This window comes from Drosophila eugracilis, unplaced genomic scaffold (assembly GCF_018153835.1).
Source record: "Drosophila eugracilis isolate 14026-0451.02 unplaced genomic scaffold, ASM1815383v1 contig_2155, whole genome shotgun sequence".
NCBI classification, from domain to species: domain Eukaryota; kingdom Metazoa; phylum Arthropoda; class Insecta; order Diptera; family Drosophilidae; genus Drosophila; species Drosophila eugracilis.
The window spans coordinates 170,148-691,916 of record NW_024573039.1 but is presented as its reverse complement, the minus strand read 5'-3'; the positions used below and the strand labels follow the sequence as shown (position 1 = coordinate 691,916).

At 41.4% G+C, this 521,769-nt stretch overlaps 55 protein-coding genes and 1 non-coding gene across 90 annotated transcripts; 28 read left to right on the top strand and 28 right to left on the bottom strand.

Moving 5' to 3' along the window:
* Positions 1-957: 957 nt before the first annotated feature.
* On the top strand, positions 958-7,891 carry LOC108110141. Its single transcript, XM_017219056.2, has 3 exons — positions 958-1,489; positions 6,828-6,995; positions 7,068-7,891. The coding sequence occupies exons 1-3, from the start codon at positions 1,322-1,324 to the stop codon at positions 7,263-7,265; spliced, it is 534 nt and encodes a 177-aa protein (XP_017074545.1). The 5' UTR covers positions 958-1,321; the 3' UTR covers positions 7,266-7,891.
* On the bottom strand, positions 7,859-9,332 carry LOC108110139 (ADP,ATP carrier protein). The gene is made up of 3 exons (XM_017219053.1): positions 8,851-9,332; positions 8,661-8,788; positions 7,859-8,590 (listed from the first exon to the last, which is right to left on the bottom strand). Exons 1-3 carry the CDS (start codon positions 9,169-9,171, stop codon positions 8,116-8,118), a joined length of 924 nt encoding a protein of 307 aa, XP_017074542.1. The 5' UTR covers positions 9,172-9,332; the 3' UTR covers positions 7,859-8,115.
* A 595-nt stretch (positions 9,333-9,927) lies between these two features.
* LOC108110140 (ADP,ATP carrier protein) lies at positions 9,928-16,166 on the bottom strand. 2 transcript variants are annotated; one of them, XM_017219054.1, is made up of 4 exons: positions 16,037-16,166; positions 11,282-11,582; positions 11,069-11,196; positions 9,928-10,998 (listed from the first exon to the last, which is right to left on the bottom strand). In XM_017219054.1, exons 2-4 carry the CDS (start codon positions 11,576-11,578, stop codon positions 10,524-10,526), a joined length of 900 nt encoding a protein of 299 aa, XP_017074543.1. In that variant the 5' UTR covers positions 11,579-11,582; positions 16,037-16,166; the 3' UTR covers positions 9,928-10,523. The 2 variants fall into 2 exon arrangements, with proteins under 2 accessions (XP_017074543.1, XP_017074544.1); XM_017219055.1 differs by lacking the exon at positions 16,037-16,166 and adding an exon at positions 13,331-13,453.
* Positions 16,167-35,526: 19,360 nt separating this feature from the next.
* On the bottom strand, positions 35,527-71,573 carry LOC108117593 (insulin-like growth factor 2 mRNA-binding protein 1). Of its 11 annotated transcripts, XM_017230097.2 has the most exons (9): positions 70,628-71,425; positions 70,451-70,561; positions 70,215-70,373; positions 56,822-57,728; positions 41,685-41,858; positions 40,489-40,863; positions 39,708-40,431; positions 39,396-39,551; positions 35,527-39,331 (listed from the first exon to the last, which is right to left on the bottom strand). In XM_017230097.2, the coding sequence occupies exons 4-9, from the start codon at positions 56,932-56,934 to the stop codon at positions 38,939-38,941; spliced, it is 1,935 nt and encodes a 644-aa protein (XP_017085586.1). In that variant the 5' UTR covers positions 56,935-57,728; positions 70,215-70,373; positions 70,451-70,561; positions 70,628-71,425; the 3' UTR covers positions 35,527-38,938. The 11 variants fall into 11 exon arrangements, with proteins under 11 accessions (XP_017085586.1, XP_017085587.1, XP_041674310.1 ...); XM_017230098.2 differs by lacking the exons at positions 70,451-70,561; positions 70,628-71,425 and adding an exon at positions 71,488-71,573; XM_041818376.1 differs by lacking the exon at positions 70,628-71,425 and adding an exon at positions 71,488-71,514 and having other exon boundaries at positions 70,215-70,509.
* A 13,987-nt stretch (positions 71,574-85,560) lies between these two features.
* On the bottom strand, positions 85,561-102,065 carry LOC108117597 (nuclear RNA export factor 1). 3 transcript variants are annotated; one of them, XM_017230112.2, is made up of 11 exons: positions 101,928-102,065; positions 101,478-101,874; positions 101,253-101,413; positions 101,082-101,177; positions 89,744-90,265; positions 89,572-89,681; positions 87,921-87,957; positions 87,446-87,675; positions 87,205-87,376; positions 86,641-87,137; positions 85,561-86,574 (listed from the first exon to the last, which is right to left on the bottom strand). In XM_017230112.2, exons 2-11 carry the CDS (start codon positions 101,587-101,589, stop codon positions 86,475-86,477), a joined length of 2,037 nt encoding a protein of 678 aa, XP_017085601.1. In that variant the 5' UTR covers positions 101,590-101,874; positions 101,928-102,065; the 3' UTR covers positions 85,561-86,474. The 3 variants fall into 3 exon arrangements, with proteins under 3 accessions (XP_017085601.1, XP_017085600.1, XP_017085602.1); XM_017230111.2 differs by having other exon boundaries at positions 101,478-102,065; XM_017230113.2 differs by having other exon boundaries at positions 101,082-101,174; positions 101,478-102,065.
* LOC108117600 lies at positions 92,686-93,420 on the top strand. The gene is made up of 2 exons (XM_017230116.2): positions 92,686-92,955; positions 93,026-93,420. Exons 1-2 carry the CDS (start codon positions 92,887-92,889, stop codon positions 93,161-93,163), a joined length of 207 nt encoding a protein of 68 aa, XP_017085605.1. The 5' UTR covers positions 92,686-92,886; the 3' UTR covers positions 93,164-93,420.
* LOC108117599 lies at positions 97,127-97,739 on the top strand. The gene has a single exon (XM_017230115.2). The coding sequence runs from the start codon at positions 97,168-97,170 to the stop codon at positions 97,573-97,575; it is 408 nt and encodes a 135-aa protein (XP_017085604.1). The 5' UTR covers positions 97,127-97,167; the 3' UTR covers positions 97,576-97,739.
* LOC108117598 (putative sodium-dependent multivitamin transporter) lies at positions 97,588-101,041 on the bottom strand. The gene has a single exon (XM_017230114.2). The coding sequence runs from the start codon at positions 99,879-99,881 to the stop codon at positions 98,067-98,069; it is 1,815 nt and encodes a 604-aa protein (XP_017085603.1). The 5' UTR covers positions 99,882-101,041; the 3' UTR covers positions 97,588-98,066.
* Positions 102,066-102,468: 403 nt separating the features above from the next.
* Positions 102,469-103,686, top strand: LOC108117590 (probable 6-phosphogluconolactonase). Its single transcript, XM_017230093.2, has 3 exons — positions 102,469-102,673; positions 102,794-103,269; positions 103,419-103,686. The coding sequence occupies exons 1-3, from the start codon at positions 102,535-102,537 to the stop codon at positions 103,521-103,523; spliced, it is 720 nt and encodes a 239-aa protein (XP_017085582.1). The 5' UTR covers positions 102,469-102,534; the 3' UTR covers positions 103,524-103,686.
* A 277-nt stretch (positions 103,687-103,963) lies between these two features.
* LOC108117607 (zinc finger protein 37) lies at positions 103,964-107,442 on the top strand. Its single transcript, XM_017230131.2, has 4 exons — positions 103,964-105,190; positions 105,260-106,193; positions 106,277-106,872; positions 106,965-107,442. The coding sequence occupies exons 1-4, from the start codon at positions 104,104-104,106 to the stop codon at positions 107,030-107,032; spliced, it is 2,685 nt and encodes an 894-aa protein (XP_017085620.1). The 5' UTR covers positions 103,964-104,103; the 3' UTR covers positions 107,033-107,442.
* Positions 107,443-107,656: 214 nt separating this feature from the next.
* On the bottom strand, positions 107,657-110,068 carry LOC108117608 (protein regulator of cytokinesis 1). The gene has a single exon (XM_017230132.2). It carries the CDS (start codon positions 109,796-109,798, stop codon positions 107,786-107,788), a length of 2,013 nt encoding a protein of 670 aa, XP_017085621.1. The 5' UTR covers positions 109,799-110,068; the 3' UTR covers positions 107,657-107,785.
* Positions 110,069-110,448: 380 nt separating this feature from the next.
* LOC108117612 (protein regulator of cytokinesis 1) lies at positions 110,449-112,767 on the bottom strand. The gene has a single exon (XM_017230138.1). The coding sequence runs from the start codon at positions 112,621-112,623 to the stop codon at positions 110,797-110,799; it is 1,827 nt and encodes a 608-aa protein (XP_017085627.1). The 5' UTR covers positions 112,624-112,767; the 3' UTR covers positions 110,449-110,796.
* A 399-nt stretch (positions 112,768-113,166) lies between these two features.
* LOC108117603 (RNA-binding protein 33) lies at positions 113,167-119,993 on the top strand. 2 transcript variants are annotated; one of them, XM_017230124.2, is made up of 7 exons: positions 113,167-113,439; positions 113,796-113,887; positions 113,946-114,659; positions 114,718-114,906; positions 115,102-116,396; positions 116,468-116,596; positions 117,052-119,993. In XM_017230124.2, exons 1-7 carry the CDS (start codon positions 113,426-113,428, stop codon positions 117,997-117,999), a joined length of 3,381 nt encoding a protein of 1,126 aa, XP_017085613.1. In that variant the 5' UTR covers positions 113,167-113,425; the 3' UTR covers positions 118,000-119,993. The 2 variants fall into 2 exon arrangements, with proteins under 2 accessions (XP_017085613.1, XP_017085612.1); XM_017230123.2 differs by having other exon boundaries at positions 114,718-116,396.
* Positions 119,994-125,673: 5,680 nt separating this feature from the next.
* Positions 125,674-127,154, top strand: LOC108117602 (keratin-associated protein 6-2). Of its 2 annotated transcripts, none has more exons than XM_017230122.2 (3): positions 125,674-125,763; positions 126,204-126,564; positions 126,642-127,154. In XM_017230122.2, the coding sequence occupies exons 1-3, from the start codon at positions 125,752-125,754 to the stop codon at positions 126,998-127,000; spliced, it is 732 nt and encodes a 243-aa protein (XP_017085611.1). In that variant the 5' UTR covers positions 125,674-125,751; the 3' UTR covers positions 127,001-127,154. The 2 variants fall into 2 exon arrangements, with proteins under 2 accessions (XP_017085611.1, XP_017085610.1); XM_017230121.2 differs by having other exon boundaries at positions 126,204-126,570; positions 126,642-127,061.
* On the bottom strand, positions 127,075-135,000 carry LOC108117601 (acid phosphatase type 7). Of its 3 annotated transcripts, none has more exons than XM_017230120.1 (4): positions 134,630-134,995; positions 127,996-128,506; positions 127,374-127,935; positions 127,075-127,296 (listed from the first exon to the last, which is right to left on the bottom strand). In XM_017230120.1, exons 1-4 carry the CDS (start codon positions 134,751-134,753, stop codon positions 127,156-127,158), a joined length of 1,338 nt encoding a protein of 445 aa, XP_017085609.1. In that variant the 5' UTR covers positions 134,754-134,995; the 3' UTR covers positions 127,075-127,155. The 3 variants fall into 3 exon arrangements, with proteins under 3 accessions (XP_017085609.1, XP_017085608.1, XP_017085607.1); XM_017230119.1 differs by lacking the exons at positions 127,075-127,296; positions 127,374-127,935; positions 127,996-128,506 and adding exons at positions 128,633-129,540; positions 129,609-129,952; positions 130,254-130,417 and having other exon boundaries at positions 134,630-135,000; XM_017230118.1 differs by lacking the exons at positions 127,075-127,296; positions 127,374-127,935; positions 127,996-128,506 and adding exons at positions 130,625-131,948; positions 132,011-132,357; positions 132,909-133,102 and having other exon boundaries at positions 134,630-134,999.
* A 183-nt stretch (positions 135,001-135,183) lies between these two features.
* LOC108117609 (open rectifier potassium channel protein 1) lies at positions 135,184-149,130 on the bottom strand. 2 transcript variants are annotated; one of them, XM_017230134.2, is made up of 7 exons: positions 148,868-149,130; positions 143,535-143,698; positions 139,957-140,255; positions 139,644-139,895; positions 139,477-139,580; positions 139,171-139,318; positions 135,184-137,688 (listed from the first exon to the last, which is right to left on the bottom strand). In XM_017230134.2, exons 2-7 carry the CDS (start codon positions 143,674-143,676, stop codon positions 135,616-135,618), a joined length of 3,018 nt encoding a protein of 1,005 aa, XP_017085623.1. In that variant the 5' UTR covers positions 143,677-143,698; positions 148,868-149,130; the 3' UTR covers positions 135,184-135,615. The 2 variants fall into 2 exon arrangements, with proteins under 2 accessions (XP_017085623.1, XP_017085622.1); XM_017230133.2 differs by lacking the exon at positions 148,868-149,130 and adding an exon at positions 148,220-148,485.
* Positions 149,131-153,199: 4,069 nt separating this feature from the next.
* On the bottom strand, positions 153,200-157,940 carry LOC108117610 (putative ATP-dependent RNA helicase DHX57). Its single transcript, XM_017230136.2, has 6 exons — positions 157,667-157,940; positions 156,824-157,602; positions 155,480-156,766; positions 154,453-155,414; positions 154,187-154,388; positions 153,200-154,127 (listed from the first exon to the last, which is right to left on the bottom strand). The coding sequence occupies exons 1-6, from the start codon at positions 157,732-157,734 to the stop codon at positions 153,562-153,564; spliced, it is 3,864 nt and encodes a 1,287-aa protein (XP_017085625.1). The 5' UTR covers positions 157,735-157,940; the 3' UTR covers positions 153,200-153,561.
* A 370-nt stretch (positions 157,941-158,310) lies between these two features.
* Positions 158,311-159,121, bottom strand: LOC108117592 (microtubule-associated protein RP/EB family member 1-like). Its single transcript, XM_017230096.1, has 2 exons — positions 159,048-159,121; positions 158,311-158,981 (listed from the first exon to the last, which is right to left on the bottom strand). The coding sequence occupies exon 2, from the start codon at positions 158,955-158,957 to the stop codon at positions 158,457-158,459; it is 501 nt and encodes a 166-aa protein (XP_017085585.1). The 5' UTR covers positions 158,958-158,981; positions 159,048-159,121; the 3' UTR covers positions 158,311-158,456.
* Positions 159,122-159,405: 284 nt separating this feature from the next.
* Positions 159,406-160,935, top strand: LOC108117606. Its single transcript, XM_017230129.2, has one exon. The coding sequence runs from the start codon at positions 159,577-159,579 to the stop codon at positions 160,702-160,704; it is 1,128 nt and encodes a 375-aa protein (XP_017085618.1). The 5' UTR covers positions 159,406-159,576; the 3' UTR covers positions 160,705-160,935.
* Positions 160,936-164,960: 4,025 nt separating this feature from the next.
* Positions 164,961-182,105, top strand: LOC108117604. 3 transcript variants are annotated; one of them, XM_017230127.2, is made up of 8 exons: positions 164,961-168,261; positions 171,625-172,087; positions 174,407-174,583; positions 175,551-175,885; positions 175,952-176,355; positions 176,419-176,788; positions 176,852-178,264; positions 178,433-182,105. In XM_017230127.2, exons 1-8 carry the CDS (start codon positions 165,391-165,393, stop codon positions 178,916-178,918), a joined length of 6,519 nt encoding a protein of 2,172 aa, XP_017085616.2. In that variant the 5' UTR covers positions 164,961-165,390; the 3' UTR covers positions 178,919-182,105. The 3 variants fall into 3 exon arrangements, with proteins under 3 accessions (XP_017085616.2, XP_017085615.2, XP_017085617.2); XM_017230126.2 differs by having other exon boundaries at positions 175,323-175,885; positions 178,496-182,105; XM_017230128.2 differs by having other exon boundaries at positions 164,962-168,261; positions 178,496-182,105.
* Positions 182,106-182,778: 673 nt separating this feature from the next.
* On the top strand, positions 182,779-184,465 carry LOC108117586 (tryptophan 2,3-dioxygenase). Its single transcript, XM_017230090.2, has 6 exons — positions 182,779-182,858; positions 182,924-183,084; positions 183,150-183,283; positions 183,343-183,949; positions 184,089-184,182; positions 184,248-184,465. The coding sequence occupies exons 1-6, from the start codon at positions 182,833-182,835 to the stop codon at positions 184,363-184,365; spliced, it is 1,140 nt and encodes a 379-aa protein (XP_017085579.1). The 5' UTR covers positions 182,779-182,832; the 3' UTR covers positions 184,366-184,465.
* Positions 184,466-186,770: 2,305 nt separating this feature from the next.
* LOC108117611 (poly(U)-specific endoribonuclease homolog) lies at positions 186,771-189,152 on the top strand. Its single transcript, XM_017230137.1, has 4 exons — positions 186,771-187,023; positions 187,082-188,162; positions 188,260-188,689; positions 188,810-189,152. Exons 1-4 carry the CDS (start codon positions 186,804-186,806, stop codon positions 189,041-189,043), a joined length of 1,965 nt encoding a protein of 654 aa, XP_017085626.1. The 5' UTR covers positions 186,771-186,803; the 3' UTR covers positions 189,044-189,152.
* A 957-nt stretch (positions 189,153-190,109) lies between these two features.
* On the top strand, positions 190,110-222,098 carry LOC108117595 (unconventional myosin-XV). Of its 3 annotated transcripts, XM_017230108.2 has the most exons (8): positions 190,110-190,662; positions 199,056-199,401; positions 202,349-202,624; positions 202,719-209,651; positions 218,171-218,730; positions 218,784-219,015; positions 220,150-221,292; positions 221,361-222,098. In XM_017230108.2, exons 2-8 carry the CDS (start codon positions 199,276-199,278, stop codon positions 221,526-221,528), a joined length of 9,438 nt encoding a protein of 3,145 aa, XP_017085597.1. In that variant the 5' UTR covers positions 190,110-190,662; positions 199,056-199,275; the 3' UTR covers positions 221,529-222,098. The 3 variants fall into 3 exon arrangements, with proteins under 3 accessions (XP_017085597.1, XP_017085595.1, XP_017085596.1); XM_017230106.2 differs by lacking the exon at positions 202,349-202,624; XM_017230107.2 differs by lacking the exons at positions 190,110-190,662; positions 199,056-199,401; positions 202,349-202,624; positions 202,719-209,651 and adding an exon at positions 211,185-214,083.
* A 66-nt stretch (positions 222,099-222,164) lies between these two features.
* LOC108117596 (protein eyes shut) lies at positions 222,165-225,100 on the bottom strand. Its single transcript, XM_017230110.1, has 8 exons — positions 225,007-225,100; positions 224,364-224,503; positions 224,160-224,298; positions 223,942-224,100; positions 223,672-223,863; positions 223,551-223,611; positions 223,256-223,386; positions 222,165-223,187 (listed from the first exon to the last, which is right to left on the bottom strand). Exons 2-8 carry the CDS (start codon positions 224,499-224,501, stop codon positions 222,292-222,294), a joined length of 1,716 nt encoding a protein of 571 aa, XP_017085599.1. The 5' UTR covers positions 224,502-224,503; positions 225,007-225,100; the 3' UTR covers positions 222,165-222,291.
* Positions 225,101-225,592: 492 nt separating this feature from the next.
* Positions 225,593-344,564, bottom strand: LOC108117589. Of its 3 annotated transcripts, none has more exons than XM_041818382.1 (6): positions 344,475-344,564; positions 341,786-342,074; positions 285,660-285,854; positions 236,658-236,778; positions 227,870-227,946; positions 225,593-227,132 (listed from the first exon to the last, which is right to left on the bottom strand). In XM_041818382.1, the coding sequence occupies exons 2-6, from the start codon at positions 342,018-342,020 to the stop codon at positions 226,594-226,596; spliced, it is 1,167 nt and encodes a 388-aa protein (XP_041674316.1). In that variant the 5' UTR covers positions 342,021-342,074; positions 344,475-344,564; the 3' UTR covers positions 225,593-226,593. The 3 variants fall into 3 exon arrangements, with proteins under 3 accessions (XP_041674316.1, XP_041674318.1, XP_041674317.1); XM_041818384.1 differs by having other exon boundaries at positions 344,486-344,541; XM_041818383.1 differs by lacking the exon at positions 344,475-344,564 and having other exon boundaries at positions 341,786-342,180.
* On the top strand, positions 237,898-239,019 carry LOC108117591 (ubiquitin-conjugating enzyme E2 11-like). Its single transcript, XM_017230095.1, has 2 exons — positions 237,898-238,370; positions 238,426-239,019. The coding sequence occupies exons 1-2, from the start codon at positions 238,110-238,112 to the stop codon at positions 238,858-238,860; spliced, it is 696 nt and encodes a 231-aa protein (XP_017085584.1). The 5' UTR covers positions 237,898-238,109; the 3' UTR covers positions 238,861-239,019.
* On the top strand, positions 324,392-324,463 carry Trnap-cgg. Its single transcript has one exon. It is a non-coding gene; the product is annotated as a tRNA-Pro (tRNA).
* A 4,936-nt stretch (positions 344,565-349,500) lies between the features above and the next one.
* On the top strand, positions 349,501-355,289 carry LOC108111886 (SET domain-containing protein SmydA-8). Of its 2 annotated transcripts, XM_017221521.1 has the most exons (6): positions 349,520-349,575; positions 349,659-349,833; positions 353,025-354,073; positions 354,249-354,371; positions 354,738-354,931; positions 354,992-355,289. In XM_017221521.1, the coding sequence occupies exons 2-6, from the start codon at positions 349,816-349,818 to the stop codon at positions 355,207-355,209; spliced, it is 1,602 nt and encodes a 533-aa protein (XP_017077010.1). In that variant the 5' UTR covers positions 349,520-349,575; positions 349,659-349,815; the 3' UTR covers positions 355,210-355,289. The 2 variants fall into 2 exon arrangements, 1 of the variants encoding a protein (XP_017077010.1); XR_001772604.1 differs by lacking the exons at positions 354,249-354,371; positions 354,738-354,931; positions 354,992-355,289 and having other exon boundaries at positions 349,501-349,846; positions 353,025-353,128.
* A 3,032-nt stretch (positions 355,290-358,321) lies between these two features.
* LOC108111841 (uncharacterized protein CG1552) lies at positions 358,322-359,652 on the bottom strand. 2 transcript variants are annotated; one of them, XM_017221447.2, is made up of 3 exons: positions 359,445-359,652; positions 359,128-359,242; positions 358,322-358,906 (listed from the first exon to the last, which is right to left on the bottom strand). In XM_017221447.2, the coding sequence occupies exons 1-3, from the start codon at positions 359,590-359,592 to the stop codon at positions 358,654-358,656; spliced, it is 516 nt and encodes a 171-aa protein (XP_017076936.1). In that variant the 5' UTR covers positions 359,593-359,652; the 3' UTR covers positions 358,322-358,653. The 2 variants fall into 2 exon arrangements, with proteins under 2 accessions (XP_017076936.1, XP_017076935.1); XM_017221446.2 differs by having other exon boundaries at positions 359,089-359,242; positions 359,445-359,650.
* Positions 359,653-363,640: 3,988 nt separating this feature from the next.
* On the bottom strand, positions 363,641-366,169 carry LOC108111843. The gene is made up of 3 exons (XM_017221449.2): positions 365,777-366,169; positions 364,779-364,899; positions 363,641-364,209 (listed from the first exon to the last, which is right to left on the bottom strand). The coding sequence occupies exons 1-3, from the start codon at positions 366,018-366,020 to the stop codon at positions 364,086-364,088; spliced, it is 489 nt and encodes a 162-aa protein (XP_017076938.1). The 5' UTR covers positions 366,021-366,169; the 3' UTR covers positions 363,641-364,085.
* Positions 366,170-368,935: 2,766 nt separating this feature from the next.
* Positions 368,936-370,336, bottom strand: LOC108111844. Its single transcript, XM_017221450.2, has 3 exons — positions 369,586-370,336; positions 369,246-369,378; positions 368,936-369,177 (listed from the first exon to the last, which is right to left on the bottom strand). Exons 1-3 carry the CDS (start codon positions 369,749-369,751, stop codon positions 369,069-369,071), a joined length of 408 nt encoding a protein of 135 aa, XP_017076939.1. The 5' UTR covers positions 369,752-370,336; the 3' UTR covers positions 368,936-369,068.
* A 3,056-nt stretch (positions 370,337-373,392) lies between these two features.
* Positions 373,393-375,762, top strand: LOC108111842. The gene is made up of 4 exons (XM_017221448.2): positions 373,393-373,554; positions 373,815-374,059; positions 374,132-374,246; positions 375,433-375,762. The coding sequence occupies exons 2-4, from the start codon at positions 373,939-373,941 to the stop codon at positions 375,581-375,583; spliced, it is 387 nt and encodes a 128-aa protein (XP_017076937.1). The 5' UTR covers positions 373,393-373,554; positions 373,815-373,938; the 3' UTR covers positions 375,584-375,762.
* A 4,509-nt stretch (positions 375,763-380,271) lies between these two features.
* Positions 380,272-395,165, bottom strand: LOC108111876 (protein sevenless). Of its 2 annotated transcripts, none has more exons than XM_017221504.1 (12): positions 395,096-395,165; positions 392,431-393,234; positions 388,446-388,520; positions 387,816-387,881; positions 387,265-387,648; positions 386,963-387,202; positions 386,570-386,898; positions 381,865-386,504; positions 381,527-381,804; positions 381,268-381,462; positions 380,761-381,206; positions 380,272-380,691 (listed from the first exon to the last, which is right to left on the bottom strand). In XM_017221504.1, the coding sequence occupies exons 2-12, from the start codon at positions 393,094-393,096 to the stop codon at positions 380,403-380,405; spliced, it is 7,608 nt and encodes a 2,535-aa protein (XP_017076993.1). In that variant the 5' UTR covers positions 393,097-393,234; positions 395,096-395,165; the 3' UTR covers positions 380,272-380,402. The 2 variants fall into 2 exon arrangements, with proteins under 2 accessions (XP_017076993.1, XP_017076994.1); XM_017221505.2 differs by having other exon boundaries at positions 394,784-395,146.
* A 3,128-nt stretch (positions 395,166-398,293) lies between these two features.
* On the top strand, positions 398,294-399,152 carry LOC108111845. The gene is made up of 3 exons (XM_017221451.2): positions 398,294-398,448; positions 398,539-398,677; positions 398,762-399,152. Exons 1-3 carry the CDS (start codon positions 398,367-398,369, stop codon positions 399,021-399,023), a joined length of 483 nt encoding a protein of 160 aa, XP_017076940.1. The 5' UTR covers positions 398,294-398,366; the 3' UTR covers positions 399,024-399,152.
* Positions 399,153-399,310: 158 nt separating this feature from the next.
* Positions 399,311-401,209, top strand: LOC108111835 (growth hormone-inducible transmembrane protein). The gene is made up of 6 exons (XM_017221440.2): positions 399,311-399,730; positions 399,792-399,903; positions 400,189-400,330; positions 400,422-400,758; positions 400,832-400,964; positions 401,030-401,209. The coding sequence occupies exons 1-6, from the start codon at positions 399,523-399,525 to the stop codon at positions 401,109-401,111; spliced, it is 1,014 nt and encodes a 337-aa protein (XP_017076929.1). The 5' UTR covers positions 399,311-399,522; the 3' UTR covers positions 401,112-401,209.
* A 424-nt stretch (positions 401,210-401,633) lies between these two features.
* Positions 401,634-404,066, top strand: LOC108111885 (lanC-like protein 3 homolog). Its single transcript, XM_017221520.1, has 3 exons — positions 401,634-401,828; positions 401,893-401,953; positions 402,080-404,066. Exon 3 carries the CDS (start codon positions 402,178-402,180, stop codon positions 403,435-403,437), a length of 1,260 nt encoding a protein of 419 aa, XP_017077009.1. The 5' UTR covers positions 401,634-401,828; positions 401,893-401,953; positions 402,080-402,177; the 3' UTR covers positions 403,438-404,066.
* A 1,853-nt stretch (positions 404,067-405,919) lies between these two features.
* LOC108111854 (apyrase) lies at positions 405,920-410,418 on the top strand. Of its 2 annotated transcripts, none has more exons than XM_017221463.2 (8): positions 405,920-406,132; positions 406,343-406,568; positions 406,707-406,904; positions 406,967-407,369; positions 409,272-409,429; positions 409,492-409,594; positions 409,826-410,183; positions 410,247-410,418. In XM_017221463.2, exons 1-8 carry the CDS (start codon positions 406,005-406,007, stop codon positions 410,344-410,346), a joined length of 1,674 nt encoding a protein of 557 aa, XP_017076952.1. In that variant the 5' UTR covers positions 405,920-406,004; the 3' UTR covers positions 410,347-410,418. The 2 variants fall into 2 exon arrangements, with proteins under 2 accessions (XP_017076952.1, XP_017076953.1); XM_017221464.1 differs by lacking the exons at positions 409,272-409,429; positions 409,492-409,594; positions 409,826-410,183; positions 410,247-410,418 and adding exons at positions 407,995-408,152; positions 408,222-408,318; positions 408,438-408,792; positions 408,938-409,109.
* A 212-nt stretch (positions 410,419-410,630) lies between these two features.
* LOC108111853 (heat shock protein 60A) lies at positions 410,631-414,483 on the top strand. The gene is made up of 3 exons (XM_017221462.2): positions 410,631-410,801; positions 412,239-413,609; positions 413,673-414,483. Exons 2-3 carry the CDS (start codon positions 412,239-412,241, stop codon positions 414,021-414,023), a joined length of 1,722 nt encoding a protein of 573 aa, XP_017076951.1. The 5' UTR covers positions 410,631-410,801; the 3' UTR covers positions 414,024-414,483.
* Positions 414,484-414,583: 100 nt separating this feature from the next.
* LOC108111852 lies at positions 414,584-428,932 on the bottom strand. The gene is given in 4 exon segments (XM_017221461.2): positions 414,584-417,557; positions 420,020-425,186; positions 425,249-428,010; positions 428,130-428,932. Coding segments are annotated over 3 exon segments (10,449 nt in total). The 5' UTR covers positions 427,950-428,010; positions 428,130-428,932; the 3' UTR covers positions 414,584-414,976.
* Positions 417,871-420,013, bottom strand: LOC108111855 (importin subunit alpha-like). The gene is made up of 2 exons (XM_017221465.1): positions 419,481-420,013; positions 417,871-419,412 (listed from the first exon to the last, which is right to left on the bottom strand). Exon 2 carries the CDS (start codon positions 419,400-419,402, stop codon positions 418,101-418,103), a length of 1,302 nt encoding a protein of 433 aa, XP_017076954.1. The 5' UTR covers positions 419,403-419,412; positions 419,481-420,013; the 3' UTR covers positions 417,871-418,100.
* A 583-nt stretch (positions 428,933-429,515) lies between the features above and the next one.
* LOC108111881 (26S proteasome regulatory subunit 6B) lies at positions 429,516-431,096 on the top strand. The gene is made up of 3 exons (XM_017221511.2): positions 429,516-429,652; positions 429,719-429,802; positions 429,871-431,096. Exons 1-3 carry the CDS (start codon positions 429,617-429,619, stop codon positions 430,990-430,992), a joined length of 1,242 nt encoding a protein of 413 aa, XP_017077000.1. The 5' UTR covers positions 429,516-429,616; the 3' UTR covers positions 430,993-431,096.
* Positions 431,097-431,176: 80 nt separating this feature from the next.
* LOC108111880 (signal recognition particle receptor subunit alpha homolog) lies at positions 431,177-433,504 on the bottom strand. The gene is made up of 3 exons (XM_017221510.2): positions 433,274-433,504; positions 432,547-433,203; positions 431,177-432,364 (listed from the first exon to the last, which is right to left on the bottom strand). Exons 1-3 carry the CDS (start codon positions 433,388-433,390, stop codon positions 431,282-431,284), a joined length of 1,857 nt encoding a protein of 618 aa, XP_017076999.1. The 5' UTR covers positions 433,391-433,504; the 3' UTR covers positions 431,177-431,281.
* An 896-nt stretch (positions 433,505-434,400) lies between these two features.
* LOC108111873 (kinesin-like protein Klp10A) lies at positions 434,401-442,421 on the bottom strand. 3 transcript variants are annotated; one of them, XM_017221501.2, is made up of 5 exons: positions 442,146-442,337; positions 440,181-441,379; positions 438,572-438,818; positions 437,696-438,514; positions 434,401-436,094 (listed from the first exon to the last, which is right to left on the bottom strand). In XM_017221501.2, exons 2-5 carry the CDS (start codon positions 441,203-441,205, stop codon positions 435,774-435,776), a joined length of 2,412 nt encoding a protein of 803 aa, XP_017076990.1. In that variant the 5' UTR covers positions 441,206-441,379; positions 442,146-442,337; the 3' UTR covers positions 434,401-435,773. The 3 variants fall into 3 exon arrangements, with proteins under 3 accessions (XP_017076990.1, XP_017076988.1, XP_017076989.1); XM_017221499.2 differs by lacking the exon at positions 434,401-436,094 and adding an exon at positions 436,322-437,301 and having other exon boundaries at positions 442,146-442,421; XM_017221500.2 differs by lacking the exon at positions 434,401-436,094 and adding an exon at positions 436,322-437,301 and having other exon boundaries at positions 440,181-441,307; positions 442,146-442,421.
* A 688-nt stretch (positions 442,422-443,109) lies between these two features.
* Positions 443,110-445,501, top strand: LOC108111864. Its single transcript, XM_017221489.2, has one exon. The coding sequence runs from the start codon at positions 443,329-443,331 to the stop codon at positions 444,157-444,159; it is 831 nt and encodes a 276-aa protein (XP_017076978.1). The 5' UTR covers positions 443,110-443,328; the 3' UTR covers positions 444,160-445,501.
* A 102-nt stretch (positions 445,502-445,603) lies between these two features.
* Positions 445,604-446,186, bottom strand: LOC108111870. The gene is made up of 3 exons (XM_017221494.1): positions 446,067-446,186; positions 445,896-446,004; positions 445,604-445,837 (listed from the first exon to the last, which is right to left on the bottom strand). Exons 1-3 carry the CDS (start codon positions 446,131-446,133, stop codon positions 445,747-445,749), a joined length of 267 nt encoding a protein of 88 aa, XP_017076983.1. The 5' UTR covers positions 446,134-446,186; the 3' UTR covers positions 445,604-445,746.
* Positions 446,187-446,376: 190 nt separating this feature from the next.
* On the bottom strand, positions 446,377-447,236 carry LOC108111866. The gene is made up of 2 exons (XM_017221491.2): positions 446,662-447,236; positions 446,377-446,607 (listed from the first exon to the last, which is right to left on the bottom strand). The coding sequence occupies exons 1-2, from the start codon at positions 446,901-446,903 to the stop codon at positions 446,499-446,501; spliced, it is 351 nt and encodes a 116-aa protein (XP_017076980.1). The 5' UTR covers positions 446,904-447,236; the 3' UTR covers positions 446,377-446,498.
* Positions 447,237-447,974: 738 nt separating this feature from the next.
* On the top strand, positions 447,975-448,950 carry LOC108111867. The gene is made up of 3 exons (XM_017221492.2): positions 447,975-448,247; positions 448,414-448,546; positions 448,611-448,950. Exons 1-3 carry the CDS (start codon positions 448,160-448,162, stop codon positions 448,729-448,731), a joined length of 342 nt encoding a protein of 113 aa, XP_017076981.1. The 5' UTR covers positions 447,975-448,159; the 3' UTR covers positions 448,732-448,950.
* A 360-nt stretch (positions 448,951-449,310) lies between these two features.
* On the top strand, positions 449,311-450,064 carry LOC108111868. The gene is made up of 3 exons (XM_017221493.2): positions 449,311-449,444; positions 449,504-449,666; positions 449,859-450,064. Exons 1-3 carry the CDS (start codon positions 449,357-449,359, stop codon positions 449,938-449,940), a joined length of 333 nt encoding a protein of 110 aa, XP_017076982.1. The 5' UTR covers positions 449,311-449,356; the 3' UTR covers positions 449,941-450,064.
* Positions 450,065-450,569: 505 nt separating this feature from the next.
* Positions 450,570-454,168, bottom strand: LOC108111865 (GTP-binding nuclear protein Ran). Its single transcript, XM_017221490.1, has 3 exons — positions 454,069-454,168; positions 451,495-452,008; positions 450,570-451,256 (listed from the first exon to the last, which is right to left on the bottom strand). Exons 2-3 carry the CDS (start codon positions 451,927-451,929, stop codon positions 451,041-451,043), a joined length of 651 nt encoding a protein of 216 aa, XP_017076979.1. The 5' UTR covers positions 451,930-452,008; positions 454,069-454,168; the 3' UTR covers positions 450,570-451,040.
* A 744-nt stretch (positions 454,169-454,912) lies between these two features.
* LOC108111882 lies at positions 454,913-458,946 on the top strand. Of its 2 annotated transcripts, XM_017221512.2 has the most exons (4): positions 454,913-455,368; positions 455,458-455,493; positions 456,316-457,816; positions 458,111-458,946. In XM_017221512.2, exons 1-4 carry the CDS (start codon positions 455,237-455,239, stop codon positions 458,260-458,262), a joined length of 1,821 nt encoding a protein of 606 aa, XP_017077001.1. In that variant the 5' UTR covers positions 454,913-455,236; the 3' UTR covers positions 458,263-458,946. The 2 variants fall into 2 exon arrangements, with proteins under 2 accessions (XP_017077001.1, XP_017077002.1); XM_017221513.2 differs by lacking the exons at positions 454,913-455,368; positions 455,458-455,493 and adding an exon at positions 455,537-455,623.
* A 213-nt stretch (positions 458,947-459,159) lies between these two features.
* Positions 459,160-460,385, bottom strand: LOC108111883 (protein quiver). 3 transcript variants are annotated; one of them, XM_017221517.2, is made up of 3 exons: positions 460,340-460,385; positions 460,190-460,279; positions 459,160-459,639 (listed from the first exon to the last, which is right to left on the bottom strand). In XM_017221517.2, exons 2-3 carry the CDS (start codon positions 460,248-460,250, stop codon positions 459,248-459,250), a joined length of 453 nt encoding a protein of 150 aa, XP_017077006.1. In that variant the 5' UTR covers positions 460,251-460,279; positions 460,340-460,385; the 3' UTR covers positions 459,160-459,247. The 3 variants fall into 3 exon arrangements, with proteins under 3 accessions (XP_017077006.1, XP_017077005.1, XP_017077004.1); XM_017221516.2 differs by lacking the exon at positions 460,340-460,385 and having other exon boundaries at positions 460,190-460,331; XM_017221515.2 differs by lacking the exons at positions 460,190-460,279; positions 460,340-460,385 and adding an exon at positions 460,062-460,144.
* Positions 460,386-460,846: 461 nt separating this feature from the next.
* Positions 460,847-471,643, top strand: LOC108111872 (cytoplasmic dynein 1 light intermediate chain 1). Of its 2 annotated transcripts, XM_017221496.2 has the most exons (8): positions 460,847-461,063; positions 461,467-461,654; positions 467,989-468,179; positions 468,240-468,640; positions 468,710-468,939; positions 469,006-469,117; positions 469,180-469,365; positions 469,425-471,643. In XM_017221496.2, the coding sequence occupies exons 2-8, from the start codon at positions 461,563-461,565 to the stop codon at positions 469,692-469,694; spliced, it is 1,482 nt and encodes a 493-aa protein (XP_017076985.1). In that variant the 5' UTR covers positions 460,847-461,063; positions 461,467-461,562; the 3' UTR covers positions 469,695-471,643. The 2 variants fall into 2 exon arrangements, with proteins under 2 accessions (XP_017076985.1, XP_017076986.1); XM_017221497.2 differs by having other exon boundaries at positions 460,847-461,654.
* LOC108111871 (armadillo repeat-containing protein 2) lies at positions 461,662-466,957 on the bottom strand. The gene is made up of 7 exons (XM_017221495.2): positions 466,186-466,957; positions 465,914-466,112; positions 465,597-465,734; positions 464,913-465,538; positions 464,673-464,856; positions 464,385-464,615; positions 461,662-464,315 (listed from the first exon to the last, which is right to left on the bottom strand). The coding sequence occupies exons 1-7, from the start codon at positions 466,584-466,586 to the stop codon at positions 463,500-463,502; spliced, it is 2,595 nt and encodes an 864-aa protein (XP_017076984.1). The 5' UTR covers positions 466,587-466,957; the 3' UTR covers positions 461,662-463,499.
* A 3,416-nt stretch (positions 471,644-475,059) lies between the features above and the next one.
* LOC108111839 (farnesol dehydrogenase) lies at positions 475,060-476,083 on the bottom strand. Its single transcript, XM_017221443.2, has 2 exons — positions 475,474-476,083; positions 475,060-475,406 (listed from the first exon to the last, which is right to left on the bottom strand). The coding sequence occupies exons 1-2, from the start codon at positions 476,047-476,049 to the stop codon at positions 475,230-475,232; spliced, it is 753 nt and encodes a 250-aa protein (XP_017076932.1). The 5' UTR covers positions 476,050-476,083; the 3' UTR covers positions 475,060-475,229.
* Positions 476,084-477,291: 1,208 nt separating this feature from the next.
* Positions 477,292-478,190, bottom strand: LOC108111846 (spidroin-1). Its single transcript, XM_017221452.2, has one exon. It carries the CDS (start codon positions 478,042-478,044, stop codon positions 477,547-477,549), a length of 498 nt encoding a protein of 165 aa, XP_017076941.1. The 5' UTR covers positions 478,045-478,190; the 3' UTR covers positions 477,292-477,546.
* Positions 478,191-502,947: 24,757 nt separating this feature from the next.
* LOC108111847 (post-transcriptional regulator MKT1L) lies at positions 502,948-503,694 on the top strand. The gene has a single exon (XM_017221454.2). It carries the CDS (start codon positions 503,174-503,176, stop codon positions 503,597-503,599), a length of 426 nt encoding a protein of 141 aa, XP_017076943.1. The 5' UTR covers positions 502,948-503,173; the 3' UTR covers positions 503,600-503,694.
* Positions 503,695-521,769: the final 18,075 nt, after the last annotated feature.

Below are 521,769 nucleotides of genomic sequence, written 5' to 3'. Positions count from 1 at the left end.
ATATTGACATCCAAAAGGGTGCCAAATTATTCAGTTGGTGACCACTGTGCAACAACCATGCCACCCACTGTTGCCCCAACTTCCACAATACCCTCCACAGTTAAGGAATTCCAATCAGAGGCGACCCACGGCCTGCAGCGGCAGCCATAAAAGTCGAATCAGAACGTTAAACCAGTTGCTGGTGTCATACAGTGGGCGTAAGAAAGACAGAGAAGGGCGAAAATCCAGCTAACGAAACAGAAGGAGATAGCAAACGAGCTGTTTAGCTGAGTGCAACAAATTGCAGTTTAAATAAAACTGGTAGATAATTTTTTTTTTAAATAATTAATTCTACAAATTTCCATTTTAGAAATATTTGATTTAATATTGATTTACGGTACGTTACTGTTATATTATATTTTAAAATTGAAAAAATTAATTTAAAATAACCGCGTTGGTTATAAGAAATTTAGAAAATTAAACGCTGATGTAATGTAAATTTTCATAGCAAAGTGAAATAGTTTAAACCTTCAATTTAAGTTCTTTAACAAATTAAAACTATATTTAATGATATATCTTTAATTTTCAAAAGCTGAATCCAATCCAATACTTCTTCTTATATAGAAAATTCCACAAAATGTTTACGGAACTGAAAACCCAAGTCCCTCTAATATATGTAAGTAAACCCCAAAAAAATTACTATCTATCCCACTGTGCAGTGTGTAAGAATCGGCGGCGCAAGCGCAGCAAACTAGTTTGCCCCCTGAGAGGGGGGCAATGGGCGGTGGGAGGTGAATTGGCGCAGGGGCGTCGTCAAAGGGCGCGCGCAGCTTACTAACTAACCGACTAACTAACTGGCCGAGTGGGAGAGCGACTGCGAGTGCGAACGAGAGCGAGAGTGAGAGTGAGCGGCATGGCGCGACGCTCGGTTAAACCGTTAGGCTGCAGCGGCGACGGCAAGTTCAGTTCGCAGTTCAGTCGACAAGCGACCGCCGTGGACAAAAGAACGCCAGCAAACGTAGCGCAGCGCACGGATATATAGCTCAATACCTATAGCTTACTACCAGATACTATACTGCACACTGATATACCTACACACACGATTTATATTTGAAAATCAGAAGCGCGCGAGGGCGTCACTTACACATACAACATATATATAACAACATATAGATATAGCCGCCGATCGACCCGACCAGCGAACATATAGAAAGCGTTGGTTATTTTTTTGCCGTCTTATTTTATTGTGACAAGACAATCGCGACAAGTGTTTAAAAATAGTTCTTGCCCAGCTAAACTCCCCGCCAAAGTAAACTAAGCCCAAACTAAAAACAGCAACAATATGGTCGAGACCGTGGTCAATATTGAGCGTACAACAACAACAACAACGAATGGACCGCCCGGTGGTCCAAATCCGACCGTTGGAGGCGATAACACCTTCTTGGGCGGCACCCGTCTAAACGTCGACTATTTCCGCACCGTTCCAGGCATTCTCAAGATTATCCAATTTGTAAGTACTTTAGTTTAAAAGATAAACCTTTTAAACTGGAAAAAGGTTATATCCTTAGGGTCTACAAAAGCTAAGATTCAGTTTAAATCGATTAAAATCCATTTTTATTTTGAGTTTAAAGTTCTTTTTTGGCATTTGTCACTTTGAAATTACTGAATACGATCCACATTGTGTTCTGTCCAACACAAAATTCTTCAAAAATCTAAAATCTATGACATTTTGAATATGGTCTCTGGAACGTGGCCAATTTTATACTTATACATCTCATTAAGTATAATTAAAAAATTGAATTACGATAAAAAATGTGAATTATTACAGCTTTTGGGAAACGTATGTCAAAAACAATTTTGATAAGTTTCATATTTCAGCCTTGAAAGCTAAAATATTGCCATGCCGGAAATGCTATGAGCTCTATTTTCTCCCAAAAGGCTTGTTTTTTGAAACAAAAATTATGAATATGAGTCGTAACAAGAACTTTAGAAAAGTTTAAAACAACAGGGAATACTCAACAAAACTGTTATCGTTATGAATTGAACAGTTTTATCAACCGTTTGCTTTGCCCCACCATTCTTTATCGAGATATCTTGAGACTTTAGAAAGCCTAGTGTCCCTCGATGTGTACTCAATACTACAAATATACCAATAAGTATATATTTGCCATATAAGATATAGGTATGACAGGATCTCATTAGACTTAAGGCGGATAAGATAGGGGGCAAAGACAACTTGTGGGAACTGCAAACATGTGAGCTTCGAGGCCATGTGGTCAATTGAGACGACTCTATTTGTATCCAATTGCCCCTGCAGAAATTCTAGACAAACTCCATTTGGCATGGAATTTGAAGCTTTGATTTTTCCCACAAACGCAATGGGCACAAATGGAGTGAGGAGTGTGTGGGCGATGCATCAGTATCAACGCCAACACACAAGTCACTCGAACTGGCAAGTACTCAGATACTTGTAACTCAGCTGTGTGTGTGTGTGTCACCTGGTCAGGTGTAGAAAGTTCCTCTTGAGATATAAGCAAGCTTTTTAGCATTTTTCAGTATTTACTATTATATAGTATCAAGGTCGAAGGACCTTGTTGGGCGCCGACAACTGCTGGGGCACACATGAAAAATGCATTATTAACCGCTCGTCAGTTGTCAGTAAAAATCAATACTGAATAAATAGGGGGGTCGGAAATGGGTGGTTAACTCGCTGATATGATTACCATCGCAATAAACTGTCGCTTATTAAGTGCTATTTATTGATTTTCTGCCCTGACAAACGGCGATTAAGCGAATCTATGGAGGTTAAAGGAGGCTCCTGTAGTTAACAAAGAAGGAGCTTTTTAAAATTTCCACTGATCTAGCGAAAATGAAAGCGAAAACTTATCTCTTATTGAATGCATTGATGTCACAAATGGCCATTTGTTTATATTTTTTCGGTGGTTACCATTCTGTCTGTCAAAGGGGATATTTGTGGCAGCTAATCTTATCGGCACCGCCTTTAGCGATAGTCTCCTGATAGCCGCAGGTCCAATATAAAATATGTAAAAGTGGTACACTTAACATTGCCACAAAAACACGGCCATATATGCACCTGCATGGTTCCCAAACGGAAATTGAGACTTCTTGCTCTTAACCCTCTTAATAAATAATTTAATAATTGACAAGTTTTCTAGTTATTGTTAAAATAAGCTCTTAGTTAGCTTATATACATTCATGGCTATCTATTTTAAGACTGAATATACTTTTCTATGCCATTTCCTTAGCTGAAACTCTAATTTTATCTTAAAAAAAAAATCTAACTTAAGATTACAAAGTATTTTATATACAACACTATCTTTTATTACTATTTAGTTTGTATTCTTTTTTCAAAATATATAGTATAGTCAACCGAGCGTGACTCACTTTAATCAACTTCTAAGATAGTTAAAAGACAAGCTAATCGGCCATTACTCATACGCTCCGTTATCCGTGAAAAGTGGGCGATAATTAGGCAACCACCACCTGTACGAGTCGAGTGAAAGAGGGCACTTTTAGTAGCCACTGTTGTGGTGATAAGCCAATCGATTCCTGACACCTGACCGTCGATTGCTAATTTGCCCAGGCCCATTACTCATTCGCCCCTTGGTCCCACTGCAACCAAAAATACCCCCGAAAATATTACAATTCTTGGACAGTGACAAACCAATTTGTGGAATCCTATCGGCCATATCTTATCGTTCTGCTCTGGCAATTAGCATTTTGGACCCCGAATTGCCTTAACTTATTTACATATATACATAGATGGCCGAGCATATATGCATTCCACGGCCAAGTTTGTGCTCTATATATACAGATAAATATATGTTTATATATGTAGAGACACACGCAATATATATATATATATGCAAATCGGAAAGAACACGATTTATTATTAAGTTTTGTTGGTCTTGGTCGCCTGCCTTTGGGAACTTTTTATAATAGCAATTACGTAAGATATTTTGGAAGCTGCCAAATCGTATAGCACACAACATTGTTTGGCATTATTGTCGTGGATTTTAATTTTTATGTTCTCGCCAAAAGCGGAAATTATGACACACATTCGGTGTCATTCAAGAAATTCTTACCACAAAAAGCTTTAGAGTAATGCGGAGGCGGGAATCGGGGGTAGTCGACCCAAAAGTCACTTTAGACAGTTGCCGGTGTTTGTTGGCGGTTTGGAGAATGCGATCGATCGTTGCGGCATCAATTCAGTCGTGTTCAGGCCACATACAGTGCGTTCCATATACGTAAGACAGTTGGTTTTTTACTGATAAGCAAAGCCCCAAAAGACGTAAAAGCATATTATCTTTTAATATACGTTTTGGTATTAACTTAGCTATCGGGAATATAAATTGGAATATTTAGTATCTATTTAGGTCACTTACTATGGTGACACATCATTTTTAAGCTTATTAATTAATAACTTGTTATTTATAGACTTTACAGTATAGACACTTACAGTTTAGAAACGCACTGTACTAAGTGCACACAGCTATGCAAATATATATTGTGTACGTTTTAGGTAATTGACGCTGACTAAGTGTATTGCGCTCAGAAAGGTGAGCTCATCTTTAAAGCTACGTCTTGGCCCTGTTAACAGATTGTTGTTAGCAAATCCGATGTGCAAAATGGTAGGGAAAATACAACGAGTATATGATTTTTCCTAACCGCATCGTATGTTTATTTGCCTTTTGGCCGCTGAACTGCCCTTATCTATCTTGAACAATCTTTGCTATCTTTATTGTTTATGGAATAGAACAGAGTTATTGATGATTAAATTATGAAATTAACAAAGAAAGTAGGTTATAGCCAAGGCTAACTTGAATTTTGGACTTGTTTAATATTAAAAATGAAGATAAAAGCGTTCTATAGATGATCAGTTTAAGGTTTTTTAAAACTATGACATTCTGAAGTAGTTCCTCAATTCTTAAATCCTTTTCAGATAGCTAGAACATGATATTACAAAGTCAAAAAAGATCATGCTTGCTTGCCCATTGGAACTTCTTTGGCTTCCATTGAACTTCAGAAAGAGCAGACAATGCTAGGCACCCAGACCGTATAATCGGAGGCCAAGAACCAGATACATTTCAGTTGCGTTCCGCGTCATTGAAACCACTATAAAAGTACATAATTATGCTGGAGCCGTGATCGATATACTTTGATGCACTCGCTCTCTACGCACTGTTTCATGCCCCACAAGGCAGATGGCTAATAACTGTACCCAGAATGTCTGGTTTTACCATATAATTTGAACTACAAAACCACAGTTCGGATTCGAATAGCTCCTAGAAAAGTATATAAGCTATGGCATATATATACATATGACACATATGCAAATTGTGTCGTTAGATATATACATACTACTCTACATATACAAAAACAAAGGCAGCCATAAATTATGTTTACGAAAGATAAAAATTTCTATAATGCCCAGACACAAATTTCTTTCTTTTATTTTTAAAAAGTGACGCAAATTTGTGGATCGCATCTGTCCGGTCAACTGCAAATTTGACAAAAAAAAAAAAATCAAGAGGACACCATTCAAAAAATGTGGGAATGCAAGCCAAGATCAACACATTGCTGACAGTTCAATCAACCTTTGATTTGCTGCTGCTGTTAGTTAATTGTTTGCCAGATAGCAAAAAGAAAAAAAGAAAATAAAACAAAGGAGACAGCAGCGGCAGCAACAGAAACAACATGTTGCTATCAACAGGTCGCTTTTGGCCTGGCTACAACTTTCAGCTTTCACTTTTCGTGTACCTTTTGTTTTAGCCAAAACCAAATGCTGAAGTCGACTGCACACCTGCTTGTTTTCATTTTTTGTGTTTTGCTGCTGCTGCTGCTGCTGTTGTTGTTGTTGCCGCTGTTTGTGTCACCAAAAGCTTATTGCTTTTTAATTGTTGTAAACAACAAACACGTCACCTGAGATTCAGTCACAGGAGAATATGTGTCATCAGAGACTGTCAGCCAGTGTTAAGTTCTAGGGGTACTTAGTTTACCAATTTGCTTTAATTTGAATACAAAAATCTTGAAAATATCTTAAAGATTGATTAGTATATTAAGAAAGGTTAATTTAGTGATACATCTACGTAAATCAGAAGATAATAAGAGCTTAGTGTTAAGAAAACTTAAAATATAAATAATATAAGCTGAAGCTGCCAGATTATTAACCACATTTTCAACTCTCACATCTTATTTGTTGTTCTATGATTACCAAATTACAATTTAATAAAAATAAATATAAAAATTATATACTAGTCATGGCTTTTGTTACAAAATATATATGCACTGACGCAGAATCTTTGAATTCACCGCTTAATTAGACGGAGAACAATCTTCGATTCTCGGCACAGGCATTTCATTCATGTTGTGCATTCAATTAAAGGTGACATCACGACATTCTCACTCCAGATACGAAAACATGGCCTTGAAGAGGCGACCCTCAATTACAGATCACGATCTTGCTGATCATTGAGAAAAATTACTAGAATAATAACCATAGCTAGCTAAGTAAAGATTGATCTTTACCCTAAATAGGCATTTTACTAAAGCGAAATCGGTGATTAAAATAATGATTAAAAAGTGGGCAAAATTAATATTTACCTTAAATGGATCTTAAAATGTGTATAAACTTCTCATATCTTCTATTTCCTAAAACTTATTAACTTTGCCCATTAAGACTAAAGGCAATATATGAAGAAATCTTACCATGCCAAACTTCTTACTTCTTATGAATCCGAAAGAAAGTTAATCTTAAATCTTCAAACTTATAATGATTCATATTTGATGTTACTATAACTCTTTTTCTAACCTCTGTATATCAACAGGTGTTTGGCATAATCTGCATGGCCCTGGCTGCTCCGCCTTTGACCTCGGCCACATCGTTCTTCATGTTTGTGATCGTGCTCTCGTTCATTATAAACATTCTGCTGATCTTCGCCTACTTCCTGGGCATACGTGAGTCCCTTAACGTGGCCGTCAACTGGATATTCGCGGTGAGTAGAGGAGGAATTTGATCCATCCGAACTACCAGTACTAATCGTTAGTCCTTCTTAATCTCACAATAGGAATTAATTACCACCGCCGTGCTGACGCTACTGTACTTCATCGGATTCATTGTTCAGTTGGCCAGATGGTCGGATGCCACGGGCTTTGCTTCCGGTTCTAATACTGCTGCCGGAGTCTTTGGACTGTTCAATTTCCTGGCCTATGCGGCGGGCACTTACTTCCTGTTCCTCGCCCACAGGTCCGGGGCCACCCACTAAGTCCGCGAAACTCAATGCTGGATCTTAGAGTAGAATATTTTCTAATTGTTTAAAGAATAAGTGCAGATCGCGTACTTGTAATTTGTAATTTGTAATTTCGCCTCAACCTTTTTTTTTTCCTTCAACGTATTTCTGTTTTTTGTTGTTAATTTATGCGAGGACACATGCAAATGGACTTGATGTGTTTTTAATGTTACTTTAAATGCCTAACTAACGTTTAAGTTTAAACCCACCCGCACAAGGACACATCTACGAAAATGACTAGGGTAGGCGCCACAAAGAAACTAAATATATTTAGTATATGATTATATCATTTCAGTTCTTATGTCAAAAGGTTTTTTTTTTCCAATTCTTACGACTTACTCAATACATACTTTGGTTTTGTTTTTGATTTGAATGATTAAGTGTGACAAAGTAGGCTCAGATTTAACCTTCATTTTGTTATAGTTTCATATAGTTAAGGGCTAGACTGCTACGAGAAGGTTAGCCAAATAGGAGAGTCTTTGTGAAAGCGGTCCACCCTAGTCAATACACACATCATGCACCGAAAAACACAAACACGCGGAGAAATCAAAACAAGAGCGCAACAAAGATTTAAGTTCAATAAATTATTTGTATTTTCTCAACTAATGCGAAAAAAAAAACACTTGAGATGATGGACAGGGGGCAGCTATCCTGCCGTCGATCAAATCAAAATATAATTTATCGGGTTCCCAGTCCTCTTCTATGAATTGATGAAGCCGGTGTATTGATGGTTTAATTTTCTGTTGCCGCAACCTCGTGTTGTGCCATTTGGTGAGGCTGATGGCGGTGGCCAAATGGGCCTACCACAAACAGCTGTCCGTCGGGGCTAAAAGTACTTCTTCATCTCGTCGTAAATGGCGAGTACCAAGGCGCCGCCTGTGCCGCGAATGATATTCGATAGTGCGCCCTTGAAAAAGGCACCGATACCCTCCTGCTTGGCAATCACCATCCAGCAATGAGCCGTGTTTTTGTACACCATCTCGGACTTCTTCAGACCGGACTGCATCATCATGCGACGACGCACAGTGTCAAAGGGATAGGAAGCAATACCGGCCACGGTGGTCACCACTTGAGCAATCGCCCAGCTCACGTAGAAGGGTGTGCTCTTGGGATTTGGCAGAAAGTCACGGCACGTGTCATAGAATCCAAAGTAGGCAGCACGATAAATGATGATGCCCTGCACCGATACGATGAATCCTCGGTACAGGCCAATGGGACCATCACTTTTGATCACCTTCATCAGGCAATCGATCAGACCGGTGAACTCCCGATTGCCACCCTTGCCCACGTCGGCGGCCAAACTATCAAAAGATGGTAAGGAATTATTCAAATAAACAGGAAATGTATATGATCTACAAGAACATAACTCACCGGGTTCTGGCAAAGTCCAGTGGATAAACGAAGCACAGAGATGTGGCACCAGCAGCACCGCCAGAGGCCAAGTTTCCAGCAAAATGTCGCCAAAACTGTTTATGCTTGTCTACACCGCCAAGAAAGACCTGCAGTAATGGATTAAAGGGTTAAAAATTGATAATTGATAGGAATTCCTGGAAAAACGAACCGATTTGTAGACATCCTTGAAGGCAAAGTTCAGAGCTTGCGTGGGAAAGTAACGTATTACGTTGGCCAAGTTACCGCGCCAGAAGGACGAGAAGCCCTGCTCTTTGGGAATACGAATGAAGCAATCGACTATGCCCTTGTATCGCTGATCCGCTGCAATCTGCTTGGACACCTCCTGTACCTGCAGGATAAGTTTCACACGCTCGATGGGCGCCACCGCTGTCTTGGCAATAGCAGCTGAAACGCCGCCCATCATAAAGTCCATAAGAAAGGACTTAAGATCTCCCTTTCCATGTCCGCCGCCACCGCCTTCATCACCCATACTGGATTATTGTTTACTGGTTTTTTCTAATTTAAAAACGATTTAGTTTAGCATCAAAGCTTTAAAGTAAAATGTATAAAAGATTTTTTTCTTTGTTACTTATAATTTTGCTTTAACAACGAACACGATCTGAACTGTTATGAGCTCGATCTAATCATTAACCTGCGATGGCAATACCTCAGCCTACTTGGATGCAAAAATTAGAATTTTTCTTTTATTGAGAGAATTTATTATTCTTGAAAACTTATCAAAAGATTTTGTGTAACAGGAAATCAAAAATACCAAGAACTTAACAGTCTCTGATTTATAGAGAAAATGAATCATTTATTTAGCAGAGGCTTTTAAGAATCTGTGACTAGTTTGCATTCGGCCTTAAGAAAAAAATCTCTGAGGAAATCCCTCTGCACTTGCAAGGAAATAAATTAAATAAAGTTTATGAACATTTTTACATTCTGAAACCATTAAGTTTGCTTGTGTAGATTAAGCTTTTGTAATTAATAATATTTATGCGATTCTTAATTCTCTTTAAAAGCTAACAAATTTTGTGATGCTTTTAGTTTCATGAAAGTTTTATGACTTCGACTAGCCGAAGATAGTATTTACCATTTGAATATCTTTATGAAATCCTGATAAAAGTATGCTATATTTTTTTGAAATCAAAACACATATTCACGGTTGCCGCGATCAGAAAGAAAAATCTTAATAGTCATATAGAAGCACACAATTCTTCACAGAAAGAAAACAACCAAAACATTGTACTGTTTTTATCAATTTTTATATATTTTTAAACCAACCGAAGTTGAGTTTGTTTGTCGTGTCGGAGACTAAAGAATCTACAGATCTTCGTTCGATTCTTTGCATCTTATCGATAACACTGATTTGGCTGGGGAGATGTGACGCGACCCAGCAACATGATATAGGGATATAGTAAATAGCCTAACCCAAACTTAACAATACTAATCAATATCGTCGTTCTATGTTCGTTTTGTCGTTCAGTGTAGTGGGTATATATCTCATGCGCTGAGTCGAATCCCTCTGCCCCTAGCATTGCTGTTGTATTGTTGTTGTTCTATTGACTCTGGCCATCGTTCCGTAAATTAGTTCCCAGTTATTATAATTAATATAATTTTATAATTATATCAAGGGGAGGGAGGAAGGAAGGGTTTGCTATTATTGCTTGCCGTTGTTCTTGGTAAGAGAGGTGTTGGTTGCAGATCAAACTTTGCTTAGCTGTTCTCTTTCAGTTATCTAACATAATTAGCTGGTAGTGTTTAGTTTTTCTTGTTTGTTTTTTATGTATTGTTGTTGTATGTTGTTGTATTTTGCTTGTTTGAATAATTTAATAATTTAATTTACAAGAACTTCTTGATCTCATCGTACAACACAAGCACGAAAGCGCCACCAGTGCCTCTGAGAACGTTGGAGAAGGCGCCCTTGAAGAAGGCACCAGTACCCTCCTGCTTGGCGATGGTTCCCCAGCAGTGCAGTGTGTTCTTGTAGATGATCTCGGTGGCCTTGCGACCAGACTGCATCATCATGCGACGACGCACGGTATCGAAGGGATAGGACACGATGCCAGCGACGGTTGTCACAACCTGGGCGATGGCCCAGCTGATGTAGATGGGTGTGTTCTTGGGGTCGGGCAGCATACCGCGAGCGGTATCGTAGAAGCCGAAGTAGGCGGCACGGTAGATGATGATGCCCTGCACGGACACTCCGAAACCACGGTACAATCCAACGATGCCGTCGCTCTTGAAGATCTTGGTCAAGCAGTTGCCCAGACCGGTGAATTCACGCTGACCACCCTTGCCAGTATCAGCAGCCAAGCTATTTTGGGTAAATTGGAAGAATTTCGTTAATTTTCATTGTTTTAGATCTTTTAGTCATTCCAACTTACCGAGTACGGGCAAAGTCCAAGGGGTAGACAAAGCACAGAGAGGTAGCACCAGCGGCACCACCGGAGGCCAAGTTGCCGGCGAAGTAGCGCCAGAACTGGGTGTTCTTGTCAACACCTCCCAGGAAGACCTACGTTACAGAAGCATTGGATCGTCAGATTTGCTACAGATTTTGAGCTGCCTGGTAAAGGGCTTAAAGACGCGACTCGTCTCACCTGCTTGTACTTGTCCTTGAAGGCAAAGTTCAGAGCCTGGGTCGGGAAGTATCTGATGACGTTGGCCAAGTTACCGCGCCAGAACGACGTGAATCCCTGTTCCTTTGGAATGCGGATAAAGCAATCAACCATGCCCTTGTACTGCTTGTCGGGGCTGATTTGTTTCGAGATGTGCTGAACCTGCAGGAGCAGTTTCACACGCTCAATGGGGGCGACGGCAGTCTTCGAGACAGCTGCGGAGATACCTCCGGCAGCGAAATCCTTGACGAATCCAACAGCATCAAAATCCTTGCCCATTTTGCTGTAAACACATCGCGCAATTGCCCGAAATTCTCATTAATCACGCTCATCTTCTTAAGCAGTGTTGCGTTGGATGGATATACCGATAGTCGATACCGATGATGATGAGACTTCGGTGATGTTATGGATGATATCCCAATGACATGCAGGTGGTGCTTGATATACGGATGGGAGGCAGGAACCGCTCCCCATGCGTTGCATAATGTTACGTTTTACGATATACGTTTACGGTATTTTGTATGATGGATGTACGATTCACTTTCTTTACACAGGTGCAGAAGGCACAATAGAAGAATAGCCCAAAGCCAAATGAAAATGTGAAAATTTGTCAATGCTCTAAATAATAATATGTGGGAGATGCGATACACAAACCGAAACCGAAAAACATGCACTTTTTTTTTTTGTTTTTTTTTATCAGCACTAATGGGTTTAATACAGTGTGAGGTGAAATAAAATGGTTTTAGCGACAAATGAAACGCGAAAATGATAAAAACATGCAGTACATAATGAGTTAGTACAAATATAAACATAAAAGCTTAAAACTAGAGGTTAATATTTGATGATATATGACAGGGACAGCAGCAAGTATACATGTACAAGGTATTAACTATATGGCTATGAACGTAGTCAGTTGCCGGCAAAACTGGTTTTGTGCAAAAAAGAAAAAAAAAATATTATATAGTTTATTGGTCGGTTGCCACGTGGTTTGAACACGGCTGAATAAATGATTGTAGCAAAAATCGAACTTGGTTCCAACCAGTTTTTAGCCTTAAACTAAAGAGTTGAGTTTTAGTTATCTTTGTGGTTGGGAAAACAGTATTACGTGGCAATAATAAATTGCTTATCCAATTTATTTTATGTAGAATTGACATAAATCATTTGCAGTTCTCTTTAAATAAATCGGCCTTTTACTGGTTTTCATTGAGATTGCATAATTGCCACACCACAGAAAAAAAAAAATTTTAAAGAGAATAGAATCGAAAAAAGTTCAATGGAAAATGCCAGTATATAGGCATTTGTGTGGGTGTGAGCAAGATGGCTATAGGGGCCAAACTTTTTTCTTTTTTTTGGCAGCTGGCATTCGCCATTGAAGCGTGTTACGTTAATTTTAGACTTTCAAGAGCAGCAGCCGTCGCCGCTCTTCTTTAGCCGTATGTTTCAATAAAATTTTTAGCGAAATTAAATTAGCATTTCATTGACAATGGTTTTATGTAACACATTTGGCAACGAAAGAGAGCTTTGGTTCTCTTAGGCTTTGGCTGTTGTTCTCTTCCACAACAACCGTTATCTAATCGGGTTAAACTTTTGATTGTCTGGAAGAGAGCGAAGCTTTTCTTTTTTTTTTTTTTTAACAATTGACCAAAGAGAACTCGTGATGTAATAGCCACTCAGCTGGAAAATTCTTCTACAGTTGCACGTGGAAAGCTTCCACCGAAGGCTGAGTAGTTGTATCCACACAATCCAGGGTTAAGTTTATTCTTAATTCATTGTTATTGATTGCATAAGACCGAAAAGTAGCACCACACCGCAGAATAAAAAAAAAGTTTTAAAGATTCAAGTTCAACTCTTATTGCTTTACATAACCAGGCAAATTCTTTAGTTTGCTTAAGGTTTGGCTTGGTTGTTTAAAAAAAAAAAAAAAAAGAAATAGGAATCACACGCGTTGGTTAAATGCTTGGCTATGATGAATGCATTTGCGATTGTATTCAATTTGTTAATTGATTTTTCAATTTGCTTTTTCATACGTACTATTTGTATGTGTTTTATATCACAGCACAAAACCGAAAAAAAATTTATCCTTATTCCCTTGGAAGTCAGAAGTCTGAACCGGACGGCAACTGAATTGCTTGTGAAAGTTCGGTTCGCCGAAATCAGCCAGCTAGCCTGCGCTGCCTTCGTCGACGTCGACGTCGCAGTCGTCTTCAAGTTCAGCAACAGATGAGCGAAAGAGAGATATGGACTAGTCACCCTCTCTCCTGCTGAGTGTGCAAAAATCAGAGAGCGACATCTAGCGGTTGGCAACAGCACGTGTGCGAGCGAGAACCACTAGTAGACGGGGGCGGGGGGAGAGAGAGATCGCCGCTTATCAGTGCTAAGAATTCGAATTCAATGCCGTTTGTTGCATAATAGGAAATGTTGTAGTACGAAGAAGAGTACTCAGTAGAGAAACACTTTTTGTTTCATTTCTGCCATGCCCGAAAATGCATATATGGCCAATTGTTTTTCATTTACCCCTTTCGAGGTTTTCGGCGGCGCTTTCTAAACGCTTGCCAAAAAGAAACGCACAACATTTTACATTTGGCAAAGAGCCGAAGTCAGCTGCTTAGAAGGCAGAGTTGGTTAACTCAGCTATTATTTCTAGCCAGATTTGGTTATTTATAAGAATTGATTTTTAAAACAGAACGCTCACATTTAATGAGTACAATTAAGATTTAATTTAGCATTTACATTTAAAACATTCATAGCACTGCCTTTTTGTAATTCTAATCTACGAAATTAAACTTTTTACATACTTCAAAATTATGCCTTTATACTAATGGGGCGTAGTGATGAAAAATTGTGTAACAAATACAAATCATATAATTTGCTACAAAACTTTTTTGCTTTACTTTTGCTTTAACAGCCTTTGTATACGGAAAACATTTTAAGTAAGCACAAAAAACAAAACAGTTCTTTATCACTATTATTTAAACAAAGACCACTCACAAGATAATTGGGATCAGAAACTATTTATAATACAAAGTTTAAGTGTAATAGATTCTTAAAGAGTTAAATGTTTTTAATTACTTTCAACTATATAATTGCTTAGCTATATTTAACATTTAGCTTCATTGCAAAATATAGGGGGGCAGCACTGTTAGCATGTGACTTTGCCTTCTGACGTCTGCCTTGTCGCTCTCTCTCTTTTTCGTTCTCTCCTTCCGTCTCTTTCGCGCACGCGGAAGGGCGGCAGCTCGAAAAAAAAGTGCGTGAAGCGATTAGATAAACGCCGCTGCTAATACAGTTATTTATATAACTGTCTGCGACGCTTTTTCAAGGTCCCGTTATCACAAAATAATTACATAAAAAACATAGGAAAGGGGGCGCTGGCTTTCTGCCCATAAAAACAAAAGGTAAAGAGCGAGCAAAAATTGGGGAAAAAAAAGTGCAGTTGCGACGTTTTTTAAAAATGCTGAATTGCTTAAATTTAACGCTTATTTCTTTCTCTCAGTGTGTGGTTCGGATTTCCAAGACTAAACAATAAATTTAAAATGGAGTGGAATAAACAAGCGGCGGCCCGAAAATCACACTGAAAATTTCCGCCGAATGGCGAGAAATGTGATGCGATTCGCCATTGAGATGTAACAATAAACACTAATCTCTAATCAGTGCAAAATGGCGCTAAAAGGCCACACAAAGGGGCAAAATAAACATAAAATCACATGAATACTAGACGAAGTTTTACGATTGACGTCACATGGGGTTAATATAGGGTGGCAGTTCATAAATATATGAAATTTAGGGAAACCCGGTTTTTTGCAAGAACTTTTTACCTCTAATGAAAAGAAGAAAGCAGGTCAGAAGAGAAAGGAAGGTTAAAAGAGTAGTAGTTACATTTTCTCTTAAAATTTAGCACACTCACTATTTCTTTCTCTTTTACACGCACGCTCACATAGCTAAGCACTTGCACGCGCAGCTGGTGTCTGGCATAGGAGTGAGCGAGAAGGAGCTAGTGGCACATGGAATTTATTCGCCAATGTGTGCGTGAGTATGACGGGGCAATAGAACAATCAATTGCTACATTTTAACTTATAACTCGCCTGCACACACTACATATGAGTATAGATATGCAAATGCAGGCCAATTTAACTCAATATTTGTAAGATTCTCATTACAAAAATCCGCATAGTGATGTGCAAATTTTTCGTACCGACAACCGGCCTGCCAACTCGTTACCAATTGCATAAGTTGGCAGTTCCAGCGTGGTTGCAAAAAAAAAAAGTGAAGAAAAAGATGGGGAAAATGATCCAGCGTGGCTTTAATTTTCTTTCGGATCAATTAATGTTCTTACAATATATCATAGATTGAAAACCTAAAAAGCTCATATGTACGCCCAGTTTATTACGTGTTTCATTTACGGGAAACACAATTTCGGCACGATTATTCCTTTCCTTGGTTATGTAAGCACTTTTCGGCTATTTTCAAACCGCATATAAGGAGTTATTTTCGGTGCAGTCAAACCAGAGCAGCTTGTCTTACATATAAAAAAAAATTAGTTAAACCACCACCGACACAATAAAAAAATTAGCACATTACATAACTACAGAATCTAGCGCAAGGTGACGTGAAGAAAAAAAAATCAATGGCAAATTTTTACAGAGAACACCATGCACTTATTGTCAGCCTACTTTTCTTTCGTTTTGTAAAGCAAAAAATGCTTTGAAATGGTGATAGATATAGAAAATAGCACAATACCTTCAATTGATAACTTCTCACAAAAGTCACAGAATAAAAACTTCTTTTGCAGAATCAGACGAAGCCGCGTGCTCACTTGGCGAATGAAATTCGTAAAGTGGTGAGACCGTAGTAGGTTTTAGAATATATACTTTATTTATTCATAAATTGGTGTGCTCTTGTGGGGTATTTTTATGGAGCGCGGACTTGGTCACATTGACAATACAAAAAAGTCGCAGAAGGTAAATGCACCTTCAAAGCCTAGCGAATATGCCATCCTTCTTTAGCAAGTACATTTTCCACATTTGGCATTTTTTTGTATTTTTCTGGTTCATACGTCTGGGTACATTGAACATTTATAACTGGTAACTGGTAGTTAGCAAATACACCTACCTTTAATATCGATATTTTGTCGGTTAAAGCGACCTCTGTCGTCTTTTGCTGCACATTTTGAATTATATTTGATTTGAAATATTTTAACGATATGATTTAAATGCTTACAAACTTCTAATAACGAAGAATTTGAGCTCAATTAACGATGAAAGGCGGATAAATGTTTGAATGCAAACCAATTGGGAATCATGCCAGTCAAATTACGAGCCCTACGAGGTATTACATATGGTTGTGTAACAAAAAATGGTTTTCTTCATCTCGTATCCCCTCAGGCCTTTTATATCATTTCCTTATTTCAATTGAACAGTTCACATAAAACTTAGTTTTTCATAATTTTAACAAGTTTCCTATTTTGTTTACATTAAATAAGAGCTCGCACCGAAAAGCCGAGTAATGATATAAGCAAGTATGGGAGCCTTTAGTTTCGGTAGCTAGCTGCATGAAGCAGTCATTGGTTTAGACATTCGGCTTGTTTTGACAAAGTTAGAGCTAGGAACCACGACGAAATCGGGATCTCTGCAGTCAATAGACGTATACTTGATTTTGCGCGCAAAAATATAAGTTGCTTAGCCTTTGCTCAGCCAAAAATAGCCTAAATGGAGAATGTAATACCTCGTAGGGCTCGTAATTTGATTGCCATGATTCCCAATTGGTTTGCTTTCAATGCTGGGAAACTTCATTTTTGGCCCATTTTTGAAAATTTTGATGATGGTACCCCTTATCAAATATGCGAAATTTGGGTCAAAATTGACTTTCCCAAAATCGAAAAACGAGTGATAGGGGTGGTTAGTATCGGTCGTTAGCTGCACAAAACAGTCAATCTTTTGGCTGTGCGTCTTGTTTTGGCCGAGCTAGAGCTAAAAAACTAAACATGGTATTGAAAATGTCTGTTAAAAATGGGTTTCCTGATTTTTTAGCCATTAACTCAACCCTCGCAGCAACAAATCAGAGGAGTAACGAAAAAAGTAAGTAAAGGGGTGTCAAGTTTTGGTTGTTAGCTGCATAAAACAGTCATTGGTATAGCCATGCGGCTTGTTTTGACAAAGTTAGAGCTAAGCAACGGCAACAAAGCCGGCCTCTCTGCTGTCAAAAGACGTAGCATAACTTTGGGCACAAAACAAATCTGTTCTTTGGCCATAGCACAGCCAAATATGGTCCAAATGAGGAATGTAATACCTCGTAGGGCTCGTAATTTGATTGCCATGATTCCCAATTGGTTTGCATTCAAATCTGGGAAACTTCATTTTCGGCCCAATTTGAAAAAATGCGAAATTTGGGCCAAAATTGACTTTTCCAAAATCAAAAAGCGAGTGATAGGGGTAGTTAGTTTTGGTTATTAGCAGCACAAAACAGTCATTCTTTTGGCTGTGCCTCTTGTTTTGGCCGAGCTAGAGCTAAAAAGCTGAACATGGTATTGAAAGTTTCTGTTAAAAATGGGTTTCCTGATTTTTTATCCGTTAACTCAGCCCTCGCAGAAACAAATCAGAGGAGTAACGAAAAAAGTAAGTAAAGGGCTGTTAAGTTTTGGTTGTTAGCTGCATAAAACAGTCGTTCCTTTAGCTGTGCGTCTTGTATTGACCAAGCTAGAGCTAAAAAACATCAACCAATATTGAATTTTGATTTTTTAGCCTTTAAATCAGCCCTCGCAGCAAAAGAGCAGTAGACTAATGTAAAAAGTGGGTATAGGGGCTTAAAGTGTTGGTTGTTGGCTGCATAAAACAGTCATTGTTTTGGCAATGCGTCTTGTTTTGACAAAGTTAGAGCTTAGGAACCGCGACGAAACCGGGATCTCTGCAGTCAATAGGCGTATACTTGATTTTGAGCACAAAAAAATCAGTTTTTTAGCCATTGCTCAGCGAAATATGGTCCAAATGAGGAATGTAATACCTCGTAGGGCTCGTAATTTGATTGCCATGATTCTCAATTGGTTTGCATTCAATGCTGGGAAACTTCATCTTCGGCCCATTTTTGAAAATTTTGATGATGGTACCCCTTATCAAAAATGCGAAATTTGAGCCAAAATTGACTTTCCCAAAATCGAAAAACGAGTGATAGGGGTAGTAAGTGGTGGTCGTTAGCAGCACAAAACAGCCGTTCTTTTTGCTGTCCGTCTTGTTTTGGCCGAGTAAGAGCTAAAAAACTAAACATGGTATTGAAAGTTTCTGTTAAAAATGGGTTTCCTGATTTTTTATCCATTAACTCAGCCCTCGCAGCAACAAATCAGAGGAGTAACGAAAAAAGTAAGTAAAGGGATGGTAAGGTTTGGTTGTTAGCTGCATAAAACAGTCATTGGTATAGCCATGCGGCTTGTTTTGACAAAGTTAGAGCTTAGGAACCGCGACGAAACCGGGATCTCTGCAGTCAATAGGCGTATACTTGATTTTGAGCACAAAAAAATCAGTTTTTTAGCCATTGCTCAGCGAAATATGGTCCAAATGAGGAATGTAATACCTCGTAGGGCTCGTAATTTGATTGCCATGATTCTCAATTGGTTTGCATTCAATGCTGGGAAACTTCATCTTCGGCCCATTTTTGAAAATTTTGATGATGGTACCCCTTATCAAAAATGCAAATTTGCCAAAATTGATTCCAAAAATGCGAAAAGCGTTTGAGCCAAAAATTGATCTTTTCTTTTAGGCCCAAAATCGAAAAACGAAGATGATCCCAAAAGAAAGAGTAAGGGTGTAAGTGGTGGTCGTTAGCAGCACAAAACAGTCGTTCTTTTTGCTGTGCGTCTTGTTTTGGCCGAATAAGAGCTAAAAAACTAAACATGGTATTGAAAATTTCTGTTAAAAATGGGTTTCCTGATTCTTTAGCCATTAACTCAGCCCTCGCAGCAACAAATCAGAGGAGTAACGAAAAAAGTAAGTAAAGGGGTGTTAAATTTTGGTTGTTAGCAGCACAAAACAGTCGTTCCTTTAGCTGTGCGTCTTGTATTGACCAAGCTAGAGCTAAAAAACATCAACCAATATTGAATTTTGATTTTTTAGCCTTTAAATCAGCCCTCGCAGCAAAAGAGCAGTAGACTAATGTAAAAAGTGGGTATAGGGGCTTAAAGTGTTGGTTGTTGGCTGCATAAAACAGTCATTGTTTTGGCAATGCGTCTTGTTTTGACAAAGTTAGAGCTTAGGAACCGCGACGAAACCGGGATCTCTGCAGTCAATAGGCGTATACTTGATTTTGAGCACAAAAAAATCAGTTTTTTAGCCATTGCTCAGCCAAATATGGTCCAAATGAGGAATGTAATACCTCGTAGGGCTCGTAATTTGATTGCCATGATTCTCAATTGGTTTGCATTCAATGCTGGGAAACTTCATCTTCGGCCCATTTTTGAAAATTTTGATGATGGTACCCCTTATCAAAAATGCGAAATTTGAGCCAAAATTGACTTTCCCAAAATCGAAAAACGAGTGATAGGGGTAGTAAGTGGTGGTCGTTAGCAGCACAAAACAGCCGTTCTTTTTGCTGTGCGTCTTGTTTTGGCCGAGTAAGAGCTAAAAAACTAAACATGGTATTGAAAGTTTCTGTTAAAAATGGGTTTCCTGATTTTTTATCCATTAACTCAGCCCTCGCAGCAACAAATCAGAGGAGTAACGAAAAAAGTAAGTAAAGGGGTGTTAAGTTTGTTGTTAGCGCAAAAACAATTACAAAAAAAATTCCTTCTAAACACCCCGAAAACAGTAGAATTAAAGGAGGGCAAAGTGTTGGTTGTTAGCTGCATAAAACAGTCATTGGTATAGCCATGCGGCTTGTTTTGACAAAGTTAGAGCTTAGGAACCGCGACGAAACCGGGATCTCTGCAGTCAATAGGCGTATACTTGATTTTGAGCACAAAAAAATCAGTTTTTTAGCCATTGCTCAGCCAAATATGGTCCAAATGAGGAATGTAATACCTCGTAGGGCTCGTAATTTGATTGCCATGATTCTCAATTGGTTTGCATTCAATGCTGGGAAACTTCATCTTCGGCCCATTTTTGAAAATTTTGATGATGGTACCCCTTATCAAAAATGCGAAATTTGAGCCAAAATTGACTTTCCCAAAATCGAAAAACGAGTGATAGGGGTAGTAAGTGGTGGTCGTTAGCAGCACAAAACAGTCGTTCTTTTTGCTGTGCGTCTTGTTTTGGCCGAGTAAGAGCTAAAAAACTAAACATGGTATTGAAAGTTTCTGTTAAAATTGGGTTTCCTGACTTTTTATCCATTAACTCAGCCCTCGCAGCAACAAATCAGAGGAGAAACGAAAAAAGTAAGTAAAGGGCTGTTAAGTTTTGGTTGTTAGCTGCATAAAACAGTCATTCGTTTAGCCTGTGCGTCTTGTTTTGACAAAGCTAGAGCTAAAAAACATCAAACCAATATTGAATTTTGATTTTTTAGCCTTTAAATCAGCCCTCGCAGCAAAAGAGCAGTAGACTAATGTAAAAAGTGGGTATAGGGGCTTAAAGTGTTGGTTGTTGGCTGCATAAAACAGTCATTGTTTTGGCAATGCGTCTTGTTTTGACAAAGTTAGAGCTTAGGAACCGCGACGAAACCGGGATCTCTGCAGTCAATAGGCGTATACTTGATTTTGAGCACAAAAAAATCAGTTTTTTAGCCATTGCTCAGCCAAAAATGGCCCAAATGGGGAATGTAATACCTCGTAGGGCTCGTAATTTGATTGCCATGATTCTCAATTGGTTTGCATTCAATGCTGGGAAACTTCATCTTCGGCCCATTTTTGAAAATTTTGATGATGGTACCCCTTATCAAAAATGCGAAATTTGGGCCAAAATTGACTTTCCCAAAATCGAAAAACGAGTGATAGGGGTAGTAAGTGGTGGTCGTTAGCAGCACAAAACAGTCGTTCTTTTTGCTGTGCGTCTTGTTTTGGCCGAGTAAGAGCTAAAAAACTAAACATGGTATTGAAAATTTCTGTTAAAAATGGGTTTCCTGATTTTTTATCCATTAACTCAGCCCTCGCAGCAACAAATCAGAGGAGTAACGAAAAAAGTAAGTAAAGGGGTGTTAAGTTTTGGTTGTTAGCTGCATAAAACAGTCGTTCGTTTAGCTGTGCGTCTTGTATTGACCAAGCTAGAGCTAAAAAACATCAACCAATATTGAATTTTGATTTTTTAGCCTTTAAATCAGCCCTCGCAGCAAAAGAGCAGTAGACTAATGTAAAAAGTGGGTATAGGGGCTTAAAGTGTTGGTTGTTGGCTGCATAAAACAGTCATTGTTTTGGCAATGCGTCTTGTTTTGACAAAGTTAGAGCTTAGGAACCGCGACGAAACCGGGATCTCTGCAGTCAATAGGCGTATACTTGATTTTGAGCACAAAAAAATCAGTTTTTTAGCCATTGCTCAGCCAAATATGGTCCAAATGAGGAATGTAATACCTCGTAGGGCTCGTAATTTGATTGCCATGATTCTCAATTGGTTTGCATTCAATGCTGGGAAACTTCATCTTCGGCCCATTTTTGAAAATTTTGATGATGGTACCCCTTATCAAAAATGCGAAATTTGAGCCAAAATTGACTTTCCCAAAATCGAAAAACGAGTGATAGGGGTAGTAAGTGGTGGTCGTTAGCAGCACAAAACAGCCGTTCTTTTTGCTGTGCGTCTTGTTTTGGCCGAGTAAGAGCTAAAAAACTAAACATGGTATTGAAAGTTTCTGTTAAAAATGGGTTTCCTGATTTTTTATCCATTAACTAAGCCCTCGCAGCAACAAATCAGAGGAGTAACGAAAAAAGTAAGTAAAGGGGTATTAAGTTTTGTTCGTTAGCTGCATAAAACAGTCGTTCCTTTAGCTGTGCGTCTTGTATTGACCAAGCTAGAGCTAAAAAACATCAACCAATATTGAATTTTGATTTTTTAGCCTTTAAATCAGCCCTCGCAGCAAAAGAGCAGTAGACTAATGTAAAAAGTGGGTATAGGGGCTTAAAGTGTTGGTTGTTAGCTGCATAAAACGGTCATTAGTTTAGCCATGCGGCTTGTTTTGACAAAGTTAGAGCTTAGGAACCGCGACGAAACCGGGATCTCTGCAGTCAATAGGCGTATACTTGATTTTGAGCACAAAAAAATCAGTTTTTTAGCCATTGCTCAGCCAAATATGGTCCAAATGAGGAATGTAATACCTCGTAGGGCTCGTAATTTGATTGCCATGATTCTCAATTGGTTTGCATTCAATGCTGGGAAACTTCATCTTCGGCCCATTTTTGAAAATTTTGATGATGGTACCCCTTATCAAAAATGCGAAATTTGGGCCAAAATTGACTTTCCCAAAATCGAAAAACGAGTGATAGGGGTAGTAAGTGGTGGTCGTTAGCAGCACAAAACAGCTGTTCTTTTTGGTGTGCGTCTTGTTTTGGCCGAGTAAGAGCTAAAAAACTGAACATGGTATTGAAAGTTTCTGTTAAAATTGGGTTTCCTGACTTTTTATCCATTAACTCAGCCCTCGCAGCAACAAATCAGAGGAGTAACGAAAAAAGTAAGTAAAGGGGTGTTAAGTTTTGGTTGTTAGCTGTATAAAACAGTCATTAGTTTAGCCATGTGGCTTGTTTTGACAAAGTTAGAGCTTAGGAACCGCGACGAAACCGGATCTCTGATTTTTTAGCCTTTAAATCAGCCCTCGCAGCAAAAGAGCAGTAGACTAATGTAAAAAGTGGGTATAGGGGCTTAAAGTGTTGGTTGTTAGCTGCATAAAACAGTCATTAGTTTAGCCATGCGGCTTGTTTTGACAAAGTTAGAGCTTAGGAACCGCGACGAAACCGGGATCTCTGCAGTCAATAGGCGTATACTTGATTTTGAGCACAAAAAAATCAGTTTTTTAGCCATTGCTCAGCCAAAAATGGTCCAAATGAGGAATGTAATACCTCGTAGGGCTCGTAATTTGATTGCCATGATTCTCAATTGGTTTGCATTCAATGCTGGGAAACTTCATCTTCGGCCCATTTTTGAAAATTTTGATGATGGTACCCCTTATCAAAAATGCGAAATTTGGGCCAAAATTGACTTTCCCAAAATCGAAAAACGAGTGATAGGGGTAGTAAGTGGTGGTCGTTAGCAGCACAAAACAGTCGTTCTTTTTTTTGTGCGTCTTGTTTTGGCCGAGTAAGAGCTAAAAAACTAAACATGGTATTGAAAGTTTCTGTTAAAAATGGGTTTCCTGATTTTTTATCCATTAACTCAGCCCTCGCAGCAACAAATCAGAGGAGTAACGAAAAAAGTAAGTAAAGGGGTGTTAAGTTTTGGTTGTTAGCTGCATAAAACAGTCATTAGTTTAGCCATGTGGCTTGTTTTGACAAAGTTAGAGCTTAGGAACCGCGACGAAACCGGGATCTCTGATTTTTTAGCCTTTAAATCAGCCCTCGCAGCAAAAGAGCAGTAGACTAATGTAAAAAGTGGGTATAGGGGCTTAAAGTGTTGGTTGTTAGCTGCATAAAACAGTCATTGTTTTGGCAATGCGTCTTGTTTTGACAAAGTTAGAGCTAAGAGACTGCAACAAAAGCGGAATCTCTGCTGTCAGAAGACGTATACTTGATTTTGGGCGGCAAAAAATCAGTCTTTTGGGCATAGCAGAGCCAAAAATGGTCTGAATGAGGAATGTAATACCTCGTAGGGCTCGTAATTTGATTGCCATGATTCTCAATTGGTTTGCATTCAATGCTGGGAAACTTCATCTTCGGCCCATTTTTGAAAATTTTGATGATGGTACCCCTTATCAAAAATGCGAAATTTGAGCCAAAATTGACTTTCCCAAAATCGAAAAACGAGTGATAGGGGTAGTAAGTGGTGGTCGTTAGCAGCACAAAACAGCTGTTCTTTTTGCTGTGCGTCTTGTTTTGGCCGAGTAAGAGCTAAAAAACTGAACATGGTATTGAAAGTTTCTGTTAAAATTGGGTTTCCTGACTTTTTATCCATTAACTCAGCCCTCGCAGCAACAAATCAGAGGAGTAACGAAAAAAGTAAGTAAAGGGGTGTTAAGTTTTGGTTGTTAGCTGCATAAAACAGTCGTTCCTTTAGCTGTGCGTTACAATAAGCTAAAAACAAAAGAATTGATTTTAGCCTTAAAAGCCCCAAAGACAGAGAAAAAAGGGAAGGGGAAAGGTTGGTTGCTCATAAAACAGTCATTGTTTTGGCAATGCGGCTTGTTTTGACAAAGTTAGAGCTTAGGAACCGCGACGAAACCGGGATCTCTGCAGTCAATAGGCGTATAGTTGATTTTGAGCACAAAAAAATCAGTTTTTTAGCCATTGCTCAGCCAAAAATGGTCCAAATGAGGAATGTAATACCTCGTAGGGCTCGTAATTTGATTGCCATGATTCTCAATTGGTTTGCATTCAATGCTGGGAAACTTCATCTTCGGCCCATTTTTGAAAATTTTGATGATGGTACCCCTTATCAAAAATGCGAAATTTGGGCCAAAATTGACTTTCCCAAAATCGAAAAACGAGTGATAGGGGTAGTAAGTGGTGGTCGTTAGCAGCACAAAACAGTCGTTCTTTTGGCTGTGCGTCTTGTTTTGGCCGAGTAAGAGCTAAAAAACTGAACATGGTATTGAAAGTTTCTGTTAAAAATGGGTTTCCTGATTTTTTATCCATTAACTCAGCCCTCGCAGCAACAAATCAGAGGAGTAACGAAAAAAGTAAGTAAAGGGGTGTTAAGTTTTGGTTGTTAGCTGCATAAAACAGTCATTGGTATAGCCATGCGGCTTGTTTTGACAAAGTTAGAGCTTAGGAACCGCGACGAAACCGGGATCTCTGATTTTTTAGCCTTTAAATCAGCCCTCGCAGCAAAAGAGCAGTAGACTAATGTAAAAAGTGGGTATAGGGGCTTAAAGTGTTGGTTGTTAGCTGCATAAAACAGTCATTGTTTTGGCAATGCGTCTTGTTTTGACAAAGTTAGAGCTAAGAGACTGCAACAAAAGCGGAATCTCTGCTGTCAGAAGACGTATACTTGATTTTGGGCGGCAAAAAATCAGTCTTTTGGGCATAGCAGAGCCAAAAATGGTCTGAATGAGGAATGTAATACCTCGTAGGGCTCGTAATTTGATTGCCATGATTCTCAATTGGTTTGCATTCAATGCTGGGAAACTTCATCTTCGGCCCATTTTTGAAAATTTTGATGATGGTACCCCTTATCAAAAATGCGAAATTTGAGCCAAAATTGACTTTCCCAAAATCGAAAAACGAGTGATGGGGGTGGTTAGTGTCGGTCGTTAGCAGCACAAAACAGTCGTTCTTTTTGCTGTGCGTCTTGTTTTGGCCGAGTAAGAGCTAAAAAACTGAACATGGTATTGAAAGTTTCTGTTAAAATTGGGTTTCCTGACTTTTTATCCATTAACTCAGCCCTCGCAGCAACAAATCAGAGGAGTAACGAAAAAAGTAAGTAAAGGGATGGTAAGGTTTGGTTGTTAGCTGCATAAAACAGTCGTTCCTTTAGCTGTGCGTCTTGTATTCCAGTTATTTAATTGACTTTCCAAAGAGCTAAAAAACATCAACCAATATTGAATTTTGATTTTTTAGCCTTTAAATCAGCCCTCGCAGCAAAAGAGCAGTAGACTAATGTAAAAAGTGGGTATAGGGGCTTAAAGTGTTGGTTGTTGGCTGCATAAAACAGTCATTGTTTTGGCAATGCGTCTTGTTTTGACAAAGTTAGAGCTTAGGAACCGCGACGAAACCGGGATCTCTGCAGTCAATAGGCGTATACTTGATTTTGAGCACAAAAAAATCAGTTTTTTAGCCATTGCTCAGCCAAAAATGGTCCAAATGAGGAATGTAATACCTCGTAGGGCTCGTAATTTGATTGCCATGATTCTCAATTGGTTTGCATTCAATGCTGGGAAACTTCATCTTCGGCCCATTTTTGAAAATTTTGATGATGGTACCCCTTATCAAAAATGCGAAATTTGGGCCAAAATTGACTTTCCCAAAATCGAAAAACGAGTGATGGGGGTGGTTAGTGTCGGTCGTTAGCAGCACAAAACAGTCGTTCTTTTTGCTGTGCGTCTTGTTTTGGCCGAGTAAGAGCTAAAAAACTGAACATGGTATTGAAAGTTTCTGTTAAAAATGGGTTTCCTGACTTTTTATCCATTAACTCAGCCCTCGCAGCAACAAATCAGAGGAGTAACGAAAAAAGTAAGTAAAGGGGTGTTAAGTTTTGGTTGTTAGCTGTATAAAACAGTCATTAGTTTAGCCATGTGGCTTGTTTTGACAAAGTTAGAGCTTAGGAACCGCGACGAAACCGGGATCTCTGATTTTTTAGCCTTTAAATCAGCCCTCGCAGCAAAAGAGCAGTAGACTAATGTAAAAAGTGGGTATAGGGGCTTAAAGTGTTGGTTGTTAGCTGCATAAAACAGTCATTGTTTTGGCAATGCGTCTTGTTTTGACAAAGTTAGAGCTTAGGAACCGCGACGAAACCGGGATCTCTGCAGTCAATAGGCGTATACTTGATTTTGAGCACAAAAAAATCAGTTTTTTAGACATTGCTCAGCCAAAAATGGTCCAAATGAGGAATGTAATACCTCGTAGGGCTCCTAATTTGATTGCCATGATTCCCAATTGGTTTGCATTCAATGCTGGCAAACTTCATCTTCGGCCCATTTTTGAAAATTTTGATGATGGTACCCCTTATCAAAAATGCGAAATTTGGGCCAAAATTGACTTTCCCAAAATCGAAAAACGAGTGATAGGGGTAGTAAGTGTTGGTCGTTAGCAGCACAAAACAGCCGTTCTTTTTGCTGTGCGTCTTGTTTTGGCCGAGTAAGAGCTAAAAAACTGAACATGGTATTGAAAGTTTCTGTTAAAATTGGGTTTCCTGACTTTTTATCCATTAACTCAGCCCTCGCAGCAACAAATCAGAGGAGTAACGAAAAAAGTAAGTAAAGGGGTGTTAAGTTTTGGTTGTTAGCTGCATAAAACAGTCATTAGTTTAGCCATGTGGCTTGTTTTGACAAAGTTAGAGCTTAGGAACCGCGACGAAACCGGGATCTCTGATTTTTTAGCCTTTAAATCAGCCCTCGCAGCAAAAGAGCAGTAGACTAATGTAAAAAGTGGGTATAGGGCCTTAAAGTGTTGGTTGTTAGCTGCATAAAACAGTCATTAGTTTAGCCATGCGGCTTGTTTTGACAAAGTTAGAGCTTAGGAACCGCGACGAAACCGGGATCTCTGCAGTCAATAGGCGTATACTTGATTTTGAGCACAAAAAAATCAGTTTTTTAGCCATTGCTCAGCCAAAAATGGCCCAAATGAGGAATGTAATACCTCGTAGGGCTCGTAATTTGATTGCCATGATTCCCAATTGGTTTGCATTCAATGCTGGGAAACTTCATTTTCGGCCCATTTTTGAAAATTTTGATGATGGTACCCCTTATCAAAAATGCGAAATTTGGGCCAAAATTGACTTTCCCAAAATCGAAAAACGAGTGATAGGGGTAGTAAGTGTTGGTCGTTAGCAGCACAAAACAGCCGTTCTTTTTGCTGGGCGTCTTGTTTTGGCCGAGTAAGAGCTAAAAAACTGAACATGGTATTGAAAGTTTCTGTTAAAATTGGGTTTCCTGACTTTTTATCCATTAACTCAGCCCTCGCAGCAACAAATCAGAGGAGTAACGAAAAAAGTAAGTAAAGGGGTGTTAAGTTTTGGCTGTTAGCTGCATAAAGCAGTCATTGGTATAGCCATGCGGCTTGTTTTGACAAAGTTAGAGCTAAGCAACGGCAACAAAGCCGGCCTCTCTGCTGTCAAAAGACGTAGTATAACTTTGGGCACAACAAAAATCTGTTCCTTGGCCATAGCACAGCCAAATATGGTCCAAATGAGGAATGTAATACCTCGTAGGGCTCGTAATTTGATTGCCATGATTCCCAATTGGTTTGCATTCAATGCTGGAAAACTTCATTTTCGGCCCATTTTTGAAAATTTTGATGATGGTACCCCTTATCAAAAATGCGAAATTTGGGCCAAAATTGACTTTCCCAAAATCGAAAAACGAGTGAAAGGGTTAGTAAGTGTTGGTCGTTAGCAGCACAAAACAGTCGTTCTTTTTGCTGTGCGTCTTGTTTTGGCCGAGTAAGAGCTAAAAAACTAAACATGGTATTGAAAGTTTCTGTTAAAAATGGGTTTCCTGATTTTTTATCCATTAACTCAGCCCTCGCAGCAACAAATCAGAGGAGTAACGAAAAAAGTAAGTAAAAAGTAAAAAGAGTCTTTGTTTTGCGGATTGAAGTTAGAGCTAAGAAACGGCAACGAATGTCTGCTGCCAAAAGAAAAAATCAGTTATTTAGCCATTGCACAGAAAAAATTTAATTTAATTTTTAAGATAAAAGGAGACCCCAACCCAAATCGAAGTGAGTCCAATAATTCTTATATACGAAAAATCATTTATTGAGTAAATTTCTTTTCGATTTGTTTTTCACATGTTCACAAAATTGTATTTGGGTTTAGTTTGTATAGCTTGTTTTCTAATATTTTCCTTGGCCTTGGGATACAATTTAGCAAGCTTTGTGTCTTTCTTAATTTTCTCGCTGAATGTGGGTTTTGTATACGGTTATTTCGTATTGAGCGCTAGCAATTAACATTTAGTTACACCGAAATTGGGGAAAACATCTTACGCAGATTAGTTTATGTTATGTATACACCTATGTATATATATATATTAGTTCTTGGATCAGTACCCTGGGGGCTGGCCAGTATACTAGGATTTTGTGGGGGTTTTTTTTTTTGGGGGGGGGGTTGTGATTAAATTTGCATTTCTGTAGATTTGGAGATTTGGATTTTAGGGGTAAACAAATGCAAAGTACAAACGCTAGTAAATACTGGGGCCTCTAAACTATGACGAAACATTTCTGCTTTAGCCTATTTATGCATGTCCTTTACTTGGTTATCTAGCTTATTTCTCGGGTACACATTCCATGGCAGATACAAAACATACACAGAGTGGATATTTGATATATAGTATTGGTTATCGTGTACCGATTTTGTGATAGCAATTTGCCTGTTTGCTTGCGGTTAAAAAAGACAGTTATACAAATGTAATGGGCATATAGCTTTCATTCCATCCTTCTCCTATTTTTTGTGTATTTTTTTTATTTTTTTTTTGGTTTTTAGTTTTGTCAACTTTTTTCTTTTTTCTTGTATAGGAAAAACAACAAAAATGGACGCAAAATTATTGTTATAGTAGTATTCAAGTTTACCCATGTGACTTTTACGTTTAGTTAACTATATAGGAATATGCAAAACGTACACTTAATATATTTTTTTTTTTTTTTGGTTTTTGGTTTTGTTTTTCGATTTTCGATTTTGTTTGTATGTTCTCCTTATCGATCTGATACTATATAAATGCAGCTCTAAAACTTGTATTCTTTGACATTGTTTTTGTTCAATTTCCATCTGGCGGCATTGTTTGTATATTTCTTACGCTTTTCAAATACATTTAATAACATTTCTATAGAAATATTCAAAGCTGAGGTAGTTAATTCATTCATTTATTCTTTATTCTTTACTTTAGTAGTTTACTTTAGGTTATGTTAGTTTAGTGTACTCCATATATATGATCGGTGTAGTTTAGTTTAGGTATACATCTATGTACTCACACGCAATTCGAATTTATCTGACCGCTTTCTTATTTTGTTTTTGTTTTTATTTTTTTTTTTTTGGTAAATTCACATTAAATTCATAATTTAGACGACTGTTTGTTTAGGGATTTACTGGTGTGGACAACATCGAAAGCCTCTCGAAACGATTGGGAACATCGGGACATCGGTACTACTTAAGGATCGGAGTTAAAACCGATCGGAGTCGGAATCAAGACAAAAATCAAAACCAAACTGAAAATCAATAAAGTGCTGAACTACAACGGAAATCAAATAAGAAAAAAACGAAAAAATTGTTTGTTTTTTTTGTGGTTTTTTTAATAATATTTTACTCTTTTTTTGTTATATTTATAATATTTATAGATATTTTAGCTCTGTAATGTAGATACAATGTACAATGTAGATACATCCTGTGTCGTCACATCATCCTCATGTAGATTATGCGTAGATTAAATGAACTTAATTTGTAAAATGTAGACGACGCAAAAAAAAAGCTCTAAACTAATTTAGGTAAAGATAAAGATAAATTTAAAAATAATTAATGTAAGAATAGTGTAGTACTTTTTTTTTTTTTGTATGTTTTCATCTTTAATTTTATGTGTTTTTTTTTTTTTTTGTTTAAGATTTAGTTTATTTAGTTTATGTGTAAAGTGGTTTCTATATAGTTTGCTCGCCGTTCAAAAATTGAAAAAATGATGATATGGATGGGGGGATGGGAGTATGATAGGGGGTGATTGGGGTGTTCTGGGTGGGGGTGTTTCCAAGGGGATGTCCAGCGGATGGTTTTAATTATAAACTACTATCACACAGGCAAACCATACGCTGGATGGACGATAAAGGGGGGATGTAGTGAAAGGGGGGGTTATATAGGTTATTTTGGGGTATAGTGTTTTTTTTTTTGATGGGGTGACGAGGGCGGCAAAATGAAATACACAACAACAAAATTATAAAATTAATCAAAGTAAATAAGCGGGAATCGTTGATATTCCCATATATGTATATGTATATATGGGTAGTAAACAAAATCATTCGGAAATCATTTCAAAGATGCCAAAATAAAATCCAATAAACTTTCTACACAACGCCAAGTTTATCGATTCATTAATTTTTCTTTTATAGTTAAGTATGGTTATGGTTTATAGATTATTGTTTTTTTTTTTTAATTTTTACTTTTTTCCCTTCTTATTAGAGTTAGTGTTAGTGGGTGGTTAGGATATAGTTTGATGTTGCATGTGGTTGGTAGTGGTGGTAGTGTATGGGTGTGTGTTTTAGTGTGGGGTGTGTGAGTGTGTGTCTTTGCAATAAATATAACGGTAACTAAATATATGTTGTAGCTCAGTCTCCAGTTGATTACCGTATATAATCTATTACAAATCGAAACAATAAAAAAATATATGTATAGTTTATATATATATATGAATAATATTAAATAAGGACTATCAAATATATATATATAAGTATATATATTTAAAATGCTTGAAATGTACAAAAACAAACAAACAAAGCTCAGTGTGGTTCGCGGGGGCAAAGAGAAATCTTTGAACTAGTTTCGCTTTTTTTTTCCCTCTTTTTTTTTCATCTCATTCTGTCTCGTTTCGTTTGCTCTCCTTTCCTTAACCTTCCTATCCTCTTATTTCTTTTTTATTTTTTTATCGTTTTTCGTTTCGTTCCAATGCATTGTCTACATCATTACATCATTTTGATGAATGCTTGATGCTGTGTGGTTGCTATTGTACATTTACATTACGAATAGTAGTAGGGTTTTCATATCGAATTTTACATTAAGAATCTTGTGTGTGTTTGTGTGTTCTAGGGGGGGAGGGGGGCGGTTGTGTATTCAAAACTTTTAGGGTCTCCTCTTCTTCCCCTCGGTTGTTGGGTGTTTGCTTTTCATTTTTAGTTAAATGCTTAATCGTTTTGTTTTTTTTTTTTTGGGTTTCATTTTGTAAGATTTTTTATGATTTTTTTTAAGAGTGTGTTTGTGTGTGTGTGTAAACTTTTTAGTACATTTTTCTTACGGCTGACACAATAGGTTTTTGTTTTTCTTCCATTTCATTTTTTTTTTGGATCTTAAATGCTAAAAATATATAGTAAATGTTGAAAGTTGTATTTCATGTTTTCGCTTTTTTCAAAAAATTGTTATATTCAGTTTCGGTTTTAGTTTAGTTTTAGTTTTAGTCGCTTTTTGCTGCGTTTTGTTGGATTTTCATTTTAGCTTGTTCTTGTTGTTGTTTTGTAGTTTTTTAGTTTTATGGGAATCGCTTGCGTTGCGTTTTTCAAGCGTTCCTCTGTTTCATTCCTTGCGTTCTGCAGTTGATTTTTCAAATTTGAGTGGCTTTTTGTGTCGTTTTTCAGGTTGAGTTGGATTTACGTTTCCTAAGATCTTTTTACTGCCTGTCTTCCTGACTAATATTCTTGCTTCTTGTTTTCGTTTTCCGGCTGCTCTGGATTCTGGCTGATTTTGCGTCCAAATTTTTTTTCTTTTCGAAACTAAAAAAATAATGAACCCCCAATTTGTATCGATTAAATTTTTGTGCTGTTTTATCTTCACTAGGATTGCCTTAAATCCTCTTATTATCGGTTTAGTTTTTTACGTACGTTCTTTTCACTTGCGATTTTCATTATACAATATATATATATATATATTCTCATTTTCACTGTGTGAGTGGCGGCTTGGCTTTTTGGGCTATTTGCTCTGCTTTCTTCTCTGCGTGGCTAACGGTTCTCTGGCTGTTCTTCTGCTTTCTGCTTTCTGCTTTCTATGTTTGCTGTTATCTGTTTTCTGCTCCTGGCTGTTCGGCTGTCAAGCTGGACTTATGGTTAAACTCGCTTTTTATCGTTATCCCTATCGTTAAACCTTATCTTCGCTTTAATAGAATGTCTCATTTAATCAACTCGCTTTCTCTCTATCTCTTTCCCTCTGTCTCTGCTGCTGCTGTCTCTTTCTAACTTCTACGCGCCTAACAATTGAAGAAAAAAAAAAACAATTCCATCCTTCTTGTTTCTTTTTTTGTTTTTGTTTTTGTATATGCCTAAAGAAAACTCCATCCGATAGGTAAAAATTCCCCTCCTCATAATAGACAAAAAAAAAAAAGTATATATCGTTTAAAAAATAATAAAACTTGATTTGTACTCATGTTTGTACCGCTAAAAACGTTTTTCCCTTCCTCTCGATTAGTTTCTCCTTTGTAAATATTTATATATATGTACATATATAAAAAAATATTCCTTTTTAAAAAAGTTCTCTTCCCTTAGTCCGCGTTTCATAACATTTTTGTGTTTATGCTTGTAAAGAGTTTATCGTTTCTTTTTTGCTTTGTTCATCGACATCGATTGGCTCTTTGTCCTTTCATTTTCAAATCGTTTTTTTACTGCATTTGTTTTTTTTTTAAAGAGTACAAACTTGTGTTTTTTGTTGTTGTTGTTGTTGTTGTTTTAATGTTAAATTATATTTAGAAATCAAAGTTAAACTAAACCTTCAGAATTTCGGTAGCAAAGCAAATTGTTGATTCTTTTTCTTTTAACTGATGTTTTCTAGGGTTTTTACTTCCTGTCTTTTCCTTTTTTATTTCTCAAAGATATAATCGGCTGTCAAAGTACTTTTGTGGGTTGGTGTTTGTGTGTGTGTGTGAGTGTGTGTATTGGTTCTTGCGCGTGTCTGTGTGTTTGTGTATAAAATGTACATCAAAAGCATTTCATTTTCGTAGATGTTCTTGTTGTTGTTTTTAAATAATAAGTGTTTTTTTTTTAATAAATTTTAATTTTTTTTTGTTTTGTTTTAGTAAGTAGTTTTTATAGTTTAAATAGTTGTTAAATTTAAAAACGAGTTTATCACACCTTAAACGTTATCAGTACTTGGCACAACTTACAACACAAAAAAGTACTTTTCTCATTATTATTTTTCTCTTTTCCCCACTTTTTTTTTCTCCTTCTCTCACCTCAACGGGACCTTTCAAGTTTACATTTTCGGGTTGGAAAAAAACTGCACAAAATCATAGGCATGGATGGTGGGCTTGGAAAAGTGTTTTTGAAAGTTTAGAAACTGGAAAATTGTTAGTAGTAAAATGCAAAACGTTAGCAACCTTGTTAGTTGATTGTACTCAAAAAGAAAATGCTTTGTACATTTGGTGGCGACTGTACTTTTTGGGATTTTTGAGAAATGCTGCCTACATCCATGCCAGAGTTAGTTCTGGTTTTTCGAGTTTGAACTTTCTGTTTTTTTTTTTTTTGTACAGCTTTTCCGATTTCCGATTTCCCATTGGGCGGGCTTCAAATTGAACTTGCTCTGCCATTCATTTTCCGCTTTTCCACTTTTAGTTCTCTGGTTGTTCTCCCCTAATCTTGCTCTCATCCTAACCGTTGCCTCACTCTCCTACCTGCTTTAATAACGATATAAAATAGCCTCTAAATACTAAAAAATAATTTCGTTTCTGCTTTTCACACTGCTCACAATCGCTTTCCACTCTCTTTCGTTCTTTGCTCTCTCTCTCTTTATCTCTCTCTCTCTCTCTTTTCGTTTTTCAACTGAGTTTTCATCATTATCAATTATCTTTATCCTTATCTTTGTTTTCGTTTTTAACGCGCACGCTAACTCACAAGTTGTTTTATTTTTCAGTTGTTTTTCATCGATCTTTTTCCTCAATTATTATATTATGTATATTTTTTAACGTGTTTATTTAAAAAAAAACCCCCCGTCAAAATAAACCAGAGCTATAGCTAAATTATTAACTCGTCCCTTACAATCGATCTGACTTTTCTTTGATTCAGCATTTGGAATAATAATTTTCATTTCTTTGTTCTTTCTTTCTTCCTTTTTTTTTGGAATCTTTTAGAAAAATTCCGCTCGTTCTTTCTTTATAAATATCGTCTTTAAGCATAGTTCCACATGTCTATATATAGATATATATGTATATGTATTATAGGTCTTTAATAATGACAACTTTGGACATTTTTCAATGGAAAAAATATTAAAAAAAATGATATTAGAATAATTATTCGTTATAAACAAGTGGCAAAATTTATTAGATTTAAATACATATATATATATATATATATATGTATGTATAAAGATATATACATATATATATATATATATATATAGATTCTTAAGTATAACAAAACAAAATGTCACGCATTTCTCAACATACACATATATATCGCATATATATATACATATATAGCGGCTTGATTCTTGGATATAAAAAATCAATGCCAATGCCCAGCAACATTCTTATATACACTTCCCTCCTAAACGCTCTCTCTCTCTCTCTCTCTCTCTTCCTTCCTGCTCCTATATCTCAGTTAACCCTCGATTATGGATTGATCTGCTACATCATCAGGTTGGTATTATGGTACATAACATACATATAGTAGTATAGTATATATGGTCTGGGTGGTGGGGAGGAGTTCGACCCAAAACTATTTCGCGTAGGGCTTCTTTTTGGTGGGTGAGTGATTGTTTGCTGTGTGCTTTTTTCGATTTCGATATCGATTGGTTTTGGTTTTTTGGTTTTTTGGCTCACAGAAACTTATCGAAAAGGATCCATTGGCCTTTGGGTTTTGTCTTTGTTTTTTTTAGAAGGTTCTTTTAGGTTTTTCTTAGTGATTTAGTGACCTGGTGATATGCCTTCTCCAATGTTTGTTTCTGATTCTGTTTCTGTTTCTGATTCTGATTCTGGTTTTCTGTTTAGATTCGTTTTTTTTTTCATTAATAGTTCTTGTTAATTGTTTGCTTAAAATCTACATTTAAATTTTAGGGCTTGTGTTTTTCATTCCTTTTTTCTTTCTCATTCTTAAGGATGTTTTAGCTTTTTATATCCATTTTAACGCTTCGCAAGTCTGTTTTTAGTTTTGTTATTTGATTTCTTTTTTTTTTTTTTTGTTTGTTTTCATTTTGTAGAAGATAATGCACTTACATTGAGGTATTTTAATTACTTTTTCAATCTTCTTCAAATTTCATCATCTTTTCTGCTTCTGCTTCTGTTTCAGTTTCTACTTCTGCTTTGATTTCGTTTGTTTCTTCTTCGAAAAGGACAAAGAAAGTGTGAATGATATTTCGAAAAAACTGGTCTGTCCTAAAGCTTGTACACGCTTCTTGCTTGCTTTGAGTTTTTTGTCCAAACAATTTTGTTCAAATGTTATTTTCATCCAAAATAATGTGCCGCTCAAAAGTTTCATTTCCTTTAACTTCTTCTCATTTTGTTGTTTGACCGAAATGTTGTAATTTTTTTTTTTTTTTTATAATATTTGCTGTTTACTTTGCCGAAATGTTGAATTTGCTTAGGTTTTCTCATGTGTGGTGTCTTGGAACTGTCTGCCTCCGAAGCAAGTGTTATACAAACAAAAGGGTTGTGGTGGATCGCAGGGGTTTGGGTCTTGGATTTTGGTCCAACTATCTCGTAACATTAACTCTATGGAATCTATATCAATTAGTTAAATATTTACGTTACAAAAAAAAAAAAGGTTAGTTAATAGTTAATAGATAATAGTTTAAAAAAAAACAACACAAAATTGGGCTATTGCTATATTGTTGGTTGCTTGTTTTTTTCTTTTTTTTTGGCTGGTGTGTAGTTAGATATAGTAGATTGTAGTTTGATTGTTTGTTGCTCCGATTCAGTTACTTGGATTGCGGCCTCTAGCTATGGTGTTTGGTCATATGGTTTATGGCTATCATATATATATATTCTATATATTGTCTGCTTTACTCTACTACTTTTATCATCTCTACGAAATGCATTCTTCGGTTTGTTATATTTTGATTGCTTTGTGGCTATGAATTAGAGTTTGATTTGGATTCGGTTGGATTGGCTTGGGTTTATGTTCGTTTTCATGTGTGTGTTTTTTTGGGGATGTGTATATATGTAGTGCAGTGTCCCATCCATGTATAACAGCTTGTCTCTCATACACGCTCAAACGTTATAACGTAACACTTAACGTTAACGATCGATTAAAAAAAATTAACATTTCAGCACCGTTATTTCATTTCTAGTTAGGTTTTTAGTTTTTTTAGGTTTTAAGTTTTTAAGTTTTTATAGGTTTTGTTTTCATTTCAAGGCAAACACATTACAATAGTTTCTTTAACACTATCTCTCGCTCTTGCATTTGCTGTAGCGTTCCCTATACTCTCTTCTCTTCTCTCCTCTACTTTCATTCTTCTTGTTTATCATCATCTATTTGTTTCCTCTCCTTCTTCGCACCTACTAAGTATAATTCAACAATTCTTGTACAACTCTTCATTTTCGTTTGCAAAAAAAATGACTGGCTTCCGAGTTCCGTATTTCCATCCTTTCATCCGTACAAACAACTTTTCAGGCATCGAAAAAAACTATTTTACAACTGTACAGTACAGTAAAGCATATCTGCACATAACGCTCTCGCTGCGCTCTCGTTGCATCCACATCCCTTCCTATCTATCTAATCAATAGAGTCCCAATTTACACACTCTGATCCATCCGTATAGCTCTCTCTCTTAACGATATTTGTATACATATAGATAAGTTGTTGTAGTTTCTTTTTGGTGGTTTTTGGGTTTTGAAATCTGTTATACTACGTATAACATACGTCAGGGGGCGCCAACAGTTGCATCAACTGTTATACATGTTTTTATAACCCGGAAATGTATGCTTGTTGGAAACTTTCTTCATCATTTGTTGTTCTTGTTGTTGTTTTGGATGTTTTTGTTGTTGTTGTTGTAGTTGTTTTGGGCTCAAAATTGTTATATTTTTGTGTTCTCTGACAATGACGCGTTTTGAGTTTTCTGATTTTCCTTGTCTGTATTTTTGTTTTTCTCTTTTTTGATATTTCTTGGTTACAATTTGTTGTTGTTATTTTTGGGTTCAAACATATGTTTGTCCTTCTCTTGATTCTCAATCTCATTCTCTTGCGCTTTGCTCACTTCTTCTTCTCATTCTCATTCTCCTTCTTCTATTTATCTTTTCACTTAAATATAGGCTTACTAAATCTTTGTTTAAAAAAAAATAATTAAAAATAAACGCTTTATAGTTAAATATATTTAAAAAAAATATAACGCATACACTACTAAACTTTCCTCTTCATCTTTTTATCCATTAATTTCCATTTTTCTTGCATTCAAATTTGTGTGTTTTGGATTAGATTTGTTTTAGGGGGTTTTCACTTTAGTTACTTAAACTCCCTCCTTTGTGTTGTTGTTGTTGTTGTTGTGGGGAATATTATTTGACTTTTAAGAACTTTATGAATATTTCAAGATTTACTGCGCTTTGAGAAAACGAAAACTATTTGGGCCGGGCCAAGCCGTACGCTCAGCTGACACACAAAAACTGATTTGACACCTAACAGAACAACAACACAAAGTTTAAAGGGGGCGGATGGGGGGGGGTTGGATTTCAACATAGCGCTGCTGCTTTCTATTTAACATTTTCTCTTTATTTCTTAGTATGCAAATGAAGAATGTTGTTGGTTATTAAGATTGTTATTATTGCTGTGTAACTACTGTTGGGTGTTAATTCTTCTTCGTTAAAGTTGCAATACACTGTTATAAACTAGTAGAGCTTCTTCACGCGGCTCACTGTGTCTCTGTATGTGTATGTTGCCCCTTTATATATATATATATATATTTCTTTATAGGTATATGATTTTGTTTCTTATTTTTGTTTATGTTACTGCTCCAGGTATGTTTGCTTACTTTTGCCGTCGCCTGTGCCAGCACAAAGGTGGCGCCTACGGTTAGCTTGTAATTATAGGGTTGTAAATTGTGGGTGGTGGTAGGTTGGTTGGTTGGTTGATGTTGTTCTTGTTGGGTTGCGGTGTGTGGGATAGATTATGGGTGTGTTGTATGTTGGAGGTAGTATCAACAGTAGAAAACCCTGCCTTGGCTATTGTTGGCGCTGTCGCTGTTGCTGTTGCTCTTGCTGCTGCTGCTGCTGCTGTTGATGTTGCCTATGTTGTTGCTGCTGCGGCGCCGTCTCTCCTCCATCGGTAGTTGCTCCTCCTTACTGTTGTGAGCTCGCCAGCTGCTGTTGCTGCTGCTGGGCTGCGGCCGCATTTGCATTGCCAGGCGGCGGCGATGGCTGCTGCTGTTGTTGTTGTTGTTGTTGCAACTGGTGTGTGGTCGCTGCCGTCGACGCCTGCTGCTGATGGTGTGCAGGCGGCGTCGACGATGACGACGCCGATGACACAGGCTGATGATGCAATTGCGGCGGCAGCGCCTGCTGTTGCGATGGCGACTGTGGCTGCTGCTGTTGCTGCTGCTGGGACCCGCTGGTCGCAGCTCCGGCTAGGCTCTGTTGCTGTTGTTGCAATTGTTCTTTGGCAGCTTTTTGTTTTTTGGTTATTGGTGGCGGATTTGTTGATAGCATCATGGCTCGGATGCGTCGCTGTGCAGACTAAAAAATTAAGTTAGTTAGTTAACAAGAACGTAAAGGTAATCCAATTCATTTAAACACTCACCTGTACACTGTAGAATGGCCCAATGATGTGCACTGGAGTCTCCTCATCGCCCCCGGAAGGCGGTGCAAGGGCATGTTCTGGCAGCTTGATCACACTGCCCGTCACGCGCTGCAATTCGCGCACATTCTGGCCACCCTTGCCAATAATGCGGCCCACCTAGATTCGCGAATTGATTAGATAAGTTAATAATGTGTTTTAAGTAGTAGTATTGCAAAAACAAAGTTGGCTGAAATTAATCTATGTTGGTTTTTTAGATTAGTTAGTCGTGTATTAATTCCTTTTTCAAGGATTGAAAAAAAAAACTAAGTTTACCTGAGAGCTTGCCACAAGCAATTCAACCGTGAGACGGACATCGTCTGTTCCACACATAAAGCCCTCCTCGCGCATCTTCTCAAAGATCATGTACTGCGCCTTCCACTGACCCTCCGGTGTGCCAACAATCGTTACCTTGCGCTCCGTTTGTTGGTCCAGCGGCTTGTCGGCGTCGAGGGGGGCAATTTTAAGGGAGGCGTTCGAGAATCGCATTATGCTACGAATGTGCGAACCCTTGGTACCAATAATGGCGCCGACAGCATTATTCGGTATATAGAGATAGGTTGTCTCCTGCAGGTCATTGGGAAAGACCGGTGGCACCACACTTGCCGGTGTCTTGGACATGGCAAAGCTTTGACACGAGGGGAACGGCATGCTCGTATTGAAGACCATGCCGTTGCCCGGTGTCGACATCATTGCCATTGGATGGAGACCGGGAAACATGAGACTCTGCGGCGCCATCGCCTGCAGGTCATTCTCGTAGCTCTGGCGCAGTTTGGTGCTTATTTGATTCTCAGCACGCGACATGTTCTCAATTAATCCCTTCACCGTTATGATACGTTCCAAATTGAAGCTGTTGATGTCGTTGATCGAGCTGACGGTGATCTTCGTATCGGTGTCCTGCATGATCCGTTTAATGGTATTGCCCGACTTGCCAATGATCCGTCCAATTAGATTGTTGTGGGCGAGTATTTTAAGGCAAATTTCACTATTATCAAGAATACTTTACGTTATTTTCAATATCAAATTAGTTAGGAAAAAAAAAATAAATATAACTTACCCCTTATTCGTGGAGAGGGCCTCCTGCTGCATCACCTCCAGGATACGCTTGCAGGCATTGGTGCAATTCTCTGGATTGCCATAGATCGTTATCGATTTCTCCAGGGAGCCAACGTTCTCCTTGCGATGGACATCGACACGAGCACGGCTCTGTTGTGTGATCGTCCTAATGGTGCTGCCCTGGCGACCAATTATGGCACCCACCATCTCGCTCTGGACAAGTATGCGCAGCGGGAAGTCAGCCTGGCGTCCGGGACCGGGCATTCCCGGATACGGATTGCGCTGATTACGCTGGCTACGCCGCTGGTTCTTGTCCAGCTGCTCGGCATGCAACTTGCTGCCCTCGAACTCGACACCGTTTAGACCACCAGCAGCTCTGTTTTGTGGGAAGAATTGTAGATTTTTTGATTAGTCAAGTGTTTGATTTGATTTTATATACAAAATATATATATATAGATATATATATTTTCAGCTGCAATGACAGTTCTCTAGAAATGTTTAGCTAAAATCCCATCTAATTTTGCACGTTGACTCACTCCAGAAAATGTGTTTTAAAAGGCAAATGTTTTCCATTGTTCTTTCTTTTTCTTTATGATTTTTTGCAATTTTGCAATTTTCCATCATTAAACCTTTGACTAGCGATCCAATTTAAAGGTATTCATGAGAATGAAATTGAAATCACAAAGTTTATACCAAAGAAACTGAAGTTGTATGCATGTAAACAAAGGTATCATCAAGTTTCTTCTATAGATTCTATAGAATTAAGACTTTAATTTTCATATAAAAACCTTGTTTATAGTCACAACATTCCCTATTTACAGCCAATATTTGATATCAATTTGATCGACATTTTGGGGATAAACATGGACATGAGGAAGTAATTAGGTAGTAAGGTAGGTAATAAGTACGCCGCCACACTCAAACGCATCCAGAAATAAAGCCCCCACAAAACTTCACCGCCCCTCGCCCAAAATATATTTATATAAAGAGAGATAGATAAACAAGTATCTGTATCTAATGCCCAACACAAGACAACCACCACAATAGAACCTTCAATGGTTCTTCATGAAAGATTGATCTGGTGTTGGGCCTAAAAGAAATCCCCCGTAGAGGTAGGATTTGAGTTAGAAAGTAAATATAGGAAGAGAGTAGGAATAGTAGTAGTTTTTAAGTTGAGTAGATTTTTTGGGTATATACCTTTGCGCCTGCTCAGGATTTTCGAATGTTATATGTACTGTTTGAGTATTTTGATCCTTACTAGAAATAGCCTCACACTGTTTGACGATGCCATAGGGCTTCAGTAGCGGTTCGATGTCTTCGAAACGTGTTTGCATCGGTATGCCGCTTATTAAGATTTTTGATGTCGTAACACTGTGAAGAAAATAGCGTAAAAACACACAAGAACAAGAAAAACAAACAAACAAACACAAAAGAAACAAAAAATAGTAGTAGTAGTAGTAGTAGTAGTAGTAGTAAAAGTAGTAGTTGTAGTAAGTTAAGTTACAGTTGTGGTTGTAGTTATGAGATAGTAGTCCAAAAACAAGGAGGGGACGGAAGTGGGTATGAGTAGTGGTGGAGGGAAATGGAAAATGAATTAGATAAGAAAATATATATGCAAATAAAAGAAAAGTAATAGCTTGTAATAGTAGTAGTAGTAGTAGTAGTAGTAAAGCGAAAGCAGTCGTTTAAGGAAAGTGCAGTCGAGAAAAGTGTTGCCAGAATTTTAGCGAAAAAAGTTCAAAAGATCTGCAATATCAGGTCGAAACTATCATAATGCTAGGCATAGTCTAATAAATTTCATAATTTAGTATTTAATTTTTATTATTTTTTTTTAGTTCTTCCCCCATATATTCTGGCAGCACTGAGAGGAATACAGATAAAGATAAACACAAAGACAGAGCGAGATCAAGCAGCGAACTAGCATCTAAAGAGCGATTTGAGCGAGCGAGCGTAAGATACAAATATGATTTGGGTTTGGTTTACATAAATATATACATATATCTTTTAAGGAATTTGGATGGGGAGTCAAGCCAAGAGATGCAAAACACATAAAAGAGCACAGATCCCCGGACATACATAAGGTTATATGTATGACTTTTTTTGGACAGTGTATGAGAGGTGTGCAAAGATGTTTTATTCAAAATCCAAAGCAGGACACAAAGAGCAAGGTTGTGAAAGTTATGAGTGCATTGATAAAGCAGAAACGATACTCCTACCCCCCAAAATTTTACAAAAACATAAATTGAAAACTATCTTTTAAAGACTTTTTCAACCTATAAATGTAAAATCTATAAATGTAAAAATATATATTTAAGGGACATATTACTTAATACAATGTAGTTTGGTTTTTAAAACCAACAAAATTGGTAAAATATATTTCGAAACTTATTTTACCTCGATTTTCCGAAAAGACCTACATTCGAGTTTACAACATCCTGCTCCCTTAACGGGCATTGCAACAAAAAGCAGAAAGAGCAGCAAAGCAAGCTTTTTACACTGCACGTAAAAGGAGACATTATTTTAAATAAAAATATGTCAAAATTATATTGTCATATCAAATGTAGAATTTGTGTAGATTTGGCTTTGATAACATGTCAAATGATAATGAAAAATGTAAAAATGAACTATTTTTAACATAATTTTTTTCCATGTACCAATGTTTCCGTCTTTTGTTGTTGTTGATCTTGGAAGAGACCAAAAAAAAAAAGAGTAGAACAAAAATAAGAAGAAAGAAGTCGACGAAGGCGAAGGCAAACGCAAACGACGCCTGGAATGTTGCACATTTAATATCGTGTTTATTTTTCTTGGAAGTAATTTCACTCCCGTCGCCACCAAGCTAACAAACATAAAAAAAAAAAAGAGCGGCGACAACAACAACAAGCTCAGAAAGCCCCACAAAACGAAGAAGACGAGAAGAAATGAAAAAAGAGAAGACGCGTGGTGGAGTTGGCTCATTTCGTTTCTTGTTTTTTCTCTGTAATCTCTTTCGCTTTTGTGTGTTTGGCACTTTTCTTAATTAACAGTTTCCATGTTTTTTTTTTTTGTTCATTCGATTCTCACACACGTTGTTTGTGGTTTAACTCCCTTTCATGAATGATCTTTAATTAGCTGTCAAACCTCATGCGTGAATGTCAAACTATGTACAGCTGTGTTCAAAATAATAGTACTACCAGTTTATTATCGAGAAAAATAAACTGTGTTTCAACGAAATGCATCAATTTAAAAGCTTTTTGGTCGAGGGACTAAAACTGTAACAATATGAATCACGTTTTCTTATTTTTGGTGACATTTGTGAAATAAAAAATACCAGTTTTTTGGCATCTTGCTACCATCTTGTTTTCTAAAATACATAAATATCTTTTCCTCTATTAAAGTAACAAATTAGAAAACAGATACAAATGCGGGCTAGATATTTCCATGCCGATTATCTGGCTTTGATTTACAGTAAGTAACGACTTAAAGAAAGAAGAGAAGAGAGAGAGAGAGTACGAGTGAAAGATCGACGCATTCCGACATTCCAGCATTCCAATTCCATTCGCCATTCACAGACCACCCTCCGTTTATTTTTTTTTTCTGTTTTGTTGCTATTTTCTCCACTTTGCACTCCCGCTTTGACCGGTTTTTGTTTTTATTCCGTTTATGCCAACAGCACATTTCTCAGGCGATTTCTCGGGCTGTGGCGCTTTTCCAGGAATTCATGGCGAAACGTGGTAGAAATTCTGCCACCGTTTGCTATTTTTCTTTTTGTCGTCGTCGCCTTGTTGCTGAGCTGAAAAAAAAATCTTGGATTCGCTGAATATGATATCTCCATATTCCCCAATGACTGTCAAACTGTGTCGGCTAACTGTAATTGCTGAGCATGCGTCACAACATCTGCTTGTTATTTGTTGTTGTTGTGGTTCTTTTCGATGCAAATGACAAGTTGCAGTTCGTTGACGTTGCGTTATGTTGTTGTTTTGCATTGCTGTTGTTGCGTCTAGTACACCGGCTGCATCCAATGAGAGAGGAGAGCGCATCGCTTTCTCTCTCTTCTGCCAGCCCAACCTCATTCTCTCTCTTCACAATAGCCCCGCTATCTCTGTCTCGCTCGCAGTCATTAACCACTACCCAGTGCAACAATTTTACATTTTTGTTTTTGTTGTGGTTGTTTTCATTTTACTTGGTGTACTTGTATGCCGATGTTGTTGTTTTTACCTGACATGTGACCGATTCTAAGCAAATGACCTCTGGCGCAATCACACAAACACGCACGCATACATGTGTACATATGTGCTGGCTCAACACCTGGAAAAGCCTTATTGCTGTTTTTTTTGTTATCAATGCTCGACCTTAATGCGTTACAGTCGCGGGAAAAATAGTGGGAATTTTGCAACATAACAAATACTGGGTTTGAAGATAAGGATTAAAATTAAAAATAAATCATTTAAATCTATGATTTTTTCCACTAATTTTGATTATTGATTAAAATGAAATTACAGCAGTATTCCAATTTAAACCACCAATTTCGGCTGATAAGGAATGAGTAATGCTGCAATTTTATGAAGAATTAAATTTCAATTTAAAAATATATAATAAAATGCACTTTAAAGGTTAAAGCTAAGTGTAACCACTATTATTCTGAACACAACTGTAAAAAAGTACATACAAACACAAATGCAAGCATACAGCAGATGCATACACCGCCAAATCCAATCAATATACGGACATACGGCGCCCTCGCGTATTTATTTTTGGTTTTTTCTTTTCCTTCGCCTTTTATTATCTCTCTTATAAAAAAAGGCGGCGCTCACTGCACTCAAACCAACACACACACACACACACAAGCACACGACGACACACAGATGCTGCTTTATCAGTGCATTTGGTGAGTTTGTGTGTACTTGCTTTCATCCTTCCTCTTTGTTTTCCTTTCTTTCTTTTTGTATAATTTTTATGAATGAAAAAGTCGGAAATCTGCTGGGTGACTTTTTGTTTTTTTCTCTTGCATTTCTTCTTCTTCTTTGTATTGCAACTTTATTTCTGTCTCATGAATATACATATGAATACTTGGTATTTACACTGCGTTGAATGACGCATGTGCCACAAATACACAGATACATAATCTATCAATGTATGTGTGTCGTTCTATTTCCATGGCACATTCCACAAGTTGCTGACAAACAAACACACACACACAGACACACGCATGCAGCAATCGACTAAGGTTAGTTTTCCCCATTTGTTGCCCATTCCTTTATTTTCTGGTTTTGCGTTGCATTTTCATTTGCCGAGCTTATCTATGCGTTTGCCCCTTCTTCAAATGTAACTTCTTTGCAACGCTCATGGCGAAAAATATATATGTATAAGGAAAAAGTAAGAAAAGGAATTTGTTTTGTCAACATATGGAAAAGAAAAACTTGTTTTTCAGCTAACAGATGCACAAAACGAAAAGTTAATATAATATTTGATGATTTTTACTCCTCATTTTGTACCGGATGTTAACAGTTTTTCAATTTATTTGATGAATAATGAACAGTGGGTGGGGTTTTATTCTTAACAAATCACAAAAAAAAAACATTATTGATACTAAAATACATGATTTTTCCTCCGTGAAAGGGATTTTTCACTTAGAGGAAGGGAGAATAATGGAAAAGGGGAAGAAAGAACGACTGTTGCCACGAAAACAACCGCAAAAAGCTCACAACGCTTGCATTGTTGCAGGCTGGTTTGACCTAAATTGGTGTACGGCGGAGTGGGGATACCACCCATTGCCATTTCCAACCCCTACCCCTTTCCCTATTACAACCCCTCGCTAGGTGACAAAGGCAACACCCACAGTGAAGCCCATTACTTGACAGAAACTGCAACTGGCGATTCAAACAACGCGAATTTGTCACCTTCCGTTTGGCGTGGGGATTCGCTTGAATGCAATACAAGTACAGGTGCGGTCACCATAATAGTAGTTGTTTAAAATTAATTATCAGTTATTAAAAAAATAGCAATAATATTTCAAAGATTTTGTTAAAGATTAAAAAAGAGCAGAGATTTTTTTTATGAATATTCAAAGTTTGCATATTTAAGCATTCTATTAATATAAGTTTATTAATAACGATGATCAATATAAATTAAACGCTGATTACTATAAACTGATAATTTTAATAATGTAAAAATTGAATATATTAACTTTTCCTGACCCACTTTTTATATGTATTTGTATCTCATTTATTCAAAGCTTAAAAAATCACGTATTTTTGCATTTTGGTGATATTACTTGAAATGTAACTGTATATCCATTACATATGTACGTATCTATGACATATTTGTTCTGTTTTTCACTCTACGGGTGCATTTGCTTATTTTGTATTTGTTTGTTGCTTTGTTTGGGCTTTATCATCGTCATCGTCATCATGCAAACGTAAACAAAATGGCGAAATAAGGGTGGTGTTAGGAAGCAGAGGGACGGAGGCTGGTTGGCTGAAAGCCGAATGCAACGGTGGGCGTGGCACTGGCATATGCATTGCGACCAACCATTTAGAGGAAATTAACAACAAACAAGCCTGAGTCGAAGTCGGGACGCAGTCGTTCGTAAATTAAAGAATTTAAATAATATTAAGTAGTAAGAAGAAACCAAATAATCCCGAAATTATTACCTAATGTTATCTAGATTTCATATCTATTAAATCAATTAAAAAAAACTAAAGATTGTATCAGTTTTTAACTTCAATTTTTCCTATGATATTTCAAATTCGTTTCAATACATTTTAGTTTCTATATCATATTTCATATTCCAAACAATCTTCCAGAAATGAAAGATTTCAAATAGTTACCTAGGCTTTAGTTTAAGAATTAACCATAATTCATAAACCATAATTAAACCTTTTCAAGCAATTAAAGTTAAACGAATAAATGCAGAATCGCTGAGCTTTCTTTCAATTCCAATTGGGATCAATGAAGAAAGAGAGATCTTGAGATCGATAAGATAGAAACATGGTGGTGTGCTAGATAAATCTAGATCTGTAGATTTTGGAATCCGGTGAGGTAGTGGTAGTGGACAGAGGGGGAGAAGGTTGTGTTGGACAGGGGGAGTGGTCGTGTTCGTGGTCTTATGAATGTGATCTAGATACACAACATATGACTTTGATGGATTCGCACCTTTTGCTGGCATGATTGAAGTTGAAATCTCCGTGTGTATGGCTTACATGTGCGTACAGTGGGTCAAACATTTTGAGCCATAACATTAAATTTATATGGAAATGTGGGGAAATTCTTTTTTTTTTTTTTTTTGAAGGGGAGACTGACAATAAGAACACTTTAAACTCACCGATCCAAATATCGTACAAAAGGGTGTTTTTGTTGATAATAGCTGTTGTTGTGAATGTTGTTGTTAAATCTGCTGCTATTGTTGTTGCTGTGCATTTTGTATTTGTTTTGTTTTTTTATTTGCGCTTCCCGACTATTACTGTTGCTGGTGTTTTTGTCTTTGCAGTGCAAAATCAAAACTTTTTCTCTTATCTCTAATAAGGCGCTATTCACTATCTCGCTCTATTTCTCTTTTTTCTTTTGTGTTGTTCTCACCTCCTTCCACACACTGGCTTCTGCTAACCGATCACACACTTTGGCATTGGTTTTTTCTGGTTGTTTCTTTTTGCCTTCGTATGAACTTTTTCAATTTTGTCTATTTCACAATTCGCAAAAAAAAAAACTAAGGAAAAGAAGAAGAGAACATTTATGACAAATATATCACGCACACACGCTCACAGAAAGAGCGGCGGGGGCTCTTGCTCACTCTCACTCTCTGCTATACTCCTCTCCTCACACTCCTTATCCTCCACCTCTTCCTCCTCCTCATCATCTGCTTCTTCCTACCCCCACCATCTTCCGTCTCACTTTCCCGATCCACGCGCTCACTTGTTAATCACACACAAAAAACTGTGTAGAAGTAGGGGCAAAAAAAAAAGTGCTGCTGTTGCTGATATGATTTTGGTTTATTTCTTTCTGTTCTTCCCTTCCTCGGTCTTTTTTTTTTTTTGCTTGTGCTTTTGGTCATGCGTATGGGCTTTAATTCGCCGTTGAACTGTGATTTCTTCTGGATGCGCTGGCGTGTTCTTTTTTTGTTGCCCCCCGACCCCTTTCCCAAATTCAACAAATGACTCACAGAAACACACACATGGATAGAATGCATACAATCGATCTTGCTGACTATCGATACATATCGGTGAACCGTTATGTTTTTCCACTGGAAAAAACGTGTTTGCCTAATTAGCGGCCAGCATAGCAGGGTTGCCAACTGTTGCGTTTAGCGAGTTTAGTGAGAAGTAGGTCAGTTTATCTAAATTGATTTTTATTGTTGACTCTCGCACACACATATTTTCCAGGGCGCCGGAGAAGGAGGAGCAGTAGGTGGAGAAGAAAAGCCGGCCTGCAACGTTTTGTTTTTCCCACTTTCTGCGTAGTGCAAATGTGTGTGTGTGTGCAAATGATAAACCGTTGGGTGTAGAACAAAAAAAGAAACTGCACAAAAACTACGAAAAGAGGAAACAGCAGGGCGTGGAAAAAATTGAGACACCTATTTTCGTTTCTTCTTCACACTCACTGTTTTTTCTCTTTTTGTTTCTTTTGTTTAAATGCCAAATGCGTATGACCAAAAAAAAAAAGCGCAACAAAACGCAAGGCGCTAGTTTTTTGCAACTTTGGCAATTTTGTATTTTTTTGTTTCGCACAAAAACGAGGTGTGCAAGGCGTGGGAGGAAATAATAAAAACAACTGGCAAAAAAAAGCACACTCACAAACACACGCGCGCTTATAATATTTTATAATTCTATTTTTTTTGCCGTTTCAGTTTTTGATTTGTGGAATTAGCCGTGTTGTTGTTGTGGGTTATTGCTTTATTTGTTGCTTTTTTGTCGCTGTTGTTGTCGTTGTTGTTGTGCAACTACGCCGCGCGTATTTCCGAAAAAGACGACCGCAAAATGCAGAGAGTATTTAAATACTGAGCTCAGCCAACAAACGGGAATGCGAAAATGTGAATGTGGACAAAAAAAAAAGTTGGAAAAAATAACCAAGAGAGTGGGAGAGCCGCTGACAAGTGAGAGAGGGAGAGAGTTGCCGAGCTCCAATAGGAATAACTTCGGGTTTTTGCCGCGAGTGAGTGTTTGCGAAAAGAAGACGGCAGGCAGTAGAAGGAGAAATGACCACGTTAAACGGCTACGTTAAATGGCGTTGCCAGATGGCGGCGATTCGAAGTCAAAATTGGTTTCTGTATTTAACAGCTTTTCAAAATTCAGTGATCTTGTTTAAAGAATTTACTTTGAAGGAATATTTAAAAGTTAATGTTTAAAGTCATAGTTTTAAAAGTTAGTGATCATTTCATATTTATTATAGAAATTATAGAATTTATGTTCAATATTTTTTTATAGATATTCGTTTGATTATACTTATTAGTTGATTTTGTAAAACTAAAACAAAAGAACATTAATAAAAATCTATATGTTTTCATATTCTGTACCTAACTGAATATTCTAATATTTTGCAGTCAAGTGTGCAGTTCTTGTCCTCTCTTTCTCTCTCTTTTGGCCGCGCTCTCTAAGCATAAATCTTTCTTGTAAAATATGTTTGGCAACATGTGTTGACCGCAAAAGCGGCGGAATCAAGCGAAAGCAACGGTAAAAACAGTTGTAAACAGGCGGCAACAACCCGCTTAAAGTTAATACAGAAATAAGAGGAGAGAAAAGTAAAGCGAATCGCTGATAGTACGCAAACCGAAAAAATGTGACAGCAACGGTCAATAGCATAAGACTATCCCATTTAGGAATATTCAAATAAGTGCATGTAAGGAAATGTAACTATAAAAGAATAATTTTTTATAACTCTATAACTTGTTATTTTTATCTAGATTAAACATTAATTACACATGTATCCCTCAGATATTTGTCTTCCCTAGCAAAAAAGTGTAGTCTACCTTTCGGGGATCTAATATTTAACTGAAAAAACCCACTTAACTGTATACGGAATAAATTGAAATATGCTTCGTCATAATAATACTGTTTCAAAAAGATGTTATAACATCTAAGCTTGAGCAAATTTTATAATAACATTTGATCTACCTGCCGGTAACTATTATTCTGGACACGATTGTATTAGCAGATGAAGATCGCGAGAGCTTTCGCCAAGCTTTACATCTCGCCGATGACACCGAGGGAAGCTTTTTTGGCAGCTGTCGACTTGAACGCGAATCGAATCGAATCGAATCGCATCGAATGGAAAGGAGTGGAAAGGAAAAGCAAGGAAAGAGGAATGGAATGAGGAAACGCAACCCTTAACCCATAGGTGAAATGCTTTCTTTACTCACGTGGAGAACAAATAAAACAAACAATGGGCTAGACAGGAAGAGGACAGGCCACGGAATAGGGCGAGGATCAAGGCACAGGACAAGGACCAAGTACCAAGGAACCCGTCAGTTAATTTCGGGGTCCTACCTGCGTGTCGAACACGCCACGATCACGGGGATCACAGGATCTCGAAGATCAGCGGGAACACTCGAAGACACAAAAAGGGTTGGTTGCATAGTTGGTTTGTCCTGCTGGCCAAACTGGCAGCTGGTGCCCAAACAAAAAAACGAAAAGAAAGTGGTCCTAACGGGGATAGAAAGTCCTGGAAAGGTGTACTCCTGCCACGTGTACCGGAACAACAACAGTTGCTAACCCTATAGAGTGATGTTGCCCGCAGGTCGATAAGCCAGGACAATACCGCATTGGGAATCCCATTGAGATCTTAGAAATATCATTTTCATTAAACCCAACTCTCTCTATATTTAAACTATTGTTAACACATTTAATTTAGCCTGGCAGTAAAGAAACTGAGGGGTAAATTATAAGGGCGGTTCTCGAGAATAAACGGTTTGTAAAGGCTTCTTAGCTTTCTAATTAAATTATTCTTGTAAGATATACTGTCCTTCTTGATATTTTCAATCTATAAAATTCTTGCGCCATCTCTGTCGCTCCTTTTCTTGCCACCTCCTTTGCTCCTTCTTTTAAACAAATAAAATATCACAGGATTGTGTGTTTTGTGCCTCTTCCTTGGCGGTGATTCTTTTTTAATTTGTCGGTTTTGGAAAACTAAGCCAGCAGTAACACGAATCTCCACATCTCTCATACTTCTCGCCATTCTCTACTCTTTCGCTCTCTCTTGTTTTTGCTCTGGCCTGTGCGCATGTGTGCGTTGTCGTTCGAATTCTTGGAAATTTCTAATGAACACAAACACAAAAAGGAGCACACGAAAAATGTGGTAGAACGAAAAAAAAAAAATACAAAATGAAAAGAACAACAAAATCCAGCAAGAATTGCCGCTTAGGAGTGAGAAAGAGACGGAGGGAGGAAGAGGGCAAAGTAAAAAAAGGAAGATGATTCGAAATTAGATGTATGCTCGATAACCGATGTTCGATAACTGGATAAGCGAAATGAAATCCTGATAGGTTTGCAAAAATTTTGAATGCTTCTTATTTAAGCGGAAGTTTATAAACCAAAGAATCAAAGAAACGAAGTCGTTATTTCATATTTGACTTTTGTAAGGACAATAATTCGGTAATCGAAATAAAATTCTGTACTATTTGCAAGTTAAGAAACTAGGATTCAAGGTCTATTTAGTGATTTCGTAGCTATTATAAAGATTATTAAGACCATTAGGGGTCGGAAGTCTGAAAATACATTCTATCTTCAATAATTCAAGTTTAAGTGATAAAATATTCCGAGCTATAGTATAACTTCAACTGCATTTAGCAAGAGATCATACTGAATGCCTCTTTAAGGACTGTCAAAAGCTTAACCCGGTTACAGAATCACCTTGAAATTAGGGCAGGCCAAGACTGTTCTGGTTTTTTGTTACCTGAACTCCCACACACAAAAAAAACGCATACTTATGCATTTCTGGCTACCTGTCTACCTGGCGTTGTAGGAGTATAAACGGAGGAAAATATTTAAAATATATGTATATATATATATGTATGTGTGCATCCTGTCTGCTGTCCATAATGATTTGGCAAAGTCGGTGTCCTTCTGGTCTTCCGCTGTGCAACAGCTTCAACTTCCAGCAATCGCAGTTCAAGCAATTCGCAGCAGCGGAAATTTGGCGGGCCACGCCTTACCCCTCCCACCAAATACCCCTTCTTACCCTCTGATCAACGTCCTTCTATACCAACAACTATCCCAACAATCTCAATATGGGCCAGAGCATATTTTGTTTGTTTTTTTTTGTGTTTGGGCAAATGTAGGTAAAGTGTGACGGCCTCCCCCGCCACTCCACTCACTGAGTACTTGATTTCATTCATTTCTGATTCTATACAACACAGATACACTGGAAAAAAATCTAGGCTTTATTATGTGTAAAACACAGAGTTTTTTGGTGAAATTTGTTGGCTTAACTCTGGTCAAGAGAAAAGGCTAGATCATCTCCTTTATATTTATTCATTATTTTATATAATGAAAAGAATCAAAGTATCTTTTTCCTAACATATGATTTTAGATGGGAAATATCAGGGAACTATTAAACAGGTTATAGGAGAGACTATTATAATAGAATCTGAAAACAAAATAGATGAAAAACTGATGCAACTTTCATTCAAATCAAAGTTGAAACATTCTAAAGTGAAACCCTAAACTATCTAATGTTTTAATAGCTTAACTAATCACAGTTTTCTTAATCTTAATAGAAAATAGTTATAGAAAGTTAACCTGCTTTTGTACAGTGCATAATCACACTCTATATACATACATATATATGCATATTGTACACATACGTCTGGACTCATGTGAATCGAGTTTTGGCTGGTCTTTGTGAAGTGACGACAAAGGCGGGGGCGATCGGTTTGGATCGGTTTGGATTGGATCAGAGAATGAATGGAGCGATAAACCAAGGTCAGGCTTCGTTGTTTGGTTTGAGTAGAAGCAGCTGTTGCTCTAAGCTGGCTCTAGCTTTTCTAGATCGCCAAAACCCATCTAACCCCAAAAGACGAGAACAAGAAGGGATCCTGCGGATCAAGAAGAAGCTCTACTAATTTGGCTGTCAATCAAAAAAGGCGAGCAACAGTGGCAGGATCAGCAGGCAGGCGGAAAGGACTCTCCCTGCTAGTTGATAATCGATGGGAATCAAATTTGCTGCTGGCTTCCAAGCGAGTCCTCCTTGCCAGGCTAAGTGGCAGAGGCAAAGATACGCAGATACAGATGGCGGCAAGCAAAAGGGTTGCGATTAGAAGCACTGCAGAGGCAGAGACAGCAAAGTGGCAATGGACAAATTGGCAAGCAAGGAAGCTAGCAGTAGCTAGCAAGGAGCAGCCCTCGGCCCCACCCCATCCGCAAGTGAACAAACATTAGAAGCCAGCGGAAGACGGAACAAGGGCAGCCTCTTGTATAATTAAAAATGTTTGAGCGCGCATCTCGCAGCACTCGCAGAAAATGAGAGCGAGTTTGGAAATATGAGAAACGTGTTTTGCGTTTTGCGACTAGAAAAAAAAACAACAACAACAACAACAACGAACAAACACACAAGGGGCAAATACAAAAAATAAACCAAAAATAATACAACAAAAAAAATATAGCAAAAAAGAAAAAAAAACACAATGAAGCGGGCAGGAAAGCCCCTAAACTCAGCCAAAATCATATTTCCGAACCGCCAACTCTCCTGAGAAACCTGATCATGAGATCACCAACACACACACACAAACACAGAGAAAAGATTCCAGAGATGAGATGAGATCTCATCTCGATCGCTGGCGTTCTGGGTCAACCCTTCTTTCTAAGCAAAATCCCAAGACCAAGGCAAAGACCATAAGACCACGACCACGACCAAGTCCAAGTCCAAATTAGAGCCAAAGCAAAGCAAAAGCAAACGAAAAAGCAAATCGAACCTGGCGAAAGATGCCTCCTCCTGTGGCAGCGGCATGTTTCCTTTGCCGGATTAAACCAATTGCTACAGAAAAAGATTTCGCCTGTCTGTGAGACTTTTTTCCTCTGGTCTCTTGGTCTCTGGTCTCTTTTTCCATGGACTTTTCATATTATTTCGCTCGACTGTTTTGTTTACTTTGCATTCCAGCAGGAAATTAGTTGGGATTTTTTTTTAGGTTTTTGTATTTCCTTTTTTTTTGCCTACCGGCTTAGCAGTTGTTGCAACAAGCGGCTTAACACGCAGCGGGAATTGACCAGCAGAATCGCAATCCTTAATGTTGGGAGGCATGAAGAAAGCAACAAGCTTGTGGGCGACAGGGCTTAAACTAGAATCTGAATGGGTTTGTACAATCTCATCATGTTCTAATCTTACATCGTAAATCTTCATCAAATCAAATACTAATATTTATTGGAAGAAGTTGATGCTAAGATTATAATCATAAGATCACCTAATTGTAGTAAATTGAATTACCAAAAATTGTTTCGAAAAGTTTTCCATCTTCTTTATGATAACATTTTTAGGTGGGTTAAGCCCTAAGGTGAGAAATTTATGGCCAACTTTGTATTCTCCTAGTCAAGTCAGCAAGATAATATCATTCTGTTATGGGTTAAGATAGAACATTGTAAAAGCTAGTTCTAGCATCTATAAGACGATTTCTATCGAAGATCAATGATGATCAATATCTAAGAAAGTAAACCTAATTCTTTTGTAAACTTTCGATAACTTTAGTTTTGGAAGGAACAGATCTTGGCAATTCTAAAATAGCATTAATTGATTGGAATTTTTTTAAGAGTAAAGAATATATTTCATAGTTTCAATTCTTCCCAGTCTGATACCTCATGGTGTTATATTTGACCATAATCCATTTAGGCCTTTTCTTTGGCAATATTCCCAGCAACTGGTCATGTTTGATCTCTCTTAGAAGCCCTTCTTTTTATGATCATCACAAAAAGCAAAAATAAAGTAAAATATAAAAAATGCTAATCTGTTTAGAGGTGCAACACAAACATTATCTTTGGCTCCCTGAGTTGGGTCGAACGAACTTCGATCTTTGGTTGCCCAGTGGCTGTCCTTCATTGATCTTTTTGCACCTCCCCTACTCCTTTTCCATCAAACAGAAAAAAAAAAAGAAAGGGAATGAGAAACGATCCTTAGGATGATGCTAAGTGAGTTTCCTCCTCACAACCCTTTCTGCATATGCTCTGTTGCGTTTTTTTTTTTTTACTGCTCCTCCTATTCGGAGGCAGCAGCGTGCGGCAAGTATATCAATTCTGTCAGATCGGGGGTTGGCAAAGAAATCCTAAGGATCGTAGATTGAGGATCGCTAAAGGAATAGAGGCTGTGAGGGGCGAGACAGGTAGTGGTGGCTACTTCCCGGGCTTCCCGGGGCTTTTTTATGTGACAATGATGATGGTTTCGCCTACCCCCGGCTTGTTCTAGGCCGCTCAGTGTTTACTTACACCACTTGAGCTTGGCTCGAGGGGGCAACTTGACGAGGGTCGGGGCCGAGGATCCTCAGTATCCTCACGTCCTCCTCCTCCTCCTCCTTCCTACTGAGAGCCATTTTTCCACATACATATACCACTATATATATATATATATATATATGTATAGATGTATGTATATATATTGTTCTCTTCTTTTAGCCTCCTGTCTCCCTGTCTCCCGGTGATATGCCCAATTTATCACAGGAAATTAGCTGCTATTTAGCAGCGTTGTATGTCCAAAAAAAAAGGTGGGGAGAGGGTTGAGGAGGTGAGGTGATATGTTAGGGTGGCAAAGTAGGAGGGCCATCGCATGAGGGGCAAACTTCATGTTATTTGGCGTGATAATTTGTGCAATTGTGGATTGCCAGAGCCGGAGAAGAGCCATCTCAGGAATTCTGATTTAGATTCAAATAAAGGATCGCGTTGGTAGCCCTTCCGGGTTTCCCATTACTTATGAGAGCCTCAACTTTATGTTTAGTTTTTTATATTTCTCCCCTTGGTTTTTGTGCCCTAAACCTTGGAGGGGCGCATCGAATCGCAACCGAGGCGTGTCTAAAAACCATTTGGCGCCATTTTCGACCAGCTAGCTAAGTTGTTGGCCAAACTAACTGAACTGATCTGATCTTTTCGGGGGTTAAGATCTGGTGGGGTAAGAGTATCGGATTTCTAAGTGGATGGGTGGTAATAATGGTGGGTGGTGGTTATAATTTTTTTTTTTTTTTTGTTGGGAACCCGCACTAAAAAGCTAAAAAAGCATCATACAACAAACTACAAAAGCTACATCAAGATCAATGAAAGATGGAGGAATGGTTTTGATTTTGGTATTTCTTTTGGGGGGTAGAATGGATTGATTTCAAATTATTGTTTGGATAGAGAGAAAAAAAGGCCTGTTTTTCGATCTTTTCTAAGGGTTAATAGTAATCGAGTACATACCTTGAGGTGCCAGCACCTTCCAACTGCTGTCGATCCAGTGGCGGATCGAAGATCTGTTCACGATCCTCCTTTGAAAGTTCCAGGTCGGCGAATTGATCTAGTTCGGATGCCATTTTTTCGGTAGCTCTTTTTTTTCTCTGTGCTTTTTGGTTGGGTGTGCGTGTGTTTTTTAGGGTTTACCTTCGGGGTTGGTAAGTCGATCGGATATATATATATATATTCTATATATCTCAGGGAGATTAGCTTACTGACTTAGCCGGACTGAAACCGAAGTTATTGGCAAAAATCGATGCAATCGAACACTTTAGAATTTGTAATTATAATTTCGAAAACGCGAATCGTTGCTTTCGAGATTGATCTTTAGATATATCCTTTTTTCGATATTTTGTATTTTTTTTAGCTTGTCTTCTTTTTAAACTCCTGCTTTAACTCTTGTTACGTGTGGAATGATGACTTTTTGAATTTAGCGCGTTCAAATAATTAATCGATTGATTGACTCACGTCCTTGACGGATTATAGCTTTTAGATAAATTTATATTTATAATTTTTGTTTTTTATGTTTTTTTTGGTAATTTCTTTTTGCCGAGTCGAAACTTTTGCTCTGACCTCTGCTGAACCGGGGAAAAAAAGCGTTTAGCAAGCGTTTGTCCGTGGGTTTTTGTATTAAAGTCGCGTTTGCATTTCTTATTTTGATTTTTCACGGGTTTTTCGCAACTGTCTTTTACGTTTTATTTTGGTTTGTTTAATTTAAACTTTTCTTTACTCGAAACTTGGTTGCTGTTTTTTTTTTTTTAATCAAACTCGTCCTTTTTGTGGGCTTCAAAAAAAGTTACATTAGTGGTTTGTGGTTGGTTTTTTTGTTTGTTTGTTTGTTTTTGGTGTCAATTGGGCCAAAAAAAAGAGTTATCTGTGAAAGAGACGGGGAAAATGCAATTAGTTTTCTGCGGGGTCACTTTAAGGATACAGAGGGACTTAGGGTTAACACGCCCACACAAGGGTTAAAACTAACAGCTGTTGCGATCGCCGGCCGGCAAACGTCAGCTTTCTTTTTCATTTCTTTTTTTTTTTTTTTGGTTCGCTTTTTTCGGCTATTTGCTTTCGTCATCAAGGCGGCGTGGGAGAGCCGACAAGACAGAGAGACAGAGTCCGCCGCAGAGAGAAAGATAAAGAGAGTGTGAGAACGAGCGCGGGAGCATTAGAAGTATGTAAGTAGAAGAGATTTATGCGGGACGATGCGTGAGAGCGTCCAAAAAAAAAAAAATTAAGAGAGAGCGAGCTTTTTTTCGTCATGTTGACTTTGATCTTGGCTCTCGTGTGTGTGTGTGCGTGAGCGTTGTTGTTGGCATTTTTTTGGTTTTGTTTTTTTTCGATATTTTTTTGTGGTGAATAAGTAGGCGAAAGAAAAATAAACCATTTCGCATATGGCCCAAAAAAATTGTCGAAATTTCTGCTGTTTGTCGTTTTGTTTTGTTTCTTTCCGTCTGCTGTCCCCTGTCCTCTGGCTTACTTTTCCATTTGTTGCTCTCGAATGTTGTTTTGTTGTCTCTGCTGTTGATGTTTAAGAATTGTTGTTGTTTTTCTTTTTTAATTTTTTTGGTATTTGTTTTTTCGCGCAGTGGAGAGTGGAGCTTTGCAGATGATGTCAGAGTGCCTTCAAAAAAAAAAAAAAAGATTGTTGTTCTTGTTTGATTGGTGGTGCGCGGTTTTGATTTTGTTTGGCTTGTAAATGCGGGAAAACACTTTTTGTTGTCGTTGTTGTTGAAGTGGAAATTTGAAAAATGTTATCAAGAAAAATATGAAAAAAAAAATATTATATTGTTGCTAACACACACGCACACTCAGGCACACACACACACAATCACAGGGGCAAAGGCAATGGCAATGGCAAAGGAAAAAAGCAAAGGCAAACGATTTAAAGTCAAAGTCAAAAAATATGCCACGAAAAAAGTAGCAGCGGCAGCAGCAATAGCAACAATAAAAAAAACACACACAGAAATCCCCCACAAGCCCCCCGTGTTATTCACCACCCCCTCCTCATTTCTTGTTCTTTTCTTCTTTTTTTTTTTTTTTGCTTTTTGGGGATTTTCTCAGTGAAGATAGTTTGTAACGGGGAATCCGCCGTTTCCCGTTAGCCGTTTCCGTTATCCGTGTATCCAAGTATCCGTGGCGCGCAAAACGGAAAATGGCAAAAATGGCACAAAATCAAGTAAGTGTAACACAGAAAAAATTGATTCAAGGCTGCTGCTGCCGTTGCTGCTTCTTTTGGTGTTTTTCGTTTGGCTATTTTTTCTCATTTCTTTCTTGCTTTTTTGTTGGCTTTGTACAATTTCTTTTTCTTTTTGCTTTATGGTTATTTTTTTTTTTTTGGAGGCAGCCCGCGAGTCGCGACGCTACGTTGCTTACAGTTAGGAGCGTTTTCAGACACTGAACTGCCGAACGAGCGCACGGCCGCAGTTTCACTCGAAAATTCACATTTTTTTTTTCTCCGCTGCCGAAATTCCTAAACACAGATACAAAACGTACACACACAGCTATACAGCCGTAATACAACACACAGCTATACACACGCATATACAGTGGCATACACGCAGCGGAGAGGAGAAGCAAAAGCAAAAGGCAAAGGCAAAAGACTAAGAAAGACCGCTTGTATTAGTGTGTGTGACAGATTGCCGAAAATTTTCGGCGAGTGTTTTTGAGTTAAGCGAAGGAAAGAGATGGCATATGAGTTGAGTGACTTTGTCGGCGGCGGCGGCTATTTCTTCTTCTTCTTCCTCTATCCCCTTGGTTTTTCGGTGAGTGGCGCGGAAATTGATAAAAGCGGTAATTAAAGCTAACAATGAGACAGATGAAATCTAAAATGGAGGTTTAGTTCACTTGGGTTATCAGAAAAGCTCTGGCGCTACAAGGCCCGCAGATCCTGAGATATAAATTATGTGTGTTTCTATCTAACTATCCACCTTTGCTAGATATAGTATCTTTTAAACCATTGATGGGCGGTATATTGTCATTAACTGGAGTATCTTTGAGATACTAAAGGGTTTTTATATGATTGATTTGTAGATTATCTTAAAATATATTACTATTTAAATAGTAGAAAGTATTGACTTTTCTTTAAGTAAGCATTTTTAAACCCTATAAGATAATGCCATAACTACGTTTAGCCAAATGTTTCCCACTCCCTCTAGATTTCGTTCCTAGTAGAGTTAGGAAAGTCCTTATAAGTTTTAAAAAATAAGAAACAAATTGCTTAAGACTGTTATATAGAATATATAGATAGAGCCAACATAATATAACTTCATACAAAATTATTTAAAAGGTTTTTAAAGGCACTAAAATAGTTTAAAAGTGCACCTAAACTAATATAAACTTCTTAATATCTTTGGAAAATATAGAAATCTTAAAAGTTTGTAAGTTATTTCAAACTTTTTTAACTTTTTAAAAAGATCTACTAATTTGAGTTGCATTTTATTGACAGAAATATCATTCCTAGAAGGGAAATTTTAGAATGGAAAGCTTGGAAGAGGTATTCGTGGGTATATTCTAATCAAGATTTAGTTTGATATCTAAACTCTTCGTTCGTTATGAAGACTTTGAGCGAAAGGAAGAGGAATCTTATTAGTTATCTCTCAAAGAGTAAGTTAGTTATTAAGGCTAAACTTGAGATATTAAAACTCAAACTAAAGTTAGTTAGAAAGTTTGTACCTAACTTAAGCTCTTTTTATGCACTATATAAGTTGAGATACTAAGATACTTTTGGGTTATACTAAAACTAAGATATATTTCGTCTTATTAAAAGCAAAATTAAGTTAAAAACTTAAATTAAAACAAAGATGAAAGTTGTTAAAAAGCATTGTTATATGAAGGATTGCTGTAAGAGTTAGCTTGGGAAAGAAAAAGCAAGGAAGTTATTCTGGTAATTAGTGGTCATTAGATTTAGTAAGCTATCTTTTTCGTTTGGTAAGATTAAAGATTCCAGTTCCTCAAAAACTAGTACGACTTCTAGACACTGACTTGAGCAATTCTTGCTTTTACAATAAAAGATACAAAGTATCAAAGTAAGCCTTAAGTAAACAATCCCTAAAAACCTGGGCTGTCTAGCGGTTTTGGCTTGAGTCAAAGATACTCTGCCTGGATACTGGATGTTCCAGCAAAGGGAAGTTGGACTGTATAAGGAATGTCTCCTGTCTCCACCACTCCTCCTGTGCCGAAAACTCAGCTCTGCCAATAAAACTCACTCAAAAAGTGGCTCAGAAAAGACGCGCGTGTGTTATCCCCCCTAAGCCCCCCGCCACTCATCATTCCCCCACGAAACAACCAAAAAAAAAACAGGGAACTTAAAGGAGCGCGCGTGCGAGTGAGACAGAATATATTCAGGACTACTCTCATTCTCCCTTTCTCCTTCTCTTTCGCTCTTTTTTATAACGCTGCCAGCGTCGACGTTGGCGCTGACTGCGCTGTTGGCGTTGCCAAAAAACGAGACACACATGGATACACACAAGCACACATATACACATACAGGCAAGCATAAGGAAAGGTGGCTAAGTGTGTGTGTGTGTTGGTGTGACGACAACGATGACGACGGCGCTTAAGTTCTGGAATTCGAAAATTCTTCAATACTTGATTTAATGCCAGTTACAAAATCATTTTTTAAACTATTTTTAAATTAAGTTTCTTAAAAAAATTGGTTAAAAAAATATTAAGAACTTAATAAGCAGAAAAAGGTGAAAATTTGAGATTTTAAAGGAACTTTAATAAGTTTTTAATGTTAACTAAGTTTTCAGTTCTTAAAAGAGTTTTTTAATACTTATTTTATACTTTAATTAATCTTACTCTTAATATATATTTTTCCTAAACTTTATAAACCCAAAACTGAACTGAGAAAACTGAACTGAAAACCGAAAAGGAAGAAGGAAGCGGCAAAGGAAGTGAATTGCCAACACACAATAGCTGCTCGGTATACCGGAGTTCTTGTTCTTTTTTTCTTAGAAAAAAATACACAAAAAAAAAAAAAAAAAAAAAAAATGAAACGCAAAAAGCAGCCGAAAAATTGAAAAACGTAATGCAAGAGGCGGAGGGTGTGAGAGAGGGCGGCGGGAAGGTGGGAGGAGGTATAGGACGAGGGGGTTTGAGAGGTGAAAGGACACTTCAAGCGAGTTTCACATAGAATCCTAGTTGGGGGGGGAAAGTACACTTATGGACAAAATAATAGGTGTGTTTTATTTTTCATTTTTAACTTTTAATTTCTAAGTCATGCTTTCTCCAATCAGCTCAAAACAAAGTTTTTTTAAAACGTATATTAATTGTCTTTAAAAGAAAAAAAGAAACAATACTATAAACCTTATCATTAACAACAGAAGTAGATTTTTTCCTAAGTTGGCCATTTTTGGCTGGACACAATAATAGGTGTAAGGAACTAAACGTTTAAACTAAATGGATATTTCACTATTTTTGATCTTTTTGTACATTAAGTTGAGTATGTAGCAGTTAGTAGCCGGTATACTCTCCATTATTTTTGAGAACTTTCTCCATTCGTCTTGGCATGGATGATATCAGCTTGCGACAAGTTCCAATGGGGATGGAGTACCATGCTTTTTTGGACAATATCCCAAAGTTGGTTTTTATTTTGACACGAGGACCTTCCTACCTCTCTTTTGAGTTCACCCCAGAGAGATTTTCGATGGGATTTAGGTCAGGGATTGACTCGGCCATTCCAGAACATCCACATTTTGCTCACGAAACCACTCCCTGACTAGTAGAGAGGCGTGTTTTGGGTCGTTATCCTGCTGGAACTTCCATAAAATTGGAATATTATCCTCAGCATATGGCAGCATCACTGCCCCCAATAAGTCTCTGTATACGAATCTGTCCATTATTCCATCAATGCGATGAATCGGACCAACACCATTCCATGAAAAGCATCCCCATACCATTAGGCTACCACCTCCATGTTTTACAGTCTTACAGGTGTACTTGGGATCAAATTCTTTGCCTTTCGGACGGTGAACATTCCTTTTAGCATCATTTCCAAATAAATTTATTTTGGTTTCGTCACTCCAGAGAATGTTATGCCATTTTTTCTCACCCTCCGGTCCTGACCAGGCTTTACGATCTAGAGCAAATTGTTTCCCCATCTTTTTATTTTTCGGCCGAAGCAAAGGAACTTTGCGGGCAATCCTACCTGGTAGGTTTGCCATTGCCAAACGTCGCCGAACGGTCCGTGATGACACAATATTTCCAATTTCGTTGGAAATCCTCCTGGAAGACTTGAACGGGTCTCGTTTAACCAACTGAACCATGCGATTATCGGCCCTAGATGATGTTTTTCTGGGTGCTCCCCGAGTTTCACCTACTTTTTTCGGTTTTAACGCATTGGTTACAAAATTCTGAGATCGTTTCATTAAAACAGCAATCGATTTGTATGTTTTTCCTTCATCTCGGAGTCGTCGAATGAGCTTCCTCTCTTCCGCACTGCAATGTCTCCCACGGCCCATCTAATGCAATTTTAGTGATTGTTATTTCCCGATTTAGTTAAATTATCGTAATACCTTACTTTCTGCAACCAAACAATTATCCTAATTAGCTTTAGATTAAAGTTTTGCTCGACACACCTATTTTAATGTCCAGGCGAATTTGCAGTCTGAGCAATAAAATATCCACAATTTTCTTCAGAAAGCTTCTGACTTCCGGGAATTCACCAAAAATTGATCGTAACAGTGTAACCATAATAAAAAAGTATAGTTTTCCCATAATATGTTATGTTTATATCAATTAAAATCGATATCCTCAAAAAAAAAAATTCACACCTATTATTTTGTCCATGAGTGTACATACATAGGGGCAGGCAGGGCAAGGTTAGTACAATGTCCTTGAGCTTGAGCCGCAAGTTCAAGTCCAAAGCTGCGATTAGCAAGGCAAAGTTTAGAGTAGTTCAAGGAACTAGTGGGCTGCTAACTAAGTTCTTAAGCGGAAGTAGAAGTAAAATTGAAGTAGAGATCTAGTTAGCACTCTGATTTTCGAATAAAGGATATAAAGATAGCTTTTTAGAACTTTCAACATCTTTAAATTTGATGAATATATTTGATAATATCATCATAAATTCTAGCCTATCTAAGCTTATCTCAACTATAACTATTAAAATTATCGATTAGCGGTGATAAGTATGGAGAAGTTGAAGGAACAAAATAACTATTGGGCAGGCAACTAACTTCTTAATCAGAACCGCTTATGGAACCGTTAGTTTGTCTAGTTAATGTAACTTACTTATAATCTATCCCTAGAACTTTTAGGATCTTTACAATGTAGGAGTATCATCTGAGATTTATCATCTCTTATTCATCATATATCTAACATATCCTATCTCTTCTATCACTTTATCTACAACCAATAAAAGCTGTGATTATCGTTGATAAGTAAGGCGAAGCAGAATGAACAAATGAACTAAGAAACTATTAAGCTGCTAATTAAGTTTTTAATCGAAAGTAACATACAAAAATATGGAACCGCTAGTTCGTCTTGTAAACATAACTTACTAAAAATCTATCCCGAGATAGATTTTTAGTACCCTAACTTTTAAGCCCTAACTTTACAATGTAGGAGGAGTGACATCTAATCATTTATCATCTCTTCTCCATCATCTAACATTCGTCATGTATCAAACTTATCCTAACTTTTCTATCCGTATCTCTATAACTATTAAAAGCAGCGATTAGCGATGATAAGTATGGAGTAAGAGAAGGAATAAAGGATCTACGGAATCTAAGGAGGTGCTAAAAGATGACCTTCTAGATTCTTAGTCAAAACTAATATAAAACTTGGGAACTACTAATCACTTTACTATTATATGAGTAGCAAACACAGCTAACTAACAATCTCTGACTAGAATTTGTTGTGTTTTTATGTTTCTAATGCATTTAACGTTTAATATATAATTTCTTCATATTAACCACCAATCTCAATCCATTAATCTTAATCAAAATTCTCTTTCATTTCCATTTCATCTAAATATATTTCTATACTCGTATATCTACCTACAACCTCTTTTTACTTCATCTATAACGATTAGAACTGCTTAAATCTAGTGCTTCTACCTGGCATAAGGTCAATAGAGTTCTGTTTTAGTACTCTATGTCTAACTAACCTAAGAACTTTAACTATTGTTATAGGCACTAACTATATTCTTAGTCAAATGATGCATAAAAGAAACTACTTAAGAAGTTTCTCTTCTAATAAGCCTTACCTATTAACAAACTTATGCTTCTCGACTTTAAAAGAAACTTCTTAAGAACTTCAACTTTTGTTATTGGAACTACTGAAAAGAGTAATCTTAATAATCGAACTTCTATATCATTAAGTAAGTTTTAAAAAAGAATTTATATCTAGTAATATTCTTATTTTTATCTACAAACCTATCAACTTTGTAAGTTGCAACCTTAATAAGTTACTTTAAGCTCTCTAAACATAAATTCCTTTAAAAACTTGCAACAATTTTCGAAACTGACTTTAGCCAAGCTGCTTCTTAACCCTTTCGTTTTATTATTTCCCAACATTGAAGTTGCAAGGAAAACTAAGGGGCTATCATCATGACACTTAAAGTGTTGAAATGCCTTTAAAATCAAATTGAAAACTTGCAACCTTGTTGAAAGCTCGTTCCGTGCCTGTTTTTTTTGATGCATTCAAATGGCAATAAAAAAAAAGGAGAGCTGGGTCGTGGCAATGTTCCATCTGCTTTTGTCAGCTCACTTGTTGCATGCAACAGTGCACTCTGACCCTCTATATAGTTATCACACACACACATACACACACACACACTGCCCTGGCTGCCCTCTTAGCCATCCTGCCCGCCAACTTAAGGCCCTGCACGCGTCGCAATCAAAACAAAATCAGAATCGAGAGGGTAGAGGATAGAGGGTACAGGGTAGGAGACCCAGGAAGGGTCCAGGGTTGAACGATGGGCAACTGCAATGGGCAGCAATTGCAGTTGTTGAAGGTGACATTAATTGACGTTTAATAGGCCTCATCTCCAGCTCCCTCACTCTCTTTCTCTCTCTCTCTCTCTCTCTCTCTGTTTCTCTTTCGCATTTTCTCAAGAAGCTGGCAAAGCTGGCAAAGGGTGACGCCAGGGTGCAAGAGGGGTACATATGGTACATGGTTTAAATTAGTTCTACCCTTTTGCCATCGCCTGCCGATTGAATCCTTCCTGGCAATCGTCCTCCTCCTCCTCCTCCTCCTTCTTCTCCTTCCTTTGCTGCCGCGACAAGCCAATTAGAGGTGGCGAGGCTTGTAAAGCTTTTTGTCCTTTGCCAGCAATTTGCAACAAAAGTGCAACGACGACGGCAAAGGGTTTCCAACCACCACCATCGCTAGCAGCAGCAGCAGGAGCAGCAAAAGCAAAAGCAAGAGCATCAAGAAGCTTAAGGGGTGGCAACTCCTGCGGTTGCAACATCATCCTGCCAAAGGTTATAACCCCCGGGTGGGCGGGCTTGACCTACGACCCCCACACTCCTCTTGGTCATTGCCAAGCGGCAAATGGCGAACGCCTGTTGCAGTTGCACTTTTTCTGCTCCATTTCCTTTTTTTTCTCAAGAGAACGAAACACAGAAAATGGCGCGCGCACAGCAAAGTGCAACAGCAACCCCTTGAAAGTATGCAACACACCAGGCCTAACCACCCACACTACTCCCCCCTCCTACCTATATTGCAGGCTTTACTAGCAAGAGTGAAAGAGAAGGGGAAGGACACTCGTCTCCTGGCACTGCGAATAAAATCGCCCAGATCTATGTGCCTGCGTCCGTTTGTCCATTTGTCCGTTTGTCCGTCCACTTAGACACTTGTGGGTGGCCTGGGTGGTGTCGGTGGTGGTCTCGGTGGTTCAGTGGCTCAGTGGTTGATTACAATTTTCCCGACTGCAATGGCGAACGCAGTCAAATGTGATTGAGATGCACACGAATCGTTCGCTCAAGCCCAATGCATACAGAAAAGTGTTCGTGTCCTTTTCGGAATTATCGTTTAAGGATTCGATATCCTTTTTGGCTTATGTTGCATGTAGTTGGTAGCTAGGTGAATGCAACATATGGAAGGAAGTTTCTTAACTTTTTGGGGTATTACTTTTTGGTTGCAACAAGGAGAGGATAAGTGAAGGAGTTTCTTTAAAGAATTTTACTAATATAACTTTAAGGACATAACTTTTAAGAAAAAAAATAGTTCAAGATATCACTTTTAGTATATGACTTTAAGGATATAAGTTTTAAGATGCCACAAGAAAAAGGAGGTGAAGAACTTTGTTAAAAGGATGCAACTTTTAAGATGTCATATTTAAGATATAAGTTTAAGAAGAGAAGTTTTAAGATGCAACAAGATAGAGAAAGCGAAGGAGTTTCCTAAAAGGATTGAACTTTCGTGGTGACTTTTTAAGATACTACTTTTGGGATGCTACTTTCAAGATATCTCTTTCAAGATATAACGTTTAAGATGTGAATTTGAAAAAATAACTTTTAAGATTTTTCTTTGAAGATATAACGTTAAAGATATCTTTGTTAATATATTACTTAAGGGATACAAGTTTTATGGAGCAAAAAGAAAGAAAAACTTAAAGAGTTTAGGTTTAACTTTTAAGATATAACTTTTCAGATATAACTTTTATGATATAACTTTAAAGATTTCTTTTTAAGGAAATAATTATTTAAAAATGAAATTTAAGGACTTTTTTTGTTGAGTTTTTGAGTGAAAGATGTAAATTTTGAGATATAACTTTTGAGATGTAACTTTTGAGATGTAAGTTTTAAGATTTCTCTTTTAAGATATTATATAACTTTTCAGATATCTTTGTAGATATATAACTTTAAGGAAACAAGTTTTATGGAGCAATCAGAAAGGAGTTTAGGTTTAACTTTCTAGATATAGCTTTCGAGATATAACTTTTAAGATATAACTTTTAATATTAAACCTTTAAGATATCGTTATTAATATATAGTATTAAGGGTACAAGTTTTTGGTCACCAAGAAAGGAAAAGTGGAAGAGTTTAGTTTTAACTTTTGAAATTTACCTTTAAAGATATCTCTTTTAAGATATAGCTTTTATAATATAACTTTTAACATATCAATTTTAAGATATCATTTTTAACACATAAACTTAAGGATAGAAATGTTAAAGTTCATAAAGGAAGAGAAAGCTGAAGCCTTTCCTAAAAGGATGCAAACTTAAAAATATAACTTTAAAGGTGAACCTTTTGAGATATATCTTTGAAGACTCTCCATAAGTAGGACAACTTTACAGTATGGGTTGTTACAAATAGGAATTAATACCTATTAAGAGTAACTTTTAAAGGGGCCATATGTCTCTGATCAAAGAATAAACTTCATATCACGAATAAGATTAAGCAAAAGCAAGCTGAAAATCAAAAGAATCCCTTTTATCATCAAAGATTCTTCGTGATTGAAGCTTTATAAAGAAAATAGTAACTAGTTTCTTTTAACTTATGCAACAAATACCAAATAATTTTAATTTAAACTAAAAACTTCTTTCGTTTAAACCAAAAATCAAGTCGCCAGCAACTTCTAACATCTAATTCCTAGGGCTAACCCGACGCACACACGCACACTCTAGCCACCGAACAGGACATTAAACAATCGAACGCGAAATGCCAGAGCAGGGGGGTTAGAGCCGGGGATATGGGCTCCTTTGGCTACAGGACACCTTTAAGGACTAGATAAGAGGAGTGCCCAAGGATGGAAGGGCGGACGAGTCGAGAGAGACGCAGTCGAGGCAGCTAAGCAGCAGGCAACAGCTGCGAAAGCTGCCTGCCTCCTGCCTCCTGCCTCCTGCCTACCTAAGCTTTCTTAGAGAGCTGCCTCAAGGACAACCCGCGTCACAGGAGCGCGCTAACGAGGTACAGTTGCCGCCAATAGAACGAGATAGATGACGAGCTGTATGAAGATCGAGTGCGATATGAAGAAGCGCCCTTTCAAGTACATACGTTGGGAGTTTGAGGAGCTAACTGGGAGTGAACCGCAAATTAGCAGCTAATTTGTGAGGATTCTAATGGATTGATTTGAGATTCTTGGCTAACATGAGATTGAAGGATGGTAATTGGAATATTTATAGGTTTTATATATGGATTGGTTGGTTTCTCAAGCTATTTAGGGAGAAATTCCTAGAAAAGTACTTGCAGCTAGAAAGGAAAGATGATGATCGAAGGTGGGAACTAGTAGAAGTAACATTTTCACACGCAAGGAAAGCTTTTAAGTTGATCTTTCGAATTATCTATCAAAAGATAATGTTTGAGGATAAGCAGAAGCATACTTAAGATCTGAAATATAACTAAGCCACCCCCTAAAACGAACCTTCCCATCTACTTTAGCTAACTAAAGAAGCTTTAAGATGTGTGGAAAGCATCTCTAAGAGGCATCTCTCTAGGCATCTCCTCCCCAATCGATAAGGAATTTCGACCCCATCAAACATATATCTTACCCCGTAAACCCCTCCCCCTTTATCTTTCATTTATATATCCCACAACATTCACTTTCTCTCCCTCGTTTTCAGCGGCTGTTGAACTTTAAAATTAATCCGATTTTATTCGCATCTTCCATGAATTTGCCTCACTTGAGAATGTATTAAATTTAGAAGCAGACAAGCCAGATTAGAATGAGGAAGACTAAGAGGCAACAAGAGCAAGGCAGTAGGGTGGCAGGGCGGTGCGGTGCGGTGGGGATTCGGGTAAAGACTGAGGGGCGGGACAGACGCTTCATTCATGCCACGCGCATCTTGCGCTGTCGACATTTAAAATAGACGCCAAACACGCAACCAAACTCCGTTCAACTACAGTGGAGACTTGTTTGCATTGCTCTTTCATTGCTCTTTTCCTCTTAGCAAATTTATTAGCCATCTTAAGGAGAGTGCCCTGTAGTCGGCGTGTCATTCGTACAATGTTGCAACGAAGTGAAGGCCCCCTCTTTTAACCCAAAATAGAGAGAAGAAGAACTGAGAACTGCTCATCGGAAATATGAATGAAAGAACAGGCTGAGGAATTTCTAGGAGGGGGCGGTGGGAGTACTCGCTCTAGATTCAGCTAAGTTATAGGTTTTTAATTGATCTTTAGTTTAATTATAAGTTGAGTTGGTTTAATAAGAAGTTCTAGTAATATAAAGTGTTTGCAAGGAAGAGGTTTTAGCTTCTTATGAGATCATTCTTAGTGCTAAGAAGCCTAGAAGATACAGATTTTAGTTTTAGTATCTTTTCCAATTAGGAATAACTTCTTATAGAGGGGCATTCCCAAGTTGGATTAGTAGTATATATCTATACTATCTTTATCTTTATCTAGTGAAAACCCTAACTCTGTTACTCCCTTGAGTCATTTTATATTAACTATCTATCAAAGACATAGCCTGCCATACTTACAGATACAAATTGGTTTGAGGGTTGATGCTGTTGAGACTGCTTGAGATTGAGGTGCTCCAAAAATCTCCAGATATCTGTCCAGGCTATTGATTCGTTACTGGCTTATCGGTTATCAGGTTACGGTTCTGGGTTCTCGGCTCATCGGATGGGCGTCGCTATCTGAGAGATGTTTTTGAGATGTCAGAGTTTTGGGTTTGGATTGAGATTTTTCTCTATTCCTGCGACTTTTTCTTTACTTTTCTTTCACCTAGCTGAAGACGCTGTTGCTGCCGTCTCTCTCTCTCTCTCTTGCTCTCTGGTTGTTTGGTTTGAGAATATATTTAAAGGATCAGAAAGGTATATGTTATCTAAAAAAAAAGTTTAATTTATGAAACAAAAAGTTGAAGAAAACTGATTGATAGAACGCTTAGTACTGGATTCAGTTTGGTTCCTAGATCTGGCTCAATCATTCGCTTCTTCTTCTCCCTTACTTTCTTGTTGTAGTTGTTGTTGTTTGCTTGCTTGCTTGCTTGTTGTTGTTGTTGTATCTTTCTATCGGTCTCTTGCCTTGCTGTGGGTCTGTGTGAGTGTATATTTTTGATTTTGGGTAAATTTTTGATTTTTTTGAGCGAGAAAAAAAGTTGAAACAGAATTGTGAGAAAGTGAAAATTTGTAGAGGCCTTTTGGCAGCTGGGCTTGATAGAAGAGCCAATGGTGTCTGCGATTGAAAGTGCTACCAAAATGGGGCATTAGAGTGGGGCAATATCGATAACAACAACAAGGGGGAGGGTTACTCTTATTTGAGATCAAAAATATGACAAGTTAAGGAGTTTTTAGGGAAATTTTATGAATAATTTTGAAGATTTTATGTTTTTAGGAGAAATTAAAGTGATTTTTCAAGGGAAAAACTAAGACTTTTCCTTGAGATAAACCCATTTAAAAGCTTTCTAAAAACCTGTCAGGATATAAAATTGATTTTTCCACTGTTTGATTTTCGACCGGAAGTAATATTTCCTTGGCTTGTTTTCGATGTGTCGATGTGGATTTTATTTTATTTGCTTTCGTTATTGATTTTTGCGTAGGTGACAACTCTGCGGCCGTGGGTTGCGGTGGGTGTCGGTTAGAGTGTGCGAGTGCAAGCGAGACGGCAGCAGCTGCGTGAGTGCGTACAAAGTAAGCCTGGAAAAACACACTCCCTGTCTCTTTCTAACCCTGTTTTTTTTTTTTTTTGGTTTTTTCTTCTTTTGGTTTTCTTTCTTCTTTCTTCCCCTCTCTCTCTCTTTCCCACACTTACACTTTGTCGAATATTTTTCTTGTTTAAATCTATGAATTTTCAGCACTTTTTCTTTTCGCCTTTCTTATGGCTTTTCACTGGGTTTTCTTCTTCTTCTTTTACTTTTGTCACTTCGTATTTTTTTTTTTTTATTTTTTTGGTCATAAAAGAAAAAAACAACAAAAATCGCAAATGGCGGCGGCGGCAACGACGACGACGGCGGAAAACTATCTCGTTAGCTGGAAAAGATAGATTTAGCTGTGAACGGCGACGCGGCGTGAGCTATTGACTGTGAACTATGAGCTGTGAGCTGTGAGCTGTGAGCTGAGAGTCGAGTGTCGAACGAACTGACGCAACGGCGACGAGTGAACTGCCTGCCGGATATACGGATCCCAATTCCAAGGTGTCTGCTCTGCTCAGCGATGAAAATGCGAGGAAAACTCTCCTCTCAGCAGTCGCAGCAGCGGCGTTGGCGTTAACGTTAACGCTAGCGTTGGCGTCGCATTTTCCCATCCAACAATACCAACAACAACAAGAACAACACCGAAAAAACAGTGAAAGTTGTAAACCAAAATGGCTGACCCTGCTCCTTTGTCGGCGCATCTGTATGTGTGCGCCGTACATGTGAGCGTCTCTATCCGCTTTATCCGCTTTAAAGAGCAGCAGCCGGCTTACAAAACACTCATACCCAAAAGTTAGCAGCAGGCTATAGGAAAATGTTTGGAAAATAGTAAAGGAAATCGAGATTTATAGAACTTTTTTAGGATTTTCCTTAAGGAAAACTGACTAGCAATTTTTATATAATTTTTCTAGATTTTTCTTGGTTTTTGGGTGGGAAATATACAAATTTTTATAAGCTAAATATTAGGAAATCTTTTTACTAGCTTGTTAAAGTGAAGTTTTTAAATGGTTTTTACTGGTAAAAACCAAAACTTTTCCTATGAAAATAAATTAAGGGAAAAGGTAAGCAAGCTGACTAACTATCTGATTTGATTAGCAGTTATAGGAAAATGTTTGGAATAGTAAAGGAAATCGAGATTTATAGAACTTTTTTAGGATTTTCCATAAGGAAATCTGACTAGCAATTTTTATATAATTTTTTTAAGATTTTTCTTGGTTTTTGGGTGGGAAAAATACAAATTTGTTTAGGAAATCTTTTTACTAGCTTGCCAAAGTGAAGTTTTTTAATGGTTTTAACTGGTAAAAACATTAATTTTTCCTATTAAAATATCACAAAAAAAGGCAAACAAGCTGAGAAACTATCGGGTTGGGTAAGCAGTTTAGTTTTTAAGCAAGAAAACTAAAGTTTTAGTCTAGGCTCTAAAAATGGTTTTACTAGTAATGCTTACTAGTTTACTGCATGGATTTTACAAAATTTTCTCACAAACTACTATACTAATTTGATATTTTTAAAGTTCCTGTTAAGTTTATCATAATTTTCAGATACAAATTAGATGTTTTAGTAAAGATATAGAGGTATAGGGACATTTTTCTATTAAAGACTGTGCCAGCTGTTGGACCTGTACTTGGCACTGTTCTTTCATAGAATAAGGTTTTCCCGAGCGAAAGGAAAAACATGGAAAAAACTCAACGGATAAACGAATATTTTCCATCTGATTGGTTTTGGTACCGGCTCATGCTGTTGACAGCGCAGTCGACGTTAGCGTCGATGTCAACGTCAACGCAGCTGCGAGGTTGCGAGGGTGAGTGCGAGTGTGAAATGTGAAAAGCGAAAATTCATTGTCCCAAGCGGAAAACTCGGGGAAAAACTCTGAAAACAAGGGTGGCCTGAAGACTAGCGGCGCTGGCGTTTTTCCCTCTCGCTTTCCTTACCTCTCTCTCTCTCTGCCTCTGCCTCTGCCTCTCTCTACTCTTTGCTTTTCTGTTTTCCACTCTCCTTCGTTCATGTTTTCCTATCGCCGTCTGTCTGTTTTGTCTGCTGGCTGGTGAAAATGTCAGGAAAATTCAAACTGCCACAGCTGCTTTACAAAAAAAAAAGGCACGACAAGACTTTAATTTTGAGATATGCCATGGGCCAAAGGCAGAGAACAAGGAAAAAAAAATTCCTCTTGGGAAATGTATTGTGGATTCTATTCCGCCAACGATTGCCACTTGAAGCAAGTTCTTGGTTGGCCTTTCAAAATAAACATTTGATATAAAAATAAATCTTTTGTGATTTTTTGTTTTTTTTTGTCAATGAATGATAGTTATAAGGCTTATGATTTAGTAAGGCTACCTTATTAACTTAAAATAGTATAAATATCCCTAAAGATAGTGATTATATTAATGGGAAACCTTTAATTTATGAATTTTTAGTCATATTTTATACTTCTTGGTGATCAGTTAGATATTTCTTTCCTTTTCTAGACTCTTGAAAGTATGCAATAATTTTTACAAGCAGCCTTTTGGGTCTTCTACGCTTAGAATATGTTTAATATACGCTTAATAGCTAATATATAGCTTAATTTTTAAGCACTTACGAAACTTCTTAACTTTTATAAGTAAAAATATAAAGCTAAGTTCATCAATATAGATTTTTATATGTAACTTTCTAATAAAATACTAAAATAGTTACCAAGAACTGAGAGTTAAAGAATAAGTTAACCAATATTTTTCGATTTTTAGGGTTAACTTTATAGTTAACTTAGTTATAAATCCTAAATAACCAATCATAACTAAATTTTCCAACTAGATTTTAAGAAAATGAGTTTATCCAAAAAGAAAATAAACTGCATTTTATCTTTGCAAGAACATTTTCATGTTTGGGAAATTCGAAATCTTACAATCACCTTTTGATCTAAGACTGTCTTTTTCATATCACTCTACCGCTCTCTCGCTCTTTCTTACTACTTAAGCCATCTCCCTCTCTCGCTGACCTTGCTGGCATCGAAATTTCAACTTCCTGCTCTCCTACATTTTCCCGTTCCTCTTTCTCCGCTGCTTCCTCGTTCAGCTAAATCCGATGCGCACCCCAAAAGAAACAACAAACATACAATATGTATGTATATATATATAATATATATATATATGTAAATATGTACGACTGTTACCAACCCAACTCAGCCCACACTCACACACACAGACACTAAGGTACACAACCATAGCCAGTCGCACGCACACAAACAAACTGATTGCGTCCCGTTTCCGAATTGAATTTCGAGCGAAACTTGCGTAGTTTTTCAACCCCAAAATACGGGACAAGGACAAGGTCGAGGATGTGGCCCTACTACTACGCCCCTGGACAGGGGCGATGGGTGCAAAAATGAAAGTGACGGGGGGTTGCACTACAGCACCACCCAGGCCTGCTTCAATCTTTTTTTTAGCAACAATCTATAGAGAGATCTTTAGATTAGGGAGTCGAACTAGTTTTTAGTTTAACAAATTAGATTCAAATAATGGTTCTTAAACTTAAACTTTCTTTCTTTCTTAATATAAAATTTGGTAAAATATAGCTTACTAAGTAGTTAGGACTAGTTCTAGTTAAATTCTAGATTCTCGATTCTTAGCTTAAGATGGAAATCTTCAAGTAGGAAATCTTAAGAGGGATCCCTTAAGAGGGAAAACTTTCCACAGAAAGGAGAAACTAACTCATCATGTTTTATGGTTAGACTTTTACTTTAAAAGCTTTAGGGCTTTATAGCTCTAATGGATCTTCAGAACATAAATAATCGTTAGACTTTGTCCTAATCGATAACATAAGATCATCTAGGATAACCCTTGAAAAAGCTTAAAGAGTTTTTGAGTAAACTAAAAAGTTATAACTAGCAAGTCAAACTTGATAGCAAAATTCTTTAAAAAACTTTTCTAAAAGGTGTTACATACGAGGTAATAAGACCTATTGAAAAACTTAAAAAGGAAAATGTGAAATGAGAATTGATAAAAGGAGGCTGTTGAACCCCCAAAAACCCCCTTTAATACATTCACCACCACCGCTGCACGACTGTGGCTGTGGTTGCGATGCGTTCCTGCGTCTGCCAGGAATGTTTACAGCCGGCTGGCTCTGGTTCTGGATTCTAGCTCTAGCCTAGTCGAGCTGCCAAGTTGCCTCCCCTGCACCGCACAATGGGACGGACGAGGGTATGCGAGCATATAGAGGGGTTAACGGCAAGGGTAAGGGTATAAGGAAAGCCACCACCCACCCCTGAGGCAACTGCGACGCATTTTTGTGTGTCCTGTGCGTTGGCTGTGCGTTGCCATGCTGCGATTTCCATTTCGATTTGGGATGTTTTCGGATCGGAATGGGATGGTTATAGTAAGGATATGGGAGAGTACAGTGAAAGAAAATACGTTGGGAAAGCAAAGTTTTTAGTGAAAAACTAAGCAAAGACAAGGGTTTATGGTTGGAAATATGAGATTAGGGAGAGTTTTTGGTGATTTTATACCTCTAAAGATTTATTAATAAGAGAAATGATCATTCAAGATGATACAAAGACATTTTTTGATAGATTTGATGGATAGAAAAAAGATGTGAACAGGAATTAGTTACTTGCCCGAATGGGATGAGGAGCCTTGGAACGCACATTGAATGTTCTATTTCGCTGCGTTCCTGCTTTTTGGGGGAATGTGTCCCGTTATGCGCTTGCCTTGCATACTTGCCATCTCTCTTGCACCCCCAATTACGATTGAGGATCAAAAGCGGCTGAAAATGATAAACGGGACTTACTGTTCCTATCCCTTCCGTTTCTTTTCCTTCTTCTCCTCTTTCTCCTCCCCTTCGCCAGTGCCCTTTGCTTTATTTATTTATTTTTTTTTTTTATTATTATTATTTCATTAGATTGCAACCCTCGTGTGTGTCTCTATTCTGGCATCTCCTGCCCCTTTCCCTCGCTACCAAGTTATCCCGTCGTGGAACAAGGACAAATCAGTAGAGGATTGGCTCGGGGGTGTTGTATGTAATGGGATGGATGAGATGGGCTGGGATGGTGAGTGAGTGCGTACTTTGAAATCTTAACGGAACTTCGTTGTTTATTGCGTCCATTGCGGATTTCGGCTGGCGCTGACGTCATCGCGATTGAAGTGGAGTTAGCCAGCTGAAGGGTGCAATGTCTTTTTTTTGCCACTTTTTTTGTTTAACTTTCTGTTAAGCTTAACTTAATGTTGTTTCTCATAGTTAACGTATTTTGAGTTTTGTATCACTTTTTGATGTCATTTTTAAATATTTTTTTAACATTTTTCATAAATTTCCCATTTTTGGAAGAAACTTTTTTATGAATGGTTTTTCCTTAGACTCGATGAGTCATCCCTGGGATACTTCCTCCTTAAGATCCCTACCTATCGAAGGCTTTCTTCAGGCATTCTTCTCCACCATCGTTTTCTCCTTCTTCTTCTTCTTCTTCGGTAACTGTTACTGTCGAGTCTTCTGGGTCTTCTGTGCTGGTGCGATGACCTCAATGCGTTTTTAATAAGTTCTGGCTCGAATTCGGGACTCGGGAGCTTGGTTGGGCTGATTGGATGATGGCAATCTCACGGCAGGACCTTCCGCCCGCAACCCGTCCCCTAGCATTGTGGCAAAGAAAGCGCGTGCGGCATGCAACATGCATCCTGCTATCGAAAGCGAGCGAAAGTGCCTCTGTCTGTCCACAATGGCACACTCTTTCCCTTTTTTTTGGGGGATTCAGCAGGACTCGGGACACAGGACTCAGGACTCGCCACTCTGGATCCAGGACATATATATGTATGTATATATATAACATCGGTTTTCGGCGGGGGTCAGGCAAGAGCCAGGCCAAGCAAGATCGGCGGACAGAGGACAGCAGACCGAAGACCCTATCATCGGCAATCGGTGATCCTTGATCTCGTCGCCAGCTGCACCTGCAGGACATCGCTGGTAGTGTTTGTTGGTTTTTCGCTTCTTCTTCTTCTTCTTCTTACGTTTCGCCACGTTTTTCGGGTTGCCCATTTCTCACTCTCTTGTTGGCTAACGGTTCCCTGTTAACGGTATTGCACCTGGGAGATGTCCAAAAGTCGCCATAGATGCTGTTGTCGAACCCCAACCCTCCTCCCTCCTCCCTCCCCCCAACCATCGACCAACGACCCCATTTAGCACAACCCCACTACCGTTGCAACACGATCCGCACAATCTCTTGACTCTCTCGTAATTATCATATCAAGTCATGAGCAGCGATAAACGAACGAAGGGCATCAAGGATAAAGGATTGCATTTCATCTGAAAGAAGATGAAAGGTGTAGGGTAGGGGGATGAGGTGAAGTGCAGTCGCGTGGCAATGGCATACCCTCCTATCCCTGCAACCGGGCCAGCGTTGCATTGTTGCAGCCTCCTGTTGTCTTCTTTAACAAGGTTCATGCATGCACCGCGATTCCTGCGTCCCTTGCATTCCACTGAAAGGAATTTTGACTTGACAAAGGTGTGCTGAAATAGAGGTAAGATTAAGGTTATATATATATATATATATATATCTTTTTAGTTAAGTTTCATTTGGTTTTTAATGAGGTAATCTTGGTCTTAAAGTTAAGATGATTTTTAGAGATTTTTGGCAATGATTTTGGTGCTTATTAAATCTTATTTAGAATGAAGATAAATCTTTACTTTAAAGGGTTATACTATAGATTAAGTCTACTATGGATTATGATCTGAACAGTTCAACTTTTATATATTTAGATTGAGTTAAAAGTTATGTTAAACTATGTTTAAGAGCTTTAACTTTTGACTTTAGATTGAAGAATTCAAGTGGTAATTCGACATAAGGTAAAGATATTAAGTTTGGAAAGGATCTAACAAGATTTAGATTGATAGCTAAAGTCAAGATCTTTTCAAGAATTTTCAAATATTATGGTAATATAGTAATATTAAGATGGAAAACAAAGAAATCTTAATCTATTTTATAGAGAAAGAGAATTCGAGTTTCTTATATCTTCAGATTATGCTTTTAAATCAAGGTAAAAATATTAAGTAAAGGCAAGGACCGTAAAGGATTAAGATTGATAGCTAAAGACAAGATATATGAAACAGAGATTTAATATAGTAATATAAGGATATACATCAAAGTTATCTAACTCTATATTATAGAGAAAGAGGTTTTGAAGTTTCTAATATGTTGAGATTGCCAAAATTATGTTTGTAAAATAAGAAAAAGATATCAAGCTAAGCAAGGACTCTACAGGTTTTAAATTGAAAGCTAAAGACAAGATCTTTTTAAGCATTTTTATTACTATAGTAATATTAAGATGGTCTCTAAAGTAATGTAAACATTTATTATACAAAGAAAGAGAATTAAAGTTTCTTATACCTTAATATAACCAAGATGATGTTTGCAGCTCAAGGTAAAGATATTAACTTAAGTAAGGACTTTACAGGATTTACCTTGATAGATAAGGATAAGATCTTTTTAAGTAGTAATATAGTAATATTAAGATGGTCTTTAAAGTAATGTAAAAATCTATAATAGAGAGAGAGACAGAGAATTCAAGTTTCTTACATCTTAAGATTATTAAGATTATGTTTGATATTAAACTAAGCAAAGACTCTAAAGGATTTAGATTAATAGCTAAAGACATGTAGTAATATAGTAATATTAACATGTACTTCAAAGTTATGTAAACCTATATTAAAGAGAGAGAGAATACAAGTTTCTTATATCTTAAGATTATTAAGATTAATTGATATTAAGTTAAGTAAGAACTTTACAGGATTAAGAATGAAAGCTAAAGACAAGATCTTTCCAAGTCATAATAAGATAGACTTCAAAGTTATAAAGAGAAAGAAAGTTCGAGTTTCTTATATCTGAATATTACTAAGATTATGTTTGGAACTCAAGGTAAAGGTATTAAGCTAAGCAAGGACTTCACAGGATTTAAAATGATAGCTAAAAACCAGATCTTTTCAAGTATTTTTAAATAATATAGTTTTATTAAGATGTAGGTAATGAAATGTTATAAAGAGAAAGAGGATTTCAAGATTCTCATATCTTAAGATTACCAAGATTATTCTTGTAACGCAAGGTAAAAATATTAAGCTAAGCAAGGACTCTACAGGATTCAGATTTCAAATAACATTAGTAAGACTCACATTCCTAGTAATAAACAAGATCTTCTTAACTGTTTTCAAACCACTTTGGAGCTTTAAACTACAACCCATATAAAACCCACAAATTTGTTAACCATTTTCTGTAACCGTGTACGGTTCCTCCAGCCTCTGGCCGAATCTCCTCTGCAATCTGATCTGTGTCAGTGTCTTCCAGCCTCCTGGCTGTTGGGCTCTTGCCCAGGCTTGCCTTTTTCTTCCTCTTTTGCATACAAGAGCGGCTCCCAAGTGTCTTAATCAGCGCTTAATGTGTTGTGATTGCGTAATCGAGAGGAGAGAGAGGGCAGCTGGCTTTGGTTTGGCTTTCTTGGGTCTCTCTCTCTCTCTCTCTTACCTGTGGCAAGGGCACGCGTCACTGGCTGCTCAACGTCTCAACTGGCTCACCTGCTGCATGCTGCCACCTGAGAACTAAAAACTGGGACTTGCCCCACAACAACAACAACAAATGAAGCAATTATGCACGCGCTTTTTATGGGGCAACAGCCAAAGGAAGAAGCTGAGACTGCAGTCGAAATATTGGCCAAAAAAAAGAAAAAAGGGTAAGGGCAAGGGTAAGCCAAGGTAAGGGGGCGTAGTTCGATAATGTTGTCAGCTCAATTACAAGCTATTGATGGCTCCAATGTGCAAAGAAAACAAGCGGAAAACACACAGGGATGCCGACAAAACTTAAAAAAAGAAATTAAAACATAAAATTTCAATATGCAGTGGCAGAGTAAATATTGGCCTGGAAGGCGCTTCAGGTATTAAATTGCCCCCCCCGAAAAAAGTGCCCCCAACAAAGAGGGAAAATAAAGAAGAAAAGAAACATAAACATGGGGCATGGCCGGGAGGCGATACCTTTGGGCATCTCCCGTTGGGCGATAATGCCCCCGAGCTTAAGTTGCAAGCTGGAACTGAACCAGCAAAGTATTAAGGAAATGCGCCTGCGAGCACAACGGCAGCGATAATGTCCCAATTAATGTTCATATGCAGGATGACAGGATGACAGGAGGGCGACAGGATTATGCAGGACTATGGGTCCATATAGGTCTTGGGTAACTGCAACTTGGATATGTTGCCAGTCACATCTACTAAACACAATTTTACAAGCGGATGCTTGGCCATAATTATTTTTTTTTAATACTTTTTGGGAAGTTCTTTTCCATTTCCCTTGAAATTGCCAAAAATTTTGTTTTTAAAATATGAGCGATAATGATTTTATGGTCCATAGATATAGCCAGCTGATTGGGATGGGTTTTCACTTTTAATTATTATTAATTATGTGGAAAATGTTTCATTTTAGAAGGTTTTTTTAGTGCAGAAGTTTGCTGTTTTGTTTGATTTTTCTTTGGCTTATCTTTTAAGCTCAGATTAACTTAACACTCTTATTATTTATTTATTTATTTGTACTGTTATTTCTCATATGACTTCAGTATCTTACATTTACAAATTCCTATCTGTTAATGTTAATTTATCTACTTTTGTTTGTTTTTTTTTAGGCGGTGGAGTTCATTTGCTATCTTAAGAAAGTTTATTACGAGACTTTGGTTAGCATAACTCTTATTACTATAACTAAATATAACTTTTGTTTAAGAAAAATGTATTATTAATGTTGTAACTAATGTTATTAATATTATTATTATTATTATTATTATTATTACAAGGTAAACTTAAGTTTACAAAACTTAAATCTACTGCTGAAGTCAGTTCTTTAGCTAAAGAAAAATGTATAAAAATATAGAAACTAACACATTTTGAGCCATTATAGATATTAAATGATTGCAATTAAAAATGTGTACTTAATATTTTAGATAAATTAAGATTTCATGTTAAAGATAATATAAACTTTCTTTGATACTTATAAAAACGAGGAAAAGTAGGCAGACTTTTCTGGACAGCTTAAACTGCAATTAAAGAAATATTAACTATGACTTATTCTTTAACCCTTTAACTTAAGCAACAAGTTAACTATAAAAATCACAGGATATACATATTTAATAACATATTTAACCGCAAGATCGTTTAAACTTTAAAGTAACACAAAAGAAGCTTTTTATTTATTACAACAAACTAAGCCAAAAATTGTGTAAAAACTACAGGAAGATCTTGGACCATTTTAATATATACATCATTACTTTACCATCTGCAGGCCAATATATAACATATATATATTATATTATATATGTATACACTTTATATACACTTAATAAAATATTTATTCCTTGGATCGTTTCAGCTTATGCTTAGTAAAGATGATCTTAACAAGAACTTAACCAAAAAACCTGTAAAAACTACTCGAAGATCTTGACCCTTTTTAACATATACATTAATACTTTTTATATACACTTAATAAAATATTTATTCATAGTATAATTTAAGTTAATGCTTAGTAAAAATGATCTTTAAAACAACAACCAACTTAAGACAAAAAACCTGTAAAAACTAAAAGAAGATCTTGACCCTTTTTTAGATGTTTTTATAACCAAAATACATAATAAAATATTTATTCATTACATCGATTAATATTAAGGCAATACATAATCACCTTATTTTAATAACAAAACATCCAAAACTAATTTGTAAATATCATAACCTTATGCTTATCTTACTATCTTAAGCAATCAATCGGCTGGACTGCCGCTATATCATTGGCAGCTTTTCGGCCGACTTATCCACCGGAGATGGAAGGTGTCCGCGGCAGATTGGAGAACCTGGCCTGCCCTGGCTATTAGCCTGGTTATTAACGTTTATAAAATAAATAGGGCCAGGCCATAATGATAATAAGCAGTCGAAAATTGAATAGCTCAGAGAGAAAGAGAGACGAAAGAGTGCTCCCGGAGCCATCTGCAGGCCACCCAGGATATGGGGACAATCGCTGGCATCCTCGTTGGCGATGCATGGCCTCATTAACGCCGCGAATTAACGGGCATTTAGCCAGTGAACAAAATGCACCCAAAAATGGTCAATACCCAGGGACACCAACGAAGCTATAGGGCCATAGGAAAGCCAGTGGCAGGGATAAGAAGGACTCCTTGCATGTCTGGCGGTCATAAAAATTCATATTTAAAATGCATAACAATGAGTGCCGCACGCGAAGCTTTAACGGCGAACGTTAGGATCGCATTGGATCGGGATCGGGATCGGGATCGGGAGATCGGGATGGGATATGATCAGGGGGAAGATCATAAGGGGATCAAGGTTTAGGGATAAGGGATCGCGTGGCGGGACTGGCACCCACATATACCAAAACGGGGTTGCTGGCTGCACTGCATTGCACCACCATCAGCGGACACACAACAACAACAAAAGCCGACGATGAACAAACAACGACGGCGGTGGCGAAATTAAGCTGGAATTTTGAGTGGCACGAGCCGTCGATCCTCGCGATCCTTGCGATCCTTGCGATCCCGCTGCACTGCACTGCTTATCCTTAATTTCGCTGGCCCGGCTGTCGTCCTGCGGCTCCGCATGCCGCCGCCGTCGCCGCCGACCCTCCCTCGCCCTTCCTTTCGGGACAGGTGCAAACTCTTTCTTCTTGTTTTTTTTTTTATTTCGTTTTTTTTTGGCTGTTTTGGCTGTGTGTTTTTCGGGTCGTCTGAAGCACACACCCCCCTCCAAAAAAAAAGTCGCTGCCGAGTGTCCCGAGAATGTCCTTACCCCTTGATCCTTGCCACACAGCCGCACAAAGACACACGCTGCATTAATTCGCTTCTTTATTTTTCGGTAATTGCCGAAAATGTTCCGAGTGAACGAGCGAATCCTCGTGCCCACACACACACCCTCCTGTCCTCCCAATAGTGTCCCTGTCCTGTCGCGCCAGCGTGTCCTGATCCTGCGTCAGCCGGATTAGGCAATCCCCTCTCCTCCCCCCCTTCTCGTACTCCTACTCCGGACTCAGCCTGATCCCCTGCGCTTGATTACGATTTCACGTTCTTCTCATTTTTCAACAGTTTCAGCAGCCATGCGATCATTGACTCTTGTCAGGCAACGCAAATATGTATACAAACACACACACACACTTACACAGACACACACATGTCCTGTATGTCCTGGGACAGCTCTTAGTTGGTTCAAAAAGTTACCAGTTTTGGGAAGTTTTTCTGTTGCCCAAGAAATGCGTTAAATTCTGGTTCTTTCTTTTAGGCACTTTGCTTAAATAGCAGGAATAGTTTGTGGATCTAGAAAAGGATTTCTTAGAGGGAAGGATTGAAAGAGCTTAAGGATTGGAAGAACTTAATAGATAATCCTTGTATCTGATAAATTATAAGAAGGTTATAAGGTTAGAGCATAGAAACAGCTGAAAGTAAGCATGTTGAAGTATTTTTAATGGATCTTAATTGGGAAAGATTACTTCTTAAAAATCTTAATCAGAAACTTCAAATTAGTAACATTTTCTGTGATTTATTTTATTACTTTAAAACCAGAAAAGAATACTTAGCTTAGTAAGCCACAAATGGCATCTTTACAATCTACCATTTAAGTTATATTACTAAGAAAATTAAAGGATTTTCCTCAAACTGAAACATAACTCAGAGCTTCCCTATACCCTTACCCCCAACCCCAAGAAAAGCAATTGCCAAAATCTGCCAAAATCCTGGACATAGCTTTCCGATGGCAGCTGTAGATCAGCCCAATGACCGTTACAATTAGAACAAGATGAACTAGCTTGAGTGCCATTCAAGATCCTCGACAGATGCTTCCTGGCAACCTGGTCAAGTTCCCTAGTCCATTTACGGCCTCTCTTTTGGGCTAATTTTGAATAACAAAGCGGTCCCATGTCCATTGTTTTGGACCAAAAGAGTGGGCCAGCTGGGATGCTGGGCGTTCATCACTTCTCACGCTGACCACTGGCTACTATTTGCAACCAGTTGCTGACCAATTGTTGAATCCCACCCAATGGCCGGACAGCTGTATGGCCCAAAAAGTGAGAAGCCGACACCGTCGACCGCCGACATACACAATGCCAAAACCAAACCTTAAGCCCGAAATCCGGCTGTGGAAAGCTGTGAAACTAGAAAAGCTTTTTGTTATTCAACGCCTTTGTGTTGTCCTTGCCCCGTCGTCACACGCTCTCAAACAGGGACTAGCACAATGGGCCTAGCTTCTGGTCCTCGTTCTTGTTCTGGGACCTAGGTCCTAGGACTCAAACTCCCAGACACTTTCCGACATTTGGGCGCTGTCTCAGTGGGAACAGAGGGAACAGCAGGATGACAATGCGGAAAAGGAGTCCATTCAGTTTGGGGCGCCGCCAACTGGTTGCCATGAATTAAGGCAACACAAAAGAATCTGGTTAGCCTGGTCTTCAAGTTTACCCTAAACCTAAAAGTTGATTTAATTGAATTTTAATTTATTTTTATGAGTTTCTTATTATTACACATAGTTTTAGCTAAAGCTAAGTAAGAAGTGGCACTAATAAGTAACATTTTTAGTAATTATTAAAAATCAAAAGGGGTTCCGATCAGCCGAAAAAACTTGAAAGTTATACAAATTTTTAATTATATTTTATTCAATAATCTATAAAAGTTCTCATAAAATTATGAAATCACAATATCTTTTATGAATAACCATCATAAGTACTGTTTTTTTAAGAATTTTTATTAATTTTTAATAAAAGTTTTGATGGCTCTTTAAGAATATTTTTCACTAGATATTTTTTCTTAGCATTTGGTGGCCAAACATATACTAAAAAATGCTTAAAGAAAGCAAAAAATAATTATGGAATTATATTTCAAACTTAAAAATTAAAATCTTAAATATTTTTATTAATATTTTTTAAGTTAAAAAACTTCTTTTGTACTTTTAAAACTCAGGAGTGCCTTTATTTTACTTTCTACATCCAATATACAAATTCCGTTGTGCGCCACCTAGCGATTGGTGGCATTCTACAAGTTACCTTTGGCGACGTCAAGCGGTGAAACTAGCTTTATAAGCTGTGCTTTTGGCGGCCTCTAGCGTTAAATTTTTAATATAAAATTGAAACAATTTTTACTTCTTTAAAAACAGTTTTATTAACATTTAAATAAGATTTAAGTTAAACCACAAGGCTTAATTAAAAATAAAACAAAAGTCAGCTCTTCCCATTCGATTCTGATAAATTTATTTACGATTCTAGACTTAAATATTAATGTGTATATAATTCCTATATACCGCGCACTTAAAATTGGGCTTACGACTAAGCGTGAATTGTAAATGTTATTATTTGTTGTTATCAAAGGGAAAGTAGGAAGAAAGGGTAATTTTGGTATCTGAGACTTTATAAAATTTACACAATGTTCATTGTTTATTGCTTGTCGAAGTTGTCTATTAAAATACGCCTGTGTTTGTGTTTGTTTTGTCTAAGCAAACAAAATGTTTGTTTTCGTTTCGATGGTTTGGTGTTGTATACAAAATCTAAGGCTACTTAAGGAGCTGAGGGGACGCGGGTTTGCTGGGACAATGGATGACATGCTCTCCATTTATCAAGTTTGCAAAATTGCCTTGGTGGCTTGTTTTAAGCTTTAGGTTAATATATTAAAAATATAATTGGTTTTGCAACCGTTTTAACAACATTGTTGTATACATGTTTTGTATTATATTGTATGTATATAAACGTGTGTGTGTGTTTTGTGTGTGTGTGTGTGTGTGCTTAGGGATCTAAAACAATTTAAAATTCTAGGGAGAAACCGATCGCCGACACGTCCTGCCACTTAAGCTTTAATGTTTGCCAGCGGGTCTGCGATCGGAACTTAAACATAATTATATCTATCAAAGGACTGCCAAACATTGTGACAAACATGGCCCGCAGAGCTGGGCAATGGCATGTGCTCACAAGTTTCACAGTTTGTTTACTTTTAAATTAGATGTGTGAATCTAAAACTTTTCTTTTAAATAATTACAAAACAATAAACAAAAAAAATTTGATTTTGTGTACGCGTACGTGGCACTTGGCTCCCGTATCTTTGGGAGCAACTCAACAGCAACTCCTTCTGGGCAAGATTAACTGAGAGATTTACTTGACAAATGCCTCGGGCGGTATTTTGTTTTCTTTGAAAAGTTGCTCGAACACAAAGGCAGCACGATTATAGTCCCAATTCGTTTCCTCCAGGCATCTGTTTAAAACAAATCAAATCATTACTAAGTAAGCTCAATTAAAGGATCGTAATTAGAGTTCTTACTTCCGGCTCCAAAGCACATTCATTTGGCTTTGTGCACTCATGGCCTGGATCATTTGCATTTTGGTGTTCTCATCCTGTATGCCACCGGCAGCGACAGGTGCCACTGCGGCACTGCCGCTGGTCGCCGGTGTAGTTCCTGTCAGTGGAGTTCCTGGCAGTATGGCCACCGGTCCGGCCGTAACACCACCCGGATTGAGTCGACCTTGCAGACCCGATGCCCCAGCCTGCGGACTGACAGCCGTGGCACTAACCGCTGTGCTGGGCATAGCTCCGGGTGCGGGCTGGTGCTGCGAACGCTTAAATTCACGCACTTGCTCCTGCGAGGCATTCGTGATAAAGATGGTCTCATTGCGGATGCAATAGCCGGTGTTTTGGGGCACCACCACGAAGGTGCGAGCAAAGTGCCGCAGTTCATACGTCTGCATGGATGCAGGAGTGGTGGCCTCGCCACTGAGCTCCTTGAATAAGCCCGTCACCGTGAACACCATCATAGAAGTCTGCGATTAAAAGGGAAGTTATTTAATATTCATGTAGTGTCCAGGAATTATATTCTCTTGAGCTTACATTGTAAATGGTCAGGTCGACGGTGAAGGTGCGACGCTCGTGCAGCGTCTTTGGCCATTCGTCCAAAGTGGAAACGCAGGCCAGGCGTCCGTACTTCAAGTGCCGGGTGCGGTTATCTTCTCCGTTGATCAATCTCCGGAGATTCCGGTTGAACTTCCAGAAGCTGTTTAACCTTTAAGCCGAATAAGAAAAAGCATACGATGCAGGCAACTGAACGATTATCATTTGGGACTAAGCTCACCTGCCCGCTTGACTGGCCGATGGCATCGTTATGGAAAGCATCGAGTTCTCATGGTAGGCATCAAGCAGGGATTGCCTGTTCTCCGAGTCAAATATACGGAAGTACTGGTCAAGGAATTGACGTACCACTTCGGCGCCAGCGTTGTCGCATAAAAAGGAGGCCTTCGTTTCGAGGATTTGTCCTTGATCGGTTAGATCAAAAGTAACCTGCGGCGCCAGGGTCTCGCCATCCTACATGGATTTAATTTTATTATGGATTATGAGATATCTCTTCAAGTCGAAAGTTTACTAGCAGTGATGGGAATTGGAAAGAAAACCTAATGAACAATCGGTGGATAGTCGTGCAAAATAATATGTATAGATCGATAAAACCAATATGCCAGTATACCAAATGCCATCAGTAGAATTCCCATCACGTTGCTAAATAGATGGAAAAGTGGGAAAAGATTTTAGGGAGGGGCTTGCATTACACTTACCAACTTCAGTAGTTTGGGAAACTTGCGACGCACTTCGCTGTAAATAGTTCGAAGTGTGTGGATATTCGACCGTATTTTTTGTAGGTATTAGCAGGTGGACGATGATAGATATATGCGAGTTAAATAGCGAGAAATAATAATTAAATGGGTTCCTTTGTGGTACGTATGCACTGCAGGAGTTGCAGATAATACCAGAGGGCGACTCTCCCCGCTATAACGTGTGCGATTTGCATAATATACGCGTATATCATTACCGTTACTCGACAGGCTCACAAAAGTTCATAGAGCTTTGAGCAGCTGAAGGGGCAGAGGCACTAGGTGTTTGGCCATTGTTGTGCCATTATTTGATTGATGCTACTATTTGAGTGCAGCGGAAAAGTACAATTGAGCAGTGCATTGTGCCGGGGCATCTTTTGTGTACGTTTCTCTTTTTTTTTTGTATTTTTTATCTTTTTTTTAATATATATATATTTTTTTTTAACTTGTAATCTTTTTTTTTCTTTTCGCACAGTGTTGCCCCAAACAAAATCTGGCTGCTATGGCCGCCTGCAAAAGCTGTATGCTGTGTCACGTTAGTCTTATGCATGTCACGTCCCGTTCACACACCTCGCATCCGCAGGCGGATCATACGGCCCAACAAAGCCGTACATAACTAGTGTAAACGGCTTATCAGCAAAACGCGGCGGCCGCTGGCGCCAGCAGAATGTCCGAATGTGTGTCTGTAATGTCCGTTTGCATACGTGTTTTAAGAAATTTTTTTTCAGTCATCGTCATTTGTTTGATCCTGCTGGACGCTGCGCACCCTGCTGGGGGGGGCAATGCGCCACTCATCCTCCTCCGCCTCCTCTTCTTGGCAACCGCCGCATAATCAACAATCGGCGACACAACAACGCAACACAACAATTGCGCACAGGGCACGCAGCTAAGGACTTCGCACACACACACACATGCGTACTTGTCCTGTGTACGTACGTGCGCCGGCGTATGCTGGCTACATGAGTGTGCCCGTATATGTTGTAGCGGGGAGCGCGATGGGTGGGTTGGTGGGTACATTTGTTACTCATTGTAGATTATACGAGTTTATGATTTAACTACTTGGTGTTTTTGCCAACGTTTTTGCTGTTTCTGGCTGTCGGGACTGGTGTATGTCCGCCCGCTCAAGTGGAAGTGCGAATGGTGCAGGTGTAAGTTTGTTACAGTTACGTCAAAGTGTCTTTGCTTGACGGCGAATTGCTTGGGCTCTACTGTGCATTATGTTTTATTTTTTCATTTTTTCAACGTTTTTTTTTATATTTTCTTTATATTTTTTAACTGCTCTGCCCAACATCTAGTCCGCTGCCAGTGATTCGCTTTGACTTTAAGCGCAGCTTATTAAGAAAATCCTTTTCTCTAAGTGCTTTTGCCTACTCAACCGCTTTTTAACCTGGCTGAAGGCCTTTTAAACCAAATTCTAGCAAGAGATTCGCCTTGGTTTTGGTCCACAGATCTCTGCAGCGCATACGATTTATAAAAAAAGAAATCGAGACAACAGAATAATGGAAATATGGTAATCCTAATTCCTCTGTGACTCCCGACGCGGCAAATCCCACGTCGACTATTCGGTAGCATTCTCTAGAAAGGTCAAAAGAGAACCAATCACATCATAGTATACCTGATAAAGTGCTGAGAGTCCTTATAGCGGGAACGGCACGGATTGTTCTTTAAGACCAGCTCCAAGATAGACAGGTTCCGAAACACCACAAGGTGGGCCAATGATGGTATCTGAAAATAGAATTGGTTTCATTATTATATATAAATCAATTTTCCAATCTTATATTACTTACCTTGTTATCCCCCAAATAGAGAATCTTAAGATTGGGTATACGTTTATCCACGCCTTTGAAGGCCTCCATGCTGGTCATGCAGTTATCGTTCAGGTTGATGGCTTCCAGGTCGGGTATATTGTCGCAGATAATATCGATGGCGGCACTCATCACGTTTTGCCGAAAGAGTGGGCAAAATACCTGTTTCAGATCGGGATCGGCATGGAATCGGGAAAGATCCAATGCCTTGGTCTGTACATTGTATCGCTTGGCCATGGTAACCTTCATCTTCTCCTTAAAGGCATCATCGATGACCACCAGCGGTATTCCACTGCGCACTCGTGGCATTAGCCGATAGCCATCGGGTAACTGAGCATGCCTGCCCAGATGCTGTATCCGCTCGGCCACCTCGTACTCGTCGATGAAGAAGATCACGCAATTACGTTCCGTTCGCCAATATTTCGGGACAAAGACATGCGGCGCCATCGCTGCATACAGGGGACGCAAAAGGGTTTCCTTATCATATACCTGGGCATTTTGTAACTGTAAAATAATGAAAAGAAAAAAATGATTAACGAAAATCATTAGACGACTGACAATTATACGAATATAGAGTTATTATCATATGGGCCACAGATAGCAGCGGCTCAAATTATCTCATCGGCCAACTCATAACAAGAACCCAGAATGCCGGCACTGCTCCATATTTTGTGTTGGCTTTTGTCTGATCTATCAACGGGGTGTGTACAAAATAGAGATAGCTCTACAATGTCTAACCCTAAGAAAGCACGTACCAGTTGTCTGTACAAACATGCCGTAATACCCAACTTTCACTCAGCTAACTCACTAGATTTCTTCCGAACTTATTACGGAATAAAGCTAAGAAGCATAAAGATAGAAAGATAGATAGAAAGACCCAGAATTAGTCTTACAATGTTAAAATAAATAGAGAATTTTCAAAGTATTTTATCGATTATTAATCAAAAATTAGTTATCGATAAACGCCCTTTCCTTTTTCGATAAAATTATCGGTTCAAAATCAAAATTTGTTCACTTGGTAACTAAAGCACTTTCATGGCAAAACTACAAAAAATATAGCAAAAGTTATCGATAAATACAAATTTTCATTCAGGCCATCAATTTTATTCGATAAAAGTTATCGAAAAGGACTTCTATCATAATCTAATCCAAAGGGTAAAACTACGAACATTGGGTAATTGGCCATGCTCATTACACCCAATTACGATATGGGAATTAGTGGAACGCTCGCCCGCCGATTTGCATGCCATTCGTTTTCATTTCCGAAACTGTGAGTAGGGGAACTCATTCCTCACTCCCTCGTCACCTAATTACATTTTCGGGCGCAGCACTTCTTATCACACAAACTGTCAGTGATTTAATTACGAGCACTTATCCGGATATGGTGAGTGTGTACGGCAAACAGACAGCAACAGGGTGTTAGATTTCATATACCAAACAACGAGAGAGTAACTCAGAGCTCCCCTTTACTTCCTGTGTCCGACAATGCGAAGGTCAGAGATCGAGGGCCTGATACCAATATCGGTCACTTGGCTATTATTATTATTAGCCATTGATATCTAATCGGACTGCAACAGAGACGTATGTATATATATATATATCATATATATACTATATATTTTTGTAGAATTCTGTGTACAAAGAATCACTGGAATCAGTGGTAATTCAATTTATGGGATCACTTCGGGTACAGTCGGGCACAAAGATGGGGAGGCCGCCACCATATGCGAATAATGATCGTGTGAATGATCGCCATGCCGCCGCCGCCTCCCTCCCACTCTTCTTCTACCCACCATTTCGCCACTCGACCCTATTTATATCAACAGTATCAACAAGATAAGTCTGCGAACAGCCGCGGCACATCTAGCCCACTCATTCATTGTGCATTAATGCGATAAATTTATTTATTACGGGCATTAGTTATTATTATATATAATTTTTTTTTGCCTCTCTCTCTCTCTTTATAGCAGGAAAGTTCCCCCCTCTAGTTTGGAGTTGCTAGTCCTAGCGGCTGTTCTCTAATTTCCATTGATCGAAGTCAGAAATAATAACTAGAAAACGAACTTACTAGCCAGCAATATCTTTTGATATTATCCTTCTTAACTTGTTTGCCAGTCTTGGCCTAATCACAAGCTTATAAGCTTGAAAGGCCTAAACTAAAAGGCTTAAAGTAGGTCTTTTAATAGGCCATTTGGATTTTTTCGTTTATTAAGTAAGTTAAGTAAATATATAACTAGTTATTAACTAGATTTTTGCTATTTTAAAGACTTTAATTTTTGAATTTGTGTAGAACTAAGAAGAAGTCTGAAGTCTGAAGTCTAGTTACTGAATGGCCTATAGTAACTTAGCCACAAGCAGCAGGAATGTAAACATAACTTATCCAATTCACAAGTAATGATAATAAATGTTATAAATCCACTACAATATATTCAAAAAGCATTAAGAATGCACTTTGTAGAGCGCCTTTGGATCGACGACAGACAACAATGGGAAGCCCTGAATCGAAACGACGACGCACCTGATCGATAGGCAAATGGAACCGTTAAGCCGGCAAGGTCAGAGGGTTCGCAAAATAAAGATGATGACTGTATTTCTTGAGAGGGGGATCGGACATTCCCAATAACTAATAGAGTACCGCTAGAAGGGGGTGGGGAAGGGGCGGTCACACAAGGCACCACTGGATGTTGGGTGGTAGTAGAATGGTGGGTGGAATTCGAGCGGTCTGTTTGTACAGCTCACAGATATACATAGGTAGACTTATATTTATTGTATATTCAACACAATACAATGCTAAATACGAGCTCGCTGAGACATATTTCTAGAATTGATATGGAGCTATGACAACTCCGGCGTCGCAGTCGCAGCCAGCGGCGCAGCTTGGGTTGGGTTGGGCTTTCGGTTTGGTTGGCTAACAAGTGAACAACACCACAACGAGCAACACCGGCGAACGGCGCGGCATTCGCTGACAGACGTGCGCCGATGAAGCAGTAACAAATTACTAGTCCCTGGACACACAAATATATATATATATATCTATATAGACACATCAGAACAGATCCCAAAAGGCATTCATATATTAATTAACTATATACCAAGGCCAAACCGTTGAGAAATAAAACCAAAGAATGGGAGGCTGTTGCTCAAAGGATTTGGACGATAAGCGCTCCTGGAGTCCCGAGGAGACCAAAAATGGCGTAAGTTTTCAGCTCATCAATATAGCCTATGTTACATACATAGATATACCAACATCCCATTTGATTCCAGAGCACTACATCTACTATCATTGCCCAGCCGCTGGATGATGTGGGCTCCACCGGTGTCTTCACATTAACACGCACTACCACCAACACCACGCGGCAGGAGAAGACGGTGACCACCACCAATGACGAACAGGAGGATTAACAGGAGTATTAACTCCTTCTAATAATTTTATAGAGACCATACATTTTTTTTTTTTTTACACTTTTCAATGCCATGTGAGTGTGTGTGTGTGAGTTTGCTGTGAGAGTGTGTGTGAATACTGAAATGTACATACGGACAATGTGAATATGAATATGTTAATGAAACAAGTTAAGCTGTTAACGAGTAATTAATAATTGTTATGCGCCAGAATTCCAATTTCCCAATAAATTGTTGAATCACTAAAAAAAAAAAAAAAACCACCGCTTTATAAAGCCGGTAAAACAAAGTTGGTTTCCCAGGCAAATCGAATGGCCTTCTCAATGTGGTTATAAAAAAAAAAAACTGGGAAAATCATTTATTACTTGTTTTTTATTCAATCACTTTCAGTCTGGTTCGAAGCAAGTAATTATTATAATTATTTTTCTAACTTATAGATTATTCCTTTCAATAATATAAACAAAAGTAAATGAAATCCCATCAGAAGATAAATTTAAAAAAAAAAAGGCTGCTGATTATTTTTTGTTTTCGTGAACTTAGTGAATGTTTTTGTTAATCATTAAATAAACTCAGATATAAACTGATTCTATATAACAGATATTTCCAACAACAACCTTTCTGATTACAAAATTTCATATCTCATGATAACTTTTTATAGGTTTATTCTTTTTATTGGTTAATGAGCGATATGCATTCTGATTTTTCCTTTTCAGTTAAATAATACGATATCTTTTTCGCGCTCTTATCAAATTATCAAATTAATTGACAAAAAAAATCACAAAATTAGAAGCTCTTTTCGTATCTTCCATCAAATTTTCTATTAGAAATAAATAAGTTCTTAGCCGAACTCAGTCAAAAGATTCACTTAAGCGATATCTACTGTACAAATGTGGGATAACAGATTGGGAAAATGGGTCGGCGAGAGAAGGAGGCGCAGAGCCAAGGGGGGAATCCGCCAGTTCAATTGACGCGATAAGGGGGAACGATCCAACGCATTACTGGCCGATGACATCAGGAGATGCACATATAACACAAGCGACCAAGCAAATGGTGTGAGTGATTTGGGGGGATTTGGGTGACAGGGGGTTTGGTTTTACCCCCCCTTAAAGCCCACTATACACTGAGTCAGTTCTTTTTGGCTTACACAGTCACATATATATGAACGACGCTATCAACGCTATTCTGTTCTTGGCCAGAATGACTAACAGCCAAACGGGCACGTGTTTGCCGTCAACAAGCGGACTCATAGAGCAGCAATAACAACAAATCAGTCTATGGAATGTTTTGGCCATTCAACAGACACACAAACGTATGCATATTTTTCTTCTATATATGTAACATAAGCCAGCATAGTTTGCCAGCTGTGAATTAAAAAATAGAAAAAGAAAATGCAAATAAGACCTCGCAATTGCAATTTGCAATTATCAATATACTTGGCTCGTTCCTTACATGCAACAACTTGGCAATCTCAACTTGTTCGGCTGTCACTCTAGGAACGTCATTACGTGTATTTGAAAAATCGTTATAATAATGCATAATAGTGAGATATAACAATAATAATCCTACTTACAAGTGAAACTTTGCTAAGCTTTTTCGAACGCCTCAAGGCAGGCAAAAATAATTGTGGCAAAAAAGTAATTAAGTGCCGTGTCAACATGAATGTAGATTTCACGCCAAGGAGAAGAATTCTTTATTGATATTAACACAGAGATAATGGCAAAGCTTTTAGCACAATATATATGTGACAGATACAGAGAGAGAAATATTGTGTTTTTTAATGATTTTAAATTCAAGTTGGGAAACTTAAGGCAGCTTTACAAATTTTGTTTAGTTCAAAAAGTTAACTTTAAATGCTAATTAATTAGTTTCTTTATGAATAAATTTAGCTAAAAACAAGAAGAAACGATATAGTCTAATCCAGCGACTTTAAGAAACCTGTTAATGTTTTTAAATCCAATTTTATTATATTTAATTTGCCAGTAAAATACGACAAAGCGCCACCTTTAGTCAGAAAAAGTATGTTGAATACCTGATGGGGACGTCACTGCCTATATGAGGCCTTATAACCTACATTTCTTAATAAAAAGCAAAATAATGTTCCGGCTTAAAGCCTTTTTGGTAAATCAATAGGTATTGACCTAAAAATGGAAGCCACAGTGGGCATGCCAGGATGCTGAGATAAACTTGCGCTGCTTAGGGACCTCAAAAATCTGTATGCTTAATCATAACCTTGTTTCTCTTATAGATCTCAGCTGTCATACGAACAGGCGGATAGACGGGCATGTCTTAACCTACTTAGCTATTTATCCTGATCAAGAATATATATACATTGTAGGATCGGAAACGCTTCCTTCTACCTGTTTCAACGAATACAATATACCCTTCTGTTCTACGAGTAAAGGGTATAAATGATAGAATTTTCTATTATTGCTTTTTGACTCATTAATTTCCTCTCATAAATTATTAATTGAATTTTTATGGCTGCTACTATAAGTTCTATAATCAAAAATTTTAAGTGGAAAGACTAGATTTGCTTTAGCTAATAAGTTAAAGATTAGAAAATATTGATTTTTAAGTTGGATTATAAAATAAAATCATACATATATTTCTTGGATTCAATTTTGTTCTTTTGAACTGATAGTAACTTTAGGGTGCCTTACAGAAAATGCACCTTAAAAGTGTTCTAAATATGACCTTAATTTGACCAAATAAAAAACCAAAAAGAAACGCAAGAAATTTGAGTACTTAAAAAAGGTTAAAAAGCCACTTAATTAAGCCAAATAAATTGACCAATAAAAAACCAATATAAAATACGAAATAAGTTCGCAAAAAAAAGGATGATGCACGATTCGGGCAGAGAACATCTATTAACCCATATCAAATGCAATTATTAGAAAATTCTTGACTATTAGAGCTCGGTCAATTGGGTTATTTGCCAGGTTTGGGTGAGGAGCAGAAGTAACAGGAGTAGGGGGAGGGTTTGAGAGGAGGATGACAATAGATAAGATTAGGCCAGCAAACATGCAGAAAATAGAAGACAGCACAGAATAGCAGAGTAGAGCAGAGCAGAGCAGAGCACAGCAGCAGGCGGGCATACAACAAACTGCGCAGATAAATTAAATTGGAGGCGGACAATATAACGTAACACGAGAGATATAGTACAAAAGCGAAATCAAACGAAGGCACCAGGCAATTAAAGAACATATGTACAAGACCGAACGAGGGGTCGATGTATATGTGCTGGCTGCATATGCAGATAAAATAATTTAACCGACCCTACACTGACTTTTCAATCAAAACCATTTCCACACGACAGTGTTGGCTCTTTATTAAAAAAAAAATTTGCTAGCTTTTAGTAGATACAAAATGGCAAGCAAATGTGATATCAAAATAAAGGCAATACATAACATCTAAATACCAAAATCCAATAATATGATATTATCTACTAAGAAAACTATAGATTGTTAAGATCATATCAAGTTAAGGATCGGATGTTTTTTTTTTAATTAAATATATGAAATGTAAAACTACAAGTTTTTCTCTAGTTAAAAGCTATTACTTATGTTTTTATGAGATAACATCACTAATATAACACATCATATATAAATATCTTATAAATCATTTCACTAATATTTCTTTTAACATCTAAATGTTGAGAGAACAAATCATTTTGAAAGGTGTTTTAACTTTTTAGGGATTATAATAAAGACATTACATAAAGTTATAACCTCTGAAACTCCTTCAATATCACTTTTGCACTTATGTTGACTATATTATAGACCTTAAAACAAATCTCCCCCCAAAAAAAAAAAGCTAAACATTTCGAAATAACCATAACTTTGACCGGGCAACACTGTCACACGGGGCGTTCGAATGAGCGATAGGGAACCGAGTGAACGAGTCGGGTAGAAAACAGATAGAAATTGGAGCGCACCCCAAGTCCAGGCCACGATCGACAGACGAGACGGCCAGTGCCAAAGCGAAGCTACTCGCAGTCGGACGCAAACATGAATCTCATTCCGGGTAACATTCCGGTCTTGTTTCTGGTCCTGATCCTTGGCGTTTGCCTGGCCAGTGCCCTGCCCATGACAGCCGAACAGGAGCAAAAAGGTCTACAGTCCGTGGGAAGCAAATCCAATCGTATGGTAAAAAGCGAAGCTGAATCGGAATTCATTGGAAGAATCCCACCAAATGGTGATGACAGCTCCGAGGAGCCAGCACAATATGATATTGTAACATTGGTAGAGGAATTGGAGGCCGCTGGAGTACAGTCAGCTGATCGTCGGGATTTGCATACCCTTACGTACAAGGAACTGGTTAGACTTTTGGCCCTCTGGCATTTGGCTCAGACTCGCAACGTATATGATTCCAAGGGACCAGATGAGCAGCCCGACCAGGCCATCGATGCTCGTTAAATAACAAACTGCTTAATGAAGTAAGCTCGTTTATTAAAAGCCAAAGTTCAGCTAATATAAAATATATATAATGTGACAAGAGGCAAAAGGCTAGTACGCTCTTCGGAGAGCGATGATGGGTATACCCTTGCAGACATACAATTATATACTATATAATATTCCGATATGATTGGTTCAATTTGATCTACTTTCGTAACGACGTTATAAATAAATATGTATTTCTTTTTTTTTTTTTTTTTGACCATTATAGTTTTTAAAACATTTCTAATGATAGTGTCGATTATTTAGACTCGTTTAAAATCGCTAATAAACCTAACCATATAAAAACAAAAAAAAAACAAAAAAAAACAGCCAAGTTCTTATCATTTTTAAGCGTATTTATATGGTGATCCCAGAAAAAAGAACAGCAGATGACTCAGCGAAATGGATGTCGGCATAGAGAAGTAGCCAGCAAGGGTATTAAAAATAAAAACTGGAAATTGCACTTTAAGCTACGCCACAGCCTTGTGTTTCTCCCACTCGATCTCGTCTAGCCGCGGCGGCGCCGAAGCTGCCTCCACCGATATTCCACCAATCTCCGAGCTAGTCCCGGTGACCACCAGAAGCGGCATCTGTCGCCGTTGCAAACGTTTGGCCAGCGGCGGTACGAACAGATCGTGTTTTATTAGCGTACAGTCCGCATCCTGGTAGATCCGTCTATTGTTGTCCCAATTAAAAAGAGCAAACAGCCAGGACAGGAGCCAGCCACCGAAAAAAGCAATGACGAAGCCCAAGGCAGCATACCACATGTAGCTAATCCTGTACAGGTAAAAGAAATGCTCATCCTCCGCCGCCGCTTTACCAGTCATGAGGAAAACGTCACGGGCATAGCTCCTGTTTATCGGACATCCCGCCGTTGACATATCCAAGCTAATCAATGGTGGCTTTGGTTGACCAAAACCAATCCAAAAGCAGAAAGCCAGCGAGATGAGCAGACCACCAATGGCTCCCTTCTCGTTGGCCTTGGTCACGTACATGCCAAGCGTGAAGAGTCCCAGCAGAGGTCCGCCAATGATGCCAAAGATTGAGAGTGCTGCCTGTAGGAGTCCTCCAATCGATCCCGCCATAAAGGCCATGCCGATGCATAGGGCTCCAAAGAATAGCGATAACAACTTGGAGTACCACAAGGTCTGGCGATCGGATAGCGTGCGTTTGGTGCAGCAGCTAAACAAGGGTTTGAGGTAATCTTCCAGGGTGACAGCCGCCAGTGAGCTGATTATGGAGCTAATCGTGGAGAGACTGGCGCAAAAGATCCCCGAAACGAACAGTCCAGCTAGACCGGTATACTCGCCCATCGTATCCACCACGAAGAGCGGCATCACCTGATCACGCGAGTTGACCCGTCCTTCCAACAACGGATCGCAATTTCGGTAATACCAGTAGATGCATAGTCCGGAGAAGCAGGTGCTAATACTTAACAGGCATAGAATGGGCAGGCACCACCACAGAGCCGCTCGAGCGGCACTCAAACTCCTCACCGCCATCAGACGCTGGACCTGGGTTTGGTTCACTCCATAAATAGCCAAGTAGGTGGCACTTCCACCCAGTATCTGGGTGAACCAGGTGTGACGCTCCGTGGGATCTACACTAAAGTTGGTAAAATTAATACGTCCATTTTCCTGTGCCACTCGCCATATCTCCTCCAAGCTGCCCGCCTTAACCCAGGCACAAATAATCACACTAAAGACGGCGGCGAACATGAGAAGCGACTGGTAGATATCCGTGATGAGTACGGCCTTCATCCCGCCGAGCGTCGCGTAGAATGTACAGACGACTCCAACGATTACAATGGAGAATACCTGGTTCAGTCCAGTGACAGCTTCCAGCGCCAAGGCCGGGGCATAGACCACAATGCCCATGTAGAGGACCATCTGCAGCGAGAAACTCAGCGAGGCGGCCAATCGGGTGGCATAGCCAAAGCGCAACTCTAGATACTCGTACACGCTGGCCGTTTTGAGGCGGTAGAAAACCGGAATGATAAGGTAAGCGGCCACCGGGGTAGAAACTACGTATGACAGGTTGATCAGAACGAACATGGTGCCGTACTGGTAGTTCTCCATGGACACGCCCAGTATGGTGATGGCCGACATGAAACTGGCCATTAGGCTGAAGGCCACTGGGGCAACGCCCATAGAACGATCCGCCAGCAGGTATTCGGTGGTGGTGCTCTGCTTGCCGCCTACGAAACGGTAGTAGATGCCAATGGCCACAGAGATGACCAGCACCACAGCCAGGATGGTGTAGTCCCAGGCGCCCAAAGTTGCCATTGCAGATGATAGTTTCTGATGAAGGTATTGAGCTGGTTATTCCCGGCAACCCTAATCGCACATCTAATCGCTCGGGTTGATAAGTTGCCCTAATCGGGCCTCTTGAGATTCAGCAAATATGCCTTTAGGCGTCGGAACACGTCTTTACCGTCTGCCGGCCGTCGATGAAATAAAGGCCCAAACGGAACCACAAGCTGTTGCTGTTGAGCCAGCATTGGGCATATACTACGGCATTTACGACCCCGTCGAGAGATAGCGGCCTGTTGTGTTGCACCACGTGCGGCTAGAAATGGGGTAACCCGGCGAAGGATAACCATAACCGCAGCCCCAAAGCCCTTGGAATCCCTTTCGGTGAGTGGGTCATCCTCACCGAGCCACCAAACTACTACCGAAGGCTCGGCTCCACTGCATTTTCAGCTCATGGGGACAAACACTTGTGGCTGGCACTGTGGCCAACAGAGTTTAGCCATCCATAAATATTTATTTACCCGCTCGTTGACTTGCAATTGTAATTGTTGTAGCGATTGTCGTTAGCTGTGTAGAGCTAACCCCCTTCCCATACTTTTTCTTGTTTGCTTTACGATTGTTACGAGTGAAATTAATTAATAAACACAACGAGCCCAGAGGCAAGATGTCAGTGGAGGTCTGGAGCAGTGTTCAAATAAACAAATAAGCCAAAACATTTCATATTTACAAGAAAGGTGCAACCTATGCTACTTTTGCCGGATGCTCGGGTCATCAACGCGACTTTTTGTTGATATCGAAATAAGAAACCGCCACCGAATCACATGACTTTCTTAGAAACCCAAAATAGTTCTATGGCTGCCGGCTATCGTAAATCTGGTATCTATATGGACCAGTCTGGAATGTGTAGATGTAGGCGAGAAATCAAATAAAATACAAATAAACCATAAGATTCTCTTTAGAAGAAATATGCAACTAAAGCGATTCTGAGCGACCTTACACGATTGCCCTAAAACATAACAGACGAAAAAAAAAAAACAAACTATAAATGTTTATACGACAATGATCAATAAAAATCTGGCATCTATATGGTACTTTTGCGATTTGAGAAATCACAGCGACCTTTAGCTTATGTCCAAATAACTAACAAACTACTATCAAATCACATGATTTTACTAGGGACCACTGCTGCTATGATAAATGTGATATCTATATGGCATAGTTGTCCAAACTCACCGTCACTTGATACCAGCCAAAGCTGTTGGGCATTAGTTTGCCGAATTTGCCGCGCGGTATGGGCGATCCTCTTCGACGGGATGTGGGTCGGTCCTGCTGGAAATATGAAAAGCAAATAAAAATATGTTTAGGCGTTTGGCTTTGGATATGGTGGGAAAGATTGGTAGGCACCTTGAGGGTCGTGGTCATATCGTTCATGTCATCATCCTCGTCCCATCGACGCAGATCCTCGGGACGCAATTTAATGTCCTTTTTGTTGTTTGGAAACTGAGAAGGCTTAAAACTGACGCGCCGCTTGTTGCGATCCTTGCGTCGCTGGCGATCCTCCACTTCTGTAGGAGTTCATAAAGGGTTAATAGTGATGCATTGTAAATTTTTATAGATATATTTACTGACCATCGAAATCCTCAAGAGCGGAATAACGCCCGCCGCCATTGCCGACGTTGTTGTTGTATCGCTGACTACCACCACCTCCTCCGCCTCCACCGCCACCACCTCGCTTAGGCATCTTGGTGTCTTCTTTAAAATTTGTACAACAACAAAAAAAAAAATGCTCACTTCAGCACGTTTTTCGCTGATGTGTTGTTGTTGCGAAAACTGTCTTAATGGCGAAATAAATGTATTTTTTTCGCATAAAATGCAGACAGCGTAAAGTGCCGCCAAATCCTCGGGCGATTTGCACCAAATTTCCTTCACTTTATACTTTATGGATATTCCTTTTTGCTGATTTTAGTAGGCCGTATACAACGCAATTTTATGAAATTAACTTATTTAGTTGCTAGTGACGAGAGACCTGTGTTCGATAGCTTGACGATGGTTTGCACAGACTGTTAGATGATTACCTACATGCGATGGCCTGCTGTTCCCGGAAAAATGTATTTTTGCGTCGGCAATGTTGCGGGAAAGCCAAGAATCAGGTAAAAATCTAGCGTTCGAAGGATTATTGTTAAGTGTTGTTTTCCCTTCGGCGCTTTGTGAATGGTCTATCGATAATGGCGGGCCCACTATCGCGTAGGTCGTGATCGGAGATGAAAGTCTAGCTACTACTTATCGCAGTGATTTTAGCGGGACTTTACTGAAAATGGAAATAAATTTTGGAAATAAAAATATTCGATATGTAAGAGATTTCTTAATTCATATTTAACGAACATTGTTCATATATTAAAAAAATATTACTAAATTATACACATTATCGGTATAAAAACGATTACGTACTATTATTAGTTTTGTCAGACTAGATGTTTCTTTTAATAAACAATTTATTAGTGCATTCAGACCATTTTTGAATTAAATTTTTTTTTTAATTATTATTTCCTTTAAGCAGTCATATGTTTACGCATTTTATTTTCTGGTTGCAGTGTATTTGTAATACCTAACTGCTAATCGATAGTCGGCAGCACGAAGTGTGATTTATTGAAATCGAAGTCGAGTCCGGTTTTATTATCAGATCAACATGTCGCAGGTAAAGAGTCCACTGAAGATAATCCGGTCTACTTCCGAGGACCAACTAGTCCAGGTGCTAGCTGACCTTCTGAAGCGCTGCTCCCAGGAGGCGTTGGCCAGACAGGATAAGTTTAACGTGGGACTTTCAGGTGAGGATCGGGGTCAGACCGGTCAAGGGGGTTAGCTGATAAGCCCAACTTGAGGTCACCTTGCCAGGTGGAATCATCGATATTCCAATCCCAAAGTCAAGTGTCCAATTTTATTTACAGGTGGATCACTTATCCAGTTGCTGACTAAGGCCCTAAAATCGGCAAATTTGAAAACTACCAACTGGGTGTTCTTCTTCTGCGACGAGCGATATGTTCCCCTGGACGATAGTGATTCCACCTACGGAGCCTATAGAGCCGAATGGCTAACACATTTGCCTGAAATCAAGGAATCCCAATTCGTCCGGGCCGAAACAACCAAGTCGCTAGACGCCTGCGCCGCTGACTATGAGGCGAAAGTTAAGAAACAAGTAGATCAGTTCGACCTCCTGCTGCTGGGCATGGGTCCCGATGGTCACACCTGTTCCCTCTTCCCCGAGCAGCCATCTACACTCCAGGAGTCAGAGAGACTGGTCATCCCCATCCGAAACTCACCCAAGCCGCCGCCCGAGCGGATCACCTTCACCCTGCCGCTGATAAATAAGGCCCGGGATGTTGCCTTCGTTGTAACGGGCGCTGGAAAAGCCAGTGTCGTTAAGGTGTGTGAGATCAATAATTTGGTGTACGGAAAGTAAAAAATTTTAGGTTGTTCTGGTGATCCAGGAGTGTATTTCCTTAGTTCAAATTTGTAATATTTAACTTTAAAATTTAGTTGCATATTTAAAAAAAAAAACATCTTTAATTTCAGAGCGTGTTTGTCAATCAGGACAAAAAGTTTCCTGCTGCTTGGGTGAATCCCACAAAAGGACAGTTGACGCTAATTGTGGATGCGGGAGCTGGAAAAGAAATTTAAGCCTTATCATGACATTCCCTAGAGTACTAATGAATCTTGTAATTAATGATATTTTTGATACAATTGTATTTTATTACTTGAGCAAGGGCGAAAGCTGTGGCGGGTAGACAAAAATGTTATTACTCCTGTTGAGTGAATTTTCTTAATAAAAAATTTCGAGATATTTAATTTGTTATAAGTAACCGTTACAATAATTTGCGTTTTTTAAATCAATTTACTTTATTCAACAAGAATTCAACTAAGTGTATTTTTTATTTTCTTTTTATTGTACTTTGTGTAGAATATGCATATGACCTTTTAAAGCAGATTTAAATGTTTATTACTTATTTTTAATTAAAAAATATAGATTTACCTTAATTGTCTGCTATCGGCTATGTACTATTTATCGATTGTTTCGTGGATTTTTCGTGTGCCTGCACTCGGTAACCTAACGAATGCCGCACCCAGTATGACCGCACTTGAGGTCACAACAAACGCGTTATATTGGTAAAAAAAATTAAGGAAATGCAGCAGCAGCAGCAGTTGTCCTAATTGTTGATGCCCACATGCAATAGCAAGGACTTTAGGACGCGAAAGAGCCATGGCAACGCACCAGCCGCACCCGCATCCGCTACTGGAGCAGGGTTCCGGTCAGGAGTCGGAATGCGAGCCGGCGGGTAGCAAGTTGGTGCCTCTGAACGCACTGAACCCACTGAACACACTGGACACCGTGGATGCAGAGCGCGTCTGCCGCGTTTGCCTGAAGGACACAGCGCTGGACGGGGATGTGCACTTTATCTTCAACGATGCACCCGTCGAAGAGGGCGCCAATCTAGCCCGTATCCTGGATGAGTGCACTCTGTACCAATGCCAGCGGCACGACGGGATGCCTTCGCATATGTGCGGCTCTTGCGTAGAGGGCGCCCGCCACGCCTATCGCTTTAAGCGGCAAGCGGAGCGGTCATATTGTTCATTGGTGGCCCTTTTGGGGCGCGTGCCTCAATTGAAGGCGCGTGGAACCGAGACAGCCAGCCAGACGGATCAAGTGGCCCTGTTGCCATGCGAGATGTGCCACGACCAGTTCCTTAATAGCTTGGAGCTCCGCCTGCACCGCAACCAGGTGCACAGGACGACCAAGGATGGCACAGTGACAGGCGCGGATGGCCTGCAGCCCGAGGAATTTAAGTGTAAGTTCTGCCCACAGCATTTCCCGCATCTCCGGCAGCTTCGCAGTCATTTGGCGCGGAGCCACGAGCAAACAGCACGGCTTCAATGCGCGCATTGTCAGCGAACCTTTAGCAGACGGGATCATTTGTTGCGCCATATGCGCAATCAGCACCGGGACGTGGACGATGACCTGCTGCGCACCTGGCCGCCGGCAGACGAGGACACCATGCACAGCGACGACGGGGATGAGTTAGTCTCCGCCGAGGTTTTACTAAACGAAGAGGACGACGATCATGACGGAGTTACAGAAACCTTCCATTGCAATACGAATCCCATTTCCAGCAACGAGGAGGAGGAAGAAGAAGCCAATGCGGCGAACCAAACGCTGTGGCTGCACATCAAGCCGGAGCCTTGTTTGGAGGCGGAAGAAGTCGAACTGGCCATGCGACGCGAGAAAAGACGTCGACAACGGGACAAGTTGGAATCTGAGATCGATGGCACCATTGATCAGACCGTGAAGAGTGAGTATAGATTCCCCCCTAATTCATGACAGTTAAGAAACATCAGGTAAAACAATTTGCATTTTCCAGATGAACCTATTGCCATCGGCGACTCTCAGTTCAGCATTAAAGAGGAAAGTGCCCTTGTGGGCAGCGAGGATGAGGCACCAATGGGAGTCGAAGATTTCATGAAGCTCCATGTAAGTGGAGAATTGCCACTCAGTGATGAGGACAGATTCGATGAGTTCGCGGACGAAGATAGTGACCTTGATGAGGATGAGGATGACGAAGAAGACGGAGGAGAAGATGACGATGGTGAATTCCGGCTAAAGCAGGAGCCGTTGGACGGTGAGAAACCTCCGAAGAAGTCAAAGTCGGGGAGGCGGCGGCGCCGTAACAAGCAGGGCGAACCAAATCCAGAGAACCGTTGCGAAGTTTGCCAGCGCACTTTCTCGCGTCATTGCCACCTGCTGCGCCATAAGCTTTCGCATTTGGAGAAGAAGCCACACAATTGCCCGCACTGCCCCAAGGCGTTCGCGCGCAGCGACCACCTTAAAGCGCATGTGCAAAGCCTGCACAGCAATAAAGAACATAAGTGTGCGCTCTGCGAGGCGGCATTCTCCCGACTGGACGCATTGGAGCGTCACAAGGTCAGCAAGCACAATGGCGAGGGCCTTGAGCCGGGCAGCGAGCTTAAACTGCAACTGGCGGAGCACACATGTGAGTACTGCTCCAAACGATTCTCCAGCAAGACCTACCTGCGCAAGCACACCCTGCTGCACACCGACTTCCTGTATGCGTGCAAGACCTGTGAGGAGACATTCCGCGAGCGAGCGCAGCTTAGGGAGCACGAAAAGACCCATACGGGGCAGCGAAACTTCCTGTGCTGCATCTGCGGCGACAGCTTTGCCCGTAACGACTACCTCCGCGTACACATGCGGCGTCACAACGGCGAAAAGCCCTACAAGTGCCGCTTCTGTGTCAAGGCTTTTCCCCGTGCCACCGATCTCAAGGTGCACGAACGGTAAGTGATCTAAAAAAAAGTATAGTTAACAATGTTTTCTGCGGTACATTACAAGACCTTATGGTACCGTAATACAATTCTAGTTACCACACGGGCACCAAGCCGAATCTGTGCAATACCTGCGGCAAGAGCTTCCACCGGGCCTACAATCTAACCATCCACATGCGAACCCATACCGGCGAGCGGCCGTATAAATGCGACCAGTGTCCCAAGAGCTTTACTCAGAGTAACGACCTCAAGGCGCATATCCGGCGGCATACCGGCGAGCGGTACAAGTGTCCGCATTGCGATGCCTACTTCCTGCAGTTGTATAATATGCGTAACCACTGTTTGAGTGCACACAACAAGCACATCGAGACAAAAACCGGGCGCCTTCAGCGGACAGGCCTATTGGACGACGGAGGCCAGTCCCACCTGACCACTGTAGTAATGCCGCCGGCACGTTATCCACATGAAGTGGATCCGCAGCTGGCCGCAACTGGAGCTGTCGGTGCTGAGAGCTCATCCTCGACCACCGTCATCCACTCACCGGGTACATACAATACCGCAGCAGCGGGACTAGCTCCGGGGTCGACTGCCGCCGCTCCTGGCGGCACACTTGATGGGACCACCTTTGCACCCACGACGGTTAATGCGACAGCTCCTTTTGGCGCCTTCAACTTTCCGCCGGTCGTTATGGGTAAGCACTTTACAACATTAAATATAAATCTCAAGAACATGAGAATATCTCTTTCCTTGTCTAAAATGTATATCCATCTCTTTTGATTTCAGCGCATCTCATGTACAATCACGGAGGAAGTAGTCAGCACAGCCAGAGTGGTAGTGATACGGGCAAATAGCCATTGCCTTGGCCAATATCCATTCAGCACAGTGTGCTCCTAATCCTGCTCCTGTGGACACTGGTCCTTCTTATCCCGAACACACATACACACAACTATTCCAGTGTAGTCTTAAGCTTCCCTCTGTATATAGTCGGCGTAATGGAGAGGAGTCGATGCCACCGGGCTGGCCAATTGAAAGGGTTCATCACAAGCGCGGGCACCACCCATGCCGGCCATTTTAATGTGTTAATATTGTATTTAATAGTCGAATAAGAACTGCTTACATCTAAAAGCGCAATGCAGGCGGTTGGATCATTTTTATATAGCTTACATCAGTGCGCATGTATGTATATTAAAGCAAAGCGCTCCCATCCCCCTAAAATGTTTAATAGATGAGCAAATAAATCGTGAAAGCATAGTAAAACATAGCATAGTTACATCGACTTATTTTTCATAATGATTAAGATTTTCATTTAATACACATATTCTGTGAATAACTTTTAAAAGAAAAAAAGTATTCTCACATCACTTACATTACAAAATTTAAAATAGAAAAATTATAAACTTAATCATATTTCTGTATATGATTCTTATTTTTTACAAGCTACAATTTTTGTCAAAACTTCATAAAACATTATCTCGTGGTCAAGCAAAGCACACTTAATTTTTATTTGAGAAACGTAAAACAGAAAATAAAATGAAATACATAAAGAAACGCCAACTGTTAATGAATATTATAGTAGGTACGTGTTAAGTTAATTTCAAGTGCATTTAGAACTGTTTTCGCGGCTGCACCACCATTAGGCTTTCTCGTGGAACCGGCAGATTGGCATTCACCTCCGGATGACGCTTTCTGGTAACGGCCATTTGGTGTCGCTGACGCGGCAGCATTGAGGAGCGACTGGTCGGCTGAAATTCGTCATAGCTCACACCATTCTCGGCATTTTCGTCCGTTGTGTAGTCTGTGTCGTTTGGTATGTCCTGATCAGTGGACTTCGTACGCGGCTTCTTGCTGGACCGCGTCCCAATGCTGCGCCTGCCCATTCCACCGCTACGTCGCAGTGTGTTATCCAGAACGCGAACCCGTTTCAACGGTGACTTAGTGGCCTTTAGTTGGTTCTGCTGATGATTGACGGTGAGCAATCGCTGGGCTGGCGACGCTTTCATCGAGTTCAGGGTGTTCATTAAGCTGCGCTTAGCGTTTGGTGTCCTGGGCCCTGTCTGCAGGCTGGAAGGATTAAGCCGCTTGTGCAGATTGCCCGTACTCTTCGTGACGTTCAGTGGACGGAGATACTGTTGTGAGGGCGTCTTGCGCAGCGACATAGTGGATGTGGAGAAGGTCGACATATTGCGCAGAGTTCGTGGCGTCCGCGGAGCTGTCGATCCCGGAGCGGGTGGTGGCATAAACTTGCTGGCCGATGCCGGTGCCTTTTTGCGTGCCGAGTTTTGCTGTTTAGCCTGGCGATGCCGCTCCCAGTCTGCGGCCATAAGGTCTAAGATGTTCTGGCCGTGCACCAGGAAGGCAGTGTTCTCCTGGGCCTCGTATGCCTGTACTAGTTCTGTAATCTGCTGCTCAATCTTGGGCAACTTGGACGTGATGGCCTTCCGCTCTTTTTCCTCCTTGAGCAATTGGCCACCACGGTTGTTAAAGCGATTCGGCTCGTTTGCCTTGGCCTCCAGTGCTTCCATGCGAGCCCAAAGTTCTGCCCGGCTCTCATACAGATCAAATATATCCTTGTTTTTGTTGTAGAAGGTCTTAAGGTCGTCCAGTTCTAGTTCGTGTAACTCCAGGAGGTCCTCATTGTAAAAGTCATTGTTGTAGTTTGAGAAACGCAAGCGCTCCTGCGGGCTCTTCAGCGTAAGATCCCACCACTCCTTGATCTCGAGGCGTAGCTGTTTGATGAAGGTCTTCAGGTTCTGTCGTTGTAGGGCCTGGCAGCGATCCAGCTCTTCACGCAGGATATCGTAGGTGCGCTGAGTATAGGATGTGGATTCACGCACGCGACGCATTGCATATTCGTCAGTCTCTTGGATTCGGTCCCACAGAACATGAATCTTCTCGCGCATTTCGTCGATACGCTCTCGCAACTCCTTCACCTGGTCGGCGAAGCATTTTTGCATGTAGCGCAGGCGTTCAAAGGCTTCCGGTGTGAGACAGTGATCAACCTGATTGAGCAGACGCTCCTCGGAGTCCGTCTGGGGCAGACATTCAAGCAACTTCATATCATGCTTGATACTCTGACGCAGCTGGTCCATCTCCTTGAGGCGCACCACTCGCTGGTCGCGTAGCTGCTCGAGGCGATCCCTAAAGGCGTCCATCTCCTCGGGTAGAGGCAGGGGATCAGCCAGCAGTGGATGTGGCAGCTCGCCCAGCTCCTCGCAGAGCTGCTCCTGCTGTAGTAGAAGCTCGCAAATCTCAGCCCGGCGCCCGGCCAGCTCCTCACGCAAATGTTCAATGCTCTTGTCTAGCTTCAATTGCCAGATGACCAAAGGCATATCATCTGGACGTTCACCTATGTCTACCGACTCGTGAAGCAGCCGCGTTAGGTCGGTAGCCTCTGCACGTAAGGCTGCTATATCACCCAGGATTGCTTGCTGTTTCTCCCGGGATTCGTTTAGCAGATCCGTGAAAAAGCTGTGCGCATGGTCTTTCAGCCTGTGCAGAAACTCGCCGCAGGTCTTCGGCTCAAACAAGTGCGACCACATCGCGTGTAACTGGTCCACGTGCTCGCCCGTCATCTCCAGGATCTGGGCCTTCACCGCAGTGGCACTCGGAGTATTCATTATCTCGGTTTTATTAAAAATTTCGTTTTCAGAATATGCTTGTTTATTTTTTCGTTGATAACTTCCTGTTAGAGCAATGGAAATCTTTTATTTGTTTAGCATGTCTATCTGGGAAACAACCGAAATAACTTGACTTTTGTTTTCAAGATGAACTCCACTGGACGGGGATTCGGAATGTGGGTTTATTTAGAGTGCATCGCTGCACGAAATTAAGTACTGAATGAAACGATGACGCCAGACTGAATTTTCGGTAAATTCAAACTGAAATGGCGGCCAAAAATGTTGCCACCTTGTTCGGAACCAGTGTTGCAAAATGTTTCCAAGACAAGGGCTGAAGCATATGTGTTATAGAGGGGAAATTCTAATCAGTTAAAAATTTGAATAATCTACTTTGTAACTTAATTCATTTTACTTTGTTTTTTATTGCAGATACAAAATTGGTAAATGAATACTCTCAATCCGTATTATTTAATATTATTTTAGGAATATATGACTATTAAAATTATCCTTTTCAACTTTTTTCAGTAATCCCAAAACACATAGCTATATCATTTTTATATTTTGAAATACAGACGTTATCCCGATTTTTTTTTATTGCTTACTTTATGACATAATATTAAAATTATTAAATTAAATAAAACAAAATGAAGTAGTGTAAAATACCTATATATACATATTTATTTTACTAGAATTTAAACATTGACATATTGATCAATTAACTAGATGCAGTCATTACTAAAACAGGACAATTTAAAAAAGGTTTACAATTTTGAATCTTTTGTATGAACATATCAAATAAATTGATCGTTAAAAAGCCTAAACCATTGATATGTATTAGATAGGTATAAATTCTTAAAGGATTGCATATTCTAACATTTTCGACTAACGTTTCTATAGTAAGGGAGCCGAATACTTCAGGTAGAGATAAAACACAGATCAGTTTCCAATTCCGAATTCCAAATAAACTAAAATCCTAAAGGAGGCTCATTTCATTGACTCTATAACACCTCCAAGTCCCCGCCATCATCGTCGGTGCTCTCATTCTCATTTTCTTCGCCGGATGGTGGTTGCACATAGACCTGTGGGATAGGACGCTTTCTTTGCGGATTCCTGTGACCGGTGCTTGACCGGCCGGATGCCTTCCCACGCCGCACCGAGTATTCTAGTACCCGCACTTTCTTCTGCGGCGACTTTAGTATTTTTTGAATGTTTGCTCCTAACCCGGCCCTTGGATTGTTGCACTCCAGCGACGTAATTAGGTTCCTCTTGGCCGCAGCGGCCGGCTGTGGACTGTTCCCGCTGTGGTTGGGATGTCGCCTTTTCTGTAGATTTCCAGTGCTCTTTGCGGTGATGGCCGGGTTCGATTTGGACGGAGTCTTCTTTAACGATGAACCGTTTATACCCCTGTTACCTTTCTGGGTACTTGGCGTAAGAGGCGCAGGGGGCGGTTTCATTTTGATGTTCGTATTATTAGTATCCTTTTTTTGGGCGGAGGGTTGTTTCTTAGACAGGCGGCGGCGCTCCCAGTCCGCCGACATGATCTCCAGTATATCCTCTCCGTTCACCAGGAAGGGCGAATCCGTCTGACTCATGTAGGCCTTGACAACCTCTGTGATTTGGTTATCGATCTTAGGCAGCCGGGCTGTTATAGCCTTGCGCTCCTTCTCCTCCTTGAGGAGTTGTCCACCGCGATTGTTGAACCTATTCGGATCGTTGGCCTTTGCCTCCAATGCCTCCATGCGCGCCCATAGCTCAGCACGATTGGCATATAGTTCAAAGATTTTTCTATTCTTATTATAGAAGGCCTTAAGATGCTCCAAATGAATTTCGTGTGCCTCTAAAACATCTTCGGTCTGATCCCCACAGTAATAGCTGGTGAAGCGCCTGCGCTCCTGTGGGCTTTTAAGTGTGAGATCCCACCACACTTTGATATCGATGCGTAGCTGCTCGATGAAAGACGGAAGGTTCTGGATACGCATTTCCTCGCAGCGCTCCAACTCCTCTCGCAGGATGTCGAACGTGCGCTGGTTATATGAAGTGGCTTCCCGAACCCGACGCATAGCAAACTCGTCAGTTACCTTAAGTCGCTGCCATATGAGCTCAATCCTTTCGCGCATCGTGTCGATCTTCTGGCAAAGCTCCCTCACCTGCTCGGCATACTCAACCTGCATTAGGCGCAGCATTTCATAAGATTTAGGACTGAGCAAACGGCTTTCCGGACTAAGCAGTCGCTTTACATTGTCGGTTTGGGCAAACAGTTCGAGTAGTTTCATGTTTTTATTGATGTCCTGGCGCATTTCGTCCATTTCATTCAGGTATCGTTCTCGCTTATCGCGTAACTTTTGCAGGTGATCCCGGAAGGTGTCCATCTGCTCCGGCAGGGGTAGGGGATCCATTAGTAATGGCATTGGAAGTTCGCCAAGCTGTTGGCAAAGACGCCCCTGCTGGAGAAGGAGCTCACTAATCTCTGACCTCCGGCTAGCAAGCTCCTCGCGCAGGTGAACAATGCTATTGTCCATCTTCAGCTGCCACACGACCAGGGGCATATCCTCGGGCCGTTCGCCTATGTCCACCGACTTGTGTAGCAGCCGCGACAGATTAGTTGCTTCCGCATGTAAACTAGAAATATCGCGGATAAAACACTCCTCCTTCTCGCGAGACTCCTGAATGAGATCCATGTAGAAGTTATGTGCATGCTCATTTAGACGAATGAGACAATCCTCGCAGGTTTTTGGCTCGAACATGCGCATCCACATCGCATACAGCTCGTCCACATGATCGCCCGTCATCTCCAGGATCTTTGTCTTGTGCTCGGTTAAAATCATTGTCTAGATTGTGTTCATGTGGCGAGATCAGATCGGTATAATAGATACAATAATTCGAATTAGAAAAATAGACGCCAAGTGAATAGTAGAATAAACGACAATATTCAAACTGTACATTAATCCGATCGTATTCAACACTGTCAACTGTGTTGATAGACTTTGCCTATGCTGCCATATTGTCCAATATTTGAATTCAAATGTAAGGGGTATTCCTGAATCATTCTTATTGGAGAAGAAGTATTTCGGTTAAAATACAAAAAATTATTTTAATCTGAGAAAATGAAAACTTTATAGACCCATCAGAAAATACGCAGAACTAAACTATTTAAATATTAGTTGATCTTCAATTTTTCAAAATGCTACAATTAAAATCAAATCAACAAATATTTACATTAATAATTTGCTACATTTTTGTTGTATTTACAAATATTTGAGATCCGTACAAACACAACAAGGGCTTCAGAAAAAATCATCGATGTGCTCCAACTGTCTGGCAGCACCGATAGTAACAAATAAATATCGTGTTTTGTGTCAGCTCTAATACTGATTGCATCCCTCAAAATTGACACAAAACTGCGTGTGAAAAAGACCCAAAGTTTTCGCATACCTTTTGGGTGTCTATTTATCGACTGGAAAAGCGCGCGTTACAGATCCAAAAGTGCGACTCTAAAGTCCCCAGAGCAAAAATGTTGTAAAAAAAACCGTGCGGCCAGTAGACAATCGTTGTTCTACTTCTCTAAATAACACACACGGACACACACACGCGCGCGCCGCCGAGTGTCAACAGCTGCCCTGGCAAAAAATGTCGGACATTAAGTAAGTGGGTGCGAAAAAGTGGGTGGCTTAGCTCAATGCTTGGCTCCAAGGACCTTCTTTCGTGTGATCAGTTGCATTAGCAGTTTTGATTTTTAATGGATGGGGGCTGAAAACCCTCGTGTAGAAACAGCGGCGGGGATGGCCTGCATATGTATAACATTTTCGGGCTGCCTGCACTAGTGTGTATGTGTTTGGGTGTAATTGTGCATGTACATGTGAGTGAATGCCCCCGGCTGTGTGTTGTGTGTGCGTTTGTGTGGTTGCGAGTATGCGCCTGTGTGGGTGCTTTTTTCAATGGACCCTCGAAGGAGAAAAGTCTCACCTTGGTTTTCACCTATTTTTCCTTTTTCCCGCAGCGATGACCTGCTCAACTACGAGCTGGGCGACGACATCGATGACCAGGCTCTGCTTGGCGCCGACGAGGATGAGTTGCTACTCTCGGACGAAGGTGAGTGGTGCTAATCCGTATTTGATTGTTCCCCGGCTAATATCTTTTTTTTTTGCAGAGCTTGAAAGCGAGGTGAAGCAGCAAATGCGCGCCGAGGCCGAGAAATGGGCCCAGGAGCAGATTAGCCAGCACGAGCGCAAGCACAAAGAGCAGTTGCAGGCAGGTGCTGTTGCAACGGCTGTTGTTGTTCCCTCTTTGCCTCCAACAGATGTGGCACCTCCGAAGTCTTTCCCAGAGCCCACGACCAACACTCCTGCCCCTGCAGCTCCTGCCCCTGCTCTTGCTCCTGCTCCTGCAGGTCCTGCAGTCAATTTGCCCAGCGGTACGGTGGAGAAACCCATTGAAACCGCAGTTGCCACAGCAGAGCCATTGGATGAGCGCGTGGCAGCCCCTCATGTCACCACAAACTTGGATCCACCAGTCCAGCAATCTAAAGAGGAGGTACCAATCGCTCATAGCGTCGAAAGGGAAGCTCCACAGAACAATGGCAATGGCGAGGAGGCAGCTGAGAATGCGGCCAGTCAGAGTGAGGGTGAACAAGGATTGGGTTTGTGTTCGCTATTGGCGTCCTCCCAGGAGAGCCTGCCTAGTGCCAGCTCAGCCTCCATAATCTCAGAGCTACCCGATCCACGTGAAGACGAGGAAGAGCGCGAGGAGCGCACCAACTACAAGACGGCCAGTGAACGGGCCGATAATAATATGAGGCAACAACAAGAACACGCACACATGTCGCCCTACCAGCACCAGCAGCGGCGACACCACGGCCATGGAGGTGGGTTTAGCGGGAGTAATATCTTTCTTAAGAAATTAATTATGTATCTTATTTGCAGACAAACCTCGCGTCGGCGGAGGTGGACGTTTTATGCATGGCCAGCAGCAGAGCCAGATGGGCAAGCCGCCGCGCGGAATTGGAACTCGTCACCATCTGCTACGCAATCCATCGCCAATGTTTGGCGTTCAGCAGCAGCGCATGACCATGGCCGGAATGCAGCCACCGCCACAGCGATATGGCATGCCGGGTAATGCTCCACCACCGCAGCACCTAGCTCTGATGAGCACGCCAGTGGGTGCTGCTTCCACCGCCGCCTGCCTCCTTCCACTAACCGTTCCCGTGTCCCCGCTAACCCTGTCAATATCACAAGCCCATTCAAACCATCAAGCCCATCAGCAACAACAGCAAACACTGAACAATCCGACATTCATTCCAATTCCAGGCCAGTACCCGTCAACTCAGCCACCCAACCAGTCACCACAACAAGCACCGACCAACACACAACAGCCACACAGCGCTCCTGCCTCTCCCCTCCACACTCCCACGCATTCGCACATGATGCACCACAGTCACAACCCGAACGGAGGTGTGCCGCCCCACCTGCTGCCCCATCCGCACGAGCAGGTGCGTGTTGGTCTGCTGCAGCCACCGCCGTTAGCGTTCGCCCAAAATCCCGGCGGGTATCGAAACGGAGCTCTTCTTGGTCCGGGACCTGGACCTGGGCCGCATCAACAACACCAGTCGCCACACCAGCAGCAGTCTGGCATGCGTCCACCGCTGTATCGCAACGCCCCGCCCTCGTATGGCTACGACCAGGGCCATCCACCACAGCATCCGCCGCAATTTATGCGTCCGCACAACGGCTGGCGGCCGCAGGGTGACAATACACGTATGCAGCGACCTCCACTGCAGACCCTGCCACTGCACATGATGCCAGGCGCACCGCCAAATTACGCCAACGGCATGGGGATGAGGGTTCCAACGCCCCAACAGCAACAGTCACAGCAGCAACAGCAACAGCCGGTGCCGCAGCAATCGGCACATCCTTCGCAGCAGCCTGGTAATCCCGGCCAGCAGCAGCAACAACCGAATGGACCGCCGCAGCAGCAGGGTTCGTCATCGGTTCCACGAGTCAGTAAGGTGCTCATCAATCCGAATTTCAAAGGCGGAGTAGAGGCAGCTACAAACAAGTTTATTAAGGAAACTCATTTTATGCCCGCTATTAACAGCGAGGCCGAGTTGCTGCGTCAGCAGGAAGAATTCATCAATAAAAACCGGCAGTACTTTGAGAAGCGACGGATGGAACGTTCGCCTCCGTCAGCAGGCTCCAACTCAGGAGCAGTTTCCTCTGGACAGGCAGGCGAAAGGAGGAGAACTCGCAGTCGCAGTCGGTCTCGGGGACGCAGCTACTCACCTGTGAAGCGAATGGAAAGAGAACGCGATCGAGATCGGGAGCGCGAGCGTGAGCGGGATAGGGAAAGGGAGCGAGATCGTGAGCGATATGGCGGCAACCGGGCGGCAGGAAATCGAGGATTCCGACGAGCATCCAGTCGGGATCGAGATGAGAATCGTGGTGGAGCGGGCGCCGGCAGTGCCCAAGGAGCGGGCGGAGCAACAGCCAGCGGTGCGGCGCCACCAAAGCGACGAAGAAGTGGTTCAGCCGGGACAGGCTCTGCCCGAAATCCATTTTCTGGCGAGCCACGTGGCCGGCCCTCAGAAGCAGGCAGCCGCAGTATGGTAAGTGAAATCGGTCAAAGTCTTTCATTCGACTGAATTTATTAACATAAGTTACTTATTCAAATTGACAGCCCAGTGACGAAGACGAAGAGACCCGCAACTACCGCCTGGAGATTGAGAAGCAAAAGCAATTACGCGAAAAGATTATGCGGGACAAAGAGCTGAAACGTCGGCGCGCGGCTGAGGAGAAACAACACGAGGTAAGTCCTCTGTTTTAATATATTGGCCGGGGTTAAAAATATTCAATTTTGTACTCTAGTTTTATGCCCTTAAACGAGTAAATTGCCTTAAGAAATTCAGTGAAATATCAACATAAATATGAAGTATGGAATAGTTCGGTAGTTGAATCTAAAAGTTCTTGTTTTCATTAGATATAATTCTATTTTCGAGGATTACTAGGTAATATTTGTATAACGAAAACTTAAAAGCATTTCCGCGATAACACTTACTTTTGTCTTTTGAAGGCCATGATCATGTAAGGGAACAACTTGGGAAATATTCTTATAAAATTTGATAAACCGTAATACTAAAATCTAGAGTTGATGCAAGGGCATTTGATCCTTCGGTTACCGAAGCTAGTATAGTTAGTATATAAGATAGCGTACTGTAGCGATTCGAAACCAAGAGAAATCCAAAAACAAACTAAACTTTTTAGGAAAAACGCGCCGAGCAGCACAATTCACCAGCCCGTGATGATCAGGAAGTGGCCACCGGACACGGATCTGCAGTGTCGACAGCTACAGCGTCAAAACATCGTCCTGCCCAGTCGGCTGGCGGCGAACGTAAGGTGATCTCGTTAAAACGTCGCGACGATCAGGATCCCAGCAACGCTCGCAACAGGCAGCAATCATCGCAGTCCCAGTCGCAGTCCAATGCTCAGCCAAGCCAGGGCCAACAGCAGCCGGCGCGCAAGCAATTGACGGCGGCAAAGATAGCGCCGGAGGCTAAACGCAGTATAACCGACCACCTGGCTCCTCCCTCAAAACAGCAGCATCATCATCAGCAACAGCAGTCGGTGAATGCATCAGTTCCGGCGAGAACGGCAGGAGGAGGAGGAGCTGTGGCTGGCGGCACGCCACCGAAGTCGCGCGATATGCTCCGCCTGGGTACGCTCAGCGACGATGAAGTGGAGTTAGACTATGATGACGATGACCTGCTGCTGGACGAGGAGGATCGTTTGTTGGCCACGCCGTCGCCGCCACCACAAAAGGTGAGCAGCAAGAGATCGGCCACTCCAGAGTTGTTGGTGGTCAAGCGGAATCACAAGGTGATGCGCGGCGGCAGCTCCACGTCAGCTCCCAGCTTTAGTTCCAACCAACGGCGGGTGGTGTTGAAACCCACTAGCAATGGCAGCAGCGGTGGAGATCAACAGCAGTCATCGCATGGCGGCAGACAGAGGGATAGAAGGCAACGAGAGGACAACGCATTGCAACGGAAAGGTGGCGCAGGAGGTGGCGGTGGAGGAGGAAGCAGCTCGGGATCCGGAGTAGCGGTGTTCGATCGACTGGATAAACGGCAGGCCTCCTCGGGAGGAAACAGCGGTGGGAGCAGCCACAAGCAGCGCTCCAAGGCGCCCGCCCGCATCGTACTCAAGCACGATTGATAAGAAAATCTAGTTTAAGAATAAACTTTTTTATATCGGTTATCTCTGTAGTGGATAAGAGATGTACGACGTTGCGGAGGTGTAGTTGAGTAAGAGGAACTTTAGCTTTAAGTTATAAAGTTGCAACTTGTTGATCTGTAGACTTGTATACTCGAAGTCTACATAAATAGCGGTTTATATATATACACACACACATATATATATACATATATATATATGTACATGTCATGTATTTGGTGAGTATGAGTATGAGTGTCTACACCGTACTCCATACGGACGGTATACATAAGCATTAACAAAAACCAACATATATTCATTTAGGTTTAAGTGTAAAAATCTTATCAATGACTAAAACGTGCTTCGTTTTCTTAACCGCAATTTGTATTTAAAATTAGAATTAAGTGGGATGCTTAAAGCTTGACCTGGACTACAAAACCAATTACCACAATTATAGCCACACAACTAGAACCCAAAAATGCAGTTATAGGCTATATATATAATCAATTGAAATATATATATATATATATATATATATTTACACTACTTTATATATACATATAATTTATAAATGCTTCAGCTTTAGCATTAAGTGAATGAGAAGAGCGTCTTGCTTTTAACGAGGACGTATCTAAATGATTTTATTGAAAGTAAAGAGGACAAAATCCATAAAAAAGAAAAACCAACAATTAACAAGCGCAAATGCTCTTAAGGAATTTACCTTGTATTTAAATTATAACCCTGTCTCCTAGATGTTTGTTTATAGTTCTATTTTTTTTTTTTTTAACATTGTGTCCCGTTGAATGTAAATGAAATTTATTGTCTGTGCTATTGTGTTCTATATAACTACTTTAAATCATAATACAAGACTATGTTTGCTTGTGAATTAGATTAACTAATAAACTGGATAAAAAAAAATTGTAGCATATTACGTAATATGTACACAGAAAGCAATACCATAATGGCCTGAGAAAATGCAGACACATAGAATGGTATCGATAAAACTGGGAATGCAGAAAGATCAAACCATACAATAGCCATAGCATATAGAATAGCACATACCCTACATACACAACAACAACAACAACAACAACAATAAGAGGGCCAGTTCAGTGATTGAAATCCTAGCCATTAAGTAACTGTAAATACCGCACACACACACACACACACACACATACTCCATTCACTTAGCCACATTTCTGTAAAGGTACCACACTCTGAAAGCTGAGAACATTATCCGATCTAGAACAACAGCCATAACTCCATCAAGATTATTCGTTATAATCAAATAATGCAGAATGCCTAGACTAAAGAGATTGTTAAATTATTGTCACTTCCACTCCCACTACCACTATCACTCCCACTAAAAAACAAACAAACATACTTAATACCTTGAAACGATCTGCAAGAACTTTTGTATTTGGACAACAAAAATATTAAGCAAACGTTGTACTTTGCAATTATTCTCAGCGGAGAATATTTAGAAACTCTTATTGTATTGATAAGCTCATTGATATGTTAATATGAGTCATTTGAATTGTAACTAAGCTAGCTAACTAGATAAAGAAAAGGCCAAGGCCCGTCAAAGGGATATGGCAAAACTATATAATATGATAATGAAAATATAATGAAACCGCTCTATTATAATCAAATCGAATCCCAATTTGGTCCAAGTAAGTCCATAATTGAGCTATGCATGTGAAAACAAAAACAAAAACAAAAGCAAAAAGATAAACCCATAGAGATATATTTATAATTGTGTAATCTATGAGGCAATGATCCGATTCGGTAAATGCCTAAAAATCTGTATTTTGTTGAGGGTTGCAACGCTAGAAAATTATAAGATATAAATGGAAGCGCATAAAAAAAAAAAAAAATCGTATATGCCTAGGTATACGTATAATTCTAGTAATCGTAATGCTACACAATATGATAATATATGGACTAATAAAAAACAATTATACTACGTGCACACATACAACCGTGCGACAGCATAACTGTATAAACATCTAAAGTTATTCCAAGTGATTTTAGCTTTTTAAGAATATAGTCGAAACCGATCGTAACCGATCAATCAACTGAACACTCGTAGTGGAATATATTTATACACACACACACATACACACAAATAGCAAAAACTGATAACAAAACAGAGAAAACAAAAACAAAAAAAAAATGATTCCAATCAGCAAATCCGAGTCTGTGATTATTTTTATATTATTCTTATTATTATGCATAAACTATATTACTATATAACAAACTATCCATTATGATCCATTTTCCTTAACATAATTTGTTTACCAACCAAACCCGAACATTTTAATTTCTTATTTTGTACACCTCAAAGACCACAACTAAAAAAAAATCAAATACTAGATACTAAGCGCTAGATAAATCGGTTAACAATCAGGCCAATCAACTCCATTCCCAGTCAGTTTTTAATGGGTGTCATTAATGTGTGATATAAAGTACTGTAAAGATTTTGTCGGGGGTCGGAATGGAGTGTGTTGACTGTTGTGACCAACGCCATATATATATATATATATATTTATATATAACTATAAGACTTTATTTTTCGGCACTAGTTCAAATGCTGGGCCAACACATACACACGAACACACAACCATACAGAATACAACACACACCTATAACATACCTCGCATTTTCCCAGCTTCATTTTCATTTCGATTATTCGCCAATACATCTTTTTTTTACCTATGTGTATAGTTAAGAAACACGACTAGCAGAAATGCTAAGACACACAATTCGATGTTAGTTATGTATACCTAGAAAGTTACTCTCTATGTGTGCACGATCCTATCCGTAAATATTTATTATAATTTTAAGCATTTTGAACGATATCTCTGTTTCTACACATAACGCCTAAAGTTTTTTGTTTTGTTAGACCTAGACCAAAATGTTTGATTTTGTTATAGTTTGTAACTTATAAATTCGCTATCATGTTTTCTGTTGTTACTCGGTCAATCTGATCTTATCCCATACCCTCTAAATATCATCAATACATATTAACTATTATTTAATTTATTAGCCCAAAGAAAGTGTCGCCCATCCTTATACCCCTGTCTGTCTCACTCTACCACCTAACTCTCTCTTTCTCTTACACCTATCTCTATCTCTCTTGCTGCCGCAATCGCTCTCTGTCTCTGTCTCTGTCTTATCCTGCACATGCATTAGAGCAGAGCAGAGCCCCAGATATATTACCCCTAAGTGTAATCATATATAAAAACTATACCTAATTTTCTTTCAGCACTATTCTTTGTACAAATCGAAAGAAAAAATTGACAAAAAAAAAAGAACGTACAAAAAAACAAAACAAAAAAAAAATAATCAAATGAAACGAAAAGAATGAGAAAAGAAAAAGTAAAATAGATAGATTAGGCGAGGTGCCATTTGACGAGGGAAGCTCCGCGGGCAGCTCGCCAAAAAACTCTTTTGAAGAAGACTAAATAAACTGATATATATATACACGAATACATGATATATATAGCGACCCAGTCCTGTATATATTTGTATATGTATATTTTTTACAGCATTCAAATCGTAAATGTCTTTCTATTTGGTGGGTTGGAGACTGAACATATTTGCGACCAACTACCTCTAAGTGCCCATTTCATTGTCTCTGGCAACGATTGATGCCTTGCCCCACACACACCTTGGGTGGAAATTTATGGATATGTCATGCATCTTCCAATTATTCATTGTTTAGCTTTCAATCGATGTGAATGAGAACTGGAACTCATCATTGGAGACATCGAATCTAGTTATGCCCGAGACTCATCTAATCAATTCAAGCTGATTCATTATATTAGCCGATCCTAATTCCAATTAAGGGGAGCTCTTCAACGATGGTTTTACATAAATAAATAATAATAAAATAAATAAATAAATAAATATATATATAAAGTATCTTGTTTGATTGCTCTGCAAAGTAGGCAATAGTTAAGGAAAGTATTTACCCAACTTCTTTTTTTTTTTATAACTTTGAAACCATTTCAGCTTAAAAACTTGGAATATATTGTCAAAAAGATAACAATGGGTCAAAACAAAACACAATATAGTTTGACTAAAATTCTAATAAAAAGGTTCCACCTTGATCAGTGATGCTGTAAAGAAGCTGTCTTTTTGAAAGAAACAAAATTGGCTAAAAATTATTAGAACTTTGAAGTTCTTTTTATTCTGGAAAGTCAAGCTTTCCTTAAAATATTGAAAAACTAAAATTCTTAAAGAATTTGTAATACATTTTAATTTGAATTTTTGCTCATAGTTTTATACTTTAAGTCAGATTTATATAAATAAATAACATTTTGCTAGAAATAATTGTATAAAAATTAGAAAGAAAAAGTCCCTCAAACTTTCAAGTAATTTTGAATTTAATATTGCAAGAAAAATAATAAAGATCATGATCATAAATCTTTATTTAAATTTCTTTTAAACTTCCTTTTTTCTAAGCCTTACATAAAAATGTTAGAAATGTTGCCTGAAATTTAAGATTTTTTTGCATTAAAAATATTTGAACTTTCAGATGACCATATCTCCACAGTTTCTTAGATTCTAAGTACTAATGCCAAGGTCGAAACTCTAAGTTGGAGAGCCATGAGGGTGGTCACTAGTTTAGTGAGGGATTGGGATTTGGCTTTGGGGGTTCGCACAATGCACATGGATAATCGTGTGAAGTATTCTTGGTCTTGGCTGATGGTAATATGCAATTATGCAAAGTGCAAGTTCAACGGAAAAGGCCATGGTTTCGTTTCGTTTTGTTTTGTTTTGTTTTGGTTTGTTGGGTTTTTTGTTGTCGCGAGTCCATTGTCTCCAGGTCTGAGATTTGTGGCTCTGTGGCAGAGTTTTGCCACCCACTTCGACCCACTCCCCAAAAAGGTTCCCATCATCATCACCAATCATCATTACAATCATAATTTTCAGCTTCATTTGTTCGGTGTATCTGGCTTGCGGTTTTCGTTTCATTTGGATCGTTTTAGTTTTCAGTTTTAGAGCTAACCGACCCGTTGTTCAATTATAATTAAATCTGTTTGTAAATATAATTGGTGGGCGTGTGACTGGCGACTGGCATCATGAATGATGCAAGATTGCTGTTTGCCGTTGAGCGTGATTTGCTTTTGCAAATTAGAACAACGAATAATGGCAACGCCCCAGGAAAATGTTGGCTGTCTAATCTTGGTTTTTGGTTCTTCCCTTGAGAAGCACAGCCAGAAAAAAGGTTAATTTTGTAAGTAAATTAAAAGTGGATAAGTTTTAAGTTTATTTTACACTTAAGAGACTTATATATAGCAGTCTTTGTTATAATATAATAAGCTTTCATAGACAATATGATAGAAAATATTTTGATTTAACAGGCAAAGGAACAAAAATGTTTAATATTTTAATAAATTTATTAAAGAACTCCTTTTCTTTTGTCAATGATTTCATAAGATTACCTAATGCCTTTTTTTATCACTGTATCAAAGCTGTAAAGGCCCATAGATTATCAGAACCTGTGCAGTGTTTAGTGCTAGCTCTTTCTTGATTACCCATACGCCCCGTAAGGCAAGAAATTGTGCTTTTGCTTTGGAGGCTACCACTTATGCCAAGAGATTCACTGGCTGCCCGTGTAATAGGCTTTTAGGCCTCGGCATTAAAGAATCATTGTCTCAGTGGGGTAAGTAAAGAAGAGAAGAAAAAAAAAAACTCCCAGGCCATCGCCGAAGTGCACCCATGGCCAAGTCAAGTCATAGCATTCGTTGGTTGCCTCAGAGCTTCCAGTCAGTTAACACTTTTCACATGCCTGGCGGCGGGTCGAACAATGTGGCCCCACTCATATGTGGGGGGGCGGTATGACAACCGTATATATATGTTTGTACAACTATTTTGACATATCTTTTGTATATATCTATGGATGAGTATCGCCATAGTATTATTGGCACACTCGTATCTGCATTTGTTACTTTTACAGAGATAAAAATTAGGTTGATGTAGAACTTAAGTTAGCTACTACTTTATTGTTGGATTCTGTAGGATTAATAATATATATTTTCAAGCTATCATAATATGATATGCCCATTAATACAGACCTAGTTTCCCATTTTTCCAGAATTTAACAATAATAAGTTAAAAACCATTTTCGCATTTCCTTTTATCAATGCTGACCCTTCTTATTTGTTAAGATTTTAATGATTAAACTTAAATATATATAAAAATTCTGATAAATATAGTGTTGATAATACCCCTGATTCTAAGAACATCTTAACCTTTTGACCAGTTTAAGACAGGAGTCATTCAACCCATCGACAGCTACAACTCCAGGCCGTTAGTTTTTTGGAAATGTGTCACCGCTGGAATGGGGATACTGGGGCTTAGCTGGAGTGCTAAGATCTTGGCCAAAACTCTCTAAGTGAACACCCTTAGCACTTGACAATTGGCATCATTGTTGGACAAAATCAAACATTTAGATCCGCTTGGGTTTCTCTTTAATGTTTTGTCCGAAATTTCATTTAACCAAAATAAGGCAAAAGGCTTGGAAAGTGAAAACCCAACCTGAGATTTAACTCACTCGCCGAGACTCTCGAAATGAGTCACGTACTAGCCTCAATATTTATCTAACTAAATCGTTCAATCTGGACTTGGATGATCGGTGTTATTTTTGTGGCAGTTGCTATTTTTTTTTTTTTTTTTTTCGTATTTTATGTTGGGCAATTACCTGTTCCAGGGTCAAGTTAATGATTCAATTAGCATTTGTCATCATTGTTATTGCTTCTCCTGTGCTGTGTGATATAATTGATCCGCAGATCGTGGGAATATTTATAATGATATGTGGTCAGCCACACGCCCTTCTAGTTTCAAATATATGTAGATCAATTTAATTGGTTTTTTATTGTACTTAAAAAAACTTTAAAGTTATATAAAAATAAAGAAAAAGACGAATTTTTTGTGCATTGTCAAGTCGTAGAAAGCTTTTCTGTTAATAAGTGTAAAAATTACTTACTAAAATTAATTTCTTTTGTTTAATCTATGTTTATCTTTATGTTAAAATATATATAACAAAAGCCAGAAAGTTCGATAGTATTTAAAATTTTTATATGAAGACTTTCCGAGCTTAATAATTTTGCATAAAATTGTTCCCATTTCTGACTTCAATATTTCCTTCCTTTTTCGATTAGAAAATTTTACTTTTGTTTCTATTGTGTAAATATCTATATATTTTATAGCCTGATGATATGTATGTCTATCATATATCTCTTAAATTCTATTAATAAATTTATTAAAAACTTTCTTGTATATGCTAGAAAATAATACAATAACTAATAAGATGATTAGCTAAACTCAGCCTAACTCCAAATTGGAGATTCTAGTCATAAATTACAAAAATTCTTTATTAATACTTTAATCTGGTAAATTTAAAATAGCTAGCTAACTAGTATTTTAAGAAATAATATCCCCAGTAGTATCTTTTCATTAATAATCTCAGCACTGTTTAAGCCACAACCATTTTGCCGTATAATTTGACCAGTGGCTCGTGGCATGCGTCATAATGCGACAAAACAAAACAAATCTATGAGATGCAACAGTATAGTCTAAGCCAACTTCGCTGGGTTTGGCACTGGCCTAGGCTGGGTATAAAAGCAAGTGCTGGCCCAGCAGTGGAATCATTAGACAAGAGTCGAGCGGCGCGTGCGCAACAGAGTCTTAGAGGAGCAGTTAGCCAGCAGAAAGCAGCGAACACCACAAACAGGCAGCCACAACATGAAGTGCTTTGTAAGGACTCGCCAAAGGATCTCTCTTGGATTATAATTTCCTTTGACTTAAACTTAAAAAAAAACGAAGATAAAAGTTTAAAAAAGTGATCGAAAGTTTTAAAACAATAATAATCCAAAAAAAGTTCTTCAAAATTTTGAGTTAAATTAGTGCTTTAAAAAACTCTTTTTTTTTTGTTGGTTTTTTTTTTAAATTTTTTAAGTGTTGCAAAGGAAAAACAAACCGAAAAGCCTATTAACCGGAAACTTATTTAATATTTGATTTTTTACCAATTTATTTTTGAAAATTTTCTTCAAAAAGTCGAGCTAAAAGATATTTTGATTTATTTAATTCTAAAAAAAAAGTTTAAATACTTAAGTAAGGTTAAAAAATGATTTCAATATTTCTTAACAGAAAACTTTACTTCTATAACCTTAAACATAATGTAAATTTCCTTAAAGTTTATCCTGATAGCGACCAGCCTTGTGCTGAGTGCCTGGGCCCAGGATGCGGCCGAGTCTGACCTGGAGCAGGTGGCATCAGCATCGGCTCCGGAGGCTGTGGCTGTGGAGGATCAGGTGAGCGCCGCCAGCAGCTATGCACCGCTGCAGGACAAGAAGCAGGAGAAGCGCTATGTTGGTGGATATGGTGGATACGGAGCAGGTTATGGCGGATACGGAGGCTACGGCGCAGGATACGGTGGCTATGGAGGTTATGGCTCTGGCTTGGGAGCTGGATACGGCGGAGCCTACGGCAGTGGCGTTGGCGTTGGTGTGGACAGCTACTATAACCCGTACAGCTCGAGATCTCTGGGTGGATTAGGTGAGGGTGAGCGTGGCAAGATAGGGGATGCTTTCTAGGCAGGAACCATTAATAACATCCACTGTCTTACTCCTTAGATGGCGCTGCTGTGGCCGGATATGGAGGATATGGATCCGCTCTTGGTGGCTATGGATCTGGCCTGGGCGGCTATGGCTCTGCCCTGGGTGGCTATGGATCGGGACTGGGAGGCTATGCAGGTTCCTACAACTCGAATCCCTATGCACTGTCCTACTACAACAGTAGGCTGGGAGCAGGAGCCGGCACTGGTTATCCGTACTACAACACCCGGTTCGGTGCCGGAGGATACCCCTCCAGCTATTACACGAGCAACTATGGCAACAGTGTCGTCGGCGGTGGGCTGGGCGCCTTGGGCGGTGTACCGCCCATCGGTACGGGCTATAACTATGGCTCTGGCATCTCGGGCACCGTCTACTAGATGAAGCCGGAGGTGGCCAGCCTAACCCAACGTTCAAGATCTAAGCTAGTGGAATTTATTTTTTTTCTTCGATATTTTTTTCTAACTTTATTTTTATTAAAAGATGCTAAAAAAAATAACATTTTAAGTCATATTTAAGTAGGACGGATTTAATCTCATTGGGGTGGCGGATACGAGCCATGCTTGTCTTTGATTACCCAGAAGGAGTCTACGATAGCGCCGTCCTGGTCATCGGACACCTGCTCAAAGTGCAGATGGGTGCCGTTGTGGGCCTTCAAACGGGTGTAGCCGTAATCCTGCAAAGGTTATAAATAGAGGGAGGATTCTAAGCGAGGGACCTAACCTAATAGTATCCAAGAATCTCTTAACTTACGTTGCTGTGGTAGGCATTCCAGGCAGGCAGAGCTTGCGAGAAGGGTTCGCGCTCTTCCTTGCAGCCGGCGGAACCGGTGATGATCTGTATGGGTGCCTTAGGATTCGTGTACGGTGCTTCGGCACTGCCATTATACACCTTAAAGTTGTAGATTGGCCAAAGGCGTGTGTAAAAGTGTTCATGAGCAAAGAACTCTACATCGACGCCATGCTTGAAGAAGAGATCCTCCAAGCCAAACCATTTGAGCATGGGCAAACCCTGGCGGATATACGTTTCCAGATCGCTGTTGCAATCGTACTCCTTGTCGTCGCTGCAGTACATCGGTCGATGGCCGTAGGTGATGATCCATGGCCGCTTGGCACGGTTTTCGGGCAGATTTGCCTCGGCCAGATCTTGCTCCAGCCATTCGAACTGCTTGGTCAGCAGCTTGAAGCCGTAGCTAAGGAAGTAGTAGACTTCCGTGGAGAAGGAGACAAAATGGACGGGTCCTAGGTTGAAACTATACCAAAGGCTGTCCGTATCGCCAGGCATGTTGAAGCGGGCGCGATAATTGGAGAAGTTGCTATGGAAAACCAAAGATTAGTTAGGAAAAGAGACATCTTCATAATCTACCATTACTTACTACTTCTCCTCGTGATTGCCAGGACAGACCATGTAGGGTACATAAGCAGCCACCGACTCGATTTGGCGCATAAAAGCATCGCCTACGGCTGCGTTCGAAGTATCCATATCGTAGGCAAAGTCGCCCACATGGATGATGGCATCGTACATGCCACGCTCCGTGTCCTGTTGAAGTCTACCCATCGACTGGGCATTCTCGTTGCCCATATCGCCAAATATGGCCAATGAGGGCGACCAATTTTCACCAGCCGGCGGTGTTTTAAAGCTGAACACCGATGACCAACCCAAAGGACTGCCGCAAGAGTATTCGTATCGGGTATCCGGCTCCAAGTTCTTTAGCTCTACATTGTGGATATACTGGGTGCGAGCTTTCTTGCCGCCATCAACGAATTTCTGCCAGGTGCCATTCACCGTGGTCAGTTTGTCATTTAGATAGTTCCGGGCTAAGTTTACGACTGAGGCATTGGGTGAGCCGCGGGTGGACCAGGTTACCACAATATCACGAAGGTTGTCTAGAATGATATTTATCAGTTGGATTATTCTGTGAGATTTATTCTTATAGTAAAACATAGAAAGAAGATCCCTTACTTCTTAATAACTTCGATAACTTAAGTTTAAGTCCATAAAAAATGCAACACTTTCATAATCATTGCCACTAATCTGTGCTTTATTTGATATCCGCTAAATGAGATTACATTTAGGGATAAGGATAAATGTTTAGTGATATTTCTTTAATAAGATATATAAACTCGTAGGTTGTGCTAAGTTAAAAAGTGCCCGTTTTGAAAATACTTAAGGATTTGCTGTGGTGTGTAGATATCACAAAGGTTTTTAATCAAGATCAGATGTGGAGATGGGAGCATATGGTCCATGCTTGTCCTTAATCACCCAGAAGCAATCGATGACCTCGCCCTTCTTGTCATCGGACACTTGCTCGAAATACAAATGGGTGCCGTTGTGGGCCTTCAGCCGAAGATAACCAAAGTCCTGACTGTGAAAGGCGCTCCATGGCGGCATGTGCTTGAAGAAGGGCTCCCTACCCTCATGGTTGCCAGCTGCCCCCGAAATTATATGAATCGGGGCACCGGGATTCACATATGGCTCCGCCAGAGATCCATTTAACACGGTATAGTTGTACATGGGCCACATGCGTTCGTAGCAGTGCTCGTGTGCCCACAATTCCACATCCACGCCGTACTGATAGAACAGCGGCTCCAATCCAAAGAAGTCCAGCATGGGTAATCCCTTTCGCACAATGGTCTCATGATTGGCACAGTCATCCCCGTTGTCATTACTACAGTACATGGGTCGATGGCCGTACGTTATGATCCAAGGTCGCTGCTTTCGGTTTTCCGGTTTGTTGGCCTCAATCAGATCCCGTTCCAGCCAGTCATACTGCATCACCATCTGCTTGATCCCAAACTGCGTGAAATAGTAGACCTCCGTACTGAAACCGATGAAGTGCACTGGTCCCAGGTTGAAACTGTAGAACATATTATCCGATCCACCCGGCATGCTGAAGCGATTGATGTAATGCGAAAAGTTGCTGTGGGTTCAAAGGGGGGAAAATCCTTGTATTAGACTAGTCAGTCGTCCTTTGGTTGGACCACTTACTACTTCTCCTCATGATTGCCCACGCACACCATATAGGGCACGTATGCAGCAATGGTCTCCACCTGGCGCATAAACTCATCACCCACTTCCCCATTTTCCGAGTCCATGTCGTAAGCGAAATCTCCCACGTGGATAATGGCATCGTACTGACCCTTCTGCGTTTCACGTTGCAGCGCTGGTAGAGATGCAGCATTTACCACGCCCATGTCCCCGTAGATAGCCAATGAGGGCGACCAGTTGCTGTGATCGAAACGTGTACGGAACCAATAGGTGGCAGACCAGCCCAGCTCACTGCCGCAGTGGTAGAGATAAGTGGTGTTGGGCTTCAGGTTGGACAGCTTAACCTGCGATCGGATAAGTTGAGTTTTTGATGATGATTTTTTGGGGAATGTATTCCCAGTAGAGCCCATCTCGATGGCTGTTTCAATTTAATATTGTTAAAGTAAATTTTTAAGGAAACATTCTCGGACTTCACATTATTCTAAGGTGCTCGCCAATTCTATCTTCATGATAAGAACTCAGAATAGTAAAGAAGTTAATTATATTTTTCACAGATTGTTATATATTTGCAAGTGCATTAGTTTTATCGTTGGGGGAACTATGAGATGGTTTCAATCAGGTCTCTTGATGCGTTTAGCTACTCACTCGATGAATATACTGGGTGGCCTTCTTGGCTCCGCCATCAACGAATTTCGTGGGCATCCGCGACGCCTTAGCCCGCTGATGTAGTCCATCGATGCCGTACTCGCAGATTGATTCATTGGTGTTGTCGCGCGTGTTCCAGGTGACGACAATGTCGAGCACAGATTCTGCAGGAGCACACAGATTAACTTGGAATTTAACACACCTTGAAGATGCCACGTATTTACAACCGTGATTGGCCAACAAAAGCGGTTTAGAAATCATAAGATTATCAAATTATATACCTTCTGAGTTAGCAATTACTTGTTAACTCTTTGAAAAATGAGAAGATCTTAAGACTTTCAAAGCCTATTCAACCCACCCAATAAATATAATTAAAAGTTTACGACATTTATTAAGGAAATACTTGGTATACAAACAACAATTAGTTTATCGTCAGATATATACTTTTGGTACTCGCAATTAAGGTACTTTTAGATAGAAATCGATATCACCATAAGAAGATATTCAACCGAGTGGCATAGAATAAACCCAGTTTATTTAGAAGGGAAATGTTAGAAGTGCGAAATGCAACCAGAAGAAGTTAGATAAAAGCAAAGTCATAAATATTGAAAACTATTATTAAAAACAGTTTCATTTCCAAGGCAAGTACCAGTTGTGAAACACAAAGTTACACACTGGGGAGATAAAAATCTAAGAATAACTTTAAAGTACATACTTCGTATCAGCTCATGTTAAATGCACTTTCAAAAGCGCCGAGCAAATTGTGTAAATGCTGGTTTTGTAAAATTGTCCTAAGTAAGTAAAAAAAAAAAGTGTAGTTTGTTCTGAGCTAAGGCTGAGATTTGCGGATAAGGAATGTGACACGCTTATTGGTTTAAGTTTGTAGTCAGGTTGTGACGAATGTGCGCTGCTAATACTGCTAGTTTCTATTGATGCGTGTGATGCCTGGAGACTCCTTTAGCTTGAATATGGTACGGGTCAGATTTTGAACGTCTGGTTCAGTTTTCATAGCTCCCATGCTTCGATTTCACCAACCAGAAGTCATCGATTATGGCGCCGTCCTTGTCGTCCGACACCTGTTCGAAGTGCAGGTGAGTGCGATTGTGCGCTTTAAGCCGTGTGTATCCATAATCCTGACTGTGAAAAGCGCTCCATTCGGGTATCTTGCCCTTGAAAGGTTCCCTGCCCTCCTTGCAGCCAGCGGATCCCGTAACGATATGCACAGGAGCACGGGGGTCCTCGTAGGGAGAGTCCTTTAGCGTTCCATTGCGTACTTCATAATTGTAAATGGGCCACAGTCGCTCGTAGGAGTGCTCATGCGCCCAAATGGCCACGTCCACGCCGAACTCATAGAGCAGAGGCTCCAAACCGAACATATGAACAAATGGCCAACCCACCCGGGTGAGGGTCTCCGAGTGGGTGCAGTCGTTGTCGTTTTCGTTGCTGCAGTACATGGGCCGGTGGCCATAGATGATAATCCAAGGACGCTTGGCCCGATTCTCTGGCAAATTAGCCTTGGCCAAATCCTCACGTAGCCAGTCGAACTGGAAAACCAACGGCTTCAGGCCGTAGTTAAGAAAGTAATAGACTTCTGTGCTTATGCCCACGAAGTGAACTGGTCCAAGGTCGAAGCTGTAGAACAGATTCTCTGTGCCTCCCGGCATGGTGAAACGGGCGCGATAGTTCGAGAAATTGCTGCAACACTAACAATTAGATCCTGCTCCAAAGAACCACTCTCCTCCACCGGCTTTACTCACAACTTTTCCTCGTGATTGCCAGGCACTACCATGTATGGCAGATAGGCGGCCACAGTCTCGATTTGCCTCATAAACTCATCCCCCACACGAGCATTTTTGGTGTTCATGTCGTAAGCGAAGTCACCCACATGGATGATGGCATCGTACATGCCGCGCTGCGTCTCCTGCTGCAATCTAGCCAGGGATTGGGCATTCTCATTGCCCATATCCCCATAAATGGCCAGTGATGGTGACCAGTCAACGGAAGCGGAGGGCACCGTGCGGAACTGGTAGATTGCTGACCAACCGAAGGCACTGCCACAATGGTAGGCATAGGTGGTATTTGGCTCCAGGTCCCTAAGAGTCACCTAAGCGGGTTAAACGGTGAGTTCCTCATGTTTCTATCTAAACCAGATTTCTCTGGGTAGGTTGATTGTATAGTGAAAATAAAGATATCATGCAATCTTTTTTGATTAATAAAAAGCTTTAGTTAATTTTCTATATTCGCAAAATAAACTCTTGGAATTCTAGGGCACAGCGATTAAAGTAATCTAACAGTTTAATATGCCATCCTAATTATAATCTAATTTATTATCAACAATTATTATTCAGGCACCCATTAACCTGTAGACGTCTTGGTTTTGATTGTTTTATAGCACTTAGCTTTTGTATGTAACTAAGAGGTACCTATTTTTCCTATAAAAGGTATAAAAAGTTGAAGGAAATTACCTTTTATATTAATTACTAATCAAATAAGTTACTAATCAAATAATAAGTGTTGCTAAAAAGGTTAAATTCTAACTAAAATGTTATCTAATAATTACTGTACAACAATGCCAATAAAAGTCCTTCAAAGATTGCATTTCCTCCACTTTCCCATATATCAACCTACTTAAATCGGTCAAATTCTTAAGCATACCCTGTGTATAAACTGTGTGGCGTGCTTGTGGCCGCCGTCCACGAATTTAGTGGCTGTGCCAAGGGCCTGTTGGGTGAGCTTGGCCTGTCCGGCCACCAGCTGACCGTACTCCACCACGCTGACCGCAGTCACTTCCGGATCCGGCGGTAGGCTGCGCGTGGACCAAGTGACGACTATCTCGCTATCGGTGCGTTCTGGTCCAGAACAAGGCCACGGATATCGGGAAACGGGGGAGCGGAAAAGAAAAACAAGCTTGAGCAATTTCGATTGACCAAAATTGGTGCGGAGAACATAAAAGAAAAACAAAAAATCATCCCTTCTACCGTTTACAGTTTTAAGTTGCATTTTTTAGATAAAATCTTCTACGATTTGCAAATTCTGAAATATCTTATTTGTTATTTTTCTTTATAACTATTCTGTTAAATGGGCTTTGAATCTGTGATAAGAAGCAGGGTCGTGAAATCATTCAAGACCAAATGTTTTCTTTAAATAATCTTTTGTTATTGTTTTCTTATCGGCTCCCCCAGTAGAAACTAGAACACAAAGCACAAATAATGGTCGGATGACGATCACGCCCTTATCGGTAAATGGGGCCCCACGGGGAGCCAAAGTCGAATGCATTTCAGGGTTTACAAATTTGCAGTTTCTGCGTTATCGTGGCTTATTGAATATACCAGATAGGCCGCACAAATTCGATTTTTTGGGGGAGTCACCTGATTACAAAAATGCTGACAAGGCGGCTCACGTTTTCAATTCCACAAGCGAAAAAGTTTAACGCCATCAAATTTCATATTGGCAAAGCTTAAATTACTTATTTATTTATTTTAGTGACCAACACTTGGGACATGTCCGAACATCTTGATGTAGAAGTTCTTAAATGATACTTTCTTGAATTAATTATATTATAATATATTATATAAACTAGCTTTTGAGCGAAATTGAATTTTTGCACAGACTTCTATGAACCCCAAGCTGATAAGCCGTTCTTTATAGAATTTTCGCTTGTACTATGGGACTTAGTAATACCCAAATATAGTGGTGTGTATTTTTAATATCCCAACATAGAAACCCAAATCAATTTAGTTTAACAATTAATTGGTTTATGTTGAAGAACTTCAAGAACTTCTTTTAGATCAAAAGTTAAATCTAATCGACTTGGTATTTAGTTGAAAGAAGCATATGTGGCACCCCTATATATGATTGTAAATGCATTTGCAATTATCAAACCCCTCTGATGCCCCGACACAAAGATTTGTTAATGCAGAGAGTGATTGTGGACGGGATTGAGGGGCAAGTACTGATATCACTCGATAAAGCAACCGGGAATTGCGCACTCTACGATCGGCGTAATTTGAAAGTAGTATTAGTAATATACTATATACATATGTACTTATAATACACACAAAGAATAATTATTGTATATATATTAATTAATTTAAATAATTAGTCACTTCAAAGCACATACCAGAATTGAAAAAATTAGATCTAATTTATATTTTGTTGTAACTTTTAAGCTGAATATTTAAATATCAACATAAAAAGTTAATGAGTTGTGAAAAACAGCTGTGGGATTTGATCCCGAGTTCGCGTACTCAAACATTTTAACTGTTTATGACGATCGAAAATGATAAGATTTCTAATTTCCCCTGTGCAAAAGATTTGAATGCAACTACTGTGCAGGTGAATAATTTACATAATGCGAGAATCGAAGAAGCACTCACCTCCAAAGGCCAGATGCACTTGCTCGGGCTGATAGTGGACAATGTTGACCTCCTCGGTGGACACTTGTGAAACGGCCAGAATCCCCGGAAGAAGCAGCAGCAGCGAAGTCAGCAGTCGCTGCATTTTTACCGTTGTTATTTGTTATTGCTCGTTGGTAGGTCACAATAATGCTGTCAGCAAAAACATTGCCAAATTACAATTGCGTTGTTGTCGAAGTCGTGAACTTTGTTACGGGAATCGTACGGGAATTACTGGAAAACGACAAATACGTTTGCAGGAACAACAAAAAATGAGCACTTAAATGGAAATATCCAGCAATTTATAAGCGCACCACAACAACAATACAGGAGCAGTGTGACCTTGGGCTGCAAACTGCAAATGACAGCGATATCGATTGCCTGCTCGTCGCAACTATCGATAATTTGCGATTAGAGCGCGCGCGTTTTCAACTGGTTTTTTTTAACAAGTTACTTGAAAGTGACAAATATATGCAAACATATGTTGTTTAATTTGGATTTTTCAAAGAGTTATGCTACTAGGTATAGACAGTTTGTATTTTTGCAGATTATCTTTATTGTATAACAGCATGTGGAATGATTATGGAATGAAGTCACTCTAAGAGCTAAATGAAACTACATTCGAATGGAGACTCTTTTTCTGTCCCAATTGAATGCTTGAAAACACGCGAATGGTTTTGTTCATATAAGCCCCTTCTTAGCAATATACATGGAGGAATATTTAGATAGATTAGGATATAGATTGGTATAAATACAGAATAACAATAGAGAGATAATTTTAGAAATACATAACACTAGGATAACTGGATATACGTATGTAAATAGGTTACGGATAACATTAGCATAACAACTAAGGACTTTTGGCAGCCTTATCAACTAAGTGGGATAAAAAAAAAAGATGGTGAAGCAATCCCGTTGGACATGGACATAAACGAGTTGGCAATACATCTAACGGAGTATGAAACTAACTACTTCTCACTGCTGGCTCCACTCGTTCCACCGGCACTTGATCCCGCAGCCGGCATGCTGCTCTTGCGCTGTGCCTGCGAGATCTGTACGATCCTCGAGAGCGGTGAGTGGGTGCTGCTAGTGCTGGGTCTCGTTCCGGCGGGCAGTGGTAGCAGCCGTTGGGCGGACGTTCCTCCGGACTCATCGGTGGCTCCTGCACCAGAGGCACTTCCACCTGGCGGTGAGGTTGGTGACAATTCGCGAGCCAGTGGCGAAGGGCGCAGCGAGAGGCGTCTTTGCAGAGCAGTCTGCGAGGAATGCTCAATTAAACTGGCACCTGGCGGCGGCGCCTGACCAGGTGGAATCTGTAGAGCTGTTGGTCTAACGCTGAAACGACGACGGAACTTGCTCTGACCAGTTGGGGCAATCGGTGGTCCGGTAACGGGGTTTGCAGCTGTCAGCTGGCTCTGACTTCCGGCTCTTTCGGTGTAGCTGGGTGGTGGCTCCAGGAGGGATCTTGCTGTCGGTCCGGAAGATCCACCTGTCGGCGATATACCTACAATGGTGGACCGACGGGCATACAGACGATTGGCTGCTGCCGCCTGCAGTGTCCTTGTTTGATCGCCAGCAAAAAGTGACAGGATAGGCGGTAGCTGTGGTGGATCCAGTCCAGCATTGCCCATCTTGCGCTGCTTTCGGCTACCCTTTAATGCTCCTCCTCCACCGGCTGCTCCTCCAGCCGCTGCCGCCTGTTGCTGTTCATCCAGCACGGCATGGGTGTGGACCACCTCCAAAGCGCGGATCAAATCTGCGATGGTGGTCTGCTCCAGCACATTCATATCCTTGTCGGAGGTAACCGAGAATATGCTGCTGCGACGCGGTGCCGAGACCATCGAGGATTCCGATGCTGTAGCCGGGAAAAGGCTACCGCGACGAGCGGCCACTGCTGCCATGGCCGCGGATCCAGAGCCATTGGTGGCCAGGCTGCCGCGACGCATCTGCATCTGGGCCAGGGCTTGAGCGGTCGGTGGATACATGCTACCCCGGCGAGCGGATGGCTCTGGATTCTGGGTGTAGAGACTTTCGCGTCGCCGTTTTCCGGCCACCGCCCTGCGTTGATAGGCTCCGCCGCCCAAAGCCGATGGTGGAGTTGCCCCATCCTCCAGCTGGAAGCCCAAATTGGTCAGGCCGCCGCCGGCGCTGGCCAAACTGCCGTTGGATTCGAAGGGCGGTGGAGGACCACGACCGTTGCGTATATGCAATTGACTTGAAGTTGCTGTGATTGTATTGCTGTAGTAGTCCAGCTGAGATCTGGCCTGCTGCGATATGACACCCTCGGGCACGGACACCACGGACAACTTTCGTTCCAGATCCTGCGAAGGTCGCTTCTTCTGGAACGGAAACAGACGACGCAGGCCATCCGGCATGGAGAACTTCTTGACGCGACCCGCACCTGGCGATGGTTTCTTGAGCTGCTCCTCCAGGGCATCTGGCTCCAGATGAACCATGGTAGAGTTGGCTGCTCCATTGGGTCGCTGCTGGCCCTTGTAGCGTTGGTTGAAAGCCTCCTGGATCTGTTGATTGTCGCCGCTCCAAGTCCATTCATTGTGGCTGGCACGAAGTGGTCTCTCACTCTGCCAGCGAGGAGCTTCCAAGTTGAAATCAGAGCATGCCCGGGCTCGAGGTCGTCGCGGAGTGGTGAACTCATTAACTGTCGAGAAGGACCATTCGCTAGCCAGAATTTGTGAGTCGGAGAAGCCATGATAGCCCCCGTAGAGGGCAGCATCCTCTTGCTCTGCCGGCGGTGGTTTTACCGTAGCCAAAGCACTGACTACCTTGGCCAGCAGATCGGTGGTCTGGCGGTACGCCTCCGCCGTCTCGAAGGTCTTCTCGCGATCCAGTTTGCTTAGCTCGGTATCGGAATTGGCGTGCACCATGCCAGCTTCCTTTTGTGCAGCAACCAGGTCGGCACAGACGGAGAAGGCTCTCTTTCGGCTGGGAATGGGTGCCGGTTCCACGCGGTACATGCTCAAATCCGGGCACGAATTGGATCGTGGCAGTGTATAGGCGATATCTATGTCGGTATACACGGGCTGAGAGGGTTAATTCGATATAAAAAATTCAAAATCCGACGCAGATCGATGTCATGTTCAAAGTCCCAAGTAAATGTTTAAGTTTCCAGTCCAAGTGTGATGTTTGGAGTGATTTGGAGTGTAGAGTGGTGATTGGTGTTGGTTGGACATGTAAAGAGAATAGTTTGAATTAGTGTTTGACTCTCTTTCTGTAAGCAGTTGTTCCTCTGTCCGTCCGGCTGATCTGGACTAGCACTATCTGAATACATATATTAGAAATGGGTCCACAGGGAATCTCCGTTAGCTACTTACATCGACGGCTCTTCTCTTTCTGCTCAGTCTTAGCCTTATTTTTCGGCTTCTTTCTATTTCCCTTTCGACAAAACTAAAACGGAGAATAGCGGCTATATCAGTTTGGCATAACACTAAGGCATATTGGCTAAGAGGAACGTAGGTAAGTGTATACCGCTTAGTCGGACACGAAACATTAAAGGTGTTCCCAAGGAAATTCTCTGCTAGATCAATCATTAGTTGGCCCTGTAATGGTGTATGTCTGGACAAGAGTGCATTATCAAATCAAGGACAATTTCAGTTCAGTTATATATGTATGTATATTCCCGGTTAGATCGTATAAGTATTAGATTACATGCGACTCCCCTTTACATAAGTTATTTTATAAGTTATTAGATTATGCCAGGAATGTAAATAAGTGTCAAGGAACTTGATTTAAACCAGGGCTGCTCAACGCCTATGCGCTGAGTGCTCATTTGCTTTTGTAAATGCTCGCTGCTTCCCCATTAACTATGAGCGCTGGCGGCGATATTACACTAACAATTTTTCGTTATCCTCTTTCCGCATCATTCCGTCGCCAATTGCAATACAATTTGTTCTTGTTTCTTCCTTGATCATCCTCGAAGTCCTTGCTATTACACAAACAATTTTTCGTTTTCCTCTTTTCTTCTCTTTCTGTCGCCAACTGTAATATACTGCAATTTGTTCTTGTTTCTTCCTCGCTCATCCTCGAACACTTGCACTGGAAATCATTCCTTATAACTTCTGTTTGCACTTTCTAGTTTATTTCGCAGTTGGTTAGGGAAAAAAAGTGTTCTTCTTTCTCTCAGTGCACAGCTGCAAACCAACACAAGAGCGTCACTGAATATGTGAACGCTTTCTTATTTTGTGTTAGTAAAAGCACTGACGTAAGTCGAATTTGAGAAGCCCTGATTTAAGTTTAGTTGAGTAATCATCTAAAGTTTGTGGCCCATGTTATTTGATTGTTAAACTTCTTTTGATAGTTTTATATAACCTTAGATTAGTAATTATGTATATCAAGGCACTAGCTTGAATATTCCCCAGGTTTTATCATTTCTTAAATAGGTATCCAATGTAAAATTGTAGTTAATAGATTATACATTAGTGCTATCCCATCTGTACTTAACATAGTAAATATCTGAGTGCTAGCCCAATCGTGAGTTCGTGTTGATGATGATGAGAGTCGTTTACCTTCACTTTGAGGATATAGAGCTCGTTGAGCATACGCCTAAGGTAGCCCACATCCTTGGTGACACCAGTCCAGATACGATTTTGAGTGGCCTTCAAATTGGAGGACAACTGCTGCTCCAAGTACGCCAGTTTCTTGCTCTGGAGTCCCCTGTTCATGCCGAATGACCAATGTTAAATGGTATTTGTTTGATTTTTGTATGAAACCAGAGATCAGAGAAAGACAAAATGGATTAGATCATGCAAGAAACACAAAACGAAGATCAAAACGAGGACATGCGATGGATTTGGATGCAACCCACTACTTACCGAGTGATGAATGTCATTATCATGACCAGGTAGCCCAAGGAGAAAATAAACCAAACGATCACAAAGATCTGGTAGACCACGAACCAGCCGCCAAACTCCTTAGGCTATTGGAAAAAGAAACAGTTTAAGTTTAAGTAACTTTCCAATATATTATCCTTATGACTCACCTGGTTGGCTCCAAAGGTAGGCACATAGTCACCAAAACCGATAGTGGTCGTGGTCACATAGCTGTAATACAGTGAAATGGAATAGGGCCAGTCCTCAAAGTAGGTGAACACCCACGAGGGGAGGAGGAGAAAGAGAGCTATTCCTGGTATCAGGGCGATCACCACCGTGGTTATTAGTCCCAGTTGTGGTGGAACATAATGCATGTCCGTGGACATCTTGTACTTCTTGTAACGCCTGTATATAGCTTCAAACTGGAATAGTAGGAATATTTAATATGATTTCTTATAGCTTTTCATGAGGATTGCCTCTTACCGTACGTCCAAAGTATTCACCCAAACCGGCAAAGAGGATTCCATTGACAGGGATTCCAATCACCGAGTACGCAATCATGATCATCCGTCCGGCAAAGGTGGTTGGCGATATGTTGCCATATCCCACTGTTGAGCAGACGGTGAAGGCAAAGAAGAAGGCATGGTAGAAGGTCCACGTGTAGGGCGTATCATCGTGTGCCGGCGGCAGGGTCACTGGCTTGCCACAATAATCCGAGATCCTTTCAAGAATCTCGTTCTGTGTGCTACTGTTCTTGTCGGATAGCTCTTCCAGCAGAAAGGCTGCAGAAATATAAAAGAAAAGAAAAAAAACGGAGGGCGATCAGAAAAGTGAACTTTCATGCCTGATCGAGCGTGAAATCAAATTAAATTCTAATTGGCTCTATATTGTGATTCACGTGTCTAACCGAATCCGATCCGGAAGCAAATGCTCGGCCGACTACTAACCTTCCGCTTTCTGTTGGATAACAATGGTCATAAAAACTAAACCGTTACGTTTTCCGAGATCACTGATCGTCACTGACTAACCCTACATTTCCCCCAGCGTGATATTTTTTACACTAAAATAATTGGCTTTCGGATTGTATGGTGATCAGATTACACTGATGTCTACTGGACAGTAAACTAAAGCAATCTTCTTTGGAAGACTTTACTTTAGAGATTTTAGAATCCTTCTATTATGCGCTTAAAAGTATGCTTTATGCTTTATTAAGTAACTCTTTCTATCTTAGTGTTAAACCTTATTAGCAATCCTTACTTTTTAACAGGTTAAAAGTTAAGTTAAATCCGGAACAAAAAATTTCTCTTTGTGCACCGATCTAGTTAAGCGATCACCACGATCATGACCTGACCCGGACGATGTTGCTTCGCTTAATTGAAATGCGCTGGATGAACGACCCCCGTCGGTCTCAATGCAAGATATTTATCAAGCAAATTAATTGATATCGTGGCCGGAAAGAGAGTCTAAGCAGATTTTGTTGTGGGTCAGTAATGTAGAGCTTTTTCCATCAGATTTGACTTCTCAGAATAAATTTAAGTTTACGCAATTGATTTTATAATTTAAGATTGATTGCCAAGTAACATTTAAACTAACTACAAGGATAAATGAAACATTTTTAAGTAGCAATTACACGTCCTAGTTTGATTAAACTTTTCAAGTATTTCTGATTTGTAAGCTTGTATCAGCTGTGATATAACCGAATCAAAATATGATTGCACTATATAAAAATAGCTAGGGACTATCAGTTTGGGCTGTAATCTATCATTTATTGTCGATCTTTGAATGACTATACTTTTGAATGGCTATTCCGTTGAATGGCTATTATACTAATTGATTAATCCATCAATCTCAGACTTGATTGATGGCTGGAAATGAAACTGTTCTAGCCAGATCGGATGCTCTTCAACAACTAGAGATCCTACAGCTTTGGTGTTATCAAAGCCAAAAGCAAATACTCAGTGGAAATCTCCATGATCGGCTGTTTAACCTTTATGGCCAAGTTCATCAGACTCGCAAATGAGAACTCTATTCGGCATCTGACGGGGCAATCATTCAATAAACCCTGAGCCTTGTGCAAATGCCAACAATTTGAGGCCCCCGGTAATCTTTTAACGAATTGCATAATTCAATAAATGCGTCCGGACTTTGTAGGCGAATGCCCATCAACAAAGGGACTTGCAGTGGTGTCATCTCATCTCTCATCTCCCATCTCTGATCTCTGATCACAACGGGACGCAATTGGGGGCAATTCAGAGATTAACAGCCACAACAGAGTGTGGAGGAGCACACTACACATATACACACATATATATATCCGCCATATAGTGGAACTACAAGTGACGGACGGGAATTAGCGGCTACAATTTAATCGCCTTTGTTGGTCCACTGGTGGATCTTGATTGCCGGCAATTTGTTCATAGAAGTCGATCATTATCTCAAATTCTTGCAAGTCCTCTCGACTTGCCTCTCAAGCTGGGATTCCAGGGCGTTTACACTGATTACCTCGGTGATTGACTGCGGCCCGGAAAAGTTTGTGGCAAACAAATTGATAAATTAATTTAATTTAAGCTGACAGCGTCGAGGCTGCAAATCAGCAGGCACTGCAATCGGAGTGCCACATCAGAGGTCGAGGTCAGTGATGCATGGCGTTTCGAGGATCATTTGGAAACTAAATTCCTTCGATCTGAGATCTGAATTGATATCAAAGTTTTGAAAGCTTCGTATCATCCTGATAGCCTCTTATTAACCAAGACCAAACCCTAAACTAATAATCCCAACATTCCAAATTGCTGATCAATCACTTCCCTGGGAATTCTTTTAGGAGATCCCCCCTGGCATTGTCATTTGGCCTGGTCACCTTATCAGGTGTCAATAGCTCAAACTTAATCTCACCGTGTTTGTGGGCACTTGAAAGTCATCGGCATTGGGCTGTGGTCATAGCCGATTGTCCAACTTCTGGCCAACTGAAGTGCTGTTTTTCTTTTTTATAGCTTTGGCCCAAGTTGGGAGTGATTAAGGTGACTTTGTCCAGTGGCTTTGCCTTACTTACATATGCATACAGTTATTGGCATGACAAATGCCTTGTTCGATAGAGGATTTTTAAAGAATTAGTTAAAGGCTCTAAAGGGCCTATCATACCGAGTGACCTAAGCTTTACAGTTAAGACTTTAGGTCGAACGGTGATCGTGTATCGGGTAAGTAAGTCTGTGATTCAATCCGTTAATATCCACACACACACGTCTTGGGTCGATGGTTACTAATTAGAGGGTTTATGGGTTATTTATTTGCATAATTAACACATTTTATGTGCTATTTAAATCCAGATTTATTGCAATTGAAGAGGCATTAAAATAAATACATCCGAGACAGCGGCTTGATTTAGCGTCGATATCATCGCATTCACACCCGTGATATATCTACATATGTCCGAATATAGAGGTCGCGTTGTCTTTAAGCCAGACTTGTTGAGTCGTAAACCTCGCACTTTCCTCCTACATTTACGCACGTTTTGCCAAAAAATAACATAAAACCAGATATTAGTTGGATAACGCTTTACATATACTTCCAAAAGGGAATCATTAACCTTGCGTGCTATATATAAACTTTAGATTGGTTGGTCAAACTACTTCGTTGATGACTAAAAACTCTGTTTTGGTACTATGATCAATGTATTAAAGATTCTTCTTTAATAATATTGTGATTATTTTTAGGTCTAAAATGTGTTAGGTTAGAGATTTATTCTTCTTAAGGAACTTAAAGATGACTTCGCTTTAGCCTAAGTTAGACTTTAAATAAAATCCAAACCCCGGAACCACAGACCACGAGTCGAGAAACCTCAACAAGTGGGTGTCAACACCACAACCGATCCGACATGGCTCTAGACTTTCTATCGAAGTCGTGGGCGACTGTTTAGTTCGTGGCCGGATCACATGCTTGCATGGATAGTTGTGGATCGATCCGGATCACGCGGCTACTTATCACTATTGGTTAATTGGGAATTTCGATTGGATTTGTTGGATGTGGTTTGGAATTTATTTTTGTTTTTTTTTAAGCTCACCCACCGTTGATATCAACTTGCTCCTTGCGCTCTTCGGCTCGCGATATCTTCTCCTCGCCGTGTTCAATATGATAATAGATGGCCGCCCCGAACATCAGATAGGATATGTAGAAGATGAGCAGCAGAATCCATCGATTCGGCGACATGCTCGTCGGGTTGTCGCACTACCTGAAAGGACAGCCAAGGCTATAGCTATATATAATTTCCAGATTTGCCGGCTAATACGCGACCCAGGAGGTTAGGCCGTATTGGAATCGGAATCAGTAGATCAGTGTTTTGGGGTTTCGGTGGGATCGCGTCGCTCTTGTTGTCTGTCGTTATTTATGGTTGTATCGCTGCTAATCGAAGCTTGATTACGATTGCTCAAGTGCTGGCCAGTCGCTCTAGTGGTTGTCTATATGTGTACGATAGGGGAGAGCAGATACTGGACTATAAACAACCATGCCCTCCTTCTAAAGCTACTGGTCTTATGCGTTTTATGGTAGTTCTTAAAGATATTCAATGGAAAGTTTGTTACTTTCAACTTCAAATTCAAAGTTAAACCCTCTAAGAGGCCATACGCTGATGTATGATCTCTCCTTGAACACCACAAGATACATGGTACAGTACCCTCTCATTCGGTGCAGTGTATCCATTTCCATACCGAATTCCTTAAGCACAAAAAGCACGCGCACTCCTATCAAAAGTTGTCTCCTTCGGAAACGGTGATCGTCATCGCTGGGAGTTGCCATCATCGCCGGAGGCGACGTCATCGCTCCGGCGGCTTACACCTATTGACATTTCTAATCATATCGCCGGGCGGACCAGGGCATTACCGCTAATTTTCCACGATTTGCTCGCGGTGCAAAGTAGTCCGCTAACGATTAGCGACCGTCGCAGACGTTGCCCTCCCAGCAGTCCAAGCTGCTGCCTTTGGTACCCTCTCTTATCTATAAAACATTAGTGTGTGCAAATGTCTGGGGATCAAAAGGGGGCCAGGGTTACGGGGGCTGCTGTGGGTGTCAACCCAACAACTTGCAATGTACCGCACTTGGGTGCCAATTAGCGATCGCGAATGCTAAAAAAGAAACACTAAAAATGTTGACAACACCGAGTACCAAAAACAAAACACAGATCAGGTGTCAAACGCTAGGCGAGATCTTTAGTCATTAGCTAATGATTAGAGTTCTCGGGACATGGAATACCATAAAGATAAATAGTTTGGAGTTTTAGTCATCCAAAATATATGGACTTAAAGTACTATATACTCCATTATGAAAGTACTCGATATATCAGCTCGTAAATTCTATTTATGGTCTGAAGTTCTTACAATATCATAAAGATATGCCCAGGGCATAGAGACTTAGTCAGGCTAAATGATTGGTTGCTAATTGGCAATTGATGGTGAAAGTTCTTACAATATCATAAAGATAAACGACTGGGGGCGCTTAAGTCATCGTTGGTGAAGATTTGTGGTTCTTACAATATCATAAAGATAAAGATGGTTGCGTGTTCGCCCTAATGAGTTCATGTTGGGGTAGTTCGTGTGGACTTTTGGCGTAGTATCTATTGTGGAATCCCCCGCCAAGATTCACGTGAATCTCGTGACTAATCTACGTTCCAAACTCTTTGCAGTTGCCTAAGTTATCTATCTTTTTTTTTTGGCTTCTATATTCTCCAACACTGATTAACTATCTCATGGTTAAAGTCTTCTCATTACACGCTTGATTACATTAGGGGACAATTCGAATTGTTTATTCCCGTTGTTCAAGTCAAGTGATCGCTGATAACGATTCTTCGAAGCTTTGTTCTGCAAAAGTTTTAATTATTATTATCGTTCTTACTGTATAATTTCTATTAAATTATCTATGGAGTAGTCTTGTCTTGTTGTTTTTTTTTTTTTTTTTTGTGGGGCATGACGGCTATAGCCCCCACAACGGGCCACTAACAACTACAATAATTTGTTAACAATAAAAAATAAAATCGTCTATTGGGCGCGTTCCTCGAGCACTGACTGGTGGTTGGCTATGACGCCGTTCAATGGAAGTCTTTTCATTTATTGTGTTTCCTTTTTTATGTATTTATTTATTTCGAACAAACATTTCGATGACGCTCTCTCTGTGTGTTGCCAAACGATCTTTTTAACGCTTTTTTTTTTTGGGCTTGCCCCCTTTGGAATTCTTTTCGAGTGGAAATTTCTGCCGAAAAATTTGCGGAAATTACTGGTTAAGGGGTCATAAAGCTGGTGACAACGGCTGAGAAGAAGGATCTTGAAGGGTTTATTCTTAGGATTAATATTAATCCGAGGGAAACTTATAAGATAGTAATCATAAGACCTTCAAGAGTCTTGTGTTGATACTTTTATCAGAGAGCTGTTGTGGAAATTCACCCATGCCACCCACACCCATCGTAAACCCATAAAATGGACCCACCGAACCCAAGTCGAACCCAAATCACAAATGACAATAACAGCTGATAAACATTCGATGATCATGTAAATGAATTAAGTCAATGTTTGACGTCAAGTGGAGTAGACAACAGACCATTTAATATGGCAATAAAGACGTTTACTAATTGATAACCCACAGACTCTCCAGTTCATGGTGATCGATGAGGTTTCTTTTTTTTTTGGCGATATCATGAAAGGATCACTAGATCGCTATATGATCACTGGCACGATCCGATGATCATTTGATCCTCACGTGCATTAACCAGAGAGCTGACCTCAGAGCACCGTGTTACGTGCAGAATTGGTGGGGGAAAACTCGCCTTCGCCGTAGATATGTATGTTTATTATGTAGAACAAAATTAATAAATAACTAAATATTTACATATACCGACGCTAAATAGTCGTATAATCAATAATAAATAGCAGCAACTGCAAAATGAACACGTTTAGTAAATAATCGCAAAAGTTGTCAAGCGTCGAAAGCCGTGCTTTTAAAATTTTCATTCTACGGAAAGCTAAAAACCGAGTGCCACTTGGCGAAAATCTCGGGGGAAAATAAGGAACAAGAATCGCAGGCATTGTGCACGGAATGTGAAAAATCTCGGTGGAAATACCAGGCGGGCGGGCCAATGGTTGGTTGATGAGCCCATTGGGTGCTAATGATGACATTGTTTTACAAGGAGGGGCGGCAGCAAGATGATTAATTGAATTGCGATCTATCAATGTCTCGTTTCCTCTGTCAGTCTAGTCGTCATCGTCTTCAGTCTTAGTTGCTGCTTCTGGTTTTCCTTCTTGTGATAAGACTGCGTCAGAGCCCAGGGGCATACACGACAATTAATATCGACAGTCAAGCGTCCCTAACTCGTTCTTTACAAAGTATACAATCTTAAGTCTAATCTTGCGAATTAGCACCGTTTAATCGTTTTTTGTCTGCATTTTTCTAGTCTTTTAACTGTTATATTGGGATTATCTATAAAAAATGTCATGTATTATCAATCTTTTTCATAAGCCATGATTATTTATCGTTAAAATTGCTTAAAATGAAATCTAAATACATTGATATTTCAACCTTTTCTGGTTTTTAATCTTTTTGTATATCTTTATAATTGTAATGGTTTTTAATATTCTCCCATTATAGAAGTTGGACTGTAAGTCTGGCTGTCACATGTATGGATGATTGGGCCAATATCCACCACCCGTTAAGTTACCAACTAACTGAACTGATTGACAAACTGAGGGGATCATCGGTTGGGCCATATTTGCTTATAACCAAATGCACCATGATCGATGATGGTGGCGACATAAGACTTCTTAAGACCACTGCCAATCGACTGATCGATAACAGATAAATGTGTTCGCCGTTATTTGTGACTCTGGCTAACGGTACATTCGCTGCGTGTATAAGCGAACGTTTTGCATATGGTAACAACAGTTAAGCAAACACTTTTGCACAGTGAAACAATTTCGTTAATTAAATGCATTCATACTACAGATACCGTTCAGAGGTGCGGCACAGATTGATTTACCGGATTATACATAAGCACTTTAAAAAATACCCCACTATACATTGTAATCTTGTGTTTCTTTCTGTTGATTAACGCTAACCCTTGATGTAGATCATTTTAAAAATTAAATTTACAGTGCTGAATAAATTTATAAAAACTTTGATTTAAATTATAATATTTTCCAAAATTTTAAACATTTTACTAGTTTACTTTTGAAAATTATGAAGAGTTATATGTACATAGCTATGTTCTTTAGCAGACTAATTTTGCAAATCTTACAATGGTTTCTGATTTTTATAGGTTATTACGATTTTCGATATCTATGTTGTTATGATCACCTTAAGAAGTAAACTTTTCTCCTAGTGTATAGTGTATATAACCATATAGACAGCGCGTCTGAAGTGGAGCGCACATGCGAATCCAGATCTTTCAGATTGGGCCCAGAAGAACTCTAACCTGTGCACTACGTAATCGTTTCGATTCCGGGCATGCAATTGAATGTCCGGCTGTCTTACTTTCTTCGTGGCCCACTCAGATAACGGAGAAACAAGGTGACCACGAAAAGAACAACAAAAATAATGACAATAACACGACTCAGAAGATCGAAGGGGATGTCGATAATGTCGCTTGTTTACAAGTGCACTCTTTTGGAATTATAAATTTTCTTCGTCTTTAAAACACCACCGAAATCCTTTGATTTGTTCCACTGTTCCGATCCTCATTTGTTATTGTTTGTTGCACTTCCAGGATACCCACGATTAAAAATTGTTGTAAAAAAAAAACACTCAGTAGAACCGTTAGTTTTCGTTGCGTTTCGTGTTTTTGCGTTTTTTGGTTAGACAAAAAAAATCCCGAATTTGTAGAAGGCTGAGCGATCGCGTCGCAGGACCGTTACCGTTAAGCGGCGCACGCTGAATTGAAGCGCTGCCAGCACTCGGTTGACACTTTTTGTTAACGGTGACGATCGGCGGCGGTGACGTCGCTCCGTCGCTTCTCGATTCCCGTAACCGTTCTGATTTAAATGGAACGCTGCTTCAAGCTCACGTCTGTTTCCAGTCTCTGTCGGCGTCGCGGCCGACGTCGCTGCCCCTAACCGCTATTTCTATTTCGGTTTCTGTTTCTTTTTCGCTTTCCGTTGTTTTCGGCAATTTCCAGCATCCAGTTTACAGCTGAGATTGAATCTCCTTCTCTTTCCGTTTCCCGTGTTTTTCATATAAGTAGTATGCGAGGGAGAGAAGGAGCGTTACCGTTACCGTTACAGTTACGACACTTCTCGCCAATGGCAACGAATTTTAGCAAAACAAGAAGGCAAAACGAATTCCCCCAAGTAAGGCACTCAAAAGGCAGAGCGGAAAAGCTCAGAACCGCACGGTTAACGAACGCGGTATTAAGTAATTGTCCCACCTCCTTTAACTGCCCGATCGATGTGTTTATTTGTGTACATTGAACACAGTACGTGTGATCTCTAATCCAGTGCTCACTCACTTTGAGCTCTTGCGCTCTTCGCGGGCTCCAAAAAAACAAGACAGGTCGAAATCACTCAAGAAATGTGTGAGTGTTTTTCTTTTGTCGTTGAGCGTGCAGGTGGGGGAGCCCCACCCCCAGCCCTGCACTAACTAAACTGAACTAAACTAAATCAAGTCGAAACACCGATCGACAAACGACAACTACACTTTTCAGCCCACTAAACGCTCCCGAACCTCCCACCCCCAACCCTTCTGAAACCGATCGTCGCAAAAAAAGAGATACTGTGTAGTAACCAACGGAATACGGGCCAAAGCACAGTGGAACAAATGGGAAATACTCGATATCTTTCTTTAACAGGATCATATTGTACGCAAATATCAATCTTCCCTAAAATAATGGTGGCGAAATAGCGTATGAATCACTGACTATTATAGTGTATTCCCAAAACATGCAAGAAACCATAATAAAATGCGATATTGATAAGATTTCATAAATATTTCCTATGAACTATAAAATTTCGAAATATGTCGCGCCCATTTCATTTACGTCAAATAATCGATTTTATACAATTCAAACTAATAACATTTGCCTACCGTGAAAAATTTGAACTCACTTGATATTTCTTATTACAGTAATCTCTATGGCCAAATAAATTTATATTTCGATATGGCTTAGAAAGAAGCATAGGAGCATAGGAAAAATCCTTAGATCTAAAAGTGTATAATAAAACGTCTTAATGGGGAAAAAAAATTAAAAGAAAAGTCTAATTTATTAGACTGCCATATTACTATACGTATCACTGATCCCTTTCCCTTTGACCACTGTATCCCTTTCATGTCTTATTATATTCCGAGTGAGCATCACTTTATCTCGACCCACTGTGGGCTCTTTTTTGTTTGATCGTCAGCTTGGCCACCGAACTTTTTAGAACATGGACCACATTCCCAACCCAAAGTGGGCGCATAAAACCTAACCCACGGCGCCACCGCCACTGCCACGCCCACTGACAGGCCGTCAAGCCCAAAAAAAAAAAAAACACCTAAAAAAAAACAACCAAAGCAACCACAATCACAACGTAAATAATTTGTCTACGGATTTTAGTGCTTTACGACGGGCACTAGCCGAGCGCAAACTTTAATCGTCAAACGGCAGACGAGCCACCCCAACAGACCGCTCCACCTGGTAGCACGTTACCCCCCATCATCCCACCTTGATCTTGGTAGCTTACACCACCTAATCCTGCCATCGTGACAAGTATTCACTGTCAATGCCAAAGTCAATAGGTAGAACCCCATGTCGATGTGCAATGATTTTTAGTTAACTTACTCGGTATTGATCATTTACAGCTACTTTCTTATACATACATATGTGATCAGTTTCATGATGAGTTCATGATCAGTTGAAAAGTTAACTTAACTAAGACTTTTAGTTAGTAAATTCAAAATATTGTATTATAGCTAAGAAAATTTCTCTTTTTATTAGTTCCTTATCTAGTTTTATTAGCCAGAAATCATAATACAATATTTATTTAAAAACTAAATATATAATAAATACTACATATTTAATGTTAATATATCATATAAGTATGATCTTGGTTGAAACACCATCATGGTGTCCAGAAAGGACCTCGGGCCCACTGTGCTTATGGAATACCTGCAAATGGACGAGGAAATCGATTTTAATCAGAATCTAAGGGAACTCAAGAGGTGAGAGCCGTGTAAGTGCAACTCAGAATGCTGATACTTGACGATCAGAGTTGAGTTATCGCCTTTTTTTTATATGTTTATATATGTGGGTATATATATAAACTTATTTTTGCTCACGCTCTATATTTTGTATTCTCCTCCGATCAGCTTGGATTTGGCGACTGAGAAATCTCAAGAGAGCACGGAGAGATGGAGATAGCAGAGCCCGGGGCATCGGATCGCCGGGGACAATGATAGTGTTGATAACAAGTGCTTTGCACTGGATAGGAGTAAGTGAATCTTCTCAGACGCTGATTGAAAGCCATACAGTGGAAAAAATGTAAGTTATAAGTATACGAATCTATTAAGTATTTGATATTTGGATTTGCTATTAAAAATAGTGGTATTATTAATAGTTTTAAGATCTTTTAATAGATATGTCATATATAAATTAAAAATTCAATATATTTGTATATTGTTTATTAACTGTGAATAAGTTTTTTGCCCACTGTGCACTGAAGTAGCAACAAAAAAAAAAACACAACTCACGATCATCGGAGATCTAAAGATTTCAATACAAAAAGTAGAGCATTGCTGACCATGACTCCTAGGATTTTATTTAATGCGGTGATATGTAAAGTTTACATACACCTTGTGAAAAAGGTTAATTTTTAAAGATTTTAAAGATTTACAACAATTAGAAATCTACATACTTTTATAAATATATATATATATATCTATCATAAAGTTATATTATTTTTGATCAATGTAACCCATGTATTGCTTTCTCTTTTCAAAATATAAGTTCAAAATTGCCATATTAATATCATATTCTTAAAACAAATTATGAATTCTTTTTTTCCAGTGTTATCCATTAAAATTCCGCGAAAATACATATGTATTTAATGTTGGCCGTATTGCTCGTATTTCCCACGTCATTGATCGTATTTGACCAACTCCCCCCCCTTTTCCCGGCGATGGGAGGAAACCCCCCAAACAGCTGGCGTTTGCTCCTCAAATCAGAGCGGGCAAATACGACTCAACGAGGTGCTAAAAGTTACCATTTGTACTCGATCGCTGGGCTGGAGCCTTTAATTGGTAAGATAAGCTTAACGTTTGCGTTACACAGAGATCCCAGGCGAGTGGGCCAAATCGAAAGAGAGAAACCGCTCAAGGCCCCAAAAATATTGGGTTGAGTTGGAAAAGGCGTAACCCTATTTAAATTGGCAACTGATTCATACATAGTGGTGCATTAGCCAATGTTGATAAGCATAATTAATTAATTACGCTGCAAGTACAAATGCTAACCATCTTTGATGTATCGACGGAACCGCCCGGTGTTTCACCTGTCATCGCAAAGTGGCCGCCACAAATCCGAGTGTATTTAAATAAATTCAAACGAATTGTAATTGATGGGACACATGGGCCAGCACCGGGCCTCCAAATGCCGCTGGTTAGATCGGGGACAACCCAACAGACATGATCGATTCGTAGTTGACAGTCCGTTGATGATTTTGGGCGCCCTTCCGAATGGTTAAATCAATCACCTTATAAGATTGATGACTGATATGGGGAACACTACTCCTCGAAGTAATTGAGTTGATCTAAGGAATCTCTGACCCAAGACTATGAGTCATTAGTAGGCCTAGGAATTTAAAACTATAATACGTTTAACCTTTGGGATTTACTGAAAATCAGTTGGATTAGCAATTTTGTTCTCGTTCTTTTTGTTCTCTTTTAATAATTATATTTTTGTTAATAGAACAATTTCATAAATTAATGAAGGAAGAATGGCTCATAAAGTTTATCAACAACGTTGTGTTCAATTTTGCGATACTTTAATTCCCTGGATAAACGACGCAATCGACGCTGATCTTAGGGATGTTATGGAGCTTTGCACAGGAGCCGTCTACTGCCAGATGCTTAACATGATTTTCGACGACGTCAAGGAAGTAATTTTTGCCATCGCTGAAGTTCTGAACTTCCGAAATAACTTCGTTATACTGCAGCTATGTCTTGACAAGCTTCAGATCCCACTAAAGATACCAATAGATCAACTCGTTTGGGTAGACCTCAGCTCCAACCTGGGTTTTGCCTTAGATTTCTACAACGTCTTTTACGGCCTCGTCCTTGCTCGCCAAAAAAATCTAGGTCCTTACGATGGCCCTCTTGCCAGAAACAATCAAAGATTCTCAATGTGCTTGGGGTCGTATAGGTGAGCTGGCGACTTTGCCCAGTAGTCCACCATTAACCATCCTGGTGGCTTAAATGACGGGATATAAAACCCTTTCGGAACGATTTTCATTTTGCCTACTTTTAGATTATCAATTATAACGGACAACAGCCCATAATTGAGTTTTAATAGATGGGTGTCCAGGGTGTCCACATCTTCAAAACTCTGTGGTCAATATTTTGTACAAAATACCTTTCTATGATTTTGTCTTTCAAAAACAGATTTAAAACATTGAGTATGATAAATCATAAAATGATTTATTAATATTTTTAATATATATTTTATGAGTTTGATCAATCAATCAATCCTTCAAGTGACCCAATTTGATCGATGATATATGAAATCATGTTATAAATAATGATCGTTTATTAATATTGATAAAACAGTTTTAGCGGATGGTAGGGAATACATAAAAATAATATTGATCTATTACAAAGAGTGAGTTTTTCTAACTAGACTGAAAACAAGGCTTAATAATGACTTGAAAATGAGGCAGTTAAAGAAAGTTATTTAAAAACAAAAATCTTATTACAAAATCCATTTTTTTCTATTTTTCATCATATGAACCCTATGGAGCGCGATTTAAAGCCATCGTTTCGGTGATTTGTTATTGGTCTCGTTTGGCGTATATTACAGGCATTTAAGTATTGGCTAAAACAGCTATTACACAAAATGTACAAAACGATTTGAAAAGTTTATAAATGAGGAGCGTCTCAGCTGTTTTTACTGATCAGGTGAACGATATTGCCGATCATACGGCAGCCGTTCTTGTGGTGCAGAAGATTAAGGCACGGATCACGAATCTTCTCTTCCAGCAGCTTGATCAACTCCGCCCGCAGACACTGTACCATCTCAGCGGTCTCGAGGTCATGGGCCTTCAGTATGATCCAGCCACTTTCGAGAAGGAAGAGGAAGTCACCGTCATGTAGCTCGACCTTAAAGTCGCTGCCGGCAAACAGGACCATGGCGATGAGTGGCAGCATTGAGCAGTCGCGGATATAAATGGCGCTCGTGCGTACTTTCTCCTGGTAGACGAGGAAGGGCGCCTGAAAGACGGCCACATGTGAGTTGACCGATGATGGATGGATCTTCACGTATCCATCGCCGCGAGTCTTGAAACGCAAGTCTTGGTGGCTCGGCTCGCGCGGCACAGCACCGCCAGCCGTTTGGACATAAACGCGTTCCGGCGTCATGATCTTTACGATGTTTGGGTAGAGGGCGGCACAGAGAAGCGAGGTCAGCAGTCTGTTGTTATCACCATTATGGTTCTGCTCCACACCTACGGAAAATTAAATTCGTCATTATGTTTATCCTATGATGCGTATTTCCACTTCATACCTGTCAGTGTCAGAATATTGTCACAGGCATTCTTGCGTCTTCGCGGCACATTGATGGGCACAAAGCCAATGGAGACGAGTAGCTCCAGGTATTGGTATTTGAGGTCGGCTATTGTCTCAAGAGTATTAAGCGACAGGAAATGTTCACTGGCATAGTTCCTGCTGGCTGCATAGTTTCCCCTACGTGCCACATCCAGCCATTTCTTTGGGGAATCGAAAGACAGACACTATAGTAAGTATTAAAGTAACTATGAGTTGATTACTTACCCTGTAAGCATTCAGCACTGTTAGGTGATCGCTGTTGCCCAGAGCGAACATGCGTTTGCACTTGTCCGCCTCCGTGCGTTTGTTCAAAGGACTTACGAATGGCGACTTATTGCTCAGGCAGGCGGCGATGGTCAGCACACTGTCCAGACATTGGAAGATCGCCCCGTAAAGCATCAGTTTGCCAATGCGGACGTCTACGGGCAGGGCAGCGAGATGATGGCCTAGCGGCGTCAACTGATCTTCTGAGTCAAGAGCTCCCACGTCCCTTAACCGTGTCAGGGCTCCCAGCACACTGTCCTCTGTGGGCGCCTCTAGGGTTTCCAAAAGGACCGACAGTGTATTGCGCGAAGCAAACGTTTGTAACGTCTTGATCCGCAACACAATCTGCTCGAGTGGCACACGTTGAATCTCCGGAACTGGCTGGGCCAGGATGTGCTGGTGGTAGCGATGACTAGTGTACAGGTGGATACAAACTCCAGGCATCACACGGCCAGCACGACCCTTTCGCTGCTTGGCATTGGCACGAGAGACCCAGACTAGATCTAGCGACTCCATGTTACGATTCGAGTCGAAGCACTTCTCCTTCATAAGGCCGCAGTCCACCACGAACACACAGTCGTCGATAGTCACCGAGGTCTCGGCAATGTTCGTGCTTAGCACTATCTTTCGTTTGCCGGGTGGCGCTTTCTTAAAGACTAGCGCTTGATCCTCGCCAGACAGAGCAGAGTGCAGGGGCACCAAGATGAACTTGCCAGCACGTGGCGAGAATAGTGCGTGGTCAAGCAGTGAATCGTGGACGGTTTGTATTTCCCCGAAGCCGGGCAGAAAGATGAGGATGGTTCCCTCACGAGGCCAATCGTGGGAGCCTTCAACAATGTACTTAAGTACGGATTCTATCAGTTCGGGGTTAATAGTCATGGGCTCCATCAGGTAGATACTCTTGCAAGTTGGTTTGCTATATTCTGAAAAGAATATCGTACAAAAGTGATTAGCATCTGGTATGCTGCAGGTCCATATTTCTACTTACCCGCATATCTCTGATAGGTCTCGGCCAGAGTTAGTTTTTCATCTTTGATCTTCTTTCCTGGCGCCTGTCCCGAAGCTTGTACATCGGCGTATTCCAGCTCACGCTCCAGTATATCCTGCTCATTTTTCTTTAGTTTGCGGCAGTACTTGGTATCGTACTCCATGACAAAATCGCTCATCTCCAGAATATCCTCCAAGAAAAGTTGTTGAACAGGGAAAGTTCGTCCAGGAATATCCAGCACGGGTGCTCCACCAAAGTAATCCGAGAAAAGAGTGGCATTTAAGGTGGCGGACATGAGGATAACTTTGAGATCCTTGCGTTCTCGCAGTAAATTTTTCAAGATGAGCAGTAGAAAATCGGATTCCTCAGAACGCTCATGAACTTCGTCTACAATGACATGAGTAACGCTTTCCAGCAGCGGATCGGAAGCCAATCGGCGCAAAAGGATGCCCGTGGTACAGAAACTGAGACGTGTGCTTTGCGACACCTTGTTTTCCAGACGGATCTGGTAGCCCACCAACTGACCAATGCGATCCAAACGCTCGGCAGCCACTCGTTCTGCTACTCCGATGGCCGAGAGACGTCGTGGTTGAGTGCAGATGATTTCCACATGCGGCAGGTTCTCCTTTGGAGGCAGTTGGAGGGCGCGGAAGAACCAGTTGTCTAGGATGAACTGCGGCACTTGTGTACTCTTGCCGCAACCCGTTTCACCAGATATCACTACTACGGGTGAGCTTTCAATCAGGGCCAGAATACGTTCGATTTCGGCAAATGCGGGCAGCTGTTTGCGGCCGTCAATAACCTTTTGGTAGCGCTCCTCCTTCCGTCGCTCTACGAACTGCTGCAGTAGGCGACGATTCTCCCGGGCCTGTGCCTCCGCATTTCGCTGGTTGCCCCCTTCATTTCGTGACGTTTGCCCGCGGGTGTAGTGCGAGGGCTTTGGTAGTTGCTGATGGTCACCATCCTTATCCGCTCCACCGCCCTCTGGCTCGTTGTCGAAGATTGAACGCTTGGGCGAAGGAAACGCAGACGTATCCAGGCGACCAGCTAGCTGTTCATTGGACTGCAGCAGGTCGCAAATGCTGTATACACAGGGAATGCCATCACGGCAAATCTCTCTGGCTTCTTTGTACAGATGGCGAGCGTACCGGAGGCGCAGCTCGTGGGGGATATCGTGACAGGTGGTTTTTAAGTATATGAAGGGCGCCTCATAGGGATAGCGGCTTCCGGGCGGAAAGCGCACCTCCACGTGAAACCAGAGCTCGTTGTCGTTTTCGTCAACGCTATCTAGAAGATTAAGGAATGATATTTTCTTAGTTTATCATTCCCCTCCAGTATACTCACCCTTCTTGATAGTATCTGTTTCAGTTGGCTCCGGAGCAAGATGAGGAAACCTGCACTTGGGTCCGTACTTGCAGGTGCCGTCGCGGTCAAAGTTTCGACATCGTAGTGGCCCCTTCTTCTTTTTGTCCACCAACTTCTGGGCAGCAGCAGCAGCGGCAGCTAGGGCTGCCTCCCTGGCCTTCCGTACCTCCGAGGGACTGTGGGCCAGTAGGTGGTCGATGCGAAACTTAAGGTTCCAAACACGATTCGCCTCGCGCTCCTCGTACGCCTTGTCATAGATGGACTCCAGGGCCTCCTTCTCATCCGTTCGCATATCCAGCAGTTCCTGCTCGCTGGGAGGTTCAAGGGTCAGCTCCTCCTGCTCGGCAATCCTCATATAGCGGCGGTAGAGCAGCAGCAGAGCAGCCTCTGTGTCGCCGGAGCAGTGATCATAGGCCTCCAAGCAATGGACGGGATGGAAGCCGTAGTTCTCGAGTTTGGCCAAAGCATAGCGACGCAACCGATCGCCATCGCTATCGTTCCCGCGCGACGAGCTAACTCCCTGGACACTCTGCACCATCAGAGTGCCCCGATCCTGCCAATAGGAGTGCTTCACGCCGTGGCCACCGCGTCCGCGATCCTTGTACTTGCTTATGTCGTCCAGCTGGAAGTCAGGACCGTGAATCTGGCGCAGTGTGTCCATGGTGATTTGGCGGGACTCGTCATTCAGCCGGAGGACGTGTAGTTCCGTCTTTCGGGACTTGTTATCCGCCTGCGATTTTGGCACCGCTTGCACGTTGCTTTAAACATGAATTTTGAAAGTTAGTGAAATTACCATTATTTGGCGCCTCAGGATTTACTCACGTGGTGCGGATGTCATTTGGACTGCGCAGAAAGCAGTCATCCATTTGCTGTCGCGAGAATTCGTCCATGGCTACTGTTAAACGGCAATATAAGTCAGGTAAATTTCACAACAAACGCCAAGGCAGTGCTGTACACTGATCTAGATAGCTAGATCTAATTTTAAAAAAGCTATATTTTTTTCTTAACATTTTTATTTAAGATTGTGAGTAATTATAATATGCCTTCGTTGTGTTTAATGTTTTCGGAATTCATATTTTTTTTTTGCAGTTTGATAAGTAACTTTTAATAAAGTGCATACCAGACTCATTACTAATTCCACATAGAACCTTTTACTAGCTAAATGCACAGCCCAGACGTTAAATAGCTTTCCAGTGTGGCCAGGCTGTGGTCATACTCGATAAGTTATCGAGCGAGATAAGTTATAGAGCGGCGGAAAACTTGGACAGAAGAAATTAGTTTTCAAAATTATTTTAAGCTTTCCGAATTTGTATATTGAAATGTACAACAATTAGCTTTTCATTGAAATGAGTTGAAAAATTAATTGTGTGTAAATTTCGCCCCTACTAAAGGTTGGCACAAGGAAGTAACTAAATCAGCAGTTATCACACAATTATAATACAGATCCTCCCATTTAAACTCATTTATATGTTATCGGTCTGTAATTGGAAGGATTTCTCTGAAGTTGCTCAAGTGAAATCAGGCCGGAAATTGGTCCGGCATCTATAGATGGCATCTCCCAAGGTTCTATTAGGTTTCTCCGAGATCTTATTTAATCCGTTCACCGTCTCCGTTAGCTTGTGAAATTTTTTTCCAGCTCCTCGAGATTTGGGATCTCAGTTCCACGAGAGACCAGCGTTGGGGGGTCCATCGAGAACTTCTGATAGTTACGGGCGGTCAGTGCTTTGTAGGTCAGCATTCGTTTCTCACAAGAGCTGCTGAGAGTCCTGAAGATTTTGAAGAACTCTACGGCAAAAGCCAGGTTTGCCTCAAAGTCGCACCAAACAAGGTCTTCGATGGGCACTTCGATCGGAATCTCCAGCTGTTCCAGACATTTCTGCAGCACTATAAAGTTTTTTCTAAAAATAGTTATACGGTTTGTAGCGAAAACGACATCCTTGAGCGGCACCACATTTTCGTAAATCATGTCCAGCAACTGGCAGTAGATGGCTCCAGAGGATAGCTCCTCAATGCAACGCATATCAATGTTAAGGCTCTGTTTCACCCAACCTCGTATTGCAGCCGAGCACTGCATAAATATTATTCCCAAGGAGCTTAACCCGTTTTTCTCCATTACTGGTAACACAATTTATAAAATCTATAAAAAGTTTATAAACAAAAATTATATTTAGGTAGATAGAAAAATGTGTAAGAAAAATCTTACTATTAATTAGAATAAAAATATGGTATGATTTGTTATGTCCGTAATGTACAGAATTATAAATTTGAATGTCAAAAGTTCGTTGGGATTCTGAATTTTAAGACGTACGCCTGATTTTCAAAAGATTTCTAAAAAGCCGACTTCTCAAAGATTTATAAAAAGAACTATGTTTCGAAAAATAAGGAAAAACTTTTTGAAAAGTAGGCCTAGCATGCCACAGCCTACTTTTCAAAGATTTATAAAAAATAACTATGTTTCGAAAAAATAAGGACAATTTTTTGGAAAAGTAGGCCTTGGGATTTGCATTAGATGTGTTTGGAAGGAAACGACTTCGACCTCAGTTCATTCCTAACTCTCTGAATGAGCACATCAAAATCATTACTAAATTTCAAGCTTTATTTTTTGGATTTTTTTTTTTTATTTTAAATTTTTTGACAAATTTTCGTGAGTTATCGCCGAATATTTGCACGGTTTTTACATTGAGAAGTGATATACTGTTGTGGCCCTTCTAATTTATACCGCTAATACCGAGATGGTTAACCGGCTAACAGAGCAAATGGTTGAGGCCAAGTCGAAGTGTTCCGATTATCGCAAAGTCGTGAAGCTCAATGCCTGGGGTGGCGAGCTAGAGGACATTACCATCTGTTTGAGGATGCCGCTCTTGGAAGTCTTGGCCCTCAGCGTTAACAAGATCAAAACTCTGAGCAGTTTGCAGAATTGTTACAATCTGAAGGAGCTCTATTTACGCAAGAACGAGATCGAGAGCTTTGAGGAGTTGTGTTTCCTGTCCAAAGCCCGGTCATTGACCTCGCTCTGGATAGCGGATAACCCATGCTCAGAAGCTGCCGGTGACAATTATCGGGCCTGTGTGCTGCGCAAGTTGCCGAAACTTAAGAAGCTGGACAATGTAGATGTATCCGATCAGGAGCTGGAAGCCGCCCTGCGAAACGAGTATTTCCCGAGTATGACCAATGCCAATGCTGCTGATTCTGCCTCCATTCCCATTGAGGAGTTCGGTGGTAGGGGCAGGTCCCGTCTAGAACGCATGGAAAGGGATCAGGCGGAAGATGAGATCGTACGGAACCGAGAACGCGATCTGCGTTGTAGGCAGCGGGATGTGCAGCGGCAGCGGGATGTGCAGCGGCAGCGGGATGTGGAGCGGCAGCGGGATGTGCAGCGGCAGCGGGATGTGCAGCGGCAGCGAGTGGTCAGGAACGCTGGCGCAGATTTCACGGAGCTTGATGTTTCTGGCCTAAGCAGGAGTCGATCGACTTCGCCCTGTCGAAATGCTGCACCTGTCCTTCGTGGACTTCAAAGCCAGCCGTTTCAGCAGTGTCCAAGCGGAGGAGCCTATAGATCCTCTGCCGTTTCGGGAGCCGCTGCTGCCTTAAGGATGGCCCATAACCACCTGGACGCCGTTAATGCCAGAAGCCATGATGTCTATTCCATCCCCACCGGTAACGGAAGTTTTATTCCCGAAATGATTACTTGTGTAACGCCTCAGGAGACGTATTATTCCGGGAATGTTGAATATTTAGATCAGCGAAGCAATCGTCAAAGTAATATCCTCTCCGCCGCATTCTGCCTTATCCGAGAAATGGACTCAATCGCACTGCAGGCCCTTAGTGAAGCCATCCACGATCAAATCTATAATCAATAGATGAACCTTGTAAATTCCATCGGTCGATATATAGAATATTTTCAAAATTGTTATTCGTTCTCCGAGGCTGATCCGGTCAAATTGGCTCTCCTTGACAAGGAAGCCAATGACAAGTCGTCAGTAAAGCCGCATCTGGTGTTTACCCATTGCTTTTAATATATATACAAATTTATTTGTAGATACCTTTATTTTATGCACTTATGACAATAATTAAAATATTTCAAAAAGTCATACATTAGGAAATCCTGCAAATGCGCCTGTCATTTGTCTCGTTAATCACTGTCGCAAGATGAGCTCGTGGCGTCTCCTCTTTGCCAGATGGGTTGGGTTTTGCAACTACCAGGAAATCTTAGGCAGCGATCATGGCAGAGATATGGTCATCAGGTAAACACCGCGACTTTTCCGGCTTACAACAAAGGGCGATGCTTGTCAGTCGTAAATAGAGTTACATGCCATATACAAGTGGCAACTCTGCATGGGTCCGAGGTTTGTTTTGGTTTTTTTTTGTTTTGTCACCGACACCAGGAGACATGTGAGCCCGGGAAAAGATAGGAAAACAGACACCTCAACCTCCTCCTGCCCGCCGTCTCTAACAATTAAAAGTCAGTTAGGCGAATTTGATGCGGGGCGGAGAAAGAAGAAGACGATGGACAGGTAAGGTAAAGGTACACTAGAAAATAATACTAATAATACTCCAAAAAATTGTTTAAAGCACTAAAAAATCGAACCAAAGCAACCAAATTTTTGTAAATCTTTGCCGTTTTAATCAAAAGGCTTTTCAAATTGGTTAAATTGGAAAATTATATAAATTTTGGATACACCTCTTTGATATATTGATAAAGTTTGAAACGTTATATTATATATCAATAATATTATATACATATATTGTCTATACATAACTTCTATCTACCATTCATGTCAATTTTTCCAGTGCACAACTTAGACATCTAATGTGGGTTGGGCTAGTAGCTAGTCGGTTTTGGACATTGTAAGGGATTTCCTTCTAATGACAATTCTTACATCTAAATTTGTCCGTTTGCCGGCAACATTTTTATGGCCTTCATTTAAGGGGAACTCACTTAATGATCTCGTTTCGCTTGGGCTTTAATTTTCACTTAGTCGCTTCAGAAGTGCGCCAAAAGTGAGCGAGTTCAGCGAATTTTGTTAGCCATGTTTCGGAAATGGTTAATGTATCTCCGGTTTTTATGTATTAAATATTATTATGATAGAACGTTTTGGAATGGATAATAGATTTATGTATTAAGTTTTAGATCTCCACAAATGGAATGATTATCTAATCAAGTTTTCAATCCTTTTTAATGCTTTTTATTGCAATTTTCCTAACATGAAATCTGAGAAAATCGTTAATTAAGATCCTCACTCGCTGTTTTTCTGATTGAAATCTTCTTTATGCGGAATTTCCTAAGCAACAGAATTAAAATGGTAAGAAAATCTTGAGCATTGCAACCATAATTGCCCAGTCAGTCAGTCATGGTGTGCCCGCCAGTTGACCCCCACTTATAATGCCGAGTCACGCACATGGAGACGTCGGAACCGGAGACATTGAACCGCGACTCATCGTCAAATCGCTCGCCTTGAATTATGAAAAGCTCTTGGGTTCGAGGGGAAAACTATTCGCACATACGCTTAATATCGCATTCGAATTATGCGCATATTTTTGAGGGCCTTATGAAAATGTCAGATGGCAAGTGGAAAATGCAGCGGCCCAAAATGAAAATTAGTCAACTTAAAGACGGCAATTTGGCGTCATATCTGCGCAACTTCCACTGAATGTTGATAGTTGGGGAGTACTATATATGACTATATATATATACATACATATATATATAATATATAGATGGGGTTTCTGGGCCTGGGAGTCTTTGAGACTCGGAGACAGCGTCGACCTTTAATGGCGGCATTGTGTGCTAAACAGCCTAGGAGTTTCCAGCTCCAGACTGGGAGATCTTTGGGCTTAAGGTACCACCACCACCACCACCACCACTAGCATCACCGGCAACCACTGGAGAAGAAGAAGAAGAAGCCTCCGACGCGTTGGCGGTGGCAATTTCTCACGCTCGGCAAACGTTCCATTGTTCCCACAATTTTCCATTCATTCAGTTTGCTCGCGATCTGCTCCTACTTAGTAATAAGTTTTGCCCGGAATAAAAACACACGATCTGCCCCATACTCCATACCATATAACACTCGGTGCCCCCGGGCACTTGCTCTTGGCTGTCATCATCATCGTCGTTGTCGTCATCATCATCATCATCATCATCATCATTGGAGCCGGGGTAATGAGTCGGTTTTATATGGGGTTAGTAAGTACGTGGAACTCTTTCCTATATACTCACGTCTGCATTTACAGCAAGTACATGTACTTCTGGGTACTTGCAACGCGATCCCATGAAAAGATCCAAATCGTATCACTTGATGGTCGATTGTCTTGCTAACACCCCACGTGAAATCCCTTCCGAGTCTGAAACTTAATTAAGATTCTGAGAGCCATTGCAAATGCTACGATAAAACTTTCAAATGAGCAATAAGATTGTACGTAATTCTTAGCATTAAAATTTGGGTAGTTATTAACTTGTAGTTAAGAATAAAAAAACACTATAATGGGATATTACAAGATGAATTCATAATTGTACTCCTGACTTTTGAGTTTTTTACTTGAAAGAAACAGGATTATCCTGATCTTGATCTTTAAAACTAACTTAAGCTATCTTTGGTGAATGTATTATTTGTTATTAACATTATTATATTATAATCTTATTTTCTAATCTTGTTTACTGAATCATTTTCGTTCTAGTTCTGTTAAAATTTATCGGATTGAGTACCCGGTAAAGCTTATTAACCCAGATATTATCATATTATCGTGACAGAGTTCTGTTAACACGAAGAAATCGAGTCTATCTCACGGTGACACATTTAAGTGTGTTCATATCATTACCCCTGTCTAATCACTTTCATTACGATCACGATCATCTCAATCTCGGCTTCCGAAGTTTATGACATGAGCACGTCTGCTCACTTTGGATCCGAGCAATCGCAAATAGCCGTTGAAAAGTGTTGTCCGACTGATGGTCATAAAAAACGCGGTCCCAGTGCGTAATCCGTAATGGTCACCCCTTCTATTACCTTTTCTACTGCTGGGCCTGGCCAACAAACATGCGATCTGTCTCCGAACCGTCATTAAAAAGCTGAGTCTCCCCTTTGCCACTCGCACTATCACCCCCTGACCCAACAGTGCTGCCAACTAAAAAGAAAGCTAAATTTGCATAAAACATAGCTAAAAATTGAGTTGGATATCGAACTTCAATTTGAGTTTTCCTCTTTTACACTCTCTTTAAAAAAGATCTTAATATGTTAATTCCATCTATTTTTGGATATAATTTATATTAAAATATATATTTTCCACATGATCGAAGAAATAGCTAGACTGACATCGCCTGACCAATGATTGCGCCGCTCGTTTTACATGCACCAACCACCACCTTTGCTTCTGTTTCTGCCTCTTCCGTTACCTTTCTTCGTCGTTTTGCTCGGTTTTTTTTTGCGCTTGCGCCCCCGAGACACCGAAGTCGGAAGAGACAGTGGGATCAAATTTCAAAAAATGTGACTCATATCTGAAAAAATTATGATTTTAAAGTAAAGTAATATAGATGGAAAAAACCGACATACAAGTAAATATTCAAACAAATGAAAACATGAAACACGAGGAAGTTGCCTTTAAAAATCGTTTAGGAAATCAGTTTAGTGGGGCTTCACTGAAATCTCAGGTATTTAATGGCTCTTGTAAGAGAATCTAAAATTAAGCTACAAAGGTCTTATTGATAAATACTCAAGGTTAATGATTCTGATTTCGAAAGATTTTTATAGGTGAGTAGAAGTTTAAGGAAAAGTATTGTTATTACGCTCCCCACTTCCATCTAAAGTCCAGCAACTTTCAAATTTACCAATTGCTTTGAAGAATCAAACCACTGTGCGACGATGGCAGAGAAAAAGGCCGAGATCGCGACGAAGACAGGGCCTTCGAGGTTGCTTTTCCGTTGAGTCGGTCTGCGTTTGCTCAGTCGACTTCCGTCACGATTCGCGTTCGGACGTGCGCCGGTCGGTTAACAAGTAAACTACCCAAAATAACCGTAAAACCAACCCATTTTACCAAGAAGCCCAAAAACCGGGAAGAAAATTAAGTAAATAACTTGATCATTTTTTTTTTTTTTTATGTTCCGTGTTCCGTTTTTGTTGTTGTGCGCTGAAAGAGAGTGTTTTTGTTGTTGTTGTGGTGGACGGTGCTGTATTGTTGGGCCGTTTTGTTTGGCCGCAGTGGCGCGTAACCATCAACCCCCCAAAAAAAAAAGAAAACATAACGAGCCACTATCTGGTCCTGGGACACACACTCACACACAGGATGCGCTCGAGTGACCCTGCGCACCTGTTCGACATCGCCAACGACAAGTGCCAACGGACAATAATACAAATTTCCCGGGCTGTGTGAAATTTTCATGTAATTTATGCAAAGCGAACGCAATTCGAAGGCGGAAAACTCAACTGGTGTTAGTGTGGGGCTTTGGTGGGAACTGGCGATAGGAACGACTCCCAGCCACATAAACGGACATTAGCATTAGCATTAGCAGTGGCAGTAGCCTCCTTTCCGATCATGGCTCATTCCCTGCGATCATGCTGATTGTGGACATGTTGACGCTTGCATTGGCAAATGAGCCGATATGCGGCAGCAAAATGCGTTCGAGTGGGAAAAGCAATAGCAGCTACAATGAGGATAATCAGCCAGGAGCCGTGGCAGCGGCAGTGGCCAATACGACTGGTGGTGGTCTAGGCCAAAACTGTGGGCTTTCTGGCCACTTGGCATGCGAGGCACGCGACTCACGCGACAATGTTGCTGCCGTGCATTGCGAGGTGCGTCAGCAATGCCACTCAGCGATAGACGGAGTGGAGGCGCGTGCGCGTGCTGAATACACTGGCAACAACAAGGGCAGAACCAGCAATAACAGCACCAACAATAGGAGCAACATCGGGAACAATAGCAGCAGCAACAGCAACAGCAACAGCAACAACAGCAGTACTAGCAGCAACATTAGCAACTCTGGCGACAACACAGCAACGGAAGTGGCCACGAAATGTGAGTACGCGCAACTCGAGCGTGAGAGGCAGAGCGTGAGCGCAGGCGCATACCTGCAACCACCCAATGTGACAAGCAGCAGCAGCAGCAACAGCAACAACAACAATAACGGGAGCAACGCCAACAAGAACAACAACAATAACAGCAAGGGGAGCAGCGCCTGCTCAATACCTACAATTGGCAGTGAGCTTTTCAAAGCCAACCTTGTGGCAGCAGCAGCAGTCGTCGCAGCTGAGCAGCAGAGGCAGCAGCTACAACAGTCAACTAGCAGCAATCAGTCAACGGATTCTGGCCAAAAACTGTGCAAATTGATAGATTCCAGTGAAAATTCAGTGGAAATCAATTGCCAAAATTCTTGTAGAACAAGAAATCAGTTAGATAGCAGCGGGAAATCCACGGAAAACACACAAATCGAAGCCAAAGCTGGCAACGACACCAGCAACCACGACAACGACAACGACGACGCGCGACGTACAGAAAAATTTGTGCAAAAAGCCAGGCAAAGCGCGTTGTCTGCTCGCGGGCTAGATAATTTTTTTTACACCAGTGAAAATGTGCAAAGTGCTACGGCAATAGAAACAGCAGTAACAACATTAGAAACATCAGCAACAGCAACAACCTTAAGCTCGAAAAAGGAGCAGCAGCAGCAGCAGCAGGAGCAGCAAGCGGAGGAGGAGGAGGCGGGGCAGGCGCCATTGTCATTGCCATATTCTCAATACCCATACCCATACCCATACCCGTACCTCAACTCATCCTTGACTGGATGTGGTGTTGATAATGTCGCTGGCATTGCTGCTGTCCGCCCACCACAAAGTTGGCCTGTTGTTGTTGCTGGCGGTTACGTGGATTACGTGAAAAGCATCGCAGATACATCAGCAACATGCAATGACAACGGCAACCAGTCAAAGCCCAAAGATTTAAATGCAACATCCGTGGAGAAGCTCATCGATTGCGAATCCTTGGTGGGCAATACAGCACCAGTACCAGCAGCAGCCGTACCAGAAGTAGCAACTGCAGTAGCAACAAGCTGCATCGAACAGGATCTCATCGATTTTGAGCAAGATTTGGGCGAGGATTTTGTGGCCAGCCAACGCTTGAAGCGCCTGCAATACAATTTTCAGGGACGGGTGGCCAGTAGTTGTAACATTGATTGTGTAAAGGCATCCTTGAGACCACAACAACACCAGCAGGAGCAAGAGAAGGAGCACAAGCAGGCGGAGCAGGAGGTACAGGGCCAGCAACAAACAATAAGCATAACAAAGAAACTACCCCCAGAAGGCTGGCCAAACCAACCCCAAACTCAACCCCAAACTGAACTCCAAACCCCCAGCCCAACCCAGTCCGACCAAGGCAAAGACAATAAGGCGATTGCAGCAGTTACAGCGGACTCAATTGCAATTCAATTAAATGTGGATGGCATTCGAGTCGAGCAATTGCCAAATGAAAGCGAAACAACTGCCCCAGCGACCAGACAAACAGCTGAAAATTGCCAGGAGCAACATTTGCTGAATACGCGTCGCGAGTTGCCAGTGCGCAGGATCGGGCCTTTAGAGAGCGACGGCGGCGGCCAAGTGGTGATTGAAATCGAAACGGATTGTGACTACAACGAGGATTTCAAAGACTTGACAAGGCGCTCTGCCTTTGTGCCAACACAGCCCAGTTGTAAGGCGGCGGTGGCCGGCGATTTTGGGCCATCGCTCAGTGAGTTTGATGTCCAGCGTTTCAGTGAATATCTGAAGGTCGCCCGCCAATTGCAGTGGCGCCACAGCCACCCAGATAGCCAGTCGAAGCCAAATCTAAATCTTCAACAGGACAGATTTAGTACTTTCCAGTGCTACGACGAGCTCTTGGCCGAGTTTGTCAGCGAGCAACAGGAGTACGGCCAATTCATAATCGAAGACGACGACGACGACGAAGAGGAGGAGGACGAGGTCGAGGACGAGGACGTCGACATCGAAAACGATAACGATACTGATAGAGCCTGCCAGTGCCATGAGTGCCTAGCTAGCCAGGAGGAGATCACATCCACATCAGCCAGCGTCATCAATTCTGCAGTTAGAGCAGATACAGCAACAGCAGCACCGAATCCCCAAGGCCAGCCAACTCATCCAACCCACCTGATCAACGGCCACAAGATGCGCGAGGTCAATGGTCAGTTACGCGGCCTGCTCAAAAAGCCAAATAGACCGCCACCGGCCCGCAAGAATCGCGTTGTCTTTGACGAGACACGTAACGAGTTCTTCGAGGCTGACTATATTATCCTGATTCGAGAGGATTGCGCCTACGACGAGGAGGACGAAGAGCCCTGCACCTGCGGCGAGCATGAACTGGTACGTCTTTGCTGCGAGGAGGGATGCCAGTGCAATTATGCCGTTAATCCCGCCGAGGCGGGCGAGGGCAGGACGCCACAGGTGAGTGATTTAGATAGGTTTGGGTGGTTAGAGATGGTTCTTGTCTTCAAGAATCTCTGCAGGATTGGTCGAAAAGTTCCCATCAGAAAGAAACAAAACTAAAAGAGTTTTAGGGCTTAAATTTTGTACTTTTAAAAGCTCTGCAAACTCAAGTAGCTCATTAATGATACAGACAGACTTCTTGTTATTGTTAACTACGAAATTAGTTAGCTTACTTTGACTTTTAAGGAGAAGAAGAAGCCGATTGCATTTCCTTTCCGGCCAACCCAGTAAGTAGTAAAGTCCAATTCCGATTCCGATTCCTAGTATAAGCTGATTAGCTGTCTCCGTCTACGTTTCTGCCGAGTTCGAGTTGCTTAGCCCGCCCTGGTCTGGGCCCAACGTTTTGCCTTTGGCTAATGAGGGCAACCTGAAACGCACCTCGGTCTTTTAACTATCCCATTTCACAGGGGTCGCAACTTAAATTGGTTTATTACTGACTTCGCTTGGCGGGGCTTTTCCCTCCTCCTCACCATCGACGACATGCCTTTGTCAATTTGAACTTCGAAACCTGGCTGATTTTTTATATTTACTTAGTATTTCCCTTGCAACACAGCTCGTTAGAGGTGCAGTCTTATTAAATTGAAAGCTACTTGCAACATATTCATAATAGCTTTTCATACTGTAAGTACCGAGAGTCTGTCTTTCAGTTTTCATTGGGAAATATCAAATTTTAATTAGGAAAATTCAGGGTGCAGCATGAAAAGAAAGGTTGCCTTATGAGAAATATTTGCCTTTTTAGAACAATTCAGCTTCTGAGACTTTCAATTTTCCACTGTTTTCTTTTAGTTTCAAGACTAATCTAGTCAGAACTTAAACTGGTTTATCTTTTGCCCTCACACTTGGCCAAACTTGACTTGGACTTGCCAAGCTCTAAGTCTAAGGACGATGCCTTGTCGGACAATATTCACAATTAGGAGTACGAAGTTTATTTTCCTTTTCAATTTGGCGATTTGTTCGTTATCTCCCTTTTGCCGACAGTGTGACATGGTGAAAATGGGCCGCTTTTCATGTTAATTACGGCAAACGCTGTCCAACTTTTGTTATCAATGTGCGTGTGTCTGTGTGTGTGTGTGTGTGTAAGAGTGTGTACAATTGAAGAAACAAAAGCACAGCAGCCACAGTGTCCTCGTTTCGCCCGCCCAAGTGGCAGTCAAGTAGGAGTCAAGCCGCAGGACACCCATCCACACCCCACATCGACACCCACTCGAGCTGAGATACACATAGATATATATATAAAGATATATATATATATATATATGTATGTATATGCCCCATTGTATGGTTATACGTAACACATAATAGCTGCGAGTTTGTCCTCGCATTCTCTATTGGCAAGTGTGTATAAATCACTTAAGAACTTTTATACAAAATGCTTTTCTTGTGCCAGTAACTCGAAACTGCAGCAGCATCAGTAGTAGTAGTAGTAACAACCAGCGACATTGTTGTCGATCGCGCCCCCCATCTACCACCCCCCTCACCAGCAAGTCTGTGATAGATTGTTTTATGAATTGCTCGTTGGTTGTGTGTCTGTGTGCGCCTGATGATATCGTGATGAACGAACGCGTTATATGTGTTAAGGACATTCTGGAAAGTTGCCGCCAGTATTCGGACATTCCTTTCTTACTTCCTTCCTTCCTTCGTTGATTCCATCCTGACGCCGCCGCCGCCGCCGTCCCCCCCTTAGCTTCATAATCATTGTCATAATCATCGTGGCAAAGCAGCCATCATGCCACATACCACATACCATAACACACATCCGCTCTCACCTCGACACTCGTATCGATCCTGAGCGGCCCTCGAGTTGCGTTTAAATTTCAATTTGCTGCCACATAAGCGACACTTGAGTGCGCCGCTTTTTTGCTTATCTGCTCTGCCCTCCTCTGATGTCCTGGCAGGGTCCTGTCTGAGTGCCCAGTCGAGAGTGCATCGTGAAAAAAAAATCATTTTTGAGAGTTCTTTTTGGTATTCTATATGGGTTTACCACATTCGTTTTAAGTTTTGGATTTGATAAGAGGAAAAGGATATATTTTTTGATGCCCAAAAGTAGGCAATAAATGGAAAGTTAATGTAAAAGCTTAACTGACTGGAAAAATCAACGTTTAACTGATGATCAGATTTTCGTGATCTTACTCAAAGCTGAAGTTTCCGCTGTTCATTTTCTTGCAGTGTAAGCGCCCAATGTACTTGACTTGGCGCTTCTTAAGCATGTCCCTGCCCCCTCTATGTCTGTGCCTGTGTGTGTGTGTGTGTGTGGGTCCTCTGAAGAGTTTAATATGCATTTAGTGTGTGTAACAAGTTTACCAAGCACGTTGCATAACACACACACACACACAAACACACATACACAGACAGACAGCTAGCCACATCCACATCTTCAGCCGTAGAAAGAATACGCATTTTTATGCAAAAGTTTTCGCATCTCAGGGCAGAGTTATGACAGGACTAAAGGGGCCAGGTTTGCCCAAAATGCTATGGAAAATTGGGTAGGGGTTAAGGAAAAGCTAGGAGAGAAGGCTCAGATCCTTGTCTAGACATTGCAGCCTGCGCTGCAGTTGCAAATAAACAGGATTTTGGCAGTTCTCAGAGGAATTCCGGCAGAATGGAGTTCGAACCCGTGCTTTTTCGGTTGCAACTTTTATGTTGCATACACATGTCCAACATAACTCTTATGCACTTCTTTATGTTCTTCTTCCCTATGTACTTGGCTGAATTAAGTTTTTCGGTCTTTTGTTACATTTCCTGCGCCCTTCGTCGTACGGAAAAGTGTACAGCTTACCGGGAAGTATCTGCATTTTGTTATAGAGTCATCAAAGATGAAATATGATGACAGTTGTGGTTACTTTGTTAGTCTTCGAGTTTTATGAATCTTTCTAACTTCTTAATGATAGTGTCTAAAAGAGACTTCATCTAGGACAAGAATATCTTGTTATTTCTGTGCCCCTGCAATTCCCGAAACAGTCTACATTCCACTTGCCATTCTAGGCCTTCTCATATCACCAGCTGAAATGTATCCATCAGATAGCCAAACAGTGCCATTAAGGCCAGCAGATATTTCACAGTGGCTGGGCCAGAAAGGACGGGGCTTAACGCTGATTTATGGCGCCCAGTTCGTCATCCCTGGCCCTAGATCCTCACTATGCATAAGCACTTGCATACACACACACACACATACATATGTATCTGCAAGGACATGGATGTGTTGGTGGTCCATGTCCATGCAACTCAATTAGCTTAATTTGCGGTAGATGCCACGGCTTACGAGCATTATTCACTTAGCCTACTTAACTTTACCAAAATTTGTGTTTTCTCTCCCGTTTTTAGAGTCCCAAATACCAGCCGCCAATTGAGTTCGTGGACGATGCGGCTCTCAGTCCGCCCGATGGCTACAAGGACAGCAGTCTGAAGAACACGCTCGGCGGCGCCTTGAGCGGTCACATCTTCGGGGCACAGCACCTGCAGCAGCTGCAGGTCATTCAGCGTTTGCAACAACAGCGTGCCGCAATGTTGGCTGCCCGCAATACCACAGGCGGTCAGATACCGCCTCCGCCTCCACCCGTCGGCAGTGCCCAGCAGCAGCAGCAACAACAACAACAGCAACAGCAGCAACAACAACAACAGCAGCAACAGCAACAACAGCAGCAGCAGCAGCAACAGCAACAACAGCCACATCAGCAACCTCATCATGGAGCTATGCAGCAGCAGCAGTCGGAGGAGGACCTCCAGGGCGTTTGCACTGAGTGTGCCGAGTGCGCCGAATGTGCGGCCAAGCAGCTCCAGGAAGCAGGTGAGTGGCTGCACAGGGAGAAAAGTTGATATCCTTAATGGGGCAAGAAGATTTCTTAGGGTTTTAGGAAGAAAGTGGGAGGCTTTCTTTAGATTTTTCTCTATTTAGTCACAAAAACTGTAGGAAAAGGCAAAGATCAGATCTTAAATATTAAATTTTCCATAATTTTCAACCCAACTCGAATACATATGTAAAAAAAACAAGGCAGATGCGGAAATCATAGCCCTTTTGGCCATATTTAACCCACAAATTCTGAAACTTGAACTCATTATGTGGCAGCTGTTGGTGAAAGATGTACAAATGTGGAAGGGGGCGGGAACGAGGCAAGGGGGTTGACAATATGTTTGATCTGATGTACATGTAGTTATGTACTGTGCATGGATTCGGCGGAAAGGGGGGAGGAGGAGAAAGGCTGCCTATAACCCTGTCTCCATCCATCTTCATGCCGCAATGCAATTAGTGGGAATCCCGCGGGGGGGCTAGCGGGCCAGTTCTTTTCATTCACAAACGCTTTCGTTTGCCTTTGTGTAATCTAATTATGAATTATTTATGCAAACATTCACTCGCCCGTTGACATCCCTGGTCGTCCTAGTCGTCCTAGTCGTCCTGCTTGTCCTGGAGCATCGGCCTCGGTATCCCCTTTTTAAATTGGACGCCATTTTTAATGCTTCCTGTTTGGCCGCTAGTTCGCTGCACTTGCTCTTGTAATTTTCTAGTTAATTTAATTCGGAAAATTTGTGCTGTGGGTGTGGTGGTGGGGGTGGGTGGCAGTCAGGGTTCACAGACGTTCAGACGGCTGGCCAGTGTCAATAAAAAAAAAAAAACAAGCGAGTACCCAACAGATACACATTCTGACAAGGCCTTTGGATATATCTTTTAAGCTTGATAAGGAGGGTATCCCTATGGCTGCTTATTCCTGACATTTCTATACTCTTTCTGTAATAGTAAGACAAGACGCTGCTTGTTAGTTTTTTGCTTTTATGTCTCTCTTCTCTTCTTCATATCCCTCTGCTCGCTTCTCCGAGAGCGTGACGAATGTACATACAAAACGATCTCTTAAAGCTTACTTACATGATAGAAAGAGATAACAGTATGCCAGGATAATATTTACAGTTAAGTTGTTTCTTATTTAAGCTTACAGTGGGTCTTTTACATAAAAGTTATGATAAAAGTTGTACAGTGGGCCTTAATATAACAATTAATCTACTTAAATAAAAAGGCCAAAAACTATAACTAGCAGTTATTACACCTTCGGCCATAACCTTTCTGGCCAATCAATCAATAGCTAACGACTGCCATTTTGCGATGAAACTCCACTCAGCGAGCGAGCGGCTATAACCATTTAGTATAATTCCATGGTGACGGACGTATCAAAGGCATTTAGGCAATCAAAAGAAATCGCTAAAATTTCAGCTATCTGCCAGGTTTGTGCCATAAATAATTCGATGGCATTTTCGGGGTTTGTTTTGGGGTTGCCGCCCTCCCTCCGGCCAACTTGCCCGCATTTCCACAGAAAGTTCTATTGATTGATTTACGGCAACTTGACTTTGTTTCAAATCGAATTCCTCCTACAACACCCTTAAAAGGATGTTTGAATTGCTGAGAAAGGGCCTGGCATTTGCATTAATGTCGGTGGTCACGCTTTATTGGCTGCCAAATCGGAGGGTGGGAGATAGGGGTGAGAGAGTATGAGTTTGGGTTATAGGGAATTTTCCGGCGTTTCCCGTTCCTCATTAATTGTTGCGCCTAACGAACCGCGAATGCGACAAGCCCCTCAGCGACAAGCCCAGAGATATGCCTATGACCCAAACTATGTATGCCCATCGAAGTCGGAAAACTGAAAACTGAAAACTGAAAACTAAAAACTAAAAACCGAAAAGCTGAAAAAAAAAACGCTTCACCCCCTACCGATCCTTCAAGCGCGCTTCCGCTTTGGCAACAGCAACAGGCGGAAATGCCCCTAACTTGGCCACCGATTCGTCATCGACTTTTGATATTTAAGGTTCCATCAAAGGTAGCCAAGCATGGTCTGTGCCACGGCTGACTGTAACCCTTTCCGTTTGTATATCAATAATTTAAGGGGTCAGTCAACAGTTTCAGTTTTAGTTTCACTTTTAAAATATAGCTGACAAGGTGTGCCTTTTCCAACTCTTTTCTAATATATACTTAAAACAAAACTCTTAACTAATAGGATAATCAAATTAGAACACAAACCATAAACCATGAACCATGAACCATCACCATAAACTTGAATGTTTTAATTATACATTTTACCCTTTACCAACCTTAACCCCTTCTTTACCTTTCGCTTACTTACAGAATGCAGCTCCCCGCAGTGTCCAGAGGAGATGACTCCGCTTGGTGTACCTGCTGTGGCAATTCTGCCACTGCACACCAGTTCCCCGGAGCGTCGCATCACCCAGAAAGAGATCATTGCTGGCGAGGAGCGGCCCAAATATGTTCTGCAGTCGCAGTACAAGCCATCACCCACAGCAGGTATGCCCCCCTCTCTATTAACTTATATCTAAATCTAAGTCCAAATCCAAGTCCATGTCCATGTCCCACCTTTGTCATTAGCTTTATCATGCATTTATGCACAGCAAGCAAGCGCCACCATTCGCCACATGGCCATATTGCACATTTCATGTTCGTCCTTCAAGGATTCGATTTGATTCGATCAAGGTTGATGACTCTATCAATCCTATTTTAAATTCCCATCTAGGCATGAAGAGAAAACCAATCTATTTTTTTTACATATTTCAACCAAAATTAGCTTAGAACTATTTCAGTTTTAAGATACAAGATACATTTTGTATCTAACAGCCTTTGCTGTTTCATAATTAGGTTATTAACTAACATTTATAAGGCAATAGAACTTCTTTAACAAAATGTAATAATCAAAATTGATAAATTTTTAAGGTAAATCTTTAAAGAAAGCAATTGCTTATCCCAAAATCCAAGCTAACATCTTTAAGATACATTCATTTCAAAAGTATCAACCAAACGTCCCCATTAATCGCTTGTCCAACTCTTGGCTTATCGTGTACATCCGCATGGGCACTGTACATAGCATGGATCATGGTAACCATCGTGGTGGCCGCCATCGCTAATCATGATCTCCACATCGACATCGATCGATCTCAAAACCCAAAAATCTTTTCAATGCCAATAAATGCTCTCTTTTAAAAACCAAATCCAATGCCTTCCTTGGATGGTTTTGCGTTTGAACGTGCAGTGGTGAAGGCTAGAAAGGAGTCGGCCAGTGGCAAGGCCAGTTCCGGATCCGTCTCGAGCTCCGGCTCTAGTTCCGCCTACGGGTTAACAACAACCCAAACCCCAATACCGGTACCAGTAGCGGTGCCAATGCCGGTCCAAATGGCGGTACCCGTTCCGGTTCCGGCCATCAGTAGCTCCTCAAAAAATAAACGATTTGTTGTTGAAACCATTACCACTATGACCACAGTGACCGAGCGCCGCATCATCCGGGAGGCGCATGAGGATGTGGCTACGGTTGGTTCTACACCCGCACCTGGTACCGCCACGCCTTCAGTTGGCGCAGCTGCAAGCGGAGCGGCAGATATGCTACCGCCTGCCCTGCCGGCTAAGGCAAGTGCCACAGCGGCAGCCGCCGCAGCAGCAGCCGCAGCAGCAGCGGCATCAGCATCAGAGCAGCAGCAGCAGCAGCAACAGTTCGAGGCCCAGAAACCGCCACCAATACCGCCAAAGGAGACTTCGCCCACGCAGATCAGCGGAATCCTTAAGGGCGGCAAACTATGGAAGCAGGATTCCATCTCTCAGGTGAGATGTCCCATCAAAATCTTTGTTTCATCCTCCTCTAATCCTTTCTTGTTTTCATTTGAGCAGCAGTCGGATGACCAGAATAACACCACTTCGGAGGATGAGAGCGGAGCCACAAAGCGATCGGTGAGGTTCGTGACCGAAGATCAGGCCAATGCCGGCACCGACAGCGATGCCCAGTCTTTGGCCGGAGATTTGGATGACAGCGAGAACCAGATCAACGAACTGATCCCCATTAAGAAGCACTCGACGCTCTTTAACAACGCGCTGCGACCCAATTCGGCGGTGCGCCAGCTCTTCCCAAGCGTCTCGGCCCATCAGGCGCCAGTGCTCACCTCGGAGGCACTCAGGGCCTTCGATGAGTCGAAGCGGGCTGGCTGCCTGGTCACCCACCTGCCAGGAAGCTGCGGCGACTCCGACACCCTGCGCCGCAGCATGGAAAGGAATATCTTGCGAAGATCTTTGATCAAGTAAATAACTTAGTAGTCTCAGTTTATGATCGTATCATCTAATGTCCCAACTTCCTTCCTTAGGAAAAAGGCTGTTAAGTCGGACATTTCGCTGGAGGAGCGCATTAAGCAGCTGACCTGCGACATCGACGAGGATCTAGCCGAGGAACTGCAAAGAGCTGTGGATGAGGACGCCGAAGCTGCCGCCGAACGTGCCGATGAGCTGGCTCAGCGGAACAGTCCAGCTGGCGAGGAGAATCCCAATCCGGTGCCTGGTTCTGGTTCAGCTCATAAGTTTGTCAACGGCGAGAAGAGCTTCTCACCGAGCAGCTCGGTATCGAGCTCCTCGAGTGGATCGTCGGCCTACAAGAAGATCGCCGACATCTTTAACCGCGACAAAAAGCAAGAGAAGATCATGGAGATGGAGGAGAACCCCATAGTCATAATACCCCAGGTGAGTTTTTCATCCAACTTCCATTTTCGGCAACCTTCTAAGATGACTTTCCTTTCTTTACAGGAATGCCGTTGTCCGGCAGCTCCTGACTTGGGAATGGGCATCCAGGTGCCGGTGGTCCATACGCAGATCCATCGCACTCCACCCCGCCAAACGGAGCCGAAGCGTCAGTTCCTCTCCTCCACTTTGGCCCCCCTGACCGCCTGTGTGGCTGGGAACAAGGACGACCTCTCCTCCTATTACACATTGGCCGCTGCAGCTGCCGCTCATCCGCATGCCCATGGCCACGCCCACACGCATGCGCATGCCGCCCACTATGCCGCCGCCGCTGCGGCCGCTGACTTCAATATGGGACAGCTACTGGGAGCTGCTGCAGCAGCAGCCGCCTCAGGAGATCCGGCTGCTCAGCATGCGGCTGCGATGGCAGCCCAGGGATTGGCTCAAGGATTGGCTGCTGCTGGAGGACCAGGAGGAGTCGGTGTTGGGGAAGAAGCACGCAAGGTGGCACCGGATGTGATTGCCGGAACTCCGGGGCAGGAGGCCGCCGGCCGACAAGAGCAGGACGAACTGGCCGCCTTTGCCCAGGCAGATGCCAAGCGGACCGAGCAGCTCAAGAAGCGGTACACGGGAGCGGGCTCAGAGCCCAGCCAATCGCAGGCCAGCAGCGATGATGACGAACAGAATGACTATGGATTTAACAAGCGGCCTTCGGTGCGCGGCATCAAGCCCAAGTTCAGTTCGACCAACGAGATCCTGGCCCAGATGCAGGAGCAGCTGAGTGCGGCCATACCCACGGTGGTCAATAGCCAGCCGGTACAGCATGCGGTCAAGGGCTATGCCATGCCCAATACGGTTAAGCAGAATCCCTCGCCGCAGAATGTGCCACAGAGTGTGCAGCAACAGCAACAACAACAACAACAACAGCAGCAGCAACAGCAACAGCAACAGCAGCAAGCTCACCAGCAACATCAGCAGCAGTTGCAGCAACAAATGGCCGCCGCCTTGCAGAAAACAGAGCAGCGGACATGGAGTTTCTACAGCGAGACTGGGGAGCAACAGCGCTTCCCCATGGATGCGGCTGCCATCCAACAGACTTACTACCAGACCCTGCCCGCCGGCACCATGTTCCGTCAGACGATGATCCAGCAGGGCGCCACGGCGGCCGGCGGTGCTGATGATGCATCACTCCTCTATGCAGCCGCTGCTGCGGCACAAAACTGTCAGAGCGTTACGGCCACGGCAACGGCCACCGCCACTGCCACGGCCATCGAGCAGAGCAAGCACAGCAGCTACAGCAGTCACTTTGCCCGCAGCCCGACAAGGCGGCCGGAGTCGCCGCCGCCGTTGCGTAACTACCACCAGACCATGGTCCTCATCCCGTACAATGCGGAAACCTACTCCCAGTTCGCCACTAGCAGCAGCGGAGATCCCAAGCTGGCCCACATCCAGCGCCAGAACATCCTCGAGTACCAGCAGGTAAGACTGAGAGGGTGTTCTCATCCCATGGCTATTTCAAACTAACAATCTTCTCTTACCAAAATCGCTGAAGAATTAGTCTTATGAGTTCCTTTTATCTTTATCTTTCTTTGTTCTTTAATCTTTTTTTTTTTGAATTTTTTATTAATTTTATTAATTATTCTTTAGGAACTTAAAGTTAAAAGCAATGCCATGCCTCTTATAAATCCATTGCCTTTCTCGCCGGATCAGGTCACTCAGCAGACGATTCGAGTGCCCATTGGCTATGCCCTGCCTGGCATGCAGTTGCATGTGGTCAGTGGGCGTGGCCATGCCGCTCACTATGCCCAGCATCAGCAGCAACACCAACAACAGCAGCAGCAACAACAGCAGCAGCAGCAGCAACAACAGCAGCGCCTGATGCAAGGACACTATCAATTTGGACCAGACGGTGGAATGCCCGGATTTAGTGAGCGCGGAGTGCCCGAAGGAGCAGCTGCCGTATCGCATAGTGACTGCAATGCCATGGTATCGCCAACGTCGGCAGCTGCACAAGCTGCTGCACAAGCAGCAGCGGTACAGCAGCAACAGCAGCAGCAACAGGCCGCCGGGGGAGTGGGTGTCGGTGTAGGCGCCCAGGCTCAGGGATCTGTATACTATGCGATGAACGTATGACCCGCGCTCGAATAGTCGCTGCCAGCGGCGGTCATTGTTGAGCGCCGCCAGTGTCAACTTGTCGAAATGTCAGCGACTTCAGTGCATTTGGGTAGCGGCGGCATGGGCGGCAGATGAGCGCCCGCCCCGCGAGATTCTGAATCCTCGAGTTCCCATGTCTCCCATCCGCTGATTTGAGTTGCCCCTCAGTTGACCCTAGCGAGCGTTTGTTTTCTTTAGAAACATTTTGATCTTCCGTTCTAGCAAGTGTATTGGTAACCTAAGCCTCAGTATGATTATCACTTAGCCGTATCCGTGTTGTCTGTATCCTTGTATTTGTGTATCTGTCACAAGAACCTGTGAAGGTTTAAAATCAGTTAAGATTATAATACAATATGTATTACAAGAATGCTTTTTAAGTTGTTTGAAGTCTTAAAAATAATAGAAACCTTTAGTTTCTAAAAGTGAAGGGGTATCTGTCGCTGCCTCGTTTTCAAATAGCTATTCTAATGACGATCCAAAGTTCTTGCAATACCCCAAAAAAGTACAGCCTAAGTTTAGCCTAGACGTCGAGGATTTTATTTGATAGTTAATACTACTTAGTCGAGTGTAGTTAAGCAGAGCGATGATGATGTAAGCGAATGTAAACCAAAATACAACCAAATCACATGAATTTATTTCGAAGCATATACATGCTGGGTGCTAGTAATGCAACAACAACAACAAACAACAAACAACAACAAACAACAACAACAAACAAACAAACAAACAAACAGAACAACAAGAAAAACCAAGAAAGAGTTAATTAAGCTATGAAAATTATATTTAACAAAGTTAAAACTAAAAACAAAGAGAAATGTAAAACAAGAATAATTTTTTTTTTTTGAATTCCCTTTTTTTTTTCTATTGCTGTTAGCCAAGAAAGAAAGAAAGAGTTTTGCTCAATGGAAAGAAAGTGCATTTTTTGAATTTGAAAAGGCATCTCTATATAGACACACATACATACACATAATTATATATTATATATATATATATACATATGCGAATGCTAAACTAAATTAAACATAATTAAATTATATTGAATTGAATTGATATTATAAATGGTATTTCCAATGTAGTGCAATTTGTTGCTAACTCCAAAAGCTCTCTTATCAAAGAGTCTTAAACTTAAACCAGATATATGATATATTTTATGAGTATCAAAATTATAGAAATATTTTTAGGCTTAGGCTTTATTTATATATTATATACAAGTATATATATATATATATGAGATTTTAGTTTTAAATTATTTTTTTTTTTTTTTTGATATGTATAATAAATTTCAAATTCTAAACAATCATTTGTTTTCTACGTGCTTAAGTCAGGATGTATCGCATAATGTACAATGTATACACACACAGACACATCTATGTATATGTATGTATGTTTTGTATGCTACAGTTTGTTTGGGTTTCATTTGTAGTTCGATCAGCCAGCATTGCATGCCACAACATCTTCCACATTCCAAACCTAACGAGATGTTCCTGATGAAAGGAGCTGTGAGATTTCCAAGGCAGTCCTGCTTAAACGTATGCACTATGTCATTGCATACTCTTAGGCTGATTGCTTTTAAATCAGCAGAAATTTCAAAAAAAAACACCTCAGGATCGCCTTTCTACCGAAGTGAGAGCATCACAGTGCCAAAAGCTTGCATCCCAGACCTCCTCTCTCAATCATCCCATACCTCCCAGATCACATCATCTAGTTAATAATGATATCATATAGAGATCGAGCAATCATAAGCAACAATGTTAGAATATACACACGAAAAAGTCATGTTGATCTGGAGGATAATAACTTCAGTCTCTTCAAAATATAAATTTACACACACACACCCACACATTCGCATAGATATAAGTGCATTTATGCACACATACATCCAGCATATGAAACATTAAGCTGATATACAGACATACATATATATATGACAAAATATGAATATTGTATTTCGATTCAGATATTGTGTTAATGTCTATAACGAACGTATTGAAACTATTGAATGCAAGAAAAAAAGAAAAAGAAAACAAAACAAAACCAAAAACAAAGAACACGAATTAAGAGTGCAATAATGTTAAAGAGAGCGATTTACCGTTAATTGCAAAAGGCAAAAGGCAAATGAAAATGACAACGCAAATCAATGAGAGAGCGCAAGCGAGATAGTTAGTTTGTCGGCCAGTTAGAGAGAGAGAGAGAGATGGTTAGCAAGTGTGTGACAGAGATAGAGAGCGCATAACGAAAAAAATTTAGTCATAGATTTAAATACAAAAAACCACAGACATTTACAGAGCGATTAACGATTAACTATAAACGATAAACGATAACTAAAGCGTGGTCTTAGGTGTTCGATATTCAATATATATTTAAATATTTTCTTTTGTTTATTTTTGATTTTTTTTTTTTGGTTTAACTTACGCGGTTCCACTGAGAGATTCCGACACTAGAATTGACTAGAAAACGCAGCGCGATTTGCATATTATATAAATACATTTAGAGCCAGATAGCGAGCGAGAGTAAAGCGATAAATTATAAATAAATATATATGTATATATATACATACAGGCATACATATATATGGATATATAATAGATGTTTATGTAATACATAAATGGCATTGAACGAACTCCAAGCACATTGCAAAAAAAATCCCCCTCCCCTAAGAAAAAATATTCAAAATCGCATGAAAATTCCCTATTTTTTTTGACTTCTCCTTTGAGTTAACAAACTCGATTTTTTTCTATGCAAAAGTAGTTGAAAATTATATAACGATAAACCGATATATTTAGACACACATCGACAGTATCCTCTTTGATAATTTGAGTTGCGATTTTGGATATGCAGACAGAAAGTAAAGTAAAGATTGACAGAAACCAACAGAAAATGTGTATGAAATAGTATAAATAAGATCGAATATATTAATGCCTCCCCCCTCCCCGACATATACATAGGCTATATGTATGTGGGGGGCTAAGGGAAAATGAAAACATAAATCCAAAAAAAAAAACCAAAAAACCCCAAAAAACAAGAACAACCAAGCGAAGGATCGAAGTGAACGACGGCACAAGTATATAACAGATTTCAACAAGTATATGACTGAGCCAATGACTCAAAATACATTTTAAACAAAAAGGAAAACCAGAAATATATGAGAAATATATAAAAATGATAAGCAAGTGAATGATATGTATCTTTTTTAGTGGGTTTGGGGTGGCTAAAATGGAAATTATTGGATATTTTTTCAAGTTTTCCAATTTGAAGGTAAAAAGCTTTCAAAATATTTTGTTTACCAATTTTCGAGCTTAAAAATAACAAGTTGAATGTTATCAAATTTAGTTCCAATTATAAATCATTATTTTTAAACAACCTTGACCTATTTTCAAAAAGCCAACAATTTGCCAGATTAACTTTTTGTTTATTTAAAAAAAAAACACTTAAAAAAGTTCTCAGCTTTCTTATGATTTACAACTTCAAAGTAAGGTTAATGTTAATATTATTTAGTATTGAATTTTAGTTTTTAAGCCAAGATTTTCTTGTTTTATATCTTAGAATTGTTCCTATATAGCTTATATCATCCAATTTAATCCATATTTGAAAAGATTACCCTTAAATAGATGTCAAAAAGTTGATCTTTGTGGTCTTATATTTGTCTTAAGGCAGTGAATCTCCCTTTAAGCTTACTCCCATGCGTCGCACTTTCACCTCCGGCACTTGATAATTCCCAGCCTATCTGCTAATGCCCATCGCCCAGATCAGCGACTGTGCAATCAGTCGGAACTGGAGCTCTCTCCCTCTCTCTCTGTCATGGTCGTTATCGGTTCGCTGGGGTCTCATCTCCGATCCGCGACCGCTTCAGTTTGCCAGCGTCTGCCGCTCAACGAGCCACGATCTGAGGCAACATGAGCTGTCCCTATGCAGGAAATGGGTGAGCACCATCACGTGTGGTCCACAAAACCAATTCGAATTCTAAGCTGGACTCACCCACTCTAGAAACGACCATGATGATTCGGCAGTGCCCTTGACCACAGAGGTAGGCAAAATCTATGGGGAGTATCTGATGCTGGACAAGCTGTTGGATGCTCAGTGTATGCTCTCAGAGGAGGACAAGCGACCTGTTCACGATGAGCACCTGTTCATCATCACGCATCAGGGTGAGTAAACTTGGCATTGGACCTTCCCATCACCGATCCCTCAATGGATTCTCTCCCATCCAAAGCCTATGAGCTTTGGTTCAAGCAGATCATCTTTGAATTCGACTCTATAAGGGACATGCTGGATGCTGAGGTCATCGATGAGACCAAGACCCTGGAGATTGTCAAGCGACTGAACCGAGTAGTTCTCATCCTGAAGGTGAACTATATGAAGGAACAAACTAGTTTAGATCACCTTATAAAGTTGTGTTTATATAGCTACTGGTGGACCAGGTACCCATCTTAGAGACTATGACACCGCTGGACTTTATGGACTTCCGCAAGTACTTAGCCCCAGCATCGGGATTCCAGTCCCTGCAGTTCCGACTAATCGAGAACAAGCTGGGTGTGCTGACCGAGCAGCGGGTGAGGTACAACCAGAAGTACTCGGATGTCTTCAGCGACGAGGAGTCTCGCAATGCAGTTCGGAGCTCGGAGAAGGATCCCTCGTTACTAGAGCTGGTGCAGCGTTGGCTGGAGAGAACGCCTGGCCTTGAGGAGAGTGGCTTCAACTTCTGGGCCAAGTTCCAGGAGAGTGTGGATCGATTCCTGGAGGCCCAAGTCCAGAGTGCCATGCAGGAACCGGTGGAGAAGGCCAAAAACTATCGTCTGATGGACATTGAGAAACGGCGTGAGGTTTACCGCTCCATCTTCGATCCGGCGGTTCACGATGCCCTGGTGCGACGTGGTGATCGCCGGTTTAGCCATCGAGCCCTCCAAGGGGCCATCATGATCACCTTCTATCGAGATGAGCCAAGGTTCAGTCAGCCCCATCAGCTGCTCACCCTGCTGATGGACATCGATTCGCTGATCACCAAGTGGCGATGTGAGTGGCCTTTCATAGGGTCTTGTTTATGTTTTTTGATTGTTATATTAACTATTTATCATTATCTTTCTTTAACTAATGTATATTTAAATCTTATCTTGGATTCTACTGAACCAACAACTTTCTACTCCCGTCACAGATAATCACGTGATCATGGTGCAACGCATGATTGGATCCCAGCAGCTTGGCACTGGTGGCTCGTCCGGATATCAATATCTGCGCTCTACTCTCAGGTGATCATTGCATAGCTATCTCAGAGATTATTGATCTTTTAACTCTTCTCTGCTATGCATTTCAGTGATCGGTATAAGGTGTTCTTGGATCTGTTTAACCTGTCCACTTTCCTGATTCCCAGGGAGGCGATTCCACCGCTGGATGAGACCATTCGCAAGAAGCTGATTAATAAAAGTGTCTAAGCTTCGGCAAGGGTTCGACACAAACTGTCTTTGGCTATGACTTACTTTTCTTTTAAACGGCAATTGCTTTTTTTTGTAATAAACTTTTAGTCTTTGTTAATATTTGTGATTTTGTTCTTAAGAGGCTTGGAAGAAGTTAAAGGTTTAAGGTTTAAGAAGTTAAGGTTTAAAGGTTAAGATTATAAATTAAAAAGAAAATGGTTAGTTTGTTTATTATTCCTATTTAATTCGAAATGATTTGTGTAGTAGGGAGAAAATATCTTTTCTTATGTAAACAATTTATTTTTATTGTTTTATTTTTATTTGTTATGATTGGCAGCTTAATCTAATCAGTTTCTATAAAGTTAAGTACTTAGTCTAAGGGTTACTTAGGGTTAGATATTTTTGTTTTTTTTTATATATTAATGTGTGAAATAATATTTTTATGTCAAAATCCTGTCGAATTTCCTTAATTTGTTCTAAAGTACATTCGGCCTAAAAGTAGGCAACATATATTGTATTTAGCTTTTAATTTTCTTTCTCCCTCTTTTTTGACTTGATCGATAATAAATATAAATTTATTAGTTTAAATTGAAAATAATAATTAATTTAAATATTAGAGTAAATTATAATCAAAATATTAAATTTTATAATATTTTAGAAGCAAAAATTGAAGTTTAAAAACATAAAAAATGAAAGTTAAAGCCACCTAAGCATCAGAAATCTCTTAAAATTATATAGAATTATAAAGAAAACCCTTTTATAGGCTATATAAAAGTACACAAAGCGTAATTAAAGTTCAGGCTATATGGCTAGTTTACTTAGTTGCTAAATTTAGAATGACAAAGCTGCAGAAAAATTAATTAAGAGAAGGCAGAGTCTTCTCCTCTTTAGAATCCATAAAAGCAAAGAATCCATCCAAAGCAATATTGAATCTTAGACTATATATTATAGCTTAAATGAGATTTAAATAGTTGATATGGTAATAAGGTATTTCCAATATTCATTGATCTATAATCAGATACAGATATATAACAACTTTCCTGAAGATACTAAAAAGTATCTCAATCATTTTTAAGTTTAAATCAAGTAGATTTTCCATATGTCATATATAGCTTGACTATCTACTCAGCATTTGAGTTTTGCAATTGTGTTTTTAGGAGAGCTTTCAGAACCGACAATCGCTGTTTGCTCAAAAATAGAGCACACACGAAAACATAACCTTTGCCGGTGGCCTTTTCCTCGGTGCGAGATAAGCCACAGATTTAAGTACCGAGTTTTCAGTTTCATTATTATTTATTAGAATGGGATGCCGCTACCCTCACTCACTCACTAACTCGTAAGTGCAATTAATTAGTGCTGCGGTGGGGAAGGGGAAATGGAATTGGGATCGAGTCGTTGTCTTGTGAAGGGTAGGGGGGAAAACATTAGAACAGATCAGAACAATACTAACCAACAGAGAGCTAAGTTCCAAGGCATTATGTAAGCTTAATTCGCTTGAAACGCTTACGTGAGCCACTTCCGAAGGCAAATACAATTTCGGATTACCCCTCATTGGCTTGGCTTGGATTTGGTTTGGTTTTGCGTTTTGCAGCCGGTCAGGTCGGCGGTTTTTGTTTGGCAATTAGAGAGCACCGCTCAGGTAATTATGAACCCTCATAAACCTCGACCGACCCTTGAAGCAGGTCCCTCCAGAATCCAGTGGCAAGTTCAGTGGTGGTTTTAGGTAGTCCAGCTATAGCGACTGGTGGTGTAAGTGGTGGCTTAAATGGGTTATTTTACTGTAGTTGCAAGTAAGAAGTAATAATTTATGTTATATTTTGTATCATAATTATATATTCTTAGTTTAAGTTTTAAAGGTTTTTAAAGGATTTTGAGGTAGTTAAAAAGTTGATCATTTCCATGGAAATCAATGTTTTTCTTTCTCATCGCTTTTGATAATGAATATTATATAATTTAAATACATTTTTAATAATATATAAATATATATTTTAATAAAAACTTTACCAAAAATGTTCATAGAAAATATTTGACTCCAAAGGGAAACTGGAAAAAACAACCTTAGAAGATTTCTTTGGCATCCAAAACTGCAAATTTTCCACAGATTTTCATCTTTCCACAAAAATATTTCCCTTCAACTTTAAGAACCTTTTTTTGTGGGAATTTTTAACACATATTTAAGGCCTCTTTCAAGCCTTCTTTTACTTTCCATTACCCTTAACTATTTTTATTCAACAAATTAAAATATTTTTAAAAACTTAAATACCCCAACCCAATAGCCGTAGCGTATAGGCAAAACCCACGCCGCCGACGACGCAAGCGGCATAAGCTCATTAATAAAACCAACAACAATCACTGCTACGACGACAGCAACAGCAACAGCAACAGCAACAGCAGCAGCTACAACAGCAACACCGGCGACGGCAGCAACATCAGCTGCGATTGCCAAGATCAGGCGGATGCCAAGCTGGAGTCTCTCATCAGTCGCTGGCCGAGTCTCCGTTCAGTTGGTCGAGTTGTCTCCGAAATATTCAAAAACTCTCCAAAGCAGTCGAAAAAAACGCAAAGAAAATCGTAACAAGCCAAGGCAAAGTGCTAATAAATCGAGCAAAATGCGCTGCCTGGCATTGAGCGCACTCTTTTTGTGCCTGGCTCTGGCCGGACACTTTCACATGTCAGGTAGGCGTCATGGCAAAGACCATTCAGAGCACAGGTAGTCATAATCAACCCTCTTTAGATGCCTACAAGAGCGAAGTACAAATCACCCCGGATCCCTTGGACTCTGTGGAGACGACGACCAAGAAGTCCAGTTGGTTTGGCGGCTTCAAGAAGTTCTTTGGCAGTGATGCCACCACCACAACGACAACGATTGCTCCCCCAGCTGTGACCACTCCAAAATCGGTGGTAGTTACCCCAACGGCAGCCCAGAAACCTCCCCCACTGGTCATCTCACATGCTCCATTGATGCCATTGGGTCCACGACCGGATACACCGGGATCCTCACCATTTGGCGCCTCCCCACCACCGGCCAGCGGTCCTCAATGGCCAACGACCAGTACAAGATCGCCTCAGCCATCTCAGCAGCCGAATCAGCAGACGATTCAGGGTCGTCCGCAGCAGGGAGGCACTGCAGCACCCAGTCTGCCGCCTGGTTTTGCCCCTTACCGCCCACAGAAGCCGCAGCCGAATAGCTACGATCTAAGCTACGGCGGTGGTCCAGCACCAGCAGCAGGAACAGGACGACCTGGTTTTGGTCTCGGCATCAGCACCACCTCAACCACCACCACCCAGAAGCCCGCCACCACGACCACAGGTAAGGCACCGCAGCAGAAGGATGACTTCCCATCCTTGCCAGGACCTAGAAGGCCATCGCAAAAAGAGGATTTCCCAGCTTTGCCCACGGCCAAAACACCACCCGGCTCGCCCACACCCACACCGGGTTCTCCTTCGGCCTGGCATTCGCCGCTGCCAACGCCTCAGCATCCAGTTCATCCGCCCACCAAGGCAACAGCAGCACCAACGCCATCAACGCCCTCATCGCCGTCGACGTCTTCGAATATCCCCTCCGTCACGCCCACACCACACGCCCATGGAACGTCCTTTGGACCAAATAAGGTGGTGGCTGGAGGTGCTGCCACTACTACCACTGTGCGTCCTGGCTTCCAGTCATCGGGCAACTCGGTGGCCACCGACGACGAGATCCGCCAGCTGACAGAGCAGCTGTACACCAAAGAGACAAACAACCAGCTGGCCAACATCCAGGTGAACCTGCAGGGACGCACCCGATCCATCGACAGCGCCGATGAGGCACCCAACCCGTGAGTAATCGGTTTTAAACTCTATTGCTTTTTATTAAATCGTTTCATTCCTTCATTAATTACCTTGTTCTGAAAATAACTCTTCCCTCCAAAAAAGACTCCTAAATGTGGATTCGAAGGCCCTGGAATCCCCGACGATCGCCAAGATGCGCCTGCTCTTTAATAACTACGAACACGACACCCAAGTCAACGAGCATGTGACGCCCAACGAGCGCAAGGAGGAGAATGAATTCCTCGATGCAGTGATGGCCACGCCAGTGATGCGTCAGGCTATGCTGTTTCTGCAGCAGAAGGGAGTGGTTGGCCCAGATCCAAAGACCCACCGCGATCTGGTCAAGGAGCTTTGGTTTACGCAGTACTCCCGCGGCAAGGGCAAGATCGGTAGCTCTGGCTTTGAGCATGTTTTCGTCTACGAGGTGAAGGAGGGCACCATCATTGGTTTCCACAACTGGGTATACATTGGCGAAGAGGAGAAGGATGGTCGTTTTGACTATAAGGGATACATTAAGGAGCAGGATATTGGCACGGTGAGTGGTCCTTCAAGCGGATTGGATAAGCTAGGGTGGCATTTGAAGAGATTTTATCTTTCTTAATTTTCTACTTAAAAAAAAACTTAAGAGCTGAATTGGTATTATATCCCCTTGCAGAAGGCCAAGGTCCTGAAGATCAGGTTCTCTCACCAGGGACTCAACAAGCCTGTGAACACCGTGTTTGTGGGCACCTCTCCGGAACTGGAGTTGGCCCTTTATACGGTCTGCTTCCAGCTGCGGCCGGATCGCACTTGTCCGGTGTCCTTGGGCAATAGCAAGTTTGGCATTGTCACCTACTCTTGGCGCTACCGGGGAAAGAACCTTATTGGCAGCGCCTATCCGGAGATCTGAGATTTGAGATTTGAGGCATCGATCAGCGATCGCTCCTCCCGTAGTCATGGTAGAGTTTTTTTTTCTGTCACTTTAATAAATAAAGTAAATAAATGTGTGAAAATTAAAATGTGTCAATTGAATAAATCACTTCAATTGTAAATACTTAAAAAATAATTAAGATTAACATAAAGAAGTTTATTTTAAAACGTATTTAAAAAGTTAGCCGATTTGAACTACGCGGGCTTTATCAAGCAGTTCATTGCTTTGTAAGTATTATCGATATCGATATCTGTTGTAAAAGAGAGTTTTAGAGAATTCAGCTTGTCGTTTACCGTTTCATTGACAAAACCTAAAGCTCACACTGAGCTATCAGTCCTTTGGACTGGTTAGCCCTTGGAGACTGTAAATTTTAAATATATTTTCATAAATCATGGAAGCCAAGCAGTTTAGTGTTTTGTATACAAACAAAAAAAATCGTGAAAACGACTACGTAAAAGACAAGCTAATAATAAAACATTTCTATTTGGTTCCTTGAAAATTTCTTTATAAATTTGTTTTAAATTCTTTAGTATTTTTAGTAAAGCTTTCAAATTGGTCACACTGCCGGTAATTACAAAATGAACACGCGTGAGATGGTAAACCTGTTTTCAGCCCCAAAGCGCGGCTCTTGGCCAGGTTTTGAGCTCTCTCTTGGCTAGAGTTGTCAAATGTGTTCAAAACATCGCAACCACAAGTAAGTTTTTGTTCTAAAAAGTATTAATGCCTTTTAATTTGTTATTTAATATACAGATCATATTTCTACCATAAATAAAAATTATATTAAAGCCCTTAACTTAAGTTGCTTAAGTTTTACATTATTTGCAAGTAAAATACCTTGAAAACATTTTAAATAATACATAAACTTAACTTATTGCGTTTCAATAAGCTGTCTCTCTATAAATGTTACCTTTATGTATTTGGCAGCCCTGTCATCGCGCTCTCTTGTTCTTTCCCCAACTCTCTCTTTCTCTCTCTCTCTCTATCGCTCTGCATCTGCAACAAGTGATCTGCGTTGACCGCTGCTCCATTGGATTCCCAGTGGCTTCGGCCATTTCAGTTGCTGTTTGACTGCCGGAGGAGTTTGTTGTGCATTTTTTTTTGGTGCGCGGCGTGCCACGGATTACAACCACAACTACAGCTACATACACACACTAAGCGGTCAAATTAAGTATTGTTTTTTTTTGTTTTCGTTAACCGAACTCGCAAGTGCCGTGCAATTATTTTGTTCTAATTTTGTTAACCGAAATTAAAAAACCGTCGACACTTTTTGACAAAAAACAACGCAACAACCGAATCAGCGTACGAAAAGAAAAATCAAAAGAAATAGAATCACAAACAACGAAGCAGCTAAGTAAGAGGCGAGTAAAGAAGAGAGTGGCAGAAGAAGACACTGCGGATGAAATGTAGCAGAATTCTTCTTCTTCTTCTTCTTCTAATGTTCTGTGTGCGGTGACGAAGTGACGCCAAAAGCAACCGAGAGAAGAAAATAAGGAGAACGTAAGGAGAAAGACGGCAGAAGAAAGAGCTCAAAAAACATAAAACACAAACTCACACGCTGGCAGAACGGTTAACTGAAACGCAAGGCAATAACAAAGCAAGTAAGTAACGCTTACACGAAGCGAGAGAGAAATACACAGAGAGAAATACACAGAGAGACAACCAGAGCGAGAGAGAGAGAGAGAGCCAGTAAGCAGAGGGAATGCATAGATATAGCAGTAACCTTTTGCTTGCTCTCTTGGAATTCAAATCAGAATTTGAATCTTGGTCGAGCAACGACAACAACAACAACAACAACTACGACGGTAACAAGAATGTCAATAGAACCAGGATTGCCAGGCGCCATTAGAATATCAGTTTTATTAGACAAGTTCGATTGGTTTAAATGCTGAGGGCTTAGATTTTCACGGTTTTCAAAAGGAAATTGTTTTTTACTGTTATTAGTTACGGGATTAGTTTATTTTTTTAAAGTATTTATGAGCTATGTAAACTTAAATGCTTGTTATTAAGGGAAACATGATTCTATCTTCTTAATATTTTATCATTTGGGATCAAGGAATATGTATATATAGATATATTTATTCATAGCTTAAAATCTGAATAATAGGTATTCATTTTAAACGTTTTTATAAGCCAAATGAATGTTTTGTAGTACAAAAAGGTTTCTTATTATTTAACTTTTATACGTTTTATTAACTCAAAAACCGCTTAAACATAATTTAATAAGTCAAAAGAATGTTTTGTTAACTTAAACCTCTAAACTGAAAACCTTAAAAAGCAACTTAAGACATTAGTAATACCCGAACCTCACCCCTAATGAAATCATTTACACTTCTTTTAATCAAAAAAAAACATGCCCAATCCGTCAATCAATTAATCAGGCTGCCCAATGCCATTGCCAAGTCAAAACCAACTCTGGGCCACCCCCATCATGGCTAATTATAGAGGTAATAAAGATGAGCTCATCGAAGATGCAATCCCAACCATTTCTAGCCAATTGCACGTGAACGAGTCGAACCTTTTTTTGATTCTTTGGGTTGTTCGTTCGATCGTTCATCAGATGCTAACAGATTCCGAAGACCTGTTCTTTGAATGCGATCGATTTCAATTTGTGTAACGGCACCTGGCCACTGGCTGCAGTTGCATAAGCTCGTCCTAACGGTACACGATTGGTTCTTGGATGCTATATTTCGGTTTGCTCTTTCCGATCCCTACGATCATCGTCCCAATCGGATGCCTCGATTTGGCTCGCCTCGGTTCAGTTCGTTTCGTTTTGTATCGTTTTTTTCGTTTGGTTTCGATCAGCGGCGGCGGCGGCGCGTTTTGGCAAATCATGGCAGGCCAAAAGAAGCCAAGAACGCTGCGCTGCCAACGGTATACGATGGCAAACAGTTAGGCGTGCAAAAAGCCAGAATAAAAAAAAAAAAAATGAGAAGAACAAAATCGACGCAAAAGCTATAAAACAAAAAAAATAAAAAAATTGGTGGTGGCGCAAAAGAAAACTGGTTCCGGCCATCGAAGAATGCCGCAGCGGCCACTTGGCCAGGTCCGAATGTCTCTGTTTGTCTGAGTGTATGTTTTGTGTTTGTGTTTGTGTCAGTGTATGCGTGCCACTTCCGTACAACAACGCCCTGACCCCCCCCCCATCACCTTGCCCATTTTCAATTCCCCTGCCTTAGTTGGCCTCTCTCCCGAGTTCGCGTTCGTTGCCTGAGTCTTTTGTTTTCCCTGCTCTTTGACGTGTTTTCTTATCGCTGCTATAATTTTATACCCTGGCCAAGAGGTAGAGAGGGTGATTTTATTAGGGTTCCACTGTTGCATTGCACGAGGGTCAGCTTAAAGACTATATATCGTATCAAGGTCTTGATCCAAAAACCATACTTCACTGATTTTATGGGAGAACGATTTTCGAACGAACGGTTATGCTTAGGGTTAATCATATTCATTTATTTTACTTAGTCTTTCGTCTCTCTGCACTGCTTTTCTACTTTTCGTTTGTTTTCTTTCGTGATAATGATAGATTTTAGGGCCTACACAGGGTAAATATGTAATTTTTTTAGTTTCTTTAATGATTAATGGTATGGTTAGGATGTGCTTCTGGTCAGTATTAGGGTTTTGAGTTAGCTTTTATTAAGTTAAAAAGTAAGTTAAGTAGTAAGAAATAAGATGGTTGATTTTAACTCTGGTTTTCTGGCAAAAAACAGTTTCCGAAATATCTCTGGACTTACCCGATTTTTACTCCTTTTGTTAGCTAATTGGCCAACAAGAGTATCTGGTATTCCCAAAGCTATTTTTCCCATTTTGCTATCGATAATTTTTCTTTTGCTTTTCGCTTTCGTGCTCATTTTCATGCTAGCGACGGCTGGCGGCAAAGACCGAGCCACAAATGCTAAAAATGCATAACAAAAGCCAAAGCAAACACCAATACAGCCACCAACTCTCACAATCACTCACACTCATGCTAATGCGACAAAGATGTTAATTGACTTTTACTTTATTTAAACAAAATAGTCACAGCGAATAGAAATACAAACACAAACAACAATAACAACGAACCGATCTCCATTGAGTGAAATTTTTTAATTTACTTTTTTTTTTTTTTTTTTTATTAATTTATTTTCGTGTGGTTTTCGCGGCAAATTCCCGCATCTTCAGCGGCCTCGTCATCACAGAGACTTCTTCTGTTGTCGTCATAGATTTCGTTTTTTCGATCGAGGCCCTCTTCTACACAGTGTTATTAAGTTTTTAATCGATTTGGATGATGCGATAATTGAAGGCATCAGAAATCAATTTCGCCTGGGAACTTCAGCCAGGTGAGGTTTGATTTAATAAAATCGATAGGCCAGACTTGTAAACTTTGTGGGCTAAACGCTTAAAACGTTTTTGAGAAAGTCGAAAGTACTTAAGGGGTTAATGGAATATACATATTGGTAAGATAGTTTAAATAGGGTTTGCTGATATGTAAGTTAAAAACTTAATCGAATTGTGGATTTCTAAGTTCTATTTGCACACTTTCACCGCAGTTTCTTTGTATTTGAAGAATATCTTATGATTGGGGTTTAGTAAAGTTTTTTATTGCAGTTTTGAAGGAACTTTAAAGGGCCTGAAACGCTAAGAAACTCTTACATGGGCTTAGGACAAAGCCTTCTCTCTTTTAGTTGGAGTTTTCTTTTAAACTAAAACTAACTTAAAGATTAAAACTGCTATCAGTCTTCTTTTTCTGCAAACTTAATTAACCTCAGAATAGATTTTTGTAAGCTTCATAAACATGCTGCCTGCTGCATGGATTTGGGGCACCATCTTTGGCGGCGGCACCTTCGTCTGATTTGTGGCAATACCTTTTTGGCCACGAACCGCCTTGTCCTACATACCGCAACGCCCCCAAAGACGCAGCTGTTTTCCAGCTCGAGGGCGCCCACTTCCAATTTGCCAGAGTGATGTGGATGCTACACTTAAAAAAACTTTCTTAAACTATTTTTTGACTTTTCTTTCATAAGGAAATGAAAAGAAAAGATGTGTAATACGAAAAGCATGAAATTTGCAAACTTTTCATTAGAGGCTTCCGTTCATGACTTTTCTCTAGGTGTAACTCTTGTCCCTTGTTGCAGCCACCAATGTTGCGGGTGCGGCACTAACGCATAGACGCAAAACGTTTGCAAAAGGCAAATCAAGCGGCACTCCTTCGGCTGACACCAACGATTCGATTTGAGTTGAGTTGAGTTGATTGTTAGAATAGTTTATGCATCGCCACTTTCAATTGTCTCCGGCAGAGACTTTTCGAAAATTTCCCTTTTTGTCTCTGCATGCATAAAGTTATTGGCCGTGTTGTTGTGGGCTTGTCTTTCTCTGTGTGTTTTGTGATCGATGAGCAAAGCTGGCAACATGGCGCGCTTTTTATTTTTTTTTTTGCCAAAGGTTTATTGGCCTTTTGGCTTACTCTCTGCACGCGTGCGTGTATGTCTGTGTGTGTGTGTGTGTGTGTCGCCATTTTAGCTCGAACTTGGCTTATACCATTTGGCTTGACTCTGGTTTTGGTTTTTGGTTTTGGTTTTTGGTTTTTGGTTTTTGGCCCTGGTGCGCTTGCTAGTGAAATCGTGTGCCGACTTCAACTTCTTGCCAAATATTTCTTCTTTCTACATGAAATTTTCTATTTGTCCAACCCGAAAACGTAGAAATACGAAAGAAGAAGAAATGCCAGGCCAAGAGCAGCAGCGGCAGGGCAATTAAGCCGCTTACTGCAACAACAGAGAGAATAATATATGACTAGTCACTCCCTAGACAAGCCAAGCCGTGCCCCGAGACCCGGTGAGTGCGTGTTGTTGACTGTTTTTGGCCAAAGCTTTTAGCCAATAAGTCAAACTGTCAGTCAGTCAGGCAGGCAGTCGCAGCCAGACGTTGTTGACGTCTCGCCGTTGGGTTTAATTGAAATGGCATGGCCTGGGGGGGTGGCAGGGAGAGAGGTAGGAGGTTTTCTTCGGACCTCAACTGCAGTCCAAATTGAATTAGCCGGGAATTTCACTGAGCCGCTGAGCCGCAGGGCAACGAGCTGCAGATTATAGCGCTCTGATCTTGGCTGTGATCTTCCTTCCCCTTTCGATTTTTCAGCCAGATACGAAATTGCTATGCCAGATCCAATTTGGGAAGCAGAAAACAAGAACTTGTAAGTAAGTCTCTCAAATGGGAAATTGCCAATTAAAGACTGAAAAAGGCTTGTAAAATAATGGCCAAAACATGTAATCAAGTTTAACTTTTAGCTTAGCTTAGCATAACTCAAAATGTATTATTTATAATTTTTTTTTCGATTTAAATCAAAAACCTAGCTTACACGCAGCCAAAAACGAAAGCCAACTTGCATATCGAATAGCAATAAACCTTAAAAATAATACAAACACTAAGCCATAAGTAATAATGGCTCTGGCAAAGAGCGAGTGGTGTTAAGTGGGTAACAAAAACGCAACTTGAAAGTGAAGCGTAGTAAATCGAAATTAATTGCTGCTGCTCGAATTGCAAATTGCAGTTCGTCAAACTGTTTCAATTAAAACAAAATCGAAATCGTAAACGAAAACGTTAAATTAAATAGCCAAAGCTAACATGATGATTAAAGATCTTATATGGCTGTGCGTGTGCGAGAGATGTTGAGCGGTTTTTTGTTTAGTTTTTTTGAGTTTCACTTTGTGGCAGCCAAAAGCAACGCTCCTTGTTATTGTTTTTTCTTTAGCCATTTTTCTAGGGCCATTCAGACTTCTCAGCTATGCCAAGAATGTATCAATACAAAAGTCGAGAAACTAGCTGCCAAGCAGAAAGAAACACATTTTTCAAGTCACACACAAACACATACACCTGAGAGTCTAATTTATGCATAACTTAACATTTAAGCATTTAAGCAGGTGCGGTCTGCGTGGCTATGTCTCTCTGTGTGTGTGTGTTTGTGTCTGATAGCTGATAACAAATCATTTTTAGAAATCGAACAAAAACAAAATAAGCATTTCTTACAGAATTCAAGATGGTCATGGGAACTCTGTTGACAACAAAATATTTACCTTAGCTTAAAATGGAAATCAGAGAGTTAGTTAGCCTTTGAAATTTCTATTAATTTTGTTAAGTGAAAAGAAAAAAAAGGAAAAAGACTTGGAAAAGGAACTTGAAATCTATAAAGTTGGTTTTCTGGGGGTGCAGAATAGCCAGGAATTTAGTAAGATTTCGTTTAAGTTTTAAGTCGACAAACTTGACACCGAAAAACGAAAGACTTAGGCAACGAACTTGGCTAAATTTTGAAAGTTGTTTGCATTATAAATTCTTTGGCTATTTTAAGTTAAAGTTAAGCTTTTTTTTTAAGGTTTTAGTTTGTTAAAAAAAAGTTTTAAAAAAATTAAAACAATTTTGGGACTTCATTTTGTTAATGCAAGCAGAAAAAGCGATATCTGGCTTGATTTTATCTAAAATTTATATTAAAAATTCTAAGATTATCAAGTTTTTATTATTTAAAAAATCAAACCAAAAAGAGGAATCTTACCTAACTTCCGTTGCTAAGCTGAGCTGCCCAGCCCTGGCGGCAAAAACTGGGCTTAACCTATCCAACGTTGAGAGCTGCAAATGAAATTCTTATGATTGTTATTCCACATCGTTGGATATTTGCTCATTGATTACGAACACACACACATACACACACTTACACACATACTGTCGCATAATCATGATGTTAATGTTGTTGTTGTTGTTGTTTGTTGCTATTTTTGTGGCTGCCGTTTTGGCTTTGTTGCTACCTTAGCATTAAACATGGACTGCAGGCAGCGACCTCTTAGCATTGGAATGCGGTCGAACCCGTAGCTAGCCAAGATTTTTGTTGGCTGCCTTAGCCATTGTTTTTGTTATTAATACACAAAGAGAAAAACAAAAGCTTGAAAAGGTAAAGAAAATTGTATAGAAATGAAGGGGAAATAGTGTTTTGAGGCCTTGAAAGAACTTTTTATCTTGAATTAAGCTTAAAATATGGAATTAAAGTCTTTAAAAACTTAGTTTAAGTTCTTAGAATTGCCAGAAAAAGATATTCACATGTTTTACTATCACTTAATAGTGAAGTTTTAGGCTTAAATGGCTTTATTATTGCCCTATTTCAAGTCTTAACCAGTCACAAATCATTTCTTGCTTCTAAGCTTAAGCTGCCTTTTCTCTCAGTGCATTGCCTGTAGCCCCGAAAGAGGGCTTGTGCGTACGTGTGTTTGGCCTGATGAAGCGGCGAACTGAATGAAATTTTCTGACGAAGTGTCAGCCTCCCACCTCCCTCTCATACCTTCTCTCTCTTACCCAACCCCCCCAAAGCCATCTCGAAAACAAGTTCCTCTATTGACTCGGTTAATTCGTGAGCACTTGCCAGGCCAGTTGGCATCGCCCGAGATACTACGTTACTGGGCCAGGCCCAACTTCAACTTCAACTTACATCCAACCACAACTTCAAATCCACTTCCAGTTAACCAAATCCAAAATCCGATTGACTTACTTATGGCCAAAAACTGCATGAATCAAATCAAATCAAATCGAAAAGCGACAACTTCTCTTTTTTTTCCCTAGTCTTTGATTTTCATTTGATGTTTCTGTTGTTTTGGGCATAAATATTTATATGTATGTGTTAGTGTGTGTAAGTGTGTGTGTGTGTGTGTGTGCTAAAGGCATTTGCCGCAAAACAGGTGAAAGTTTTGCCTGAGAAAAGGCAGAGACAAAACAACAACAACAGCAGCAGCCGAAGCTTGGCTTGGTCTTAACATTTTCTTCTTTCTTGCCGCATCTGCTTAATATTCTTTTGGCCAACCTATATACACTCTAGGCCATCATATTTACGATATTACTTTTCGTTTTTTATTTTTGTTTTTTTTTGGAAATTTCTTAATGAACTTGAATGTTTGTCTGCTTTCTGGGCTGTTCCCTGTTTGGGTTTTTGGTTTTGTTTTTTGTTTTCTGGGACATTCATAATTTTAAACGCATTCTTGGCATATTAATTGCTTTTCATTAAGTCTTGTTGAGGTGGTTAAGTGGCTTTTTTTATAGTGGTGACAACTCTGTTTTCTTTAGAGGACAAATCATGTTTGTTCTTTTGGTTTCTGATTCGATTTTGATTGGTTTTTTGTTAGGAAAGTTTAACAAAAGAGTTTGAGTACATGTCAACTTAAGAAGTACATTAATCATTTTTTATTAAAACTGAAAACAAAACCATAAAAAAAGTTTAGCAGAATGGCACTTTATTTTATAGATATTTTTGCCACAATTAATCAACTTAAACCTGAAGCTTAAAGGCCCGACTGACCTTGCTTTTACTTGGCAACGCTAAAGTTTAACTTAAGAATGAAATCAAAGATAGCAAATATTCTCTTGATCTGTATTTTCTACATAAAATTTAACCTAAAAAATGCAAATTTTTAACTTCTAATTAAATAAAAACAAAATTTTATGCCTGGTAAATCCCTTCACCATAGCCTTTGGCATCTAGCACAGACTCCATCGAGAGAGTCGTGATTTTCTGAGGTGTCTTATTAAATAAGTTTGATTCCCTTGGTTTTGCTGCAATGCTGCGAATGTTGGCTTCTTGTCATTGTTGCCGCTTCACGATTTAGTTGTGTGTTTCCAACGTCGTTGCATCTCATTGCATTTCAGTCTCGGTTGGCAAACATTTCCACAAAGACAAGAAAAATGTTAAAACTATAGTCAGGGGTGTGGAAGAAACGGAAAAATCTGTACTTTCATTCATAGAGCGGCCTTCGCGTCATTGACTCCGAACAGTCACCGTCACTGTGAAGCGCTCACGAGGGGCTGCGAGGGATAGGTGTCAGCCTGATAAGCCGACAAGGCAACAATTTTCAGGTATTTTTTTTTGTATTTTTCGTTTTCATATAGAAAGGCGCCATAATTATCGGAATTTTTGAGCTTAATTTATGTTTTGTTTTCGCCTTGAGAAATATTTAAAATTTACTTAGCAAATGCCACTTTTATATGCTTCTTGCAGCAATGAATCAACCGGTTTGAAGACCGCCACCTAGCCACCAAGCCACCAAAGCCACCAATCCACCAAGCCAACCATATCCAACAATCCGATCCAGAGATTGTCAGCACTATAGCGCAGGTTAGCCCGAAGACGAAGGCGAAGGAGATCGGGAACTCAATCAGTTTTACCCACTGACCGGAGGAGGAGATAGTGCGTGTCGAGAGAAGTCACAACCGGAGCCATGGACTGGGCCGAAGGTGATCTGGTCTGGTTCGATCCGGGCATGGGACATCCCATACCAGGCGAGATCCAGGAAGTGCATCGAGCTGCCCAGGTGATTGTTGTCCAGGCGCTCATCAAAGGCAAGGTATGTATAAAAATTTTTCAACTTTAAGAATCTTTTCTTCGAGTGTATTAAACGTAAGCCCTGCAAGAGGTGCGAAATTCGCACCGTCGCCTCGTTTGGCTTCGTTTCGTGGCTTTACTGTTTGGATTTTCAATTTGTTTTCGGTTTCGCCGTGGCCCATGAATGCTTTTCACTATTTTCACCCGACATGAACTGTTTGCCCGACTGTTTAATATTTCGGTTTTTGTGTTTTTTTTTTTTGGTTTTCATGCGCTGCCCCTTGAGGTGGGCGGTGGGGTTGCGGTGTCTTGGAATTTATGGAATGTGCCCGCTTGGATTTATGTGCCGATTTGTGTTGGCCAACATTGAGTTGAGGTATTTGCAACGGAAGCCGCGGATTTCTTTTAATTTTGTTTTTTTTTTTTTTTTGGCCATCGGCACGCGTGTTTACTGTACAGTGTAAAGGCATGCCAGGCACTACTCGACTGTACCAGCACCTGTGCAAGTGCACCTAATTGCACCTGCCAGCGGCAGCGTTTCCTTTTTCCTTTCTGCCACTCGCTGCAATTATGAGTGTGGACCTGTAGAGCTGTAAAGCTGCAGAGTTGCAGAGTTGCAGAGTTGCAGATATCAAGATTGAGAACTCACGGCAATCAGTTGCAAGTAGCCGGCTGACAACGGCAACATTAAATGTTAGTACAGTGAAAAAAACGGAATAAGAAGCAGCTTAACATGGCTGGAGATTAGATCTAGCTTGTAAGTCAGACACATCATCTTATGATTCGTATCTTGTCATCTTTAACATATCATTAACTGATGTCTTGTCTTATTAATACAAGATTCTTATTGATCATATGTCATTAGTACCATTTTGGTAGCTGGAAAATTATATTTTTAAAGTTACTTGACTAAAAACAAATAAAAATTATTAAAAAAAGGTAATAACTTTATGGAAAATAGGACCTATCAATGGTAAAGTAACAATGACAGGAAAGAGTATTTCAATTTTCTCTTTGCCTGCTTTGTCTACCTCTGTAAATTAACAAACTAATTTGCTTAAAGTACAAGAAATATTAGCCAAACTGAACACTTTCCCGATTTCTTAATGGGTGTGTTAAGTTTTAAGTTTTCCCAAACTAAAAGTGAAAACCTAAACTTTATAATTTACATTCGTGGGCACGCTTTGTTAGTAAATAAACATTAGCCAAGTGACAGATTTCTCTACCTTAAAAGACAATTTCTAAGAGTTTGGCAAAAAGCTCATCTTACGACCTCAGTTACCCTGCAAATGGGCAAAAGAAAAGCCTAGAAAAAGTGGAATTTTAACAGATTTAGGAAATAGTTTTTATTTCTAGAAAGTTTTTAAGAATTTTGGGCTATCTTTATAACAAAGCTAAAGTTCATCTTCATTTCCAAGAACATTCCAATAAACTAAATCAAAGTTTAAAGTAATTGCCAAACCAAATACAATTTTTTTTAACCAAATAACAATATTTTTTGTGCTGTGACCGGTTGAATCGTAATGTTAGCTCTAGCGGTACTAGAATCTGGAAAAAAAAACCGGCCACATGTGTTCCGTATCCTGTTGGCCAGAACCAAAACCAGTTGGCATCACATGTTTAGTTTTGTTTTTCTTTTTTGTTTCTGCCTTGAAAGCTACAAGCTACCTGGAAGCATGGGAAGCTGCTTCGATGATGATGGGCGTAATCGAGCAAGTAGATCAATTATCGGCTAATGCAACGCTGCAGACAAATGGTTGGCCATCCCTGGCTCGAAATTAAATGAGATTCTTGCTATTTTCCATGGCTCTCTGTGGTTACTGTCGATTGGTTGCCATTAAACGAGTTCGAAAATTAATTATGGGTTGATTTATATCTTTCTTATGAGAATCTTTTACCTTGATCTCTTGAGCGATCCTTTAAGTAATGTGTTATGTAATGATGGGACCGTTAAGGGGTTCTTTCTGGGTGACAGAGAGTCTTTATATTATCTGTAATTATCTGTAATTTTGAGTAGCTGTCAAGTATTTAACTTAAAAGAGTTTAAAATGTTTAAAGATTTTCATATTTCATTTTAAATTTTAACATAAATCATGCTAAAAATAGTATTTCCTGTTTAATTGACATGGTCACATTATTTGGCTTTGTCATCGATACCAAATAATCGATTGATATCAAAAGAGAAGTTGCCGAGGCGAATGCATTCTCAGAAGATATTTCACGCCTTTGTTTTGGCCGACTATCAAATGACAATCCCCTGCCCCCACACGAAGCCGATGAAGATGAGAGATGGGCGATGGAAGACATGCCCAAGAACCCATTTCAAGCTGGAAGAACGAACTTGAACTGGTTGGGCATCTCGGCACGGAGAAAGTCCCACACACTGGCCGCCTAATTGAATGGCGATCGAAGGCGAAGGCTCCATATCAATATCAATGAGATCAGGTGTCTTCTTTCAGCTCTTTTTCTTCTCTTTTCCTTTCTTTTCTTTTCTTTGCATTTCTTTTCTTAACTCTTCTCTCCACTCGTTTATTATTTGGAGAGTTCGTTCTGGTGGCCCACACTAAGTAGTTGGTAGCTTTGGCAAGTAGCTAACCAGGAGTGTCATCTGGTCTGGCCGGGTTCGATGTGATCCGGTCTACCATAGTCATAGCCATAGCCATAGCCATGCCCCCATCTTTTGCCGTTTTTAAAGAACGTGTTTGGGATGCAGCGAAAACCGTTTTAGAAACGTTTGGGGAAATTGTGGCAATGCCGCCGCCAGATTCCGATTCCTTTCAGTTGCATTCGAGACTTCGGCCACAAACGTCTTTTGTGATACTAGTTCTTGATCTCGTTCTCGTTGTGGAGTCTCTCGGGTTTCGGGTTTTTGGGTTGCATTTGTTTGGCCCCCAAATCGAGTTTGGAAGTTCAGCGTTATAGATAGATAGAGAGAGAGAGAGAGAGAGAGAGAGAGGGTATTCCCATAGATGCGCATCGTTCGGTTCCATTTGGAGCCGTGGCAACGCGGTGGCGGAGGATCTGTGACACCTAGTCCCGCCCAATCGCCCTCGCTGGCTCTACTCTCGCCGCATGTACTGCGTCGCCAGCGTCCAGCTAGTCTCGAGGATCTCGATGATCTGCCATCCCATCTCTCGGCCAAACATCCGGCTCTGCCCTCCAGTCGTCTGAGACGTCTCAAATGCCGATATCCCCAAGTGGTCAAGCGGCTGTCCACCCTTTGTAGCGATGTGATAGCACGCCATGTGAGAGATTTGTTTGAGGATTTTCCCAAGATTTTCTTTTTTTTTTTTCATATCTGAGAACTTTTCTAATTTTTTGATTCTCCCCTTCTTGCAGCCACAGACGTTCGCCCTGCAACCGGGCGAGGGCAGCCTTAGGGCTCGCCAGGATTTGGGCAGCAGCGGTGTGGAGGATATGACCCTGTTGGATGACCTCCACGAGGCGTCGCTGCTTTGGAATCTGCGTCTGCGCTATGACAAGGGTCTGATCTACACGTTTGCCGGCAGCATCTTGATCGCAGTTAATCCCTATAAGATGTTCCCAGACGCCTATGGTCTGGAGGTGGCCAAACAGTATGCCGGCCGTCCACTAGGATCCCTGCCGCCCCACCTGTTTGCCATCGGAGCGGCGGCCCATGCTGCTTTGCCTTCGCCACAGGTAGTGGTTATCTCCGGGGAGAGTGGCTCTGGCAAGACGGAATCCACCAAACTGGTGATGCAGTATCTGGCAGCCGTGGTGCCGGGCGGTGGATCCGCCTCGGCCGTTATAACCGAGCAGATCCTGGAGGCAGCTCCCTTGCTGGAGGCCTTTGGCAATGCACGCACAGCCCGGAATGACAATAGCTCAAGGTTTGGAAAGTATCTGGAGGTGTACTTCAAGAGTGGCGCCATTGTGGGAGCCAAGATCACGCAGTACCTGCTGGAGAAGTCGCGTATCGTGACGCAGGCACCAGGAGAAAGGAACTACCATGTGTTCTACGAACTCCTGGGCGGACTGTCGGAAACGGAGAGATCCAAGTATGGATTGCTGGAGGCGGACAAGTACTTCTACCTGAATCAGGGCGCCACGGACTGTGCCAGTGGACGAGTAGACTGGGAGTCCCTACAGGGAGCCATGCAGGTCCTTGGCGTCTCCGAGGGCGAACGAGAGGGTATCGTTCGTGTCCTGGCGGCAGTGCTACATCTGGGCAACGTTTACTTCCACCGCCGGCAACTGAGACATGGCCAGGAGGGCGTGGAGGTTGGCTCAGATGCAGAGATCAAGTGGGCCGCCCACCTGCTGCACATCAGTGCCGAGGGACTACATCGTGCTCTGACCAGTCGCACCACCGAAGCTCGAGCGGAGCGTGTGCACACGCCACTTGGTATCGATCAGGCTCTGGATGCCCGAGATGCCTTCGCCAAGGCTCTCTACGCGGGTCTCTTTAATTGGCTGGTCTCTCGGATCAACTCCATAGTGCAGAAGGGCGGAACTCACGATGCCCATCGCATCAGCATCCTGGACATCTTCGGATTCGAGGATCTGGCCGAGAACAGCTTCGAGCAGCTGTGCATTAACTATGCCAACGAGAACCTGCAGCTGTACTTCAACAAGCACGTCTTCAAGCTGGAGCAGGCGGAGTACGCCCGCGAGCGACTGGAATGGACTCCACTGGCCTGGGATGACAATCTGCCGGTGATCCATCTGCTGGCCAAGAAGCCAGTGGGCATTTGCCACCTCCTGGACGATGAATCCAATTTCCCACGTGCCACCGATTTGAGTTTCCTGGAGAAGTGCCACTACAATCATGCGCTCAGTGAGCTCTATGCTCGTCCGAGGATCGGTGCCCAGGAATTCGGCGTTACCCACTATGCCGGTCAGGTGTGGTATTGCGTGGATGGTTTCCTGGACAAGAATCGTGATGCCTTGAGAGGAGATGTCCTGGAGTTACTCGCCTCCAGTCGATTACCCTTAGTTGGGGAGCTGACCAAACAGCTTCGTGCCCAGAGAGATGCCGGAAAGACCCTGCCGAAGGGAAGCAATGGAAGATTCGTCACGATGAAGCCGCGGACACCGACAGTGGCTGCCAGATTCGCTGATTCGCTGCAGCAGCTGCTCCAATCGATGGGCCGATGTCATCCTTGGTTCGTGCGCTGCATCAAGCCGAATCAGGAGAAGCACGCCCTACGCATGGACATGCCGTGCGTGCTCCAGCAACTGCGATACCTGGGCATGCTGGACACCATTCAGATCCGGCAGCGTGGCTATCCGGTGCGCTTGCGTTTCCAGCACTTCGTCGAGCGCTACAGGCATCTGCTGGCATCGCCTCTGGCCAGGGGTACACCCTACAGGGAGCTGTGCCGAGCTCTTTTGGAGGCCATGCCAAGGACTGGAGTGGAGGGTCCGGACTATCAGCTGGGGGCCACACGAGTCTTCTTACGCGAGGCTCTCCACCGAGCTCTGGAAAGCGGAAGAACAGAGCGTCTCCGGCGAGCGGCAGTTAGTGTCCAGCGCCATGTGCGCGGCATGCTGGTCCGCCGGCAGTTGGCTCGTCGTCAGGCGGCCGCCACCCGTCTCCAAGCTCGTTGGCGAGGTCAGAGGGCCCAACAGCGCTACGATCGCCTCCGCAAGGGAGCACTTACTGTCCAGCGACTTTGGCGAGGACGTCAGGCCAGGAGAAGGGTTCACCAACTACGATCGGATCACCGAAGAAGGCAGGAGGCCAGAGAGGCAGCTCAACGAGCTCGCGAGGCACGGGAGGCCAAGCAGGCTGTCCTGGAAAGAAGCCAACTTAGCTATCTGGACATACCAGCCGAACTGGCCTTTATATATTCCAAGCTACAAGGCTGGTCACCGCCACATGGGGATCGGCACTTGGTCAAGGTACTGGGTACGGTTCCTGGCCCGCCATCCTCGTCAGTTCAACTCCCCGAGGATCTGGGCCAGTTCTCTTTTGGCAAATTCAGCAGTGTCTACTGCAATGGCTTGAGATTGCAGCCGAGGAGGGAACCCATCACAGCTCCACTTCTTACTAGAGCTGCTTCGAGGGATCAGGACTTCCAAGATGCCTTGGCCGTGTTCAAACTGATCCTCCGCTGGAGCAATGACAAGGCTCTGGAGGGCGCTAAGGAGAAACTCTTGGCTGATTATATAGTGCACAAGGCTCTGAGCTCCAGGGGATTGCGTGATGAGATCCTGGTGCAGCTGTGTAACCAGGTTCATGGTCTACCGCCCACTTCCAGTGAGGCTACCAGATTGTGGCAGCTCATGGGACAGTGCCTATGCTGTTTCCAGCCCAGCGCTGCCTTCAGCAAATATTTGATGAGATTCGTCGATGACGAGGCCCCAGCATCCTTGAGACCCCTCCTCCTGAGGCAATTGCTACGCCAGCAGGGTGGTGGCTCATCGGGCGGTGCAGTCGGTGGTGGTGCCTGCCGCAGCTTTGTGCCCGCTTGGCTGGAGTGGCGTGCCTGGACCAGAGGATGTGACATGGCCCTACCCCTAACTTTACCGGACGAGGCCAGTCAAACGGTGGCCGTGGATTCGTGGACCAGTTGCGAGGAGGCCGCTGCTCTGGCCGTTTCCTCCTTGGGCGTGGCCAGCAGGGGATGGACTTTGGTACTGGACGATGGCCAACAGTTAACGGACAGCTGTGGGCTGGACTACGTGATGGATTTGATTGCGGAGAAGGAACTGTGTCCCGCTTTCCCAGCTCCAAGGAGTGATCTTTTGCGTTCTGGGGCCAAGTTTGCAAGGACCACACTGCCAGAGGCAGTGAAACGTCCAGTGGTTCCACCTCCGGCGCCTCCCACTTCGAATTCCAAGGATGAGGTGCCTCGGGAGCGAAGAAGCAGCCGGGAGTTGCTATCCAGAAGCTCGGCGCTCAACGAACGATACTTCGAACGCGAGCCAAGTCCAGGACCGGGCCAGGGATCGAGTCCGGGTCAGGCCAAGTCGCGGTCAAAGTCATTGGATGACTTGCTGGCCGGAGATATTGTTCCTGTGCCACCAGACTGCGATTCCCAAGAGCCCCTCCATACTCTGGGACTCTCGGAGAGTCGTCTTAACGACCGCTATCATTCGGCGGAGCGTCTTGCTCCCATGGGCAAGGAGACAGCTCCACGTTATCAGAAATCACAGCATGCAGGACGCCGATCGCACGCTGCATCCCATGGCTCACACTCCAGCAAGTATGCGGACAAGGCAGAGTATGCCACCAGATCATCGGCCATGTCGGACACGAGTGAGGCTCCATCTTTGGCCTCCCATGTGAGGCGGGTAAGGGTACCCTCTCAGGCCTCAGATGTGGATCAGTTCCTGGACGATCTATTCAGTCCAGTGTTGGATGGCTCTCTGGACGAGCTGTCCGATGCTAGATCCTTGGCAGCCAGTATCCGAGGAGGCAGTTATCAATTGGAGAATGAAGATGAATCGGAGATCGACGACTTGGATGACTACATCAATGATATATTCCAACCGATACCTTTGGTGGAGAACCTAGACAAGCTGACCAGCAAGAACCAGTTGGCGGCTATCATCAAAGGAAGTGGAACGGGTACTAAGCCTGCGGATGAGGAAGAGGATTCGGAAATCGAGGACCTCGATGACTACATCAATGATATTTTCCAACCCATTCCAGTCGCCGACAACCTGGACAAACTAACCAGTAAGGAGCAGTTAGCATTCAGCATCCGTGGAGGCGGCAGCACAGACAGCAATGGAGCTGATCCTTTGCTTCATCAGCTTATGCAGCTTCCCGGCGAGACAGAATCCGGTCCTGCCCTGTATCAACAGCAGGTGCAACGGGCTTTCTTGCAATCGGCAATGGCCCAGAATCTACAGATTCAGCAGCAGCTGTTGGCCCAGAACCAAGCTCTCCAGACGCTTCTCAGTCAGCAGGCGGCAGCGGCCAATAGCTCCGCATCGCCGCCACCGGCTCCACCAGTGTTGGGCAGTCTGTCCATCTCACCACCGCCACCACAGTCTCCACTGCGAATGAAGACCACACGAAGCAGTTTGGTGGTAATGGAGGCGATGCAACCACCGCCACCACCACCACCGCCGCCAATGCCACCGCCGTTGGAGTGCAAGGATCCCTCGGAGACGCGACACTTTCTGGATCCATATGGAAGGGCCAAGACCGTACGTATTGGCAAATGGCGTTGGCCACCGCCGCAGGATGAGCCCCAGTTCCAGACCGAGGAGGACTTTTTCGCCTTCAAGATGCGCCAGCATCAGCGCAAGACAACGCCACAGGCCCAGCACCATCAGTTGACCAGCAATGGTGGCATGGCGGAATCGGGTCCTGGTGCCCGTGGCGCCTCGGCCACGGCCATCGAGTGGGAGGAGTTCGAAATTGAGAGTCCCACTCCGCCGCCCATGAGTGGACAGCTCATGCGAAGCAGCATTCGTCTGGAAACCACCACTACGACAACAACCACTGCGGCGATAAACAACAGGGACAGGGACAGGGACAGGGACAGAGATACCCAGGATGGAGGACAACCGATGCAGAGTGTGGTCACCACCAAGCTGGCCAAGAAGAGCTTCGAAATCGGAGCCGATCGTCCGCCGCCAGGCAGTGTGGGTAAACTAAAGCTCAGCTCCGAGATGCGGCAGCGCTTGGAGCAGGTTACGGCTGGCCATTCGGTGAGATCCACCGTTTCCACTAAGTCAGAGCAACGAGCTCCGGCCAAACTGGAGGATACGCGCAAGCTTATGTTGCAACAGCAGCTGGGCGGACTCTTCGCCAGCGTGACTGGTGGTAATTCTGGTCCCGGAGGCTCTGGAGGACCCGATTCCCATGCCACGGTTCGCACACAAATCGAGCGGATGGAGGGCAAACTGTCGCCGCCACCAGCTCCTCCATCGGGCGGCTGGCCAGGAGTACTTCTGCCACCAGCTCCCAGTGTCCCAGCACCGCCACCACCCATCCGACCACCTAGCATGGCACCACCTGCTCCACCGCCAGCACCACAGAGTCCACCCACGACCAGGAGTCCCGAACCGGAGCCAGACTATCGCACTTCTAGCAGTCAAGTTGTCAAGGAGCATGTGCCTGCCTTCATTCAGCGCCAGGAGCGCGACACTTTCGGGGCAGTGCGTCAGCAGCAGATGATTAGCAGCCACCACCTGCATCTGGAGGATCACTCGGCCTCGTCTTCCCCAGCGGCAGCTGCCTGGGATCAGGCGGAGAGGGAACGATCTCGCAGTAGGAGCAGAAGTCGAGATCGCGAGGATTACTCTGAGTCTGTGTGGGATCGGGCGGAAGTGGAGGGTCCTGCTTCTGGAAGTGGCAGTGAGAAGGAGCGTGAGAAACGAGAACGCGAACGTGAGCGTCTCTACGAGATTCGTCAGGTGGAGCGAGAGCGTGAAAGCCACAAGGTTTATCAGCCCGCACCACCACGAGTGATCCAGGCCAGCATGGACACCACCGGTGGCCATCGCAGGGAGGACCGTTCCGGCGGACTGGCCACCTTCCGCACGCACATGGCCCAAAAGTACGAGCATGAGCGCAAGCGCAAGAGCTCGGCCAGCTCCGGAATGCGCGAGGAGCTGGACTCGATGCACATGACCACGCCGCCGCCCGTAATTGTGCCGGCTCCGGTGCCACCGCCATCGTCGTCCAGTCCCGGACTGGGTGTGGGCGTAGTCTCTGGAGTGCTGATGGGATCGGGAGCAGGTGCCAGCAGTGCCTGCTTGACCTATAATCGGGTACCATGGAAGCTGCGCGTGCGCAAGGAGGTCTTCCAGCCACACGAACCCATCGGACCGCCGGTGGCTTTGGACCTGCTCTTTGCCCAGGTACTGGGCGATGTCTTCGGCGTGACTCCATGCCTGAGAATCACGCCGCAGGAGAAGAGCTCCGCCCTAAACATGCTGCACGGCCATGGCGTGAGTGTGGACACGCTGTCGAATAGGAACGGATCGGGAACAGGTGGAGGATCTGGTGGGCAGGTGCGTGCCCTGGTCAAGCGTCATCTGGTGGATATGGCACGCGATTGGCCATTGTATTTCGCACGACTCTTTGCCGTCCAAGGAGCACCACTCTATCCTGATGTTAGCATCATGGGCGTCTCACATAGTGGCTTGTATTTGGCTCGCCGGGATGCCGATTACCTGATCGTTGTTCAGGCCATCTCCTTTGGCGAGATCCAGAGTGCCGTCACACTGCCGCGTCCAGCGGCACTGCAACTCAATTTGCGCAATGGCAAGCATCTGGCACTTCATGCAGCCCGCGCAGCCGCCATCCAGTCGATGGTAACCAGCTTTGTCCAGGAGTTCCGTAAGGTGAGTGGTTGGTTTTATGTAGTTTGGTGGTTTGTGGGTGAACTATTTTTTTAATAATCATTAAGAAGTCTTAAGGTTATCATATAATTAATTTAAAGATATAATAATTAATAATAATATATTTCTTCATTCAAACAAAGTTTCGCTTTCCAATTTCTTGAAAATATTAAAGGTGCCTAAAAGTATGCAAGAAATATTTAAGCCTTCAAACCCAGTTTCAGGCTGTGAAAGTTGAAAAGAAAGAACTTGATTTGTGAATCTAAAAAGGCTTAAAAAATAAGTCAACATAAGATTTCCACAAACAAAAAACATATTCCCTTAACTCATAAATATTTAAGTTTAATTTTTAAAATTAATTTATATAGTTTTTAAATTTACAAGCTAAATCACTTTTAGTCCCATATTGACATTGATATTCATTTTTAAATCACCGAAAAAACTTATTTTTCCAATTGATATTTTTTTTGGCGAATCAATTATTTTTGTTTAACAATTATTTTGTATGCCACTTCACGTCTGTTAACTACAAAAATAATTGCATTAATTGCGTGAATAATTGCAGACATTGGTCATAATAATGTGGCCTTAATGAAACTGCTAATGTTTTTACGGTCTCAAGATAATGATATGGCAGCTGGCAAGCTGGGTGTAATTTTGAAGTGTTAGTTTTATATCTGTAACATCACCTTACTTTGCTGATCAGTCTGGCATAATTTGATAGCTTTTTAATGGATTTTTAAAGTAAGAAATCAAAGATGTTTTGGTTAGACAAAGAAAGACCTTAGAAGGACCATTTAAAATGCCTTTTTTTGGCTTAAAAGAATGATCACTTGTTAGCCTCTGAAGGTATCTATCTGTCTTAGTTTTCTTTTTATTTTTTTTTTGATCACCTTGAAGCTCAGTGGGTCTCAGTGGCTCCAGCCAGATTCCAGCGCCATATAAGCATCATCCGCGCATGGCTGATATTCATAGTTGCCGCACGTCCATCACTCGAATGGAGCTAACAGTCTAGTGTGTTTACTTTTCTTTTCTCTTTAAACTCATTCAAAAACTCTTCAAACGGGTATGCACTTTCCGCCAATCAAAGCTAAAGGAGATGTTGGTAAAAATTAATCAATTTTCTTTGTAAATATTTGACGGAATCGTTAAGGCTAACTTTCATGAAATTAGTTATTTTAAGTGTTTGTTTGGAAATCAATTAAGGATGCAGTTTATAAGCATAATTGAACTAAAAATTAGTTTGCTAAGTTAAAAAGTGAACTTTCTTTAATCGAAACTTCCCTTCCCAAGAGTATTTCCGCTTCGCGTTGTGACTTTGAATTTTGTTTGATGATCAACAAAATGTTTTCCATTTCCCCTGCCCTGCTACCCATCGCTTTTTGAAGTTGTTTTTTTTAATTCAATTCATTTTATGCGTGAAAACTCGTTAAACGCCAAACGCTGGCCAGTCAGACTGAGCTCCATCCAGAGCAATCTGAGTGGCAGATGTGGAGTTTGGTAGATGGTAGATGGTAGATGGGAGAGTCGTTCGTTGGCCAAAGAGCTGGCGAAACAGTTATCTCAGCAGGGAATGGGAATTGCTGGTGTGGAGAAAGACTTTCCCGCTCTTTCTTTCAGGGGCTTTACGCTCGGCTTGGCCAAGTGTTGATAGTAGAGAGCCGTTGTTGTCGTGAGCCGCGTTTTCACTCAGCTTGGTCTTAACTTGGCTTAAAGCCGCTCTATAGCTCTATGGCTCTATGGCTCTTAAGCTCTCTGTTCTGCTCGGTTGCGAGTGAAATGGCCAGTCGGATGGCTCTTTCCCATCTTGACCAGGTTGCATTAAGTCCGTTTCGGCCAGTTTTCAGTTTTCAGTTTTTAGCTTTTAGTTTTCAGTCGTTAGTTGTTACGAATGTGCGGTAACGGCATCACGCAGCGGGCTCTCGCGTCGAATTCTTTGTGGCCGACCAAGTGCTGACCAAGTTTAGCTTCTTTTCTTTATATTTTTTGTACCTGTGCTTAAGTGCTGAAATGTTTTTTCTTGTGGGCCGATAAGAAACAAAGCTGACCTAAAATTTTGTAAACAAATTGTATGACAAATCCAGTGAAGGCGATTTTAAAACCAAGAACCGGACTTAAGATAAACCAACGATCTTTTTGTGGTAGCAGTTTGAAAATGTGTCCAAAGGGGGAAAAACACTTTCCTTTATTAATGAAAACTTCCTGACAATGGTTCGTTTGAAAGTGTTTAGGGTAGTTAGCAGGCAATTGCTAAAAGTTGGGGAGAAATCGGGAGAGTACTTGAAACACAAAGCTAGTTTATTGTTTATGTTTCGAGAGTGTTTTTGTTTAAAGAATTAACTTGCAGTCAAAGTTAAAGTTAACTCCTGGCTTATTAATAGAATTCTTTGCTTGTAAACTTAAAGATACTTTTTCCTCTCTTAACTGGCAATCAGAATTGGGTTTTTAGTTTCCTTATGAAAGATATAGACAGCCTTTAACTTACAAAATCAACTTTACATAGTGTAATAGCTAAAAAATTGAATGACTTGATTGAAATGCAATCACATTTGTCCATCTCGTGCCTTATTATTATGGTTACTTCATACCGATCGGTTGTATTGCAGATTGGCCAACAATTTGGCTAACAATTTGACCAACCATCCGTGCTGCCTTTAAACGCGCAACTCAGCATTGATTCCAACCAATTATATGGCCATATTTTTCAAACTGCTTCGCACAGAGATAGAGATAGAGAGAGATAAAAATAAAAAATAAATCAAAATAAAAACAGTGGCGACGATCGGGCGATTTTCGCCAGTCCATCAAGTGGAAAGACAAACTGAAAATGGCAAATTAAAATAAATTGAGGCAGAAAAGCGTAAAAATAACAAGAAAAAATAAATAACTCGAAGCGAGAAAAAGAAACAAATACGGCACGCATTTAACTGCATTGCCAATTTCCACACATCAACAATACAAAAACAAAAACAACAAATATATATATATAAATATTACAAGAAAAATCGCGTATAGTCATGGCTTGATGTGTGTGTCCGACCATCGAATCCATTCCACTCATCATTGTGCGGGAAACGCTGTCCGCTGCGGTTCGTTTTTCATTTTTCGCCGTCGTTTGCCGTTTGCGTTTTTCCTTCTTGTTGTTGTTGCTGTTTTTTTTGTTTCTTCTGTTTGTTTGCCTGGCTTTTCCTCGAACCTCGCGAACCGCTGAACAAACAATATTCGGTATGGTGGAATAGAGCCTGCAGGCCGTCCATCACAATGCACTAACTTTCACTGCAACGCAGACGAAGAGTCTGTCGCCGGCTTATTGGCAATGGTCGTGACTTGGTCTTGGTCTTGGACTGTGCCAGCCACTTGATCCTGAACCATTCCTGAAACTCCTAATAGAGAAACTCCCCTCAGGATGTCGCAAAGCGTGCGAGCCACCAAATCCTCCAACGTTCAGGCCGTTCAACTGACCTCCGGCGGCGGCAGTGTGCCCCACAAGTTCAGCAGTATCGTGAACAAAGTGGAGTCGCTGATTAGCAAGATGCATCACGACAAGGTCAACAACTTTAAGTTGCTGCAACAGCAGGGTCAGCAACAGGATCAGGAACACAATCGAGATCGTGATAGGGATAGGGAGCCTCAAGATGAAGGCGAACAGGAATGCAAATGTGCATCCCTGGACTCGTTGAACAATCTGACGGATGAGGAGCATGAAATGCTCTATACGGACTCGGATGATGCGGAAATTGCACACATCACGGGCACCACTGCTGCCCAGGTGCATCATGCCCAGATGCAGTCGATGCTCCATCATCAGCAGATGCGACGCAGTGATCTCGACCAGTTGACCAACGAAAGTATCCGGGAGTTGAACGAACAATGCTGTGCCTCGATGACCATGCACGATGGCGATCCTTCTGGTTCGGGATCTGCCGGAGATCTTGGACTGGCCAATGATAATGCCTGGAGCGTTGAGGAGGATATCGTGTACAAGTGCTGCACCACCGCCACCCTAACGTCCAACTCCTCTGCCGGCAGTCTGTGCGAGCAATGCTGCCTGGAGGAGCAGCTCAGCTTCAAGATGCAGCTCAGCCAAAGAGACGACAACAACAATGAGGAGCAGACGGTCCTGGATATGCAACTGCCTCCGATCGAAGTTGGAAATCCCACTCCCAGTTCCAGCTGCTCTCCAGCTCCTACTTCTTCTGTTTCTGCTACAGCTTCTGCTCCTGTTTGCGTCTCCAATTTGGCTGCCTTTCAAGGTTCTAACAACCCTTTGGGATCCACGCCCTTGCTTATCCCCGGTGGTAACAAGACGAGGAGGGTGAGCAATGCTAGTAGTGGATCCGTAAGCCGCATGGAGACGATACTCGAGGAGCCAACGGAGTCGAAGATTTCGGTCAAGGAGATTCTGGCCCGGTTCGAGACTATGAACTCGAATGAGGTAACATTTTCGGGGATTTATTATTGAATTTTCAGGGAAGGAGGTTTATAATCCCTAACCTAGAAAGATACTAATGTTTTAGTGATTATTTAAAAATCAAACAACAAATTTACCTGTCCAAAAACTTCACCAAAAGTGGATTAAATTCCATAGCAAAATCTTTGATAACTGAAAACAAAACAGAGGGAAAATCTTGATTATTTCCATAATTTCTTAAAAATTGATTAAATTATTAAAGGCGTAGACCGTTTAAACTGTATCGGTTATATTCAACACACTTCCCCGAAATCGGAACTAAAAAAAAAAAGCTGAAAAATTAATCAAATACAAACGCTTTTCAGCGGCCAACCAAAAAAAAAACCGAAAGACCACAAATCATAGGCCCATTTGGCCCCTTGGCGTTTGCGGGGGGGGAGTCAGAGTCAGATGAATGATCGCCGTGGTTGGGTCTAACGGTGTTATTAAGTCGACACATAATCGCATTATTAGCGTGGCCAGACGGAGAGCCCACAAAGGCGAGTGCCTAGCCAGTCAGCCAGTCAGCCAGCCTACTCTGAGCGGTCTTACATCACGAACCTCATTGCTGGGCAACCTGGTTGGTGGGCTAATTAGCGGGTAAACTGGCGATCCCGGGTCTCGATTATATAATAGTGAGTGATACCTTAGGTACCTTAGGACCCCGCGTCATGACAGCCTCTATGTCAACATCGTTAGTAGTTTTTGGGTGGAAAATTTAGTAAGGTATTTAGTCAATTTCCCAACGGAGTACTAAAGTGATCTTTGCTAAGTAGTTAGGGCTTACCAAACATCATTTTAGTTTCCTAAAATAACTTATTAAACTATCATATTTGGTATATATTACAGCTAGCAATAGGAAGGATAAGATTTGATCTTTGCTTGGGTTTTCTAAAAACGGAAAATTCCATTTTGAAAACCTACAATCTGAGTTGCTTTAAGCTAATGTTTAGAGATTGAATCACGTCTTGCAGTCAGTAATTAAAATAAATAATGAGGAACGTCTAAAGTCCAGTAACTCTAATGAATCCTCAGATTGTGTTTAATCGATCTTGGAGAGAATTGTCTGGTAGAAGATGAATGTAATGCACGTTCTAAATTCCCGTGTTGGCGAACTTTCTTGGCCCCGGAAAATGACGTGCGTGCTGGATCAAAGAAGATGCCATCACGTTGCTAGTTTTGGGTTCGATGACCATCATGTGTGAGATCCATAAAAACCAAAGATTAAAGACAATAAGAACTGTTGAATGGGATGGGATGGGTAGGTTGGTTGCTTGGCTGATGTTGATGTTGATGTTGATGTTGACCCACAAAGATGCAAGCGGCGATAGTACAATATATATATATGGGTTAAGATACTTCTCCAAGCAAGCGCCGTTTTCCCTGAGATCTATAAAAAAACCATTGTAATTTAACTGTAATTTGATTTCAATAATTTAATTACACATTTCGTGTGCGTTTCGCCTTTATGGCTGGCCCCCGTTTTCGAGCTTCCCCAAATGGTAAATGACTTTAATGCCATTCGACCATCATCCGCTCATCTCCTCATCTGCTCCAACTGCAGTTTGCTATGCCGTAAATCTGTGCGTCTGAATGGACGAGCGGACGGGCAGGCATTAATTTCGAATTTTAATTAACTCTCGTAGCTGGCAAAACAAAGAAACAAAATAAAAAAAAAAAATTAAAGCACACACACTCCGTGTATGTGTGTATGAAATAACACAATGCCAGCCAAAAAGAAAGTTTTAGCGGTCACTTAGAAATTACACACCAAATTTAACTCTTGTTTTTGCCCCTCTATATATATATATATATCTATATCTTACATACATTGTGACTTTTGCTAGAATTTCTCGGTGCATGTAGTGTACCAGAAACTGGAGCATCTGGCACTCCGATTCAGGCCATCTGACCCAGTTGGGAGCCTCGTTCCACAGTCTCATACCCATATACCCATATGCGAGGCAAAACACAAGATTTGTCCCCGTTTTGGGGTTGACAGGCGAACAGGCCAAGACTTCTCGATCCCATCTAGACAGTCGGTTAGCCAGACAGTTGGATAGCCAGACAAGTCCCAAAAAGCTATTAGGCTTTCGGATCTGGGTGATCCTCATCCCAAGGCGATCTCGTTGCACCCACGCTGCCATTAATTGAGTGTTTGTTATGCACTGAAAGAAAGAAGGTATAAGAAGTATTTGGCTGAAATATATGCACTTTTTAATGGAAAACTAAAAAGTTAAGATAAGCTTAAATACTGACTTAAAAGCTTTCCTATCTTGGAAAATTCTTCTTGTCTTCAAAACCACTTAAGAAAATCAGATTAGGAAATAGGTTTGTAATTTTGGTAACTTGTTTTTTACTTTTTTGTACATTCATTTCTGTGGCTTTTTAACCGCACTTAAGAAATCTAAAAACAGAAAAATAAACCAAAATCATGAATAATTTATAAACTTTAAACCGCTGTTATATGGTATTAACATTTCCGTTGGACTTGCGTAAAATATTGATAAAAACTTGAGCTTCTTTTTGTATTTTATTGATTGATTGTCTAAATAAGATACAAAGATATTCCCAAAGAAGAAACCTAGCAAACTTAGGAATATATTTAGACCCCATTGATTAACTAAACGAGTACCTAAATTCAATTTTAAAACATCGAAAATTATACCCGCCACCTTTAATTTTATCGATCTACTTTTCCTCTTCTGACAAAAAATAAATGCCGCATTTTTGTTTTGATTAAAACCAAAAAAAAAAAAAGTCGGTAAATTGTTGCAATACCAAATGCAATCTTCATTTACAACCAGTTGGTTGTAATGAGTTTGTTTTTGTTTTTGTTTTTGTTTTTGTTTGTGTTTGGCATTTTCCTGCAGTGGTTTTTCACGCTGCTGGCCAAAATTTGAACAATGCGCATAATTTTTCACATATGGCAAGTTGATTGATTGGTGAAAGATTTCCGCTTTCATAAACAACAACTTTTACTAATCTCTTCTCGCATGAGCGTGCAAAATGCAGTTGCCAAGCATTCGGGGGTGTAAATCTAACTATCTATATGGCTATATAGCTATATATATACTTGTATAATCAAATCTACTATATGGCTGCGTGTTTGCGGGGGCGTGTGGTAGTAGCAAAAGAAACAAAAAAAAAAAGAAAGCAATTGCAACAAATTGCATCGAATAATTGAATGCAAGCAATAAAAGTGAAAAATCACCAATGCCAAACACTTTCGTTGCCAAAAACGCAGTCTACCGCTCTCGTATCGCCGATACCAGCCAGCTGTCACCGGTCAATATGGGAGTATAAATCATCTGACACGCCCCCTTTGCAAACGGGTCCCAAACCAAACGGCAAACGGGCAACGAGGCAACGGCAACTGGTTGCACCAAAGCTGACCAAAAAAACAAAAAAAGACGCCCAGCAACTTTCACATGCCATTGACATGGCCAACAAAAATATGCGAGTTGCGCCTTGCAAGTCAATTAACAAATTGCAGGCTCTCTCAGCTGCACTCTCCTGCAGTGCACGGTAAAAAATAATTGTTATCGCTGGCCAGAAATCGACTTTCAAAAGACATTTTCCTAGTGCCTTGTTTTTTACCTGTGATTTAGTTTTACGATGTTGTTAGTTATTGATCTATTTTCCTAGCCATATCCATTATCTTAGTAAAATATTTAATATTCTTGTTAGAGTTTTGTTTCAGTGTAGTATTAAGCTGAAATAAATGCAGACTTGCATTTAAGTTTGAAAGTAATTTCTCGGTAAAACACATTTGTGTTTGCATTTTTTTTTTTCGCTAATTGATTAAGTGAATATTCAAAAGCGCGTCGATTACATTAATTAGTTAGTTAGCCTGGCTTATGAAATAGTGATGATCTAATGGTGATACCTATTCCGTAAGTTAATGGTATTTATAGTTACTTCTGGATTGATTTTGTAATGATTAAAGGTTAACAACTCCTTAATTTAACTTAAACTTAAGAACTAGACTAAGTTATGTGTCATAAAATAAGTTTAAATAGTCTAACAATGTGACTTAAACAACAAAATAACTCTTTCCTCCTACTTACAGTCACAATCGAAGGCCTCCACCTTGTCATCCGGTGCCCGTGCCGCCGCCCAGACTCTGAATGTGCCGCTGGAGCGCCTGGAGTCCCGCCAGGCGCACGCCCAGCGCAACGAGCACGGCGTGGATGGAGGATCACGACAGAATGAGCAGGTACAGCAGGCAGATCTGCATCATCATCTGCAGCAACAGCATCATCAGCAACAGCAGTTAGAGGATGCCCTGGAGGAGCAGCATTTGTCCTCCGATCACCACCAACAGCAGCAGCAGCAGCAACAACAGCAGCAATTGGGTCAGCAGCAGGGTCAGCAGCAGCGCTTCCTTAAGCAGCAGAGCTATCTGCACTCTGCCCGTAAGTCGAATGCCGGGCAGCAGCCTTCCTCCCTGACCAATGGACAGGTCCACCAGCAAGAACAGATCCTGCAGCAGCAACAGCAGCAGTCGCAGTCATTGCCGCACCATGACCTGGATGCCAATTATCTGCAGGATGAGAGCAATGGCGGCACACCGCCTTCCGTGACCAAGTACTCGCTGCTCCAGTTCGCCATGCAGCACTTCCGCAATGAGTAAGTTGATTGGAAAAACTCAAGTTCCAGGGATCTTAACCTCTTCTTTATAGCCAACTGAGGGACGCTGACCGACACCATGAGCGGCATCAGTCCGCCGCGAATCGCTCGTATGCGGAACTGGTGAAGTGGCAGGGCCACGCCATACGTCTGCCGCTCCTTCGACTACCAAATGACTTGGCGCCACTGGCGCTCGAGTGCTTTGACTGCATCCTGCGCTACTGTGGCGATATTCCCCTGGATCCCGACCTTACCGAGGTCAAGTGCGTCTACACTGTGCTTATGGTGAGTTTACTCCCGGGTTCTGGGTTCTGGGTTCTGGGTTCTGGGTTAACAAAACCAGTTGACATCGACGGCGGCGACTTTGAGGTGGTCCCAGAAATATGTGCAACAGGTTTCGGCTGCCTGTTCTGCTGCCCTAGAAATTCCAACTTGCCACCCGAACCGGAAACAGATTGTGGACACCTCGAAGTCATAGAACCGCTAGAGCGGAGTGTCTGTGGGAATTTTGTGTACTGAAAGTGGATTAGAGATCAAAACAGACTTTCAGTAGAAGTAAGGAAAGTTTTTTAGCGAGCTACTTACCTACTTTACAGCTTAACATTAGTTCAGTTAGCTTATGTAAGATAGATAAGATAAAAGATAAAGAATTCAGAGATCGTTTTAGTTAAAGGTTATCTTTAAATTGGTTGTCATAAAAAACCAATATCCATGGCTTTGCTTTTAACAAACTTAAAGCCAATCCTTTGCATAAAAAATTAATAGCTTTTGGGAAAATGCAAACACATTGTCGATTCCAGTTTTGCGAAACTTGATTTGAGTTGGCAACAGGAAGAGCAGTTATATAAAATCTGCTATCGGAAGTATTTTGAGTTGTGTGTTTAATAAAAAAAAAACTGCTGTCAGTTATCATTGGTTTCCTGATTTCAAAATGTTTAATTAAATACAGTTAGAAAAAAACAATGTAAGTTAAAGTTCCTTACCAAAGTCTTAGTTAGTTAAAATTGATAATAATCAATAATTAAGAAAAGTTTTTAATTAGTTCTTAAACTTAAGTAACAGTTGAAGTACCGTAATGATTTTATATCTCCTTTGTTTACATCTGCTCTCGCCCAACGGTAAAAACCGAATGTCGCAATTTCTCGTTTTGCTTATCCTCGCTCATCCGTCAGCGAGATAGATATATGTACATGCATTCGATCTCTTATGCTTATATTATGCTGACATATGTTAGAAAAGGATAACAATATAACACTTACAGTTAACTTGTTCTAACTTGTTCGTCCGTAGTACAGAGGGCCTTGTAAGTATGTGTCGTAACACACAGACTTTTTTTTTTGTTATCCAAGCCGTGCAAGTTGGTTTTTACAAGTGATTTCCTTATCCATGCACTAAATATATTCCCATTCGATCTTCCAGCATTGTCACAAATACTTGGCCCTGCGCGATGAGGTCTACTGCCAGCTGATGAAGCAGACGACGGCCAACAGGTCACCGTGTCCGGATAGCTCGCAGCGCGCCTGGCGCCTGCTCAGCATTTTGGCGGCGTACTTTGGCTGCTCGGACGCTCTGCGTCCCTACCTGATGGAGCATCTGACTTCGGCGGCCTCCGACCGACGGCGTTCGTGTCATGGTACGGCAGCCGTTTGTCTAACCAATCTTCGGAAGACAGCACGTTGTGGCGGCAGGAAGAATGTGCCCAGTGTGGAGGAAGTGACAGCCGTGTCTGCCGGTCGTTCGGCTCGAAGGCAGATCTACCGCCTGCCCGGAGGAGCAGAGCGAGTGGTCAACACCCGCTGCTCCACCGTGGTGGCCGACGTCATCGCCGAATTGTGTGCGCTGCTTGGCGTGGAATCCGAGGCTGAGCAGCAGGAGTTCTCCTTGTATTGCATTGTCCAGGGCGATGCCTTCACCATGCCACTGGCCGCCGATGAGTATATTCTGGATGTGACCACAGAGCTGCTGAAGTCCGGGCAGCCCTTCTACCTGATCTTCTGCCGCTCCGTTTGGCACTTTGCCCTAAAGCGAGAACCGGCACCAATGCCTCTGTACGTGGAGGTGCTCTTCAACCAGGTGGCTCCGGATTATCTGGAGGGTCTGCTGCTGGAACTGCCCGGCAACGGAGTGCCAGTACCGGAAATGGTCAGGGATATGGCTAGGATTGCAGCCCTGCTGCACCGGGCCGCCGATCTGAGTCACGTGCCCGCGATGAAGGAGATCAAGTTTTTGCTGCCCAAACCGGCGCTGGGAATTCGCGAGATCCGACCTGCACAGTGGGTGGGACTTGTTCAGTCGGCTTGGCCGCAGGTGGCCAACTTGAGTCCCGGCCAGGTGAAGGCACAGTTCCTCAACGTGCTGGCCACATGGCCGCTCTTCGGCAGCAGCTTCTTTGCGGTGAAGCGCATTTGGGCGGAAGAGGGACCGCATGTGGAGGACAATCACAGTCCCATGTGGCGTGACCTCATCCTGGCACTTAATAGACGTGGCGTCCTCTTCCTGGATCCCAACACCCACGAAACCCTGCAGCACTGGAGCTTCATGGAGGTGATATCCACGCGCAAGGTAAGCAGTTGGGAGTGTCTTTTATGAGAGATTTGTTATTAATTTTGATTCTTTTTTGTGGGATGCAGGTTCGATCAGAGGATGGCGCCCTTTTCCTGGACATGAAGGTGGGCAACCTGATGCAGCAGCGCGTCATACGCGTCCAAACGGAGCAGGCCCATGAGATCTCGCGCCTGGTGCGCCAGTACATCACCATGGCCCAGATCAGTCAGCGCGACAAGCGGGATCTTAACTAGGCCCCCCGACATTGGCTCCTTGCATTACCCATAATTATTATTATTCGTATCGATATCGTATTGAGTTATTCTCCACACCCACACAAACACACATTTTTTTGTCGTTTCGTAAGACTACTACCACATACATATATTTATTAACGCCCATATGCATGAGACATATGTATGTTTAGATGTTTATATGTATGTTTTTGTTGTGCTGGTTTCTGTAATCCTTGATCCTTGATTTCCTGAACAAATAAAAAGAACAACCGCTCACTCCCCCAACTCGGTGGCGCTACGATGGCCATATAGATCCCCCTTTAACCCGCTCAAAGTCTCCCCTTTGTCTTAAGTTTAAGCGAACCAAGTGCAATCCGAGTGCAGGAATTGAACTCTAACCTTGTGACCCCCTTTCCCCCCAAACCCAATCCTCATTTCGATTCAACGATTTCTTGTAGCACTTAAGATTAGCAAACTTTATTATTATCATTTTTTTTTTTTTGACATTTGTTAAATCGAAAATTGCTTAGCTTAATCCCTAAAATTATCATAAATAAATACAATTTATATATGTATATCTATGTAAAAGTTGGGCTTGTTAATTGGGTGGCCCAAGCATTAATAAATATTAAACAAAAACAAAAAAAAAACATGAGAGATACTCGGTACTCAGTTAATGTTAATGTAATGCATTAGGTAATGTCCTTAATCAAGAGTTTTTTTTAAACATAAACCTTGCATATAGACAGAAAGGATTACTCGTCATTTGTCAGCCACTTAACTATATTATATTTGGTATGAGTTGATCGCTGTCATCCTCCTCATCGTCCTCGTCTTCGTCCTCCTCCTCATCATATTCACCATCCTCGTCTTCCTCATCATCCTCGTCATCTTCATCCTCCTCCTCTTCCTCGACATTTGGCTTATCCTTGTGGCTGGTCACGGATGTTGCTGCTGTTGCCGTTGGTATTACTGTTGCAGCTGGCGCCAAAGTTGCTATTGTTTGCTCTTGGCTAGTGAACTGTGTGGGGCTGTTGGGCAGTGGGCGGTGCTGGGGTCCTGTCGCTACCGCCGCCGCCACACTTGTTGAATAACCCTTTACGGCTTTTTCTCCGGATGTTGATGCGCCAGTTGGGGGAACTGGGGTGGCACGCCTCGTTGTAACGGCGCTTAACGCTTCATTAGTCTCATTGTGGCTGCCAGCTCCAGTTGCCACCATTGTCGTCCTTGTGGCGTTGGTGTTGGCGTTGCTGTTGGTGGATTGTGAACCGATGGGTCCTCCTGGTCTTGCTACTGCCCCTGCTCCTACTCCTGCGGTTGTCACGGCTGCGGTGTCATTTGTCCGGCGCTCCGGCTCGTTACCCGTCGGCAACTTTTCCGGCTGCCCACCAACCGTTGCACTGTCATCGGGTGCACCTGTTCCCACGTCCTGGTCCCTGTCCTTGTCCTTGTCCTGGTACAGGTCTTGGTCCTGGTTGAGTTCTAGCTCAGTTGGCGTTGGCGGGGTGATGCGCGGCGGCGCCACCGAGGTTAGCAGAAAGTCATCTCGTATCTCGCAGTTCTTGCCCAGAAAACCCTGCCGGCACTGGCAGCGATAGCTCCCATCCTCGCGGCTCAGCGACATGCACTTGCCCTCGTTTTCGCACGTGTCCGGATGCTCCACGCAGTAGGTGAGCTCTGTGGGTCAACTCGGTCAATTCCCGTTGGCGGTCACATATCACACGGCAATACTGCCATATACTCACTCTCGTCGCACAGCATCCCGCCCCATCCCGGATGGCAGTTGCACTCCCACGGCGCCTCGCAATCTCCGTTGGCACATCCCGGATACGGGAAGCACTTGTCGCACTGGCTGCCCGTCCAGCCCACCTTGCAGCTGGAGTAGAAAATTGTGGGTGTCCATGAAAAATGATGTCAGCCATGGGTTAGCTTAATTGATATGGCAAGGTTCAAGGGAAAATCGATCTATGTTTTGGTCACCTTGAAGTTACCATTTCCAGGAATACATATGTAGGGATATCCTTAAGTTCTCATACTTACCGGCATTCTCCAGGTTTGCGGCAATAACCGTGCTGCTTGCTGCAGTCGGGGTCACAAAGAGCTAAGGGGGAAGAGGCATTAAGGATTGGCTGAGAGATCCCTCAGTGGTGGCAGGACTTACGCGTCTGACAGAGTAACCCCGTGTAGCCGGGCAGGCAGAGGCATTCGAGTGGCTTGTTGCAGGTTCCATGCTGACAGCCAGGCATAGTGGCGCATTCCGAGCAGGTGCGACCGGCGTAGCCAATACGGCAGCGACACTCTCCGGGCGCCTCGCAATATCCCCGTGTGCTATGGCATCCGGTCCGGCAGCTGGCTGCAAGTCAGAGGAAGCAGACAATGGAGTAATTTTATTGGATAGAAAATCCTCAGCTCATTAAATCCCCCTACTTACGTTCCGTGCAGAAGAGTCCTGCCCATCCTGGCTTGCAGATGCACTCGAAGGGCTTGGTGCATCCGCCATGCTGGCAGCCGGGCAGCGGAATGCACTTGTCGCAGAGTTCGCCGCTGTATCCAATGCGACATCTGCATTCCCCAGGTCGTTGGCAATAGCCTGAAAGTTTGTTATATCAGAGATCAAGTCTCAAGGATCACCTTCACAGTTAAGCATACCATTCATGGGGTCACAGCCTCTGCGGCACATGGGCACCTGGCAGAGATCACCCTGCCATCCCGGAAGGCATTTAAAGTCTCCCTTTTCATCGCACACATAATGTGCATTTTGCTTTTGTTTCTGCGATTTTTCACAGGCCTAAGGTTAACAAAACTTTTGGTTTACTACCTATTAAGGATTAGGATCTGGATTCTAGAACTCACTCGTTGCTTCCAAAGTGGAATATTCGAGTTGCTGCTTTGGCGCGCCTCGAAGTTTCTTCTGAAGGCGTCGTTTGCCTCCAGTTTGAGGAAGGTGATTAGGGTCACCAGAAGGAGTGCGGAAATTTTGTTTGGCAACATATCTGGATTTGATTTTTTAGGAATATATAGTAGATATAAGAATAATATCTTATTTAACTTTAACTAACAGCTTTAACTTTAACTAATGTCACAATTCTGAGAAAATGTTCTAAGATTTATGTTTGAGTTGACTCCTTCGACCTTTCTTAAGATGTTAGTTAAGTTCAAGAAGTTAATTAAGGGTAAACTTTAAACCTTCTTTATAGTGTGTACTTTAAGCCAGAATAAAGAAAAAAAAACACCCAATGTCTGGGATTATTGGCTTTAACGAAAAGTGTTTTCGTTTGGCCAAACTTAGACCGTTAAAAGAAATCGACGACGACCCACAGTCGCGTCACAATTAACATGTTCGAAGACAACTTTCTTTGCGGCAAAACCAAACCAAAAGAACGGGAACCACACTCCAAACACCAGCCAAACTGACAACCAACAATCGATGATGGCTTGATGAATCACCACAGTGGGCAGTGTGGCAGAAACCAGATGAATGCAAATCGAGAATTACTCTTAACGGTTTTAGACTGCAGCTTCTTAGGACAGGTGCACTCTACTCATCAGCCGTCCGTATCGGTCTGCGATCGCTTTGGGACTACTCAAGTCAAGCCGCCTCGTCTGGCTGTCCAACTCTGCCTTTGGCTGAATCTCCGGCTCTGTCTTCCAGCTCTTCGCCTCTCTCTCTCTCTCTGTTTGGCTTTCTTATTCTGGCCTTCACCGTGAAAACTCTAGCCTCGCGCCGAGAGGCAAACTCAGAGAAAAGAGCGCTTGGCACCTGACTAATGGTAATTTGGGTCAACCGGTAGATCCAAATCAGCTGTGAGAGCTGGCCCAGGCACAGTGGCTGAGGATAAGGTTTTTACAGATGAATATTTTAGTATATCAAATCTGAAATTTAAGCTATAGATTCTTTATTTTTAAAGAGTTTAAAAGCTGCAAGAAGTTACAAATATACTTACAAATTTCACAACTTTTCTAATACTTTCAACCCACTGTAAAGCACTCAAGACACGACTCACCAAACTAGTTGTGGAAAACTAGGATTTTACCAGACTCTATTCGAAAATTCTTAAGAAAATAAAACAAAAATGTTTTTACTTTAAAATTATACTCGTTCTTTATTGAATGATCTCATTTATTGGTTTAATTATAATTTTATTAATTACTTTCGACATTCGTGTGTACCTAAAATCCAGATTAATGCTAAGATCCAAACGTTAATTCCGATTCCAGAGGGTTGTCCGCCAACTTGGCCAACTGAAATTTTTTTGGGACCACAATCATTTAGTAGATTGTGGATACTACAGATTCTTGCAAGTTGGGGAACTAACGATTAGACAGATACACTCATGCACATCCAAATATATATATATATATATATACTCCTATATATATATATTTCACTACGCAGCCCGACTTCATATTCACTGACGATGTTATGCGTTATTTGATGACTTAGTCTCTAGTTTCTAGTATTATCCGATCCGAGATGAGCGTCTTCATACTGACCCCCAGCATATATTGAGTGGTTGGTTGGGCCAGAAGTCCGCAATGCTTACACGACAGGGTTTTCCTAAACTACCAAGAGGAAGGCTCTCCGAAGAATGTCCACAGCAGCCGTGGTTAAGGTGTATAGATATATAGGTTTATATGGTGGATATAGACTGGACTTATAACTTAAGTTTCGAAAGAGAAAGGAGAAATATTTCTTGAAAGTCTTAAAGGTAGTTTCCCATTTGGATCTTAATCCTCCATATCGTCCTATATCCCATCACTGGCAGTGTGAATCTATCTTACGGATCGCTCCTCTAGCGAGACACAAAAAAAAAACTGACCTCACACATATGCTATGATCTTCTTAATCCACTGGCTTAATGTTTAAACGCTTACATACGATGGGGTACTTTTATTTTGGGCCGGAAGTGAGGGGGCGTGGAGGAGTATTGAGAAATGCGCGGCGTGTCGGGGCCAGGGGCAGGGTCGCGGGTGATATGATATATGATATGATATGATGAAGGGGGAGTTTGGAGGCGGGGGATGGCCGTACACCATAACCTACACGGAAAAAAAAAGATCACCGCACTTGACCGGCGACGCCTTAGACAAAGATGAACTGGGCGTGGCCGCACTTCTTAGGCGGTCCAACGGTCAGGCGTAGCCATTTGCCGCGGCACGACGGCGCCGGCAGCGCACTCCAGCGTGTCGTACGCCCGGCCAGCCCCTCCCCTCGGCAGTGGTAAGTGGGCGCCAGCGTAGGCGGGGGCGTGACCGGGACAGCGCTGCGCTTTCCCGCTGTCCGTCGGCTATGCGACATTTGCATCTGTGACTGCCGCTGATGGCGGTAATCGGTACTCTCGTTACTGTCCGTGTCCAGGGCGTTCTGCAGGTCATCCTGCTCTTCCTGCTCCTCCTCTTCTTCGTCCACTTCGGTTACCTCTTCGTCGCCGTCACCATCGCTGCCGCTGCTGTTTTCCCTTTGCTGTCTGTCCTCTTCAAGGTCGTCTGATCGCTGGCCGGCAGGGTAAGCGGTGGTCGTGGGCGGCGGAGTGTTGCTTTGGGGTACCCTGGCGGTGGTTGAGCTGCCGGCTGTGTCCTGGATCAACGCCTCGAGGTCGCAGCGAACCGTGATGCGATCGCCTGAGGAGTGGAAGAAACACGGTAGGGTTAACCTTTAGACCAAATCAAGTTAAAAATTTCATTTTTATTTACTAAACTGAGATAGTCATTAAGAAAGTTAAATACCTAACTGTTTTGGGTAAGACAACGAATTTGCCACCATTAAATCAATAAAATGGATCAAAAATAGGTTTAATCGCGTAAAGAAAGTGTTGTTTGTTCTCGATTGACCCGAGCTGCACTGCCTTAAAACAAAAGGTTTATGCAAAAAGCCGTCGGCACTTCGATTGCCTTGCTTACAAAGAAAGGAGAAGGAGAACATAAGAGATAGGTAAGCATACGTGGGCGAGAGCGGATCGAAAGCTCGGGCAGATAAACACACATATAATATTAACGGAATGTCAAGAGTAGGTGAGACAAAGTTATCTATCGCTGTACGGGTAGCCTTGAGTAGCCCAGTGAGTGAGAGTAAGTGAGATGACGATAGTGATACAGGCGAATTGCGCAGCAGAATTAATCGTCACAGAAATACGAGTATAAGAGAAAAGAAAGAGGAAGGCAGTCATTCAGAAGGAAAGACACCAAGAGCAAGCTCAAAGAAACTCCTTTTTGCACTGTTTTAGCAGTTTCTTTTTAAAATTAAACAGGAACCCAAGCATCAACACCAACGAAACATACAAAGGTGTAAATCGCTAACCGACAATATGTATTATACATATATTAATTTAATTTACTAAATTTTAAGGCAGTGCACTTACCTTCTAGCATCAGATTGTAAGGCGGCAGCTTGTGGCAGGCCTTGGAGGCTTTTATTACCTCGAATTCCACACAGTATCTGTAAGTAGAATATAAAAAATAAAGAAAATATTTAATAAATGTATGAATCATTGAATTTACTTTAAAATATTTAACCAATAACATAAATTAGTTTAATATTTAGTTTCAATTTAAGTTATCTTAAAGTTTCCTCAAACCTAATACCTTTTACTTCTTATTTTAGCTCGACTTGAGAATAATTTCAAAATCAATTTGAATTTAAAGCTTTTGTTCTACTGACTTTGATAGCCAAGGACTAAATATTTCCTTAATTAATTATCCAACTCTATAAATTCCTTCCATCTTCCGCTGAGTACCCGCTCGCTTGCTCACCCATTACCCATTCATTCACCGATTCATTCGTCCGTTTGGTCGTTCATTGATTATGCATGTCCTTCGGCGACGCCTCATTAGAGTGCCAAAGGATCTGGCTGGCCATTGAGATGTTAAATATTATAATTATTGTGATTCTGTTCCACATCGGAGGTTCGAATGGAGGCAACGTAGACTTCCCTTGATTTGTGCAATTGTGCGGACTGGCGGACTGGCTGGGAGGGCGAACTTCCAGGACTTCAAAGAGACAGGAAATGCGAATTGTCTATTAAGCCTAACAATTTCCGTTTCCGTTAGGCAAAATGCCGAGAAAAAAGAGCAAAAAGAAAAAAAAGGAAAACAAAAACAAAAACAGCAAGGAGCAGAGCCCGAAAGCAAATCGAACTGACAAGTGGCTACGTATGGGTGTGAGTGTGGCTGGGTGTGTGCGTGTGTGATTCGACGAGAGTGTCTGTGTGTGTGTGTGTGTCTGACAGCTGTCAAGGTGTTGACAACGGAAATTGCGTAGGAAATTTCAAAAGTGCCTGACATTTTGGGGCATTTTTGATTTTAACCTCCCCTTCCCGAACCGGAAAGCCGGGCCACTTAACCAAAAAAAAAAAAAATGTTCAAAAATTGGTAAAATCTCGGTAAGATTAGCTTTAGCTGCTGGATGCTCCAATCATGGCTAGTAGGCAAATTAGCCAGGATGCAGCGGAAATGGAAATTGGCGTGGCACTCAGACCGCAGAATAACCAGGGCCAGATTTGTAAAGATTCCCCATAGTCAAGTCATAAATAAAAGGAATTTGTATTAAAAAAAAAAAAACAGGAAAGAGGAAAGGGGAAAGGGGGAGTAGCCAGCTGAGATTTGGAGCAGCGGGATGGGCAGGGCAGCTGACAGCTTAATTAAGTCCCGGCAGGAACCGAAGGACAAGGACCCTCTGCGCCCAGGCAATAAAGGTAAATTGAAAAAAATTAATGTAAATAAACAGGCGCAGACGCCACGGCGCCGAGTAATAAAAATAAACAAGGCAATGCACAAAACTCGAGGACCAAAACATAATTAAAGACAAGCAATGTTCGGCCAGGTTTTCCGGGGGTATTTGTCTGCCCAGGCCTGACTCCTCCGAGCCGCGGCAGTCCTTGGCCAACGTTGATCATAAAATAAAAAGCAATTGTTATGCTTGGCTTGCGGTTAGCTAAGGAATAGGCCATCATTTTTACCCACTTCTAAGCTGCAAAATTTCATGGAAAAAGCCCATTGATTTATCACAAAATGGATGATAAACGTGAGAAAGCCAGCCAAACCACAGCTATAGGCCAGAATTTTTAATTTATTAACTGATTACGGATTTTGCCGGCGCACACAAATCAAAAACCAACAAAACGAGATAGCACTGGACATAATTTATTTAAAATAAATTGAAACGTTATAATCAATTTAAAGTCACACATCAAATCGAATATTTAATGGAGCTTTAATGGACCTAAGCTACGAAAAAAAAAACACACACACCGAGGAAAAATTAATTACCGATTGCAGCTGGGAAATCCAGCTATTAATGTCACATCAACAGTTTACCTGCATTAAGCTGTGTGTGTTTTTCATGAGCAGTTTTTATGCCGCCCTTATATAATATAAATCTTAAAATGTATTATTTTTTAAGGGGCTTAAGAGTACAACTTTATACAAATTACAAAGACAATGTGTTGGGTAACTTTAAGGGCTTTAATATTTGCTCTGAAATGCCTTCGCCTGACCTGGCAAATCCCTGCCGGATTAGCAAAATAAATATGTTCATTTTGTGTGTGAAAATAAAGGCTGCCCCCAGACCAAAGCTAAGCCAACAAAACACAACAAATATATATATTTTAACATTGAATAAATATATATATATATTTATGCAAAAATTCCTACGTATTTATTTTAAGCCAAAACCAAAAGCAAATTCCAAACCCAATTAGCAGGCCCAGAAAGTGCGAGCAAAGGGGCTCGAAAAGCAGTGATGAGCTCAGCTTATCCTTTGTAAGCAAAAATGTTTGCCGGTTACTTAATATTTTACGCATTACTCAGCTGCCTCTGAGCTGGAATATTCAACTCAATTTAATCTTTAAAGTTTAATATAAGGGAAAGTAAAAGCTAAAGTTATGCTTTTAAAGTTTCTTTTACTTATTTTTCCATCTTTTAATCCCTTTGAATTCTACATTTACAAACTTCATTTGTTAGCCAAACTATTTAACTGGCATTACACTTTTTATGGCCCATTAAAATCCAAATACAAAGCCAATTAGTTATAATTAGCAGTATTAATGCCGTTCCCTAACGATTGGTTAATATTATTAATAATCAATTAGCTGAATTCAAACTCTTCTCAAAGGCCAATTAGTCAAAATTGATTTTTAATTAATAGAAAAAAAAAATCTTAATTAGGTTTTTGGGCCAATGGTATTGTAGGCAAGCTAAGTTCTCAATTTCCTTTTGGCTTACAAAGGCACTTCTGTTATTTAGCTTCCTTGAAATGGCAGGACACAATGTTAGACTTCCTTCGAATTAGGGTCAACGGCAATGGCAGCCACTGACCACAATGGATCAACTTCTGCCAGCCAGGCCAGCAAATTGTGGCCAAAAACATTAACATACACACTACGACAATTGGCCCACCCTCTTTCTCTCTTTCTGCCCCCGGAAAAGTCATTTTCTTGTCAAATATTTTGCCACTTCAAAGGCCGACAACTGTCAACAGCAATAACAGCAACAACAACAACAGCAGCCAGAACAACAACCACTGGCATACAGGCACTTAAAAAAGTATTTGCACTCGCTTATATGAAAGGCAAACAAGAGCTGTGGACGAGGTCGACGACGAGACGAGATGAGATGAGATGGGATGTAGTAAGCGCCGTTCCAACTGCGCTAAAAATAATTGCTCGACAAAGTTGGCTCACAGCTGGATGGCCACACGATGTCCCGTTGCCACGCCCCCCTTTGTACTTCCGCCTACTAACCTCCATCCCCACGGCCATTTGCCTACCGCCGATGCCGGAAACGAAAACGTTGATGGCGACCAGGAGCAGGCGACATTGCAATTTAGACTTGGATCAACACTGAGAGAAAACAAGCATTCGAAACGTAAAAATAACTATTTTTTGATAAAAATATTTTCTTAAAATATATAAAAATAATATTCTAGAGTGAAATGTTTAGAAAACCATTAAAAACTTAGAAAACTTTGACCTTAACTAGACCTGATCTTAACCAAGTTTTCTTATGATTTTCATCACAGTGCATGGCTTGAGCAACAGGCGGCAGGCGAGGAGATGGAAAGAGACAGAGGCAAGGGACTTCTTGGACTCGGACTTGGTCTTGGTCTTGGTTTTGGCTCGGCCAGAGAGGAAGCACTTTGCGGCGCTTGAGTGAGTCGCCTCCAAAGGGAAATGTTAAAGGGATTCCGCTGGACGTTTGTTGTCGTTCTTATCCATCTTCTTGCATCCCTTATAGCCACCCCACGCCCAACCACCCAACTACTACCCACATTGCCACCCGGCCTTTCTTGCTTTTTAATGATGATTGAGCGGCAGAGGCGGCCGCAGCTCGGAAAACCTTGTTGCATACTTAGTCAATGCAAAAGCTGATTTGGTGGGGTAACCAAGTGGGTGGTGGCTGGGTCTTTGGCGGGGTGGGAGTGTTGAATATCAAGGGGCATGGCATGGGTAGGGATCGGCAATGGGGGATTACTGTGACAGTTTCGCATCGCTGGCCACCGCGAGGCAAAAAGCTTTGTGCAAATAAAGCTGTCGGCATGTAGATTAGACTGAAACATTCTCGTTGCCTCGTCTTTTCTTTTTTTTTCGCTTTTGCATTTCCCTTTTCGACCAAATAATTGATATGGAAAGAAAGTGTCGGTGGTTCAGAGGTGATTATTTCCTTTGCCATTCGCTTTCCGATTAAAAATAGAAAATATGCCATAATGGTAAAGGGATGATGATAAGGGATGATTATAATGAGGATACTGTGCTTTGCCGTTCGATAAAGCGAAGCAGTTTAATCTGCATTAAGTACTCCGAAATCGATATCTTTTTTGAGTTTTTGGTTTTCTTAGCTGTCGAACATGTTTAAAAACCAGCTATAACTTTACGTTTTTCTAGTTTTCTCTTAATATTTGCTTAGAATTTTTACATAAAAACCTTCACTGAGAGCCTTTTAAAGTGGCTAGCGGTCTGTCCTTGCCGTGGAAACTCGTTTAAATAGCACTCTCAATGGGAATTTTTCCATTTAACCATTTCATTTGGCTTCATTCAGATGCTTAGCCTTGTCCTGGAATCTTCAGTTAGCCTACCTTTGGCCAACCAGCCAGCTTTTTGCTTGGTAGCTGGCCGCCATTAAGTGCATAATTCAATTTGTAAAGCCGCCGACTTTGAGTGCCCCCTAAAAGTATGCAAAGCAGCCGCAGACGGACAAACAGAAATCCGCATTCCCATCTACGGAACTTGGTCCTGAAGAAAAGCCGCCTGCATAGATCAACGGGCATAAAAAAGAGGGTATATATATATATATATATGTAGGTATATGTATAAATGGGTCCTGTTGTAATGAAAATAAAGTAGCAGCTTTAACGCATTTTTATGGCTCTTATTCCGCTGTCAACCGTATGCAGCCGGTAAACAAAAACAGAATGCGCGATAAATGCGAATGTTCCGTGTGCCTTGGCAAGGAGAATGGAGCGAGGATTTAGGTTGAGGATTGGCAGGAATAAGAACGACCCCAAAAGACCGACCCTGACTCACCTGCTCTATGCAAATAAGGAAAATGGTGGTTGGGGGGACCTCCTGGAATCGTAAAATCTGTCAATTCGCAGACTCATTGTCTTCAATTTCCAAGGGCTAGCAATCAAGCGGGCGTCTTATTTGCCTTTTTTACTGGGTGGAGGGAGGTCTTAGAAGTTCTAGGCTGGAGCAGTTTTATCTGACTCACTGTATTACTTAATAAATTTTATATAATTGGTAGGATTTAGGAACAAAGACTAAGTTAACCTTAAAGGTAAGTAAGTAATCAAATAAGTTGCTGCTAATTAAGTAAGTTTGTGACTTAATTAGTTAGTAAGTAGCCTAATTTTGTTATTAATAGACATCTTAACTTAAATTTAGCCATCTAAAGCCTTGAAAGCCTTGGCCTCTTCTCAATAATTTCCAAAAACAATTCCTTGAAACTAAAAATCTCTTTAATCTAAAATGATTTTCTTCTTATCGAAATGTCCAGCCTGGACATTGGCATTTGAGCAGCAGATATCGATCCTTGGGGTCCTCACACTTTTCCTTTTGCCTGTTGCGACAGGCGCGGACTGTAAGGGGAAAATCAAGAAAGCGCGGGATGAGTGAGTCCGTCCCTGGTTAGTTCGTGTTTTCCTGGGCCGCTTTGTTTGCTCGCGTCTGCTGGCAAATTTATGCGGTCCAGGCTAATCCTCGTGGGGATTTGAGCTTAAAACGTTTTATTGTTGCTCCACGTAGGCTGCAGACAGTGGGCGTGGCTGTTGGCGGTTGCGGCGGGGGGAAAAGGGGCGTGGCACACACGGCTGTCGACTGCAGATTTCCCAGTTGCCTTGTAAATTTATCGCATTAAAAAAAAAAAGTGTGAATTTTCAGCAACGTTGTTTGGGGATGGGGGAAAACCACTCCCCTTTCTCCTCTGTTTTCTTTTTTCTTTGTCTTTTTTCCATTGAGCATTCTGCTCCATCTTCGCCTTTTTAATTTCTTTCTTTGTCCCACTTGAATCTTATCTAGAGTCCACCCACGCCCACTCCCACACCCACACCCAATTCCACGCCCACTTCACCTTACAGCCGCCGCTTGACACTGTCATTATGTAAATTAAATTGTGGCGAATTATTGTTTTTTATTCTTATTTTCGGTTTTCCCCAGCTTTCTTTCCTTCCTCTCCCCTCTCCCCTGGTTTTCTTATTGTTTTTGTTTTTTAACTCAATCCAAGTCCACCTCCCCCTCCTCCCCCACCCACCTCTTGAATTTTGTGTAATTTATGTATATGTTTATTTATTTCCCCGGCACTTTCATCTGCCGGTTGTCGCCGCTCTTGCCCTTCGAGTGTATAATTCATAATTTGCGGTTTTGTTCCTGTTGCCGCCTCTCATATCGCTGACAAAGCAATAAAAGTTTTCCCAGCAAGTTAACAAATCACCAGGGAGGCTGGTCTGGGAGGCGTGGCAACTGTTAGTCAGTGGGGTGGGGGGAGAAGGAGGATTTTATCCAAGGAAAGCAATATTAGAATTAGCTAATATCTGGTTTAGTCTTTAAGATTGCAGGCGGTGCTAGGTATAAGCTTGAAGTTGGTTTTATTTTTAGATATATTTCCCATAGAGCTGACTTTTTAGTGGCTTAAAATCACTTTTCTAACTGAAAATCCTCTCATCTCTTAGATTCAAGTCATAGAAAATTGACTTTAATACGTTCCCAAAAGCCTCTTACACCTACATTGACTGGCCAAATGAACCTTAGCCAGCCATTCGTCATATTGTCATATTTACCGATGTACTTATGGATGCGACTTATTGCCCATATTGCTGCTCGAATGCAAACTGATGGAAACTGCCATCGATCCGTTTCAATTAGCAGCAACAGTTTAAGTAAACCTTCCTCTCTCCCTTCTATCCACCGCCGGCGGCTTAGTGTCTCCTGTCAGCCAACTGGCTTCGTCTCCGTCTTTGCCATGGTCCTGGCCACCCATCATCATCCGCCCAAAGCCCACTGTTAATTAAGGCCCAGAGTTAGTGGGGACTGGACGATACACACACACATGCTGATGTTTGTCCAGAAAAAAGATGGGAATTTCACTCACACAGAGGGAAATTTCAAGCAAAGTTAGTGTTAAGGAAAGTTAAAGTATTTTCTTTTGAAGTTGAACTTCTTTTTCATATTTTTTTGATATTTTTACAAAGTACATGAGCTGCTAGTTAAGATCCTTAAATTTATATTTCCACTTTCACTATACATTTCTTTCAGTGATCATAGAAGTTAGAAACTTTCTAATAGAAAGTCAGGGCGATAAGCCAGACGGGAAGGCTAAGGGAAAGCTCAACACAAAAACCTGAAATCGGAAGAGAGGCAAAGGAAACAGAGGACGAAATGAAAAATCGTAAAATAATAAAAAGCGGATTTAATTTAATTTTATTTTTTTGTTCAAAGGATGATAGAGAGGGGGGAGGATATCCTCCATAAACAACAAAAGCGAATCGTATCATAATAAACGGCTTTTGATGGGCCCAGGGAAACACTTGGTTGGCCAGCCATGGAACATCAAAACAAGAAGAGAAGAAGAGAAGACCACTCTGGAGGTCCTTGAAGGAAACGCGTTTCGGTCAGGACTCGGCACGTGATTGATGTGCGCTTATTGTGGCATCCATAATGGGCCAGCTAAAGATGTTCGACAGATTTTCTGCTACCTCGGATGAGCTCTAACCAGGAACAGGGTATATCTGACTGAAAGTTAAGTTTAAAAATAGAAAAATGCGTGGTTATCCTTAGAGCTAGGGTGCCTGCAAGTCATATCAAGGATTGAGGGAAGAAACTTCTTAGAACTGACAAAAAAGAGCAAAGTCAACACTAGGGGATATGGGGGGGCTGGTTTACTAGAAAGAGAAGGCGTTTCTTTGTCTCGCTTTGTTTGTTTTCTCGGCTCGTGTTTGCCAAAGCCTGGCCACACCACAAATAGGACATCAAGGACACTTAAGGACATGTTGCAGACACTTGGACCAAGCCCTATGCCTCAAATCGAAAAGAAAGAAGAGCAGAAATCTGGCCAACCTGGCCAAGCAAATCATAAAAAAATCAAAAGAAGGCAAACAAATGGCATAAAAAACAGCAAAAAAAAAGAAAAGAAATAACGAAAAAGTGGAAAGAATTAACAACGCGTCAAATCAGGGCCAGCTTAGAACAATTTAATGGAGCCCTTCCCCCCTTCATTTTTATGATGGACTTTTATTGCCAGCGTTTATGTTTTCCATCCTTTTCCCTCGCCCGCCCATGTTTTTCCGGCGGGACATGAAATTATTTTGCATGTCGCGCGCCATAAAAACTCAAAGGCTAGCAAATTTGGTATAAACCATCCCCCCCGTAGCTCAAGTGGCCCTGTCGTAATGTCCAGGCTGAAAAGGCGTGGGGAAAAGCCATAAGTTTTCCCATAAAAAGAAAAGCCAGGCCAGAGCCATCTGTAACCGAAATGAGGAGATTTGCCAGCCAAGTTTCTAGATTTCTTTCTAGGGTGGAGAAGGATCATTCGAGATTTTGATTGAGAATGATATTTAAGTTATTTCTTAAAATCTTAATGGTTACAAGACTAAACTTAAGATTAAGATTAAGATCTATCCATTACAACCCTCACATGCTGTACTACATGGCGGATACTTACTCATGATCATGGTTGTGCTTGTAGGAGTCGCGGTAACGCGTGCGCAGATTCCGCCGCATATCGCTGCTATCATTCACATGGCGATTGTGCGAAAGTGCAGCTGGCAGAAGGAGGGCCATTTCTGAAAGGAAATAAAATGAAAAATGCAGAGTTACTTTTTGGAAATCTTCAGACAAAACGCTGGAAATCAATTTCCAGGTTCTAAGTCACAAGAGCTCAGGATTGTGGATTTTTGTGTCTGTGGTCCCCCTGTGTCTCTGTGTGAGGTTTGTAACGCACGCATAGCTTCCATAATTCAATCACTACCAACCTTTACACACACACACAAGCACACTCACACAGACAGACATAAATATACATTCTGCGAAAGCGGAAGTATGCGTGCCGGAGCGCCTGGGGCTATGCTACGTTTTGCGAAGCCCACCGCCGCCTGGCACTTTGTTGTTTGCCCTGACGGTTGCTCTTTTCCCTTTCCCCTTCCCTTTTCCGCCTTGTTTCTTTTTCTCTCTCTCTTGTATTCTACAAGCGCGGAATCAAAACATGCCATTAACAGGCGACCAAATAAAAAAGCCACGCAAACAGCAAGTGCTCCTCCTCATCCGACCGCAGATTGCATAGAAATGCGAACCGCAGTGCCATTCCATTCGCAAGTACCGCCCCAAGTCCCTTCTGTCACGAAGCCAGCGACAACACGTCAGGCAACGCCGTCGCCACCAACACCGCCACCGCCGGCACCAACACCCAAATCCAACAGCAACACCTTGGCTGACCCGACGTGCCGCGGGTGCACAACGATGCCGCATGCCGGCTACACTCGAAGAAATCTTAAGTTTATGTAGGGAGATACTGAAAGGTGAGAGTTTTATATGTTCATCAAGAAAATCTTTAAGATATTTTAAGTTAAATTTCGTTTCAATATTTATATTAGCTCCTTGAATAAATAATAGGTAACACATTTTCTCGCAGTGCACTGCTCTTTATGCTCTTCTTTGATTCGCTACTGTGTTTACCCGATATAATTTACGTGTGCGATTTGTTTACTGTTTGCGCAGTGACTCTGGAACACTCAAAGGTCCTCGTCGACCTTCTCCAACCCAATCGAAGGCAGAAGAAGGGTTTCTCCCCCGAGGGGCGATGGCGGAGAATCCATTGCTTTGCCTGTCACAAGCGGATGGCAACGAATGGTGAGAGGGACGAGTGCTCAGTCAGTTCAATTTCACTTTTTGTAATGAATGTTAGGAGCCTGTAAATCCCCCATTCTAAATTATTGTATTCGTAACGGCAAAAGACCAGATTAAAAGAGCTCCTGCATGTGTTTTTAATGCATTAAGGCACAGGCGACACGTGACCAACGACGGACCACGACATCGATTTGACCAAAGGCCAGGGGAACCCAGCAAAGGAGTTGAACTAGAAAAAAAGAATTTGAACTAAGGCAGAACGAAAGGGATCATGACGGAGATGGGCCTACTACCGTATGTGGACATGGGCAATCGTGGCGATGGTGTTCAGTTTAATGGACTTGCAAACAGGGCCATCCATTGGCTGGAGAGGCGTCAGCGATTGAGAGATCGTTTGAGAGAACAGGACCGGGCCAGGGAGTTGAGCCGGGAGAGGACGAGGGCTCCGCCCAGTTACGAGCAAACCGGACGCCTAGCAGCCGCGGCCAGAAACGCCATTCCGGCAGTGCTTCGTCTTGTCAAGGAACTAAAAGTAGCTTTTCCGATTATTGATTATTAAAATTATTTTATCCTCCCACTGCAATTAGGTTATGGAAACCGATCCGCCGGAGCATACTTGGGCGCGGCCCAAGTCGATGAGCAACCTGCTGAGATGGCGTGCCAAGATCCGGGGACCCGATGGCAGTCCCTACGAGGACGGAGTCTTTGAGCTGGCCTTGAGTTTCCCGGAGGCATATCCCTTCGAGGCACCCATTGTACGCTTCATTACGCCCCTCTACCACTGCAATGTGAACGGACTGGGCTACATATGTGTGGATGTACTGGACGAGCATCAGTGCTGGTCGCCAGGACTTACGGTGGACAAGCTGCTTCTATCGCTGATGGCACTGTTGACCGATGCCGATCCACTGACGCCCTACAATGTTGAGGCGGCCGCGCAGTTTCTAAAGGATCGCAAGCGTTACGATCAGATCGCTCGCTCCTGGACCGAACGGCATGCCATGGATGTGCCGTGGGATTGAATATTTAGTCTAGTAGGCAGTTACAGTCCCAGTTCCGTAGTCTCCAAGGTGGCGGCGTTTTATCGATTGGTCGAGAGTGGAGCCGGAATAGTTTTGGACAAAGTTTCGATTGTGTTTCAGATAGATTTTTCGCGAATAAACACGAAGGTGTTGTCTGTACGAATTTCGTTTAAAAATTGTTGGCCCTTCGAGGTGGGTCCATATGCGTTGCATAATTTTAGGCGCCGCCGTAACTTATGCAAATTTAACGAGCCAAGTGCTAAGCGCTGAAGGGGAAATGCGGGGGCGTATGGAAATGGAAATGGAAATTTGCATAATCAAATGCCATATTGTTGCCCCTCACCCGCAGCCCCATCCTCTGTCAAGGTCCTTCCGCTCAGACTTCGCCTTGGGCATATTCACTTCAAGGGAAACTTTGCTGTTGGAAAACTGGAAAAGTTGGAAAATTCCAAGCTCAGCAGCAGGTGTTGCAGCATTTGATCGGCTCAATAGTTGGATAAAAATCTCTGTTAGGCAAATACTAAGGCGTAAATATATCCCTGTTTGAGAAGGATTAAATTTACTATAAAAAAACTGTCGAACCTTTCAAACAAAAATCAATCAAAATTTGTACTTTAAATCTCATTTATTGTAAATCTTGTTGACTTTTCAATATAATTTCGTTATCTAAAGAATACAGGGTATACACAGGGCCTGCTACTGATTAGTGCCTGCCCAAAACTGACGCGGTGGCACTTCATCGTTCATCTCGGACGATTACCAACTTGGCGGCCAAGTAGCCGAGGTGACATTCACACTCACGAATGCCAGTTAATTGGAATTTAGCACATGGCAACTGTATGTGAGGCTATGTGTGTGAGTGTGTGTGTGTTGGTGAGTGTTAAGCAATTATTTTTATAACGTTAATGAGCACAGCGCATTATTGTGGATGAAAATGAGGTACGTGGTATGGGGTATGGGGTATGGGGGTTTTTCCCTGGGTTTTGGGGACTAGGGTTTTCGGGCCTTGAGCTTTGGGGGCTTGGGAAGGCCACAGCGAGGGCGAAAAGTACGTGCACGTGTGGCAAATGTCGCACGACAAAACCGGAAAAAGGGAAAAGAATTCAGGCAGCCAACCGAAAATTTCCGAAAATTTTGTGCAACTTGAGCTGGAGTTTGTGAATTATGTAGATGGCAATTACCGCAGAGTTTTTTCTTTGTTTTTTCGAGTGAGGAAGGGGAGTGATCTTGCATATTTTATGTGTCTTTTTTCAGAGGGGAAGTCCTTTGGTATCCCATCACCATTTCAGCGGCTCAATGGCTCCTTAACTTTTGTCTTTGCCTTGCCGCCATTTACCGGTCTTTATTTTTAACCTGTGTGTCTTCCAGGCCACGCCCTCTGCGCCTTTGTTGTTTGCCTTAATTATTGCCCATGTGCGTGTAGCCTGCTAACATGCCCTCCAAAAGACACACACACAGTCGTTCAAGGAACAGCTTGTTTGTTAGCAATTAAGTTGGAATTAGAAAATTTTTAATAGCATACTTAAGGGCGCACCGCACTGACATATTCCGTTTACGTTTACGTTTTACGTTTCCTCTTCCTGTGAACCGGCAGCAAATTGAATTTGTCTTGACTAGCGTTATGTGCTTGCAGGGTGTACGGCTAGGAAGTAGGAATTTATTTTACACTCACTTTTTAGGTTAACATTAAGTTAGATGATAAGGCCAAACCTTAAGAAACTACTTAATCTTAATAGATTATTTTTCCGAATTATTTTCAAATTTCGAATCGGCACTCGCAGCAGAAAATCAAAACAATAACGCAAAAAGTAAGTAAAGGGGTGTTACGTTCCGGTAGTAAGCTGCACAAAACAGTCACCGTTTTAACCGTGCGTCTTGTTTTGACAAAGTTAGAGCTAAGAGACGGCAACAAATCCGGAATCTCTGCTGTCGGAAGACGTATACTTGATTTTGGGCGGAAAAAAATCAGTTTTTTAGCCATAGCACAGCCAAAAATGGTCCAAATGAGGAATGTAATAGCTCGTAGGGCTCGTAACTTGATTGCTATGATTCCCAATTGATTCGCATTCAAATCTGGGAAACTTCATTTTGGGCCAATTTTTTGAAAATTTTGTTGATCAAAAATGCGAAAATTGGGCCAAAATTGACTTTCCCAAAATCGAAAAACGAGTGATAGGGGTGGTAAGTGCTGGTCGTTAGGAGCACAAAACAGTCGTTCTTTTGGCTGTGCGTCTTGTTTTGGCTGAGCTAGAGCTAAAAAACCGCATAAAATATGGAATTTTGATTTTTTAGCCATTAAATCAGAGCTCGCAGCAAAAGTGCAGAGCAATTATGTGAAAAGTGGGTATAGGGAAGTAAAGATTTGGTTGTTAGCTGCACAAAACAGTCACCGTTTTAACCGTGCGTCTTGTTTTGACAAAGTTAGAGCTAAGAGACGGCAACAAATCCGGAATCTCTGCTGTCGGAAGACGTATACTTGATTTTGGGCGGAAAAAAATCAGTTTTTTAGCCATAGCACAGCCAAAAATGGTCCAAATGAGGAATGTAATAGCTCGTAGGGCTCGTAACTTGATTGCTATGATTCCCAATTGATTCGCATTCAAATCTGGGAAACTTCATTTTGGGCCCATTTTTTGAAAATTTTTTGATGGTACCCCTTATCAAAAATGCGAAAATTGGGCCAAAATTGACTTTCTCAAAATCGAAAAACGGGTGATAGGGGTGGTAAGTGCTGGTCGTTAGGAGCACAAAACAGTCGTTCTTTTGGCTGTGCGTCTTGTTTTGGCTGAGCTAGAGCTAAAAAACCGCATAAAAAATGGAATTTTGATTTTTTAGCCATTAAATCAGAGCTCGCAGCAAAAGTGCAGAGCAATTATGTGAAAAGTGGGTATAGGGAAGTAAAGATTTGGTTGTTAGCTGCACAAAACAGTCACCGTTTTAACCGTGCGTCTTGTTTTGACAAAGTTAGAGCTAAGAGACGGCAACAAATCCGGAATCTCTGCTGTCGGAAGACGTATACTTGATTTTGGGCGGAAAAAAAATCAGTTTTTTAGCCATAGCACAGCCAAAAGTGGTCCAAATGAGGAATGTAATAGCTCGTAGGGCTCGTAACTTGATTGCTATGATTCCCAATTGATTCGCATTCAAATCTGGGAAACTTCATTTTGGGCCAATTTTTTTGAAAATTTTGTTGATCAAAAATGCGAAAATTGGGCCAAAATTGACTTTCCCAAAATCGAAAAACGGGTGATAGGGGTGGTAAGTGCTGGTCGTTAGCAGCACAAAACAGTCGTTCTTTTGGCTGTGCGTCTTGTTTTGGCTGAGCTAGAGCTAAAAAACCGCATAAAAAATGGAATTTTGATTTTTTAGCCATTAAATCAGAGCTCGCAGCAAAAGTGCAGAGCAATTATGTGAAAAGTGGGTATAGGGAAGTAAAGATTTGGTTGTTAGCTGCACAAAAACAGTCACCGTTTTAACCGTGCGTCTTGTTTTGACAAAGTTAGAGCTAAGAGACGGCAACAAATCCGGAATCTCTGCTGTCGGAAGACGTATACTTGATTTGGGCGGAAAAAAATCAGTTTTTTAGCCATAGCACAGCCAAAAATGGTCCAAATGAGGAATGTAATAGCTCGTAGGGCTCGTAACTTGATTGCTATGATTCCCAATTGATTCGCATTCAAATCTGGGAAACTTCATTTTGGGCCCATTTTTTGAAAATTTTGATGATGGTACCCCTTATCAAAAATGCGAAAATTGGGCCAAAATTGACTTTCCCAAAATCGAAAAACGGGTGATAGGGGTGGTAAGTGCTGGTCGTTAGCAGCACAAAACAGTCCTTATTTTGGCTGTGCGTCTTGTTTTGGCTGAGCTAGAGCTAAAAAACCGCATAAAATATGGAATTTTGATTTTTTAGCCATTAAATCAGAGCTCGCAGCAAAAGTGCAGAGCAATTATGTGAAAAGTGGGTATAGGGAAGTAAAGATTTGGTTGTTAGCTGCACAAAACAGTCACCGTTTTAACCGTGCGTCTTGTTTTGACAAAGTTAGAGCTAAGAGACGGCAACAAATCCGGAATCTCTGCTGTCGGAAGACGTATACTTGATTTTGGGCGGAAAAAAATCAGTTTTTTAGCCATAGCACAGCCAAAAATGGTCCAAATGAGGAATGTAATAGCTCGTAGGGCTCGTAACTTGATTGCTATGATTCCCAATTGATTCGCATTCAAATCTGGGAAACTTCATTTTGGGCCCATTTTTTTGAAAATTTTTTGATGGTACCCCTTATCAAAAATGCGAAAATTGGGCCAAAATTGACTTTCTCAAAAATCGAAAACGGGTGATAGGGGTGGTAAGTGCTGGTCGTTAGGAGCACAAAACAGTCGTTCTTTTGGCTGTGCGTCTTGTTTTGGCTGAGCTAGAGCTAAAAAACCGCATAAAAAATGGAATTTTGATTTTTTAGCCATTAAATCAGAGCTCGCAGCAAAAGTGCAGAGCAATTATGTGAAAAGTGGGTATAGGGAAGTAAAGATTTGGTTGTTAGCTGCACAAAACAGTCACCGTTTTAACCGTGCGTCTTGTTTTGACAAAGTTAGAGCTAAGAGACGGCAACAAATCCGGAATCTCTGCTGTCGGAAGACGTATACTTGATTTTGGGCGGAAAAAAATCAGTTTTTTAGCCATAGCACAGCCAAAAGTGGTCCAAATGAGGAATGTAATAGCTCGTAGGGCTCGTAACTTGATTGCTATGATTCCCAATTGATTCGCATTCAAATCTGGGAAACTTCATTTTGGGCCAATTTTTTGAAAATTTTGTTGATCAAAAATGCGAAAATTGGGCCAAAATTGACTTTCCCAAAATCGAAAAACGGGTGATAGGGGTGGTAAGTGCTGGTCGTTAGCAGCACAAAACAGTCGTTCTTTTGGCTGTGCGTCTTGTTTTGGCTGAGCTAGAGCTAAAAAACCGCATAAAAAATGGAATTTTGATTTTTTAGCCATTAAATCAGAGCTCGCAGCAAAAGTGCAGAGCAATTATGTGAAAAGTGGGTATAGGGAAGTAAAGATTTGGTTGTTAGCTGCACAAAACAGTCACCGTTTTAACCGTGCGTCTTGTTTTGACAAAGTTAGAGCTAAGAGACGGCAACAAATCCGGAATCTCTGCTGTCGGAAGACGTATACTTGATTTGGGCGGAAAAAAATCAGTTTTTTAGCCATAGCACAGCCAAAAATGGTCCAAATGAGGAATGTAATAGCTCGTAGGGCTCGTAACTTGATTGCTATGATTCCCAATTGATTCGCATTCAAATCTGGGAAACTTCATTTTGGGCCCATTTTTTGAAAATTTTGATGATGGTACCCCTTATCAAAAATGCGAAAATTGGGCCAAAATTGACTTTCCCAAAATCGAAAAACGGGTGATAGGGGTGGTAAGTGCTGGTCGTTAGCAGCACAAAACAGTCGTTCTTTTGGCTGTGCGTCTTGTTTTGGCTGAGCTAGAGCTAAAAAACCGCATAAAAAATGGAATTTTGATTTTTTAGCCATTAAATCAGAGCTCGCAGCAAAAGTGCAGAGCAATTATGTGAAAAGTGGGTATAGGGAAGTAAAGATTTGGTTGTTAGCTGCACAAAACAGTCACCGTTTTAACCGTGCGTCTTGTTTTGACAAAGTTAGAGCTAAGAGACGGCAACAAATCCGGAATCTCTGCTGTCGGAAGACGTATACTTGATTTGGGCGGAAAAAATCAGTTTTTTAGCCATAGCACAGCCAAAAATGGTCCAAATGAGGAATGTAATAGCTCGTAGGGCTCGTAACTTGATTGCTATGATTCCCAATTGATTCGCATTCAAATCTGGGAAACTTCATTTTGGGCCCATTTTTTGAAAATTTTGATGATGGTACCCCTTATCAAAAATGCGAAAATTGGGCCAAAATTGACTTTCCCAAAATCGAAAAACGGGTGATAGGGGTGGTAAGTGCTGGTCGTTAGCAGCACAAAACAGTCGTTCTTTTGGCTGTGCGTCTTGTTTTGGCTGAGCTAGAGCTAAAAAACCGCATAAAATATGGAATTTTGATTTTTTAGCCATTAAATCAGAGCTCGCAGCAAAAGTGCAGAGCAATTATGTGAAAAGTGGGTATAGGGAAGTAAAGATTTGGTTGTTAGCTGCACAAAACAGTCACCGTTTTAACCGTGCGTCTTGTTTTGACAAAGTTAGAGCTAAGAGACGGCAACAAATCCGGAATCTCTGCTGTCGGAAGACGTATACTTGATTTTGGGCGGAAAAAAATCAGTTTTTTAGCCATAGCACAGCCAAAAATGGTCCAAATGAGGAATGTAATAGCTCGTAGGGCTCGTAACTTGATTGCTATGATTCCCAATTGATTCGCATTCAAATCTGGGAAACTTCATTTTGGGCCCATTTTTTGAAAATTTTTTTGATCAAAAATGCGAAAATTGGGCCAAAATTGACTTTCCCAAAATCGAAAAACGGGTGATAGGGGTGGTAAGTGCTGGTCGTTAGCAGCACAAAACAGTCGTTCTTTTGGCTGTGCGTCTTGTTTTGGCTGAGCTAGAGCTAAAAAACCGCATAAAAAATGGAATTTTGATTTTTTAGCCATTAAATCAGAGCTCGCAGCAAAAGTGCAGAGCAATTATGTGAAAAGTGGGTATAGGGAAGTAAAGATTTGGTTGTTAGCTGCACAAAACAGTCACCGTTTTAACCGTGCGTCTTGTTTTGACAAAGTTAGAGCTAAGAGACGGCAACAAATCCGGAATCTCTGCTGTCGGAAGACGTATACTTGATTTTGGGCGGAAAAAAATCAGTTTTTTAGCCATAGCACAGCCAAAAATGGTCCAAATGAGGAATGTAATAGCTCGTAGGGCTCGTAACTTGATTGCTATGATTCCCAATTGATTCGCATTCAAATCTGGGAAACTTCATTTTGGGCCCATTTTTTGAAAATTTTGATGATGGTACCCCTTATCAAAAATGCGAAAATTGGGCCAAAATTGACTTTCCCAAAATCGAAAAACGGGTGATAGGGGTGGTAAGTGCTGGTCGTTAGCAGCACAAAAACAGTCGTTCTTTTGGCTGTGCGTCTTGTTTTGGCTGAGCTAGAGCTAAAAAACCGCATAAAATATGGAATTTTGATTTTTTAGCCATTAAATCAGAGCTCGCAGCAAAACTGCAGAGCAATTATGTGAAAAGTGGGTATAGGGAAGTAAAGATTTGGTTGTTAGCTGCACAAAAACAGTCACCGTTTTAACCGTGCGTCTTGTTTTGACAAAGTTAGAGCTAAGAGACGGCAACAAGTCCGGAATCTCTGCTGTCGGAGGACGTATACTTGATTTTGGGCGGAAAAAATCAGTTTTTTAGCCATAGCACAGCCAAAAATGGTCCAAATGAGGAATGTAATAGCTCGTAGGGCTCGTAACTTGATTGCTATGATTCCCAATTGATTCGCATTCAAATCTGGGAAACTTCATTTTGGGCCCATTTTATCAAAAATGCGAAAATTGGGCCAAAATTGACTTTCCCAAAATCGAAAAACGGGTGATAGGGGTGGTAAGTGCTGGTCGTTAGCAGCACAAAACAGTCGTTCTTTTGGCTGTGCGTCTTGTTTTGGCTGAGCTAGAGCTAAAAAACCGCATAAAAAATGGAATTTTGATTTTTTAGCCATTAAATCAGAGCTCGCAGCAAAACTGCAGAGCAATTATGTGAAAAGTGGGTATAGGGAAGTAAAGATTTGGTTGTTAGCTGCACAAAACAGTCACCGTTTTAACCGTGCGTCTTGTTTTGACAAAGTTAGAGCTAAGAGACGGCAACAAGTCCGGAATCTCTGCTGTCGGAGGACGTATACTTGATTTTGGGCGGAAAAAAATCAGTTTTTTAGCCATAGCACAGCCAAAAATGGTCCAAATGAGGAATGTAATAGCTCGTAGGGCTCGTAACTTGATTGCTATGATTCCCAATTGATTCGCATTCAAATCTGGGAAACTTCATTTTGGGCCCATTTTTTGAAAATTTTGATGATGGTACCCCTTATCAAAAATGCGAAAATTGGGCCAAAATTGACTTTCCCAAAATCGAAAAACGGTGATAGGGGTGGTAAGTGCTGGTCGTTAGCAGCACAAAACAGTCGTTCTTTTGGCTGTGCGTCTTGTTTTGGCTGAGCTAGAGCTAAAAAACCGCATAAAAAAATGGAATTTTGATTTTTAGCCATTAAATCAGAGCTCGCAGCAAAAAGTGCAGAGCAATTATGTGAAAAGTGGGTATAGGGAAGTAAAGATTTGGTTGTTAGCTGCACAAAAACAGTCACCGTTTTAACCGTGCGTCTTGTTTTGACAAAGTTAGAGCTAAGAGACGGCAACAAATCCGGAATCTCTGCTGTCGGAGGTCGTATACTTGATTTTGGGCGGAAAAAATCAGTTTTTTAGCCATAGCACAGCCAAAAATGGTCCAAATGAGGAATGTAATAGCTCGTAGGGCACGTAACTTGATTGCTATGATTCCCAATTGATTCGCATTCAAATCTGGGAAACTTCATTTTGGGCCCATTTTTTGAAAATTTTGTGATGGTACCCCCTTATCAAAAATGCGAAAATTGGGCCAAAATTGACTTTCCCAAAATCGAAAAACGGGTGATAGGGGTGGTAAGTGCTGGTCGTTAGCAGCACAAAACAGTCGTTCTTTTGGCTGTGCGTCTTGTTTTGGCTGAGCTAGAGCTAAAAAACCGCATAAAATATGGAATTTTGATTTTTAGCCATTAAATCAGAGCTCGCAGCAAAAGTGCAGAGCAATTATGTGAAAAGTGGGTATAGGGAAGTAAAGATTTGGTTGTTAGCTGCACAAAACAGTCACCGTTTTAACCGTGCGTCTTGTTTTGACAAAGTTAGAGCTAAGAGACGGCAACAAGTCCGGAATCTCTGCTGTCGGAGGACGTATACTTGATTTTGGGCGGAAAAAAATCAGTTTTTTAGCCATAGCACAGCCAAAAATGGTCCAAATGAGGAATGTAATAGCTCGTAGGGCTCGTAACTTGATTGCTATGATTCCCAATTGATTCGCATTCAAATCTGGGAAACTTCATTTTGGGCCCATTTTATCAAAAATGCGAAAATTGGGCCAAAATTGACTTTCCCAAAATCGAAAAACGGGTGATAGGGGTGGTAAGTGCTGGTCGTTAGCAGCACAAAACAGTCGTTCTTTTGGCTGTGCGTCTTGTTTTGGCTGAGCTAGAGCTAAAAAACCGCATAAAAAATGGAATTTTGATTTTTTAGCCATTAAATCAGAGCTCGCAGCAAAACTGCAGAGCAATTATGTGAAAAGTGGGTATAGGGAAGTAAAGATTTGGTTGTTAGCTGCACAAAACAGTCACCGTTTTAACCGTGCGTCTTGTTTTGACAAAGTTAGAGCTAAGAGACGGCAACAAGTCCGGAATCTCTGCTGTCGGAGGACGTATACTTGATTTTGGGCGGAAAAAATCAGTTTTTTAGCCATAGCACAGCCAAAAATGGTCCAAATGAGGAATGTAATAGCTCGTAGGGCTCGTAACTTGATTGCTATGATTCCCAATTGATTCGCATTCAAATCTGGGAAACTTCATTTTGGGCCCATTTTTTGAAAATTTTGATGATGGTACCCCTTATCAAAAATGCGAAAATTGGGCCAAAATTGACTTTCCCAAAATCGAAAAACGGGTGATAGGGGTGGTAAGTGCTGGTCGTTAGCAGCACAAAAACAGTCGTTCTTTTGGCTGTGCGTCTTGTTTTGGCTGAGCTAGAGCTAAAAAACCGCATAAAAAAATGGAATTTTGATTTTTAGCCATTAAATCAGAGCTCGCAGCAAAAGTGCAGAGCAATTATGTGAAAAGTGGGTATAGGGAAGTAAAGATTTGGTTGTTAGCTGCACAAAACAGTCACCGTTTTAACCGTGCGTCTTGTTTTGACAAAGTTAGAGCTAAGAGACGGCAACAAATCCGGAATCTCTGCTGTCGGAGGTCGTATACTTGATTTTGGGCGGAAAAAAATCAGTTTTTTAGCCATAGCACAGCCAAAAATGGTCCAAATGAGGAATGTAATAGCTCGTAGGGCACGTAACTTGATTGCTATGATTCCCAATTGATTCGCATTCAAATCTGGGAAACTTCATTTTGGGCCCATTTTTTGAAAATTTTGTGATGGTACCCCTTATCAAAAATGCGAAAATTGGGCCAAAATTGACTTTCCCAAAATCGAAAAACGGGTGATAGGGGTGGTAAGTGCTGGTCGTTAGCAGCACAAAACAGTCGTTCTTTTGGCTGTGCGTCTTGTTTTGGCTGAGCTAGAGCTAAAAAACCGCATAAAATATGGAATTTTGATTTTTTAGCCATTAAATCAGAGCTCGCAGCAAAAGTGCAGAGCAATTATGTGAAAAGTGGGTATAGGGAAGTAAAGATTTGGTTGTTAGCTGCACAAAACAGTCACCGTTTTAACCGTGCGTCTTGTTTTGACAAAGTTAGAGCTAAGAGACGGCAACAAGTCCGGAATCTCTGCTGTCGGAGGACGTATACTTGATTTTGGGCGGAAAAAATCAGTTTTTTAGCCATAGCACAGCCAAAAATGGTCCAAATGAGGAATGTAATAGCTCGTAGGGCTCGTAACTTGATTGCTATGATTCCCAATTGATTCGCATTCAAATCTGGGAAACTTCATTTTGGGCCCATTTTTTGAAAATTTTGATGATGGTACCCCTTATCAAAAATGCGAAAATTGGGCCAAAATTGACTTTCCCAAAATCGAAAAACGGGTGATAGGGGTGGTAAGTGCTGGTCGTTAGCAGCACAAAACAGTCGTTCTTTTGGCTGTGCGTCTTGTTTTGGCTGAGCTAGAGCTAAAAAACCGCATAAAAAAATGGAATTTTGATTTTTTAGCCATTAAATCAGAGCTCGCAGCAAAAGTGCAGAGCAATTATGTGAAAAGTGGGTATAGGGAAGTAAAGATTTGGTTGTTAGCTGCACAAAACAGTCACCGTTTTAACCGTGCGTCTTGTTTTGACAAAGTTAGAGCTAAGAGACGGCAACAAATCCGGAATCTCTGCTGTCGGAGGACGTATACTTGATTTTGGGCGGAAAAAAAATCAGTTTTTTAGCCATAGCACAGCCAAAAATGGTCCAAATGAGGAATGTAATAGCTCGTAGGGCACGTAACTTGATTGCTATGATTCCCAATTGATTCGCATTCAAATCTGGGAAACTTCATTTTGGGCCCATTTTTTGAAAATTTTGTGATGGTACCCCTTATCAAAAATGCGAAAATTGGGCCAAAATTGACTTTCCCAAAATCGAAAAACGGGTGATAGGGGTGGTAAGTGCTGGTCGTTAGCAGCACAAAACAGTCGTTCTTTTGGCTGTGCGTCTTGTTTTGGCTGAGCTAGAGCTAAAAAACCGCATAAAATATGGAATTTTGATTTTTTAGCCATTAAATCAGAGCTCGCAGCAAAAGTGCAGAGCAATTATGTGAAAAGTGGGTATAGGGAAGTAAAGATTTGGTTGTTAGCTGCACAAAACAGTCACCGTTTTAACCGTGCGTCTTGTTTTGACAAAGTTAGAGCTAAGAGACGGCAACAAATCCGGAATCTCTGCTGTCGGAAGACGTATACTTGATTTTGGGCGGAAAAAAATCAGTTTTTTAGCCATAGCACAGCCAAAAATGGTCCAAATGAGGAATGTAATAGCTCGTAGGGCTCGTAACTTGATTGCTATGATTCCCAATTGATTCGCATTCAAATCTGGGAAACTTCATTTTGGGCCCATTTTTTGAAAATTTTGTGATGGTACCCCTTATCAAAAATGCGAAAATTGGGCCAAAATTGACTTTCCCAAAATCGAAAAACGGGTGATAGGGTGGTAAGTGCTGGTCGTTAGCAGCACAAAACAGTCGTTCTTTTGGCTGTGCGTCTTGTTTTGGCTGAGCTAGAGCTAAAAAACCGCATAAAATATGGAATTTTGATTTTTTAGCCATTAAATCAGAGCTCGCAGCAAAAGTGCAGAGCAATTATGTGAAAAGTGGGTATAGGGAAGTAAAGATTTGGTTGTTAGCTGCACAAAACAGTCACCGTTTTAACCGTGCGTCTTGTTTTGACAAAGTTAGAGCTAAGAGACGGCAACAAGTCCGGAATCTCTGCTGTCGGAGGACGTATACTTGATTTTGGGCGGAAAAAATCAGTTTTTTAGCCATAGCACAGCCAAAAATGGTCCAAATGAGGAATGTAATAGCTCGTAGGGCTCGTAACTTGATTGCTATGATTCCCAATTGATTCGCATTCAAATCTGGGAAACTTCATTTTGGGCCCATTTTTTGAAAATTTTTGATGATGGTACCTTATCAAAAATGCGAAAATTGGGCCAAAATTGACTTTCCCAAAATCGAAAACGGGTGATAGGGGTGGTAAGTGCTGGTCGTTAGCAGCACAAAACAGTCGTTCTTTTGGCTGTGCGTCTTGTTTTGGCTGAGCTAGAGCTAAAAAACCGCATAAAATATGGAATTTTGATTTTTTAGCCATTAAATCAGAGCTCGCAGCAAAAGTGCAGAGCAATTATGTGAAAAGTGGGTATAGGGAAGTAAAGATTTGGTTGTTAGCTGCACAAAACAGTCACCGTTTTAACCGTGCGTCTTGTTTTGACAAAGTTAGAGCTAAGAGACGGCAACAAGTCCGGAATCTCTGCTGTCGGAGGACGTATACTTGATTTTGGGCGGAAAAAAATCAGTTTTTTAGCCATAGCACAGCCAAAAATGGTCCAAATGAGGAATGTAATAGCTCGTAGGGCTCGTAACTTGATTGCTATGATTCCCAATTGATTCGCATTCAAATCTGGGAAACTTAATTTTGGGCCCATTTTTTGAAAATTTTGATGATGGTACCCCTTATCAAAAATGCGAAAATTGGGCCAAAATTGACTTTCCCAAAATCGAAAAACGGGTGATAGGGGTGGTAAGTGCTGGTCGTTAGCAGCACAAAACAGTCGTTCTTTTGGCTGTGCGTCTTGTTTTGGCTGAGCTAGAGCTAAAAAACCGCATAAAATATGGAATTTTGATTTTTTAGCCATTAAATCAGAGCTCGCAGCAAAAGTGCAGAGCAATTATGTGAAAAGTGGGTATAGGGAAGTAAAGATTTGGTTGTTAGCTGCACAAAACAGTCACCGTTTTAACCGTGCGTCTTGTTTTGACAAAGTTAGAGCTAAGAGACGGCAACAAGTCCGGAATCTCTGCTGTCGGAAGACGTATACTTGATTTTGGGCGGAAAAAAAATCAGTTTTTTAGCCATAGCACAGCCAAAAATGGTCCAAATGAGGAATGTAATAGCTCGTAGGGCTCGTAACTTGATTGCTATGATTCCCAATTGATTCGCATTCAAATCTGGGAAACTTCATTTTGGGCCCATTTTTTGAAAATTTTGATGATGGTACCCCTTATCAAAAATGCGAAAATTGGGCCAAAATTGACTTTCCCAAAATCGAAAAACGGGTGATAGGGGTGGTAAGTGCTGGTCGTTAGCAGCACAAAACAGTCGTTCTTTTGGCTGTGCGTCTTGTTTTGGCTGAGCTAGAGCTAAAAAACCGCATAAAATATGGAATTTTGATTTTTTAGCCATTAAATCAGAGCTCGCAGCAAAAGTGCAGAGCAATTATGTGAAAAGTGGGTATAGGGAAGTAAAGATTTGGTTGTTAGCTGCACAAAACAGTCACCGTTTAAACCGTGCGTCTTGTTTTGACAGAGTTAGAGCTAAGAGACGGCAACAAATCCGGAATCTCTGCTGTCGGAGGACGTATACTTGATTTTGGGCGGAAAAAAATCAGTTTTTTAGCCATAGCACAGCCAAAAATGGTCCAAATGAGGAATGTAATAGCTCCTAGGGCTCGTAACTTGATTGCTATGATTCCCAATTGATTCGCATTCAAATCTGGGAAACTTCATTTTGGGCCCATTTTTTGAAAATTTTGATGATGGTACCCCTTATCAAAAATGCGAAAATTGGGCCAAAATTGACTTTCCCAAAATCGAAAAACGGGTGATAGGGGTGGTAAGTGCTGGTCGTTAGCAGCACAAAACAGTCGTTTTTTTGGCTGTGCGTCTTGTTTTGGCTGAGCTAGAGCTAAAAAACCGCATAAAATATGGAATTTTGATTTTTTAGCCATTAAATCAGAGCTCGCAGCAAAAGTGCAGAGCAATTATGTGAAAAGTGGGTATAGGGAAGTAAAGATTTGGTTGTTAGCTGCACAAAACAGTCACCGTTTTAACCGTGCGTCTTGTTTTGACAAAGTTAGAGCTAAGAGACGGCAACAAGTCCGGAATCTCTGCTGTCGGAGGACGTATACTTGATTTTGGGCGGAAAAAAATCAGTTTTTTAGCCATAGCACAGCCAAAAATGGTCCAAATGAGGAATGTAATAGCTCGTAGCTGCACAAAACAGTCACCGTTTTAACCGTGCGTCTTGTTTTGACAAAGTTAGAGCTAAGAGACGGCAACAAGTCCGGAATCTCTGCTGTCGGAGGACGTATACTTGATTTGGGCGGAAAAAAATCAGTTTTTTAGCCATAGCACAGCCAAAAATGGTCCAAATGAGGAATGTAATAGCTCGTAGGGCTCGTAACTTGATTGCTATGATTCCCAATTGATTCGCATTCAAATCTGGATTTTGATGATGGTACCCCTTATCAAAAATGCGAAAATTGGGCCAAAATTGACTTTCCCAAAATCGAAAAACCGGTGATAGGGGTGGTAAGTGCTGGTCGTTAGCAGCACAAAACAGTCGTTCTTTTGGCTGTGCGTCTTGTTTTGGCTGAGCTAGAGCTAAAAAACCGCATAAAAAAATGGAATTTTGATTTTTTAGCCATTAAATCAGAGCTCGCAGCAAAAGTGCAGAGCAATTATGTGAAAAGTGGGTATAGGGAAGTAAAGATTTGGTTGTTAGCTGCACAAAACAGTCACCGTTTTAACCGTGCGTCTTGTTTTGACAAAGTTAGAGCTAAGAGACGGCAACAAATCCGGAATCTCTGCTGTCGGAGGTCGTATACTTGATTTTGGGCGGAAAAAAATCAGTTTTTTAGCCATAGCACAGCCAAAAATGGTCCAAATGAGGAATGTAATAGCTCGTAGGGCACGTAACTTGATTGCTATGATTCCCAATTGATTCGCATTCAAATCTGGATTTTGATGATGGTACCCCTTATCAAAAATGCGAAAATTGGGCCAAAATTGACTTTCCCAAAATCGAAAAACCGGTGATAGGGGTGGTAAGTGCTGGTCGTTAGCAGCACAAAACAGTCGTTCTTTTGGCTGTGCGTCTTGTTTTGGCTGAGCTAGAGCTAAAAAACCGCATAAAATATGGAATTTTGATTTTTTAGCCATTAAATCAGAGCTCGCAGCAAAAGTGCAGAGCAATTATGTGAAAAGTGGGTATAGGGAAGTAAAGATTTGGTTGTTAGCTGCACAAAACAGTCACCGTTTTAACCGTGCGTCTTGTTTTGACAAAGTTAGAGCTAAGAGACGGCAACAAGTCCGGAATCTCTGCTGTCGGAAGACGTATACTTGATTTTGGGCGGAAAAAAATCAGTTTTTTAGCCATAGCACAGCCAAAAATGGTCCAAATGAGGAATGTAATAGCTCGTAGGGCTCGTAACTTGATTGCTATGATTCCCAATTGATTCGCATTCAAATCTGGGAAACTTAATTTTGGGCCCATTTTTTGAAAATTTTGATGATGGTACCCCTTATCAAAAATGCGAAAATTGGGCCAAAATTGACTTTCCCAAAATCGAAAAACGGGTGATAGGGGTGGTAAGTGCTGGTCGTTAGCAGCACAAAACAGTCGTTCTTTTGGCTGTGCGTCTTGTTTTGGCTGAGCTAGAGCTAAAAAACCGCATAAAATATGGAATTTTGATTTTTTAGCCATTAAATCAGAGCTCGCAGCAAAAGTGCAGAGCAATTATGTGAAAAGTGGGTATAGGGAAGTAAAGATTTGGTTGTTAGCTGCACAAAACAGTCACCGTTTTAACCGTGCGTCTTGTTTTGACAAAGTTAGAGCTAAGAGACGGCAACAAGTCCGGAATCTCTGCTGTCGGAAGACGTATACTTGATTTTGGGCGGAAAAAAATCAGTTTTTTAGCCATAGCACAGCCAAAAATGGTCCAAATGAGGAATGTAATAGCTCGTAGGGCTCGTAACTTGATTGCTATGATTCCCAATTGATTCGCATTCAAATCTGGGAAACTTCATTTTGGGCCCATTTTTTGAAAATTTTGATGATGGTACCCCTTATCAAAAATGCGAAAATTGGGCCAAAATTGACTTTCCCAAAATCGAAAAACGGGTGATAGGGGTGGTAAGGTGCTGGTCGTTAGCAGCACAAAACAGTCGTTCTTTTGGCTGTGCGTCTTGTTTTGGCTGAGCTAGAGCTAAAAAACCGCATAAAATATGGAATTTTGATTTTTTAGCCATTAAATCAGAGCTCGCAGCAAAAGTGCAGAGCAATTATGTGAAAAGTGGGTATAGGGAAGTAAAGATTTGGTTGTTAGCTGCACAAAACAGTCACCGTTTAAACCGTGCGTCTTGTTTTGACAGAGTTAGAGCTAAGAGACGGCAACAAATCCGGAATCTCTGCTGTCGGAGGACGTATACTTGATTTTGGGCGGAAAAAAATCAGTTTTTTAGCCATAGCACAGCCAAAAAATGGTCCAAATGAGGAATGTAATAGCTCCTAGGGCTCGTAACTTGATTGCTATGATTCCCAATTGATTCGCATTCAAATCTGGGAAACTTCATTTTGGGCCCATTTTTTTGAAAATTTTGATGATGGTACCCCTTATCAAAAATGCGAAAATTGGGCCAAAATTGACTTTCCCAAAATCGAAAAACGGGTGATAGGGGTGGTAAGTGCTGGTCGTTAGCAGCACAAAACAGTCGTTTTTTTGGCTGTGCGTCTTGTTTTGGCTGAGCTAGAGCTAAAAAACCGCATAAAATATGGAATTTTGATTTTTTAGCCATTAAATCAGAGCTCGCAGCAAAAGTGCAGAGCAATTATGTGAAAAGTGGGTATAGGGAAGTAAAGATTTGGTTGTTAGCTGCACAAAACAGTCACCGTTTTAACCGTGCGTCTTGTTTTGACAAAGTTAGAGCTAAGAGACGGCAACAAGTCCGGAATCTCTGCTGTCGGAGGACGTATACTTGATTTTGGGCGGAAAAAAATCAGTTTTTTAGCCATAGCACAGCCAAAAATGGTCCAAATGAGGAATGTAATAGCTCGTAGGGCACGTAACTTGATTGCTATGATTCCCAATTGATTCGCATTCAAATCTGGGAAACTTCATTTTGGGCCCATTTTTTGAAAATTTTGTGATGGTACCCCTTATCAAAAATGCGAAAATTGGGCCAAAATTGACTTTCCCAAAATCGAAAAACGGGTGATAGGGGTGGTAAGTGCTGGTCGTTAGCAGCACAAAACAGTCGTTCTTTTGGCTGTGCGTCTTGTTTTGGCTGAGCTAGAGCTAAAAAACCGCATAAAATATGGAATTTTGATTTTTTAGCCATTAAATCAGAGCTCGCAGCAAAAGTGCAGAGCAATTATGTGAAAAGTGGGTATAGGGAAGTAAAGATTTGGTTGTTAGCTGCACAAAACAGTCACCGTTTAAACCGTGCGTCTTGTTTTGACAGAGTTAGAGCTAAGAGACGGCAACAAATCCGGAATCTCTGCTGTCGGAGGACGTATACTTGATTTTGGGCGGAAAAAATCAGTTTTTAGCCATAGCACAGCCAAAAATGGTCCAAATGAGGAATGTAATAGCTCCTAGGGCTCGTAACTTGATTGCTATGATTCCCAATTGATTCGCATTCAAATCTGGGAAACTTCATTTTGGGCCCATTTTTTGAAAATTTTGATGATGGTACCCCTTATCAAAAATGCGAAAATTGGGCCAAAATTGACTTTCCCAAAATCGAAAAACGGGTGATAGGGGTGGTAAGTGCTGGTCGTTAGCAGCACAAAACAGTCGTTCTTTTGGCTGTGCGTCTTGTTTTGGCTGAGCTAGAGCTAAAAAACCGCATAAAATATGGAATTTTGATTTTTTAGCCATTAAATCAGAGCTCGCAGCAAAAGTGCAGAGCAATTATGTGAAAAGTGGGTATAGGGAAGTAAAGATTTGGTTGTTAGCTGCACAAAACAGTCACCGTTTAAACCGTGCGTCTTGTTTTGACAGAGTTAGAGCTAAGAGACGGCAACAAATCCGGAATCTCTGCTGTCGGAGGACGTATACTTGATTTTGGGCGGAAAAAAATCAGTTTTTTAGCCATAGCACAGCCAAAAATGGTCCAAATGAGGAATGTAATAGCTCCTAGGGCTCGTAACTTGATTGCTATGATTCCCAATTGATTCGCATTCAAATCTGGGAAACTTCATTTTGGGCCCATTTTTTGAAAATTTTGATGATGGTACCCCTTATCAAAAATGCGAAAATTGGGCCAAAATTGACTTTCCCAAAATCGAAAAACGGGTGATAGGGGTGGTAAGTGCTGGTCGTTAGCAGCACAAAACAGTCGTTTTTTTGGCTGTGCGTCTTGTTTTGGCTGAGCTAGAGCTAAAAAACCGCATAAAATATGGAATTTTGATTTTTTTAGCCATTAAATCAGAGCTCGCAGCAAAAGTGCAGAGCAATTATGTGAAAAGTGGGTATAGGGAAGTAAAGATTTGGTTGTTAGCTACACAAAACAGTCACCGTTTTAACCGTGCGTCTTGTTTTGACAAAGTTAGAGCTAAGAGACGGCAACAAGTCCGGAATCTCTGCTGTCGGAGGACGTATACTTGATTTTGGGCGGAAAAAAATCAGTTTTTTAGCCATAGCACAGCCAAAAATGGTCCAAATGAGGAATGTAATAGCTCGTAGCTGCACAAAACAGTCACCGTTTTAACCGTGCGTCTTGTTTTGACAAAGTTAGAGCTAAGAGACGGCAACAAGTCCGGAATCTCTGCTGTCGGAGGACGTATACTTGATTTGGGCGGAAAAAAATCAGTTTTTTAGCCATAGCACAGCCAAAAATGGTCCAAATGAGGAATGTAATAGCTCGTAGGGCTCGTAACTTGATTGCTATGATTCCCAATTGATTCGCATTCAAATCTGGATTTTGATGATGGTACCCCTTATCAAAAATGCGAAAATTGGGCCAAAATTGACTTTCCCAAAATCGAAAAACCGGTGATAGGGGTGGTAAGTGCTGGTCGTTAGCAGCACAAAACAGTCGTTCTTTTGGCTGTGCGTCTTGTTTTGGCTGAGCTAGAGCTAAAAAACCGCATAAAATATGGAATTTTGATTTTTTAGCCATTAAATCAGAGCTCGCAGCAAAAGTGCAGAGCAATTATGTGAAAAGTGGGTATAGGGAAGTAAAGATTTGGTTGTTAGCTGCACAAAACAGTCACCGTTTTAACCGTGCGTCTTGTTTTGACAAAGTTAGAGCTAAGAGACGGCAACAAGTCCGGAATCTCTGCTGTCGGAGGACGTATACTTGATTTTGGGCGGAAAAAAATCAGTTTTTTAGCCATAGCACAGCCAAAAATGGTCCAAATGAGGAATGTAATAGCTCGTAGCTGCACAAAACAGTCACCGTTTTAACCGTGCGTCTTGTTTTGACAAAGTTAGAGCTAAGAGACGGCAACAAGTCCGGAATCTCTGCTGTCGGAGGACGTATACTTGATTTGGGCGGAAAAAAATCAGTTTTTTAGCCATAGCACAGCCAAAAATGGTCCAAATGAGGAATGTAATAGCTCGTAGGGCTCGTAACTTGATTGCTATGATTCCCAATTGATTCGCATTCAAATCTGGGAAACTTCATTTTGGGCCCATTTTTTTGAAAATTTTGATGATGGTACCCCTTATCAAAAATGCGAAAATTGGGCCAAAATTGACTTTCCCAAAATCGAAAAACGGGTGATAGGGGTGGTAAGTGCTGGTCGTTAGCAGCACAAAACAGTCGTTTTTTTGGCTGTGCGTCTTGTTTTGGCTGAGCTAGAGCTAAAAAACCGCATAAAATATGGAATTTTGATTTTTTAGCCATTAAATCAGAGCTCGCAGCAAAAGTGCAGAGCAATTATGTGAAAAGTGGGTATAGGGAAGTAAAGATTTGGTTGTTAGCTGCACAAAACAGTCACCGTTTTAACCGTGCGTCTTGTTTTGACAAAGTTAGAGCTAAGAGACGGCAACAAGTCCGGAATCTCTGCTGTCGGAGGACGTATACTTGATTTTGGGCGGAAAAAAATCAGTTTTTTAGCCATAGCACAGCCAAAAATGGTCCAAATGAGGAATGTAATAGCTCGTAGGGCTCGTAACTTGATTGCTATGATTCCCAATTGATTCGCATTCAAATCTGGGAAACTTCATTTTGGGCCCATTTTTTGAAAATTTTTTTGATCAAAAATGCGAAAATTGGGCCAAAATTGACTTTCCCAAAATCGAAAAACGGGTGATAGGGGTGGTAAGTGCTGGTCGTTAGCAGCACAAAACAGTCGTTCTTTTGGCTGTGCGTCTTGTTTTGGCTGAGCTAGAGCTAAAAAACCGCATAAAATATGGAATTTTGATTTTTTAGCCATTAAATCAGAGCTCGCAGCAAAAGTGCAGAGCAATTATGTGAAAAGTGGGTATAGGGAAGTAAAGATTTGGTTGTTAGCTGCACAAAACAGTCACCGTTTTAACCGTGCGTCTTGTTTTGACAAAGTTAGAGCTAAGAGACGGCAACAAGTCCGGAATCTCTGCTGTCGGAGGACGTATACTTGATTTTGGGCGGAAAAAAATCAGTTTTTAGCCATAGCACAGCCAAAAATGGTCCAAATGAGGAATGTAATAGCTCGTAGCTGCACAAAACAGTCACCGTTTTAACCGTGCGTCTTGTTTTGACAAAGTTAGAGCTAAGAGACGGCAACAAATCCGGAATCTCTGCTGTCGGAGGACGTATACTTGATTTGGGCGGAAAAAATCAGTTTTTTAGCCATAGCACAGCCAAAAATGGTCCAAATGAGGAATGTAATAGCTCGTAGGGCTCGTAACTTGATTGCTATGATTCCCAATTGATTCGCATTCAAATCTGGGAAACTTCATTTTGGGCCCATTTTTTGAAAATTTTGATGATGGTACCCCTTATCAAAAATGCGAAAATTGGGCCAAAATTGACTTTCCCAAAATCGAAAAACGGGTGATAGGGGTGGTAAGTGCTGGTCGTTAGCAGCACAAAACAGTCGTTCTTTTGGCTGTGCGTCTTGTTTTGGCTGAGCTAGAGCTAAAAAACCGCATAAAATATGGAATTTTGATTTTTTAGCCATTAAATCAGAGCTCGCAGCAAAAGTGCAGAGCAATTATGTGAAAAGTGGGTATAGGGAAGTAAAGATTTGGTTGTTAGCTGCACAAAACAGTCACCGTTTAAACCGTGCGTCTTGTTTTGACAAAGTTAGAGCTAAGAGACGGCAACAAGTCCGGAATCTCTGCTGTCGGAGGACGTATACTTGATTTTGGGCGGAAAAAAATCAGTTTTTTAGCCATAGCACAGCCAAAAATGGTCTAAATGAGGAATGTAATAGCTCGTAGCTGCACAAAACAGTCACCGTTTTAACCGTGCGTCTTGTTTTGACAAAGTTAGAGCTAAGAGACGGCAACAAATCCGGAATCTCTGCTGTCGGAGGACGTATACTTGATTTGGGCGGAAAAAAATCAGTTTTTTAGCCATAGCACAGCCAAAAATGGTCCAAATGAGGAATGTAATAGCTCGTAGGGCTCGTAACTTGATTGCTATGATTCCCAATTGATTCGCATTCAAATCTGGGAAACTTCATTTTTGGGCCCATTTTTTGAAAATTTTGATGATGGTACCCCTTATCAAAAATGCGAAAATTGGGCCAAAATTGACTTTCCCAAAATCGAAAAACGGGTGATAGGGGTGGTAAGTGCTGGTCGTTAGCAGCACAAAACAGTCGTTTTTTTGGCTGTGCGTCTTGTTTTGGCTGAGCTAGAGCTAAAAAACCGCATAAAATATGGAATTTTGATTTTTTAGCCATTAAATCAGAGCTCGCAGCAAAAGTGCAGAGCAATTATGTGAAAAGTGGGTATAGGGAAGTAAAGATTTGGTTGTTAGCTGCACAAAACAGTCACCGTTTAAACCGTGCGTCTTGTTTTGACAAAGTTAGAGCTAAGAGACGGCAACAAATCCGGAATCTCTGCTGTCGGAGGACGTATACTTGATTTTGGGCGGAAAAAATCAGTTTTTTAGCCATAGCACAGCCAAAAATGGTCCAAATGAGGAATGTAATAGCTCGTAGGGCTCGTAACTTGATTGCTATGATTCCCAATTGATTCGCATTCAAATCTGGGAAACTTCATTTTGGGCCCATTTTTTTGAAAAATTTTGATGATGGTACCCCTTATCAAAAATGCGAAAATTGGGCCAAAATTGACTTTCCCAAAATCGAAAAACCGGTGATAGGGGTGGTAAGTGCTGGTCGTTAGCAGCACAAAACAGTCGTTCTTTTGGCTGTGCGTCTTGTTTTGGCTGAGCTAGAGCTAAAAAACCGCATAAAATATGGAATTTTGATTTTTTAGCCATTAAATCAGAGCTCGCAGCAAAAGTGCAGAGCAATTATGTGAAAAGTGGGTATAGGGAAGTAAAGATTTGGTTGTTAGCTGCACAAAACAGTCACCGTTTAAACCGTGCGTCTTGTTTTGACAAAGTTAGAGCTAAGAGACGGCAACAAATCCGGAATCTCTGCTGTCGGAGGACGTATACTTGATTTTGGGCGGAAAAAATCAGTTTTTTAGCCATAGCACAGCCAAAAATGGTCCAAATGAGGAATGTAATAGCTCGTAGGGCTCGTAACTTGATTGCTATGATTCCCAATTGATTCGCATTCAAATCTGGGAAACTTCATTTTGGGCCCATTTTTTGAAAATTTTGATGATGGTACCCCTTATCAAAAATGCGAAAATTGGGCCAAAATTGACTTTCCCAAAATCGAAAAACGGGTGATAGGGGTGGTAAGTGCTGGTCGTTAGCAGCACAAAACAGTCGTTTTTTTGGCTGTGCGTCTTGTTTTGGCTGAGCTAGAGCTAAAAAACCGCATAAAATATGGAATTTTGATTTTTTAGCCATTAAATCAGAGCTCGCAGCAAAAGTGCAGAGCAATTATGTGAAAAGTGGGTATAGGGAAGTAAAGATTTGGTTGTTAGCTGCACAAAACAGTCACCGTTTAAACCGTGCGTCTTGTTTTGACAAAGTTAGAGCTAAGAGACGGCAACAAGTCCGGAATCTCTGCTGTCGGAGGACGTATACTTGATTTTGGGCGGAAAAAAATCAGTTTTTTAGCCATAGCACAGCCAAAAATGGTCCAAATGAGGAATGTAATAGCTCGTAGGGCTCGTAACTTGATTGCTATGATTCCCAATTGATTCGCATTCAAATCTGGGAAACTTCATTTTGGGCCCATTTTTTGAAAATTTTGATGATGGTACCCCTTATCAAAAATGCGAAAATTGGGCCAAAATTGACTTTCCCAAAATCGAAAAACCGGTGATAGGGGTGGTAAGTGCTGGTCGTTAGCAGCACAAAACAGTCGTTCTTTTGGCTGTGCGTCTTGTTTTGGCTGAGCTAGAGCTAAAAAACCGCATAAAATATGGAATTTTGATTTTTTAGCCATTAAATCAGAGCTCGCAGCAAAAGTGCAGAGCAATTATGTGAAAAGTGGGTATAGGGAAGTAAAGATTTGGTTGTTAGCTGCACAAAACAGTCACCGTTTAAACCGTGCGTCTTGTTTTGACAAAGTTAGAGCTAAGAGACGGCAACAAGTCCGGAATCTCTGCTGTCGGAGGACGTATACTTGATTTTGGGCGGAAAAAAATCAGTTTTTTAGCCATAGCACAGCCAAAAATGGTCCAAATGAGGAATGTAATAGCTCGTAGGGCTCGTAACTTGATTGCTATGATTCCCAATTGATTCGCATTCAAATCTGGGAAACTTCATTTTGGGCCCATTTTTTTGAAAATTTTGATGATGGTACCCCTTATCAAAAATGCGAAAATTGGGCCAAAATTGACTTTCCCAAAATCGAAAAACGGGTGATAGGGGTGGTAAGTGCTGGTCGTTAGCAGCACAAAACAGTCGTTTTTTTGGCTGTGCGTCTTGTTTTGGCTGAGCTAGAGCTAAAAAACCGCATAAAATATGGAATTTTGATTTTTTAGCCATTAAATCAGAGCTCGCAGCAAAAGTGCAGAGCAATTATGTGAAAAGTGGGTATAGGGAAGTAAAGATTTGGTTGTTAGCTGCACAAAACAGTCACCGTTTAAACCGTGCGTCTTGTTTTGACAAAGTTAGAGCTAAGAGACGGCAACAAGTCCGGAATCTCTGCTGTCGGAGGACGTATACTTGATTTTGGGCGGAAAAAAATCAGTTTTTTAGCCATAGCACAGCCAAAAAATGGTCCAAATGAGGAATGTAATAGCTCGTAGGGCTCGTAACTTGATTGCTATGATTCCCAATTGATTCGCATTCAAATCTGGGAAACTTCATTTTGGGCCCATTTTTTGAAAATTTTGATGATGGTACCCCTTATCAAAAATGCGAAAATTGGGCCAAAATTGACTTTCCCAAAATCGAAAAACCGGTGATAGGGGTGGTAAGTGCTGGTCGTTAGCAGCACAAAACAGTCGTTCTTTTGGCTGTGCGTCTTGTTTTGGCTGAGCTAGAGCTAAAAAACCGCATAAAATATGGAATTTTGATTTTTTAGCCATTAAATCAGAGCTCGCAGCAAAAGTGCAGAGCAATTATGTGAAAAGTGGGTATAGGGAAGTAAAGATTTGGTTGTTAGCTGCACAAAACAGTCACCGTTTAAACCGTGCGTCTTGTTTTGACAAAGTTAGAGCTAAGAGACGGCAACAAATCCGGAATCTCTGCTGTCGGAGGACGTATACTTGATTTTGGGCGGAAAAAAATCAGTTTTTTAGCCATAGCACAGCCAAAAATGGTCCAAATGAGGAATGTAATAGCTCGTAGGGCTCGTAACTTGATTGCTATGATTCCCAATTGATTCGCATTTAAATCTGGGAAACTTCATTTTGGGCCCATTTTTTGAAAATTTTGATGATGGTACCCCTTATCAAAAATGCGAAAATTGGGCCAAAATTGACTTTCCCAAAATCGAAAAACGGGTGATAGGGGTGGTAAGTGCTGGTAGTTAGCAGCACAAAACAGTCGTTCTTTTGGCTGTGCGTCTTGTTTTGGCTGAGCTAGAGCTAAAAAACCGCATAAAATATGGAATTTTGATTTTTTAGCCATTAAATCAGAGCTCGCAGCAAAAGTGCAGAGCAATTAAGTGAAAAGTGGGTATAGGGAAGTAAAGATTTGGTTGTTAGCTGCACAAAACAGTCACCGTTTTAACCGTGCGTCTTGTTTTGATAAAGTTAGAGCTAAGAGACGGCAACAAATCCGGAATCTCTGCTGTCGGAGGACGTATACTTGATTTTGGGCGGAAAAAAATCAGTTTTTTAGCCATAGCACAGCCAAAAATGGTCCAAATGAGGAATGTAATAGCTCGTAGGGCTCGTAACTTGATTGCTATGATTCCCAATTGATTCGCATTCAAATCTGGGAAACTTAATTTTGGGCCCATTTTTTGAAAATTTTGATGATGGTACCCCTTATCAAAAATGCGAAAATTGGGCCAAAATTGACTTTCCCAAAATCGAAAAACGGGTGATAGGGGTGGTAAGTGCTGGTAGTTAGCAGCACAAAACAGTCGTTCTTTTGGCTGTGCGTCTTGTTTTGGCTGAGCTAGAGCTAAAAAACCGCATAAAATATGGAATTTTGATTTTTTAGCCATTAAATCAGAGCTCGCAGCAAAAGTGCAGAGCAGTTATGTGAAAAGTGGGTATAGGGAAGTAAAGATTTGGTTGTTAGCTGCACAAAACAGTCACCGTTTTAACCGTGCGTCTTGTTTTGACAAAGTTAGAGCTAAGAGACGGCAACAAGTCCGGAATCTCTGCTGTCGGAGGACGTATACTTGATTTTGGGCGGAAAAAAATCAGTTTTTTAGCCATAGCACAGCCAAAAATGGTCCAAATGAGGAATGTAATAGCTCGTAGGGCTCGTAACTTGATTGCTATGATTCCCAATTGATTCGCATTCAAATCTGGGAAACTTCATTTTGGGCCCATTTTTTGAAAATTTTGATGATGGTACCCCTTATCAAAAATGCGAAAATTGGGCCAAAATTGACTTTCCCAAAATCGAAAAACGGGTGATAGGGGTGGTAAGTGCTGGTCGTTAGCAGCACAAAACAGTCGTTTTTTTGGCTGTGCGTCTTGTTTTGGCTGAGCTAGAGCTAAAAAACCGCATAAAATATGGAATTTTGATTTTTAGCCATTAAATCAGAGCTCGCAGCAAAAGTGCAGAGCAATTATGTGAAAAGTGGGTATAGGGAAGTAAAGATTTGGTTGTTAGCTGCACAAAACAGTCACCGTTTTAACCGTGCGTCTTGTTTTGACAAAGTTAGAGCTAAGAGACGGCAACAAGTCCGGAATCTCTGCTGTCGGAGGACGTATACTTGATTTTGGGCGGAAAAAAATCAGTTTTTTAGCCATAGCACAGCCAAAAATGGTCCAAATGAGGAATGTAATAGCTCGTAGGGCTCGTAACTTGATTGCTATGATTCCCAATTGATTCGCATTCAAATCTGGGAAACTTCATTTTGGGCCCATTTTTTGAAAATTTTGATGATGGTACCCCTTATCATAAATGCGAAAATTGGGCCAAAATTGACTTTCCCAAAATCGAAAAACGGGTGATAGGGGTGGTAAGTGCTGGTAGTTAGCAGCACAAAACAGTCGTTCTTTTGGCTGTGCGTCTTGTTTTGGCTGAGCTAGAACTAAAAAACCGCATAAAATATGGAATTTTGATTTTTAGCCATTAAATCAGAGCTCGCAGCAAAAGTGCAGAGCAATTATGTGAAAAGTGGGTATAGGGAAGTAAAGATTTGGTTGTTAGCTGCACAAAACAGTCACCGTTTTAACCGTGCGTCTTGTTTTGACAAAGTTAGAGCTAAGAGACGGCAACAAGTCCGGAATCTCTGCTGTCGGAGGACGTATACTTGATTTTGGGCGGAAAAAATCAGTTTTTTAGCCATAGCACAGCCAAAAATGGTCCAAATGAGGAATGTAATAGCTCGTAGGGCTCGTAACTTGATTGCTATGATTCCCAATTGATTCGCATTCAAATCTGGGAAACTTAATTTTGGGCCCATTTTTTGAAAATTTTGATGATGGTACCCCTTATCAAAAATGCGAAAATTGGGCCAAAATTGACTTTCCCAAAATCGAAAAACGGGTGATAGGGGTGGTAAGTGCTGGTAGTTAGCAGCACAAAACAGTCGTTCTTTTGGCTGTGCGTCTTGTTTTGGCTGAGCTAGAGCTAAAAAACCGCATAAAATATGGAATTTTGATTTTTTAGCCATTAAATCAGAGCTCGCAGCAAAAGTGCAGAGCAATTATGTGAAAAGTGGGTATAGGGAAGTAAAGATTTGGTTGTTAGCTGCACAAAACAGTCACCGTTTAAACCGTTCGTCTTGTTTTGACAAAGTTAGAGCTAAGAGACGGCAACAAGTCCGGAATCTCTGCTGTCGGAGGACGTATACTTGATTTTGGGCGGAAAAAAATCAGTTTTTTAGCCATAGCACAGCCAAAAATGGTCCAAATGAGGAATGTAATAGCTCGTAGGGCTCGTAACTTGATTGCTATGATTCCCAATTGATTCGCATTCAAATCTGGGAAACTTCATTTTGGGCCCATTTTTTGAAAATTTTGATGATGGTACCCCTTATCAAAAATGCGAAAATTGGGCCAAAATTGACTTTCCCAAAATCGAAAAAAGGGTGATAGGGGTGGTAAGTGCTGGTAGTTAGCAGCACAAAACAGTCGTTCTTTTGGCTGTGCGTCTTGTTTTGGCTGAGCTAGAGCTAAAAAACCGCATAAAATATGGAATTTTGATTTTTTAGCCATTAAATCAGAGCTCGCAGCAAAAGTGCAGAGCAATTAAGTGAAAAGTGGGTATAGGGAAGTAAAGATTTGGTTGTTAGCTGCACAAAACAGTCACCGTTTTAACCGTGCGTCTTGTTTTGACAAAGTTAGAGCTAAGAGACGGCAACAAGTCCGGAATCTCTGCTGTCGGAGGACGTATACTTGATTTTGGGCGGAAAAAAATCAGTTTTTTAGCCATAGCACAGCCAAAAATGGTCCAAATGAGGAATTTAATAGCTCGTAGGGCTCGTAACTTGATTGCTATGATTCCCAATTGATTCGCATTCAAATCTGGGAAACTTCATTTTGGGCCCATTTTTTGAAAATTTTGATGATGGTACCCCTTATCAAAAATGCGAAAATTGGGCCAAAATTGACTTTCCCAAAATCGAAAAACGGGTGATAGGGGTGGTAAGTGCTGGTAGTTAGCAGCACAAAACAGTCGTTCTTTTGGCTGTGCGTCTTGTTTTGGCTGAGCTAGAGCTAAAAAACCGCATAAAATATGGAATTTTGATTTTTTAGCCATTAAATCAGAGCTCGCAGCAAAAGTGCAGAGCAATTAAGTGAAAAGTGGGTATAGGGAAGTAAAGATTTGGTTGTTAGCTGCACAAAACAGTCACCGTTTTAACCGTGCGTCTTGTTTTGACAAAGTTAGAGCTAAGAGACGGCAACAAGTCCGGAATCTCTGCTGTCGGAGGACGTATACTTGATTTTGGGCGGAAAAAAATCAGTTTTTTAGCCATAGCACAGCCAAAAATGGTCCAAATGAGGAATGTAATAGCTCGTAGGGCTCGTAACTTGATTGCTATGATTCCCAATTGATTCGCATTCAAATCTGGGAAACTTAATTTTGGGCCCATTTTTTTGAAAATTTTGATGATGGTACCCCTTATCAAAAATGCGAAAATTGGGCCAAAATTGACTTTCCCAAAATCGAAAAACGGGTGATAGGGGTGGTAAGTGCTGGTCGTTAGCAGCACAAAACAGTCGTTCTTTTGGCTGTGCGTCTTGTTTTGGCTGAGCTAGAGCTAAAAAACCGCATAAAAAATGAAATTTTGATTTTTAGCCATTAAATCAGAGCTCGCAGCAAAAGTGCAGAGCAATTATGTAAAAAGTGGGTATAGGGAAGTAAAGATTTGGTTGTTAGCTGCACAAAACAGTCACCGTTTTAACCGTGCGTCTTGTTTTGACAAAGTTAGAGCTAAGAGACGGCAACAAGTCCGGAATCTCTGCTGTCGGAGGACGTATACTTGATTTTGGGCGGAAAAAATCAGTTTTTTAGCCATAGCACAGCCAAAAATGGTCCAAATGAGGAATGTAATAGCTCGTAGGGCTCGTAACTTGATTGCTATGATTCCCAATTGATTCGCATTCAAATCTGGGAAACTTAATTTTGGGCCCATTTTTTGAAAATTTTGATGATGGTACCCCTTATCAAAAATGCGAAAATTGGGCCAAAATTGACTTTCCCAAAATCGAAAAACGGGTGATAGGGGTGGTAAGTGCTGGTCGTTAGCAGCACAAAACAGTCGTTCTTTTGGCTGTGCGTCTTGTTTTGGCTGAGCTAGAGCTAAAAAACCGCATAAAAAATGAAATTTTGATTTTTAGCCATTAAATCAGAGCTCGCAGCAAAAGTGCAGAGCAATTATGTAAAAAGTGGGTATAGGGGAAGTAAAGATTTGGTTGTTAGCTGCACAAAACAGTCACCGTTTTAACCGTGCGTCTTGTTTTGACAAAGTTAGAGCTAAGAGACGGCAACAAGTCCGGAATCTCTGCTGTCGGAGGACGTATACTTGATTTTGGGCGGAAAAAAATCAGTTTTTTAGCCATAGCACAGCCAAAAATGGTCCAAATGAGGAATGTAATAGCTCGTAGGGCTCGTAACTTGATTGCTATGATTCCCAATTGATTCGCATTCAAATCTGGGAAACTTAATTTTGGGCCCATTTTTTGAAAATTTTGATGATGGTACCCCTTATCAAAAATGCGAAAATTGGGCCAAAATTGACTTTCCCAAAATCGAAAAACGGGTGATAGGGGTGGTAAGTGCTGGTCGTTAGCAGCACAAAACAGTCGTTCTTTTGGCTGTGCGTCTTGTTTTGGCTGAGCTAGAGCTAAAAAACCGCATAAAAAATGTAATTTTGATTTTTTAGCCATTAAATCAGAGCTCGCAGCAAAAGTGCAGAGCAATTATGTAAAAAGTGGGTATAGGGAAGTAAAGATTTGGTTGTTAGCTGCACAAAACAGTCACCGTTTTAACCGTGCGTCTTGTTTTGACAAAGTTAGAGCTAAGAGACGGCAACAAGTCCGGAATCTCTGCTGTCGGAGGACGTATACTTGATTTTGGGCGGAAAAAAATCAGTTTTTAGCCATAGCACAGCCAAAAATGGTCCAAATGAGGAATGTAATAGCTCGTAGGGCTCGTAACTTGATTGCTATGATTCCCAATTGATTCGCATTCAAATCTGGGAAACTTAATTTTGGGCCCATTTTTTGAAAATTTTGATGATGGTACCCCTTATCAAAAATGCGAAAATTGGGCCAAAATTGACTTTCCCAAAATCGAAAAACGGGTGATAGGGGTGGTAAGTGCTGGTCGTTAGCAGCACAAAACAGTCGTTCTTTTGGCTGTGCGTCTTGTTTTGGCTGAGCTAGAGCTAAAAAACCGCATAAAAAATGAAATTTTGATTTTTTTAGCCATTAAATCAGAGCTCGCAGCAAAAGTGCAGAGCAATTATGTAAAAAGTGGGTATAGGGAAGTAAAGATTTGGTTGTTAGCTGCACAAAACAGTCACCGTTTTAACCGTGCGTCTTGTTTTGACAAAGTTAGAGCTAAGAGACGGCAACAAGTCCGGAATCTCTGCTGTCGGAGGACGTATACTTGATTTTGGGCGGAAAAAAATCAGTTTTTTAGCCATAGCACAGCCAAAAATGGTCCAAATGAGGAATGTAATAGCTCGTAGGGCTCGTAACTTGATTGCTATGATTCCCAATTGATTCGCATTCAAATCTGGGAAACTTAATTTTGGGCCCATTTTTTGAAAATTTTGATGATGGTACCCCTTATCAAAAATGCGAAAATTGGGCCAAAATTGACTTTCCCAAAATCGAAAAACGGGTGATAGGGGTGGTAAGTGCTGGTCGTTAGCAGCACAAAACAGTCGTTCTTTTGGCTGTGCGTCTTGTTTTGGCTGAGCTAGAGCTAAAAAACCGCATAAAATATGGAATTTTGATTTTTTAGCCATTAAATCAGAGCTCGCAGCAAAAGTGCAGAGCAATTATGTGAAAAGTGGGTATAGGGAAGTAAAGATTTGGTTGTTAGCTGCACAAAACAGTCACCGTTTTAACCGTGCGTCTTGTTTTGACAAAGTTAGAGCTAAGAGACGGCAACAAATCCGGAATCTCTGCTGTCGGAGGACGTATACTTGATTTTGGGCGGAAAAAAATCAGTTTTTTAGCCATAGCACAGCCAAAAATGGTCCAAATGAGGAATGTAATAGCTCGTAGGGCTCGTAACTTGATTGCTATGATTCCCAATTGATTCGCATTTAAATCTGGGAAACTTCATTTTGGGCCCATTTTTTGAAAATTTTGATGATGGTACCCCTTATCAAAAATGCGAAAATTGGGCCAAAATTGACTTTCCCAAAATCGAAAAACGGGTGATAGGGGTGGTAAGTGCTGGTCGTTAGCAGCACAAAACAGTCGTTCTTTTGGCTGTGCGTCTTGTTTTGGCTGAGCTAGAGCTAAAAAACCGCATAAAAAATGAAATTTTGATTTTTTAGCCATTAAATCAGAGCTCGCAGCAAAAGTGCAGAGCAATTATGTGAAAAGTGGGTATAGGGAAGTAAAGATTTGGTTGTTAGCTGCACAAAACAGTCACCGTTTTAACCGTGCGTCTTGTTTTGACAAAGTTAGAGCTAAGAGACGGCAACAAATCCGGAATCTCTGCTGTCGGAGGACGTATACTTGATTTTGGGCGGAAAAAAATCAGTTTTTTAGCCATAGCACAGCCAAAAATGGTCCAAATGAGGAATGTAATAGCTCGTAGGGCTCGTAACTTGATTGCTATGATTCCCAATTGATTCGCATTTAAATCTGGGAAACTTCATTTTGGGCCCATTTTTTGAAAATTTTGATGATGGTACCCCTTATCAAAAATGCGAAAATTGGGCCAAAATTGACTTTCCCAAAATCGAAAAACGGGTGATAGGGGTGGTAAGTGCTGGTAGTTAGCAGCACAAAACAGTCGTTCTTTTGGCTGTGCGTCTTGTTTTGGCTGAGCTAGAGCTAAAAAACCGCATAAAATATGGAATTTTGATTTTTAGCCATTAAATCAGAGCTCACAGCAAAAGTGCAGAGCAATTAAGTGAAAAGTGGGTATAGGGAAGTAAAGATTTGGTTGTTAGCTGCACAAAACAGTCACCGTTTTAACCGTGCGTCTTGTTTTGACAAAGTTAGAGCTAAGAGACGGCAACAAGTCCGGAATCTCTGCTGTCGGAGGACGTATACTTGATTTTGGGCGGAAAAAAATCAGTTTTTTAGCCATAGCACAGCCAAAAATGGTCCAAATGAGGAATGTAATAGCTCGTAGGGCTCGTAACTTGATTGCTATGATTCCCAATTGATTCGCATTCAAATCTGGGAAACTTAATTTTGGGCCCATTTTTTGAAAATTTTGATGATGGTACCCCCTTATCAAAAATGCGAAAATTGGGCCAAAATTGACTTTCCCAAAATCGAAAAACGGGTGATAGGGGTGGTAAGTGCTGGTCGTTAGCAGCACAAAACAGTCGTTCTTTTGGCTGTGCGTCTTGTTTTGGCTGAGCTAGAGCTAAAAAACCGCATAAAAAATGAAATTTTGATTTTTAGCCATTAAATCAGAGCTCGCAGCAAAAGTGCAGAGCAATTATGTAAAAAGTGGGTATAGGGAAGTAAAGATTTGGTTGTTAGCTGCACAAAACAGTCACCGTTTTAACCGTGCGTCTTGTTTTGACAAAGTTAGAGCTAAGAGACGGCAACAAGTCCGGAATCTCTGCTGTCGGAGGACGTATACTTGATTTTGGGCGGAAAAAAATCAGTTTTTTAGCCATAGCACAGCCAAAAATGGTCCAAATGAGGAATGTAATAGCTCGTAGGGCTCGTAACTTGATTGCTATGATTCCCAATTGATTCGCATTCAAATCTGGGAAACTTAATTTTGGGCCCATTTTTTGAAAATTTTGATGATGGTACCCCTTATCAAAAATGCGAAAATTGGGCCAAAATTGACTTTCCCAAAATCGAAAAACGGGTGATAGGGGTGGTAAGTGCTGGTCGTTAGCAGCACAAAACAGTCGTTCTTTTGGCTGTGCGTCTTGTTTTGGCTGAGCTAGAGCTAAAAAACCGCATAAAAAATGAAATTTTGATTTTTTAGCCATTAAATCAGAGCTCGCAGCAAAAGTGCAGAGCAATTATGTAAAAAGTGGGTATAGGGAAGTAAAGATTTGGTTGTTAGCTGCACAAAACAGTCACCGTTTTAACCGTGCGTCTTGTTTTGACAAAGTTAGAGCTAAGAGACGGCAACAAGTCCGGAATCTCTGCTGTCGGAGGACGTATACTTGATTTTGGGCGGAAAAAAATCAGTTTTTTAGCCATAGCACAGCCAAAAATGGTCCAAATGAGGAATGTAATAGCTCGTAGGGCTCGTAACTTGATTGCTATGATTCCCAATTGATTCGCATTCAAATCTGGGAAACTTAATTTTGGGCCCATTTTTTGAAAATTTTGATGATGGTACCCCTTATCAAAAATGCGAAAATTGGGCCAAAATTGACTTTCCCAAAATCGAAAAACGGGTGATAGGGGTGGTAAGTGCTGGTCGTTAGCAGCACAAAACAGTCGTTCTTTTGGCTGTGCGTCTTGTTTTGGCTGAGCTAGAGCTAAAAAACCGCATAAAAAATGAAATTTTGATTTTTTAGCCATTAAATCAGAGCTCGCAGCAAAAGTGCAGAGCAATTATGTAAAAAGTGGGTATAGGGAAGTAAAGATTTGGTTGTTAGCTGCACAAAACAGTCACCGTTTTAACCGTGCGTCTTGTTTTGACAAAGTTAGAGCTAAGAGACGGCAACAAGTCCGGAATCTCTGCTGTCGGAGGACGTATACTTGATTTTGGGCGGAAAAAAATCAGTTTTTAGCCATAGCACAGCCAAAAATGGTCCAAATGAGGAATGTAATAGCTCGTAGGGCTCGTAACTTGATTGCTATGATTCCCAATTGATTCGCATTCAAATCTGGGAAACTTAATTTTGGGCCCATTTTTTGAAAATTTTGATGATGGTACCCCTTATCAAAAATGCGAAAATTGGGCCAAAATTGACTTTCCCAAAATCGAAAAACGGGTGATAGGGGTGGTAAGTGCTGGTCGTTAGCAGCACAAAACAGTCGTTCTTTTGGCTGTGCGTCTTGTTTTGGCTGAGCTAGAGCTAAAAAACCGCATAAAAAATGAAATTTTGATTTTTTAGCCATTAAATCAGAGCTCGCAGCAAAAGTGCAGAGCACAGTTTTAACCGTGCGTCTTGTTTTGACAAAGTTAGAGCTAAGAGACGGCAACAAGTCCGGAATCTCTGCTGTCGGAGGACGTATACTTGATTTTGGGCGGAAAAAAATCAGTTTTTTAGCCATAGCACAGCCAAAAATGGTCCAAATGAGGAATGTAATAGCTCGTAGGGCTCGTAACTTGATTGCTATGATTCCCAATTGATTCGCATTCAAATCTGGGAAACTTAATTTTGGGCCCATTTTTTGAAAATTTTGATGATGGTACCCCTTATCAAAAATGCGAAAATTGGGCCAAAATTGACTTTCCCAAAATCGAAAAACGGGTGATAGGGGTGGTAAGTGCTGGTCGTTAGCAGCACAAAACAGTCGTTCTTTTGGCTGTGCGTCTTGTTTTGGCTGAGCTAGAGCTAAAAAACCGCATAAAAAATGAAATTTTGATTTTTTAGCCATTAAATCAGAGCTCGCAGCAAAAGTGCAGAGCAATTATGTAAAAAGTGGGTATAGGGAAGTAAAGATTTGGTTGTTAGCTGCACAAAACAGTCACCGTTTTAACCGTGCGTCTTGTTTTGACAAAGTTAGAGCTAAGAGACGGCAACAAATCCGGAATCTCTGCTGTCGGAAGACGTATACTTGATTTTGGGCGGAAAAAATCAGTTTTTTAGCCATAGCACAGCCAAAAATGGTCCAAATGAGGAATGTAATAGCTCGTAGGGCTCGTAACTTGATTGCTATGATTCCCAATTGATTCGCATTCAAATCTGGGAAACTTAATTTTGGGCCCATTTTTTGAAAATTTTGATGATGGTACCCCTTATCAAAAATGCGAAAATTGGGCCAAAATTGACTTTCCCAAAATCGAAAAACGGGTGATAGGGGTGGTAAGTGCTGGTCGTTAGCAGCACAAAACAGTCGTTCTTTTGGCTGTGCGTCTTGTTTTGGCTGAGCTAGAGCTAAAAAACCGCATAAAAAATGAAATTTTGATTTTTTAGCCATTAAATCAGAGCTCGCAGCAAAAGTGCAGAGCAATTATGTAAAAAGTGGGTATAGGGAAGTAAAGATTTGGTTGTTAGCTGCACAAAACAGTCACCGTTTTAACCGTGCGTCTTGTTTTGACAAAGTTAGAGCTAAGAGACAGCAACAAATCCGGAATCTCTGCTGTCGGAAGACGTATACTTGATTTTGGGCGGAAAAAATCAGTTTTTTAGCCATAGCACAGCCAAAAATGGTCCAAATGAGGAATGTAATAGCTCGTAGGGCTCGTAACTTGATTGCTATGATTCCCAATTGATTCGCATTCAAATCTGGGAAACTTCATTTTGGGCCCATTTTTTGAAAATTTTGATGATGGTACCCCCTTATCAAAAATGCGAAAATTGGGCCAAAATTGACTTTCCCAAAATCGAAAAACGGGTGATAGGGGTGGTAAGTGCTGGTCGTTAGCAGCACAAAACAGTCGTTCTTTTGGCTGTGCGTCTTGTTTTGGCTGAGCTAGAGCTAAAAAACCGCATAAAAAATGAAATTTTGATTTTTTAGCCATTAAATCAGAGCTCGCAGCAAAAGTGCAGAGCAATTATGTAAAAAGTGGGTATAGGGAAGTAAAGATTTGGTTGTTAGCTGCACAAAACAGTCACCGTTTTAACCGTGCGTCTTGTTTTGACAAAGTTAGAGCTAAGAGACGGCAACAAGTCCGGAATCTCTGCTGTCGGAGGACGTATACTTGATTTTGGGCGGAAAAAAATCAGTTTTTAGCCATAGCACAGCCAAAAATGGTCCAAATGAGGAATGTAATAGCTCGTAGGGCTCGTAACTTGATTGCTATGATTCCCAATTGATTCGCATTCAAATCTGGGAAACTTCATTTTGGGCCCATTTTTTGAAAATTTTGATGATGGTACCCCTTATCAAAAATGCGAAAATTGGGCCAAAATTGACTTTCCCAAAATCGAAAAACGGGTGATAGGGGTGGTAAGTGCTGGTCGTTAGCAGCACAAAACAGTCGTTCTTTTGGCTGTGCGTCTTGTTTTGGCTGAGCTAGAGCTAAAAAACCGCATAAAAAATGAAATTTTGATTTTTTAGCCATTAAATCAGAGCTCGCAGCAAAAGTGCAGAGCAATTATGTAAAAAGTGGGTATAGGGAAGTAAAGATTTGGTTGTTAGCTGCACAAAACAGTCACCGTTTTAACCGTGCGTCTTGTTTTGACAAAGTTAGAGCTAAGAGACGGCAACAAGTCCGGAATCTCTGCTGTCGGAGGACGTATACTTGATTTTGGGCGGAAAAAATCAGTTTTTTAGCCATAGCACAGCCAAAAATGGTCCAAATGAGGAATGTAATAGCTCGTAGGGCTCGTAACTTGATTGCTATGATTCCCAATTGATTCGCATTCAAATCTGGGAAACTTAATTTTGGGCCCATTTTTTTGAAAATTTTGATGATGGTACCCCTTATCAAAAATGCGAAAATTGGGCCAAAATTGACTTTCCCAAAATCGAAAAACGGGTGATAGGGGTGGTAAGTGCTGGTCGTTAGCAGCACAAAACAGTCGTTCTTTTGGCTGTGCGTCTTGTTTTGGCTGAGCTAGAGCTAAAAAACCGCATAAAAAATGAAATTTTGATTTTTTAGCCATTAAATCAGAGCTCGCAGCAAAAGTGCAGAGCAATTATGTAAAAAGTGGGTATAGGGAAGTAAAGATTTGGTTGTTAGCTGCAAAAAACAGTCACCGTTTTAACCGTGCGTCTTGTTTTGACAAAGTTAGAGCTAAGAGACGGCAACAAGTCCGGAATCTCTGCTGTCGGAGGACGTATACTTGATTTTGGGCGGAAAAAAATCAGTTTTTTAGCCATAGCACAGCCAAAAATGGTCCAAATGAGGAATGTAATAGCTCGTAGGGCTCGTAACTTGATTGCTATGATTCCCAATTGATTCGCATTCAAATCTGGGAAACTTAATTTTGGGCCCATTTTTTGAAAATTTTGATGATGGTACCCCCTTATCAAAAATGCGAAAATTGGGCCAAAATTGACTTTCCCAAAATCGAAAAACGGGTGATAGGGGTGGTAAGTGCTGGTCGTTAGCAGCACAAAACAGTCGTTCTTTTGGCTGTGCGTCTTGTTTTGGCTGAGCTAGAGCTAAAAAACCGCATAAAAAATGAAATTTTGATTTTTTAGCCATTAAATCAGAGCTCGCAGCAAAAGTGCAGAGCAATTATGTAAAAAGTGGGTATAGGGAAGTAAAGATTTGGTTGTTAGCTGCAAAAAACAGTCACCGTTTTAACCGTGCGTCTTGTTTTGACAAAGTTAGAGCTAAGAGACGGCAACAAGTCCGGAATCTCTGCTGTCGGAGGACGTATACTTGATTTTGGGCGGAAAAAAATCAGTTTTTTAGCCATAGCACAGCCAAAAATGGTCCAAATGAGGAATGTAATAGCTCGTAGGGCTCGTAACTTGATTGCTATGATTCCCAATTGATTCGCATTCAAATCTGGGAAACTTAATTTTGGGCCCATTTTTTGAAAATTTTGATGATGGTACCCCTTATCAAAAATGCGAAAATTGGGCCAAAATTGACTTTCCCAAAATCGAAAAACGGGTGATAGGGGTGGTAAGTGCTGGTCGTTAGCAGCACAAAACAGTCGTTCTTTTGGCTGTGCGTCTTGTTTTGGCTGAGCTAGAGCTAAAAAAACCGCATAAAAAATGAAATTTTGATTTTTTAGCCATTAAATCAGAGCTCGCAGCAAAAGTGCAGAGCAATTATGTAAAAAGTGGGTATAGGGAAGTAAAGATTTGGTTGTTAGCTGCACAAAACAGTCACCGTTTTAACCGTGCGTCTTGTTTTGACAAAGTTAGAGCTAAGAGACGGCAACAAATCCGGAATCTCTGCTGTCGGAAGACGTATACTTGATTTTGGGCGGAAAAAATCAGTTTTTTAGCCATAGCACAGCCAAAAATGGTCCAAATGAGGAATGTAATAGCTCGTAGGGCTCGTAACTTGATTGCTATGATTCCCAATTGATTCGCATTCAAATCTGGGAAACTTAATTTTGGGCCCATTTTTTGAAAATTTTGATGATGGTACCCCTTATCAAAAATGCGAAAATTGGGCCATAATTGACTTTCCCAAAATCGAAAAACGGGTGATAGGGGTGGTAAGTGCTGGTCGTTAGCAGCACAAAACAGTCGTTCTTTTGGCTGTGCGTCTTGTTTTGGCTGAGCTAGAGCTAAAAAACCGCATAAAAAATGAAATTTTGATTTTTTAGCCATTAAATCAGAGCTCGCAGCAAAAGTGCAGAGCAATTATGTAAAAAGTGGGTATAGGGAAGTAAAGATTTGGTTGTTAGCTGCACAAAACAGTCACCGTTTTAACCGTGCGTCTTGTTTTGACAAAGTTAGAGCTAAGAGACGGCAACAAGTCCGGAATCTCTGCTGTCGGAGGACGTATACTTGATTTTGGGCGGAAAAAAATCAGTTTTTTAGCCATAGCACAGCCAAAAATGGTCCAAATGAGGAATGTAATAGCTCGTAGGGCTCGTAACTTGATTGCTATGATTCCCAATTGATTCGCATTCAAATCTGGGAAACTTAATTTTGGGCCCATTTTTTGAAAATTTTGATGATGGTACCCTTATCAAAAATGCGAAAATTGGGCCAAAATTGACTTTCCCAAAATCGAAAAACGGGTGATAGGGGTGGTAAGTGCTGGTCGTTAGCAGCACAAAACAGTCGTTCTTTTGGCTGTGCGTCTTGTTTTGGCTGAGCTAGAGCTAAAAAACCGCATAAAAAATGAAATTTTGATTTTTTAGCCATTAAATCAGAGCTCGCAGCAAAAGTGCAGAGCAATTATGTAAAAAGTGGGTATAGGGAAGTAAAGATTTGGTTGTTAGCTGCAAAAAACAGTCACCGTTTTAACCGTGCGTCTTGTTTTGACAAAGTTAGAGCTAAGAGACGGCAACAAATCCGGAATCTCTGCTGTCGGAAGACGTATACTTGATTTTGGGCGGAAAAAAAATCAGTTTTTTAGCCATAGCACAGCCAAAAATGGTCCAAATGAGGAATGTAATAGCTCGTAGGGCTCGTAACTTGATTGCTATGATTCCCAATTGATTCGCATTCAAATCTGGGAAACTTCATTTTGGGCCCATTTTTTGAAAATTTTGATGATGGTACCCCTTATCAAAAATGCGAAAAAAATTGGGCCAAAATTGACTTTCCCAAAATCGAAAAACGGGTGATAGGGGTGGTAAGTGCTGGTCGTTAGCAGCACAAAACAGTCGTTCTTTTGGCTGTGCGTCTTGTTTTGGCTGAGCTAGAGCTAAAAAACCGCATAAAAAATGAAATTTTGATTTTTTAGCCATTAAATCAGAGCTCGCAGCAAAAGTGCAGAGCAATTATGTAAAAAGTGGGTATAGGGAAGTAAAGATTTGGTTGTTAGCTGCACAAAACAGTCACCGTTTTAACCGTGCGTCTTGTTTTGACAAAGTTAGAGCTAAGAGACGGCAACAAGTCCGGAATCTCTGCTGTCGGAGGACGTATACTTGATTTTGGGCGGAAAAAAATCAGTTTTTTAGCCATAGCACAGCCAAAAATGGTCCAAATGAGGAATGTAATAGCTCGTAGGGCTCGTAACTTGATTGCTATGATTCCCAATTGATTCGCATTCAAATCTGGGAAACTTAATTTTGGGCCCATTTTTTGAAAATTTTGATGATGGTACCCCTTATCAAAATGCGAAAAATTGGGCCAAAATTGACTTTCCCAAAATCGAAAAACGGGTGATAGGGGTGGTAAGTGCTGGTCGTTAGCAGCACAAAACAGTCGTTCTTTTGGCTGTGCGTCTTGTTTTGGCTGAGCTAGAGCTAAAAAACCGCATAAAAAATGAAATTTTGATTTTTTAGCCATTAAATCAGAGCTCGCAGCAAAAGTGCAGAGCAATTATGTAAAAAGTGGGTATAGGGAAGTAAAGATTTGGTTGTTAGCTGCACAAAACAGTCACCGTTTTAACCGTGCGTCTTGTTTTGACAAAGTTAGAGCTAAGAGACGGCAACAAATCCGGAATCTCTGCTGTCGGAAGACGTATACTTGATTTTGGGCGGAAAAAAATCAGTTTTTTAGCCATAGCACAGCCAAAAATGGTCCAAATGAGGAATGTAATAGCTCGTAGGGCTCGTAACTTGATTGCTATGATTCCCAATTGATTCGCATTCAAATCTGGGAAACTTAATTTTGGGCCCATTTTTTGAAAATTTTGATGATGGTACCCCTTATCAAAAATGCGAAAATTGGGCCATAATTGACTTTCCCAAAATCGAAAAACGGGTGATAGGGGTGGTAAGTGCTGGTCGTTAGCAGCACAAAACAGTCGTTCTTTTGGCTGTGCGTCTTGTTTTGGCTGAGCTAGAGCTAAAAAACCGCATAAAAAATGAAATTTTGATTTTTTAGCCATTAAATCAGAGCTCGCAGCAAAAGTGCAGAGCAATTATGTAAAAAGTGGGTATAGGGAAGTAAAGATTTGGTTGTTAGCTGCACAAAACAGTCACCGTTTTAACCGTGCGTCTTGTTTTGACAAAGTTAGAGCTAAGAGACGGCAACAAGTCCGGAATCTCTGCTGTCGGAGGACGTATACTTGATTTTGGGCGGAAAAAATCAGTTTTTTAGCCATAGCACAGCCAAAAATGGTCCAAATGAGGAATGTAATAGCTCGTAGGGCTCGTAACTTGATTGCTATGATTCCCAATTGATTCGCATTCAAATCTGGGAAACTTAATTTTGGGCCCATTTTTTGAAAATTTTGATGATGGTACCCCTTATCAAAAATGCGAAAATTGGGCCAAAATTGACTTTCCCAAAATCGAAAAACGGGTGATAGGGGTGGTAAGTGCTGGTCGTTAGCAGCACAAAAACAGTCGTTCTTTTGGCTGTGCGTCTTGTTTTGGCTGAGCTAGAGCTAAAAAACCGCATAAAAAATGAAATTTTGATTTTTTAGCCATTAAATCAGAGCTCGCAGCAAAAGTGCAGAGCAATTATGTAAAAAGTGGGTATAGGGGAAGTAAAGATTTGGTTGTTAGCTGCAAAAAACAGTCACCGTTTTAACCGTGCGTCTTGTTTTGACAAAGTTAGAGCTAAGAGACGGCAACAAATCCGGAATCTCTGCTGTCGGAAGACGTATACTTGATTTTGGGCGGAAAAAAATCAGTTTTTTAGCCATAGCACAGCCAAAAATGGTCCAAATGAGGAATGTAATAGCTCGTAGGGCTCGTAACTTGATTGCTATGATTCCCAATTGATTCGCATTCAAATCTGGGAAACTTCATTTTGGGCCCATTTTTTGAAAATTTTGATGATGGTACCCCTTATCAAAAATGCGAAAATTGGGCCAAAATTGACTTTCCCAAAATCGAAAAAACGGGTGATAGGGGTGGTAAGTGCTGGTCGTTAGCAGCACAAAACAGTCGTTCTTTTGGCTGTGCGTCTTGTTTTGGCTGAGCTAGAACTAAAAAACCGCATAAAATATGGAATTTTGATTTTTTAGCCATTAAATCAGAGCTCGCAGCAAAAGTGCAGAGCAATTATGTGAAAAGTGGGTATAGGGAAGTAAAGATTTGGTTGTTAGCTGCACAAAACAGTCACCGTTTTAACCGTGCGTCTTGTTTTGACAAAGTTAGAGCTAAGAGACGGCAACAAGTCCGGAATCTCTGCTGTCGGAGGACGTATACTTGATTTTGGGCGGAAAAAAATCAGTTTTTTAGCCATAGCACAGCCAAAAATGGTCCAAATGAGGAATGTAATAGCTCGTAGGGCTCGTAACTTGATTGCTATGATTCCCAATTGATTCACATTCAAATCTGGGAAACTTCATTTTGGGCCCATTTTTTGAAAATTTTGTTGATCAAAAATGCGAAAATTGGGCCAAAATTGACTTTCCCAAAATCGAAAAACGGGTGATAGGGGTGGTAAGTGCTGGTCGTTAGCAGCACAAAACAGTCGTTCTTTTGGCTGTGCGTCTTGTTTTGGCTGAGCTAGAGCTAAAAAACCGCATAAAACATGGAATTTTGATTTTTTAGCCATTAAATCAGAGCTCGCAGCAAAAGTGCAGAGCAATTATGTGAAAAGTGGGTATAGGGAAGTAAAGATTTGGTTGTTAGCTGCACAAAACAGTCACCGTTTAAACCGTGCGTCTTGTTTTGACAAAGTTAGAGCTAAGAGACGGCAACAAATCCGGAATCTCTGCTGTCGGAGGACGTATACTTGATTTTTGGGCGGAAAAAATCAGTTTTTTAGCCATAGCACAGCCAAAAATGGTCCAAATGAGGAATGTAATAGCTCGTAGGGCTCGTAACTTGATTGCTATGATTCCCACTTGATTCGCATTCAAATCTGGGAAACTTCATTTACCTTCATTACTTCATCTACCCCTTATCAAAAATGCGAAAATTGGGCCAAAATTGACTTTCCCAAAATCGAAAAACGGGTGATAGGGGTGGTAAGTGCTGGTCGTTAGCAGCACAAAACAGTCGTTCTTTTGGCTGTGCGTCTTGTTTTGGCTGAGCTAGAGCTAAAAAACCGCATAAAATATGGAATTTTGATTTTTTAGCCATTAAATCAGAGCTCGCAGCAAAAGTGCAGAGCAATTATGTGAAAAGTGGGTATAGGGAAGTAAAGATTTGGTTGTTAGCTGCACAAAACAGTCACCGTTTTAACCGTGCGTCTTGTTTTGACAAAGTTAGAGCTAAGAGACGGCAACAAGTCCGGAATCTCTGCTGTCGGAGGACGTATACTTGATTTTGGGCGGAAAAAAATCAGTTTTTTAGCCATAGCACAGCCAAAAATGGTCCAAATGAGGAATGTAATAGCTCGTAGGCCTCGTAACTTGATTGCTATGATTTCCAATTGATTCGCATTCAAATCTGGGAAACTTCATTTTGGGCCCATTTTTTGAAAATTTTGATGATGGTACCCCTTATCAAAAATGCGAAAATTGGTCCAAATTGCTCATTGGTTTCCTTTTCCCAAGGTAGCAAAACCACAAAGACCTTCGATTTTCGCCACAATTGCTTTTTAAACGACGTTTTTAATGCGCTGTAATTACTATAGAAACACACAAGAAGACACCAGATTTTCCCGTCCATATTTGTGGCCATGTATATCCTTGTATCTGTTTCTCTTTCGCTAGTCCTGCGGCGATTGTCTGTCGGCTATTTGCAGCACAAACACAACGGCACTTCCTCCCACACAAGGAGGCGGCAATGGTGGTTGTGTGCGGGGGCGTGGTCGACAGGGGGAGTGGGAAGTGCTAAAAACAATAAACAGCTTAAGCGCATTATGAGCGTTAAACACACACACACACACAGCTGGACAGGCATACACACACATGAAGCCGAGCAAACGCCTTAATTAACATTTCCTCCCCAGAAGCCCAGGACACCGCAAATGAATCTTTGTATCTGTGTGTGTATTTGTGTGTGTGTGTTAGCCAGGATATACATAATTGCGGACCAATTATGAAACAGGTTGGAATGCGGTAGCAGCAGGGGTTATCATGTCGACTCCGATTTCGTTTCCGCACTAAATATATTTGGCTTTATTTTCGGTTTGAAATTTGTCTTGTCAAGTTTATATTTTTTAATCCCCTTGGAAATTCCCAGTTCATGGCAATTGAAATTAGCAAAAATACAATATTCTGGCCATATGATTATAAATTCATTTTTAATCATTTTCATTTCATTTGAAAAGGGGATTTTATCAGCTGCATTTGCAATTGCTACTAAAAACTTCCGATTGCATGCAAAATTTTTATCAAATTCCTTCAATTAATTCCAAATTCGGCATTCGTCCTTTTCCGATTATAATTGTAATTAAATATGTAATTATGTTTAATCGATTTTAGCTTTAAAACAACATCGCCCCCCTGTGGGAGTTACCTTCAGCGAATTTAATTTGATAATAACAATTTTGGGCAAGTCATTAGGGCTGGATTTTCGTTTGAAAATGTAAATATTTTGTAAAATATTTTCCACTCTTAATTATCTGCTCCTAAAATATATACAAAACCGATAAGAACTATTAGAACATTATAGACCACTTTTTATAGTAAAAACTTTGTCCTAAATGAGCGGAAAATATTAATAATTCTGCTTTGGCACGTTTCCCAGCTTGAAATTGAATTTGCCTTCCATTAAATATCTTCCAGGTGCCCGAATGGCCAACTTTAAAGTGCCCAAGAGAATGTATAGCCATGTATGGCCATGTTTTTCCAACAGATTTTCCCCAACAATGTTGTCCCTCGTTCCAATTAATAATGACTTTTTTCACCCGTTCCGCTCCTCCAATCAAAAGCATTCATCTATGCAGCTGGCAGGTCCATTCTTCTGGTTCTTCTGGTTCTGCATGCCGCTAAATAATATTTTAATGGCAGCAATCAAAGTTTTAATTAAACGCTTAAAGAGTTCTTCTGCGGTACACACATGTGCTGAGCTGGAAAGCAGGAAAGCGGAAAAGCGGAAAAGTAGAGGAAAAAATGGCAAACCAGAAGGCAAAACTAAAACCAAACAAGTGTGTGGGTTGGTGGGTGGCTGAGTGGGCACGTCCAAGGCTAATGGAGCGCAGGCGACCCAAAACATAAACAAAAACTTTCGCAGCGATATTTTAATAGTTTTCCCCTACTCTCTCCCCCCCTCTCTCTCACTCTTTGTCTGTGTTTTTAAGCCGGCGGTGACACTTAGCCAAATATAATATGGCTTTTATGTCAGCCACTTGCAGAAAATTGCTTTGGATAGAGAGTGAGAGAATGAGAGAGGGATGGGGGGTGGTAGAGAAAAGAAGGTGGCTTGTTTGGTGTTCTATGGCAATTTTTTGTCCGCCTTCAGTTTTTCCACGCCCACCTCTCAACTTTCCAGTTTTCACGCCCTTTCTCCCGCAGACGCTTCTGCTGCTGCCGCTGCTTTCTTTCACGTACTCTGGCCTTCTTGTTCGGAGTTTGGCAGATCCGTTTTTGCCTCGGCTTTTGGCTATGTGGAGGCGACTACACAGGGAGAAATTACTAGGGAACCTTTTAAAGTGTATTTAGAAGTGTAAAAGAAGCTCCTAGAAAACTTGTTTGTATGTTAATTTGACTAATTTTTATCATAAAAATCTTTGGAAAGGTTTAATTTTTAGAAAAGTAAACTTAAGCCTAACTTTTCTTTGAATATCTTTTTGTAAATATTAAAAAAAATGTTTTTTAGTTAATAGACAAGTATTAAGTAAGAGTACAGTATAAGAATTAGAAATACTTTTACATATTTAAAAAAAAAAGTAAATATATTCTCATTTTGTATTTTAATAAAGACCATTTTAACCAAAAATGTGAAAAACTTTGTAAAATTTGAAAAAATATTTAAAAATGTTTAAAATTTAATTTAGGCAAATGTTTGTTTATATTTTATAAATAAGATTATTTAAGAAGATTGTTTATTAAAAAATTTAAAAAGTTATCAACTTTTTGTAAGCTTTTCTAAAATAATAGATTTCGAAATAAAAGAACTACTTTACCTACCCAAAGCTTTTATGTATTCACATTTATTTTTAAGATTTCTAAACAATGGCTTATTGATAATATTAAAATAAAATATATAACAAATTGAATTGACTACCCAAAACTGATATCTCTGTGTTTAGCAGGCGAGAGGCAATTTGAAAGGGTTTCAACTTTCCACAAACCCCTTTCTGGTCCAACCCCTCGCCCCCTCCTGAAAAACCAATGCCAGAACAATGGATGGCGGGAGTGCATCAGAGGTCTTTGATGCCCCTGTCAGTCTAGTTAGTCTGGTTTAGGTGCACAAGCTTTTTGCCCCGCATCTTTGTTTGGCGTGCAATGTCGTGTTGGGACAAAAGATATCCTGCAAGGAGCCAGGGAGCGGGTCAAGGGTTGCAGGATGATCAAATCAGCGTGTTTATGACGTCTAAAGTTTGGAGTTAGAAGGCAAGAGAAGGGGAGGGCTTGCTTAATTTCATTTTAGCCAGATTGTTGCCAAGCTCAAATATTTTATAATTATTTATCAGCTGACAAAGCAAGAAGGGAAAGCTAATGGTTTGTGTTTAGAAACCTTAACAAAAAAAGAAACCTTTTAAGTTATCTTAAAGCTTAGCTAAGGTTTATCTAAGCCAGAAAACTTATCAAAAAATCCTGGTGAAGACACCCTTAGATTGTTGGCCAATGGTTGCTACTCACCGCGCAGTATCTTCTTGTCGTGGTGTCCATGGCAGCGGTAACCCTGGCAACTGCGCTTCTGCTGCAAGGTTGGGCAGTGCTTGCCACCGTTTTGGGCCGCCTGCAGGATCTGGCGGTTCCGCGTCATCATCCCAGTGCCGCAGCTCTTGTCACATTCACTCCAGGCGCCCCAATCAGCCACCTGGCAGTCTAGCACTGAAATGGGAAAGAGGTTGATTAGTCTGGGATTTATGGGATGTGAAGGTCAAAGCTCTGTTACATTCCGATCATGATTTGATTTTGATTGACATTACATGATTACTAATAAGATAGTTTCCCAATAATGAATGCATTTTCGCCTGAAAAGAATGTAATTCAAAATATAAGCCTACAAGGACGTTGGAATAAAATTGCATTTGACATGCCCGGCACTAAACGCCTTTGCCTGGCCACGCTCAAGTTTTTTAATTAAAAATTCTGCAGCAGGGAAAATTAATTAAAATCCATACGCCTTGATTGCTCTTCTCGCTGGCCAAAGCTTTGGCTTTGTGCCTCCTGCATTTGCCCTCGGCTAGCTGTTGTTAGTGTTAATCAAACCCCCAAGTCCCATTCTTAGTTCTAGTTACCAGTTACCCATTACCCGTTACCATTCCCCCATTCCCTTGACTCCAAAAAAAAAACCCCTTATCCCTGACCCACTGAGTCGCCAGCAAGGCGCTAATGAAGCCACAAAAAGCTTTCCACAAACGAATTGAAATTCGCCACGTCTGCTTGCTCAGCTGTTGCATTGGGCGAAGGATCTCGTTATGGTAAGTAATTCTGGCTGGGTTGACTTACGTTTTGAATACTCTTTTTTAACTAAATTTTATTTATATTGTAAATTCCTAAATTTTATGTTTAATTTTGCTGTTCTTTAAGTGTAAAATCTATGGGCTATGGATTTGAAATGTGGAAATATGTCTTGGCTATTGTCATGTCTTTAAATTTAGCATTTTTAAATGTGAAATAGAATCATTTTCTTGGATAATTAATTTGCTTTCTCTATATATATGTTATATATATGTAAATTTGGGGAGAAGACAACATGATAAGTGTACTTTACTGAGATATTTTCAAGCTTTTCCTCAGCTTAATACTGTGCATATACCATGTTAAGTTTAAAATCAAAGAACTTTTGTTCTAAGATATGGGAGTACTTTCAAAATAGAATTTGTAGAAAATGTCTTTTTCATTTTAAAATCATTGACCATATTTTTCAAACTAACCGCAGCTAAAAATTGTGTTTGTAAAGCATAAAAAATAAAAGATATTTAAGTAATAATGCAACTTTAATAACCTTTAAGTTTTAATAACTTAATGCATCTTTTATTAACCTTAAACCTTGTTAAGAATGTTCATTATCCTTAAAGTTTATCCCTAATCATCTATAAAAAAGTCACCCAATCAACCTTCAATGCCAAGTTATCCTTCATACCTTATAATTTAACCAACGGAATTCCCCCCGCGGCATTGACAGCCACATCCAATTCAAAAAAATTTCTCGCAGTGCACAAAGGCAATTTATATTTTCATTTTCACATCGACTTCTCCCGGCTGTCGTTGGCGCCCCATGCCATTGGCTTTTTATTGTGGCCGCGCGAAATTAGGAAAAAGAAAGAGGAGGAGAAGGAGGAGGAGGAGAAGGAGGAGAAAGCGGACCAAAAGGACGAACAAAGCGCCAGGATAATAGAACTAAGTGCAGGAGCTGCTAGCAGCTAGCAGCTAGCTGGGGGTGGAATAAAACTAAAGTAGTTAAAATTATGATTGCATTGGCTCCACCAACGGCTCCTTCGCACTTTCACATCCACATCAGCATCAGCATCAGCATCCTTTATACCCGCCATTTCCCCGCGCTGGATCCACGATCCTGGGCGATGGCTGGCCGTTTAGCATATTGTGAAGAAGCCCATGAATGCGAATGCGGGCGAAGTTTCGACGAGGAAAAAGGAGTTTGGACCGCGTAGCCAGTGCAGACGGTTTAGCTTTTATTTTGACTATTTTGGTTATGTTTTAGCGGGATTTTAAAATAGATTTTTAGATTCATTTAAGAATTTAAATAGGTTTTATATTGGATAGGAGTGGAACAAGAAGGTAACTCTGTTGCAAGTTGAGAGATATAGACAGCTTCTCTTAGCAACTCTTACTAATTAGTTAGTATATTAAGCATACTAGACCTAAGCTATATCTGTGTTAGGAAAAGTACTATTAAGGCCCACTGTACAACTTTTAGCATGACGTGTTCGTATAAGACCCACTGTAAGCTAAATTAAGAAACAACTTAGCTGTAAATATTACCCATATATACTGTTATCTCTTTCTATCATGTAAGTTAGCTTGAAGAGATCGTTTTGTATATACATCCGTCTCGCTCTCGGACAAGCGGGGAGAGAGATGGACGAAAATTGAAAAGACACTTGGTGTTTGACTTTTGACAGAAGCGGATGTGAGATTAAAAGGCATAAAAGAAAGAAGCTAACCAGTAGAGAGTTCTATACTATTTCATATCCTATATCCATATCTGTATTCCCTAACTGATTTAAGTTTTAACTACCAAATCTTGAGCTTCTCTTAACGGTGAGCTTTTCCCGCCAGAAGCATCTCCCCAATGGCAGTGCAACACTGAACTCAACGCCCAACTGTGGGGCTTGTTGTGGCAATAAATGGCATTATGCTGCTTAGCAATCATGCCACTTGATTGTTGTGGTGCTGCGACAAGGAGCTGAAAATTAGATGGCCAGCATGAGGAGGAGTAGGAGGAGCCGTTGCAGCAGGTCCATTGCTTTCAGCCGTCGGGATGCAACCAGTTCAGCACTTAATACCTTCGTCCTGTTCGTCCTGCCACTTGCCACTTGCCACTTGCCAATGGTCTGGCATTTGGCTGCCTGGCAAATTTGCCTGCCGCGCTGACCGGGCTAAAAATGATAATGAATATGGCCATGACAGTGGGAAAGGAAATGGAACTGCAACTGGAATGGAGATGGAGATGGAGACAGAGACTGAGAATGATGATGGCCGTCGCTGCTCTTGATGGCTGTTGGCGTTAATAGACGCCCACTTTGATTTCATTTCCAGCCAGCGTTCATTTTGGCCAACAATTCCTAAGGAGAACGCTTAAGGAGAACGGCTTAAACTAATATAGTTTTGCCTTTGTGGAAAACCTTTAAGTTTGATTATGAGGTAAGCATTTGATTTTCATTAATAAGCTTCTGCTAAAGCGATCTATCGAATTTGAACTAGAATCCTGCGGCAAGAACACAAACATCCCAGAATCGCAGCAGCTGCACTCGACTTGAGCACTTGTCACTGCGATGTCGCTGATGCTATTACTGCTGAATGCTGCCTGCTGAATGCTGCATGCTGCATGCTGCATGCTGCATACTTCATGCTGACTGCTGATGTTGCTGCCCTGCTGCAGGCGTTGCTGCTGGGGCAGCATTTCCTTGGGGCTCATATGTACAACATAACTCACTGTCGATGTGGGAGTAGAGTGGCGGCAGGATGGGAAAGCGGGTGCCACTGCGTCTGGGGCAGCAACTGACCAGCAACTCCAGAGGGCCAAACACCACTCTCTCGCAAGGGCCGTGGGGCCAAACAACAAACGGTTAGCGACGACGCGGCAATAGCAACTGGAAAATGTTTGGACCACCAAAAAGGGGGGCAACAAGCTGGCCAAAACAGCACAACATCGGGCCATGGTTATTTGTGGTCAGCGAAGTAAAACAAATGGCGTCAAATGCTGCTGCCGTTGTTCCCAATGCACTCGGAAAATTTGAGGGTATTAAATGGCAAGTCAACTCAGTCTTTAAGTTATCATTAAATTGTTTTATTTTTTAAGTAAGTTGTAAGAATGTTTTTATGGGAATTTATTAATAAATTAACATCAAATTTGTCTTTAATTCTTTGTAAGTTTTTCTTATTAACCAAATGATTTCTAAGTGTGATGATTCAGAAGCTCTTTGTTCCGGTTTTTGGCACTGTCATTGTTTTTGGCTATACGGATAAGTGTGTGTATGTGTGAGTGCTTGTGTATGTGCTAGCCCGGTCAAGTCAAGTCAAACAATTGCTTTTGACAAACTCAAGAGCCGCAGATAAGCAAAGAATGGACACTGAAATGCGGCAACAGCTGGAACTTTGCTTCCAGCCAGACTCTAATTACGCAACAAAGCGGCAAAGGGGGGGTGGGCCACTCTTTCTCCTCCTCATCCTTTTAGCACTTGCTATTTGGCACCTCCACACCACTCTATTGTAGAGCTACCAGAGCCCGATAATCGGCTTCCGCTGCATTATCGTTATTGCCCAGAATTCTGCATAAGTCGGGCCAATTCGCACGACATCGCCTGACAGCTAATCCTGGAGAACAAAAGCCAGCCGGCAGTAACAGTTACTGGGAAAAGTTTGTGGCCGAAAGACAGGCAGTTTGCCGCTGTACTAGCTGGCAAAAGTTTGCCCCTAGCATATTTCAATAACCGATATTGCCGTCGAGACCACACAGAGATAACAGCCTGGAGGTAAGGGGTTAAGGTTTGGTTTTCAACTTTATAAGGAATTTTGTGGTTAACCTAGATGTTTTCATCAGTTAAGATCTTTACTTAATACATATATTTTTGGTAATTAAAATTAAGTTAACAACAGAAAGAAAAGACCATTCGTAGTTCTAAACTTAACATGAAAATGAAGCATAACTTGTACTTTGTAGCTATAAACTATATTAGGACATTAGAACCAAAGGTAGTAGGATCCCAAAGGTAGTAGACCTAAGGTAGAGGTACCCTATCAAAACCAATTATGGATTTTAAAACCCCTTCCCAGACCTTTCCCATCACTGCTGCCGCCGCAGAGGAACATCAAGTGTTGTCATAACAATAACCGAGTAACCGAAACTTGCCTCAAAACACTTTGACTTCAGCTTTTGGCTTTGTCGAACTTCATCGACAGCAACTTGAACAGTTCCAGTTAGTATCCTTATATCTCCCTAACTTGCTCCTACACCACCCTCTCAACCCAATCCCTTCCAGAGTTCCATGCCACTTTCCTTGTTGCCAAACTTCAGAGGAGAACCAAAAAATTGTTAGCCAAATATTTGGCACCGCCCAAGGGCTATTCATTCTCCAACGGACGGCGTCAAATTGTTTTTTAATTGTTGTGGCAATAAATTCAGGCAGCTAAATTCGATTACCAATTACAAGCGTCGGACTGGGCGGCTATTTGGCATTGAAGATTACAATTATACGCACCCCTGAACACACGCACAAATTTCCCAGGCCGTTACACAGCAGCTACCCCATTTACTCATATGGGCAGCCCTACTTGGAAAATATTGTAATTAATATAGGCATCGAAGCTGGGCAATGGCCAATATGCCGAAAATTGGCCTCATGTGCCAGCCATTTGCCAGTCGCCATTCAGCCAACAAATGGGAAAAATGTATTTGGGAATATATATAGATATATATATATAAATCTATATCTATATAGATGCATGTAAATGTGTGTTCGTTGTCGTATTTCATTTGCTTATGTGCTGTACAATTTTTAACAATGTGGCAAATATTGGCGTGCCACCTCAATAAATTGCCACTTTGCCAGCTAAGCAATTGGCAGGGAGCCAGAAATTTGGATGAAACTGGAAAAGGGAACAGCGAAAGCCCTTTCATTTACACTGGTTAACAAATTAAGGCGACCATTAAGAGTCTTTACCAAATAAATCGGGACAATGCTTGATATTTTTAAGTAGCTTTAAAAGGTAGACAAAATTTAAGCCAAACTAAAACTCAGAAACTTTATAAAAAAAAGATTTATCAAAATGTAATAAAATTAATCTAGCAAAAATTGAGATAAACCAGCATAAAGAAATTAGATTTTAGTTTCCTTTCAGTGGCCGTTCACTCGCATAATGAAATATAATAATAAAACGTAAAGTTTTTGCACAAAAATAAATATATTTATTTGGTTTTGGATTTTGGGGATAAATGCATTCGTGCAAACTTCGTCTATTCAAATCCAAATTGACAAAATGCAATTATGTGTGCTTTTTTCGTGCAGTGGAAAATGCGGATGCCCCACCTGACCGATTCTAGGCTAGTAGCCAACAATGTGGGAAATGCGGCTATGTGGCGGGTGGAAATATGAAATTAAATTTGTGGAAATTGCAGCTGCATTCTTCTTGCACTTAATATTTATGGCATAGCTGCACTTAATTAAATCCCTGACAAGCAACTAAAATAAAACTCTTTGATATGCTGCTGCCAGCAGAGCCCCATCCCCTTTCCCCTCAAACTGAACTTTGTTTTCTGGACACTCACTCCGTGTGCTAAAGTATATTACTTTGGCTTGGCTTCTGGATTCTGGCTTCTGGCTTCTGGCCAGAAGGCACGACAAAGTTATAATAGCCCTTTGCAGCAGCCAGAGTTTCCATGGGGTAGGGGCTGTGCTAAAAGCGGCTCAAACACACAAAAAGCCAGCATGTAAGTGGGGTGGAAAAACAGTTGCAAGCCGCCGCCAACGACGACGATGACGACGACAACACGGCGGATACGTAACGGCTGGTCCAATTGCGAATGCGTGCGACTCGCTGGACGGATGGCAATGGGTTTTTATGGTTGACTGTAGTTTGGTGGGTGGGTGTTTTTCAAGGGGAGTGTGCCAACACTTAATGCAAATTACAATTTGCTAGCCACAGCTGCGGGGGCAACGGAGGGCTTACCTGGCAGTCCAATTACCTAGACGACCTCGACACAACCTTTCCCCCCAAACGTAATCGCTTTTCGTCCAGCAAGGCGAAGCTAACGTGGAAAACAACAACTTTTAAATGATTTTCTATGCTGTTTTGCAGAGGAAAATAATTGTCATCATTATAGGAAATCAAGTTAGGCGAAAGGTGAAATTATTGAAAATTACTTAATTTATTTTATTTTCACACTAATAATGGCTAATCGAAAGCCTCGAACAAGTGTATTTGTTGAACCGGAAGTGCTTAGCTGACCACAGATACATGTGTTGAATGAAATCACTTGGCGCATTATTGGTTTTAATCGAACATTCACTATCAATTATAGCTGCAAATATTAACGGATTTCAGCTGATATAAACTGATTAGCTATTAAGTTTGAAACTGATTTATATCCGAAAAAATAATCACAGCTTAAAGCTGTTTTAAAGTGCTTGTTTTGTTCCTTACTGTTGGGCATTCTTATGGATAGGAAGTCCAGAAACAGGGTGTGGGTGCATGGGTGTGGGGTAAGCAGGTGGGTTGACCAACTTCTGACCAGATCCAAGGGCAGTGGTCGGTTGGCTGGCCCCCGAAAGTAGGCAATGCATTTGCACAATAATGAAACCTGAGCAAACATGTGCCAAACATCGATATCCGACATTCGACGTACGATAGGGCGGGGCCATGTGGGCGGTCAGAATCTCTGGATTAGGTCAGCAATTACAATTTGGCTAATAGACTTGTTGGCAATGCACAAAGGCACATCTCGATCTCAGGCGAATTTGCCGAAAAACTTTCACTTTGTGTGTGTGTTCGAGGGTGAGTGTGCAACTAATTTGACCAACTATTGCCGCAAAACACGGGCCAACTACTTGGGGCATTTGGCATTGGCTTTGGCTCTCCAACGCTGGCTCTTTGGCTTTGGCCATCAATGAGCTCAGTCCGGCTCAGAACAGCTCAGAGTTCGCAACGCCCAGTTGGTCCATTGGCCATGTAAGGTCCCCCAGCTTCTGAAAATCTAAAATTTCAAATTCGGGACTGGAGTGTGTGGAGTGTGTCGAAGTTCGCAGTTGAATGCATTGCAATGAGTTTCATGGCATCAAAGACTAAATCAACTCCGGTCCAGCATGGCCAGTCGAAAACCACACCAAAATCGATGCCAAGCATGAAAAATTCAAAATCCCTTTTTTTTTCCCCGCTCTACACGAATGTGTAGAGGTGTCCAAGTCCCATGGCCTTTCGCACCCGTTAACCCAATGGACAAACGCAGACCAATATATGCGATTCTCCCTTGGTGCGGCAAGAGTTATTTCTCCTTGTGGCGCCACCAGTTCGCCATCCATTAACAGGGCAAATTTGATCAACAGCTAGGGTCAGAATTCGATATTGAATCACACATCCGCGAGTCTTTAAGGGAAAGTGTGAACTTTTTAAAAGATTTAACCAAAATAGAGCACTTTCTCCTTAGCAACAAGGAACCTTTCTCTATAATAAGTTATCCTAAGTTGGTCGAAACAGCAGCCCGTTGCCATGGCAAAAATAATGTCAACGGAACTTCCTGTTCATCTTGTGAAATGCGAATGTAAAACTGCCCGACCTCCGGCTGTCAGGTTGTGTTTCAGTTTCAGAGCCATCTAAGACTCCACTTTAGCTCCCATCCTCCTTCTTCAACCTCATCCGAGTGCAGCTTAATGTATTGAGCTACCGGAGTGGGAGCTGCTACAAAAATGTTCAATTTGTTGCAGACAATTGACTTTTATGTTCCCTGCTCTGGGTTCTGGACCCTGGATGTGGATGTGCGGATGTGGGTCTCTCTGGCTGCCTCCTTGGCGTTGGCATTGGGTCTTCCCCCTGGCTGGTCATCAAATTGAGCAGTAAAATCGACAAAAGCCGAAAGGGTTGTGCAAATTATTATTGCTATTATTACGACTATTACAAGTTGGTTCAGCTTCTGCATACACTTATTTTCCAAGCTATGCATGCACAGCGAAAAGTAGTCGCTTTTCCATTTTCCAGGTATATGAATTGTATAAATTAAAGAAATTAAAGAGTTTTAAGCTAGATTATAAGCTTGCCAGAGTAGTTAACATGTAGTAAAATATATAGAATACTAAATATTATTTTTCTCAGTGCAGAAAAAAAGGGGTAAAATCAGGGGATAGACTGGTGTGTAAATCATTTTTGGGGGCAGCTTACACTCTCTGAGCTCGCATAAATTTCGGTTGGACTTTTAGGTGTTCGAGGGGTAACCTTTTTCCTGATCCTGAGATTTGGATTCGGATCGGTAATGCATCGAGTGTGGGTGGGGCAGGGAAGCTCTGGCTAGTGCTGCTGCTGGGGGGCATAAATAGGTTATTAATAAAAGCACTTTTGCTGCGAAAAAGCCGGACTCGTAACCAATATGCAAAGCAGCCCGAAAGTGTGCAAATAAGCGGAATCCTGATTGCCATCGTCCACTTTATGCGGCAACATGCGTTGCCGGATACCCGTTTTACGGATTCGTATTCGGAGAATACCCAAATACATTTCCAACCACCTCCCAGGAGACAATGCTCCTCTTCGAAAAAAAAAACAAAAAAAAACTGGGCCCAGTTTATTTGCTTCGGTGCGGTTACGGCAAATTGATTTTTATGCGCTCAATTTATGTATTTTGCCCCAGCATATTTCTCAACGAGCTCAGCCAGCTCCATATTCAAAACTGTCCGCAGCCATAGCATACTTTTGTGGGCCACGGTGTGTGACAACGACACACAGTGGCAGTCAAAAGTAATCGACTGGCGGCCAAATCGACTGGCAGAACTACAAGGTCCTTTTGGACTCGTCCAATCAATTGACTGTAAAATGTTTCAAAAATTAGTAGAGGGTGTCAGTGGGGCGGGGGGGTAGGTTACCCAATGGGGTTACGGGTTGGGTGGGTTGGTACAGCTGTTCGAATGAAAATTACTTTATAATTATTTCCTCACCGTTTCGGTTGGTTGACTTTAACAAAGGACAAAGATATTTTCCACCAATTGATGGCACCGTTTCGTTGCTCGCTTAAATGGCTTACAAAACTTAATTGCTGTGCAGTTTCATTTTGAAAGGAAAACACTTTCTCTGCGATATCATGGACTTTCCATCTGTACGATTGTGTATTGATCTTTTTTGGGTAAACTTAAATCCTTATAAACATTCTGCCCCTGAATAGTTAATGGTGGGTCAAGCCCCAGTCAATAACCACTGTGCCGCAGAGCCACTGAGTTTGGGCTTTTCCAGCGCTGACAGGCGGTGCAAGACAAACGATTTGCATAGAAGGAACCCTAACAGGGAGCCATGTGCACTCAGCAAAATAAGTAATGAGTTTATTTAGCAAATATTTCCTTGGAAAGTTAGAAAGAAGATAAAACTAAGAAGAAGACACTTTATTTTATGTTTTAAACATAATTTTTCCAACATCAACTTTAGTTTTTTTTATGGAAATCATTTCCTGTGCAGGTCATAAGAGTTTTTTGCACAGGGGGTGTGTGTTTTGTGGGCCGCAGGCCGAGTGTTCCCCAATAATTTTTCGATGGCCAGCAGCCGCCGCGACCCCCTTAAAACCCACAGTTATGAAACATTTATGCCAGGACTCGTTGGGTTGGCACCCTCCTCTTGCTCGGCCTCCTCCACCTCCTCCCCCTCTTCTATTGTCCTAATAAAAAGCACAACAAATTGTCGACGGTCGTCGGGCATAAACAAAAAACAAAAAGATGTAAAAGCAGCAAAAAAGGCGGTGAAGGACCGTTGGAGAAAAGGATCCACTCTCAGTCAGTGGAAATTGTTGCTCTTTGTGTGCGATGGACACTAACAAGCCGCAGAAGGCAGAGGGGGCAAAGGGCGGGCAGGGCTTTTGCATGTCAGTTGAATCATTTTTCTGCTAATGAAGAGCCCAACATGTGCCCAAGCCCATCTCCTGCAACTGCCACTTGCCGCCGCCACCGCCACCCCTCCATCGCATTATAAAAAAAAAAGGAGAAAAAATGTTTGTACAATTGCCAATTGACAGTGGAGGGTGCAGAATGAGGGGCTGTCTGGAGGGAACTTTGACATATTTGTCAAAAGGATGGTCGCATATGAAGAGGCACTGAGGGAAAACCATAGAAATGCCTTTCCCCTTCAAGAAAATTGCAACCATAAGCTGGCTTTTTACTTAACATTAAGTTTTAGTTGGGCAAAGCCCCTTACTATCTAATAACTTTCTAAGTAAAAAGTTTGTATTAGCACTCTTTTTGTTCTCAGTGCACTTAGGGTTAGCCTTTCGCCACTTCACTATCCTTTTTCCGGCAGTTTTGATTATGAATTTTGGTTGCTTGTTAGTTGGGAAATTGTTGAGCAATTTAAATTTGCTAAGCTGAAAGGAGGAAGGATGCATGGTGGAAGCGGACTGGGTTAGTGATGGGAACACCCAGTGGGTGTTTGTCTGCTTTGCTTGCAGCATACCTGGCCATTGATGACTTAACCAGGTGACCGACAAAGCCAACACAAACACGGCGGACGAGGGACGGCAACGGCGCTGGCGTTGACTTTATTGATTTTTATGGCTCACTGGACTTTCGACCACTTACCACCACCACTCCTTTAACGCCCCCCTGGGTCCCTTGTGGAGTCAACCCTTTTGCTAAACATTTCATTTTATGCCACCGCTGGCCGTTGCTGCTGTATCTGCCGCCATTTTGTGTCCGTCGGCTGGCACAAAATGTCATGCTATTTCTGACCCAACATGCCACATTTTTATTTATGCATGCTCCGGCACCCAGAAGCCCCGTAACCCACAGAAACCCCTCCTTCTTTCTCCCTCCCCCCCCCCCTTCAAAAAAAAAAAGAAAACCTAGGAGAACACCCTCCTCACACCCCAAATCTGATGGCATTTGTGTGGCCACAATTGTACTCCCCTACTGAAGGGATATCGACTGGCAACGAGAGGCGATAAATATCGACAGCGATCGAGCGTTACAACCGAGGTTAATGAATCGCAATAATCGAGCTATCAATCAGGAAGGTCCAGCACTTGCTGGGTATTCGGATGGTCGACCCTTTTGGCATTAAATGCTTCCAAAGGTCAAATCCTTTTTGGCCGGCTCTGCTGTGATTTATTAAACTTTTCAACACTTTTACGTGTATTACCAACAGGCCGGCATAGAAAGTGCAGTTGCCTGAATGGAGCCGGAAGTTGGCCAGAAGAACTAGCTGTATATATGTGTGTGTGTGTGTGTGTGTGTGTTTGGTTATGTAGTTTTGGCCAGGACTTGCCTGCAGCTCATTCATATTCATTTGCTGTAAACATTTTTCTCGCTTCTCGCAGTCACTTGGGGTCAGTTGACAAGAGCGAAGGGGGGGAGTCATCATTTTCTAGCCAGCACTTAGAGAAATAAGGGGGAGAAAGTATGAACTTATCTGAATTTTGTGTTAGGAAAATGTGGAAGAAGAGAATCTCTTAGTCCTAGAACACCTTCCCAAACTGGAGTTTAAGTTTGCTTTCGGTTCTGGAAAGGGTGGTTAAAGTTTCTCACAAGAAAGAGATATTAATATTAACATAAAACTACATCCTTAAATATAAAAAATCACCTAAAAACATAATAAAATTCATAAACATTTTGTTATTAGTGCACAGCTATAAATATTCAGTGGGTTTAATAAGCCAAATATTGAGATTGAGAACAAAGTCAAAATCGTTGACCAAACTGTGTGTTTTCTTTCTCCCAGCGGTAGGGGGGATGCCAATTTGTTGTTATTACAACTTGGTAACGGCTGTTCCTGCTTTTGGCCAACTAAAATATACTCATACCCCCGTGTACTGGAATTTTTGGTCATTACAATCGTAAATTATTTTATTTGCTGCTAATTGCAGTTCACAAAATGCCAACTGACCAAACTGGTGGGCAGGATGGGAGGAGCAGCAGGAGCGGGGTTTGCCGCACAGCCGCTGCGGCTTTTATTGCAGCTCATAAAGCAATTAATCCGAAAGAGAGAAGCCCCCGGATCCGTTTTCGCACCACGAAACACTACTGAAGGACAGAAGCCAATGGGGCAATGGGCAGTGGGCAGTGGGCACAGTGGGCGCTCGCTAATAGTTGCTCACTTGCTGGCCATTTCCAAGGGATTAGCGGCCATGTCGGACCACCAAAACATCCACACCATCACCAGTGACCACCATCAGCAGTCCAGAGAGATCCCGAATAACCTCGGGGTGCGTGGGTGGATAATTGTCAGCACTTGCCATCGACCAATAACGAGGAATCCAATTGAAAGCGTTTTGAGCCGGACAGCAGCAGCCGCCGGATCGTTGAGCTAACCACATGTCCACAAATGGTATCGTTTCAACGTGTACTGAGAGAAAAGGTTTAGATAACAAGATGATGGTTGATGCAGAGAAGAGAAATCAAAAGGATATCAAAGAGGTTAAAGAGTTATAAGGAAATTGTTTAACTTTTAGGACTAGAAAGTTGATTTCTTAGAAGGAAAAAGTTGATTAAATCTTAATATAATATCAAAATTTTATTTAGGTGTATAAATACCATTTAAAAAAGCAAGAACTTCTTTGAAATAAAATATATTTTAATCCACTTTAGCCACCCTTTAAGCCCAGAATCAATTTCATATAAAAAACCTATCAGCTGGCAGTTAGTCACACAGATTGACTACGTTTACCTTTAGCTACTCCCATTTAATTACCATAGCCATTAGTGCAACGCATTTTGAATTTTAATTTAGCTAATTGAGGTAATCAATTAAAAATTGTGAAAAATTCTTTTTCTCGGCCAAGTTAACCAAGTTTAGGTGTAGAGGGGAAAAACCAGAGGGTGGGAGACTTTCCTTTGGCACCGTTTGTAATGACTGCAAACATTTCAATTTCAATTCAAGTTTTAATTGCTTGTAAAATTGCGTTTTTGCTGTTTTATTTTTATTTTTATTTTCTATTTTTTTCGCTTTTAGATATATTTTTTTTGTTTTGTCCTTTTTGGCCTTTTTTCGAGCTGTACTTTGGTTTTGGTTTGTTTTCGCTGCTGGCTGACCAGCAAACAAATACAAACCTTTGGCCCAAATGAAACCAATTTCCGGAATGTCCATGTCCATGTGTAGTTGTGTCGCCAGTCTGAATGCCTTTCTCTCTCTGTGTGTGTGTGTGTGTGTGTTTCTGTTTATCTAGCTTGTTTGTTGGTGGCATTCAAATGGTCGCTTTACATTATGCAAGCAAATTTGTTCAAAATTAGTTGGAATTGCTTTTTCCACCGACGGTTCCTGGTGGGTTGTTTGGGGGAGCAGTAGGAGCAGTAGCTCTGGGGAGAACGGATTAGGTCTAGTGTTGATGAGCAATCAGTGTTCTGGATCAATGCCAGGGCGAGCTCTGTTGGAATGCCGCTTCCAGTTTGTAGTTTGATTTGGAAACTGGAAACTCATGGATTAAGCTTACATTTATGTAACTTTTAGTAGCCCATTTAAATATTTAATATAAACCGAATCGATTAAGGTTTAAGCTCCATTGTTATTTGAAAAACATCAAAATATTTGATATGATTTTTTTGTGAGTTTTTAAATCACCTACAGAGGGCTATTTGCCGCACTTGGTTTTGGTTATCAATTGGGCAAGGGACACGTTGTTTATGGCGTTTACATAGCTGGTATCACTCGTGGCTAAAACGCACACTGTCAGACAACCACACAAACAGGCACACACACACATTTAAGAGTGTTTACATTCGCACTTTGAGATTTGATTTCGCTTATCGGGAGGCATGTTGGGCCACCATGAGAACCATAAAAAATGTCGCCTATGGAATACGAATGTTTGGGGGAGAGGAGAAAACGAATGAAGAGAGGGGAGTGAGGAGGGGACTGTAAACAAAGCAGAAAACGAAGAATGAAGGATGAAAGACGAGAGACGAGAGAGAGAGAGGGTGACCGGATGAGGTCTTGAAACGCTAAAAAGAAGCATCAACAAGCGACCGATTTGTTGTTGTCAAGTCTGGCTTGGTCCTTCGAGCCAAGCACACGTCGTTACCTCTTCCGTTTATCCCAGTTTCCACGACTTTCCCTGTCCGTCTATTTTCCTTTTTTTCTTTTCTTCTTTTTGTTGGGCCTAAACATGCTTCAATAGCTTTTAGCATTAAATTTAGACTTTTATGTGTTTATTTGCTTTGCACGTTTCATTTTGCCGGCACTTTGTCTTTGCATTGCTTTTGACCTCCTTCTGCCTTGCCTCTCTGCCCCTCTACCCCTCTACCCCTCTTACCCTTCGTCCTTTTTGTATTTCCCTTTAGATTTTCCAATGGACGGACCATGTCCCTTTTTTTTCCGTCCCCATTTCAGTCCCGACCTCGTATGTGTCCGTGTAAGTTTTATTTAATACGACAAATGGCCTGTAACTGGGATTTAAATAAATGTAGCCAACATCCAAGTCATGTCCCCACAAGCAAATAGGAATATGTATACATATATAACGGTATATATATATATGCACTTGATTACACTTGATATACTTAGTGTGACAGAGGCATATCTGGCATCGATCGGTGGAACGGCCTACGGAGCGAATAAAATTTTCATTTTTATGTAGCTGCAAAGCATAAGAAACAAATTTTCCAGCTGCGTTGCCGGGAAAAAGGTCTTTTGGTTACAAAAGCTGAGAAAGGCGAAAGGGAAATGAAACGGATGCCCTGACCCAAGAAGAAGTGGGTAGTTGCAAAGCTCCTGTTGAAGGGAAAACTAAGGAGAGAGATGAAAATCCTTACAAAACATCTTAAAAATCAGAATTAACTAATAGTACGACTAGTTTTTACTTTCCTGAATAAATAAGTTTCATAAAGTTAAGTATTTTTAGCTATCTAAATGGGTATTAAACCCGTCTATATACCAGTTACTTCCCCATCTTAGCCCACTTATCGAGCGATTCTCAGTCAGAGGCACTGCTTCCGCTCCACCGAACAGCATCAGACAAACTCAGACAACTCGATGACACCTTTACTAACAAGCTGCATTCAAATGCAAAATACTCACTCGCCCCACTCACTTCCAACTACCACTTTCCACTGCCACTTTCTACTTTCCACTCAAGTCTCAATCGGCAAACAGGAAATATGAGATATGGATAGGTTGGAACATCATGGCCAGGGGCAGACCGTAGCTCCGACTTATGTTTAGCTCTAATTGCACTTGCAGCCCGAGGAACTTCCTCAGAGAAAGTGTCCGTTTTCGGCGGCTTCGTTTAATTCAGGCCAGCATGAAAATTGCTCAGAAAATGCAAAGAAGACACCGAAAGAGTGCACTAGGAAAATAAGTTTAGAATAAAAGGAAAAAGAAGGGGAAAAGGTGTGAAGTTTCTCTTGAGTGTCCTTAAAAACCTTTCATATTTATAATTAAAAATGTATAAATTAAGTAGTTTAGTATTCATAAAATAATATAATAAAACTAATCACAGATTAATTATTATAAAATAAAACCAATTCCCCAGCCTATTAGCAATATTTTTCCTTTCTTTCCTATTTATTTTCAGTCCCCGGTTTTTTCCCCAGTGCTGGCAGGCTAAAAGCGTCAGTTTTGGGTCTTAACAAGAAAACTTTTAGCGCGGTTTTTCGGCTTCATTCGTTTTCATTCATTTCGCACTGTCCCAGTCCTCAGTCCCAGTCCCAGTCCCTGTCCCTTTTCCTAGATTTTCCCAGCATTTTCCTTGCCTTTTCCACTCGATCTGTGTGGTTTGTTTGTTTGCTGGCCTCTGACGCTGCAAACGAAATGAATTTTATATTGAAATAGTTTTAGACGGCTATTGGCGCTTTCTTTTTTTGGCCAGTACGAGTGGGCGTTGGGCCTGGAAATGGGCGTGGCCGGGAACCATTTAGCACATTAAGGCCGCGAAAGGATACGCCATTTTCGCCAGGGCAAATTCGAATAGTTTTCTTCTTCGGTATTCATGCTGGAGAAGTGGAAAAGGCTGGTTTGTTTTTTTTTTTGTTTTTTTTGGGTGCTGGGCCATGGGTGGTGGTTGGGTGTTGGCCCCGGGCCACTAAGTCCATTAACGTGCGGTTTTAATTACGTGTCCATTCCGCTTTCGTGTCATATTTCTGGCTCGTGGCACGTATCGCGCTGCTTAAAGAGATTAAAAGCGGGTTTGATTTGCATAAAAATGGCCTGCATGCTTTTAGACCAGCTCCAAAGCGGGCCAAAAACAAAACGACCAAAAAAAGAAAACTGGGATAAAGGCCAGAAACAAAAGAACGCAAAAACCAAATAACGAAAAGAAAAAAAAAATGGCATAGGAAACGCCGAAACAGAAGCGGAATCTGAATCCAAATCCGAATCAGCAGCAGCAACAGAGAAACTTTTCGCCCGATAAAAGTTTTAGCCTCCCCGCCCGACATCTGCAACGCAACTTGGCAGCTGTATCTGAATCTGAATCGGTATCTGTATCTGTATCTATGTACCATATATATTTCTATCTCTTTTTGTCCGTTGATGTTCTGTATTCTGCATCTGTCAGCTCGTGCTGATAAGCCGTCCTAATTCTGGACCAACTCATACAAATTCAATCGGGAAAATGCAAATATGGGGGCCACCTAAGAAATGAGCTTCAGGCAGCCAACTGGCAGATCTGAGATCTTAGGTCTGAGGTCAAAAGTCAGCTGTCATTGTGGGCGAAAAACTATGGAAGGTTGTGCTGAATCTTGGAAGAATGTAAGTAGAAGTAGAGCTTGTATGAAAGGTTATTAAGTAGCAAGGCTCAGTTTTCTAAGTCATGTTAAGAAGATATATTAAAGGGACATTCATATTAAAGTTTCTTTATCATTTAGCAGTAGCGTAAAGGATCTGAAATATTAATGTGGGAATGGCTAAGAAGAACATACTCGTACAAAGTCTCTAGAAGGCGAAGTACAAGGAACGAAGAGGTAGAGACTGACCATCTGGCAAGGAAGGATATTACGACGTAGACCATGAAGACTAAGTCGAGAAGATCAAAACGAACAACGAGAGAAGCGTCTAGAGAAACGAGGAGTTTGAGAGAAGAGTTGACGACGATAAAAAGTGCTCCAGAGGAGCAAATAAGACGCGGCGATGATTGAGTTTAAATAATCTAACACAAACATAAGTGTAATTAAGAAATATAATAAAAACTTAAAACCTCATATTAATGTCATTTACTAAAGTATTGGTTAATGTTTAACTTAGTTTTTTATAGAAATAGTTCATTGGAAGTCCTTTTCTCAGCTTCGTAAGGTAAAAAGCTATATAATATGACATATATTAAGCCAGACTGGTATTTGCATTTATAATACCCTGTTAGGGCTAACTCTCACATGGCGACTAGATAAAGTCAACCTCTATTTCTTCTTAAAAAAGATAAGAAAAGTTCTGGCCTAAGAATTAAAGAGAAAAGAAGGAAATATCGCAAAATATACATAAGCTTGTTGGTTTAAAATTGATTTTTTAACCTCTAATAGATCCAGTTTTAAGTTCATAAATAAAAAAAAATAACTCATAAAAGTGAGGTGGAGTTATGCACATCAGTTGGCAGCCCAACGAATATCGAACAGCTAGATAGTACAGAAGGTCCAGCACTAAGAAGCAGAAACAGTCGAGCTAAAGTTGAGAAGTTGTAGTTATGCAGATCAGTTGGCAGTCCAACGAATATCGATTAAGGGATATATCGAACAGCTCGAACAGAAGGTCCAGTACTAAGAAGCAGAAGCAGACGAGAAAGATTTAAAAAGTTGTAGCTCCGAAATAGAAACTAGTCAAGCTGTCGTAAAGCTGCGCCAAATTAGTTGTTAAATCATAATTTAAGCATAAATACTTCTTATAACTATTATATAATAAAACATAGATGCAGCCAATTATTTAAAAAAATAATATTTTCAAGCTTACTTCCCTTAACTTTCTCTGCTTTAAAGTCTTTTTTTTTGACCTACTGCCAGCTAGAGGAAATTCAACTTTTGAACTGGATACTAAAGCCGAACATGTTTCGGGTGACACCGACAAAACAAAAAAAAAAAAAAGAGGAGAAGAAGAAGAAGAAAATAAACCGGTGCTCCCGTTTCCGCTTCCTCTGCCGCCTCCGTTTCCGCTTCCGCTCCTACTTCCGCTAGCCCTCAGACCGTCCCCCTTGCACTCACACATACTGTATGTGACGCCCGCATTTGGCTAGCATTTGGCTCATTATTTATTTTCAACTAATTAGCGGTTTTTTGCCGCTTTTGCTTTTGCTCCTGCCGCTGTCATATTCATTTGCTGCAGCCCAGACCAGCCCAGTTCAGCCCAGCCCAGCCCAGGCGAGCGCCAAGTAAGCATTTTCAGAGCGGAGACAAAAGCGTTTCGCGGGTTATCAACTGAGCACACACAGACACTGCCAGTGCTGCCAGTGAGGTGAGTCCCAGGTGAGTCATGTTGCTAATTAGTTACGGATATGTGCGACAAGCTCACACGGATACGATGGGGATACAGCGGAGGAGCAAGGATACACAGGACAGGCAGGACGAACTTTGCAGCGCTTTGGGAGCTAAGCGTGACTCAACGCACCGCCAACAGCCTTTCGCTATTCGCCATTCACCTTTCGCCACCCCTCTTTTTCCATTAGGTATCTGAATATCAAAATAATATTTGCAGCAAAGCCATAAACTAAACGCAAAACTTTGCTCAAATGACATTGCGCATACGCCGCATTGTCTGCTACCCCAAAAGGGAAACACACATATACTTTTGGTTTTTAGGATCCATTCGCTTTCAATTTGCGCCCCGAATTTGTATCACTTTATAATGCGAAATTAAATACTAATCAAATGCGGGGGATCCGCAAAATGACAAAAGCACTTTGCTGTCGCCATAGTAGTGTTGCCTTCGATGGTGTCGATGCTGTCAATGCTGTCGATGCTGTCGTTATTGGTTACCGTTCCCTTGTCAAAATTATGTTTTAATAGGCAGTCTATTACGTTGAAAAGTTTTCCGCACCGCAAGCTGAGCTCGCTGATGGACAAAATAGCCATTTGCCAACGCCTTCTCTCCTCTGTCTCCCCCCCTCCAACTCCAACGGAAATTCCAAAATATAAATAAAAAAAAGAAAAAAAAACGGTAGCTGGATCCCAAAATCGATTTGTGCTGATTGCCCCGGAGGCGAACGCAAGTGATACATCAAAAATATTTCCACGAACTGTTTTTGCTACGCCTACAAGAGGTGGCCCAATGATTTCGCAAAACATTCAACGAATTAGTGTGAAAGCGGTTCAGGTTAAATTCAATAAATTTGATGGCCATTAAACATTTAAGGTTAGGCATCAAATTTGTAGAAATAAATATAAAAAATTCAGTTAGTTTAAATTTTATATGTTGGGAATAATGCTGGGCTATAAAGTTTAGACAGCTATTGGTGGCTAATCATGATCCTGTTCTTGATAGTCTTTTGAAATATTTTCACAATTTTTAATTCATTTTTTAAGCTTAGAAATTTCCGAATTTAAGATTTAGTAACTAAAAATCCATCAAAAAAATGAAATAAATCGCAATATTTTTAGCAACTTTCTTTCCCCAAAAACATCTCTCAAAGACTTTCCACCTCTAACTCAAATCTCTTTACATTTTCTCTCAGTGCATTCATATCGCTGCTGGTAAACAAATGCATTAGACTTGCATGTTTTTGGCTGCCGCCATTGGTGCTGCTTAATTTTAATTAAAAGCCAGGATGTGTGTGCCACGCCCCCTTAATCCCACTGCCCCCCGGTACGTTCCGCTATCACCCCTTCTTTCGCCTATTGTGTGGGCGCTGTGGCCGTCGTGTCTGGGTTAGACCGCAAAAGCAGAAGCTCGAGGTTCGCCAGAGCACGGAACAAGTTGTAATTGTAGTTGGGAATGAACTAGGATGGCCCGAAGTCCCCTTTTCCGCGGCTATCCCGCAGAACGCGTCAATTGGCACTCCTAACCTGGGCAAAAAGGAAATGAGACAAAAAAAAAGAGAGAGAGAGAGCGAAAGAGCAATGTAATCGCCCGCTGCCCATTTCCGTTTCCGTCCGCGCTTATAATATTAAGCTGTAAAGTGTAAAGTTCCATGGAAATTAAGAGGATGGGTGGACGATGTGAGGAAAAGAGAATGTGAGGCAACAATTCAACTGGGAAATCAATTCAAAATGCCCCGCTCCGCTTGTCCCGGTAACGGCTTTGTGTGCGTTTTCTATGCCATTAAAAAATTATTTCACTTTATATCTTAATTAAATTTCGCGTTGTTCGGCGGCGCTTCGTGTCTGGGCCCCCGAAATTGCCACCAGTTACCAGTGCAAAGTAAAGTAAATTAAATTAATGTTTTGTAATCTGATAAAGCCAGCCCAGGCAGGCCCAGCCAGCCAGCCAGATAGTCAGCCAACAATAACAAAACACGGCAAAAACAGCCACAGCAACGAGGATGCCCCATTAAATGGCCAACAAATGAAGCCGAGTCCGATGTACAAAAAAGGAAATACAAAAAACCGGAATAGATGGTGTTTCGGGCAAGTTTTTCCCTCAACTGGGCCCTGACGAATGTCCGACATTAGCCAACATTTGCCAAAAACTACGGATAAATGTAGAACTCCAGAGCCGGGGCGATGAACTGGGGATTCGTGTTGAGATCTAATCAATGCCAAATGTGCAGGAGGCTATCCAGTTTAGAAAGCGAGGAAAACTTTAAGGACTAAACAGATTTTAAGCATATATTTTTAAATAGTAATTTTGAATATTGTTAACCCATTAAATATTTAATTTTATGTCTAAAAACATTTGTTCTGCCTTTCTCTTATGACCTTTTTGCCTTTGCCCAAAATGACTGCTCAAGATTTGTGGAATTTCTGAAGGAACTTTGCCTTTGAGTGGCAATCTACTTGAACTCCTTGGGCGGCCAACAAATGACCGAATGACCAGCTAATGCCCAAGTAAGCCGCATAGTTTAGCCGGGCTTAGTGCCACCCACTTATATATATGTATGTGTGTATGTGTATATAGATGTAGACCATTCGCGGCGGAAAGAGAACTATGCAAATTAAGAGCAATGCAATAAATAAGGACAAAGGGGCCTAGCAAGGACCACTCGAAGTTACTGATGCCCTGGAAAAAGTTGGGGAAATTATATGGTGGGTTATATAGTTTTATATTAGTTCTTCTGTGATTTGTTAATAACATATTTTGCGAGCTGTTTTAATCTGCTTACTATTCTCAACTTTGATTAGTTTTTGATCTAATTTTTCTATAAAAAACTTTACAGGGTAATCACAGGGTATCCCTTCTACAAAAACTCAATGCTGGCACACACACACAGGAAAACCTGCGTTGGTAATTAATTAAGCGAACCTCTTGATTACAGAATGAAATTGACGCCATTTGCCACAGTCGTCAAGTCGCAGGTGAAGTGATGGAGTGATAAGAGGTGGAAGTGGCTGGTAGTGAGAATGTTGATGTGGATGGGGGACAGACAGGTGGCCACAAACTTGGCCCTAAGTGCAGAACACTTGGGGGCATGCTTAATGCTTGTTTAGGCCACTCAACTCTATGGCCAAAAGGGTTACACAGAGAGAAAGTTACGGGTTTAACTGATTAATGTCAATAAGAAAATATTTTATGAAAATGTTGAATACTTTTTGTAGATATTTTAGGACATCTTTATAGCTAAATGAAATAGCTAGGCTGGCAAGAAACAAGGATAGGGGAAACAATCGATAGTTTAGACTATCGATAGTGTTAATTAACATGCTTAAAAAGGAAAAGGATACCCTAAACTTATAGAAAATCTTAAGCTTAACCAAGTTCTTCCCCCTTTTAATCCCCAGTGCAGCCATTCGACACCAATGAAAGGGAAATGTTTGTTCGCCATCAAAGTGCCACGCCCACGCTGGCTGAGAGCATCTGTTTGGCTGGCAATTTCAGGAATTATTTTCAGTCCCAACTGCTGCCCCTTGAGCTCCATTGCCATTGTTACATTGCCATGCTACGTTTTAATAAAGTGCAAAAAGTTTGGGCGCCTTCGCGGAGTGCAGATTAAATATGCAGGCCGCACTCTCCAGCGTCCTCGCGATGGATGATAATAATGATAATCGCCCCGCGATGATAACGATGATTAGGATGGCAATGATTATAAAGGGGCGGTATAGCCCTCCAAAACCCAACCACCCACTGAGCCGCCAAAAAGTTTCTTGCATTATGAAGTTGAGACGGTTCTAGTTTAACTTTTACGCAGCTTAAACTGTATAATACTTTTGATTAAATTAATCGAGTGCCTGTCCCAGAGGTTGACCGCCTCTTTTCCAGCTTAGTTTTAACACATTTTCCGGTTTTCCTGTATTACTTTGCTTACCTGAAAGAAAAGAGACAAGGCAGATGTCAGTATTTGTGGAAATGTTAGTTTAAGTTTAGGTTTTTAAGTTTTTAGGAGAGTTTGATTGTCAAGGAAACTGTCACTCTTCTTTCCCATTTGCAGTATAAACCATTTTATCTATTTTCTTTATTAAGCAACTAAGAAATTTCCCTTTTTCTTTTTGAGGTACAAATACTATTAGGGCTCACTATTAAACTTTTTGCACAACGTATAAGACTCAACGTATAAGACTCTCTGTAAGACAAATTAAGAAACAACTTAGCTGTAAATACTATCCTGATATGTTGTTATCTCTTTCTATCATGTAAGTTAGCTTTAAGCGATCGTTTTGTATATACACCCGTCTCGCTCACGGACAAGCGGGGAGAGAGATGAACGAAAATTGAAAAGACACTTAGATTTTGACTTTCGAGAAAAGCGAATGTGAGACTAAAAGGCACAAAAGAAAGAAGCTAACCAGTAGTGAGTTTTAAACTGTAATAGTTTAGGATAATGAAAAACCATTCAAAAACCAGCTTAATGAGCTTCCATAACCTATTAGAATAAGTTTTCTCGGAAACTAATGAAATTCGATTTGGAATAATTTTGGTTTCCCAGCTCTCATAAGCAGTTCTTTGCATTTTTAAGTTTCCTTGAGCTGTCTAAGTTCGAACTTAGCCGACGGCAGATGTAGTTATGAGTTTGGCAATCGATAACCAATCAATGGCGGAACCCCCAATTTTGAAACTTAACCACTCTGGGCGCTCATCTAATGAAGACATCGCGAATCTCGTGCAATTTGCCAAATGAATCGCTGCCAGTTTTGTGGCAAGCCAAATCACACGCTTCGCACTAACACACCCATTCTCCCTTCTACTTTCACCATAGCATCCATACCAACCACCCACTCACACACATACTTTCTCCCACCAACTCGCTTTCATTTTGCCAAAAAAGGACTGGTGGATATGGTGAAGTGAAGTTACTTTTTGAAACAGGTAAAGCGGCACCGCAATGTACTGAGAAAAATAATCGAAATTAAAGTAAGTCTTGGATTTTGATGGAAAGGCATTAAACTAGATTTGATTTTGAACTTGGAAATATATCTATAAGAATTACACGTTAAAAGATTAAGTAACTCTCTTTTATATGACTCCCTGCAACATTCTTTGACTTTTTTTCACCGTGTAGCCACCTGCTCCTGCACTGGCACTCCCACTTTTGGCAACCACCACATCCTTTTGCCTTCTACGAGCTGCGGTTTCCTTGGTTTGATGGGTTTTTGCGGTTTGTTTGTTGCACGGTGGCAACTTCGACGCTGCGACAATGTGACTCTGCTTGGGATTCCGACTCTGAATCGGAATCAGAATCTGAATGTGAGTCTGAACCTGAATGTGAATGCGGATCTCAGTCTGAGTCTGAAGCTGAATGTTACTCTTCAAATTCCATGCCAGAATGCGGCTTCATTTGTCAATGTTGAATGTTGGCTGGCGGGGATTGGAAAGGGATGGTGAGGGGGATGGGGGATGGGCAACCTTTGACAAATGTCAGCGCGCCTGACAGAGATGGATGCAAAAATCTATCTGGCGAAAATAAAAATGTCGCCGGGCCAAATAAATACAAATAAAGTGCAATTCGCCATCAAATAAGGCGAGTCAACTGCCAGTCAGCCAGTCAGTCAGCCTGTCAAAACGAAAGCTTTCCACTTTATGCAAAAGCATCTAAAATGCGGCGACTTCATATCCCGAGGGCCAAAAGCGAAACGAAAACAATGGCCAGGGCCAAACATGTGTAAAATGTACTAATGTTATTGCCCATATAAGTTCCCATCGCCTCCCAATGCAGTTTCAGGCTATTTGCTCTTTTTCTCTTTTTTTTTTTGGACCCCTCTGGCAAAGGCAAATATGAAGTTTGTTTTGGTTTGCCATAATTGCGATCGCTGATGGATTTTTCCATTAGCATTATCGAAAGGACCAATGCTCGTAATACGGTCCCATATGAGGGTGTCCGGCTCCCGGGGCGCTGATAAGTCGCTCCGCTGGGCAATTCAATTAGGCGAGCCGTAAAGCTTTCAACTTCACTATTCCCTAAAAACCTTCAATCTCTGCTAGGTTTAAAGTTCACAAAATGTTAAAATTGAGTCAACTGAATGGGCAACAGCAAGAGAGACACGGAAATGGAACTTGGATCGATCTGCACTTGAAGGAAAAACGTGGGAAAGTATCGTTTTTTTTTCCAAAGAAACTTCGAAATATGCTATTGCATACTTTTAGGCATATTTTCATTTGATGTTAAAGGACTTGCGACTTCCCTTCACTTATTTCTACAATTTCAACCAGATTATTTCCATATTTAAACTTATATATACATTTGAGTAACTAGTATCTAGTTTATCTGAGTGTTCGTCTGACTCTTTGTAGTCAGCCCTGCCAACACTCGCTTTAGTCCTTTAGTTTTCTGCTTCGCTACCCTTATGTGTTATGGCAAAGCTGAAAACTTATGCTTTTGCCAGTTTATTGTCTTGTTTTGCTTTGTTTTCCGACAGCCAGCAAAACAAAGTACGAAAATCTTTTTTCTCCCACCCACAATATTCCGAGAGCGCAGATTTAAATACACTTAGCCAGACAGGTTTGGGATTGAGTTTTTACTTAAAATTTTGCAGTAAAATCCAAAGTTTGATGAGAATTTTGTAATTTGCCATTATGGTTATATTATTTAAATTAAACTGGTAACTATATTAATCACTTTCCTACCTGTTTTAGTATTAAGGAAAGTTCGTTGATATTAGAAAAGTTTTCCTTTGCTGAGATGGTAGCAGTTATTGGCTAATAAAGTGCCTTCGATTTCGCTTAACGGTTTTGTTTTGTATGTTGAATGAAGAAATTTCCATATTTCGCAAACAGTTTGCCACTTAGCATTTACCATTTACCAACTACCCGAAAACTTTCCTCTGTCACTTTCAGTCTGGCTGGGAATATATATATATATATATATAGCATACAGAATAGTTCGGCGATTGTTGTCTTTCATGCATTGGCTTATTACGTTCCGCTCTCACATTCTGCTTCCTCAATATGAAGATAATAACTTTTCATATTTTGCAAACAACAAAGTGAGCGGAAGACAGTGGTGGTGGAAAGTTTTCCAACATAAACAAATTGGCGGGACATGAGCGGAGATTGCTTTTAAGTGCCATCGTGATACATATTGACCGTCTGTACAGGCTAGTTCTTTGGTAAAAGTAAACTATTGATTTATTGATCTAAAAATATGACAAATAGCATAAGCAATTACTGGTTACATTTTTCTTATTCAACGCCTTTTTATTAGCTATTTATTTACGCCTTGCCCATTGATGTCAAATGGATTGACGACTTATTTATCGATTTTCGGCAATCCCTTTGAGACATAAAGCTATCAGTTCTTCCCCTTCGGGGATATCCATTCATTATGTATTTATTAATTTGATTTTCATCGAGAGGTTCACTTTCCTTCGTGTTCCTGCCCTTGAGCTGGATAATAATGACTTAAAGAGGACTTTGTCATATTTCAAAAGTGAAAGTGGAAAAAATTTGTTGCTTTTATAAATATTTTTATGGAGATAAAAAATCTTTCACTAAGCTAACCACAATGTCTCTTCAGAATTACATATTTTCCACCCTGAAAAGCTGTCTAAGGGCATTCAATGTTTCGACTTTGGAGGGATAATCTTACTTTTCCGACCTGGCCTTCAAAGATTTGCCAAAAGTTTAGGCCACTGTTGAGTTCCGTGGGAGTGGGATTTTGTGGTTGGTTGAAGGGAAAACTGGTGGGGCGTCATTAAAAATCATTAAAAATCAGTGAAGCGTCGCAAATGCGACCGCTGTCCCTTCGGCCAAACGTTTGAAAGGTTCAGCATTTTTACGCCACTTGCCAAAGGACCCGGGGCTGGTTTTTATCCGTATTCCCGATACCGATGCTGATGCCTCTCCTGCCCACCATCAGGTTTTTTTTTTCTGCTCCAGGGACACTTATTACATAAAAATGTGATATACGCACTCGGAACGAACTAATTCCGGTGGAAGGGGAGAAATTTATTTGGTTTAAGGGTAGAGGGGAAGTCCATGTCCTTTCCGGTGGTACAAATTACTCATCGAAATGAACTTTTTATATACTTTTTATTGAGTTTTTTGTTAAGAAAAATGTTTAAATTTAATAACAAATTGTTATATTTATTAACCCTTTTAGAAATTAAATGAATTGCAATGCCAAATTTCGGTGAATAACTTTCCCCTTAAACTAACATAGTTTTAGCCTCTTTCAGAGAAGTTTTATCAGGGAAAACTGGAAAAATTTATCAATATTTATATCAGAATACACCCCAAACCCTTTGATGACATAGATTTAATTAAAATATTTCGAATGAAAACCTTTTCCTATCAAGTTCCAGCCAAAAGAGCATTCTTACTTCACTTTAAATTAATTTTAAAAATATTTTCCAATCAAGTTATGTTTTAAAGGTTATAAAAAGGTAATAAGTATGTCTTAAAGTGTCAAAATGTAATTTCTTATCGCCCTAATGAACCATCAAGGCACCATCAGTCTCCGTTCAAAAGGGCATTACCACATTCTCCCATTTCGATTCGATTTTATTGCAAATATTCCGTTGGCCCGCACAAATATGCTTTTTTAAAGCATACTTTTGTGTGCTGTCGGCGGTTATTTGTTACGTCCTTTGATTGGCCTGGGCCACATTTTTTTTTCAAAGCGATATCACCATCGCATACTGGCAGTCAGTCGGTCCTTGTGCGTGACTCTGCCATTGTTCTCGGCACGAGAATTTAATGTTTAATGTTTGCCAACAACAATTGCGCCTCGGAGATTTGAAAAGCAGATTCGCTCTAAAATTTATTTGCGTTATTATTTAGTGAGTGCGTGTGTGTTAGTCAGTGAGTAAGTGGGGGTGTAGTGTGACCACCCTCTCACCCAACAAAATTAAAGAGTCAACTTGCTTTAAGCTCATAACATCGCCCCATGAATGCCTGATGATCTCTACACCAAACCAGGACATTGTCCACTTACAATAATCACACAATTTACACGCATTTTGTGTCATCGCAACGAGCAGCGGCGAAATATCTTTATATAAATGCCGGGCACATAGCAAACCGACTGGCGGTAGAGATGGCAGTAAATAAACTAATGCGGCTGCTTGTTAAGCAAAGTGCCGTCATCTATTAGACAATGTCCCCAGACCGGACCATCAGCAAGCTCCTGCCTGCTACTGCTACAGTTCGAGTTCCTTCCTCATCTCCACCTCCACGACAAATGAACTGAACTCAACTGAATGACGAACTTGCCGGAGTCCAAAAATGACATGGGGATGGGGCTACAAATGGGATTGGACCGAGGCAATTTTTCTCGGCTCTGGCTGGACACAAATATTCGCCATGTTTCCAACGACAATGCACGGAGAGAAAAGTGTTTAAAAATACTTAAATAGAGTTCTTAAGATCCTAAGATATCAAAGATATATCTTAAACAGTTAGAGAACTTGAAGATCTTCCAAGGTTTTATAAATATTTCTTAACAGGAATTTGATTTTTTTCTCTATAATTAGTTTAATGAGCTCTTTCTCTCCGTGTCGCTTAAACTGCAGCTGCGAATGCGTAGCATGTGTGACAAATGTCTGGAATTCCCTGCCGCTGCCTTTCCGCCCCACCGCCACTCGCAATTCCCAGCGCTTGACTCTGGTTTTGGGTTTGTTTCTTGTTCTTTTTGCCCATGTCCTTGCTTCATTTTTGCGTCTTTTTGTTTTGGTCCTCGTGCATGCGACTCATTAAGGAGCAGCACGAGTAACGAGTCAACAGGGCCAACTCCCACTGCTCGCATGGAGAGTATTATCATAAAAAATTGTTCTGAATTTTTATTAAGTTTAATACAACATATACTTGACTTGAATTAAGTTTGTTACTTATGAATTCTGTTATTTTCTTTTAAACAGTCGCTTATCTATTTCAAAATAGTAAAAAAAAACCTTTTAAATATATTAAATATATTTTTCCCTGTGCCGATAGCCTCACCTCCATGCCATGTTCCTTCAACTGGAAGCAAAACAAAGCCAACTGTAAGCCCCTTCCTTTCCTTTTACTTTGTGCCTGCCACTGTCACTCGTACGTATACGTAATGGCCAGGGGAGTCGAGGGCGAAAATAGAGATGACACAGGGAAAGTGCTGCGGAAAAGTGGGAACAGCGACGGACAGATGAACTGTCAATGAATGAATGCTGACAAGCGAAATGCGGATTGAAATGTTATTGCAGAAGGAGAGTGAATCGCATTTATCGATAAACTGATTGGAAGGCTTACGATAAAAAACGAAGCGATTGGTAAGAATCAGCAGCTGCTACTTAATAGCTAACTAAGCCATCTCATTTTATAAACCAAACTAACTAATAATTATCATAAAAGCAAGCAAAGCAAAGACCTTAAATTAGTTATGATTTGTGTTTCCGAAGCTCTCAATCGAAATCGAACGACAAAGTCAACTAAGCTTGATTGAAAATCAATCGAAGCCTTCACTTTGCTTTTCCCAAAATCTCTTTAAAGTTTAGAGCAATAAAATGAAGCATATCTATGAGGGGAATATATAAATGATATAGATTTAAACAACGATGAACATTCATCGGGGGAAATCAAACGATTAGCAGCTCCAAAATATGGAGCATATACAGTGCCAGCAGCTTTCCATCGATACATTAGCCATTGAGAAAAGTTCGGGGAGCAAGGCGAAATAAATAAGAAATAAACGAAGCTACTTAAACGCTTCAGTGCCACCGGGCACAGCAGGTGCTCCTGGCTCCTGGCTCCTGGCATTCTGTTCTTGCCATTCTGAAGATCTTGAAACGCTTTAATGAGCACCAGCTTCCTGCATCCCATACTTTTAGACCATCTCCCCCCTTGGTCACTATCTCTGGCGCTTTTGTTGATTCTATTTCTGGTGCCGGACCCCGGCAACGTGCTGTCCATACATACGAGCCATTGTCCTGGCTATCTCCCTGCCTCCTACCATCTACGACTTCACCACCCGCGATGCCCGAGAGAATTTTTCTATTTGCTTTCTATTTGCTTGGACTATTTGCTAAGCTGCTGCCAATTGTGTGTGTTATCGCTAGCCGTCATAAGGCCGATGCCCAGATGCTTCCCAATGAACCTAAGAACCCCTGGTCACTGACCTCTGGTGGATCTTAGGATTGCTCTTGATTTCTGGATCTCACCAGCTGACTAATGACATATGCCGGCCGTCAGGGAAATCATTAATTATCGACAGGTAAGATGGTCTCAGTGTCCCAGACCAAGACCAAGACGAAGTCCATCTCTCTCTGCCAGATGCGGTTGTATGTCCCGACTATCAATTACCCAATTGCTGCCATAATTCACATCCAGCTAGAGAGAGAGAGAGAGCCGTTTTATTTATGCTAATTCCCGGGGTCTTTGAGTTTAGCTCCCCGATGGAGCGTAACCAAGGAAAGGCACGAGCCCTGTTTCGGGTGGCTTTTCACGTGCGTAAAATAAATTTTAAGAACGCCCGAACGGCAATTGCTATTTTTGGCATGTTTTATGGCCGCTAGAAGGAGCGAATCGAGCCGAATGAGGCTTTGGGTGAAAAGGTTAATAGCAAACTTTTTACCGAAAGCAAAAGCGTTTTATCAAACCTTCAAAGGAGCGTAAGCAAAACAGGGCAACCCACAGCCGAGCGTAAAGTTTGGCAACTCTGGCGAAAGTTCGTTAAGTAAGTGAAAGAGCTGTGAATGATTTATTGCATTTTAAAAATGTAAACTGAGCAGCTGAACAGCTGAACAGCTGAAGAGTTGGGAACAAAAACCGGAACCAGGACAAGGACAAGTCTCTTCCTTCTTTAAACAAAGAAAAAAAAAACAAAAAAAAAGACGCAGAGAAACCCTAAAAACCATCACAACTGCATTGCTGCTGACAAATTGCCACCCGAAACCTGTCTTTGCCCTTGAAGTTGGCAACTTGCTTGGTCAACGCTGCGTATACGTAACATTGCGTATACGTACACGGACCAACTTATCCTTCGCCGGTCAGTGTGTAGTATAGGAGAGTCGGAGACAAAATCCCCAGGAGGGCCAGACAGGAGGAAAAGCTGTCAAAGATTGATTTTCCTGGCCGTGCCTCCTCACGTGAGAGCGTCTGGGGCGGTCTTAAATTGAGCCCTCTGTCAAAAATGGACATGGAAAGAGGCAAACTATTGAGAGACCGTTTCAACAAATATTTAACTTGCAACATACCGCACGGAGAGTGATGCACTGCAAATAAATCCTGCCCCCAGGCCAGGCCTTTGATCAGTTTTACTGCCTTTTAAAAAGGTAGCTAGCCTTGGGCTTTGAATAAAATATATATTTTTTTGACAAATTTCACTTCATTCAAGGGCAGGAAAAAGGCTAGGAGTTAACTCTTTAAATTAATTTTTGTAGTGTACATATATATTTCATTTTAGCTAAGTCCCTGGAAATGATGTTGTTAGTTTCCATGATGGTGTTTAGTCTTTTTCCCCAGTGCGGAGTAAGGTAGGTAAACAGAATGGACAATGCACGTTGAATGTTTTTCAGCTGTACGGCACATTGGAAATTGCTTTCGAAAAGTTTGTCCCATTGTGGCTGGCAGCTGGGGGAAAATGTAGTAGAGGCACATGAATGGAACTGCGATTAAAGCCAAATTCAATCCGAAATGGCCCCCTTGGCAAGCTGGCTATCTGGCGATCGGAAATCGGACGGGAATAATGCACAATTTGTATATTCATCGCTTCCGGTTATCGCCATGTTTGATTTATGCCGCCCACCCAAAAATCCAAACCACACACACACACACACACACAAACACACACTCATACAGAGGGGGCGTGGCAGAGAGACAGTGGAATAAATTCAATTGAAATACAATTGGCTTATAAATGAAAGCCTATTTGGCAAAAGGACGGCGATGGAAGATGGCAAGGCTAAGGATTTCGGGGACGCAGATCGATTGGCCATTCAATATGTGCCCGATATGGCAGGGGCGTGACAGTGGGCGGTGTACTGTTAGACGCTTGACAATGAGTAGTCAATTGGTTTTTGGCCCACGATGGCAATGATTACGCTGCCGGATTGATTGATTGGCTGATTACATCCTCACCGAAGGATAATACCCCTTAGAACACTTTTCTGGCAAGGCTCCAGTTTCTTTTTTGGTGGCAAAATATGAGAAGAGCCAATAAGAAAACATTTAAGCCGATTGCCAACTTTAAATACCCATTCGGAAGAGATTGTTGCTGGGTTTTGCAGGTTCCTTCTTAGATTTGAAGATGCTGTTAGTTGGAATTCTTTTTTTTTTGGCTCTCTCACTGATTAAATGGCCTTAAAAATATCGCTGAAAACTTTCTTAATCACATCTTCAGCTGGCTGGCTTAATCCAAATGGAAAATCTATTAACTGAAACTCTAAGAGAAGCATCTAACTTGCCCTGCCTGATATTCAATATCGATGGGCTTAACGCTACTTAACTGTGATTACTTTAGCCGACTTTTCCCGCCCAACTTGCCACCCGTCCCCCTTAAACTTAAAGTTGTCTGTGGGATTTCCATATATACATAGGCTTGGCAGGGGGCTGGGTGGTTGGGTGGGCTGGTTGGATTTCCCTTAGCGCACAAGACATAATTACAGAAGCGTCAACATTCCCCAATGCTGAGGAAAAAGCGTCAGAAGGTGTCGGGCGTGCGAAAATTCCAGCAGTTTGCCTATTAGTAATTCATAATCCTTTTGCCACAGATGGCGAGCCCCACAGAGTGTCAACCCCTCGAAAAAGCCGGCCTGTGTGTGTGTGTGTGCCAGTTTTCATGAATGGCGCCTTTAATTGAGTGTCCTTACATTTGCCTTCGCCTTTTGTCGTCCTGACATAGCTGGCATATTTGCCCGACTTTGATTTTGTATTCATCTTGGCGGCTGCAAAGGGAAAGGGAAAGGAGAAGACTTTGGCACTCAAGATTGAGTGGGGGGGGTTGGTAGCTGGAGTTTTTCGTGTATGACCTCAGGAATTTAAGGCCAATTAAATGTTCGACCACTTGCCGCTGGATCGCCAGTCATAAATCAATTAATCTCCGAAAACGCAATTAGCCAAGTCAAAGCGGATGAGGTGTGGTTTTCGATGTGGTGTGCAATTGGCGGGCGGTTTTTGGTTGATTTGGTTATTGGACTCATGGGTTCATATAGGTTCATGGATTCTTGGGTCCTTAGGTGGGCTGTCATATGGATTAAGGTGCGTGCGAGTAATCGATGTTCAAGGCGAAGCAATTAAGTGGCATTAATGTAATGGCTGCAAATGCAAGCCTAACCACAGCCAAGGACTTCCTGCCCAAACTTCCGCATAAATAACGTTGGCTATGTGTGATATTTTAGGGGGTGGTTGAGGGGGCGGAAATGCCTTCTATTATCTGAAAATTAACGAGCATCAGCCTAAACATAATACGTAATACATATACAATTGCCTACTCCAACCCAAGTTTGCCGCTCGGAAAACCCAATTACACTTATGACATTTGCAGTGTCAGAGCATCGTGATTGCGGCTATATGTATGTGTGTTTGTGTGTGTGTATATTAGCACCCTTACCGCCCCCGCTACCCCCCTCTCTCACACAACCATCCAATGAGTAATGAAATTTGCAGTTGGCCAAACAAAAGCACGGACACTCGATTGCCACAAATGCGAAATTCTGACAGCCAAGATGCCAAAAATCATGGAAGCAAATGAAAATATATAAATCAATTTTCCACTAAGCTGCATTTGAATCGGACAGTTCGGGGTTCTTGGTGAATATTTATTTAGTTTTATTTGTTATTAAGGTGGGGGAGTAGTTAAAGGATAATGTTATCTTTCAAAATCTGCTGATTTTTCTAAACTTTATTAGGAGTTTTTTGGCTTAACTTAGAGTTAACATGCAAACTGCCTAACATGGAGTTTATCTGCTTGAAAAATGTAAGCAGTTACTCAGAAAAAAGTTCTTTAATGAAAAATTTAAAATATTTAAAATATTTTAAAAAGATTTCTTGTTGTTAAACTCTCAATGTTTTAATCGCAAAATAGTTAATTCATGAATATTCGCTCAAACTCGCTTGGAAATGTCTTTCAGCCAGCGATTTTAATACCTTTTTGGCTCGGTTCCATTCAGCCATAACGCCCATTAATCACACAGTGTTCAAAGTGGCGAACCACAAACTTTTGGCGCCATGTACTAAAGTTTATAATTTTTCAACCGTTCCAGAATGCCAGCCTGCGTGCCAGCCCTTCTGCCTGCCTGCCACTTTCAACTGCGGGGCGCGAGCTCTATAAAATATTTAAGTCTGTTTTTTGCACATTTCCCTTATTTATTTTATTTCGCAGTGCTTCTTTTGCCCAAAAACCGCAAAATCGACTCAATAATGCGCCGGCTCACATACACATGTGTGTGTGTGTGTGTTTGAGTAAAGCAGAAGGAGGAGATTGGATTGATGGAGGAACGGGGGGTGCTGCACAGAACCAATACAAACACAGGCGGCACAAACACAAACACAAATAGTAGCAGCATGAAAAGTCGGCGAACAGCGACTGACAGGCGAGGCAAACAAACAAACAAACAAAGAGCATATATTCTATATATAGATTATATAGCATATAAAGCGGAAAACCAACGAAAAGCGGCGCCCCTAAAAGTAGGCATCTGTTTGAGCGCTGCTCAGCATTTACCTCGATTATTCATCGAATGTTTCGAACAGTTAACGGATTACGTTTGAAAATTGGTTGCAGGTTGAGGATGGGCACCAAAATGATTTAACCATGAAACTTTTCAATGTTCAGCGAAAACTCGACGGAATTAATTGGCCCCGTCAACGCGAGGTAAACTGATTAATTAATTATATATTTATTCATATCAATGAATGCCGATGCGGTATTCATCACAACAGTCTTTGGCAGCGCTTATATTGAGTGCAATTTATTTGCCATTTGGCATTTTACTTTCAAAATTCATTGGCCATTGTCTTTGAGCCCCAAAATGCTACTGGAATGATGTCTCAATAAATCTTTGGGCATGTAAAAATGGACTGAAAGGCATTTTAAATATTTCATTTTGGGATAATTTGTGGACAAAATGGTGTTATATTTATTGGCAAGGCTTTTAGGAGTAATTTCTTTTGAAATTTTAAGCATTTTTATTACTTTTTTTAAGGTAGATCTCTTAATAGATGTCTTAGATAAAGATTTTTAAATATTCTTTAACTGGAAAGGACATTAAAGCTCTGCTGGCCTGACATTGCCAACCCGTACAGTGCCATGTTTTTTCCTAGCATTAAGCTGAAACTATAAGTTCGAATAAAATATGCAAAAATACGTCAAAATATACAAAATTGATCAGTCAAAAGTCAATTCGTTGATGGACAGTTAGCCCGCAAAAATGTTTGCATGCATAAAAATACAATATTGAAAACTCCTATAAATGTAGTTACATTTACCCATACATAAACACACACACACACACACACACACGAAGTCAAACCAATTGGCAAAAGTAAATTTCATGAATTTCCCAGGCCAACGGAATGAAATGAAAATTGTAATGGTAAAAGAAGGGGTGTAGGGGGGGCCTGAAATCGTGAAAAATCAGGCCAGAATGAGAGGGGAGATAGCAGGCTGGCAACACGAATATCGCATGCAAATTTCAGCGTCCGCACACCTTATATAATTTCACTTAAAAACACTCAAACCGAAGCCAAAGGAACGAAACCAACCAGCCAGCCAGCCAGCGAGTCAGCCATCGAACGAAAGACAGAGACAGAACTAACGATGAAGAAAGAGATGGGTAGCTGGGTAGACCGAAACCACCAGGTGCTGTTCTGTTGGCCATTTCGACTTTCGTGTGGCCTTTCTTTGCTCTCCTGGCGCTAACGTGACTTTGGCGCGTTAACCTCAATTTATCGCTGCCATTTATGTCCTTTTTTTCGATTACAGCATAAATTGTGGTAGCTAACGTGTTGGCCCGTACACATACATACGTAATACATACATACATACTCGTACACCTACCTACCAACCCACCTGATAAATGGTAAACTGCATGCATTGTGTAATCGATAAAAAATAAAATAAAATACAAAGAGGCAACGGCAGTAGCAGCAGCAGCAGCAGCAGCCACATTGAAGGCAACTGCAAATCCTGGCACTGGCATGTCCTCCTACTTATTCCACTCCTGACCCGGCTGAGTGGCATTGAAGGACGACTGCCTTAATGTACATTTGTCTGCCCGCCCGCATGCATGTCCTATATTCCTTGGATATATCTATATATATATATATATATCTTTGTGGATATGTCTCTGAGTGTAAATAAGTAACAATTACCCGTTGACGCGCTGTAAATTTTAAGCCGAACTTTGCGGTGGACACTCCGGGACTTTCTCACAACAAAGGAGACTAATGGCAGGAGAAATTCTTAGTCTTGAGCTTAAGGAAACACTGAGGAAAAGTAAACCCTTGATGATAGCTAGAGAATTTCCTACATATATGGAAATTTGTTTCCTTTTTCACTCCTAAGAAATCAGAAGACACCCTCTAAATGTACGTTTTTTATATTAACTAAAGTTAATACCTTTATTTACTTCACTTACCCAACCCGTTTAAGGTTAATCTATCTGCATTAATCTTCCTTGACATTGCATAAGCCCGCTGTCAGCAGAATTATTTTAAAACCATTTGAATTTTATTGCCAAGACTTTAGAAAGCTGTCATTTTTTATATGCATACAGCAGATCCTCGCTATATGACACATAAAGGCTTAACCATTGAGGATTATTTTAGATAGATTGACACTTGGCTATAAAGCTTGACAGTCAGTTGATACTAGGTCAATCGTTTTTTTTTTTTTCCATTTTCATTTTGCGCTAAAAAGTAGACTAATCTCCATGTGGAGGAACCTGCTCTGGGATTCAGCAATCGCGCACTCGCTTTCCGTCGCGTCGGCGGATTGACATATTTTATTAAAGCGCATGCCAAATTTGATTAAATTAAATGCATTGTCCGACATGAACTGAAATGTTATATTTCCATATGGACTTTTGTTTGGTTTATTTCTTGCATCGCTTATTTATTTTCCAGACACATTCGACAGTTGTTCCGGCGAAGAATATTTGCAAAATGTTCGCCGCATTTGGAACATGTTTTTTTCAGCATTTCTCTCTCTCTTTCTGGCGGGCTTTTTTTTTTGATGTATTTCCTTTATTCAGATATTGACTTTTTGGCTTAAGCGGAAATTCAATTTAAATGTTCGCCACATTTTTTTATTGCTTGTGAAAATGTTGTTGTTTCGTTATTTTTCCCTTTCCCATATGAGTTTACGAGATAGGTTTTGGTTCTTCTAACGTTCTTCTTGAATGTTTTCTAATTCCAGGAATTCAAAATGCAACGGCAATTAACAACAATCGAGAGATAGAGAGATTTCAAAGATATAAACTAAAAGCGAAGAAGAAAAGTGGGCTAAGTCCTCACCCTTTCACTTAGCATTACAGGGAGAACAACAAGACACAAACCCAAGAGCAGATACGTCCAAAAACATAAGCACATAAAACTACAGGGAAAAAGGGAAAGGCACTGAGGTGCGACTGCCGAGGAAATGGAAGTGGGATGAAGACGGCGGATCGGGATGAGAATACGGATGAGACGACCGAGCTCCACGAATAAGACATTGGCGCAATAATCATAAAAAGTCAGTGCGAGGCGACACAATAAACTGCCGCAGGCAGAGCGATGATTATGGCACTCTCTGGGTTACACGAAGGGGGGTGGGGGGTATAACCCATTCCTTGTTCCTCACCCCCCCACTTTCAGCATTCTACATTTCAGCCCAGAATCCAGCATATATACCCCACCAGGACGAACAACGTTTGCTTCTAAAGCAGCGGAAACGGATGCAGAACGGAAGTGGAAGTGGGCCACGAGGCAGCCGGGCAGGTTTAGTGCTGGGAATGCCGAAATAAAGGGTGAAGAAAGAGCATTGTCAACTACCTTGGGCGAATTTGCCACTTTTTCCCACTGAAAGCCCTTCATCAGAACCCGACTGGCACTTGAATTGCAACAAGAAATAAGTCTCCGAAGTTAAGGTAGTATAAACATTAAGTTGGTTTAAGTACAAGCAAGCCAGGGAACCGGATCTCCAAAGATCTGGAATGCCACAAAGTTCATTAAGCGGGCGGAAGGTGCGCTAATTAACCAACCAAAGCCAATTGAGGTTTAAGCTCAACTCAACTGTTTGAGTTTTCCTATTAAAGTCGATGATGGGGCTTAAGTTTTTAAGCTAGTATTAATATCAATAAATAACTTAAAAAAGGGGAATATTATATAGAGTTTTTCCCTTTTTTGTTGTCTTTAAAGGTTAGTTTTCACATCATTTAAGTTTAAAGTCATAAAATACAACGAAATATCCTTTCATTCAATCAAATAATTAGTATAAGAAAAAGCTAGTTTAAGATTTATATTTAAAAAATCAGATTTTTAACATTTTCTTTTAATTAGTCTAAACTTAATATCAAATTGGAAGGAATATAAAGGATAGTTCTATCTCTCTCATTCTCATGATATCTCATCCTTTTCCTTCTTATGTTTTTAAGGCTTTCTTGGCCGCCCCTTCTCCAACTGGCTCGTTGGTCTAGGGGTATGATTCTCGCTTCGGGTGCGAGAGGTCCCGGGTTCAACTCCCGGACGAGCCCAAGGTTTATTTTTTTTCCTTTTTTTAATATTTATTTTAAGATTTTTTTAAGATTATAACTTTGACTTTGTTATAAGATTTTCTAGCCAAACCCTAAGCTCGTTTTTATCCTTCCAAATATGAATTTTCCTAACTACAGATAAAATTTACATCACCTCAAAACTAATCCAATTTTTCAGATAAGGAGTAGAGGGAACCAGGAGAACCGGAACTACTGAAAGCAGTGCAAGATAAATCACCAATCTGTCGCCCAATGGGGGTAAGTATTTCCAGAGAGCTGCTCAAATATTTCTTCAGTTTACGGGCAATGTCCGCCGGAGGAACTTTCGCAGCTTCTGTCACTGGATCTTGGATGCATTCCCCCACGAGTGGCCAATTGAGATGAGCGCAATAAATAAGCCAGTTTGTGCGTTGCACGTTTTCTTGTATTTTCCATTCCTATACTCTATTCCATTGGACTTCCATCCGATCCCTACTTCCGGCCACTTTATTGTAAATATATCTCTATGAAATATGCCCCACAAGGGGAAGGGAAGGTGCTAAGCAGGCCGAAGGACAAGTGGGCGGAAAAGAGCCGTCAACACCTTGTCCTTCAATGCAGTCTGGTCCTCAGTCTGAGTCTGACTGTCTGTATTTCTGTGCATGCCTGTTCCTTGGCACAAATTTCATTTCAACTTTGTCTCCTCACCGACGACGGCAAACACATAAATTTTGATGAAGCTCTTTCAAAAACAGTTTATAGTTTCATTTTCCCTCTCATCGCCAGTCATCCTTCTTCTTTCTCTCCATCCGTCTGCCTCTCTGTCTGTCTGTCTGTCTGTCTGCCTGACCACTTGACACTTGTTTTGGCAATGGGCAGTGAAAAGTTTTGCAGTTTTTCAGTTTTTCAGTTTTTCAGCTTCAGCTTTTCAGTTTCAGTCTTGGCCCAGACTTTAGCCTCAATTTGCAAGTTCAAGTTAGTTAAATAGTTGCCATTTATGGAGCGCTTTGTGTAGGTTTTTTTTGCATTAAAGCGGAATTCACATTCAATTCACTGCAAATCCTTAGCATACGTAACGGCGCACATGGCGTATGCGTAATAATATTCATGAGGTTCCCTCCATCTACCCCCTTACGTTGGCTCGTACATTCCGCCAGTGACAAACCGAGGCTTAGAAGGAGGTGGATATCCTAGCAACAGCTTCCTCCTGCCATGGCGACTACATGCGGATCTTCTTTATTATGCGGATTTTTCGTTGCCTTTGGATTACGATTTTCTGTGTCCCTTTCAGCATGCTAGCATAAATACGTTTCCATATAGTTGTGTAGCATTACTTCACTTCCGACTGCCACCCCAACCCCAGCCCGCTCTCTCTCTCTCTCTCTTTTGCCTGGAAATCGTATTCAGTTCTTGATAAATTCATAATTTTCACTTACGAATTGAATTTGGTTTGCCTGGGAAAAAAGACAAAACTTAAGCCGAAAGTGCAATCATTGCTGAGCTTTGCAAATACCAGATTAAGCCATGTATTAAATGCGTAGAGAAAAGTAATCAAAAATGAGGAAAGTACAGGTGAAAAATGAGTACGAAATGTTTTACTAAGAGAAAAGTAAGATTCCCCTTCAGATAGTTTTAAACTGAAATCAAATCTATGATTAGTGTCTTGCACTTTTCTGCAAGGAGAAGTCGTAGAAAACCTTTACAAGCTCAGTTTTTTCAGAATTTAAATCCAACTATCTAATTATCTTAGTCAGTTTAACTAACTTTCTCTCAGTGCAGGTCCTTGATTCCTTCTGAAATGTTACAAGCGTTGCCTGGCAATGCAGACTGCTAATTCCATTAACCAGCCAATCTCCGAGCCCAAGCTTAATCAGTCTTTGGCACAGCTTTTGTGGCACTCTCTTCCTGCCACCTTTATATAGGTATAGCACTTTTCATTAGCCTTAGACATCTTTAGTTAGCTTACCATTCCGTATAAGCCAGAAACCACTGGCAAACAACCCGCTGAAATGCAATCAAATTGACAACGCAACGTCAAAAGTTTTTCATAATTCCCCACCAATTTTCTGGGTGGGTTTTCTGGGGGTTTTTCTCAGGCTTTTTTTTCGGGCTCCCCAGGCTGCAGTTTTTTGAACAGCCCGCCAGGGGGGTAGAAAATAGTAGCAATAGTAAACATATTTTTCCTGCTCTGGCTTTGTTTTATGTCTCCCAACTTTTGGCTACAGCAACTTTCTGTGTCTCCTCGTGGTTTGTTTTGTTTTGGTTATTAATTCGGTGAAAAGTTTTTTGCAGAAGGCAGTTCCTTACTTTCGCATCAGATTCCTGCTTGTTATTTTCTCGAGCGCTTTGATTATGTTTATCAACTGCCTCCACGTTTTGGGCTCCTTCTGTGCCGGAAAAGAGGAAAAACTGCCAGTGCAGATGGCAAAAATATAAACACAAATTATGTAAATTTGTATATAATGATAACAGAAACGCAGATGATAACATCCGAGGGAGGCATTGGTTGAGGGTATCATGATTTATGCATTCAACTTTCCGTCCAACTGTTTGGCTTAGCCAACAGCCCAGCTCCCATCTCTCAGTTTTCTCAACTAAGACGGATTAACTGGGCTAGAGAGGTGGGTATTCCGGGTGGATGGGAAATTGTGGATTGCAGTTTGGGCAGAGCCAAAAGTCCTTGCTTAACAGCTCAAGGGTTTTGCTTTTTTTTTTTTGCTTAGAAAAATAACACTCAAACATTGCTTATCATAGAGTGAGTCCCCCTGACTATCTTAATTGCTTGATTTTGAACTTTGATTTAGCTTATTACTGCATTTCCTATCACATTTTCAAGTAATATGTTTCAAGTAACAAGTATTTAAGCCAAAGGGATTCGTTTTTAATCATTTTACACATTCCCAGCCGTTAAACGCTGTTAATAGGCAGTGCTGATGGCCGTAGAGTTCGCCATTTGGGAATTTCCCAACCGCAAATTGTGAGTATTTCAGAAACTGATTTTCAATCAGGAGCCGTGCCGCCGAGGGAGTCGGTGAGTTGTGGCTGACAGTCGCCTCGATAATGACACAACCGGACCCTTTCGAAGATATCTTATCGGCCTGACACACTGTCCGGCAATCAGCAGCTGTTCCTGCCAGCCATTCCAGATCCACTGGTGGACATCCCTTTTTCCGGGATGGAACATTAAATGGACACCACAGAAAGCAATCAGAGTGCGATTCCTGTCCGATATCCTGGCGGCACATGACCACTACACACACACACACACACACATACACAAACAGAGACACCCACACAGACACAGATAGTGAATGTGTGTACAAATTATAGAGATGTTTGTCGGTTGCGCAATAAAAAGTGCATTTTATTTTTAATCCGTTTTATGTGGCTGTTGATTTTGCGATCAAACAGCTTAATCTTTTCACCGCAAATTTACAACAGACAGATATATATTTACACCGTTATATGGGATGTGTAATGGGATGTTCCTGGCGTTTATTTAACTGTCAAATTTACACATGTTCACTGGACGGGTGGGGGGTTGGGGGCCCCCCTTCGCTCAATCTGTAAATTCAGTTAAGCAAAAAAAAAGAAAAGAGGAAAAGAAAGTTTTGGCCACAAACCGCAAAAGCGAAACCAAAACGGAATCAAATGAAGAGTCCACAGATACAAATGTAGCTACAGCTGGCGATACAGATACAGATACAAATTGAGATTCAGATACAGATACAGATACAAATTGAGATTCAGATACAGATACAGTTAGAGATACAGATACTGTTGCAGGAACATATTCAGATACGGATACTAAGACGTTGCAGTATGCCACAGGATGTGTGCAGATGTTTATCGCAATTGCTGGCAGCTTTGTGGCCATTCTCGTTGCCGTTCAGCAGATTTTGGACTTTTGGCCATCAGCTTTGGGACTCTCAGACTAGACTGTGTACTTTAGTCTTTGGAACTCTGGACTCTAGACTTTTAGACTTCGGTCTGGCCATGCGGGCACTAATTGAAATTGAAACCGGTAACTGGAGGAAATGAGAAGCAGAGCTCATAACCAGGCGACACTCGAAATCAATCCGTCTAAGAAATCTAATGGGTGAAAAGTATGTCTAAGTGTGGTTAAGTTTTCAAACTGGATCGCCCAGGATCTTAGTTACAGTTCAGTTTTAAGCTCCCCCTGCCATAGCCCCGTAAAGCATCTTGACCTGGCTAAGCCATTAAGCAATTTAAAACAACCTTTCAGGTCAATGAGATATTTGCCATATTAATAATGAAATAACTGACAAAAGAAAACAGATTACCCTTGAGATGAATGCGATTCACCATTCCGTTGGCCCTCTTTAAAGTTGCCCAATCCAGAGCCATCCATCTGCAACCGCATTCCCCTTGCGAAGGACTTTTGGCAAATCTCTCAGCATAAGCTGATGTCTCAATTCTGATCTGGTGATGGATGGCCTTGTGGCTGGATTTTCCGATACCAAGCACAGGGGCAAGAGTCATTTATGACCATTACAAAAAAAAAACCGAATGAAAACAAAATGCGAAAACCATCGAAACAAATACGATTTTTCCACCCACATGACGTGGATCGAGAGGGGGTGGTTGGGGGGGGGGGGGGTTAAGTCAAAAGGGACGAGGTGGATTGAGTGGGTGGAGGACAAGTGACGACTGACTGACAAGGGTAAACAATTAATTGGGAACAAAATACGAGGTCTCTGCGTATCAGTGTGCTTGTTACAATGAAGATGAAGATTGCTCTTGGATTTTCCTGTTTCCACCCCTCCAGAAATCCCCTGACCAAGTTTAAAGCGCTAAAACTTTTATCATTAACGCTGAAAATCAGCTTAAGACCGTGTGGTTCTCACCGTGGCGGGAGGGGGTGGAGCAAAAAAAAAAACACATACACGAGAAAATGTCAGAAGGTGTTCTTCGTTTGCCAGTGTCACAAACTGTAGCATACTTTCCGGAGACGAGAACACAAAAAAAAAAAAAGAAATGTCAAGCAAAACTCCAAGCCAAGCAAATTGATTAGACTCACACACACACACACACACACACACACACACATATGTGAGGGTTGGAACAACATTTGCTTTGGCCATGAACCCAATGGCTACCCCACCTCTGCTTCCTCCTTGTCAAACGCTCACCACCACCACTTGAGCCATTTGCCTTTGACGTTGGCCGCGTTTTTACCAGCGCCGCACACAACGCTGCGTATGCGCATTATTCGAAACGAGCACAGTGAAAATGTGAGTGTGTTTTTATGCGCTTTGTGTATGTGCTTTGCTTTGCAGCGCTTAAAATAATTTAATTGTTAGCATAAGCTCTTTAATGCCCAGCCCTCGCGTCTCTACTTCCGCTATTAATGGCTTGAGAGTGTGACTGTGTGTGTGCGCCTGTGTGTGTGTGCCTGAGTTGACTTACATTTGAGCCAATTATGAAGGCTTAGACGCATTAAGCAGGCCAAAAAGGCGCCAAGAAGCAAGCCGGATATCCTATTGCTAATACGAAACTATTTACTGGGAATGGATTAGTTTCCTAAGGTACAAAGGAAACGGAAAGGTGATACAACTTCAAACTTAAATCTTGATTGAAAAACTCAGAATTCATCAGCAATTTATCATATTTACTAAAATTCATCAGTATGACTTAATGACCTGGCCACAGGTGAAATAAGTTGGTCCCAAAAGGGATTTAATTTCGTGATGACATTTTAGCCTTTGGTAAGCCATACCAGTAGTTACTTTTGGCCATATACAGTACCTGATAGAACTGACCAACTGCAGCATTTAATGACATACGATGAACGGACTGCCAAATGATGAAATTCAAATAACAAAGGAAGGGAAAGGGGCAGAGGCAGAGGCAGAGGCAAGGGCTGAAATGCAAACAATAATACAAAATAATGATAATCCGTATAACTTAATTCGAATGTTGACTAAACTAAGCATGGCACATTATGCAAATGCCCATTCATGCGACATGCGATAATATTTGCATTTGACGAACGGCAAACTGCACAGACGGACAAACAGATAATCAATGGGGGTGTGTGGCAATCAAGGGGGAGTTAAAACCAAGAGAGGAGCGGGGCTTTTTGGTAACCTAAGCCCTACAAATAAGCCAAATTAAAGTTAAAGGGCAACATTGGCAAATTAATTACAATGATGTTACATGGCCAGTCTCGTTTCTCGTTTCTCGTATTTCACCCCAAAAACACCCCAACCTCCTGCCCAAAAACTAAACCTTTTGGGCATTGCAAATAGCAGAAATGAAATGAAATATTTGCAAATCCTTCGATTGTGCATGTAAATGACAGTTGAAAACCAGCTCTGGCTGGTGAAAGCCGCTTTCCATTGGTCAAATTATCAAAAGGAAACATGCCTGATTCTGGCAATTATTCGAAGGGAAACAAATTTTGAAAGAAGTTTTCTAAAGGTGCCAAAAATCAAATGAAATGAAATCAGAAATGGCTCTGTTAAAATCTTTATTTAATAAGCAAGCGAAAAGGTTGTTATTTTTAGTAACCTAAAATGAAAATTAATTCTTTTTGTGAATTCTAAAAAAATATTATTAAAATTGCAAAACTGTAAACAGGCTAAGACGAATACAAAATGTTGGCTTAGGAAAGTTTAATTTGGCCTCCAAAAGAGATAAGTTCTTAATTTCTTTTAGTAAAAATAAAAAACTTTCTTAAATTATCAAAACATATAAAAACAAAGATTTTGTAGAGAAGAAATAGTCAACTTTATAGGTTTTTGTTACCATTTTTAAACCTCTTTTTTTAAGATAACTTTCCTCTGTTAGTAAGGAAAAAGATAAAAACTTCGCCCTGAAACTTTGAAAAGACAAATATTTGATTATTAATATTAAACATAAATCTTAAACAACCTTTAAAAAAAACGAAATGCCTTTCGTTGACCAACAAAAACTACAAAAAACCCAAATTGTTTAAAGAACAAAACCCCAATTTAATAGCTTATTTGTCCATCTCCGAGACGAGATATTCAAACTAATGGTTGAGGGGGAAAGCGACACAAAGTTGCCTCGGGAGATAGGAAATTGATGTGCAGCTGACAGGATAATTCTTAATGAATTTCCCAGTCCCTTTTCGAGGATGTCCTGATGTCCTGTGCTCAGCTTTAAGTTGGCCACTTTAAAGAGCCAGCCACTGGACAGAAGTTGGCATTGTTGTCGACGCTGGCCAATTCAGTTGTTGGCCCCATGCCACACCCCCACCAACCCTTGCAGCCCCTTGTGTACCCCTTTTTGAACTGCCCCATAAAAAAAAGAAAACGGGACCCCCACCGTCCTCCGCTGCTGACGACGCCCGCTGTGCTGCTGACAGCAAACAGTTGTTTTGCATAAAAATGCCGTTGCAGATGCAAGAATGGCACTGCGTGAGAGTATGAGAGGAAAGTATGGACTGTGTGTGTGTGTGTGTGTGTGTGTGTATATATGAAAGAATATATCGGGTGTTTATTCCTTTCTGTTGCTATGTAAACATACAATAAATATATGTAGAAAGACACATATGGATGTACCCCTTAGCCCGCGCTGTCCATCGGCTGGGCCATGCGGTTCGCCTTAAAAGCCCCAAAGTTGGTACGAGTATTATGTATATGCTAATTGGACATATGTATGGTACAAACGTGGACCTAAAGGTCATTCTGTTTTTCCTATAGCCGTTTCTTTGGTTTTTGGTCACAGATTTTCTGTGGACCCAAAACAACTTTTTGTGGTCAAATCGGTTGCCACAAGAGGCTTTGAGGCTTGAATATTCCTTAAAAGCGGCCAAGAAAGATAACTTTAACTTTTCTCAGATATTATTTTGTAATAATAAAGTTTCTTCTTTGATCTCTTGAAAAAGTTCTGGAAATTATCAAAAAACTATGAAGATTTCCAAGGTATCCTGAATGTCCTTGTTTCCCCTTGTTTATCGGCAGTTTGCCACGATTTCTGTCCCTCTTCGTCCGAGGGTCTTCTCGCTTAACGTTATTTTGCATTTTGATGTTTTTAATATATGGAAAATGCCAGGCAGAGGAGCAAGAGGAGTCACAGGATGTCTGTGTCTTGCAGGGCGGCGGGTCATCTTGGCCAGCAACGTCACGCAGCTGGCGAAAATTTGCTGGCCAGAGCTTGGGCCCAGGCCATCAGATGGCTGACTGGGCATATTTTTTTTTACCGCCGCCGCCGGCTACGCCTCATTTCAATATTCCCATTCAGCATTCCGGCGGCACCACTGAGCAGTGGTGTATTCCCCGTGATTTTCCACAACTCATTGGCGGGATTGGGATTGGGTTTGGGTGATTGGCCATTAAAAGTGCGAGAATCGAGGCAGATGGTAGATCGGTGTTACCGGTGTTCCACGACGACTCCAACAATTTATACCGATTCATTGCCAAAAGGGCTTTGGGGACACTCCGCCATGGCTAAAGGGGCCCGACGCACTGGCTCTAATTGTGAGCCTTTCAGTTTGGGCAGTCACTTTGCTGAATTAGCTTTATATCGCTTTAGATGCTCCTCCCCGATTAATCAGCTAAGACTTTACCGAACCGACCTTTTCCTTGGGCACCATCCTGGGAAATTGCTTATTTATAGCCTCTGTCCATTAACGAGTCATGCTCACTGTTTCTTTTCGACCTGCTGCTCGGCCTTAGATAGCCCGGCAAGATAAGCTTGTGGGTGGGGAGGATGGGCATGAAAATTACAACTTTTCGAAATTGAAAACTTACAGGAAGTGTCACATAAGCTAATCCTTTTGGCTAGGATCTTGATAATTATCTTTTTGGTTACATAAGGGAAGCTTAAAATTGGTAAATATGACTCTGGGAAAACCGTAAGAGACTGACTCTTGGGCAAAGGTCAAGTCAAACATGGTTAACCTTATGAACTTTCGGTTGACAGTTGGCAACGATGACTCGTTTGATCTGGTACTTGTGTGCTTGTCTTGTGCCACCTTTCCGCTTTCCCACAGACTGCCATCATTAATTTGGACTCCTCCATCTCCATCTCCATCTTCATCGCCATCTCTCCATCCATCATCGGATGAGCCGAGCCGCTGTTCGCAGGTTGGGCAAACATAATCCGAGCATGTTTTCAATTAATTTAATGCCGCATCCCAATTTGCCGGGTCGTGTGCGAGTTTGTTTGCCCGGTTGCTTGCCACAGAAAGTGTGCCACACATGCGAATGATTAATGCGACTTCGTCGAGTCGGCAACTTTATTGCTATCCATCGAAAAGCTTGGGGCTTGGGGGGGTGGGGCTTGTTTTTGGGGTTAAAGAGGATTCGCGCGGATCTGCCATGGAATAGGCACTTCAATTATTCATCCAGACGATTGCGTCTCCAAATACGAGTGTTCCGCCTAATGAGATCTTGCACAGTTGTTGGTTGCAACACTCCTAATCACGATTCCAGATTCTACACTTCACACCAAAAACTAAACTAAAGAAAAAACAGACCAAACACAGGATGCATCCTTTCTCCGGCATTTGGAGCGACACTTTTGGTTTACTTTTTTTTTTTATCACAGCAGCCACGCATCGTTGGTCTCGAACAACAGGAATCAGTGCAAAAAGGGGCAAAGACACGGCCGCAAGAAAAGAGACAGGAACTAGGTGACAGAGATAGAGATAGAGGTAGAGAGAGAGAGAGCACAGCTCCCTGTGCACTCAAACGTGCCGATGACAGAGCTGATGATGGCAGCCAAGGCTAAGGAGTTCGACCCAACGCCACTTGCATCTCATTAGAATGGGCCAGGGAAAAGTGCAAGGAAAACAACTTTGAATGGTTATCTCCTCTGATGGTTGAGGTTGGCTCTAGGATCCTGGGCAAAACTGTTGGGCTATCAAATGAACGGATGGATGGATCTTAAGTAAAAGTTTGCCTAGGCTTAATCATATATAATATATCAATCCTGAATATTTGTAACTAATAAACTTGTTTAAACTGCCACCTCTTAGCCTCATGCTTGATAATTGATAACTTTCGGAGTGCATTTACTTTAACCTGTGCCGTAGCAGTTATAGCTCCATTGCAGCCAGTCAGTTAGCAATCGAATCGAATCGAATGGAATGCAATCGAATCGAATATCGAATGTTTACACTCGGGAAGTGCAAATGAAACGTGGCATTTCCGCTGGCAGGCGTCATATTGTTTGCCCAATTGCGATTGAGTAACAATTATTCGTGTGTTTTTGTGCTGGCACTCGTCGTTATCATCGTTATCTCACTCCGCCACTCAACCGCCACTCATTCGCTCACTCATACACCCATATACTCATACAATCATACACCCATACACTCATACACTCATACACTCATACACCCATACACTCATACACCCATACACTCATACACCCCCATCATACCCATTCACATACTCATCCCGCTCTGTTTGCGTTCGCCATTGCGGTGTGGATTTTTAATTTTGTAGGTTGTGCATGTTATGACAAGTGCGATGCAAATAAGTAACATTCGCATATGGCACACAGGAGCAGCAACAGATTCAGGAGCAGGAGCAGGAGCAGGAGCTAGAGCAGGAGCAGCGGAATCAGGAACAGAGAAAGCCCATTAGCTAGAGTGGCTGGCTGCCTGATTGCTTGGCGCAACGAGTTTCCCGAAAGAACACACAATAAATATTATGTTCGCTAATTGAAAATATGAAAATATTCAGCGAACGTCAGCCAATTAACTTGGTCATGAAGATCTCAATCATTGGATTAACAACAGCAAGCTGTGATTAAAGAAGTTTTTTTTTTTAGCAATATTTTGATAAACATTTTTAAGCCTTTCAGAGATTTAAGAAGAAATCCAATCTAAGAGCATATTAAACTCTTCCAATTAGCTATTTAAATTTCCAAAAAAAAAAAAGAAAACCAATCCAATAAATTGTTTAACTTTTAAGAGCCAAAATAAGTGCTTTCGTGTTCGCTTCCTTTGCTTGCATTTCCTTTCGGCAATCGTAAATACAATATTGGCCAGTGATTTGGCGGGCACATGTGACTGCCGGTGCTTTGCCTAATTAACTTTGGCCCAGTTCCGTGTCAGGACAACGTGCTCTGGAGACCAGCTTCTTGGATACTGGCCAAGTGCCAGGACACGGACTGGTCCAAAAAACGGAAACGAAATGGAGCCGAAATGGCAGAAATGGCCGAAATAGCCGAAATAACGAAATAAGTAAGAGCGGGAAGCCGGAAAAACGAGACTAATGAAAATAATGCTGAAAACTAGTCTTGCTTAGATGTGAGGAAGTGGGTCGGTCAGTTAATGGGGATGCTGCATGTGGGACCAAATGTCAAACAAGTGGCTGGGGGTGGGGGTGGTAAAAACCTAGAACCTGCACGCCATCAAAATAATTAATATCCTTTCAAATGTAACATGCACTAATTACAAGTACAACAACAACAACAGCAACAGCAACAACTGGCTGTGGAATCAGAGTAGAGCAACTTGGCTAAAAAAAAAGGACAAATACAACAATAGGAATAACATCAACAATGTGTGTGAGTGCCTAGTCAAGGTCGTTTGCGGGTGTGTGAGTGCCTGACTTTTGTAGTTTTTCTATGTCTGTCTGTGTGTGTGTGCACTAGCCGGCCGAGAAAGAGAAAGGGAAAGGGAAGAAAGCCTGCTCCGCTTTTCCTTTCCTGTTTTGTTGTTTTGTTTTGTTTTTTTTTTTTTGGCCAACTCAATCCCTGCTTACCATTGTCATTGCTTTTTCTTTTCTCTCTCCATCTGCATCTCCCCCTCATTCGCTCTCCGCTTCTGCAGCCCTTTCCATTTCCTTTGTCTTGCCCACTTGCTCAAAAACTCATTAGTCAAAGCATTTGCTAAGGAAAATTCCCAATTAAGCATCTGCCGAGCCAAACAATGTGAAACAGGACAAGCACAACGTTTAGCACTATTAATACCCCTTTGTCCTAGTTCTTAGTTATTAAAATCCAAACATATTCAATTTTAAACTTTTCCTAACACTTAATTTATATATATATAAAAGTTTGGTGTAGTTATCTCTGTGGGGTAATCTGGTAAAGTGCCGATATGCCAACGTTTTTCGAGTGGCCACCGAAACTAGCTAAAAGCATAGCATACCTTTTGGGGCCAAGTGGCCGGGTTGGAAAGGGGGGAAAAGCTTATCGAGTTGGTCCTCCGCCCACAGTTGCTTAGATCGTGTGTGCCGGATAACCTTTTCGCTTGGCGCTTTAATTAAATCCATATAAAATTTGCTTTTAATCAGAGCCGCGCTCATATCCGATTTCAAGTGCAATTGAGACACTGTCGTTGCTGTTATTGTATCACCGGGAAACAGGATGAAAGGATCAGGATCAGGAGGAGGATTGAGGAGGAGTGTAAAGGAACAGGATGCTACAGCTACGCCTGGCAATCCATTCGGATGCCATCGTTGCCCATCAAACAAACATGCAACTTCCTTTGCAGTCAGCGACTGTCGCCGATTTAATTAATTTGACATCATTTATTATGCCAAAAAAGGAGTGGTGGCAGAAGGGATTTGGAGAGGGAGAAATGCTTGTGCAAGTGCCACTGGACAAGGATGTGAATGTGGATGGTGGCAATAATGCACCCGGCTCCACCGTCATCCTCTCACACGAGCCAAGAAATTGCTTTTTAACGCACACTCACTCAGCGGCGGGGGAGTGCGTGAAGGAAGGGGTCGAAAGGGCGGCCAAGGATCGGACCAGAAGTGATGCAGTTCGCCGGCTTAAGTGTCGTGTCCGTGTGTCCCAATGTCCCTGTGTCCTGCTCTCTTCACGTCCTTGCTGCCCCCCTTATCCCACTTTGCACTGAATGTGGAGCAGTCAGCCTGAGTTTCAATTTACATTCACGTTGATTTTTTGTTAAATTGGGTTTGACTTTGGCTGTCGTTGGCAACGACGGCAGCGCAAGTAGCAAAAAATCAACATTGACACAGACGCAAAAGGTGAGTAAGCGACCCACACAGGTTGTTGGAAAAAAAAGGGGCCCAGTCATCGCTGGGCTGGGCAGGATGGGCAGTGGTGAAGCTGGGGATAAGCCCCCCTCCCCCCCAAGGGAGAGCAGTCCTCCATTGAAGTCACAAGTGCTCCGTCACTGCTCTATTACTGTCGCAATAGTTTCAGGTTATTAGTTAAGGGAGGTGGCCAGAGGATCAGATATCTTCAAATTGAATGCTCAACTTCCCAGAAACTAAAGGTGACTTGACATTAAATGGGGATATTACGTTGATCGAGGCAACTTTTTGTGCTTGCTTAAACTTAAACCATTGAACGAACTTCAAGGACCTTAAGTCTTAGAACTTATAAATGGAATAAGCAAGAAGAAAATTATATTCAAGCTGAATTAGAAACAGCCAAAAACTTGAAAGAGTCCTTTAAAATGCTCTCCCAAATAGGCAATACTCGCGAATGTTTAAAGTTTGGCAATAAGAGGGGACAACTTTCCCAATGGCCTGCCGAAAAGCATGTCCCACGAGATTCGAATTTCATGTTAACTGCATGTCAAAGCGATTGTTAACTACGGCAATAACATGCGAGAACGAGTCTATAATGGCAATTAACCCAACATTGCTGCTGACATGGCCCATAAATTGATGGGATGAAAATGGTCGAGGGCGATTAATCGACGCTAAATGAAATTAATAACCAGCTCAAAGTTTTGCCCAAGTATTAAGTATATATTGGGCTATAGATTATCGCCCGCGCGCGTGTGTGTTGGGCTGGCATTTAGGAACATTTCAATTATACATAATTACAATATTATCACTAAGCCCGCACACAAGCCATTCTATTCGGCATACCCGGGACCTAAATTTAACCCAAATCGACCCGCCATTGTTTGCACGTCGTCAACTCCGCCGCATGAGTGCCGGCAGTTTGATAATAATTAATACTTAAATCCGTTAGTGAAAGCCATCGTTTCATTCATTTTCGACCCACTTGCTGTCAATGCTGTTGTTTAGGCTGTGTCGAAAGTTTTGATCGCTGTCATCGCTCAGCCAAAGATCTAATCCCTAATCCCAGTGTGCTCCACCAACTTAAATAACTTAACTTAGCCCAACCCAACAGCCAGCCTAACCCGAAGATTGAGGACCTGAAGGTCTCCAACCAAGAGTATACGAAAATTTGCGGTATCCTTTGTATGCCTCCCTCCAGTTCCCTTTTGTTCGCCAGCTGATTTATTTGATTTGATAAGTCCTGACGCAAATGTGTTTCATTTGCCCAGGGCCAGGAATTCCAACTGGATTCTGTGGGCCAGAGTGCAATAGGGCGGCAAAGTGGAGGATGTGTGCACCGAAAGGAGAGGGAATGGCTAAAGAATGGTCAGAACTAAGTGAAGGAACAGTTTACTACTAATCTAAGAAATATTGCATACTTTTTGGCAATTTTTTTAACTTTCTTTCTTACCAATTTTACTTTCAAAACATATTAAAACTTAATAATCATCAAAAAACTCTTGAATCGCATTGCTATCTCGATTCCTGCAACCTTTTTACGGCGACGGAGGTCAAGTGCTTCTCTCCTCTGCGGGGCAAAAGGTCACACAAACCGAGACAGGCAGACACATTCAGATGGTTGTCATCAATTACGCGTGAAATACGAAAATAAAAAAAGGGCGGCGGCTCGACGAGGAAAGCTAAAAAAAGAAAAAAAACAGCCATGGGAGTGCAGGACATCCTCGACACAGCACAAGGACCTACCACCACCGCCACATCGCCTGTTGCCTTTCGTCGAACTAATTAGCGTGAATTATGGGAGTTTGATGAGTTGGCCAGGCTTGCCAGACTCTCTAATGAATGGCCGGTCGACAGTTTTGTTGACCATTTGTTGCATGCCACCACATCGACGATTTAATAGCCGGGATGCCATATATATATGGTTATTCCATGAACGATTCCTAATCAATATAGACAACGTGAATGTTATCTGCCACAGTTACATTCATTTATTTCCACACAAAGACGACTTTGATTGATTGAGCCGCCAGCGGAGAGGAGCATATGTAACTACCAATGGGTGGGATGCCTATCCTTAGACCCTTTTGGCCGACAACTTTACGACCCTGCGTTTTCCTTTTTAACTTGACATTTATCGCTTCATACGCATTTTCCTTCCATTTCGGCCTGCCTGTCTGTATGTTAGCATGTTTATAAGACAATATATTTACCAACTTAATTGGTAGTTATAGACATTCAACTTTAATCCTCCAGGCAGCCAGCCAACCAACCAGCCAGCTAACCAACCAGCCAGGCCAGCCATAAAGTAAAAACAAAACTTGAAGAGCAAGTCTGGAGGAGACCCAGGCAGCTAAACGAGAATTTATTCCAATAGCGATTATGTCCACAGTCGTATTAGTACATATATTTAAATTCTTTAAGGCCTTAGAGGGGAATTTCTTGTAAACAAATCCCCAATTAAATGTTAAAACAAAACGATTTTCTATAAACTTCCAGTTAGTAACTGAATATTTTATCATTTACTTAAGTTGAAAACGAAAAAATATCAATTTCATTCCATAGCAAAAAATAAACTAACATACTAAGCCCACTGTACAAATTTTAGCATAACGTATAAGTATGAGACCCACTGTAAGGCAAATTAGGAAACAACTTAGCTGTAAATATTATCCTGATATACTGTTATCTCTTTCTATCATGTAAGTTAGCTTTAAGCGATCGTTTTGTATATACATCTGTCTCGCTCATGGTCAAGCGAGAAGAGGGATGAACAAGAATTGAGAAGAGACTCGGTTTTTGACTTTCGAGAGAAGCGAATTCGAGAATTAAAGGCATAACAGAAAAAAGCTAACCTGGAGCGAGATTTATATTATTACACATTTTCCTTCATATTGTGTTTCTCTTTCTGTCTGCATTTGTTCTTCACGGAAAGTATTATTTTTATAGAAAAGAGCTTCTATTTCATTTTTCCCTTTCAGTATGTATCTTCTTTACAACCTTTTTCTCTCAGTGCAGCCCGTTAGAAGAGAACTGCTCTTGGCAGGCATTTACTACCAATCACTTGTCAGAATTTCTTGCACCTTTCTTGAAGCGGCGCTGTGGCATCCTTTCAGCCAGACCGCCTCCATTTATTCCCGTTTTAGCCATTTCTAGCAGTCAGTCGGCAGACAAATCAAATGATTGCCGGGCCGTGTATTGTGTGTGTGCCATTGCATCTCTCCATTGTCGACGGATACGGCTTTGTCTACGGCCGTGTTTATGGCAGTTTCCGTATGCCAGATGGACGTACTTTAGTTTTCCGGACGGCGGCAGTGAGACTTTCAGACTTTTAATTGATAGAAGAGGGGGGAGGTAGTGGCAGTAGTGCGCCAAATGGAATGAAATCAAATTTAATGCAAAATTAAGTAAACTTTCGGTGGCGCCTTCTGCGGCGGAAGCAGAAGCTCCCGGATTGGAATTGGAGAACCTTCTACGGTACGAGCTGTCCCTGTTTTCCGTACCACTGCGGTTCCTCCTCACACACACACATATATATATATTTCTTTTGCTTGGGGTTTTTATTTTTGGCATCTTTCAAGTTGTAGCCGCAGATGGCACGAAAAATTCCAACTTCCAAGCCCAAGTCCCTATCTCTCGTGTCGGCGTCTTATTTAATTTGGAAGGCCGCCGCATGTTCGTTGACTTTATTTGCTGTATGTAATAAAATTAAAGCCCTTTAGCTATTGTACTTTCCAAAAAAAAAAAGAAACAAAAAAAAAGAAACAAAACATATATGGGGAAAAAAAAGGAAAGGAAGACTGGCAGAAGAACAAATTGTATCTGTACACACACGCACAGGCCATGTGGACCCAACGAGCCATGAATGCAGACTCTTAGCCCGGGATATGGCCATTAAGTTGGCCTTTTTACGACCACAGTAGTCCTAGTTGCGTTGGAGTATGTGTGCTGCGTATGTCTGTCTGACTGCCTGTCCCTTCTGTCCCTCTGTCTGTCTGCCAGGATATACCCTCAACGGTTCCATATGCATCTGAAGTCGGGGATTTGGCCTTCAATCTGACTCCGCAATATAAATAGTTTGCCCATCACTTAACTTTAGGCCTTGTTAATGAACTCTGTCTAAAAATACAGACAAGAGTTACAAACTAATTTTAACTCCTTGCCCCCTCATTACCAACATTCAAACGCAATCGAGATCGAGATCTTAGAGTGAGCTTATTGGTTTAGCAATTTGCGAAATTAGTTTTCGGCAACTTTTTAACATTGCCAAATCATCGAAAATTTGCACTTTAAGCCAGTAAGGAAATCATTTTTAATTGCTTAATATGAGAAAGTTATAGTTACTTAGAAATCTTATTAAATTAAAGAGAAATTAGGGCAAAGGGCTTACCTCCGCAGTGGTCCTTGAAGTCGTCGCAGCAATCGCCAAGCTTAAGGCAGGCGTGGTCGCAATAGCAGGGCTTGTCGCTGAGGTCCTCGATGATGGCATTGATCGGAGCCTTCTGGACGACGCAGGATGAGTCGCGGCCAGTGCAGCAGAGCTGGGCCTCCCGGCAAGAGCCGCCGGCAACGAAGGGCAGCCGCTGCGGCAGGACGATGGCCAAAAGGAGCAGCAGCAACGACATCGTTCGTCTCAACGAAATGCGAATCGAAATGTGCGGTCTATGTGCGGATTTTGCCTGTGTATTGGATTTACTGAATTTGAGTACGTGTTATGTCACACACACACACGCACACACACAGACACATAGAGACACTAACACACTGACACTGAAATCCCAGAAAATCCACCCCACCCACTGATGTATTAGTATGCAAATGCAATTTACGCCCAAGAGCGGAAATTAAAACTAAAATTGAATTATGGGCTGCAATTCGAATGGGGAATTTGCCGGAGAACCTGGCCAAATCGAAGCCAACAAAAGGCAAACAAAAGGCCAAAAGAACAAACAAAACGGCAGAACGAAAAGGAGAGGCATTACACAAAAATCGACAACGCACAAATATGAACTCTAAACACGGCCAACGAAATCAAAGTAGGTCGCTTTTTGGATAGGATAACCTCTAAGCCCTCTTACTCCCCCCCGCAAAAATAAAAAACACGCCGTAACCTGCTGCCTTTTTGCCTGTAAATCAATGCCGCCAAAAGGGCCACGGGGAAGGGCTAGTCTGCTTTGCATAAAATATTGAGCAAATGGCAACAAAAAGGAGGACGCCTCCTCCTCCTCATCCGCCAAACTCCGCCAACTCCAACTCGAACTTCGAAACTGAATCCAAATCCATCTCCGCCTGCAAGGCCACCACCAGTTCCACCTCCAACTCCAGCTCCCACTCCACCTTCGTTGCCATTGCCGTGTCCGGGATAATAAAACAAAGACTTCAATTTTCATAAATCGTTGCCAAAGCGAATCGCAACAGACAGCGAGAATTTATATTAACAGCTGTGTCAGCACCCAAGTGGGGCGTTCAAATCCAATCCAGTCCCACTTCCAGTCCCCAAATCCCACACAGAAAGAAATCCCCGCCAAGTTTAATGGAAGCCCTACAGCTTAAATGTGCTAAAAAGATCATTTCGAATTGTATTTGGAAAGTTGAAGGACTTGGAACTGGGAAGCCTTGACTTTGGACTAGCAAAAACGATATAAAAGAAAAGCAATTATTGATTATTTTTATATAAAAAATAGTTAATGATCAGAAGAAGGAAACATAATTTAGAAGCAGTTGAAGTATGTTAAACTGTTTTTCTCTGTGCTGTGTCCTGGTTCGGTTTTGTGTCTCCAGGAGCTCGCGAGGCTCGTAAGTCCTTCACGTCTCCATGTGACCCGGATGATTCAATCCACTCGTAAAGTGGCGCTCCACTTGCACTGTGTGCCGGGTGATTTAAACAGTCGCACTCAATCTGGCGGGGCTTCGATCGGAGTGATTCTGTCTGGTCCCGGGGTCTGTTTATAGCCGTGGAAAAGTGCGGATAACAGCGCGTGAATTCGTTGGCAGTCAAGTGAATTGGAAACGCATGGAGTTGGGGAAATGAAGCTGCCCCCAATCGAAATATTACCCGAATTATTCGAAATCAATTTGAGGGACATAACTTATAGCGATAGAAAGAGATTTCGAAATGGAAGTTTATTGTTATGTTGAAAGAGTGTAAAACTATGAGATTGCTATAAATATTTAATAGAAGGCGGGCTAAACTGTAAACTAACTTCTGCTCATTACTAATTTCTGTTTAAGCCCAAAAATTGAACATTGAAAACTCGCAATCAGACAACGTGAAAATTGGCCAAACAACAGCGGAAAACTCTTCCGATTGAATGGCTTTGAATGGCACACAATGCCATAACATCTTCGTTTAGGATTCACTTTGAGAAGTGTCAATCATTTGCCAAATAGAAAACCAAAAAAACGCGACAAAGGTAAGCACTTGCCACTGCACTTGGCCATTCATTCATATATACTTTCTCTCTCTCTCTCTCCCATTCTCTCTCTCTCTCTTAGTCACTCACTCATTCACAAAACATACACTCGAAAGCGTCCGCTTGCCGCGTTGTTTTATAAATTTTTGGCGCAGGACTTTGATGAGGTTTTTGAGGGACGTTTTTCGGACGAAAACGAGGTCCCAAAAATAAATATTATGCGACGCTGCTTGTCTGCATGAGGGCAAATAAATTATTTCGTAAGCGTCGGCGACCCGCAGCCCCAAAAAAGAAAACAACAACAACAAAAAATGAAAGACCACAAGGCAAACTAAATTTGCGGCAAATATTTTCCTTGTGTGTGTATGGCTGGTTGTGTGTGTGTGTGTGTGACAGCACGCGACATAAATGTCCTTTAATGATTAATAACTTTTCACTCCTTTTCGCGCGCACAAGCGTTTCAAGTTTCACTCAACAAAATAAAAAAATATACAAAACATCAAGCGGAAGCGTCGAGGAATGAGGACGAGGACGAGGACGAGAACGTCGTTCTTATCCCCCATCCTGTTCCATATCAAAATCCAATAAGCCGCCCACGAACAACAAGCGATCCTTGTCACGTAAACAAAAAGAAGTCCCCACACGTGTTGACAGCGTTTGGCTTACGTTCACGTTACGTTCAAGCGCCGTCGTCCGTCGGTTAAGAACACGTTTCAAACGTTTCAAAAATCTCGATTACGAGGCGCACGCTGCGGAAGCCGGTCGACGACTGTGTGTCCTTTTGGTCGCGTGGTGAGTTATAAAGCCTCTGAGGCAGCGACGCTAGTCCTTCGGTCGCGCTCGGCCTTATCCTTCGTCAACGCTCGGCATTATCCTTGCAGTTGCGCCGCAGCTGACGCTGCCGCCGCTGCGCCGTTTGTTGCGGGCGGTACGAGTATTGCTTGCCCGAATGGTCTCCATTATAATCGTACCGCCACTGTCCCCCGCGCCCACCGCCCATCTGAGAACCACCGAGTCCCGGTTGCAAGGACCTGTACTCAGTGGTGAGTTCCATTCAGTGCTGCAGGCCATCGCCATATGGCCATAATATCAGGCGACAACCTGCCGTGATAACCCACAACAAATGGTGATGACGACAGCGATAATGCCTTCGAATAAAATCAGCTGCAGATTGGGAATGGCGGAGAGCTTAAGACGCCTTCTGGCCAAGGGGATCCTGGCTTCTGGCTTCTGGCCTAGGCTTAACATTGTTTCTCTGATAATTTATCTGATAATTCCTTTAAACATTTTTCTTTTTGCTTTTTAAAAACATTTCAATATTACGTATACGTAATATATTTATTAAGAACTTTACTTCTAAGTATCTACCTTAATTAATTATGTTAAAAATAAATGATTAAAGTTGTTAAGTTAAGAAAAAGTAGTTATTAATCATGAAAAATCTCAACTTGCGTAACTCAAAGCTTAACTTCGAACATAGCTAAAAGAAAATCAACAACCCAAAGTACAAATTTTCTTGCCATCATTATTATGGGTAATGATTAGAGACCTACAGTTCGTAATCAAAGAAATGTCCTGCCTCAGCATCACCTATGCCTCCATAATGTGGCAAATAAATCCAAATAAAGAGCCTGAGAACTCATTTGAAATTTAGCACTGAAGGCGTATGTGAATCTGAATGCGAATGCGAATTCCGAATGCGAATGCGAATGCATTTACCTGAGAGTCAATTACAGTCAACTTAATGTTGGACTTGGCACTCTAGTCCTTCCGTCTGAGTGTGTGCGAAATTGGGAAGTGCAGTTAACTGGCCCGGACCAGACAATGGATATAGGATTCAGGTTGACATACTTGCATGGATTTCAAGGAACTCAACTGGGGAAGTGGGAAATAGGAAATGGGTAATGCGGGACAACGGGATGAGAGGTGAACTGACTGGAATGGAGTGACGTTTATGCTGACACTGAAAGTCATCAACAACAATATACAGTTTCAGCCGAAGTACACTTAGAGAAATATAATAAAATACTAAGAACTTTAAACAAACTTAAAGGATAGCCAAAACTTACTTACCAACTTCTTTAAAGATTTTCCATTTAAGTAAAGAAAATAATAACATTTTTTTAAACTTTCATCCTTCACTTTACCCCAATTTCTCCGAGTGTATTAGCGGCTTGAATCGCCTGCCCCGGCTGACTGGCAAATATTTGCCGCATAGGCAAACTTGTGCCACTGCCCCAGGACATCCCATCCACTTCATCCTGGTCTCCTACGATTTGGCCGCTTTTGTCGAAGGGTTCACTTTCCTTTTGGGGTGTCGCGCATTTGGCGCGCCTCCGGGCGAGGTAAGTGTTTCCTGGGGGTATGGGGGGTAGGACGAAGGATGGTAGAAGGCGTGCCAGAGTAAGAATGTCGAGGCGAGTCCTCGTGTGGATGTTGCATGCGTCTCGTTTCCGCTCCAGATCATAAACAAAGCGGACGCGTGCGAGGTTATGTACATAAATACATGCAAATTTGATGTCATGCCGTACAGTAGGGTCACCAATACACATGCATGTCGATGGAAGATGGAAGATTGTGCCCACATCCACCCACACCATCAGCATGATGATGCAGCACCCGCGGCCATTTAGCATTGCATACTTTTCGGCTGACTTGTCCACCTGAGAAACATCGAATGGCATTCTCTTTGAAAAATGACGTTTTCAAGTCAAAAAGTCTCGCATTTCTTTACAAACCTAAGCATTTAAGCTTCGTAGGTAAACAAAATAAAAACATTCTTTAATTCAGGCAAATATATATTTTATTTTATAGAGTTTTTGGGTAAACAAATCGAGAATAAATTACACAAATTGTTTACACAATTTGCCTGCCCTCTACCTATATACAAACTAATAATACAAAATAAGTTTAGTAATTATCTAAACGTTACTCTTTCACTTTTTCAATCAATTTTGTTTGTCATGAGTCATTTGTTTTTTTATTGATTAATAGTGGCTCTTAATTAAAAGCGATAAACGTTGAGGAGAATTTTTAATGACCTTTATTAGTCATTTAATATTCATAAATAAACATCATTTTTACCGACAACATTGAAATATTTTTATACAAAAACTTGTTGAAAGTTTTCGAAGTTTGGTTGAACTTTGATTAGTTCGATTTTATAACTAATTTTTTGGGTTTTTTTTTTAAGTTTTAAAAGGAAATTTCTTTCGCAAGAAAACATTTTTGCTTCTTTTTTAGCACCTTCCTGAAGAAATCTTTTAACTAGCATTAAGCAGCACTCTCCATCAACAGGGTAGCCACAATTCGAGTTGAGAAATCGACTGTCGAATCTAGATCATTCCCGATGCCGGTCTCATTGTTTTCCCTACTGCCCGCAGGCGAATGCAATAAAAACAATTAAAATCAGCAGCAGCAGCAGAAGCAGCAGCAGCAGCACAAAAAGAGGCAACATCGAGTGCAACTAAAAAGCTGGCCGGCGGCATCGTTTCAAAACTAATTGAAATGCCCTCGCACATAGAGATGAAAAATGGTGATGGGGAGAGGAAGAGGGAGAGGGAGAGGAAGAGGGGGTGTATTTGAATTGTGGATAAAATGGATGACGACTCTATGAACACTTCTGACACAACGAACAAACAAAATTGCATAAATCGCTAGAATTTTGTTGGGCAATTTTTGGGGAAAATATCAACAGGAAGCAGGCCCGGGACTTTGTTAAGTCGGCTTAAGTTGCCACTGACAGTGGCAGTTGCAGTTGCAGTTTTTGGTTGCAAAAGCAATTTTATTTATCATTCAACTCCGCTACCCAAAAGCACTTCATGGCCAAAGAGAATCGAGAACTTAGCCCCGCAGATATAAATGCGGCTGAGATTGGCTGGGGTGGGGGGTTTTGGATAGTTTGGATGAGGTGGGTGGGTGGTCATGGCATGGATTAGTGGGTGTTGGGCCAGGTGATGCAAGCACTTGGAATGCACATTTGCAAATATGTGTTTTGGCCACTTCTGACAGATTTCAGGTAAAAATAAATTATTAAATAGCCAAACGTGTGCTCGTGGATACTCCTGCATAAGTAGAGCCTGTTTGGGATGTCTTAACCAAGGGTTTTCCATCACAATGATGCCTAGGCAAGGTTAGATCTATTCCCTTTGTCTATTGGGTAGTTAATACAGCAATCTAAGTTAACTTTAAGCGAACTGGACACCTTAAACCTTAACTATATATTTTTGATATGGACAAGATCGGCATTAATAATGAATATTTCTAGCTTAAAAATATGCAAGATTTGCGTTTTAAAATCGCTATAAAAATATTAATATTTCCCAATTTTCTTCGAGCGTAAACTAAACCATTTTGTAAACCGCAAGCCTTCTTCTAAATATCTGGAATATTGACAATGAAATTCAAAATGTCCAAGTCAAAATTATTGAAAGTTTAAAAAGCAAACGCTACATGGGCCACCTCGTATTAAAAGTAAAGGGTGGCCCACGAAATGTTTGCGTTTTCTTCGAGCGTAAACTTAACCATTTTGTAAACCGCAAACCTTCTACTAAATATCTGACTTAATAACAATGAAATTCAAAATTTCAAAGTACAAATTATTGAAAGTTCAAAAAGCAAATGCTACATGGGCCACCCCGTATTAAAAGTAAGGGGTGGCCCACGAAATGTTTGCGTTTTCATCGAGCGTAAACTTAACCATTTCTTAAACCGCAAACCTTCTACTAAATATCTGACTTAATGACAGTGAAATTAAAAATGTCGAAGTCAAAATTATCGAAAGTTCAAAAAGCAAACGCTACATGGGCCACCCTGTATCAAAAGTAAAGTGTGGCCCACGAAATGTTTGCGTTTTCTTCGAGCGTAAACTTAACCATTTCGTAAACCGCAAACCTTCTACTAAATATCTGACTTAATGATAATGAAATTCAAAATGTCAAAGTAAAAATTATTGAAAGTTCAAAAAGCAAACGCTACATGGGCCACCCTGTACTTTTAATTGCCTAAACTCTTTGCAATTCTTCTATCAAAATTCACAAAAATCACATTGAGTTTTCTAAATATAAATATTCGAAAACACTTTTTCTGACATCCAAATTTTATAATATAATTCAGCTAACATTGACAGGCATATAAATAAATAAATTTGATATTTGACATTGCAAGTGCAGCTGACAAAACATCATTATTCTATCATATCAAAACTAAAAATGTTTATTAAGATTTCAAGCTGACATATTTTTGAAAACATTAAATTCTATATATTTCTCCTCCAATGTGCAATGATGCAACGTTCTCTCGCTTAAATAGTGCCGCTTAATCGTGTGCCGCCAAAAGTTGAAATAAAATTGATTTATTTCTGGCCTGCCAAGAGGAACCAAACAAATCCAATGAGCGGGGCGGCGGGGGGAAAATCGAAAAAAAGGAAGGAAAATGTGAGTGCTCGATGGTGATATATAGTATATGAGGCGTTTAACTCATCTTGACAGTGGCATTGAGGTGCCGCGAACTTTTTAATCAGATGGTTTGGGCATGGCTCTCAGTGGACTTGTGGCCAAAATGTTTTCAATATCATAAATTTTTAAAAATATCAAATGTCAGTGTGTGTGTGTGTGAGTGTGGGGTGGCCGGGTATGTTAAATTTGAATTTGAATGTGTGCCAACAAGTTGGGCGTAGCGCCGTCTCCCGATTTTCGACGTCCGACGTTCGACGACAACTCGACAGTTGCAATTTGTGCGTCGCGGTTCGAACAACGCGTGGCAAGAAGTATTATTTATTTGTTGTTGTTATTGTTGTTGTTTTTACTTACTCTGCAATCTGCTGACACATATATTCGATGCGATTTACAGGCACAATTAATTGACGAGTTGTTAAACATATCTATTAAATGCGTTCGGGCCTTTAAATAACTCGTGTGCACCGCGTAAAAATTATCAATTAAAATCAATTAACAAGCAACGAGCCGGCGGAATAAAATAAAATCAAATTTAAATACAAATAAAAGCGATGCCGGGAAGAAAAAAAGTAAACACCGCAGGTAGCGCTGTGGGGAGGGCGGTCATGGCAATGGGCAGTGGGTAGTGGGCGGATGCATAATTAAAAATTAATTTACCACACAGACAACAGCAAATAGTAACACAGTGAAATGAAAAGCACATTTACATACACACAAAGAAAAGTTTTGTTTTTTTTATCAAAAATTTCTTATAAAATATAGAAAATTTGAAAACTTTTTGATATATCTTAGATCTTGGAAAATCCATTCTAAAAACAAAAAAAACAAAACTTATAATTTCAAGATTTCAAAAATGTTTCCCCCCCTGCTTGTGAAAGAGAACTTTTATTGACCTGCCCTGGCAAACAAGGCCCATGAGTAACAATCACGGCCCGATCCCATGTTGCCACATCGAGTGCTGCACTATAATCGGAGCCCAGCCCATAAAGTCGTATAAAAATTCCTGAAAGGCCGCAACAACCACCCGACAAAACAACACAAATCTATTTTGGATATTCTGTGTTCACTTTTCGCCTTTTCCTATATGCCTTTTTCACGTATTTGTTTTGTGGTGATCAAAAGGAAATCGGAGAGTAAAAACCACTGTGCCGGGTGGTGCGGCAATAGGGTGGTGGTGCGATGCCGCATTGTTGTGTTTTGTTTTATTTATAACGGAACGCAATGTGTGCTCGGCAATTCGGATATTCAAAAAAGAGTCGCCGCCTATAAATAAGTCGGATATGAATGAATCCGATATATGCAGGCGTTGAGAGAAGCCAGAAGTATGGAAATTGATTTTTCCACTAGCCATATATCATTAACCGATCGGTTAGCTCAGCTCAGACAATGGTCGGTAATATATCACTACTGGGTTTGCCCTGGCTAGCCACTCAGCATCTCCATCCGCTGGCATCTCCATATGGCCAAGGAAATGTGCCACAAATTATCAAAGATATTCCCTTAATTCGAAGTAATCAGATTCGGTTTTTATGCCAGAGCCTTGTCAACATTTTAAAACCTGAAAAAATGCATTTTAAATGTTTCAACAAGGTGGGGAATAGCTTTCTATAGTCGAATTTTAGATACCCTATGAGGTAAACTTAAGTAAGTTGATAGTTCTTAGCATTTAGTAAGCATTTTAGACTAGCAAACTGGAATATAAGGCCAACTTCTTCACATTTAACACCTTAAAATGAAAACTTTTGTTAAACATAAATCTAGAATTTGAAACAAATTTCGTTTTAAGTCTACAATATCCACTGCCAGAACTTAATAACGAACTTAATCAGTTTATAGTGGCTTAACCAATGCTTTTAATTGGCCGATAAATATGCACAGATTTATTTGCGTAAGTCTTGGGTCCATTAAAAGCCTGATTAACAGTCAGTCCCTTTGTTTATTTTACCAAAGTGAATTAAGTAAGGCAAAACTCAAACAAATTATTTTACAATTTTATGATAAATGTATATACAGGGTGGCCCATGTAGCGTTTGCTTTTTGAACTATCGATAATTTTGACTTTAACATTACAAATGTCATTGTCAATATGCCAGATATTTAGTAGAAGGTTTGCGGTTTAAGAAATGGTAATGCTTACGCTCGAACAAAGCGCAAATATTTCGTGGGCCACCCTTTACTTTTGATACAGGGTGGCCCATGTAGCTTTTGCTTTTTGAACTATCGATAATTTTGAGTTTGGTATTTCGAATGTCATTGTCAATGAGTCAGATATATAGTAGAAAGTTGGCAGCTTACAAAATGGTTAACTTTACGCTCGAAACGCTGGAAAATATTATTTTTCTAACGATATTAAAACGCAAATCTTCCGTGGGCCACCCTATATAAGAGTGTATATTAATCAAAAATAAGTAGATATAAAAAGTAAATAAAAAAGAAAGAATAAACACCTCTCTTCCTAACTCTTCTAATACCAAACTCATTTTGATTATTAAATAAAAGACTAGAAGAGACTAGCAAAGACTAGCAAAGACTAGCAAAGACTAGGCTAGACCAAAAATAATAAATAAATATATGGCTAGAAATTGGCAAGAATCCAGTATGAACTCGTACTATATGGAATGAGCCAATTTACATATGTACTAAATGCAATTGTATGGCTAAAAGTAGATTTTGGCAAAGACTCACAATAGGCGATGCTAATTTTGTAAGACATTTCCAAAGAGATGTCTGTCAGCCAAAGGAAATGTTAACCAAAAACTAAGCAGATATTTATTCTTATTAAATATTTCTCTGAAGTGAATTTGAAAGAATTGTTTTTGAATTTTTGGTTATTAATTGGTGGCTTGAAGGGCGGTGAGTTTGGTAAAAAGAAATCAAAGGAAATGCCTGTCAGGCAAAGGAAAATTTCACATAAAACGTAGAATATTTATACATTCCTTAGATTTTTGTAGATTATTAATTAGAGAAATGTTGAGGGGGAAAATGTGAGAAAAGTTTAAAAAATAAGTGCTAGTATTAAACTTTAAAAATATATTTTTGTTATAATTTTGTTTTTACATATTTTTTGGGAAATTTAAAGGAAGGTTTGAAGTTGTGAAAGAAATTTGGCTGTTTCTTAGACTTTTCTTAACTGAAACGAGAATCATTTTCATGTTTGCTTAATTTATCACTTAAGTCTTTTAAAAAGCAGTTTTAATAATATAAAAATTTATATAAAGTTTGAAAACTAGCAAAGAGAGGGAATTTTTAAGAGTAAATAAAACTTTTAAAGACATTTTCCCAAAAGAAAGCTAAAAGTCTCAAAAAATATAAAAACCTTAATTTTTCCACTTTAAATCAAAGCTAATTAACCATTAAAATTCCCAAAAAGTTACCATTTTTATAGTATTTTTTTAAAATTTTTGGTTTAAAAAGAAGTCCTTGTCCAAGGATCTTGTCCCGATGCCTGTCCGTTTGAGCCAAATCGATTGGAACAACTCGATGTGTGGGCGGCGTGCAAACTAGCACCTGTTGCGGCCAGCTGAGTGGCATTTAATTGCCAGCTGTTGACAACGGCCCAGAAGGTGGGCGGGAGGTGTGGCCAACCATGGGTCATTCAGACAGTGGGCCATGGGTTGGAGGGGGGTTGGAGAACGAGGAAGTGACAGTGGGCCGAACCAGTGATTAATGAGCCAGAGCAGGAGACAGCAATTAGAATACAATTAGCAACGGACGCCGTCACTAATGAGTGCTCTCATCTCTTTGGCTTGTGCTCCCACAGAATCACCACAAGAACAGCAACAGAGCCAGGCATCCAAGGGGTCAGCAGTCGAAGGACAGCAAACAGGACCAGCATGACAGCCAGCCGGAAAGGGAGGAGAGTCCTTTGCCGGCTGATAAAGAACAGCCGTTTCGTGTTGCCCAGTCGGAGATATATGGCCGATATCTGGTGGCCAGCAGACAGCTGGAGGCGGGCGAAACACTGATCCGTGAAGAGCCCTTGGCCATTGGGCCGTGTGTGAGCGGTGATCCCGTATGCCTGGGCTGTTATCAGCCAGTGTCCTTGAAGCCACAACAATATCGTTGTCCTGGCTGTGCCTGGCCACTCTGCAGCAGCACATGTTCGGGAATCAAGCACCGACATGGCCATACCGAAACCGAATGCCAACTGTATGGAGAACGACGGGCGGTCGCCGGCGAACTGCTGACGGATCGCGCCGGTCCGGCGGAAGTGCGGGACCTCTACGAACTGGTAATGATCGTGCGCATCCTCCTCCTGCGCCAGCACGATCCGGAGCAGTTCGACCTGATCGCCCGCATGGAATCGCATACGGAAGAGCGTCGCCAGAACGAGGTCCTATGGCGGCACTACGAGGAGAAGGTGGTGCAGCGGTTGCGTGTCACATGGAAACTGGAGGATCTGGAGGCGGAACAGGTGCACGAGGTGTGCGGAATACTGGACGTCAATTGCTTTGAGATCGGCCAGAATGGCGCCAAGGCGCGGACGCTATATCCGAGCGCCTTCCTGCTCGCGCACGACTGCACCCCCAACACGGCGCACACGGACGATCCGAGGTCCTTCGCGATCCTGCTGCGCACCTCGCGGCGCGTGCGCGAGCGGGAAGCGCTGACGCTCAGCTATGCGTACACGCTGCAGGGCACCCTCAAGCGGCGCGCCTTCATGCACGAGGGCAAGCTCTTCTGGTGCCGCTGCCGGCGCTGCGCCGATCCCCGAGAGCTGGGCACGGACTGCAGTGCCTTGGTGTGTTCCGCCTGCCGGGCGGGATCGGTGCGTGCGGTGGATCCTTTGGAGCAAACTGGCGATTGGGCGTGAGTAGTATTAGGAATGGTGGGCAGTGATGGGCCGGGGCACAATAATCTGATTAATCTGAATATGGAAAAAAAATCATTGAAAAACCCAAACAAAAATTCCAACCCATCACTGAGAGAGACTAGGAGTTAGTTAACCCCTGGGCTGACCTTTTCTTCACCCTCTCCAACTTAGCTGCGACCGCTGCTCCCATCGCATTGTAGCCAAGGATGTAGAACGGCAGTTGGACCGCATCAACGATGACCTGGAGGCCATCGATGTCCACGACATTCCCGGACTGGAGAACTTTCTCCTTAGGTGCGTGGATCGGTCGAGCAAACTGCCTATCAAATCTTTACACATTGACGAAAATAATTCTGCACTTACATATCTTACATAAGCTTTAACTAATTTGAAGAATCATTTTAGCCCGATTCGGTCGATCAATCAATCAATCAATCAATCAATCAATCACAAAATGGAAAACATGGCTCCCTAATCCGAGTGCGACTGCTTTGCCATTTCGCTAGAAATGAAAATTCTTGATCTTAATGCTAACTTTTTCGATTTTCTATCATTTTAATCTTCAATCGATTTCGATATGAACTTGACATGAAGCTGAATAATAATATACCTTTCCCATTACTTTCTTCCGTGATTATCAATCAACCAATCCTCCTGCAGGTATCGGGATGTCCTGCGACCCAACCACTACCTCCTGCTCTCGGCCAAGTACTCGTTGTGCCAGATTTACGGACGGATCGAAGGATATTTACTGCCACAGATGTCGCCGCAGGATATTGCTCGCAAGGAGAGTTACTGCCGGGAGTTCCTGGAAATCGTCGATGTACTCGATCCGGGACTAACGCGTCTGAGAGGTGCCTCTCTTAACTTATTACCTTATGAATACCTTTAACAAAATGAATTTCTACTTTTAGGACTCATCATGTATGAGCTTCATGCCCCCGTTATGGTTCTGGCCCAGTCGGCCATCCAAAATGGACAGATCTCAAGGCAAGAGTTCCAGCGGCGACTCAAGGAGGTGGTGAAGCTGCTCCAAGTTAGCCGGGATATATTGTGCATGGAGCCCGAAGGATCCACGGAGCACGAGATGGGACTGGCAGCAGCCGATGCCCTCAGCAAAATGGGTTGCTAGCCAAGAACTATTGCAAAAGTTTCACTGAGTTTTATTGAAAAAGGAAAATGTATCTCAAAATAAACATAGCAGTTAGTCTATCTTTTTTTTTTGTGCTTTTTAAAATGTTTTCTTATGGATAAAATATTAATATTAAAAATACAAATATGAAATATTACTTAAACATTTTTATTTGGCTTAAAAACTTATTTCAAAGATTTCAGTTTCCCCTCCCACTGCCTGCGGAATGGAGTTATACCGCTCACTGCAAATCTGTCTCGTCATTATTGATTCCAAACTTCAACTTCATCCAAAAGTTATTCAAAGCTCTCTCTCTCTTCAGCCTCTCCCTTCCCTGCTCCAACTGGACCATCTTTTCTTCTGCCTTGGCAATTTTTTTTGTTGAAGAATGTCAATAAGGGAAAACTCAAAGTGCTCCCGCCGACAACTCAACAGTTTTTGAGTTCAGGCCAGAGAAAAGTCCGCGACGTCTAATTGTGCGCTTTGGAAAAACTGGAAAAGTCGGCAAAGTCCGGGAGGAGCCAAGCGGAGAGTGGAGGCGAAACAAAGGAAAGTCAAAATCCATTCGGGATGCTGGAACTGAAGCTCAACCAGAAGTTTTTTATCCCAATGTTAATTAATGGACATTTTGACATTTCACTCGATTCAAGCGAAGGTCGCCATGACGGCAAACGGAATCGCGTTCAGTCATTAAAATTGTCAGAAAACAACCACTTACCAGATGCCTTACAAAGTCACTGGCTTAGGGTACAAACATATCCCTGAACTAGCCATAAAATCCTTTTTGTCTTGAGGAGATTTTCTCGATTTTCCCCTAAAAAAAATAACAGAGACTATTATGAATGCATTGAATTTTTATAATCATCCACAATGTACACGGCCACATGCAGATAAAGTACACACGCACACACACATAGCTGCACTTTTCGCTGCCGTCTGCAGGTATGACGACAAAGGGGCTGCAACGCGCCCCACAAATCACCAGCCAGTATGTAGAAAAGTATTTATGTATATGTGTAAGAGAGCATACAGCCATGTATATGACATCAGCAAGGACATAAATGAAACAAAAACATCAAAGAAAACGATGTACGCTGAAGACTAGATGCTCTGTAGAAAGGGCTTATTGATGATTAAGGGGAAAAATCAAAGTAAAAGAAGTTAAAAAATCTTTATACTACCATATATCACTATATCTTTATACTACTACACCAACAAGAAACTCAAAGTTTTCAGTTTAAAATTCTAAAACAAGAAGCTAAGTCAAAAACAAGTCAAAGTATCTTAAGGATGCCCTTAGAATATGACTGGAAAACTGTTATTTCTCAATTTTCCAGACAGACTCAAAGTTCAAACTCGTTGTACTAATCCATAAGCTCTGTCGCCTTGAATGGCTGTGGTGGAAAAGCGGCTAGAACTAAAAGCGTACGATAAATATAAATTGCATTGTGCAATAATCTTCAAAGTGCAACAAAGTAAGAAAAAAAACAACAACAACAGCAACAGCAGTTGCAACAACAATGGCTGCAAGAAGGACGACAAGGCGCCCCGCATACACTCACATGTTTTGGGGGCACAATGAGATGGTGCCGCATAAAGCCACATAAAAAATAAGACGATGGCCGGGAAGGCATGAGGAGGTATGAATCCCAAAGCCCAGGGTATGGCAGCACAAAAAGTAAACGAGGCGGTGGATATGGTGGGTGGAGGACCAGTCCAGGGGGACTATCAGGCTCTGGATTCCCGGATCTGGTTCTGGATCTGAGGTAATGTTTTTGCCACAAAGCCAAGGACATTGACGTGGCAGCCAAAAAGGAGTTGGGAGACATTGTTGAAAGGAAAGCCAGTCAAATGTTTGCAATTTTCCATTCCCGTAGACCTGATTTTGTTCTCTCTGTGTAAGCAAAAGGCCGACAAAGTACAGTTGTGCTCGATGGGCAATCGGTTTATCGGTGATTAGAGGGTTTTAACTTCAATTTTAGGCATTTCTGTTTTTAAATTTGGTAAAGCTTTTAAGTTTTAATGTTATCTTTTAAGGAATTTCTTGAATTTTTAATAATCTCTTAACTTTACAAACTTTATAAGCCGGAGAAAAGCTTTAAATATCGTCCAGAATTTTTCATATTAAATATCAATACCCCTCGCATAATGAAACCAAAGTCTTACCGCATCGGGTATTAAGTATGTATAACCCCCACTGGCAGACGCCACTGCCTGAGACCGCAACATTATGGCAGCTAACGGTGAGCCGATGATGCCGAGTATCCTTTGTATTTACTGCAGCGCCACAGTAAGGCAAGGATACAGCAAGGATGGCAGCCACTGCTACTGCCACTGCCACTGCCACTGCCAGGACAAGGACAAGCCACAAGAACAAGTGCAGGAAAGAGAGGAAGAAGGCAGGAAGAAAGAAAGGAGAACGAACGCTCAGCTCGACACTGGCTATCAAAAGTGTTGCTTATTAAAATAAAATTTATTGCTTGTTTGCAGATAAAAATGAAGACAGAAGCACGGCCAACCAAGCTCTGCAGCTACAGCTGCATCTGCTCCATAAAAGTGTTAAAACGATAAGCGGAAACAGGAAGCAGCGCTGCAGGATATATCGCCTCCCCATCTTTGCCTCAACCATCTACACTCCTTCTACTGCCATCTGGAATCTCAGTACGAGAAGGACAGCTCTTGAGAGACCCCAAAAACTACCCTAATGAGGATAGTCGGGGCAAAAAAGGGCTGCAGCTACTTGGTCACGGCCCCTGAACAGCAATAGAAAAAAAATGAAAAAAAAAGTCCATCAAGTCCGTCCAAGACCCTTTCGAGAGCCTGTCTAGACGAAGGACCAAAGGAGTGACAGTTTCGATTGGAAAGCTAATGGCAGCCCAGCCAAAGGGAAAACCAAGGTGACACTCGGACAGATACGAAAGAAGAGGCTGTAAACGCAGTAAAAAGAGTTTGCCTATGCTGAAAATTATTATCTAAGATAGACTGCAATTCAATCTTCTAACAAAGCTTGACCCTAATTTACAGGAATGTTAAACACAGAAAGCGTAAGGACTAGCTATTCCATCTTCTTTAGCAACTTCTCTGCTCTAAATATAATCAAAAAATCCACAAATTCTAAATTTAATATCTATATTTCCAGATTAATACAATCTCAAGCCAGCAAAAACAATATAGTTAGAAAGTTTCCCTAAAAGTCAAGCAACTTAATTCGGAAATCAAGTTAACATCTTAAAGAGCTTGTCCTATACCAGATATTATATATATTATATCCTACATTATAGCCTATATTTTGAGATTAATAAAAGCGAAAACAATGTCGTGATGACCCACAACTCCTTGTCTTTTGGGCAGAGAAGTACAAGTTGACCAGTTCACAAATCGCCGTATAATTTGATTTGCTGTGATATCCTCGCATCGTCCTTGTTTTGGCCAAAAAAACTGCGCCTAGTAGTTGTTGTAGACGAACTCACTGAGGAGTGAGTTGTTGGGACCATCGCCGCCAGTGGATCCACCACCAGGGGATCCCGCGGAGCCGTCCTGTTTGTTGCGCAGCAGGCGGTGACGGAAATGCATGGTGCGCAGGCGCTGCATCCGACGCTTCAGGTTGCAATAAACCGGACAGCAGTCGGGGAAGGGCTTGTACATCAGCTCCTCCTCATCGCCCTGCTCGCACTGGTCGGGCAGGATGTCCAGGCAGCTGGAGGAGACATAGAAGGATAGACATGGGGGCATTAGTTCAGATTCCCTCAAATGGAACGATTCTTTTGGGGACAAATGGATGGGTGTACTATAACATGCTCGGGGGGATTGAGGGGGGGATTGAGGATTGAGGGTTGTGGTGCACATGCTTAACTATATAGAATTGCATTGGTCAACTACTCATTCGGCCTAGACATTTTTTCCACTACGAAAATAGACCTGGAGCGAGGCATTATGTGGTTGTTCTCGCAAAAGAGATTCGAGCACAGGCTCAGCAATACGAGGCGGCGGGGCAGGAACTTCGACTGCTCCCACATGCAACGGCGAAAGGTTCCTGTATGGAAAAATGGAGATGAAGAAATGCTGTTATTTATATAATTTAACAAGTTTATAAGCTAACAACTATTAATATATCTTTAATAAGTTAACAAGTTGGAAAGTTACAAAATTTCCTCTTCTCGTGTTTCTTGACCCTTTCTCTCAGTGCACAAAGCACTAAGTTTTGCCTTCACATGGCAAAGAAAAGGAAAACTCACGCAGCACACTGTTGTCATTCTCGCCGGAATCCTCCTGTGTGTTGTAGTTGCGCTGCAGCTGGTAGGTTTTCATATGGAACTGGCCAAAGCCAAGGACACCGACTAGGGCCAGGCACAGCAGGACAAAGATCTTCTCCAGCTGGTACATCTCGGTGACTCGGCTGGCTGGTACAAACTACGCGCTAAGCTCACACCATGCCATAATCCCATAATGTCACACAGACCAAAAGTCATCGTACATGGGCATTATTTAGTCGGCATTACGTATACGCAACGTCTGACGGCATTCACATTGCCCAGCCACTGAGTGTGTGTGTGTGTGTATGGGTAGTTAAATTGGCGTTTGTTCCACGGCACTTGATTAAATCAAGAATAAAATTGCAATGCAAATTTTGCGTTTTACCCACCGACGATGTTCATGTCCCAAGCTCTCGCCCATGATTAATGCCCCCCCACCCCCTCCTCACCCAATCCAATCCAATCCAATCCAATCCGCTCCAATCCAAGTACAAATGTGTTGATGATGTGTTGCCCGTGCAATGCGATGGGAGAAACCAACCCAGATTGGACCCAAACAGTTTGTCATAATAATCGTTTCTTTTTTTTTTAACTTTTTGTTTTCGTTTCCAGCAAATCGCAATAATGTCAAGTGCAAGTTGTGTGTTTGGCCCACTGGAATAACAATATCACATGGAAATTTCAAAATAAACAGAACGTTTATGGTGGGGATACGTTGAATGTTTTACAAAGTGATGCGAAAATTCCATAACTGCTGAGTAAAGAATAAAATTACTTTTCTAAAATCTGAAATATACTACTTAAAAGGTTGAAACCATTAAAAAACTTCTCTTCATTTCAAAATCTCACACTAATATTGCTTATTAAGCAGTTGATTTAATATCAAGTTGACTGCACTTTGACCCATGTGAGATGAGTTCAGTTTAGGGAACTTCTTAAGGCCAATCCCCCTCGTATTGCACTCTCGAAATGCGAGTACTTGCAACCCATCTGTTTCTTGCTTCTTGCCCTTTGCCCCTTTTTATGTCACTGTTGCGGGGCGTGGCTTGTCAACTCATTAGCTGGGTTCTTAATCCCCCATCTCCTCCCTGTGGACACATCGCCCTGCCAACAACCTTAAGTAGCTTAAAAGCTTTTTTCCTAGCTGTCCCATGCAAGCAGCAGCAGTCCACGAGCGAAAAGGAAAACTTCAGCGATGCATTAGGAAACAATGTCTTAGATGGTTTTATATTTTTTTTTTTTGTCTTTTCTTATTGGCAATATCATATGAAGTAGCTTTAAAAAAAGTAGGGGAACGATCGGAAATGGTGGGAAATCAACTGCCAGTTGGTCATTCGTTTTTATAAGCCATCTTTATGGCAAGCTAGCTGACTCCTTGACTAATTGCTTGATGTTTTTTAATGTTTCCCACAACTGCAGTTGACCACCGACGGCATTGACTGGTGGTATCTGCTCCACCGACACTGGGAAATCTGTTGCACTCACCTCAAGTTGCCCAACTCCCAAGCTCCCCAGGGCACATGTGCTCCCCAGTTTGGCCCGGAAATTATCAGTGGTGCCTGGGACTTGGGACTTGGGACTGACTGGGGGGATTAGCCCAAAGTTTTTGGTGGCAGCTGCTTTCAGCAGTTGGTCTGCGGCTGGAAGCCGGTAACTGGATAACTGTCTAAGGGAGGAGGGAGAGCAAGTAGAGCAGGCAGAGGAACTGCATCCAAGGCAGCCACAAGCTGCAGCAGAATGGAAAGTAAAAGTTGCATCTCGGCGTCCACGAATCGCTGCACGCACTAATACTCAAAAACTTTGCGAGTAAACGCGGCAGAAGTGGAAAACAACATTTTTGAAAACTTCGACTGGCAGTTGGAGAGAGACGAGTCGAGACTCGTTGGGAAAACACTGGCATTTTCCCTTTAGCTGTTACCCAGATCTCTAGATCGAAAGGAATAAGAGAGAGAGAGAGGGGGGCAAAGGGAACGACGCTTTATTTATACTCGGTCGTACACTTTCAACTGTCTGAAAATCGTATAAATAATTTCTTGGCTTCTTTCTTCTTTTGCCATTTTTGAAGCATGCACTAACGAAAATGATTACAAACTTTCCCAAATGACATCGTAAAAAGTTAAATAAGTTTTCAGCCAGTGGGGCCTGTTCAGCAGCAAGTGGGCAAAACGACACGCTAAGTGCTAGCAAATTCCATGCGTAATTGCATTCTGAATATTTATTTGCCGGAGTTGCAACACAACTTGCAGCTCAGTTTAGTTTTGAGTTTTACCCACATTATTCAGGGCTGACGTATGCGAGTTAACGTTTTTTGGCACACCAAATTCCCCCATTGCTATCTTTTCTTTTTATATATATTTTTTTTCTTTTTGGCTTGGAAATCTCAGCTCAGCTCACATCACGTATACGCAACGTAGCTCTCTAGAATTAGCTGGGGCGATGTGAAGTACGCAGGTGAGGCTGGCATTCAGAAATCACCAGGGAGATGCCTTAATTTAATTTATTAGGACTTTTCTCATGTACTTTGCGGGCATACTTGCGGCGGTTTTTGGAATTAATCATATTTCAGGTTTGTTCGCAAACTTTTCATATTTTTAATATCACGAATACGCCGCGTTGAACATGCATGGATCAAGTTGGGTTCCGTATGTTCTAAGGAAACCCGCTCTGATTTAATTTATTTGTTTTAATGCATTCTCAAGTTTAAATTTAATCATAATATGTTTTAGAAGTGGAACTTTCAATATCAAGTTAAGGCTTCTTTGGGTTTCAATTTTGGGAGAAAACCTCTCCGAAAACTATTTTTTTTATTTAAACTTCAATTAACGCAAGTTGAAGTTCTGACTTTCCCTATTAATAACCCATTGTGAAAATATTAGAATTAACTTTAAACAGACAAAGTGCCATAAATTTCGAAACGCCAGTTCACAAAGGCATTTCCCACACCCACTAAAGTGCCTGGCCGCAGCCACCCCCAACACTCCTGCCACACTGTCCAATGCCCGACCAAAGCTGCTGGATCCTGCTGTGTTTTATATTTAGAGCAGGCAACAATTAAGTTTGTAAAAGTTAAAAGTTTTCCAGCGACAACATTGTCTGCGACGACCTTTTGTTTGCACGTGGCTGTTATCCACTCACTTTTCTCCCCGCCCTTCATCTCCCTTTCTATACCCGCTTACCCCATACCATTCCAGAGTTCCATTCCGCTTGGCCAATTCCACTAAGCCACATCCCTGCCGCTGCTGCTAGACCAACTCGGGAATCCTTCGAACCACTCGATGGGCGGCTGCTCCATGGGGCGTGGGGCATGCTGCGTGGTGGGGGGAGATTCACCTGGACGTGTTGTTGTGGAAGGCGTAAACTGTATTTTTATGACACTAAGCAAACAATTAACTCAAGCGACTAAGCATAGGTAAGGGGAATCCAAGTACACTGGCAAATTGGAATAGAAAATTCCTCAATTTAAAAGAAAATTTATTCGAATTTTGAGCTCTCTCTTTCTGTAGTAATAAACTAAAAGAAGACTTAACTTAAGTTGTTAAATAAAATATCAAAAAAAAAGAAACAAAAAAGTTTGTAAATGACTTCTTCGAGTGTAAAGGTAACCATGGAGCCATGAATAAGGGGAAAGCTGCCAACGGCTGGTGCCATCCGCCAAGACAATGGACAACAGATATCGCTGTTACCCCGCCCACTTCCGTTTCCCCCCTTCCTCGCGAAAACGGACACTTTCTGGCACGCCCCCAAGGCCCAGTTTGGTTACTTTATTTTTGGGCCCAAGTCAATTAGAATGCTAATTTGTATGCAAATATTTGTGAATTGAATGAGGTTGTCTTGTGGGTGGCTAGGGCGTTGACACCCCTCCAGTAACCTCTAGTAACCAGTTTTCAGTATACACTAACCAACCATCCAACATTCAGCATCCAAAATCCAGTATCAGTATCTGGTCCTTTGTCCCATGCCCTTTGTTTATTTGTTTGTTTGTCCTTTATTACGAAACCGGAAATAAACTAAAAGCCAGCCAGAAAAGGGAAAGTGAAGGAAATTGCCTGCAGCTTGGCGCCAAGGCAATGAACACCTCTTACAGGATCTCCGGAGTCCTTTAAGTGGAAAGTGAAGAGCGGTCGCAAGAACCATTCATCATTGGACTCCAGGAGATGTGAGATTTTAAAGCAATCAGCCCGAATGATTGCCTGACCCTGGAGGCGACCATTTACATAGACCATTTGCAGGAGATGGGCTTAGATTGCTTAACTAAGATGGATGGATAGATGGTGGAAGGGCTATTAATATTATCTTGACGTAATGGGCAACTTAATTATAAAATAAATCACTTAAAATAGACAGAATTTCATAATTTCATTTCATTAACAGCAAACATTGTAAGGCAATTAACTAAAGAGAACACTCGAAGAGAAGTCGAAACCAACTCTTAATATTCACACTTTCGGCAGAGATAAAACGAATGCCTTGTTCTATGCAGTAATCCATATTTATTGAAGCATACAATTCTTAGTCACAGACTAAGTACTACAAAAAAAAAACGAAAAAAAAAAAGTGGAAAGACAATTCAGGGGATTGGGAAACGGAGTTCACACGCCGGTTAGCTGGCCATCTAGATGATGGTCAGTACTGTGGCTCCTTGCCGAAAAAGGAGAAGGTCTCGTTGCAACGAATCTCGTAGCAGTCCGGAAAGGATGTAAAGTGCCTCGATAAACGCAGATCGAATATGAATTCACAGTACGGGTAACTGAAAGTCAAAGAAAAAAGAGAAGGCAGAACAATATGTAAGCCAACAGGGTAGCCATTTTGGATGCAATGTTTGGAGTGTATGGAGTGCGGATGGGATGTTTGAAATGGTGCGGTGATGCATTCCATGCTGCGGATGCAAGAAATCGCTGATGAAATATTTATACCGATGGCGGAGAGCAAGTTTGCTCCTTCAGCCAACGACAAAAAAGAAGCCAAAACGTATCGAAACAATGCTGCCAGCCATTTTAATTGTTATGCAATTCAAATACCATATATATATATATATATATCTATATCTGGAAGTACTATAGGTATGTTAGTACGTCTCTGTGTGTGTGTGGGTGTTTGCCTGGAGCTCAAGTCCGAAAAGCAAACCCCAAGCTAAAGCCAAACAAGTTTATTTTAAAATGCAATTCACACTACAAAATAACAGAGGCATGCATAAATTGCAAATTGCATGTACTGGCCGGGTATTTTCAATGGCAATGGTTGGGTGTGCTTTATGGTTGTTCTTTGTGGGTGGCAAATGGGTGAGCATGGCGATGGGTGAGTGATTGCATAACTTACATTGGCGGAAACCAGAGAAAGCAGCGATATGTGCAGAGTATGCCAAAGGGTCGCTTAAATTCCCCGTCTGGCGTTTGAATCGAGCCGGAATTGTGCTTCCTCCAGCATTGTGATGCCCAGCCTGGAAAAACAGTAACGTTTAACAGTTATAACTGGAAGTTATTCATCAGTAGTAATAGGATTTGTGGGTATGAATGAGTATGTGTGTGTGTGTGTGTTTAATTGACTTATCTGTGTGTTGCGTAAGGACTTGAACTACCAATTAAGCCTAACAGTAAACTCATTCGATTTTCTCTTTTTGTCGTAGGGCTATGAGTTATGTGTTTGGTTACTTAACAGTTTTGATTTCGAACAAAGTCCTAGTTTGTTATTGTTATCCTCGGATTCGAAACTGAAGCTCAACGGGAGTACTTTGAAAGACATTACAGGGAAAGCACTTTAGGTAGTTTCAAAAGCAATCCAAATCAAGAATCTTTCTTTATTTTACTGATAGAGTTAGCTTTTTCGCAGGAGGACAAATTCCACAAACTAATTTATAATCCCAGTTTTTTACAAAGCTGTTGGCTAGGCATGATTTTATGTTTAAAAAAACATTTTTTAGTATTATTTTAAGATATAAAATAACATTTTTTTTTGGTATTTTTTTGGCGCACTTTAATTAAACAAAAATTTCAAAAGAAATATTTAACTCTTTTGTGACTAATATAGTAAAGAAATAAGTGGATTTTATTAAACTTTTTTCATGTTACGAAAACAATAAGCCGGATACATGGCGTATACGCAACTTGAGTTTTTCATAGAACCAATGACGTCACATGGACAACCATTGAATGTTTCACCACAAAAGACACAACCACTCAAAAAAAAAAAAAAAGACGACAACAACGTGATCAAAACAAAAAAAATTAGGCTTGCTGGGATGCTGGTATGTAGGGAAGATGGGCAGAAGGGAAGATGGGAAAATGGAAAAAAGGGAGAGCTGGTAGGAGACTACATACTTCCATAGTTGTAATCACATAAACAGCAGAGGATTAACAGCAGAATAAATGCGATTGTTGTGGTACTTTTGCGTGTGTGTATTGCAGTTATGGTTGCTTTTGTTGTTGTCGTTGATTTTGTGGCTCTTCTCGTTTTTTCTGTTATCGATTTGGCCATTGCACAACAATCGTAAACACATCCGTCGCCTTTATCAAAATCTGTATCTGTTCGAACCGTATCTGAAACTGAAACTAAGCCTGCCATTCAAACGACGCCTTTGGACGCCTTCTCAAAATGCCACGATGCGTTTGTTGTCTCGGCGCTGTTTTAACCGCCGCCAGCGATGGATGTTGCGAGTGTGCCGAAAATCGCCACCGATGCCACCGTATCAAAATGGGGCAAATAAACAAACGGGCAAAGAAATGCCACGAGTTTGAGCTGTTGTGCGACTAAATTGAAGCCAATTGATAAATTATCGCATGCCGCTGTATGGGTATGCGGCCCCAGCTGCCTTCTCCTTCTTCTTCTATATTCTGTACACCTCCTGTTCTCTAATATGATTACGGCACGGGGAGAAAACAGTCTCTAAATTTATCAAAAAATGTTATATAACAATTTTCTTAACTATTTTTTTGAGATTTCAGCTAACTGAATCTATAATATATTCTTAAAAAAAAGCTCTAAATATCGGCTGAGTATATAGTATTTGCTTCTTACCAAAAACCAAAAGTAATTCCAAAACTAAAAAAGCTACAAAAATGCCTTACTAGTGCTGCCTCGCGTTGGGCTATTTATAGCAAGCCATTTTGACAAGCTGTAATAAGAACTAAACTTATCATAAATTATAAAGATTTTCTCTCAGTGCATGCCCAGAGCAAGAGGGAGAGTCAGTCACACTTTGTCATCCTCGTTTTCCGTTTTCCGTTTCGGTTTCGTTTTCGGTTTCCATTTCGGTTTCAGTTTCGGCCACCGTTTCGGATCTCATGGGATTGTAGTTGCGGCTGTTGGCACCTTTTGTGTGGGAAATCAGTCAGCTATCGCTCAATGCGGGGGGGGTGAAGAGGCAGGGCTGGGGGTATGGAATGAGATGCGTTTTGGGGCGCTATGAATGCATAAGCTGAGGGAATGCAACATGTCTAGAGTATTTGCTAGGTCACTTAAGCTCGGCATAATCACTCAATCAGTCAATAAGATAATCAATCACTCTAATCAAATGCCTAATAGCTTGGTTATTATATGATTAAATGAGTAGAAAACTCTTTAGAAATGAGGATTTTGATGGCTAACAAACTCAAAAAAGTTCTTAGAAGTTTAGAAAAACATTTTAATCCAGTTTGAGGATTATTTCCTTACCAAAATTACTTATATCTATAAAATCTCATTAGTTTTAGGTATAAAATAAAAGATATTCTTCATTTAAGTTCCATATTTTTCAGAGAGTTGGTTGCCATAATAGATTATAATCTGCTTACATGGGCACTCAGCTTTCAGTTTGCCCCAGCAGATGGCTGCACGCAATCTAGTCGTAATGCGCAATTAATTTGTTTATAACTATTTAAAAATAATCTAATTCCCAGCCCCCAGAAATTGCCGTAATTTGCCAATCAACATTGAAATAGAAGCCACCGCCACCGCCACCGTCAACGCCAACGCACCCAATGCAATAAAGCTAACTACGCACTACGCATAGTTACCCCCAAAATGGGATCCAAACCGATCTTTTCCCACTGCCAAAGACCCCCTCCAACATCCACTATAACCGACTATATATACTCGTTATACATATAGTGATATAAACGCACAACGACCACGACCCAAATCCCAGTTACAAATACTCTGACAGATCCGAAACAAACAAAATCGAGTTGATCTTCTGAATTGTGGTGCGGGTATGGGTCCGGGGTCCGTTGGCCTTCAGCGATCAATGCCATTTCGTTTGATTCCATTAAAGTGCGGCCCCATCTGGGGCCCGGGCGTGTGAGTTGGTGGCCCCTTCTCCGCTTTGGAATTTCACAACCCACTCAATGTGGGTTCTGGAGCAGTTAGTTGGTCAAAGAGATGGAGAAGCTGAAGCCCATGGAGTATAGGGGGGGAGGGGGGAAATGGGAACCCTTTTTAGCCCCACTGGCACAGGTGCGCGAGTTAACAGCTCCATTGACTACAGCCACATAATTTATCTTATTTTTAGCCAGCACCTGACAAAACACCTCCCCCACCCCCCCAACTAACACCATTCCATGACCATGCCCTCTACTCGGAAAACTGGATACACAAATTTTCAGGAAACGCTTTGGCATAACTTTGACTGGCTTATAAATGTCGAACGATTTATTTGCGGCTGTTGGCGTGGGCCAGGAGTTTAGGTTCAGGTACAGCCATTCCCCCAACGCCATTGCCAAGTTTGGTTAACTCCCCGCGACTCTCCCCTCCCGCTCTTTAAACCTCCGATTTTAGCCATCAAGTTGAACGGATATATCGCTTTTAACCGGGCTAAAAGCTAAGGCAAAAAAAAAAAGAAAAAGTAAAAATGACTTCGGTAACAAAGTGTTTCAAATTTGTTTACTACAAAAAGTGGATTGCTTTTTGGCCAGCTTACAGGTATGTGTGGCCAGGTAATTGGGCGTGGCCAGCCCAGACAAAGAGACGCCTCCCAGAAATAGAGAGAGAGAGAGAGAGAGAGGAAGGGAGGGCTACAGCTGGTTTGGATAGGTCCATTGATAGCTTTTGTGGCTTTTCAACTTTGGCCATCAAATGGAGTGCGAACAGCACTGTTGACTTTCTGGCTTTATGCCAACTTTAAGTGAGACGCGAGCCGTAAACTTTGACTCCGGATATGTTACCAGCAGCCAGCATAAATGCGTCCTAATCCGATATGGAAGTGGCATAGACAATAGACTGGCTGACTTATGGCAGGACTAGTCCATCTTCTAGAACTTTGACACCAAATTAAAGGGGGAAATTTAAGGATCTAGACTTAACCAGAATATGATAGCAACTTAACTTAAAGTTGTAAAAGTTTTTGATTTGGAAGAAGGACTTTTCATTTCTGGGGAACACTCAACATTCCATTAATAAGTTAATCATGGAGGTTACTTCCTTTCAAATCCTTTATTATCCTTATTAAACAATCTTAGACACAAGCAAAGGCCAATACCCTTTTGCAAATAAAACAGTTTGACTTCATAAATTAGGTGTTTGATTTAATAATACTTTCTCTCTCACTCGCTCACTCACTACATGTCCATATAAAATCTAGTATTAATCAGACTTATGCTATCAAAAAAAAAAAAGAAACTTAAATAAATACACTAGTTACTCGAAGTAATTCAAGAGCGTACACTGGACGCTGGTGCAGTCGGGCAGTGACGTGAATAGCACGCAGGATAACTTATAGTCGTAGATGAACTCGCAAGTTGGGAAGCTGAAAGGGAAGAAGAAAGAGATTTTGATTGGGGCACCAACTGGAGTAAAGTTACTACAGCTACTCACCTGACGGTGAAGAACCAGGTGCATTTGAAGTTGCAAAGTATGCCATAGGGCTTCTTCAGCTGCTCTTTCTTATTGACCACGGTGTTCTGCAGATTGTAGCCATCGTAACGACGCCAGCAATGGTTTATGTTACCTAAAAGGATACAATCGATGCATTTCATAATAATGGTATAATCTTATTGATATCAAACAAGCTGTCAAACAAAAGTCCTGCTAATAAAATAAACATTTTTACTGTCCAACTTTTTACTGTACCAATCTGTCAACATCTACTGACCATTTTCCCTTAGTTTACACCTCAGTTTCTTTAATTTCAAGCGATTTTTCCCTGTGTACTTACGGCGTATGTGATGGCTACCCCCGTGGTGGTGAAAGTCGCGCCCCTCCAACTGCCCCCCATGCCCATTGGTGGCCTCCACGCCCCTAATGCCCCTGCCCCCGAAGAGCAGGAGGTACCAGAGCACCAACGAGCTGGCGATGAAGATGTAAGTCACTAATTTGGCCATTTCCGGTGCGCACACACACACACACACACGAAACAGAGAGTCAGGAGGTGGTTTCTTTAGCTTTTCCTAGTTTTCCTTTTTAACTACTTTCTTTCAAGCACACAGACACACACTCTCTCTCTCGCTCTTGATCTGCGCCTGTATGGGTGATCGGTATCCGTATCCGTGTTCGTGTCGGCGGATCTGTGGATCTGTGGATCTACGGATGTATGGGTGATGGATGCCAGGTGCCAGATATCAAATGCTAGATCCCAAATGCCAAATGCCAAATGCCAGGTGCCAGTGTGTGGGTGTGCTATGGCTGTCGCTTTCGTTGCCTCTGCGAATGTCGCCCCTGCACTGAATACATTTTCGAAAAATTCTATGCTGTGAATTCGCTAGTCTCGCAGCCTCGCAGTTCGGCGGTCTAACAAAGCACTGCCGATTCGCTCGATGGTCCGATTTGGTCCAGGTCGCTACGCTCTACTATCCCATTTATTTTTGGATCTTTTCGGACATCGGCCGCACAAACTATTCAATTTGAGCGCGTGTTTTCTCCCTCACTCACTCTGCCTGTCACTCATTTCGCTAATTTAAATAATCAAATGCGAATTAGCTGAGCCTGTGTGGTGTGCGTGCATGTTTGCCTTCCAGTCTCGTTCCAAAAAAAAAGGAACCCCAAAAGGGGGGCTTCGAACCCGCTTTGTAGTCACTTGTCCAACGCATGCAGTTGCGACTTTGGTGTCCAGTGAGCAGACCGAAAAGGTGGGTGATTCTCTCTGGTTAACAAAGACCTTGGCCAATCGATACTAATAGTGTTTGCCAGGGCAATAGCCCTGCTTAAAGTCAACTAAAAAGGTAGTAGAGACTTCAAGGATTAGTAGAGGATCCATCACTTCAAGGGCTTCGAACAAAATTTTGATGAACTGTTTTGAAAAAAGGATAAGTTTTGCTGTCATCTTAAAATTTGTGATATTTTTTGATAAATTTCATTTTATATTTAGCAGTTCTTAGAATTTATAAAGAGAGAGTGATATAGTGACAGTCACAAAGGCGAGCGAACGACATGCGGACAGTAAGACGGACTGGTAAACGGACAGAACGAAGGACAGGCTAACGGACATAAATATTGAAAAAAGGACGGATAGGCGGACAAACACACATACGGACAGAAAGACGAACAGGCCATAGGATAGAGGGATGGACAGGCGGCCAGACAGAAATACGGACAGAAGGACTAACCAACGCAGAGATACACATACATAAAGGAGGGCGGAGAGGCTAACGAACAGACATACGGACAAAAGGACGGACAGGCGAACGAACAGAAATATGGAAAAATAAGGACGGACAGGTAAACGGACAAAAATTTGGCCAAAGAGACGGACAGGCGAACGGACAGATATACGGACGGGCAGAAAGTCGCCGAATGAACATCGACTTGACTTGTGATCCTGATCAGGAGCTATGATATAGTGTCGGAAAAGGTTTCTTTCACCCAATACATACCTTTCGACGAATAGAATATACCCTTCTTCTTTATGATCTAAAAAATTAACAGCAATTATTATTAATTATGTTATTTATTATTATTAGGACATTAATAATAATAATCTGGTTAAAATTTCTTAATTTTATTCAGTAAAATTATTTTTTCCCAACAATTTTATAGTTTTTCTCAGTGCCCAAAAGTTAGAACGACTCTTAACCACTTAAAATTTAATGTAATACCATATGCATTGACATTGTCTTATTCATTCACTGCAAACATCGAATGCTGCTACTTGGAATCACAGAGTTCAATAAATATTTACGGCATTCGAATGACAAAGGAAATCTTTCTTCCGTTTCAATTACTTAGATGGTTTTCAGCTGCATTCACCTTTCTTGGGGCAATATTTCCCTTGCCAGTTACGCCCCATCCCCTTCAACCCGCCGCGTCCAACCCTCTCTTGCACAATGAAAGCTAGTCAAACCCCCGTTATAAATTAAAATTTTATTTAGCTGCAGTTGACAATTTATTTGCATTTCATTTACCACAAAGGCGAACAGGAAAGGCATAGTATTCAGCAGACTAAGAGATACGAATATCAAATACCCTTTAAATGAATATAAGGAAAAATTAAGTTAAATTTGCAATCGAAAGTATATGAAAAGTGATGTACTTTATAACGGTTAAAATCTGTAAGACCTGCATTTAGTTCAGGCCGATATACTCGATCTACTACAGGGTATCAGTGACAAAAAGAAGCCGGCAACGAAAGCCTTACATCATAAAGGGGAAGTACACGAACAAGTGTCCACAGGGATTGGCGGCAGCCAAAGGAAACGTTGGTGGATGAAGTGGTTCCTACAATGCGGTTATGCCGCTGTGGTGTTGTTTCGGTGGGTTAAGGGGGCGGTGGTGCAGTGAGAGAGAGAGAGAGTGGGGCACATATGCCATGGAAAGTTGTAAGAAAATGCAATGAAACGAAATGAATGTCGCTGAATGAACGAATGAATGCATGCATAACTAACACGACACCAAATGAACGGAAAAAGAAGGTCGAAGGGGAGTGGGTGTAAGTGTGTGGGAGTTACGAGCGGCAAGTTACATGTTCCCATATCACCACATACTATATATCTGATATCCCTAGGTTGTGTCTGCCTGCTGTTTCTGACTGCTACCAAAATGAGAACTCCCAGCCATTGAGCAGGATGGGTAAAGGGGCAAAAGGCTGGTTGAATGGAAGTGGAACTGGCTGAATGAAGTGTTTGACAACACTTTAACTTGATTAAAAATTTAATAGCCAGCGGGGCAAACATTGTGCGAGGGGCATGTCCTTCTGTCGAAGGACTCGTCTCAATTGGATTGCACAACTTGCCACAACATTTGTCAGCTCTTGTGTGCGGGTTAAGCTAACGAATGCATTTCATTAAGATTTGCCACCGAACTAGTTCTTTAAATGCGTAACTGGAGTCTGGCCAATGCATTCGTCGATTTGGTGCTGCGAAACTTTTCCTTAATTGAATTGAGCGGAAGAAAGGGGCTTAATTTAAATAATTTTAATACTTCAAAGGAGTTTCATGTACACTCATGGATCAGAAAACTTTCTAAACAGCGTAGATTAAGCCCAAAATGTTGACAATGCGGTTAAATCAAATCCCGTTCTTTGCAAAACCCGCCTTAGGCCAAACCCTTTTGAGAGCCAAACAGCATATAAGTACATATATAAATTTAACAGAAAATATATACATATACTTTCACGACATTATAGAGAACTTTGCGAGTTTCGTCAACTCGTGTTTATGAATTCTTAATTGAAGCAAACAAATTGTACGCAATTTTCTTTCCTCAACTTTAAATTTCAAATGATTTTATGATTAAAGTATGAAGATGGCCAAACTGACTTCAATCGACCCTTTCTTGCTTTAATAACAGTTAAATAATTCAAAAACAGCAAGAAAACATTATCTAGCTTTATTTTTAAGTAAAAAAACTATTTCAGCTAGATTAAAATATCGATTTTTGTATTTACCCATCCCTAGATTAGCGATCTGTAAGTCCCTTGCCGTTATCTTTCATGCTCTCTGTCGCTGTCCCTTTCTCTATGTCTATCTCTATCTCCATCTCTAACTGTAGCTCTTAAATTCGCCGCTCTCTGTCCCGCTTTTGGCATTAATTGTGCAAACATTCTAGAACAATTTGAGGCATTAAAGTGCTGTAATGGCCGGCCGCCACCGCCCCAAAAGCCGATAAACCGCCTGACCCCGCCACGCTCATCAGATGAGACCGGAGAATCAAGAGATTGGTTGCGTCGTGGAGTGGCGTCTTCAATTAAATAGTAATACACAATAATCAACGGACCCGAAACCAAAAAACCAAAACGAAAACAATTAGCCTGGGAATCGACCATAGGATACCCATTACTTGTTTTGGATAATCCATATTTATATATAATCTTGATCCTTTAACATTCTAAGATCAATAAATATTCTATCTTTTAAATAGCCAAATAACAACCAAATATCTGCCCATTCCATCATACCCACCAAGTAATGGGTATGGCATAAAAACAATTGATGAATCTCTCCGCAATTTCAGTCGAAGCGGGACAACGACGACTTAGCTCGGCAATCTCAACGAGCCTGGCCTATGTGCGGAGTAGACAACGCCGATCGGAGTCCGGGTCCAAGTCAGTCCAGTTTTGAACACGAAAGCAATCGCAATGTCCACGGAACGCTACGCCAGTCCAAATCCGCCTATTCCATTGTTACTCGCTGGCGGCCTGCTCTTTCTGATGCTAGCCCAGGTGAGCGGCTACTCGGGCCTGATTCCACCGGATGCTGGTGAGCGGATACCCTTATCCTTATCCAACTTTTCTATATTTCTATTATTATATCCATTATGTTTGCCATCAGATAATCCTGGTAGGTGCATTTACCGCGGTGACGTCCTGGAGTTGGGGGTCAACAATGGCATCTCGCCCTGCCAGCGGCTGACATGCTACAAGAATAATTCAATACTTATCGAGGGGTGAGTTTGGAGTACCTTGACCCGGTCACGGGAACATCTCGCATTTAGACTGAGAAAAAAAAGGGCAACAAATTTGGTATTAAGGCAGAAAGAAGCTTATAGCTTTGGGAAATATTTATTGAAAATAATTTGGAAAAATTACCACCAAGAATTTTCAATAGATGAAAAGTGTAGGAAAGTTTTTTAACTGTTTTCTAGCAAATTTATTTTTCTTTTGATAAACTTATAAACATTTTGTCAATGATTTCCAATCAATAGACAACTTAACCTCTGTCGGATAAAAACTTGACTTCGATCTTATTTTCCTTCAAACTAAACATTTTCCCTGAGTGTATTTTATGGCACATGTTGTCACTGATAAGACACATACACACACACACACACACACTCACCCTCAAGCCAACTTAACGCCAAAGATGACGCTATGCCAACCAGTTGCGACTGCGACTTCTCGCCGAGCTTCCAGTTTGCCAGTTTTAGTTTCGAGTTCGCCAAGTAGCGCAAAAGATGAGACTGTAATTTCTAGGTCAAGCTAAAGAGCTGAAAACTAAATGAATGTGTTAGGAGGGGGTGGCGTCTACCAACGCCCATCTCCCATCTCCTATTTCCCTCATCTCAAACATCCTTTGGCTTGCGGTTTTTCGTAGGGGAAACAAAACTAAATTGAGGGAAACTAAAAGTTTTGCCCTAGATCTGAAATGGGTTTTGCTCTTCAGGTTTTAAGTGATTTATTTTTTTTATTTTTTTTTTTTTGAACATTTTAACGCCACGACAAAGTTTTCAAGACGTTGTATTCCTTTGATCAAGCTTTTTGGTATCTCAACTCAAAGGCTTTATTCACAACAATATGGCACTTTTCCCAAAATCATAATCAGATGAAGGGTTTAATGGCAATCTCAAGGTTTAGTAGGTCAAATTAAAAAAAACAAAATAAATAACAAGCAACTTGTGTAACGTAGGGAAAACACTCATTGGTAATAATAAACAACAAATAATTGTGTTTTTTAGTGTATAAAGAAATATTATATATATTTTTCAGTAAACTTCTTATTGCATTTTGGCAAAGATCCATGAAATACCAATTAATCAGTGCAAGGCATTGCCTATTGTAGGAACAGGGCCCTTAAACATACAACTGGTTAGCTTAAAAATGAAATCAATTTAACCTTAATATAAACCCTTTTAGATGCGGTAAACTGCGCATCGAGAACTGCAACAAAGGCGAGCGCATCCAGCCGGGCGAACCCTTCCCGGAGTGCTGCAAGCTGAGATACAAGTGCAAGCAGATCGGGGCGGCACCGTACTACATCGAACGGAATGCGGTGGATGGGGTCTAGGATGTGGATTAGCCGGTATTAGCCGGGATTAACCGGGACTTGCAAACAGAATTAGTCCCACCAAAGCCAAGGACGCCTTCAATCTTTGTTTAGATGCAACATACATATAATCAAGAATTTGCTAATTTATTTGTCATCTTGTATTTCTCAATAAGCACCATGTTTTGTTTTTTTTTTTTTAATCGCTGTATTTTTTTTTTTTTTTTTGGTTTTGGGGGTGGGTTTTCCGTATCCATGCCAAGCCTCTCTGGCCAACTCACTACTTGGCGTCGTCAGAGTAAAACCGTTTTCGCCGGGCCAAAAGAAATTGTTTAATTACTGGGCCAACCCGCTCATAAACAGCAATTAAGGCGAAACCCGCCCCCTCGAGTGGTCCTCAAGTGGCAGCAATACCCGTGGCAGCAGCAGGGCCACTACACTTAGACAAAAATATCACAAACTTGTCCTTAATCTTAAAAAGTACTAAAATCCAAACTTTTTAATCTTTTGATCAGTTTTAAATATTATTTTCATATTTGAAAAAAAGTTTTGCAAGTGAAAATTTCTTGCAGTGCAGCAACTGTTGCAGCAGAGAAGCAGCAGTAAAACGCAGTTGCAGTTGTAAAAATAAAGCGCCACCTTTTGTCGCGAAACGTTAATTAGTGCGAAATAATGAACGAGCAAATGGCGGCGCATGTGTGTGTGTGTCTGTGTGCTAGCAAGGCTGCAAGTGTGCGAGTGCAGTGAGAGTGTCCTGACAACTACACACACACACACACACACACACACACACACACACACATAGAAGTGCCGTCGAAAGCAATCAAGGTGAGCAAATTACTCAATTAGTTCGAAAGCTTCTAATGACCTTCTTGCAAGACAATTCTTTGGATTAGAGTGGAAGGTACCCTCTCTCCCTCTCCCTAAATGCATATATATATATATAAATCCTTATTTCTCATTTCCTAAGATGGTCTAATTGAAATGTTCACGTTTTACATTCCTTGATAATGACCAATTCAGAGTGAGCTATTTTTCCACTCTGGAAATCAATTTCATCAGGCTGCACTTTCCTTTTCATGGGTTAAGCTTTTCGTCAAGTCAGCAAGTTTATATTCAGCTGTTACTTTACTATCTTTTTAATCATCAGTAGTCCCATTTTCCATTTTCGTTTTTCAGGTTTAAACCACAAAAGTACATTAACTATCAACTTAAATAATTTGGTTTATTAATTAAATCAAAAATATCGCCAAAAATATATACGTTCACCTTTTCAAAAACGAATTCATCACGAAAGTTGGCAACTTTTTAAATCATTTTCGAAGTCACCGAATACCGAGAAACTCGGAAAACTGCAAAGCTTGTTCAGCATGTGAGGAAAACACATTGTCAGAATAGTTGGGGAATACTTTTGCCCGTTGAATGCTTTCAAGAAAAATCGGAAAGCAGTTGCAACACATCCTGATGGCCCTCGAAGTTGCCCTCTTTTATTATTATTATTTTCCAACTGCTTGTGCAAGGGAATTTCTGGCCCTGTGTTGCCTCTCAATTTATTTCTGGCTCGTACTAGTTGACTCTTTTAATAACCAATTTGGCACAAAGTCGGTGGCAACTTGAGGGATATTAGCGTTGCCCGAGCCGTTCATGGTGGTCCGTAGTCGACAGTCTGGAGTCCGTAGTCCGTAGTCTGGCGAACAGCTGGAGTAAGGGGCTTGTGCAAACTTTTACCTGGTTGTTGTGGGAAAAATGGAGAAAGTGGAGAATGGGAAAAGCGAGTCTAACTTAATGGAAAACGCACACGCACACACACACACACACACACACATCCGAGTAGATGGCTGCCGAGGGAGAGTTGCGGCTTAGGTCTTGTATTATGAAAAGCTCATCTAATTTCAATCAATTGTGCCAGTCGACGCGAGGGGAGAGATTTTAAGTAGTGGGCTAAACTTTCGAGGTGTATGGCTCAAATCAAATGAAATCGAATCAAAGCGAATTTTAAAGAGCTCACCCATTAAAGCAGAATGAATCCACGAGAGGAACTTTTTGACAAGTTGCTGGGTTAGCTGGCTCGTTGACTCGTTGGCTCACACATGCTCACATGCACCATCGACTGGCAAAAGCCGGGCGAAAATCGGTCCGCAGGTTTTCGTGCCAATCCCGTCGGATCCTGCACTTGTCATAAAGCCAGAGTCAGCGGCTTGGAACCAGCGAACCACTTAATCATATCAGCACAATAAGTCAACGAGGCGACGGTCCCGGGGGCCATAAAATTAAATCCTTGCCGCGCTCTAAAGCTCAAAGAGCAGAGGGCACCTTTCTACCTACCAAATAAAAAATAAGGGAATGCCAAAAAAAAAAAACATCCATAATAATAAGCGAAATCAATGGCAAGTCACCTTGAAGCCAGCTCCCGTTTCACTGCCACCCACTGCATAAAAGTGAAGGGGTGCGTGCGGGTGGAGTAAGGAAAGTAAAGGCACGCAAAAGGCAGTAACTGAAAAAAAGTAAAACCCTAGCGATATTGTTGGCAAATAAAGACGACTTCAATTTCAGTTTCCGGGCATTTTAAATACTCTATAAAGTTTTGGGGACAAAGAAATGCCAGCTTAGTAAGTATTTTCCAAATAAAGTTTTCCCTCCCAAAAAGGAAAATTTCAAAGGCAATTCATTTTCCAAAATTCTAAAAAATTTAAGCCACTTCTTCTGTGATTATCTATATAATTTGTTATATGTTTTTACTTTAATTTTTACAAAATTTAAAGGTTAAAACCTATTGAGGGTCTTGCTCTACTAACTCATAAAAATACCTATAAAAAATTTATAAAAAATCATTAATTTAAAAGAAAGAAACCATGCAAGAATGTTGTGTAACCCTCAGTTAGGATATTTCAAAACGTAAAGCTGCTTATTCGCATATTAAAAATGGTTTATTTATGTTCCGTTCTTCGTGGGTTAACGAGAGCCTGGCAAGGTAATCGATTTATGTGCTGCTATTTACAATTTTTGATTTATCCCACAATCCCACCCGCCCCCTCACCCACTTCCAGGGCTTTTGTGTAATGCGATGCGAGGGAGAAAAGTTTGTCAAAACATTTGACAAATCTGCATGTTTGTAAATGCGTAGCCAAGGGTGTGGGTTTGTGTTTCTGAGAGTGCGTGTGCGTATGCGTGCGTGCAAGGAAAAAGAAAGTTAGATGGGGTGTTTGTGTTTTAGGGGGTGGTGGTTTGCCTCACCTGCAGTGATTAGTTAAAGGGCGGCGACCTTCAAGAACGTTGCCTTAACTCAGCTCTATTTATAGCCCTCCTAAAACCCAGCCATTATTCCCCTGCCATAGTATCGCCAAACTTTTGCACCAACCAACGCTCGCTCACATTTAATTTGATTGTATTTTCCCCAAGAAAATGCCGCGCCAACGGAAAACCAAAGGAAAATGATGAAAATAAAAGCCGGCGTAGCAAACTTTTTCTGGCCAACTCACATTAAAAACTCGGCAAATTCAATAAAATTAAGCATAGTCTTGAGTGGAATTAGATTGGGAATTACAATGAGAACGAGCTCCGAAAGAAATGTCTCTTCTCTCTTAACAGAGACATCGCTTTTGATGGCTTAAAACTTTAAAGATTTCTAAAACTTATGAGTTTTTTTTCTTGTTTTAACAGCTTGCACTTATAAATATATATTTCGTAGGATTAGAAATGGTTCCGAGAGGATTTAAGGCTGTTCCCTATAGTTTATCCATCAGAATGCAAAACTTCAAAACCTGAAAGCCGAAGATCAAGAACAGATTCCATACGTTTTATCTGGAAAGTGTTCTTATTGCATTCTATTTTTTATTGCATTCTATTTCTCAACACTGGTATCCTTAAGGCAGTCCTCACCGGGTTGTGCAATCTGTTTGTCCTGATCGAGAAGCTTGGCTTGACAGAAAGCTTCTCTGAGGTGGTCATTGAGATGGGCGGGCTAGACAAGCTGGAAAGTCTACTGATGCACGACAGCATGGTGGTCTACAAGAAGGCTAAGACCATAATATATGATTACATTATCATTCCGACGGCGACATTCTAGTTCGGTTTAAAAAGTTTCACAGTTATCACACTCCCTAACCTGTACTTGTATGTACTTGCATCGGAATTATATATATTTTTACATAAACACCTCGTTTCCTAACCTGTACTTATATGTACTTGCATCGGAATTATATATATTTTTACATAAACACCTCGTTTTACTCATATGATTTTCTACCATAACGTGACCACCATATCTTCGCGTTGGACTCGCTACCTAGCTCGGATCTTTAGGGTACTCTTTTGTTTCGTATCGCAGGCTTTTCTTGAAGCTTCTTTGAAAATGGCCAACAAAATGAGTAAGCCTCAAGTGCCCCTCCTTTAAGTGACCACCTAGTTGGACAGTCTACTCTAGATTCTTCATGCTTAATCCCAAAATTCCAGCTTTTATAGTTCCCGAGATCTCAGCCTTCGTACGGAGGAACGGACGGCAGGCGGACTCCGTCGAGAAATATAATATTCCCTAATGAAAATGTTTTAACATTTTTAAATTAAACAAGATTGGCATTTGAAAAATAAAGATTTTAACAAATTTAAAAACTAAATGGAGTTTTACAAATAAATAGTTTATAGTTTAAATTCGAAATTAAAACTTAAGGGCAATGGCTGACTGAAAAAATGTCTTTGTCCAAAGTTGCATCTTCCTTATGAACCATTTTATATTCTTTTATAGACATACAAATTAAAGTTAGTCTTAGATTAAGCGGAAAACTAAATCGTGGTTACAAAACCGACCACTTGCTTTGAGACGTCCTTTGTGAGGGAGTCCTTCTTAAAGCCTGGAGACACCCTCGTTGGCATACAGTGGCTTATCCTTTAGCGGCGCTTCCTGCAGCGTAAGATTCTCCGCCGTCGACTGCTCCTTTTGCTCCTGTGACTGTCCATCGAATCGCACCTTCAGCTCCGGCTTGGAGCTGCTGGCCGTCGTCGTATCTGCCATAGAAGATGCCATCTGGCTGCGTCGGAGATCGGTGCTAATGGCATGGAGGGTGTTGTAGCAGCGCCGAAAACTAGGCCGTTCCCAGGGATCCGTTCGCCAACAGAGCAGGAGGAGGGCATAACTGGAGTTGAGTGAATAATACAAGGTCTTAAGAAAATATATGTCACGAAGAAGATAACACTTGACTTACAGCTTTTCTGGGCACATGGGAGGCTGCTGGAGGCGTCCACCGTCCTTAACGTGTGCCAAGACCTCAAAGTTATTCCTCGCCGCGTACGGCTGCTGGCCGAGTGTAAGTATTTCCCAGCAAAGGACTCCGAAGGCCCACACGTCCGACTGCGTGGTGAAGAGTCCGTCCACAAGACTTTCCGGAGACATCCAGCGCACCGGTAGCAAGCCTTCGCCCTCCTTGCGATAGTAATCGCTTTTGTAGATGTCCCGCGCCAAACCAAAGTCTCCGATCTTTACTGTACGCCGCCGATCCGTACCGCCCGCCGACTCTGTGACCAAACAGTTTCGGCACGCTAAATCGCGATGCACGAAGTGCATATCCTCCAAGTAACTGCAACCGTTGGCCACGTCAATGCACATGGCCAAAAGTTCGGAAAGAGAGAGTCCTGTCACGGGTTGTGGTTCCTAGAAAGTTATAGGAAAATAATATCTCGTATCGTATTGATTCGAAATAAACTTAAATTACCTGCGTGCTGGTCGCCCGAGCGGCTCGTAGGTAGCTAAGTAGATCGCCGGCCTCCATGTGCTCCATGATCAGGGAGATGGACTCGGTGTCAAAGCAGATCCCCACCAGGCAAACAATGTTTTCGTGCTTGAAGTTGCTCATCAGCTGTGCTTCCTGAAGCAGCTCTGCAAATTCGCTGGCACCTTTTCGCAGGCTCTATAGGGTTAAGGCAGATCAACTGTCAATAGAAACGTGCCTGGTTTCCATGAAGATAACTCACCTTGATGGCCACTCGCTGTGGCTCTTCGGAGTCCTCTGTTTGCAGCTGACCCTCGTACACCTCTCCAAAGGCTCCGCTGCCCAGAAATCGAAGCAGCTTGAGTTGGCTCCAATTTATCTGGGGCAGCAGGGCGATATCAGCATCACTTAGCGTTGTGGAGAAGGCGCGATTCCTGGCGGCCATTAGCTGCTGTTGGGTCTGCAAGGTAGACAAGTTGCTCCAAATGCTGGGACGACTCTGCTGGAGCAGTTTCTTGGCACGCAACCGACGCTTTTGAACTGCAGGAGAGTGCCGGGAAGGATTAAAATATATTCAGCGGTTGTCCGAATATTTCTTACCTTTTCGGACGAGGACCAACGCCAGGACGCAGCTGGAAACGATGGCCGCCGGCGCAATGATGGCCAGGACCAGAGAGCCACGCTTTTCCGGCGAGACATAGGGCTCTGCCACCCGCTCGCTCTCCTCACTGAAAGGACCCCATCCGTGCTCTAGACTCCGGGCACGTACCCGGAAAAGGACCAACCTGCTCGAGTGCAGACTCTTGACGATGCAGCTCAGCTCGGTGGTGTTGCAGAAATCCAACCACTGGTCCTCCACTACTAAAGGTTCCTCGGCCCATGGCAGTTGCTCCAGCGATCCCCCGCTGTCGCGGCGTCTTCTTCTGCGCCTTCGGCGATTGTCGCTCCTCGCCTGCAAAGCCTCCAAATTGTAGAGAGCGATTGGAGCTCCATTACCTCGGGCCGGAGTCCAGGTAACGCGGAACACCTCCTCGGCAATGTGCTCCAATTGCGGTCTTCCCGGCGGACTGGGTGCATCCCCCAGCGTTTCGTAGACCTCCGCCGTGCCATGGTATAAGGGAGCTCCCGGATTGGCCGCATAGCCCAGGAGCAGACGACACTGGTATCTGGTGCGTGGCTGTAGTGGCTCCAGCACCATCTTTGTGTGGTTTCCGGCCACATTCCGCCGCAACTGCTCACCCGGTGAACGGCACTCAAGCTGCAGGGATCCCAGAGGGTCAGGCGTTCCTGCCCAGGTAAGACTTAGGGAATATGGCCCCAGCTCTAGGAGCTGTAGCTCCGGCAACTCGGTAAAACTTCGCACGTGCACCATAGCGCTGCTGTTGCTCTTGGTGGGCGTGGCATGGGCCAGAACCCAAAGGCGGTAGCCGGATCCAGGCTTGATTCCGGTCAACCGGTGGACACCCGCTGCCTCGAGACGACGCTCCCGCGGTTCCCATTCGTTTCGATCCTGGCCTTCTTCACCGTCCAGTTCCTGTTGCCAGTGCAGGGTATAGTAGACACTTTCACTGCGCAGGTGCTCCGGTGGCAACCAGCTGACCTCCAGTTCCCTGGGGCTCAGCACACGAACACTGAAGTTCCTTGGAGCCGATGGCGTGGCAAAGGCAGTGACGAGTTCCAGCGGCGGCAAAACAAGGGTGGGTAGTCCCAACTTCTTTTGGTAGTAACTGCTCAGAATTCCTGATAAACGATAACGAGTAAATGGCAGGAGATCGGTTATATTCAGGGATTCCCCAGCACCGAGCAGCCACTGTCCCAGGGGTTCGCCTGGCTGCTCCTGGGATCCATGCTCCTTGGCCAGAGTGAGATTCAATTGGTATCTGACACCAGGAACTGGCAACTGACAATCATCTAAGGCTTTGATGAAGGGCAGACTTAATCGGCATCTTCTCTCCTCGCAATCAGCGATATCTAGAAAAGATACGCCGGCAGGAGGAAGGAGCAGACAACTTTTGGGCGGATACGCCTGATAGTTGTGGGCCTGAAGCAGACGCACTTCCTCCGGTTCCAGTTCCACCATATACTCCAGCTGCTGGCGTCGGCGACCGTAGGCACGAATGCTCGAGTTTTTCAGAGCATAAAGGTACCCCGAGTCCTGGGCCAGTTGTCCGGCGATGGACTCCTCGCCTAACAAATTTAATTGGGCCCGCAAAGCGCTGGCCGTGCACAGCTGGCGGGCCACATCGTAGACACATAGCTTACCCTGGTGATCTACTAGGTTCAAGGTCTCGGATCCCGGCTCTAAGCTACCGGCATGCAGGCGGATCAGTGGCTGTACCGTGACCAACTCCAGTTCTGAGCCATCGGTTAGATTCCTACCCCTGAGGGAACCATTTCTCGGAGATCCTTGCTCGTACTCCAACCAGATCAGAGATCTAGCTTGGGGCAGGGCCACCAGATCCTTCAGCAGACGGCCCTTGGGCGTGCTCCACACTCGATTACCTTGCAAAATCTTGCCCCCAAAATTACAAAGATCCAGGCGATAGATGACCGCCGCCTGAGAAGCACTGGCATCCAGTTCTGCCCAGTAAACAATCCGCTGGACCCAGTCCACAGCCAAAGCCAAGACCTCGGCTCGCATCCTAGCCAACTTAGCTGGAGCTGCTCCGGGGATGTGGGTGAGGAGCTCTACGTGTTCATTGACCCACAGTAGCCTCTGTTCGCCTTCGATGATAGCCAGGTGCTCCACTGGACTGGCGGTATGGACAAGCCTCCTGCGATTCCTTGTGTCCAGGTCCAGTTCCCCAATAAACTCTGCATTGGCGTAGAGCAGGCGTGGCACCGCCTGCACTTCTGGTGCCACGTGGAGTGCATGACTAGCGGCTCCGGCCGCTGCTCCCGTAGCTGCCACTCGTGCCTCCACCTGAAAGTGATAAGTCTGGTCGGGTTGCAGGTGCTCCACACGAGCTTCTAAGGCACTCTGGTTAAGCCGAAGCTCCTCATGCAGCTCGGAACCCAGCCAGCAGCTGATGTGGTACTCCAATGCCTGCACTGGAGCCTCCTGGCCCTGCTCTGGGGCATCCCAACGGAGGACGGCACTCACATTTGTCTCCTGGAGCGCAGTGGCCAAACGCTCCACGAACACCCTTAGCCGACGAGGCTGGCTGGGAGCTGCCGGCGGTGTGGTGAGCTGCACCCGTGTGGTTTCACCACTTCTCCAAGCGGTACGCGGTGTAATGCTAATCTTCAACTGCAATTGCGCCTGCGGCAGTTGGGTAAGTCGGGCGAATGGAGTGGTCAAGTCCAGCGTCTGAAGTCTTTGACCGAACTCTAAGAGCAGACGATATGAGACACTATGGTTACCACCGGATGTCGAAGGTTGCCATCTAACATGGAAATCATCCCAATGCCCGTCGTCCAAACGTACGGTGTCCGGAGTCACGATCAAGGGAATAACCCCCTCATCCGGCGATGGAAGTGGTTGCTGATCCAACAACTGCAAGGCGGAAGCCGGAGAGGCTTCTTCCGGAGTCGGTATCTCCATAACATCTTCAGGAGCAGCCAAGCGTACCAAACGAGCCCTCCTGCCACTGCGCTCCAACCAGAGAAGTGCACCCAATGGTCTCAGGAGTTGTAAACTCTGGGGAATAGCTTGGAGGCCTTTCATTTGGTGAATCAACTTCACCGTATCACTGCTAGGGATCAAGGGAGATCGATAGAGACGTAAAGCGCCAGAACCAACCACCAACCAATAGAGCTCATCCTGATGGATGTCCAAAACAAAAGAGGCGATGCTACCCTCCAGTCCATTGGCTCGATAATAGGAAACAGCTTCGTCCGGGGTGGATCCGTGGCGGGAAAGATGTGTGCTGGTTGCATAGTACAGGTGACCGTGACGTGAATCGAATGCCAGAGAGCGGGCCTCGAAGATGGGCAGCAATTCCCGGCTGCCCGACCATGGATCCATACGCATCACACAGTTCCTAGCCAGGTCCGTCCAGTAGACTCTTCCGCCCCGCCAGTCATAGGTTACCGATCCAACGTGATGCAATGGCTCCGAGATCGGACATCCCCACTGGCTGTGCACTAGATTGATGCAATGCAACAGTCCCTGGCCACTTACATAGTATCCAACGCTTTCGTTCACCATGGTCATGGGTCCCGGTAGGCGCTCCAAACGTTCCTGCTGCACATGCAAACCCTCGCCGAGTTCGTCGGTCTGGAGCAGCTTTCCCTCTCGGCTTGACCATCTCAGCCGATGAGGACCTAGTGGCCACGTGCGGGCAGCCAGTGGGGCAGTCCATCCTCCTGGTTCTCCATCCGCATTTATGGCCCTCACGCGCAGCTGGTAGAGATTGTCCGGTTGCAAACGCTGCAAGCCAAAGAAGGGTCCACCAATATTTCGGATGTTAAAGGCACTTTGACTGGCCACGTCAAGAACTTCCAGTTCGTAGCTCCAGTTGCGAGCGGCATCTGCAGACTGATACGGATTGCGTTCTGGCTCCTTCCATGAGATCTTCGCAGCCTGAGATCCCAACAAGGCCTTTAAACTATGGGGTCTGCCTCCGACATTGGTCAGAGGTTGACTTTCAGGCACCAAGAGAATCATGGCCCAGCAGTCGGGTAAGTTCCTTAAAGGCCAGGAAGCACTAGCTCCCTGATTCTTTTGATCCACCAGGATTAGTTGACCAACCTCTGGAAGAAGCAAGTATCGACCTAGGAGAGCAAAGGTCTGCCAGACGGAGGATGAAGCTCCAGTTCCAGTCGGATGCTGTGGAAGCGGCAATGGATGCTTGTAACCACCATCGAAGCTAATCTCCAGGAATTTCCCTTCCTGCGGCAACATTAGGCGGATGAAGAAGTGTTGGGGCTGCACAATAAACCAACCCGGCTGCCTGATCCTCAACAGGCGATAGGCCATTCGACCATGCAAATCCTGACGCCACAGGGCTTCCTCATTCCTCCAGAATATATAGCCATTCAGGGCATCAACTTCTAGCTGCTCAACCGGCAGATCGAAGGATTTCCCCGATTCTTCAGCTGCTCCGCCCTCCAAATCCGTTCTAATTATCTGGAACTTTGATTGATTTCGATCTAGCGACTCCATGGCAAAATAGAGTCGATGATGCAGCCAGTCAAAGCTCAGCCTGCGGGGTACTAAACGCCCACTGGAGATGTTACCCAGATCCAGCTTTAGCTTCTGGGCCGGGCTCATCATCTGTCCTGACTCAAATTTCAAGCTAGAAGGTGATAAATCGATATTATTAATATTAACATTATATTTATCGAAAAGGATCCTGCTTACGTTCGCAATTCACCATGGACATCAAGTAGCCACAATTGTTGCTCTTGCCTTGACCAGGCGATATCAGCTAGTTCCTCTTGCGACTGATATATCATTGAACTCTCCCCTGCTGGCTCTAGAGATTGCCAAAGCACAGCCCTTCGTCCGGCCAAAAGGATACCTTCGGTTAAATCCTTTACAGGCCTATCATTTCGGGCGGGATGCGTTTCTGCAAACCCCTTGGCTATCGGACCCTCACCCTGCTTATTGATCATCGTCAGTTCTAATGTATAGTTGGTGCCCGACTGAAGCTGGGAAAAGATGAAACTTCCACGCCCAGCTGGAACCAGCTGAAAATTGAAAATGATTCTTTAAAGGGAAAATGCCAAAAAGATGAAGGGTTAGATGCCTCACCTGCTCAATTGTTCGGTTGCCCTCGAAGGAGCTAAGGCGCAGGTGGTATCCCTCGACGGGTCCATTGGTGAAACGACCAGGATGCCAGTGGACTGCCAGATGACTGTCGTCCAGACTCAAAAAGTGCTCGATAACCGGAGCCGAAATGGGTGCGCCCTCGGGAGGTGTTTGATAGGCGGGCGTGGCTGGGGAGTAGAGTACGTCGTCTCCGTTCTCGCCAAATGGCAACTCGAAGCGGAACTGTAAATATTTATAATAATTAATATTAATTAATATTATTAATAATAATAATTCTAGCTTACCCTATACTGGGTGTACGGTATGAGGGCTTCGAGGATCTCACAAACGAAGTACTCATCACAGTCGTAGTCAGCTAGATTAAACCAGGCGCTGGAACCCCCAGCCTGGTCTTCCTGCTCCAGATCCTGTTCCTCTCCGTGATGATCTACGTACTGGTACTGGATGTTAAAGGGCCGACTGGACAGGTAGTGTTCCGGAAAATGCATTGCCCAGCGAATAGTAAGCGGCGTGGTCTGTCCGTCTGACCGCGGAGCCCGCTCCAGCTGCGGCTGGGTTAGTTCCACCAAGTAGCTAATGGCTAGTCGCTGAAGGTGCCAATAGTCTCGCTGGGCCATCTCACAGGCTCCGATGCAGGGCATGTCGAAAGGGTAGAACTGAAGAGACATCTGCGGGCGGGCCAAAAGGGGAAAAAACGAAGGCGGTCAGACTGGATCTGGAGCTGGATCTGGATCTGGGTATGAGTATGTGTACGAGGATAAGGTTCGGGTTAGGGGATTGAGGTCAGGATTGTGTTCTAGGAAAGGATGAATATTGGTGATGGGCTGCCACTTACGCAGGCCTCGTGGCACGGCTCCAGCTCCTTGAGGGCTCGATACCATTGGGCGCAGCCCTTGGCGCACTGCGGAAAGACATGGATATAAGTCATTATTATAGAAGTCAATTCATATGGATCCTAAATGGGTTAAGAACACGTTGAGGAATATCGAGAAAAGACACGACAAGCAATGGCCCACTATTAGAGACCCTTCAGTTTCCCAGAGATCAGGATCCGTTTAAGATCAGGCACAGCAACAAGGGCTTTTCATGCCAAAAAAATGAATTAGTAAATTCACATTTTAAAATCATTTTATAGAAAAAAGTTCATGAAATTTATGGTAAAGAGTAAATTTTGCCAACTTAATAATGACGATAGTGCCATCAAGTAAAACGTTGAAAGCGGGAATGGGTAAGGAGCCCAGGATGAGAACCAAACTAGGACGAGGATTGCTCATGAAGATCCTGTTCGATGGCTTCCTCAGTGGCCTGGAGAAGGAGAATGACTGGCAGAGGATTATGCATTTTGAGTTCGTGTCCAATTGATCTTAACAAGTGTGGTCAACCCAGAGCGTGAACTCAGGTGTCGGATTACCTATACCCTATCCCATTTCATTACCCCCGGCACCGCCGAATCCCTCTGACTTACGCGTGTTTTGTAGCACTTCTCCCCGTTGTCCGCCTTGTCACATTGTATCCCAAACTCGTCCAGAAACAGATCCTCCTGGAAAGGGATATAAATAACAAGAAATGTGAAAGCAATTAGTATCTTTTTTTTTTTTTTTGGTTTTTTGTTTTTTTTGGGTTCTTGGGAACGGAAGTTGCGGTAAGTTTGTATGGGAAAAAAGCCGAATGACCGCATATCTAAAACAATAGCCTTGCCAATGGCTCAATTATTCCGATAAATTATCATTGGTGAGCAGGGAAAGACTTTGAGCTTTGCACATAACATAAACAGATATATATGTATACTCTTGATTAAATGGTTTTTGTTTACATATGTATACATACTCCTATGTATACATAAATATTGTTTGCTTTTTTTTTTTAGATTTCCGAGAAGCACTGTTGCTGCATAAATTGAATAGAAACAAGTTTACCGCGCTTGGCCGAAATCCATTTGCATACCCTAGACTTTGACTAGCCAAGGGTTAGACAGACATACCGGCTCGAAACGGGGTCAACCATGCAAAACTTGAAGGTGGTGATGATGAGGCACCAAAATAAGCCTAAGAACTCATCAAAACAACACCTATAAAACTTAACTAGCTAGAAAAGCAATTTGATAGTTGCCAAAATAGATTCGTTTAGGCACTCTGATTAAATATTGGTTGGATTTTATTGGTTTAATAAATTAAAATATTGCCTAATAAAAGATCTACCATTATTGTTTTACCTAAATTTAGCCTTTCAAAATTTACAAAATCTCATCCAGCAGAAAGTTTAGGAACATTTTTCGGTTAAGTGAAAACTAATCTGTACTTTAGTTTTGGTCAGGAAAATGCACAATCGTTTTAGTTGCTAAACGAAAGGAGAAATAATAAAAGCAAGTACTTAAAATACAATTTAGTCCATTTAGAGGTAATACAACCCCACACCAACTTCCTCTTTCTCCATGCACCAATTACAAACTCCTAAAAATGGCCAAAAAACTTTGTTAATTGTGTTGCCTTGGCTTGCTAAATGGACTAGTAATTACCAAGGGATTTCCCCTCACGCACACGGATTTGGATTTCCCTCAGCCAACCACACACACACACACACACACGCACACTCCCTTTTCTAAAGTATTTTTCTGGTGTTTGTGTTTTCCTTTTTTTTTCGCACACGCGTCAATTTAATTTAGAATTCTACGTAATATTTTATTAATTTAGCTTGATTGGCTTTTTCACAAACAGAAATAGCTCTCCCTCCGTTCTCCTTTCTCAATTCTCCCCTCTACATTCTCCATTCTCCTAACAAATAAAATAAAAAGAGAAAATCTTGAGAAGAAGACGAAAGCCTGGGCCAGAGCCTGGGGTCTGAGACTAATTGGCATTGGGGGTTTTCATGTCGTCATTGCTCATCTTTTGTTGTACAATTTCTATTACATTAACTCGGAAGCCGACCCACACACACACACACATACAGTCATTAAAAAGGGGGCGGTCTGGTGGGCTGGGGGCTGGGAAGGCCGCCGCCAGACTGGGTTGGTGTGTTATTGACACCATTATTGTGCCATTGTTGTTGCTGCCGTCAGGCTCGGGAAAAGCAAGCTTAAGGAAAATACACTTGAGAAGTGATGAGCGCACACACAGCACGGCCTAAAATTATAGTTGTAAGAAAAGGGAAGAAATTCTAGAAAATTATAAAAGAAAATATAAGAAGGATGTACATTCGGGCTGAATTAATTTTCATATCAAAAAGCAAGCAATTTCTGTTGAATAAAGTAATGAAATCTTGTATTAAGTTTTAAAGTAACATATCTAATAAAGCATCTATCGAGACTTTTTTATAATGAAACAAACGAGTTATCATTAAAAGTAAATAAATATTTTTCTAATACTTGTTAATGGCCCTATTAATTGCACCTCGATTGTTAGAAGGGGCTACCTACATATAGACATAAATTGACTAAACATTTTGCTCACTCTCGATTCCAACAAGGCAAAACATCTTAATAAAATTTCTTTTGTTCGCAACGAGATTCTAGGTTATGAGAAAGCCAGTTACGTGGAACTTTTGGTCTAGTGACCAACTCAAACGATTAAGCTAAATAATACTTCTAAGTTAAGATTAAGAAATATTATAGATTTACAATAATTTGTTTTGTGCAAAATATATCAATCTTAATACATAATTTTCAATATGAAACACTCCGAAAATGAGCCAATAAATCATTGTGAATAACCATGTGGTGGTCATTAAGTTGAATCCAATCCTCTGACACAATCCCTTCTCGTATTCTCAATCCCAGCGCAAAACTCGCTCGGTTATCATTAATTTTAATTGGTAAGGGGCTGGCATTACAGTAGTGTCGAATTGCGGATTACTGAAATGGCGCTTTCCTAATGAATGAAGTGCAAGTGGAGCCACTGATTAACATGCAGATGCAGAGTACTCCTATTACACACTCCCCGCGATAATATAGTAATTACTGTCCGCACATTTACACAGCACAAAATACTGGTGTACTGGTGTACATATGGGGCTGGGGGTAGGGTAGTAGAAATGCTGACGCACTCCCACACAGACACACACACACAACAAACATATGTACTTCAACATTTTAGCTTTGTTCAGCAAAGTACAGTGGAGCTTCAAGTACGTAGACATCTACTATTCTGTAATCTTAAGGGTAGTAAAGATTAAAAATGATCAAACTTTTGATAGGAAAACCATAACAAATTTTTAATTTTTAAGGTTTTTAGATTAAAAACCCTTATTTTTCGGAACATTTCATATATTTCTTTATAGCTTTTCTTTACTTTACATACATCACATAACATTTGTGACCCAATATACAACCTCTGAACTCTAACCATCCGCATTTCCAACATGAACATGAAAATTTACCAAATAAACGAAGTCGAGCGACTGCATAATTAAAATCATTTTTAATTAAGCTCTTCAGGAATTTAAGCAGAAGCGTATAAATGATGAATATATATAGAGTATATAGGTGAGATATAGAATATTGGGCTGGCAGTTTGTGGATCACAGCCATATCCATGGCTGTACGAGGCGGGCGACATCGCCCAAATGCCAGATAAAACACACCCACTCAGTATGCAAATTGCAATAAAGCCAAGGAGGAGCCAAAGGGGGGGATGTAGAGCTAACCCAAATAATGAGAAAGATTCTAATCCCGATCTGGTGAGCTAAATGGTGTGAGTTTTGGTATGTTAAACAACCGGCAACGGCAAATTGAAATGTCACTTCATTCAGCCCACAGTCATCGTCGTAATCACCGACTTGACGATCTTCAATTATACATATCATTTAATTAGTTGTGCGAGTAAGCGATTAACTACCACTGAACAATCGGAAAATTCATTCAGAGTCAGTGGTTAATGTCTAAACTAAAAAAAAAAAAAAACTAGTTTGAGCTACGTGCTGATGTAGCTTACTTGGCACTGCACTTGTTCACATTGTTTTCTGATTTTCAGCGATATCGTTGACATATGCAAAACTACGAGTAAACATTTCACGCCCGAATGTCGCTTTTTTCTTCGTCTGACGGCTGATGGATGTTGGTTAGCCCTGAAACCTAGAATTTTTTATGTGTTTTTTAATGGAATACAAATATATCTCATTAGCTATTTTACACTAATCCAAGGATATAGCAAAAACAGGACATGAAGTGCATGTCAATTTGTACCTTTTTTAAGCAATAGTCTCCCTGCCAAATATCTATTCCAGAATGTACTAAATGTTCTTTAAAGTTTTTAGCTTTAAAAAGTAGTTTATAATCTGATAATTATGAATTCTAAGCTTTAAAAACATAAAGAACTAGGAAATTTAAGGCTTCGCAGAAAATGTAAACTTTCTTTTACCGTTAAAACCACTAACCAAAAAAGTAAAAACAGAGCCTCACATGTTCTTCTTTTTCTTGCCAGTTTTTATCATAAAAATTTAAAAAAAAATGTACTCACCTCAACAATACATCGCTGGACACAATCCCGTGTAACCCGTTCAAGGACGACTCGCTCGTCAACACCATGCAGTTCCTCCGGCAAATCCCGTTCCGAATGTGAATCCGCTGAAGATGGGGGAGCCCGGGGTCTGCTACTAATGGCGATGCCCTCGACAATGCTGGGCGGATCGGCGGCGGCATGTTTGTGCCAGATGGCAACCTTTTCCACGACATCGCTATCCAGTTTGGGACGGAGCAGGCCTATTTGGTCCTTGGTTACGGGCTCGGGACTCTGATGTACCGAATAGTTGTGGGATCGACAGACATCGCAGCAGATCGAAAGAAGAATCAGCAGGAGGAGATTGATGATGAGGATAGTGGATATGCCACCGTGGCCATCCTGACCGCTGGCCATTTGGCGACCCAAACGTGCCAGTTGCTGGCGGAGATCGAAGCTTCTGCTCTGCTGACGGACAACAATCTTGCTGGGCGAACCATTTGGGGAATGGGAATAAGGAGCCTGGTGGTTGATATAAGTGGTGGACATCTTGGTATTCACATTCACCGCGATCTTTACATTAAAGCTGATATTCAGTCTCTTTGTGGGAGCTGAACTCTTTGGCTGTTTTGCTGAGTCCCGTTGATCCGGCTGTTGATCTACATTTTGGTGCCAAAACATAGTCATCGAAGCGGGAACAACAATCGAACTTCACCCCTTGCGATTTCTTTAATTGGCTTTCAATTTTTTTCTATCGTTTATCGATTATCGTTGGTTTCTTTGGTGGAAGTTACATTTTAGCGCCGCATTTGACTGAAATCGAAACTGCAAAACAAACAAAACAAAAACAAACCAAAAAAATATAGGGAGTTAAAACAAAAACACACAGAAATAAAATTCAGATTTTAAATTTGAAAGTCAAAAAACCGATTGAATGGGAAATGTAAGGTGCACAAGCTAATTTCCATATTATGCTAATTCAAAAAACCCAGAACGAGAACTTGATTAACAAAGATTGGCAAGCCCTATATTCTGGATACCCTGTTATTTGGTATATTTGTAATAAAAATTATAAATATATAATGAACAATGAGCGCTTTTCTTTGAAATCCTTAAGAAAACTCCTAACTTTGATTTTATAGAATTACAAGACATTTTAATGCCCATCAAAGTTTATTTATAAGGCTATACCAGGTGCCTGAACCTGATAATTTGCAAATATTTACAATACTCGTATATCATTATAGCAACTAATGTCTCATCAATTGACAGTCAAGTACTGTGTTTACAATGTGCCAATTCTGGCCTTACAAAATGCGCTATTACTGTCATCTTTGTCGGACCTTCAATTAAGTGACAGGTTTTAGTTCTATTGTTAAGCCATTGTTAAGGGTATTTGAAATGAATAATAAATATGTAAATGCATTTGGTAACATATGCTTATTGCAGAGGGAGTTGTCTGCTTTATATACTCGTATAATATATATTATATTAAAAACCAATCAAATGTAAACTAAAAGTGAATATACCCCAACTTAAAGATCAGATAACTCATTTACCAGGCAACTCAAAGGTTCAATGAACATTTCTGGCGCGATAACTCGGGTAAACACCTGAGAAACTTTATTGATAATCAAAAATCCTGATGATCTCAACTCGCTTTAGATTATTTTAAACACCAACCATACAGGACATGGTCATGGTCCAATCAATATTGAGTCTGCATAATCAGCTAGCCAAGCGACAAGTTTCAATTAACATGGCATAATGCATGGCCAATAAGTCACGCCCCTTTGCCAGACACCAACCGAACGGGCGTAGCGATAGTGGGAGTGGCCATAAACAAATTTATCCTCATTAAGATGCACAGAACACATTCGACGGACGGCGAATAATCGAGCGGAGTCTCTTTCAAAAACGGAAATCCCTTTGGCCGCAAGTTCAACCCAGCGAAAAAAAAACAAAAACAAAAACAAATAATAGTTAATTGCACTTTAATTTCATATTTACCAGGAACAACAAAAACAGCTCACTGAAAATGTTAATTAAATTGCTCCGACGAGAGCAGCAGACTAGACTAGGGCAAAACCAAAAACAAAACAAAAACTGAAAATAAATTGAAATTAAAATTGAATAAACCGGGCGAAATGGTGAAAACATGAAAGATCACAGCGGATTAATTGCATTAAAGTTATTCAGTAAATTTTATGCAAATGCAAGCCAGCAGAGTTTTTGCATTAATTAGCTAAAGGTATAGTACAATATTTATATATCATTATCGAACGTGTTGGTAAGTCAAAAAGTCAAGCGAGTATCAGAGACCGGAGTTGGAGATAGATCCATAAACCGGGTATTCGAAGCCTTAAACTCTCACCCACATTTCGCTCAGCTCGCGCTTCAGTCGCTGTTGTCGCTGAAGTAGTTAAGCGCTGTTGACGCGCTTTAATTCAATTTATTGTTGATTTGAGCAGCTTAATTGCATTTTATTGTTGCATTTGGTTGCCCCAACTCAAAAGCTACTTCACACACACACCACAGCACTTTGCACGTGAAAAAAAAAAACAGTCATATATTAGGAGCTCCGGGAAGAAGAAGGGTATTAAGAGATCAAAAAAGCATATGTAACCATTATGATTTGAGTGTATTAAAGTGAATTTATATCCAAGAGAACAAGAGCACAACTCACTCGACGAAATGTCGCAGATATCTGAAAAATATGAGCGTTACGTACTGCGCAGTGGCGCGATCGGAGCAGAACTGATTTGCCGGCGAGCGGCGGGCTTTAACCGAGCCCCAAGTCCAAGTCCAACCCCCAGTTTGAGTATCTGAGTATCTGAGAATCGGTTACCGAATACAATCGAAACCGAAACAGAAGCAGAAATTGAAACTGAAACTGAAACGAGACGATGAGCACCGCAACACACCGAACCCATTGATCTTTGGTGTGCTTTTGTATTTTCTTTTTTTTTTTTTTGATTTTTTAATGACGCAGTGAGGATCGCGTCACGGTTAGGGCAACCCCTAAACTGTATGTGAATGAGGTTCAATACCGTTTTTTATCTTTGGGTCAAAGCTCAGTCGTCTCAGTCATATCGTCGCCAATCGATCGGCATAGCCCTTCATCAGATACACTTATCAGTCAACATAATCCAATCATCTTTATAGGGTAAGTTATTATCTAATATCTTAGTTAAGGCAAGCCTTTAAGATAGAGGAATACTGATTAATGATATAGTACATCAGGGGTGCTTAAAATCGACTTACGGCGGAGCATTTACTAGCACAAATAAAAGAAAGCTTGCACATATTTAGTGACGTTTTTATGTTGGTTGGCAGCAGTGCACTGAGAGAAATAAAATCATCACTCCTTTTACTGACCTTTTCCGGACCCGCCAAATGCGAAATATGATCAAAATTGCAATCAGAAGGTATAAGGAATGAATTTCAGTGTAAGTGCTCGAAGATGTTCCAGGAAGAAACAAGAATAAAATTTATTGCATTTGGTGACGTAATTAGGCGGAAAGGGGAAAACGAAAAATTGTTAGTGTAATATCGCCGCGAGGGCTCAAAGCTTATCGGCGACCAAGTCCCTATGCTCCGAGCATTTACAAAAACCTACTTACTTTTACCTAAGGAATCAACAAACGCTCAAATACTTTGCCATAAGGTAAGTTTTCAGAAAGTATCTTTTAACTTCAAAAGCACCAACTCCTCCATTCCAGACACCCAACTTTATATAAGAAGTTTGTTATATGAACAATCGGTTCAGAAATTTGTATAAAATCTGCAAGAATATCAAAAAACTTATACAATTTTAAAGCAAAACAAATATGGAATCAAAGTACATAGGAAATAAGAGTAGGGAAAACCAACTTGCTTGTCCGCCTTATGAAGTTTCATTCCCCAATAAACAAAAGTGGCGGAAAATTTGATTGAATTCATTAAACTGTGTTTCTTTATGAGCTCATTTAACTGAGCCTTAATATTATTCGTAATTTGATTATTGAAGCTAATTGATCACATTAATTAAATTCAAGACCATCAGAAACTAAGAGAGATATATTGCTCAATCTAATAATATATTATGCCTTTGAAAGTAAAAGAAAAGTAAGAGCTTTAGGTAAACATCGCAATAAACATATACAAAACGTCATTAAATGAACTCAGAATGGGTATGTAAGTATTTAAGGTATGTATAAATAAGAAATAGTTTGATAAATACTTACTTTAATTAGAACTTAATGTTACACTAGCCTTTAAAACTTCAATATATATTAACTTCCCTCATAAAATTTTAAAATGTTGATTTTGTGACTCAGCTAAGAAGTATGCAACGCATTGAACGAATTTTCAGCAATCGGAAAATAGGCCACATTTCTTAAGACAAATTTTTTGTAAATGATGACTCATTCTGCTGAAAATGGAAACTGAAAAATGAAGCAGAATGTAAAAGGTCTTCGTGACAGTTTCCGTTTCCGTTTCCGTCACCAAACCCAAGTTCAAGTGGATTTTGGCCCCGGAAAAGATGTCCCACAAGCTGCAGTCGTGCGAACATTTCTCTACATTTCTCCGTCTCTCGACTGGGAGTCATCGTTTGGGGTCATCGAATTTGCTCTAATCGTTTGATTAGACGACTTACACTGATTACACACATGGATTGGGATGACAGCTTATTTTCCCCAGCCGCTCTCCATGTCGTCACGTGGAAATCAGGTACCCGCATTTTAAAAAAACGGGAAAATCCCGGAAAAGAAAAATGAGCTGTAAGTTAATAACATTTTTATATTAGTTTTAACACAGGTAACTTCCAATATAAAAATGGGATATATGGCAAAATTATTTTGTAACCAAATTTCTTAGATAAATACTTTTTTTTAGAACAGTTTTAAATATGATAGTATATCTTATAAAGGCGCCAACTTAAGCAAATTTAAGAACTGCTAATGATGACTCATCCGCGACCCAGTGCCCGACTGTCTGCATATTGAATCTAATGGCATTGGTCATGATCGCCCGGAGCGAGCTAAACCAAAACATAAACAAATTTTTAAAATTGAACCAAGAGCATATCAAATTATACAGCAGCGGTTGAAAGAAGGTGGGCAAATAATTAATCACAATATTATACAATTTTATCAATTTACTTCTCTTCAATACAATTTCTTGTGATCCTTTTCTAAGATCTGGAAACTTTGCTTTCATTATGGCAAAATATATTAAAATCAAATCAAAGTTTTTATAAACTATTCAATTGGTTATATTTTCATGAATTCTATTATATATATGCACGAGTATATGTATTTATAGGCTGATTAGACAACAGGTCAGACGGACATATATATATGTACATAATAATACCTAAACATACACACCATGGATCGATATTTGTTTCTTTTTGCATATTCCGATGAATTGCTGTTGTTCTTCTTGCTTTTATTGCTGTAAGGAGATAAGCACAACATTGTAAGATGCGTTCCATAAGTATAAGTCAAAGTGACATTTTATAAACTGATCGTGAAAGTACAAAATTGTATTGCTAATCTGAAAAGAAAATCAAATTAATCTTATTAATAAATGTTCTATAAATGAAATGAGATTTAAAATAAGTAATTAATATGCCTTCATTGCAGTAAAAAAAAGCAAATCAAAACGTAAATTCATTTCCAAAACCCTTTTTCACTTTCGTTTAAACTTTCTGAATATTTAACAATTATGAAACGCACTGTTGGTGGGCCTGTACGCATAAACATCCAGCAGATCTGAGTAAAATTTGTTAAATTTATTGTAGAGAAAGCGCGCAAATGTCGTAAGTGTATGATTCCATACAAATAAACATCGCACTTTGTGTTTTTTTTTTAATATAAGAATGAAGAAAGATTAACCGATCGGACCTCAGTTGTGCGCTAAACTTTGCAAACGTCGGGCTATTCTGTCGGTCGATCGAAAATTCCGCTGAAATGGAATCAATCAACAGCGTAACATATATTATCCTACTGATCTCTTTGATCATTGGGGGATGTAAAGGAATCCCATATCGCCGTAAGAAACGAATTTATTGGAAAAATCTATTTTTCCGAATATATTGAACAAGAATCTCTACATGTACATACTTTGTAATTCGCTTTATAGCGCAATCATATATGGACAATCAGCAGTTCTGCATGGATACAATGACAGGAAGGCAACTTTACGTAGGTGAGATCTTCACCCGAGAAGGACAGTGCATCCGGGTTCAATGCCTGGAATCTTCGCGGCTTTGGGAAGACAGGTATGTACATTCTTAGACTCAGACAACAATAATAATTTAACAGTTCACGCCACGATCTATATAATAATACATAATAATTTCCAGCTGCCAAGTGCCGAAACTGACGAAGGGTGACTGCAAACGAGTTCCACCCAAAGACGATAATCCCGAATATCCCCGCTGTTGCCCATTGTACGAGTGCAAGAGCTATGAAACCAATCCCGAGGGAACTATGGAGATGACCAACACATACGACCACTATGGAACTCTGCGGTTGTCCTCTCTTACCGAGTTGATCGTGATCGATAAGAGACCACGTTCTCATGGTGAGATCCCAACGGCGCCGGCAAGGAAATATCAGGTGTGAAAAGTGGTCTGGACATACTTACAGTGTCCAGAAAGTTGTTGGATCACTTAACGTTCGCCCTTCAAACAAATATAAGAAAAAATAACATTTATTGGCCTTTAAAAATAAACCTAAACTAATTTAAGTACATAAACTGTGTTTTATTATTTTTACAACAATACAACCGTTACAAAAAGTCAAAGCTTTCTTTCGATCCTTTGACTGTTGCGATATTTTTTTAAATATCGACATCAGAGGTATTCGTCTCGTTCTGCGATATGTCCATCCATGTATCGACTCCAAAAATCGAATACCGATAGTCTCAGGTATCGATGATTACAAAAAACAGCAAAATAGTAAAATATTGCTACGAAACAACAAAATATTAAAGCGCTGTTAACAATCACAGTTATTCGGTAAAAACACAAACGTTATATATAGGAACCCGAACTTCGATCCAGATAACACTCATCCGAAGGGAATCTATTGGAATCCATCTTAATTTCACCACAACAACACAATGTTGCTGCGTCTAGCACTTTCTGCAGCCCGTCCAGCCGGGAGTCTCAAAATCCTGTCCCAGTCTCCGGGACAGTTTCTCCGGGGCAATCCCAATATCACCGCAGTGCGCAGCTATGCCCGTGGACCTGTTCGCACCCGTGCTCCCGTGGAGCAAGCGAGGGCTCCTTCTCTCAAAGAGAAACTGATGGGTCCACCAAGTGCCAATGGTAAAGCTCTTGTGTAATCTTGTCTATATCTATAACTCACCATCGTTTTCTCGCATTGCAGCCTACTCTATGGGCAAGGGCGCTGCCGCCGGAGCAGCTGCCGTAGGATTGGGCGCCCTTTGCTACTATGGCGTGGGATTGGGCAAGCACACCAGCATCGCCGACAACGCCATGTGAGTGTTATATTTAAGGTCATAGGAAATCATTTAAAATTTTTGGGGCTAACTTATTTAAGATGATGTTTTAAAGACTTACTTTACGAAATACAAATTAGTTTGTCACTATACTTCCTTTCTCATTGACTTTCTAAATTTTGATCGTCTTCGTGGTCGTATAAGAAAATACAATTAAATGAGATATTGTAGTTTTAATTTTAAAATAATACCCCCAAGAAGAAGGGCCATTATTCCTGTCAGACGCACAACGAAACGTAATAACTAAAATCATTCCTTTTACAGCATGTGGCCCCAGTATGTAAAGGACCGAATCCATAGCACCTATGCCTTTTTCGGTGGCTCTTGTGTCCTGACCGCAGCCGCCGCAGCAGCCACCTTCCGTTCGCACCGCCTTCTGGAGCTGGCCTCTCGTGGTGGCATCTTGGTAAGTCCCTTACACCCTAGAGTTATTCTAAAGAAACACACCAGACACAACAGAACATAATCCAAGTTTTCACTTCCCTTTAACCACAAAGGCGACCATCGCTTCGCTGGCCCTGGTCATCGGTAGCGGGGCGGTGGCCCGCTCGATTGAATACCAGCCGGGTCTGGGAGCCAAGCATCTGGCTTGGGCCGTGCACTGTGCTATTCTTGGTGCCGTAATCGCACCCATCTGCTTCATGGGCGGACCGATTCTAACGCGAGCTGCCCTTTACACGGGCGGCATTGTTGGTGGCTTGTCCACCATCGCCGTGTGTGCACCCAGCGATAAGTTCCTCTACATGGGTGGCCCTCTAGCCATCGGTCTGGGAGTGGTATTTGCCTCCTCGCTGGCCTCCATGTGGCTACCGCCTACTACGGCGTTGGGCGCTGGTAAGTGTCGAGATTATTCCAGAAAAAACTGTGTTTCTTAATTGTATTGACTCTCGAATCTTATTTTTCGCAGGTTTGGCTTCCATGTCATTGTACGGCGGCCTTGTCCTGTTCAGCGGCTTCCTGCTCTACGACACCCAGCGAATGGTGCGTCGCGCTGAGATCCATCCCCAGTACAGCTACACTCCCTTCGATCCCATCAACGCGTAAGTCAATGAATGCCGCAGGGAATCAATTCTGAAAAAAATTAAAATATGGCATTTTCTTTTAGCTCAATGTCGATCTACATGGATGTGCTGAACATATTCATCCGCATCGTGACCATTCTGAGCGGTGGTCAGCGCAGGAAGTGAGCCCCGAACAAGGACATGTGATGCAAGGATTATACTCCTGATATATATTTATACTGTTGTTAAAATAAACCGATCGACTTAATAAGCAAAATGTAAAACATTGTTTTTCGAACTAAACTCAGGACAAGATCAGTTTAACACGAAGATAGATGATTGATAGATTGATATCAAAATTTCTTAAAGCTAATCTTTATTTTGACCATAGTGTTCATATGGTTGTGATAAGATAGTTGACCGCCAATAATGGCATTTCTTTAATTTTCTTCATTAACCACTTAATTAAATGGTTAGTAACTTTTTACCTTGCATGTTTGTACGTTACTTTAAACCGATATAATTTATCGATATATTCAGCACTATACATTAGTGCTCGTTACCATTTACCAATTAAATATTGTTATCTCATTAAGTAATAATAATGATTTGTATTTTAAACATTTATACTTAATTTCAAAATCAATGGGGAAATTATGTCAGAATCAGCGATATATCGATATGACATCGATATTTCTTTTAGCTTTTCTGACAGGACCTGAGTATTCCTGCCAGGAATTGTTTAAATATTTCGTGTCGGTCAGTTCGGCAGCAAAAAACTAGTTATTCCATAGAAGTGCCAACTTTTCAAAATTCAGTTGGCTGTGAAATTATCACACGGGTTTCCCAAATCGAGCACACTTCACAAGCACTCTCGTCACTCGCAACACATCTCGTATTTCGGTAATAACGAAATTGTCATACAATGTCACATCATACTCAATAACATAACTTTTCTATTTTACAGATTTATCCCATCGCCAGAAGGTACTTAACCAAGTCCCGACTGCCATTTCCACCAGAGACAGGTAAGTTTAGCTGAAGTGGTAATGAAGGAGGAGGAGATGTGGTGGCCAGACGCCCGGCCGCGCCCTTAAAGCCGGCAAATCGATTTCTTGACTTGCACTGATAAATCGCATTCCTGATTACACCAGGTGCCATTGCAAGTGCAATCGAACAGGACGCCAAGCATACAGGTCAGGTGACCACCAACCAAACGGACGAGCAGGCCGATTCTGGCCTAGAATTTGCCATGGAGCGTCGCTTCTTGAAGAATCCCTTCGCCGATTTTGCTGGAGGCGAGAACACACCGTTCGCCAGCGATGAAGAGCACATTAAGAACCTGATCTGCACCTACGTGGATGCTATTCTGGAGCACTGTCATCCGAACAATGATGAGGAGGACAGTCGTGGCGATCTATATGTGGGCAATGCAGGCATAGCCTTCATGTTCTGGAAGTTGAACAGCTGCGACCAGACACGCGATTTATATCCAGCCCTGGATCACGCAGCTTCCTTCATTCGGAACGCCAAGGCGAATGCGAAGCGGTACAAGAAACGCTCCGCTGAGCGGTTCTCCTTCCTTTGCGGTAATGCCGGCATCTACGCCGTTTCGGCAGCCATTTCGCAAGCGGTCAAAGACACCGAGGAGCTGTCCAATGACCTTGCCAACTTCAAGTCGGGCATCCCGTCCAGCAAGGAGTTTATGCATACCAAATATGGCTGTGACGAAGTTCTGGTGGGCCGTGCCGGCTATCTATCTGGCTGCTATTGGTTGAATGATGTTCTGCCAGAAAAGAAGATTACCGACGACGACCTGGTTTCCATTTGTCAACTGATCGTGACCAGTGGCCGTGAGTACAGCAAGTTAAACAATTCGCCATGTCCGCTAATGTACCAGTACCATGGTACGGAGTACCTAGGAGCAGCCCACGGCCTATGTGCCATTCTGCACATGCTGCTGGACAGCCCGTGGTTCCGCACTGTTCCGATTTCAGCGCCGGCCGCTGAATTGCGTGACATTAAGCGCTCTATTGACTTCTTTCTGGAGCTACAGGACAGCGATGGCAACTTTCCAGTGGCCCTGGAGGATCTGCGTTCCGGCCGGGATAAGCGTCTGGTACATTGGTGCCACGGGGCCCCCGGTGCCGTATATGTGCTAGCCAAGGCTTATCTGATCTTCAAGGAGGAGAAGTACTTAGCCTCGCTACGTCGCTGTGCAGATATGGTTTGGAAAAAAGGATTCCTGCGCAAGGGACCAGGAATCTGCCATGGTGTGGCTGGCAATGGCTATGTGTTCTTGCTGCTGTTCAGATTGACCAACGAAATGAAGTACCTGTACAGAGCGCATAAGTTCATGGAGCTGCTGACCAATTCGGAGTTTAAGCTGCGCGCCAGGACACCAGATCGTCCGCATAGTCTGTACGAAGGCGTGGCCGGCACCGTATGCTTCCTGGTCGATCTACTCGAACCGGAGCAGGCCTACTTTCCGTTCATGGATGTTTTTCACTAGATGGAAGGGGTCTGTGGAATCAGCCCCAAAAATGCTCAACACACGACTTTCAAATCAGGGAGAGTTATCATAATTTCTAGTCACTTGTTTGTCGATTTTTCCGTTGTAGTTTTCTCATTGTTGCCTTTGCGTTAAACCAGCGGACTGGGACGTTGGAGTGGATGTTGGAGATGGAGATGGTGATTAGTAGATGCTACATACTAGGACAAAGTGGAGCCCGTATCCGATCTCTATGCGCACCGCATGCAGGAATGTTCTCAGTCATTCTCATATCAAAATTCTCTGTGCTTTACGCTAAGCAATTAACTTAAAACATTGATACTTATACACAGACATATTACATATACATTATATTTATATACACTTTATATTATATATATATATATATTATATATATATATACATACATTATATATATACATACTTGCGCTGACATCTATATACAGACAAACATAATACTTAAATGCATAGTGTGCTTTATACCTACGAGTAATACACGAAGAGCTCTAAATCTATTGTCAATGAGAATCAAATAAATCATTGTACTATTTTATACAGATATGTACAATCCTGTGGCCATACTCGATCTACCCCTGCGGGGATTGATGGCTATACGGGTGAATACCGCAGACGTACGATTTTTATTTTAACCCTTTCCCTGTGGGCTTTTCATTGGGAAGCTATCCAAAGCTTTGACATTTGTAAAAAGTCAAGTTAAAAATATTATACTATTACGACTCTGATTTTGAATCTTGGCTACTATTTTTTCATTTTACATTCGTACATCATACTGATTGCATTGATCGGAAAGTGCAAGATAAGAAAAATAGGTAAACATGCAATATTTACGTAGATATTAAGGAGAAAATTGATATTACCTTGGCACAGAACAAATATTGGATATGTGTAACTTTATTGAGATCTCTTAAGTTCCTTCGTGTTTTTCTCAACCGTTTATTATCTGCATTATCTAAAGTACTTTGGTTTATATAAAGTCGTTATTGGGCAAGAATTGATTAAAATCTGGTTTATCAGCGGATAATATACTTGTTTTGGATCCAAAGCTTTCAAGCAGTAAGATAATTTTTGATTAGCGACTTTTGGTGATGATTATTCGAGGGTTAAGAAGATAAACTCAAAGTTAAGTCAAATGAATACAATTTCCAATGTTATAGATATTGTAATTTGTATAATCTATTTATATATAACCTAGAACATGAAGTGCTTCAGAACTTGATGGTAGATTCAAGTATCATAAGTGCGATAGTGGGCATTATCGTCATACTGTCTATTCACATATGAGCAGATAGTGCGGATAATGCGCCACAGATCGGGTTTTCGTCTAACTGTAATCTGTAATAAAGCCAATTTGTTTTTGTGTTGGCCAAAGGTGCAATAAACCAAATCGGTTGCCGGTTATATTACGGCCTGTTCTGGTCCCACGCTCATATATATTGTTTTTATTTTGGCCAGGACGTAATAAACACACGGCTGAGAGAAGGCTTTAGGCCACTTCATACATCAAGTGCAGAGCATGTGTAACATGTGTCACTAACTGAATATTACCAGAGTAGCGCCCTCCGTATCCGTTTCTTCCGTATCTTTACCAAATGGCTTATCGGGTATCATGATTGCATATCATTAAGTGCTTGATACCCTATGAAAAAAGCCCTCAAGTGGATATTCATGAGGTTAGGGATATGCGTTACCAAAATATTTCGAAAAAACAAACTTGTTATTTACAGATAATTGCAAAATTGTTTAACAAGATTTATGACTTCAGTTTTTATTTCCTATTTCGTGTTAAAATGACAAAGTAGCTTTAATATTTTAACTAAGTGTTAAGACAAAGTAAACAAACAGTCATAAACCTTCTTACTTTATAGCTTAGTTATACTTTAAGTAAGCATTTATATTACACATTACATACTAGTTCTTATTAAGAACTTCCTAAACAAAGTCCAACTGGAGTTCATCCAAAAGTTGATCTCTTCGTTGCATACTAATTCAGTCTTTTATCTGATAGGAATTGGTGGGAAAATCAAAAATGGAAAAATGCTATGATGTGCAATCGACGAGATACACAGAAAAAAATATATTTTTTTATGATATTATTTAAGCTTACAATTTAATCTGATTTGCCATAATAAGCTATATCAAAGTCTTAAGATTTTGTAATCTAAAATGTAAGCCTTTATAAGCCAAAAATAATAGAATAGAATATCAAGGAATAGTTTTCTTTTTTGAAAATCATATAAACGTTTGTGACAATCTTTTTTAGCAATGTTGGTAAGTATTTCCCTCAGTGCAGTCCGAGAATGAAGTGCCTATTATAACAATACTATTATCAGTGAGAGAAAGAGAGAGGGGCTCCATCGTCCAGATCTGATCGGTGCGAGTGTCTCAGGGCCCGAAACCCATTCAGAATTCGCAGGCATTGGATTGGTGGCGATTTTGGCCATTCAGTTGCCTTATCGACGGCCATCGGGCTGGGTGTGCTTACACTTGAATAAATTTTGTTTTGTTTTATTTTCGGTGATTACCAAATTCCAAGTGCAGCTGGAGAAATGGCAACCACTTACAACCGAATTTTATTGTCCCTGGCCGTGATGTTGGCCATGTGGACAGCTTCGGAGGCAGCCGACAAGGAAGGCTTTCCCGTGTCCATCATACACATTAACGACCTGCACGCCAGGTAAGGCCGAAAACCAGCAATCCAGAGTCTTTGGACTAATCAGATTGAATCGGTTTATGGCCAACACATGGCCGTAAACCATGGCATATCAGGCCCACGTACTGATTCCGATCACGATCCCGATAACGATATATATACACGGCATTGGGAACTCCAACACGAGCCCACACTCCAACTGCTAATCCCCGCTTCGATTGTGATCTTCAACAGGTTCGATCCTACGGACACCTCCGGTGGTACCTGCGACGATGGCGAATACTGTATTGGCGGTTATCCTCGCACTGTCTACACAGTAAAGCGACTCCTCCAAGAGCACGCCGAGCTCAATCCCATCTACATCAATGCCGGCGACAGCTTTCAGGGAACACTGTGGTACAACATCGGCCGCTGGAACGTCACCCAAGAGCTTTTGAACCTTTTGCCCGCCGATGCCATGGTAAGTGGTTATCTTAATCTTAGTTCCCATAATATCAAGAGACACGTGATTGGTTCCAAGTAGAAATGACTCTGTTAGATAAACCCTTAAAATGTATTTTAAGTCATAGCTACCAAGTCAGATACTAACTATTTCTAGACCCTGGGCAATCACGAGTTCGATCATGGAGTAGAGGGTGTTGTGCCCTTCCTGGAGACGGTGAACACCAATATGCTGGTGGCTAACATGGATTGCGCTCACGAACCGACAATGGAGGGCAAGTACAACAAGTCAATGATCATTGAGCGATCGGGTCGCAAGATTGGATTGATTGGCGTTATCCTGGAGACGACCTACGTGAGTGGAATTGGGAGGGTCATTCTTGTTGACTCCTTAGACAATGTCTTGATCTCCTGCAGGATCTGGCCAATACAGGCAAGGTGATCTTTCGTAACGAGAGCGACACTATCCGCGAAGAGGCCCAGCTGCTGAAGGCCCAAGGTGCCAACATCATCATCGTGGTCTCGCACTGCGGCTACGATGTCGACCAGGAGATCGCAGCCAATGCCGGCGACTGGATCGACGTCATTGTCGGCTCCCATTCGCACACCTTCCTTTACACTGGTGATCCGCCTGGTCCGCACAGCGCAGCCGGAGATTACCCCACCGAGGTGGTCCACAGTTCTGGCCATCGTGTCCTTATCGTCCAGGCCTCGGCCTACGCCCGCTATGTGGGCAACCTGGTGGTCTACTTCGATGACAACGGTGATGTTATAGACTTCGAGGGTAATCCGCTCTACATGGACCAGTCGGTGCCCGAGGGTAAGTACACATAGGTTTAGATATATGTTTTGTATTTTTGTGATAACGGAAACCGAGTTCAAGCCGTTTCTTTACCATATAAATTTGGTATAACTTTTTGCCCTCGAAAACTTTAGTTTTGAGTTATTTCAAAATTGATATGAAAAATCATAAAATATAATATATTATTATTATATGTGTTATTTCCTATGTACACTTTTCTTCCTGTGTATGTTCCCAAAATGAAACTTTAGTTGAAAACACTTTAGCTGGGGTTTTTCGATGATAGCCATTCCCATTGATAAAGGTTTTCTTTTGTTGTTAAATATTAGTATTTTATATTATGGCGTGATTAGTCACTAATTAAACGTCACATTTGCTGATACAATCTTATAAACCCGTGAAATTGGAAACAATATGCATTTTACCAACTTAAACAGCATTGTAGTTCTCAAGTGGTTATTATTTTTGTAATTATAATGCATTTTCCTTCTTGTTTTCTTCTGTGCTTATTTTTTTCTGTGCGAAAATTGTTTTTTGTGTTGTGAAGTTGTGATTTGTGTTTATTAACTAGTGTAAAGTCCTAGAATATAGTTCTGTTTTTGGTGTTTATATTATGTGTATTTGTGCCTTGTGTTCACCGTAGATGAGGAGGTGCTTCTGGCCATGCAGCCGTGGAAGACGCAGATAGACGAAGTAGGAAAGGTGGTTGTTGGCACAACCAAGGTGGACCTTACAAAAGACGATTGCGCCGCCGGAGAATGCAATCTGGGCAACTTCTTCTGCGACGCCATGGTGCATTCCGTGAGTAGTGGAAAACTCTGCATACGATCTTAATCCATTGATAACATTGCATTTCCTCCCTGTTTTTAGTTCGTGGGAATGACTTCTTATGAGCAGAAGGCCTGGACTAATGTGTCCGCCGGACTGATGAACATCGGAGGACTTCGTGTGCCGCTCACCAGGGGCAGTGAGTATGATTAGATGGATTATATATGGCTTAATAGAAGCCTTGGGTCGTGTCAAACCAACCTGAAATTAGTAAATAAATAGTTTTAATAATACGTCATAATGTTCTACCAATCACAGATCTAACGTACGCCCATATAGTCAGTATGTCGCCCTTTGAGAACACCTTGGTCTCCTACAATCTGCCCGGCAGCAAAATAGTAGAGGCAATGGAGTGGGCCGTAAGCAAGGTGGACCTTGAAAACGGTGTAACCGGATCGTACATCAATCTACAATTCTCTGGCATTCGGGTGAAATACGACTACACAAAGCCCGTCGGATCACGAGTTGTCTCGGCATCGATACGTTGTGCGGATTGCGAGGTGCCCAAGTACGAGCCCTTGGTATCCGACAAACTTTATCGCCTCACCTCGCCCAACTTCCTGCAGGCTGGCGGCGATGGATACACCATGCTAGCCGAGGGCACAGACCTTCAGTAAGTACAAATTACTTAACAGTAGATTATTATAAATTATAGATAATCTTAAATGTTTTCAATTAATTAAAATGTGTTTTACGATTATATATAGATCAATATTTAATATTCTATAATAATATTTCTATTCTATATTTTTTTGCAGGTGGGGCATCACTGACTTGGACGCCCTGATCTCGTACAGTGAACACAACAACCCCATCTACCAGGGACTTGAGGGACGCATCACTGTGCTGAACTAACCATGAATTATAAAATAAAATGTACTGCCAAATTCATGAATTTGTCCCAGTAAACTTTTCAGGGAAAATACAAAACTTTGTTTCCTTTGGGTGGATTAAACTTATGTATATCTAAGCGATTTATATCTAATAAAGGGAAATGGGAATTTTTTTAGGAGTGTAATAAATAACACTCATAAGCTTGAATCAGGTAAACTCTGCATAATACAGATATGTACATATATATTTCCTTTAAAGATGACACCGTTCTGCAGGCCATGGAGCCCTGGAAAGCTGAAATGGAACCCATCGCCAACCGAATCGTGGGTCAAAGTCGGGTCTATCTACAGCAGAGTGAGTGCTCCCGTGGAGAATGTAATTTGGGTAACTTTTACACGGATGCTATGCTTCACGCGGTAAGTTTGGTGGCTTGGTTGTACATGTGCTAGACATATCTTAATCCAACGATACTCATCAGTTCGTCAAAGACGCCTCGTCAACCTCCCTTGACACCAGTTGGAGTAACGTGACCATTGCTCTGACATCGCCAGGAACATTTCGAGTGCCCATTTCACCTGGCAGTGAGTTTAGTCTATTAATTAACGACATACATACATATACCATAAATCCTTTAAGAAGTCACATACATATTCTGATATAATCTGCAAGTTTATAGAAATAATAACATTTTCCTCTCCTTATGGATGGAGAGATTTTTTTTAAAGTTTATAGATATCAAAGAATGTCAGAATTAAGGATTCCTTTAAATGTTTTTGTATTGCTTCGATCCTATGATTTATTTCCCTTTATAGACATCACCTACAAGCAGCTGTTTGCCGTGGTTCCTTGGCAGAATCGTTTGATCTCCCTAACTCTCCGAGGGAAGCACATTCTCGAGCTGCTGGAGAACGGAGTTGCGTCTATGAATGCCAGTTCTTCATCCCCAAGATCTTCTCGGTTTCTGCAGGTATCCGGTCTTCGAGTTGTCTTCAATCTGAACGCCAGCCCTGGTCAGCGCGTCTCCAGTGTCCGTGTCCGTTGCTCCAAATGCAATGTGCCCCTGTATCAGCCATTGGATCTGGAAGAGAAGTACCGTGTTGTAGTCATGGACTACCTTGCAAATGGAAAGAATGGTTTTGGCGTAATCAGCGAAAACGCAGAGGATCCTGAGTAAATATTACAAATTAAGTCAATTAAAATTTAATTAAGAATGAATAATTCGATTCTCCCCAGAATTGGTCCTTTCGATTTGGATGCCTTGATAGATTTTATGAACGCCGTGGGACCTATTACCACTGGAATTGAGCATAGGACCCAGATTATTAGAACATAGATTTAACATATTTTCATATATTTCAAATGATTTCAATGATAATGAATAAACGTATTTGGTAAAGGATATTAAGTGACGACATATTTCATTTATTATTTAAATATATTTTTATAGGATTATCTATACTTTCTATTATATTAACAAATGTTAAAGAAAAGTATTGCGATATATATTTACGGCATTAAATTTGTGAATCCCCCTTATAAGAACACCAAAAAGTTGATAGCAACTTCTAATAATAATCGTTTATCAATCGATAGTACATGGCATATTTCGTGGGTCGACGCACGGTAATACTAATTCACATTAAGGTTAGGAAGTTCGGTCCGCCTGTGCGCACATTTCGAAGCGAGTAAACTGAAGTGAAGTGAGCTTATTGTTTCACATCAAATATAAATTCGGAAGCATTCGTTTAACTGTCTTGTTAATAATTCGCACTACAAGTTTTATTCACAGTAAGTCTGCATTTCAATTACCATCGATTGTAGAATTCCCGTTTTCCAACATGCATTTTAAGTGAGTGTGTGCCTGTATGATTGTCGGTTATATAAGAGCGAGCAATCTGGCAGATAGCCGGCAAATCGTGTTTCCAGAAAGTTCTGTCCATTAATTAGTGGAAAGTAGAAGTTATCTTCTTAATAATAAATAGTCAAATCCTAATCTTCCTTAATCACTTTCTCTCACTCACACATACGCAAATGCACGCTAAAAAGTGACTTGGGAAAAGCGCACATGTTTTTTCACTGCTTGCCGGCAACCGAAAGTTCAATTTCACATTTATCAGTGGCATTGCATGTGCTGCTAGCTCTTTCCATTTCCCTTCTCTCGTTGATGTTTTGGATTTGTTAAATAACAGGCCCTCTAAATTTTAAGGGGGTCTTATTTTTCTTCCTCGACTCGTTACATAAATCGTTTCTTCTGGAATGCTCGGTGCTAAGAGATGCCTTTGTTGTTCGTTCCATGGGAGGTGGGGGCCTGGCCGGTACAGTGAAACATCGGTGATCTAATCTTTTGGTTCTTAATCTAAAGTAAAGAACATGCCAATTCATTTCATGTTTTTATGTACTTATTGAAGTTGTTTTAAGGACATCTTTTTTTCAAGTTTTTAATAGGAAATTGTTTTTCAAGGATTTCAATTTTATTTTTTTTTATCAATTAATTTCTCCATGTAATTTATGTAACTACATCAACAATGAAACACTATTTATATTTATTGCACTTTTAATGATTCTGTGTATACATCTACAAAATTGTAAATGGCTTGCGTAACCTCCCAAAAGAGTCTTTTAATTTTGGCTTGTTTTATTTAAAAACCTTATCTTCCTTATTTTTCTGTATTCTTAAATATTCGCCATTAACATTTTCTTATCCACGTGGATTACATATGTTGCTGATGCACATGAATACCTTGCGTCAGTTTCTGAAGCTTATAACAGAAAACTTCTGAAATTTCTATTGTTACATTTTTTATATAAAACAAATCTGAAATATTGGACTTTTTATATATGTTTATGTAATTTTCTTTTGTATCTTTAAAGTGGTTTTTAAGCCATAAAGTAAAAATGTTTCATCGATTTTAGTGTCACAACTGATTTGACAACTTTTCAAGTACAAGTCATCAGAAAGTTCATTTCGTGTGTAGAACTTCGTCAGTTCACATTATTTCCAAAATTTTACATTAAAATAAAGATCGAGATTTATTTCTGTACTTTGACCCGCTTGATTTGTTTGCTTATCAACTAAAAGAATACGAGGTAAACAACGCGAAGACACCCCATCTTGGGGAGGGTAAACTCTTGGCCAGAGCACGTGCTCGGATTGGGGCCAGTAGCTCCCCCACCGTCTGATAGTCTCGGTTAAACCTAATACCAATCTTCGTCTCTCCTTCGCAGATGTTCCGTTTGCCAGTTTCGCTTGCTCGTACCTCCATCAGCCGCCAGTTGGCCATGCGCGGCTATGCTAAGGACGTGAGATTCGGTCCTGAGGTGCGCGCCATGATGCTCCAGGGCGTCGATGTGCTGGCTGATGCCGTGGCGGTGACCATGGGACCCAAGGGTCGCAATGTGATCATCGAGCAGTCCTGGGGCTCGCCCAAGATCACCAAGGATGGTGTGACTGTGGCTAAGGCCATTGAACTGAAGGACAAGTTTCAGAACATTGGTGCCAAGCTGGTTCAGGATGTGGCCAACAACACCAACGAGGAGGCTGGTGATGGCACCACCACTGCCACCGTTCTGGCCCGCGCCATTGCCAAGGAGGGCTTCGAGAAGATTTCGAAGGGCGCCAACCCCGTTGAGATTCGTCGTGGTGTTATGCTGGCCGTTGAAACCGTCAAGGACAACCTTAAGACCATGTCGCGCACGGTGAAGACCCCCGAGGAGATCGCTCAGGTAGCCACCATCTCAGCCAACGGAGACCAGGCCATCGGCAGTCTCATCAGTGAGGCCATGAAGAAGGTGGGACGCGATGGCGTCATCACCGTCAAGGATGGCAAGACCCTGAACGATGAGCTGGAGGTGATTGAGGGCATGAAGTTCGATCGCGGCTACATTTCTCCCTACTTCATCAACTCCTCCAAGGGCGCCAAGGTGGAGTTCCAGGATGCTCTGCTCCTGCTGTCCGAGAAGAAGATTTCCTCGGTCCAGAGCATCATTCCCGCTTTGGAGCTGGCCAACTCACAGCGCAAGCCCCTGGTCATTATTGCTGAGGATATCGATGGCGAGGCCCTAAGCACCCTGGTGGTGAACCGCCTCAAGATCGGCCTGCAGGTGGCTGCTGTAAAGGCTCCTGGATTCGGTGACAACCGCAAGAGCACCCTCACCGATATGGCTATCGCCTCTGGCGGTATTGTGTTCGGCGATGATGCTGATCTCGTCAAGCTGGAGGATGTTAAGGTCAGCGACCTGGGCCAAGTGGGCGAAGTTGTGATTACCAAGGACGACACTCTGCTGCTGAAGGGCAAGGGCAAGAAGGATGCTGTGGAGCGTCGCGTTGAACAACTCAAGGATCAGATCGAAGAGACCACCTCTGAGTACGAAAAGGAGAAGCTGCAGGAGCGTCTGGCCCGCCTGGCCTCCGGTGTTGCCCTACTGCGCGTTGGAGGTTCCAGCGAGGTCGAGGTCAACGAGAAGAAGGATCGCGTTCATGATGCTCTGAATGCCACCCGTGCTGCTGTTGAAGAGGGAATCGTTCCCGGAGGTGGCACCGCTCTGCTACGTTGCATTGAAAAGCTCGACTCTGTTAAGACCACCAACGAGGATCAGGTAAGAGCAGTCGCTTTCGTTCTGTTTAGCAATCTATATTAAATTAACTTCCATCCCTCACAGAACCTCGGCGTTGAGATTGTCCGTCGTGCCCTGCGCATGCCTTGCCTGACGATTGCCAAGAATGCTGGCGTTGATGGTGCCATGGTTGTGGCTAAGGTGGAGACACAGTCCGGTGACTACGGCTACGATGCTCTGAAGGGCGAGTACGGCAACCTGATCGAAAAGGGAATCATCGATCCCACCAAGGTGGTGCGCACTGCCATCACGGACGCTTCCGGTGTCGCTTCTCTGCTGACTACCGCCGAGGCTGTGGTCACTGAGATCCCTAAGGAGGAGGGTGCTCCTGGCATTCCCGGCATGGGTGGAATGGGCGGTATGGGAGGCATGGGCGGCATGGGTGGTATGATGTAAGCCGCCTGATGTGTGAGAGTGAGAGAGATGAAGCCAGCGTACATGTTTAAGTCATGATGTGAAGCGATGTCGTAGAATGGCCAGCGAACGCATGTCATGATCAGTCACACCAGTCGACGCGAGACCCACCAATATCTCTTACATCGGTGCATCCAGCAATCCATCCACATACTACCCCTCTTTTGACTACACACGCATTATAATCCTTGATGTAACCTTATTTTGCTTCGCATTTATCCTTTGGCAAAAGCAGAAACATCAATCAATCAACTATCATACAACCCAGCTGGATGTGAGCTCGCCGAGGCTCCTGCGTTTGCTCTGCCACACCCCATCGCTTACATTGTGTTCTCCGTTTTTTTAACTATTCCTTAACTCTATTTTTTTACATGTTATATATGTAAAGATACCGTTAGTTGTAAAATATAAAATAAAAAACAGAAGTTAAATTGAGGAAAAATTTGCAATTTCGTTTCGTACTCTTTCATTTTGCTAAATTAGAAGGCAACTGGTTTAATTGTTGTGCTCAAATTTATATTTGTTGCTTTTTCGCTTTTTTGTTTGTTTTGTTTATTAATTATAAATACATTTAATAAAAAAAAACCTAAATAATGTAACGCTTAGATGTTTAAAAGAAAGAAAAATATGTTGCATATACTCCGCATACGGTTAATGGGACCAGGGCCGGGAGGCATCTGCGTGGCGAATGGGCTCTTTATCTTTAGCTTAAGCTTCAGCTATAGCTCCATCTCCAGATGATCCCCTCCTGGCACTGGCGCTAACGATTAACGATGACACAATGGCAGTACGTATGTGATCGATGGCGGCGATGGGTGGTCGGCTGCCCGCACCGACTCCGCCCTCGAGGCCTATGGCTATGACTTTTCTGGCAGGAGAATATACTCATCCAGCGTGTGCTTATCCAGATGTAGCTCTACGCCTTTTTCCCACTCCTAGCACTTGCGCTTGGGCGTGCGCCGCTTGACACCGCAGTTGTCTCCCTTCTTGCTGCCCTTGGCAATGGCCAGTAGCTTTACTAGCTTCTTGTGCGAGTCACCCACGATCCAGCCGTGCTTCTGGTACGGCTCGTTCTCTTCAAAGTGCTTGCCGGGTGACGGTGACGCCTCCTCCGTCTCCAGCTCCATCCTATCCCCGTCTCTCTGTTCGCTTCCAGCTCCTGTTCGAGAACCTGCATCGGCCGCTTCACCCTCGTCGTCTAAGCGCCCGAATTCATCATCGCTGGAGCTGCTCCAGTAGTACAGTTGCTTCTCGCTTGCCGGCCGCTTTCTTCTCGCTGGAGATTGGCGATTGGTCTGGGATCTTCGTTTGGTCTTAAGATTCTTGTTGCTGCTGCTGCTATTGTTGTTATTATTGGTGGTGCTGCTGGTGGTGGCAACTGAGCTACTCCTGGGATGCGGAGGCGGCGGCAACTGTTGGGGATTATTGTAACGCGCCTTTATCCTTTCCCTTTGAGGTTCTTGCTGAGAAGCTACGGGCAGGGGTGGTGGTGGTGTCGGTTCCTTTTCCTGGTCAGCCTTTGCCTTGGGCTGTTGCCTTGACCTGCGTGTCCTGGTTGTTGGTTCCACATCCGCCTCTGCCTGCTCCTCTTCCTCATCCTCCTTATTCAGCTGCATCTTTTGCTTTTCATTGCCGCGCTTTTTACGATTGTTGTTTGCCTTGTCCACTGGAGTTTTACTCTTGGCAGTTGTTTTGGATTTTCCCTTAGCAGGAGGCATCACAACATCTGGTTGAGGAGCGTTCACCACAGTTGGAAGAGCAGGAGGTGTATGGGGCGGTTGTTGGTTTCGTTGCCTTGCCCGCGGTTTCGGTTGCTCCACTTCAGCTGGTATTTGCTTCTTATCGCCAGCGCGGTTTTTCCGCTTCGCTGGAGCTGCCTGAGGCATTTGAGCTTTCTTGCTAGCCACCGGTGGAACCACGGGCTCCGGCTGGGTGTTTGCCTCACTGGTCTTACGCTTGCGTCGCTGTTCCTGCTGCTCCTTTTGCTCGATCAATGCAATAATGTCCTTGGTGGACAAGAACTCCTCATACTCGTCAGAGCTCCAAGTCTCCACCAGTTTCTTGGGCCGATTGGTGGCGCAGCGTCGCTTGGACTTGCGTTGCCCCTCATCGATCAGCTGTTCTATCTCTTCGTGACTCATACCTAGTTCGGACTGCAGCTTGGTTAGATCCTTGCGCGGCTTACGATTGGATGAGGAGGATCCAGAGGCTGCGGCGGCTACCTTTGATTTGGCTTTTGCCTTAGCCGGGGTGGATTTGGTGGCCTTTTTGGTAGTATTTGCTACTGAGTTCTTCGGCTTTCTGCCCGGTGGTAATGCACTGGGTGCGGGCATTGCCGCCGGCGCTGCCGGAGCTGCTGGCGCAGCCATGGGTTCCACCTGATGATGGTGGTGGTGATGGTGATGGTGGTGATGCTGCTGATGATGGTGTGGCTGCTGTAGCGCTTGATGATGCCGTTCCCAGTTCTCCTGCATCATGGCTGGGGAAGCTTCCATATCGGATGCTTTAGCCGCTCCGCCACCACGCAGCTCATCAAAGATTTGGTCGAGATTCGCTTGGTTTTTCGGCAGCGCCTTAATCTTGGCCATTCCAGGCACCACACTGGGACCAGGCAGAACTGCCGCTGATGTAGCCACCACCGGTGCCTTGGCGCTACTGGCGTGCTTGAAAATCCGGCCCATGATCAGCGACTTATTCTCAAATGTTTTGGCCGTGGCCCGACTAGAACTGCTGCTGCTACTCCGGCTGCCACTTCTGCTATTTTTCGCTGACGAGGAAGATGAGGATGACGAGCTGGAGGTCGACATGGTTCGCCCTCCTGCTGGCGGCGGAACTACACGACTTGCGGGCACTCCAACTCTAACCTCAGGTTCTGGCTCCGGGTCCACATCGCCGTCACAACTCAGTGTCCCAAAATCGTAATCATCTCGGTCGGAGTAACTAACGGTCGAGACGCTGTTGTTATCCTGCTCCTGCAGCAAGTTAACACATGTCTTGGGCTTCTGAAACGTTATGGGGGCCTTTTCCTCCAGTCCAATGTTCTTGAAAGGCCGGTCGGGAATGATTATCCGTCCGGACGCTGGAGGCAGTGTCGCCGAGCTGGCTACACCCGCTGCCGCCTTGATGATGGAGGCGTGCATTATCGTTTTCGAGGACGTGGAACTCTGTTGCTGCTCCATTGGTCCGGTGGGTGTCACTGTGGGCGTGCCAGTGGGCGTGGGCGTTGGCGTGGGAGTCTGTTGCATCGCAGATGGTAAAGCTGGTACGGCAGGAGTCGCGGGTGCAGGCGGCAGATGGGGCAGGAAGTCGCCGCCGGGCTTCTCACTGCCCAGTGCAATGTCCGCCAATTCAGTCAGCTTGCAGACTCCTCTGCCCGTCTTGGCCAGCTCCAGTAAGTCCATCTGCAGGTTCACGTTCTCATAGCCCTTCATAGCAGCCTTCGTCTTAAAGCGAGAAGTTGTGGTGGCGGAAAACTGAGACACAGCCGAGTAACTGGGCGAGAGCCGGTTGTGATTGCTGTAAAAGATATAAAAGAGATGAGTGAGTGGTTAATATAAAAGGTTTTACATTAAACCCACTACTTGTAGAGTCAAAGGGGTATATTGAATTCGTAGGAAGTTTACTTATTAGTTTGATCAGGATCAATAACCTAGCCATGCCCGCTTGTTGTATGAACGCTGTACGCTGTCTTGAAAACTATAAAAGCTAGAATATTGAGATTAAGCATGATGAATCTAGATGAATCTGCCCAACTAGATGGTACCCTTAAGGTGGCGCATGGGTTATTCCTGCACGTTGATGGTCTTGAATTTGTAGGCCTGCGCATTTTGTTGGCCGTTTTCGAAGAAGCTTCAAGAAAAGCCTGCGATACGAAACGAAAAAGTACCCTAAAGATCCGAGCTAGGTAGCGAGTCCAACGCGAAGATATGGTGGTCACGTTATGGTAGAAAATCATATAAGTAAAACGAGGTGTTTATGTAAAAATATATATAATTCCGATGCAAGTACATACAAGTACAGGTTAGGGAGTGTGATAACTGTGAAACTTTTTAAACCGAACTAGAATGTCGCCGTCGGAATGATAATGTAATCATATATTATGGTCTTAGCCTTCTTGTAGACCACCATGCTGTCGTGCATCAGTAGACTTTCCAGCTTGTCTAGCCCGCCCATCTCAATGACCACCTCAGAGAAGCTTTCTGTCAAGCCAAGCTTTTCGATCAAGACAAACAGATTGCACAACCCGGTGAGGACTGCCTTAAGGATACCAGTGTCGTCTGCACTTAACAGATTTAAATAGGGCTTTAAAATCATAAACCTATCAATCAGTTGTTCAATAATCTGTTCCGGAGTGCCGAAACTCATGGCGTTGGTCACCGCCCAAGCAGCCTGCTCCTTGGCTCTTAAGTTTCCTTTCTTTAGCACTTCGCGAACTCCATCAAATACTTCGGCCTGGATGGCCGCTTGAATCCGCTGTTGGGATCTAGCCGTGATGGTGTTGATTACTGCGGCAGCATCCTCAACAATCTCAGCTTTGTAGTGGTATAACAGAATTCGTATCCACGGAAGTGCTCCGGAGGCGATTACGACCTCTGTCTGTTCATCCGAGGCAGCCACGATGATACCGACAATTCGTAGGGCAGGCGTAACTATGCTCGGCTCAAACTTTTGAATCAGCTGAGCTAGGTGCGGCACTGATCCCAAGTCGATCAGCACCTGGATCATGCTGTGGTCCCGCTCCAAAATGCAATATAATGTACAGCACGCTTCGGTAAGCACCTGGGCGTCATGGCTTAACATAAGCTTCGAAAGGACCGGCACAAAAGTCTTCACTTCATCCAAAGGTGGCGGCGGATTCTGGTGACTGCACAGATTACTCATCAGCCATGCTATGCTTCGTAGGATGGTGATCGGAGACCTCCTGTTGGTCAATGGCATAATATTTTCGATCACGTTGTGTTGAATGATAATGTCGCGAGAAGCAGCTCCATCACTAGCTATGTTGGCGAGCGCACAGACCGCCTGGTCAGCCAGATCAATGAAGCCGGACTGTAGAAGTTTCGCTAAATGCGGTACCGCATTGTTCTCAATCACGCAGCGCGTCTGATCGGATGTCCCGGATGCGATGTTAACCAGGACCCATGCGGCCTCAAACTGCAGCATTGGATGTTCGTTTTTCTGAAGGAAGCCTACGAAAGTGGGCACCATGTCATGCCCGATCAATAGGTCTATGGATGCAGTGCTTTCTCCAATGACCATCTTGCGGGCAGATTCTGTGCCCAGGAGCTGGAGGTGATCATCCTCACTGCTTATAGCCTCCACTATCTCGTCCACCGACATCCGTTCCTCATCGCAACTCATTTGTTAGCAGCTATTGAATTTCAGTTGTTGTTAGGAAGAGTGGGATGTGGATGCTTTGATGGAATGTTTACTACTGACCTGTGCGTTGAGCTTTGCTAATGTTTAAACATTAAATAAAACTCAGGGGATACTCTTTTGAGGTTTACATGAGAAAAGTCGGTAATTGAAGAACCTTTCTTAGTTACATTTTTCCAGACATTGTATGGTATCTTTTCTTGATCTTCGTCATTCAAGTTTTGAAGTTTTCAGCTTTACGGAAATTGCATTAATGGATCAGTGATCAGCCGTACAGTGTTCTTTTTGAAGGATCAATCCATATTAATGGAAAAAAAGAGGCGAGTGCGAAAGTTCAGTTTAATGTTTTTAATTTTTAATGTTTCCCTAAAAATTGTCACTAAAAAAGAGGACTTTTCCGTATCTTCATATGTCCGTTTGTCCGTTTGTCCGTTTGTCCGTTTATCCGTTTGGTAAAAAGATAACTGATACTCGCGGCACTACACTAAAGCGTTCTTTCTTGGTTAAAAACTGAAAATAATAGAAAACCCCATTCTTCTACGTATGTATTAGTATGGAGACCGTAATAAAAGGGTAAAATTGGTCAACAAATTTAAACTTACGTGGGAGTGGTGGTGGGCGTAACTGCGGGCGGGTTGCGGAACAGCTGTTGGATGACCGGCTGATGGCAGACAGCAGGAGCTGGATGAGGAGCAGGAACTGGCGCAGAAGCAGGAACAGGAGCAGGTACCTCTGCGGGTGGCGGCGGCGAGGGAGACGGAGACGGTGAGGCCGGCGGTGGTAGAGAAAGCGAAGGAGACGCAGGCGGTGGAAGCGACGGCGATGGCGATGCTGGTGGCGGCAATGAAGACGACCGAGATGGCGACGGTGAAGCTGGAGGCGGTGGCGGTTGCTTTCTGCCCGCCGTCACTATCACTGATGTGGTGGCGGGACCAGCACCTCCGCCGGGAAGGGGACGTGGCGTTTCGGCGCTCTTCAGAATATTACAGCACTCGTAGAATAGACGCTCGTCGGGATTAAGATTAAGACGAGACCCAGTTTGAGCTGTCGGACTGTGCTGATTGTCGTGCAGCCGCAGACTTGCCTCTGTAATCACATGATGCACTTGCTCCTGTTGCTGCTGCTGCTGTTGATGATGATGGACATGCTCCCTCTGTAGCTGGGCCCTCTTCTGCTCCTGAATCCTATGCATCTCTCGTTCCCTTTCCTGGTGAGCCACCTGGGAGGGAACCATCAGCACGGAGGCTCTCATCTGCTGTGGAGCTGCTGCCGGCTGCTCCTCCTGATGTTGCACTGTCATCTCAGCTTGTCCGTCATCCCTATTGTTATCCAATTCGTGCGCATGCTGGGGACTGGAAGGAGCTGTCTGTGACTGCAAGTACTCCTGGGCAGACAGCTTAGACACATGGGCTAGGGTCATGTTGTGCTTGGATAGCGAGGTGGCCGTGAAGAAGCTTTTACCGCACAACTTGCAGCCATACTTCTCAGCATCCAGTTCGCTACGCTGCGTCCGCTTTTTTGGACGTCGCGTGAGCAACACACTCCTTCGTCTTCTTCTTCGGCGCCCGCGTCCACCGCGTCCCAGATCTTGGGAGTAACTAGTGTACACACTCATCTCATCATCCAGATCCATGTCCATCACCTCGGTGTTCGTGTTATCGTCACACATGGAACCGAAGTTCGAGTGCTCATCATTCAGATTCGGTGCACTACGCACGCTCATCGAAGTGGGTGGACGATAGTATTTGTCCTGGTCCTGATCCTGGTCGGGATCTCCCTCCCCGTCGAACTCGTCGTGGGCAAACTCAAAGTCCTCGTTGGTAGTGGCCGACATGATCTTCTCGTTTACGTTCTTGGCAATCTCCGTGAGATAGTTGTCCTCCTCTTCAGGATTGTCGTTCGTCGTGGGAGCTGACTGCTCTCTAGCCGGCTCCTTGTGCTCCACCTGCTCCTTGTGTATGTTTTTGTTAAGTCGTGGATCACGACTAAAAGTTGGTGCCGGCGGTATCGGCTCCTGTTTCTCCTGCTTGCTGCCCTGCTGCTGCTTAGACTGCTGTTGTTGATCCCTAACTACGGCGCTGCTCAGGATGCTTGGCCGCAGTATGGAACTCACTGGCGGCTGAGTCTGGCTGTTGGCTCCTGCCGTCGGCTGTGAGTCTTTGGCCTCCCTAGCTTCCTTCGCGAGCAGTTGCTTCTCGATGCCAATAGAGAAGGACTCTAGCGAAGACTTGAGCAGACTAATGTTTTCATTGGTAGCCTTGCCACCGCCGCCACCAACTCCACCGGCTTTGCCCCGGCGGTAGTAGCAACTCTGACGACGTTTCGGCCTGCCACGCACTGGAGGATTTGGCGGCGACTCTGTTACCGTCTCAACCTCCTTCTTCGCTAATTTGGCGGCAGCAGCGGAGGAAGGCCCGAGTGCAGCATTACGCTTGGTGCTAGACATGAGCAACATCCCGGTGAGTAGCAAGTCCTCACTTTTCTCGTACGCCAGATTCTCCAGCTTCTTAAGATTATCCCTCCGGGCATTGTCGATCTTAAAGCTTTCTAACAGTTGATCGGCCACAATAGCCGCCAGTTCGTTCTTCCGTCGCCGACGCTGCTTCTTTTTGGTGGGCAATTCCTCCTCCTCCTTAGCCGGAGCTGGTTCCTCAGCTAGTGTGGTGGCTGTCGTTGGTATTGGCTGCTCCGACTGCGCTAGACTGTGGAAGCCCGAGGAGGTGTTGTTGTTCAGGTTGCTGCTGTGTTCCTCCATCAGGGAACTGCAGTTGGTCTCTGCCATCGTGGTTGGCGGGGGCGTGGCAGTGCGCGGTGGCAGAGGCAAGGCGGGTGCCACGGAAATTACGGAGACGGGCACAGGAGTAGGCACAGACGTTTCCGGCTGTGTAACGATCGCTGGAACAGGATCAGGAGATTCCGGAGATTGGCTAAAAATAGGCGGGGGAGTGGCTGCAGACGTGGTGACAGGAACGGTCGTCGAATCAGTAGCCGACAGTATAATATCAGGCTTCTTTTCTCTCAGACTCAATACCGGACCTTGAACTAGGACGGGCGTTTGGGGCAGGACTGTAGCTGGAGCCGGGATTGTATCTGGCAACGGATGAATTTCACCTATCGCATTGCCATTCACCGGCAGCGGGATGCATTGCTGCAAAGGTGCCACCGGTAACGTCTCTTCCAAGGCTAGCAGGGCTGAGCGACAATCGATGGTTCGCGACCGCATGGAACGCTTCTTAGGCGCTAAGTTCTTGACAGGCGCAGGCTGCGGCACTGGAGTCACGGGAACTAGAGCAGCAGAAGGAATAACAGCCGCAGGAATAGCATTCACAGATTGACATTTGTCAAAAGCTGGTAATAATGGTAGTCCTGCGGAGGGTTGTAACGCCAAGATGCAGTTGCTTGCTGTTGATTTGGGCGGCGTTTCCTCCAGCTTTTCCTTCTCTCTTTCTCTTTCTACTTCCCTCTCTCTTTCCTTTTAGCCTGCTCCCTCCTCATCATAGTCCGGCAAACTCGCTTGGACAGCCATAATAACTGAGTTAATGGCATCGTCGATATGGTTGTTAACCACCTCATCCATGCGTGGAAACACCTTGGCCTGGCCTTTACCATTGTCCTTTTTAGAATTCCCAGTTCCCTCTAGAGAACGCTTTTTCCCACCTGAGCCCTTTACTGGATGAACCGGCGCAGCAACAGATGCGGCAACAGAAACGGATGGTGGACCGCTGGACGGCACCACCACGCCAGTGCCGGGATTACGCACCTGTGGGATCTTGAGCAGGTCCAGGTTGGAGTAATATTGCGATGCCAGTGGGGCTGGAACTCCCCCTGTCATAGGCAGCTGACAAGGTACTGGAGCACCACCTGGAGTCGTGGTTGCAAGGGGTGCACCCGGTTGCTGTTGAGATGGCAGACCAGTTGCTCCCGTCACCAAGGGCAATGGGACCAGGGGCATTGTCATCTCCTGTTGCATCCTTGGCGGCGGCACAGGAGACGGCTTTCTGCTTGACTTCTTCGACAGATCCAGGGGCTCCATATCAATGTCCAAACCGATCAAGTTTCTTGCCTCGAATCCACAGATTGTCTGCCTTCTGGCAGGCATACCTCCAGTGCGAAGATGCGGTAGTCCAACGAGTCCAGGATCCCCCGTTGTACCACTAATCAACGGCTTTTGAAGCACTCCTCGCTGACTGGTCAGATTCAGGGGTTGATGATCCATCACGAACATGGTTGTTGGTGCTGGATTAGGGTTTGTATTGCCTTGGAGCTGTGGCATATACAATGGCACCTTAGGCAACATATTAACGTTCACGGGTACGGGTACTGGTCCCACTGGCAGTGGAGCTGGCATTCCCTGCATTCCCAACGTCATTGCGACTGGCACAGGAAGAGGAACGGCCACAGATACGGGCGCAGGGATAGGAGGCGGTACTGCCAGCGTCGCTTCCAACGGAGGATACTGCTTCAGGGCAGCCAACGAGGCTGGTTTCGGTGGTGGGGCAGCCATCTGTTTGGCCGCCGCCTTGGTGGGCGTACGCCTCGGTGGCGGATGTGTCAAAGTAGTTATTGGCTGAGTGGCAGGTGCATTGACTGGCAGAGGAGCAAGTGCAGCGACTGGCAGAGGAGCTGGTGCCACGACTGGCGGAGGAACCGGCACAGGCACTGGTATACTGTTAAACACAGGATGTGTAAGAGCAGCAGGAGGAGGAAGTGCAGCAGGCGTTGCAACCAAAGTGGGAGGACCAACTGGTGGTAAGGGAAGAACTGCTAGCGGAATCGTAACTGCTTCTGCCAGCTCCGCCGGTGGTTTTGGCGCCAGTAAAGACTCCACCACGGGTTCCGGTGTGGCATCCACCTTAATGATTCGCCGCGAAACTGCTTTACGTTTGGGCGTCTTTGTCTGCACTCGTTCCTTATCACACGCAAGAACTGCATTTGAATCCACCAGTTTCGGTGTCGTTTCCACCTTTTCAGTCGGCCTAATCTGCTCCAATTTTTCTTTCTCCTTTTCAAATGGCACAGGCGGAGGCACTTGCTCCGTTTTAAGCTTCTCCTCCAGTTTGCCGGTGAGCATGGCTATGCAGTCGCTAATCCTCTTGCTACGCTTTACAGTCGAATTTGGCGTCGTTAGTCGAGTGCTGGTGGAGAATGGTGGAGCTGTAGCTACAGATTGCGGGGATTTGGTGGCTGGTGCAGGAGTTGTGGGCGGTGTGGGCATTAGCTGCTTGCTGGGAGTAGGCGATGCGGGCTCGGGCTCCGACTCCTGCACAGAGGCAGGTGGAGCAGCTGCCTCTGAAAGTGTTAGGGGCAGCTCAAGTCGCAGGGATGGCTTTTCCTCAGCGGGAGATCGTGACTTGGCAGTGACTGTGGGTGCGGGCGGTTTCGCCTCAGGTTTGCTTGGCAAATCCTCCGACGCGGCTGTAGCCGGTGGCTCTGGCGGAGATTTGGCTTTGTCCAATTTGGCCTTTTGCTGCTGTTGCTTCTGTTTACGGCGACTGCGCTGCTGCTTAGCGGCGACAGCGGCTGCCGACGAGCCTGTCGTCACCACAGAGGATCTCGATCGGGATCTCGTGGTGCGCAGCAAGTGCTGATTGTAGATTCTCTTGGTGCTGCTGCGCTGCTGTTTGGATTTCGATTTGACCAGTGACTTGACCATGGATTTGGCCTTGGCCTTGTTCTTAGCCTTACGCTTGGCCTTGTTGTCAACGGGGAATATCTTTTTGCAGATGCGCTTGGCGGGAAGATTCTCCAGCATTTTCCTTATGGATTCGGCTGAAAAAATTAAGTGAATAAATAAAGAAATTGGTATTGATAGTAACTCATAGGTAACTTACCATCGCTGGGCCTTTGGCGCGGCGAATTCTTCAACTTGGATGAACTGGAGCCACTCTCATCGCCCTCGGGCTCTCCATCGCCATCTCCATCGGCTTCGCCATCTCCGATTCCCTCCTCTACTTCCACCTCCAACTTTTCTTTCTTGCGGGCGGAGAGTTGTTTGAGCGGCTTCTTGGAGAAGGCTCGTCGCTTTTTGGTGCCGCAGTAGTAGCGATACTTCCGCTTCTTGGCCAGGGACCACACATAGTCGCCAGAGCAGTCCAGCATGTGTCGATAGAGATCCATAAGACCGCTGCACTTGCGACCGCACTTGGTGCAGCTAGAAGGAGCGGACGATGAGGACGACAGCGTCGTTGTCGCAGTGGAGGAGATGCAGGTGGAGTTGGACATCGAAGTAGGGGCGGCCGACATTAGAGTGGAGGCAGAGGATGAGCTGGGCGAGCAGGACGACGAAGAGGACGCATTACCCGATCCCGAGGCCGGCGATGGTTGCTGCTGCTCTAGTCCCGAAAGCGGAGTGGGCGTGGACACCTCGTACGAGGAGCGCGAAGAGGCAGACGACCTGGTCTCCTCCTCTGGCTGCACCCGCTCCTGCTCCTGTTTGGGCTGCTGCACTGGTGCAGGCGCAATCTGAGGCCATCGTATGCAGTTGCTCGCGGCAGCAAAACGTCCTAGCGCCCGTTTGGGTATGAAGAGGTGGCGGAGCAAGTTTCCAGCAAGCAGTTCCCGTCCAACAACCTCGTAGTGCGTGGCGTAGATGTGCGAGTGGCGGAAGGTCTTGTGCTCCTCCAGCGACTTCCGCTGGTCGAACTTGGCGCCACAACATATGCACAGGTAGAGTCGTGGCCGTGCCCACTCGCCGCTGAGCACGACGGCCCTTCGGTTCCTATTCCGTTCTCGCTCCTGGTCCGACTCCCGGACCTGATCGCTGGTCCCAGATTTCGGTTTAAGCTGCAGCAGGGAAAGGAAACTCTCGTCGGCAAAAGTCTGAGGCAGTAGGTCATCTCCAGGATGCAAATCCCGTCCATCGTCCTCCTCCTCGTTTTCGCACTTGATGACCGCCTGTTCGTTTTGCTCTAAGATGATGTGCGGCAACAGACGGTGGTCCAGAATGAGATTAAGCTGCTCTAACAAGCGGCGCTGCTCATGGTTCTGCTCTTCCGCTAACGACAGTGAGAGATCGTGCTTTTGGCGCATCGTCAGCTGGGTCCACATGTCCAGCTTGGAGAGATCGCGAAGGCCCAGGTAATTTGGCTGCTTCAGCTTCTTTATTAGCCTTCCGCCCTCATTGATTAACGTAAACTTCTTTACGTAGTCCCACTTCCACTTCCAGCTGTGCTTGGTATGCGGTCTCCGCCGGAACTTGGCCAGTGGCAACAGTTCCCCCGTGCCGCCGAATTGCTCCGCGGTTAGCAGCGTGGGATATGATGCGCCACCGGGACCCAGCTGGCTTGGACCGTGCAGCATGATCAGTTCCTGCTTCTGGGATGCGGACGACGATGAGGATGATGACGACGACGCGGACGTGAGTAGCCGACCGTCGAGATGATTCTGCAGATTGTGGCGCACATTAAAGATAACATCCTTGTAGAACTTGTCATCGAACACTGAGCTGACGGCGGAGGAGGATGAGGAGGAGGCGCAAGCCATGCTTGCTGGCAGTCGAAAGACTGCATCAGGATTGACAGCTTCCTGCGATTGCAGAGCCTGACTTCCAGCCGGTGTGACCTGCTGTGGCTGCACCTGCTGATGTTGTTGCCGCTGAGCTGCTGCCCGGCTGCTGCTCCGAGACTTGCCACTGGGCGTGGCTAAGGGCGGCGGTTCTTCCTCCTTGCGCTGATTGCGATTCCGATGGCTGGGCAGACGGTTCTGCGTGAGTCCGAGGCGAAAGAGCACCGGCTCATCAGCACCCATTAGACCAGGCTTGGGGGCATGGGCATCCTCAGGATGTTGCAACGGATGCTGTTGTCGTTGGTGCCCCGACAAATGGTCCGCATCCTGGAAGCGCAGGCGACACGACTGACAGCCAAAGTATTTGTCCGCATGCTGCTCGCTTAGGTGCTGGAATAGCTGATCCAGATGCTTGGCCGGCAGGCAAATCTGGGGTGGCGTGGTCTGTCGGCGATTGGCCTGTTGCCCACACCACTGGCAACCTGGGAAGCCACCGGCGGGATGGGAATTGGAGCTGGTGGAACGGCCGCTGCAGCGTCGCTCCTGCCGCTCGGTGTGAAACTTCTCCACATGCTTTGCCTGCAGCTTGCCGGAGGCGAACTTCCTATCACAGTACAGACACAGGACCTTTGAATGGCCTGCTCCTCCTAGCCCAGCGGCCTCGTCCCGCTCTCGTTCCCTTTCGCGTTCTCGGTCCCGTTCCCTTTCCCGTTCCTCCGTCATCTGATGCAGCTTCTCCACAAGGCGGGGCAGTCGCTCCAATGGGAGGCTGCATATTAGCGAGAGTGGTTCGTGATCCGCCTCCGGTTCTGGTTGATCCTCGTGCGGTTCCAAATCCTCCTGCTCTACGTCCACTTCCTCCGCCTGCCTGGTCTGCCGTTTCTTGCGTGGATTGGGGGCAGTGGTAGCGGCAGCGGCAGCTAAAGCTGTAGCTGGGGGTGTGGTCGGTCCAATTGGATTCTTGCCGTTGACTTGTTCCTCCGAGAACTTGAAGCCACGGCGCAGGCCAAAGCGCGACATGGTCTTCATGTGGAGGCCACTTGGTCGTCCGTCGGGCGGTTCGTTGCTCAAGCTTACTGCTTCGTCACTCCTGTAAGCAGTGCGAGGCAAACAACAAATTACTACTGCACTACTGCTTCGTTCTTCCTTCTTCTTTTTGTTGACAAATAAACCGCAAGAAGAAGCAGCGAAAAAACAAAAACTACTCACACACACACGCACGCACACCTGCTCAATTGGAAATTATACAATAAACATTTTCAACTCCTCGGATTTATCTGTTATCGGTTATTGTTTTGGCCTATAGCATTATTAGCACTCCACTCCACTTTCCACTTCGATTTGCGACTTTTGTGACTTGGTCTTGGTCTCTCCAGCTTTTCGCTACAATTCGTTTTGTTTCGTTTCGTTGTATTGCACTTTTCCGGGATTTCTGGATTTTTTCTCTTCTCTATATTTTTGGGGGAGGATTGCGGGATGCGGACCTGGACAAAAGCAGGACCGGATCCGTATCGGATCAGCGGATTGCACGCGAATAACCAATAACGCACGGCATTGCAGTTAGTATCGTTGCGTATTTTGTATTATTTTTTCCCTGGCCTTTCTTTCCACCCTAACAACTGCGTTAGGAGGTATCTAACGTTTAGCCCAAATCGATGCGTGCGTACGGCGCAGAGGGGGCGGCGACGATGGCGGAGGGGGCGGGGTTCAGCAGGACGACGATACTTTCTGGCAATCGTACTCGTACTTGTACTCGTTCCCGTTCTGATACTGATACTAACGATGGCCAAACTATTTTTCGGCGGCGGCATTATCAGCCATCAAAAGTGCTATATAAACACTAATTCCGATTTCACTGTCCTCCAGCTCATGTGTGTATATATTTGGTTCGTTCACACGCACACAACACAGCAGCAGGAGCGCCCGAGTTAAATGTGTGTTTTTTTCTTTTTTCTTATGGGAAATCGAAATCGCGTCAAAATGGTCGGGTTTACCAGTGTGTACACACTTGTCTCGTTGTCGCAAAGTGCTCAAGCTATCGATAGTTCTCACTGCACTAGAGATAGATGTTTTATTCAACTAATTTTCATTAAATTAGATAATATTCTATACAAATTTGTATCTAACATCATTGAAGTTCTAAACTTACCCAAAACTCAAATAATTCAACTTAAAAATTATCGAAATCCGATAGTTTTTACTCAAGATTTTAGATAAATGTTTAAGGTATTATCATTATCATTATTTTATTTAAATAAATATAACTTTTGCGGGACTATTGATTACTTCTAATATTTTGGTACATAGATTAGGACATCTCTGCTAATTTAAAAAGTTCTGAATATTTAGTTTCCTGTATACCAACAACAACAAATATTGCATTAATAAATTTGATAGATAGCCAAAGAATTTAAAGTTCGTTACTTAATAATAGCGTCTCTTCATTTTATTTATTTTCTTATTGGCAAATCAGTAGTCGAAATACCAGCTAATTTTCCCCATTTGATAGGTAAATTAAAAGTACTCTAATGGCGATAAGCTTATCGATAGGCCACTCGCCGATTATCGATTGCTGTGTGTGACCGCAAGCCGCGTTGCCACCCCGTTGCAGTGCAGGCTTGTTTTTGACGAGTCATTTTAGTCGCCTCGCAAAAAAAGCAAACTAATAAAACGAAACTCACTGCTAGACGGAAACAATGCCGTACAACATGGACGTACTGATGCCGGAGAAGGTATATAATTGTTTTTTCTACGCCTGCTTAGCTTAATAACGTCTCCTTTCCACTATCTTTGCTCAGGACGAGCTTTCCGACTTGAAACCGAAGGATGCGCACAGTTCTCTTGACGAACTGGACACGGAGGATCTGTATGTGCGCTACAAGGTAAGCAAATTGGCTTCCAGATATTTACATTGATCCAACCATTTTAATCCTTGTATACCATATCACAGAAATTGCAAAAGACCCTTGAATTCATAGAGGTGCAGGAGGAGTACATCAAGGACGAGCAGCGGAATCTGAAGAAGGAATACCTCCACGCCCAGGAGGAGGTGAAGCGTATTCAGTCGGTGCCGCTGGTGATCGGCCAATTCCTGGAGGCCGTCGACCAAAACACAGGCATTGTGGGCTCCACCACCGGCTCAAATTACTATGTGCGCATCCTGTCCACCATCGACCGAGAACTGCTGAAGCCCTCCGCCTCGGTAGCCCTGCACAAGCACAGCAATGCCCTGGTAGATGTTCTGCCGCCGGAGGCTGATAGCTCAATTTCAATGCTGCAGCCGGACGAGAAGCCCGATGTGAGTTACGCGGACATTGGTGGCATGGATATGCAGAAGCAAGAAATCCGGGAAGCAGTGGAGCTGCCTCTGACCCACTTTGAGCTTTACAAGCAGATCGGTATTGATCCGCCGCGCGGAGTGCTCATGTACGGCCCGCCTGGATGCGGCAAGACCATGTTGGCCAAGGCGGTGGCACATCACACAACGGCCTCGTTCATTCGCGTTGTCGGATCGGAGTTCGTGCAGAAGTATCTAGGTGAGGGACCGCGCATGGTTCGCGACGTCTTCCGGCTGGCCAAGGAGAACGCTCCAGCCATTATCTTCATTGACGAAATTGATGCAATTGCCACAAAGCGATTCGATGCACAGACAGGCGCTGATCGTGAGGTGCAGCGCATCTTGCTCGAGCTACTGAACCAGATGGATGGCTTCGATCAGACCACCAACGTCAAGGTGATCATGGCCACCAATAGGGCCGACACTCTGGATCCTGCCCTGCTGCGACCTGGTCGTCTGGATCGAAAGATCGAGTTCCCGCTGCCCGATCGTCGACAGAAGCGGCTCGTCTTCTCCACCATCACATCAAAAATGAACCTCAGCGAGGACGTTGATCTTGAGGAGTTTGTGGCGCGACCGGATAAGATCTCTGGCGCCGATATCAACGCTATTTGCCAAGAGGCGGGCATGCACGCTGTGCGCGAGAACCGCTACATTGTCCTGGCAAAGGACTTTGAGAAGGGATACAAAAATAATATCAAGAAGGACGAGCAGGAGCACGAGTTCTACAAATAGATTAAGCTTAACATTTTTTCCCACCCATTGTCCCTATACACTACACTTCTTTGTACGCCTAAAGTTATATAACATTAATAAAACAACTCGTATTTGAAAAGTTACAAGAATATCGACTTTCTTGGATGGCTTTCATTTAAGTCGAACCAATACAGAAACCACCCAGATGAAAACCATGGCAATCTTACTCAACAACAAAATAGAAAAACGAACTGTATTTGATTGGGTCAAAAGGACATATAAACAAAGAGCATTGGAAATTGGAAAGGTGTTGAATGGATAAAGGGATTTACTTCATCAGAGAGTTGACCACGGCATTTACATTGATCGCCTTGAGGTCGGCGTACGTCTGACCCGTGCCTACGAACACAATTGGCTGGCCGGTGATGTAGGTCATGGAGATGGCGGCGCCCACCTTGTCGTCAATGGTGTCGAACTTTGTCAGCACGATGCCGTCGATGATGTGCGGATTCTCGTTGGAGGAGTAGTCGGCCAGCGACTGGTTGAACTTGACCAGCTGATCGACGGCCTCATTGCCCACCAGCGCTTCGCCCACGAAGAGCACCAGATCTGGGTTGTTCACCTTGATCAGTTTGGACAGCGATCGCATCAGCGGCTCATTATCCTGCATGCGTCCGGCGGTGTCTACGAGCACCACGTCCACCCGTGTGTCGTGGGCGAACTTGATGGCCTCCATGGCGATGCCGGCAGCATCCTTGCCGTACCCCTTCTCGTACAGCTGCACCATAGTGCGACCATCGTGCTTGGCCGCCGGATGCAGGGCGTTCAAGTGGCGGGTGTGTGTTCGCAGCTGCTCAACGGCACCGGCGCGGAACGTATCGCAGGCGGCGATAAGGACGTTAAAGTCGTTCTCGATCAGCCAGAAACAGATCTTTGCCAGGTTAGTGGACTTCCCCACACCATTTACACCACAAAAGATAATTGTATATGGTCGACCGTTTCGCTTTGACTCCAGGGCATCGCGAATGATGTCGATGCGCCGTTTCGGGGAGAGAATCCTCACCAACGATTGGGTTAAAGCCTCCTTTACCTGGCTAGCTATGCTGTCGAAGGTGCCCATTTGCTTGCCATCCAGGCTGGTGGCCACCGAGTCGCAAAGCTTGGCCGCAATCTCTGTGGCCACATTCTTCGATATCAGATGGTCTCGCATCTTCTCCAGCGCCGGCTGCAGATCAGCCAACGTCATGGTCTTGCCACCCACAATTCCCTTGAAATAAGAAAGTAGGCCGCCGCGTTTGTTCTTCTTCGTTTGCACCACCTCCTCCTCATCAGAAGACTCCTCCTCGTTCTCATCTTCGTCCTCGCTCTCCACGTCCAGGTCGCGGATTACGCCTTGCATTGTGCCAACCAGCTGACGTTTCAAAAAGACAGAAAACAGTGAGTTAAGTGAATACCTGTGTTCTGAACCCCCCAAAGTAGTTTTATAATAGTCAAATTATTTTCTATAAACTGGTTATGGTAATATTAATAGATAATGTTACTTTAGAAGATCCAATTGCAATATAAAAGTGAAAGTTGCCCAGCCTAACTTACCTCGGTGTTGATGTTCTGGTACTGCACATCCTCAGGCGCATCCTTGGAGCGATCTAGATTGATGGCGTCTTTGGAATTGCCGCCTAGATCCCAGACGCGTGGCTTCTTGCCGGCCTTCTCGGAAGAGGTGGATTTGCTGGGCTTCAAATCGCTGGGCGAGGTTTTCTTGGTGGGCGTGAGCTTCTCGCGTAGCTTCCGCCGGATGAGTTTGTCCATGTTGACGGCGGACGCAGATTGCGGGGACGAGGGTTGCGACTTGGTGGGCGGCGGACTCTCCTGGATATTGACCCGCTTCTCGGTCGGTTTTTTATCGTCCTGGATCATTGAGGCAACAGTTTTCTTCGACTTCTGCGACTCATTGTAGGAGCGCATGGCCTTAGGGGCCTTCACCTGCTTTGCTGACGCCTCCTCGGCGGCACTGAGCACCCGGCGGTATTCCCGATCGAAATCATAGTCGCCGCCCAGTTGCTCTGACGCGGGAATGCCGCCGTACTTCTCCTTGAAGGCCGTCTGCATGTCCGCCAAGAAGCCATCCAGGTAGTTCAGTTTGATCACCTTCTGGAAAATGGCCGCGTAGACTAGGTCTAGTTCATTATCCAGCTTAAATTGCACAGCCAGATGGTCTTCCTCGAAGTACTTGGCCTCTGTGTTTCGATCCTGTATCCAAAAATGATTAGTATCCATCCGTACACAGTCTACATCTACCTCCACCTGAATATCCACTCACCTCCAGGATGACGCCACGTATCAGGCTGTTTATGCAGGAGGCGAAGCTGTTTCCGGACACATTCGTGTGCCACAGCACCACACCACCCTTGGTGAATATCACCACAAATTCTAACATTTTAACTACTCTTCCGACTCGGTAGTTTGAACAACGCGACAAAGTTTACAACACAATCTAGCATTGCATTTGCATCAATTTGACACACTTTCCACGTCACTTTGCTGCCCAGAGATGCCACTCTGCTCGCTGCCAGTGGGATATCGTTATCGACAATACGCGGCAAACATTGATTATTTAAATTTTAAAAATGTTAAATTCGGAAACTTATAGATTAAAAACCTTAATACTATCTACAACTGAAATAAATTTGAATATAAAATAAAAACAAAATGGTGTTCTTTGAGGTTCTTAATGGTAAAGCTATTTAAAAGTTTATTAATGCTATTAAAAATATTATAAAAATAATAAGAATATTGGTTTTTAAAACTCTTAATTTTGTTTATGTTCCAGAAGCGATGAACTAATTAAGTAACTAAAAAATATCCCTCTAGATTTTGAAAATGTTTTCCAAATCTGTTAAAAATAAGGGACAACATTTTTATAACGGATCGAATGTTTTTATACTTCTTAGTACAAATATAGCAATAAACTAATAAGTATTACTACTGAATAAGAATAACTTGAACCAATTTGGAAAAATTGGTGTTCCCAATTTTCAGTTTATCTTGTTTTATAAATAAAATCCATTTCTGCTAGACGAATCCACTTTGAAAAATAAAAATACGTTGTTTTTGCTTTACACATCTTTAATGTTAAATTTAGTTGTGTATTTTCACTTTTTATTACAATATAATTTATTATTTATATTTAATAATACATTATTAGAGTCCATGTCCTAACACTTTCATTATTTATACCGCATAATATCGAAGCACTCAATTAGTTGGTTTTTCCATATTAACATTGTTTTAAAAACTCGCATTTGGTGGATTAAAAAATTGTTATCATTCGCCTGCTTTTGGGAGGGGGATATTTTCTTGTTTATTATTATTTTTTATAGTGCTTTGAGGAAATGCAATAACAAAATAATTAAACGTCTTGTTTGGATATAAATACTTTAGGAGAAGCACGTTAGTATGTTTTTTATTTTTCGATTTAGTTGTTTATTTTTTTTTTTTTTTTTGTTTTAAGACTAAATTACTACGTTCTCTGGTATGTGGAACCAATTTGTGTTTTATGTCTTATGTTTTTTATATTTTCAACGCAGTACAAGCAGTGTGTGTGTGTGTGAAAATCCATGATTTGGTTAAGTTTCGTTTGATTTGCTTTCGATAGTTTAGTTTTTAGTGGTTTCTGTTTTTAGTTTTTAGTCGTGTAAACGTAATTAAATATATATAATAAATATTAGTACAAAATGAAATGCAAATCATCTTTAAATAAATAATAGCAAAGACAGTTTGCATTCTAAATTCTTCACCGAAGTCGCTTAACGTGACGAAAAAAAAAAATATAATGTAAATTATATAATAGAAGATAAGAGAAGTATCAGATCAAAAGTATCCAAAAATCAAACACTCGCTGGCTAAATATCTCTCAGGCAAAGATTGCAGTTCGGTTAGGGTTTACATAAGATATAATCATTACAGTTACGGGGGAATACGTATGTAAATTGGATTTGGTGCAATAGTATTTTAATAAATTAATACAAATTAAATACAGTTTTTGTGGCCTTTTTTGTTTTTTGTTTTTTGTTTTTCTTTTAAATAAATACAATGCGCGATTAGTTCGTAGTTATAATAAAAAGAATTAAAGATTTGTGCCGTTGAGCGACAAAAATGAAAGGAAACTAAAAATTTGAAACAAATCGCATAAGGTAATTATATTAAATGGAATCTCATATTATTTATAGAGTAAAACGTATGTAAGTGGTAATTATAATATAGTAAATGTCTTTTTCTTTTACAAAAGTATCAATCGACTGCGCAGAAATTATAGTCATAATTTAATTAATTATAATCATAATTCAAAGAAAACCTGTGAGTGAGTTTTGCTGTTTTGGTGTTATAGGTGTGTGTGAGTTTTTTGCTGTCATGGTAAATCTGTGTTCCCGTGCTTAGTTCGTAAAGTATATATTTAACAGGCTTTCAACTGTGTCGCTCCTCGGTTATTTATGTAGTTAAAAACTTAATAAACCGCCTAGCAGCGACATCGAATTGGAAAGAGAAACGCCTATTTTAAGGTCGATTCTGCCCTCAGTCCGTCCTTCGGACTGTTCATAACTCTGTGTAAAAGTAGCCACCACGCCAAGACTTCAAGTGTGGATCGGGGCCTCCAAGGAGGTCATTCCACCACGTGGGTGGCCCATTTAAAAAAAAATTTAGGTTCTTGTGAGAGTTCATTTGGCATTCGAAAAACAAACTTGATGGGAAGCCAGTGGGAAGTGTGTTATGTAAAAAAGTAAGGGAGGAAAGTAATCGAAACGGATGTGCAGGAAGAGTATCTAACGCTGGCCATTCGGCGAGTTGAAACTGCACGAAAGCATCTCTTCTTTTGCCAACTTGGCCCGGTACTCAGCCATCATGTCCCGACACTGAATGGCGATGTCTAGCAACTGGGAGAACATCGACTCGCCCCGCTTGCAGTACGAGTCCTGGTCGTAGTCCACATAGTTGGTCTGGTTGTACAGTGCCTTCGACTCGGACAGGAAGGTCTCGAGTGTTGCATTCACGGTCCGATGATACTCCACGACCATCTCCTCCGTTTGCTGCAGGTCGTCAATGGCCTGGTGCTGTACAATCAACTCATCGGACATCTCGTGTTCCTGTTGAATAGTTAATGTGTAATGTTTATAGAATGTGTATGTAGATTTTGTATAAACTAAACTAAATTTAATACTTATTCTTACTATAAATCATTGACACACTCGGAATAGGACAAGCTCCTAATATTGGCTCTATTAGCTTTCCTAGTCATTAGTTTCACAGAAACATTCCTATATGATCCGTAACATCCAAACCACCCATTTACGGCAGTAAAAGTCAAAAACAATGATTGGCAAGTAATAAAATATAAATATGTTCAAATCAAAATAATATACAATATTTTTCAATTTAGATCTTTGCCGGTTGCGGACGGAACGAAAGTCATTTCATCTGAGGGGGTTTAACATCAGGATTTTCTGGATCTTGGACAAAAGGCAGGCGGCAAGCATACTTGTACACCAGCTCATCACAGTTTATGTTAGGGAAGAGCATCACAGTGCGGGATCGTTCAATCCGAAAGCGCTTCGCAGACTCCTTGGGATCTTCGGCGAACTGCGGCGGCGGCGGCACCAATGGTTCGCACTCCATAATCCCCTGTCCAGCGGTCTGGGATTCCCGGTACATCCTAACCTCTTTAATCAGTTTGACCATCTCATAACGCTCTCCTGCCGGCAACAAACGTTTAAATGATATCCATTTTGGCTTCATACGATCCTTGCAAAGCACTAAATTGCCGGACTTCTTGTAATCGTCATCAAAAGCTTTGTTATTCATTATTTTCGGCTTCGACACTTCCTCATTATTGTTGTCCAGGGATACGAAAAAAGCCTGGCACACCGGATTAAATTTGTCGATATTATCTTCTTCCTCGATGGGCATTTCACGTTCCTTCATCTGCTCTTTCGGACGCATCGGTGGATTAACACCAGGCTTGGTAATCATCTTGGATGCCGGTCCCTCTTTACCCGGTAAACTGCTCTTCTTCTTGGCATAGACGTTAAAAGTCTTATTGGCTGGTTTTGCCACCTTCGGTTTGTTACAGTTCCACACGCGTGGAGGGGTAGGCATCGGACGGTCGTTCACTTTTCCCGGTAAGGCGGCAGTAGTTTTAGTCTTAGTTCCAGCAGTATTCAATTTCCCCTGGTTGCCCACGATACCAGCTTGACGGCTATATACGGTTTTCAGAGTCCGTGAGGTGTTGGTATATTTCGCGATATTTAGCTTGCTGCTATCACGGACCTTTGACTTCGGTTCATTGACAATACGCTTAGGCGAGAATGGAAGCATTGTGTTACGAATCGATCGACTTGTTCTGTTTAACCTACAACCGGAACTGTGAAAACTGATGTGAACTAAGCCCAAACTGGATGTGACTGAACTAAAGCTAAAGGCATGGCCAACTTGTGAATGATTTGCCCTTCGGAATTTAATAAATGTGGACTACTAAGTTAAAAAGGTTTTAAAAAAACAATATTTTAAAAATGTCTTGAAAATATGAAAAATATTTCAAAAGGCTTTTTAATTGCTACTAAAGCCCAAAAATAATTAAATATATGTTTTGTGTTGTTTTCCTAACTCCAATAACTTTAGCGCGGCGTTTTGTTGAATTCTGAATAAGGAATACGTGGAAAATATCGGGAATAAGGACATGAATACTTACGCTCAGCGAACTCAGCATTGCCAGGTCCATGTTGCCGGCATTTCCGTTCTTGTTATTGTTATTATTGTTGTTGTGCATACCACTTCCCGAGTGATGAGAGCCAGGACCGCCGACACGTTGGTTGTGCGACTGCGAAGTCGGCGCATGGGAATTCTGGTGATGTGGATGCGAGTGTTGATGCACCATGTTAAGCTCCTCCTCCTCTTCATCGTCCATAATCTCGATTGGCTCGCTGTCGCCGCCAGGGCCGACTTCTGCGATATCCTTTACCACCAGCTCTTTGACACGATCCGCATAGCGCAGCGTGTTGAGCGTGTGCTCGCAGGAGCTTAGTCCCGGCGAGATCATGGCTATCATGCAGGTCTTGCTCTTCTCACCAATAAACGAGTCGCGCAGCACCTGGGTAAGTTTGGAGACACGGAAGGGCAAGTGAGCCGACTGTTTGCCCAGGGCACGGATGCACTCCTTGAGGGCCAGGAGCGATTTGTTGATCTCGGCGCCTTCCATGCGTGTCTGACGGTCGGCCGACGAGGTATCCACACCACGTTCATTGCCCGCTAAATCGATGAACGAGAATTTGCCGTGGATCTTTGTGGAGCCCATAGGCCGCAACACGATCTGGAAGACGGCATGAGAACGCGACGAGTTCGAATTGGCAGACGTCTGGCCAGATGTACGGGCAGCGTTGCCGTGCTGGATGAGCTTCAGCACCTCCTCCACGCTGTCCACCACCTTCTCAGTGAGACCAACTACCTGCACCTGCTGCTTGCCGTCCTCCAGGACTCGCAGCTTTTGCTTGTCAGCCAAAAGATCGAATACCTAAAAATACAGGATCAATGATAAGTTTTTAGCCAAAGTTGTTGGCATGTCACTTACCTTGCCGCTGTAAATCTCAAAGAAACTGGCCGAAACGACTAGATTCATGGAGCGATAACGCGGCATATTTAAGGTCACAAAAACATCCTTGGCGGCCATAGCATAGATGCCGTTTTTGCAGTCCTGCACCTTTCCGTTGAACTCGCCGCCCATGGTGTGCGTCTTGCCAGATCCTGTCTGGCCATAGGCGAAGCACGTCGCCATTCCGCCCTCAAAAATGGTCTTAACCAATGGCTTGGCTGTGTATCTGCAGAGGTAAAGTGGGAGTTGTAATTGCATAATTTAATATTGGGACCTTAAATTCAATATCTCTCCTACAGAAAACTATGATAAATCAAATTTCAAAGTTAAAAAACATTCTTGGGTTAGTCAGCTATTTGGTATTAACGTTATCCTGATATCTAATCTATTTTAATATTTCTAACAAACAAGATAAGAAAGTCTAGAATTTGATAAGAAATCGAATTAAAAATACTCATTAAAATGCAAAGAAGATCAAATTGAGTTTAGGTTTATTTCGGGTGCTGATAAGACCGCATGACGCTTCGCCAATCAGCTGTTGATTCATTCGTTAAGGTTTGTCAACACAAATTCGCCATAATCAACAGTCTTAGGTATCAATCCCGCTGCCATTACTCATGGGGTATACTCCGCAGCGTTTGTCGTGACGCAACGTTACCATACCAATTCCAGAGATCCATACAAAAACAACCGATCACTAAAACCGGAAAAAGAAGCTAAGAAGTTAGCGGAGAAAGGTGTGGAAGAAGGCAAACTAAAGTCTGGCAGTCAGGCAGCAGCAAATAAACAAAGTCAAGAGCCGCTTTAATTCAATTGAAGGCAAACAATTACTAATGGGCAGATGCCGGGCCAAAAGGCAGTTACTTTTCGAAATCTCTTCCGCTGGCCCATGGGCAGAATTCAATTTAGAGAGTTTTGAGCGTAGATCGGCCGTTAAGGTGAGGGGGGAGGCAGCGTTTGGGTTTCCAAGTTAGTCATTCAACGCGAGCAAAAAGATATATGTGAAGCAAACTTGGCTATTTCGGGAGCAACAGCTTTCTGATGCATGTTTCTGTTGCCGTCTCTGTCGGCAATGAGTCAATGAGTCGCTCCACCAGAGATGCCCAAGCGGTCTCCAGTCACAACATCATCAAAACATGCTTAAAGTGTGACTCGGCATAAATATTTACTTAATTTGAATGTGAACGGCAGAACTGGTCAAACACAATCTCAAATATATCTTTGCCGGCGGTATATATATTAAAAAATATAACTTTAAATCTGTTATTAGATTAAGTTTTCATTTTAGTGATTATTATAGTAGTTAATCGCTTTTATTAAATGTAGAAACATGAGGCATTACAGATGATCAGTAAGTAAAGAAGTGTAAATAATAATATTACAAACACTCGAAAGAATGTGAAGATACCATATAGAGAATACGATCAGATGTTTGCTTAAAAGCACTAATAACTCAGCGAAGAGGCACTCAAACTGTACAACAGCTGCACATAGTTTTTAACGAAATCCTTTTACGGAATTGTTTTGATGGTCAGGGGCTAGCTTTTAGCTGATAGATATTCTAGAAACATATTTGTTAGATACTCACTTGTATACCATGGCATTGTCGCACGTGTCGTTGAAGGCGTAATCGAAGCGAAACTTGTGGTTCTCCAGGAACTTGGTGAGATCGACTTTGCTGCGCGGCTCGTGCACGATAAGCATGTCCTTGCGCGGCACTGAGATGACATCGATCTCCTTGCGGTTGACTTCCTTGCGACTAATGGGTCGCTTCCGCACGCACACTGTGATCTGATGGTCATCGACAGCCTGTCCATCGAGCAGAGGCACAAACTCCAGTGTGCTCTGATATTCGCGTATCATCTGCGCCGTTTCCCAATTGGGATTGCCGGGATCCTGGTTCATCAGGGCCACCTTCTCCTCCTTCATCTCGGCCTGGCGAGCGCGTCGCTTCTCGCGGTTCTCCTTCAACCGTTCTACTTCTTTTAAAGCGTGCGAACGGCGGGCACCGGCTCCCTGGGTCGTGTTGCTGGATGGAGCAACTACAGATTGGGCAGTTGAACCAGTAGAACTGGATCCCGCTACGGGATTGGGTAATGTGTTATTGGGCACCGCCGAAGCGATTCTAGTCTGCTGCTGAGCAGCGGCATTCTGCGAATACCGTGGTCGCTGTAATCCAGTGGTTGTGGTAGCTCCTCCACCGGCCGTGGCATTTGAGTTGCTGTTCGTATTTACGCTATTGCTATTGCCCAGCGGATGTGGAATCGATTGGGTCTCTTGAATCTTGTTCAGCATGTTGCCGCCCATGGTCATGCGACTGGTAAGATTGCCACCGATTGCCGATTGTGTGGGATTCCTCGAGAGATTCATCGGGGCGGTGGCCTGTTTCTTGGGCTCCGGGGCAGCATGTTGCTCCACGGTGTCCTGCATTAGTTCCGGATTGAGCGTGAGTATGGCATCCAGTTCCACCTCTTTGCCCTTCGTCTCACCACGCTCGTACCATTCGACTGTGATGCACTTGCCTGACTGATTGATCACCGCTACAACGGCCATGTGAACGCGGCCGTCCGTCCGCTTGATCTTGACGCTCTGCCCCACCGTGATCATGTCCATTTCGGTGTTGATCCTTGTTGGGTTCCTATTTCAACTGAGTTTTACTTTTTGTTGCGGTGAATCGTGTAACTCCTAGTACTGCTTTACGGACAGCGGCAGCTACTGCTTGTAGGAGTAGGAGTTCCGTTAGTTAGTCGTTGAACTACTTATTAAGTTTTGAAGTGCAAAATGTGTCTGCGTAAAAAAAAAAAAGAATTGACGCTAGAATTTGTGTGAAATTTAAAGTATTCTTGCTCTGTTTAAACTAACTACTGAAGTGAAATGAAATGAACATGGAAATGAAGTCCCGAATCGTGTTCAATACAGTGACGTTAAATCGCAGGCAACTGCTTGTCGAGGTCGCCGACAGCGTCTGTTTTTTTTTTTCGGCTACATGTGTGTGTGTGCTGCTTGTTGGCCAGTATGTAAGTGTGTGTGTTTGTGTTTAAGTCGAATTTAAATGCCAACTGTCGTTTTCGTTGCGTCTGGCAACGGATAACAAAAAGGAAAAACGGCGATTGGATTGCAGGGAAGGGGGAACACGGAAGACATGGGAATGGAAATGGGGAATTCTAAACAAGGGAACGATCCAATCCAATCCAATCCCGTTGTTGTTGTGCGCCCATTTTGTGGGCACTGGCCGGCACTGTGCAACACTGACAACCGAGCGGCACACATAGCGACACAGATATGCAGCTGCGGTGGCCCTTTTGGCCGCAAAACAAAAAAACAAACTACGGTTTGTGACAACCAATCAATGCTTTGGGCTCCTAATTAGATGCAAAAAAGAAACACACACGCACACAAACACTGAAAATGCGTTTGCTTTATCGCTTTACGTCATACACAGAGCTCCCACACACATACAGCACAACACACTCATACACAAACACCGATGCAAAAAAACAGACGGTCGCGGAAATATAAATGAATTTTTCGCAATCTCCTGCCTTTCGCTCACCTTAACTGCTGTCTATCCAACCGCTAAAACGTATTCGCACTTTCCATTAAAATATAACTTGGGGATTCATCGACCGATCACAACGAAATATCACAAAATCTGCTCGAAATAGTTTTGCAACGACCAGATGTCAGCAACACAATTTTTTAGTTTCGCCATTGTGTTGCCACACTGTCATGCCATGGTATCTAACCATCTCGCTCTAAAGGCGCCAACAGTGTTGCATTTTGAAATGGATGGCGGGAGAAAGCGACGCACAAGGCTATCGGAAATAAAACATTTGAAATAAAACGTTTAAAATGAATTGTTTAAATTGATCGTTAAGAATTGAAATTTTAAAACATAAATTCAGAACAATAAAAAAAGACTTATTATAAATATAATTAAAAAGATATAGCCAACTTAATATAGGTTGATATACCAAATAAATAGCTTTGTACCAAGATAAGTAAATTTTGACTGCATTTTTTTGGGTAATTACTTCCCAACATTTTACAATAAACCAATAACCAATGGCTATGCTCTACGCAATTTTTTTTTTATTTTTTAATAAGCCAGAAAATATATTTTGAACTACAAGTATGAAAGTACTTCATTACTTATTGGAAATACTAGGTACAACTTCACTGTAAACGTTTCGTATTGTATTTAAATATATTTCAAAAGCTTTCAGAAAAATGTGGCCATCCATTCAAGAAATCATAATGTAATAATATATCGAAATAATAAAAGTCTTCTCACCAATAAAAATACCCTGTGGCAATACAGCAGTCGATAGATATTCGATAAATATATACCTATCGTTTAATCTTGTCTATATATTTTAAATATCACTACTTAATGCGTAACTAATTAGTTTCTGACTCTAGAATTTGTTTGTCATGTTTGTCAAATAAAAAAATAATGCATTTCACTTGAGTATATATCGATAGCATCGTATAAACATTGACCGTGGTTCCGCCTCTAGTTGGTTGTGGGTGTGAGTGCATTTGTTTGTGCGTAGAAAGGAAAGCGTAAAAACGCCTGATATCGAGGATTGATATCGATATCATATAAAAAAAAACAAAAAGAAATACAAAAAAGTGGCTTAAAATTATAAATTTAACACCCAGAAAAGAAAAGTACTTGGAGCCGAACATAGTCACCACATTGACGAATCGATACCAAAACACCTAGCTTCACAATGGACATCATGGACATTCAGGCCGTAGAGTCCAAGCTGAGTGACGTCACGGTGACACCGATACCGCGCAGCCAAGTGCAAAATTTCTACAATTACCAGCAACAGCGAGAGCAGCGTGAGCAGCAGCCTCAAATCCAGATTTCGGCCATCCACCACTCCAGGGGATCCGGGGGAGGAGGATCCGGATCCGCCAACTCGGCCACGGACTACTCAACGAGCACCGGAGGGAAGCGGGACCGGGAGCGCTCATCCGTCAGTGACTACAGCAGCTCCTCCAGCAAACAAAGCTCTGCTGCAGCGGCCAATGCAGCAGCTGCTGCCGCCGCCGTCGCTGCCCTCCAGTACTCCCCGCAGTTCCTCCAGGCCCAGCTGGCACTCCTCCAGCAACAATCAAACACCACAGCCACACCGGCAGCCGCTGCAGCTGCGGCCCTCTCCCTGGCCAACATGTGCTCCAGCAACGGCGGACAAAGAAGTTCCAGCTCAGGTTCCTCCTCGGCCAACAATGGCCAGAGCATGGGCCTCAACCTGAGCTCCTCGCAGCTGAAGTACCCGCCACCCTCCACCTCTCCCGTGGTCGTGACCACCCAGACCTCGGCCAACATCACCACACCGCTGACCTCTACGGCCAGCTTGCCGTCCGTGGGACCGGGTAACGGACTGACCAAGTATGCCCAACTGCTGGCAGTCATCGAGGAGATGGGACGCGATATCAGACCCACGTACACTGGCTCACGAAGCTCCACGGAGCGGCTCAAGCGAGGCATTGTTCATGCTCGCATCCTGGTGCGTGAATGCCTCATGGAGACAGAGCGGGCAGCGCGCCAATGAGAGGAGGAGTTGCTGGCGCCGCAACTGACGACGCCGGACTAAAAAGGACCAGGAGGCGAGGATCACCCTCATCTAACGACTAGGTTAATTTCCCCCCAAACCATAGACAGAGTGGGTCGAATTTATTGAACAGACATCTTAGGAGCGATTCGAAATCCTAGCACAATTGTGAGCCATAGGATTAATTTAATCTTAAAACTTTCTAATGACTATCTCAAGACAAAAGAACCTGCTCAAGAGAAGATCACGCATGTCTTCTTTTCTTAAGCACTTCTTTTTCGCCGTTCAATTGAGTTGTTTAGGCATTCCAAAATTTTTTTTATTCTTTTGACTTATTTTTAGTTTCTTTAAATTATCCATTCTCAACAGAGCGTAAGATCGAAAATACTCTATATATTCTAACAAATTTATTGATCAAATTTTCTTGTGTTTTTATAACATTAAATTTAACGTATCATTATAATTTGCAAAAGTCAAAGTCCTTCACACGATTTTGCTTCTATGAAAGGCCAGCAATATGTACTATCCAAATGGTAGACCCATTTTCACATGTTCATTGTGAGCTAAAAGTAGCTGGTAAACTATGAAATTATATGGAGTTGATAAGCTAGTTTAAGCTTAACGTGAAATTGAGAAAACGGGCCTCGAAAAGCGCTCCGAAGATTACTGGTTATAAGCCCATTCTATCACCTTACTGTCCCCATAAGAAGACACATTAAAAAGTAGCAATTTGTATTAACTTATAAGACCCAACATCAACTTAATGAATAGCCTTCAGGCTGCCGGACCATAGTTAAAGAATGTTTAGACTAGCTCAGGTTACAAAACGGTTAAATCTACAATGCTATATAGCTGCGGCACAAGTTATTGAACCGAACCAATCTGCGGCAGATGCGCCAGATCGCAGATCGCAGAACGCCTCGTATTTGTATCTTTACCATATACCAATTAATCTAATCTGTATCTGTAAACGTAAGACCAAGTGTGTGTGTCTGCGTAATGAATGCGATTATTAATTATCTAATGGGGATTGCCGGAGGCAGGATGTCACTGCCAGGCATCTCCTCGTTATTTTAGAAAACTATACAAATTCATATATGTAGTTAAGCAGAGATATATATATGTATACATATATACTTGTTATGCAAGCAAACAATGTGCATGTCCAAGTGAATGGTGAATTAGTGGCAATTGACACGAGAATATTTATATATGTATACACATGGAACACAACTTGTATATTGTATATTTACTATATGTATGAGCAAATACGACTAAGTTCAAGCCTGTATACCAAACCGAAATCGAATTCGAAATAAATGCGCAATTTTGGTTTTTGTAAGCAACATTGGCTCATTATTTCAAAAAGAATCTTTCTTGTTTGTCATTATGGATATCCGTTTTAATTTAGTATTATTATAACTGATTAAGTTTCGAGGTATCATTTGATTTAAGTTACATTGATTAACAATATCAACTTTATTGATATTATTTGAAGAAATATATTAGTCTTTAATATGCATAAAATGTGAATTTTTAGTTTGTCTTATCAACTTCCAGAGCCGTACGTTCTTTTTGGAACAGTTCTTAGCAATTAAACTTTGGACAGCAACCGGGATATGGCTTGGTCAGGTCCTCCTCCAGTTTACAGGGCTTTAAAGACGCCAAAGCTGGGCATCTGGAATAGGGCAGTGAGTGATTTGAGAAGAGTTCTATGTGGTTTCAAAGGCACTTACGCCAAGGCCGACAGACTTTTATGTCCCCGGCAGGTGTACTGGATACAACGACCCTCCGGGCTGTATGTCTCTCCGGTTTTTAGTTTTTGGCCACTAATCTCGCAGTCCACTAAAGGAGCAAAGACTCGGATGTGAAGGATATGATGTGGGAGGAGTGGGTGGCCTACTTACCGGCGAAAACGAGAAGCGAGTGGGCGCCCAGCACAAGCAGGCAGAGTACGAAAGTGACCGACTTCATCTTATTTAGCAAACTGATCTGTCAAACGTTTAGCTGCCCGACTATATAGTTGTTTGCTTTTGGGGCGCGCCGGCGATTAGATTGAAAGGTCAAGATCACAAAGTGTCAGTGATTGCGTCTTCGCAGCTGTAGCTTCGGGCTTATCAAGTGGTTACAAAAACATCCACAATTCAAACGGGCTATACAGATGCAGTCTAAATAATACCACCATTAAATTGTAACTAAAATATAAACTCTTAAAGATCTTAATATATTTCTTTAATATTCTAGTAATATTTGGTGGCTTGGGCCTTGTGGCTTATATCTCAAATCCACATAAGAATGAGAAATTGTTGTAAAAATGAAATAATAGAGCTATCCTAAACCTAGAATCCGCTGGAGCACTCGAGTTGGGGACAGCAGTCGGGGAATTGGAGGTCATAGTCGTTGGCCGAAAGATGGCAGCCGGGTTTAGGAAACGGTTGTTTGTCGCAGCTGGTTGGAAATGGAAAACTTTAGATGGATTAATTTTCAATTGTCAGGACTTACTGTCGGATTATCAGCAGATAATCGTCGGTGCACTCCAACCGGATGCAGTAGCCGTCATGTCCGGAGGGCAGAAGCTTTCCATGAAGCGGAACAGCTAGGTCCAGCTCATCGTAGAGACAATGCTCCGGAATGGTTGGATGCTTCGTATGACCCTTATACTGGGTGCTCCAGCCATTGGCGGCCACCGATGCGACAAGTAGAAAGGCCACGAAAGCCACAGACAACGAAGGTGCTCCCGACATGGTTGCTCTAGTTTTTGGAATTAACAATGGCCCGTCAATGGGGGCGATCTCTTATATGGGGGGCAATCACAGCAGGGCCTGCCTTATCAGCTTTCTATCACTGCTCCAGTGCCCCTCGATTGATTCAATTTCGTTGGGGTTTGCCTTGCTCTCGAACTGGAAATGGAGGAAGTTGCGTCTGGCCTTATCGAAGCAGGGAATCCGTGTTCTCGAGAATAGGAAAATATACTTCAGGTAAATACATTCTTCAAGTAAGTAATTCTATAACTAAACTTGCTAACTTTATTGCTGCTTAAGTGCTAGAACTATTCTAGGAAATTTGATGGATGAGTACTGGTAGAAAAAAACGCAACCTAACCTTTGAACTTGATCTGTGTTAATAAAGAAAGCCCACAGCTAGCACTAACTTAACGTCAGAAAACCAAAATCAATTCTCAATCAAATGCAAAATGCATTCTCTTTAGTTTTTAATATGATATTTTAGATATCAGAGATCATCTCTTTCCCTCGACTGCAATTAATAAATGCAAATTCAGTCTAATACCAACCACAATGCACTTGCACTCGTGAGTCCCATGAAATTTGCATAAATGCATCTACGTAAAACGTACCCGGGAATCTTGTATAGATCGTACACTTAGCAAAAATGATGGTGATATCTGTCTGTATATGTCATACAAAACCTACAATTTAAAAGCGAACTGCTTAGTATAGTTTTAGGGATTATAAACCAGTTTAGATTCTTAAGAACTATTCTCTTTTTTCTCTCTGTGCAGCTGGCCGAAATTCGGATTTACAAAACAGTTATTTGCGCGTTTTGATTACTTTTTGTGGCGCAGCAACCTTGCCACAGTTCCTCGAACCGTGTCACTTGACTGCCAGGGATCCCCCCCTCTAGCCTCATACCCGATCCCCGCCAGATCTCACTCTCGCTTTCAGGGCTGGCTTAATTAATTTAAATTTAAACTAGAGCTAGAGCGGACGCCTTAAGTCGTCGTCAAACAAAAGCCTCTGGCGGAGAATGGTATCTTTGTGTAAGTAATACAGTTATACATATATATATCTATCCACATATGTGGTAATGCCCATATACACAACAATGTTTATTATTAATTTTATATAAAAGCAACAACAATTAATTGTAATTGACTCAGTCGCACGGGTAGCGTACAACAGCCAAGTCGATTTTGGTTTTGGTTTTAGATTGGTATTCGGAATCTCAGACTTTAATTTCCCGTCCACATTACTTCGTGACTATGCGAGTTGGTTGTCTTCTGGTGCTCCTGGGCATTTGTGGTGCAGCTCAAGCGGATCTTACATACCGCGGGAATGCAGTTCACCCAGGTGATTAGCAAAATGATTAGAAATCTTTATAGAAAAAGTGAAAAATCTATTTCTGATTTTATTTACTTGATAAGTTTGTGTTGTGTTTAAAGTGATTACCTAAAACTTGCCAGATGGTTAATAAATTCACAATATTTTATGGATTAATATAACAAAATACTCTTAGACTATCCTGGACAGTGCTACTATGAGGAACTCAACCAGGCCATACCCAAAAAGCAGTCCTACAAGCCGATTAATCGCGAGGGCTATTGCCAATCGATCTACTGTCGGCCGGACTACGTTCTAGAGATTGGCTAGTAAGCTTGGCTATATTGATCTTAAGTATTATATTATATATGTATTAATGATAAACTTTCCTAGCTGCGGCCGTCACAACCTGGTGCCCACGGACAAGTGCAAGATCGCCTCGGACATGCGACGCACCTTCCCCGAGTGCTGTCCCAAGTTGGTTTGCCAGGAGTCGGAGAGCAACTACATCTAGGCTGGATCCACAGATTAGTATTAGCTTGTCCTTTCTTTCTTAATAGCTTGTCTTGTATAAGTTGGTGACTTTAATTAGTTCATCGGTTGATCAACGAAAATGCATAAATTTCCCTATAAAATATCCATAGGGATAAGTTTTTTTTAATATTATGTTATTATAGCACAACTATAAATCTTAAAAAGTAAATAAAATGTACATATTTTAAAGAAAAACTTAGTTTGTTATATAACTAATATCCTTGTTTCTTATATGGCTAATATTTGTATCCTTATAAGGAATACGAGATCTTAATATTGATTTTAGAGTAGCTTCTTTGAGAATTTCTCTTTAACAGAATTAATCTACAGGATCTTTCCTTTAATTCTTAATTTTGAATTCTTATATTAATACAAAATATTTCATTACTTAGAAACTACGCATCTGGACTCCTCCCATCCCAGACAAACAATTAGACAATTAATAGTGCCAGAGAGGGATTATGCCCCTCTCAATCAAGCTGAAAATGCAAATCACTGCTGCTAATTTGCAAACAAACAAACACATCCAAGTCGCTATTTAAAGGAACTATAAATAGGAAACGGGTTGGCCGGCGGTCGGCTCAGTTACCTCTCAACGTTCCACGATGATGCACAACAGATCCATGTGGCTGGTGACCGCCGTGATGATGGCGCTCCTGCTTCCAGAGACACTGCTGCCCACCGCAAACGCGGGTGAGCTTGGAAAATATTCAAACAACTATCCTTAAGTCTAATATTATTAAACATATTAGTAAGCGAGCCCGTTTGCTCTTACCGTAACTCGGAGGATGAGACCATCTTCCTTAAGTACCTGCCACTTTTGAGACGCGGTCAGGACTATGTGGACTTTGGCAAGGACGGCAAGTGCCTCAAGCGGGCCATCTGCACAGACACTTTCAAGACCATCGTGGAGGAGTGAGTATATGGGCTCTAGATTTTTCACAGATAAAACTAAATGGGTATGGCGAAGTGTTTATGTTGTTAAATTTAGATCCTAATGCTAAAAATGTTGATCTAAGCTCGTGATGATATTTCCAAAAACCCTCGCAACTTGATTTTGGAATAGTCCTCTTAATATGGGCTAATTCTATCCCGATTTCATTGCAGATGTGGGCAGCAGAAGATCACTTGCGCCAACAAGGATCGCTTTACAGGCGTTTTCCCAGGCTGCTGCCTCAAGTGTTCTTAAATAGAAGTTCTGCTACAAAGATTTTCCAAAAAAACAGTTAAGGAAAATGAAAAATACTATCTTTGCTAAATGTATGTTATGCCATTGTCATTTTGAATAAACTAACTAACTAACTTTCCAAAAATTATGATATATTTCAATTTGGATTTAAACTTTACTTCCAGAACATTAATAAAATGTAATCAGATAACCAGACATCATGTATCATAGGTTCTATCTAATATGAAACATATTTATTTCATACTGCTATTATCCAAAGTTATTTCTCACTACCAAAAAAGCTATTTCCATTTCGGACTTTATAGCAAAGCTAGTTTTTTTTAATATTTTTTCGACGTTTATTTTGTATTTCTTTAGTTTCTTAGATTAATAACATGTGGATGTGGATTCGGCGGCCTTTCTATATATTATCTTCTCATTGTTTTTTTTAAGTGTGATCCTGTTCTGAATTTGTTATTATCTATCCTTTGGGACACAGTTCACAGTTAATTTGCCTGCTGTTGGGCTATCGCTCTCGCTCATTCCCGTGCACAAGGCTTGCCGTCTCCTTCTATTTAACATGCACAATGCCGTTATAGATGTTCTAGTAGTAGTTATTGTTGTTGTACGATTGGAAAAGAACATAGTAGTTGCAAGTTTTAAAAAAATACGTGTTTCGATTTTTTATTTGACTTGGGTTTCGTTCGGGTAAGTTTTCTGTGTTTTGTTTTTTCTACCAATAAGACATACTCAGTATCTGCCAAAAGCAAACGCAATGGAAACAAACAATATAATCATAAAAAAAAATCATTTATAACCGACTTATCAATGAGTGGATCTAAAAATATGTTACGATCGACGGCAGAAGGGCTGGCAGATCTTGCAGGGCTTTGCTGGCTGGTTAAGATCGATCGTTTGCTGGCACTCCAATGTTGTAGATTGTGTTTTATTGCTGAGTTGTTGCTCCTATTCAGTAGATGTTGTTGCTGGTGCCTGCTCCTGATCCGGTTCATCTTCCTGTTCGCCTATTATCCTGTTGCCCTGATTCTCGTGTGTTTGTATGTGTGTGGTGTATGTTGTGTGCTAAGCCGGCCATCTTTCTCAGTTAACTATAAATAGGCTTATAGATCTTCATCCTCGTCGGGCAGGGCGGTCGCCTGGGCCTCCTGCAAGTCCCGCTCGATCTGCGCCTGCCAATCCTTGTCCATCTTGACCTCGGGCGGCAGCAGGGCTGGCATGGCGACGAACTCCAGGTTGGGGTCACCAACCAGCTTGCGCGCCAGCCAAAGGAATGGTTTCTCGAAGTTGTAGTTCGATTTGGCAGAAATGTCGTAATACTGTAGGAGAAAACATATATCAATTTAGTCTTTCAAGTTCTTAGGATAGACATAACCTGTTTAACTTCTTCAAATTCACTTTGAACTATCTTTGAGATACTGTCTTGAACTTTGTAGTTCATAGTAGTTAAACACTAATAGTTTACTATTAAAAATTGATTCCTAGCCTCAGCTTGGATCCATTCTCAATCAATTTGAAGGAGTTCCTCGTTCTTTTGCCTTTGGTTGAAGCACTTACCTGCAAGTTCTTCTTTCGGTGAAAGACGATGGTCTTCGCTTTCACTTTGCGGTCCTTGATGTCGACTTTGTTGCCACAGAGGACGATCGGGATGTTCTCGCAGACGCGGACAAGATCGCGATGCCAGTTGGGAACGTTCTTGTAGGTGACACGAGAGGTAACATCGAACATGATGACGGCGCATTGACCCTGGATATAGTAACCATCGCGCAGTCCTCCAAACTTCTCCTGGCCAGCAGTATCCCACACGTTGAAACGGATGGCGCCACGATTGGTGTGGAAAATCAGCGGATGCACCTCCACGCCCAGTGTGGCCACGTACTTCTTCTCGAACTCACCGGTCATGTGGCGCTTGACGAAGGTCGTCTTTCCAGTACCGCCATCGCCGACGAGCACGCATTTAAATGTGGGGATATCCTGACCTTCCTGAGCCATCCTGCTAAGCACTCTGTTTCTTTTTTACTCGTGGTCTTCTAGACTTTGATGGAGGAAGTGAGCTGTGGAGATTGTTCGACTGATTTGTGTTGACTTGTTAATATTTTGCAATTTGTTGTTTTATTTTTTTTAAAGGCTTCGGCTTAGAAGCGGAGCAGCAGAGCAAGGAGGAATGACGAGGATGTTGATGGTTCGGCGAGCGCCAGGCGACTAACTGCGACTCCTGCGAACCTTCCAAAAACGTGACGTACACAAAAGATGCGTCAAAGCCCGCCAAGGACAGCAACCAGCTGTTCGGCAAGGGAGCGAGCAGGATGACGACAAAGGATAACTGCAGCTGCCGCTCCCGCTGGGCCGCAGGATAACGAGCGAAAGAGACAGATACAGGGTCTGCTTCCGAATGCAGGTAAGCGAAAATTCCTGACGCACCAAACAACAACAGCAGCCAAGACGGACGAACGTATGGGCGAATGTCAGGGAGGCGGAAGGATATACTTTGCAGGCAATCACACACATCTTCCTCACACATACCACGTTCATGCGATGCGAAAACAGTTCATGTACATTTATTTCGTCACACAAAAGAAACACCCATAAAGACACACCGATCTGACCCATAATGTTCAAAGGAATACTAATTTAAGTCCAGTCATAAAAAGAACGTTACTTTGTACCTTAAATATACAAATCGAATTAATGTTACACGACAAAAATATAAAGATTTTAGCAAACAAAAAAAATAGTGCCTATAAATTAACAAATTTAAAACTTCTTAGATGTTTTTCGTTTTAGTTCATATTGATATTTAAAAATCTTTGTTAGTCCTTATATAAATGTCGTTAATAATAATATTTATAAAGGGCCAAATCGGTAATATAAAATAACTTCTAGGTTTAATAGAACAAAACCTTCTTGATAAAGCTGTAAGGTAGTCACAGTAAGCGTGTTTTGATTATTAGGTATCAGTATTGCACTGAAAATATTGTCTTAGAAACTAAGATTTTGTAAAAACTTGAATATACAGGGAAAATCATTTAGAAAAGCTTTTTTCCAACACTTTTAACATCAATGAGAATCAATTTCATAAGATTAAACAATACAAAATGGAAATATTTCGCAAATCGCTGAAAATTGACTTCGAATGAGTCATAGTTTGCCAATTTGGATTTTGTAATTTTCAGGATAGCAAGATTGTGAAATCAGAAACTCAGAATTCCTGCGCAAGCGCAACATTCCATGAGAGAAGCAAAAAACGGAACAGCAAAGAATTGTCTATACAAAGGGCGGCCTGTAACGCCGGCAAATTACAGCTTATGTAGAAATGTTTGTATGTATTTGTGGAAACCTGTGGACGCCGCAAAGCGCGCCAAAAAAAAAAAAAAAAAAAAAAAACGCCGACACATGTAAAATGATGCAGCCTCTTGTTTATTTGCAGCCCAGTCGCAATTCACGTGAAAATCGGCAATCGCATTAAATTCAAAATAACAAATCGAATTCTAATACTCATACACACACAAGCATAGACACACGCAGACAGACGCCGGCGTTGGCGGCGCTGCCGGCAGAAGAAACATGAAGCAAATTCATCGCCGTTTTTTTGCGATTCATGTTTAACCTCACAAAATGCGGTCGGCGCTGCCATGGCATGGTAATCGGTTAGACCTTTCGATTCCCCAATTACAAGGCCATTTCCAAGTTTCAAGTTTGAAAAGAAGAGCTAGTCATCCTGACGGAGTGTTACGACCAAAGGATAACAAAACCGAAAAGCTAGGAACACAGCACGAGGCGGCGACAACCACCTCGTTGTTCACTGTTCGCAGGGAAATCTCTGGAAGCCCGTTTCCACAGTATGTGTGCAGCTTCAGATCCAGCCGGCAAACACTTGCCTGATGGAAATGCAGGCTGAGAAACGGGTGAATATTTACCAGTTGGCAAGCCAAGCATGTTTTGCCGAGACAAACCGCACAATTAATAGCAAGCGACGCCGTCGACCATATTGCAGCCGGGTTAAAGGCGTCGAAGGGCAAATTCCACTCATTGCCAGCACTCAACAAATCACATTGCAAAAGTGCCTTTGTAGGCAGTACTTATTCCACACACAAACAATTAAACGAATATTTCGATTCGGGATTTACTTACTTTACGTGCGCTGTCTAAATTCCTCGCAAATCACAACTTTCTTTGCTGAAGTAGAGCTGTGCTAACTTCTGAATCAAATATCGATAACATATTTATCGAATATTCTAGTGAATTGGGAAGCTATTTTGGTTTCGATAGTTTTGCAAATAGAACTGACAATTGCTTTAGCATTTATCCATTTGTAATTTTATTTGAATTTCTCACAAAAATCACAAAATTTCTACACCAGATGAGCTGGGTCAACTATTAAAAATGTATCAATATATCGAACATTTCGATCCATTTTCGATAGTAAAAATAATTTAAGCTTTAACGGATAGAAAAGTATTACACGTGCTTTAGTTGCCGTTAGATAAAAGGAGTTTTCGTTTAAGCAAAGGAAGTGGAGAAACTACAAAATGGATTCGACTCAATATATATTTTAGTTTTTGAACGTCTTAAGATATTTATAATAATATGAAATATTTGTCAGAGGAAATAATTTCATAATCGTGTACTAACGTAAAGACATCGTATCTATCGATTTGAATCTAAGTATCCGTTGGATTTCGAGCAAACCTCGGATAAAGGTTTATGTCCAAACTAAGTCAGTACAGACTCAGTCCGGATATGTAGTGAGTTTAATTTAAAAATATCCGTTGTGCCAGCTCACTAGAACTTTGGTTTCAAATGCTGTGTTGTACGGCAGCTCAGAAAACTCTTATATAAAAAGAAGACAGGTTTTCTTGTTAAGAGAATTTTAAGTAAATGCAGTCAAACATAACATTAATCTGCTAAACAATTTGCTGCACACCATCCCATGCAAACGGACTATCGCAAACCTCAATTTTTTAATTTGGTCTGCACTTGCTCTTCACTAGCTATCTTACTTGGACTGGAAATAGCATCGATCTGGCAACATCGCCAGTTGATGCAACACATTTGAGCCATTTGTTTTGAACACTAAATTCCTTGAAAATCTCGACCCACCTTGCATTGCCTAGATATCAGGCAGAAACTATACTAAGTTATTAGTTCGTAAAAACATCTGTTACCGGTTTAATTGTTTGGAAATCCACCCAAAAAGTAGCCAATGAAATCCCACAAGTGATTCGCATCGAAACCAACAGTCGCGTGCGTGATTCCCACTATATCGGTCGTTATATATCCGCCATATAATCGGGCCAATATGAGTCGGACGCTCAAGGAGTACACCAAGTTTAAGTACTACATGGATAAGTGCTACGTGCTGCCGCTGGATCTGAAAAATGATATTATCTACTGCCAGCGTGCGTTGCGCGACTTCCTCAAGGTCCACGGGGTAAGTTTTTTGATGGCATTACATGTCGGCACATGCATTACTTAATTCCTTTGTCTTCTCTATTCCAAAATTCCATCTTAACCCCACAGTTGGTCTCGGACGTCTTCAGGGAACAGGCGGATGCGGTGGGTTAACAAGAAGAGCCTTTGTTTGGCGGCGGGAGCAGTGTTGCCAACGACACTTATTCCCTGGTGGACGCATAGGCTTCTGTAGCAAAGCACCCCAAATACCCACTGAATTCCAACACAAAGAACTGTATGTAGAACGTACTTCTAGAAGGAGTTACTCTAAAGCTTTAAAGCTAAGCGTTAGCAATGATTATGTTAGTGATATCATTTTGAAATGATATACACACCAAGAATTTCCCTAAAAGCTCTATGATTCAATATTTATTTTCAATATTTGGGTTAGAAGTATAAATTTAAGAAGGATCTACGTCATAATTTAAATCTATAATATATTTTATGTTGGACCTTTGAGCCCTTTTAGCACAAGCGCCCCATCTTAAGACTGAATCATCATCACAATTTAGCGAATAAATACTTTCACTTTTTTTCTCGTGCTAAAAAAACTTAAAAAATATAGTTTTTCGCAGAAGTAAATTGATAAACTTTTAAAAATGTCATAAATTTCGGATCATATTAATTCCATACAAAAAGTTGTAAATCTATTTGTTTATTCGGAATTTAAATGCGCAAATTCGTGCATCCACGTGTTTCTCGGTCCCTCTTTTTTAATAAAAATATAAAAATTATAGAAGTTAAGCTGTTATCAAAACAAGAAAACCGCGGACCAAACAAAATAGTTTACTTATATTGATCAGGTTGGCCATGAGAGGGTTAAATGGTCATTAGCACTTTGCGATTCCACCAGCAAACACCATCCAACCACTGACATTTTTTTAATATGAAGCTCACGCTTACTAAACCATTCGCTTAACCCATTAGGATCCCGTACAGATGCGCCGCATCTTGGACGAACTGGAGGAGGAGGTGTACGAGATCAACGCCGAACAGCAGTTCCTGCTGATGCGCTTGAACGATGACCTGGAAGGATTCTGCATGAAGCTGAAGGAGAACAACATCGCTGTATTGCCGGAATTAGCCAACGAGTTCGTTTCCAGCCAGGTAGTGCCGTTGATTGCCGATGCAAACTATAAAATCCATCCGAAGTCGGTGATGTGTCGGGACAACGAGGAGATGCTCATTCGCAAGCATTTCCTCTTGAGCCAGGACGATGAAGCTGGTGTGCCGCCGCTGAAACTCAGCGAACTGGACGAGAATATATCCCTGGTGTTGGCTCAGCCAGTAAAGGGATTAGGTCAGCAGATCGCAGCTGTTAATCCCCAGGCCCAGTGGCCCCAATCAGAGGAGGCACCAGCATCAGTGCCACCCTCACTTCAACCCCAGTCGGAGATGATGAAACGTTCGCTGGATTCGACGTCGCTTAAGCGTAAGAATATCACCTCCACTTCACCACCACCCTTGGCGCCCATAACACAAAAAGTAGTGGCTCCATCGACAGTACCAGCACAGCCGCCGCAACCACCAAATAATCCTCCAATAGACTTCGAGGTTGTGGCCCAGAGCCGGAAGAACTTGCATCAGGCCTTAAAGAGGGCCAGAAAGACCAAGCAGCAGCCTCGCTTGTTCGACGAGGAGGAAGATATAGAGATCACTAGTCTGGAAAACAATCGGAAAAACAAGACCAGCGAGCCAAGGAAGATACCGTCACCGCTGGAGATCACAAACGCTGCCGCCAACCAGGCACCCAATGCCTTAACCAAGAAATCCACGCCACAAATTCCACCTCAGATACCAGTGAAGAACAATTCGGCTAAGACCAAAAACACTCGCAGGAAATCCTCACCGACGCTCACATCAAACTCTCAGCCGCAGCCGCAGCCAGCGGTATCTCCGTCCGGCAGCTCCGATGATTCCAATGCGGAGCTGCAGCAGGAGCAGCAAAGGCTTTTTGCATCTGCCGCTCAGTGGCGCGATGAACCGCGCGAGATTCGTACCTTGCCGATGGATTACGGCCAGGAGTCGTTCCTTGGCCTCTTTGGCCTATACACGCCAGAGGTGCTTAAGAAGCTTAATCAACGCCACTCCAAGCGGAAGCGTCGCACCGTTCAGAATGCCAGCGGTGTGGATTTCCACTATGGCCAGCAATTAAATGCAATGGAAACATTGGTCTTGGGTACTCGCGGTCACAAGAAGGTCAAGGATAAACCGGAATTCCTACTATCGCCGAAGGAGAAGCGGTTGCAAGCTAACTCAAAGAGGGCTTACACACGTAAAAGCAAATCGCCGGACAAGATCACAGAGAAGAACTCTAGCGGCGGTGGAGGAGGAGCAGGATCTGTAGTATCATCTTGTCAGCATGGCGAGGGCGGGGCCTCCAAGTGTCGAAAATGCCGCGAGTGCAGAGAGTGCAAACGGCGTGTTGGTGAGTCATAATCTGAGTTTTTTTTTTTCGCTTGAGTCCGACCAATAGTTCGTCAACTTCTCCAATGACCTTAATTTACAAAATCATTATATAGAAACGGGTCAAGCTGATGACGGAGGCTAGTAGCTAATAAAAAAAATTGGTGACGAAAGCCACCGATTTTGCAGTCTTATAGATTAATTAATATGCAAAATTTTTAACAATTAAATATGCATACATATTAAATATTAAATAACTAGATTTAATTTTGTTCCTAAAACCTGTTCTAATTTCATTTTTACGCTTGTTTTTCAGAACCCGAAGCGATGTACTGCCATTTTTGCAGTGGCCTTTATCACATGGACTGCCACGAGGCCACCAAAAATCGCCAGCAAATGCAGCTCCAGAATTCTCGGTGCCCGCCGTGCTTCCGCGAGCACATGGAGAAGTTGCGTGATACCAAGTGAACTGGATATTTGATACTTTCTAAAATGTTTTTTCTTCTGTTTTTCAAAGTGGAACCACAAGTTGTTGTATAAATTAGTTGCCACCTCAGTCCAATGGACATGGGCATTTATAAGACGCCTCCCTTCGTTCAAAATTTAGCTAAGCCGAAAGTTCTTAAATTGTCATTCGAATTTAACCGTTTTTTTTTTCTTTTTTTTTGAGCTCGCTCTTGATTTTAAGATTTCTTTTACAGTTTTGCTTTAATCAAGTTAAGTTTGTATGTAGCAATGTGCATACGTAAGAGATATTAAAAATAAATAAATACAAAAATAGCCAGCAAACCCAGCTCCAGAATTCTCGATGCCCGCTGTGGAAAAGTTGCGTGATACCAAGTGAACTGGATATTTGATACTAAGTTTTTTTTTCTGTTTTTCAAAATGAAACCACAAATTGTTATATAAATAACGTGCCTTCTCAGTTGAATGGACATGGGCATTTATAAGACCTCTGCCTTCGTTCAAAATTTAGCTAAATCGAAAGTTCTTAATTTGTCATTCGAGTTTAAACGTTTTTCTTTTTTTGAGCCAAGAGCGAGGGATAAAATTGATTAAAAGTTTTCTTCTACATTTTCGCATTATTCAAGTTAAGTTTGTATGTAGCAATGTGCATACGTAAAAGTGATTCAAATAAATATATGAATATTATTATTATATTGTTTCTGAGTGCGATTTCCTGATAGCCGACTGACCTCCATTGGTTACTTGGGGTGTGAAGTCTAGCGGGTGATCACGTTTATAAAGCATGGGCTTACTTTGGTCACAGTAAATATAACTCAATGATTAACTTTATCAGAGTTTATGACTCCCTTGAAAAGCAGGAAAACACTTTTTAAATAATAACAAAAAAAAAGGTTTGTATTTTGAAATTGTAAATATTGCATTTCGTTTTGATGAGTATTAAAAAATGTATATACACATTGCAGGCGGCTAAAGGCACTGAAGCAGTCTAGGTCCGGAACCGCTGGAGCAGGACGCCGAGCAGCGGCAGAATCAGGATTATGATCATTGGAGGCGCACTAGACCAACTTCTAGTGCCGTTGCACAGGTCGCCCTGGCAGAAGCACATGTATACCTTCTTGTAGTTGTAAATGGTGTTCGCACAGCGATCCATGTTGTCATCGGGACCACGCTGCACGCACATCCGCTGAACGGCCAGATCATAGTCGTCGATGGCATAGGTACCGCCACCCTCGATCACCTTGCCGCACCAGCCGCTGGCACAGGGAATGGCCGCCACTCCCGGCTCCTGCTCCACGTCCGTCGCATTGAAGGTGAACGGGTCCTTACAGCTACCCAACTCTCCTCGGGATCGGCACTGGTAGCATCGACGCAAGAGGCCTGCAATTTGTATAAAAAATAATTTTATAGAGCAAAATGCCAGACATTGGATAAAAACTAATAATGAAATTTGAAATCCCGTGATGCGGTTTTTTAGTGTTAAGGTTAAACATTTTTATAAATTATTAAATAAGTCAAAAGCAATCAAATTTACAAACACATTATTAAAGAAAATTACAAAATTGTTGACCTTCAATTTAAAAACTGTAATTAAAAATTAAATTATGTAAAAAAGCTTAACTAAATGTAATTATGAATAAAGTATTAACAATTTTTGTCAAAATAAAAGTGAGTCATTTAAAAATATAATTTCTTTATATTACTTTTAGAAATTAATTTAAAATTTGGAAAAGCAAAAAATATCCTAATAGATCTTAAGGAAAAATGATAACAAATTCAAAAACAATTTCGAGAACATATACCCTGTTTATTATTTAATTTTCGCTGTTTTCCCCGTTTAAAAATAAAAGTAGAGCACGCACACAAATGCAACATGCACACAACACACATGCAACTGAAACAAAAGACTTAAACGAGAACACGAACTCACCATCGATTTGGACCATGCTTATTAGAAAAATCACAGCCAAAAAAAGGCTACTCGATTGCATATTCCCGTCTTCCTTTCCCTTCTCTTTCTCTATTAAACAATATAATGAGTGGTAAAAATATAAATATGTTAAGATTAAGCAGACAATACCGTGATATAGTGTTACCAGGCGTACAAAATTACCCTACCACGAAAAATATAAGAAAGTCTTTTTATTAAATAATTACCTTTAAACTTATAATAATGTAATGCAAATAAAAATACAATTTTAAATGAAAACATAAAAATTAAATACTTACTAGATTAATATAAGATTTGAATATAACTAACATTATCATTTGAGACAAATTGGAAAATTTATATTTGGATTTTAATAGGTATAAAAAGCTTAAAACAAATTTTTAAGCTGTACAATATGTTACAAATATTAAGATAAAATTTGTTGACATTTGGTGTTGATTTTCATAAAATATATCGAAAAAGTAGAAAAAAGTAATTAATACAAATAGGCGATCACTTTTTTAAAAAAATAAGTTAGAAAAGTAACGATAGTTAATTTAGAAATTCATCGGATAAAAACTGCTAGCACACTTTAAAAATATACTAAATATATACTGCGCTTTGATATGTAACCATCGATTGGCTTGGGAGTTATCGATGTATCGCGAAAACATAGACTTCTGTTCCAGCACTAGTTTGTCGTACAAAATATTTTTTCCGTAGCGAAAAACTCATTTTCCTCGCTTGCCCGTCAATAGTTTTTTGTTATTTTTTGTCGGCCACAATTGCAGCGTTTTAACGGAGGCCCAGCGGACGTGCGTGAAAATCCAGGGCCGCGAGTTTTCACCGGAGAGCGAAGAGCGTGAGAAACTGCGTACGTACGAAAAGAAAAAAAAGTGGGCAACCAAAAAAAAGAAGGAAAAAGAGCGAGAAGAGAAGAGGAAATTTTGCGAATTTGTCAGCAGCTGTGCGTCGTAACTAAAGCAACAAAAAAGCTAGAGATAGATAGTCAGAGGAGTGGAGAAGAAAGAGAGAGAGAGAGAGAGCGGTGACGAATGCACAGGGAATAAAACAAAAAGACAAGTGCACAGCCTTGCATTGCCATAAACAAATAAAGTAAAATGATTTAAATAGACTGCAAAATCATATGCAGCCGACACCTGGCAGCCGTCTCGCTCTGCCGCGCATGTGTTTGTTTTTGTTTGCCAACTGTTTCTCATCTTCTTTCTCTATCCCACCACTCTCTCTCACTCTGTCTTCCCCCCCTTCTCATATAGCGCCAGCACATCCCGATTCCCAATTGGACCCGACCAGGAGTGGAGAGCGTTCCAATAGGAGTACTGCATCGCATAGCCGTTAAATACAACAACAACATGGCACTGGACAGTGGTACGCAAACGAATGCGCTGACATCATCCTTCACCACCAAGAAAAAGGATGCGGCCACGGAAAAGGAGAACCTATGGTAAGTGCAAATTCCGCCCCAAGAAATATCCCCAAAAAGGAGCCCCCAGAAAACCTTAGCCCCAAGTAATCAAATGAGCATAACTAAGGGTGTAACCCAAAAACCGTAAAAACCCCTGAAAAATATGTTTATGAATGAAACACCAATAGGTTTCCAAATAAGCGGAGAATATGTCCTCTTGCTAACCGATTCCTTTAAGGAATTTGCCTTTTTGTGATTTGCAAAAAGAACTAGTTAATCTCAGTGATAAAATCAAAAGGTATTTAAATTAAAGGATTATAGCAAAGGAAGGGAAACCTGGTAGCTATAATTATTGCACCTTATAGAACTTAAAGAAAAACCAACCTATCTAGATAGCGATTAAAAAATATATAGAAAACGTATTAGGTACAATAATTAATGCAATTAGACCACAAAAAAAAAAGAGAATTCGAAAAGATAAACAAAAAAGAAACCCATAAGAGCGGGCGCTCTGTTTTTCTCTTTAATTATTTTTTGTTGATAACTTTCTTTAGATGACGTTTGCTAACTGATTTTTGCCACCACTATTATCTTACTTTTTTGGCCGTTGGTTACTGATATTCATTAATTTCGAATTTCGGTTTATGACAGCCGGCAAACTCAGAGTTATGTTTAACTAGAGTCAAAAAAAAAACCAGCTGATTCCATCGGCATGTTGTAATTTCTTCTTTTCTTCTACCCATATTTCCCTACTTAACCTCAAATGTTTCCGGAATATTTACAAGCTTTTGCTAATATAAATTAATAAACAAAATGCGTAAATAATATTACAAGAAAGAAAAGAGCAGGAATGGGAGATAAAGACGCACAGAAAAGAAAACAGAGAGGAAAACAGAAGCAGAGAGAGAGAGAGGGTGAAAGAAAGAGCAACAATGTGCGGGGATGATTCATAAATTCACCAAACAAAAAAAAAAAAAAAAAAGAAAAACAAATCGAGGGCAGCGTTTACCTTTTTTCTTATTGATAAATTTTTCTACACTCATACTTATAAATAAAACCCAGCTTAATGGGCTAGCAGCCAATAAGACCGATTCCAATTGGAACCCAAACTTGGCTTTAAGACGTGCGTGTATTGGTTTCCGCTGGTGTATGGGTGTGCTAACGATGTTGTCATCACTTGAATATGTCGTTTGGTTTAAACTACACTAGCTAACACAGCACCTGGGAAATATATATAGAACAGCTGTTTTATATACTGATACTGATACTCTTTAGATTCTTTAGAAAAATTTGGAAGAAACAGAAGCGTTAACAATTGTTTTCTATGACCAAACATTGTTATACTGAGATCATATCATATATCACAAGTGCTTGTCGTTTTCTTTTAAATTATAAATATGCAGCGTTAATGAGAATACCATATCTAAAGATATTTAAAGTAAACAAAGATATCTTAAACTAAAATTCAGGAAAAGGCTAACTATAGCTCTGAAAGCAGATGACTCAGTTCGTAAACCCTTTTTGCAAACCAAAAACCTAAAGTATGTAGCCTAGTGTTTTTAAACAACAATAACTTGTTCGCATAAACATTTCCTCTTTTAAAAGTAATCGTCATATTTGTTGATATTGATAAATGATCATTGTCAAAACATTTTCATCATATAAATGTTTAATGTTTGTAATTTAACATGATTTATTATTTGTTTAATGAAATATTTAATGTAGGGTCAGTATTGATTTATCGTATGAAACTTAACTTTCAAAACAATTAGAAGAGTATTTTAAAACATATTTTTATTGGCTTTGATTATTTGGTTTAAGATATTTATCGAATAATGTTGCAAACACATATAAATACTAAAAAACTATTCGAACGAACTTCCACTACATTTCCTCGATGAATACATCTTTATCGTCTTCGTTATCGGCATGCTGTGGCACCAAAGTCTGCGATTGCTGCTGTCTATCGAAATTGTTTTGGATGCGTTCCAGCAAATCGGTGGCAACCAATGCAAAATCCTCCCACAAAGCATCATGAGTCTCTGGATCCGTTTCCGCCGCATCTATATCTTCCTGTTCCCCGTCTGGTTCTTCTTCATCGTTATCGGTATCGCCGGGAAGTAATCGATCTTCATCGAGATAATCGGCCAGCAGATCGCTCACTTCATCAAGAATATTACCGCTCTGGCAAAGATTAGCCGCACACTGTCCATCGATGAGAAGATTCCAGAGGGCCTGGCAAACGATATTGGCCAGGAACCAATCCTCCTGCTCCAAAGATCCGCGCAACAGTAGGGATAAAAGTTCTGCTCCTCGGAGTTGCAGAAAGGGACCTCGCTGTTCGCCATCGCCCAAGAGATTCACTAGAACACCAATGGCACAGGTGCGCAGCTCGTAATCCTGGCCAGCTGCCTGTTTCGTCAGCTGCTGCACCATCAATGGCAATCCTCCGGCTGCACAGAAACAACGACGTGCGCGCTCATTCCTTGTGAGATTACCCAGAACTCGGGCCAATTCCACTTTGGTTACTGACGTCTGACAGCTGCTTAAAACTTTGGCCAGAGAACCGGACAGGTCGTCAATCAGACTCTGAAGAGATCCCTCAGCCAAAGGCTGCACAGCTGCCTGTTTGTCCTGATAGAAGCAAAGATTGTGCAGGGCACCTAAGGTGGCATGTAGAAGTTCCTGTTGTTCCGGGGACTAATCCAATGATAAGAACATAAAAACTATTAATTTCTGGACATGATCATTGGGGCTTTAAAAACTCACCTTCTTCTTGGCCAACTCCCCGCTGGTTTTGCTCAAAAGCTGCATCAGCACAGCGCCCAAGGAACGGACATTTCCCAAGCCAGCGCCCACTTCGGCATTCACGCTCATATTGGCCACCACCCGTATCAACTTGATTTGAGCATCCAAAAGAGCCACGCTGGTGGGTGAGCGTTCATTTAGCTGCTCCAGGACATTCAGAAGATACTCCATGGCCACATCGTTGTGAAAGTACTGCAAAAAGCATATAATTTATTAATATTAATTAATAGGATTATTGAAAAAACCCACCTGTATCCGCGCTGATTCGTGTTTGGCCAATATATTGCCCAGCATGTAGCCCAATCGACTTAGTACCGCCAGCAGACGTTCACTGCACTGACCACCACCGGCACAAGATGGGCCCAGAAGCAGGCCTATCCTGGCAGCATAGTTGTGCAGCGTTTCACAGCAATCAGAGTCCTCCGAAAGAACACTAGAAAGGGAATCGATTTTGAGTAAGAAATGATAGAAAGTTAAAGTTAATCCCACCTTAGAGTGCGCACCACATTGGCTTGAACCTCCAGTTCGCCCATGGAAACCTCGGCTGCTCGGATAAGATGCGGACAGGCTAGTTGTAATTGCAGCTGCAGACGCTGCTGCTGCTGGGAAACATCTGCCAGAGCTCTCATGGCGGCCGATAATTGATAGAGTGTGTGAAGCGGCGGACCCTGAAGGCGTTTGGTGGCTCCCGCCTCATTCAACATCTGCAGGTGCAATATCATCAGTTCCACGGCGCCGTGACGAGCCAGACGGGAAACCAACGTTTGCTGACCCGTCAATTTTCTAGGACAAAGGGCAGCGGTTATGGCTGTCAGAGCAGGAGGCATAAGAGCAGGAATAGGCAGCGAATGATTTTCGCCGGTGTTCTCCAAACCAATCCAATTCCGATTCAGGGCATCATCACGCTCCTGGGCACTGCTGGCGGTCAAGAAACGTATACAACCATAGGCATAAATGCAAGCCTCCGGCTCATCCAAAGGCGAGGCGTGTCCCAAGCCATCAATAAGCAGTTCAAGTACATCGTGTTCGTGGAACAAGGCATCATGTTGTTCGTGTCTGGCCACCTTAAAGATCAGCTTGCAGGCACCGGTAAGATTACTGCCCGTAACCCTAAGCTGAAAGGTGAAATGTGTTATAAAATCATATAAACGATGTATTTGTGGAAATACTCACTGCCAAAACCACTCGAGCCACAGCCAAAAGAACACGCGGAGAACTGCATTCGACCAAGCCATAGAGACCTCCCAGGATGAAACCACGCTTGAAGTTGCGCTCCTGCTTTCTCACGCGAGTATAAAGCTCCTGGAGGATCTGTGATGGGTACAAATGTGTCAATCAGTCAGTTAAATACGCCTTAGGGACTGGTAAATGGTTCCTTCATAAAATATCAATAATTATTGACCAAAATTGTGAAATACAGAAAGGGGAATATGGAATCCGCCATATCGAATGGGATTTCCCAGAAACCTTGTAACATGCCACATACTTACCGCATTTATGTGCTGCACCGTTTCATCACTGCAATCCTTGAGACCACTGTGCTGCTTTAGCAGTTCAATCAGGGTTTCTGTGCTGGATTGACACAGTAGAGCTCCGTTTCTGGTGGGCATTGGCGTGGCCGGTCCAGAACCCGAAAGAGCCGGCAACTGACGTGGGGTCGATGGTTTCTCATTTTGCAAATACCGCATGCTTTGTAAGAAGGAAGAAGAAAATGGAAAATCTTTAATAGTCGTGTCATCGAATTTCCCTTAGGATAACCTACGAAAAAGCACTGGGTGGCCGTCCTGCCAGGGCGACTTTGCCGTATAAAACGCGTCCGGACTCGCGAGGCGTAATAGGTCGTCGAGTGCTGACCAGACGGGCACCACCGGTGGCCATCAGGGGAACGGCATTAACGGATTCGCCAAGAAACATCTTGGCCTCGCTAATGAGTTCCGCGGATGTCTTGCGCCTGCCCATTCCACTAGAGCCACTGGAAACCAGGCCCAGTTTGTTAAGATTCTGTTCACTGGCATGCGGATGGTGGCGCATTTGATGGTGCTTCGCCTGCTGCTGCTGCTGCTGCCTGTCCGGTTTCTCCGATTCCTGATGTTTGGCCTTATCGGCCGGAATCTCTTGAGGACGCGTCTCGCTGCGCGAACGTCGCCTCAAAAGCAAACTCATCTTGAAGTTCTCTTATGGTATTATAACGTAAGCTCAAATTTTCAAATGAGGAAAATATACAATCAATGTAGAATCCAACCAACGCGACCAACAGTTCTTGACGGACTCCTCGAGGGCAGCTTGGAGTTTGCCTGGAAAGTGTACTTTTCGTTTGGCTTTTTCGCGTGCACCATGCCAACGGGGAACCACTCCACCTTTACCACCTTCGCCTCCACCCCATCGAAGGAGTCCACGAAGTACCCGCCAACCAACTAGCCACCACCAAATGGAGAACGTTAAAACGTTCGTTTACCAGTGCACAGTGGGGCGCAGGTAGATTTTCCCTCGAAGTGGGTCAAAGGTTGGAGTAAGGTTGGGAAAATTATAGAGGAGGATGCGGAATTTAATTGGTTTTTGAGGGAAAGCAAAAGTATGTTAGAGAAATGGACTTTAATGGTTTATTTTTATTACAACAAGAAGAAGATTTAATAGGATTCGTTTAATATTTAGATTATTTGAGTCTTATTAAAGGCATTGAATAGTTTTAGCCAGTCCTTGTTTAATTTGATTCTTTGCTAACAATAGTAATCATAAAAATCTATCTGATGATCATATTACGACAGCTTGAACCACTGTGCCTCCTGTTCGTATAGGCAAATGAGAAAGCGCCGCATTCAATAAAGGAACCGACCAAAACAAAACAATCGAAACGAACTGGAAAAGTGCTCGGTCGGCAATCGATATTCCCCATAGTCCCATCGGGAGACGCGGAGGTGGCGAGTGCGGGGCAGCAGCAAGACCTTTGGTCAATTTGCATGTTCTGGCAGCCAGGCAGCTAGGACAGGACACTCTGTCCGGGCTGTCTGTACGGCAGGATGGTACGAGCACAAGTATTTCATTCCACATCAATTGAAAATTATTTAATTGGTCTAATTGAATTGCAGACATTGCTGCGACGTTTGAAAATCGCATGCAAAACCATATCAAATATTGACGTAGTAGTTCCGAAACACTAAAATTGAGCACGAACCGTGGGCTGGGAAATATGAGAGGGACTTTTACATATAAATTTCTATATATATATTATATATATAGTGTGTGGGTTCGTTGGGGGAGGCCCGTCAATTAACTTGATGGCGGAATGTTGCGAAAAGGGAAATGTGAATGAATGACGGACCTGTGACCTGAATTCGATTACGTGTGTCAAGCGGAAAAGCTAAAGGAAATATAATGCGTAGGATTCGCAAAGTTCCAAAAAGTTTGAAGATCGTGGGAAGTTAGGATTTGGGTCCTATGCTAAATTGATTTAAAATGAAAACTATGAAACTGTATGTTGTCTTCTATTGATTACAAACTTATTTAACTTTTCGCGAGTTAATATTTTATTAATAATGCAAACATAAACCCATATTTTTCCTTACAGGTCGGCAATATTGAATGAAGTACAAACACAGGGCAGCACAAAACTTCCATCAAACAAATCTGTACTAGTATTAGGCGACAATGCCACCGGAAAGACGACACTCATTGCCAAACTGCAGGGCGTCGAGGATCCAAAGAAGGGTTCCGGCCTGGAGTATGCCTACATCGATGTCAAGGACGAGTACAGAGACGGTAAGTAATTAGTTCCTGTAATGAAATAAAATAAATATTTAATTTGTTATCCCATCGTAGACATGACGCGTTTGGGCGTTTGGGTTCTGGACGGTGATCCAGGACACACAAACCTGCTACACTATGCGCTCAATGAAACGAACTATGCACACACACTCGTCATCCTCACCGTTTCGATGACGCAGCCGTGGGGCTGGCTAGAGCAGCTGAACCATTGGATCAAAGTCCTGGGACAGCATATCGAGAGCCTGCAGCTGGACGCCAAAGAGAAGGAGGCGGCCCGCCAGCGACTAGCCACTACGTGGCAGAGTTATTGCGAGGTGGGCGATGACCTGGATCCAGGTTCTCCGGTCAAGCGGACGATGCGCAACAACTCGATCGACGAGGATGACCTGCTGCCGCTGACGGAGGACGCACTAATTACAAATCTGGGCCTCGACATCGTTGTTGTGGTAACAAAGGTAAGTGTGGGCAGTTAAATCTCAGATATACTAAATTGTTTCATGTATTAAAAATATTTTCATTTATAGACGGACTACATGACCACGCTGGAGAAGGAGTACGAGTATCGCGACGAGCACTTCGACTTCATCCAGCAGTGGATACGTAACTTCTGCCTGCGGCACGGCACTTCGCTGTTCTACACGAGCGTCAAAGAAGACAAAAACTGTGATCAACTCTACAAATATCTGACGCATCGAATTTATGGTCTACCATTTAGTACGCCAGCGCTAGTCGTTGAGAAGGATGCGGTACTCATGTGGGTGTCCTTGTTATCTTTTCAATATTATTCAACTTTATAAATAATCAATCAATATCATTGCAGTCCGGCTGGCTGGGATAGCCTGAAGAAGATTAGTATTTTGTATGAGAATATGCATGGAGTCAAGGCCGAAAATCCCTACACAGACATTATCAAATCACCGCCAACTAGAAAAGTATGTCGCCCCCAGCTTGCTCGGTTTATACTTTTTATATTCATTTGTGACTCCGTTTTTAGGCGGTTTCCAATCGGGAGGCAGAAGTGCAGACGGAGGACGAGCAGGCCTTTTTGGCCCGACAGCAGGAGATCCTTAAGCAGGGCGACCAGGTGCGCGGAGAATCTCCACTGAGATCGCAGGGTGTGGGTAGCAACAAGAGCGGACCCCGAACACCCGGCACTGCAGGCCAGAGTTCACCCAAGAAGGTGGGTTATTCTTATTAACGAAGTACGAATTAAGTCTAACTAAATTGTCTCTGTATTAGATTGATCCCAAGCTAACGCCAGCCACGCCTGGCGCTGAGGGCGTTCTGGCTAACTTCTTTAACTCGCTGCTGCACAAAAAGTCGGGCAGTCCGGCGAGCGGTGGTCCGGGTGGAGCCGGCAGTCCGGCGGGACCGGGTCGTACGGCCAATGGTACGGATGCAATGATGACACCCGAGAAACTGGCCGTACGCACAGATGCGGCCGCCGAGCTGGATCGGTTATCGCGCAGCGTAAAGAAAGAGATCGACATGTCGCAAAGTGAGTGTTGAGCCGTAGTCAACCAGCAGCAACACTGACACCACAGCAGAACCACAGCGGCAGCAGCAACAACAACAACAGAACCAGAACAACATGAAAACGTTATTTAAGCAGCAAAGGAAGGGCAGAGACTCGTAGAGAACGCAGGACCAGTAATGCTGGAGAGCAACTAAGGGAACCACAATTTCATACAGCTGTTAGATCATTCAATGGTCTGCCAGTTGGTGTACGGGCTATCATCAGTTAGGGGTTATAGTATTTAAAATGGAAACTTCAGGGGAGGCAAACTCTTAAGTGAATGTAAAATCTTTATGAGGTTAACTAATGATGATCTTGATATATACTAATCAAGAGACCTTTTGTAAATGATTTAAATCAGGGCTTTAAAAGAGTTGTTAAACACAAAGTCCCCTAACAAAGACAATGTCAAGTTTTCTAACTCCAATTGCCCCTTAAAACTGATCAATGCCCAGAGATTTTTCATAAACTTTTAAATCTTCCTGGTACTCATGTGATGAGTTCCACAACCACGAGTGATTCTTTTTTACGAGCCTCCTGCGGCATACTCAAAAACCTTCGATAGGAAATGAAACAAAAAACAAAACGAAAACTAGGATTGTGAATTATAACGATGAACAAGAGAAGAGACATTCGCCACTTAATGGTTTAGCTTAGAAAAACAGTTTTCTATTTGAAGAAAGTTGAACCCCCCCCCGTCTGCATGTGTTAAAAGGGTCTTGGCGACAGACAGAGAGAGAGGAGAGATATAGAGAAGGGATTATGATAAGGATAATGTGAAGTAGTTTTTTTTCTTTCGCGGTTCCCCACACACGATTGTATAATAAATTATTAAACAAACAAAAAGAAAAACAAGTTGTAAAATGTAATTAACAAACAGACAGTCCAAGATCACTGAGGATTAAGAGAATGGTATGCGCTTAGCTTGTATGTACTTTTTAATTATATTAATTAATTACACACCCACTCACTTTTGTTGATTCGGTAGTGTAGTATTTATACCAGGAGAGATCGAGAAGCTCCTATCCATTATCGTGTATACATTTTTAGTTAACCCACGAAATGCGTTTCTTTGCTTTTGTTCAAACCAACCAATATCAGGCCAATCAAAGTAACCAACCAACCAATCAACCAACCAACGAAACCCTTTGTAATTAATTTTAACCTTAATCCTGTCAATTTTAATGTAGGCAGCTGTACGTCTTCATTTTAAAGCAAGTTTTTATTTAAGCCATTTTAAACGAGCGTGGACCACAAACTAACTATCGCATATGTGTCTGAAACAAGAGACCAAGTTAACAGAACTGGATCGCACCTCGCCTTCGCCCTTGGCCCAGGCGATAATTCTATTTTATTATTATGATTATGATTTATTCGAATCAAGAAGAAGCTCTTTCCTTTTGCCATATGTATTCCACCAAATGTATGTATGCCCTTCTGATCGGCCGATTTAGTTTCTATAACCTTTCTGTATCTTTCATTTTCTTTTCCTTCTGTTCAACTCTTTGCCTCTCGCTCTTTGCCGTGTGTCGTCAGAAGCAACCACAAAAAAAAAACAAAAAACAAATCATAAATAACAAATTAAAAAGATGAATTAACTGAATGAATTGTGCTACAGAAACTATTTTTATGTAATAAAATAAAATAATTATATTAAATATATTGTATAACATTATATATATATATCTATATATATATATATATGAAACCCAGAGCAAAGTAAAAATATTGTGCAAGCGAATTATTTAAATAAATTGATCGGTATTTGAAAACTCCCAAAAATGAACAAAGCTAAAAAACACACACACACACGCAAAAATAACTTAATGTAAATTAAAGCAAAAAAAAAGAAAACAATATAGACATCAAATCAGCGTCAAAAACTGCAACAAAAAAGTAAAATAAATTAAATAAAATTTCCAAAAAACACAAAAAAATTAAATCAAATCAAAAGTTGTTTTATTTTCAAGGTTTTAACTTACATTCTCTCTAAGAAATAACTTTAAAAATTCAAAAACTTAACTGATTAACTAGATTTGATTGAGTGTTTGCTATTTTTTATTAATCTATTTTTCTCAATTTTTTAGCACATGTGTAAGGGGAGAAAAGAACTTCAAAAAACTGGTTACAAAAGTTTACTTTGATATGCGGGACTTTTATTAATGATGAGAGGCTCCTTTGACGATTATCGCACGGGACGAGGCCAACTGGCCGGGGTAAGGCCCAATTGCAACCAGGTTCACCCTCACATCATTGCTATTTTCATTCCGATAGTGATTTTTCCAAACATTTTCCTTCTCCCCCTTCTTACACTCTGCGAAATAACCAATATTTAAGAATTTGTAGATTTATTTTCAACTTTTTCAATCAGATATATCTAAAATTGTGATAACTTTGGTTAGTTGGTGATGATGTGGCAGTGGCTCTTGCTGGCTTCCATTTCCCCAGGGGTGTCGGGGTCCTCTGATTGTTTTCTGCGAGTGCATGTGTCTTTCCAAGGATCCAAGGACCGAGTGGAACAGCTGGCAGCTGGCTGGTTTGCTCTCCCCTCCCTCCCGCATTGCCTTGATGGCTCCAAGGATAACACTTTGCTTGACCTTTCTCCGTGTGTGTGTGTGTGCGAGCGCGTGATAAATGATGACGCCAGTCTACCCCGGCTCCTTTGGCCCTTTTGGTCCTTTCGGTTACTTATTGTTTCAGCCCGCATCCTTTGTGCCCGGCGACAGTTTTGCCAAGTTTGCTACTGCTGCTACCGCCTGCCACTCCCACTTCTGGATTTGCCGTAGCACGTGCTCATTTTCCTTATTGCCCGGCCTGACTTAGCGCCTTTTCTGCCAGCCTCGATTTGGCTCAAAAAAATATTGACATTGATTTTGATTTCCTTTTTGCGATTTGATGGCTTGCTGCCTCCTGCACGTACAACATACTATGTATATTATGTATGTATATAGCATTTACCACATAGTAACGAAGGAAGGACCCTGCTGCACCAGCTGCCAAAAGCCTCGGGGCGCTGCAGGCTCAGATCAAAGGATACTTTTTATATTACAATTATATGAGTATCGTTCTGTCATTTAATCTATTCATTTCCCTTTTGTCTTTCCACTTTAGCGAGTTTTAAATATTTTTTAGACTAATCAATTTCGCAGATAATCAATTTTTCAACTTTCTCCCATTTGATTGCTTTTTAAATTTGTCATTTCATAAATTTTTATGGCATTTTTTTTCAGCGTTGATTGTCCTTTTTTTTGTGTGTTTGTATGATAGACAGCGAATAAATTGGTAAATAATTTATGCATAAACGAACAGCGCATCAGCGAAAAAAAAAAAAGCCAAATCAAATTTTATACAATGTAATTAAGTTGCATTTTTCTTTTCGCTTTTCGCTCGGCGCGATACAAATCTAATATTAATTAAGCACGCCAGAGATGTCGGTTAATCGAACTAATTGTATTTGCATTAATTCCACCAATAAAAAAATCAAAAAAAAAAAGCATAAATAAGTGATAAAGAAATGAACATATATATAGATATATATAGTATGTATAGGAATAATCTTGCCGCTGGCATGAATTTATTATAATCGTTCAAATCACTCTTGGGGTACGCATAATAAATCGGATACATACATACTATCTTGACGGCTATTCCGTTAAATTGGTAACTAATTAATCAACAAATTTGCGGTTGATAAACATACTGGCAATCTCACATCTAATTATAATAATATCCAAGATTTTTCTCCAACACGAACGAGTCTTTCTAGTTGAGTTTCTATAATGACAGCTTAATTGGATTTGGCTTGGTATTGGGATTGGGATTCAGATTGGGATAGAGATTCCCATCTAGACGGGGGGATGTGTGTTGTTTGGAATCTCTGAAAGAGGGGGGCGTCGTGTAAAACTTTTGACAGCTGGCGGCCTTGCGAGGCAGTCATAACAACTTTGATAAAAGAGGGCCAACGAAAAAAGCAAAAAAAAAAAAAACACAAACATCAGGCAAACAAAGAACGAGGCTAACAAATAAATGAGCCGAGTGTGAAAATTTATCAATCTCAAGTTTCGCTGGGAAAACCAAAGGTCTGACTAAGCGTGGGCGAAAAGGCAAGGCAAGTTATTTGCATAAATAACTATTATTTTTTGTGTTAATATTTGATTTGTGGTTTAAATTTAAAGAGTTTTTAAGCTGGGAGAAACTTTTATCAATATTCTGATAGGACTTTTAATCAGCAAAAATAACAGAAAGATCTTAAAAGTAAATAAAATTACTAAAAACTATTATAATTTATACACTCTTTCAGAAGTTAAAACCAATGATTAAACTTAAAAGATACCTCAGCAGTTAGAACAGCAGTTAGTAGGCTATTCTTGGCCAACATAAAGGCCTACAAAATCGTTTAATTTTATTATTTAATGCGGTCATCTTTTGATTGAAGTCAATTGGAATTTGTAGCCGCAGTTCATTGAGAGCAGTGTTTACTTAGCTTTAATAGACTTGGCCAAGGATATGGCATTGTCCTTGGAGCGACTACAGGTCCTGTTTTATGCTCTACGGCTGCAGCTCCGCCATCGCATTTGTCTGACAAATTGAGTTTCCGGACGGACACCAACTCGGAAAAAGCTCAAATAAAATCAAGTGTGTGGCCGGCAGCAAGAAATACACAGGAAAACTAAAATAAAAAAATTATTAATTTAATATTAAATAATAAAAATAAAATCTATTTTTTAATATTTAATAATTTCTTTGTATTTTTGTTGATAACTTTTGTTCATAAGAAGTTTTCAGTTTGCAATCAAAAAATATCTAAAATATATATTTGATTTCCGTGTAAAGGAAGCTTGAAGAAGTGGGACGCTCTAATGACTCGGTTTCCTCCTCGTAGCCAAGCAATTGCTTGAAGATGCCCAATTGCACATGACACTCTTTGACCACAGAGAATTCCATTTCTGCAGGGTAACAGCTTTCTTTATTTCCCCATTTATTGCTCGCCTTTTCTGTGTAAAATTTCAATTGTGTTCTTTCGCCCAGAAACATGTGCCGAGGCGGTTAAAACAAAAATTGTCAATTAAAGCCATTAGGGCCATTGGCAATTAGTTGGCAAAATCCATTATGCGGCAAGTCATTTACCATAGCTTCTATTTTTCTTTATATTTACCATCATTTTTTCCACTTTCCAAAACCAAAAAAACGTTCTTCTGGCCAGGAATTTGCATTTAAAAACACATTTTCTCATTGCCCTGCAGCTGGCTGTGCAATTAAGTGTTGCTAAAAGGGTTATGTGCTTTTAATTGGGTTGTCATGGGTTAAGACAAGAACATTTTTCAGCTGTACAAATAAAGCCTGAATAAATTCAATCAATTTACTAAGCTCAAAGACAAAGCATTTTTATTATTATAAGTTTTTGTGGAAATTAAGAATTAAATACTATGAAAAAAATTGGGGAAAAACTGAGCTTTCAATTTCCCAAAAATTGTAAACTATTCTAAAGAAAAAAATTGAAAAAAAAAATATAAGACTTTGGGATTTGTCTACAAGGTCTCGCCAAGGGGCTTAATGGTCAGCTCGTGCACCTGGACATGTGGGGGCGTGCCAATGGCGTAGAGCACTCCCTGCGAGATGTCCTCAGAGTGAAGCATGCGGTCCTTAATAGACTCTCTGATGCTATCCGGAAGGATCTCCGTGTCCACCACACCAGGACTGACGCTCTAAAATGGGAAAGAGGAATATTTTTAGTGATTATTTTATAAACGCAAAAACAGAAAGCAAACCCACCGTAATCTTAATGCGGGTGCCCAGGCCGAGGAACTCTTGGCGATAACCCTCGGCCATGGCCGTGACCGCATGCTTGCTGGGCGGATAGACGTTGACATCCGGCACCACGCCCTCCATGGCCGTCATGGTCTTATGCCCCAGGATGCTATTGATTAGCACCACATGTCCGTCGAACTTACGCTCTCGCATTGAGCGAACCGCCCGTTGGGTGCACAGAATGATGCCCATGATGTTCGTCTGCAGGACCTGCTGCATAAGGACCGGGTTCAGGTCGATCAGTTGACCCGATTGCAGGGTACCAGCGTTGTTAACCAGCACATCCACGGAGCCAAGTTTCTGGATGATCCAATCGAATGCCTCATTCACGGAGCTTTCGCTACTCACATCGCAGTAAACGGCAAAGAATTTGCCCTTCTTGTCAGCCGGCAATTCCTTTTGCAGCTCCTTCACACGATCCACGCGACGGGCCAAGCCCACAACGGTCATCCCGGCCAGACATAGATCCTTGGCTATAGCTGATCCGATTCCCGAACTGGCGCCTGTAACAACGGCCACGCGATTCTGCCAGCGTTCCATGTTATTCGCTTAGATTTTTATCGATATTTGCTCGGATCTCGACCTGAAGCTCTTCCTTATATATAGCTGGAATGATTGCGTGCGGGTAGCAGCCGCTCTCCGAACGGGTTCTAGCTAATTACAGTGGGAGAAAAGTTCTAGTAGATGGCTAAGGGGAGATCTAGGGAATAGAATGAAATACGAAATTTACAAATTATGAAGGAAAATGAAATTAAACTATATTTTATACTCACTTAAATATATGACTAATAATTCTCCTTAAAATATAGTTTCATATTATCAGCTCAATCTTAGATTTATATTTATTAATATTTCTATGTTTTTCTCTCTGTACTTTGATTAGTTCTAATCAGATTTGCTTTTATTCTGGATTATAGGAATATAATCTTGACTTTATATAAATATATATATATAGTTTTTGTGAATCTCGTTAGCGTGTTGAGAAAATGCCATCTCATCGTTAAGACAATCAGTCACATCTCTTGATACGTTAAAGGGGTGGAATCAACAGTTTTCGTTTTGGGTTTTGGGAGTATCAAATACCTATATTTATATGGTTTGCTTGGTTTAATAATATGCTGGAAAATTGGTTCAATTAAACCCATAAACGTTTTGTGCTAAATTTTAAATATATAAGATTTAGCAAAGTGTCATTTCGGATTAGGGTTTTTGCTTGTCTAGAATTACATTTAACATATTATTAGTATAGAGAAAATGATTAAGTTGATTCTCTCAATTAGTTAGACGTAAACTGCTTACTGTTTGCTTTGATTTTATCTACTTTTATTACACTTTTACTCACTCATTTCGCAGCTTGTGTGATAAAATGCAAAGTCAACTTTATTAAGTAAGCAATTTAAGATTACTTAGCCATAAATTGCCAGTTAACTGTTTAAGCATTTTCAAAAAGTTACCCAACAGATTAACAGTCATCACCTGGGAACCTTAAACTTTTTTCTCTTAGCTTATAAATGTTTGTTTGAATGAATTAAGCTTACGAAATGAAAACGCTTAGCTTGCTATGTGATTATATCATATATTATATTATTTAAGAATTTACATACAATATTTATGCCATTCGCGTTTCCTTTTTACTCTGAATATTTTATTAGAATTAAACATTTGTATATGTTCAGTCACACCTTAGTACTCCTCTCCCAAATGCAATCTTAGAAAGAATTTAGGAGAATCTGAAAGACTATTTAACCCCCTAAGCCCACCCTATTAATCAAAACCAAGAAGTCTGTACTCATTGATATATATATTGCTCCACCAACGGACAAACGTACTTTCTCATGGATGACGATGGGTAGAGAGCAGAGTGGAGTGGTGTGAAGTGTAGTCGTGTGGAGCAGATGTGCTCGTACCTATGCGCTGTGTATAAAATTTTGGATGCGACTGTGGACTCTTTTAATGCTGCTGCTGCTGTGATTGTGGAAAGTGGAGAGTGTACTAACGGCAGATCGTGTGGTGTTATAAAGGCCATATTGCAGCCCTCTACCAGAAGCCACCCTTGGATGCACCGCCACCGCCGTAGTTCATGCTCATATCCATGCCGTTGTAGGCGCAGAATGCTTCGCCATTGTCGATACAGGGCTCAAATGGACCAGATGGTCCTTGGCTAAAGAAGTCGGTGGGCACGTTGCAGGTGAGCGGCGAGCTGATGTTTGAATAGTCGCCCATGCCCATTTGCTGGGAATTAGCCATGGACATGCCGCGGTGGGCTCCAACGCCGCCGCCAACGCCGGCCCCCATGCCCGCACCTCCGGCGGCAAAGGGATGAAGAGACTGGGCTGGAGACTGAGCCGCAGATGCTGCCTGGCCGGGCCATCCGCCTAGTCCTCCTGGCCCAGAACCAGCACCTTGTCCTTGTCCTGCTGCTGCTGCTGCTGCTGCTGCGCCTCCAGCGGTCGTCTGCTGCATCAGGTCACCCATCTGCGGATAGACGGGCGCATTCACGGGTTGGCCATTCCAGTAGGAGAATGCGTTCGACATTTCGGGAACGTTGGTAGTCAAAAAAAAAAAAACTTTTACAAATTTGGAAGAAAAACAAATCAGGAAGAAATATTTTTAACTATTTTTTTTCTTTGCCCAAAAATTAAAGCCACTTAAATTTTGTTCCGCCGAACGATGTTAACTGTTTGAACAAAACCTTGATACTGAGAATTCGGAGCACTGGCCGAGCTAGCTCGATTTTTTGGTTTGACATTTGATTTCAGGGACTACTAAGTTGGAAAATTTTCAAATTTTTAAAAAAAATTGTGATTTTAACCTAGTTGGCCATGGATTATGATCAAGTCTAAAGGTTTGAGAAACTAAGTAAGCTGAGTAAGACTAAGTGAAGGGGAAAACTTTGAATTATATAAAATATAAATAAATTTGTGTAAGTTAAAGTCTATTCCCCTGTTAAAAATACCTACATTTAAGCTTTTAATAATATAAAATGAATTTTTAAAATATAAAACCCAATTCTAGTTACTCACATCCCTTTAAACATTCAATTAAAGCAGCTTAAGTTATCTAAAGATTTGATTATCCTGAACATTTGTGATTTCTTAGCCTGATTTGGCCATCAAAGTATCCCCATAATAGGCATAAAGATTTCGTTTTTAATCCAGGTCATTCCATGTTATTTAGCATACAATTTTATATTGTGATAAATGACGTTTCTTTTCATTTTCGTTTTATCTTTTTGCTCTCATGTCTCATTTTTTATTTCTTATTTCTATTTCCTTCTGTTTTTTTTCTTTCGTTTAGCCTTGTCTGAATATAAGGGCGGTGGTAGGGGGCATGGCGTGGCTAGCGTTGTGTTAATTTTTAAAAAAGGACGCCAACTGTCGTGATGCAGCTCAGATGATAATGACGAAGACGTGGCAACAAACGTTTGTCTACATAATGGGTAGCAAGGAGGGAGGCATTGAAGGCTGTATATAAAGAATGTTACATTAAGCTAGGCTTTATCATTAGCCTTAAGTCATTTCAAATGACTTTTATATATATATGGAAAATGCTGAATATAACCTAACAGCAAGGATGGATTATAGAACATTGCTCGATTTGTAGGTAAATTATTCTGAAACTTTAAACTAGCATTTAAGTCACGTTTACCATCACACATGGCTGGCATTTGAGTAGGGTATTTCAATGGTCCTCACCCTCTTGGCATTTCATATTCCACTTGATTCGTGTGCCAAGCATAAAATGCAAAACACTTGAACTGAGTGGAAACGAAGGCGAAAGCAAAATAAGCAACAACAAAATGTCTCATAAACCAACAGATGCAGTGAGAGAAAATCAGGGCATTAATATACATTTTCTTTATTTATATATATTGAGATTTGTAAAACCGCTAATTTCTTGTTTTCTTCTTAATTTAATGTGTCAACATTGCGTATACGCTATAAAAAGGTTGTGTGAATATTATGTATACGCAACGTTAGCTTTAAGTATGACTAATTTTCTTGACAATATCTTTTCTCAGTGCTTAAGAATAAGAGGAAGACAGAGCATGCCAAGAAAAAAAACTAAAGAAAAGAAAGCAACATGGCAGGGTGTTGATAATGATAGCAAAGACAAAAGCCCACGCCTAATGGGACACGGAATGACTGAGGGGCGACGGGTGGTTCTGGCAGGGAAGAGGATTGAGGGCTAGGGAGGTTGGCTAGGAAAACTACGAGGCCGGGTGACCATCCGACTGTCATGCCAACGTCCTTGACGCGCTGCAGTGGCGACATCGTAGTTAAATTGCCTGTCCTCGGCCGGCGTCAACATTGTGTCATTGCTAGTATTAAATCAGAGCCAAACAAATGATGATACATAAGTGCGACACAAGTACGCAGGAAAACACACAGAAAAGATTAACCGAAATGCTGGGTGCGAAAATTAAAATTACAACGCCCAGTAGTGGCGATGCAGAGAGAGAAATCTTAAGGGAAAGCGATGTTTAAATTATATTTTTATATTCTTTCAAAGTTTTCGTTCATTTAAGAAAGTTAAGTAGGAAAAGTTTGAATATTACTCATATAATATCTTGATATTGTTAACTGATTTTGTATCATATTTCTAATGTTTTACAAATCGTAGATCTAACTAAGTAATCTCAGTGCACCATATGGCGTTGTTCTTCTTGGCCAGCCTTTTTGTTTCGCCCTCTGCAAGTGATCAACTAAGTTAATATTTCACCGCTTGACCTTCGGCCATTCCAAATTATGTGCTGCCAACTATGCCGGATGCTTTGCTGATGGTTGTTATAGTGGGCAGGGGGTGGGAGAAAGGTCGGTAGAGAAAGGGCGCTAGAGAAGGCGGGGAAAAACAGATCGGGAAAGATGGAAGACAAAGGAGCCAGTGCATAGTTCATCAAGTTGGCAAACAAACGCATACCAAAGTCGGACTACCAGAAGGATCTCGGGTTGGAGGCAGGGACTTCGACTTGGGTCAAATATGTTAGCAGTTGCATTCTGTTTTGGCTCCGCACAGCAAACATTCAAGTAGTTGCCATGGTCAAAGGACAAGCACAGTGGGCCATAAAGGGCTGGAAAGACGGAAAGTATTTAAAACTTTTTTCTTCCTTAATAGTTTTAGGATCCGAAAGGTAAAGATAGCCAAGATACGGACATGGAGATATCGAAACCCTATCGATAGTTCATTGCTTTGCAGACTCCTCAACACCAATCACTTGACCATGAATTAAAAATGTTCTAATATAAGTTCTTACTTTTCCGCGCTCCACTGTTACGTTGTGTAGTTTTATCGCATTACTACAGCCGCCATTGTCTCCATCTCTTTCTGCAACCCACTCGCTGTCTCTCTCTCTCTCTATGTACGAGTTGCCCAGCCATCTCTTTCTGCAGCTCTGTTGTCTGTCCGCTGGGTTTCCTCCCATGCCATTAGCAAAAATGGGTAAATAAGCTTAGTTCACTCTACCACTGGGGACCACAGCGTCGGCGGAAGAGGGGGATGATGTTGAATGGGAAGAGCGGAACGGGGATAGTTGCTGGGAAAGTGGTGAGAGCATTTGAAAAAGTGGCAAAATAATTACCGATAACACAAATGCCCAGGCACCGATTCCGAATGGTCGAACTTTTTTCCGTGTGTCTCCTTCTAACCCTCCATTTTCCTCGTGGCATTTCCAGCTTTTTCCGAGTTTTCCATTCTTTTTTTTTTGTTGTTTTTGTTGTTGTTTCGCTTGTAGAACTCTAGCTTACATAAATTCAATTGTGCGCCTCTGCAAGTGTGTTTGTGTTTGGCTGTCAGTGCAGTTAGGCTAAACCGATTTGTCTCACCCCGCACCACCCACACCACCGCACTTTCGCATTTCCCATTTTCCTCTCACGATCCTGGGAGATTCCCAACAGGCTATGCTCTTTTTTTCTTTATCGGTTGGGGGATCTGGGTATCTGAAAATAGAAATTAGTAATTTTTTAATATTAATATATAATAATTAAATATTTTGGAATAATAAATATTAAGAAAATTATTTAAAAAAGTTATTAAAAGGCAAGTGGATTATTTCTTAAAATAATTTAAGTATAAAAGCGGGGAAATTTGTATTCCAATCTAAAAAGTTAAAACATTTTTTGAGTTTTAACAATAAATATTTAAATATTCTAATCCTAAGAGCATCTAACCCATCGACTTGCAGACTTAAGGCCAGAATTTGTAGGATTTTTTTTTTGGCCTTTTTTGTTGTTTGCATTGGCCAGTTGACTTTGGTGCTCTCGCTCTGTGTCAATTGATGGCCCTCGAATGGACTGGACTCGAGCGGACAAAGTGGGTGAGTCTTGAGGCTATAGCCCCGAAAAATATCAAGTGTCGTTTGTCAAGTCAGAGACAACATTCGATAATGTTAATTTGCAGTGGTAAAATCCGGAGATTCCGGTCATTCGGTTAGTATAAGTTAAGTTCCTCTTCAAGAGGCAAGTTGTGGTGTCCTTTAATGACTGTCATCGTCGTCTTCTAATCACTCCGCTTCAGGGAACTTTCTTGGGCCAGTCTGTGTGGGGGTTTTGGAAATGGGGAGGCTTCAAGCTTCTTGCCACCGCATCACATAGCCATGCCAATTTATTTAATATGCCGTACGTGAGCTTCCGCTTTCTGTTCAGTCCCGTTTATGGCCACTGACTCTGATTCTCGTCCTCTTCTTTCTTTTTTTTTGTTCTCCTGGCCAACTCAACGGCCTTGTGTGTGTGTTTTTACTTTCTCGCATTTCATTTCATTTTACTGGACGTTTTCAAATTTTTCACTCGAGCGAGCTTTAGCAGGCGGTTTCACATCTTTAACGATGTGCAAAAAACCAAAAAAAAAAGATGAAATTTACTGCAGGAACAGGAAGAGGACTCTGAACTGTCCGACCATTTGTAATAACCAAAGCCTTTGGGGGAGGGACCAACATGTGAAGTCCTTCGCTGACCAAAGCTCCTGCACTGACAGTTGGGCACGAAAACATAAGTGGTATTGTTGGCAGTTCTAAAAAGTCTGTAAAACAGAAAAAAATATTAACCACTGCACTTGGGAAACAGTAAGTGGATTATCCAGAGGAAAATTAAACAAATTTTAGTTAGTTTTTAACTCAAATGTATTTTCTAAGTGTTTTTGGTGAAATTAAAGATTAAAATTTTTTCCTTTGTCCCCAATGAGTTGCTGTAAATGTAGGTATAGGAAAGGGATACAGTCTTACTTCCTTGTATGCAGAAAGAAACTATAAGGAAAATACACTCATTAGTTATTTTCTAAAGTAAATGAATATTTTTAAAATTTTAAAGAATCTTATAAGAATAAAATATATATAAATACTCTTTCAAATCTGCTTCTCAGGTAACATAACTTTACGCCATTTTTGACTTACAAATACAATTTTCCTAGAACTCGCTTAGTTTTTCTCCGCCTGTGTGCTTGTGTATAATCAGCTGTTAGGGTCTTGGTCTTTCGGGCAGCTTACAGTTAAAGAGGATTCCGTCAAGGACACCACAACGACGGCGAATTGTGTTCGAGTCGCAGACCATTCGTCCTCATCGCCATCAGTCTTGTTGGTCTTGCTCAAAAACTCAACTCGACTCGACTCGAGCCAAAATCCAAGCCAAGTCCGACCTCGCCTCATATGCGAGTCTTTGTGTTTGCGCATTCAAGTGACGTGGTGCGGCAGCTGTGCCGTGTCCTCATCCTCATCCTTATCCTCATCCGCATCCGTGTCCTCTTTATCCAGTAACTGTTCCTGCCCCCCCAGTCGGCGGACATCCCTTGCCAGGCTTAGATTTACAGAGAAAGAAATTGCTCGGCTAATTGGTAATGAAAGGGGAATACTTAGGAGATATCAAAGAACATATCTTACCTTTTTGAGGGGATTTCAACTTTAAGTTTTATATTTTTTAGATTTAGATGATAAGCCCTTAATTTATTAGAATTTTCATATAGTTTATTCCGCTGCTTTGTTGACCAGTGTACATTGCTTTCTAGGAACGCTTTTCTGCTCTTTTTGCTTTGGCATTGCGGCACCAAAGTGAGTATTTCCATATTTATAGTTTCTGAAATAGCTTCTAACTAGCTTAGCCGGCTGGCTTTGCCACCAAAAAGGGGAAAAAGGTTTCTGAGGGGGGTTAGGTTAAGGAGTGCCTGGATATTGTCTGCCACTCCTCGGTAAATTGAATATCTCTGGTCACTTTTGCATAGAAATTACTCGATTTCCATAGCGTCCATAGCAAACAATGAAATTGAGTGTCCTCCATTCCCAGCAGCCACGTGCCAAGTGATTTTTTTTCTTAGATTTCAAATTAAATACGTTTTATTTTCATAACTAATTGGCCTTTGAATAACGATTAAAATGCAGCCTTTATTTAAGTTTTTATTTGCTATTGTTAAGCATTATTAAATTATATAAATATTTTGTGAAATTTGTATTTCATATTTTAAATATTTAGCAATGAATTTAGCACTTTTAGGATAAGTTTTTTATTAATATTTAGGATGATCAGGATAATGATGATGATTTTGAATAACAAAAATGTATAGTTTTTAAATCAACCAGTTTAATGTTTATATTTAAAATTTAATATTAGTAAAATAACTCGATCTTCGACTTTCCTTTTCTAATAATATAAAACTTACTACTGGTTATCTTTTTTCTTTTGTCTTTTACTCTCACCACCGCTCCTCTCGAGAGCCAGAAACCAAGTGTCCTCTCAATTTTTGTTCAGCTCTCTCTCCGCATGTCCGTGAGCGAGACGGATGTATATACCAAACGATCTCTTAAAGCTAACTTACATGATAGAAAGAGATAACACTATATCAGAATAATATTTACAGCTAACTTGTTTCTTAATTACAGTGGGTCTTATACTTAAACGTTATGCTAAAAGTTGTACAGTGGGCCTTATTAGTACAGTGGGCCTTATTACTCCTACCACACTTTAGATATTTTTTAGAACTCTGTTAGGGATATTTAATTATTTATTTATTTTTTAATGACTAAGTGAGTGACTTTCTCCACAGTATCTTATTGTATTGAAAGGTCATTCTTTTTGGCTTCAATGAAATGCTAGATAAATTCCCCAAGGACTATGTATATAGTACAATTTCCTAGAATCAACTTATTTAGGGTGAAAGCCTGCCGCCCGGAGGCATTCCAGGAATCGATGTGGCCCGTTTAGTAGCAGATCATGCCCCTCATCTACATTTTTGGTTTTTTCCTTTCGTAGTTCGGGAGCGTCTGCTTAGGTCTGCTTGATAACCTTCAACAGTTTACTGACATTTATAAATTTTTATAAGGTTCAGGGGTTCAATAACACAGCATGACAAAATTTATCGCCACAACGTGTTCATAACACACGGACACACACACACACACACAATCAACGGGCCAATATATGCCGGGTTCAAGGGGTTATGAGTTCGCTGGATAACGGGATGAGGGGTAAAAGCGGAGGCGGACGGGCGGAATATTGATGGCAAAACTTCATGAAGCATAGCCAACTTTTTTCTCATCGCCTCCGCATCTTTTTTTGCAATGCGTAAATGTCAGATAAGCCCATTCCACACACACACGCACTTTGAAAGCAGTCTGAGATGCGACTAAGTGGTACCCATTTAAATGGTAGTTTTTTAAGATTTATGCTGCAGTTTTTAGGTCAAAAACTAAAAGTAAACTTTCCGAAAAGAAAACATATTTAGGTGCCCCTAAAATAGTTTCAGAAATGTCGTTTATCATTTATAATATTACTGAAAGTGTCACAAAATGTGTCAAGGAACCAACTACCTTTATGAGAAACTCCACACTTGGTACCTCTGCTGGTGCGTGCAATTTTTAGCTTACAGCTGTCAGCTGACTACATTTACAGAGGGAAAACTAAACGAACCAAACAATTTGGTGGACTGCAAACGAACCGAATCGAGTCGAAAGGGAAAATCGGAGCCAAGAGAAAAATAAAAGGAAAAGATGAAAACAAAAATTAGGATGCACAGAAATTTTGGATTAATTTTTAGATTTTTTAAGTTTAGATTTTTGAAAAAATAATCCCTATCATGGGAAATGGACTAAAAGCAGCTACATTTTTGAGTGAGCAATTTAATTTAACATTTTAAATGTATTTGATTTTATATACTTAAAGCATTTTTCAGAAAGTCTCAAATTCATTTCTTTCTTTACACAATTCCCTGAAAAATCATAAATAATTTATATTATTTAATTATATTTTCCAGTGTGTGCGTTGAAGGAAGTTGGTGATGTGGCGAAGGAGAACTTGCGGAAAGGGACTGGCTTGTTGACTATGCATGAGGCGGAGACACCGCAATTCAGTTGGAGAAATCCAGGAAACTCCAGGAAAACCCTTGAAAACCCCCCGGAAAACCCCCGAAAGAAAAAACTCGGACCTGCTTCGCTGTCGATTGCCAAATGAATTTTGTCAGGCAGCGAAGGTTGAAATTGGCTTTTGCCTTTTGGCGAACGTATTTTGAATTTTAATGCGGCCATAAGACAGAAGACAGGGCTAAGAACAAGAGTAACCCTTTTTTCCGCCTTTGTTTGACGGGCCTAAAAAACAAACACACACGCACGAAACGAACCAACAGAGAGAGAGACTTGGGACTATTTCATTAGCAAAAGTCGAAAACGAAGCTGAGCTTAACCTGTTGATAACCAAAAGGTAGAGCAAGTGCTACTCTGAACTTTTCATTAATATAAAAGGATTATAATAAAAATATATTAAAATATAGATTTTTATAAAGATTTAATAATAGATAGCTTTAAAGTTAAAAATATTTAAATAAAACCCTTTTTAATATTAAAAAAACCCTTCATATACATAAGGTAGATATAAATACATTAAATTTGCAATTTAAGTTTTTGATTTAATAACTTAATTTCTTTTTAAAACCAGTGCAAGTTTGAAAAATATAATTTTCTAAATAATTTAATAGACTACTTAACCCAAAACATAATGGCAACGACTGGCATCCTTGGGTTAAGCCTAGCATGGCTTTGGTTTTTTGTTTAGCTAAAATCAACACATCTCGACACCCACAGCCCCCAACTCCTCACACATACTACAAAGCAACCGCAATGGGATTGGATTAACATCTAGCTAGGATCTGTATAGCATACTTTTGTGGGCAAGGAGCGAACGCATTGGCAAGGCTGTGGCGGGTTGACGGCTAAGAACTGAGTGCCATCTTAGTTGCGGTTGAACACTTGCCTGGCATGGCGGAAAAACTGGGTGGCAAAATGGCAGCATATTTGAATACTTGATTTCTTTTATTAGGTGTCCTTGCTGCCAGGCGAGAGTGTACATGTGTGTGTGTGTGTGTCTTCATTTTCAGCCTCAATCACAAATTATTCGCACATAAATTTATCTGAATTTTTGGCCATATCTTGATTGTGTTTAATTGAAAATTCTCTTTGCCTTTAAGCCATGATTAATTAATCAATGCAATTTAAATCATGATGATATGATATATATCTTAAATTAAAACAAATATTTCGATTTTAATGGCACATAAATTAAATAATTTTCACTTCACTTTTACAATTTGTATTTTAACTAACCAATTCTTTAGTGAATACTTGATAGAAGAGAGTGGTTATTTTTATACCCGTTACTCGTAGAGTAAAAGGGTATACTAGATTCGTTGAAAAGTATGTAACAGATAGAAGGAAGCTTTTGCGACCCTATAAAGTATATATATTCTTGATCAGGATCAATAGCGAAGTCGATTGAGCCATGTCCGTCTGTCCGTCCGTCCGTCCGTCCGTCCGTCCGTCCGTCCGTCCGTCCGTCCGTCCGTCCGTCCGTCCGTCCGTATGAACGCTGAGATCTCAGGAACTATAGCAGATACAAAGTTGAGATTAAGCATGACGATTCTTGAGGTCCCGGGACAGCGCAAGTTTATTACAGCATCCTGCCACGCCCACTCTAACGCCCACAAATCGCAAAAAACTAAAATTGCTGAAATCTCATGAACTATTGCAGTTAGAAAGTTGAAATTCAGAAAGTATAATCTTTAGATGACAGCGCATCTAATAGTAGTACTACTATCCGGCCTCACCCACCCATACGCCCACAAGGCTCAAAAGACGGTTTTCGGATTTTCTAGAAAAGCTGATATCTCGGTAACTATTCGTAATAGAAAGTTCGGATTAAGCATGTAGGTTTCTATGATGCTCCCAATGCGAATTGTTTTTTTCCGATCAAGCCACGCCCACTCTAACGCCCACAAAACCCGAAAAACGAAAAATGCAAAAATCTCAAAAACTATAAGAGCTACACAATTTTGCTTAGAAACACATATTTAGTAGATGCCTCTGCAACTTGCCACGAAGTTGTATTTGGCCACGCCCACTCTAACGCCTACAAACCGCGGAAAACTGTGGCGTCTATAATATTATTATGAATGCCTTTGTTTGACCTTGTGTAACTTATTTCTGTTAATATCTATCGATTTACCAAAGGTTTTTCAAATCGGAACATTATTTCGCTATTTATGAAGAAATTAAGGTTATAAGGCCTTACATGGGAAGTGACGTCACTATAAGCATACTCAAAATACTTCCTCTGACAATAGGTGGCGCCTTGTGAATTTCAACTAGCAAAATTAATATTTTAAAATTGTGTAAAACAGTAACGGGTATCTTATAGTCGCGGCACTCGACTATAGCGTTTCCTCTTGTTTAAATTTTAACTTTTTATTTTTTTTTAAATATTCATTCTTCATTGCACTTAATCTCGCTTAGCTTGATCCAAAATGAAGTTGAGATTAATACTGCTTTTAATTTAGCCAAGAGATGTTGCAACATTGCTGACATGCTTGACGTAGAATGATCCCAAATATTATTTCCGTTCATTATTATTATAAGCTTTTTGTGGAAATAATTCAATGTTTAAGATTCGTTTTGGTTGACGCCTCTTCAACATGGCAGTTGTCATCGCCTGTGTGTTGGCTTGTGCGTAAGGTCATGACACACATTTGACAAAGAGGACCGACCTGTCCTTTAGACACCAACCACCTAGCCACCACGCAACACCGACCACCCATCCAGTCCAATGTCCATTCCAGGGCCTTTGTTGTTTAGGTTTTGGGCGCTTGATTAGACTCCAAGTATGCCTAAGCCCATGCGTGTGTAGCTATGTGGGTGGCTGTTTGGCTGTTAGATGACCTTGCTGTTGGCCCGGACTTGGAGCGGGGCCAAGTCAAGTCAAGCAAAAGAGCGCGACCATAAAAGTGCCTCTCGCAAATAGAAACCGAAATGGAAACGAGCAGATAAAACAATAATTGAGAGTGGTCCAGCCAGGCGGTGATATTTCCTTTTGCTACTCAGGAAATTATGCAGCCACGTAAATTAGTTCTGTAATTTATTCAACAGAAAAAAAAAAGTAATTTCTACTAAATACCAACTGGTAGTTGTAGTTAAAACTTACCATGTTACGATTTAATAATGAATATTAGTATTTAAAATATTTATATAATGTTAATTTATACAATTTTAATGTCTCTTAATAGTAGCTGTTCCTAAATTATTATCAGAAAGGTATATTATCTAAAAAAAATATTAAAAATCATAAAAATATCAAAAAATCTTGTTCCCAGAATGGCATTTAAACCATTTTTCCTAAGTTTATTATTAAATTTAAATTTGACAACCAAAAAGTTGTAGAAATTTCTATGTTTTAACCATTTGCAAGCAGTGAAATGAAAGGAAGCCGTGGAATTTGGCGAAGGATTGTTATTCATACGCCTCGTTGGCCAAGAGATTTATGCCAGGCAACTGGGGACGAAAGTGAACATAAGGTGGTGGTGATGAATGAGAGTGTGATGGGGGAGGGGGAGGGAGAATTGGGAGGTGGCAAGGCTAGCATAATAATAATAAGAAACAGAACCAACAACAGCAATTAAAATGGCGGCAACAACAAATAAGAATGTGATAAAAATAAAAACAAAAGTGAAAAGCCGTCATCCTTTCTCTTTGCCTCATTTTACTTACCTCTTTAGCTGTCTGCACTGGGAAAAAATTCGTTAAATAAATTATTACAACTTTTTAACTTACCAACCAAAAGGTTGCCTTTAGATTCGTTAAATCAATGATCCCTAAATTGGTTTAGTTTTTAACATGTATTAAAATGATAAAAAAATATATTAAAATTTATATAAATAAAATGAATGTTTTTTTTCCAGTGATCCTTCCTCCATTTCCCGCTTTTCGAAGACGGCAACTGGCGGCGGCAGCGCTTTTAATGACGCAGCAGCAAACACTCGAAAGGCGTCGACCCACTTGCTTTAGAGGGGGCGAGTGATGGGTGATGGGCGGTACGCATTCCATATGTATGGGTGCACATGTGTGTGTGTGTGTGCCAGTGTGTTGAGCAGCTGTTAAATATTTGCTCAGTTCTTTTTTCGTTCTCACTGCAACCATTTGAAATGTATTAATAATTGTCAAATGTTTAATTAGCCAAGCGAACACAAGCTCAACTCGTTCGTTCGTTCGTTCGCCAAGGAAGCCATTCCAGGGTCCCAAAGAGACAACTCTGTCACGCTGAAGTGCACTGGGAGAAAAATAGTGGCTACTAGATGGAAATAAGATGATTATATAGGTCATTAAGATTCGAACTTTCAAGCCAATTTAGTGAAATCAATATTAAAGTTTGATGGGCAAAAATGTCTAGTAAGGGGGATTATATCAAAAAACATTAGCCTACTTTTGGGGATACGTAATATTTTAGTAGTTTTTATTTTACATTATTATAAGTTCGATTTTTATATTCTATAAAGAGCATAAGTGGAACTAGAAAAATTAGGTAAGATTACTACCAATTTAATATAAATTTCTTGGATTTTTTTTTGGGTGCACACAGAGATAGAGGAACATTTTACCGGCGCCAAAAATATGCGTGAAATGCTGGAACAGCTTCAACGCAGCATCTGTATGTCCCACTGCTCTACACCCCTCCCCCCTCACCATTACCCTCACCTACCGAAAATATACCCCTTACTCCCCCCGAACACGCAGCACCCCTGCCTCATATCCCACGACAATTCTAGGCACCGCATTAGGAAAGCCAAAAGGAAATATCCTGCGCCTGGGACTTTTCCTCGACGCCAGCGTAAAAAATGTATTGAGAGAATTTCCCTGGGTGCGAAACACAATCAATTTTCTCGCATGCTAGAGATTTTGTCAGCAATTTGTATGTGGGAGAAAATATAAAAAGGTGATTTATCATTGTTAAAAAGATAAACTTAAGATTAAACTTTTTAATACGGTATATGTTCCTATTTTTAATCAGTTTATGAAACGTTTCAGGTTAATAGTTCACTAAATAAACTATACCCCTACACTTTTAATTGATTAAAATTGATAAACTTTCTTTAAATCTGTTTGATTTTCATTCATATTTATTTTTCGCAGCTAATTAAATAGGATTAGCAAAGAAAAAGCAGATTAAATATCATTTTCATGTTCATTAAAAGGATTAAAAGTGGTTGTAAGATACTTTTTTAAGCAAACTTTAAGTTAAAAAAAACTTAAACAAAATTTATAGAAATTCAAAAATATTTTGTATATAGATTTTTGTGTAATTTCCGTTGCCTTGTAGCCCCGAATACAAACGCAAACATGCTTCTGCGGCATTTAAACCGCATTAAAATGAAATTAAATATTCATTCAGAAATTTAACTGGCAAACATGAAAGGGAAGGAAGAGCGCGAGAGGCGGCCAACGCAAGCGATAATAATAACAATAATAATAATAATAATAATAATGATATTGACAACAATGACAGCGCAACTGACACGATTTTCAGTTAAATGACAGATGCAAAAAGGACGACAGGAAAATTATGGCCGAGAAAGGAAAGCCGGTGGAAAGGCGCTGGCGAAATGGCATTCATTCGTTTGGGACTTTTAACGTTACAAATTATTCATTAAAAAGCTGATTTCCCAGCATAACGAAGATGCCGAAAACAACGGAATATAAAAAAAAGTATATATATATATATATAGGAATAAAACTATCAGAATGCCATTAATTCTGCCACTTTAATCTGGTTTTAATGTTGAGCATTTGCCATGTAAAGTGCATAATAAAATTGTAGAAAATTTAATTATGCGCAATTAATGCGCATTAAATGCACGCAACAGCAGGCGAATGATCCTGATGGGGCTGGCCAAGTGGGCGACTGCCTCTTCGCCTCTCCGGGGGCGTGTCTATTGATGCCGGCTAATTGACTGCCATCGAAGAGGGAGGGTTGTGGGTGGCATAACCAAATGCTCGGTCAACTGCTAATTAACATTCTCAGTGGGTGCCAGCGATTGATGGAAGCGGAAAAAAGGCGAGGACTCAATACTGTAATCCAAACAGCGATGGCTGCCATGTCCTGACCAAGGAGCAAAGCAAAAAAAAAACAGCCAACAGAGAGTGGAACCTTATCTGTCAATTAAAATCGACAATTCATTTTTCACAAGAACTTTCCACAAAAAAAGAAGTCAAGAGGAGGTTTTTCTACGCCTGAAAGTAGGATGATGTATGTCTTTAAAATATTTAAAAGTTTTCTTAAAAATCTAGTTAAGTTAGATTTATAAACAGATTTAAAGAGGATTGAGAAATATTACTTAGTAAAAATAATAAACAAATTTCGCATTAAACATACGAGTAGATGCAGCGGAAGCAAGGTGGCAAGGCAATTGCCTTTGGACGGCCCTTTCTTTAACCTTTCTCCTCTCTTCTTAGTTATTTTCGTTTTTAGATTTCCAAGAAAGCTCATAATTATAAATGCCAGCAACTCAAATTTGATTTACTTTCTTTTTAAGCTTTCATTTACATACGAGGTGTGTTCAAAAAGTAAGGTGACTTTTCAAATTTCGCGGGCAACATATTTTCGATTATCGTTTTTTTTGTTTTGTTATATTGGTACACTCTTCCCTAACATCTGTACCAAGTTTCAATGGAACATCCTCTTTTGTTTGGTTGTGAGAGGCGTAAAGTTACAAGTTGTTTTGCGAGCTCGGCGATTTTTTGCTTTTTTCGGTCTTGGCTCGTCTGGGCTCTTCCATTGGGACGATTGGGCTTTGGTTTCGATATCATAACCATATACCCATGATTCGTCACCAGTTATGACCCTTTTGAGTAAATCTGGGTCGTCGTTGACGTCATTCAACAGCTCTTGAGCGATGCTCATGCGACGGTTCTTTTGCTCAAAATTCAGCAATTTCGGAACAAACTTCGCTGACACACGACTCATACCCAAAACGTTTGAAAAAATTTCATGGCACGAGCCAAGCGATATACCGACATCTTCAGCAACTTCTCTGATAGTGATTCGACGATTTTCCAAAACAATTTTCGTCACTGCTTGAACGTTTTCATCAGTTGTTGACGTGCTTGGGCGTCCAGAGCGAGGCTGGTCATTGGCATCTTCCCGGCCATCTTGGAAGAGTTTGTACCACTTGTACACATTTTTTTTACTCAGAACAGTTTCACCGTATGCCACTGTCAACATTTCAAGTGTTTCAGAGCACTTAATTTTATTTTTTACACAAAATTTGATGCAAATCCTTTGATCCATATTTTTCGATAGCAAAAAATCGCCGAGCTCGCAAAACAACTTGTAACTTTACGCCTCTCACAACCAAACAAAAGAGGATGTTCCATTGAAACTTGGTACAGATGTTAGGGAAGAGTGTACCAATATAACAAAACCAAAAAAACGATAATCGAAAATATGTTGCCCGCGAAATTTGAAAAGTCACCTTACTTTTTGAACACACCTCGTATAAGCATGAGAAATTGAATTGCAATTTTAAGAGAATAAAACCATTTTTTCGATCCCGAAGAGGATTAATATCTCTAGATTTGTACGTTTAAAAGACTTTTATGGTTGTTAAAGTGAAGTGTAAAATGTTCTCCTTTTGCCTGCGTTGTGTATGGAGATTTGGTAATTTAAAAAAATAAACACTGGCAGAGTGCAAGCCATCGATTTTGTAAATACAGGGTGGCCCATGTAGCGTTTGCTTTTTGATAATTTTTGATAATTTTGATAATTTTACAATCGAAGAAAACGCAAACATTACGTGGGCCACCCTTTACTTTTAATACGGGGTGGCCCTTGTAGCGTTTGCTTTTTGAACTTTCGATAATTTTGACTTTAAAATTTCGAATGTTATTGTCAATGTGTCAGATATTTAGTAGAAGGTTTGCGGTTTACGAAATGGTTAAGTTTACGTTCGAAGAAAACGCAAACATTTCGTGGGCCACCCTTTACTTTTTATACGGGGTGGCCCATGTAGCGTTTGCTTTTTGATAATTTTTAATAATTTTGACTTTGACATTTCGAATGTCATTATCAATGTGTTAGACATTTAGTAGTAGGTTTGCGGTTTATAAAATGGTTAAGTTTACGCTTGAAGAAAATTGGGAAATGTTGATACTTTTATAGCGATTTTAAAACGCAAACCTTGCGTGGGCCATCCTATATTACGGAAACTTCTCAGCTTTTAATTACACCAAAATAAGACATAATATCAGAATATGGAAGCTAAGAATTTATGTATTTATTTATTTATCGAAGGCTAACAATTAGTGGAAACTAAGAGCTAACATTTTTAGCAGCTAAAGCCTTCAGCTCGGCTAAAATGGTAGCTAAGAATATTTCCAGCAGATGTGTATCGGAGTAAAACATAAAGATGGATGCACTTTCCAGAAAGAAAGTTGATATATTTTTCATGATAATGTTTAGTTAATGACTTTAGTTAATGACTAATATAATCTTAAGAAATGACCCTTTACAATGCCCAAAAATGTTAAAATTTTAAGCATTTTAGTAAATTTTTTTGATGAAAAATATTAAAATTAATTCAAATTCTAACGTTTTCTTAGCCACTGTAAATTTGAAGATCAACGGCAAAAATTTCAATGTCAAATGTAAGAAGAATGTAAATTTCAATGTCAAATGTAGAGTAAATGTAAAATGCATGTCAAGTGCAATGTAAAATGTAAACAAAAAATATTCACTCGGCGGTACTAATAATTCCCAATTTGTTCTAGCCCATCAGCCATGAGGTACCGTCTGTGGCCATCCAAAAAATCAGTCACGTCATTTTCAAGTGTGTGTGTTTGTGTTAGTAAAGTGCCTCCAAGTGGTCCAGTGGTACTCACCATCACATTGGTGGTACATGGACAAGGCCACCATGGAGGATGCAGTGCATCATGGATTTTTTTTAGTGAATCCAAATTCTGGACTTCTGATGACGTGTGATGCTGGATATACATGACGATGCCTTCTATACCATGACTGGACTTCGGCAAGCCGGAAATTCAAGGTAGGTGGCAAACTTTTATATATTTTTATTGCATAAGCCGAGGGGCATAGTTGGCCCATAATTCGCTATGGCTTAAACGCCGCCATTGCAATATGGATAGACTAGAAATAAGTTAAGTTAAGCTTGCCAAGCTGTGATTACTCCTAGTCCGTGTCCCAGTCCATCGGTCATCAGGTACTGCCTGGAGATACTGCGGTCACTACCAAGTCCATCGGTTATGGAGATCAGGTACATCGCTGCTTCGGTTTTTCTTGTTTATGGATTGATGCCATTGGGAGAACATTATGGACCACCAACATGGAGATGCTATACTGCTCGGCTGTGGGGTGTCCCAGTCAATAAGCGCCATAGAAATCAGGTACTCTGCTCTTCTTCTGGTTTTCTGAACTGCTGCCACTTTGGAATTATGGACCACCGACATGAAGATTACGCCCGACTGTGAGGAGTCCCAGTCCCAATCCGTGAGCCTCATAGAGCTTAGGTTATGATCTGCTTTGCTTCTTCTGGGGTATGGACTGCTGCCGCTGGGAACTTATGGACCACCTCCTCGGAGGTACTTCTTGACTGTGATCACCCCTAGTCCATCAGCCCTAGTTACCAGGTACTGCTCTGCTTTTGATTTCTTCTTTTTTTGTCTTATGGGGACACATGGTGATTCTTCGCTTAGTCTACTCTACATTTTAGTGTTGGAATCTGGGAACTTCATCGGACTTATGTAGCACCCACAAGGGGATACTGCTAGTCTGTGATCCATCCCAGTTCCACTCTATCGGCAATAGAGTCCAGGAACTTCTACTCTCCACCCACATGAAGATTCTTTTATTATTAGGCTTAAATCTGTCTTCTCATATTATTTATGGTAATTATTTATTTGCTTAATTAGTTTACTTCTTAAGTCTTTTACTCTATGGCAAAGAAAGTAAACTGTTAGCTGTTAATAGCAAAGCCAAGTAGTAAAAATAGTTGACTTAAGGCTTGTATTGTAATGATCTTGCCTTGAGCTTTTTAATTTTTGTAAATAAATATTAAAATAAATCTATTTTAAACTTTCTAGAGAATAACTCTTGGACCATTAAGTCCAGCTTATTAGCCATTTTAATGTTCTATGTTCAGAGTAACAATCATTTTTTAAGCATCAGCAATAAGTTAATAAGTGAAAAAGTTAGAGTTATCAAATATTTTAGTACATTTGTATTTCTTATTTGAGTTCGAGGTTCCTTTTAGGCTTCTTATTATATTTATTGTCTTAGCCTAAGGAATTTTTACAAATTTACAAAGCTTTAGATTATAGTATTTGCTACTGTATAGATCTAAGGTGTCTTCTTAGTGTTAACTCCCTCTGCTATGATATTCCAACCCTAGCGAAATACCACCACTTACAAGGCAAGATATACCCAAATTTATAAAAATCGAATATATGATATCAACCTGTTACTGTTTAGTTATTACTGATATTAATATAAAATCAAAAGAATTCAGAAATATCCCTTTCAGTCCCGACTATGGAATAACATTTGGTTGTCTTGAAATTTTATGTTTCGCTTCACTGCAATTCCGCACATCTGCCGTTTGACAAACGACTGCAGTCAAAATAATAGCACCCATAAATTCCAGAAATAATTGTAAACGGATAACTGAGGTATTAGTTTCATGGCATATATATATAGATTTTAGAAAATAATCTTTAGATAAAGCACTTAACTTCCAATTACTAATAAAAATTATAGTAAATGAAAGAGCGCTCGATCTATCTTTCCTTGGATGCATTATCCTTGCTGCTTGGCCCATTCCGTGGCTGGAAATTGATGGCTCAGCCCTCTCGGCTCCGTTTGATTGCGAATATTATTTTATTTTATGTCAACTCTCTTTGCCACAACCCGCTCCATTTTGAGGGCCATCAAATGGGAATGTTTATGGCACAATGTGTCCCCTTTTCGCCCCACTGTGCAATGCATTTTGCATGCCGATGGCGTTGGGTTTTTATGGCTATGTGGAGTATTTATGGTCCAACTATGGCACCTGCCCTCCTCTCCAACTGCAACAATTTCATTTCCCCACTTGCCGACATTTGTTTAAAAAAAAAAAAAAGATGAAATATATTTAATGAAATTCCTTTCTGGGAGCTGACTATTTAAGTTGCAAAGCGATTGAATTTCCACAGAGAGAGAGATAGCATTAATGCCCCTCAGGCGGTCAGGTCAGCTCGATATGGAGATGCCTTTTGATTTTTGATTTTTTGATTTAATTTAATATCGAAATGGAATCTCTGTTAATAAATCAACTTAATTGGGCAGGGCAAACCCCTTCTTTTTTTCAACATGAATGTTCTGCAATCTCTGCTAATCGAGTATTTGTCCTGAGATTTGTTCTGCACTCCCAGCAAATTTTGTATTCATTTTGCATTTGGGTAAATTTCATTTTGAGCAAGAAGTTTCCAAAACAAAACTTTGCCCATTGCACACACATGACGGTGGTCATGGAGGCGGTCATGGGGATTGGGGGAATGGTGAATGGAGACTGGGTTAAGGGGCATGGCCGATGGGTGACCCCATAAAACTTTGAGCGTTCGACCGGCAGAAGCCAAAACAATGGCATAAGTCATTTTTAATTGCCTTTTATCGAGCGCATGAATGGGGATATTTCTTTGGTAATTGGAAAATATTTTGCTGCCTAACTGGCTTCTGTTCACTTGGAAAAAAAAATGAAGGTAAATTTATATTTGATTTTATTTTATTTAAAAACATATCAAATGATGAACATGGCATGGGGAAATGTTTGTAGATAAAAGCGATCTTAGTTTGGCATTCTTCAAATTTCGAATCGTATTTAAGCTTTATTTTATTAATTTTTATAATTACTATTTAAGTTTATCTATATATATAGGAGTTCCTAAAGTGGTTCTTAAGAACTATGTTAACTATTATCCCTTTTATTTTTTCCTTTTTATCGCATAACTTTTTCTTAGTATTCACATTTTCCCTTACAAAAAGTGAATAAAAATCTTAAAATAAATGAAAATTATTGTAGACTTCAAAGTCAGTTTGAATGGCTGTCATTTTGAGTGTACTTCATATGCCCTCTTAGCCATATTTTTTTTTGGCCATCTCCCGCTGTTTTGGCCACGCTCAACTTATTAGTGTCATTTGTTTTTTTTTCGCTTGGCGGGCAAAGTCTGAAAAATGACAACCGCCGCCGCTCCACTGACATGACAGACATCCTGTCCCTGGGAAGCGGAAACCGGACAGCCTCCCTTGCTCGAATTTTCCGTTTTTCCATTTTCCCATTTTTCCATTTTTGCCATTCTTCCACCGCGCCACAGCACTTTCCTCTCATTAGCGTGCGGCCATAACAAGTAGCCGACCCGTTGACCGTTGGCCGTGCGGCTAACTTATGCAAGTTACTTACCTGAGCTCACCGCCTCCCCCTGCTGCCCCTACATTCGCTGGATTTATGGGCCGGACTATTAATCAAAGCCAACAGCAGGTCCTGGTTTAGAGCCTGTTTTGATTGCCGGTGGAGCCGCAAATTTATGCCCACTGAACAGGCCCGCTTGAACATTCAATTTCTGGAAATTGGCTGCGAAAATGTTGAGATTGCAGATGGCTGAAATATGACTTTGGTCGTTCGGAAGATGCTCCTCGATAGGGAGGAGCTAGTGTCCAGCTGTCCGGGTCCCAGTGCGGCATGGAATGCTGAAGCTATGCGGCTGATGGAGATTGGTAGGAGAATCCTTTTTATTTTCCCAGCTGCATTCGGTTCTTGGCATATTGACAGGGCGCACATGTTTGCCCACATCCCGGCCAGAATCTCGTTCCTTCGATGCATGTACAGTGGTAGGAAATATATAGTTTGGGAAATTGTAATTATTTTTTATGGTTTACAACTTTTTAACTAACATAAAAAGCTAAGAAAATGAATTTAAAATAATATATTTTAAACAAAATGTAAATAGATTTTTAAGCTATTAGCAATGACCTGTTGACTACAGTGGCCTGCATTTGCATATGTTTCTCATGCGTGTGGTGAAAATCTGTGGGCTGTGATGGAGGGGAGGAGCAGGAAAAGTAGGCGGGGTGACGCAGTTGTGCGAGAAGTGCAGCTTGTTTGTCTTGCACTTGCGACTGTCGTAGCAACTGTCAGGACATTGTCGCATTGATGAAGTTGAGGGGAGAGCGAATGGATTTGGATACGAGTGCGAATGCGAGTGCGAGCCTGTCAAAGGATATATCGCATCAATCACCCAGCAGCACCATGTGTCGCCCATTTGGCAGGAACAATAACAGGACGAGGGAAACACAAGTTCTCGCTCAAAATCTTAACACTTTCGCCCCTTTCGGAGCTTTCATTAGCGCTTTCCTGGCGAATCGGCAAAAGCGAAACTGATCCAATTATCCTTCCAACTCTCCTTCATTCTTTATCCACTTTTTTATTTGTTGTTTTCAGTCTGTGTGTGTGTGTGTGATGTTTTTTTTTTTTTATTATTATGATTTTGGCCCAGGACACGTGGCTGGCTGCTCCTCGGTTAGAGGCACATAAATCTTCCTGCTCCAACGACGTTTGACAGCGGCACTCATATGTCATATGTATGGTTGCTGTTGTTGTTGTTGTTGCTGTTCCCATATCCTTGTTGCTGTGGGCTTGTTTTGGATTTCATGTTAAACATTTTACAGCAACGACAGCAGTTTGACAGTTTCAGCTATTTATTGTGGACGGGAAGGAAAACAATTTTTGAGGCCTTAACAAAAATAAATAAGTTTCGGGTAAATGGGAGGAAGGCCTCATCAACCTGACGGCAAATGAATGGTATAACTTATTTCCGAAGAGTTTCAAACTTTATAAGTTCCCTGATATGTTTACCAATAATGTTTGATATCACACATGGCGGATGAGTAATAAGTTGGTATTGATCACTTATACGCCTTGTTGTCAGCACTATTATACGATATTTCATTAACATTCACGTTTCATGATTTCTCTCTCAGCTCTTCCGATATATATTTCCTTATATGTTTACTAATAACCTTTGATGTTTTCTACAAAATATCCCTCATGGCGTATGAGTAATAAGTCCGAATTGATCACTCATACGCCGTGCTGGTACTACTATTATATGATATTTAATTAACATTCACTTAGTGCGATCATAATATCTCTCTCTGCTTTTTAGATATAAATTCCCTGATATGTTTACTAATAACCTTTGATGCTTTCTACAAACTAGCTTACATGGCGGATGAGTAATAACTTTGTTTTGATCACTCATACGCCATGTTGACACTACTATTATAGAATATATAATTAACATATGATATTTAATTAACATTCACTTAGTACGATCATTATTTCTTTCTCAGCTGTTTAGATATAAATTCCCTGATATGTTTACTAATAACATTTGATGGTTTCTACAAAGTAACCCACATGGCGGATGACTAATAAGTTCGTATTGATCACTTATACGCCATGTTGACACTACCATTATAGAATATTTAATTAAGATTCATTATAATTTCTCTTTCTGCTCTTTAGAAATTGTGAAAACTACCTTTAATTGATGTAAATTGAAAATGAATTTCCATCTGGTAACCGGAGTAAGCGGCTCAAATTGATAACCTTGATATATTGTTTGGCAAGTGAAAATCTGGCAACAATTAAAATGCAGTGAGGGCGTGTGTGGGTTAAGCCACATGCAACATTGGCAAATTGCAGTTCAAGTGCTTAACTCGGCTCATTTCGATGCAGGCCGAAAGGCAGCAGCAGCAGCAGCGGCAGCAGCACTTATTGTTAGTAACGGACACTGCCAACAGCAAAAGCAACAATGGCAGCAGCAACAATTAGGCTATGTAATTACGGCCAAAAGGGAGGTAAACGGAGGAGGGAGGGGGACGGAGCATAAAGTAGCACCAAAGGAAAACAGAGAAAAATAGCCTTAACTAGCTTAGCACTGGGAATATAGTTGAGATCTGGCAAGAGAAGGGAATCATAAAAGTTATTTTAAATAACTTAATGAAGTTGAGAGTTTGGTTTAAATATGAAGAAAAACTACAAAATTACTAGTTCTAATAAACTGAATAATTCTTATGCAAATCTATTAACATATTTCTCTAAGTGTAGTGACAGTGGCATGTAGCCACGAAAATAAAAATAAAAGCCAACACAGAAAACAAAGGGCAGACATATGACAGAACAAAGAGCGGGAACACTGCGAGATATCCAGAGACATGTCCAGCGCATTTGCATTTAAATGGTGGGAAATTGTAGGCGGGCAAACGGGGTGTGGAAAAACGTGGGCAAAACTAGTGCGTGCATGCTAACGATGCACTGAAAAAAGTTTACTAATGTTTTTTTTCTAACAAAAACTACGAAGTAAAAAATATAAAATAAATTATATAAAATTTTAATACTTCTTGAGATATCCCTCTCTTAAGTAGCCTTTTTTTTTGATTTACAATTAATTATATAAATTAATAAAAATCAAATATAGTACTAATTTCGGTGTAGTCAAGGCGACAGTGAGAACAGCAAAATGCAATACAATAAACATGGAATGCATTTGGGCCCTGCCTTGTCTGTGAGCTTGTGTGAGTGCGTGATTGCAGAATCTACCACATCATCAGCCACTCCACCCATCTACCCAAAAGCCCAGCCAACCAACCACCCACCCACCTGCTACTCAACCCATCCACTAACCATTGAACAAAATGCCCAATTTGGTCAACGTCAACGTTTTGAGGCGACTTCAGCCTTCGGGCAAGCACACGCCAAAAAAGGAATCTTTAAACTAAAAGCTAATAACTTTCCCAAAACACTTTTAGTTAATAACTTTATTTTAACAAAATATTAACTAAAAAACACAAGATTTGGGTTTTACTCAAAAAGCTTGTTAAAGTTAAAATTTTAAAGGAAATTTCCTAGTTAATATTGAACCAAAAGTTAAAGTTAAAATTTGTTTATTTTATTCATTTTATAAAAACTTAAAACTTTTTTTTAAAGTAAATGTTTTAAAATTATACAAAATTCTAAACTTTGTAGCTCATTTTATTTCCCGAGTGCAATTCCCCTTCCACAACCACTCATTGACCCACAGGAACTGGCCCACACGTAGCACGCATTTCCAATTTAAACTTGAATACGCATAAATTAGTGGGTATTGCCAACTTGGCAACAACAACAACTCCGAGTGCAACGACAATGGCAGCCATGATGACAGGCCCTGGACATGGATGGTGGTTCCCTTCTAAAAAAGGCCAAAATAAAAGCGGAGAGGGTCAAAAGTGGTCAACAGTGGTCGGCAAATTGCTGCAACAGATATAGTCATAAAGTGGCGACTCCGCCTAATGCATGTGTAACCAAAAAGGGCGTCAAGTGGGGCTATTTAAATTGGATTTACTTACAAAAGGAAAAGCGGAATGAAAATCAAACTGTTAGATCTTCAGATTTAATGCTCGTTTCTAATGGAAAATGTGAAATAACCTGAAGAAGTCTTCATTCCTGACCCACCCCACTGTACCTGCCGCAACGCAACGCAAGGCAAAAAAAAAAAAATAAAAGAGGGAGTGGCACATTCGGGGTGCGCTTCATTAGGCATGTGTTTGTTTGTGGCCTGCGGCCTGGACCGGAGCTGACACTAGAAAAGTTTGACCAGGCAGCGAGCGGATTGCTCCCCTGGGCGGAGTCCTGGCAAAGGTCCACTGTTTCCTGCGAAATGTCGAAAGATTTGGCTGGCAGTTGGGACATTTTTCAGGAACTGCAATGGCTACTCCGACTGAAAAGGGGGACAGGGATTGGTATTGTGGAATCCGTTTGGCCCTTTACAACGCCACTTTGCTTAATGGCCCGATACTGAGCTTAATCGTTTTGTTTCAAGTTGCCGGCCATAAAGGAAATGCATCCATCATAAAAATGTTTCATTGCTTTTCGCGATTTTTCTCTTTCTTTACTGCCAATCTCTTTATGAGCCCAGAAACACAAATTAGCAGGGCAAGAATAAAAAGAAGGGGGGTCTTTCAATAAATCTGTTTAAACTTTCTTACCAGCCAAGCTAATCAGAGCAAGCCAGTTTATGCCTATCAAAATGACAATTTACTTCTTTTTTTACCCCAAAGTGACCTTTGCCGGCAGTGTCAGTCGATGTGCTTGGATTGGGAGAGAGCTGGAGTCAGTTGAAATCCAGCCTCGATACCATTCAGATCGTTAGGCAGTTCAAAATTCCAAAAAAAATTAAAAATAAAAAAAAAAAAAAATTAAAATTTAAAATTTAAAATTTAAAATTTAAAATTCAAAATTTAATATTTAAAATTTAAAATTTCCAAAACAAATTTGAATTAGCACTATGGTGTGGAACGGGCTTTCCTTCTGGGACGGTCAGCCGGTGACATCGCCCGTCTATCCTCAAATAGGGGATATGATGAATCCCAATGCCACCGGTTATCAGCAGCAGCTTCCCCAGCCTAGCCAGCATCATCATCATCAGCAGCAGCAGCATCAGCATGAGCATCACCATCACCATCACCATCCTCATCCTCATCCTCATTCTCAACCCCATCCGAACCCGAGTTGTTACCAGCGGATGGGCATGGGCGACTTCCGTATGATGAGCTGCCCCATGCCTAACTACTATCCTCAGTTCCGGGAGCCCTGCTTAAACGATGGAGAGGCCTTCTGTGCCTACAATGGCATTAGTCAGGGCTATGGCGAAGGATTACGACCTGGTGCTGAATTTGGAACTCGAACTGGAGACCGGGGCGACTTTTGGTAGTTTTTCTTAAATATTAAGTGATATTCAGTTTCGGTTTATTTTGATAGTTTTGGGGTGTTATTTGTGAATTATAAATAGATAGAATCAGAAAAGTAGATATTATTGATGGAGTATAACATGTCAGGGCAATGGGAATATGATCTTGGTTCTTGGTTCTCAAGTTTTTCAGTTTTCACCCTTCTCAGATTGCTTTTCAGATATTTTGGATATCAATAAGTAAGTTTCCCAATACTTCTTATCAATAGGGTTCACTAGCCGCGGTGATGTTTCCGTTTATTCATCTACCAATCCATAGACAGGATGTCTTCGCTCTAGACATCTTCTAATGGTTGTGTTACCCAGGAAAGAAGCTAGATGGTTGATGTGAGCTGCGAGATGATTGTTGTACCGACTCGAGTGCCTCTTTATCTGTTCTCTGAACCAGATTCTGGTGATGTTTAACCATCAAGTTTAAAACATAAACCCACTTTAAGACTATCAAACGATCTAGCACAGGAAAATAATGGGAAAATCAATTAGTAAAGGCTGATATCTTTATGGCAAGTGGCCAAATTATAAATGTGCCATGAATATGTGGCAATTAAAATGTACAATAAAAGGCCATAAAACAATCGTTGCATTTTCCCAGACTCCCGTTTCGATGAGATTGCTTTTCTTGGCCAACTCATATTTCTGCAATTCTCATTTACGGTCTGGAAGCCTGGCCTGGGGCCTGTCATTCGGTGGGCCTTAATTGATTTGCCTGCGCAAATATTTTGCTATAATTAAACAGTTGTCCAGCGCCGGATACCTGGATACTTGATTGGGATCCCGTGGCTGGATCTCTGGCTGCAGTGCAGCACTTAATGGCCTGGCCACAAACATTTGTCCAGACGGTTGCTGCCTTGCCTTTTCACCTGACTGAGTCTTCCGGCCCGGGGGCAGCAGATTGTGAGGGGCGTGTGGTAGGCGTGGTGGCAGGCGGTTTGTTTCCTTTACGGATCGAAGAGCAGGACTCCGGGCGAGCAAATTGCAGGCGGGCAGCCGTTTCAGCAATTTCGGGCCAAGTAAAACTTGATTAATGTTCGCTATTCAATTTCGTTTTTATCATACCCTATAGCGACAGGGTATCATGGGAGACTCCATCATTAAAGAAATGAGTTAAAAGACTAAACTAAAATTAGATAAAATTAAGCTTTAAAAATTAAAAGAACAAGGGAAATGCCTTAGGAAATGTTTTAAAATCAAAAGTTTCTTAAACAGAAATACAGAAATTTAAAGGGTATTCAATGGGCCTTAACCCTTTCTGTTCTGTGTTCTATGCAATTAAGCCCAAAAAGTATTTAACAACAATTCGAGTTGAGTTTTCAGCCATTTGGCTGGAAAATGTAAATGGAAATGGGAAAAGCGGCGAGTCGAAAGGAAATGGCCAAACGCAAAAGGCGTTCAACTTGAAACACATACAACAAACATATATATATAGAGTGAGTGCTTCAGGGAAATATTTCGTTCGCTTTTCCGACTTTCCCTCAACCCTCATCCATTGTCCATCGTTCTGCTGACTTTGTCAAAAATGTGTTGAAAAGTAACAGGCAAAACAGAAAGTGACAGCCGTAAAAAGCGTTAGACTTTGCCATCTACCAGCCATTTTCCAACTGACAAATATGGCGGCAACTGTGGTGGAGGGGGCGTGGCAGTTAAAGGGTATGGGGAATAGGGGAGGTTGGAGTTGGCAGATGGAACAGAGATTTTCGCATTTCGTATCATAAATCCCAGGCGTTGAGCGGCGAGGAGGCGGATCCAAAGAGCAAAAACGATTTACGACCACACGAATGCAGATATCACACAGGAGTTACAGCCGCAGCTGTAGTTATACTATAAAAGATAAAGGTGCAGTAAGGACTGGTAATGAAGAACATGTAGTTTGGGTATGTACTTAAATTTTTTTAAGATTTTTAGTTTAAATACAAGGTCTAGTGGGATCAAGGTTAAGTATTGCTTTGATATTTTCTTTTTTTAGTAGTTCATTTAAAGAGTTTTCACTGTAGAAACAAATACACAAAATAACGCTACAATTGCTGGGTTTTCATTATCGCTTCCAATTCGATTGCTTTGGGCTTTTGATATATGAAATTGGGAAATCTTTTTGTTTATTTGCGTTGGGAAATGAATTTAGATGAAAATGGTTGGACAGTTAAGAAGATAAATCAAAGATAAGTTTCCTGAAGAGTTTTGATGGTAGACATGTGGAAAATGTCTAAAAAATATTTTAAAAATTTTTCTCATTTAATAATTTCTTTTAAAGATTTTAAAGTTAAGTTTATACTTTCACAGCTTAAATTCTTTTAATTTTACGTATTCTTAAATACTTTTCCTGGTTTAATAAGGCCCCATTCTCGACACTTTTCCGAAAAGTAAAAGCTTGGAATAAAGCAGCAACATTCAGTGTGTGTCTGTGGTTTGACTTTTTAAAGCCTCGACTGGCGGCTCATTTCTTATTATATTTCGCCTGCAATTTCCCTGATTAATTGCTGGGCTTGTATTACCTCCTTTCTCAACTGGTCCATCCTTCGTTTTGGTTTTTATTTTTGGTAATTTGATGTGTATGTGTAACAGGTTAGTTTAGGCTCTTAACTTAAACTACAAATTAAATAAAATTAAATTTAAAATCTGAAAAATAAAGTTTCTAATATCGAAGGAAAGTCAATTGAAGCCAAGAAGAAGTTTTTTTCAACTAATCTTAACTTTCTTTCTTTTAGCAATTGCTTTGCTGACCTTCTAAATGGGACAAACAGTTAAGGACCCGGGTCAGAGGTCGTTTCGGCTGCTTGATTCCTGCAGGGTAACTCTTAATCGAACCCTGGAGGCAGGTCATTCGCTGGCGACTGGTTACACCGCCATCTCTCTCTCTCTCTCTCTATCTTCATCGTCGCCCGCTGTTTATTTTGGTCGTTTCCCTTTTGGCCAACTTTTGCGGCAGCGACGGCAACAGCTCATCTGTTTTTATTTATGTATTTCATTTATTTAATTCAAACGTCTGACTGAGTTGTGCGCTCTGTGCGCTGTGTACGCTGTTTACGCCCCACCCCCGACACCGTCGTCCTACGTCCTTGGAACGGTCTTCGGTCCGTTGTTTAGTTTTGGTCGGAATTTGCATTTGGCATGTCCTTCTGCCTAAGGCACTGAAAGAAAAACTGTAGTTAAGATAAGATACTAATTGGATTTTCATTGAGATTAAAATTCCTTGAAGGATTTTTCTATTTATTTTGAATTTTTAACTAAATTTTTGCTACTTTTTCTGATTTAACACTTTAATTTTTTATAAGATCTTTCTTTTTTTATTTAATAAAATTATTAATAATTAGTAGATAGATTTAACTACCTAAAATTGAACTTAACTTTCCCACCTATTTTTTTCAGTGTTTCTTGGCCTTCTGTTTGCTTTGGTGTTTTTCTTCATTAAATGCGTTTGAATTAATTTATAATTTGCTGACGCTTATTTATGCCGCCTTATTTTCGCCAGCGATTCTTCATCTTACCGCCTTGTCGTCTCTTCTTTTGGCCATTTTCACGCCCTGCTCGTAACTGTAATTAATTGTCATCGAATTTTCAACGATTCAGCCCATTTTTCCCGTTTCTGTTTTTTCTTTTTTCTTTATATTTTTATTTCTTTAGCGGTAATCGGTTTTTCGGTCCTATACCCAAAAGATTTGGAAATCTCAGAGTCTCAGATTCTCAGTTTGAGTTATGATGCTGATGCTGATGTTGTGGCTGGCGCTTCATGGCTCTTGGATTTTGATATATGAGCTGGGGGACGACTTGGTTCCAGCCCTTAATTTCAGCCGCCATTTGGTCTTGGCCACTTGCACAACAGATTAGATTAGCCTGACTTATTGAAGAGGCACTGTACTCTGTACTCTGTACTCTGCATAAAATTGCTTAAATTTGTTGGGCGACATTTTTGGAATTTGCTTTTAAAGTTGAAATCCATTTAATGAGGTAATTAAAATTATTTTCTACATAACAGATTCTTAATTTCTTGGGTAAAACTTTTTAAATAGTTAAATTTTGAATTTAAGCATCCTTAAGTGAGGCTCTCCAACATCATTGGCAGCCTTGAATCCATCCATTTTCCTTTTGGATTTTCATTTCAACTTTCAAACCTCTCTCTCTCTTTCTCTTTGGTTTTCCATTTTCCTTTGTGCTTCGAGCACCACAGATTTTTGCTTATGATTGAGGCCGAGACCAAAAAAAAAGTAGGAAACAAAGGCTGGATTGGCAAGGGAGCCGAGTGAAATGGTAACAGATATTTCGAGTGACACACCGAAAGTGTGGCAATTACAGGACAGGAATTGTCAATTGATTGCCACTTAACACGTGCGCTCACTTCAGCAGCAAATAGACAAAGGACCTGTTTTTGGTAGGGCTTAAAAGGGGGAAAGAGAAGTCCTTTCTGCCTTTCTGGCTTTCCGTCAACTGTCAATTGAGCCGCAAAGGGGAAAAAAAGCAGAAACCCTTTCCGCACTCTGACTTACGTCTTGACTTACGTCAGAGCCAGAAAAGAAATCGAACTAAATCGAACTTATGCTAACTGAGCTGCGATAAACTCGGCTAAGCCGCAAGTCCGCCTGACTTAGCCTATGCAAAAGTCATTCGCCTCCAATCGCTCGTGAAATTGTTTAGTGTATTAAGACGTCTCTGAATCGTATTACATATCTACATCAAATATTGACAGATTGTAATAAGTCAAAATCAATTGCAAGCCATTAGGTTGGAATATTTTTTTATGAAATGGCTGTGGGTTGAGGGCTGAGACCGAAATTCGTGTGGGTAGAGAAAGGCCAATATTTATTTTCACATTTTCTGGGATTTTTTTTTTCCTGATGTAAGCCAATCAACTTGGAGTTTTCCTTTTTTTTGGGGTTTTGAAGGTAAGATGGAGAAGTTATAAAAATATATTTAAGAAATCTATGAATGTTAGATTTTTGAGGAAATTAAACTTAGTCTAGTTTCTTTGATCTTTGAGATGTTCTTGAAATAATTTTTTTTTTTTAACTTAAGTTTAAGCTACTTCAAATTTGACTTTTAATAATTAATAAGGCTTAGGTATATTCAGGTACATTTTTTTTTATACATTTTACTTAAAACCTTAAAAAACTCTTAAAATTTTGGTTATAAAAAGGCGCAACCTCTCCTTTGACCATCTACCACAGCTTCTCTATGCCTTTTGTGTGGCAACATTACTCATTTGGACAGTTTTTGGATTTTTTCTTTTTGTTCTACCATTTCTTTGACACTTCTTTGGCCATTAAGTGGGTGGTCTGAAAAGGACCTCCCCCATCATATCCTGCAACGAACATCAATCAAGAGCTTTTCGCTTTGTTTCAATTTCAATTTCAAATTTCGAACACAAATCCAATTTGCTGTGCAGGCATTTAAATGAATGTTTCATTTATATCTATAAATACGCGGCGCGCAGTTAATTAAACATAAATGAATCAACATAATTATATTGTGCACACAGACACTCACACACACATGTCCTTCCCTGTCTGTGTTTGCCCGTGTATATGTCTGTGCGCTGAGGTCCTGTTGATTTTATGCAATTTGCTTATGTAAATTTTATTTGCGTAATTTCGCGTATTTTGCCAAGTACATTTTTCATTTTCCCTTTTTGTTTTAGGTTTTTTTTTTTATGGTTTTCCCAGTGAATTTGAGGTGAGCTCTATGTCTGTATATATGTAAGTATATACTCTATATATATATTTGAATTTATGTGGCGGATTGTGCTTAGCATTAAAATTTGCAAATTTTATGGTCAGGCATTTGTCTGTAGTTTTAGTTTTCAGTTTGGGCTTAAAAAAACAGAAGTTTGTGGAAATTGAAAGCAGAGTTAACTTGCTTGTCTATCAGTTAGTAGATTTTTATAAATATTAAATATTAGATATGTGGGGTTCTATTAATATTAGAGTTAAGTTTATAATTTATTGCTTAATTAACTTATGATTATTTTACACTATTTAAACTCAATCGTTGTGGCTTCTTCATTGGCTCCTCATGAGCACGTCTTATTGTCATTAACTCCTCTCTCAAAAACTCCGCGATCCTCACTACTCGCCGTTAGCTTCGTTTTTCTCGTCGTCGTCTTCTTCGTCTACGTCTTATCATCTCCTTCGCCAGATGGCCAATCGTTACCTCTTGGTTTCTGCTTCGTTGTCTAGGGTCCTCGTCTGTTCTTCCTCTTGGCTTTTATGTATTTTAATTTAGTCTCACATTCTTTCCTTCTGTTTTTATTCTTCTCTTCTTCTTCATCTCTCTCCCCTCATGTACATGAGCGAGACGGATTTATATACAAAACGATCTCTTACAGCTAACTTACATGATAGAAAGAGATAACACTATATCAGAATAATATTTACAGCTAAGTTGTTTCTTAATTTGTCTTACAGTGGGTCTTATACCTATACCTTATGCTAAAATTTGTACAGTGGGCCTTAATAGTACTTGTCCTACTACAATAATATACATTCCTTATAGAGCTTACATATCAATGCCCTCCCATTGTAGAGAAGAAAAAAACTCAGCAAGAAAACAAATATTTTTTAGACTTGAAGTCTGAAGTGATGGCTTAAAACACTAAGCTGTAATTGGGGAATTGGATTGGCCAAGAGCACGGACATGGCCAAAAGTTAACGCACACAATTGCACAATTCCCCAGTTGGCAAGAGGTCACATACATATATAAAAAAGGGAAAAAGGAAATGAAAATAGGCATAGGCGAAAATTTGATGCCCTATGTTCTCAGGATATTGATTAATATGAATACATTTTAGTTTAAAGACAAATAAATGAAGATAGTTTTTATATTTAAGTGTTAATTTATGAAAAGACAAGTCTTAAGATATATCTTTTACCATCTTCTTTTACTTTTAATATGGAAAATACTTTTATTTCCTAAATTTACATCCTTTTTTGACCTTCAAATATAGGGTATTGAAACCTAAAAGCCAAATATAAAGTTAACCCATTAAGTGGCTGTGTCAGAAAGGTGGTCCTAATAAATGAGAATGGAAGGCGACATGGAAAAGTGCGAGAGATGCTAATTCCCCTTAGAGGAAAACCCAAAAGTACGTATACTGGCATGCAGCTATTTTGCAAAACTGTAACTTAGTTTTTCTAACCCGTGGAAAGGGCGGGGGAAGGCTGCTCATGAAGTGGCAAATTATATCATTAAAACTTTAGCCAGAACAACAGAAAGTTCAACTAACGCTGAAAAATGTTGGCCATTTTCCAAAAATAATAAAACAAAAAAAAGGAAAACAAAAATATAGAAAATATTAGAAGGACGTTCAGAGGTTGTGGCAACTCATTGAGCAAATTCATTTTGTGAATTCATTCATAAAAACAAAGTTGCATTCTAAGCGAACTTGCAGTTAGGAAGCCGAAGAGGTGAGAACCGGAGGCGAGTTATCCGGGAAATGGGGTTAGGCAACCGAAACCAGAAACCATAAGTATGTATGTCTGTCGTTTTGGGCCAACTTTGTTGCGAGCTGCAAAACTTTGCCCAGAATTTCGAGGTGCCTTTAGTACAGTGCGTTTTATTGGTGTATAACGATTGGAGTTAAGTTTTAATTTTACATAAGAATATATACAAACTACTCATTGAACTTACTTTCAAATTCAACATTCGGTTATGGAGTAGGCTTATATTTTAAAGGCTTTATAATTATGAGACGCACTGTATGACACCCTTGAGGGCGTCAGACCGCGATGTACAGATAGAGATACAGATACATCCGCATTTGTATCAAAGGGACTCGCAAAGCTATGTACATGTGAAGCCACAGACATTTGCATGGAGTGCGGCCAGGATTCAGGGTCAGGGACATTCGAAGATGCCTTCAAGTGGATACGGAGGCCATCTGATAGACACTGCCTTAAATCAACTTCCCGAAACGACGGAGTGCAGTGAAGAGTTTTAAAGGGAAATGAATGGCCGATGACAGTAAGATATGGCCAGGCTATAGATGCCAGGCTAAGAGGCAGGGTTTTAGGGCGGTGAAAACAGGACAATGTAAATGAAAATTCCATTGGTAAAAATACCTTTCTGGAATTAAGGAAATTCTTAGGTTGGCTTTTGGTTTTTTATACATTAATTTAGAGTAAAGAGAGAGCGACTCTTGGAAACCCTAAAGAAGGAAATATCAAAATTTCTTTTAACTTAAAGTTTTTTCTATTTTTAAAAAGAATTTTATTGTGCCTTTCAGTTTAGCAAAGGATTGGATTTACAATGTCATAATGAGATCTGCTTAGGCATTAATTAGTACAAAAACCAAAAATTTATCAATAAAAATAAATAAAAAATAAGCCTTCTCAAGTCACATTTCCGGCCTTTCAAACTCTCAATTAAGAACTGTAAATTATTCTTAAAATTTAGGAAAAAAAAACGTTTAAAGAGTAAACATTAATAACCCTGAAATAAGAACTATAGATTATCAGAAATAAATATTTAAAGAAATGTACTAAAAAGTCAACCATTAAAGTCAAGAATAAATCCCTGTCAGTTGGGACAATAGTGTCTGCTGACCTTGGGAACCCCCTGCGTTGCCACCTTTAACCGGACCCAAATCAATCAATTGTAATTGATAGCCGAACACTTTTCACGAGGCGCAACAATCGCCTTCAAGCAGTTTTCAGCACTTGTATGTATATGTGTATGTGTGTGTGTTTATATATGTGTTGGTGGCGAGGTGTGTATGTGTGAATATTATTGAAATTATTTAATAACATAAACACGCAAACTTTGGCGACAAATAAAGGGGCACAAAAAGCTGGCTGACTGCGACCCTTGGCGGCTACAAAAACAACTCCCAAAAACGTGACAAAGCCCGTCACACCTACAACAGCAACACCAACACACATGAATATTTCATATGCCATCCGGATGGGTTTTTCCATATACATATATACATATACTTTTGCATGTATGAGTGTGTGTGTGAGTGTGAGTGTGTAGGAGGCAGCAGCAACAAAAAAAAAAAGGGGGCCAAAAGCAAACAATTTCACTTAGTTGGGGCTAATAATAATAATAAATGTCAACGATAATGTTGGACATTATTTTTTCTTCTCCTTTTTTCACAGCTCTCTGGTTCTTCCTTGGGACACAGAGACAGAGACATACGCGTGAAAGGTGTTTGGGTTTTGAAATTACAGGGTATTTCAGAACTTACTTATAAGTTTTAGAAAATTATATAAACTTTAAAATGATAACCTATACCACATAATGTATCAATTATATTGAAAAAAAATGTTAAAAAATTGTTTAAATATTTTTTTATGATTACTTAAATCAATATTAATATTTATTTTTATTAACAAAAGCGAGCTTAAGTAATAATACGATGGCTTAAAATTTAAAATTTGTTCAGTGAAGAATTCCTTTACTATAATATACAGACCTAAGACTTTCCTTTCTAATCCATTTATTAATATAATTTAAACGAAAAATCTATAAAAATAATTTTACAGGGTAACCCCGAAAAGGCTTAACCCTTACCAACTTATCCCTACCATCCGTTGAGCAGCGTTGCCTGGCGACCTTGTCATAGTTTCGTTTCTTGTTGCGTCCTGTCAACATTTCCGCCTGGCAAATGAATTTCTCTCCAAGATTACTGCCCCACCGCGCACCCTGGCTTTAGTCAGGAAAAAAGGGGGTAAAGGGCCTGGGGACAGGTCTAATTAAATTAATTACAGTTGTCAGAGGCAGGCGCAGATAACACATATGGAACATGGCGGGTCGCAATAAACTTGTGCTGGCACATCGTCAAAATCCGTGGAGTCCTGCACAGGATCCATGTGGAGTATCCTCGCTGCCGCCTAGTTTATGACAGGCGGGTGGTCTTCTTTTTTGGCAAGCCAGTTGTCTTAGCTGGAAAACTCATCAATCTAATCCCCAGTTATTTCCGTGACATTTTCTTTGTCAACGACAGGACGGCGATGACTACTACGACTACGATGAGAATGAGAATGAGGATGAGGACAAGGCTGAGTACGGAGGACATGGCTCTTAAAGGCTCAAAATGAGCTGCTGGCATAGACGACAATTTCATTTACATTTTAGTTTACGTCTTCGTCCTGGCCGGTCCTTTTCCGGGTTTATGTTACCACCTTGTAAGGCCATAAAAAAGATGTTCTCCTTTCGGCCAAATACCCTTGCCTGCTTGGGGTGGCACAACGACAAGGACGAGGAGGGCTGAACATTGATTCCACTTGGTTTTTGGAGGCGTGCCTGGACTTTAAGTCAATCTCCTCAATGGTTATGGCCCAGTTAAAGGTTGTACTGACTGCAGTCTGATGTCTGTAGGTTTTGGCCAGGACTTTTACAGGGATTGTTAGAGTTTGGAAGAGGTCTAAAAGGTATGGAAAAGCTAATGCCTAATATATATACTTTTCAATAATTTTATTTTATAAGGGAAAACCTTACTACTTTCACACTAGAATTAACATCTAATCTGGACTCTTCTTCTCGGCTCTATACTGGCATTGAATTTCCTTTTCAGGCATAACTAACATAAAAGGGGCTGAAGAACCTGAAGACATCGTAAAACTCAGCGATAAACTTTATATGGACATCGAAGTCTTGTCGGGCTAGATCATCAATTGGAACGCTTAACGGAATTTGCAATTCTTCAATGCTCTCCTGCAGAATCTTAAAGTTCCCTCTGATCTCGTCTTCTTCATCAGTGCCGGGTATTAATTCTTGTAGGTTAACCACATCTCTGAAAATCTTGTTCACAAGAAGACAGTATATTAATCCAGAATATAGCTCCGTAATGCCGAGAAATTCCTCGTCAATAGAAAAATTCACCCACTTGCGTAGCTGAACATAGGAATCCAACTGAGCCATCATTTCTTGGTCCATTTCGTTTTCGTTTTCCATTATCGTTAAGGTAATTCTGTAAATTTAACAATTCAAAAAAAGTATTAGTTTTGTTTCTTAAAAATTGTCCAAATTTTCCTTAGCAAAAGTTTAAAATTTTAGATTAAGAAATGTATTGCAAGTGACCTATTGCTCTGACAGACTGATGTAGTAAGTTATGAAGTTTTTCATGAGCTTACTTTGTTGGGAGGAGGTAAATCTTGAAATTATCAAAGGTTTATTGATGCTAAGACTGCGTCTGGTTGTCCTTTCCTTAATAGCAGAGCAAGGATTCGATCTAGTGTCATGGTAAACCTTTTGATGGCTACTAACCGGAAAAGACTTGGGGGATTTCTTAGCATAACACGTAAATAGTTATTTAATTTAAACTAATATTAAGTTTTAAGGATCTTTAACCCTTTCTTAGTCAACATTTTCGTATTACAAACCCAAACATCTTCCCTAACTAGGCCATATTTTTACCTATGTTTTGCCTAAAATACTGAATGAATTCCCATTTTCCAAACACTTTTTCAAATCCTCTGTCAAAACGATTGCCATCAATCGATGTTTGCCGAACAAATGAATTGAAGTGGTTAATTAACATGCCTGATTGGCCCTGGCACTTGGCCGACATGCAAATCGCCATGTGATTGGTTTAGGCCAGATTCGGGGTGGGCAAACAAATAATTCGCCACGATTTGCATCTTCAGCAGTTCGCACTCCATTTCCGGGTAATTTTTATTCCGCTTTGGGTTCGATTTGAGACTTGACTTTGGTTTTCTTGTTGGCCTTTTTTGTGTTTTTCTTTTGCGTTTTTCTTTCTTTCTTTTTTTTTTTGGTTTTAGCCAACCGCAGCCGCAGTGTTCATTTATTTATCGATATCGATGGGGGAAAATGGTCTCTAGGCCGACACGTGATGGTGTTTTCCCTCCATTTTCCCAGCTCAAACCCACCCGCCGTTCGCTTTGTTCCTGACCCGACACTAAATTATCGTTTTCAATGCTTTGCTTGAGCTGCCATTTGCTGATTGCCACCGCCCAGCAAAAATTGAGAGAGAGCCCTCATACAGATGTCCCTATAATACGCACAGTGAAGGGCAAAATAATGACTCTACAAAGGCTATAAATTAATGTTTTTGTTAAGAAAAGTCTTAAAGAAATATTAGAACTACTAAAAAGTTAAATTATACTTAGTATTAGTAAATTATCTTCACTGTTCAGTGTTTAATTTTTGTTTATTTTTCAAAAAATATTTTTTAAAAAATTTATTCAAAAAAATCCTATTTTCCTGAACACAACTGTTCTTGCTGTTATTTGGGGTCGTGGCACATAAATTGCCGCTCTTTTAACTTCGGCTCAGATTTGGATTTCAATTCAATTGCAACGAGTGTCGCTCGGTGTGCGTGCGGCATGTGTTTGTAATCCTGTCAAGGATTAGGCCTAAGCCTTAACCAAGCCCCGACAGCCGCGCCCCTCGATGACCATTTGCCGTCAGTCGTTGACTTTTTACTGTCTACATGTGGGCACCTAATTGATGCAATGCATTTGAGCCGCCAGACCTGACATAACTTTGCTTTTAAGCCTCACTCTCTGCTGCAGGAAAAAGGGGCAACCAAAGAAAAAAAAACACTGGAAAAGAAAGTGGAAATGGGAGGAAAGGAATCAGAAAGGTTATACTTGAGAATGGTTTTCAGGTCTAATAGTTAAGCTCTCGCTAAGCTATATAAATCATTAAAAATTGTACAGGTAAGTGTTATTTTCATTGATTAACAAAGCAGATGGTGAATGGTTATTGGCTAAGGAAAACTTCTAAGTTTTAGTCGCATTTCCATCGAACTGACTTCGTTAGCCAGCTCTGGACTTGGTTTAGTGTTTGTGGAATTCCTGTTGATGGATTTTAGATTTCTATTGCCTTGCTAACTGGAAATTGTTTAGAGCAGCTGCAGTTAATCTTGATTTATATGGCCACTAGAGCGGAGAACGAATCTATTACGCATACGCCCCATTTGCTCTGGCAAAGCCGCAATAAATGAGTGGCATCAGCAGAATTGGCCAAGTGCAACCGCTGTTTATGGACTCATCAACCGCAGTATGCCCAAGGTCAGGGGCTAAGCCTGAACTGATAATGCTTTTGGGTTTATTTCAGTCACCATATACGATCTGCAGTCGATGATAAATCTTTAGTGGAGGATAACTGAGTATGTATTTGAGGTTTTTGTAAATGTGTGTTAAGATAATGGATGGGGAATGTTCTCAATAACAGCAAACATAGCCTTAAAACATAATTTTAAGGTAGTTAAAGTGATATCAGAGACCATATTTGACCTGTCAGCTGTTTAGTAAATCTAAAATACAATTCGTAAACTTAACTTCCCTGCTAATATGCAACTGAAAAGCCCACACATTCACCTCCCAATACCAACTACATCCGCAACAACGGCTAATTGGGCAGACAGCCACTAACAATGGCCATCAAAAGCCATGAAAATCGCTACTCGAGATCCTCTCTATTCTGATTTGCAAAGTTTAAATGGCAAAATTCAAAATTGCGCAAAATTATGATGCTTAATAACTGGCTTTAGAGAGACAGAGTTGGCATAATGACAATGGCGGACGAGTTCCGCTTTTTGGCTTGGGTGTGTGGCTGCAGTTTCCGGTTAACGGAGCAGTCAGTGTTCAGGATGAATGGAAAGCTCGCTAGAGAATATGTACTGATTATTGTAAAGACAAATTACAAAAAGAAATCTTAATTTTCCTTTTAAAAGCTATATAAAACCATCTCTTATTTTGTTCGAGTTTAATAGACGAATGCCATGAAATCGCAGGCAATTGATGGCCATTGCGGTGGATGGGTGGGTGGATGTGGCAGGAAGAACAGGAACTGTCACGCACTGCTATCGTCCTCGAGGCACAAGGGCCGTTATTTTGCCAGCTGCACCTCTAATTACGCCACATTATCCTCGAAGCCAGGACAACTGGTCAACGCTGATGTCCATTCTCGGCCATCATAAATATATACACCTTTATTCCGAGCATTTGGGCTTTCGGGTTTTGTGCGCCAGTCCTGTAATTTATGCGCATATGTTAAATGTTAGAGCCGCACTCATAACTCATACAAAAATATGTAATCAAAAACATTAGAGCCGCATAATGGCTTCACGACGACATAGAATAGATGGGATGTGATAAGGAAAAGCTTAAAACGGGAATCCTAGAATGGAATTAAAGGACTCTGTTGATGACCAGGACATGCCCTGGCATGCATGCCAGATTTAACAATAAATTCTAGTTCTGAAGAGAGAAAGGGAAATTGAATTTAATCAAGCAAAAAGACAGCTTTTTGTGAAGGTAAAAAATATGATTAAATGAAGTTAGGAAGTGTTGATACTTAGAGTTATTTTTCCTTTTACCTATATTATTATGTTAATAGATACTTTTTTGCTGGACTAACCTGACCATTTAAGGATCTAAAAACCTTATACTTATCCCCCATTTTCCTAGCAATCCTATGTAAATGCAATGACCTTGGCAATGGGGTAACTTCGAGGGCCGCCCTTTCATGCCATTTCACATGTCAAACGATTCGAGAATGATGATTTGTTGTGGGTTAAGTAGAGGGGAGTGGAAGGGAGTAGAGAGTGAAGTGAAGGCACCCCCTCCCCCCCACACATATACATAAACTAATTTGCAATAAATATCAAATTTAGAGACCAGAACTCGTGCAACATTGTGGCACTTTCTGTGCCCCATGGGATTTTATGGCATTTGCCTTTCGGGCAATAAAAACAAAATAAGCAGCAACTGGCTAACAACTTAGCTACACCACCCACTTTCCATTTTCCACCAAAAACACAAACACACATGCGGGTTTTAATAATCATAAAAAGCAGAAAAGCACAAAAAGAGAGAGGAGTAAAGAACAAAGGGAAGGTAAATTAGAAGGGAAAAAATAAAATAAAAATGAAAGAAGGCAAGCAAGAGGTGGCAACATTCCAGTGGCAGACAATAGACAAAGTTGAAATGCAATTGAAAAGTTGGCGAAAAAGGGAGAAAGGAAAGTCCAAGAGGAGGTGGCTGGCTGGGTGGAAGGACTCGTGTCCCAAAGGCAGCCACAAGAAATGTCATAAATGTTGACTCAGTGTCCTGCGTGTCCTGCGTGTCCTGCCAATGTGTGTTAATGCACAGAGAGAAAAATTCTAAGACTAAAATGGGAGAGAAAATGAAATACATTTTCCTTTTAATATGTTAAAATTTCATATTTTTTAACTTTGTTAATGCAATTTTCTTACTTTGAACGGTCTCCTATCCTAATCTAAGTTTTACTTTCTCTTAATAGGCTTAGGGAAAATGAATTTTCCTTTTACATTTCCCTCTGTAGTGGAAAATGTCTCGCTAAATTCATATGTAAAACTTTATTGAGGGCAAGGCAAAGGGTGGAGCCAGTAGACGATGAGAAGGCTGACTGGGGCGGAGCTGCAACTGTAAAGCTAACAAATTAGCAGCTAGGATAAAGGAGGAGGCGTGTCCTGGGAGCGGAGGGGGGTGTGTGTAGAAAGTTTCCTGCAACCGGACAAGTTTAACAAAAGTCTTAACATATTTTCGTAATCCAAAAGTTTACTACAAATGCGACTTAATTGTTGGTGAGCGTTGCCATCTTCCGACAAAGCTGGCGCTTTTCTCGCTTTTCTCGCTTTTCCACCCGTAAACAAAAGCCCGTAGAATGCCAAGGAGAAAACCCGAAAGGAATTCGCCGTTGATGATGTTTTGCGCGCTTTTTATTAAGTGATTAAAACCAAAAGCAAAATAAAGAAGAAGGCAACTTGAAAAAGAAAGTTGAAACTAAGCTGCAAGAAGAGAGGAAAGAAGTGAAAGTTGTCAACTTGATGAGAGAGAGAGAGTAGGAGATTCCCTAGAGATTTCGAAATTCCCAGAAGCAGTTAAGTAGGAAAATTAATACTTGGCTAAAGTAAGAACAACACTTTCTCGGTTTCATTTAGCGATTATCTTTAGTTGGCAAAAAGTCATAAATATAATCAATTAAGTTCCATAAGCAAAACAGTTTTGGAATTTCAATTTGGTCAGCGATTTAAACAAATCCCAAATGCCCAACGAAAGCCTAATTAAAAGTTAATGGTGTGCATTGAATTGAAAATTCCATTAAATCAAAAATATTTTAATCTCTAAACTGCAGTTTTAAAGTATTTCCCAGTAATATATATTTAGTTTAGTTAGACAAACTTAGGCCTTGAGCCACAAAGCAATGTGTGGTGAAGGATAATTAGAGACGACAATTAAAGTTGAGTATTGAGTGCTGGCCGAGTACCAATTAAAGGACTTGTTTTCAAAGGATCCCCTTAAACGGCCAGCCACACACACTCAGACATTCCTCTGGATTCCTCTGTGTGTGTGTCTGTACAGCTCCTTTTCAGCCTTTCTCCTTGGAACTTTCACCCACCCGCATCTGAGAATCTTCGATTACAGTTTTGGTTTTTCGGTTTTCGGTTACGGCCTTTCAATTTGGGCCTTTCGTCTTGGTCTTAAGTTGACTCGAGATGTAAGTGGTTTGCTCAACTTCATCACGCCTCCTCTAGTACCCCGAATATCCCACTGAATCCTTCGAATCCTTGGAAACCCACCGCCAGAATCAATAAGTGTGTGTGTGTGACATTTGTGTCACATTTATGTCGGCATTCTGAGGCATTAATGTGTCCTGGTTTATGGCCTGGTCATAGTTCGTGTTCGTGTTTTTGCTGTACGGATGCCGTCGTTATGTCCGTATTTATTACGGCAACTCAACTGACACGCCAGTGCTGATGTCCAAAAAGGGGCAAGGCTGCAGTGAGAGAAATAACTGGGAAAATGTATAAAAAAGATAATGAGAAAGCTTAGTTAAGGTTCAGTTACTTAGTTTATGATTTAGTGAGCAAAAATTTGAGTTTTATTAAAGGTTAAAAATTAACAAGATTTATTTTATTAATCTAAGTAATTTATTAACAAATAACCAGTACCAAATGTACTTCTTAGAAAATTGAAAAGAAAATCTTTTATAAAATAAAAATTAATTTAAAAAATTTAAGTAAAATATTTACCACTTACGACAGAGTTTCATGTTAGCAATAACTATAGGCCATGATGCTGGCAATTTCCAATAAACGTTATTAATTGTTATGACTCTCTTTCTGAGTGTGTGTGGGTGTGTGTTGTGGGAGTGTGTGTGTGCGTCCTTCGATAGAGACATTTTCATCTGTCTACGGCTGTGATTTTCTGACCCCCCCACACACACACACACAAAAAATGAAGACATAAAAACTTATGAAATCTTTTCCTGGCAACTGTCACCGAATGCGATTATCCTTTGCTGATATTGGGGTGGTCTTTTTTAATAAATCGTCGGACAGGATACCCCTGACTTAATGCTAGTCCTGCGATGGCCTTTATCGATTGATTATCAACTGGCCAGAGCCATGAATATTGCGTTGCACAAAACCAAACTGCATTTATGACTGTCCAAATGGCTTTATTGCGCTTTTTGGGCCCCCCTTCAAGGCATGCATTTGCCTCGCAATGAGAGGCACCTGGACAAGGATGCTGGGTCCTTCGATTGGCTTAGCCAACTTGTTATGGCAATCCAGTTTAATCGCCATCAATGTCTGTGCCAACAGTCTGGATAATCCCGTAAATATTTATGCGCAGTTTGGCCCAAAAGCGGATGGGCCAATTGATGACAACAAAGGCATAAATGGTTTTACTGTTAACTCAACTCGAAAACCACCCAAAACCCGTCTCTATCGATGGCAGCCGAAGAAGAGGGGCAGCAACTTAATGCCAATGTCGTGCTAACTTCCATGTAATCTGCCCGAGAATTTGAGCCACTTCCTCTTGACTCTAGATAAGTGCTTGGCAAGGATTAACATGGAACATATGTCTTGGTTAGTATTTTGGTATTACTTTTGGCTTTTTTGGCTAAGCTAAAACTCAATGCGAAAGTGACTGATAGATGATTAAGTCATAGAGCTGTACTAAGTAAAAGTTAGTTGAGGTGATTACCTAGTAACTAGTACTTAAAAGTAAACCCCAACAAAGTTTAATCTATTTTCTCGAAACTCCAAGAACAATCCCAAGCCACAGTGTTCGACATTCTGTCGCTGTCACGATTCCGGCCAACTCCTTTTTTGGACAAGGAAAAAGAAAAACAAAAAACAACGAGAAAAAGGAGAAGAGTAGGTGGAGAACAGGAAAACATGGAAAAACCGAGTGGACCAGGCAAGCAG

Excerpts from the sequence above, each read along its gene's own strand:
- LOC108110141 (XM_017219056.2), top strand. The coding sequence starts at position 1,322 with ATGGTCGAGACCGTGGTCAATATTGAGCGTACAACAACAACAACAACG. Across the intron at positions 1,490-6,827 it reads TTCTCAAGATTATCCAATTT|GTGTTTGGCATAATCTGCAT; the intron begins GTAAGTACTTTA and ends GTATATCAACAG. Across the intron at positions 6,996-7,067 it reads CCGTCAACTGGATATTCGCG|GAATTAATTACCACCGCCGT; the intron begins GTGAGTAGAGGA and ends ATCTCACAATAG.
- LOC108110139 (XM_017219053.1), bottom strand. The coding sequence starts at position 9,171 with ATGGGTGATGAAGGCGGTGGCGGCGGACATGGAAAGGGAGATCTTAAG. Across the intron at positions 8,789-8,850 it reads TCAAGGATGTCTACAAATCG|GTCTTTCTTGGCGGTGTAGA; the intron begins GTTCGTTTTTCC and ends CCATTACTGCAG. Across the intron at positions 8,591-8,660 it reads CTGGACTTTGCCAGAACCCG|TTTGGCCGCCGACGTGGGCA; the intron begins GTGAGTTATGTT and ends ATCTTTTGATAG.
- LOC108110140 (XM_017219054.1), bottom strand. The coding sequence starts at position 11,578 with ATGGGCAAGGATTTTGATGCTGTTGGATTCGTCAAGGATTTCGCTGCC. Across the intron at positions 11,197-11,281 it reads TCAAGGACAAGTACAAGCAG|GTCTTCCTGGGAGGTGTTGA; the intron begins GTGAGACGAGTC and ends TCTGTAACGTAG. Across the intron at positions 10,999-11,068 it reads TTGGACTTTGCCCGTACTCG|CTTGGCTGCTGATACTGGCA; the intron begins GTAAGTTGGAAT and ends TACCCAAAATAG.
- LOC108117593 (XM_017230098.2), bottom strand. The coding sequence starts at position 56,934 with ATGGCATCCGAACTAGATCAATTCGCCGACCTGGAACTTTCAAAGGAG. Across the intron at positions 41,859-56,821 it reads GAAGGTGCTGGCACCTCAAG|TGTTACGACATCAAAAATCT; the intron begins GTATGTACTCGA and ends TTTTCTTCACAG. Across the intron at positions 40,864-41,684 it reads AATCCTGAGCAGGCGCAAAG|AGCTGCTGGTGGTCTAAACG; the intron begins GTATATACCCAA and ends CCCACAAAACAG.
- LOC108117600 (XM_017230116.2), top strand. The coding sequence starts at position 92,887 with ATGGGAGGCTGTTGCTCAAAGGATTTGGACGATAAGCGCTCCTGGAGT. Across the intron at positions 92,956-93,025 it reads CCGAGGAGACCAAAAATGGC|AGCACTACATCTACTATCAT; the intron begins GTAAGTTTTCAG and ends ATTTGATTCCAG.
- LOC108117599 (XM_017230115.2), top strand. The coding sequence starts at position 97,168 with ATGAATCTCATTCCGGGTAACATTCCGGTCTTGTTTCTGGTCCTGATC.
- LOC108117598 (XM_017230114.2), bottom strand. The coding sequence starts at position 99,881 with ATGGCAACTTTGGGCGCCTGGGACTACACCATCCTGGCTGTGGTGCTG.
- LOC108117597 (XM_017230111.2), bottom strand. The coding sequence starts at position 101,589 with ATGCCTAAGCGAGGTGGTGGCGGTGGAGGCGGAGGAGGTGGTGGTAGT. Across the intron at positions 87,958-89,571 it reads GACTCTCAGCACTTTATCAG|CGAAGTGCGTCGCAAGTTTC; the intron begins GTATACTATGAT and ends AACTATTTACAG. Across the intron at positions 86,575-86,640 it reads AATGTGCTTTGGAGCCGGAA|ATGCCTGGAGGAAACGAATT; the intron begins GTAAGAACTCTA and ends TGTTTTAAACAG.
- LOC108117590 (XM_017230093.2), top strand. The coding sequence starts at position 102,535 with ATGTCGCAGGTAAAGAGTCCACTGAAGATAATCCGGTCTACTTCCGAG. Across the intron at positions 102,674-102,793 it reads GTTTAACGTGGGACTTTCAG|GTGGATCACTTATCCAGTTG; the intron begins GTGAGGATCGGG and ends TTTTATTTACAG. Across the intron at positions 103,270-103,418 it reads GAAAAGCCAGTGTCGTTAAG|AGCGTGTTTGTCAATCAGGA; the intron begins GTGTGTGAGATC and ends CTTTAATTTCAG.
- LOC108117607 (XM_017230131.2), top strand. The coding sequence starts at position 104,104 with ATGGCAACGCACCAGCCGCACCCGCATCCGCTACTGGAGCAGGGTTCC. Across the intron at positions 106,194-106,276 it reads GATCTCAAGGTGCACGAACG|TTACCACACGGGCACCAAGC; the intron begins GTAAGTGATCTA and ends ATACAATTCTAG. Across the intron at positions 106,873-106,964 it reads CTTTCCGCCGGTCGTTATGG|CGCATCTCATGTACAATCAC; the intron begins GTAAGCACTTTA and ends TTTTGATTTCAG.
- LOC108117608 (XM_017230132.2), bottom strand. The coding sequence starts at position 109,798 with ATGAATACTCCGAGTGCCACTGCGGTGAAGGCCCAGATCCTGGAGATG.
- LOC108117612 (XM_017230138.1), bottom strand. The coding sequence starts at position 112,623 with ATGATTTTAACCGAGCACAAGACAAAGATCCTGGAGATGACGGGCGAT.
- LOC108117603 (XM_017230123.2), top strand. Across the intron at positions 113,888-113,945 it reads GTTGCTACTCTCGGACGAAG|AGCTTGAAAGCGAGGTGAAG; the intron begins GTGAGTGGTGCT and ends TTTTTTTTGCAG. Across the intron at positions 116,397-116,467 it reads AAGCAGGCAGCCGCAGTATG|CCCAGTGACGAAGACGAAGA; the intron begins GTAAGTGAAATC and ends TCAAATTGACAG.
- LOC108117602 (XM_017230121.2), top strand. Across the intron at positions 126,571-126,641 it reads TCTGGGTGGATTAGGTGAGG|ATGGCGCTGCTGTGGCCGGA; the intron begins GTGAGCGTGGCA and ends CTTACTCCTTAG.
- LOC108117601 (XM_017230118.1), bottom strand. The coding sequence starts at position 134,753 with ATGCAGCGACTGCTGACTTCGCTGCTGCTGCTTCTTCCGGGGATTCTG. Across the intron at positions 133,103-134,629 it reads AGTGCATCTGGCCTTTGGAG|AACGCACCGATAGCGAGATA; the intron begins GTGAGTGCTTCT and ends GTTCTGGACCAG. Across the intron at positions 131,949-132,010 it reads GGCAATCACGAGGAAAAGTT|CAATTTCTCGAACTATCGCG; the intron begins GTGAGTAAAGCC and ends TTAGTGTTGCAG.
- LOC108117609 (XM_017230134.2), bottom strand. The coding sequence starts at position 143,676 with ATGTCGCCGAATCGATGGATTCTGCTGCTCATCTTCTACATATCCTAT. Across the intron at positions 140,256-143,534 it reads GGAGCAAGTTGATATCAACG|CCTTTCTGCTGGAAGAGCTA; the intron begins GTGGGTGAGCTT and ends ATATTTCTGCAG. Across the intron at positions 139,896-139,956 it reads GTGAATACTTTGGACGTACG|TTTGAAGCTATATACAGGCG; the intron begins GTAAGAGGCAAT and ends CTACTATTCCAG.
- LOC108117610 (XM_017230136.2), bottom strand. The coding sequence starts at position 157,734 with ATGGACGAATTCTCGCGACAGCAAATGGATGACTGCTTTCTGCGCAGT. Across the intron at positions 154,389-154,452 it reads CAGTGCTGAATGCTTACAGG|AAATGGCTGGATGTGGCACG; the intron begins GTAAGTAATCAA and ends GATTCCCCAAAG. Across the intron at positions 154,128-154,186 it reads CAATATTCTGACACTGACAG|GTGTGGAGCAGAACCATAAT; the intron begins GTATGAAGTGGA and ends AATTTTCCGTAG.
- LOC108117592 (XM_017230096.1), bottom strand. The coding sequence starts at position 158,957 with ATGGAGAAAAACGGGTTAAGCTCCTTGGGAATAATATTTATGCAGTGC.
- LOC108117606 (XM_017230129.2), top strand. The coding sequence starts at position 159,577 with ATGGTTAACCGGCTAACAGAGCAAATGGTTGAGGCCAAGTCGAAGTGT.
- LOC108117604 (XM_017230126.2), top strand. The coding sequence starts at position 165,391 with ATGCTGATTGTGGACATGTTGACGCTTGCATTGGCAAATGAGCCGATA. Across the intron at positions 175,886-175,951 it reads AGCAGGATTCCATCTCTCAG|CAGTCGGATGACCAGAATAA; the intron begins GTGAGATGTCCC and ends TCATTTGAGCAG. Across the intron at positions 176,356-176,418 it reads TTGCGAAGATCTTTGATCAA|GAAAAAGGCTGTTAAGTCGG; the intron begins GTAAATAACTTA and ends TTCCTTCCTTAG.
- LOC108117586 (XM_017230090.2), top strand. The coding sequence starts at position 182,833 with ATGAGCTGTCCCTATGCAGGAAATGG. Across the intron at positions 183,085-183,149 it reads GTTCATCATCACGCATCAGG|CCTATGAGCTTTGGTTCAAG; the intron begins GTGAGTAAACTT and ends TCCCATCCAAAG. Across the intron at positions 183,284-183,342 it reads GAGTAGTTCTCATCCTGAAG|CTACTGGTGGACCAGGTACC; the intron begins GTGAACTATATG and ends GTGTTTATATAG.
- LOC108117611 (XM_017230137.1), top strand. The coding sequence starts at position 186,804 with ATGCCAAGCTGGAGTCTCTCATCAGTCGCTGGCCGAGTCTCCGTTCAG. Across the intron at positions 187,024-187,081 it reads CGGACACTTTCACATGTCAG|ATGCCTACAAGAGCGAAGTA; the intron begins GTAGGCGTCATG and ends AACCCTCTTTAG. Across the intron at positions 188,690-188,809 it reads AGGAGCAGGATATTGGCACG|AAGGCCAAGGTCCTGAAGAT; the intron begins GTGAGTGGTCCT and ends ATCCCCTTGCAG.
- LOC108117595 (XM_017230108.2), top strand. The coding sequence starts at position 199,276 with ATGGACTGGGCCGAAGGTGATCTGGTCTGGTTCGATCCGGGCATGGGA. Across the intron at positions 218,731-218,783 it reads ATGCAGCACTTCCGCAATGA|CCAACTGAGGGACGCTGACC; the intron begins GTAAGTTGATTG and ends TCTTCTTTATAG. Across the intron at positions 219,016-220,149 it reads GCGTCTACACTGTGCTTATG|CATTGTCACAAATACTTGGC; the intron begins GTGAGTTTACTC and ends TCGATCTTCCAG.
- LOC108117596 (XM_017230110.1), bottom strand. The coding sequence starts at position 224,501 with ATGTTGCCAAACAAAATTTCCGCACTCCTTCTGGTGACCCTAATCACC. Across the intron at positions 224,101-224,159 it reads AGGCTGTGACCCCATGAATG|GCTATTGCCAACGACCTGGG; the intron begins GTATGCTTAACT and ends ACAAACTTTCAG. Across the intron at positions 223,612-223,671 it reads GGGGTTACTCTGTCAGACGC|CTCTTTGTGACCCCGACTGC; the intron begins GTAAGTCCTGCC and ends CTTCCCCCTTAG.
- LOC108117591 (XM_017230095.1), top strand. The coding sequence starts at position 238,110 with ATGACGGAGATGGGCCTACTACCGTATGTGGACATGGGCAATCGTGGC. Across the intron at positions 238,371-238,425 it reads GTCTTGTCAAGGAACTAAAA|GTTATGGAAACCGATCCGCC; the intron begins GTAGCTTTTCCG and ends CACTGCAATTAG.
- LOC108117589 (XM_041818382.1), bottom strand. The coding sequence starts at position 342,020 with ATGTCGTTGCTGCTGCTCCTTTTGGCCATCGTCCTGCCGCAGCGGCTG. Across the intron at positions 285,855-341,785 it reads CTTCAAGGACCACTGCGGAG|TGCTAGACTGCCAGGTGGCT; the intron begins GTAAGCCCTTTG and ends TTCCCATTTCAG. Across the intron at positions 227,133-227,869 it reads TTACAATCTGATGCTAGAAG|GCGATCGCATCACGGTTCGC; the intron begins GTAAGTGCACTG and ends TCCACTCCTCAG.
- LOC108111886 (XM_017221521.1), top strand. Across the intron at positions 354,074-354,248 it reads GAGCAAACTGGCGATTGGGC|CTGCGACCGCTGCTCCCATC; the intron begins GTGAGTAGTATT and ends TCTCCAACTTAG. Across the intron at positions 354,372-354,737 it reads CTGGAGAACTTTCTCCTTAG|GTATCGGGATGTCCTGCGAC; the intron begins GTGCGTGGATCG and ends ATCCTCCTGCAG.
- LOC108111841 (XM_017221446.2), bottom strand. The coding sequence starts at position 359,592 with ATGTACCAGCTGGAGAAGATCTTTGTCCTGCTGTGCCTGGCCCTAGTC. Across the intron at positions 359,243-359,444 it reads GAATGACAACAGTGTGCTGC|GAACCTTTCGCCGTTGCATG; the intron begins GTGAGTTTTCCT and ends TTTTCCATACAG. Across the intron at positions 358,907-359,088 it reads AAAATGTCTAGGCCGAATGA|CTGCCTGGACATCCTGCCCG; the intron begins GTAGTTGACCAA and ends TGTCTCCTCCAG.
- LOC108111843 (XM_017221449.2), bottom strand. The coding sequence starts at position 366,020 with ATGGCAGGCTTAGTTTCAGTTTCAGATACGGTTCGAACAGATACAGAT. Across the intron at positions 364,900-365,776 it reads ATGTGATTACAACTATGGAA|GCTGGGCATCACAATGCTGG; the intron begins GTATGTAGTCTC and ends CTGTTTTTCCAG. Across the intron at positions 364,210-364,778 it reads TTTCTCTGGTTTCCGCCAAT|TTACCCGTACTGTGAATTCA; the intron begins GTAAGTTATGCA and ends TTTGACTTTCAG.
- LOC108111844 (XM_017221450.2), bottom strand. The coding sequence starts at position 369,751 with ATGGCCAAATTAGTGACTTACATCTTCATCGCCAGCTCGTTGGTGCTC. Across the intron at positions 369,379-369,585 it reads GGGTAGCCATCACATACGCC|GTAACATAAACCATTGCTGG; the intron begins GTAAGTACACAG and ends GTATCCTTTTAG. Across the intron at positions 369,178-369,245 it reads ACCTGGTTCTTCACCGTCAG|CTTCCCAACTTGCGAGTTCA; the intron begins GTGAGTAGCTGT and ends CTTCCCTTTCAG.
- LOC108111842 (XM_017221448.2), top strand. The coding sequence starts at position 373,939 with ATGTCCACGGAACGCTACGCCAGTCCAAATCCGCCTATTCCATTGTTA. Across the intron at positions 374,060-374,131 it reads CCTGATTCCACCGGATGCTG|ATAATCCTGGTAGGTGCATT; the intron begins GTGAGCGGATAC and ends GTTTGCCATCAG. Across the intron at positions 374,247-375,432 it reads AATTCAATACTTATCGAGGG|ATGCGGTAAACTGCGCATCG; the intron begins GTGAGTTTGGAG and ends AAACCCTTTTAG.
- LOC108111876 (XM_017221504.1), bottom strand. The coding sequence starts at position 393,096 with ATGACTATGTTTTGGCACCAAAATGTAGATCAACAGCCGGATCAACGG. Across the intron at positions 381,805-381,864 it reads GTTGGTCCTCGTCCGAAAAG|TTCAAAAGCGTCGGTTGCGT; the intron begins GTAAGAAATATT and ends ACTCTCCTGCAG. Across the intron at positions 381,207-381,267 it reads CTCGGGCGACCAGCACGCAG|GAACCACAACCCGTGACAGG; the intron begins GTAATTTAAGTT and ends ATAACTTTCTAG.
- LOC108111845 (XM_017221451.2), top strand. The coding sequence starts at position 398,367 with ATGGAATCAATCAACAGCGTAACATATATTATCCTACTGATCTCTTTG. Across the intron at positions 398,449-398,538 it reads TAAAGGAATCCCATATCGCC|CGCAATCATATATGGACAAT; the intron begins GTAAGAAACGAA and ends TTCGCTTTATAG. Across the intron at positions 398,678-398,761 it reads TCGCGGCTTTGGGAAGACAG|CTGCCAAGTGCCGAAACTGA; the intron begins GTATGTACATTC and ends AATAATTTCCAG.
- LOC108111835 (XM_017221440.2), top strand. The coding sequence starts at position 399,523 with ATGTTGCTGCGTCTAGCACTTTCTGCAGCCCGTCCAGCCGGGAGTCTC. Across the intron at positions 399,904-400,188 it reads AGCATCGCCGACAACGCCAT|CATGTGGCCCCAGTATGTAA; the intron begins GTGAGTGTTATA and ends TTCCTTTTACAG. Across the intron at positions 400,331-400,421 it reads CCTCTCGTGGTGGCATCTTG|GCGACCATCGCTTCGCTGGC; the intron begins GTAAGTCCCTTA and ends TTAACCACAAAG.
- LOC108111885 (XM_017221520.1), top strand. The coding sequence starts at position 402,178 with ATGGAGCGTCGCTTCTTGAAGAATCCCTTCGCCGATTTTGCTGGAGGC.
- LOC108111854 (XM_017221463.2), top strand. The coding sequence starts at position 406,005 with ATGGCAACCACTTACAACCGAATTTTATTGTCCCTGGCCGTGATGTTG. Across the intron at positions 409,595-409,825 it reads AGTGCCCATTTCACCTGGCA|ACATCACCTACAAGCAGCTG; the intron begins GTGAGTTTAGTC and ends TTCCCTTTATAG. Across the intron at positions 410,184-410,246 it reads GAAAACGCAGAGGATCCTGA|AATTGGTCCTTTCGATTTGG; the intron begins GTAAATATTACA and ends GATTCTCCCCAG.
- LOC108111853 (XM_017221462.2), top strand. The coding sequence starts at position 412,239 with ATGTTCCGTTTGCCAGTTTCGCTTGCTCGTACCTCCATCAGCCGCCAG. Across the intron at positions 413,610-413,672 it reads AGACCACCAACGAGGATCAG|AACCTCGGCGTTGAGATTGT; the intron begins GTAAGAGCAGTC and ends CATCCCTCACAG.
- LOC108111855 (XM_017221465.1), bottom strand. The coding sequence starts at position 419,402 with ATGAGTTGCGATGAGGAACGGATGTCGGTGGACGAGATAGTGGAGGCT.
- LOC108111881 (XM_017221511.2), top strand. The coding sequence starts at position 429,617 with ATGCCGTACAACATGGACGTACTGATGCCGGAGAAG. Across the intron at positions 429,653-429,718 it reads ACGTACTGATGCCGGAGAAG|GACGAGCTTTCCGACTTGAA; the intron begins GTATATAATTGT and ends ATCTTTGCTCAG. Across the intron at positions 429,803-429,870 it reads ATCTGTATGTGCGCTACAAG|AAATTGCAAAAGACCCTTGA; the intron begins GTAAGCAAATTG and ends ACCATATCACAG.
- LOC108111880 (XM_017221510.2), bottom strand. The coding sequence starts at position 433,390 with ATGTTAGAATTTGTGGTGATATTCACCAAGGGTGGTGTGGTGCTGTGG. Across the intron at positions 433,204-433,273 it reads TACGTGGCGTCATCCTGGAG|GATCGAAACACAGAGGCCAA; the intron begins GTGAGTGGATAT and ends TTTTGGATACAG. Across the intron at positions 432,365-432,546 it reads ACCAGAACATCAACACCGAG|CTGGTTGGCACAATGCAAGG; the intron begins GTAAGTTAGGCT and ends TTGAAACGTCAG.
- LOC108111873 (XM_017221499.2), bottom strand. The coding sequence starts at position 441,205 with ATGGACATGATCACGGTGGGGCAGAGCGTCAAGATCAAGCGGACGGAC. Across the intron at positions 438,819-440,180 it reads GACAATGCCATGGTATACAA|ATACACAGCCAAGCCATTGG; the intron begins GTGAGTATCTAA and ends TTACCTCTGCAG. Across the intron at positions 437,302-437,695 it reads CAATGCTGAGTTCGCTGAGC|CGTATTGTCAATGAACCGAA; the intron begins GTAAGTATTCAT and ends TTCTCGCCTAAG.
- LOC108111864 (XM_017221489.2), top strand. The coding sequence starts at position 443,329 with ATGGACATCATGGACATTCAGGCCGTAGAGTCCAAGCTGAGTGACGTC.
- LOC108111870 (XM_017221494.1), bottom strand. The coding sequence starts at position 446,133 with ATGAAGTCGGTCACTTTCGTACTCTGCCTGCTTGTGCTGGGCGCCCAC. Across the intron at positions 446,005-446,066 it reads CTCGCTTCTCGTTTTCGCCG|TGGACTGCGAGATTAGTGGC; the intron begins GTAAGTAGGCCA and ends TTGCTCCTTTAG. Across the intron at positions 445,838-445,895 it reads AAAAGTCTGTCGGCCTTGGC|ATGCCCAGCTTTGGCGTCTT; the intron begins GTAAGTGCCTTT and ends GCCCTATTCCAG.
- LOC108111866 (XM_017221491.2), bottom strand. The coding sequence starts at position 446,903 with ATGTCGGGAGCACCTTCGTTGTCTGTGGCTTTCGTGGCCTTTCTACTT. Across the intron at positions 446,608-446,661 it reads TATCTGCTGATAATCCGACA|CTGCGACAAACAACCGTTTC; the intron begins GTAAGTCCTGAC and ends ATTTCCAACCAG.
- LOC108111867 (XM_017221492.2), top strand. The coding sequence starts at position 448,160 with ATGCGAGTTGGTTGTCTTCTGGTGCTCCTGGGCATTTGTGGTGCAGCT. Across the intron at positions 448,248-448,413 it reads CGGGAATGCAGTTCACCCAG|ACTATCCTGGACAGTGCTAC; the intron begins GTGATTAGCAAA and ends AAATACTCTTAG. Across the intron at positions 448,547-448,610 it reads TACGTTCTAGAGATTGGCTA|CTGCGGCCGTCACAACCTGG; the intron begins GTAAGCTTGGCT and ends AAACTTTCCTAG.
- LOC108111868 (XM_017221493.2), top strand. The coding sequence starts at position 449,357 with ATGATGCACAACAGATCCATGTGGCTGGTGACCGCCGTGATGATGGCG. Across the intron at positions 449,445-449,503 it reads GCTGCCCACCGCAAACGCGG|TAAGCGAGCCCGTTTGCTCT; the intron begins GTGAGCTTGGAA and ends TAAACATATTAG. Across the intron at positions 449,667-449,858 it reads TTCAAGACCATCGTGGAGGA|ATGTGGGCAGCAGAAGATCA; the intron begins GTGAGTATATGG and ends ATTTCATTGCAG.
- LOC108111865 (XM_017221490.1), bottom strand. The coding sequence starts at position 451,929 with ATGGCTCAGGAAGGTCAGGATATCCCCACATTTAAATGCGTGCTCGTC. Across the intron at positions 451,257-451,494 it reads ACCGAAAGAAGAACTTGCAG|TATTACGACATTTCTGCCAA; the intron begins GTAAGTGCTTCA and ends TTTCTCCTACAG.
- LOC108111882 (XM_017221512.2), top strand. The coding sequence starts at position 455,237 with ATGAGTCGGACGCTCAAGGAGTACACCAAGTTTAAGTACTACATGGAT. Across the intron at positions 455,369-455,457 it reads ACTTCCTCAAGGTCCACGGG|TTGGTCTCGGACGTCTTCAG; the intron begins GTAAGTTTTTTG and ends TTAACCCCACAG. Across the intron at positions 455,494-456,315 it reads TCAGGGAACAGGCGGATGCG|GATCCCGTACAGATGCGCCG; the intron begins GTGGGTTAACAA and ends TTAACCCATTAG.
- LOC108111883 (XM_017221515.2), bottom strand. The coding sequence starts at position 460,134 with ATGTTGCATTTGTGTGCGTGCTCTACTTTTATTTTTAAACGGGGAAAA. Across the intron at positions 459,640-460,061 it reads AAAATTAAATAATAAACAGG|GCCTCTTGCGTCGATGCTAC; the intron begins GTATATGTTCTC and ends TACAAATTGCAG.
- LOC108111872 (XM_017221496.2), top strand. The coding sequence starts at position 461,563 with ATGGCACTGGACAGTGGTACGCAAACGAATGCGCTGACATCATCCTTC. Across the intron at positions 468,180-468,239 it reads CAAGGACGAGTACAGAGACG|ACATGACGCGTTTGGGCGTT; the intron begins GTAAGTAATTAG and ends ATCCCATCGTAG. Across the intron at positions 469,118-469,179 it reads AATCACCGCCAACTAGAAAA|GCGGTTTCCAATCGGGAGGC; the intron begins GTATGTCGCCCC and ends CTCCGTTTTTAG.
- LOC108111871 (XM_017221495.2), bottom strand. The coding sequence starts at position 466,586 with ATGAGTTTGCTTTTGAGGCGACGTTCGCGCAGCGAGACGCGTCCTCAA. Across the intron at positions 466,113-466,185 it reads CGGCCACCCAGTGCTTTTTC|CATGCGGTATTTGCAAAATG; the intron begins GTAGGTTATCCT and ends CTTCTTACAAAG. Across the intron at positions 464,316-464,384 it reads GGGAGTTGGCCAAGAAGAAG|TCCCCGGAACAACAGGAACT; the intron begins GTGAGTTTTTAA and ends TCATTGGATTAG.
- LOC108111839 (XM_017221443.2), bottom strand. The coding sequence starts at position 476,049 with ATGGAACGCTGGCAGAATCGCGTGGCCGTTGTTACAGGCGCCAGTTCG. Across the intron at positions 475,407-475,473 it reads GCACCCGCATTAAGATTACG|AGCGTCAGTCCTGGTGTGGT; the intron begins GTGGGTTTGCTT and ends TTCCCATTTTAG.
- LOC108111846 (XM_017221452.2), bottom strand. The coding sequence starts at position 478,044 with ATGTCGAACGCATTCTCCTACTGGAATGGCCAACCCGTGAATGCGCCC.
- LOC108111847 (XM_017221454.2), top strand. The coding sequence starts at position 503,174 with ATGGTGTGGAACGGGCTTTCCTTCTGGGACGGTCAGCCGGTGACATCG.